The sequence below is a fragment of the Plectropomus leopardus genome, chromosome 14, assembly GCF_026936395.1.
Source record: "Plectropomus leopardus strain MGB_pleo_1.0 chromosome 14, ASM2693639v1, whole genome shotgun sequence".
Classification (NCBI taxonomy): domain Eukaryota; kingdom Metazoa; phylum Chordata; class Actinopteri; order Perciformes; family Serranidae; genus Plectropomus; species Plectropomus leopardus.
Genome location: NC_142189.1, coordinates 13,446,098 through 14,022,813, shown reverse-complemented (window position 1 = coordinate 14,022,813; position 576,716 = coordinate 13,446,098). Strand labels below are relative to the sequence as shown.

The 576,716-nt window shown below is 40.2% G+C and overlaps 14 protein-coding genes, 2 long non-coding RNA genes and 1 pseudogene across 24 annotated transcripts; 13 read left to right on the top strand and 4 right to left on the bottom strand.

The window, feature by feature from the left end:
• Nucleotides 1-8,299: 8,299 nt before the first annotated feature.
• tunar (TCL1 upstream neural differentiation-associated RNA) lies at nt 8,300-25,071 on the top strand. The gene is made up of 2 exons (XM_088087613.1): nt 8,300-9,075; nt 20,624-25,071. The coding sequence occupies exons 1-2, from the start codon at nt 9,004-9,006 to the stop codon at nt 20,807-20,809; spliced, it is 258 nt and encodes an 85-aa protein (XP_087943739.1). The 5' UTR covers nt 8,300-9,003; the 3' UTR covers nt 20,810-25,071.
• A 35,651-nt stretch (nt 25,072-60,722) lies between these two features.
• c17h14orf132 (chromosome 17 C14orf132 homolog) lies at nt 60,723-92,414 on the top strand. Its single transcript, XM_088087612.1, has 2 exons — nt 60,723-61,052; nt 89,916-92,414. The coding sequence occupies exons 1-2, from the start codon at nt 61,026-61,028 to the stop codon at nt 90,150-90,152; spliced, it is 264 nt and encodes an 87-aa protein (XP_087943738.1). The 5' UTR covers nt 60,723-61,025; the 3' UTR covers nt 90,153-92,414.
• A 20,521-nt stretch (nt 92,415-112,935) lies between these two features.
• Nucleotides 112,936-118,118, top strand: LOC121953748 (B2 bradykinin receptor-like). The gene is made up of 2 exons (XM_042500961.2): nt 112,936-113,113; nt 115,616-118,118. The coding sequence occupies exons 1-2, from the start codon at nt 113,094-113,096 to the stop codon at nt 116,655-116,657; spliced, it is 1,062 nt and encodes a 353-aa protein (XP_042356895.2). The 5' UTR covers nt 112,936-113,093; the 3' UTR covers nt 116,658-118,118.
• A 155-nt stretch (nt 118,119-118,273) lies between these two features.
• On the top strand, nt 118,274-122,341 carry LOC121953854 (B2 bradykinin receptor pseudogene; annotated as a pseudogene).
• A 2,020-nt stretch (nt 122,342-124,361) lies between these two features.
• bdkrb1 (bradykinin receptor B1) lies at nt 124,362-125,983 on the top strand. The gene has a single exon (XM_042513857.2). It carries the CDS (start codon nt 124,365-124,367, stop codon nt 125,466-125,468), a length of 1,104 nt encoding a protein of 367 aa, XP_042369791.2. The 5' UTR covers nt 124,362-124,364; the 3' UTR covers nt 125,469-125,983.
• A 2,535-nt stretch (nt 125,984-128,518) lies between these two features.
• Nucleotides 128,519-135,652, top strand: LOC121953853 (B2 bradykinin receptor-like). Of its 3 annotated transcripts, none has more exons than XM_088087634.1 (3): nt 128,519-128,861; nt 130,379-130,492; nt 131,911-135,652. In XM_088087634.1, the coding sequence occupies exons 2-3, from the start codon at nt 130,473-130,475 to the stop codon at nt 132,950-132,952; spliced, it is 1,062 nt and encodes a 353-aa protein (XP_087943760.1). In that variant the 5' UTR covers nt 128,519-128,861; nt 130,379-130,472; the 3' UTR covers nt 132,953-135,652. The 3 variants fall into 3 exon arrangements, with proteins under 3 accessions (XP_087943760.1, XP_042357038.2, XP_087943761.1); XM_042501104.2 differs by lacking the exon at nt 128,519-128,861 and adding an exon at nt 129,685-130,100; XM_088087635.1 differs by lacking the exon at nt 128,519-128,861 and having other exon boundaries at nt 130,144-130,492.
• A 2,964-nt stretch (nt 135,653-138,616) lies between these two features.
• Nucleotides 138,617-141,706, top strand: LOC121953593 (G protein-coupled receptor 4-like). The gene has a single exon (XM_088087735.1). The coding sequence runs from the start codon at nt 138,895-138,897 to the stop codon at nt 139,861-139,863; it is 969 nt and encodes a 322-aa protein (XP_087943861.1). The 5' UTR covers nt 138,617-138,894; the 3' UTR covers nt 139,864-141,706.
• An 8-nt stretch (nt 141,707-141,714) lies between these two features.
• gpr65 (G protein-coupled receptor 65) lies at nt 141,715-145,981 on the top strand. Of its 2 annotated transcripts, none has more exons than XM_042500902.2 (2): nt 141,715-141,866; nt 143,240-145,981. In XM_042500902.2, the coding sequence occupies exon 2, from the start codon at nt 143,250-143,252 to the stop codon at nt 144,216-144,218; it is 969 nt and encodes a 322-aa protein (XP_042356836.1). In that variant the 5' UTR covers nt 141,715-141,866; nt 143,240-143,249; the 3' UTR covers nt 144,219-145,981. The 2 variants fall into 2 exon arrangements, with proteins under 2 accessions (XP_042356836.1, XP_042356835.1); XM_042500901.2 differs by having other exon boundaries at nt 143,236-145,981.
• A 10,246-nt stretch (nt 145,982-156,227) lies between these two features.
• On the bottom strand, nt 156,228-179,001 carry kcnk10b (potassium channel, subfamily K, member 10b). 2 transcript variants are annotated; one of them, XM_088087745.1, is made up of 7 exons: nt 178,864-179,001; nt 173,420-173,835; nt 162,271-162,388; nt 159,791-159,951; nt 159,410-159,602; nt 159,179-159,321; nt 156,228-158,910 (listed from the first exon to the last, which is right to left on the bottom strand). In XM_088087745.1, coding segments are annotated over exons 1-7 (1,671 nt in total). In that variant the 5' UTR covers nt 178,865-179,001; the 3' UTR covers nt 156,228-158,271. The 2 variants fall into 2 exon arrangements, with proteins under 2 accessions (XP_087943871.1, XP_042357304.1); XM_042501370.2 differs by lacking the exon at nt 178,864-179,001 and adding an exon at nt 178,260-178,736.
• A 4,344-nt stretch (nt 179,002-183,345) lies between these two features.
• Nucleotides 183,346-189,323, top strand: spata7 (spermatogenesis associated 7). The gene is made up of 12 exons (XM_042501088.2): nt 183,346-183,573; nt 184,438-184,500; nt 184,602-184,691; nt 184,845-184,892; nt 185,290-185,393; nt 185,507-185,973; nt 186,055-186,100; nt 186,834-186,955; nt 187,055-187,105; nt 187,267-187,344; nt 187,503-187,560; nt 188,155-189,323. Exons 1-12 carry the CDS (start codon nt 183,531-183,533, stop codon nt 188,788-188,790), a joined length of 1,806 nt encoding a protein of 601 aa, XP_042357022.2. The 5' UTR covers nt 183,346-183,530; the 3' UTR covers nt 188,791-189,323.
• A 1,137-nt stretch (nt 189,324-190,460) lies between these two features.
• ptpn21 (protein tyrosine phosphatase non-receptor type 21) lies at nt 190,461-208,742 on the top strand. Of its 2 annotated transcripts, XM_042500207.2 has the most exons (20): nt 190,461-190,663; nt 191,407-191,705; nt 193,518-193,687; nt 194,113-194,210; nt 195,546-195,613; nt 195,707-195,777; nt 196,213-196,300; nt 196,468-196,556; nt 197,392-197,479; nt 197,826-197,905; nt 198,030-198,137; nt 198,806-198,866; nt 198,981-199,062; nt 199,958-201,486; nt 202,351-202,491; nt 203,583-203,801; nt 205,264-205,392; nt 205,486-205,720; nt 206,459-206,619; nt 206,768-208,742. In XM_042500207.2, exons 2-20 carry the CDS (start codon nt 191,526-191,528, stop codon nt 206,894-206,896), a joined length of 3,726 nt encoding a protein of 1,241 aa, XP_042356141.1. In that variant the 5' UTR covers nt 190,461-190,663; nt 191,407-191,525; the 3' UTR covers nt 206,897-208,742. The 2 variants fall into 2 exon arrangements, with proteins under 2 accessions (XP_042356141.1, XP_042356142.1); XM_042500208.2 differs by lacking the exon at nt 198,030-198,137.
• A 2,557-nt stretch (nt 208,743-211,299) lies between these two features.
• Nucleotides 211,300-215,193, bottom strand: tslig3b (tRNA splicing ligase complex subunit 3B). Its single transcript, XM_042500206.2, has 8 exons — nt 214,967-215,193; nt 214,668-214,816; nt 213,703-213,831; nt 213,437-213,612; nt 213,213-213,293; nt 212,988-213,104; nt 212,602-212,769; nt 211,300-212,260 (listed from the first exon to the last, which is right to left on the bottom strand). Exons 1-8 carry the CDS (start codon nt 215,002-215,004, stop codon nt 211,949-211,951), a joined length of 1,170 nt encoding a protein of 389 aa, XP_042356140.2. The 5' UTR covers nt 215,005-215,193; the 3' UTR covers nt 211,300-211,948.
• A 15,290-nt stretch (nt 215,194-230,483) lies between these two features.
• spred1 (sprouty related EVH1 domain containing 1) lies at nt 230,484-278,390 on the top strand. Its single transcript, XM_042500667.2, has 6 exons — nt 230,484-231,410; nt 248,102-248,372; nt 255,078-255,246; nt 262,166-262,212; nt 270,829-270,984; nt 271,920-278,390. The coding sequence occupies exons 1-6, from the start codon at nt 231,379-231,381 to the stop codon at nt 272,616-272,618; spliced, it is 1,374 nt and encodes a 457-aa protein (XP_042356601.2). The 5' UTR covers nt 230,484-231,378; the 3' UTR covers nt 272,619-278,390.
• An 817-nt stretch (nt 278,391-279,207) lies between these two features.
• LOC148187441 (uncharacterized) lies at nt 279,208-397,905 on the top strand. Its single transcript, XR_015778757.1, has 3 exons — nt 279,208-280,237; nt 365,016-365,109; nt 397,825-397,905. It is a non-coding gene; the product is annotated as an uncharacterized LOC148187441 (long non-coding RNA).
• A 4,660-nt stretch (nt 397,906-402,565) lies between these two features.
• Nucleotides 402,566-407,740, bottom strand: LOC148187440 (uncharacterized). The gene is made up of 2 exons (XR_015778590.1): nt 407,013-407,740; nt 402,566-402,961 (listed from the first exon to the last, which is right to left on the bottom strand). It is a non-coding gene; the product is annotated as an uncharacterized LOC148187440 (long non-coding RNA).
• A 127-nt stretch (nt 407,741-407,867) lies between these two features.
• meis2a (Meis homeobox 2a) lies at nt 407,868-497,465 on the top strand. 4 transcript variants are annotated; one of them, XM_088087067.1, is made up of 14 exons: nt 407,868-408,004; nt 408,254-409,100; nt 409,569-409,795; nt 411,289-411,430; nt 411,695-411,745; nt 412,162-412,212; nt 412,679-412,828; nt 421,470-421,584; nt 443,921-444,063; nt 469,204-469,280; nt 488,906-488,964; nt 491,561-491,671; nt 492,119-492,217; nt 495,687-495,826. In XM_088087067.1, exons 2-13 carry the CDS (start codon nt 409,089-409,091, stop codon nt 492,175-492,177), a joined length of 1,197 nt encoding a protein of 398 aa, XP_087943193.1. In that variant the 5' UTR covers nt 407,868-408,004; nt 408,254-409,088; the 3' UTR covers nt 492,178-492,217; nt 495,687-495,826. The 4 variants fall into 4 exon arrangements, with proteins under 4 accessions (XP_087943193.1, XP_042356214.1, XP_042356213.1 ...); XM_042500280.2 differs by having other exon boundaries at nt 443,918-444,063; nt 491,582-491,671; XM_042500279.2 differs by having other exon boundaries at nt 443,918-444,063.
• Nucleotides 497,466-511,044: 13,579 nt separating this feature from the next.
• On the bottom strand, nt 511,045-575,211 carry cdin1 (CDAN1 interacting nuclease 1). Its single transcript, XM_042500943.2, has 12 exons — nt 575,070-575,211; nt 574,668-574,797; nt 561,331-561,376; nt 559,523-559,587; nt 558,617-558,677; nt 554,403-554,475; nt 547,578-547,657; nt 547,155-547,204; nt 544,312-544,379; nt 541,986-542,051; nt 541,684-541,789; nt 511,045-512,922 (listed from the first exon to the last, which is right to left on the bottom strand). Exons 2-12 carry the CDS (start codon nt 574,766-574,768, stop codon nt 512,766-512,768), a joined length of 873 nt encoding a protein of 290 aa, XP_042356877.1. The 5' UTR covers nt 574,769-574,797; nt 575,070-575,211; the 3' UTR covers nt 511,045-512,765.
• Between the last annotated feature and the right edge of the window lie 1,505 nt (nt 575,212-576,716).

The following is a 576,716-nucleotide window of genomic DNA, read 5'->3' as shown; positions in this document are numbered from 1 at the left end:
CTTATTATTTAACAGCTTAAGGCCAATTTTCTAAAGAATGCAATTTTTATTGCATGTATATGTGAGTGGAGACAACGTTGTGCATTTGTTGACTTGATATGATCATGGTGAAGACAGAGCCTAGGGAGAAAAAAAAATCACCTGAACATCAAATTGATGTTTTGTAAAACTTCAGCAGACTGAAGGCTGTTCTCCACATTCTGTTTTAAGGCCTCGGCATCTCAATATTGAACAACATATGAGCTATTATTATGCTTTTGTATGCAACACATGATTTATTACTGCACCTTCTGTTATACCAGCAGAGCCTCAGAAGACAGCACGCTGTTAGGGAAACTCTCCTCAGCAAACTGTTTCTCTTTTTTCCTATTAATCAACTGTTTAAAATGATAAGACCGATTAATTTGCAGGCTATTTTCTCCTTACAGCTGCTGGCAATGTGCATTTTCTTCACCTTGATGCACTCACCAATTCATTCATGTCATTTATGCTCAAAAACAAACACCACAAGATTCAGGAAGCTATTTATGCACGCACCAGCCAACATCAATTTGTATTGTGTCGGTAGATGTGTCCAATATTTCATATAAGCATAAATGTCGGGAAAATATTCCCACAAAGCCAGATGTTGTTTACTGTATCTATTGAAGGCGGACACGTCACATGCCTGCTGGCAAACAAAGATGGCCCCCATAACTGACTTTGAGAGTTGACGGTAATATTGAACGAGCTAAACATCAAAGCTGATTGCCTCGTGCCTTTTTATCCCAAGTAGCAGCCTGATTGATGATGAGGTTTTGTTTGTGGTGCACAAGTTCAGACTTTATAGTTTACGCTGAGGGAGGGATGTAAATGGGAATACATTTGAATGCATTTCCATCGGAAGAAAACACTTCTAAAGTGTATTTGTGCTGACCCACAGACGGCTCAGGATGGGCTACCACATCCGCTCCTCTGCCGAATGTTTGGAGGATCAAAATTAAAGCTGCGTCAACTGTTCCAGTCGGACGACTAGCAGCTCTCAGAAAACAGGCTTTCATGTGCTCAGGCTGACAGGCTTTTGATGTAAGTACCAGAGTCTGAGATTAGGCTCGGAGGATATCAGGCTGGCCTTTAGAGAAAGAGGAGGAGAGACAGAGGAAGACAGAGAGGAAAAGAAAGGTGCAAATGTGGGGGTGTACATGATGTTTATCTTCAGTATGCAAGTTTTAAAAATCATTTTAAAGATATCATCTCACTTAAGATCTATAGCCAATATCAAGATATGCGCTTCAGATATCGAAAGGAACGCACTGACAATCAAACATTTTGTGTTAAAAGTCTAAAAGCTCTCATTAGTATTCTCCCCAGCTGCTTTTTTTGGCTCTTCCCTTGATATAGACAATATCTCAAGAGAGGAAGACAGAGAGAGTCTGAGCATCTCAAAAGCTTCATGCTCAGAGAGGAAAGAATCCTATGCTCGAGCCATGTCGTCCTCTCTATTCTCAACACGTGCTGAGATACATATCATTTTGTTACTCTTTTCATTGTTCATGTTTTGTAGCCTTGTGGAGCTTCATATCAAATGCACATGGTTTTCATGGACAGATGGCGTGTGCCCAGCAGCAGGTAATGGATTTCATCTTTCTGAGGAAAATCATGTGAACCGATCAAAAGCTCCAGAAACAGACTTTGTGGTGAAATTGTGTTGCCAACTTTGTTTCCAAGGCCAGGAATAAGCTTCAACTTTTAAGCCAACATGGATGAAAAGTGCTCAGAAAAAGGAAAATTTCATCATCTGCAACTGACTGTCCCACAAACCCATACTTCCATGCAGGAGTCTGGTGTTCACTTCCTTTCTGAATGTGATGTTTTTTCTACCCTTTCCCATGTGCTGCCTTGCTCTAAACCTAACCATCCATGACTGTGTTGCCTAAATACTGTATATCCATTCGTGCCAGCTTGTGCGTTAGGTGATGTTCTAGCGTTGGTTGCCATGTACGGTTGTGCATCGGCAACCACGTGCATTTGTTGGCATCATGGTAGCGGCATACCGGAACGTAAACAACAGACAAAGAAGGATACCTAGCTCGTATTATGTAGATGCAAATGTCCACTGACAAAGCTGCAACTTGTGATGAGTTGGGATGAGAATGTGTTGGCTATGATCTACTGTGCATGCATGTTGGAGCGGATAAACACACTGGTTAGATGCATTCCTAACATCTTTGATGTTGGGATTTTGGGTTTGAAAGATGCACTCCAAACACTCTGACTACTGCCTTATACACACTGCATTAAAATTTGTAGAATCTAAAGCTTGACAGGCCTGCTGTGCCAGAATGTTTGCTAAGTTATGATTGGATGATCGCTGTTTGGGGGTTCGGGGTTTAGTCTATTACAGTTAATTCAATGAAAGGTCCAGAGCAGCTAATGAAGATATGGAGATTATTCTGCTGCTCTAATGGTGAACAAAATGGTGCTTTACTATTAAAATGTTGCTGAAAGACACATTTCCATTGTCATGTCTGGTTAGATGGGTTTATAAGCCTTATGTGCCTGTAATCCTAAATTACATGTTAAACAATAACCTTAAATACCCCCTCTGATACCACACCTGTCACAAAAACCTGAAACTTTGAATATGTAATGAAATTAACTGGAAAACTAAATGGTAGCCCTCCAGCAACATTAATTTTTCAATCATTTTGAAATATTACATTCCAAATCACAATATGAGCAATAATTTATCCTCCATCCATCATTTTAATGCATAATTCTCTATCCAGTTGAAAGCCACATATGGAAGACTGCTAAAATCTTGAAGTCAGGGTCAAATCAGACTTCTAATGAACATATAGTTTCTTATTCAATTATGAAGCCCCACAATGAAATAATTGAATGAAAATGCCAATAGGAAGCCAAGTCTTATGTTGGCCTGCAGCAGGCTTTGACCAATCAAGCCTAAAAGCATTACTACAATTATTTCTAACTGATTTAGCTTTTTCTGTAGGTCAAGCATTTTTCATTTTTTCCATTCTATCAGACTTTTGAGCACTGAAGCAGAAAAAAAAACACGTCACAAAACTTTCAAATCAATCTTTGATGGCTTTTCTTGTCATTTTACATTCTTTAGCCCACACACAGTACCAATTTGAGGCTACTAGGATCCCATTACTACAGGATCAACAGGAATGCTTTTACAATGTCCAGCTTCTGCTTGTCGCCCATCCATCTTCCCCAGAGACAATGACGGAATAAAACATCTTTCAAAGTTTGAATTTTTTTATTTCCCTTGTCTTGGCATCTCTATTAGTGTCAGGAGCGGGATTGGGAGAGCAGCCGTCTGGCTCTCTGACTGGAGGACACCCATATGCTGCTGTCATGTACTCTGCTAATTAGGATTAATGGCAGGCATGACACCGCCTTCCTTAGCCTCGTACAAGCACTCTTAGGCTCCCACTTAACTTTCAGCCATGTCTCTTTACCCCCATGAAAAAGAAAAAACACTTGTGAGAATTGAAGTGGAGATTTCTCGACAGCTTTCTTTCAAGACCAACACTCAGACCTTCAGTCAGTGTTTGATGTTTCTTCAAGGTTCCCTGACGCCAATAAAAAAGGTTCAGCTGGCTAAACTTTATATATTTCTTCTGAAATCAACAGAAGTTCAGCGCCTTGATGCTGATATTGAGTGTGCTGAGCGCAGTGTTTGTTGCAAACTTTGTTCATATAGGGCGCAGCGGTTTCTCAATAATTAATGATGTGGCATTACTGGGCTGCGCTCTCTGAAGGACAAATTAGAAAGCACAGGTTGAACGAGAGAACACAAACACATGTGATGAGGAAAACCAGAGACGTTAATTGTCGATTACTTCTCTGCTAATCTGACTCATGAAGACCCTCAGACTCCATTAGCTTTACCCTTGAATCTGAAACAAAACACTAATACCTGGAGTTTGTGTGGATGAGATATTCTCTCACACCAATTTTCGACAAGGTCTTTGTGTCCTCAGATCTACCTCATGAAAGGTGCACTGGAGTAGCTTACCCTGTGAAATTAATTAAAGTGAACTCAAGGCTTTCAGAGTTTGAAATCTGACACCCTCTCAGTGCTCTTTTTTAGCTTACTTTATATGAAAGACATCTCTGTTATACCCTCTGCTGATTTCACCTCTAGATGTTATTTTTCTTGCTATAACACTGAAACCAATTCATGTTTTTAAGATTAAAACTGAATTGATTGTTTGAATCTTGGGAGCAACAGGGCAAACTGTAAACCTGTTGTAACGTAAACATCATCTTTTAAATTGTTTAGGCTAACAAGAGGCAAGAAGCTATTTACACACCCAGAAAATGAAGAGCAACATTTGCATTCATCAGTGTTTCAGGCCACATGAAAAACTCAAGACTAAGGCCCTTATACACCCAGGGGCGTGACGAATAACCGGCACAAAACTGTGAAATAATCACCAAAGAATATTTAAAATCTTAATATTCATAATGGCAGTGATGCAAGTTGGTGACAGTAATATCACTTCTCAGTAAAAGACTTTAATAATCTGTTAAAAAGATATGCAGTTTAGGGATTTTAATGTGAAAGGTTAGCTGCTAAATGCTTCACCAGTCAGTAGCTACCTTTTTCTGTTTGTCATGATAAACAAGAAACTAAAATAAAACAGTAGTTGTGGGTTGTTTAACCAAAGCCATTAGCTAAAATAAGATGCTAATGCTTTGTAGAGCCATCGCAACTTGCCACAAATGTTAATTAGACATTGATATTTGGTTGAATTTTGGTTGTGATGTTGGGTGCCCAAAATGTAATGCCAGGACAATGTGTAATACCAACATCAATTTGATCTAGAATAACGACAGATGGTGTTGATATTTTTGTGGTTGCAAGTTGTGTTGTTAAGTAATCGAACTCGAAACACCTCACGCTAATGTCAGGTAACATCGAATAAGGACATTTAGTTGTAAGGAATGAAGAACAAGCATAACGTCTGCAAAACGTCATAATGTCACCGTCCACACAATGTGATACTCTAACATCGTTACACATTTCAAATATCGGCAACTAAAATTTCTGACACAAGAGTCCAACATCTTTCTAATGTCATATTGATGTCTGGTTCCAGCAAAGATGGCCAACAACTCCACAGTGATAATTCTCCTCAGGTTCATCACCGAAATATCCCTTTCATATTACACATGGTCAGCTGATCCATTGTTAACGTAAGAATGTTGACTAGTGTAGCTTTAATAATGGCACGTTCAAGTGAGTGTAGGTTAAAGAACAGTTTACTCTGTGGTCAGCGAAGAGTAAAGACATATGTTGCTTGACAATAATTAAGTATTGGAGTACCTGAGCCTGCGCTGAGACTGATGTTGGTTTGTTTAAATGGACCGGTGAGCGCTAAAGGATGACCACCATGCAGTAGAAAAAAAACTCCGAATTTGTTCTTGTCATCTGGTAACGAAATCACAATGGACACGCTGATTAATTGTTATAAATGCTCGCGCAGGCAGCGACAGTCCAAGTTAGTTAATCTTGAGGCAGAGAAGGATGGGAAGTCGGCAATAAAATTATGCACACCGGTGGTTTCAGTTTGGAGGGAATGTTTCCTTTACATTTCCATTTTTATTGCTGTCCATTCCAGGTCATTTCATGCGCAAAGCAGCATCAAGCCTAAACTAATTTGTTGGCAGCTGTTTCACATTCTAAACATTTCCATTAGCAACCAAACCCATCCGCATAATGAAATATTGTTCAAAGGAAAATCCATTTCCGAACGGTTTTATTGAAATTCACAACCTCAGAATCAAGATTTTCACCAGCACCGCTGAAGTATAAACCTCATATATCACTCTGCATCTAAATATGACATTTGCCTTTTTTGGTTAATATTTCATCAACAATTAGTAAAGTAGGAAAATGCTGAAAGAAACCTGGAGAGCCAAAACAACTTCACTGTCCGTAGTAATGAAAACACAACCAAGCTCAAGCCCCAAAAGTCATAAGAAAACATATTAAGATGCAACAATTATTCTGTCCTCTTTACTGGAAAGATAGATCCCTTGCAGAAAGCCAAAGGCTCAAATGTGAATTGATGAATAACTATAAATATTCAAGTAGTGAAACTGCTTTTTTCTTTAAATGAGAAATGGGTGGCATTGCCTGGGTGAGTCATTTCTGCTAAAAGACAGAGAGATAAGTCTCTCTGCTCGCAGTTCAAACACTGAAAGCTTATGTCCTTCCCTCTGGCAGAGGTGAAGTGAGAACACAGAATCGGAGCGAGAGGACTGGGACGGGACGGTTGACTCTTGGAGGGTTCGGCCTGGTGTCGAATTGCACAGTAAAATGTCCCGAGGTTATTCACGTTTGATCAGTGTATCCATTACTCGCTGCGGCCGCTGACACTGATGTGTCACATTTCCGAGGGTGAGATAAGGAAGTTTTGTACTGTGAATGTGCATGATGAAGAAATGCAGTGTGTGCGTGAAAAGAATGTAAAGAGGTGAAACACACAAATGCAAACACACACATGTTTTCACCTTATACATGAAAACACATGACTTGTGAACAAACCAAGTACCTTTCTTATTTCACACATACAACAGGTTTGTCAAATTATGGTTATTCTTTGACACGCATGCATGTGCGCACTCAAAAAAAAACTGCACCTTAAGCTAGGCTGCCACTGTACATTTACATTATTATGTACATTTTTATTAATCTTGTAAATGACTAAATAAAATTAAACTAAACTAAATAAAACAACTAAATGTCAAATGATAGCCAACTGCAGAAATTTAGCCTGATTCTAAAATTACTTGGGCTAATGACACAAAAAAAAGTGGTACAGCCAAATTAGTCTGCACCTTTGCTTAATATTTGTTTCCAGAAGCTTGGTGATGTACTGACAACACTCACAGTTGGTGCTGTAGCTGGCTAACTGAAAACTCAGTAGCCAGTCAGGCTAGCACCTATCAGTCATGATAGTGCTCTCAGCTTTTTTCTATAATAAGCTTAGAGTAGTACTCTGTTTTGTTTGTCTTCCTTGACATTTTTTTTTCTTTTTACATTTGTTTGTTCAATAAAAAGTGATTGAAGAGGGATAAGCTTTCTGCTTTTCTAGTTGAGTGGTCACAAACTGGATAATAAGTTCACCAAGGTTATTCAAAAGGCAGATTTGTACCATCACCTCCTATCGCAAAACTGTATGCAAACCATTGCTTTGTTGCGGAACAGTGTTTACTATGAAAGAGATGACTTACAAAATTAGTTTACGATTCAACACAGCTTCAATCTACAACTCTTTGTCCACACAAAGGTAAACATGACAATGTTTTTCCATAGGTCAACAGCAGGAATGTGTATGTCAAAATTGACCAAAGTTGCACCCAGTGAATTATTTCCTTCTACTACAGCTGAAACTGTCTGTAGTGATAACCATGACAGTGCTTACAACTGCTTACATGGATCAAAAAGCTTGGGAAATAATCATTCCTATACTAATGCTGATTAAATAATTAGCTTAATTATCAAGTGGTCACTTACAGTGTTCATTTTTGGTCTTTCCATACATGACAACATATGGAAATAGAACTTAAACTGTGGTAAATCTATTTAAAAACAACAACAACAAAAACGTTTCTTTGCCTTGTGGTAACTCGTCTGCCTCTGACTGGCTATCTGAGGCAGTGAAATCACGATGGAAAAAAGGAGTCATTTCTCTCTCTCTCTCTCTCACACACACACACAAACTTATGCATGTGCATGAATACACATCTTTCAAGCGCACACCTATTCACTCTTTCTTGCACACACTCCCATCAACTGACGGTTGCCCAACTTTGAAAGGAGCATGCATTTTTGAATAAACACACACACACACACACACACACACACACACACACACACACACACACACACACTGACTGACGGTTGGTCAGCTTGTTATATATTACATGAACACACACACCCACACACACACACACACTATGTACACATATACACAAAATCTTCACAGAAACACACTAGAGGAGACCCTCACCCCTCTTCCCGGCCTCTGTCACAAATGCCTCTCATCGTCAGGCTCTGTGTGACTCCCCTGAGTCGGTTGCCAGGCAACCGTGGCTGCATTAACATGCGCGGGAGAAAGGGAGCAGGGGATACCTCTTGCCTGTGGAGCGAAAGCAACCACGACAGCGTCAGTGAGGCGACGGGTTCCTTCACAGCACCCCCTCTCCTCTCCCCTCTCCCCTCTCCTCTCTCTCTCTCTCTCTCTGTCTCCCTGTCTTATAGCCGTCCAGCGTTCACGCTCTGTTCAGTTAGTTAGGGATACACGCTCAGCCACTGGAGCACAAGAAAAGGTATGTTAGGTTACACATCATGTAGAGTAAGCAGGGGCTTCCACCACTTCAGCAGGGGTGCCTTTTTTATTTCAGCATGAAACATTTAAAAGCCAAGACATCAGCTAAACATGCTTTATGTTACTGAGCAGTATAAAAGTTTGATAGAGGAGATGAGCATTTAATAAGGCTTGATAGGGGTGTCTTGGCAGCAGAGACAAGACTAAAATCTCTATTTTTGAAAGCTTTGCGGATTAAGACAAAGGAGGATGGAAATGTTCACATGAAACAGCTTTGTTACCCTCCCACCCTCATCTGCCCATCAACTGGCTCCATTCTTCAACTTGACATCATCCTTCCTCACAGACAAGAAGAAGAAGAAGAAGAGGAAGAGAGAAGCAGAGGTGGAGAGGATAACAAAACAGACTGGAGCCGAGAGGAGGCGGGCAGCGCAGCTCTCACCAGGCTGAGGAGGAGAAAAGTGACGGCAGCTAGAACTTGGCTACTAGTGAGATGAAATTCGGGGAGGAGACGCTGGAGCGCTGCAGGGTACGATATCCAACGAGAGCCCTAACATTGGACCGCCTGGAAGACGAGCCTGCCCTCTCTGGATCCTGTGCCCCTCCACAGCCGAAGGATGAGAGGGGTCGACTTTCACCTTAGTTGCCAGGGATGTCTGTGCACTACGGAAAGGCGTCCCCCTCCAGCATGTCCAATGCTATGTTATTCCTGATGCTTTGCAAGGTAGGTCTTTAAAGTGTCCTCCCACATCCAGAGCTTTTTATTGAACTCATCGTCATGTGCCGAGCTGTAAACAAACACTTAATGAATCTTTCACCATTTTTAAATGTCATGACAGCATGTGGCCATGAATTTATTATGCATCATGATATATTCTTTATAAATGTGGGATATTTCCAGGCTCAGTTGTCTTTGTATGAATCATTGATTAAGGTGGCAGAGAAACCCTTGATGTTGCCTTACAATCAAACCATACTTTGTGTTTTCTGGTTAACTCTAGGAGACACTATAAGCTGTGTTTGTCCACAAGACAGGCACATGGCTCACTGAGAGGTGATCCTCATGCATGCTGCTAACAAGTTTAAATTACGTAACATCAGGAAAATCTGAAATGAAAGTGACTTAAGCTTTCTGAATATGGAACAATTCATTTGTGGCCCTACCAGTCATTTTCTCAAGCTTAATTCAAATTAAAGCTCCCTCGTACCTGTTTTGGGAAAAACTGGGAAAAAAGTACATATCCCCATATGGAAATAATACATAAAAATGTTTTTTTTTCTGTAAAAATAAGTCTCCCATCTTTTTGTCAAATTCAAACTCCATCTCCGTCAATTAAAGCTGTATATTTCTGAATGTCTAAACTTTTCTGTGGCATTGTTGGCAGAATCTTGTGATCAATAAAAAACATGTTCTCTACAGATGCTGTTTTTGTCCCATCCAAAATAGATCTGTCACTTTCCTCTCACTCACAGAACAATGAGTACAGGTTATGGAAAATGGGTCACACTCACTATTGGCAGCTTCTCATCAGATTTCACTACAGACTGTGAAATCTCCTTCTCTTCTTTTTTTCTTTCATTTCTCTACATATAGGCATGGTTACAAGACACTGTGTTTCTGTATGTGATTGTGATTGTGAATGTGTGTGATGGGCGTCAACCTGTGCATGTGTATGTACACACGCACTTGGGAGGGAGCTGTTTGCTTTAATTCCTTTCTATAACAATGCCAAAAGCGACTCCTGCCTGTCAGACTCTGTTAGCATCTGCAGTCGTTTGACATGCTCAGGATTATTCAAGTGGCAAAAGGTTTTACTCTCCACTGATCTGATCCGAGGATGTGAGCTTCTTATAGGTGTAGTGTCCGGATTTGTTGTCTCAGGTATGGCACTGCTCCCTTTTCTCCCCCCTCTCTCCCTTGTCTGTCTGCTCTTTTTATACAAATACGCTCCTAGCTGTTGCTGTACAAGTGAAGAGCCAGGTGTGAGCTCGCCATCTGTGAGAGAAAAAAAACTCCCAAGGAGATGCTTTTCATTTTGAATTGTTAATCCCAGAGATACTACATGTGTAATACTTGAATCATGAGTGGCCCTGACAGTCCAAGACCTGCTCAGATTAATCATAGGAGGAAAAGTTAAGACGTGGAAGTGTTGGGTTCATTGGAAATTAGCTCTTGAGTGACAACAGGAATCAATACTGAGATGACTAAATCCTACCTTAGAATAGCACACAGTCAAATGACTAATCAATAATAGGTGGAGAAGTGGTGTCGGTGTACTGTAGCATGACTGGATTAATAATCCTTTGATTTGATCCCTTTAAGACACTCTGTGTGTGAGTATATTTCAGTATTTTCTAGCTTATGACAGCTCTGATCCCTATCACACAGGGTCTGGCCTGAGCGTTAAACAGACATGGGGAGTCATTATGGGTGGTTAATGATTATGGCACATCATAGGGTGCCAGCTCTGGCTGCCACTTGAAACCGAACACTCTCTGTTGAACTCTGGAGACGTCAGCTGAGGAGGCACTGGAAGTCGTCCAGAAGGTTTGCTGTGTGACGCACAGCTGTACTCAGTGATAAAGCTGTTTTCACAGCGTCCCGATTTTGGTAGGGTCTGGACCCTCCTTCACCACCACAATTCCTGCTCCTCCTCTGTGGTGGAAGAAGTACGCAGGTCCTTTGCTTAAATAAAAGTACTAATACATTAATGTAAACTTACTTTTATTTATAAGTAAAAGTCTTGCATTCAAAATCATACTGCGAAACAGAAATCAGAAAAATAAAAGTTAAAGTTTCAAAGTAAAAGCACTTGTTCTGCAGTAACATGTCATCTACAACAGATATTATTATATATGACATTATCTGATCACTATACTGATGCATGAAAAACCAACCTCTACTGTTACTAATGAACGCAATTTTAAACACCAGTTCTGCTTCAAAAGTCCCTTAGGTTTAGGCAACAAAACTATGTGTTTGGTTAAGGAAAAACATTGTGGTTTGGCATAAAATGAGCACCTTTCTCACAAATGCAAGGTCAAGTATGTCACATGACATACGTCAAATATAACATGACACTTGAATAGCTACAGTTACTAGCATACTAGGTTAGATTTTTGATGAACAGAGGTCAACCTTGACTTTGGGAATCAAATGCTGGTCTCTTTGTTTGACCCATCCACCTCCCCTCCCACCCAGCCTATAGAGACTTCTTCGATATCTGTACAACATTACGCGGACTTTGTCATTTTCTATGCTTCGTCAATCCTCTGCTATCTCAATAATTACTACAACCACTAGAGGGTGCCACATAAAAAAAAGGTCATAATAAGCTTCTTGCACAGTTGATCTATTTGGTAATTTATTCACTGAGAGTGGGCTGTTACATACATTAAGGTAGATTAGTCCACTGGTTGCCAACCTACACCATCATTTACATAAATCTGATGGGCCATGAGATGATTAATGAGAGAGGAGAGGGGGAAAACAATTTTTCAATGTATCCTCATCCAACGGTTCATATGATATCTAACAAATTAGTGTCCCTCGATGTGAAGTTACATTAGGTTAGGTTTTAGAGAAGAAACATGGTGACAGTTCACCTTAAAATAACTCAAAGTTCACTTGTTCTGAGCAGGAGTCTCCTGGGGAAAGTTCTGTGTTTGTTTGACCCATCCAGCACCCCAACCTGTCCCCTTGTGTGGACTTTCCCCTTTTATACTGCCTCAATATTAACTCCATTTAGCACATTGTTAACATTTTGATTTAGCACTGGGGCATTAACTGTTTTATCTTGTGTCTGAAAACTATGTCAAATGGATGGCTTTCACCCTATACTGCAAGCCAAGTACCTACGGGTACAAAAAAAGGAACCTGAACCTGAACCTGATCACAGCCTTCCAGATTACATGGATTATACACAAACTACTGGCTAATGACTGTTGGTGTTATATACTAATTGTGGTGCATTGCTTTTCTTAGGTATACATGTGAAGTTATAATTTGAGCAGTTATTTAAATAAAACCATTTGAAAAATTCTGAGGGGAAATATCTCTTTGGCAGAACTAACAAACCATAGATGAAGCAAGACAAGTGACCCAAACTAGACACTATTTTTTGTAAGAGGTCCCCAGCCAAAGATGATCCGAACCCCTGGCTTAACCCGTGACTAAAGCTGGTAGGTAACTGTAGTGGGGTAGAAGTATCATAGCATAAAATGCAAATACTGAAGTACAAATAGTGAAGTACAAGTACCTCTAAATTGTTCAGTAATTCAGGAAATGTACTTAGTTACTTTCCATTACTGCTCCTCCTTTCCCTCCTCAATCTCCCTCCATATACTTGGGCACATTTTTACCGCACCTTGTCTTTTTTTGTTTTTTTTTGCTGAGCGCTTGTTTATATCAGCAGCGAGCAGCCGTCTTCATGCATGAGGGCACATCCAGCACGCCACACAAAGATCTCCATTCATTTTGAGGGAAGCCCCGTTTATAGTGCTCCCCAGGAGAGGCAATCAAAGCCCATTGTTACAGATCAGAGGAGGAGGGCACACTTTAACACAGAAACACAACCTGATGGGCTTTTTATGTGCGTCGAGAGCACAATGGATGTCGATGATTGGACACTGCTATCATTCAGAGTCACCGTGTGTGGGATGTTAGCCTCTCAGTGAGGACAGGCAGTTTCATGCTCTTAACCTCACATAGACAGACCTAGACACAAAGTCTTTGACTTCTCTTATAGGGAATCCATAAACAGCAAAGTCAATGCTTAATGGTGGTCCTTCTATAATTGACTTGAATTTCCTATGATGCCCATGTCTGACCTGTAAAATCTTACATTTTAAATGTAGCTCTGATCTGTGTTGAACTTAGTCCGTCTTTATCTTATTTTGATAACCTCGGTCAGTCTTACACCCCTCAGATTCTCTTCTCTCTCTTTGTTAATCTACAGTGCCTTGCGAAAGTATTCGGCCCCCTTGAACCTTGCAACCTTTCGCCACATTTCAGGCTTCAAACATAAAGATATCAAATTTAATTTTTTTGTCAAGAAACAACAACAAGTGGGACACAATCGTGAAGTGGAATGAAATTTATTGAGTAATTTAAACTTTTTTAACAAATAAAAAACTGAAAAGTGGGGCGTGCAATATTATTTGGCCCCCTTGCGTTAATACTTTGTAGCGCCACCTTTTGCTCCAATTACAGCTGCAAGTCGCTTGGGGTATGTTTCTATCAGTTTTGCACATCGAGAGACTGAAATTCTTGCCCATTCTTCCTTGCAAAACAGCTCGAGCTCAGTGAGGTTGGATGGAGAGCGTTTGTGAACAGCAGTCTTCAGCTCTTTCCACAGATTCTCGATTGGATTCAGGTCTGGACTTTGACTTGGCCATTCTAACACCTGGATACGTTTATTTGTGAACCATTCCATTGTAGATTTGGCTTTATGTTTTGGATCATTGTCCTGTTGGAAGATAAATCTCCGTCCCAGTCTCAGGTCTTGTGCAGACTCCAACAGGTTTTCTTCCAGAATGGTCCTGTATTTGGCTCCATCCATCTTCCCGTCAATTTTAACCATCTTCCCTGTCCCTGCTGAAGAAAAGCAGGCCCAAACCATGATGCTGCCACCACCATGTTTGACAGTGGGGATGGTGTGTTCAGGGTGATGAGCTGTATTGCTTTTACGCCAAACATATCGTTTTGCATTGTGGCCAAAAAGTTCGATTTTGGTTTCATCTGACCAGAGCACCTTCTTCCACATGTTTGGTGTGTCTCCCAGGTGGCTTGTGGCAAACTTTAAACGAGACTTTTATGGATATCTTTGAGAAATGGCTTTCTTCTTGCCACTCTTCCATAAAGGCCAGATTTGTGCAGTGTACGACTGATTGTTGTCCTATGGACAGACTCTCCTACCTCAGCTGTAGATCTCTGCAGTTCATCCAGAGTGATCATGGGCCTCTTGGCTGCATCTCTGATCAGTTTTCTCCTTGTTTGAGATGAAAGTTTGGAGGGACGGCCGGGTCTTGGTAGATTTGCAGTGGTCTGATACTCCTTCCATTTCAATATGATTGCTTGCACAGTGCTCCTTGAGATGTTTAAAGCTTGGGAAATCTTTTTGTATCCAAATCCGGCTTTAAACTCCTCCACAACAGTATCTCGGACCTGCCTGGTGTGTTCCTTGGTCTTCATGATGCTCTCTGCGCTTTAAACAGAACCCTGAGACTATCACAGAGCAGGTGCATTTATACGGAGACTTGATTACACACAGGTGGATTCTATTTATCATCATCAGTCATTTAGGACAACATTGGATCATTCAGAGATCCTCACTGAACTTCTGGAGTGAGTTTGCTGCATTGAAAGTAAAGGGGCCGAATAATATTGCACGCCCCACTTTTCAGTTTTTTATTTGTTAAAAAAGTTTAAATTATCCAATAAATTTCGTTCCACTTCACGATTGTGTCCCACTTGTTGTTGATTCTTGACAAAAAATTAAAATTTTATTTCTTTATGTTTGAAGCCTGAAATGTGGTGAAAGGTTGAAAGGTTCAAGGGGGCCGAATACTTTCGCAAGGCACTGTATCTACACAACATCTAAACACTGATGGACTGTAACAGATTTCTGGGGGGTAATAATTTCTGCCAAGATCTTTCTCCCTCTGCCAAACTGTCCAAGAACACAATCAGTAAGTCAAAGAAAAGCTGCACTCGTGAAATAAAAATCTCCTCTTTGGCAGAGCTCCTTCAAAAGGTTACATAAATTTCAATTATTACAAAGGACACCTGCAAATGGGCCTTAATAATGTGGGCTTTGTAAAAGTTAATCAAAAACTGTGTGAAATAAGATCCATCATCAGGAAAAAGAAATGATTAGTGAGTTAATTTCTTGCTAGAAGTTGTGATCTTGTTAGTGGACAGCATGTCCTCTGGTAGTTGTTTCATCTTAAGGTGTGTCAACAGAATACCAAGCCAAATAAATGGTGAACAGGGCCTGCACACAAGGCCATAGGTTTTGTTTCAACATTGGTTTTGTTTCAACCATGGTACATATGAAGGTTTTAAGATTCTCTTCCAGCAAATTTTAAGCATTTAGCTGTTAATTTCCTGCATTCTTCTGAACTTCTCCATATTAATTTATGGTGTAAATGTTTTAAATATTGTAATAATGTCTTTCTTTGGGAGGAAATATACAAATGTTCAAAAATTTGAGGAGAATGTGGCAAAGGAAGACTCGCACACCAGATAAAAAAAGATTCAGACTGAAGTCTGGATTTAAAATATCTCTATTTTATATGCGGCAGGGCAGTACAGACACTATGCAAATGTGCAAAGAGTGCACATGGTTTAGTCCATGTTGGACTTTCCTAAATGCAGAATAAGGCATGCATACTGGTTCACCATATATATATGTCAATCTTACAGGTGCACTTGGTCAGTTATCAGCAGCTGGATTGAGCACACTTATTTACCAACAGGCCACATCATCGCAAGTCCAATAGTAAGCACCACAAAGCATAGACTCAAACAAATGCTGGCATTCATACGTACAGTGATGGAATAAACACTGAAAAGTGGGGTGAGCTGGTACAGAGAGACAATAAAATCAGTCACAGAAAACCTCCAATTCTTCATTTAAGCCACTGGGAAATAAATGGCCTATAAATTGCTATCTATTGATAGCATTGCTTGTAGACACAAAATTCATGAATTAATTGAGGAGTAACTGAGGAAATAAGTTTTATACTTCCTCCTACTCCTTTTCAAACATTTAAGATCTAATTTTGGTTGGTTATTTAAGTCTTTTCATTGAATTGTGTATAGATCTTACAAATCTTGTTATTTGTTTTATTTTTAGCTTTTTTTACACGTTCAAAATGTGTTCCAATCAAATCAAATCAAACATACAACCATTGGTAGCCTTCATCAAATAACCATGTAAATTTGTTGAACTTTTACTTTAAAGAATGCTGTAAGGTAGAGTGGGAGAACAATATGTGCAAATTTGCCATCTGCAAAAGTTAAGTTTGGTTGGGATTGAAAAACAAACAAAAAAAACCTCATTAGACTTTAGCGGGTGTTTGAGGTCAAGCTGAGATTCTGTTAAGTTTCACTAGACAAAAGCATTAAACGTAGGACATGATTGTCTTTATCATTGCTCTTCCTCTCTCATAAAGTACATCAGCCAAAAAGGCACGATGTGTACCCAGGTAGTGCTTCAGGTGGCGTCTTTTTGTCAACTCTTGCAGGGAGTCAAAAAAATGTGTAGTTTATCTTGTGCCTACGCTTTTTACTAAGAGGAACAGTTCCCTGTTAAAAGGTTTATTTTTAGTCTGCATTAGGTTACATGCCTTACTGTTGCTTGTTGGCGTATGAAACCCATTGACCTGCAAAAGGAAGCCTGTTCTCCTGAGAGGTATTTGGATGCCAACTTGCACAAGCTGCTGCGCCTGCAGGCTGAAAACATACAGCCAGTTTCTAATACTCCACCCCGGGCTACACCAATCAATACATACACACACACACACACTCACTCCAGAAAACCCACACATACGAGCTGGCACACTAAGAATTTGTATCGGATCACAGCAGTCCCACAGCTGAAGAAGTAACACAGCTGAATCGAGTCTACTGCAGGAATTTCTGTCTTTTTTGACTCACAGGGCCCCAGAGAGCTGCCAAGGCTATTCCTCTGATGTCCAGCATGTCAATCAAGTCTGTTTTTAGAAGTATACTGTTATCATGGTTGCAATCATTCATTCTGTTAAGGTTCACCTCAAGTGTTACCTCAATAAGAACAAGCAGAAATGAACAAAACAGCCATGTTTTCATGACTATATTTTATGCAAAGTAAAACTCTAGTATATACATCATGCTTTATAACATATTCATAATACCTGAAAAATAGATGAAGTGTCGTATGCAAGTGTTTGTTTAAGTGGTAAACCTGTGTTATTTGTGTCATTGGAGTTGAAAAGCACATAAATTATATTTATATTTTATGCAATGTCAACAAATAAAGCAAGCAACTACTGACTGCACTTGATTGTTTAACCCAGCACCCCTGCCACCATTCACCAACCAACATTAAGGGAGTAAAGGCTCATTTATATCCCCTTTACATACAAAAAGAGATACATCTGTTTCAAATGTATATATCAATGCCCTAACACTGCCATGTGTCCTTCATGATGATGGCACAGATGCAGCCACCAGATGGCACTAGAGAGTAGAGTCAAAGGTTTCCCCTAACAACAAACAAGGCGATGGTTTAGGAGGTCATAATAATGTAGCTTTTAACAAAGGTAGTGTTGTGCGTGGCTGTGGTCTTTGAAGCCGTCAAATACATTGCGACATGGACAGAAAATTATTTTTTATGTGTTATCAATTTGTTCGTTGCGCCATATATATAACGTCGTTACCCGCAGTGTTTCAACCTGACGCTGTTCTGCCGCGTATCATGCGACAGGCACTATCTGGCAGCGTTCTCAAATGACGCTACCCATCCACGTATCACTGCCAGCGTAAACCAAATTACATCCCCGTTTGCTTTTTTGTGGGGGTTCCCCCCCCCAATTTAGACATATCCCTATCCCACACTATCTTTTCTGATGTAGGCATATATTTCTGGGAATTTAATTTATCCTAGATACACGACTTTATCTATCTGTCTTCAAGCATTCTGTATCCAAAATAAGACAGTCTTTTAAATCAAACCCCCAGGGAACCCCACAGGCTTTACACTCATTAATTAAAAAAAATCTAACGTTGCAATAACCATATCTAAGAAAAAGATATATATTCCTGATTGTTAAGGGAATAGTAATTGGAGAAATTCAATCAGTAAGTGCTTTTCATTGTTTAGTCCCCCATTTGAAGTATAACAAAACCATAAAAATATACATACAAATATTAAAGACTTACAGTTTGCAGAAAGTCTTCAGAATCCAGACAGTTGTAGTAAAAATAGATCAACCACTGCAAGTAATTATGAGCCAAGGGTTTGGTTTTGATTGTGAAAGGGCTAAAATTCAATTAACTCACTGTCTTCTCAACAAGACTGCACTCTATGAAAACTAGATTAAAGCTGACATAAAGCATGTACTAGTTATTATTATGAGGAAATATTGAAAAACTATGAATGCATTTCAAACCAGTCATATATAAAGTGTTGCATCTATTTAACCCCAGGAAATCGATTTAAATCATCCAGAGGTTTGATTCTTCATCTCACATTAATGAAACAGTTTAAGCTGTTCAACTCTAGAGTTGAAATCCCGTGTTTTCACTGACCTCCTTTTTTCCACATTTAAACTCAGGAGATGGATATATTTTATTGAAGGAACTGAGTGAAGTCATTTACTTCTGATGGAAAATCTTTCACATATCCTTGAATTAAACATAGCTTTACTGAGGCTTATAGGCAACTCAGTGCAACATGCAGCAGCCCAGGAGAGCCTGCACATTTACTGTTTGAGGTCCTCTAATGTGTGTTGGGGTGGTTATGGGACACCTCTGCCGATGTGATGCACAAAAGTTTTAGAAGTACCACAGTTTTGCAAAATCAAGATAATTAATGAAGTATGACATGGAATAAAAGACTTTAACTCATTATTTTTCTGTCTTTGACACACAAATGTCAGCTTCCCTTGAATGTGACAATGAGGAAGAAAACCCAATCGCCTGAAAGAATGTTGGCATTGTACTGGGGTTGTTTATTATAGGCACTTTCCTTAATCGATTAACTGGTAAAATTAACAATCAATTAATCTATTGATCATTATTTAAAAAAACATAAAAACTTTGTTGATTTCAAACAATACCAAATACAATTTATCCTCAGTCAAAGCTCACAGCAATATATTTCATATATTTTGACAGCATTTCATCGCCTATTTATTAATTGATTAAATTTCACATATTTGAATAAATTCTTAACAACCGATTAATTGATCATTGATTAGTTGTTACCTATTAATTAATTAATTATATTAATAAATTAATTGTTATTATACCTGAATATATAGAGGATAAGTTAAAACCATAGACTGTAAATATGGATGTAGCTATCATGATGTCACCAATTGGTTTGCTGCCATTTTAAAGCTTTGAATTTGATTTTTCGGCCTTTGACATTTTGGATTTTTGGACCCTGCCACTCAAGATGCCCAATCCTTAAAATATGCAAAACATTGGGCTTTCATAAAAAGTAAAATATAAAAACTCACCCCAGTTACAGGTATTATGAATATGAAATTAGTTCTATAGTCCAAAACTGCCTTTTTTACCTGGCTGTAAACATGTTTATTTTTGTTTTGAAGTTGGGCATTTAAACATGGGTGTTGATGAGGAGTGATTTGCCTAAGAAGCCAGGCTCTAGTGGCCATCAGAGGAACTGAAGTTTGCTATTTTGGTTAAAACGTTGTATTTTAACAAAGCTGTGGTCAACATGCTGTGTGGTTATGTTAAGGCACAAAAATACACTCGGCTATGGTAAGAAAAAGATCATGTTATGGCCTAAAATACCCAGTTTTTGTGGCACAATCATGGCTAGAAATGCTGTTGATGTCTTGCCAAAACACAACAGGTTTTGTTATTTGTTGGTCTCAAATAGTGGTCTGCAGTGGTTTTGCTAAGGTATCACGCCATCCACAACCCCCTCAACCTCATGTTGACAAAATCAGTACATATACATTTAATCAGAACTGTGTCACTTCAGAGATGTCGATATAATATGTATGAAACACAGAAATGTAAGGTATATGGTAAATCGGAAATGCACAGTGCTAACATTGCATTGTGACAACAGGGCCGAGCAGCAAGCACCACACATTCCTGCTATTGTTTTTAATCCTAAGCACTGACTCTTAGATCTGTCAGTCTGAAAGGAACAGTTTCTGTATATTTTCTTACATTTATGGATAAAACAGTCCATATAACCCTTGTGGTCCTCTCAGATAATAATGCATTTGTGTCACTATTTTTAGCCAGCTTTCCATCCATTTAATGTAATCTATTTAACATTCACATTATTTCCTTAAAACACATATTAGCCTGGCAATTAAAGAAGAAAAAATATCACTTCGTAAATTACTTTTTTCATCGCCTCACCAACCATCTCACCAATACACAACTTCTCTCTTTGTCTTATTGCCATTATCACTGTCCACCATACACTGCGCAAAGACCATCTTCAAAGGACAAATGAACCAGTTGCAGTAACTAACGCACGGACTGTGCTTCTCTTTTTTCTCTTATCTGCTCGCTCCAGATTGGTCTGAGACGAAAACTGCAGACTTTTCCTGGGAAAATGGTAAACACTCTTCACTGTGATGAGGAAAAGGGAATCCAAGACAAGGAAAGTAAGGAGGAGAGCATCTTGGCCATGTTGGGCATCATTGGGACCATCCTCAACTTGGTAGTCATCATCTTTGTCTACATCTACACCACCTTGTAGGTCTTGAACTCTTGTTGAACTCTATCAGATCAGAGCTAATCATTGCGGCTACTTTATGTTGACTGACTTGCAGAGGAAGATGGGAGGATCAGGCAAGAGGAAGAACTTCCCCAGCGGTGCACTGGATCTAAGACTATGTGATCGCCATATGGCATCCATCCTGCATCACTTCAAACAACTCAGACTATGGGAAAGCTCGTTCCTCTCCCTTTTACATGTAGAATTATCCAGAATACCTGGTGATGTTTGACTTGTACATAAATGCATGATGAGAGATGTTCAAAAGATGCAGCTTTTACCAACACGTGGACATAAAAGACTGCAGAAAGAGTGTTGGGGAATATTTTTCAGATGTTCTTATCTACTGATTTTTGGCAATTATCAGATTTGCCTCCACGGGATAAAAGATGAAAATGTACAGAGGAGGTAAACACAGGTATCTGCATCACTATTTATTATGTTTTCCTCAAAATTTTCTCAGTAAAACACAACATACATCCGTTTATATGACATTTAAACAGACATGTTACGCAGCTTGATTTATTGTTTTTATATTGTATTTCTCACTGTTTTCTGTAAAATTTGACTTTGGATGGTGTGTTGTCTCACTGGAGACTATATCAGCTGGTTACATTCAGACAATTCTACGTTTTTAAATGTGCATTTACTGAAACAAATGGTGTCTTTCAATGGCATTAAGTCAGTTTAAAGTGCTCGAATGCCACCCATAAATGGATACACTTGACATTGTGCTGGTGGGAGATCAGACAGATTAGTGCAAAGTGGCTTGATTATCATTTATTATTCAAGTTTTTAATGCATCACTTCAGGGTCATCAACACTGAGATAAGATGCATACATTTGTGAGAAAATGATTTTAACATTTGTTAAAGTCTGAGCTCTTGAAGCTGAAGAGCATCTTCACAAAATAACTGAAAAAATGTTTTACTTCTTGGCTTCAGCCAGATGCAGCTATGAAGGTTGACACTGAGTTATAAAAATGCATTTCAGTCTATAGTGACATAACAAAATGCACATTTACAAGCAGATACATGGGATATAATCGCACTGTAACCTGCTCACCCATAAGTGTACATAGAATTTAGGATTTAGGATGCATTTTTTTAGCCATCGACCTCAGTTTGTGCATCACTGATTCAAAACATGCATAATGACTGTATGCCTTAAAACATGAGGAAATGGCTATTTCCATGATGTATAAAATTATCAGGTTATTACTACTTTGTGAAAGGTTCCACTTGTTGTATATATACATATAAATCAATGTCATACTGTTTTTATTGATGAAGGGTCATTTATTGGGTAATTTTATAGAAGTACCCCACTTTTTGTCTTAAACAACATGCAAAAGCTTTTCTTTAGTTCTTAAATTGTGACTCTGTGAAATGTGGAGTTTGAGTAATTTCCAGACCTGGGCCAACTTTACTTAATTTTTATCTTTTTGTGTCGTGTGAGTCAGATGTGGTTTTTTGCCACACAGGACACTACTGTGACTGTTGTGAAATTTACATGATGACAGAAATTTTTAGAGTATCTTTTGGTATTTTCCTCTTTGATTGATTAAACTGTCACTGTGTCACTGGTCTTCAATATCTTACACTTTGTCTCTCTGGGAGGTGAAAAATTGGTTCAAACATAATCTAAATTTGATTTGACCCAGGACTGGAAATAAGACAACATTTTGTACTTGTGGGTAAGACATGAGCTGAAAGTCTGTCAAAGATCATTAATGCATTTATAGGTTGATCAGAATCTGGGCCAGCATGTTTCAGCTTGTACAAATTTAATCAGGTCAGGTCGTGTGACACTTTGAACTATAATTAACTTCCTGTTTTTAAATAATTCTTGTACAAGAGGCCTGCAAAATGATTTACTTGTAACAATCTCCCCAGTTACCTCTTATTTTTAAGGACAATTCAGTTATATTGCATTAATGGAATAGTTCAACATTTTGGGAGACTCTGCTAGTCATCTTGCAACAAACATATTTATAATGTTATCACTCAATTAAATGACTGTTATTAGTGGTTATTGGCTCCATAGTAATAAATTAGAAGGGTCCTGCTGCACCAACTAGTGGGTTGAAAACACTGTTATCAACCTATTAAATGCCCGCTAGCATCAGGAGCAGTTTTGTTGGGTTTTATTTCAGGTTCAGGCACCAATACTACTATTTTTTGTTTTGTTGCTTAAAATAAGTATGTTTGTAACTATGTAATAATGTATGTCTTGTGACATTTGTCCAATGTGTCACCTTTCATACGTTACTTAATTAAATAACACTGACCTCTGTTTTCATACAGGACAAAAACCCTTTTCTCCTGGGTGAAAGTCATGTATTTGTTTTCATTACCTACCAAAGCAATCACCTCCATACATGAACTTTCTCGCTCTTTAGAATAATGTTTTGTTACCTGTCTTTCCCTGTCACCATATAACAACACAGCCATTTATTGGGCTGATAACATCTGGAAGCTTCTAGTTGGTGTAAGAGCCTTCCAACCAATATCTATGAGATTACTAACCACTAATTATGGCCATTTTATGACTGATAGCATTCAGTCCAGGTGGGTACCCTCATAGTGACATGACTCCACAACGTCATTGCTCTCAGCCAAGAAATTGTCCGGCTCATGAGCCCACTTTAAAATCATATGTTGGCAATTTGAAAGCTTTTTTAATTTTCTTTTTTTAACATATTAATCTTTATTCGTTACCCATGAAGAACTATAATATTTTAAGTAAATAAGCAAATATTACAAACGAGCTTTAGAAGTGCATTTAGTAGCTTCTGTACATTTTAGTTATTTTCTGCTAAGCTGACCTTCAACAGAGAGACATGAGAGTGATATCAATCTTCTTTTCAAGGCCTTTACACCCCCATTTTTGTGTGTGTGTGCCTGATTGTGATTAATTTGCACATCAATTGTTTTTTTGAACGGTTGTTTTGGTCATGAGTACTGTACCAACTCTGCCAAAAAGCAACATTTTGTTTTCCAGAACAAGGTCAATTTTTCAGAGCTTTTGCACCATAAATAAAGGCATCACCCAATTACATTGTGCAGAACAGACATTACGTCTCTTCACAACAGTGGTGGACCTGTTGCAACTGTTGCAAATTCTGTTTTTCGCATTTTCTTGTAATTTATTCGTCTCACTGTCAAGTGTGTAAAGGCGTCATAGGTCCAGTGTGTGGGATTTAGTGCCACCTAGTGGTGAGATTTCAGATTGCAACTAACTGAAATTTCCCAAATGTGCCAAGCATGTAGGAGAACTATGGTGTCCAAAGCGAAGCTGCACAGCTGCAAAACTGCAAAAACACAAATGGCCCTAGAGAGAGCCAGTGTTTGAGTTGTCCATTCGGCGCTACTTTAAAAACAACATCATGGACTCTTTAGAAGAGGGTCCACTCTGTATGTGGATATAAACAGCTCACTCTAAGGTAATAAAAACACAGTGATTCTTATTTTTAGGTGATTAAACACCAATGAAAACATAACCGTGACTATAATATTCCATTTCTGCCAATATATCCCCCTAGGTCACTAGTCTTGCAACTCTCAGCAAGAAAGCAAATTTTCCAAAATATCAAACTATTCCTTTTAAAAAGCAAGGCTATGAAAGATCACGAAAGGGCAAAAAATATGTATAGTGAGTAGAGAATGTAAGGCATTAGACAACAACAGGCTACATTGTGTGTAAAATATTAAGTTTGTGTTTATTAGTTGACAACCTCATGATTTCAGAAAGTGCCTGAGATCAAAGTGTCTCAACCTTACCAGTCGAGAGGTGAAGGAGTGGAAAACACAAACCAGTGAGAGTATCTCTATGAGGCCACCTGTCACGCAGACAGAAGTTTGCAGGAAAACACGTATCCTTATCCACTCCAGTGCGTTCATAATGGGTCAGGCTTTCTACTGCATGGCTCAGCTAATAAAGTCAGTTGTCTTGGGTGAGTTGCTCGTACTGTTTAACAGAAAAAGGAAAATGAAAGCTTAGTAAGCACATGGACAAGTCTTACGAATGTATTCATATTTGATGTAAAAGTTGATTATTCCTGTTATCCTTATTGTTTACTTATCTTTCCTAAAGCTATGTAATATGAACTTCTTCTTATGTTTTATTTATGTGTATGCTGAATCTATTTAAATTCATTGAATAGTCTCTTGTGGGTGACAAATGCAAGGTTTTTTCAGCCTGGTTTGGTTAAAAAACATTAAATGAATACATCTTAAAATTGACTTCAATTGGATGTGTTGTCTTGGTTTGTGAGGATGGAGATCAGTGGTTCTAAATGCAGCTTTATGCAACATAACTCCAGCATCGGTGCACATCTGCTACATTCATTAGATACAATATACATCAATTTTGAAAGACTCTTGATAAAAAAAAAATCTTTGAAAATCTATATTCTCCTGCATCTGACAGCTGTGTGAGATTACAACAGAGGAAGGATGGAAGAAGAAACCAAACCTTAAAGAGTCTACAGCGTTACATCCTGCAAGACATATTTCTCTGTCTAGCCACAAATCAATCTGAAAGATGGAGAAAAACGGACCGAGCACAAAGCTAGCAGGACAAAGACACAGAAACCAAATCGCCTAAAACAAATTTATTTTCTTTCCATCTCCTTTTGCTTTTAGGTCATATATGTGTCAGGATAATTTCCCACTCCATTAGGAGAGCTGTGTGACTGGTAACATACTGGAATAATCCTGTTGGATAAGAAAAAAAAAGAGACTAAAAACAGCTTGTCTCTTCTTTTTCTTTAAATATAATGGATTAGGCAATGAACCAAGAGAAAAACAGCGCTGTTTGACGAACCCCAGCTGCTTAAATCCACACATGCCCAGAAGCCTGCTTTAAGCTATTGTTTCACCTGGATCCAGGAGCCAGCCAGCTACAGTCTTTCGAAATCATTCCCTCTTTTGAAGCTGAAAGATGCTTGGTGAACAATGTGCAGGAGATTGTGGTGCATCGCAGATGGATGATTCAAGCGAGCAGATTGTCCGCGCAGACGTTCCATCTCTATCTAGCTGAGCTGACATCGTTTTGATGGTTTCACAGAAAAGCTGTGCGGGCGATTAATCCATCTACCGTACAAGCCACACCAAATCAACAAGACATACTCATGGCTGGCAACGTCAGACTGCTTCTGTTGTGATTCAAAGGCAATTCAACCTGTGGCAGCAGCAACACATTAAAATTTAAAGCCCAATTGCAAAGCTTGGTTTCCACAAACTGACTGGCTTTTTTCCCCCCAATAATCATATCAACAGAATACAGATTATTTCATTACAAAACACCACCCTTCAAGCATGATCACACCCAATGTGAAAATAATTCAACTCGACTGGGAAAAGGGTCAAATGTGTAATCTGTTTTTGGCAATAACAACTTTTGCTGTAATTAAATCAGAAGTGTGTTCACAGTACGAATCTAAACAATGTTTTTTATAGCATTTGTATTCTTTTTAAACACTACCAACGGATAGTTTATCGCTTTCAAACACAGATCCAGTGACAGATGAAAAAACTATGCTTGTGTGCTTTCATGTCTGCAGATTTACACTATATATGAGCTGAAAAGAGAGCTGATCCCCCATCATTTTATTTGATGTTTACCTTTTGCAGTACCACTGAGGCCTCTCAGCTGTGTCAAGTGATCAGTCTCTCTTTCCCTGCTTTCTTATAATACAAGACAGCAATATCATTTCCAGAAATGGGCTAACCAGCAGTACCAAAAAGTATGAAACAAAATCTGCCTGTTTGGGTTGCTAAAAGCTATTCATGCCCGTAAACCATAAAAAAGACATGGGCGTAGTCTCCCGGTCTGAAAAGTGAAGCCAATGTGGAAGTGCCTTAAGCTTACATTCTTTGTAATCGCCTGCAAAGGGCGACTCCATTGGCTGCAAAAGAGGTACGATTGTGTAGAAGTCTGAGAAAATGACCCTACTTCTCTGTTGATTCATGACCTCAGCAAACATTTTGTGTTGCATTTATGATCTCTGTTAATACTTTCAGGTATTCTTCTATACAGCATTTTGCTCATTAGTATATTATGGTCCCATTTAGGGTAAAATAGACTATAAAGCAGGGTATGTTTTAGGACGTAGCTACCTGTTGATTGACAAGTTGCTACAACACTGACCTCTTGATCACCATAGAGGCGCAGCAATGGGTACCATCCCCATCTCCACCTTTTAGTCCAAATATGGTCACTTCTGTGTCTAAGTGACAGCCAAAAGCCAAAACTCGAGGCGTTTTTCAAAAACGTTTTCAAAACGGTGGTCCATAAACTTGCTAGTGATGTGGTTATATCGACTTTTTTGATATATTCTAAGTTTATGCCAACATAAAGCATACATTTCTTCTTTTGCTTGATGTGTTGAAAGTTTTTATTTTTTTATTTTTTTTATTTATTTTTAAATTTTTGCAAAATTTCTAAAACAATTGTTTAAAATTTTGGAAAATATACATCTTTACTTCTTCTTTTCCAGACAGGGCTGTTTCCCTTTGTTTCTCATCTTTATGCTAAGCTAAGCTAACTGGCTTCTAGCTGAAAACTTCATATTCATGGGCCAGACATGAGAGTGATATCAATCTGCAATCTTGCAAAGAAACAAAGTAAGAGCATTTCCTAAAATGTGACACTCTGAGGATTGTAAGATGGACATCACCTTATTGTCTTTTCACTCACGGCATCACTTAGTCATTACTAACAGTAAAAACCATAAAAAACAGATTTTTATGCCACCATGTTGGGGATTGTTGCAGCCAGAGACATTATGTTTCCAGGTTGTCCTTTCATCCTTTCTATTCTCATGAACATAATGTCTCAAGAACACCTCGAGGAAATATCTTCACATTCAGCACAAACGTCCACATGGAATCAACGATGAACTTATTCGATTTTAGTGGTCAAGGTCACTTTAACCTCACAAAACACGTTTCTGGCCACTCAACTTAAGGAGTTGTACACTTATTATGACAAAATTTCAATGTAAAAAGCTATGACATTTTTCATCCAAAAGGCAAAAGTTCATCTTCACTGTAACATAATAATTGTTCTGAGAAAAAATACACAGAAGGGGAGACATTTGCTCAGACACTATTTGGTGACACTAATTTTGAAACTGTGCTGATTGTATAGATAGTTCAAGATGTGTGTAAAGCATCCATGTTTTAGAATTTGTAGCTTCTTTGCAGCGACGTTCAGACTTGAAGCATTGATAACTGTCACAGCAACACATCTGAGCAGACATGAATGTAAACTGCAATTTAAGTTAATCTAAAAACAAATCTCATCCAACAATACTACGAGCAGTGTACATTGAAGTCCTGGGCCAGTATTGTCAGGTTTGAAATATTTCCAGTCGTGAAAAAAGTTTATGGTCCGATGCACTAAATCTTTTACCTCAATAGACCAGAGTGTTCACTTCTCGACTGTGAAAACTCCCCACCTTGCTGTTAATATCACTGTGTCACTGTTGTTTTCTGTCCATTTACACATGTAGGTCCAACAGCTGGATGCACACAATTGCACATTAGGAAACTACTAGCTGAACCTGAAGAAGACTGAGGGAGAGTGGAAACAGCATGAAACAGCACCTTCCTTGAATACAGACAGATATAATATGTGTTTGTGTAAGGCATACATAGGGGTAAAATCTTAGGTGGGATCTTGACAGGGCACATCTTGGTTTGACAATCCCTCTGACACACGCAAATGCAAACCGAAAAAAGAGACAAGTAGATTAAATCAGGGTCATGCCGATTTCAAATAACCTTCTGCACTCTCAGTCAAAGGTGAAGTTCCAAAGCTTGAAGAAAATCGGGAAACAAAGCCGTACTTTTTCTACCTAACTATGTCCCAGTTCACTCCGGAGTATCAATGTCGTGACTTCCCTGAATCCAAAGTCCTCCCTCAATTAGAGATCCGAGAGGATTTCCCCAACAGATGTGTCCTATATAGATTTCCTGTCACAAAGGGTGCACATATCCAGCTGCCTTTCTTCACATTTATTCATGCAGAGAAATAAATCCTGTGATCAAAATCGGGGAACGGGCTTGAAAGCCATGACAAATCCTGATATAAATGTAAAACTCAAGAGAGGAAAGTGTCAAAGTGTCAGGTTCAGCTTGACTGTTGGAGATTACAAATCTTTTTCTTTCTTTGCATGGGAAATGTTTTCAGTCGTGTTATGCTGCAGATCAACCTGTCGGCCAAGATAGCTGCATAAGATCACAAATGTTTGGGGTCCTCACTGCAGATTTTATTGTACTGGTGAGGTGAAGAGGATTAGCGAGGTACAGGAGGATCAGTGAAAGATACTTTTCAAAGGATGTGAGCAGGGTGGTAGTGGAGTGTTTCCTCTTTTCTTAAAGTCAGACTGAAAAAAAATCCATTACTGCTCAGAAATCAGTATTTAATCTGGATCGTTTGGTCAAAATTGTAGTGATAAAAAAAGAATATCTTTTTGTTTAACTGCAGCAATACCGCCCCCCACAATAGTCTTGGGAGGTGAATTTTGGGTATTGACTTATTATCTTGGTCCTTTAATCTGATGAGTGTAATATCTATGCAGACAAGCACTACACATAGTTTATAATACATCTTCATTTCCAATTGCAATGCAAGCATTTAAAGGGAACCTATATTTTGCTTTTCCTTATTTTCTGTCATAAATGTAATGTTACAATGCTGGATATTCATATTGAACTTGTCCTAAGTTTTAAATAAAAATGACATGATAATGATAATAATAAAATAAAGATGAAATAAGCGATTAAAATGTATTTTGAACATCACAGCTCATGTGAAATGATTCTTTTTACAATCAGAATGTGATCCACTTAATCTGATAACATTTGAAAAGTCTAGAGAAGCTGTGAGATGAAATCATTTCATCTCCATTCAAGGAAAGCGCTAAACCGCAAATAACCGGCTTGGCCGGCGGAAGTCTCTGGTGCGCCTGCTCTGTTGGCCCAGTGATGCGGAAACAATGCAGATCATCCAGGTAATTTTATACGGGGCAGCTGAACGTTTTTGGCTTCATGCACCACCAAACAACTTTTGGGAATGAGCAGGGCCCCACCTCCAACGCTGTATCCAGTTGTCTTTTTACATCCATGGGCCATATGCAGTTACCACAGCTGCAATGATGGTGACGTCGCCCAGAGTGCAGATAAGGAAGACACAGAAGCGCTGACCAATCAGAGCAAACTGGGTGTTTTTGGGAGAGACAGGCGCTGAAATGGAGCATTTCAGACAGAGGGGGAATACACTAGTTCTAATGCAGACAGTATGAGGAAAATATTTTTTTTTTTACCATTTAAGCATGTAAACATGTTTTAGAAGTAATCCAAAATACAAGTTTGAACCTGAAAATAGATCCTCTTTAACCATCTAAGCATGTCAACATTTATAGTTTAGTGTCTATGATTTTAGCACTTGCTATTCACTATCCTAATTCACTTCAGTAAGCAAACGCGTGATTGTTCATAATGCCTCGACGTTTGGCATCGTTTCAGATTGTCTATGTTTAATTTGGTGCTGGTTTAAGTTGCTACATTCAGTTCAAGGCCTACAAGCACTGTTAAAGTTAAAAATTCAACCATCTCTTCACAATGCCGTCTCTCAGACTTCAATAAACCCCTGGTACAGGAAACACCCACCCAGACATCTGAAGCTTAGACACTATTTCTGCAGTTATGTCCAAAAAACAGTTTTATGTTCTTAGATGAATAGATGAATCATTATAGTTTATATTTCCTAACACAAAAAGTGAGGAGAATATAAATTTCAGTACAACTTTGATGTGAATAATTTACCTGTCTGCCATCGTTGCACGATTTGAAAAACTAGGAGCTTAAAACCTGACCAGCGGAAAGTAATGAGAAAAAAGTCATTAGTTTCCCCCTCACTATGCGAGAGCCAAACTGTTCTTGTATCATTATGCTTGTATTAAGATCATAAAACACATGCAAACAACACACCCACATATCCATCTCTCCTTTCTCTAAAACACACACTCTTTCTCTCCCTCACACACACACACACACTCACACTCACACTGCTTTATTAGCAGTAGACAAGATGAGGAAGAGAAAGTCATTAGAAGGAGAAGATGCTTCAAAGCAGTTTGTCTTGCATTTAGGACGCAAGCCAAGGATGCTCACTTGACAGAGCAAACATGCTTTGTAGTCATCTTTACCTTAGAAAGTGGGTCATCACTATCAACACAGTGAAAATAAAACTTTATGAGCCTCCGTCTGACACTAAACTGTATTTTTCAGTCATTTACAAGTATTTAGAAAATGCAGATATGTTGATTTTTAGAAACAATTAAATGCTCATTCCAGCAACAAATTATGAAAATACAAGACAGTGACACTGTAACGCCATTATATCAATCACCAAATGAAACAAAGAGGTTAAACATCCGTGTTCAAAGTAAACTGACCTTGGCTTTAATGTATTTTGCTCCGTTAAGGTGAAAGAAAACTGCTAATATTCATTTCAGCGCAGGTCTTTGACCACAAGTGATGAGCTGACGATGATTAATTATGTTAATATTTATTTAGGGTCTGGTGTTACAAAGCAGCATGATTAAGTAGCTCTCTTGTCAACTGTCAGCTAACTTTTTGATTTTTCTAATCCAGGCTGATCTCCCCGAGTATTGTGTTAGCCGAGCGGAAAGTCTTACAGTAAGTTGGAAGATTTTGTCGTTTGGAGATCACGCAGCGTCTCAGCTTACTGTGCTGCAAGTGTTAGGGTTTAGACTCACAGGATATACAATATATGTCATTGTTTATAGATTAATAACCACAACTTATGATATATAATAAATCTGGCTCATGTTGTTGAATGATTTTACCGTGGAAAATGCCTGGGCTTAAACTTTGAAGCAAAAATAGAGAAATGGATGTCTCCATGGGAAAGGACAGATCGCAGCAAGCGTTTTTTTTAATGGGCAGAGGAGAAGGAAAAGTGGAGGGTGGGACAGCTTGGGTGTCTCAAGCTGAGATTGGACGACTCAGCTCCCAGTATCTGTCACTGTTGTCCAAACAAAGACTGCTGAGCTGATCGATAGAGTGCAGACCATGGGGCTTCTGCAAAACTGACTATTATGTGAAAATGTCTGTTTTGGAGCGCAGCATGTATGAAAAAAATACTGATTCAAATAAAACCTCCTTTTGCTTTTTTTTGCATTGGAACTCTGGCATTAAACTGCAAAGACTGTTGGTCAGAAATCACAAGACAGATTTGATCTGGTGTGAAATCAATGCTCGCTAACTACTTAGACTGTAGTGGATAAGCTCAGCAGAATGGGTTTTGCTCTTACTGTACTTCTCACTTTGAGTCTGATTTGTACCCAGAGGAGAGGAATGGATGACTCCCTGGCCAAATGATTAAGGCCGGGTAGAGGCGAGGTTTAAGCAGAAAAAAGCCAGCGGCCAGACAGTCGTATTCAAGGGCTGAAACACCCCAGTGCACTTCAATCAGTCCAGTTGTTGAGGTGGCACACACGCCGCGCAGCTGCTGAATGTACATTCACTCGTTCCTGCTGTTTGAAGCACATCTCTGGTAGGAACATGTTATGTTTGCATGATTTTTGCACTGGTGCACATGGAAATAGAGGGCAACATATGTGCACACTTGCGATAAGAGTGCTGTAGTTAGTCTATTCTGGGGTAACAGTCTAGTTTCTCAAAACAACACATAATAGCAGCATTTATTACAATATAAACAGATTAATAGGGGGAGACACTACAGGTAAATAGGGTAAAATATTTAATATAACAAATAGATATGAAAATTCCCCAATTGATTTCTTACAAAAATACTATTATTTTTTCCTTCCCATTTCCTGAAAATGTAATGTTTTAACATGTAAGTTATCTTATTAAGTATGCTCAAAATTGATGTTTCATTTTGTTGCCATATGAGAATGGTTGTTTTTGTTTTGGTTGTTTTTTTCAGAAATCAGAAAATATTATCCACAGTCCACAAATCCATTTTCACTATGGTCCTTGAAATAAAAAAACATGAATGATATATGAACAAACATCTCTGGTAAAACCTTCAGAATAGATAGGAATAAAACTGGAAAGTTTTGTGTATGTAGCCTCAAAGTGGAAATTTTTGGCTCGTTGAATTAGAGAAAAACTTATTTTGAGAATATGGCCTTTAAAGATATGTAAGGTAAAATCACAAACATTTTTAGACCAAAAACATCAGCTAAGGTACAAAACTTCTCCAGTTGATTTCTTGAATTAGGACAATTATCTTTTGTATTAAAAGATTCACGAAATTTTATGTTAAAATGTAAATAAGGCATTACCTAATTAAATATATGAGCTATTTCCATCACCAGGACAGAAATTTGAGCTGAAAGTAACACCAGAATATGTAGTTTGGATATTTTTTGCCACTACTCTCTAGAAAAATAACATCTTATAATTGACAAATGCATGAAAAACTATGTTGTTCATTTAAATATAATTTCTAGGCCATGGGACCTCAAGCTAATAGTTACTGTAGGCTGTGTCACATGATGGTATAGGGCACCCTAAAGTTGTTCTATGTTATAGTTTGTCACTGAATCATGTGCATTACATTGCATTACATTGTCTTTTTTTTAGGCAGGAAACCCTTTATAAAGGGTTTATTATTGAAAAATGTTACCACTAACTGATCTTGAAGCTCTCAGCTCTTCGTCCAGTGGGTTTTGAGGTTTTATAAACAAAATCTAAAAGAAATCAAGCAATTCTTCTCAACTCACATTGGTTTATGCAGCATACTGCTTTAATAGAAGTGATAATGAGGCAAGAGGGATTTTTCAAGGCATAAATTGCCTTGAAAAATGTCATAAATCCACACTATAGCGCAGATCAAAATGACACAGGCTGATGTAAGCCTTACTTGAGGAACCAGTAACACTCCTCCTACAAAGGGATAAATGACATAAGAAAGTGAATCATATTTTGACTTGTAGATGCAGCAAAGTCAGCACAGTGAGCATCAGCATTGAATGTGTCAAAACTAAAATCATGAGATTTGTCTTGACGTTTTTGTGTGTGGTTTTGCAACAAGAAGGATGATGTCCTTTCCAAAGAAAGCCACAGTATTCAAGCTCTCCAGCCAAAGTTAAGGTAAAAAAAAACAAACAGTAAACTTTGTCATTTAATCAGCTCAAGTTCTGTATATTTCAGGTCAGCTAATTATCACATAACTTAAAACCCAGACAATAGATGTAACTGTAAAAACAGACAAAATAGTCCTCCATGATTCAAAACTCAAAGTGCGAAATACATAAAAACCATCCACAAGCAACATGACCAATTATGAAGTCCTTATCGGTGCTTGCAATAAAGGAGTCCCCTCATCAGCTGTTTGAACAGCGGTCCAGTGCAGCTTTGGCACACAGTCACATTTTAATGGGGTCACAATCATCACAGCCGCTGTCTGCTTGTTGGACTCGAGCACCTTCCTCTGTTTGGCTGAAAACACACATCCACTGCTGCTTTGTTTGACATTAAACTGTGCTGTAAGGACAGGCGTAGGATACAGAGGCAGACAAAACAAGTATGCAGATGAGTGCCAAGGAGCAGAGGGGATGTCTTCATTTGAGCCGCCAGAGTAATTTCACAGCTCAGAAGACAAGTCTGTTTTAAAGAGGAGAGGAGAGGAGAAAGAAGGAGGGAAGACACACACTGCCCTCTGCTGATGGATGCTGAGAGGGTGAAGCCCATCAGTATGTCAGGATATTCTTCACATGCAAAGCTTTTTATAATCACTAATTTCTCTGGAATGATTTAGTTGTAAGGCTAACTGTTTTTGTTATTTAGATTAAAAAAATAAAAATCCAGGGGTTTTTTTGGCTATTTTTCTGAATGATAAATACAGTGTCAATCTATTCTTTTTAATTAATGATGCAAAAACAACACACAAGATTAAAATTTAATTTTAATCAAAATTCCATTAACAGCGCAAGTATTTAGCTTGCTGGTGTTTTCATTACTTTCAAGGACCTCTGAGCATTGAGCTCTTCTCTCAAATCTATTTTCATAAAAAGCATATTCAGAGCCAGTACAAGACATACATTTAAAGCTGCTTTAATTGAAAATAATCATTTTATTCAGCGTATTCCATAAGCATGGGAGGCATGCTCCTACCCCAATAAAACATTAAAGTAACGCAGGATGCTAATTCTGAGTTAAGTAAGAGTTAAAGACATTTAAACTAAAATTACTGCAGAAATGGCACACATTGGTGCATAAAAAATCACCAGAATGAGGAAATTACATGTTTGACATTTGCTACTTCATGTGTCCTCCCTAAGCACTTGGTATATGTCATATATAATTTAAGGGTCAATCAGTATACAGGTTAATCAATGCAATGGTTATTATCAAAAAATACAGTACAGTGAACACTCTATAACCAATATGATTACACATTTTTGCAAACAAAAGATTCTAAAATTAAACATATTCTAAACTGATGACATAAAACCATCAATTTGCTGTGTTACTGTTATATTAGTTTGATTGTAAGTGCTGGTGTTTCTGATATTTTGTCCACCCCTGGCATACTTTCTAACATGCATGATAAGGTATGAGGTCATTTCAACATTTCTACTCAAAGGTGGACCCCACCAAAATCTGTCAGCTGCTGACATCTAGCTGACAAAGAGGGTAACAACACAGAGAAACCAAGAGTTATGTACAATTTGACAATAATGTAAATAAAAAATATTTTTTTCTTTGCTTAAGGTTTTCATGACTGATTTCAAATTTATATTCAGATTTATTTCAATCCTTCTTAGATAACTGATAATAAACTTATAATATACATTGAAAATATTTATAATCAAAACAAAAATGTGCTAAAAATACATTTTATGTAGATTTTATTAGAATTTCAAGTGTAGTTTAATATTCAAAAGTTGGATAAAAGTATCTTTTTACAAAGTACTGAATTACTTCTTTTTTTTTAAACAAAAAAAAGACAACAACATAAACATGTACTTAAGTATATTTATGTGCATCTTAGTGGTGTCTTAAAATAGTAAAGTCAAGAGCACTTAAATTTATTTTAGTTTAGTTTTTAGTGGCACTGATGACATATGATTAGTATATTAAGTATATTGTAAGTACATTAGAAATGGCAACACTTTTAGTGTATTAATCATGTGGTCATGGAAGTATACTAAGTATGATAATTAAGTCTATATATTTTTATGACTTGGGTTCACCACTGCTCTGTATTCAGTATGTTGCAAATGGTGTCCTCTCCACTTGGCCATTGATATTCAACAGGGCGAGTGTTTGATTTAAACAGGCAGAGCTCTACTCAGAGCAAAATCTCATTTTCTGATTCAGTATTCTAACATTAAAGTTCAGGCCGAGATTCGAAAAATCACACAAACACACTACAGTGACACCCGAGTGTTTCTATCAACTGGGATGGGCCATCATGCTGAGGAAAAAAACACTATACTGTGATTTATATTACAAAGGTTAAATCTTTACACAGCATTGTTTAACACTAGTGGAGAGTAGTTGTCCATCTTTGCAGGCGATCATGTCAAGACACCGGCTTACTCAGCCACCCCCCTGCTGAACTCATCCTGCAGGTAATCAGGATTTTTTTCTTACCCACAGTCATGGACCCAAAGACTAAAACAACTCACACAGAAACAAGTAAATGTAAGTGAAAAGAGCTTGACCAGAGTCTGCACTGCGAGAGCTGGTTATTTGTTCAATTGATTCGCCAGCTACCACCAGCCGCAGCTTAGCATTGTTAACTAAACATACTTTATTTAAAAGCTGTCACAAAATGAAGGGATAAGAAGACATGTAGCATTTATGTAAAGCTAAGTTAAGCTGTTAAACACACGGGATACTAACACACATGTCAAAACATCACTTTCAAAACAGGCAGTTCCCAACTTAACACCGCTTAATGCTTCGCAGGGAAGAAATGAAAATAAAGGTGCACTCATGAATGTTTTATCAGCTTCATGAGATTTACAAATTAATTCTGGCAATAAATATGTCATCAAAACAGACTGTGAAACACATGACCAATTTCTTAATGAGTCCACAAACAGAACTGACCTTGAAATCGTCCCGCTTCCTCTTTAAATGTCTGCTAAAATATGAGTCCGTCATGAAATACGACCTTTGGAGCTGGTAATTTTCAAGTGTCTGTTCACTTGACTCTAGTGACAAAATAAGAGGAGACAATTATTCCATTAGCCTGGGCCGAGAATGTGTCACCTTCTGGGGATGAACGGCTAATGTATTTCATCTTCTTGTACACATGAATAATTCATAATCATTAATTGCACCCATTGCACGACCTCATCCAGCCCTCAAAAAGAAACCACATTATTACACATTTAATCTCGGACTCCTGACAACACAACACAACACAACACAACACAACACAACACAACACAACACAACACAACACAACACAACACAACACAACACAACACAACACAACTTTTTTCCTTTGTAAAAGCAGCTGTAAAACATAACAGGAATAAGACAGTGTGACATACTGTATGTACAATATGGGTTCCTTCCTTTTTGTGAGAAAAATATACTGTATAATATATCAATTTAATCAGGAAGTCACACTGCGAGTAAGAAAAAGAAAGTGCAAGAAAACACCACTGAAAACCATTTACAGCAAAAGGGTCCTCTTGTGATGAGAACAGCTCAGAACATACTTTCACTAAAATATAATTGAGAGAAAAGCTCAAAGCTCAGGAGTCCTCCAAAGTTATTAAAAAGCTAATAAACTAAATTCTTGCACTGCAAATGGGATTTTGTACATTTCAATTTTAATTATTTGTTGTTGTTGGTGGTGGTGACATGATTGATTTATTTTTGAGAAATAAGATCCATAGCTTTTAATTTTCAGAAAAAGAATCCCACAAACCCTTTTTTTCATTAATGAGCCCACACATAAATCATACAAAATAAATCAGTAATACTACAAATCACATCTTTCAATTAGATAACTCACAGATTTTGCAAGTGCAAGATGGTTGAGTGGTAATGTTACACTTACTGACATTATATCTAAAAAACAAATGAGCAATATTTTTATAGCTTAATGTCCTGTTTCGGAAAGACTGACCTGTTGCAATTGGAACGTGTGGGGATTTTACAACTTAAGTTAAATGCAAACTAACATCTGCTATCTGTTCTAATCTATCATTGTGTCTATCAAACCATCTAAATAAGCTAACATGTTTAAAATGAAAGCGTGATTTCTGAGCTCAGTTACTTGACACAGTGACATTGGGCTTCATATTCATCCCTCAGTGTTGTGTCTCACACTGCACATCTTCTTTGCTTTAGGGGATGGCAGGGGAGGGTTGCTGTGTGTGTGTGTGTGTGTGTGTGTGTGTGTGTGTGTGTGTGTGTGTGTGTGTGTGTGTGTGTGTGTGTGTGTGTGTCTGAGAAGACATGGTTGGTGACCTTTTCAGAAAGCTATCGTTTAATAAACACTGACAGCCTTTTAGAGACCACTTACCATTCATCTGGTCTACAAGATTAGGCCCTCCAGTGAAACTGCACAGTGATCGAATCATCGTCCTCAGACGGCATTGTGACAGCAAGAAAACACTAAATCAATATTTCAGTGGTTAGGATTCATATTTTAGGATATTCTGGCAGCAACAGTCCCCCATCAATCCATTTTCTATACCTGGTTAACTATGCAGGGTCCTACAGGACTGGACTCTATCATGTATTTGGCAAGAGGTTCAGTCTGGACACCAGTCTATAACAGGGCGAACACACATCAGCTGTGTCTCATCGCAGAGCTTGTCTCCAAATGAGACGTCTACCCTCACACAGAACGAAACTAATGGTGCATTCAGACAGCCCTGCGAGTCATCTTAAAGTTCAAGATACTGAGTTGCATTATAGGAGGGTGAAACAGTCTGCTGGGAGTTTGTCGCACGAAGGACTACTGAAGTAAAGATATTACAAAATCTGATTAATCAATTTTTTTTAACTTTAATTGTAAACATATAACAATAACTCCATAATTTTACTTAATGAAATAGTTCAACATTTTGTATACCAACGTTCAGCTGTCTTTCCAAGAGTAAGGCTGGAGATAAAGAACTGAAACCACAAAGAACTTTTGGACAACAATAAACAATAAACATAACTACAACCATAAAGTTACTATTAGGGCTGTAAATCACAACTTTAATCATGATACAATATTATATTGATTATCTAGAGAACAATTCAATATTTGCTGATATTACAAGTGAGGCACCATTTAAAATTTGCTTTAATTCAGGGGCCTGAGATCAAAATTAGACGATATCAGTCTGAACAATTATAGGGGGCAATATTTGCCATTATGCCGAAAATCTGTACTGGCATTTTATTGTAATGATTTTAAATTAGTATTAATTAAAAAGCGCAAAGAAAGTATCAGCATGGGAGGAACTTTTAGTTTGTAAAACCTCAGAGAGCTCTTTTTTTGTTTGTTTATCATAATTATTATTTAAATTTTCACTTGACTTTATACAAAAAAGTTGCTGGGAACCTGCTGTATATGATGTTGAAAGTCTTGGCCAAAGGCATTTAAACAAAGTTTTGTTTTGGAGTTTGCACACACAAAGATTTTCATTTTTACTGTAAATGCATATTGGTTCCAAATATCCATCTCATTAACTACTAATAATTGGTATTGGTACCTGAAAAACCAATATTGGTAGAACCCTACTGTAAATGTCCTCATTGTCTATTTCTTGGCTGCTCATAATTATCTGGCTGGTGCTAGTTCATCGAACAGTTTGAATATTTAGGAAGTGTGCTTGGAGGTTAGTGGTGACACAGGTGTGCCATGAGAGTTTTGAAATAAAGGTGTGTCTTAAAGATGACAATATGTATCTATGTTTTCACTTTGAATATTGGATTGCTGATTAGTGATTCTACATATTGTTCCAGGTCAATGCATCACTACAACTGTGGTTAGTTTACCCTTTATTCTGAGATCAAGGCAGAAAAAGCCACTGTGGCACCAGTGCAGATGGCATGTAAGGCCCCTAAATCAAGCACATGACAGTGGTGAGTATGGTATACTGCCTGTACTGTTCATGTGCATATTGCATCCTGCATACACGTATTGTTAATTTCTGAATATGTGCACAACCAACACTCCAAACAGACATGAGTCAGCCATTGTGTGCACATGTAGTTAAAACCACGTACATCTCCAGCCTTAGGTGAGAAGATCAATACCACACTTCATGTCTGCCCATTAACTATGGAGCTGGAAATAGGAGGCATGACGTTTAGTTTAGCATAAAGACAGCAAACAGCAAGACAAAATGCATGGTTCCATCCATAAAATCTGCTGCACCTCAATATACAATGTTACTTTTTTAATCTGTACACAAACAAAAAGACAGATTGTGAGTTTAGGAAAAAGTACATGCTGTAGCTATTTCTTAGCAAACAATGGCCGGGTGAAAAAACTTCCCAAGGTCTTGTTTTCCTAGAGGTTTCCGAGCAGCAGAATTACCGCGTGGATGTAGACACCATCCATGGTCAAAAAATAACTACACGACGTTCCTATCTCTCTCAACCTTCTTAGGTCATTTCCTGCAAGCAAAAAGTGAAGTTAACATGCAAACTCCAGACAGAAAGTTTCCAAGCGGCTGGGTAAGCTCTAAACAGTACTGCTAACAAATGAACAACAACCATCCTCCAAAAGACTTTCAGCATTTGCAAAATAAAAAACAAGAAAATGAGATTCTGGAAAAAAAAAGTTCAAGGTTATGTTTCTTCCAAAAATAGTCAAAGTACATTTTACTAGTGCAACAAGACGAGACAGATTTTACATGACTAACCCACTTCAACTAAACACACGTCTGCGCATACACGCCAGTGAGACAGGTTAACCGTGAGTGCCTGGCCACACTCATCTGGTGACACGTTTCATGCACCGCTGCAGCAAACACGAGAAGTGCATACCGGAAACAGGCTGACAAGGATAAAAGCAAGAGCACGCAACCGCTCTTTTCGTCTGAGGCAGCCTCTCACCCGCCCAGCTGCATGTTTGTCATATTAAATATGAAGCAATTACACAGCCTTACACAAGCCGCACTGCTTCTCAATCTCGCATTTGAAGTGAAAATGAAATTCCTCTCCCCTCCCAAGTGTTCCCCTGCTGGGAGGAAAAAAAAAAACTTGAACATCTCATGGTGGAGTTAGCCGTTCTCTCTCCCCATTTCTCCTCAGACCGAATTCTGCGGTGTGTTGATAGCGAGATGAGATAAATTGATGAAGTTACATTTGGATGAATAAATTAGTGAGCCAACTTGTACCAGAATACATTTACATGTAGATGAGATTACAGTCCTGACATACAAGCTCATTACTGCTGCTTCCTCCAGACGTCATCGCTCAATTGCATCCTAACTCATTCAGCCGGGTTGCTGCTGTGAGTGTGAGAACAATACGTACAGTAACTTGCTGATTGATGTGATAAATTAGAGGGAGGGAACACAGAGGAACTACCAGCCATATGTTATGAAAGCTGAGTTTTAGTTACTGCTCCAAAGAGACCCCAAGGTGCAGATAAATGTCTCAACAATTGGGGTTGAAGGATTTTTAATTAAAGGCTAAATAGCACATCTTCTGCTCACAAACACCATCAGAAGAAAATCCTCCTACAGTTCACACGCTGACCCCTAAACTCTTTCCTTGCCTGCTGGAATGAAGCACTGGTCCTTGGAGGACCTTTTATGTCCACAAATAAAACACAGTATGCAATCATAAAGAGATATAAAACAGGGATTCTAGTTTTATGTGGCTCTGTTAGGAGGCACAAGGAGATTGTGCTGCAAGAAACCGCTACCCAAAGGGCTTAAACACCTAGCACACTAATCATATCTACAAACACTAAAAAACACACACACACACACACACACACACACAAATATCTGTATGAAAGATAGATTTTTCCTGGAATTATTAAGTTTGATCCATATTATAAAATACTGAAGACTTGTGTTAAAGGTTTACAGCAAAATTACATTTATTCATGTATAGTTTTGTGGTACTGGCAAATTATTTGATAATTAACTTTTCGGCTACTTCATTCTTCTACTTTACTACATCTCAGTGAGAATTATCAAATGTTTTCTGATTAAAACTACAAAACATGTAATGAATTGTTACAGATTAAAGTACCCAAAAAATGTATGAAGTTGTTAAAACTAGATAGAGTATTATAATTCTAGCATCAGCAATAAAAGTGCATAACATAACATAAACTTTTACTTAACTATTATTGAACAATTACAATTTATCATTTGACGAGATAAAAACAATGTGAGAGGGGTCATTCACCGTAATGAACTGTCATCTGCAGCACCCTTTGGCTTTACTGAGCTTAATAAAGTTTCAGCTCATTGTTTAGCTTTTTGATGTACAACTTTTCTGTTTTGGTTCTCTTTCACCACTCTCATGGTGCTGTTTTCAGAAACAGCTGGCAGCTGTTATCAGCCAAAATGCTCTAAAAGCCCACCATACACAACCTGCTCAGCACCAAACAGCAGACAGCCCAGTCGCCAGAATAAAATGTTGACACTGTATGTTTCTGCAAGTCACAGATGTTTTGTGATTTGTGTGTTCATACCTATCATTTCAAAAGCTACAGTTCAGGTTACATGTGTATCAGCTGCAAGCAGCAGACATCATTAGACCAATGTTCGAGAGCATCATAATGTTTTTTTGTTTGCTTTTTGCTGTGTTTCAAATAGGGATTGTGGCACCTTACAATTATCAGGTGGCCAGAAGCATGACCAAATAAATGTTTTAATATTTTTTTTTTCCATCTGCCACAGTCCTCCTAGACAAACACAGCAGGTTTGCACTGCAGGTGCACAGGATCAAAGTGACAGCGCTGAAATGGCCTGCAGCTGAAAGTGAAAGTGAAAAGCTTGGACACAAATGGAAGAGGAAAAAAACAGAGTGAAAAGGTAAAGGTGGCTCTACAGGGAAATCTGCTGAAGGGGAGGCTCAAGGGGAGGATAAGACCCCTGTCATCAGTGACCCGAGCAATCACACTGTCATGCACATGAGCACACACACATCCCGGCTGCAGCATGAAAGAAAGCCTGATATCATCTGAAAACACAAACGTTCCAGGTACCAAATTAAAACTATGGCATGTCCATGACGCATTGTGCTCAAAAAATAGACAAATTTGACCCCGGTACACCACTTGAAAGGCACAACCTCGAGAGAGGGCACATCAGCACCTGTCACTTCTCGCCTCCAGATGTTAAATAGATGCCTTGTGACACTCTCCACAGCCCATCTATCACTCCCACAAAGCCATAACCTTCTCCTTCCCTATGCGCCATTACATATTCAGGCAGCAATCTGAATATGAGATGCACGGAGGATGACGAAGAGCGGCTGTAAAGAATGAAAAGCGAAAGGTTAAGTTGTGGGCATGCCGGTGACAGCGCAGCAGGGGATTGCCGATGCGTGCTGGCAGGTACATGTTTTAGCTCTGAGAAATGTCTGCTGTTTGTGGTTTTCAGCAGGCAATAAGCAGAAAACAGCACAGCCGAGGACCTCATGGGTGCCAGCTGATGGACAGGCCATGCTATCTGCACTAAATCACAGAGGATAAGTGCGACTCTGTGGGATAAACTGCCTGTCTTGTTGGTGAGCACTCAAGACAAAAAGTGTCTCAGTTTTGATCAGCACTGTCCTGTGTCGCACATTTAAAGAGACATCAAGAAACAGCAGGTGGAAAAATGACTTTCCTTGTTTTCCTCGTTGTAGACTCCGGCCGTGGACAGGTCTCACTTCTCTTAAATTTAATGGTACGAGATGACATTCAGATTGTGGTGCTCAAAATCCAACAACACACATCTGGAAAGCTCAACGGCAATGTCTCTTTCCAAAAACCATCAGCCAGTTACTCAAGATAATCCACAGACCTTGTTGTTAGCAGTTTCGTGTAGGAACTATTGTCTTTTCCGAACTTTACTCACCAATAATGTGACTGCCCAGAAGGAAGTGTGCATGCACTGTTCAAAATACTGCACCATTAATGACCAATTTATAGTTACCCCATACACATATCCATAAGGGTCAGCTTTGGTCCTAACTACACTTAAATCCAGTAAAAAACACTCTGATTGTGACAGCCATAGCTAACAAACTGTCGTGAATTTAGTATTCATTTGGATAGCAGACTGAGCAGCATCTTAGTTTTAGTTTTATCTAAGGTTGGCAGAAGTACGACAAGTTATGTTTACAGTTTGAGGCTGGTGCTAGCTTTTAATTCACTGTTGATGGAACCATGTGCGGGTTCGCATGACCACCGCTATCCATAGATGTTCAACGAATGAAGTATGTCCGAGCCTTAAGGTTTACATTTCACACGGTCACCAGCATAAGCTTCTCATCTAGGGGTAGATGTGCGGTGATACAGTTGTTGGTGCAGTTCGGTAGAAGAAAAAAGGTCCTACGGGTGCCAAAGAAGGCAAACTTCTCTGCCAATATATGCAACACTCTGCAACTCACACCAAAATGTATTTTCTTTTTATATTTAGGGTGGCCTGTCCCTTTAAATAAAAAGTCCTGAGAGAATAAGATTTAAAATTCAACTAAAATCTGTGTGATCAGTGAGGATTGACACAACTTGTTTTATCAAGTGTGGTATTCAGAGAATTTCTTTTCAGAGGTTTTTCGGTTTCTATAAGATATTCAACCCAGCTGGTGAGACAGCTTAAATTCATATCATCCCATTATTTAGAAAATGTGAAAAAAATGGCAAGTCAGGTGAAGATTTTGAGCTTATTTCATCTTACTTACTTTATGGTTTGTAGCATCTTTAATGCTACTGTCATTATGATTTAGAGAGTGAAGCTAAATCCCTAGAATAAAAGTACAAAACTATGGCAATCAAATTCTAACTTCTCCAGAGGCAAAAGTGTCAGTGAAGTTGAGATAATGTGAGGTGTTTAATTAATGACAGTCTAAAGGGAAACATGACATGCAATTACTTGTTATTGTTGAAAGTGGGGTTTTGCTGTTGCCTCAGCTCCTCTATATCACTCATTACATTGTAGATTTTTTAGATCACTAAAATAATTTCACTCCATTTAAGTATCTTAGCTTCATTGCTGTGACAAAGGTTTCATGACCAAACACATGATTAAATAACTTTTTAAAAACATGATCTTTTTACAGTTTACATTAAATGAAAACATTAAATACTAAACACTGTGTTTTGACATTTATCTGCAGCCTCTAAATAAAACCTGCCTCTTATAAAAATGACCTTGAGCAGGTTACACTGTAATAAAAGAAATTGATGCCAAAATGGACTTCTAATCAAAAAATAGCAGATGACATTTACTGTAGTAGATTTGACCAGAGATATGAATCACCCATTGTCCTTGAATGCAATCCGTGGATCAGTGCGACCTTTGACATGGGTGTGTTGTGAGAGTGCATTCTTATAGGTCACAAGGGAAGCCTGTAACCATGTTGTTAGTAATGACATACGGAAGCAAGACACAAATTCAGCCGAGTGTAAAATCAGAATAATACATCGGCAGCAGGCGGTGGAGGAGCTGCTGCCTGTCACTCAGTTATATTCAGAGCATTCAGAGTGTCTGTTTTGATTCACAGGCAGCGACACAACATGTTCTCAACCTCCCAAAGACGCCATTGTAACATTTTGGTTGCGAGACACATTTCTGGGAAATCTGACACTTTAGGAGTCGTTTACTCTAAACAGCTCAATCAACCATTTGTATCTCCCAAAGGCTTGAGCCTAGAGGGGATCATGCGTTTGTGTGTGTGTGTGTGTGTGTGTGTGTGTGTGTGTGTGTGTGTGTGTGTGTGTGTGTGTATCTGTAAATGGTAAATGGACATGCACTTGTATAGCGTCTTATAGTCTACTGTCTGAGCAACAACAACAGTGTACAGCATTTTTTCTAGGGACAATGCACATTGTAGTCACATTAGTGTTGGCAGATTCTTTTGTTGGCATTTTCAACTTTGAAACTGACATTTCACGTTGCTGATGATTTGGAATTGTCTTGTCCAGATGTGCATGCCAAGATAACAGAATTATGACTTCAAATAAACACATACTGTATACTATGCAGGATTATCAATTGCTGTTCGTAAACATACTGCCCTGCAAAAGTGAAAGTAAAAGCCATCTCTAGAGGCCAATTTCACCTTACTATGTTTGCTCTTTTTCGGAATTGTGTCTCTTGATTGCCTGTTCTGGCACCTGGTTGCTACCTTTTTATTGAGCCCCATCCTCTAATATGGAGGGTACATGAAAATAACAAAAACAGGCTTATCTTTAAAAACATTTAATAATGCTGCTTTAAGGCCTGTGTCAGTTAACATATCACTGGGCAATGTGCACTGGGCAATATGAATTAATGCACACTGAATACCCCTCTGACACACCTCGCAGAAATCTGCACTCGACTGCGTGCACTTTTTCAGTTGTACAATGCAATCCAATAGTCCTGCAGAATTGTCAAGCTTTGTGAAAGTCAAAGTGGCCTGTGTCAGATCATGCCAAAGAGGTGCTCATTTAACCTTTATGTGTTATTTGAGCCCAAATTATCAGTTTTCATTTTTTTTAAAAAATGTATAGAAAAGCTATAATGTACACATGCTGTACACACTCAGGAATTTATGGCCTTCTTCTGGTGCTAAGTTTGATGTGAGAGGGTTTTAATTTTTTATTGCCAGGTGGCTAGAGGATTTTTTTTTTTTTTTTTTGGATCACGACCCTTCCTACAGTATAAGAAATCATATACTGGTCTATACCGGCACAGAGTGGTCTAGAGAGATTGCTACCCTACCAGCTTGTTTTGACACCTCCTCTTACAAAAACAGAAACACACAAATGTGTTTCTGAAAACCTATGGTGTGAGAAATAAGCCATGCAGTTGCTCAATCTGTCTTTGAATCACGCTGGATTTAGACAAAGTAGCCTAGATTCAACTTTATGTAAATGAGGAGCATTTCTGAAAACACAACAATGCACTACCAGAACGCAATGCACAGATGCTTACATTAACTATGAATGGGAAGCATTTAAATGATGGATCCTGTGGACACCTACCACAAGGAAAGCTACAAATATCACCTCAAATACCGCTGAGACAATGTGTGTCCTAATTAATGTCATCTATTGGGTTCGCTACTACAGTAATAAAGGAAAAAATGATGGATTTACATGCAACATATAACTGTATTGATTTAAAATGCCAATTATGTCCTGGGTCAATTTGACCTGGTCAATGGCGTAAATAGATCCAAATACTCAATATCACCAAGGGTAGTAATTTTCAAGGGTGCAGTTTGTTGTATTTTTTTACATTATAGTATATGGGGCTGTTTTATGGTGCCCAGCCCTTTTTTAGTGCATTTATTGGAGATTTCATTGTAGAGATAAAACTGAGAGAAAGAGAAAGAGAGAGAGAGTGAGGGAGGATGACATGCAACAATGATCCGAGGCCAGATTCACACGCACAACATTGCACCTGAGCCGACTGAGCCTCCAAGGTGTATCTGTCGTCCAATGTTCAGTACTGCTCTCATTTCACAGTAAAACACGTTGTACACACGCGCACTGACATCCACAGAGGGAGGAAACACCACAAAGGTCAGGACGGTTTGCCCTGCATTTGTTGCTATGGCGAAAGTCAAACACATCTCTGCACACTAGCAGAGTGGCCCAGCAGAGTGCCGATGTGCCGTTGCATTCAGGCATGAGAGACCGTCTGAGTAGAGTGTTTGTGCGTCTGTGCACGCAACCCAACCTGTTGAGAAAGCTTGTTTTCCTAATTTGTTTTGGTCCACTTCAGTTTGAATGTATTACCACAAAGGACAAAAACGATGAGTGCCAGGAAGAGCACAAAAACTGACGAGGACATTTGAAAGTCAATTTCATTTATAGGGTGGGGGGGGGGAGTTATGCCTCGGGCTAAGATGAATGTCCCAGACAGACATATCCAAAATTAATCAGGTGATCATGGAAGTAGATTTTGGAGAGGCAGTTCATTTCCATTTATTTAGGATGGGTGAGAGCACATGGAGGACGAGGGAAGACAGCCAGGCCAAAAAAAATAAATAAAATATATGAGCTTTGCTGTGTCACATGGTTTCCCCAGGGTGAGGATGTCATGAGTCTCCCATTAAATGGGAACAGATACTATTACGGCTGTTTTAAATATTGCTCCTGGAGGAAAAGAAGCACATATTACCCGATTGGCACTAAAAAGACACATGGCTCAACAGGAAGACATGGCCTCAAGGTTGTGTTGTTAGTTGGGTTATGATCAATATTTATCGTCAAAGGGTGTTCACACAACATCCACAGCACAACATTTATTCAGTTATACTTTATTGATCGCCTAGAGGGATGTATTTTTGCTGCATTTGACGCAATTAAACATTTTTTAGAACAATTTAAGATTAGTAGGCAGCCACAGCACAATATTTTGGCGGTGCAACTCCAGTGCTTTTTTTCACTTCTTTTCACTAAGACTGCAGCATTTAAGTAGGGCTGGGTACTGTTTACAAAGCTGTGATACCACTACCAATACCAGTACCCTTATACTGATACTGATACCAACATTAAACATTTCGTTTTTTAAAATCTACCTTACCTTCATTTGATAGCCATAATGTGAACATTGCAGTTAGAGCATCAGCTAAGGTCCCTGTTAACTAACTTTTTTTTTTCCTACATTAGTCTGTCCATCCTCTCCTCTGTCCCTCAGTTCCTTTCCTATTTTGTAGTACCCGAAATGCTCAGGGGAAATGTAGGAGTAGTGTATGAAAGTGAAGTGAAAGTTTAAAAACTCAAGTAAAGTATGGACACTCAAAAAAAAAAACCCTTAGTAATATAACAAAGTATCATTACTTTCTTAAATTACACCACTGCAGTTTAATGGCTCAGTGTTGGACGTTAGCTGCTGCCGTGTTAGCTCGTGCTTACCGGGCAAACATTCACTGTCCACTGGGAGGACAGCAGCTCCGAAGATGCCCCCAACAGCAAATTTGTTGATTTAGTGGGGAGTTAAGTCAGTCCAAAAACAGACCCCCAGCACAAAAAGGACTTAATACATTTGGATACTCCTTCATACTGGGTTATTTTAGTCGATGCATTAAAGCTATCAAGTACTAATACCCAGCCCTACATTTAAGTGGGCAAATTAGTGTACTATTATGTGGGAAAGGGGATGAATGAAGGTCAAGGGATGTGATGAAATGGGGTCATGCATGAAGTGCTGGACTGCAGGTCAAATCTATAATGTGCTGGGAGGAAACCAGGAAACCAGGGAGTGAGTCTTCCATCGTGCCCCCTGTGGTTCCTGTAATGATGGAGAGGGAAGCAGAAAAGGGGTTTGGACACGGCTAGGCATGGGAAATTGGATTAGAGTAAGGCACTGCCTTTGTTCCTGAATCTAAATTATAATGATTTTCATTTGATGTGGCCTAAACGAGAGCACCCAAAGGAGAGCCACCCAGATGTAGAGCGAACTCAGAGAGAAAGCTTTCGCTCTCTATCCCCTGAGCCACAGCGTCCCAAGGCAGTTATACCTGAGCTATGAACATAACAACATGAGTGGAAGCTGAAACTGAGGAATGATATGTTTGCCAGGGGCTGCTTTTTCATATACTGTATTTGTTTATGATATATACCCATAGGCTCGTGAGTCAAAACAACAAGGAGCAGATTCATTCTACTGCTACGAAATCGTCAGCGAACCGTGCTTGACATCTTCAGGTCCTTCATGATAAAGTAACGGTGACAGTTCAAGCACGTGGTAGCACTTTTATGTGCACCGATTGGTTCGCTACCTGTCACCCCAGGGCTTTACAACTCATCAGACCAACAAGGACTGTCAAACCATTCTGTGCCTACTTTTATCCCTCACCTACTGTAGGGCAAATAAAGGCTGAATTTGGGATAACAGATACAATCACCTGTAAAATTCCTGCTAAAATGTGACAGAATACAAACAGACGGATTAAAAGTCAAGCTGTAATAAGAAAAGCTGGCCGTTTGCTCCCAAACGGCTGAACTTAACACTTTCACCCCACTCAGCTGAACCTTTTCTGGAGGTTAGTGAGAGAAAATGATTTAATTTTCATGGATATACCAAACCCTTTTATACCAGCTACTGTTTTAGCTGCACTCCACTGGCTCCCAAAACCTTTGAGGTTTAAGGTTCTTTTACTTATTTTTCAAGTGCTTAATGGTTAAAGACAGGCCTACATTGCAGACTCTCTGGCGTTCTATAATCCTTCTCGAGCTCTCAGATCTTCTGTTGTTGGATTTTTTTCAATTACACACAATTACAAGCACAAGAAAATAGGCAGCGCAGTTTTTGTTTGCTATGCTCCAAATTCATGGAATACCCCTTCAAAAGCTATAAGAGAAGCAGGCTCTGTGAACATTTTCAAACAACAGCTGAAAACTTATTTATCTAGTCTGGCTATTATATAATGTCATTTTTGTAATTGCTATTTTATATGTATTCTCTCATTTTTACTATTCGCACTGGTCTCTGTATTTATAACCTTCACTTTTATATTTTGTTTATCACCGACTGTCTTTTGATCGTCTAATCTTGTTGTCTTTTTGCTTTTGTTTTGCATTTTTATTGAGAAGCGCTCTGAGCTGCATCCCTTGTATGAAAAGTGCTCTATAAATAAAGTTTATTATCATAATTTATTATTACTGTTGGGATGAATTCAAGTCTATTTCTGTATCCTTCTCCTTCCTCTTTATGCAGTTGACAAGTTTGATTTCAGCTGATGGGATGTGATATACACAAGCTATATTTCCTGCAGATTAAAAGCTAAAAGGGATTTTAAACCACAATTTTACCCAGGTCAGGTATGTTTATGGGCGTTCTTGACCGTGCATGCGTGTGTGTGTGTGGCCCTACTCTAGCTGTCAAAGGCCACGGTTATACATATGGGACCTTGATTTTGTTGCAGCAGCAAAAAGAGTCTTTCTGGCAGGACTGATGCAATGAGAGCTGAAGGGTGAACGGACAGGGGTCAAACCACTGTGCTCATTTCTCCTCCATCTCAAGTAAACACACACACACAGACTTGCCCTTTCCAACAAGGCGAACCTAAATGGTATATATAGACAGCAGGAAGTGTAATGGCCCTTGGCATAAACATTCGTTTGCTTTGAAAAGCATCATGACTGTTAAGAAGTTCCACATAATGCAATTATTAATGGGGGAAGTGACAACTGGATTGCTTTCTATTTCCCTCAGAGCCTTGACATCACTGGATATGACATGACTTTTCCAGAATACCTATGATTTTTACTGATTCCATGACTTTTCCAGGTCTTCCATGACTGTGGGAACCCCTCTAATGTCGTGATACTTCCCAGAATTGCAGTGATACTCTTTCGTAACTGCAGTAACTACCAGGGGAAGAAAAAAAGCACCATCCTGATCTGTTTTGGTCTCGCAATGGTTGATGCACTTCTTTTGTGCTGTAAAATCCAGCTTTCATTTTCTAGGGAGATCATACATGGTGGGAGACAGAATTGCATTATGAAAACAAGGTTTACAGGGAACCAATCTATACACCGGTGGTGTCTTTATTCTACAGCAATCAGCATTTATTTCATAAGGATAAATAAGAGCAAAAGAACATGTTCATTTTCATTTTGAAATATACTTTTAAAAATGTATTCTGTTATGTTACATAAAGAAGCAAAGGTATTCTGTTCACATGTACATGTGGAAAGTTAAGGGATTACCTCTGGGAATCCTTTAAGTAAAGGGGGAAAAACTCTCCCGCTCTCATCAGGTTGAGATTGACAGTTGGGTCTTTTGATGTGATTGGTAATCTTCCCCATGCCTGAGAAGTTGCCTGGTAGCATTAAAGCGAAACAAAGCAGCAGTGGCACACGGGGCGCTCGGCTCATGGTGTTACGCAGATTCATTTTCTTTTAAAGTGGAAAAGGGCACCACGTGTCTGCTCTCTTAGGACTCTGCGTACAACCTGAAACTACTACATTTAGTCAGGATGGGTGTTGTGAGGATATTCAGGAAACACTTGTAGGACAGCTGTTGAACTATCTTTTTGTATGGTATAAACATACATGGTTTTTTTATTGTTAACAAAATATCACAAAAACACCAAACCAACAAGGATTTTTTGCAAGAAAATACAGTGCCAAGCTGTTCTAGGAAATTAGTTTGCTTTTTGTATCTATGACCTGTTTTAAAGATTCACATCTCACTGAGGAACCGACGCCTTTGGGATTGAGTGCCACAGATGGGCTGTAGAAGTTAAAAATATTGCTAAAAGAATTAAAGCATACTTGCTTCTGGTCTTAAAATGCAATTTCTTAAAATAATAACACGAAAATAAACTTCTCCTTGGGAACTGTCACTCTTTATTTCTCAATGGACAGAATCCTAATCCAAACTGACATCAAAGAACCGGTGGTGACAAAGGCCGACTGCTGTGTCGCCTGTGTCTTGGCCAAAAAGTTGCAATTAATCATACTGCAAAGACTACAGCGAATAACAAACTAGCATGTCATGCCATGATGATACATATAAACACACACACATAGAGACCCACAAGGTGAAAACATTACCAGCGTTGCTGTCACAGTTGGTAAAGACACAGAGAGCAAAATAAAATGCCCAAAGCATGTTAATGTCTACAGGTGTTTCAAAATATACAGTAATCTGGATATTTCAAAAGTAGATATAATCATGCATTCTCAATACACACAGTAGCTTTAGATAACATGCATAAGGATGATACATGTAAATACTGTGAAAATATACCCTAGCTTCTGGTTACATATAGAATATATGCATGAGTACATGATGCAAGCACACACCTCTCTGTCACCTGTGGGCGTTGAGAAATGTGCCTTATCACATCTGACTGGTCTGTAACAGCCACAGCCAGAGAAACAAAGCCAGAGAGGCTATTGCAATTTTGGACTGTGATATGGTTGAGATGCATTAATTTAGCCAGAGCAGATGTGGTGCGCAGATGCACTGAGAAGCTTCTCCATTTGTACTGTAGGTTGATGAAAATCAAACCGACTTGGCCAAGTGGAAACACACAAAAAAGCACCTTGATGATAGATAACTCTGGTCACATGAGGTGCAAGTAGAAAAACAACAACTCATGAGCTATCAGTTTCAAACGGCAGAGCGAAACTTGACTGAATGTCTGGAATATGAACTTGCAGGCGGCTCATGTGAGAAATGCGGATATACATGGTGTGTAAAGCAATGTTAAGACTGCATCCCTGTGGATTACCCATGGTCAAACACACACATGATGAATTAATATATTCAGCTATGCATTAATTATAAATCACCTGCCTTGTTGGCTATGCATCAGTTGAGGAGAGGCAAACTAAGACGTACTGTACAGTGAGTGCATGAAGCTGAGAAAAGAGCTTATACAGCACATAAAACGTGTGTGTTGCATGTTGTGTGAAGAAGTGTGGGAGGAGGAGCATGCATTTACTCACATCTACTTTGAGAAATAATAAACCGGTGTGTGTGTGTGTGTGTGTGTGTGTGTGTGAGGAATGTTTTCATTATATATTGTTTCGCATGTGATTCTGGCACAAAATCCTCCCATTTGATTCTTGATACATGGCTTTTTGATTGATTACCCATACTGCAGTAATACTATTCATAGGTTCTGACACGCAGCTGTCAAAGCCAAAATTACAACAAAAGACCTACAAGATTCAGGATATTTAGGATTAATCAAAGAGCATGACCGATCCCCCATGAATCCACAAATACACGCACACACTGGGTATACATAAATACATAAAATCACGCACATTCTGGGCAATGTAGGCCTGGGTGACAGAGCACATCAGTCACACCACAGGCATTCATAAATGTTGAGCAGGCCAGCCTAGTAGGTGGCATGGCATTATTCCAACTCATTACCATCAACCTGGAATATTGTAATATGACAAGACCCAGTTTGATGCTTGTTAATAATCTATTTTTACCGGGATTATACGGCTGTGAATCGGGGCCAGTGGATGCCCAGTGGCGTGTCCATCATAAAATGAAAGAGGTTGCAGAGCAGATGAGGTTAGTTACAGAAACACGGAGATGCACATCAGGCTAAGCTGAATGTTACTGGAGCTGCAATGTTCTTGCATTCAAAGCACATCAAAGGTGATGGAGCATCAAGTGATGCTGTATTTGAAGCCTTGTTTTTGTTGGTAGTTACACCCTACAGCAATATGTCGACTTATCCAGGCAAAATGAACACGGATGTAATACGTATTTGTGTGATAAAGTTAGACAACACTGGCAATGTCAAAAGGTGAGACAAACTTGATCAATATTTTTTCTTCCCAAATTAAAAAGGAAAATCAATTTTTCTAATCAGTTTAATAGACTTGTCAGACAGTGGTTCAGCATATAGAACTGAAAAGATGTGTGCTTTTTTTCTTTTTTAAATCAATCTTTAAAGAATACCATGGAATATAAACAGGATGGGTGCATGCACTTTTGCCCATCTAGCCAAAAAGCAATTATGCAGGCCCTCTTTTTTGCAATTTACCATACCGGCAATAGCACACAAAGGCCAACAGCCTATGCCATTAACGTAAGGCAAACAACAGTAACAACTCCCAATATGCTATAAACACGAAACAAACAACAGTAACAACAAACTCCAATATGCCATAAACATGAAGCAAACAACAATAACAACAAACTCAATATGCCATAAACATGAAGCAAACAACAGTAACAACAAACTCAATATGCCATAAACATGAAGCAAACAACAGTAACAACAAACTCCAATATGCCAACAATATCATAGTATGTATGAGTCACGCAGGCATTTTGCGAGTCCATATACAAATACAACACCAAATAAATCTTCATAACAGCAGTGATGACAGCACAACGTCTTTAAAATAGGCCATACACAATTACAGCTCTTCAAACTAAATAATACCAGAGCAAATCTCTCGAAACATCACTTCGTGTGCAACTGTGCATCAAACACGTGACTAATGCACTGCAATTTAACGACTAGAGAGCAAATAAAAGCTTACCTTTCAGAAGTGTAGCGTGTAGCGAGGCCAAGTTTACGTCCAGCTCTTCCCATTCATGAAAAGTCTCTGCTGGGCTGATTTTTCATGGGGATGTTTGACATATTTTCCAGTCTTCAACACTGTCTCTTGCATTACTTTCTTCCACTTCCAAAACGCGTTTACAACTGAAGCAAAACGTAGCATCCTTGCTGGCTGAATAAACGAGCCAAGTCCTTTTCAAACTTTCAGTCAGAAACGTCACCTGCTTCCTCATACTTCAAATCATGCGCCAAGTTGTGTTTTTATTTTTTTCCGAAGACAATCAAACTTTGTGTCAGTAGGCCAGGCTGCCATTGGCTCGTGAGAGCTGGGTGGGGAGGAGGGAGGCAGCGGCAGGTACACCGTGATTGACACGTGTCTCAACAATTCATCGTGCTGACAGAAAGCGTTCCGCCCGCGCGACTGCCTCGAGAGGTTATAGGCCATTGTAACAAACAAACAAACAAACAAAAGTCATAACTGACGAGTTTATTTATTTATTTATTTATAATTTGTATCTATGAGTATGTAGATGTACCGACATATCAATGGACTGTATCCATGTATGTATAGGTAGGCATGCATAGGGGCATATGCATACGTGTACGTCATTTTGCGTGCCCTTTTTTCCCTCCTGTGGTCATTGTTATTATCATTTGGTTACTATGTGACCCATAGACTGTATATGATGTGATCCAGGATGGGAGGAATCGGGGTGGATTTGGAGTTAATTTGGGAATGTTAATACCTTATATGTTGAAAATTCAATTAAACATAATCAGTAATAGAAATAATTATAATAATAGTAAGTGGCTTATGAGAAACAACACCTCATTACATTTAAGCTAAATATGAAATGTTATGAGAAATTATAGGAAAATAAAGATGCTGCCTGTAACCCATTGGGTGATTTGTACACACTGGTTTCACTTTATTTTAAATATCCTAAGATTTTTGATAATTAGTTGCTTATCAGAGAAACCTACAACATCAAATCATTTACATCCCTCATGTAACACATTCAAGCAGACAGAATGTTATTACTATAAACAAGTATTATAATCTTGTAACAATATGACTAAATTCTTGAATTTTTCTGTCTCAAAAGTATTTCAACATCTCAGGGGTTTCATTTCTCACTCTGGTGCTTTTACTCTGGTTCTGGTACTATTTCTGCCTTTTTTACTGTGTGGTGTCTGTGATTAAAGTTTTGACCTCACCTGCGCACTGTGCCCAGGAATGTCCTGAATATAACAAAATAAAGGGGAAAAAAATACAGGGAGACTCTCTGCAGACAAATACATCACCAAACACTTCTATTGGGTTAGAAATTATGCCAAGAGGGGTCTAAACATTATTTTAAGGAAAATCCTACACAGTATAACTTTTAAGTACTACAAGTGTGGTTCAATGATCAGGTGATGATTTTAAAAAATATTGCTGTAACTCCACCATGCATCAACCCAATGTTGGATCATTAATCAGTCTAATTTTTTGGCTCATCTTGCCAGTAAACTCAATCACAGGAAAGTTTTGCCACTAATAAATCACAGCATCATTGGGGAATATATGTTTTGCTAAATGGATGATTGAGTCACTCGAGGCAAAGTGTTCTGCCGTCTGGTTTTAAGGAATCTGACAGGTACTCAAAATGACACCATATTACTGAAGAATTCAACATTAGAATTTCTTGTCATTTCTTGTGTTTAATTGTTTTTACATCATCTTCTCTGAGTATAGTATAAAGATAACTTTGGAAAATCCCTCAAGATTCCTGCAGCTTCTGAACACAGCCCAATGTGGAAATCATTTAGACCTTTAACAGCTGTACTAAATCGTGTTTTCAAACATGGGAAGAGCACATGTCCCTTTGTTCTTCCAATAACAAGGATCACAAACTTTGGATTCCATGAGATTCAATTTACAAAACTTGCTGTTTTCAGCACAAATATAGATGAAGTCAATAAAACCTTATAAAACCCTTCTTTTACTGGTAGAACATATAAACATGTCTGTTGATCCTGTGAGCTTCCTGTTGGTGAATATTTTTGATTTATCCTTGTTTTTTGAGCACCACTGATTTCCCTTTTCAACTGTTTTTAATCTCTGTGAGAAGCTGCAACTCAGCAGTAATTGTATTGAGGTCGTGCTATGCATGATTTTAAATGGTGGGAAACATCATTTTAATAAGATCTTGGTTGAAAAACATTGAACCTAAGGGCTAATTTATGCTAAATGAGTGCTTAAAACTAAGCATGTTAACTGTGAATGTGTCACTCCTGGGAATTACCGTAATAACCCAGTAAGTCATTTACATATTGTATTTTAAAGGGAAAAAAACATGACAATAAAAAACTAAATGTCACTCTTAATGCAAGATCAACATAAATGTACTGATCCATGAAAAACTAGATCAGTGGTTCCAAACTGGTCCATCAACTGGGTCCAGATTTTCTTCTTGGTCATTAGTTCCAGGTCTGCACATAAAAAAAATGAACACATTTTTTTTTTTTCAAAAAAAAATGAACACATTTTTTTTGACAAAATGTAAATAACTTAAAACAGAGCTTAACAGGGCTTAAAACAGAATGGAGTAAAACTTTGCAAGATTAAAGTGCAATTGCTTAAAATCAAGGGGTGGGGGGTTCTAGGATTTGAAGACATTAGGAGCTTAGACCCGACATCTGAGGGAAAAAAATGTCCTGATTTTTTTCCCTTTCAAGTTTTTGGTGATTTTTGAAAGCTTTTGTTGATTTGACTTTTTGGCAGATTTTTTTTTTCCTTTAAACAAATGGAAATTTTACACATTTGACAATAATCTTTTTCTCTAAAATGTTTTGTTTTTTTCTCTTAGAATTTTTCGTGATTTTTAAAAGACAGAAACTGTGAAAATAGAAATTATTGTGTTTTTTGACAAACCTTGAACACATCATGTGGGATAAACACTTCATCCATTTTCCCAGAGACACTCATGAAGGCTCAAAGAAAAATATTTGTAGCTTTGGGGAGGGTAAAAACAAACAGCCACCCCCCTCCTCTTATTAATAAGGAAAAATCCCTTAGGCCTATTCTTATTTTTGTACAAACCAAACAAACAAACAAAACCCCAGGCCAAATAATACCAAGAACAGGGCAATCAAATAGTTACTGTTCTCTTTTAAAAAAAAATCTAACTCTACAGCAGCAAACCACACTTCAGAATAAGAGCTCTTGGCTGCAAATCACTGTACTTCAAAATGAAGTATGTTTTTCACAAACTAGACATGGTCGCAAGTCACTTACGGTTCATTCAGGATGGACCTGTGACTTACAAATTGGGAACCACTGGACAAGACAACGTGATGCAACTTATTTATGTTCTTCAATACAGACGCCAACAAAGAAAGTGGAATATTTCTTAAGGAGTTGGAAGTGAAGCTGTGAAATCAAGCAAAGTGAAATCCCCCACACGGGAGAGTCGGACTGGATGCTGCATTTGCCTGCTCAGCGAAAAAATCATACAGGAGGATGGAGTCGTAACTGCTGATGTAGGAGATCTGCTCCATCCCCTTCATGGCAGAAGTTATTTCATCACAAATACAACAAGGTATGGATGTTAACACAAGTACACATAAGGACACATCAGTATTTCCCCCCTAACTTCAAGGACAACCAACAAACTTGTTGCCAAATATATAATGCCAAATATAATCCTACAAAAAGTCAATTTCTTTTTGAAAAGACAAAGAGCTTTGTTTATATATGAGGAAACAAGATTAATTTTAAGATCAGAAGGGAATAATTAGTCTGAAATATGTCTGTGATATTTGACCCAAAGAAAATAAAAAAGTTCAGGCTGCCTGACCAGCTCTTTGAAACTGCTTCATATGTGTGTTACTCAACCAAGGAATCCATTTTGGTATTCACAGTGAAGGCTGGGTCACCATTAAATGAATCACTTCTCACACTGTAAGTGGAGCTTGTTAACTGGCTTTTTGAAGATACTCTCCAATGAATAATAGCAGCATCCTTTACTCTGCAGGCGCAGTTAATTCAAGAGTGTGTCATTAGTTTTAGGTCACAGGTTTTTAAGCCCTGAGAAGGGCTCTGGAGATGTAAACTCAAGTGTATACCCTCACAGCTTTGATATCTGTTCATCTACAGATTCAACTTACCCATGGATTTCACAATCACACACCTGTTGTGCTCCTTGTTGACGTTAGAGACACAAGTTGGTTTATTTCTGCATGTTAGTTGAGATCAGGAAGAGCTGAAGAGCCCTGCTTGAAGTCAGCATCTGTTTCCATAGAAATGAAGCAAACCTGATATAAAAAGGCCAGTGATGCACAATAGCAATGGATTTTACAAAGGCAAAAGAAGTCAATTGTCCATACATAAGTTTTAACATTTTCTGTGATTTATTAATGATTGGCAAGCTAGCAAAAATAAACAATGGCTTCTTTTCCCCTTGCATGCTGGCTCTAGAACAGATAACCTATATAAACTAGAGGTTCCTATAGTGCCGCTCAGTTCTTACAAAAGAAAACAAAGCCCTCGCAAAAGCGGATAAATAAATAAAACACTCAAAATGAATAATAAATGGCTATTACAGCGAATAAGGGACCTTGCAAAAACTTTTCTAACCATCTCGTTGAAAAATAATATGTGAAAAAAAGGAGAAGAAGGTTTTTTTTTTTTTTTTTGTTTTTACATATTTCTCAAGTAGCAACTCTGTTTCAGTCAGGAGAGGCCAAGTGAAAGAAATTAGGATTATTGTTCAATACTGATTTCAGGTGTACAGATTAACAGATTATGAATAAGGTGATGAATACGATTTGACAGAAAGTCTTTCATGCTTGGACTCCTAAGGGAGATCTGTAATTGGGCAGAATCTGAGCAGCAAGATAAAGATGGTAGAGGGAAATTATATTATGTCCATGCTCAATTTGTATGACTTGAACCCACATGAAAACATGATAAATACTGTTATTTTCATATATTTTCATATGAAAAATTACATATTTTAAAATGGCTTTAATTGAACCACTGTTTGAAAAAAGACAACATAGATTTCTCTGTTATCTCTAATTACAAAAGAATATCCAACCATCCTTTAAAAATTGTTTTTAACAGCATATTTTGAAGAATTGCAGTCTGGTTTCAGGACCCAGCACAGAACAGAAACAGCCCTGGTCAAAGTTACAAATGACCTCAGAATGAACACTGATGAAAAACAGCGTCAGTGCTGGTTCTGTTAGATCTCAGCACTGCATTTGATACAATGGGTCATAATGTTTTGCTGGATAAACTTGAACTCTGGATAAACTTGAATTCTTACTATCGCCTGAGTCAGACCATTTATGATTTTGAACATATTTGAATATTGGTAGGATTGGTATAATATTGGTAGGATGTAGCCCTCCAAATACATAGGCTCTATTATAATTCCTGTCTGGGTAGGGGTTTACATACACATGAATGTGCAGCACATACTATTATTCTCAACATACATAAAGTGTACATCTCAATGAGCCAATAAGAAGATAGTACAAGACTGAATGATAAAGCAAACTGATAAGAGAATAAATCCCAGAGGAAAAGAAGAAAGGAAATTCAGAGAGAGAGAGAGAGAGAGAGAGAGAGAGAGAGAGACTTGCACCTCCTTCGTCACATGTGACAGTCCAGCAGCTCCGCCGCCTCCTCCTCTGCCTCCCTCCCTTACTCTCATGCTGTCTCTCGCATCCACATCTCTTCATTTCTCCGTCTGCTCAGCTTCTGTTCCTGCTTTTTTCTCCTTCACATCTCTTCATTTTCTCCTCCTTCTTCTTTCTTCCTCTTTTTCTTAATTTTGTTTTTCATCTTCGACATGCTCCTCACGTGAAGTCTGCCAACTTGCAGAGCACTGTGGATGCTGAGTAAGAGAACATAGAAAAGAAGGCAAATGCTCTGTCGGGGAATAAGAGAGACAACGCACGTTTGCATCTTTCATTGAGTGCCTTGGCTTGAGCGGAGCAACAGCATGGATCTGTCATTCATGGCTGCGCAGGTGAGACGTCTTTTCTTCCAATTTGCACAGAGATGTCTTGTCCGAACTTTTTATCCCATTTGTCCATTGATTTCATGGGCGTGGCCGGTCAAGAAGTTCACGTGGCGCTCCTGACAATTTTACATTTTCTTTACGTCCGAACAACATTAAACAAGATAAAGCGCATAATAAATTTAGCTACCTTAACTGGAAAATCAATACGCATTTCCATAATATTGCAAATGGGACTTTATGGTACTTATGTCACTCCTACTGTTTGACAATATGATTATAATCTTTCAGTAAAGAGTTGATCTAATCATCTTTTATAAGTTTATTTGTTTTAAGATTTGTTTTAGTAAATAAGGTTATGCCTCAATTGGACATGCTGTACTTTTGTACCATTGGGTGGCAGAATCAAGAGAAAGGATGGTGTGTATCCAAAAACATAATTGAAACATACTTAACATTATTTTAATTCAATTTTACTATATTTGGTGGGTAAATTATAATATCGTTTGTCATATCAAGAATCAGTTGGATTGAACCAAGACACTGTGGAATATTGCTTTACTTGTGCTTTGCATAGTAATACATTGGGATACATCAATTTATGTTGGCTCCATGGAAAACGTGTTATTGAGCATCTGTGCATGTATGTGGTTTGTTTTCATTAGTGGCTGATATGGCTGGCTATCAACCCTCTGCTCCTCTCAGTGTCTGGCTTCTTTTGGTTTGTCTGGTGCCATCTACTTTGCCATTTTATGTGCAACTGCTATTAAAAGGGTTCAGAGCAATATCTTTGCTGCCAATGGCTATTTTGCAGGCCAGACTATGAGCCAAATGCTCCCAAACCTTTTTAAATCAAGAACTCCTCAATTGAAATGCATCAGAGCATGGAGCCATCCGAGAATACATTTTTGTTCAGCATGATTGAAAGAGAGGGGGAGTAATAACATCAGAGAACATGATACCTATCAAATAGTCAGTTATTCACTTTATTATCATGCAAACTTTTACTGTATAAACCTATCAAAATCAGTGTAATATTCGCATTACACTGATGACTTGTATTTCTAGAAACTCTGGTTGCACAGGGACCAGGAGCTGACAGCAGCACAGTGAAAGAGGCAGACCACTGTCAGCCTATGTGGACAGTCAGTTACTCATGTTCACAACTGGGAATGGTTGAATACCACAGTGTTTGAAACCACTCAGCTGGAGCGGAGGACTTTCGTGCCAAGTATGTTTCCTCTGCCCTGACTATGAAGACACACTGACACACTGTCAGTAAAGATGAAAAACAAGGAGCTGTCTTTGACATCTTTATTGCAAGCAATTGTTAAACTGTGAAGACTGAATTGGACAATGCATTTAATAAAGGGCATTGGAAATCAGAAAAAAACAACAGTGATACCAAATGTATTGTACAAAGTTAGTTGCAGCCTTAGTTATGTGTATGTTTTTAAATTCATTACAAGTTGTGTTGCACCGATTCTGATTGTGGTATCTTTTAACTGTGACAGCACAGTTATTTTTATTATTGAGTCATCTACAGATTATATTCTTATTTTTTCTCAATAACTGTTAATTCTATAAAATTGTGTTTTCAGTCTGAATCCCTGCCAAGAAAATCAGAAAACGTTAACTAGTAACAAGATAGAGGCAGATAATTATTTTTTTTTATTATTATTTTTGCTGGAAAAAAGAAAGAAATTTCAAGTATGTCGGATTTTGTGGGATCTATTGGCAGAAATGAAAATATATTGTAAATAATATATTCCATTAGTCTATAATATTATTTCATTCATTTATAACAAGGCCTTTATATCTACAAATAGGGTCAGTCCAATTTCCCAGAGCCCGCCATGTTTTTAAAGTAGCCTAGAAAAGTAAAACCAAACACTGGTTCTAGACAGGACTGTTCACATTCGTATGTTGAAGTTGCAGCCTGAATACAGTTCCCCAATGTGCTTGAAAAGGGAGGGGTATTCAGTGGGTTGCTATAGATTGCTAACCTGATGCACCAGATGGTTTTGTTACACAGAACCATCTGAAAAGCTATCGTTTGAAGCTGTTTTGAAAGGGGCAAGTTGGGTGAAAAGAGAAAATGCCGTTACCATAAAAAAAATTATTTTTTCTTCTTTTCATGAAGAAATACTCTCTGGTAGGGATACAACTGATGCAATTGCAGCATCCATCAACCTCTTTTTGAGCCTTTAACTGCCAGTAGCTCCTCACAGGACATGATGGCTTTTTGTGCAAACTTGTAATTCCACAATTCTTGCACGATCTCATGATATAAGAATTCAGCTGCCGTGCAAGTTAAATAGATGGCAACCTCAATGCTAGATGCCACTAAATTCTACACACTGTTCCTTTAAGCTATATTTCCAACACGTTCTCATCCCAAGTCATCACAGGCTGCCGCTTTGCAGTGGACTTCTGCGTCTACATATTACAAGTTAGGTATCCTTCTGAGTCTGCTCTTCATGTTTCAAGATACCGCTACTGTGATGTCAACGGCGGCACATGATGTGATGACAAGGCATGGTTATGTTTAGACAACACAAGCACATGGAAACCAATGCAAGGATGCCACAAACATGTGCTGGCACGGATGGTTAGGTTTTGGCAACAAAGTCATGGATGGTTAGGATTAAGGGTAAGAGGCACAGGGTAAGGTGTAGGAAAAAAACATCATGTTTAGATGGGAATTGTATGCCAGACTCCAAAATCAAAGTCCAGGGTTCGGTGGAGTCATCCACCTCCCCTCCTGGCAACCCAGTAGGCGCCCACGTGCTCCTTATATTACATTGTTACCGGCAGCGTTACAACCTGACGCCATTAGGTGGTTTATCATATGCGTGCAACAGGTTCCCTCCAGCCATGATTAGGTGACAACCTCTGTCTGCATATCAGGCTGATGTGGCAGGTGCTGTCTGGCTGCCCAGCAGTGCCTAATAACACCACGACCAGTTCTGTCTGACCGTGTTTTCAACTGATGCCCTCCAGGGGCGTATCATGCACATGCGAAAGGTGCCTTTTGGCAATGAGATCGTTCGCTGAAGGCACCATCAAGGCAACGGTATTTAATGACTTCTGAATATGAACGGGCTGATGATTCAATCGAAAATGTGTTGGTTGACTAGTTAAATAATCGTCTTACCATTGCAGCTCTACAGGCATCATTAAAGTCCACCAGAGTAAAGGTGGGAAGAGTGAAATATGTAACAGCCAGCCCAAAAGGAAAGTAATAGTTACGAAGAAACTCATCCTCAAACATAATGGCTTAGCAGTCAACTACTTGCAGAAATACTAATACTTTACAATTACAAAACAGCTAAATTAAGAGTACCTTCCAACATTTGGAGGGTAGATTACTGCAGATTTTTCTTTGGTCACAGATCTATGATAAAGGGTGTATGCAACAACAAAATGTTAAAACTGAAACTAATCACTGTCGGCTGAAAAATGTAAGATTTATGGAGAAAGGTGACAAGTGCTTAGTGCAGGGAGTCATAAGCGGGCTTAAATAAGGATTTACCTCCAGTTCTCCATGACCCCATTACATCACACTAATATCCTACTGCTCTTCCAGTTCACCTTTTTGTCCAAGGATCCCAGACCTCCTCTTCAAGAGTGAAGCTCTATGAGAAAGCTAATGGCTAATTTGACTGAGGTGAAATTCATTCCAGTGCCCTGAGTCACTCTGTAATGGTGACTCTGAACGAAGTCAGGCAAATGTCCCTGGGGTCTTGAAGATTGACTTCACAATGGATGATTTTTTGCACATCCATCTCAGCATAGCTCTGCCGCCTGCAAATCATTGGACCTTCGCCATCACTTTGTCTCTAAAAGATGACGGATGCTGCCATAACTGTTCTCTCCTAAAGACAGGGAAAGTTTTTAAAGAAGTCTAACTCAGAAGAGCTGGTTACTGATTTTCTATCTGTAGCAGAGGATGAAGAATCAGTATGGATGATGCTCTGTTCTCTATTGAAGTGAACACATTAGACTCATTAGAGGTATATATCTTTCAGAATTTCATTTCCTGAAGAAACTGAGCGGGCAATCTGCAAAATGCTCTAAGAAAAGAACATCTTGTGTGTACAATTACACAATATTCACTCCAGACTGGCAACATAATTGGCCAATGTGTCTAAATATAAAATGGTTTTGTAGGATATCACAGGGACATGCTAAATAGCTCTCTCCAGAACAATGTGTGTGCATTTGTGTTTGGTGAATGATTTGCATTTGGCAGCGATGCCTCACTGGTTTGGAATGAAAAAGGGCATACTTCATTAGGCTGAAAGTAGTGGCATCCTCAAGCATTGCAAAACATGGATTAATAGGTGACAATCACAGTGAAGCTTCTGAATACCAAGCTGAGGGCAATGAGATGCTTTTTTCTTTATCTTTTCACTTAGTCTGAATTGAGAAATGTTTCACATTACCTTTCCTTAGCTCCTTACACATGGACATTAAGATTTATTTTTAATTCGCACTCACTCATACATTTCTTTTTCCAGACAAACTACTGTCATTGTTAGTCACACCGTGTACATCTTTGCACCTTGTGCAGTCTGTCACTGTTGTAATTATTGAAATGGCAGATGTTAAGGCATAAAAAATGAGCCTGTGTGCTCCCCAGTTACTGACTGATGTTGAGGTCAAGTTTGATGTGTTGTAGATGGGCTCCAGAGCCATTCCAGGCATTGTGCCAGTCTCAGACTTGCTTCAGCTGTCGGATCTGCCACACAGGGCAGCAAAACCCTTAAGGCGCTGTCTATACAGCACACAGTGACCCACTGGCCTTGGCCTTTTACTCATTTTTGCTTGTACACATGTGCATGCAAGCAAAGACCTTTTTAAAAATGTACTATTGTGGCTAAATTTGGTCCCCGTGTGTAACAAAAGGCCAACCCAATAGCCAGACAAAATGTTGGCATTGTAAGTTTCTGCAAACCACAATGCTTTTGCACTTTATTATGAAGCAGACTTGTTGAAACTTTACATTTTTACAAAGCTGCGGTTAACATGTGGTTAGGTTTAGGCATAAAAAAATCACAAAGGTTATGTTTCAGAGAAAAACCATGTTTTGACTTAAAATTTAGCTCATATATTATGTCCCTCAAGAATGCTGATATCATATGTATTAAACAAGAAAATGTAACTTAAACCAACATTTTCTTCTGAGAATGGTACAAATGCAATGTCTATATCTATTTCCTTTCCATTACTTCTGTGTCTAGACAATTAACTCTTAAATGAGAGGCAATAGGTCTGCTCCCGTCATCTCATCTCTGATATTTTGTCTTTTCATGACAGGCCATCGGCAGCTCTCATTACTCGATTATTTATTCAGTGAGCCTGTGGCTCTGAGTCATTCTACCTGACAGGGTTGTCAATCTCTGCTCCTGTTAGAGAGGACAGATGAGAGTAAAAGGATGAGGATAGAGGGAGCGGTTTACAGCCACAACACAAACAGAGCCATCTGTATTTACCCACAGCACCAGGACCAGGAACAGACAATACTGTCAAATAGACTTTTGGTTTACTTTAGGGCCAAATGATGGGACAGTACAACAAGTGCCAGAAAGTCAATACAATCAGAGAGGATGATTTTAAAGTTGGTTAATGGGTTTAACCGCATTGTCCTGATGCAGCTAGAAAATAAAATGATTGGACGAAAGTCATATGAGTGACATATGATAGTAGAAAGACTGGCTGGAGGCGTAGTGAGATGGCCCTCTGTGCACCACTATCCCTGATATGCGAGATGTGGGAAATGCAAGTTGAATAGTTCACAGATGTGATTATTTTCCTATTAAACATACTTTGCGAAATAGCAGCCGCCACAAGGCCTATATCAAGACCATCTTTGATCTCAATTGCATAAAAAATTCAATTACATAATCATGTTATCTCACTGTGCATTCTTCACACCCGGACCGTCCCTTTTAAAGAATAAATCTCCTGGTCTCTATAGTGGAGGCTTATTTGAAGTGTGTAATAATGGCACACCAGCCTTTTCATCTCTAGGAGTTCATTTCCCCTCTGGTGTTTTGGTGCCTTTTCAGCAATTGGTTTTATATGAAAGCTGGAGTCTTGAGATAGTGAAAACTTGCAGCAGCCCCAAATTTCACACGTTTTCTACTTTTATGACCCTGCAGTGTTGTAAACAGGTTGAGAAAACAACAATCACCTAATTAAAAAAGAGCAGAATGCACAAGAGTAATCTTTAAGTGCATGAAGAGCGGGCAAATCTGTCTTTGTTCGGACTGTTTTCTATTTTTAGCAGCTTTCCCGGGAAGAGCTATTTGAGGATTTGAAGCCTTTTTCATTTCAGTGTCGTTCAAACTTTGTTTTTCTCCTGCACTTTTCTCCCTTCGTGTCTGCATTCAATCAGATAAATCACACTTAAATTGGCAGAATAATGTTAAGAAGCAAACCACAGTGAGCTGAAATTACTTTTTTGTGCGTCTCTGCGTGTACAATATGAATGTGTGACTTCATACAGCCAGCAGGAGCATTCAAAGACATTTAAAGGCAGCAAGGGGCCAGTGTGCAATGTTAAAATGTAGACCCTTTTAATGAGGAGAATGCACCAAAAGCCATACAGTGATGAAGATGTAGCCTTGCTTTTCACAGCAGGGCCCCTCCATGGCTTGCTCTCACTTGATGGATCTAGTGCGTGTAGAGAGAGAACACTGAATACACTGGAGGCAGGAACATTCAGAACAAACACAATGTGTTACTTTTTGGTCTGAGTTTTGCTTTGGCTGACTGATTTTTGCAACATCCTCCCTGTAATCAAACCAAAGATTCATTAAAAAAGAAAAAAAGATTCATGTTTTCTAGCTGTTGCTGATAGTGGAGAGAGTTGCTGCAGCTGCAGGTGGTCGTGTTAAATGAGCAGCCCGCAGGTTCACTCTTTTCCTATTAAAGTGAGAAATCTTAATGCTCTCATTGGGAACAATTGACTAACCACCAGGAAGCTGCAGGTCTCTATTTTTGGCTCTGATAAGTAGAAGCAGGCGCCAAACAGCCTTGTAAACATATTGAACATTTGCTTAACCCTCCTCTGAGCAGCAATTGTCCAATCATAACTTAGCAACTGTAACTAGGCACAGCAGGCCTGTCAAGCTTTGGATTTCACTGGAAGTTGAAGCAGTGTACATGGGATTGTATAAGCGAAAATCAGTATAGAACAGTGGTTTCCAACTGGTCTAGCTATTGGGTACAGATTTCTCCTTAGTCATTAGTTCAATGTCCACACATTAGATAAAAAAAAATACATTTTCAATGTTATTTCTCAAAATGTAGCGTTAGAACACCAAGGAATAAAACAAGAATAAACTGAAACAGCACTTCAGAATAAAAGCTCTGTGCCAGGAATTCACTGGCACATGTTCTTTAAAATAAAGTGTGTTTCATAGAAATTTGACATGTTCACCAGTCGCTTGAGCATCATTCAGAATGGACCTGAGGCCCACTTTTGCACCATGACCCACCAGTTTGGAACCACTGTTATAGAAAAAGTTTGGAGAGGATTTATTTTATCATTTATTTCCCTCTCCAAAAACAAAAATATGAAAGACAAAATGTAAAGAATGGATTAAAGAGTGTTTCTCATATCAGTTCAGGCAAGAAAAGATATTTAAAAAATTGTCAAAAAAAAAATCCTGATACATGAGCTAAATTGAAGTTTGTTATTACTCCCTGGGCTTACTGATATGTCATGTTACTGATTAGACCGCAGGACAGATGGCAGAATATAGTCTTTGAGGGAAAAAACCCGACTCAGCTGCCACATTACTGTATGTAATTTCACGGCGTCTCTGTGTGCCATCTTGGCTTACAACATGTTTGCACGGTAGACACAAACATCTCCCAGCTGTTTTTCACCTGAAATGAGTGATTGCATATTGAAAAAAGTCCTGGGGAGAGTGAAAGGGAGACTTAATGGACTGTGACAGCCAAGTATGAAGTAATAACATCTTTTCCTGATAGACCTAACCCCCCTAACTGCATGATGCTTCCTATATAACTGTGCCTCTGATATTCAGCAGGTATGAATTATGTATTCCAGTATAAATAATCTATTCTTCACTCATCCTGAGATAATTTCGAAACAGCTTTATCTCCTTTATTGATATGTTTTTGAATAAAGCTTAGCTATGATTTGGGGTGAAACTTTGATGAATATTGACTCAGTATGTTTTAAAAAAAAAAAAAAGAAAAAAAGAGAAAAGCTCAACAGGGACGTTTTTGCCATTGAAGCACGCATGAAATTAAAATCTGAATTCAGCTCATGAGCAGCTCTTGTAATGAAAAGGAAACGTGGTTGAAAATTATGGGAGTTAAACAGTGTGTGGCTGCTTAGCTTTGGTGAAGGCTGGCAAAATGCTGAATGGCAGCTGATTTTGCACCATCAAGGAGGAAGCAGAGATGAATTATGATTGTGTTTAATCATTACCACAGCTGCTTTTTTTTAAAATCATTACCATGCTAAACATAAAGCAATAAAACTAGATGTTCATGTTATAGTGAGTCTCAAGCACAGCTTTACCAGTTTGCCAGGAGATATCAGTTAAAATATTTTCATCTTTGGGTTCAATTTCACTTAATTGACCCTGTGAGTACAGTGTTGTTAGGTTGAACACAAGTATCTCATCATCATTTTAAGTGTTTTTAGGTTGTTTTCTTTTTTGGATGCCAGAAGTTCTGGTGCAGCTTTTTTTAGTGTCAGTTTTCACCCCAAGCTTTAAAACTCTTCTCTTCTTCAAAACAGTGCCTCTATAATAATACCAACAGCAACACCTGCTTTTGATTTGATCTGTTTCACTGGGCCTTACTCTTTGAGTCTGACCTTGAGGTTGTTTGTTCAAAGAAAACAAAGGCCTTTTTCTCTTTCTTTCCCTCTCACTCACCTCTTGTTTAATCTGCAAAGGAGCTCAGGTGATATTGCACATAATGTACCATTGCTTCTCAAGAAACACTGTTGAGCCTAAGAGAAATTCTTAAAGAAGAATTTCACTTCTGGAAAGATGGACTTTTTATAAAACTATCCCAACTATGCAGTAAGACAGATACTTTTAAAATTGGTGCTACATGACCAGAGACAACGGAGAACAAGGACTGCAGCATTTGCTTTTGTTCAAGAGATAGTAAACTTGCAACTAGCAGAATGCATTCAATGCACCGGGTCAATATATGCTTCTGCTGGTGACTGACGTAATAGAGAGCTGCAGAAATGAATCTTAAAATGTGGAAATTAGTTATTGGTTTTTGGTAAGATGCTTGAATTAAGGTTCACATTTTGTTCTATGACATAAAATACACCAGTCAGTGAATACATTTTGTTGAGGGGACCAGGGAGATGCTAGCTTCTGTGTGGGGCTACAATATTAACGTCATTCCTGCAGCTCTCTATGCAAACTTGGCCATTTCTCCCATACTCTAAGAATCCGACTCTAAGAATAATGGATGTAGCTACCATGGCATCACTTGCTGTTTGTTTTCTGTACTATGCTGTGTTTATTTCTACTGTAAAATTGGACATTCAAGCCATTCACAGAACTGCAGGTTGTGGCACTTTCATGTGAACTTCATTCTTCAGCTCTGGAGGTTACCATTTGGTTTTTCTACAGGAAACAATGTGGTGGTCGGCTGGAAAAAAAACAATCTCAAATTCTAGTTTAACACTGAGCTAAAATATGTTTTTGAAAAAATCCTGGGCGAGAAATAGGCAATGCAGTAAAATAATTTTTGTTCATTTTTTATCAGCACTGCCTGGTTTTACCATCTGATCTCAGTATTTTCAGCGTCATTTACAAGAAACAGTATGGCACCCATGTCATGTTCCCAAATTGTCATTACAGCAAAACTGTACACTTAAATATGTTTCTGAAGACATTTAAGGTGAGAATTAAGCAGTGCAGTAACAGAATCGTGGTTTATATTTGACCAGCACTTTCTAGTTTTATAGTTTTATCAGAGTTTGAAAGAGAGAGAGAGAGAATGGTGGGTCTCTCTCTCTCTTTATTTATACTTTTTATTTCTATGCTCTTTGTGTCCATGGTGACGGGCATACAAAAACCGAGAACAGCCAGCAAACAATTTTGAGCTGAGAGATAAGTAGGAGATCTGGGCGCTGGCAAGATGGAGGGAAGTTTACCACATTTTAGTAACACATACTATTGTACATTGTTCTGATACAAAACTTTTGAAAATGAATGAAGTATTCCTTTAAGTATGGACTTTAAAGGAAGCTTTTAAGGTTTCATTGACTGTCTTGGTATGTAACGGCAGCTCAGAAACAATCTGACTGTATCTATACAGATTCTCATTATCCTGGATTATGCGACACCCGTCCTAATAGAACTCTATTACTGTATTTCAGTCTCATAGCTCATTTGTGTCATATGCGCCTGATTATTAGGCCACAAATGGACTAGTTTCAATTTCCCTGCTGATTGACTCCCCTCCTCTGTGCTCAACTACAATGTGTTGCTGCTGATATTCTACATCAGATTTATAGCGGCTATTTTTGTCTTACAATACAAGCCTCACTTAATGCTTCATGGCTCTTATTATGTTTTATATGAAGCACATCTGACTGCGACCCTCTCATTTTTGGTTCATGCAACTTTAATGCCCAGATGATGAATCAGGCACTTACGGTACAGTCAGTTGTATTACGTATGGAAATCATTTGGAATGCCTGCTGGTATGCATGAGTGGTGGAGAAGAACACTAACTTAGATTTTTCTTAAAATGTTGAATTTTTTATGGAGCTTGCAAGGAGTTGTGAATCAATTTCGCAGCCAGAGCTTCGAGCTATTCTTTGCAGACGCTGTGAGTGTTTGAGCTAAATACCGTATCATTGTATTCAGTAGAGTTTTAGCCTTAATACACCGACCTCAGCAGTGCATATGGATCCATGGTGTCACTGTTGTGTTTCACTGTTCACACATTACTTTGAGATTTTTGCTATGATTTTGTGCATTTTGCTGCAGTCAAAATGACTGTGTATTGAGCTTCTCCATGTTGCAACCTGTGGTGCAACCCTAAATGTATGTCGCATTCATTTGGGCTTACAGCTACTCTGTAAGCATTACACAGCCCCTACAGGGTCGATGCTATGTGGGATCACTTTACCCACCAGTGTTAGTGTGGGAAAAAAAAAAAAACAACGTTTGTATCATTTGGAAGCAATGATATTGTTTATTGCTGCAATTAGTAATCAAGGACTGTGAACATGTTGTAACTGATTAATTTCACACCTGAGAGTCTTGTTGGCTTTTATGTGACGCAGCTTACACACACACAAACACACAAGAGGCAGGGCTGTGTGTGTGTATGTGTGAATGTGTGTTGTGATGCCCACCTCATGGCCCCTCTGATATATAGCTATCTCAGAGTCTGAGAGACAGAGAAATCTATTCATATGTAGCTGTGATTTATGGGCAAAACGCCCCAAACAATGAATGTGGCGCCTTAAAGAGCAAGTGTGTACATGTACAGTAAATGCTCATAATCAGATTTATTTCTTTGAAAATGACTGTTTTTTCACATTATTTATAACATAACAAATGTGTCTTTCCTCCATGCCTCAAACTGTACATGCTCACACTTACATAAATACATGGACACACGCACATACTGTACACATCATATTAATTCAAGACCGCAGGCATGCAGAGTGAGGAAACACTCCTGAACTGTTACAGTATCTGAAAACACTGTAACTAGGCCAACATGGCAGTCGCGTGACAAATTCATAACACACCCAACCACCCCCTCCTCCCACGGGGAAAATATATACAGCATCCATTCATAAATGCTGATGCCAACCTGAAGCAGTACATACAGTGCTGTAGCTGCTACATCTCTTTCCATTTTACAGCAGTTGTGTTGTTATGCTGAAGGCAGATTACAGACTGTTGAAACATTTCAGTCGATGGTGGCTTCAACAAAAAAGACAGCAGACCCCTAATGCAAGTCAATTTTCCTCTTCTAATCCTGAAACCTCTCACTTTTTCTTGCTTGAGATGTTCTTGGTTGAATTCAGGAGGAAACTTTATTAACTGGACAAACTTGTCCCGGCCTGAAGAATGCCACCTGTTCATGAGGAGCTGCGCATTGGTTAGATTTTGCCTTAAAATTCACAATGCAAAGTCCTGCATTTGAAAATCAGCAGAAAAATGCTAAATAAGTAGCCTATGTTTAAAGCAAAGCAGTCCATGACTACAGGATGCAAGTGGTCATGTGACATATATTAGAAGAGAGTGAATTTTATAGCCTACAGTAGTTGATGTTAACACTGCTGGTGCAGCAGGATGATACTGGACAGCCACCTGCATAAAGAAGACCCTGAGGCAGCTGTCAGAGTGAGAGGATTTCCCCAACAACTGCAGAAATGTGCAACTTTTTGTCGAAGTGAGCATAAATATGCCAATAGAAATGATCAAATCCAAATTGGCAAGCTGTGATGTGAAAAACAGAATTCTAATTTTGCATGAAGTTGTTCTCAGTTATTTTATTTTTGTTATTTCTGTACCATATTGTAAATTCCATAAACCATATGCAGATTCATTCAGCCATTACAATTTCAGGCCAAAATACTTTTTTCCTGCTCATGACTTGTTACTGGGGACAGCTACTGGCATAAACAAACAAATACTATCCTCATACGGTTTTGGTTACACAGTATTTTACACACTTTATGCTTTCAATTGAGCCTTAAGTTTCCCAGGATATCGGACCCCGTGGCAGACAGAATATCATAGTTAAGCTTGGGGAACCAGTCTAAATGCTGATGGTGTCATTGCTCTAAAGCATTGTATTGTGCATCAACATTTACTTCATAGCAAAAATTTAAGCAAAAACAAACTTTAAATCACTGGTGTGTGTCACATACAGTAAAGAATAGAGCACAGTGAAATAGTACTTAGGCAGAAGCATCCTTAATATACCAAAATGACAAGTAAAAAAAAAAAAAATCACACACTGCTGCCTTTTAGGTCTGATCTACTTCATGTTTACACTGGCTTAATGAACCAAGGAGTAAAAATGGCATATGGACTGACAGGTAGCTTACTCATTGGACGGATTTGTCATCCTGCATCAAATTAATACGCATAGTAACTTTTAAATGTGTCTCCTTTCCACTGTGAACAAATACATCTTCAAAACCTGCTTAAAATTAGTATGGAAGTGGGATAAAACTTTAAGAGGGGGAAAATTAATCATGTTTCTCCATTAGATTGACAGTTTGTGGGAACAGCTTGCAGGCTATTACCCAAGAGAGGAAAAAAAACAAGGGAAAATAATTGTGAGGGTCCTTTTATATGTAAAAATAGAGTAAAAACAAACAAACAACACAGGGATAAAGTCTCTGAGGAGCTGGAATGTGTTATGCTTAATTTATATTTGACAGGAAGAGCGGTAGTTCAGAGGGGTCTGCAGCACAAGCTGAGGGTTGCAAAACAAGAAAGACTGTAGTGTTTGATTGGCTGATCAGAAAAGTGGCTGAAATTTCATTAATAAGAAACTTGAAGAACAGCCATACTGTTTATTTATTTATTCCACACACACACACAGACACACACACACACACACACACACACACACACACAAAGTTAAAACAGCGTAATAAGAAGTGATGGAGGAAGGTTTGTCCATAGATGCATGTGTGCTAAAAGGTCTGCTCTGTGTTCAAATCAAAGCTGATGCTTTTGGAATTTCATTAAACGTAACAGGAGGCACATAATTGTGTTTTTATACAGTGTGTGCATTTTTACTGCAGTGCATACTGTATGTGCAAGTAAAAGTCAGAGAAATTCTCTCCATCTGGCTATCATTTCTGATGACTCCTGCTACCTTTTAGCCGCATTTCCCAGTGGAGTTATCTTATAGTACAGAAAGATGCAGCACCACACTGTTAGTCACCATGGATAAGAGCATCTGTCAAATACTGTAACTGTAAATGTAAATATTTCATGGTATGCAGGGTCATGCAGATCACTTTCTGGAATAGAGAACTTAATCAGACAGGAAAATAGAGAGACCTGCAGAAATCTGTAAATGCAACTGCCCAGTACAAAAATAAAAGAAAGATCAATACACTGAGTAAGGTGCATATACTGAACACAGCGATTTACCATAAATGTAGCACTGTAATCATACATATTACATGTATGCCATAAGATGATGCACGAGTCAGCAGTAAGGTTTTCTTTGAATAAATTAATATAAGATCTAAAAAGGGACCTGAGAACAAATGGAGTTAGCAGATATGATACTATACGTAACTCAGAGAGGAGAGGGTGAACATGAAGTGTTACACTTTCGGAGGAGATTACTTTTGGCCTACATGAGATGAGGAGTGACTTTATTAAAGTCATTTCAGCCTTGGGGTTCCAGGAGGGAGGCAAGCCATGACAAGGTCAAAAATAAAAAAATAAAGACAGCAGACGATGGAGTGAGGTCTGGCGTCCAGGGCTATGCTGTAACCCGGAGGCTTGTTTGGGGTTAGATGGGAGGGCAGATGTCTTCTTGGCCTTGTAGGGTTGTAGGGAGTAAGAAAACTGATATGAGGCTGATTTTGAGAAATTCATGGCTTTAACGCTTTTGCTGCAACTCTGTTCAGCTTCTGCTCGCTCTGTATATTAAGTGAGGGTGCAAAGCAGGGCCACCCCTGCTGCACTGCACCCCGAGCCAAGTCTTACATGAGTGGAGATTCAATTAAGGGCTTCCATCTCTACGCCTGAAATTTCTCTGTACTGCACAGTGAATGAGCAGACAGGGATGAAGCTGTAGGGGCGGCTGACGCCAGCAACAGATACAGAGAAAGCGTGATGATCTTTCCCCCTGCTCCTCTCAGGCAGTTTTCTTACACAACCTGTGAAAAACTCCCAAGATACACAAACTCCCTCAGGATGGATCATGACAATGATTTGCCTGGGATTTTACTGCAGAGCAAATCTACTATACAATTATATATGAATAAATATACTTAAAACAAGTCATTTTCTTCTTTAATTTATATTTTTATAGCAAGATTTATTTCCATCAGCTATGTTCTCATTATTTCTAATGGAAAGCAATACAACAAGTGTTACTGCACTGCTTTTATTTGCAGCAGAAAATCTGATATTATCTCCAGTTTTCTGTTCTAGTTTCCTCTTTGAGATATATGATTTTCTGACTTGGAAAAACAACATAGTATATTCTTTTGGACAGATTTGTTTACTGTCATGACCTTTGATTTTTTTCCTTTGCAGTCTTAAAAAGGATCCAATGATTTTTCTTTTTTTCTTTTTTGTATGATTAAAATAATCTGTTGAATTTGATATTGGGGAATGCAGGAAGCATTAAACAAATAAATCTTTTAAGTTTGTATGTATCGTGATTTGTTCTTTTTTGGTACCCATGGGTTTCTGGGATTCATCAATGTTTTCTGATTTTTGCTCCAGCCTGATTTTTAAACACACTGTTTCAAAACTCAGTTGGAGGTAAAACAAAGATTCATGACTTGTGGGTGAATTCATCTCCAACAGGAGAAAATAAACAAAAGAAAACTCAAACGCAAGCAAACAAAAAGACTGTGAGCCAGAAGACAAACAGAGACAGCCTGAAGGCCACAAGCTTATACAGTGCTGTGTGTGATCAGCAGCACAGGTGAGCAGAATCTTCCTGATGAGCATCAACTCCACCCTCAGGCTCCTGCAGGGAGAGAGGCTCTGCACAGAGTTGGGGTGCATGCCAATTACCTTAACTGCCTCCACACTCGCACCCATGATGAATGCACCTGAGCCATTTCTGCAGGCAGAATGCTTTTATAAAAATAATTATTGGCACTCTGTTTGTAAATTCATGATTATAATACAGGTCATGATCAGAATGGTTTTATTATTTGATAAAATTATTTATTAGCCCAAATGTCTAATAAATAATGTTGTGGTTGTTTTGTTAATCAGATCTCAACCTTTTAGAGGAACTATTTTTTCTTTCTTTCTTTCTTTCAAAACAAAACAAAATCAAGTGCTCAAAGGAAACAAACAAACAAACAAACAAAGGAGAAAAAAAAGGAAAAAAAGGGGAAACATCAAGGTTTAAGTCAGTTTCCATTGGATTCCTAATCAGACTGTCATCTCAAGTAGTTGAATGATATTTTAGATTGCTTTTCTTTACTGTCTCAAAGTCTCAGTTTGACCAATTAGGTCCCAAATAAAGAGAAAATTAATAAATTAATGATAAACACAGAGTCTTGTCTTTGGAGGTAAATAAAGTCAATCCACTTTGAGCATACAGTATATTGGTGACTTTATTCTCTTTACTCTAAGGTAATATGTCAATATGATATCAGAACCTAATAGTAATATATTTGAGTTGGTTCTTGTTATCAGTCTGTGCACTTTGGTTTAAAACAACAGGGATGTTGTGATGTATAATCAGATCAGCAAACAGACTTCATCCATGAATAAAGTCTATTTACTTACCAGACATGAAAATGCACGGGGTAACGTGTAACTCCAGCGGGGGTGTTTTAATTGAAATCACAATGTAAAATACATGAGCCCCGCATGGAGATTTTGAAGTGGTGTGTGACATTGCATAGCAAGAAATCTCTGTTGCTATAGCATGATGTGATCTTTGGTGTAAACTGTACCATAAAACACATGCTGCACATAATCTTGTTTATGCATTTTTAAAATATCTGCTTGAGTAAATAATAAATGCCCCCTTAGGCTTTGGTGAAAAAGCATTTTTCTGTAGATTTTGAAAGGTATCTCAAAATGAAGGTGTGAATAGTTCATGAATCAAGTTTAAATATGCCCCCCCAAAAAAACCTGATGTATTTTAGTGTTGGGATTTGGCAGCAAAGAGAAGCATTTATGTGATTAATCGACCTGTATGAGTTTTACACCATCGTTTCTTTTAAAAATGAGGATGCAAAAGAAAATGTGTTATGTATCATATTTCTGACACTTTTGGGATTTATGTACATGCATTAAGTTGGTAACCTTATGTTAAAAAGCCTGAATGATTGCAGTTTTTTAAAGCACTCTGAGAAAGTGCTACATTTTACCCCTGATGAACTCTTCTTCTGTCTTAACAAACACAGCCGTGCAGACAAAGAGAGAAGACGATAATTCCCATCTGATTTAGTCTGATCGCCGAAATTTACAATTCAAAGGATTCCAGAGGAGAAAGAAAGATGTAAGAAGTTTTTTTTAAGACTTGTTGGATACTTGATTTTTAAAACAAAGCTTATGATCCAGGGCAAATGTGCAAGAACAAGGATGAGCTAGATAAGTTCCTCTCTGACGGAAATAGAAATAAATGAATTCAAATGTGTGTTCCGTCAATAATAAATAAAGCATGAGAAGAATTTCAGCAGTGTAAAGCCTAGAGAGGTATTCACCACAATAATCATCTAAATAATAGAACACAATACTTGTGGAAAAGACTTTTAAAGCTGAAAGTTTATTACTGGCGTTGTCTGTGATCTTAGCTTCCTTGTTTTGGGGAGTAGTTTGTGCATCTTTTGCAAGATTAAAGATAAAATCTGAACTTGATGTCAAAATTTAAAAGTCTTTTGCTTTTCCAGATCCTCTTGTTCCTCCTCCTGTGTTGTCTGTATTGTCAGCCATACACCACTGACTTTCAAGCGATTTCACTGTTGCAAATAAGCAACAATGTCAGAATAAAATCATGGGATTCTGACCTCAGTCAGTATGCACTCCTGTGATGTAGATCGTTTGATGTGAGTTGGTCACAAAACACAGCCTGAGCTGTCATCTTCTCATCTTAACATTCTTACAAAAACCAATATGTTTAATACATTCACTAAGTTTTTAGACTTGACTGGTGCATATAGTAAAGAATAGCTGCATTCTCTCTATAGCACCGAACAGGAAGCAGCAAACAGGCTAGACCAAAAACATGTGGCGCTTCTCAAAGTCAAGGAAGGATGCTTAAACAGCTGAATTTCAAGGAGTCTTATGTCATCAAATCCCGCCGAAGGATTATTCCAATGTCAAGGAGCCTTTGAGCATTTGTGTATCCTAAGCAAGCATGAAGTACCCACAATTCTTTCTGCAGAAATTGAAGTTGAGGCCTCTTCGAATGGTGCACACCTGGGCACTGGCTAGCCTGTTCCAAGGTGTGTTCACTGAATGCTATGAGAAAGTCTTGCCTGCGTATGCCTGACTTGGAAGGATCCATCCTACCAAGAAACCATACTTAACTTTAAGAAGCAGCAGGAGGGGAATTTAGGGAGGCAAGAACATGAACAAGCCTCTGTTCTCTTGGACTGTAAAAGATGAGAAGACACTGGTGGAGTTGTGGAAAGAACAGGATGGCGTGTACGTGATGCACTAACCAACACTTTTCTGTGTGAGAATCGTCATTTTCGAATCGGTTCAACTCCCATTCCCATTGTCTGCTCCCACTAAACTAGGCCAGCTAACAAACTGAAGCAGGTGGAGGGTCAAAGCAACAGATTTCAAAATTGAGTATACTGACCCAGAATTGACAAGAATACTGTAAATATATAACGACGTAAATTTGTGTGTCAAGGGGTACGTGTTTTTTTAAGCAAGTAAGGAATTGTTACTATGTCAGATATCCCACTTTGGCCCACTAAAGTCCACCAGGAACAGGATGGGATATAATCTCAGAAGGAATCTAGACCCTGCAAGATCCCCAGTCTTTGCAAAATTTTGTAGTTTGACTATCAAAGTCACTTTGTCTTTAGATGTATGAGGGTGTCACACTTTAATCTTTAAAAAGCATTGTCAAAGTCTCCTAGTGTATGGTAGGCCTTAGACACTGCTGACAGTTGTCATGTTTGGTTTTAGGATTTCTGTCTTTATTCCTGGGTGAACTGAGTCTGTGCAGCGTGGGGAGTCACAGACCAAAGCACGACAGACGCAGACATACACTTACGTATGTCAAGATTCAGACAACTTCAACTGTGCAGATGTGTAAAATGCACATTTAGACACACATAGCCTCTGCCTCTTTCAGTCTTTCTCGACAGTTCAGGTTCTCGCCTTGTCTGGCATGGCTTCTCAGTTCTCATCTGGCAGGAATAGGAAATCACTCTTTGTTTGTGGTGGATTTTAATGTTTCATAGCTGAGAAGTTTAGTTTCATCTCAAATCTCAAGGCATTATGCAACTGCTAATTAGCAGCATATATAAGTGAGCAACAACCAGATGTGAATATCCATTATTTCCTCCACTTGTCATGCTTTAAAGAAGTGTTTTTTCAAGGCTTTATTAATTATTTAATTTTTTTTTCTATTGGTATGAGTGCAGGTTACGTACAAAAATGCATCACACTGAGGTCAGGTTCACCACTGAGGAAGGAACCATGACAGTGAGACATTTATCATTCATAATATCAAACAAGTATAATAAACTTCCCCCTGTGCTACACAATTTCCACAGAGCTGACAGATTGACCAGGGTGTCAAGCACGGATCACTTGGGCTACACTTGTTCTCCTGAATTATAAGATTTATTGAAAAATGCTGTTGGGCTGCTGAGACAGGGAAAATCAATGAGAGCGCAGTTGTAAATCTGACCAGCAGGAACCAGGCCTGAAACTAGAGGTCTCACCACTTTCGTGCGGGTGAACAAGCCTCCTTAAAACCTCTGTAAATCTCCCTCCAGATTCATGGCAACATTAAATGTATAGTATGGTACAGACCAAAATCTATTGTTTTCACTTAGTGGCTGCTGTTGTATAGAAGTGGCTACTTTTCCAGTCTTACAAGTAAGAAATTAATCCTCTGATGTTTTTCAGTAGTGTAATCCCATTTTATTTATTTCCCTGATCTGTGGTGTTCTGACTTGTATGTGCAGTAGGTTATAGATAACACCACCTGCCAAAAACTGCTCTTTTTTATTTTTTCAATCCTTCCTATGGGAAATTTGCGGTCTCACTGCCTGGGTGTTAAAATACGCACCAAGATTTCAACCAACTCCACTGTAAACTAATTTGTATAATTTGTGACATTATTAGAAGTCAGAGCAAGAAACATAGAATAAAGAGTGCAAAAGTCCAATTTGGGTGGCCAGAGAGTTCAAACAAGCACAGGACTTTGACCCAGGGGAGTAGCGTTTATGTCCCGTCAAAGTCAACATTGAGTTACATGGTCACTTGAGTCATTGCATTGAATGCATTCAAGCGAATGCTTCTGTATAATTCTGTATCTTCCTCTGTAACCCTTTTTTTTGCAATGTGCAGTACGAAGGAGAATCACTGTGTGCACAAAAGCTGTGATTTTCCAACTCCACACATAAATTAAACACAAGAATTATTTCAGTGATTCTGTTGCAACACCACACGAAACCACAGCACTCTGGAGAAAATGTTTTAGAGTTTTAAAAAATAAATATAGTTTCTCCCTGCAATTGCATGTACCCACCTGACCCATATGCCTGATAAATACTTGATTTTTTTAGCTTCAAATTATTCACGTAAGTGTCATGATCTCTCTACCACAGAAGCTTGTTGTGATTGTCATGCAATAAACATTTATCGGTGAGCATAAACACAGCAGGTATCTACCTGGTGATACACACCTGTGGCAGCAGGGTGGTGGTTGAGGCAGAGAGAGGCTCATCAGAGCAACAAGTCGCATATGTGTGCAATTCAATGAGTGTGTGCGTGTGTGTGTGTGTGTGTGTGTGTGTGTGTGTGTGTGTGTGTGTGTGTGTGTGTGTGTGTGTGTGTGTGTGTGTGTGTTTCAGGAGCTGCTGGTGGTGAGCCACAGAGCTCTGCTTTCAGCTGGCTGACAAAAGCCTTGTTTGGACAGGATGGGTTTGTTTTAAATTGGGCTTTTTGACATGTCACAGTAGGAAAAGCACAGGCGTAAATAAAACTAATGATGGCTGAATTCCATTTAGCTGCTTCAGGGTTTCAGGGTCTTGGTATTTTTCATGCTGGCTCACAGTCACAATGTCATGGCTCACTGAGACACACACTCGTTACTGTTACACCTTTGCTTTTCCTGCTTTGACAACTCAAAATGTATACCCTGAATCAGGCCTAAAATGTGTAAAATAAAATTTTCATGGCTCCTTAGTGGATGCAGTCTTTGTTTTTAAATTCTTAGATGAGCATGATTGTCATACACACGTTGTTTTTGCAACATACGTTTATTTTTAGGAAAATAGCTGGGACTGTGGAGGTATGACATCAAAAATGTTAAGAATGTTGTGAATTTAATTAATTTAATTAATCCCTGCTGTGGGACTAATTAAATTTTATCTTAAGGGTTATCTTATTTTAAGAATACAAGGCATTATGCAAGGAAAACCATGCGATTGCGGTTTTTGAAAAACAGGACAGACTTAATGTGTCCTTATGCGACACTTTGTATGATGCCTAACAAATAAGCACTCATACGGGTTAGATTAGATTTAGGAAAAGAATCATGTTTTGGCATCATAATGATACATATATAACATAAAGTTAAAGTTACATAGATTAGTTTTCCAAAAAGAATTGAAGTTACATAGGTTAGGTTTTGGAAAGTAAAGTTACATTGGTAGGGTTTTAAAAAATTAAGTGACATAGATTAGGTTCAGCAAAGAAAAGTTCCGTAGGTTAGGTTTTATGATGTAAAGTTACGTAGGTCAGGTTTAGAAAAGTTTCTTGATGTAGATTTTAAGTTAAGTGACGTAGATTAGGTTGAGGAAAGTAAAGTTACGTAGATTAAGTATCCAAAAAGAATCAAAGTTACATAGGCTGGGTTTAGGAAAGTTATGCTACGTTACATTACGTTAGGCTTGTTAAGTTGTTTTTTAGAGTGAAGCAACTTAAGTTAGGTTTCAGAAAGTAATGTACGTAGGTTAGATTTCAGAGAGAAAAGTTATGTATGTTGAGTTTAGTTAACTGCACTACTTTCTTGACTCTAGTCAGTGCATTTGTCACATGATAGCAGCCTTCACAACTAAGTGTGTTCTGTATAAATGACTGGCCACAAATAGTGGTGCACACATTTTCATAGATATGTTTATGAGAACAGATTTGTCCTAAACACGCACGCAAATAAAGAAGCTTCAACAACTGCAACACATTTTAAAATCGTGCTGTGGTTCAGAAAGTTGGGCAAAAACTCAAGGGGCATGCATTTTTCAAAGCACTGCAGCTGTGCTTAAAAAATAGTTTCTAACATGCATCAGCAGCTAATCTCAAGTGAAAACACAGATCTCTACAAAGAAGAGCCTGGACAACATTGATGGTGAAACAGATACTGCCAAACTGTATGGCATTAATTCTGTGTAGTTTACTGTTTCCAGGACTCAAATTTTGTGACTTGCCTCAGAGAGAAGTCCTTTCTGAATAGAGCAAATACTGTCCTCAAGAAGCTTTTCTTCCATATATATACCAAAAATATGGGGCTTTTTTTTTTATAATAGCTGTGGATTTTGTTCATATCAAAACTAATTAATCTGGGAGCAAAGTCCTTTATCAGCTCACTTTTGCATTTGCAACACTCTTTCTTAAAGTGCAATCAGGTGTGCCTTTATATCCTGTCGAAATCTGTTCTGACGTCATGGCTGAAACAAAAGTCAGATAAAAATCCAGAAAAACCAAAGATGACATTATATTGAGATAAATGTGAAAGCCACAATAACACTGGATGAGAATAAACGGGCAATGGCAGTACTGTAGTCAGTAGCGCAGAGATGGTTGTGTGTTTTAGTAGTTGTGCATGCAGTGTCAAACACAAAGACCATTCTTTGCACAGCAGGGGTTCGACTCTGTACCTGTTTTCCCGGATACAGTTTGTTCTCTCGAGTACACCTTGAAGTCTGTTCTCCGCAAGGACACAAGTATTGACTCTTTGATTTGACCTTGTATTTTCTCCGAGTGCAGAAAACCAGCTTGTTCTCCCTGATTCTGTCTTAACAGCCACACTTGAGTGCTTTTGTGGTTAGGTATATGTTTTGGTTTCCCCACTACCCAAAGACATTTATTTGGGTTTTGCTTGTTTGTTTCAAAGCCATTTCACTGAGCACTTACTGGTGGCGACATCCCACAGGAGGCAATTACAGTCTATTCTATTTCACAATTACTGTGATCAGCCGTGTAGGATGGCACAGCTCTACGAACAGCTGGGACAAATAAATCAAAGCTGTGAGAGCAGAGCAGGTGGAGGCGTGCAGTGAGAGTAGCTTTGCTGTCTTGTCTACCATGGATTGGGGTTTTCCTGTGCGGAGTATTGCACAGGTGGAGGCATCACCCAGAGCCAAGGAGGTGTGAAATATGCAAGTCAGGAGATTTCTCTGGTGTTGCTTAATGGAGGGGCGTTATTTTCCAGATGGTATCACACAGTTCAATGAAACAGTTGTTTACCTTTCATCCCATTCATTTTACTAATCATTTAAAATATCAAATCCAAGATGTAAATGTCAAATTATAAAAAATAAAAAATCTGTATTAAAAAAGTTCCTTTACAAAGCTTTCAAAAATCAGTGTCCTTGCTAATATTACCCCCCACCTTTACAAATGTGGGATGCAAGTGTACACAACATTACACATATTTCACATGCAGTTTTGGTGGTGATTCTTGTGTGTGTTTTTAACTTGCTGCATCCATGTACAGGAATGCCATGGACGTGTTCTCACCTGATGCCGTCCTGGGTGGCTTTTACACCAAAAGTACTGTCAAAGTTGTGGTTTTTTACTAGTTTGGAATGAGAACAGGCTGAACCATTGAGATGCATTGTGATCCAATCACTGAAATCTCTTGCAGAGGTGATAAAGGATGCATTTAACCACATTTCTTTTGTAATGTAAATGCAAATAGTCCAGATACCTCCCCGATAAAGACTATGTCATCAGTTCACAACGTGGTGAATGTTTTGGTTACAGCTAACACTTTATAAAGTTACAAATTTTGTGCTGAGTTGGACATAGTATTGAACGACCATCCCTTGTTTTGCCCTGTGGAAGGAGATGTGTTGAATTCTGCAAACGACGATATCTCTAGATGTACTGATCTAACCGCTAATGTGACATGAGAGCATGAGAGACATGACATGACAGAGCAACTAGCAACAATGTGGACGTAATAACTGTGTGCAGGGCAATAACAGAATCTGAACAGTGGTCAACTGGAGACACATGGTAAGCACAGTGAACAATGATGTATCTTGGTTGTCCAATTGTGTTCAGATCACTGATTTGCATGTTAATATCATTTTTAAACAGGCTGTATGTAAATAATGAATAGAGATGAGTTTTTAGGGGTTGAATCAATCCCTGGAGAGGAACTTAAGTTTTGTAAAAATAATAATCCCTTTAGGTTTACTGCATCACATCAACATTCTTTCGTAATGCAGAAAAATAAAACAAGCACAAACAGACTGACAAACAAATGCCTTCCAGAGCTGGCACACTGAAAAAGAAATGCATTAGAATAATAAAGATACAGTAATTTGTAATTTCAAGAGAATATCTTAGTGTGAAAGTAACCCATTTCACCTTCAGTTTTAATATAAAGGTTAAGAAATAAAGAATGACTACATAAAACAACCTGGACAATGAAACCACTTTCACCTTTGCCAGGGGAAAACATCTTGAGTGTTTATGCTGTGTGTTAAAGAAGCTTAATTCTAACTTTAATTTAGTACCAAGCTCTCTGTGCGGATGTGCTTGTTGAAGCCGTTTAAGAGAGTGCGGTAGTGTTTTCCAGGAAACTTTGGTCAGTAGTAGGATTTGATGTCATTTATGTATGTCAACATACATGGGTTTCCTGGCAGTAATGCATATGGGATGACCTTCATGGCCCACATAAGTGCTCAGATGCTTTGGGATGCTTCTTCTCAAGGACTCTGTTTCCCTTTTTTCCATTAGTGCTTAACTGCCTGCTACGCTAACCCCCTGAGCATTATCCACTTGGGAATTGTGGGCTTGTATGAATGGATAGAGGAGCAGGTCCCTTGAAAAACGATGATATACTTTTGACATGTAATCGAAACGCCTATCCGCATATACTGTGTACACCAACTCTGCCAAAAATAGTGAGCAATCAAATATTTAGATTCAGGCTTACTACTGGAATGTCTTTGCCACACGCTCCCAGAATCCGCTTCATTTTATTCGGTACACTTCCCCATTTATGCAAACAGCTCACTCCTGTGGACAATGAGTTTCTCATAAATAAAACATAAATATAAAGAATGCAGACAGGGTTGAGAGCTTCATTTATCGTCCGACTGAACGTTGGGTTAAGCTAGATGCAGCTTTGAATGCAGGGTAGGGTTTTAGACATTGTGGTGTCTAGAGATTAGTGTGGTGGGGGTTTAAAATAAAATTAAGAAATCAAATCTGCAGCATGTTGATTAGAGAGGTCTCATTCAAAATGACAGGTTCCACAATTTTAAGATTTAAATAATAAAACTAATATTACCAGAGTTCCTCATGCAGATCAGTGTTAGAAAAATGAAATGTTACTGTCTACATTTCCTTGAGTTGGCCAGCTCTTTTGTGAGTTGTGCATGTCTTGAAATTCCTTAATTAGTTGTTGTTGTTTAAAAGTTTGTCACCCTGGGAACATTGGATGGTTAACCACACCTGTCATCATAATGCTTAAAAGTTTGGGTGTAAAATATCCTTTTCAATAGATGTGTGGTTTGGAATCAGTGTGCAGAAGCTGCTTTTCTCACTGATGCTCATTCTCAAAGGCCAATCTCCTTTATGTGATGTTTGACTTTTCTATATTTGTAGCTGCTCATAATTAAAAAAAAATGTTAAAATGAATGAGAGGTACATATGAAATGTTGTAAAATAAACGAAGATTAAGTTAGAATAAAATAACACAACATAACATATACTTTATTGTCCTTTGAGTGAAAATCTATTTGGACAACAGTGTTACAACCAGCTGCAATCAACTTTAAGCAACGCATAGTCAACATAACAGTAAAGTGGCACACCACAGAAATTATAAATTCATATAATGAATATAAATGAGAAGGAAGTCATAAAAACCACATAACCAAAGTACATTATCCATAAAACAAAGTGCAAAGTGCCTTCCTGCTAACTAAATGCATAAGCACGGATTAGTCAGCTGTGTAATCAACGTCGGTAAGGAGGAAAGCTCAAAGCGGTTGCTTCTGCATTTACTGTTTCTATCAACATTTACATAAAAGCACTGGCGTATTATAAGACAGTAGGCCCCTGAGCACAGATGTGCACGGGGCCCCACCACCACCTCTTCATAGGAGCATCTCTTTGAGATCATTTAGTTTCTTTGTGGTCATTTTGTGTCTCCTTGTAAGTATTTTGTGTTTCTTTGCATCTCTTGGTGGCCCGTTGTATCTCTGCCGTTGCTTTGTGTCTCTTCGAGGTAATTTTATGTTTATTTTTTTGTCTTTTTGTATTCGTCTGGGTCTCATTGTGTTAATTTTGTATCTCTTTTTGGTAATTTTGTGTCTCTGAGGTTGTTTTGCCCATTTTGGTAGTTATTTTGTGTCTCTTTACATTTCCTTTGTATCTTTTTATGGTCATTCTTTTAAGTAATTTGATGTCTTTTTTGATCTTTGGTCTTGTGACTCTTTGTATTTGTTTTGTGTTTCTCTATTTTGCCCGTTTTTTAGTTATTCTTTGCAGTTCCTTTGCATCTTTTGTGGTCATTTTGTGATTCTTCCTGGTGAGTGCATGTTAATTTTAGTGGCATTTTAGTGAAGGTCAGAGGTATCCCACTGACACTTTGGGCCCCTGGGTCTGTGCCCAGCAGGCTCGTTCAGTAATCTATCCATGCCTGAGGGTAATAGTTTGGATTCAGAGAATTAAATGTGAGACGGGTTCTTCAGAATTCTGTGTGCATGTCATCTCATAAAGGGTGTGGAGTTCTTTCATTCCTATCACTTTTATTGCAGGGTTTTTGTTGTTGTTGTTTTTCACCTTGTTGCTGTCATGGTAGGAGGAATCAGCAGTTAAAGGGTGGGGGGCAGGGAGACCCTGGTTGCTGGACTTCATGCATGCCTGCCTTCCTCCATCATGCTCATGTGAACAGCAGGCGCTCCACAGGATGTGTCATGTCATTATTCACCACCAGGGGCCAATCTACAGAGAGCAGCAGAATGCTTTCTAAACAGTGTTTTCCCCTGTGCGAGGGAAGACCTGAAATGTGTGTGTGTCCTCCTCTATCTCACACACCAATAAGTGTGTGTGTGATAATGTCTTTGTGCATTAGCCTATGTGTACATGAGAGAGAGTGGGAGTGAGTGGGAGTGTGAAGGTGAGCAAATGAGCGAGCAAAAGAGATTTCTGTGTATGCGAGTGCTCAACATTCCTCCAATGTATTTTTAGCATTGTTTTTCAACATCTTCAGCAGAGTCTGTTTTCCGGTCTGAGCGTGGTACGGGTCTCTCATGCATTTCTCAATCATATGCCCCGCTTTGGAGAAACACACATGTGAGGTACTCTCACACAAACACACACACGAAAGTATTCCATTGCTTTAATGGCTAACCTTCACAGGGCTCCGATGGTCCAAAGCAATAAATCATTTTCACTTGCCACACCTGAAATATTCATTCCATGTTAATTAAGCCCTACTTCCTAAATACACGCCTGTACAAAGACACACGCGCACACACACACACACACACACTATATTTGGTGTGTGAGATAAAGGAGGACCCTGCATGCCTGTGTGGGAAACCTCGCAACCAGTTACTTATTATGTCGTGTGGCTACCTCTTGTTTCTTTTAACATATCACTCAGACCTGTTAATGCATGACCAACAGGAGAAATTCTGCCTTGCTGCGATTTTGTTTCTCTGTGCCAGGACTGTAAATTGGTTTGTTTTTATGGAGTTCAAAATTATTATTTCTTTTATTTCTTTATTTTTTAATTTCAAAGGACACTGAAAAATGCAAAGTCACTGAAAACATTGCCATCGGCTTTGAGAGGCTGTACTAAGGCACTGCAGTGCTTTGTGCTGAATGTTAACTTTAGCATGCTGTGCTTATAATGCCAACATTCTCATAATTAGCATGTAATGTTTACCTCGTCCCCACATTATCATTGTTTTTTTTAAGGAATTTGGTTATAATGAAGCAAAGTATTAGAGATATTAAAAACTACTGGATGATTTTTCAAAACTCTCTCTGTACTGTCAGGAATAAAATCCTGACGAGGAAACACTTAATCCTTTATTTTGTTGCATTAAAGAGGTCAAATTTTAATACAGTCTAAGGATCAAAAATACTCACAATAAGTTTTTATTGTGCGGCACTTCTTCTACCACTAGACGGCAATACCTGTGACCAATCACACCTGAAGCACTTTTTGCACTTCCTAAGGGTTTTTTTTCCATAAGTCTAAATTCTTGCTTGTGTTGTACATCGCTTTGGATAAAAGCGTCTGCTAAATGAAATTGTAGAATTGTAGAATTGTAGACTCAGAAAATGTGAGAGGTGAATGAAAACGAATCTTACTGTTTTTTCTGTGGGTACTTTACATGGGAATGTGGATATTTTAGATGAGTTTGGGGGGTGCCTATGGTTTGCACATTCCACAGTTATTGTAAGTGTGTCATGCAATGTAGAACTCATATAAAACAGTCTTGTCTCAGTCCTGATTTGGTCTTGACTGCAACACTGCCTCCTAAGTTGCTAAAAACCCTGAATCCCCAGAAAAATACATAGGACATGACCTCAGTAATATTGTAGCTCCAGCCAGTGATTAGAAGAGCAAAATGTAAATAAAAACCTGGATTTAAAATGTCTGAATTTCCTCCACATACTCTTCTCTTCTAATGCAGGTTTACTAAAAGTGCCTAAAATGAATTAAATTAACCTCTCTGTATTTTTCCTCCTCACCTCCTAGATCCCAGTAATGACTGGAGCCTTCATGGACTCCTCGCCCAATGATGACTACAGCGGCGAGCACTCGCTCTTCAACTCCTCTGCCAGCGTCCACGCTGCTGCCTCTGCCGCCTCGGTACATGGCCAACAGGATGAGTCGCAGTCCATGTCGAGCGACGCCATCTGGCTCTGGATTGCCATCATCGCCACCATTGGAAACATTGTGGTGGTTGGCGTTGTGTACGCCTGCACTTTCTGATGAACAAATGCTCACAAAGGCAAACACGCACACACACATCCTGCTTTTTCCAGATATCTGGACCCCTGAGCGAGGCACCACTTTGTAGATGGACTCTGTCTTTCTCTCTCTCTCTGTGTCTCTCTCTCTTTCTCTGTCTCCCTCACACTTGGCTTTTGGATCAGATTAAGCTCCCGAGGGTGTGGAGGTTGTGATACCAGACAATGATATATAGACTACTATATTTCTTCATTAGAGGGGAAGACTGGGACCTGGCTGCAAGCATCGGCACTGAGCGTTTTTTGGATGCTACAACTGGAAGTTCGAAAAGAAGCTTTTGTGTTCCACAGCTCTTTAGTTAAAAACAGAAACATCAGACCTGCACTGTCGACCAAGAATCAAAGGAACGCTTTTCCTTTTTTTTTTTTTTTCGACTTTGGTTTGTTTTCGTGTTTCTCTTCAGACAACACCCTCACTTAAAATGCAGAGACGAGAATGGAGATTAAATGGGGCTTAAGATTCAGGTTGTTCCAGACCGTCTTAAACATCCATCAGATAGTTTCTCAGCAATTTAGAGCAGCAGAACAGAAATGGTGAATGTTAAAACATTTAGAAAGAGTTGGGTTTCATGCCAGGCAGTGCCAAGGCAAAAGATGTTTGAGCCCATTTAAGCAGTAATTTGTGGATAGTGTGGACACTGTTCGGCAGTGTATATAGTATCTAAACAATCTTACTGATAGGAAACAAAGAACAGGCACATTTAAAATCTCTTTTCTGCAATGCTAACTCAATTATTCACTATGAATGATGACTTCATGATTAGATGAGTTGTGTTAAATTAGGTCAACCCCTTTGAAATGAATGTGACCAGGGATTATTAGAAATCTAATTGTATTGTCATGATCTGTTCAGTTATGTTTAGACATTATCTACAGATGTTAACAAATGCAATTAAAAGCACAAATCGAATTTCAAAATGACATAGCCAACTTTGCTTACTGCACCTTTTTTTGGTAGTTGTTTTTCTTAAAGGAACAGTGTGTAAGATTTAACAGGAGCAGAATTATTTGCAGGTTTTTTCCACTCTGAAAGAAATGGATCTGGTGATTTAAATCGATAAAAAAAACTACAAACTGTTTCATGATTTGTTTTGGTTTTTTTTAAATTGGGGGGCTGCCACATATAAATGAATGTCTGGGGAGCCCTGTAGATATAAACGGCTCATTCTAAGGTAACAAAAACACAATGAGTTATAATTTCAGGTGATTATACAATGAAGAAAACATACTTATTATAAAATATTCCATTTCTGCCAACATATCCTCCTAAATCATACACACTGGACCTTTGAAATACAGCTTGTATTTCTATCACTCTGAATTATTACAAAAACTGACCAGATCTGTTGTGAACTTTGTGATAAATGTATACTAATGCGAGTGGGGAAAGGATGCTTCATTTTTGAAACAAAATGTTGCCAGGCTGTCCCTCTAAATTTGTCACTGTTCAGTAAATTAGCTTTTGTGTTTCTGTGGAATCTGGAGGCAGCAGTCTCCATGGCAACTAATCCTCGTCCTAATTGGGGAACAACAGCTGTACTCCGAGACGCGAGCATTAACCTGCAGCTACTGATGCCGTTTCTGCTTCTAATTCTGAGACACAACGAAAATCAAGGGAAACATTGCACTGCGTTTGCACAAATTTAACATCTGGGAACCATTGAATCTATGAACATTGCTATTTATTTGAGCTTTGCTCACAGCTTTTCCACTTTCAAGAGACGAACAAGCTACCATAGACAAACTGATAAATTATGTTAATTATTTTGTTTTTCCGAATGTGAATTCAAAGCCAGTGAATAGCAGTATTCTTTACTGATACACTGACTGATTTAGACAGAAAGAGAAATAGAAAGAGAGTATTTTTTTCAGTAAACTTATATTTTTTCTGGAATTTAGGAGATTATATCAACATGCTTTAGGTTAAAAAAGATAGGACCTGTCTTGTTAACACCAAACTGTACATGTTTAAATGTTCATACACTGCAAATGACAATACTAGCCTACTGTGTGAACTGTACCAATGTAAGATGAAATTCAGACACTCTGTTATTATACTTCTACAAAAGAAGGACTTTTAAAGCCAGTTATTTTTAATAAATGGTTGATGTAGAAATACTGTATTTAGACATGTTGTAAACCACATACACAATGCTCCTTTTGTAAAGATACTGTATATGCTACTATTAAAATTTCTGTATTAATGCATTTGGTTTTTTCTCTGTTAACAAAACAAAACAGTTCATTTGGACCTAAAGTGTCAAGTGAAGAATTATTCACTCAAAGCATTTTTCGCTAAACGCAAACTTTTGGCTGCTTGATCATGCGAGAAGGTGTTTTCACTCCATATTTTCCCTGTCTGAATCACCTGGCGTTGTTCCTGGTGAAGCCAACGCACACTGACAGACATCACCAGTCGCTGCTGAGCCATCAGGTGAGATTGATGCTAAGCTTAGATGGCGCCATCTGTCATTTTGACACATGCACAGGTTATTTAGAAACCACCTGGATTTGCTCCTCTGTGGACCCCTGCATCGCTCTCTGTCTTCATACTCTTTTTGCTGAACCAACAGACTGTGCAGGAAGTTAACACACTTACAAAAAGGATACAATATTAAAATGATGCAATATCTGGCCTACTTAAGGAAAGGCAGATTTTTTTTTTTAAGAAATGCTTTGGGGCTTTTCTGCCTACACTTGATATCATATTTAAAATCCTAAAAGCTCAAAATAAATTAAGTTAATAATTAGAGCTAACCTTTTTTCTCCAACAAGACAAAGAGTCTATAATTGTGCTAGCAGCTCTTTGAGGCTCCATCTGTTCCCAGAATCCAATGTTCTCCAGCTCAGTATCCTCCTAATATGACCCATTAGGGTTTTATGTTCTCAGGAATGTTTTTGCCCGAGGTCAGATGTTCAATATTTGTTTCCCAGGAGCATTATGTTGTTATCACCCACCTAGAGCTTAGAGCCTACTGATGTCTTCGTAACCTTCTACCCTCACATTTGTGAGCAAGGCAGTTTTTTTAATCTTGACATTGATATCGCCACAGTGGCTGAACTTATTTTTATCATTCAAACTCCTCTAGCAATGACCACTTCCCTTTGTTCTTTTGCAATTTGAACTACAAAGATAGCCCTTACTGATCTCTTACAATGTTAGTGTATATCAAGAGACATATAGGACTATGGAAATGTTAACTTAACATTAATTCAACATTAACTTAACTTCAACATTAACTTAGCTCAACATGCCTCCAAGACGAACAAAGAATCAAAAAAATGAGAAAATTAATTGAAATCACTGGGATCAGCATCACACAACTGTTGTAGCATAATCCAAATCTTATTTATCCAGTCATATGCATTGTACTTCCCAAATGCATTTTCACTAACACATTCAAATCATGTAAAACCTGTCGCTAAAAACAGTTTCATGCATAGCCGAGTTATGTACCTGAGCACATGCTCAAGTGGAACGCTCAGGGTGCTTATAGGTAGAGTGTTTTATATTGTGACGTCTTTGCTAGAATGGGAAGTTTTTTTGGGAAGTCCTGATCATACAACTGGTAGTATTATTGCTATTTGCATTATACTGCAAATAGTTTTTTGACAGTTAGTAAAATTATATTTTCTTTCTGTTAAATGTGGACCCTCTTTACTTCAATACATAAAGAGTTTTTAACTGTGGTCAGATTCTTTGCTCACTGGAGGCTTGCAAGAAAACCAAAATTTTCTCCACAAAATGAAGGTTACATACAGTGAGCAGGCTAATCAACATTCAAATGGTCATTTTAACATCAGCATACTATCATGCTCAAAATGACAATAATGCTAACATGCTGATATTTACCTTGCAATAATTTGTAGTTTGTTCGCCTTAGTTTAACGTGTTAGCATGCTAATATTGGTTAGGTACCACCAAACACAAAGCAGTACAGCTTAGGATGATGGGTATGTCATAGTGACAGATTTGTGGTAATATTTTGAGATGATGGTGGCACTAGATAGAAAGTTGAGGGATCACCAAATTTAAGACAATTTATCATGAGGGAAATGTGAATAACTGTTCCAAAATTTTCTGGGTATCCATGTGATGTTTAAATATTTCAGAGAATAAAATTTGACTGGCTGGTTCAAAATCCAGAGGATCAACCATGCAGACATATTAGATTTCAACTGGGCACAACAGATAGACCAAGCTATCTGTGACGAATTTTATGGCTGTCCAATAAATAGTCTTAAAGATTATTCACTAAAAATGAAAAGATTCAACCTTCTCAGGAGAACAGGCTGAGGATCATGAGGCTTAATTCTCTGGGGACCATGAATGTTTGCACAAAATTTTATGGCAGTCACTCATTTCTTGAGATATTTCAGTTTGGATCACAATGGTTGAACGACAGACGTTGTCATTCCTAAAGTCATAGCTCAACTAAAAACCTCCAGTATCTTAAAACAATGAAATATGATTTTGTCTACTTACAAAAAAAGAGTGCTTCATTAATTTTTATGGGGACACATTTGTCCTTTCAGTTTCAGATCCACTATTAACGAAAATGTTTCTGGATGAACGATGAAGTGATCCAATGTTTTTATCATGAGATCCACAGCGGGTGCTTTTATAACTGAAACAGTCATATCCAATATGTCTTACTCCCAGAAGTTAGTAGTTGCAAATCCCTTTCACCCTGGGGAGAAGTGATGTCAAAAACATTTAGAGATCAGATTCATAATTCCACGAAAGTGTACCAACTGCTCAACCTTTACACCACCTTACAGACTGCATCAGCCCCCTGAAAAGGCAGCTTGGTTTCATAATATGTGGATCAGCTCCCTTCAAATTCGCCACGGGCCTTTCTGATCCCCCCTCAGCAGAGGAGATAGAGCTGGAAGTGAAGTCGACTGCACACGATCTCTGAACAACCTTCACATTGCTTCTGCTGCTTGTTGTGCCTTTCCTCTTTATCCGTTCAAGCGACTCAATTGTAGGAAGAAAAAAAAGTCCCAGGAGCCTCACAGCGCCACAGCCACCGACTCCTGGAGGCAAGGGAGTCTCAAAAACTCCCTCAGAAAGAGCAAGATGAAATGGATAACCATTGACCTTGTCTGAGTTAATCTATGCTAATGCATGGTAATTATTAGACTTTTAGGTGAGAAATCTATAGTGGCTACGTCTTCATTTATATGATCTATGTGAGATGAAGCTGCCTGTGAATAACAGATAATGTTGTTAATTTAAGGCCAAGATTAGATTAATCGGTCTTGAAAATGAGGAAAGGAAAGGAAAGGAAAGGAAAGAAAAGGAAAGGAAAGGGTGTGTGAGACAGGAGAATATAGGCAGAGGTTGTCTTTCTTGTCCTCCGTTGCACTCGAGCCTCACAGGATGTAACACTTCAGCCCGACTCCTGTCCAGTCGAGAGTGACAGCTCAGTGATGAGGTGCCGGGTATGCTAATATATGCCAAGCCGCTTAGACACATCTTGTCAAACTGTCACTTCAGAGACATATGAGAACATACAGTATGGGTCTATACTTATGCCAACAAAAGCTATACATTATCATCTCTATAATGTGCCACATAAACATGCCTTTAACAGCATATTATTTGTGATGAAGCATTGCAACAGCAAGAGGAGAGAACATCTGCTACAGCCTGCAAGTGTCTGTTCTCACAGTATGTCGGTGTTTGAGGGAGTGAGCACGCTGGAGCTCCTCAGCATCATCAGGAGCCTGCATGTGCACTTATCCATCAAGGAAGCCAGAATCATGCAGCGATGAAATGTGTTTAATCTTATTAGTCCTTAATTAACAGTAGTAGTAGTTCTCTTAGTGATGGTTGGTTAAAATTAAAGAAAAGTTCTTGTAACTCCTAATTGTAGTTCTATGTCAAACATAGGTCATGTCAGTGTTTAAAATGGTTTTCTCATGGAAAAATGCCCAACATATTTCTTAAATTAGCACTGATTAACCATAATTGATTGCTAAAGGAGGTAGAGAAATCTCCTTAAAATTTGTCTCCCTAATACGAGACACTGTTTTTGAAAAAAATTGTACATTAATGGGAAACTGTAAACACTGCACCGACGCAGAGCAGACTAAAAAGTAGTTAAATTTTACTTCAATAAGCCTTTAACACTTTAAATGTTAAAACTCAGTATGGTGTGTTATAAAGTCATTTTCATCCCTACGACCACATAGCGGGTTTTACAAACAAATGACTTCTATTGGCCATAGTACTTGTTACAGGAGAGAAAATCCACTTGTAGTGGGAGGGAGGCAGAAAGGCAGGAAGGGAGGTCAGGTGCAGGGGTCACAAGCACTTTTTATGCAGACTGGTATTTCTGTTAAACTAAAAGTTACTGTAGAGTTATTTTAGCAGCGAAATGTAATATGTCGATATATATCCGGTGAGACCAAGAGGTTACCTTGATGCTTATTTTAAGGCAAACCGTGATGTTTTTTCTAACCAAGGACATTTGTTGTCTGCCAGCTATGCTTTGCCTTTGGCTCCTCAGTCCAACTGTCCAGTCAAGGGATCAGGTGGGAGGAGTCATTGAGATGACTCACAATTCCCCAGCCATTTGGTGAAACTGCGACTGTTTCATAATGTTATCCATGTGTTTACAACTGCAACAGTTAACAGTCATATGACTTAGTCTGTCAGCGCTAACTTAGGAAACACTCCTGTGGGTGATATTCATACCAGACCCACAGGTAGAGTGTTGGGCTTTGAAGACAATTTTTGTAGCAGCTAAACAGTGGAATGACAGCATCCAAGTCCTTCATGTGATGCACTTGGGCCCTGAAATACTTTCTCTTGTAGACTTACACTGGAAAATAGACATCTGTGAATCAGTGGATACATTTTTTGGACTATCATAACCCTTGCAAAATTACTAATTTCTCTATCAGGATTTTACTCATTTGGTCTGATAACATTTCTAAAGTCTGGAAGAGGCGCAAAATTGGATAATTTCATTCCCATTCTAGTTAGCAGAGCACTAAACCAGAAGTAGCTGGTTCAGCTGGTGGAAGTCTCTAGTGAACTTGCTCTATGGGCCCAATGATGCTGAAACAGTGCCAATCATCCAAGTAATTTTATATGTGGCAGTTGAAGGTTTTTGGCTTCATGCATTACTTAGCAACTTTCATATGAATAACCACAGTCCTACCTCCATCGCAGCATCCAGTTCTCTTTATGCATCCATGATTCAGAGGTATGAACACACAACTGAGGTGGTTGTAAGGGTTGAAGGACTGGTTTTACACTGTTTTAAAATATGTATAGTGTTTGTAAATGCCAAATAGGAGAGTTAAAGTAAAATGTTTCTGATTTTGTTTTAAGAAGCTGCCTGCCGATAATCAGATGAATGCTATTACAAAAAGAGACGTTGCTAGAGTTTTGACCCGTTTAGATTATTTCCCTTCCTTCTCCTTGAAAGAAGGGGACGCTGTGTGCATGACTATAGCTGAAGTGTGAGCATGTGCACCTGACAGAGCTTTCTACAGTAGACCTGCTGTCTGAGAAGTTAATAAACTGGACCAAACTTTTAAAAAAGTTTGCTTTGTTTTAGAGCTTTCTAACTTTTGCACTTCACCAGATGCACCAGGCATAGAACTTTTTAATGATATCATCAGTACTGAGGGCTGAAGACATGGGCTGTGCAGCAGGGACCTGAGGTCATGAGTTTAATGGTCGTCTCCCGGTGAATGAGCTCAAAGCAGCAGACCACAATTGAGGAGAATAATGGAGATAATTAGCTTGCTTCAGCTTAATTAATTTGATTTTCTGACTCATAGGTTATTATTGGAATCAATAATGGGCTTTTGATCATGCTGTTTCCCGCTTTTCCGAGATTAAGAGTTCTTGTTCCCATCAGATCACCGGCCTGCCTCAATTCCACTACATGTTTGTCAAACTCTGATCAAAAGAGGCAATGATATGGCACAAAGTAACAGAGCATAACATGAATTGTGCTGTGTTTGCATGGTCTGTAATCGACTCTGACGTTGGAATGATAGACGCTTTCGATGGTAACTGCTTGAGCGCACAAGCAGGATGAAGTTTTATTTTTTGGTCTGATGACGCCATGAGTAAGTGACAGCTGTCATCACGCTAACAGAGATTTTACAGAGATTTCACCAGCTGGCATTATGTGCCTCTCAATAACATACAAGTGAAAAGAAAGGTTGGTGAGAAAATGATTTTAGGTGGGCTGCTACCATGGCAACAGCAGGCTGTAATGGATCTGGACAGCACCTTTGGCTTGTGGCAGCCATTTCTGGACCTTAATTTTGCTTTTTTCTGTCTTGGGTTTCAGTCTTTTTCACCTTTCTCTCTCACACACAAACACACCCTCCAATAGAGATGCTGCTCATTACAGATGCTTGTCAGTTCGTCTAATAACCTCTGATGAGGAGCTCACCGAGCAGCGTGTACAGCTCTGATAAGCAGAACGATTAAACAAGATGATAAGCCCTGTGAGCATCCTGCAAAAAATGACAGAGTGGTTAATTGATGATCTGTATCCTCAATAAGATTCAATTTGCTAATTTCTCCGCCAAACAAAGTTGTAATTGAAAGGTTTGAGAACGATTAATTTAGTCATCATTTTTGTTAGGGCACACGATGCAGGCGAAATGTTACAGAAATCACACGTAATCTACTTCTGCATTAAGCTTTTCTTTCTACCTCCAATCGCATGGGATGGTAAACAGTGTGCCAAGTGTGACAAGGAACAGAGAGTCTTTAATGCAATCCCATGGGCTCCACCACCCCCTGATGCTGTAGCAGCCTCACTGAAAAGGCTTCATTACTGTTACTCAATGATGGGAGCTCAGCATCACCCGTCATCCAAAAGGCAGGAGCCCTTTTTTTTTGATTTAGTATCACTGGGTCTCTCTCTCTCTCTCTCTCTCTCTCTCTCACACACACACACACACACACACACACACACACACACACTGGGTATAAGACAGGAAGAGAGACAAAGTATCTCTCTCAGCCTGTCATCTCGTATAGAAAACATCCTTAGAAAGAGAAGGCAATTTATTAGGAAGCTGCCCTTTGAACAAGATGAATACAGCCCTGTCCACCTGTGCCCTGAGCCAAATCTCTTACATATTAGCTTATTACTGTTATTTTCTTTTATGTAACCCTCATTTTATCAAGAAAGTTGACACAGTGCAAAACCATCATGGCGGGTGTCCTGCCACCGATTCAAAATACAGAACACTGATGTTGCAAGGTGGACAACTGCTCAGTGTGTGAAAGAGTGTTAATGCTTGCCATGTTCACTTTGGTTTATTGTGTTAGCATGTGCACATTTGTTAACCAGCACTTAACACAAAGTACAATCAGTGGTGCCCCAGAAATGTTTCATAGGGATGGCTAGCTGGGGCCACTGAAAATCAGGATGACATAACAAAACCAAAAGCCAAACAAAATTTCGGGAATTCTGTTATTCTGTTTAAGAATATGGGCTAGTTGAACAGTTTCAATATTGAGAGTTAAAGAATAACATACTGTTATACAGTTAATGTCACTAATTATCTAATTTGTGTAGACAAATGCAGCAACAGCTAACATTTTGAGTTCCACAACAATCATGTTTGTGTGTATAATGTTTCTGTAAGCGTTGCATTGCTCTTCAAATACACTGATAGTCCTTTTTCTTGAAAGACAAATATACAGCTTTAATTTATTACACTGATTGTAAGTAACAAAACATATACTGTTAGCAAGCCCTCTTGAGTTAAGAGGAGACTTGTGGTTAACCTTAAAACTTATTTTAATTCAGATATCTTGAGGTGAGTGTTCCAGAGACCCCATTGGAAATGGACATGCCATTTGTTTCCTATCCAAACTTTTCTCCAACTTTGGGGCATCATTTAGACACCTTTTAGATAAGCTAAATGGCATGGTTGGTAACACTGTATTCTGTATACTAGGCTGTTTAATCTCACTATTTTGTTATCCGAGCAAAATGGGCATGCCACAGACTTTAAAAGACAGTAATATCAGTCTCTAATCTGTTCAATTAGATGTATCAGTTGTACCTTTGCCCTCCCTTCGGGGTACAGATGAAGCTGGTGGGAATATCATCAGTTTTGTAGGTATTTGGTCACAAACGAAAGACGTGGACAATTTTTACATTTGACCTGGTGGTTGGGCCAGATGACAAGATCAACATGTTGTGTTTTGTTTGTTTGTTTTGTTTTTTGTTTTTTGTTTTTTGTTTTTGTTTTTGTGGTCTGGTGGGCTGCCAGACCACATGATCAGTTTGAGATTGGAGAACCACAGGTTGAATGTCAGACACTTTAGTGGTCTGCAAAACACTCATTCTGAGCAATGTCAACTACTGCAGGTTTTGAGCTGTAATCCAGCAGTAAAAAAGCAACCACGTGTGTCTGACTGTGCATGGAGGAGCTGGTGAATGGATTTATGAGAAATACAAGTTTGTAAATGCAGCAAAATCATTTGTAGTTGTAGAAAAATGTATCTTAATGAAATGTCAGCACATCAAGTCTTGATTTCAATTTCTGACATTAACCTAATTAAATTAGTCAAAGGAGAAAAAACATTTTGACAAAAACTAAAATGTAATGACATTATGTTAACTAAAACTGCATTGAAACATTATGAGTTTGTCTCAAAAATTAGACTTTAACTGAACTATGACAAAGGAAAATGACTGATATGTGATTCAAAGTAACATTTTTTTTTATCTAAAGACCAAGACTAAATCTAAAATAGCTGCCAAAATTAATTCTGGCTGGCGGACAGAGAGAGGATCACCAAAATCATTAGGTTCATTCTCTGGGCATTGTGTATATCCGTGCCAAATTTCATGGCAATAACCAGTAACAGTTGCTGTGGGGATCATTTATGGATCGTGAATTTCTATACAAAATTCCATGTTAATCCTTTAAGTAGCATCTGGACTGGAACCAGTACAGCTGTTCTTTCACTGCTGACAACAACAAAAAAAGTCACAGTCAAACTTCTTCTGTCATTAATCACTGAGCAGAAATGATGTTCGATCTGTAAACAGATGTAACAATAAATGTAAGTCTCAGAAAGAGCCCAAGGGGTCCTGGGAATAAGACGCCTGTCCCTCAGCAGACCGCCACGGTTCTGTCACTACACTAAATTTGATTGGATATCAGCATGCAGAACATGCAGCCTGTCACCATGGAGACTGACATGTATCACTCCGGTTGCCTGATGCACCCATTGGCAGACACAGTTGAGTCTCATTTACTCGGTTGCTGGCCAAAATTAAAGTGGAAACCACTCCAGGGGCTGATGGCGGATGCATTGAACAGAGAGCAAGTCAAGTAAATAGACAGATGGACGGATGTACTCGCTGACAGGAAATGACAGGATGATTGAGAAGAGCCAAAATGCAAGAGAATGGGGAGGAAGAGGATCGGGATTAACAGTGGAAACCTCCGTCCATTTCTCTGTGTTGTGATGAATGTGTGACAGGTGTCCTCTCGGAGCAGAGCAGAGATTGATCGATGCTGATCTTTCTCATCTCTAGCTCACACTGAAACACAGGCAAGTGTGCTAGGATGACTGTCTCCTGTTTTTGACCATTCCTGCATCTACCATTTTATTAATGATTTATGACACCTGTAACATCAGCTCTGTGTGACTTCAAGGAAGTGGTGTACTCAAGGCCTTTTTTTTTTTGTTTAAAGTAGCAATACCACAAAGTAGAAGTACTCTATTAAAAGTAAATGTCTTGTAATCAAATTAAGAAAAGTGTAATTATCAAAAAAAGGTATCAAAATAAATGTATGTCTCATTTAGAATGGTGTCAATATACATTAACAGTAGAGAAAAGTAAAAGTACTCAAATACTGTTCTTAAGTGCCATTTTGAGATAACAGAGGTTCTCACTTTCTATTATACTTTTACTCAAATTCTGGACCCTATAAACAAGCAGTCATCCTCCTGCCTTTCCTCTCGTGATCCATGTCTCTCTCTCACACACTTTTTTTAAAAATATTTTTTAACATAGTTTGCTTTCTTTCCTTTTTCTTTCTTTTCTGTTCTTTTTTGGGAGCCCCTATTTTCCTTTCTCAGGAACAATACTTTAGACATTGGTAATCCAGCAACATAAGCAGTCACTCACTTTGCTTTTGTTGTGTTCAGAGCAAATTCAGGGGAGGGGACAGACTCAACCCTTTATGCACCTTCAAGTGGTAAGAGGGCCTCACACAGCTTACACTTTTTTATACAAAGTTCAGTCTTTCATCCAATTGATTTAGCCAGTTTCTATTTAGTTATGGCACCACAGTCACAATAAAACTGCAAACAAAACCAAACCTTTCACTCCAGGCTTTCACAGCCTCTCTCCCATTGCGGTCCAGGGTAATCAGTCCTACTTTTCTCCTCATTACAACTCCCCTGTTTCTACTACACTACAATCCAGGGGCAAATATTGTACTTTAAGTATAAAGTAGCATAAAACTACTTAAGTACAGTACTTGATTAAATGTAGTTGCAAGTCAGATGAGATAGGTCAAAAGTTACCAAATTCATATTCTCATCTAACCAAATATTGTAGTAACCTCAGATGAGTATCAAGTCTGATGACAGTAAAATGGGCATATTGTGTGTTTGGTATTAATTAATAATTTCTGTACATGATCTAATGTGTGTTTTCAAAGATGGGGGCCAGCAATCCTCTCTTTCAACAGTTTCTATTAAATTTCAAAGAACAATTTATATTTTATCCAGTAGAGGTCTCCATATCAATATTTTTCAGATGGTATTCCAAGATGAAAAGTGTATACAGTACATGCAAGATATACTGTTTACTGAATAAGCAGAATCAACTCTACGGCAGACTATTTAAATTAATAATAATAATATTAATAACAATTCAATAAAATATAATAAATTTAGTGATCATTAGTTGGAAATATACTCACACTTGTGCCAAAATAGTACATTGGTGCAAGAAGCTGAACTTCAATATTGCATAGATGTGTAGTGATAATGAACAGTATGCTCAGGCTGTTGTTTTGTACAAACAGACTATGTTATATACAAATTACTCAACTCGTTTTGCTCGGGGGGGCACTTGCAAAATTATAGGAGCCAGTTGCAACAGCCCTGCATAGGTCAGGTGTATGCAGGGGCATTTGTAGGATTTAAAGACATTTGGGGCTTCAAATGTACATTTGTCAGTGGCTTTCCTCTCCTGGCACTTTTTTTGATGCTGTGATGATATTTTGATGCTTTTTATTCACTCTAGCACCGTAATTACATGAAAAGCATAAAATAATAAGTAAATCAATTTATTTTCACTGTAAATAAGTGGGGGCGCCCTTTTGTGAGCCAGGTGAATATCACTCATATAGAGTTTGAGTGTGCATCGTGGTTTGTATTGCAGGATTATTGCAACATTGCTCTGTGGCACAGTATGGCTGATTTAACAGTTCACAAATGTTCAGTGAGCTGTGAAGTGCCCACTAAAAGGAACAAGTTGAAAGCAATTGATTATGTGCATGGTGTGAGGGGTCTGTGTTGATTTTTTTCCCCCTGCCTATTGGTCAGTATAGAGTAGCCTTCAGAATTATTTTGCAAAAGGATCTCATTTAGATTATTTATTTTAAATACTGTGGTCAATTGACATGGTTAAAGATTTACTGAATCTCCAGTTTACTTAATTTAAAGGAGCACTGTGTAGTGTGTGTGTGAGTGATTGAAACCAGCTCAGGTTTTCACCATGTGCAAGTGTAAATTCCTGTTAGGATTTGTGTTCACTGTTCAGGAGTTTTTTTATTAACAAAATATACATTTACATTATTTTTATTGCATCAAGTTCTCCTTTTTAGATAGGATGAGAGGAGACAAGTTAGTGATATGCTGCAACAATCCTTTCTGAAAGTGTCACCATACTGTCAAAAGTCATTTAGTAAAATCTCTTCTCATCTCTTTTGTCCCTCTGAGGGTAACTTTTGTACTCTGTCAGTTGGCATCAAAGTAAAAAGACACAATATTTGACTTTTGAAGACAAGACATGCCTCTCTGTCTGTCTTTGTGTCTGTCTGACATTGCACATAGTTTTCATTTATCAGACATTCTTTTACGGGTAGAAAATCACAAAAAAAAAGTGAGAAGAGGTCTCTCATAAGAAACTACTGTTATTGTCTTCTTTCTTTAATAACTTGAGTACAGCTGTTTCTCAAGAAAATGCTCAACAGATAAAGTGTGATGTTAATTGATTCCATAAAGGTTTTAAAGCATTTAAAAATGTGCAGTAATGGGTTTGATGCAGAGCACAGTTGACAAAGATGTTGACAAAACACTCAATTAGAAGTTACAATTTCAAAAAATCACTTGACGAAGGTTACTCACTGTTGACAATAAAATAAATATAAGTGTCCTTCTCCCACATGGTTTACCTCTCACTCAGTCTTTCCCTGAACTAATAACGCCCACATACGACACGCAGCTTGGTCGTAAACAATTTTTATTTCACCATAAATGGCAAATTTCCTGCAAACTGTGTTCTCAAGAGGGGATGGGGACTAAATAACACTCCAGATGGCTCACGCTATATTTGGTGAAGGTCATTTATAAAGATATCTGAATGGGTTCTGATGGTACCCGCAAGTCTCATTTAAACTTGAGAAGGCATGTTCCCACACTTTCATGAGGGAGTTAATTTCCTGTCTGAATGTTGTGTGTTTTTTTTTACCAAACCAAATCGTCTTCCTCTTTTGCCTATATCTAACTATCCGTGTCTAGCATGTGCATTTGTTGACATCCCAGCATTGGTTTCCATGTGCTTTTGCTGACTAAACACTACCATGTGCAACGTCAGCGTAATGTGCTTGTGTTAACATCATGGTAGCCGCAGCCCGAAACATCAACAGTAGATGCAAGGATACCTGGAGAACAATATACAGACACAGACGTCCACTGCAAAGCAACAATATGACACATATGTGTGACAGCTTGGGATGAGAATGTGTTGATAATGCATTAAAACAAAATTGTTGTGGAACTAAAAATGTTAATTTCACCGGTATTAATCTTTAGACAGCAGATAATTAGTACATTCTCAAAAATGAGAAATCAAAGTATTTCAGTATATAATTCCTTAACTTTCCATATTGACATCTATTGACATCAAGGAGCCACTTCAACAGCATATAGAATCCCTAAATTTCAGTTATGGTTTTTGGTTTTGGGTGCCACAATAAACTTTCCAGTGGCCTCATCTGTCCATGAAAAGGGAGCACCGCTGTTCCTTATGTTTTTATTTCTTCTGACATTCAATACACATGAATAAAGACAAAACAAAAAGCCAGCAAATGTTTGGATTGTGGCCACCCACCAGTAGCTTGCTAAATGCATTGCATAATGTCTTGTGATGGCTTTATTTGTTAATATGAAAAAGGGATGTGAAATTAATGCCTATTTTCTCTCAATGTCTGTTTTGCTCATTTTACACTACCTTTAGTTGAAAGCAATATAACAAAAGTTTGAAAGAGAGAAAATTATGGGGGAGTACACAGATCACTTTCCAGAACTTGTCTTTGAATCTGTGTCTCCAGAGAAGTAAATCAATATTTGGTGGTCTGTGTATTTTCTGCCAGGAAAATTTGAGCAGTCAGACACAGCATTATTATAGCTGGGAATTTTATTTTAATTTTCTTTAAAGAGATGGCTTATTGTTTCATGGCTGCATTAGTGGTATCATACAGCGCTTGTAAAAGCTGCATTAGTGGTTTCAGATGAGAGGCGGGCCTGGGGCCACTCCCTGCATTAGACCCTGGGGTCGGTATGATTCCATCTGTTACCAGTTTTTATTCACTCTCCTTTCAAAGGCCCTGATTGTAGCGGACGGCTGTAAAAACAACATACAGAGTACACGAGAGGAGCCGTGCCCTGCTGCCTTAAATCTGTGAGGAGTTATGAAAGAGGGAACGGGGGCGGGATTGAGTATTGGAGCTCACAGCCTGGAAAAAGAAACACGTTAAGCAGACAGGCAGAAGGAGACAGGAAATGAGCTGAGTATTTTCGAAGAGGAGCATGAGCCTTGCCGCCCCCTCGTCCAGACATTTGTTATATACACCTCATTACACACCACTGAGACATAGGTAACGGCAGTGGACAGAGTTGTGGCCTGATGTCGTGATTACTCAAGGATGTTTCAGGCTGATATGATAAATTACTTTAGAGTCTATCCCAAGACAGTTATCGTATTGTAATGTGAAAGATTTATAGAGTGTATCTCTATAAACTAATAAAGGATTGGACCGAATGTTTAAATGATGCATTAGGCCAAAGTAACACAGATGTTACATCTAATGAATGTTATGTTTGGACAAAGGCATCAGGCTATTGAAAAAAACAACAGCAAAAAAAAACATTTCTTCTCACTTTTCACTCCTAATAAGGGTATGATTTACTGACATTTAAGATAATATTACATTTGAAAAACCAAACACAACAGCTTGTCTTTCCAGGAACAATGCATTGGTTAGTGAGGATAAACCACAGACATTCTTGTCAGCACTTATTCGACATGTGCAGTTACTTTTTCATGTTCAGTAGAAAATAGTTTCTCAAGAAAACACAATATGATGCAAGCTACACTGTTTTAATTTAGTTCTCCAACAGGCTATAATATACTTGAAACAAGAGCATCTATGACAAACCACATGAATGGTTTCATTTGTAGTGTTGCAGTAATGTTATTGTATTGTTGGTAAGACAAGCCAGAGTCATTTCTGGGAAGTGTAAATGAAACTGTATGATAAAGAACATTTCTTTGGAAGAGAGGTTAAATACCTGTAACCTGACAGTCTGGGTGACTAAATAAGTAGACTGGAACAATTACCAGAAATGACATCATTGTCCTTTCAAGTGACAAAAGGATAATTCGGATAGTTGTTTCTCGGAATTGCTTCAACCTTTTTCTTTCTGTCTTACCTTATTTAATTGGTTTCATTAGAATATGACAAAATGTAGTTTTGACTGCACTACTGATAATTGTTCAATCATCCATAGACATCACTTGGCATTTCTCAAAAAGCCACCTCTCATTTTAGATGCAGCATCAGAGATATGAAGCGAAATTTTAAATGAAATGAAAAAAAGAGTGTATTACATGAAAAGCCATAAATAAAGATAGGGAAAACAGCAACAGTTTGTGGGTACGGGCAATGCTCTGTAGTACTGAAGCTCCACAGACGAATGAGATGTCTACCTTCCATTTCATCTCACACTACACAGACTTTCAGTACAACTTTGGGTCATGCCCCTTGCAGAAATTTTTTGACAACTCTGCAGTGGTTGGGTGTTTAAGCAATGGATGGGAGGGGGACTACAGAGCACTGGTAGACAATGTGGAGTGGGCAGGAAGAAATCATCTGCCTCTAGACGTGGCCATGACCAGGGAGATGGTGATTGATTTCCAAAGGAAGAGGATGTCTTTAAAACCACTGTTTGTTCTGGCAGAGGATATTTCAGTAGTGGAGGGCTACAAATACCTGGGCGTCCACATCAACAACAGACTGAACTGGAAGGCCAAAACTGAGGCTTTATAGAGGAAGGGGATGAGGAGACTCTACTTCCTGAGGAAGCTGAGGTCCTTCGAAGTGTGCAGCAAGATGTTGAAAACCTTTTATCACTTTATTGTAGCTAGCGCACTGTACATTCCTGTGGTCTGCTGGGCAACAGACTTCATAAACTACTAAGAAAGGCTGGCTCCGTAACTGGCTGCAAACCAGACACATTTGAAGCTGTGGTGGAGAGAAGGACACTGAACAAACTGTTATCCATTAGGGATAATCCTGAAGCCCCTCGCCACCACCTACTGGACAGACAGCAAAGCTCTTCCTCTAACAGACTGGTGCAGCTTTGCTGTCACAAGGCCAGATCCAGGAAATCTTTCCTGTCAAAAGTAATAACCCTGTAAAACACCTACCCTCTATATAACAACTGATAGCTGTATAGTTTTCCTACAATGTAACTTTGCACATGGTAAATTTGCACATAATTTCATTCTACCTTGCTGCATACTTTTATTTATTCTTGTATTTATGTAATTGCACAATAAAAAAACAATAGCATATTGTATCAATATCAAGAAAGTCAATTTATGCAGTACATCGTGATTTGGACTTAAACTCAATAACTACAGATAGAAATGTGCAGGAGGGGCAAAAAAAAAAAAAAGAAAACCCATAGGGGCTTGTTGAGTGGCCCTCCTAATGTGAATCATGTAACACAGAGAAAAACAATATAAGTACTTCAACTAATTTCTACCCATTTGCAGACTTGTTTCATGTACGTATATAGTATTTTAGTAATGTTAGCATTCACTATTTTATTTTGTTTATTTAAAGTCTTTTTATAGTGTATTCTTGATATTATAAATATATATATATATATATATATATATATATATATATATATATACTCTATACACATATACTCTTGGTGGTATAGAACATGCTCAGGTTATTTTTTCTTTTTATATAAGTTTTTCTCTTCTAGTGTGATATTTGTTTGACCGTGTTCTTTCCATCTACCAATAATATTTTGCCGCTTACAAAAATAACGCCAGGGGCAGCTTTTTGTGTTGTATCTTGATGTAGAAGGGGTCAGCGGATAGGTTAATGCAACAATACTACTTGATTTTAAATATCATGGTTGATGTCACATGACCCTGCCTTTGAGTGGCACAAATGATGTCTGATGTTGTTGCTTGCTGGTCTTGAACACTGCTCTCCTAAATCAGAGTCCAGTCCAGTCTTGTTGGACCCATTCACCTTTTCTCCAGCCTACGAATAAATGGACTGTCTGCTCTTTAAACTACATCTAGTGCTCTGAGCATCTAATCATGAAGTAAATGGATTTACATAAGAGTGGGTGGATAGCCTGCAACATCTCACACAGATGCTACAGATACTCCCAGGGCGTATATTGGCGCCCTGGGAGTGAGATTAGGCTGGATTTAAGTTGATGATGCCACTGAGTTTGGGTTAAAACAGTTAAAACAACCAACCACACAAAAACAGGGACAGAATAAAGTTGAAAAGCAAATATTCTTTCAACAGTTTGAATCAGCCAGTGAGAGCAAGTGAAGTGCAGTCTTAAGTGAGTTGTCAGAGCAACTAAAATAATTTGATATCAATGTTGATATTATAATATCGCTAAATCAACCTCAAGTGCTTCTTTTGTTTGTGATAAGGTGTTACTTAACCTCTTTTGTACTGTTGTTTGGATATTCAGTTCCCCTTGCCATATATTTGGTTCCAGGGGAAAGTGTCATGAATAGAAAGTCAGTACTTCATGACATCTGATTTTGATTTTTATCATTTCGAGAAACAAGGCGAGGGTGTGAGGGAATGAGAAAAGGAGGAAACAACATTTTTGTTGCAACACCAGGAAGTCTCATGACTTAGCTGTTATTAGATTGCATGTCAGACAACCTGACATGACAGGGAAAACTAATGGTGGGTGGGAGAATGGCGCCAGCACCAACTGGAAATATACAACTGGTTGCCAACTGCCTTTGTGTGGCTATGGGGCTCGCTCTGGCTGAAGGTTACTTTGAGGTTACAAGTCAGAGTATGAGCCTTTTCCAAACACATGGCTATTGGTCATGCCAAATAACAGTTACATTCATAGAATATACATTACAGAAGATTATGAGGCAATTTTTCAACGTCTGCACATGTAGGACAAACAGGAAGTGGCAACACTGTCTAAAAAATCTATCATTGCCACATTATTTTCAGATAGTTCACAGTCATGATCATGCATCTACTGTACGCTAATCACATGACTATGAAATCACCAGATCAGTTTCCTCATATTATCGACTGCTTTCAAGCACTTTGTTCATTAAAATCAATGCTAAGTTGAAAACGACCTTTGGTGTAAAGTGTATTGTCCCTATTTAGCTGCACAGTTAGATCTCAAATTGCCATGTTGTTTATCCAAATGAGATAATGAAAATTGCAGGCCAGAGATAAAAGCTGATGATCACAGGCTTGATGATTGAGCCACTGATCCGTCTTCTTGCAGCGTTAGTATTACACACATGGACAGATATCTTAATGTGGGAAGTATAGAAATCTGACTGTCTAATTGGTTTATTATAAGTCTTCATTCGGTAGATAAGAAAGAGATTTGATGTTGACATTACACACAGAGGGAAAAGGTTTGAGTGTTTATGCTCAAAACTGGACAGCAGAGAGCAACAATGGATAATTGTGACACATGCAACAGGACAACACAGAATGGGTGAATGGTTTGGTTTCTCTTTAGGATTATGCAACAACTTCACCTACAGCAAGAGACGGGCAGGTCCACACCTGCCACGATAGCATTGGATTTGGCTTGTGGTTTCAGGTGAGTCAAAGCACACTCCTCCGTGTGACAAACTTGTAACATGCACTGCCAGGATCCTGGGTTGTGGACACATTAGGTGGAAGGTAGACTGTGTTCTCAAATTTCCTGCAAAAGCCATTAACTTCACCTTAGTGAGGAGCTTCAGACGGTTAAAATAACTGAGACAGCAACAGTGTCAAAGCTTCATTGTACATAGGGTTTTCTCTTTAGTGTCTCTTTCATTGTCGCATGATAAGATATGATCCAGGAAGCAGTGCTTGCAAATCATTTTTGGGAAATGGCAACAACTGTTTTACTCTGCATCAGAATCATCACAAGGCACGCAATGGAAACATGCAAATCACATAAAGATCTGTCAATAACATAATTTGGTCCAATATTTACTTCACTGATTATGGGACCAAGGGTAATAGTCATAATCTGCACGGGCGGGGCAGTGGTGAAACCCATGTGACAGGTACAGGAAATTATTACAAAAATTGCAGTCTCTGATTGTCAAAAATATCTGGTCCCACTCCTTGAACGCGGACTGACTAATTGTAGCATTGTCCAGCTACAAAAAGGGTCAGACAACTATATGGCTGTGCCCCATAGACTCTTGGAAATTGTTTCCAGTTTTCATTTTCAGGCTGGTTTTGTGGAATTTGAGTTGTATGTTGTGCCAGGGCAAGTGTAATAATGATACCTGTTACCCAGAGAGATTGAAAGGAGGTATGCGTCTCTTGCCCCATTCAAAACCAAAATCAAACCCTGAGAAATGTAGAGTTTGCTAGCTATCTACTGAGTGTTTAGTCTACTAAATGTATTCACATGTTGCTTCTCTTTTTAAATGATTATAACACTGAATAAAAACCCACCCTGCTTTACAGGAACAAGCTAAAGGAAACATAAAAACTTAACTGATATTGATCCAGCTGTGAGTCATAGCAGTGTGTACAGATGAACAGTTTTTGGCTTCCTATTGAGCTCCCGGCCCGTATGCCTGTAGAGGTCTGGACACTGGTGGCAAAGGGGGGAAGCTGAACACTGTTCATCTGAACACAATGCGATGAAACATAACCAGTTGAAAATGGCAAAGTTGTCCAGTATTTTCATTATCTTCTGTTTTGTCATTTTGCTTTAAAACTGTAACTGTGGATATAAATATTTCACTAAGGAAGTGTGGGCAATTATGTTAAACGAACACAGATGTGAAAACAAGACAATTTATTGGGTGCAACCCTTTTGATCCACCTCCAATTTTGACTCCATGGCAACAGCCTATGACGTCAGGTTTACTTCTGTCTGCCTGAGGTTAGGTGAACAGTAAGCCATGTTTTCAGGTTCCCCACAGTAACCAAACCATTCACTACATATCAGTGTCTCTCTTGAAATGCACATCTAAAGCAATTTGAATGGTGTACTTTTGACCTGACACTGGCAGAGGTATTTACTGTAATAATAATCTTACAATAAACATAATGCGGTGTAGTAAATGGATTCATTGGTCTCTAATGCACAGCAAGCAGTGCATGAACTAAACATTAAAAGACTTTCATATAGTCCAACCGCACATCTGTTTCACTGTAATGCTGAGGGAATCACATTACAATGTTCACACATCAGCGTTTATGTAATGCAAGAGTGTCCAAACTTTTTGAATGGGGGCCATATTAGATCATGTGAAAACACTTGCAGGCCATCTGCTTTTTACATTATATGGGCAATAACAAAGAAAACATACAAATGGCAAGTGCTTTATTTTTTCATGTAAAAGTAATCAACTTTCCAATGTTCCTGAAGGAGGCAACTTATGTGTCTTGGCTGTGGCCATGTCTGCTACCTAGCATAAAGTATCTGGTGTTAGGTAACTATTCATTTGCTTGTTTACCATCTGTTTATGAAAACACTTTATTTGCGCCTGTGTAGTTCCAACTTAGTGAATGTCTACAAAATGTCTAATGTCTACTAGCTATGATAGCCCTGTCATTGGGAGGCGAATGGAAAAAAATCAAAGTGATCTTGCTTAATAAACCAAAATTGTGTTAATCATATATTTTCAAACACATGCCAAGGCATGGCTGATGTAATGGGACATTTATTTTAAATTACTGTGATTATCATTTCCCACAAGATGTCCAATAATTCCTCAAATGTGTAGCTTTTTGTGTTATTTCTCTGAGATTCTTAATAGAGACCTTACGCAAAGACAGACGTCACTGCCCACTATGAAACTTTGAGCTCAAGTGGCAGCAAAAAGTCTTTATTTGCTTGATCTTCCACCAAAGGATAAACATAAACTAAACCTGTTCACAAACACATAGACTTGCTGTATGATTGTATTCAGAGGAGGGGACAGACAGGAAAGAGAGAGAAAAACAGAGCACGCCGACTGAAGTTGGCAGACATCCTTCTAACTTCCTATAAGAGAGGGAGTCAAAGACAGACTCAGCAGAGTAAAGGAGGGTTACTGGAGCAGTGTAGCTGGGCATCTGGACGTTCCACATCTGGACTTACTCAGGAGAAATGACTCTTCAACCAACAAGGTATGTGAAGGATCCATGTGGTAAAACTATTGTGAAATATTCCATATCGAACTAACAACTCAGAGTAGTGTTGTGCTTTATAATAACTTTATGTCAATATGTACAAAAACTTGTTAAAAATGAATTGACTTGTGTTCAGATTTATCATACATTAAGGTGTGTTGGATGAAAGAATAACTTCCTTCATTAAGTTAATTTTATAGTGTAACGCAGCCAAAACAAACTAGGAGATGGAAAACCCAGACTTGTTCTTATCAGCATCTCATCTATTTGTGTCAACCTATATGACTATATGACATGTTTAGTCTTACATAACAGTGATCAGTAGTCACCTTTCATTTTATATACCTGTTACTTACATTTTTTTATTTGTTCTTTTCTGATACACAAAAAGTAGCAGTAATAGATATGTTGATGGAATAAAATATTGAATGAAAATCATATTGATTGCAGGGCATCATATCTGAGCTCAGATCTGGCCACACATATGAGAAGATGTATTAGAGAAAAACAGATATTTTATAACAAACATTTGGTTATTGTAAATCACATGTTGCACTTTGCAGCAATTGCTTATGCATGCAATTTGCCCACTGCCAAAAAGCTGGTATCTTACAGCAACAAAAACAAATTTCAGTGACACATTTGATGTAGAACTGCAGCTTTGTTTAAATTATCTGTTCTTCATTCATTCAATAATTTTCCAATGCATTTCATTTAAAAATGTCATTGACTTTGAAATAACGGTTCAGTGCAAGAACACGTTCATGGACGACTAAGACGACATCACATATTGTGCAGAGCAAAGTCAAATAAATACCTCCAGGGAAATTAGCGTGAACAGAGCCAAGCCTGTTGCCCATTACTGGAACATGATGACCACTGTACTACGTGAATTAAGGCCAAGATGAAATGAAAAATGCCTTTTGAAACCATTTAGATAACGTTTTGTGTACCTATTTTCAATATATTCTCATAACAAATTGTGTTTTCTTTCTGTAAAACAAAAATTGACGGGTGCTTGCCAACCACTTTCACACAGTAATGTCATGACATCTACTTATCAATAAATATGCAAGGCCCAGAGGATTAAGTTAGCCAGCAACAAAATGCAACATCAGTGCACCTTCATTTACCCTATGTTTGCCATGGCTGCTGGCTGTGGGCTAGAGTGTAGAAAAAAAATGAAGGAATTGGTATGTGTGGCAGCTCCAGCCCTGCAGTAAATTACATTACATGAAGCATACCACAGATTTTGTTTTTCCAGGATGGAAACTATTCCATTGGCATAACATTGTCCACTTTCATCAATCAAAGTCATTTCAAAAACAATCTTTTCACGGTCATCACGCTCCTAATCTAACAGTGAGGGTGTTTGTGTGAAGCTAGCAGTCCACTGTAGCTCTGCTGAACTCTAAACCTGTCCACCTTTAGCGTTTCCAGTCAAATATGAAGGATTTGATCTAAATTCCTCTTCTAACGGCACACTGATCAAATAATCTGTTTCAGTGGGAAATATGTCACAATACAGATGCTGAAGTGCTCTGACTTCCATTTCACTGGGACTGTAAAATGGTCATAGCTGCTGTTGGTTCATGTAAAGGTTGCAATGCAGTAATTATTAGCTCAAACAGCAGTTAGTGGAAATTAACTGCTCTAATTTAAGATTGGCTATAAAGTTGGCGCCCAAAGAGTTCACACTTTTATAATCAGCCACTGTAGAGGCTCAGTTAGGCTCACCTAAACAAAGGACCATGATAAATGTCTTGCTGAAATAACCAAAAGGCATTGCAAAAGTACGTTTCATGTACATTAATTTTTTGAATTTTGTTTTACTATGAGCAACAAACATGAACAAGCTGAAGTCCTCCTAACAGGTTGTCACATATCACCACTTTGTCAGTGGACTTTCATATGTACATATTATGCTATATGGATGGCATATTATATGACTACGACAGGTTTCTTACAGCCACATTATAAACTGACACTGCCCGCTTGTATATTGCGGCAGATGCTGTCCAGCTGACCGGGTTCTGTCTGGCAGCTTTTCAAAGCGACGCTGCCCTGCAGCGTATCATACTGTGGCATAAGGTGGCCTTTGGCATCGGTATCTTACGCCACAAACACTGAAAAAATGGCGTTATTGGACGACTTCAGAATGAGAATGGGCTGGGTATCCCTGGAGCTGTGGGCTTGATATTCAGTCCTAAATCTTCTTTGCATGAGACCAAGAAAAGACTGAGTACAAATGTGTTTAAGTCCAAAAACAAATTGAGAACTTCAAAAAGTGGTCTTAAAACCAAATCAATCTTAAATACTTTAACACTGACTCTAGGTGTTCCCAACCATTTTCAGTTTTTATGCAAAGCTAACCAACATGGCATGAAACAGCATTGAGAGTTGTACTGATCTTCCCATCCAAATCATTAAAAACTTCCCAAATATTAAACTGTTGTTTTAATATCAATTTTTAATTGAACTGTTTAATGTTATTCACAGCATCCCAGACTTCAGCACCACAGCTTTATATGGAGATCAGAATAACACCAATGGCACGGACTGTGTTGATCCGTACAACTGGGAGTGGCTCCACACCGGCCAGCCGGTTTATATCCTGGTTATCACTGTGCTGGGAATTGTGTTTAATGGTTTTGTCCTGATGGTTTTCTGCTTTCACAAGAAGGCCTGCACCGTAGCTGAGATCTACTTGGGCAACCTGGCTGCTGCTGATCTCGTCCTGGTGTCCTGTTTGCCTTTCTGGGCTGTCTACATATCCAGTGGTTTCAACTGGTCTTTTGGTCTGTTCCTGTGCAAAGTCGTCAACCTGGGCATTAAGATGAACGCCTACAGCAGCATCTACTTCCTTGTTCTAGTTAGCATAGATCGTTATGTGGCACTGGTGCGTACAATGTCCCATGGCAGAATGCGAAGACCAAAATATGCCAAACTGGGCTGTGTGCTGGTGTGGGTCTTCGGTTTGCTCCTGAGTGCCCCCACACTCGCCTTCAGGACAGTGGACTATTTGCCTGACTATCGTGTAACTGCATGCTATCTGCTCTACCCAAACCACACTGTGGAGCTGCTCTTTGATGGGATGTTGGTTGTTTTTAGCTTCATCATCCCCATTTTGATTATCTCCTTTTGCACTGTCAAGATTATTCAGGCTTTGAAGATCCAGCAAATAGAGAGGTTCAATGCCGAGAAATCAGAGCAGAAGGCCACCACTCTGGTGCTGGCAGTCCTCCTGGCGTTCCTCATCTGCTGGGTGCCGTTCCACGTGGTCACCACACTGGACGTACTCTTACGAGCTGACGTCCTTGGAGGGTGTCACTTTGCGTCTGTCTTAGACATCTGCAATCAGATCTTCACCTACTTAGCCTTCTTCAACAGCGTTCTCAACCCCATCCTCTACGTTATTGTAGGAAAGAACTTCCGAAAAAAAGTTTGGGAACTCTTCAAGCAGTGGCACATTAAGAGAACACCCACTTCTGACTCCTCACGTTCATCAAACCTGTCCTCGACACTCAAGACTATGATATGAAATACTGCTTTAAAAAGAACTGTTCCACTGGAAAAAAGACTTTTCGGAAAGATGACTGTGATTGAGAGTGATTTCATTTGCACAAATGCAAATGATTCTGATGTTAAGCTTAAGTTATTTTTAGATCTGTAATAGATGTAATTGGACCAAATCACCCTTCCTCAAATTGTTATTTGAAGAGGTCTTCCAACACGCTCCCATTTTAAGTAGCCACATGTTGCCACAGTCAGTATACATATCATGCCCAGGTTCTGTTCGTCTCAGTTCTCAACTGAGTTCACCCATTCGTGTGTTATGCTGCCACTGCAGGTGCTGTTTGGTCATCTGATCATCCAGTGGCATTTCATAACACCATGTATTATTCTGTTCTTCTGCATTCTCAGCGGATGCCACCCAGCAGCATATCATACAGCCAGGAAAAGTGACTTTTGCATCGGGATTTTATGCTGAAATCAAATTTGGCTAGTTGGCAAGTTTCGAGTTGCACTGGGTTGGGTCTTAAAATAAACTATCTTTAGGTGGCTTGAATGACTTGTTGCTCTTACTTTTATAACAGTTTCACCACATGCAGTAAACTACAGCCTCTTGTTACAAACATTGGCAAACATCCTTATCATGAATGTACAGGTGTAATCAGCCTGGTTGCTGTAAAATAATTTATGTAAATATTGTTTTCATATTCTGTCATGCATTGCTGATTTCTCAGATTGTAAATAGTACCAGTATTTGTTTATCTCTGAATATAAGGTCAGTTAAAACATGCATATGGTTTTCTGAATTGCTTGTTGAATCTTGCAAATGTTGAGTTGAGCAGAAAAAACAAGAACATAAGGGAGCCCAACAACTGCTTGCTAAGTGTTTTCTGGTGTTTCTGACTCATTGTCTGCAGAGTTAAAACCAGGACCCTGTCAAAGAGTTTCCAGTGGTGACACACAAACATGCTTATTTTTGTTGGCCGCATGGACATCAGTTGTCTCATTTTATATTTTTCCACACCAACATTTAATGGCCCAATGTTGACTCACTGTGGTCTGTGGCCGCGGGTACACCCCTAGTTGTCCCCAAAATGTTAGGTATGTCGCGCCAAACAGGAAATCTTTGTTTGGGAGTCAGCCTTCACCACCATTGCCAGAGCTGAAAATTGTTATGGAACAAAAAAAAAAATGCAAGCCAGCAATGTTACCTCAAAGGCAGAAATGCATGCTGAAAATAAACCAATGGACCTTGTATTTTTGTCCCCCTTTCAGAAGTATGCAAGTGATCCTATCTTGATCCTTGAGAGGAATAAAAACTTAAGTATGTAATGGTCAAAAGTGGAGGAAAGATTTTCAGAGGCAATGGGACTTGCCCCTGTCAGTGGCACCATGAAAGTTGACAGCGTGTCTCCTACTAAAGCCGTCCCTCAAATGTCAGTCTGCCACGAGAAAGGTCTTGCCAGAGGCCTTAAGCGTAGAGGCTTAGATTTTTGTCATGAAATGTTGAGCAGGTGTAACCAATTGCAGGAGATGATAGGCAACAGAAATCATTAAGTATATTTTCCCCCAAGTAAACAACAATGGAACATCACACAACCAAATCAAGGGTCCAAAAGAGCCTGAACTGAAAACCAGGACTTAAATACACACTAGACCGACGAGGGGATGAAGTGCAGGTGGAGAAAAGGAGCTGAGAAGCTCAGGTGGACACAATAAGGTGCTAAGGCAGAAGAACAGGCTGGGAGCTGAAACTCAGGAGAAAGGAGGGACTAATGAGGGTAATGCAAGACATGTGTGTAGATGGGTGAATGAGGGAGAGGCAGCTCAGAAACACAGGAGGGGAAAAACACAGTAAACTGAAACCCAAAAACCAAGAGAACAGAACCCTCCCAACAATAATCCTGCCAAGAGACAACAAAGACAGACCAACCAATGAAAGCAACTTAAATGAGTCTTAAACAGACACATAGTCCAGTCTTTTGTTTCTTTTTTTATTTGGATCCCCATTAGCACCAGCATAAGCACTGGATATTCTTCCTTGGGTCCACATACATACATAAATACACACTTACAATAACACCATGTTAAACACAACAAACAAAGTAGCTCATCTTGTCAGTTTGATATTGAATATGGAAAAAAAACAAAACAAAATTGTCATCTTTTTAACAAAAAAAAACACAGAATCATAGTTGAATCACATATCCAAAGAATTCATAGCAGACTTGAATTTGATCCTCATACAAATAATTCTTAATAAACATAAATCATTGTCTGACTGACCCTGAATCCTATAAGATCCATCCTGTGCTTTCACACATTTAATTCCAAGCAAATAACTGTTATATATAGCTAAAAACATGCTGATTTCACGTCAAGAAAGGCCCATATTAGCTTATTTATTTAGTCACATTTTACCCAAATGCATTAATTACAAACTCAAAACCCTTTCTCAGAAATACTAATGTCTATTGTAGAATTATTTTTGTAAAAACTCAAACAAATACTGCCCAGCCATTCGGTCATATTGGCAGGAAGTAACAAAAGCAATATGAAACATATTTGGTGATGGAATTGGCTGGTCCTTTATTGCAGTCTATTTGTGAGATAAATACTTACTAAAGATATTATCAACTGCCAGCAAGAAAGCTGTAACACGAAAATGGTTACAGGCTGAACCTCCTACAAAGACGGATTGGATACTTGTTGTAACTGCTATTCAAGGTATGGAAAGATTAACTTTTATATCAAATTAACAGACTGATAGATTTATGCGATGCTGGGAAAGATGGATTGTGTATGTGACCTCACAAGATGATCACTGAACATTTAACATATGACTTGTACTCAACACTGCAATTTCTTATATAAGCACAAGGTGGCCAACTGTCTGTATGTTAAACTGTATTTCAATGTGCTTTTGGAAAAAAAAATTAGCTGCAGTCTTCTTATCAACAAGATAAGATCATCAACATGCCACATGGCTCTCCTTGGAAGCTCTAGGACCAGTGGATATTTTTAATGTTTGGTGTGCCCATACTAGCAATGTCAGATTACCAAAAATAATTGTTTTATGTAAAGCTCATTTGTGATAAAGTTGGCGACTGGCTGCTCGTATTTAAAGAGTCCAAGATGTTAAACCTTATTTGTCCAATTTTACCTGATGTCCTAAATTACCTGACTCACCCTACAGAATCAGTTGCTAAGTTTGCCCTCTTTGACAAAGGCATGTGCTTGCTGTGTGCTCTGACTGATAAACCACCATTAAATCACTAACACTCCACTAAATCGATTAAGTCTTCTCACTTTGGAACTCAAATTATGACATGAAGGTAACAACACAGACATCTAACCTGTGTTTGCACAGTTAAAAGGTTTTTACTGGAATTCATTTCAAGCGCACCCTTTTTCTAACTCTAAAAATCGTTGTTACTGTGCAACAGCTTTCACAGGGATCCACATCTTAATATGGCGAATGACACAAGAGAGCTTGTCTGTAACCACACAGAGGCTTGGGACTGGGTTTACACCATGCAGCCTGCCTACATGTCCATCATCTTCCTCCTTGGAGTGACCGGCAACTCCTTTGTGCTTTTCGTGTTCTGTCTGCAGAAGCGCCGCAGCTCTGTTGCCGACATCTACCTGAGCAACCTGGCAATAGCTGATCTCCTCATGGTTTCCTGCCTGCCGTTCTGGGTAGCAACCATTATCAACAAGTTCGACTGGCGGTTTGGGAAGCCCATGTGCCGGCTTATCAGCGTTGTGATTGGGATGAATTATTACTGCAGTGTGCTGTTCCTTACACTTGTGAGTGTCGACAGGTACCTGGCACTCACCAGACCACTAAACCAGGGGAAGGAGAGACGGGCCCTCTTGGCACGTGTGATTTGCCTCGGTATCTGGATTGTTGGAATCTTGCTTAGCCTCCCTGCTATCCTCTTCCGCTCTGTCAAGTTCTTCCCTGATCTGGGTATTGACGCATGCTTCATTGACTATCCCAATGAAGGCTGGCGGCTGCGCTTCAACATGACCGTCAAGATAGTAGGTTTCATTATCCCTGTTCCCATTGTGTCTTTCTGTAGTTACCACATCACTAAGGTCCTTCGGAGCAGCCAGGAGATAAGAAAATACAGCAAAGGCAGCACGGAGAGGAAGGCAGCGTATCTTGTTCTCGTCGTTCTAGCTGTGTTCATCCTCTGCTGGCTGCCCTACCAGGTTCTGATCTTCTTGGACACCTTGGATTATTACGAAGTGCTCTCCGGATGTACTTGGGGGTACGTGTTGGACATTGGAAATCAGCTGGCTACGTATCTCGGCTATAGTAACAGCTCTTTTAATCCTTTCCTGTATGTGATTGTGGGAAAGCACTTCAGGCAGAGGGCGAGGGAAGTGTTCAGACTTATGCTGTACAGAAGGAAAAGGCAATGGAGGAAGTCCGGTCATTCCAATGCCAATCTCAACTCAAATAAGCAAACTGAGAGCACTGAAATCCAAATCAACCCACACATATAGAGAAAAGTTTTATCAGAAACAGCCATTAGCTAAATCAATTTATTTAACATGTAAATTGTGTCTTTTATATAGATTTAACATCTCTTGTTAACTTATTGTTCATCAAAGAAAAAAGATATTTCAGGAAATACACTTATTTGCTTCTAAATAATAGGTAGGAAATTCAATACCACTCCCATGTCTAATATGATTAAGTGGCAACAAAAAGTACTGAAAAACTGAGCAAATATGGAAGAGCCAAGAGCTGTAGTTCCATGAACAGCCACTTGAGGCTGGCTCCAGAAGTCATAGACACTTATGTTAAAATGCCCAACTTTACAGCAGAAAGTGTTTTGAGCATGGTGGAAAAAAACAGGTTTGGGCTCTACAAGTAATTTCAGCATATGTGACAACTGTTGGGGGAATTCATTTTTATATAACTTATCTGTTTAGATTCAAGATTATGTCTAATTAAGAGTTAGCAACTTTGGGTAAAAGGCTTTCTGCAAGGGGTCACTAAAACCTATGAGTCAGATACACCCCTCACTGCTCCACAGCTCCACCCCTTTGTTCAGTTATCTTTGTTATCAATCTTCTCTAAGTAATCTGTTGTGATGCTCAATAATTCAAACGTTATTGATTTTGGATTTTTGGAATTAAATTTCTAGGGAAAATTTTGTGAAGTGTAAATTAACACTATGAAACTTTTTGCTAAATAACCTCAAGAACTAACTTTAATGTTTGCTATTATGTTGTGTTTATCAGTCTTTTATGTAATGTCATATGGTTCTGATTATTGTCAACTGTAGTTTTCTTTCTTTCACTTCTGTTGTTTTTTGTGTGGAAAAAAAGCTAGGTTGGTCTGTTTTAACAAAGATTAATTTGGCAGGTTTAATCCAAGGCTGTGTTTTCTGTTTCCATAGCAACTATCAGGGATAAAATACAGTATGTTTTGAGATGCTGGAGTTTGCTTTCTTGATAAACCTATGTGTTAAAACAGGCTCTTACTTTAACTGATGCAACACAAAATATTTTAAGTGAGGAATCATCATGCTTGTGTGTTATCTTGCCACTGCCTTTATATAGAGAGTGAAATATAACTTTTGCTTCTGCACGATGAGTACAATAAAAAAAAATAGAGAGGACCATAAATCAACCACACTGCATTTGAATTCTACAATGTATGAGTGTTTCTTATCTCCAATAAAACATCATCTATAACTATTAAAAGCATGGAGTGTCTTTGTTTTGATAAGAAATAATTGTTGCTACAATTACAATGAGCCAGTTTTCCTCTAAGATTATTTTAATGGACAGTGTGATTCATTGTGCTGTTATCATTTTGACCATAAAAGGATTGCCACAGCCTCATTCTCATATTTAGATAATACTTACCATTGCATACTGACAAAAAAATTATGTTTATATTTTGCATTCAGTCTAATGCAATTGCTATTTGGTTTTGAGCCATATCAAATTTGTAGTTGTCATTTCATCAGCTTGACTTGAAATTAAATTTAGAATAGATTAGGATAGGATTACACATGCGTACACAGATAAATAGGGATGAAGATGAATCTGTATTCATTAGTTACACAAACATGTTTTTTGATAAACAGTTAAATGTTCATAAACTGAAAAGCAAATTATGAATTACCGACATCTCAACATCAGAGTCACTACAGACTGAATAAATAGGCAATAATCCTGTTAACTGGTTAAATCAGATGGATGTGTACCACATTAAGATCTGTCCATAATCTTCCCTCTGACCGTGAGGAATGTTGTTTTTTGAGAACACTGTCACGCACGGGACAATTCTATTTTTCAAGAAATAAAATTCATCATCCTCTGGCCTGCTAACCCTGCTTTTCCAGTCCTAGTGGTACATCTACATTGAGTAGGTCATTTTGTATTTGTGATTACGCATGCACTCATTAATATCTGCCTTTTTTTTTTCCTTTTGTTTGTCTGTTTATTTGTCTTTATGTTTGTTTTTGTTTTGTTATTTCCTGTTGCTGTTGTTGTCCTTGTAGTTATTATTTATGATTACCTTTTACGACTATACTGCTTGTCCCCATGCATTTTTTCTATGACGGTCTCTACAAACAACCTTGCTTTGCTGTATTATTTGTCTAGTTTTCTGCCAATTTTATCTCTTATGGACATGTATGGCCTTACACATTGTGTTTTTTAAGTTTTAATAAATAAAACCATAAATAAATCATATATATATATATATATATATATATATATATATATATATATATATATATATATATATATATATATATATATATATATATATATATAAAAAGAAATAAAATACATCATTAGTAATGGAATAGCAATAATTTCTGTATAAATCTTTTCTTAATAGTCTGCACTGTTGCTGGTGAAATCAAACACTGCTTTCAGTTTCAACACGTTTCTCTAATAAGTGCATGGATCATGGACCAAATTTTGACTCCATCATAAACAAGTTGATATATTGAACTACTTGGCAAAGGGTGTGGAAGAATGCAACTCTATATACAAAAGGCCTGTAGCAGATCTCCTCTTTGACTCTCTGTGTACTCTTACTGGGAGCTCAGTATACACAGATGAGCTCTGTTCGAGACGTGTCTGTTATCATCAGCATTTTAACCGCAGGAGGAACATTTTCATGAAACATACGGTAAGAAAGTTTTCATTTTCCATTTTATATTTGGTTTGCTCTTTAAAAATACCAACAGATACAACTGAGTTTGACAAGAAATGATGTAGTCAGCTGTTTAGTCTTTTCAACTGTAGAGAAATGATTTAGGGTAGCATATGAAAACAAAGTTCAACAAGTTATTTTGGCAAATATTTTGTTAAAATACTTGTTAAACTGAATAAGTTTTTTTAGATGTCGTGTGTGTATTTCTTTTTGGTTTTTGCAGTTATTCTGAGTCTATTTGTGTTTCTTTGTTGCTTTTTAGTATTTCGTTGTAGTTGTTTTGTATTTATAATTGGTCTCTTTTGTCATTTTTTAGTACCTTCATGGTTGGCTGCATGTTATCCTCAGCACTAAAGCTACTTCACTGTGAATAAACATGTCATCATGGTGGCAACATTTTTATCATTTATGTATTTTACTTCATTTTATTTATTTTATTGTGTCCAAACTGGACTCTGAACTTAGCGTATTTATTTTTCGTCCATAACGATAAAAGCATTTTACTGATGAGTTATGTATAATTATTTTGTTTCCCAGCCCATGGAGCCAATGATATTTGTAACCGTGACAACACTGTGGCCTGAAAACAACAGTGCGTCCCTGCCAACCGGTCCATCATCAACTTCTGCAGAATGGGAGCTTATCCACACCATCATTCCCCCGTACATCTTCACCTTATCCCTGTTGGGCCTTCTCTTTAACAGCTTTGTCCTCGGGGTGTTCTTCGTCCACAAGGACCGACTGACCGTAGCAGAGATCTACCTGAGCAACCTGGCGCTGGCAGACTTTATTCTCCTGTGCGGCCTCCCCTTCTGGGCAATGAACATCATCAACGAATTCAACTGGCCGTACGGAGATGCCTTATGCAAACTGGTCAACTCCGTCATCATCATTAATTTCTACACCAGCATCTACACCCTGGTTATGATTAGCATTGACCGGTATCTGGCACTCGTGAAAACTATGATGGCCAGGTGGCTGAGACGGAGGCTCTATGCCAAGGTCATCTGCTTCATCCTGTGGATATTAGCGGTCATACTGAGCACGCCAGCACTGGTACACAGAAAGGTGAAGTTCATTGAGGAGTTCGAGACAACATCCTGCATCCTGGATTACAGTCATAACAGCTCTTGGAAACTGGCCCATCAGATCCTCTTAAATATAGTTGGCTTTGTTCTCCCTGTTTTGGTTATTGTTTTCAGCAGTGGAAACATAATCAAAGCTTTAGTTCAGAGGAGCGACAGTGTTGCTTTTCATGACACTCATGACACAAAAGCCACAGTGTTGGTTTATGCTGTCACAATACTATTCTTACTATGTTGGGGTCCCTTCCAGATCTTCACCTTCCTCGACACACTCTGTGATATCCAAGCACTGGATGAAAAGCTGTGGATCCAAACTCTCGATATAGGAGGTCAGGTTTCAGTGTATTTGGCCTTTCTTAACAGCACACTGAACCCTCTGCTGTATGTCTACTCAGGGCAGTACTTCAGGAGGAAAGTAAGCGCCATCTACAGGAGAATTAGACATCGTCGCAGAGAGTCAGACATGATCACATATCAACGCTCTGTTGTGTCCACTTATATTAACAGAACAGAGCAAATTAAGACTGTGGTCATTTTTAATGCAAAGAACCAAATGTGACCTGACAGCCTCCACTTTCATTGCTGCTTATGAGGAAAATGATGCTCTACACAGGATGTGAAGATATATTTCATGAGACTTAACACAATAATAATGCTGTTGTATGGTTTACCAACACAATCAGAGGACGTTTTATACTGTTCTTTCCAGAAATAATGGACACAGCCAGAGATAATGGCTGTAATCTGTGGAAGAAATGGTTGCAAGTTTTATGTTTACAGTCTCCATAAAGACACTTAAGTCTGTCTCTGCAGATACATAGTTTGTAATTTGTTTCATTGATCAAACTCCCCAGAGCATATTACATTCTGCAGGCTACCATGAGACAATGACAACCCATGTACTTTGTGTACATTCACATTCATAATTCCTCTTGTACAGTGCATCTTGGCACATAAGCAAAACATTTACTCAGGAGTGGCATACGCATTTCTTTTTAGTATCAACACTCATTACTTAAGCTGTTTTTGTGTATTACTGGAATAATTTGTGTAATCAACTCAATGGAACATCTGAAGTATTTTAATAAACAATGGAAATGTGAATGCAAAGGCATGACATTAGGTATAACCTGTTGGAAACGCATTTTTCCTCCCTAAACATCCAACTACTACCAACTAATAAGTCAAAGCAGGTGTAAATGGGTCCAACTTGAAACATTTAACTGTGATTATTGCAGTTAATAGCATTTTATGTGCTTTTGAGAATTTCTACACTTTCAGTTCTAAACATTATACTGTATGAATCTAGCAGGCTCTCTTTACATGCATCTACTTACCGTGGCGAACTGCCTTCTTTTCTCTTTATATGTTAAATGTTTGCGTTCAATTTAATTAGCCCTCATTGACTGAGTTCTAAAGAGCAACTCTACAACAGAAAGTCTATTCTTTCAAGACCCCCAGTGGTCTCCTTTCTCACCTTACTATACAGATGTACTTCAAGGTGTGTCAATAAGCACAACAAGGTCTGTGGATTATTTTAAGTAACCAGGTCATGATTTCTGGAAAGAGAAATTGCTGTTGAGTTTTTCATCGGTAATTGTTTGGCTGTTTGAGTACTACAGTGCCATCTAGTTCCATTATATTCAAGACTATATTTGGCAACTCACACCAAAACAATCTAAGGTAATAGAAAAGAAATGTGAATTTTTTTTTAATGGGGGTGAACTGTCCCTTTAAAGCCAAGTCAAGCTTTTTGACTATAGCTTCCAATGTAAGCATGCCTTGCTGAATAGTTCAATAAAAAACCTAGCTTGACTTAAACTGGCACATCAAGTAAAACTGGCACATCAAGTACAAAGTGAGCCAGTGCGCAATTCGGCCATTAATCAGTGCAGCTTTGTCCTGCTTTGTATTAGGTTTAGGGAAGTTTAACAGAAACTGCTCTTTGGGTGCTCTTCTTCAAAACCTTTTCATTTATAAAAGTGTCAAAGTAAAAGTACATATAAACCATAACCTTTGTGCTTGTCCAAGCATGTCTTTCTAAGGTAAGTATTCACTGATAATTTACAAGGTGAGGGCGCAAACTTCAACCTGCAAGTTTTAGTGTGAACTCTCCACCAAACCACTGAAATTTAAGTTAAATCTCTGACTGGCTGCTGCTGATGTATAACAGATCTGCTCACAAAAAGGTATGTTGTAAGAAAACAGAAACCCTGCTTTTGTCTTTACTTTCCCTTTTTAGCCACCAGAGAATGAAACTTGGTAATGAGACCAGGTTATATAAAGTCATAATATGTTACTTACTAAAGTAATAAACCAGTTTTCAGAAGCTTTATCTTTACTTTGAGGAATTAACATATCAAGCTAACTTAGTATGCTAATGTATGTTAATATTCCAACTGTATTATTACATTTTTTAATGGGCAAAGTTTCTCACAAACACACAAACATCCAACCAAAACAGTTTAGGTGTGACTTTTAGCAGAACAAAAAATAAAATTCTATGTTATTAATTTGTAACTCATGGTCTTTCAGCCATTTGGTTTATTGTAGTCTATGTTTCTGTGGCGCCTTGTAGTTTTGTGGTGTGCTTGTGGGTTTATTTTTGTGTGTGCTTGGTGGTGTCTCTTTGTATCCTCCTGTGTTGCAGGGTCTGGGCATGGCTTCCATGTGCTGGAGCTCTGTGCCCACTTCCTCACACTTCTCCTCACCTCACCACCGGCCTCCATCCCTGCAGCCTCACCAACTTCCTCTGCCTTCACGCTCCCTGACTCCCCTCCCCCATACTCCATTCCCTTCCTCGTTCATTCCCAACATTATGAAAACTCAGTTCATTGTTCATCCTCTGTCTGCGTGTTTGCTCTTCAGTCCTCCCCCCACCCTTTTACGGTACTGAGCAGCATAACAGTTTCAACTTGATAACTATTCTCACAGGCCTATTATCAAAATCTAACACCACAAACAATACCAGTTAATTACTGTGAGGCTGTGTTTTTGGCCTTATTTAATCTTGTTTATGTCAGTGCACTGTTGTGATCCTCCCATTTACCAAGTGCAACGCCTTTCATTCCACAGTCTTGGAGAAGACTCAAGTGTATTTTGCAGAGGGAAGATTTTGTGCTGCACTCATACTTTTCAGGCATTTTTAAAAAAATAAATCACTGTTTTTTCTCTCAGGATTATGCAAAGAGGTTTCTGTGAATCATGGCTGCTGGTAATATGCTTATATTTGTTTAAATCAATGTTACGTCAGCGGATTTTAACAGATGTCTCACCTCAACATTCTCGTTCAGCATGACGCTGATTCTTTTTGGATTTTGTTGACTTGTACCACGGTCAGTTTGTGTCAACCAGGTCCGTATTAAAGAGCCCAGTGTGTAATCTGACTTTTGTTGGAAATCACAAACACACAGGCCTATTTAGGTACCATTATGATGACAGAAAAAGTTCAAATGGTCAGGAGAACAAGACTGGTAATAGCTCACAATATGGGCTGTTTTAATGTCAGCCAGTATTGTCATTTAAACTGTTTTTTTTAATATTTGTTTACAGTATGTAAATTTGCATAATAAAATGTTGCCTTTAGGTATTATGTATATATTAGTAATATATATATATATATACACAGAAAATTATCACTATGGTAGTTTGAGACTATAAAAACAACTTTAAAAAATAATAGCTGTAAAAAGTAATGCATAGGTGGGACCTTGAGACCAAGGAGAGCTACATGGATTATGGCTTCACAGATATGAAAGCAGGATCAGATATCAGTGGGAGGTGCTTAGATAAGGTATGGTAGCCGTTTTTTCCTTTCCCTTTTTGTTTTAGACACACACTTAGAATGCAGGTAAGAGACTTGCAGGAATTTGAAGTCAGATAGGAAATGTAACACATGTTGTAGCGCCTGCCACACTAACATATACAGTTGTGGTAATTCAAAGTACCTTAGGTAAGTCATGGTTTTATACTCATATCTGTTTGCCAAAAATGTCATGATAACTATTGGGAGTTAGAGGGATAATTTGCCCTGTTTAACTGAAACTGTCCATCTCAAAAGAATAGCTGAGAATCAGGGGCTGCAAATGTATTTTCTCCTGATGTGTGTCATTAAATGTTAGACTGTAATAAATTGAATATTGGTTTATTGCTCTCCTGTTTGTTTAAAGTCTGGTCTGCCTGAGTTCTTCCCAAACAGCACCCTGCAGCCATAAGGTAGTGTTCACATAGTGTATGATGGAACAGTTTGCTGTGTTCACAGGACAAACAACACAACAGCAGCTAACAAGCTACTTTTAGGAGCATAAAACTACAAACTAATTATCATTGCTGACAGACATGACAAACCACAGCCCAAAGTTGGACTTTACTTTTTTCAGCTCTACAATAACTCAGTGAAGTATCAACCAATGAGGTGGGCTGAATTTTTGTTTCTAGCTGTGGTGTTGTTATATTTAATCAGATTTCTGTGTGTTTCAGTGAACAGGGATGTAACGGGGGTGATGCAAATCATGGATATTTTTGTGACCAAATACAAACTTTAGATGATGTCCAGTCGAGGTGCTTTGTTGCATGTAGCAGGCACACATAAGTCTGTGACAACATCAACTATATTAACAAGCACATGAGCACAAGCACATTTTAATTTAATTAGTTTAATTTCTTAATTTGTCAGTAAACACAAGGCAGTTGAAGTGTGACTTTATTATTACATTTAATGAACACATACAATTACAGCAGGATAGCGCAGGGTCAGCCATAATACGGTGCCCCTGGAGCAGTTTGGGGGTACAGTGGTTCAAGGTTACCTCAACAGAGTAACTGTGGAGTGTGGAGTGTAACCTCACAAGCTGCCAGCCCTCACTCCATCCTTGTTCTGTATGGGAACTTGAACTGGCGACTGTGCAGTTTCCAAACCAAGTCCCTACAGAATGAGCTCCGGTCAGTCCCATTTGAACGAAGACTTAAGTGGAAACTTGCCTAGGGCACCACATGTGTTAGGTCTGGCACTGCTGATGGCAGCAACATTAAATGCAATAGTGGAATAATGGACAGTTCTCACACGAGGACTGTTTCCTGTAACAGGAAAGGAATGCTGATCTGCTGGCTGCAGGTTCAGTTCATATTTGCAGTTGATCCACTTGTAATGGCTTTTTTCACAAGAACCGATCCCTGTTCCCACAGCTTGCTTGTAAGTATGTGCACTCTTTCATGTTACTACTGTATATTTTTATAGAGAAACATGTAGCAACCCACAACTTTGTTTAGAAACTTCCACATTCAGGCCATGTATATCAAAAAACAATCTCTGTGATGTGGACACAAACTGTACTGCACTGACAGGCGGTGCATACAATGCTACTGGAAGACAAGGACAAAAAGAGGTGGGAAAAACAGCAGAGGGAGGGAGCACTGCAAGTGAGATTTTGTCATGACGTCATTTAATATTGGTTTCCTTTCTCCTTTAAGAGAGTGAGGTACAGACAAACAGAGGACAGTAGAAGAAGACGCCGGAGCAGAGGACTATATCTGGAGATTACACATCTGGACTTCCTCTGCAAGAATGACTTCTCTGCCTACAGGGTATGCAAAAACTATTTAGCTTGTGTTTTACTTTTCGTTCTTTACCATTGAATCATGTAACCAGAACCATGTAATCAGAATACTTCTAAAACTGTACTTAGCTTTACAAAAAATGATGTCAAACTAATAAAGGGTTAAATACAGGCACACCTTGTTACCTTGGGACACCCAGTATTGTTTTTGTTCCGACATGTTATCATCTAGATCGCAGGTCTCTCACATTTGACTTAACATGTTAAGTGTGGGATGTTGAAATTTTGCCAAGTGCTCAGTTTGTTAGTAGGATTGGTATGACCAGTATTTTAAACAGCTGTGCTGTTTGCACTATGCCAATACGGAAATATAAAAAGAGTTTGCTTTAAATTTAAAGCATTTAATAACTGAAAAATAGTGATTGCTGGTGGAAAGAACTGTATTTAAGATTGCTCTTTAGGTACTTTACTTGATTATATCAATTCTCTGCTAATATATAATTTGACTAGAATTCAAAGACAAATATTTTACTTTTTACTCCAATACATTTATTTGATTTCAGATTACGACAAAATAATGACGATGTCTTCTTTCAGAGTAGTAGAAAGAAAACATCCAAAATACACATTTTAGTTTTTATTTTAGTTCACGTTTCCTTTGTGATAATGCATACAAAAAGTGCACATTTTATTAAATAATGCCTCATTTGCATATTTAAACACAACATTTCAGAAAACTTGTATTGATATTTTTTTATTGATGTTAATAAGTCACCTGTCAAGGTGAATAAATACTGTGCACTTTTTGTCTGAATTTTTTTGGGGGGGATTTGATATTGTTTTTTTAATTGCTTTGATGTTGCTTATAGTATATTTATATTGTTTTTAGTATATTTATTACTGACTTCTTAATTTGCACAGAACTCAAATGCATTGCACTGAGCTGATGAGGAACGGCATTTCGTTTCATTCTGTGTATGCAAATATGCAGTGAAATGACAATAAATTGAACCTTGAAGTAGTCAACTGAGGGGGGTGGGGTGGGTTAGGGTTAGGGGCCAAGTGCACATGTAGGGAATGTTTCCGAAAACATTTGAGGTGAGAAATGGCAATACAGTAACAGAATCTTTATTAACATTTGGTCAGCGCTGCCGAATGGGACAGTTGGAGCACAGTTCATGAGCGTAGTCGATCTGAGCAAATTATATTAGAGGCAGTAGGAAGAGGAGGAAGGACATGATTGGTTAAATGAATTATCTGTCTCATGCACTTTTTTCAGAATATACTGAGTTATTTTCAGTTAAAAGTTACTAACTGTAGCGCAGTGGGCAACATTAACTCGGTTTTTCCCAGTTTTCCACATTATGAAAATGACCTCTCAAAGTTACCTTCAAATTGTCTTTGTTTTAACTTTTTTCTTCTTTTCCTTTCTCTAACTCTCAACAGTTTCCCCATTAAATTCACCACTGACGCTTTATACGGAGGTGAAAACAACACAAATGCCACTCGGTGTAAAGCAGAACTCAGTGAGTGGCATTCTACTGTGCTGCCGGTGTACATCCTGGTCATCAGTGTGCTGGGAATCGTGTTAAATGCTTTTGTTCTGATGGTTTTCTGCTTGCACAAGAAGGCCTGCAACGTGCCTGAGATCTACTTGAGCAACCTAGCTGCTGCTGATCTCATCCTAATGATTTGTTTGCCCTTCTGGGCTAAGTATGCAGCCAATAAATTCAGCTGGCCTTTTGATCTACCCCTGTGCCGACTGGTCACCCTTTCCATCAACATGAACGCCTACTGCAGCATCTACTTCCTGGTTCTGATTAGCGTGGATCGTTGTTTGGCACTGGTGCACCCACTGTCCCATGATCGACTACGTAGGCCAAAATATGCCAAAATGGGCTGTGTGCTGGTGTGGGGTTTCGGCTTCCTCCTGGGTGTCCCCACCCTTGTCTACAGGGATGTGAAAGAACAGTCTAAATCAAAAGTATGCTTTCTTAATTACCCAAATTCCACTGCACGGATTGTGTCTAATGGCATGTTGATGACATTCGGCTTCATTATCCCCATCTCAATTATCTCCTACTGCACTTTCAAGATTATTCAAGCACTGAATGATAGGCCAATGGAGGCAGTGAGCACTGAGAAGACAGAGAGGAAGGCTACAACTCTGGTGCTGGCGGTCCTCATTGCATTTCTGATCTGCTGGTTGCCGTTCCACCTGTTGCAGATCCCAAAGGCACTACAAGTTGCTAAAGTTCTGAGAGGGTGTGGCGCCATAGCCATCATAAACACCTGTGGACATGTCTTCATGTACTTAGCCTTCTTCAACAGTGTTCTTAACCCCATCCTCTACGTCATCGTTGGAGAGAACTTCCGGAAAAAAATTCGGGAACTCTGCAAGCAGTGGCAAAATAACAGGTCACTGACTCGCAACACCTACTACACACGCTCACATCTGTCGAGAAGTAATACCTCTAGGCATAGCTAACCAGGGTTTTTTTTTCTTCAGACAGTTTCACATAAAAGAATATATTTTTACCATTTAAAATATGGTGAGGTTTAAAGGCCTATTTGTTTGTTTGCTCCAGGCAAAATATAACCCCGCTATATAAATTACTCAGTGATTTATCAGCCTGGTCTCATTCCCAACTTTGGCACTTGGTCATTAGACACCAGTGCACAGAGGCACACATTAACAGCAGTATGAGTTGACTAACACTCCAGGTAACTACTGTAGTATGAAAAGCAAGGAAGTCTAGATTAGGCGGGTAGGAGGGGAGGTGCATGGGTCATGCAAACTCTGGACTTTTACTCAGGCACCCACTGTTAATTTCTAGTGTAAAGTGTTTTTTTTTTAACAATGACGTAATGTGCTAGTATGTGTATCGTATTATGCTACTGACAGATGTCATTTAACATTACATGATGTTATAAAAAAGTGACATAGTTCAGATTACACAGAAAGTTTCCCCTCAAGCCTTGGGAGGAGGAGTGACACATGGGTGAGACAACTTCCAAGAACCACACCACAGCAGCCTACTGTTTAAAGACTTACTGCAACATTTACAATATTTTACGACAAAATATTATGTTTTCCTAATCCCAACCACAACTGAAACTTATAGTTGTTACATTTCCGCAACATGTGAAACGTACAAATTCATCATATAAAATAAAATACAATAAATTCTGGGGATTGGGTTACTCCAGGTAATTACCGTAGTATGAAAAGCAAGGAAGTCTAGATTAGGCGGGTAGGAGGGGAGGTGCATGGGTCATGCAAACTCTGGACTTTTACTCAGGCACCCACTGTTAATTTCTAGTGTAAAACCAAATGTCAATCCAGTTGTTAGGGTTTTTTTTTAACAATGACGTAATGTGCTAGTATGTGTATCATACTATGCTACTGACAGATGTCATTTAACATTACATGATGTTATAAGAAAGCCAAACCATTGTGTTTTGTATTATTATTAACTTAACCACAGACTTTTGTGGACTAAACTTGAGAAAGGAAACCTAAAAATGTAGTTTTTACCAACATTGTAAGCAGACTATAAAAATATTGGACGTATTTACCGTTATGTCTCCAACTGGTTTTGAAACCTCAAGTTCGGCATTACAGCTGTTTCAATCTTGTTTTTCTGGAGCCAGAAGTAACCATATTTGGGTGGGAGGTTGATGCTATGGAAGAGTAAGGGGTGGATCTGGATCTACCTTTAAATATGCGTAACTTTAAGGCTTGACAAAATATGAATGGGTGAGTTATATTTTTAAAAAATAGATAAATAAATCACCAGCTGTACAGTTGTCATGAATGTAGAAATTATGCTATAGGGACCAAAACTGTTTTTTTGTATGAGCTTGTAAACATGTTTATTTCTGCTGTGAGGTTGGGTATTTTAACATGGATGTCTTTGGCGATTGGCTGTTTTCAGCAGCCAGCCTCAAGTGGCCAATCAAAGAACTGCAGTTTTTGGCACTTCCATGTCATCTTCATATTAAAGCCCTGGAGTTTGCTACTTGGATGTAGGTTTAGTTTTAAAACGACTGCATGCATTTAATGAGCAGAAACAGTACATTCCTTGTGAAAACTAAAGTTTACTTTTAAAAGAGATGATTCACGTAATGACCCTAAATTGCCACACCATCCCTGAACATCCAAAACTGACACAGGAGGGGTACCTAGAGCATCATACCACATAGTGACATGCCACGAACCAAGCGTCGGTATAGACAAGTTGGTAGTGAGAATGTAATGGATGTTAAAGTGTTCATTGAGCAGATGTGGACTCACACTAAAACCTAACCTTTTATTTTGGACTGTATTTGACCTGTCTAATCAGTGTCCTGAGCCCATGTCTTCTGCTTGCGACATTTCAGAAAGAAAGTAAGAAAGCGTATGAGGCATCCTCACATCAATGCTGTGTTGTGTAATATCAAGGGGAAATCAAGGCTGTGGTCATTTTAGGATATGAGACTCAATTTACTGTACATGCCATTTTAACGCTTATGCACCAACCGCTGTTTCATTAGAAATGCTTTCATAGTTAATTCAATAATACCACTGCTACATGATTAAACAGTATTACCAGATTGTTTTTATATTGCAGAAGTAATGGGAACAAGATAATGGAAGTAATGTATAAAAGAGATGGAAATGGACTTCCATCTGTGGAAAAGGAAGACTTTAAAGCTTTAGTATGGCACTTTAATGATGAGCTGTGCCGCACCTGTTTGTGTGCATGTCTGTAAGTTTAAATCTGTTTCTCTGTACTTTTCCGGTCTTGTGATATTATAATGTTAGAAATACAGAAACAAACATATTCTATAACCATGTATTCTCCCCTCTCATTCTGACACTGTAGCTCCTGTGTCCTTTCTTTGACTCCATAAAGCTAACATAAGAGATCGGCTTCATACACACTGTGCATGTATTTGCATGCTTGTACAGTCTGTTGCTTTGAACAATATATTTACTATTCAAAGTCAAAGTTTCCAGTATTCATGTTGTTGTTGTTGTTGTTGTACAGAGTGAGTAAATGTCATCGTACCTGGAATAAACTCTGTGTATCAGTTGTGTGTTAGTATTTGCATACATTTGAAAGGACACCTTGAGTGGCATTATTAAAAAGACTTAATCCTTCAATAACCTACGAATAAACTTGTACCTACATGACCGTGTAAAGACATGCACTTACAGTGATGGTTTTTTACAGTCCAGTCACCAAAGAAAAATGTTGGAGTTGTACATTACTTCACACCACAGATATGTTACGTTTGTACTTCTTATATGGATCATAATTATTTCTGAAGTGACATAGTTCAGATTACACAGAGAGTTTCTCCTCAAGCCTTGGGAGGAGGAGTGACACATGGGTGAGACAACTTCCAAGAGCCACACCACAGCAGCCTACTGTTTAAAGACTTACTGCAACATTTACAGTATTTTACGACAAAATATTATGTTTTCCTAATCCCAACCACAACTGAAACTTATAGTTGTTACATTTCCGCTACATGTGAAACGTACAAATTCATCATATAAAATAAAATACAATAAATTCTGGGGATTGGGTCATTTTGTGAGCACTCTAACGTTTTGATGAAGCTGTCCATGATAGATAGTTATCTTGTAGTTCACAATAAATGTTCTATTTACATGTCCGTCCAGCAAAAAGCTTTCATTTGCTTTTCTCCTTTTTCTCCAACATGACATAAATATTAAAATAGAATATTGGTGTATTACATATTATTTATTATTTTCATAGTTTTACTTTCTCGACTATGATTACAGCAGTAGCCTTATTATCAAACCACTATATTTGCAAATTAATATAGAGGCAAGTTCATCAGAAATGTTGCCAATGTTACCTCATTGCTCAGGAAGACTGTATGCACACACAACAGTGGTAGATAGATCTGTCTGTAAACTATAGTGGATGATAGCAAAGAAGAGCTTGGGTGATAATTTTCCAATGGGTTTTCTTTTACAGAAATGATACTGATATGGACGCCAGAGGCGGCCTTTATGGGACACACCAGGACCAGGCTTAACTAACAAGTAAATCCAATGTTAACCTATACACTGTGACACTTGATACTGAGAGCAGCTAAAACAAGTCTTTGTAGGGCAGGAGGAAGTGGAAGTGTATGTATCAGACAAACCAGACTTTCATCTAAGAGGCTGCTGTTCATGGCCTGTGTGACGTTATGCCATTCACGTTTTGTGCACAGACATCACTCACATAAAATATTTACATCACAATATGTAACAAAGGTACTTATTCAAACCTTAAACACACTATTGTTTCAAAGCTTTAAAGCTAAGTCATAATGTGTTTCAGTGTGTATTATGATATAAGGCTTCCTTCACCTCCCTACGGGACACTGAGGGGCATGAGAAAATGTTGGTATTTGATGATGGAATAAGCACTGCTGCATTGCGTGATGGATTTTGCTCAGTCCTCCCACTTATGTTACCGTATGTTGATATTACAGATCTTGGGGACGACTATTGACTTTTTACTCATATAATGTGTGAAAGGACTTAATTGGAAGAGCACTGGCACTGCCTTTTGTATGAATCATCCAATTATATTTGGAAAGCTTAGGAAAAGTGCACTGAAAGTTAAGAACCAACATGCCTTTATTTGGTGAGATGTGAATGCCAGATATTAGACTGAAAAAATGGACTCACACTACGCCTCCCTCCCCGCTCAGTGGATAGGCTTCTTGGAGTCAGCAGTCTCAGGTTGCAGTTTATACAACAGCCGGATCCTGGCTCGTGTAGTCCTACTGCCTGAAGTCAGCCATCCCCTTGATACACAACTGAATTCACAGAGTCTTCCAATGCAGCTTTAGGGAAAAGCGCATTATATTAAGTGCTACTATCACAGAGTAAAAAATATTCCATTATAAGTAACAGTCTTGTATTTTTATTTGAATCAATTAAAACTATATAAGTTTTTCAGTAAAAACACTCAGAGAAATAAAAGTAAAAGTACTCATTATGCAGTGTGTTTGACATTATTATACATTATATTATTAGATTGATTATTCTGATAGATCAATGTATAAGTTGAATTTGACAACCTATGGACCCTCCCTCTCCAAAAGTTTAGAGGATAGATTTGACATGAAAGATAAAATAACTGAATTCTGCCCCCAAACTTTATTATTATACATTTTTTAAGTGTTCTCTAAAGTTGTCTCTTTATGAAACATTGGAACATTTTTTCCTCTTTATTATATGAATAAAAAACCCAAGAGGTTCAGTTGGAAAATGTGTGTTTGGACTTGCTGCAATGACAAAGTAATAATAATCTGTTATAATTGTTATAATGAAAGTGTATGTATGCTACTTAACTTTAGTTTTTACATTTCTATCAACCTTCACTTTTACTCCACTACATTTCCTAAATTAATTTTAGCTCAAAAACATTTTTTTATGTATTGGAGTAAAAGTATTTTACTCCATTCATTACTACAAAACAAAATTAGGAGGTTAGAGGTCCTAGCTTGCAAGTTTGATCAAAGGTTAAGCACATGGGCAAGTGCACACAGGAGCTCTAAACCCTCATTAAGTTTAATTTTGCTGTCAGGTCCAGGCTGCATGTCAGATCAGATGCTGCATGTTAATAATTACATTCCACCTGATGATGAGATTGACGTCATGATGGGAGCAGAAAATACCGTCCAACAGCACAGAGAGCAAGTAGTAATTCAAGGAGATAAAGATTTATGACAAGATAAAAGTACTTCACAAAGCCCTTAAGAGAGCTTCTAAGGTGAAAAATTGTTAGAGGAAGGGAGGAGGACTATTTAGAGACCTTAGAGTTTGGCAAAAAGACAAAATAGAGTAATATTCTCCAAACATTTAATGACAGTAAGTTAATTTAATGCTATAGATTAGATGATCAAGGGATGGGGGAAAAAAAGCAATGAGCAACTTGGCAAGAACTGCTCCGCAAACTGCAAGAAATTAGTAGCTTTGGAAAATCATCTTTTAAAAATATATATTTATAATAATCAAAATTATATATTTAAAATCATTATTATTATTCACTTTTCAGGTCACCCCCAATGCCCAATGTCTTCTCTTTTACTGAACGTATATCAAAGTCATTTTCTGGTAAGATATCTCCACTTTTACTCAAGTGTGGCTTTCAGGTACTTCATCCACCACTGCTCTTCAGTGGAACAGCTGACAACACAGACTTATTTTCATTTAATCATGCAAACTTTAGGTAGTTTAATCTTTGTGCTCATCTGGTGCGGAAATAAAGTGACAGCCACAATGAAAGCATTGGGTGCTGTTTAACTTTCTAGCATGTTTCACCAGGAACTATTTGCATTGCGGAGCTTATCTCTGTCGAGCAGAGCACAGGCTTTCCATTTCCATTCAGGTTTGGTCATTGTCAGAACAGGATGGACACAGCTCTCTGCAACAAGACAAACATAAGTGCATCTGCCTCCTGCTCCATGGAGTCCTCAGCGGAGAAGCTTGTGTATCCAACTGTTTATTCCCTTTTTTTCATCGTGGGCTTTCCGGCTAACTGCCTGTCTCTATATGTCGCCTGGATGCTGATGAGGAATGGGAACAATATGGCGGTCTACCTCGTCAACCTGTCCATCTCTGACCTGCTCTACACCATCACCCTGCCTGTGTGGATTAAGCTGGCCCTGCGGAGGCCTGTGGGTGGTCTCTGCAGTGTAGTGGCTGTGATCATGTACAACAGCTTTTATGTCGGCTCAGGCCTCCTCTGCTGCATCTCCGCTGATCGCTACCTGGCAGTCGTCTACCCTCTCCACTTTCACCGTGTCCGAGAGGTGCGGACAGCAGCTCTTGTGAGTATTGCTGTTTGGACTTTGGAGATTGTCATCCACATTGTCTTGCTTAACCACACGGGGGCGCTGCAAGCTTTCTCCTCAAGAAAATTGTGTCAGGAGTTGGGACCCATGACACAAGAAGATGCCAGCCTCGCTGTCACACGAGTCACCCTGGGTTTCTTGGTCCCTGTTTTCATCATGACGTTTTGTTTTCAGCAGATCATGCGTTCTCTCCGACAGAGCACCACCATACTGACAGAGGAGCGCAGGAAAGTGGGACTGCTGTTGTTTTTCCTTCTTCTAACCTACATTGTGGCGTTTTTGCCCTACCAGACTGTCATGCTGCTCAGGGCCGTGCTGGAGCCCAGGGCCCACCCTCTGGCTGCAAAACTCACAGATCCGTACCTGGTTACAGTTGCCATGACCACCATAAACAGTGTGCTGGATCCTATAATATACTGTTTGATCAGTGAGAGTGCTAGGAGAGAGATTAGGAAAGCTCTGGAGAAATGCTGGGGAGTTTTTGTGAGGAGAAATTTGTCAAAAGGAATTCAGTCAGTTTCCTAACATGATTATCAGTTTCTTTTATTTTCAACCAAATCAATGAATGAATGAATCAATTGAAAACAAAATATTTGTTTGTAAATTTTATGAGGTGATACAAAAACTAAGTGTGTGATGCCTTATTATTTATAATGTTATATTACCAAAGCTTCATTTCCCCAAGGGATATTTATATTTTTTCATGTGTTCCCACACACACACTTGAAACTAAACCTATGCCCTTGTGTGGATGTTTTATTAGACAAATCACTTTTTTAAATGTAATGTACAATGCCTGATGTTTCTTAACTGATTTGATAATTGATTACTTTAGTTGAACAACTGGAATTCAATAATAATAGCCTCCTCTATATTGTCATTTTTGGTGCATTACTGCAAAAAAGGATAGGTTCACATTTTTTCAAACTTTTTTTTATTGCAGCACTTACAAAGCCATTTGTATACTAAGGAGTTATTGCGAAATTACCTCTTTGTGCTTTCACGGATAGTCTTTGTTTGCTGAGCAGCAGCGAAATATAATTGGCTTTACTGGCCAAGTATGTGTTTGCACACAAGAATTTCACCCTGACCTTTGGTTTCCCTAATCCAGACTCTAGCCCCATGTATTTACACAAATTAGACATACAGCTAAAAACATTTATAACCATGCTGAACAAGGTAAACACATACACTTGACTACTGTAAACATGTGTATTCTATGTACAAATATAAATCTATGCAAAAAAATGTATATAAAACACAGTGAGGCTTCTAAACAGTCAGACAACAATGCAGAGTATTAAAGTTGCTGGAATAAATATAGAACGATAAATGTAACAGGCTGTCTACATACATGAGGTAGGTGAATATAAAGGTATATATAGTATATACAGTGTATACAAAATTCTCTGATTAGGGCATAGCAACACAAAGAGGTGATTTTGATCTAACTTGCTGAAGACTCATTAACTTAACTGAACTTTTGAATTCATTTTTACCCAGGACATAGACTGTGGATTTTGTACCCTGTCATTTTTAATAAAATTGCTTTAAACGGAATCTCTTTGTGGCCAGCATGTACAGGAGGGAAATACAGCAATCAAAAATGTTTTTATTGGCTAGAAATAGTCCCATTAGGAAACAAAGTCTCTTTTTAAAGGGAGTCCAAGAGAGCAGCATGGATATTTCACATAAAAGTCAAACAGACCAAGAACACAACAGCAAAAATTTATCACAAACACCATAAAAATCCACACACAAGAAATAAGCAACAGACTTAAAACAGCAGCCAATCTACAGCAAACGATTGAAATAGCACCATTCAGTAACCAGACATGTGCATTTAGGGGTCAAAAGGTCCTTAATCCTATTTTTAAAATCTCCTATGCTCATGATAGAGTCTAGTTTAGGGTGACTGTAGTTGACACCAAGATGAAGGAGCGAAAACATAGCACTTTCAGCAAAAGTGCAGTTGCAGTTTAGTTCTCCATATAATTGAAGGTTGCAGCAACTGACAATTTTAGGAGTCAGTGCATGACATAAATAAGGAATACATATGGAAAGTGAGTATAGTTCTTAATACAGATTTTAAAAATATATCTACCTGTCCTTTAGGAGCATGTATAGGCTCAGCCATTACACCAAAACTACGCTATGGAAACAATTAGTCAAACAGACATGTATTCTTTTATCAGACAATAATCAGCATCACCTATACATGAGTCGGTGTCGATATTGACACACCAAACACAAAGAGCCGCCTCATAGACTTCTCAAATTAAATCTGACGTGTGGTCCTCTTACACCGGTAGTTTGTTCTGTGGTGGCCTGTCACCCAGTTAATGACATAAGGTAGTCAGGGACAACAAGGATGCAGCTGTTGTCTCTTCCTGTTTCTTTAAACAGTCTGAATAAACAGTGGATGAAGAGACGACGGAATAATTCCTCTCTGTATCTGTTTTAATGTTTTCACTTTTATAATGAATTTTTTGGACAGGATTTGGAGCGTAAACAAAAGTGGATGAAGAGTAAGTAGACCTTTGGATGAATTTAAATGAGTTTATAATTTTTTAAATAAAACATTTGTTGAATTTAGGTATGTTTCTGGTTGACATTTGAGGGCTAATGGGCCATACTGCATATTTTTCCTTTTTTTAGCCCATTAAGTGACCTATTACCATTATAAAAACCCATTTTAAATTGTTGTTAAATGAGTGTAAATTAAACTTTAACTTCTCTGAAGAAAATTGGTTTTGAATCATTTCAGTAAATGTAAAAAAAAAACTAAAAAAAAACAAAACATTTAGTTGTGAAACTTGCTCTGGACAGATAAAACATCACAGATAACACTTGATCAACAGTTTGTTTTTTTACACCATGCTCTTGTCATGTGCAGGATGTGTTGTGAAATTTTAAAAAAGTGCAACATCAGAGATTTTAGAACTAGCTACAGAAGTTGTGAATGTGACGTTTTTAGGCAGACCACTTTGAGTACAATAGCAAATAATGCAACTTTAGCAAACAAACAAAAAACACCCAAAAAATTAATAAAATAATAATAATAATAATAATAATAATAATAATAATAATAATAATAATAATAATAATAATAATAATAAAGCAAATTAAAGTTACTACACCCTGTAAGATGGTATTCCAAACCAAAAGTTTCTTTGAATTCAAATACTGACACCTCCTCCAAAATTTCCAGCAGTAAGCAATTTGTGATTAATTTGCTATAACAAGCAAAACTCCCTGATTGGTACCTTAAGTCATTGGGTAAATGTATTATACCCTTTCCTCTGTGACATAATACCTCTGTCAAAACAAGAATTCCAAAAGCAGAAAGAAATATATCTTAATCGAATTTCATCCATAGGTGAACACGTTTAACAACCGCAAAATTGTAAAACAACAGCCATTTACAAACGCTCACACAACTTTTGCAGTATTGAAGAGATATTTGAAGAGAGCTGATGAGTTCCCCTTTTAGCTCATTTTCCAGTTGGAAAGGGCTGTATGTTTGGGAAGTACTGAGCATACTGGATAAATGGGACTTGTATTCCACTGCATGAGTTGTATGAAAGAGTTGTTTTGCATTTTTTTTTCTCTTTTTTCTTTTTTTCTCTCTCTTTGCAACATTTGTGTAACCCCTATGACTTAAATTCATGAAAAATGTTATCAATCTGGAACAAACTCAACGTAACACAGGGTGAGTCACTGATATATAAATGGTCATTTGCGTCAAATTATTATCATCCCAAAGACGCCACAGAAAACATTTTTTTAACTGTTTTCACGGTAAACTGACCTTAAAGTTTGCTCCTTTAAATCAAAGGTTTAGGTATTTTTATTATCTTTTTGTATCTTGTCCTCATTTCTTTCCTTGTCTCTCAGCAAGGTATGAACACATGAATGCCTCATCTGCAATGGAAAACTTAACTCTGGCCACCAATCATTCAGAATGTTACTTGGTTGACACCGCATACAGGAGGCGGCCATTTCTCTTTTTCTACCTGGCTATCATCATCACCGCCATCCCGTCAAATGTCTTCTCCCTCTACGTGTCCTGGCAGCACATTCGACAGAAGAACGAGCTCGGAGTATATCTATTTAACTTGGCCCTTAGCGACCTGACCTTCACTATCGGCCTTTCGCTGTGGCTGGACTTCCTGTGGAAAGGAGTTTGGGCCCACGGAGGTCATGTTTGTGTGCTGTCTGTCTACTTTCTCTTCACTAACTTTTACATTAGCGATGCTCTCCTTTGCTGCATCGCTGTTGACCGTTACTTGGCAGTGGTCCACCCATTAAAGTACACTTTCTGGAGGAAAGTTGGCACTGCAGCGGCAGTCAGTGGTGCTGTTTGGGTGTTGGTGGTCTGTTTCAATGCCACTACCATCACCTGGGAGGACTCATACTATGAAAACAACAAGTTTTCAATGTGCTTTGATATCTTCCTTCCACTTTCAGAGAACCTAGTTCGCGCTAATGTAGCCCGTTTTATCCTGGGTTTCATTGTCCCCATTCTCCTGGTGGTGTTTTCCACCTGGGGGATCTGTGAGGCGGTGAAATCCAACCAGGCCACAGAGGAACAGGAACGTAAGCAGATTTCTAAGCTGCTGACAGTAGCTCTGTTCTGCCTTTTCTTCTGCTTCGGGCCTATCCATGTCATGATGCTCCTCCGTATACTAGTGAATGACTGCAGGAAAGTCGCATGGTTCCTTTATCCATACAAGATCAGCATAGCTATCTCAAGCCTCAACTGCCTCGCAGACCCTCTTCTGTACTGCTTCATTACAAGAACCGGGAAAACAAATGTCAATCAGGTTGTTCTCTTCTTCCAAGTAAAAAAAAGGACTAAAGATGAAGATTTGGTGTAGGCTAAATAAAGTACAGGTCTAAATAATGTAACAATCTTGTGGTAAATGTAACAGTTAGACATATTGGAATTTGATTTGTCAAATGCCAGCCGTTAAAGACAAAGCTGGTGGTGTTTATTGTTCTTGTCAGAAATCAAATTTAAAATCCAAAATAAACTACTGGTTAGTCTGTCTCTCAAAACTTTCAAATAATTTGTCTCAGGCACTCTGTCCCAATCCCATCAGTGTTGGAAGAAATATTCAGATACTTTACTAAAGTAAAAGTACTAAAACCAGACTATGAAAATACTCAACAACAAGTAAAAGTCCTGCATTCAAAATCTTTCTCAAGTAAAAGGATGTTAAGAGTTAACGGTTAAATTTCCTCCAAGCATCAACAAGCATGAACTCCCTGTGCAATAAAATGGTCGCTGTTAGTGTTTAACTGTTCTCTTATATTATTGTTTTAACGTGACTGCAAATTTAGACTCCTTTATATTCTAATAGGTAGTAATTTCATTATATTCTGATAAAACATTTTCTGTTTGTAGCGTGGTTTTCCTGTTAAGAAACAATGTATCTCTAAAAAGTCAGCACTGGTAAATATTTGCATCTGAGATATAGCAATAGAGTATATGTATAAAGCTGCAGAAAATTGAAATACTTAAGTAAAGTAACAGAACGTTTAACTTAAGGTGCAGTACTAGAGTAAATGTACAACATTCCACCACTGAGCCCCATACATTTTTTTTTAAAGATCCTTTCCAAAATGCATTTTAAGATATGCAATTGTGTTTCTACTGAACACAAGAGCTCTCCTATGTTTAACGTAGCTTAAAGGACATTCTCAGTATGTGTGCCACATAACACTTGTGTGAGTTTAAATATTGGACATTAATTGGCTTCCAAAACAGTTGGAAGGTCACAAACTCATATTTGCATGCACACCATATAGACTGTATTCACACATCTTAAACTTAAGTTAAGCACAGAAAGACTTCAGCAGATGAATCTAAAAACAACCCATCAGCGTGAAACTCTGTACATACCATTATTCTGTACACTGAAATTATTTTGTTCACCCCCGGCATGTTTAACTGACAGTTTGCTTTGCGTCATTGTCAGGATATACTGCAAATGGGCTTCGGTATCGCTATCAGTGGCAATGGCTGTCCCACAAGGGAGCAGTTGTCAAAAAACACTGTTGTTCTGTTGTGTGAAACCACCTCTAGACAGGTTGAATCAAAATAAAATGGATATAAATTCAAATTTGGTGCCATTCACCATTTGAATAAAGTGCGAGTAGGAAAAGGCTGCTTTTTAAAAAATCTGTGACCTTTGTCTCCAGTGTGCATGATCACTTATTTGACTGTGGTTTCACTTCAGCTTTTGTCAACACTATGTATTTTTGGTCAGAGAAGTGTGGATCATGGGAAGGGTGTCTTTAGAGACAAAATGATTTCATTCTTTGCATAAGTGCTATCATCCCAAACATCACACGCTGGAAGGACATATCTGAAGACTGATATAAACTTTATCACTCACTGCCAACACATGATGATGCTGTGAATCTGCAAATACAGGGCTCAAGAACATTTTCAGCAATGACCATTGTCCAATAAAAGGATGTCTACCCTTTAAATGAAACTGTCAATGTATGAGTCTAATGTCTTCTGTGAAAAGAAAAGTTATTTTAAATTCCTCACATGGTTGCAAACACCTCATACAAATAAAATTGTGTGTTTTCTGCATAATTCAGGAAAAATAAAAGTCATAGGAGGGTGTGTTTTGATTCTGATTCTGATTATTCTACAAAGTGTTCTCATTATTGTGAAATGTCTGTCATAAAAGTCATGTAAATGTAAAAGTCAGATGACAAGTGTAAAGTACGTACCTAAAACTGTGTCTTTAACTGCAGGTCTAAGGTGTGGCAGACTGAATGTTAGTATCTGAAGCTCTCTAGTGGACAATTATGGAAGTGCAGCAAAGTGTCCACACTGTTTACACCTGAAGTAGCAGACCATTTCACACATAAATCTCTTCTCTTTTGCCTTTGCACACATTGATGTGTTACATAACCTCTCGTGTTTTATTACAGCAATAAAACCTAACATGTAAAGGCATGCTATGAATACGGTCCTCTTTCATCTTTGCTTCAACAACATGAAACAGGCAGGATCTGAGAGGTCGTCTGTGGTGTTTGCTCCGGCATGTGCACACAAATCATACACAATCCTGAATACAAACACAGACTTTGACAATAAGTCGTTAAAAAAGCAGGGGTCAGTATGTCCCCAGATGGGATGCAAGTCCCCATAATGTCCTCTAAACATGCGCTCTCTGTTTAGTTATTTTTTAAATTATATGATAACCTCAGAGGTGGATAAACATGCAAGAGCTTCTCATTTTGTGTCTCAGGTGTGTAAGGGAATGTGTGACATTTTGCTGTCCCTCCTTCGTAACAACAAGGGCGGCTGGCGAGGACATGTGCTCTTCCATGTGAGTCCTTCTCCTGCCTGCCTCTCTATTTCTTTCCCTCTTTCTTTCTCCCATCCATTCATCCATGTCAGATAATATCCTTCACCTCACACTGAATAACCTGCATCAGCAGAAGCTGCAGACTATAAAACCCATCTAAACACTCATCTTCTCGCCTCTGACTTTCCACTGTCCTTGAATCTGCAACAGACAGCCTTCTTTATATGTAAAGTACAGGTAGAGATGGAGATAACTGAGGATCAATGGGCTCGTCAGTGAGTCCCAGCCTCACCTGGATGTTGGCAGAGTTTTAGCGACAGCACGTGTGTGAGAATCTACTACCTCTCAGGCATGATGAATGAACCCACACTGGTGATCTGATTGCACGCACGTAATAAAAACATGGTATAAAAAGGTGGAGGGCAAAGTGAGCTGCAGCTGATTGCATGTTCAAAGTGTCAGCTGAGGACAAGAAATCAATGCTGAATTTGAATATATTGACCAGATTATACCTGGTATGTTGTCATTACAGAAAAAGTCCATGTCATGCAACAAGCTTTAGGAAATTTATTTGGGAGGGAAAAAAACAGCTCTTGAATCAGGATGCATGGACACATTTTGGCCAATCCCGGCCCTGGCAGCTGTGACCGGTGCTGGGGGTTGGCCGGCAGGCTGTGGGAACAGTTGGGGTAATGTACACATACACGTGCCGCAGAGAAAATCTGAACTGAATACACACACATGTGCTAAAGATGGAAACAGATGGACAAATATAGCAGTGTAGAGTTGTGTGGTAACAATATTACATAATCCATTTGTCACGTAAACTAAAAATATAATTAAGCTTTACTGTGCTTTAAACAACTATAAACCTCGATTTTGCTGCAGTAAAAATACCATAACTGCAATATTTCCTTCCACATTGACTCATTAGCCTGAAATCTTTTTTTCTGTCTTTACGCTGCCACTTTCTTTCATGCCATTTTGTCCATTTAAATTATTCATTATTCTAATCTAAAACCATTATTAAATATGCTTTTCTCAGACACATCTCTCCCCAGTCATCTCCCAATCTATAATCCAAACTTTCTCACTGTCCCCTCACTTGTTTCTTTCCCACTTGCCAGACGTGCGCAGTCTGACTCAGCCATAATAAGAGTTATCTTCAGTTACTGGGGATCAGAGAAGCAGGGAGCTCTTTGTTTTACTGTGACTCTTTTTCCAAGTGTCTGAATTTGTAATGGATTATAATAGTTATGTGTCACGTAATGCTGGAAATGTGAGGATTTTTTTTTCTATAAGGGCATCAAAAAGGCATTGATTTTTAATGAAATTATATAAATTACACCTGTATCACCGCATTATATATTTGTTTATTTGTTTTCTCTATGACTTCCATTGGTCTGTACATCACTTTATGACTTGGGTATTTGGCCCATAAGTAGTGACCTATGTGTTTGCTGCTCTTGCTCGGGTTGTCCATCTGTCAATCTGTTGTCACTAACATGGTGATGTTTAAATGCTGCTGCTGATTGTGTTTGTCCTGTTTTTTTGTGACTGGTGGACTGTGAAACTGAATTGCCCTTCTGTGATAAATTAAGTTGTATGAATCTGAAACTGGATCACTTAAAAATATTTCTTTCTATTCCAACCAAGAAAAGTCCACATGATGAATACACTCGATGCAGAGGTCGGGGACTCAGAGAGAGCAAGACAACAGTGGTATGCAACTTCTGCAACTGAAAAATCATTGACACACCCACCTCAACATTTGTCACTCCAGAACCCACAAGGAATGTTACAGAAATGTGATTTTTAAGCTAACGTATTAGCTGGTCAAATGTTTGTGCAGATCATCAGAATTTCATGTCTTGGCTTGTGATTAGCTTGACATGAGCATTGACCTGATTTGACTTGTTTGATTCTCAGCACAGTAACTTGAGATGTGCCTGAGACTTGAGGGTTAAGATTTGAGAGTTGTGACATGCAGATTTGTGCCATACTCCCACCTCTGATTGGATGTATGTATATCCAGAAAAGATATTGTGTTAGACCCCTTAGACACCAGCAATTAATCTTTATCATTAACTAAAAAGCTTTTGCTCTAATTGTCAACCCAAGTTAATCCAAAAATCTGTCATAAATTCAAACAAAACTCAAGCCCTTTCCATGTCATGTACTCCATTTGTCAGTTTCTCCTGACTGGTTTTGATGACTTCATATTGCACCTTCTCCTCAGTATCTCAGCTGCCTGACACATCAGGCAGATTTCACATCTCTCCCCCAGAGCACGCTGGGCTCCTCCAGGTGACTGTCTGACACTCCCTCCAGCCTTTCCTCTTCATCATCCTCCCTGTCACCCTCAGAACTTTCACACTTTTCCCCACAACAGCTCCTTGATCTGGAAACAACCTCTCAAAATCTTTATTCTATGGAAATCATAATCATTTAAAGAAAGGTAGCAAATCTTGGCATTATTGTAAATTTTGTGTTCAAAATAAATTGTATTTGGTGAAATTCTGTCCCTGTTCCTAATTTAATTTTCTGCGGGTAACTTGGTCATCATGACTCCATGCTTTTTTGTTTTCTTTCTTTGGAGTCTCATTTTGCTGAAATCAAACTGCAGCACAGCTGAAGCATTCAAAAAGACAAACCTGAAGTGCTGGAAGAGGTAGGCTTTTGTAGACTCCAGTGGTGCAAAGCAGCTGTAATCAATCTCACTGATTATGTGTCCAGTTATCCTGATGCCTGACTGACAGCTGGTGTTGAAATGAGGAAAAGGGCATTTTATTGTCTCCTTTTATGTCTTTTTATTTGTGTAAAAAAATACATCTACCCCTTTGGTACTTTTCTTTTCCTGATTTTTTTATATTTAAGAGAAAGAGTATCACAAAAAAGAAACACTTTAAAAAAAAATTGTGTATGTTTAATTGATTTAAAAGTTTAACGGTCAATTTAAAAACCTGATTCACCAACAGGGAGCTAAATGAAACAACCTTGTTGCAGTATAATGTTGTTGTTTTACTTTTAACTTACAGAGTACTTCATATGCTTTTTAGACTGTCATCAACGTCATGTGCTTCCACATTACAAATAAACTGGACAGTTTTTGATTTTTATAGTTGCACCAAAACATGTGTAACTGAACAAGCATGTTTGATGCACACGTATAATTAATGTTTGGCTTTCATTTGAAATTTACATAAAAGATATTTTTAATTCCCTAATTCTGCTTTTTACATTAATCTTACATGGCAGGATCAGGGATTTATCCTCTTATTTCTCATTCAGACCTGAATGAACAGGTAAAATCATAGTGGGGCTGATAGTGCTGCTGAAATTATAGGGTATAAGTGTACTTGGTCTAAGTCTAGCTAGTTGAAGGAGGAACATTTCAGAGCATTAATATAGCATTAAACAGTCTCTGTGTGTGTTTCCACTGATAACAGGACATTATTGCGGAAGCCAAGCACCCATATATTTAATATTTGTGGGAGCATAATCTAGTGTCCGGACTTTGTTTTTTCTTCTCATGTTTTATCTTTTGTCCAACACCTAGCTTTTTGTTGTCTGGGTGTGTGTGCTTTTATAAACTTACAAGAAAAAGTAATGCAACAGAATTCATATTATGCGTAAATAATTTGTCAAAGTAATTGTGAAGGCCTTCTTTCCCCCAGAAGGCCTGCGTTTATGTCTCGTGAAAAACCAAGTGATCTTTGTGTTATATTAAGCTATGTCTTCACGCTACATTAAGTATGTAATGTGTACCTTTTTCTGAACTTACATTCTGTTACCTTAAATACACTGTAGATCAAGTATGTAACGTGAGAAAACCTATCATGATTCACCCCAGTTGGGGTGCTTGTTTATTAGATGTCATACATACTGTTGTATGAGGATACACTGCCCAGTTAACACCATAACCTCTATCAGCACTGTTATTAGCACTGCATGTGCCATTAGCTGCTATCTGGCTCAGCCACCTCCATGTAGAAAATCATGTCAATTTTATTTATAGAGCCCATTATCACAAAACATAGTTTGCCTCAGAGGGCTTTATAGTGTACGACATCCCTCTGTCCTTAGACCCTCACATCATCCAAGGAAAAACTCCTGGAAAAGAACCCCTGTAACGGGGGAAAACAAGGAAGACACCTCAGGAAGAGCGGCAGAGGATGATGAGGGATCCCTCTTCCAGGACGGACAGACGTGCAATAGATATTCGTGAATAACAAATGAGATACAATTGTGGCAAAAAGGAAAGAGAAAGAGAGAGGGGGGAGGGGAAGAAATTATCAAATGCACTCTATGATGATATTGTGGGTGTTGATAAGAGTCTCATGCATATATTAATAGGGAGGTGTCCAAAGGCATGATCACGGCATCGGCGCAACCAGAACCAAGACCACGATCAGGGCAAGCAGGGGACACAGTATGAATGCAGCCACAGCACGAGCACAACCAAGGGCAGAGTGACAGTGCCAGCACAGATATCACCACGATCAGGCACAGCGAAGGTTGCAGCCAAGATCGGCCAAGGAAACAAGGGAGCAGGAATGCTCCAGAGAGGCAACGGGATTAGCATAGTGCAGTTCAACAGACCTAAGGTGGAGAGCAGTAAAAAGGATAAGCACTTAGTGAGGATCCTAGAGTCACTGATCAGCAATTACGACTTAAATATGAATGTCAGAGAGCAGTAATAGAAAAAAAAAGAAACAGAGAGAAAGCAGAGCCAACCTGACGCCATCCTGATGCGTTTCCAGTGCATGCAACAGGTTCCGTCTGGCCGCGTTCTCAAGTGACGCAGCCAGCGTGCTCACCGGGGTGACGCACCAGGTGCCATCTGCCTGCATATATCAAAAATGCACCCTGCTGTGTCTGTATTCGACGAGTTTGGAATGAGAACGGGCTGGAATATTGTATCAAGCTCCTTTAACATTAGCCCCAGTTAACTGTGCAACTATGAGTCTACTGTCACTCTTTTGTTGTTCCAGCCTTATTTAGGCATTTGGGATTTTAAGCCTTTCAGAAATTGCCTTAAATAGCAACAATGCGTCTTCCATTTTGAATGGTACAGAAAACACAAGGTTAATCCCACCAACAGCCTGAATGAGTCATGTTATTTTGAAGGTCAAAGTGAAACTTTATAAACCAAAAATGCTTTCAGATCCAAGTTATACAAACGAGAGAGCCAGGTCCAATTTTTGACTGAGAAAACGTGGGTGCCTAATTGCCTGTTACTTGAAAGCTTTATGCATGACTAAAGATGCACAAACACAGGAAATGAGTTTGCCCCCACAGAGTCCTTCCTGGTGGGTGATTCATGGCCATTTTTAACATTTTTAAAAGGGTTGTGAAAGTGGGAAGGATTCACTGTTACAGTTCCTCTGCTTGATCCTTTTGTAACAGGGTGTGATTTTGTTTTGTGTCCTTAACCACTCAAATAAAACTGAATGTTTTTTTCTCATGTTGCTGTTGTGGCTGCCCTCACTGAGATTGCCTTCATTTAAGAGCACTTGTGAACTTGATGAGATTGGGATGTGTGCTCATGCATGCAGGGCCATGCTCTCTGGGTCAGACACAGAGGCCTTTTTTTTGCACTCATACACACTCTCAAACAACTCTTGATCGGTAATTCTGTAGCAGCCTTCAAGGTAAATTGCTTAGCTCTATAGTCGCATAAAGAGCTGGAAAGCTGCAACACTGAGATGGATGCTGTCTTTCAAGCTTTTGATCACACAAGTTAATGAGGAGATAATGAATAAAACACAAGCCATCAAGCTCAAACTCCTTCTTTCTGTTAATTTGAGTCAATCATAAAGTAGGCCTTTGGCTGCAATCAGATGTGAGTACCCACCCAACACAGTTCCTTTCTTGCCCTACCAACCACTCTACCAGTTGTTCAACACTAAGGTCACAAAACAAGAATAATTAAATCAAGGAAGAGGAGAGATATGTGGGAAGGTAAACATATGAACATAGAATTTTGAAATAGTTTTGATTTTATTTAAGGGAAGCAAGGGAGTTAAGGACATAAGAAGACATGAATAGGAAGTACGGGATACAGATTTACCTACATTTTGTCACACAGAGGTTTGTATGATGATGTGTCTTGAAACCATCTTTTACAGATCCGTGCTCATTCTTGTGATTTTTCTAGCAAGTTAGTTTTGATTTAAAGGCTTTGAATTATCAAAAATTACTTTACCTTTTCTGGCACTGCACCACATGAGTTTCTGAAAGTGTTCCCCCTAAATGAAACATCACGCCCACCTCAGCTCCTTATTAAATTAATCAAAAATGTGCCATCATATGATTATATATATATATATATATATATATATATATATATATATATATATATATATATATATATATATATGTATGTATATATTTACACATATATATATATTTGTATATATGTGTGTGTGTGTGTGTGTGTGTGTGTGTGTGTGTGTGTGTGTGTATGTATATAGAAAAGCCAAAAAGCCTCTCTGTTGCCTGCTCACAGCACTGATATGCAGTAGATTGCAGTTAATGAGGCACACCTGTGCGAGCAAAGGCAGCAGCCTTTTTTCAGTTGTCACTGAAGAAACTGTGTTAGGGAGGTGTTGATTATTCCTGAGTCTGTATTTAGAAACACAGTTGAGAATTACATTAAGCTGAAAAAAGTCATTTTATTTTGTACATTCCCATTTACTGTAATCACTGTATATAAACCTTTAAATTCTGACTGTTTTAAAAGACAAATCCGTAGTTTCCATCTAGGTTTAATTCCTCTTGTCTATATGTGAATATTATTGTACTCTATGCAGAAAAAAATAGTTTTATGGGAATTTGTTCCACCACTCAATGCTTAATAGACATTTTTGTCAAGAGACTGATGTTTTCGTGTGTCCTGCTGTGTAGTAACACCCACTCTGCCTGTCTCTTCCGTATCGATGACTTTGATTTACTGTCTTAGGACCTAAGTAAATAGAATAATTAACAACAAACACATAAAAAGAAATAATTAAATAAACAACTGTGGCTGATTCATCATGTGATGAATGTGTGGGGGAGGAACAGAGATAAAGACGGAGGGACAGAAAGATAATGAGAGACGAGTGGGACAGAGCTGGTTGAGGTCACTTCCACCTTGAAGGGAAAACCTCCACAAACACACACACACACACACACACACACACAGACACACACACACACACATACATCCACGCACACGCCCTTTCTATTACATGCAATTTATAGCTCTGCCTTTACTGACCTGTCTCCCTGATTAATTTCTTTTGTGGTCTGTCAGCTGGGTCTTTTTTCCTGGGTGCCATACACACTTTGACACACGTGACTGTGACTCCAAGCTACAGACATGCAGCACGAATGGAGACCTTGGGCTCCAGCATCCTGTAACACGCTAGGAGTCAGTTACATAATAATGAATTCTGTCATTTAATTACCCAAAAGCTGCATCAAGGCAAACTCACAGTGAGTTTGAGTGGAGTGAAAAGAAGAAAAAAAGGGATAAAAATTAATTTAAGTGTGCAGAAAAGCCATGCTTTGTTTACATATTGTTTGAATAAACTAAATTGAGAGCATTTGCAGTGTGTCCTTAGGTGATTTGTCATCTATAATCCCTCAATTTCTTTTTTTGGTAATGATAAAATTTTGAATAATGCACTAATGTAATATAGTTCAATAGATAGTGCTAGTAGAGAATCATTTAGTATATTTTTAAAAACTGCAGATATTTTAATACTTAAATTAAAATACATTAAATGCTAAAGAATATTTGTTTTTCATTATTCATGTTTTTTATACAGTGTTTTACAAGAGAGCATGTCTCCAAAGATTAATGTTATTATGCTAGAGGTCAAATTTAATATAGTGGCGTTAAATGGACCATAACTCCTCACAGCCATCTACCAGAAGAAACACCATCTTTCAGAAATTTCCAGTTAAAGGCCACACATATTTAACAAGGAAAGACACATTTCCACATTTATCCCAACTGCTAATCTTATGTAACAAAAATCTTTTGAGAGGACAGCAGCCAAACCTTCTAAAAATGTAACCCTTTCTGTAAACTGAGCCCTCAACTCTGAAAAAATGTACATTGTTTGTTTCTGCAAACATTTGTGCAAAAATACATTTGTACATTATTTAGTAGTGGATACGTTGAAACTTAACATTTCACAACAACACTGTGGTAAAGTGCAGTAAGGTTGAGGCACAAAAGCCACCTGGGTTACAATGAGGAAAATATCATATTTTGTAAACACACACATTTGGTGGCACAAAAGCTGTTTGAAAGGGAGACAAGTTGGTGAAAACACCCTGGTTCTGTGACTCAAACATCACTGGCAAACACAGCTTAACGCTGCAAATGTGTTTGTAAAAAAGAAGAAAAAAAAGCACCCAGGTTCAGTGGCCCAAACGCTACTAGGAAACAGTGCAATGTGTCTGGGAAAAACATACAGTCTGTGGTTCTATTACCGTCTGTGCCACTAAAAACACCTAGGTTTGGTGGCTAAAAAGTGTCTGGGAAATGCAACAATTGTTGCACACATTGATGTGTCAATGACATACACCCACGTTCAGTGGCTCAATTGCCGAAACACCGAGATGTGTCAGTGAAAAAAATAGTGTCAGTGGCTCTAATGCTGCAATGTGCCACTATGTGTTTTATTATTATTTTTTTTTAAACACGAAGGTTCAGTGCCACAAACGCCTCTGGAAAATGCTGCAAAGGGTCGACAAAAAACAGCCAGTGTTGTTGTTTGTGCGTCTCAGTGGTCTGCAGCTTGGCAGCTGTCTCGCCCCTCCAGATGTGAAAATCAGCTCATATACTACCGCACTTGATATACATTTATATGCTACAAAACGTGCTTGTGTAACAAAGCCCTGGTTTGCAAACATTTTCTTCTGGCAGCGAGGCTGATAAGAGCACGTTGTATTCTGGCCATATAAATACCACTGTCTTCCATTCTGTTATTTATTCCACCTAGCCAGCGAAATAGAGCTGTCGATCTAAGTTTGCAGTTCAGCTTAGTTACCATTGCATGCTCCTTTCTTTGTATTGTGTAACCTAGAGACTCTCAGAGACTCTCGAACAGAATGTGTGACATGTTCTTCATCTGTCAGCAAATCCTTACTATTCATGAGTTAATGATAAGCTATAAAATAACCTGTAAGTTTTCATCTGAATTTTGAAATGTGACATTGACAAAAACACATAAGTGAATAATAATGTTAATGCTGGCTAAATCCTATCTGACTGCTTCATTTCCAGGGTATTGGTATTGTGCATGCTGGCTCGCTGTCACACTGTCAGGGCCCACTGGTGACTTAAATAGAACAAAGCTATCATTAATGTGATTAGTAACACCTGTGCTTTTTCTAGTCTGACAAGTCATCTGCTGTGAAAAAAGCCCTATCATATAATACAACATTTTGTAGCAATGCCCTTGGGAAAGCAATACCCTACCAATATATATTGCAATATCAGTATACCAACAGTGAATATTATAATAGCAATTACCACCTTTTAAATTACTTGTGTAATGTTTATTATCTGGAAAAGGCACTCACTACATTTAATGTGATCTGTTCATAAAATCAACTGTACACAACAAACTTATCACAGGTCATGGTCATGAAAAGGTTAAAGATATCCGATAAACAGGTTACACGTACAACCAGTGTGTGATTCGCCTTTAGAAATGCATGCAGTGCACGCGAGTGATACATTTAATAATTCTGTAAAGTGTAAAGAAGGCGTCAGGTAGTAGAGTCAGTGCCTGCTTGTAAAATGTAAAATAAAATTAAAATGGTCATGTGTTAAACATTTCAGTGAGTCTAGGAACTACAGGAGACCACATCTCAGTGTGCCAAAATGTTGCTTCAGAATGAAACACGAAAAAAGAAACATGTTTAGTTCATATATTACAGTTAAATGGAAAATTCAACTCAAGTGCTTGGCTGATATAAAAAGAAGTAAACACAATCAAACATGCTCGATGAGTACAAAATCAACAGCATCACATTCATCCATTAAAAAGTCACTGAAGCAGTCTGAAGACATTTGTGATAAAAGTGAATGTCATCTACAAAAAAAAGTGTTTTTAACATGGCTGACAATCTCATGGCCAACGGTGATTAAAGGGCGGTGTCCACCAAAGCCGTTTTTTTTCCAAGCTGAAAACAGCATCACTTTGGAGGTGCGGTGTTTTTTCAGCTGACAAACTTTAGTTGCATGTATGAAACGTAATATCTACGGAAGTAAACATGTCGGCACAGGGTAGAGTGCCTGCTCTGATGGAGAGGAAGGCTGAAGCATGCAGGGAGAGAGGATGGACCTGCCAGTCTGTGTAGGATATGAGAGGATAGGTTATAAATATTACAGCATTTAACAGATTTGTCATCCATTGTTGCTGCTCAGCACTTGCTCATGTCAAATGTGACAGTTTGTCTCTGCGGTAGGCTGTTTGTCCCTCCTCCACTGTGACTGGGTGGCTGTACTGACAGTGACAAGCACTGCGTTTTAACCCAAAGTTGAATATTTTTCAACTCTCAGAACTGACAGTGCTCAGTCCAGAATTTACGCCCAGTGTCTCACTGCGCTGCTGTAAATATGCAGCGTTTCCATTGTAAATCTTTTTTCTTTTTTTTTCTTTTTAAATTCTGGCCTCAGAAAAAAAGCTTTAGTGGACACGGCCCCTTAATGTGTGTCTGTCAGGTTAGTTTCTGCTCGGTGTTGATCCACAGTAGTGGTAATCATTGCTGAAATACATGATTTTTGTTTTTTCATAGAGCATGAAAAAAAGCCGTACATTTCATTTAATTAAAACAAAAAGAAACATTATTACAGCTGTCATTTCAGGCTTTCAAGGTAGTCAATTAACTGCTATGGTTGTGTTTTAATAACCATGCACAATCAAGGTGAATAGTTTGTTTTAATGAGTTCTTAGTATGTAGTAGTTTAAACCCCAAGGCTGCAATTTCAAAGTCACAAACCATGTAGGAGTAATTGTACATGTCAGTTAGGTAAATGCTCGTATTGTCTATTGATCCAGCAGAAATACAACCGCCTTTCCTCTGTTCATTTAGCGCTGTAGTCCTTCAGTGGCTGGGCTAAAAATAGCCACCACAGCATGAGATGACAAAGCGGAGATCGATAATGTCTCTGAAGATGGATGACATGTGGATGGCTCTCTGGATGTCCTGTCCATGTTGTTGAAAAATAAGATTCAACATTAACAGACAGCCATTGCCCAAGTGTCTCGTACAAGAGTCGTCAAGGCTGAAAGACAACGAAGCTGGAGAGACAGCTCCTGTAGAGATGACAGTTTTTTAGTAGCCCGTTCTACAGTAACATCCGATATGAGGTATTTTAACTACAGCCTCGTCTGTCTCTTCGATTTTTTGGCAACACATTGTCTTCCCATGGCTATGGCACGATGACTGAATTTCCTGGGAGCAGTTCCAATCAAAGCATAGGAAACAGAAAGGCACATTTCTTGACATCTCAAGGGACCATGCACTCTGTGTATCTGTCTCTTTCACTCTGTTTCTGTCTCTGAAGCACTCGTCCATTCAATGTCTAGTCGTTCTCACTGTCTTTGGCCTGCACTGTGAACCCATTCAGCTTGCTGCGCTCCATTGCGTACTGTGACAGGTTTGTCAGACTGGTGTTTCCCTCCTTTCTTTCTCCAAGTTCTTCATCTGGCTCCCCGTCTTCTTCCTCTTCCGTCCTCTCCTCACCCAGCATGGCATTGTTTATGCCTAGACTCGCCCGCCGTACCTCTTCATTAATGTTCCTCCGTAGCTCACGGTTTTTGTTGCGCCTGGCCAGTTTGGTGAGAGATCCAAAGCGCATGTTGAAGAGATTCTCCTCCGAGGAGGACGCTGTCTGTGGGGCTTGCTCACTCCCCTGATGGTCGTACGGCTCACAGGCCCCCTTCAGCCTCAGGTTGTTGAGTTTGGTGTCGATGCTCTCCTGGGAGGAAGTCTTGAAGCGGCCGGCATCTAGGCTGGCAAACAAGGCCCGCTTCTCTGGAGACAGCATGTCCAGGGAGTGAGCTCGCTGCTCAAGGCCAAGCTGACGGCGCTCCATGCTGCGGATGGTGGCGGCCCGCTGGAGCTTGTCATGGATTTCAACGCTCAGGCGCCGCCGCGTTTCACGGAACTCTGCTCGAACATTTGCCTTCCATTCAGCTGCATGAGCTTTAAACTCCCCAACCTGCAACGAGAGTGCAATAAAAAAAGGATCAGGAAATGAGCAGCAGCAAGACATAATTTTCCATTCTAGCCCTTGTCTCCTCTGTCTGGACTTTAAAGGTAAAAAGAAGTGTTACATCTTAAACACCTTAAACAATAGCTACCTGTTCGGAACATTTTGACAAGGTCTAGGCAGAAATTAATAGAGATGGGACAAAGGAGGCAGCAGTGACCTTTTATTTTCTACCTCTCTAATGTAATACTGAGCGGTGTAATTGAATGAACCTCACCTCTTCTTTGGTCTTTTTAGACAATACCCGAAGCCAGTCTCCAATCATGCTGAGGACAGCTGCAAAGTACGCCAAACCCACCAAGATCCAGAACCACACCAGGGGCTTGTACCACTTCATATAGTCGATCCTACGGTCACCACCTGGAGGAGATGGAGAATACCCACAATAAGTCAAGTTAGTTTAACAAAACATTAGTCTACATCATGACAGAAACAACTGTAGATCTACCTGCCACATAATCTCCTATTCCCACTGTGGTGAGTGTGATCACGACAAAGTAGATGGCCTCCAGTGTTGTCCAGCCCTCGATGTGTTTAAAGATAACAGCAGGGATGGTGACAAAAACGATGCAGCCGGCCAGGATGAATAGGATGGTGGACGTCACTCTGATCTTAGTCTGGCTGATCTGTTTATGTTTTTGCTGAAAAACCAAACAGGAGAACAAATACGAGCATTTAAAAAAAAGATCATCAGTGAGTGGTAGTTTGATCAAAAAGAACCCAAAGGAACCGAAACATGACTCACATCGAAACAAATCTGAAATGGTTATTAATCCATTGAAAAAAAGTGGCAAACATGAATGAAAAAGAACTAAAACTTGCGACTCACCCTGAATATCTTCTCAACTCTCAAGATGCTTTTCACAAAGATGGTCCCCAGCTGGTCTCCAATCCCCGCCAACAAGAAGCCAAAGAGAGGGATGCCAAATATGGCATAAAGGATGCAAAAGATTTTCCCACCCTGTGTACTTGGAGCTATGTTTCCATAACCTGTCACAAATGAGGAGGAAGAAGAAGAAAGAAGGGATAAGAGAGTGAAGAAACATGACATTAAGGACAGAAAAACAAGAAAGGAAGGGTGAGGAGCGGTGGCAAGGAGGAGGCGGAGGAGTGTAGTGTTAGATGACAAGCAGAAGAAAACAATCAAGACTGTCTTATGCAACATAATGAATTGAGGCTCATATGTAACACGTTGTTGCTGTTACAGGGGTCTGTGGTAAATAAGCTCCTAAAAAGACAATAATTAGGTTCCCCTTTGAGAAAATTGCTTTAATTATGGCCCTACAGTTACAAAGATACAACGAAGAAGCCAAGGAGACACATCAAGGGCAGTTAATTGTGATTGTTTTTAAATTCAATGTTATTTAAAATAATTTGAGCAGAACACATATGTTTTATATTTGTAATGGCTTTGTTATGATCAGAGAAGTAAATGAAGCCACTGAAAGTCACCGTTCAGCAGCATATTAGTAAATGCCATAATTAATTAAATCTCTGGACTACAACATAACAAGCGGTCAGGGTCATTGTATTTTTTCTCCAGTCACTTAACTGAGGGGACATGCAGCAGTGAGCAGAAACTTTAATGCATCTGCTTTGATGCTGAAAATATGGCTCCTAAATGGAACTATATCTACTGAAGATGCTCAAAGCTCACTGGCAAGTTATGAGACAATGAGCTCTGGGCCCAAACATGCAAAAGGCCTTACCACCACACTGAATTTATTGTTGCTGTTAGTGACTGTTAGTCATTGTGTTTGTTTTTGTAGTTGTTTTGTGTCTCTTTGTAGTTATTTTTGTCTGTGGTTGTTATGCTCGTTTGTAATTATTCTTTGTGTCTCTGTCTTTTAGTTTGCGTCTCTGAGGTCATTTTGATGTCTTGCTTTCTGTGCCTTTGTAGTCAGTTTTCATCTCTTTGCAATTGTTTTGTGTCTTTTAGTGGACATTTTGTGTGCCTTCGTATATGTTTTCTGTCTCTTTCTAGTCATTTTTTGTGTCTTTGTATCTGTTTTATGTCCCTTTGTAGTCAGTTTGCATCTCTTTGTAGTTCCTTGTCTTTTAGTCTCTTAATGGTCATTTTGAGTCTCTTTTAAGTTGTTGCATCCCCTTTGTGGTGACGTTGAGTCTCTCTGTGGTTTCTTCGCCCTTTTATTAATCATATGAATGGGTAGGATTAAATTTATAACTCTTCCTAATTCTTTATGCACACATAAATTGAGAAAATTTGTGGATGGAATTTTGTATTTCCTTTTTGTTATTGATTCATTTTAACTAATTTTTTTGTTGTATTTCACATGTTTGGAACAAACGCATCAAATCAATCAATTAATCAATCAAAAACTCTTTGTGTCACTTTGAAAATGTTTTATTTTTCTTTGTGGATATTTCTTAATCACTTCTTGGTTGATATGTGTGTCTTTGAGTGATACTTTGCAGGTGAAGGCCAGAGGGGCCCTGATTCTTTTTGACCCCTGGGCCTGTGCCCGATTGGCCCGTTAATGTCAAAGCTTCAAGGCCTTAAAGGCCTTTTACTTTCATTTCACAAAGTAAAAGAATTTTGACCAGCCATAAATTGTTAACAACAGGTTTGTCTTGTAAAAACAAGAAAGCCTTTAAGGGAGACAAGCTCAACAAGCTCATATGAGACACTGACATAAAAAACATAGCATTGCCTGTGTCAGCAGTAATCGTTTTATCAGCAGCCTTGATAATGCTGATCTTCACAGGTTGTTAATCCCACAGTGCTCTGGCTTTGCATCATTTAGCAACACCTCATGAGGGCAAAGGGATTTGTAAAACTCACCTGAGGGCAACAATACAAGGGAGGATTTAAACAGCTTTGCAGAGATTTGTAACGAGAAAACACCTCTGACAAACTGAAAGAACAAATCCTATCTAAAGCACTTCCACGCCTTTTAAACAAATAATTATTGACTATTAGTCTTGCATTTGTAAGCTCACGTTGTTTTGGGGCAATTTTTGTACCATTTGAGTGATTTTTACCAAACATCATTACACAACAGTCTAATGACTCGTCATACCTCTTTGATAATACCTTCAAAATGCTGTTTCATCTGTTCATATAAGAGACCACTTTTTATGATTAATGTAATGTCATGCAAAACATGCATTTGACATAATTGTTTATTACATGGTTGGCATTGGCTTTAACCTACACTGATTAAAACCAGCACTGAAGGCATGTCTTAGGGCCAGACACTTAATTTTTGTTCAAATTGTCAACATTTATTCAACAGTAGCAGAATTAGCTCGTCAAAGTATTAAACAGTTGATGGTTTAAAACGTTACCTATGGTTGTGATGACAGTCCCAGCGAAGAAGAAGGCACTGCCCAGGTCCCAGTAACTGGAGTTGTAGGATGTGTCTCCAATAGGACTCACTCCTGCACTCACTGCATCAATGGCATGCTGGAAAGAAACATGAATTATAATGTTAATGGGGGAGGGGAATATAAATTAGATGGAGAGAACTGAATTAATCCCAGAACCATGTCACAATGCTAGTGATAATACATGTAGCCAAGTGGATGCAGTTATAAATAATTTATCACTTAAATATTACTGTATCTTACATTGAAATCATTTAATGATAATATAATCATTCATATACAAACAATATTTGTGAGGTTTAAAAAATACAAAAAATCCGATTGTTTGCAGATGATACACATTTTTTTGTTGTGGTAAGAATTTGAAATAATCATTTAAGATAGAGTTGAAAAATAATTCTTATAATGCTAAAGAGTTGGTTTGATTTTAATACACTAACACTGAATGTAAATAAAACAACATTTTTAACCTTAGGTTTATCATTTAACCAACATGAACCTCATGATAACTGAGGGTAGAAATTGAAAGAGTGTTTGAAACTAAATGTCTTGAAGTAATAATAGAAAACTTAACTAAACTTAACTATAGATAACTTTAAAAAGATGCAGTAAGAACTGTAAACAAAACTACATATAAACAACCAATAAAACCAACTCTTTATCAAATTAAAACCGTAAACGTCATACACAACATAAACTTCATAATGTATGGGGCAAAAACCCAAATATTACTTAATAATGTCCAAAAATTGTTTCAAATGAGAGAAAATCAACACGTTTTGAGAGGAAAATAAGCATTGGATTGAACACAACTTTGATAATTTCATCACTTTGACATTTTGCATACATATAAATTATGCTGTACACATTGTTTCAGCCATATAATATTGTTCTAACCTTTCGGGCTTGGAACACCTGAAAATGAAGCAATGTCTTAAATGCATATGTCAGTTGTAAACAGTTAAACCACAAAGATTTATATTGCTTTTATTTGAATGCAAACGTTGTAAAATTATCCATCAATTCACAAGAAAAAAAAGCAAAAATTTGAAAATTTAGCATAACTTTTTTTCATAAATGTGTTTTCTTGTAACCCCTCAGATTTACTTGCAACCTCTTGTGCAGGTCCCAACCCCTGTCTTCGAGCATGGACTTTTATATTTATCTAAGAGGATATTCCCTATGAATGTATTTGAGTAATTTTAGTATTCTGCAATACACTGACAGAATTTTTAATGCGCATAAAAAAATTAACAATGTCAACATGTGCAATCACTGCTCTTGTGGACATTCAGCAGGTACATGCACAGCACCAGCACGAGATCTTCACAGTGAGCTGTTTCTCCACTCAGCGCTCTTACCCACATTGCATGTTTTCACACTTCACGCTGACTAAATCTACACAGACTTTCACTCGCAGCAGAGGGACCTTTATCTCTCTTTTTCTTTGTGTCAGCCTTTTCCTTTAGTCCTTGAGCTTCTCTTTATCCACAGCTTGTCTAAGAAAAAACATTAAGAAGCCACAATGCTTTGCGTTTACTGCATCATTATTCTCACTGATCTCCCTCTGAGCTCCTTTATGTAGCCATGAAAAGTTAATCTACTATGTTTCATTCCTTCTGAATCCCCTGTTTATTGGTATTTTATGAGTAAAGCATTTATTTTATTTTCTGCGAGGAAATTAATAGTTTTAAATTGAATAGTCTGCTGACATGAAAGTCATTTTGAGGGTTGACTTTGGTTAGAAATAGCTCCATTTACCAATATAGAAATACAGCCTCTTCATTCGGGGCAACCCCCCGATCTATCCATGCAAGCTGTTAGTGCGATGCACGTCCATGTAATAAAATATGTATCAACTCTCGTGACATACATTTCAAAGCAGACAGAGTGGAGGACCATTTCCACACACATCACTGCACATGCCGACTCATAATCTTGCATGTGATTTCCTCGGCTCCATCAGTGCAGCCCCCTAATGAGACAGATTTTGGTATCTAAAATTAGCCAATTACAGTAATGCTATTTCATATATCAGACACAGCTGCTTTATAGGGGAAATATCAAAGCGGTAATTATATAATAAACCCCAAATAGCCCAATTCTGGAGTCAAGGGAGAGCCAAAAATAGCCTCACAATGTTTCTGAATATTTTATGAGATGGTCTATTTTTGTCTCTCGCCTTTTTCACAGCCAAGTTCACGCTGCATTAGAGATGTGGAAAATCCTCCTTCTCCACGTGCACTTTTGAGGCACGAGGATGCTGACTTTGATTATGTGTTGCAGAGTGTTAATTGGGACGACAAATGGTGTTTTCGTTTTCACTCCATTTTGATTGCACAGGAGAGCGAGCAAACATTCTTGCACAATCAACACCAAATGCCACGCTAATGTGTTTTTTTTTTCATATTCTCTACTGCAGTATCATTAGAGAGCAAGCTAACTCACTGCAGATCTTTATCCTCTCTGTGTGTCTTTGTAGCCCACAGCAGGTGACGGCGGTGATCCAGCCAGCATGGTGCCTCACTCTCTGTGAGCCGCTGCCAAGCACTCTCCTCTGCAGCACTCTCAACATCACTTATATCTATAGCTTTGCCCTGACCACCTTGAAGCATTAGAGCCACACAAATGACTGCCAAACAGGAAGACTCTGGTCCATCACAGATAAGACTGACTTTGATTTATCAGAACTGTGTGTGAAGTGAGCCGAAAAAAAACACCAAAGTCAGACTTTGATATACAGAGTGGCACACGCTGGATTCTTTCGCACAAAATCGGCCTGTTTTTGGCACTGATAATGTCCCCAGATCCTTTACTTAATGTTTGTAATGGTGTAACAGTGGTCATCTAGTGTAAACATGAAAAGTTTCATTTTAAGGGTCAAAGGAAAGCTAATTTTGGATACTTAATACAGTATATTTTTAAGTAGTTCAAATTTTTGTATTTAAAATCTATAATCAGATAAAAGTGCTGTATTTCCCTGTGAAATATCAACACATTTCATCCCAGCTCTTCAAATACCTTTTGTGTATATTTTTCAGTAGACCTTTATGTCTATATAATATGTGGTAGGTAACCTTGGCTTAACATTCACATGGGAAGCAAACAGTGGACTTCTGGGTGAAAGTCCTGGGTTTGTTAGATCAGAGTTCGGGTTCGGACGCTAATAATACTGCTGTAAAAGTTGCCTTTTTGTGTTGGTGTCTGACGCCAACGTTATTTACAAAGCATTGGTTTTTGATGAGTTAGGAGTTAGAATGGGCTGGAAATGTACTGTAAATTAGCATAAAGTGGAAATCAAGTACTTTCAAGTTGTACTCAGCTACAGTAAATGAGTGATTGCACTCAGTACATCCCACCACTGTACACACAGCATCTTGTGTTGTGACTTTTGAAGACAAACAGATCTATAATATCTGTATATTTTTGTCAAGTAGTATTTTCATTATTTGGTACACATTGTGTAGCCACCCATGGAGCTGATTCCTCATTAGAAGATACATAAAGTCTTATTATCTCATTGAACAAATACTGGTACATGCTTGCCCTAATGAAGGCCTTGATGGCTGAAACAAGTAGGCATGTCTTTAACTACTGAAAGCCATGTTATTAAAGGCTTTTGAGATCTTTTGAGTGCCTCAGATTTCTTCAAACTCCCCAAACTGAGGAGTACCAGAGGGTCATATTTGTCACACTCAAGCAGCATTCCACGCATACTGTTTTTTCATGAAAAATCATGTAATTCATTCTAAAATAAAAATATGACGGTGTTGGTTGCGTATCCTGACGTAGATTTACAGCAGGTAGCTAAGTGTTTATAAAAGTTCATTTGGAGATAAGTGACTCATCAATAAACGAGGCTTGACTGGTGTCAATAACAGCGCGGCTTCACATTGTGCCAAAGTGTGAGTCATCCTGATGGCGCTGGAAAAGCCAATTAGATGTGCTGCCTATGTGGGCACACAGTGGGTGAACAGCAGCACACATACTGAGGCAGACATGAGGTCAACAGACGTTCATGGACACACACACACACACACACACACACACACACACTATTGAGCACAGCTTTACAAGTGCCTCCTCTAGCTGTACATCGCTCTCTTCCAGCTCAGATGCTGTACATATACACATGCTTCGAAAGGTTGCCATTTTTCTGTCAGCTCCTCCACTGAACAGTTTGACAATAGTGAGTCACTACTGTTGTGTCGCCACAGAGGATCTTTGTCTGAGTGACAGGCATGACACCACATGAACGGACAGATAACAGAACCTGTTAGAAGACCAGACAGACTCTTTGATGGAGAACTTGTGAGGGAGCATGTCCTGGGGGGGATTCTTGAGATGGCATTGAAAAAAATGTTGTATTTGTCATTTTTAGTTTCACACATGGTCTGATATCCATTATTCTTGCAGAGCTAAGAGTTAAAGTAGAATCATAGCTCAGTAGAGTGAGAAATCGATATTTTCTCTTGTGATTCAAAGAAATAAAAAATGCACTTTTTTGCAGAGAAAGTATTGGCAGAGACGACTGCTACAACTCTTATGGTACAGTAAATATGAAGCTACAGTCAGCAGCCAGTGAGTTATTTTTCATTGTTTTTTTTTTGTTTTTTTTCAAAAACATATTTTAAAGCCCTGTTAAGGCGTAATAGGAAGTTGGTGCCTCTACTTCCTGCACAGTGAAAACAGACAAAACTGATCCATTGACAAAACTAAGCAGGACTGATCAAACGTAAATCAAGATTCTTGTCATGTAGCACCAATGAAACAAGATATATGTTAATTTTGATATTTCAGTTTGGTGTATTTTCTTGTGTTCTGACACAGCCAGGCTAGCTGTTTCCCCATGTTTCCAGTCTTTATGCTAAGCTAAGCTAAATGGCTGCTGATGGTGTGCCACGCCATTGTTTCAACAGCCCAAAATTCCAAAGCCTGGGTAGTCAGGAAAATGTACCATTGGACCGATAGCCCATTTCTCCGACAGCCCATTATCCTAAAATCAAACGACTATTGCTCTGAAATCCCATTTGTCTGAAAATACATACTCCCAGCAGTTACCTTCAGTTTCCCAGCGGTGTTTGAGCCACCGATTCCAAGTGTTTTTACCGACCCATCTCAGCGTTTCAAGCAGCATTTGAGCCATCGATCCTGGGTGTTTTTAGCAACCCTTTGTGGCTTTCTAAGCAGCATTTGCAGCAACTGTAACTAGATGTGTTCTGTGCCCAAACCTAACCAAATATTCACCACAGTGTTGTTGACAAATGTAACATATCAGTGATTTACAGAAACGTACAATGCAAACATTTTTTTCAAATGACTGGGTTTTCTTACTGCAGGGAGAAATGTAACTTTGGAGAAATGGGCATTTGTTTATATAAGCAGGTTGTTGAAGAAATGGGCTTTTGGTCCAGTGGAACATATTTTGGACTAATGGGCTTTGAAAGTTTTTTGCCATCGGAACAATGGACAGTCTTCACTGCATAATTTTACATTCCATAGAGACATGAAAAGTTGTACTGGTCTTCTCATCTCACTCTCTGTAGAAAAGCAAATATCTCAACACCACAAATTATTCTTTTAATCAGTTTGTCAGAAGTAATATTGTAAATGAGTTCTGGGAAATTTCATGGAGGCCAATAACTGGTGAGACACGTCGTGATATGTTATGTCATGTGTCTGAATCTGATCGTTTGTCCAGGAGACAGTCTTGTCTGTGAATCAGCTGCTGCTGTAGCACTGCTGCTTCGAGCAGCAGGAGGTCTGTGACTGCTGGCCTGTGCAATAAATAATTGATTCCCTCCGGACCACAGGCACACCATGCTAAAGGTTTGTATTTCCACATTTCTCCTTAGGAAATAGTGTCATTGATTTCTTTTACAAACTCATTATAGCACTTTTGTGGCTCAAAGGTTGGGTGCCGCAAGGGATGAAGAAAGGAGGCTTCTCTGAGAAGGAATAACAGAACAGACGTGGGTGTGGAAAGTGAGACAGAGATAGATAGGCAGGCCAGTATTCACTGGAGCAGCGTTAAAGAATCTACTGTCGAATGGAGCCATTCTAGTGAAAAGCGGAGCACACCAAATGCCATGTGGTTGGCTCTCTCTTTAGGGTTATTTCAACCTTTTAGAGAATCAGCGGCGTCCACTGTGGCAATGATGTGAATCGTGTATTTACTCTTCTCAGAGTACATGAGAAAAACATGGAAAACACATTATTCAAAAAGGGCTTCTCTCTTCTACCAGATTTCCTGTATTTCCATATGTTTTCTACAGAATACTGCTAATTACATACTCCTGTTCGGAAAATGGATTTGCCATGTAGTCCTTGAGTTAAAAACCCTCAATATCAAAAGAAAACAACCCCATATAGAGTGCCCCAGGGATTACGTTTCTTTGTAGGTCAACCTAGAAGCTAACGTTGTCCTGGTTCACTTGTCAAAAAGCCTATGGGATTTTTCCATTGAATTTTGGATTTTGCAGAAAATACATATGGTAAATACATGTTTATGATACTTACACATTTAATTCAGCAAAATAATTGCCACAAATGAACACCAGGATAAGCTTAAATGTAATCACCAGTGGTAAAAGGCTACTGCTAGGCTAAAACAAACTACACTATAGTCATGTCGCCACCACTATGAGGCTGTAAAGCTTTGTTTAGAGCGGTTGATGATGTTTTGTAGTCTCATTTAGCTACTTAGCTACTACATTGAAGCTTAAAAGTTTACAAGTGGGTATTTACTGACATATTTACGTTGTACATCAAAATTTGAAGGTCTCTTAAGCTACTGTTAACCACAGGCTTCTAACAAAAACCCATTCAAAAAACCCATTGACTTTGAGACGAGGGAACTGGAAGTGTTGAAAGGCTTACAGATTTCCTGGTTTTAGGGATCAATACTGGGGTTCTCTTTATGTGCAGGATATCCCTCTCTTTTCCTTGAGGAGGAGTGTTTGACTGAGCTCAGTCCTCCTTTCCTCTATCATCGCACACCATCACAAATCAGACTTTCCACTCAGCAAACTGCACGCCGACACATCTCAAATTATTTTCCAATCCCGCTGCACATGTCAGGTTGATGTATTGACCTTATACCTCGACCTGTAATTCTTAGCTGTGATATGAGAGATCGGCGTGAAGAATCATCGCCATATCTTGAGTTATAAAGCGGCTGACTCCGTAAAAAGACATGCACAGTTAAGTTATGATGTGATGGGATTTTTCTTTTGACTATCTGCTTGTTATCTGGTCCAGTTCACACAGGTATTGGCTGAGAATAAAAGCTTGACACGCTTATAACATGCAGAACGCTGCAAACACCATGATTCAGCGCCTTTAATCAACCTCGGTGTCACAGGTTAAGGGTTGTCAGTCATGTTTGTAACAACAGGCTGTTTTATCCAGAGTCACGTGTGAGATATCTGCCCCACAAAATGAATCATTCTTATAGATGCTCTATTTCATTTTATGATCAGATACAGCCAAGGGCGTTACTTTGGTTACGCTTTGGTTAAGCTCTTATCCCAACTATTCAAATACTGCTGCTTTGTCAGTGGAACTTTGTCTAAATACGGTACATTAGGTCCTGCATCTGGACGTTCCAGGACAGCGTGTCAATTAATGCTTCTTATACACATTGTGTCTTTTAACAACACAACACACTTCCATTTTCATTCTGGAGATCAGGAAATGAATAGTTTTTGCTCATGACATGCATAAAGTTTTAAAACAGTAGGTAAAACACTTTGTTTTTATGCTTATTTCGTTTGGTTTGGAAACAAAAGCACATGGTTAGATTTAGAAAAACACCATGGTTTAGCTTTACAGAGAACAGCAGGCTCATGGGTAAAAGGATTTGTTGGACCCATCAAACTATCGTCCCACCCTCCCAGTAGGGTTTTTTCCTACTCCCCTACCCCTATCATGGTAGCTGCTGATAGCATTACAACCTGCCACCGCCTGGTGCGTATCATACCTTTGCTTAAGAACTCTCGGTGCATTTGCATCTGCCACTGACATCATTACGGCCACAGCCAACCCCTTCTCCTCGTCATAACCCTCTCTTGTGTAGCTTTGTGTGTGTTCATTAGGATGCGTTGTCCCCTGCCCTGGCTTGGGAGAGTCTAATTGGAGTGATGTGTTCAATCTTGGCTTTGTCTGTCAGCTGGGTGCAGTGGAGGCTCACCAACACTATAAATGCCTGACCGGCAAGATCATCTCCTGACAAGTGTTAAGACCACCTGTTTTAAACCAGCTGTTTTAAATTTACTAGGTTTTAGAGGTGCTGTTTTTCATTAGATAAGTTTAATAGCTCTGTTTTTTAAGGGCCCTCTATTTGTTATAGTTATTTCTTTGATTTTTCACAGCACCCACAAGACCTTTCTGTTATAGTTTTGCCTTACTGTTTGTTGTTTACAGTAATGCTTATTTTCTTGGTTAAAAAATAACTTTGATTTGACCAAAAACACCTGGTTTTTATGTTGCTTCCCTCTCCTTTCACGAGTTGGGTTATAACAGACATCCACTGACATCACAATTTGGGGTGTTGCCTGTTGCCTCTAACACTGACGCGCCCTGTGCATATCATACCACTGCGAAAGGTGTCTCTTTGCCCTGGTGTCTGTGATGCCAGTATTCCTGACAAAGCAGCAGTTTGACAGTTCTGAAGGAAAACGGGTAGTATATAACAGAACAGGGGGTGTTGGGGTCCACCATCAGGAAAAAAATATGTGTAAATCTAATTTCCAGCATTTCTACATATGGACAAAATTATGAACAAAAAAATCAAGGCAACAATTAAGTTGGTCATTATGTTCAGTTTTGCCAGAATAGTTCTATGTGTGCTAAATATGTTGCTCCTTTGTTGAATTTTTGGAGGATATGAGAGCAAAATCAGTAGCTGAACAAACATTCTCAGCCAGAATCTGATGGCTGGCCAAAGACAGGTGTGTTTAGCACAATATTTGTGGTAAAAAAAAATTTAAAAAACGACATTTTTCAAATTGGGAGGCACAAACAGGATTTTGCAGAGGATATTACCCCTTGGGACAGACATTGATTGAGTATTGTGTTGAATTATAAATAACACAGGGTCCGCTCCTGAAATTGTTCTTGATCTTTCATACCTGCAGGTTTTGCTGCAGTTGTTGTAGAACAGAGGACATATCACACTCCGTTTTGGTGGAAGACAGAGAAACTTGGCTTCAGACGTTTCTTACAGTAAAGCCAACAGTGCTCTTGTGGCCGTGCGCTAGTTTCCTTATTTAAAATGTGTGGGTGTTGTTAAAGCCTCACTCTGGTATTTCACACTGTACTAATACATGTATTATTGAAGGTATAAGGCAGATACCCCTTAGCTATTACATTTATTTCTCAAAACAACCCACTTTGCTAAAATGCAAGTTAAGTATTGACTGTTTTGTTTGCACAACAGAATCAATACAGACTTGCAGTTAAATTTCACAATTGTCCACTCTGAGCCGCTGTGAGATAGCATAAAGGTCATGCTGACTGACCTTATTTTGTAGGATCAAGATGTTTATTATTTGCCCTTTTCTCCAAGATCGTTATGTAACATAAACCTGCATGTGCTGTGTGTTTGCCAACAGATGTGAAGTGTCACCGAGAATCATGGGTATCTCTGTGGTGACCCTGAAGGTATTAATGTGCTTCCTGATGAGGAATTGACCTGCCTCTAAGTCTGCTCCTGACATTTACTCATCAACTGGCATCAACCAGGGGGGCCGAGAGCAAGGGGTTTATCTTCTGACGATGCTACAGTCGATATATAATCGATTTATGGGCTCATCAACGCAGCAGGAAGAAATTTAATGAAAACACATTTCAAATGTCTATAAATCAGCATTCACTCTTTTCGTGAAATAGTTCTGATTAAGTACAATGTAACCCTTAAAGAAATACTGAATGCAGGATTTTCCAAAAACAATATATCCACTAATACAAAAGTAAGCCTTCTTAATCATCACTTACAATCCACAGATCCACTAAAAATGTTTGCCGTGTATTTATGTGCAAAGACTGTCTATATTTTCTTATTTTCTTCTTATTTTGGTGGCTGTGGTCTAGACATTCCTGGGCATATAGTCCTGAGCCAAAAACAGCAGGTGCAGGTGAGGTGGGACTTTTAGAAAATTTAGTAATCAGGTAGCAACACATATCCAAGATGAAGCTACAAAGATCATGGACAAAGTGTTGAAAAAACATAAATATGGTGATGGTCCCATCTGTGGTCCCAACTCAAACGCCCACTTGCTTTATCTGAGCGTTGAACTGCATTTTATGATCTTCATTAACTGATGTAACCGGCAGAGGTGTCACCATCACTCGTAAGTACAGATTGCTGATTAAGACGATGAGCTGATTTAAAGAAAAAGAAAAAAAATGTGACCACAAGTTCTGGACACAACATTGACATCAAGCAACTTTATCATTCATTTCAACAAATGCTTCCACATTGACATTTCATACATTTTCATCATAAAAAATATTGATTAAAAGTGCTTAAATTTGAGGCTAATTTGTCACAAATACAAATAATCTTTGCAATCATAACTGTTCTAAATGAATCCACAAAAAAGTCAACTTGTTTTACTCAATATTAAAATACCTTGTTTTGTATTTAAACAAAAATGAAATGTTGTTGCATAACAAGTTTTCTGTTGACATGAGTTATAGTTCCTCTGCAGACGATGGACATTAAAACTAAAGGCTTAATTTGCTAAAGGACACCCCCTCCATGAAAGGCAGAACATCCGAGCTTTTCAAGATCATGTGACAAGTTAATGAAACCACAATTAATTAACCCGAGGACCTCTAATTACCCCTGATAGCAATCATCATCTAGAAAACTGCTGCTATAAAGGTCAGTCCGCTGACTTTCCTCCTCTTATCTACCAATCAAATTGAGTGACACTCAGAATAGGTTTACAGTTCATTTTCATTAATTTTTCTTATCTTCTTGTCCTCTCATAAACTAATCTGTTCAGTCCTGAAAAGATTTGACAAGCTGGAGGGAGTCTGTTCAATGTGAATACCATCCCTCACTTTATCTAAAGCTCCAAAAACTCATCTCCACTTCACTCACCTTGATGAGCGCCTCCAGTTCGTCAGGAGTAACGCAGGGGTGTCTCTCCAAGAACGAAGCCTTCTCCAGAGTGATACTCGTCTTCTGGTTGCTCTCAAACGGCTGCTCCAGCGCCCTGAAAGCCAGACCTCCACAAACCAGGTAGAGAACGACCACGATGAACACCGCCAGCACTGTCTTCCACTTCATCACCGAGTGGAGCGCCGCGGCCGTGCCATCACAGCTGGCGTCCATGCTGGCCACCACGCTGGCAGAGCGGGAAGAGATGGACAGGCGTGGCAGTGGACAGTGACCGTTGGCCTTTGGGTCGCAGCCCATGGGGTTCTGCATGGTGGCCACACTGGCTTGGACTAGGCTGGATTTAGCCATGCCAGGCTGGACCTTTTTGGGAGGGACCAAGTTGGTCTGGACCGCCACTAGGAAAGAGTGAGAAAGAAAAGTATTATTTTTGGTTTAGTTTAATTCTGAAGACAGTTCTGAAAGTGTTTATGATGATTTCAGACTAATGAACATTGACAGACTGTTCTTGGCGGAGGGCCCTGAATCTGTTACAGGCTGGATATGAAAAAAATGTGAAGACAGATTGAGCGTTGAGAAAAATACTTCTGAGATGTTGTTTTGTAGGCTGTCTTTGAGGCTTTTTAAGTGAGTTTGAAATGATTACACACTGATGATGTGTTCACAGATCCCACTGTTTGTCCTTTGTCCTGTCATAACCAGTGTGTTACACAACAACAAAATCCAAATGAACAGATTTAATTGGAGTTTAATTAAAGTTTTCTCTCCCTCCTTTAAGCATCCGTTTGACTTACATGTATAATACATTAAAGAGATATGAGCTCAAGTCATATGACTTTGACTTGAGTCAGACTTGAGGCACAAATTTGATGACTTTAGTCTTGGCTTAACAAAATCCAAAAAAAGACTTGCAGCTTAACTTGGTGACATGACTTCTCTTGAGAGTTTTGACTTGAAAATACTGGATATCTTCACCCAAGCCCAAAGATTAAAAAGTATGTGATTTACAGTAAAAAGTGTGCAACAAGTCAAATCATCTCACTTTATTTCCTTTATCAACTAACATTAACGCTATTCATTCCCAGCAAGTCAACACTCAGTTTGACAGATGCTCCACTTTGCATCCAATCAAGTTGAACCATGAAGAACTAAAGTTACATTACTGAGCACTAATTGGAAAAATGATACTGAAGATCCGACTCTGTTCATGTGCAAAAATATGGTGGTCAACAAAATATGAATTGCAGTATGAGAAAACGTAAGGGTCGACATCAGTGTAGGTTTTGTTTCAACATTGTGGAGGACTCAAATGAAAAGGGGGTTTTCGGGATCCTCAGCCAGACAAATTTGAGCATCAAACATTTAATTTTTATGCCCCACCTGCTGTGAATGTTTTAAATTTTGACACAACAACGTCCTACTCTGTACACTATTTGAAGTTGCACAATGAATAGTATGTCAGAGAAAATATTAACATAGTGAGCAAATGTCTAGCTCATGTTAGCTTAACAACTTCTAACCTTTTCAACTTGTTATGAAATCTGTTTCAAAAAATAAAAATAAATTTTAAAAAGCATCCATGATTTTGTAAATTCAATACATTTGTGCCCTCTTGTTAAAATGGAATTACATTTGGTCAAAAGTGCATTATGATGTTTTTAGGATATGAAACTTAACAGTTTAGGACTTGAGACTTGTCAGTCTTGACATGGGTCTTGAGTGCAGAGACTTGAGATTTATTTGTCACTTAAACAATCCCAACTCCGATGCCATGACAGCAAAGAGGGCCAGTTGATTTTTGATTTCTGTTTCTCAATTATTTGAAATAAAAAGTACAACGATAAAACACATTCACTCTTCATCGGGTGCAAGGGGATCAAAATTGATTGCTTAACTCTGTACCTGATGAGGGCTTAAAATATCATACTTTTTTTGTAAATTAAATAATTGTAAAGGGAGTCCTTTGGAAGCAGAAATAACTGCACAGGTTTGCGCACTGACTTCACTTGGACACAAGCTCATGATAATAATAATAATAACTTACATGCATGAGGTATTAAAGAGTGATTTCCCTCTATTACTCTGAGCTAATAAAGAGCTCTTCACAGAGCCCACACTCAAAGCTATTTGCAAAAAGGCTGGTTATCTGGTGTACGACGGCGTCAAAGCCGTCATCTCATCTTAATGCGGTGAGAATTTGTTTTGCGTTCTGCACATAAAAGCCATTATTCCTGTTCAATGGAGCCTACGCTGTCCACAGCTACCCCCTCAGCCACTAACGCAGAAAACCTTGTAATTAAATTATTGTGAATTATTGTTATGAAAGGAAAAAACGGAACCTGACAATAATCAAAGGATTCTGCGAATATTACATACACAATAAGGCTATACGTGTACTTAAAAATATATGAAAGACACCATTTGCAATAAGATCCTTACAGTATTTCTAGGTTGAGGTGAAAATTGAGTTATCCTCTGTGCTGAGGAGCTGGATTCAATTTTTCTAATAGACTGTAAGAGAGGGAGGCATAAGTGCCACTCTAAGTCATTGGCTTCTGGATGGGTTTTATAATAAATGCAGGGGTGCTGGAGCAGGTCAACCAAGTGGTGAGCAGCACCGCCTGGATGCATCCAAATTTAGATTCCTTTAATGTGAATAAACCATTGTATAAGCTATTCTGAGCTTCAGCCTTCACCCTTAACACCCCCGCCTCTCAGATCGGCGCGTAACCCTCGGAGCCATGGGTGGAGCCTGCTGTCTACGCTGATGTAACTCTTGTAGGTAGGAATACGAAAACAGATTTGTCTGAGCGAGGCACTCTTTTGTTTACTAATGGGATAGCATCACTGATGGGATATGCCCAGTAACGCACGCATCCCGCCCTGCTGAGTCAAGGGCGTCCAGGAAGTGTTTCATTCTCTGATCCAAGAGCAATGAATCTTGTTAGTTAATGCCCGTATCATGAGTGAATCAATATCAGTAAAGTGATGTCAGAAGGTGCAAAACTGCCACCTTCAATTTATAGTACATGCCTTTGAGGGTGGCGGCGGGCTATTTTTGGAACATGAGATGAATTAGAAAATTAAGAGTGAGAGGTGAAGCAGCAGAAAGAATATGACCCTGCAACAGTGTTGTCTGCTGCATTAGTCATGATGATGGATGCAGTTGAGCATCTACTGGTAAATTAATTGCAAATGGGCCGAGTCCATAACTAGTCTTACTGGAAACATTAATTGCTTTTCATCTCATCTTGTGGGTGAACAAAACTGAATAAATCAGCTCCATGCAGCAGGAAACGGAAGGCCTGCTCAGAAAGCTGAATCTCATTGACTTTAGTACAGAAAAATAATTTTAAAAAACTACAATTAAAATCACAAGTGAAAAAATATAAGTCTATATCTTAGTTTTAGAAGCAAAAGCAAAACTGTGATGAACATAATTTGGTTTGCGTTTCATTTTTCCAAGGCTGTGTGGCATTCATCTAAAATCCTTTTCAACCCACTGAATTTGCTTCTTATTGATTTTGGCAAATTAAATAAGGCCTGAATGGAAAGCAGTGCTTTTTTATCTCTTAGTATCTGATACTCTCTCTCTCTCTCTCTCTCTCTTTCTCTCTCTCTCAGTACTCACTCTGCTGTCTGTTTCCAGCATGTCTGGGCAAAGCACAGGAAGTGTTCACAGGAGACTCAGGTCCATATTAGAGATGGAAAAATAAGTGGATGTTGATAAGGATTTTCATGCACTAAAGATGTTGCATCAAACATTTAGCACACTGTTCAGTGGGGCACAGTTGTGGTGGGACACTGTAAACATTCACTTTGTCAACATTTGAGCTGCATATTGCGTGTACAAATGCATTATCCGCACACTGATGAACACAATGCAAAACTACTAGTAATAGTAAACACGAGGGCAGATTTTGGGCTGTGCTCAGGTCGGCTGCTGGCCCAGCTACTCCCTGTGGTACGAGACAGGTTGTGGGCGTTCAACTCACCAGCTGAGCCCCAAAATCATGCGTCAAGCCAGCCTGTATCACGTATGAAGGCCAAGAACTTCCGGTGACAACTAATTTCAAAATAAAATGTTTAAAAAATGGTTACTGTATATGAAACTTTATAAAATGTAGCCAACAAACAACATGGCTTTAAGATCTTGCATCAAATCAATGGGATCATGTGCATATAAAACGGACAGAAAAAAAACAGATAAATCAAAACAGATGATAGACTGATGTATAATTATGTATCAAGAAATATTCAAGAAATGAAAAAAAGGGCTTTGGCTGCATTTTTATATATATTCATATATATTTAGAGTTCTGTAGAGAAAAATGTCACTACATGGGAAACATGCTCATATTAAGGGGAATAGATGAGGAGTCATAGCCTACTTCCTGTGAGATTCAAACGATAAATCCTTTAAGCGAAATTATTTTGAGCAACAACTTTACATGCTTTTACTTTGGTACTGTTTCCGGTTTCACGCTGGTTTTTGCTGTCAAGTGAAGCAGTTGAAGCTCCGCTCCCAGCAGCGTTTTCTTATACAACTGAGCACACGGAGGATGGAGAATTAAGACATACACCCAACCGCTTTGTCTCGTGTTAACGCTCCTTTTGCAAACAAGAATAATAAAATAAAAATAAAAACAAAGTTAAATGAAGAAAATAATGAATAAGAAATTGAGCAAAATTGTTTAAGCCCGTGAATATGGCAGCCTAGTAAAAAATATTGTGTTTCAGGTAGAGATGTTGCTAAGATTTAGAGAAATATTATATGACATATAGCCTATCCAAAGTTATGAGACAATAAGAAAGCACCAACCTTGTTCGGGGTCCCAGTTAACTTGTTTCCTCGGGTTCTCTATTGGAAATTTCATCTCTATTTTTGTTCTCAGTCAAAACGTCGAAAAAGGAATTTTGTTCAATCCGATTACAGAAAATAAATTAAAATAACCAAATCACGATGAATTCTCCCACATCTTCTGGACATCACGTTTTCGTGGATGCGGGTGTAAATAATACGGAGAAATAAACGCATCGCAAGACCGCATTGTCTGCCTCTGCTGTCCCCCCTCCTTTTTTTCCTCCACCTCGCCTGGACGCGCGCTGCTCGTTTGACAAGAGAGAGACTTGTGAGACCTTTTCACTGAGCACCGCTCCAAGGACTAAACCACATCACGTCTCACACTCACACACACGCACACCAGTGGTCCGGTCCACAAACACAGTCCAAAAAAAAGCAACTTTACCCACGCGTTACCCGGCAGCGGGAACAACGGGGAAGGATGCTCTCCTCCCTTTCATTCCCAAAGCGCACCACTCCACCTGCTTTTCACTGTAACTAGCTGGAGGAAATTAGCCCATAGCTTTGCATTGGAATACATTTTCATTCAACTGTGTAATCAGTTTTTAAATTGGTTACTCACTCGTTTCTTTATCTCCCAAAACAGGATTATCCTCTCATCGTTTGGCAACCGGCGGCGGAGCACATGGCGCAGGGGAGCAAGTCAAATCAGCATCAGACTTAAACCATTACATCATTCACGTGAATGGGAAACCGTGCATTATTTATGAACGACGATAGCTAAAGACAAGACACCTCCTCAATCTCGTCAGACCCCCGAAACTGTGCAGTCAGGTGGGGGAGGCTCATCACTATAGAAACCAATTTAAAAACAGTTAAACATGTTTATTTTATTTTACTTCAGGAAATAGCACAGACCCTTGGTTTAAAATACGTGTGTAGATTAGGAGGTGCCTGTGTCTAACTACAGAAATGTCCCCTCTCTGTTTTATGATTAGTCCTATGTAGCTAAAACGTCCTACAGGTGTTGCAAATTTTCAAGATTTTGTTCATGTAATTTTAAAGGACCGTATTGTGTTTTTGCATGTTTTTGTCTATGCATTCAAGCGTTATTTACATTAGTTTAATATGCTTTTTCAAGGTTCATTTGTTGTCATTCATACATGTTGACACATGAAGGAAAGAAATTAGTAACTGGGGTCCAGCAGCATATAACAATGTGACCGAATACTAACTTATTAAATGAGAACATAAAACAAGAAATTACATAATACCTCCTTTTTTTACCCTACCTTGTAGACAGCTATTATTTCCATTAATTTCAATAGATTTGTTTTATAGTCTTCACTTGCCAGTGCATCATACCAACCATATCTTAATCCTTATTTACATTTTTTGGGAAGCCACTTTGAAAGCTTTCAAGTAATGACTTCACACAGAAAGAAGTTAAATCACAGCAGAGCAACTCTAAGGAGAAATCTAATTTCCTTAACTAAAGATTCATAGAAAAAGTAGTTCAAAAATGATCAAACTGGCAATGTACATGTGATACAAGTTACAGCAAAATATAATTGTCACAAAGTCACATGCCAGCATCAAATCCCACTTAACTGAGTTAACAAAAAATGTGCCCACTTGTTCACAGGTCATACATAAACCAAAAAATAAAATACCCCACTAGTTATGTGCAAGTGCAGGAAATATAAGCTTTGGTTTTGTACATAATGTCCATCAGTCAGACTTTAGAAAATTGAGTCCAGGCACAAGGTTTGCACCAAGCAGGAAGTTAGCCTGCTAGCTTTTAAAATTGCATGCAACATCCTCTCTCAATATTTGTTAATAAATAGCATCAATCTACATTTCTGACTCACTGACACCTAATATATTCAGGTTTCTGCCCGAGGAGTGCATTGCCTGGGCAGCCTGGGACACTGTCTGTTCATGACTTCACTGCAGTCAGTTTGGGACTGGTTCGGTTACAGGGTAGCATTGGTAAAATAAAGATAAAAAAGACATTCCCTTACTTGGTAACACTTTATTTGGAGATAGTTAAGAGAATAATACCATACTAGTATATAGATTTACAAATAATCTATACAGTGCATGTAATGATTCATGACACCTCAGAATAATTTGGTTGAACTTGAACTATTCACCCAATCTATACAGCATAGGACAGATGAATAGTTTAAGTTCAACTACATTATTCTGAGAATATGTTATGAATTGCTGCATATTCTTGACAGATAAGCATATGCAGACAAACTTGAATTATTGAATCTTTGATGAAAAAATTGATGAAATGGATCAAATCTATGGTAAGAACAAACAAAGAAAAAGAAAATATAAAACAAAGTAAGGGAGTATTGAGAAGGGATTTAATGGATGGTAAAGATTGGTCAAGCCTTTAGAAAAAAAAATGAAAAGAAAGAAACCAATACACTCTTTTTCACTGCAGACATTTTGACAAGTCATGGTAGGGAAAGCACTGCTGTGCTTTTCTTGCTGGCTCACTGGAAATGCCTTCTCAGACGCTTAATGGAACTGAGTCATCGTTACACATTTCACCTGTGCTTTTTTTCAACTGTGACAAGCCAAAATTTGTGCTCTGAAAAAGATCCATGGCTGCCTAAAAAGTTAAAAAAATCTTTAGAAATTAGAAATAATTTTTAAAAAGGGGTTTGCATGTAATGTGTAGATGATTTAGAGAAGACACTCAGTATACAGAGCTTTTGCATTGAAAAATGTGGAGTAAAACTAAACAAGAATTGGTCTTTTTCACAACAGATACTGTACAGTATAGGAACCTTTTGTCCCTTCTTGTGGTGGCTGATTAGGAGTAGCTTAATCTGTGGATTAATATTGACTGGGTTTGAGCACCCAAAAAAAGGAAATGAGACCTAAAAAATTAAGTCAAAGTGGAACTCATGGCTTTATTACAGATGCTGGGTACCTTAAATAAAAGAAATACAAGCGCAAAGTCAAGCAGAACAGAAGGCTACAGCAAAGACCAGACATTAAAAAGCTGTGAGCCTCAAATCAGCAACACCTGCTCTCAGTTGGCCGGGCCGTCATCCCCCATCAGCATTCTGCAAAACCTGTAAAGGGTGGAAAAAAAACACACACCAGCAAGAAAATGAGAATTGGCATTCAGACTCCTTCCAACACAGGTGTAACTAATAACACATCTACTGCATTGCAATAATTGCTGCAGTGGAGCCATCGTTAATGTCATTAGTTCCACATGTTCTGCTGCTATGACCAGCTATGAAAAAAACTCCTTGCATCTGATTCACAATAAAGAAACAAGACATTTCTTTAGACAGCAATATTACATGAAAATGTTTCAGAGCAGAAAACATTTAGGAGGCTGAAAGGGTTAAAACTGCAATTTTGTGTCCATTAGTAATGGTTGTCATTCAGTTGTAGAATGCAGTATGTGGTTTAAATAAACCATTTTACATTTATTACTTTTTAAACTGGCAATAAAAACTAACTGTTAAAGACTGGGTAAAAAAAAAGTAGCATGAATTGATTTGTGGTTAAGGCTTACTCTGCTGTTATGCTGCTGTTTCACACTGCTATAAGTGATTCACAATCCTTTGTTGGTAAATGACGTGAGGGGTTAAAAGTTCTATCAAACAATACAAGGAACATGGCAGAGTTCACAATATGTTGACAAAATCTTCCCATGACCAACATGCACTCTGTTGAATCAGAGTTTATATTTGTAGCACTCTGTGTTTTCCCACATTGGTCATATTTTCACACTCCCACATTACTGTAAACAAGCAAATTTTGTTAGGTTTGGTTTTGAGTTGGCCAGATGTTTGCAAACTGTCTTGAAAACAGCACAGCGGCAATATACAAGACAAGAAGGCATACAAATTTAGGACCCTGCTGCGAGCCTTGATGGCACAGAAGAACTTAACAGATACATTTTACTGTTGCAGGACCCTTGAGGTGTGTTTTAAGATGATTTTGAATTTTTAGCTCCTGTCCTGTCTCCTCCCCAGGTATAAATTTAAATAACTGCACTCACAGGAAGACAAGTATATAAAATTTAGTGTACACCAATGTCTGTGTCACCCCACTCTTAATGTGCAGACACAGTGGCTCCAGATCAGCAGCACACATCACTGTTTTTTATGATTAGAGAGGACAATATAGACTGGCCTTTCCTGCACTTTATTGGCTTCACACTGGCTCCATTTGCTTCACCCTGTTTGTCTGATTCTCAGATGGTGCCAACAGAAATATCACAAGCACAACCAGAAATATTACAATGCTGAAACACAAATTGAACTGAGGATATTAATAATTTTTGTTTCTGTTTTCTTAAAATTATGTGCTGTAACTAAATTTGGACTAAAAAGTTTACCCAAACATTACTTACATTATAAATAATATAGATAATTATGTATGTGTTGGATATTGTTGAATTCCGAGTTAAATGCTTTCGCCATGAGAGAAATATTAAATGACATACAGCCTATCCATTTCAGTCAAGTTTTCACAAATAAATAACAGGTGGGGTGGTTCAGCTTTATTTAACAAATATATATATATATATAGTCAGACTAAGAACACAGATATACATGAGAGCACTAAGAGAAAGAAAAAAAATTGACAAGATAATAAATAATAAACATTGTGTCAATACATGAGTCAATAAAGATATTTAAAATGTTATTAAAATTAAAAAATAAAATAAAATAAAATAAATGTGTTTTTTTTTCAGCTTTATTTAACAAAATAAATGTGCAAAGTAGTCAGACTAACAACAACACATATATACATTAGAGCACTAAAAGAAAAAAAGGGAAAAAATTGACATACTACACATAAGATAATAAATAATAAAGATTGTTTCAATACACGAGCCAATAAAGATATTTAAAATGTTATCAAAATTTAAATAAATAAATAAATAAAGTTAAGTTTTTATAATAATCTAAAAAATGTCTTTTTTGTTGTCAACAATACTGAGAGAGGAATAAATGCGTTTATAGATAGATTTATAATAGATCCATGGTTTATGTGTGTGGGTCAGGTGTGGGTGGTTTGAGGCGTGACGTTTCCTTACGCATGAGCGTGATGACGAAAGCAATCATAGCAACCAGCATGGCGACGGGGAAGCTTTGCTCCGCTGCTCATCTGCTTAAAAGCTAGTATTAGGCTGTTACCTTGACGTAACTTGATTATCTTTCAGCGTTAAAATGTTTAAAGTTAAGTACACTGTAGTTTCTGGAGCTCTACCGCTGTTGCACCGGAATATATTTGAGGAAAATGGGATACGCTGAGTGTAACATTAACATGGAATCGAGAACAGGTATGATAACAGCGTTAGCATTAGCTAGCTGTCTGGCTAGTTAATCAGCAAATTCAAATTGTGCTTAGGCAGCTGTCTGAAGATAAATTCATGCTTGCTGAGTGTGCTCACGAATGTGGCTTCAGGTTTATCTCGACAGTGGTGAGACTTTTACTCATATTGCTTATTCTCAACACTTAAAATCCATAACCAAAACAGCACTGTTAGCATTTAACACGGTGCTTAATCTAAGGCTGGTTTACTTTATGTAGGTACATTAAGATAATAACGACATTAGAGAGACTTTTACTGTAGATTTAAGCTGGATAACAACCGATTTCTTTCAAAAGAAAAAAAAATAATATCAAGGTTAGGTTTTTGCTGATTCAAAACTTAAGCTTTTTAAAAAATATATATTTATGTTTTGTGTGCATCACATACTTCTTATTAAAATATCTGCTCTGAATAACTACATAGGCTACTACTACTACTGCCATTACTACTACTACTACTACTACTACTAATGATGATAATAATAATATAACAATCATGGAGAAAAAGAATAGAATCAGTAGGCAAAGAGTTGTTACTCTTACTATAGGACTGAGAGGTTGTGTTTCATAATTAATCATCATCATTAATCAAGATGATGCAAAGTCTAAAGTAAGTCTTAAAATTGCATACACTCTTGACCAACATTCTGAACCCCAGAAGGTATTCACTTCATAAAGATATACAAAGTGAAAATAGTAAATCACTTTTGAGAGGCTATATATATCAAATGCTTGCTTAATAAGTAAACTGTGATTGATAATTTGTCCATCTATCAACCTATTTATTGACCAAGGGAGTCAACATGTCCATATCCATCCATTTTCATTTCAGGAAGTGTATCATCTGGACTGGGGAGCAGCTCTGGTGTGAGAGGACAGACTTTGAAAAGTAGCCGTAAGTATTGATAATGAGAAATATGTCAGCTGAGTTTTGTCCATTTCTAAGATAAAAGTTAATTTTACAGTCTACTGAATGTTCTCTTCTTTGTGTTTTAGCTTTCTGCCCTCGCTCCTCTAGTAAGCTGACACAGTCCATCATTAAAGACCACATGGTGTCACATTACAAAAAGGTTTACTCAGCTAAAGGTGAGCTAACATGGAAGAGATATATGATCCTTGCTATGATATTAGATAGACCAAACTAATTAAGCTCCTTAATATTTGATATATGTCAACTGGTTAAAACATGTATCTCTGGTCTAACTAGATGCTCTCACTTTTTTTGCCCTTTTTTCACAGCTGCCATTGATGCCTCAGTACCCAAAAGCTTGATACTTAGTGTAAAGTGTAAGTATCCAAGTGTCAAAACTTGCATGATTCCCACAGTAACTTGAGACTTGCTTGAGACTTGAAAGTTAAGATTTGAGGCTTGCTCGTGAATTGCACATGTGCGACCAATTCCCACCTCTGCTCAGTTTTCCCTTTGAGCTCACCACTTTGCACCAGCAGTCAGTAGTTGAGGAAGTGCACTAAAAGTAGCCCCAAAAAGCTATCATGCAATGCAACCACTTATCACATTAGTTTTCAGGATGCAGCTCTTCCTCATTTTTTTATGGTGAAAGTAATTCTCTCTTCTTGTGACTGTCCTATCACAGTTCTCTCTTGGCCCCTTCCATATCGTGCAAATAAGTGCAGTAAGTCTATTATGGTGTTGCTACATTTTTTTAAAATTGCCTGTTTACAGATAATGATCAGATCAGACAGGAGCGGTTGAGGAAAAGGGGACGTCCTCAGTCAGCCCACTCTCTCTCACAGAGAAACAGCAGAGCCTCTAGCTCCTCAGCCCAGGTAAGAAATCAAACAAACTTTGGCATGGCTTTAACGCAAAGCCTACATTATTCGTCATTCAAACTTTTACAGATGCACAATATCTGATTCAATACAATATGTTTGCTTTTCAGAGTAGATTATCCATGCAGTACGATGATAGCCCCTACCCGTGCTCACGGAGTTCTACAGCCTCCAGCCCAGGGTTCAATTCCTCCTTTCATGCAAAGGAGATTGTTTATCCATCATATAAAGTCAGCTCTCAGAACCATTCTCATCACGTTCGCCCAGTATCAGAAATTAAGTACCGGAGCCCTGAGGCAACTTCACACAGAAAGCAGTCAGCGTGGTCACTGGGAGCTTCGGGAGACCATAGTTGCTACAAGACTTTCCAGGACCCGGTTCAGAAGACGTACAGTGGGGACTTGCTCCAGAAACACTCACAGCGCTTTACCCAAGACAAACCTTTCACCCCAAAGACCCTGAAATCAGAGAAGAGTTCATATCTGTCACAATATCGCTACTACAGAGCACCTCGGAGGAAACCTACTCAGGAGAGCACCAACTCGATACTGACACGACAAGAGACGTATCATGGAAGGTACTTATCAGACATCTTCGTTAATCTCTAAGGATGTTCTAATGTTTAAAAATAACTTGAATTGTATCTGTTTTTATGCAGCACAAAGAACAAGGAAGACACGAGGGAATTTTATGAGCCATCTCAGGTAAATTTGATGATTTCATTTGATTATTCAGATATTTTTTTCTAATATGTCCAACAATAACAATTAAGTCTCAACACTTTTCTTTTTAATCAGTTAATCCATTTATTTATTGACTCATTGACTGTGGTAATTTTGTATCTCTGATTTATACTTGTGTGTTTTTGTAACTCTTTGAGGTATATTTGTCTCTCCTTGGTCATTTTGTTATTTTTTGTAGTCATTTTGTGTCTTTTTGTAGTTCCTTTGCATCTTATTGTAGTCATTTTGTAGTTTCTTTGCATATCTTTGTAGTCATTTTACGGTTCCTTGAGGTCATTTTGTGTTTCTTTAAGGCAATTCTGCTATTCTATGGTAGGCTATATTTGGTTTGTTTTTGGCTATTTTTTTTCTTTTAGTAGACATTTGATGTCTTTTGTTGTTCCTCCTATGATTTCTTTCCAAGTCTAAAAACTGATCCATGACGTAATTCAGTGATAAAGAATTAAGCAAATTTAGTATCCGCTCACTGACTAAACTGAATGACATCATGTGGTGCAGTGTATAAATAAAGACCATAAAAAATAAGTGGAGTATAATTATTTGTTGCTCAATGTCAATAATCCTTGTGTGGTTTATTGACCTTTTAAACCACAAAGAACTGAAGTGTTTACAGCCACACTGAACATTAAATAATGTAACAGCCTTGACTTTATTGAATAGGCCTTCTCATTTTACTGTCCTATTTGTTTTACAGGGATTTAACACAGAGCATGAGTGGTCTGAAGATGAACTCAATGGCACATATTTCTCAGCATCTAGACAACAGAGTCGAGCAAACAGGAGCAAAAACCATGATTTCTTTGAATCCTCATCCAGGTAAAATCATGAAGGAGAAATACTGTGTTGTATTTCAAGCATCATGTAATATCTTGTGTATTTTCTGTATATAGTTCTTAAATAAGTCCTATGTTTTAGGGACTCACCAGAAGGTGGGAAATCTCCCATTATGAAGAGTGTATCTGCAGAGTAAGTTCTCTGATAATGTCAAGCAGCTTTTAATTGACTGAGTCGAAAATTATTGCCATATTTCTAAGGAGTTAATGGTGTGATGCTTCACTAAATTTAAAGAACCATCTGAAATGAATATGCCTCTGTCAAGGTAATAATTATCATCTGTCATTCAACAGGGAAGAAGAATTAATGTACCTCGAATTCATTTCTGCTGTAACAGAGGATATCTTGTCCAGGGGGCACATCTCTGACAGGTTCATTATTTCTTCTATAACATACAAGACACCTGTGCAGCCTGGATGACACTCTCTTAAGCTATAGCTTGTGTCTCATTATTGATTGCATTGTTATACAGTGGAAAGAGTCTGTTACTACCTTCTGTGTCATTTTCTGTGTTTGTTTCCTCTGCAAGGTTCCTCGATCGGGTGATGAAGCGCCATATTGACATGAATCGACATCGGCTTGATGTTGTGAGTATGTTGTGAGTTGTGTGATGTGTTACTGCATGTAACTTAACCCTTTGACACCAGAAGTGCCATCACTTTTCTTGTATTTGTATTTAAATCTTTGAATCTTGAGTGAATTGGTGCATTTTTTTTCACAAACATGATAAAAAGACAATGAACAACTTGGTAAGAAATGTTCCACAAATTGCAAGAAATTAGTAGATTTAGAGAACATTTTAAAACATCTAAGGAAAAATGTCTATGGAAAAAAGAAAAAAGCTAGGGATGATATAAATCATCTCTAGTAATCATCACAATTACCTCTCTTATCTTTAGGTAATTTTTTGTAGTTTTTGCTAATTCCTTGCTAATTTTATGTAATTTTTTCTTTATTTGGACATTGCTTTCCTTGTGTTTTTATGAAAGAAATCATGTCAATTTCCTGAGGTTTCAAAGAGAGGGGTGCCTTTTTTTCTTTGCTTGAGCACCAACCCCTACGAATATCTATCAACTGCACTGAACTTGAGAGAAGAATTAATATCTGAAAATATTACAAAGGTTGTCACAAAGGACTCAAAAAATTCTTCTCATGTATCTGATTGTATTGTTTGTTTTTAGGGTAAAATGCGCCACCTTCTGGATGTGCTACGTAAAGATTTTGAAGAGCCACCCAACACACCCACCTCCAGTAAAGAGCCTGAAAAAAGGGAGAATGATCTGCTTGATCCATTCCTACCCCATCTAGATTCAGATGGGCATCAAGTGAAGACCAAAGAAGAAAATGACGTGTTCTCTTATGCCTCACTAATTAAATACTGCGATTCCCCAAATTATGCTGATCCTCTGACTGTGTCCACACCCTTACACTCTCCTGAAACGACTGCTGCCTCACCAACTCACGCAAATGAAAAGGAAGGAGAGGACATGAATCAGGAAAAGGGCATTAGCTCTCCTCGACTCAGTGAGCATGTTTCAGATAATACAGGAATCAGTGAAGAGGATCATCAAAATCAAATTGGCACAACTGAGACAAACGAGGTCAGCACTGAAAGTCATGAATACACCACTATAACCAGTGACAAAGGAGACCAAGATGAAGTCATTAATGATGGATTGTCTAAAGAGCTTGAGGATCTGGGGAAAAGTTTGTCAGAGACACTTCATGTGTCCAGCAGCACACAGCACAACAATGTGGAAACTGCTGTTGAGCAACATACAAAAACAGTTGCTTCTGTCAGTGATGATGACTTCTGAATTTTGCAGGGATTGACTGTGCTTCAATGTATTTTGTTACCATGTTAGTGTTTTTATCAGAGAGAAATGTTATATTTGAAATCCTGAAGAGTATAGTTTTGTAAATGTGATTTTACACTGGTTTGTACTGCGTGTTTTTTTTACAGACATTATCAATGTTTTGTTGTAGTTCGATTCTGCTTTCTTTTAGTCTTTTTACAAAAGCATATGACATTTTATTATAAGCAAACAGGGTTTTGCGAGTAGACTTGAGATTCCTTTGATTAGGAAATTTGCAAAGGACAGTCCATAGCACTTCACCGAAGTCAGGAGTGTGGAATTAGTTAGAGTGGATTGCAAAGAGTGTCCCCTGTCAGTCTTAACTATGGTGTTGTTCCAATTTACATTTTCAGATTTCAAGAAAACACTTTTGCAAATATTTATTCAAAACTTCTACATTTTTTGAGTGTGTTTGACTTTATATGCCTCTGAGATGTAGCAACTAGGAGTTGACTGTCACCAGCAAGTGTCTTGCAATAAATTTTCTATTTTGATTCCTGTGTGCTGGCATCTTTATAATAGCTTGAGTAGAGTGAGGTAATGCAGGACATCAGGTAAAATGGGATAAATAATGTTTCACACCTTGGGCTCTTAAAATATTAGCAGCCAGGCACTGAACACTCAACCAACACCAGGGAAGGCGGTCTGCAATACATGCAAACAAAGTGCCAGCATGGGAGGAACTATAACTTTTTAAAACCTCAGGGAGCTATCGTTTGTTTAAATTTTCACTGAACTTTATTTTATTTTATATAAGTTGCAGGGAATTTTCTATATATGATTTTGAAAGTTTTAGTATTGATTAAACATTCGCTAAAGGGACTTAAACATAAAAGGTTGGAATTTGTTATGTTCCAAATTCTAAATTTTGACAGATATATTTTCATTATTTGTAAATGCATATCGGTTCCAAATATCAGTAAACAGTCTCTATTAAGTGCTATCACCCTTGAAAAAACAATATCTTCTAAATTCAGAGTGGGAGACTTCACCTGTTGTTAAAGACGAAATATAGCAGAGAACCAGAACAGGTTCTAAAAGTAACACTCGTGGTAGTGTTCAGACTTTTAGGTGGTGACCAAGACATGATCACCTCTAAAATTGTCACAAAATACCTGACTTCACCCTATTTTATGGACTCATTTCTTTCAGCCCGCCTGCAATCTGCAGGAAAAACAAGCGCGGCTATTCATACCACATTTAAGGATTATGAGTTGAGCCATTTTGCAAACTATAACAGAGGGGAACTTTTTAGTCATTGCACAATATTCAGTGCTTGCGATTACAGCTGTCAGTCGATGTAAAAGGTAAACAGACAGGTCAGCGGCCAGCAGCTCCGGCCAGCTGTCCCATTTCTGGCATTTTCACCGCTCTGCATTCCAGCTGTCTGATGTCATAGCTCCGAAAACCTCCATGTATTCCTCCGCCACAGAGGCACTACAGTACATTTTAAAAGCGATTAATCTAAAAAGTAAGGCAAACTTTGTATTTTGTATACATTTATTGAAATCCCAGATCACACTTAAATATACAGTTGTAGTTTATTAATAGTTGGAGCACAGTTATATGAGCTATAGAGCCGCGGATGTAGACGGCATGCGCTTGTTGCTCTACCAATCCCAGGAAGCGAAACACGCTTGGAACTTGAGTGAACTGTTGGACCAAGAGGCATGGGGTGCTGCTATAGTTTGGATCCACAAACAAACTACAGACAAACTGTCTGTTTTTAATCACGAAAAACACCTATAAAGTAGCCTAATCCATTGACATCGATGGCAAAACCCCCACGGACCGATTCCTAGCTGGACTACCATATTGCAACTGATGGCTAACGGTAACGTTAACATTTTTTTGGCCCAAAATATTTACCGGCGACGTCAGCTTCCCAAGGGTGCCGTCTATTTGCTGGAACATAAGTTAGCACGCTAAGCTAATATTACGCTAGTTGTAGTTAAGGGGTAAAGTTGTTTAAATGAAGTAACTACAGGTGAAAAGTAGAAAGTAACTCCTTAACATTTCGAATAATGAGAACAAACTTCTTTGGTCGTTTTGTTTATGTTAGCAACCTTGCTATATATTTGTAATAAACTGCATGTCTGTTTGAGAAGAAAGGCAACAGGGATTTTGCATAGTTGTTTTCGACAGCTTGCTGCGTATTGAATCAGTTTGGATCAGACTATTCACTGAAAAGGGATTCATTAAACCACAATTTAGGAAAAGGACTGCAAACATGGTATGGACTATGTTAGTTACATGTCAGGTAGCCTATGATAACCCCCCCCCATAGTAAATCCGAGATAGCCAAGTTAGGTAACGTAATTTTAAACAAAATGCCGCATTTAAGAGGATTACTTTACGATAAGTCTTGTGTTTGTCTGGTCTGGCGGCTGTTTTAGGGTGACAGACCGTGGCAAGATTATACAAAAGTGTCCTTTAGTCATGAGTGTGACCACTAAGGCTGTGATTGATCCTGTTTTGCATCCCCCCTTTTTCAAGTTTGCAATGTTGCACATCCTTTCTTGTGAACTGTGGTGTTTTCGTTATGTATTAAGATGTTTCTTCTCTCATTTTTTCCAGATCTGTCTGCTGATGATGAACCTCATGACTTGTAACATTAACCCAGTTTTCGAGATGACAGTAAGGAGAATAATTTCTCTGGACTAAGTGAAGGTCTTCCAATTGAAGAAGTGTGAAACATGCCCTTGCCATTTGGCTTAAAACTCAAAAGGACTCGAAGGTATACTGTTTCAAGTAAGAGCTGTCTTGTCACTCGGATTCAGCTGCTCAATGGAGAGTTTGTTGAGTTTACACTTTCAGTGGAGAGCACCGGACAGGAATGTTTGGAGGCAGTTGCTCAGAGACTTGAGTTAAGAGAGGTATGTATGTGTTTTATGCAATGTAAGTGCTGATTGATTGCTCTTGAAGAGTTTTTTTGAGAAACACCACAAGTCCAAGGTTGTCCTCTGGTCACATTTTTACTGAGAACTGGTAAGCAGGTCAACAGAAACTGAGATAACCAGTTTGTCATTGATTACTCATATGACATAATCTCTGTCCTTATGACACATTCAAGGAATATGTATTTACAAACATGCAACAAGCTCATCACTCAGATTCACAAACTTATACTGCATGTTTTCCAAGTTCTCATTCATACAGAAGTGCTTGCTCTCACGAAGCATTGACAAAACGCCAGAAAAAAACAGCTGTGAGTCAGAACTGAATAATGTCTGGAGCTTCATGTCTGCATTTGGTCACTATGGTCACACAATGAAAACCACCTGTTAGTCATGAGCTGAAAGAGATGCTGTCATTTCCAGTTGCACCCCAAATGAACAGTTGAGACTGCTCAATATACTGACCAGGCTGAGGAGATTGCACTATATGACGGTGTCTGTTATTTTGCCGCATTGGTCATTGGTCTGGACAGCAGTGTTGGTGACAGGACTCCACCCTCATTTAGAGCTTTTCTTGTGTGCAGGGTGCAGTAGCTGTGCTGTTTGTTTTTCATGTCACATGGCTTTTTTCTGCAATCGTATGGTTATTAGTCAGTCTGTGGTAGAAAGGTTATACAGCTGTTATAACTGTAAATGATTTAGAAGAGAGATTTTTATTATTAAGACTAGTACTAATATTTTTTTCAGTGATCAGACAGCCAAAGTTCATAATCACACTGCATACTATTTGAAAGTCTATGTTATGCTTCAGCCTGATGTTGGTAAAATTTAATGAGGACCATAATTTGTTTATATTAACCAAGGCTGGTGCAATATCTGATTTTTAACACACAGTTATCGTGGCCAAAATAAATCACAATAACAGTATTATTGCAATATCTATGGAATATAGTGGGGTAGAAATGGCAATGCTTTCAGTGAGATTCATCTTTAACTTTGTTTACTCTGTTTTTTTGGTAAATGAATTACACTCAAAATGTGAGTGTAGGGAAGTGGAGAAAGAGCCAAAGTAAGAACGAAAAGAAAGAGATGATTTAAGAGGCGCCTAATTATTTACGCAATATTACTATTATTCATATTATACTATATGTGTGTGTGTGTGTGTGTGTGTGTGTGTGTGTGTCAACACCCCTACTTTGGTCGTGGACAATTTACAGCTAAAGAAATTAGATGCATGTCCTTGTTATTTTCTGTGCTTCAGGTGATTATTACTTCACAATATTATAAAAAAAACATTTGAGTAATGTTAACACAATGGTTACTCATAGTTGCTAACAAGTACTAACTGGTGAAAAACAGTTATGTAGGCAAGATATTCTCAAAGTAGTGGTTTGAGAGTGGCTGCACATCACAGTAGGTCTCTTTTAGCTAAATTTTCTTTGGTAAACAGCAAGCCTACAGGGGTTACATTTCTTACCGGTGTTCATTATGAGATGTTCAATCAGTCACAAGACTGAACAGGGAGTGCCAGCAAAGTTTTTTAGATGGTTAGGAGAAGACCTGCAGATATGTGCTTTTGAGAAGTGACTAAAAGGGAGACGTGATATTGATCTTAAGCAGTCACATAATTATTCTGAAGTTTAATACATAATATAAGTATTGATACGTGTGCACTCCTGCTAGTTTATTACAAGATAGTTCTACCAAAATTGTTGTGGAAGACAGTCAAGTTGTCCTTGATCGCGATGTCGTTCAGGTGTAATAATTGTGTTTGCTTTCTTTGCTTGTTAGATAACATACTTCAGCCTGTGGTACTTCAACAAGCAGAACCAGCAAAGATGGATTGACTTGGAGAAGCCGCTGAAAAAGCAGCTGGACAAGTATGGGCTGGAGCCCACCGTTTACTTTGGAGTCGTGTTTTACATACCCAGTGTCACCCAGCTGCAACAGGAGATCACAAGGTGATGTTCCATCAGTGATACGAGGTGTCTTCTCTAAGCACAGTGAAAATTTATCTTTACAAACAGAAGTCAAAAAGTTATACAATTTAGTTATAAAATGAGTGAAATTAGTATAATTTAGTGCAGCCAAGTGTTTTTTGTTTCGTCTGTGTAAGTAAGCCTGGCCAGGTTAATGTGACCTACAGGGCAAGAAGTTGGTGAAGCAGCTTATGTTCATAGGTGTCTTCTTCCCTCTCCCTGTCCTTCTCTTTTAATACTTAATTCCTAATAGGTGGGTATCAGGTATTAATCATTTACATAAGTTATTTTAATACTGCTATATTTAAGAAGTTTTCCTTTGTTATAACTTTTCAGCTGTTTCCGTAGACCTGAACAAAGTTGTCATAATTGGCTGCATTTCTAAGTAACCCTTTCTTCCCCCACAGATACCAGTATTACCTACAGCTGAAGAAGGATGTTCTGGAGGGCAGGATCTCATGCACCTTGGAACAAGCTATTCGTTTAGCTAGCCTGGCAGTGCAAGGTAATATGGATGCACAAAACTGTGTGTGAAACTTAAGGTTGACAAGCCCGGTGTTTCCTGGCATGAATCTTTCTGCGGGGATTGCAGCAGCTTTATGTGTTTGGCAAATTAATCAGTGGCGCAATTACACAGCAATTGTCCATAAATCTTGAAACTTCTGAAATATGAAACTCCCCCTTGCATTGATTGATATTGCACTAGAAACACTGGAACTATTTTTAATGGGCTTGTCATAGTTCATTTAGGTTTTTGTCAAACTGTGCAAGCTTGCTAGGGTTAGGGTGTTAGTAAATTACAATAATCCTCTTGATTCTCAAACTGTTACCTGTTAATCCTCATCGGAGAAGGAGGAAATTTGTTTTTGCATCCAAAACTTAGTTTCTTCTCAAAGCACAGTTATAAACGGGATTTTAGGCTTGATGGGATTGAGATTGTTTTTTATAAATTGTTGTTGTGAACAACATATATGTCCAAAATGCCTGCTGGCATAGTTTGTCTGAAACCTCTGTTCAGTCACTTATCCAAGGATTTATATGAATGTTTTCAAGATTCTTGCAATACACAGCACTTAACAAGCACCATTAAACCTAAACAAGTCTGTTAAAATGGTCGTGTGTGTGTGTGTGTGTGTGTGAGAGAGAGAGAGAGAGAGAGAGAGAACTCCCCTTGCGTGAGCTTTAGCTCTGACACGTCCTCCAACAGTTGCCCAGCCAGAAGAATCTCAGACGCTGCTGGCAAAGTTAAATCAGGCGCTGCAACTTACCGACCTGGGTGTTAGCATAGCAGAGCTGCTGAGATCACTTACTCCTACAGCCATGGTCAAATGACTGAGCAGTGTGTGCATATGAAGAAAAGCCTTAAGAAACTATATTGCAGGTTCTCTTAAGTTTGGGCTTAAGTTGTCATGCACACATTACTTTTATGCTGTTAATGTGCTGCTGGGTAGTTCCTGTTTCCTGTCCCTGCCTGGGGTATTTTGGAGTGAAGGGCAGTTGTAGCTGAGGAGCAGTGCTGATGCCTGGGATACCCAACATAGCTGTGAATGTTGCCAGCAGGCAGCCTGAAACTGGCAGTAGTTTTGGATCTCTACGTTGTCAGACGTTGAAGCAGTTCCCTTTCTTAACAAACGGGCCCCTCCTCTCCTAAAATTAGTTCATCTTGTCATCACGCACTGCAGCTTTCCCAAAGGCATTGCACCATTCTGCAATTCTTGAATGTTTATTTTGCCTTGTACTAAATGCAGAAATGGGCATGCAATAGAGTTTATTCAGAGAGCAGCAAGATGCAAAGTATGCCTCGGTGCATTTACTCATTTAGTGTGTCTTTTTTTTGCAGCTGATTTTGGAGACTTCAACCGATATGATTCCCAGGAGTTCCTCCAGAAGTTTGCGCTGTTCCCCATTGTAAGCAATATGTTTTTATATTTTTTTTTCAGTCATATGCTCACTTGTGTTTTGATACCAACATTTTATCAATCCTGACTGTTGTCTTTGCAGGACTGGATCCAGGATGAGCGAGTGCTGGAAGAGGCCACTCAGAAAGTGGCTCTTCATTATCAGTCCTTCAGGTGAGCAGATGTTCTCAGCATCGGCCTGTCTGTTCTGTTTTTGGATCAACAGACAAACAGCTTTACATACTGCACAGACACAGTCCTTTTGCATCTATTTAGGCAATTTGCCTTTATTATGCCTATTATTATATTGCCTTCTACTATATTTCATCATCTGGTTTTACTTAGAATCTCACGAGGCCACGTATAAACCATCTCCTGTGATTTAAACCTACACAGAGTGAATAGTTGTAATAAATCTGGCCTGGTACCAGGCAATTTTTTTATCACTGTGTTCTAAATGTTAACTCCAAATGTCCTTTTTAAAAATACCATATGTTTATGCATTGCTTGGCTTGTTAGTGTTCCTGTATAGGTGTTTCACATAAGTTTAATGAGTTTTGAAGATTGCTTTTTCTTCATGTTTTTGTCGCCATGTTTGTCTTTTTTTAGGGGTTTATCAGCTCCAGAGGCAGAGATGTTGTACATGCAGGAGGTGGAGAAAATGGAAGGCTATGGCCAGGAAAGCTATCAAGCCAAGGTAGGTTTTTACGAGGTCCAGCCTGCGATCCTCAACAGCCCACATGTTGAAGAGGCATGACGTTGGTTTACTGGAATCTGAACTCTTAAGCTGCGAATTGTCTGTCTGGATTCTTTCACTTAACAGACTGTTCTGAATAACTTTATCATGTCCTTTCATGTAAACAGGACAGTACAGGCACAGATGTTTCCATGGGATCCTGCCTTGATGGCATCTTTGTCAAGCACAAAAATGGCAGGCCGCTTCTTTTATTCAGGTAAGTCCAGTAGAGCCGCAAACTGTACATGAACCTATGCATGAATCACCAGGTATCGTGTATTTAACTGGCGCAGCATTTTTCCTACTGGTCTAGCGACCAGGAAAGTCACAGAGCAATTGCATGTGTTAAATCACATTACTTAATGCTACTCAGCCAATCAAATCTGAGAATTCTGATAACCATTGTGACTGGAGGGATTGAGATACACATATGGTAGACAAGACAAGTCCCAAAATAATGGGTAGATTAGTTGATAATAAAAATAATTGTTGGTTTCAGCCCGAAAGTCTCAAAGAAATTGGAGGATGTTTGTTTGACCATTAAAGCAATGCTTTACCATCCTAAAATATGATCTACTTCTAACTATGAAGAATGAAAGTGTAGTGTGGTCAATTTTGAGCAGTAATTATATTGAATTAGATGATTTTGTTAGTATGGAATGAGTTTTGGGGCACAGCTCACAGCTATTCTTAGACAAGGTTGTCTCCTGTAATGTTCATTAATGCTCTCTAGACCTGAATGTGGCCCAAGAGGAAATGAGTCAGGTAGACTGTGTGAGCTGATAAGGATTTTGTGAGTATTATCTGTCAGTTTAGTGATTAAGTGTACTTTCTTGAACTTGGCTGAGCTGTATCTGTCTACAGTACATACCATTATGGGTAGTACATTCCTTTTTGATGGACTGCCACATGTGTATGGTTTTCATTATGCATTGTTAAAGCAGTGCCACAGTCTCTTTTAAAAATGCTGCAAGGTTTTGTGGCTGCCATGACATCATGTGTTTTTCCCCCCTCTCTTTCTCTCTGCCACCGTGCTTTAATTGGCTGTGTAGGTGGAATGAAATTAACAACATGAGTCACAACAGGTCCTTCTTTGTCCTGGAGCTAGCCAACAGAGAGGAGAGTGTTCAGTTCCAGACCGTAAGTCTCCACCGCCATCACACCTTCTCTCCTCTCCCCGTCCCCTGGGACATTCCAGTCTCTTATTTGATTTAGCAGAATTGGAAATTGCTGATGTCGTAGAGCTTAGCATCAGCTAAACCAAACAATACACCTGTGTTTGTGCGTGGGTGTGGCTGAAAGTGGGTTTGTTTGGGTATGTTACGCATGTGTGGGTCATAAAGTCGCATACCAACTGCTGAAACTCAATGTAGAAGTATGTGAGGGCAGACACAGGAATGGCTTTGCTTTCAGATAACTAAGCAAACACCACTTCTGTACTAATTGCCACACAGTCTCATGATTCTTCTTCTCCTTCTTTGTTTAGGAAGACATGGAAACCTCCAAATATGTCTGCCGGATGTGTCTGGCCAGACTGAAGTTTTATAAGATTAACAAGAGTAGCCTGTAAGTGTTTTTTTTGTTAACATGTCTATCCCAGTTCCTGTCTCTTTGTTCCTTGTCGTCTCCTGCATGTGTCTCCTCTTTGGTGTAGCCTTACTTCTATCCTCCTCTCCTCCTCTCTCTTCAGAGAGGAGTGTGACCCCCTGCCTTCTGAGGGCTCCCAGAAGTCCCTTCTCACTCTATCCTTTCCTCGCTTTCCAATGCTCTCTCGTCCCTCTCTGCCTTCTAATAAGGGGTGAGCAACAGTATGGCAAGCAGGTGCCGACACCCATCCTGATTGCTTAGCCAACAATGCCAAAGCAAACAGGTTCTCCACTACATATCTCAAATGGGCCTTGGGTTGTAAAGCATGTGGTGTTTTTTCATCCAAGTAAAGCAAATGCACATATTTGGTTTATTATTAACACCAAAGTCGCCATGGGGCAAAATGCCTTCTCAGTCTAAGGATTTTGAAACATCCTTGACAGTAAGACTAAATGAAAAGAAACATAGTAATGTATGAACCGAACAGTGACTTTAGTGTACTGTTACACTGCTGATATATATACAGTCTGTATTTTATTTAGTTTTTATTTGTCTTCATGTGTTCAGTTAAGTTTTAACAAAACAACAAGTACAAGTAGATCATACTTAAAACACATTGCACACCTGTTCTCCATTACACTATGCTTGCTGGTGTATTTTAGCAAAAATGTTGCATTGTTTACTGGAGAAGAGCTGAGCGATATGTTTTTTGAGTTTGATGGACTTGACCTGGTTTGCACTGTGTGTGTGTGTGTGTGTGTTTGCACTCTCAAAGTTAAATGGCAAAAGGGCAAAGTAAAGTTTTGGAAGACGTATTATTAGTGCTAGTATTATTTTTGTTAGGTCATCTTTTTTGACCCACATTTTTTCCCTCAACAGCCAAACCCAGCCTACAGTTGTGAACCCGGTCAGACGGAGATCCTCTACCAGAATTTCTCTGGTAATGTCCATCCTCACACTCTTCACATTTTCAAATGCATGTTTACTTCTATGCTCTAGGACAGTATTGAGATCATATGAGCCGTAACTGAATCCCTCTGATGTTGGTTTGCAGCCAAAGCCTCAGGCGTACATGATGCCCCCTCCACAGATGCACTACAATGGTCATTTCACAGAGCCTTACACATCATCACAAGGTAACTACTGTATAGAAAGTGTCTTGCAGCTAGGAACCTGAAAATGAGTGCATGGAACAACATTTGAAGTTAATACATGATGCTAATGTAGAAATATTTTATTTGCCTTGTCTTCAGCTATAATTTAATTTTGTATTTAAAGCTGGGTGAGAAAAAAATATCCTGATATTTTTTTGCCAAATACCTCAGTATCGATATTGCAACAATATTGTAGGTTTGCTGTGCTTTCACATAATATTTTAACAAGATTTTACATTTTGGTATTTAATCATCAGTAAGGTGGATAAAATGACTTAGCAGGTTAAGTGTATGGCTGCAACTAACAATTTATTGTCCATTAATCTCCCGATTATTTTCTCGATTGGTTCTTTAGCTAAAAATGTCAGAAAATGGTAAAAAAAAAATTCTGATCAGTGTTCTTCCAAGTGCACTATGATGTCTGCAAATGTCTTGTTTTGTGTACAACCCAAAGATATTCAGTTGACTGTCAAAGAAAAGGAAAGAAAACAGTACACAACAAGTATTCACATTTAAAAAACTGTTGTCAGAGAATGCTTACTGTTATTTATCTTAAAAATTACTCAAACTGACTGATCGATTGTCAGATTAGTTGACGATTAATTTAATAATTGATAACTAATCAACTAATTGAATTAGCCATAGTAAAGGCAATACTAAAGCAGTCTTCTAAGTATAGAGAATTAGATCACTTTACTGTAATGTAGTACAAGCAAAAGACAATACTTGAGAAATTACAATATCCAGAAGACAACATCTAGTCTCATATCACAACATCAATATAATATTGATTTATTGCTCAGCCCTAATAGTAGTGTTTTGTAATTTGCTTTCCATTGCCCGTCTTAGGATTTCTTGTTAATTTGCTCTCTCACAGACAATCTGTACATGAACAGTCAGAACGGTTACTACTACCACTCCCAGACCAGTCTGGACTGCTCTCCTCTGGAATACAGCAGCGGAGGGCGTTTACGTAATGGCAGTGTGTACAGCGCCCACAGCACCAGCTCTCTAACCAACCCCCAGCACTACCATCAGCCCTCACCCATGTCCTCCAACCCCTCCATCACAAGTGACATCACCAGGCCAGACTACATCCCCACGCATCGCCACAGCGCTCTCATCCCACCTTCATACCGCGCCACTCCTGATTATGAGTCGGTGATGCGTCAGAAGAACCGGGGAGCAGGAGGAGGGATGGTTTTGTCCCAAGAGCACCGGCAGAGCCACTCCATGAGGAACCTGAACATTGGAAACTCATACGCCTACAGCAGACCAGACCCGTTAGTTTACAGCCAACCAGAGATCAGAGGGGAGCATGGTGGAGCAGCACAACACCACCATTACCCCTTCCATCTGGGCTCCAGTTTCCACAGCCCCTCTCCATACCCCTACCCCACAGAGAGGAGGCCCGTAGTGGGGGCGGTTAGCGTCCCGGAGCTCACTAATGTCCAGTTACAACAGGCACAGGAATATCCAGCCCCGAACATAATGAGAACACACGTTTACCGACCACCTCCACCCTATCCGTACGCCCACCCTCGGCCTGCCAACAGCACACCTGACCTGTCGCGCCACCTGTATGTCAGCAGTAGCAACCCAGACCTGATCATCACGAGGCGCGTGCATCACTCAGTCCAGACGTTCCAAGAGGACAGCCTGCCTGTTGCCCACTCTTTACAGGAAGTTTCAGAGCCTCTTTTTAGCGGACCCCCACAGAGACACCCATACCACGCTCAGAAGCGTAACTCTATCGAGATCGCTGGACTAGCTCACAGCCTCGAGGGGATGAGGGTCAAAGAGCGGACTGTGTCTTCTTCAGCAGCTGAAACAGCCACACCTCCTCCGGTCCCACGCGGCGGCCGCTCTCAGGGCTCCCAGCTCAACGTGTTTTTGGAACGTACAAAGACAGGGGACAGGGGTGACATTAAGGAGGACGTGCAGTATGGACATAAAAAGTCCCTTTCAGATGCCACAATGCTGGTTCACAGCAGCGGTGAAGAAGAAGAGTTCGAGGATGACAGTGGACGTCACACTCCGCTCTCTCAGGATGCAGTAGCAGCGGCGGTTCCCGACCAGCTGTCACAGCAGCATCACAGTTTGACATCTCTGTCGTCCCTGACGACTCAGCAACAGACTCCCATAGAGCCACCCCCCGCATATCCCATAGGCTCCTCTCTTGACCCTTCTATAACCAGCTCCTTGGCTTACAAAGTTCACCCCCTCATCCAGGAGGGCGAGCCTCTGTACCTGCTGTCGGATTTACGACAGCCCAGGATTATGCCCTCGGTCTCCGAGGGAGACCTGAGTGGACAGGCCAAACAGAAGACCAAGAAAGACTTCAAGAAGAGGCCTGTGTCTGACGTGCCTCCTGGGAAGAAAACAGTCGAAGGTTTGCCTCCTCCGGTGAGTCCTCTTCCCCATTATATTAAATTATGATTATTATTCATGTAAAGTTCTATTTCTTACTTAACATACTTTTTATAAATTGTATTGTAGCATAAGGCACATAGTTTTACATTTTTACACGCTTTACACTATCAGCACATTATACATATTCATAATTTTAAATATTCACATACTAGTGCTAATTGCTGTTATTATTAAGGTATTTGTATTTTATATTTTTAAATACTTTGTGCTTGTACTTACTGCTTTCTGTAATTCTCTATGATTGGCATCAGAGTGACCCCAACGAACCACAATTCCTACCCTGGATCAGTAAAGAATTTCTGATTCTGATAAACTTAACATAATTAATCAACATTTTAAAATGAAGAAATTGAGATATTTGCCTATTCGTCCTCGAAAAGATATCATAATTGTCTTTTCTAAGAATTTCTAGACCTTTTTAATGTGCATTTAAGCATGATTGATGATTTAGCAGCGAGTTAAAGTTTTAGTTAGCAGTTTTACTCAAATTTTTGGTTAACATAACATTCAGTCACACTCCAGCTTTAAATTGCTCTCTAGCTGCACTGTTATACCTTAAAGAAGTCACTGTCTCCAAAGTCTTCATATCATGGTCACGAGTATGCATTTACAAAGTATTAGAGGTATGTTCAGTGGCCAGCTTCGAATGACGCAGTCAAGCTCACCTTGACTAGTACTGAAAGAATGTACCTTGGAAAACCGGACCGGTGACATTCACTGAGAAAACACGCAGCGAGGCTCTGCTGTCCTTCCCCTCTTGTATACTTACTCCCTCGCAGCACGACTCACACACGGTCATTCTCATTTTTATCTGTCTCTACACTGTTGTCATATCAGGGCATGAAGAAAGGAGCTAGGTCAGAGGTGAAGAAGATGGGCCCTCTGAAGCTGGCCCACCTTAATGGCCTGTCAATGTCCAGGCAGCCAATGCATGAAGAGACCAAGGATGAGCCTGAACGAGCCTCTAATGACGAGAGGGTAGGGCTCTTTTTGATTTTGTCAGTTATTTGCTCCATGAATGTTTTGTAAAGCAAATGCAGATGTAAATGTAGTTTAGGCAATAGAAACTCTTGTCACATGTTGCTTGTGTGCTGTTAATGAAAAGCTCATTACCAGCATGAGCTTGTTGTGTTGGTATTATTAACACCCTGAGAGGTGAGGCCTTGTTGTGTGGGATACATGAAGGAGCAAGTCTTAGTCAATACTCTTGTTCCAGACGTTAACGCACAGCTGAACTGGTCAGCCTTTTTAATCTTGATGCTTGATGGTTAGACAGTAGAGATAAATTCTAGACATGAAAAAATGATTAGCTCTTCAGCCGATCAGGTTGTCACCGTTGACGAGATGTCATCCATGAGCCTACGGGAGATTCCCAAATGTCTCACAAACACACACACAGAGGAATTTTCAACAAATAGTTGTTTGCATACCATTTTATACATTTACATACACAAAATTCAACTGCTGCAAATTTTGTCAAAATGATAATACTGCATCTCACTTTGGTGTTTCAACAGCTTCAAAACTAACTTGTCAATTGTGCTACACATTGTCAGTTTTTTAGAGATTTGGACAAAAATATGATAATTTTTTAAAGATTTTCTCACAGATTTTGCATCCGAAATTTTCTGCGGCAACATCATTCACCATTAAAAACTATCCTCCTATAGCAAGCACAACTCAGAATATTTCTAGAGTAACAGAAAGTAAAACTAAAGTAACAGAATGTAATTCACAATTGCAGACTGTGCACATATGCCTCTTATGTTTATCATTTGTTTTAAAGTGCTACAAAGCTGCAAATGTATTTTATGATCCACTTTTCACTGGGATGTTAACATAATTTTCACGTTTGTTAATAATCAAAATGTGTCATGCACAGTCTCACTATGATTCAGTTTGACAAGAGACCAGGGAATGATAATGCACATCTCACCACATTGTGTGTTATTATAAATTGTTTCGGCCTGAGGAAGTCAAAATGATGTAAAATTGTTTAGGAGTCAGTATGGCATTTTCCATGACAGTGATGTATTTACTTTTCCCTTGTTTGTGTGTGTGTGTGTTAGTGTAAAGTGCTGGAGCAACATATGGAGAGGGGAGAGCTGCTGAAGGAGTATGAGAGCATCCCAAGGCGACGTCCAGCGGGGGAATGCACCATCGCCCAGCTGCCGGAGAGTGCAGACAAAAATCGCTTCCAGGACGTCCTGCCTTATGACGACACCCGAGTGGAGCTGGTTCCCACTAAAGAGAATAACACAGGGTACATCAATGCATCACATATTAAAGTAAGTTGTGCAGAGATGTGTCATAATGCTGCGTTCACATCAGTTTTATTTAATGGTGAAAATATGCTTCCACATATTCATCAGTTGTGTTTAAACACACACACACACACACACACACACACACACACACACACACACACACACACAAGCAGACAGAGAGAGAGCTCTATTTGTAATTAAAAGCAGAGGAAAAGAATTGCTTGCTGACGGAGACAAAGAAATGCGCTTCTGGTGTGAGTGGTCGGGCGACTGCTGACATATCGGGGTGCTTCTGTGTTAAGTGTGAACATGACACACCACTTTTGTTTTGGCACATAACTTGAACATGATTTTAACTTGACATTATTCAGACAACAAAGCCCCTACACAGTTAGGATAAATATTTTGCTGACAATGACAGGGCTCATGATGACTTTATCATCACTAAAGTCAGGGCTCAGTTTTTAAAATGTAGTTAATTCTATAATTTATTATTTCTGTGAATGTAGGGTTGGGCAATAATGGCAAAATCCAATTAAAACCATATTACAGTGTGATGAATACAATAATGGACAAGTCAATGACACTACTCTTATATTGCCATGTCCTCTATAGTGTTCTTGTAGTGATGTCATGTGGACTTAATGAGTTAACAGTGACTTTTTTTTAATCAATGGTATCTCCTCGCATAAATGAAAAAAAACGTACATACAGAAATGTGTTGCCACTTTTTGATATTAGATCAGTTGGTTTAGTTTGGAACAGCTGTTCACATCTGCTTCTTGAATACTTAAGAGAATATTTTTGAGTTGACACAGAGTTTGCATTTCAAACAATGGAAGCATTTCAGAATTTGGGAGAATTTGGAATTAAATAAATAAGTTTCAAAATGGAAAGCCATGTTCCAGAAATGAAACTGTAATTATTTCAATGCCACTGAAGTTTTGCATTATGGGAAGCCTTTTGTTAACACTTGTCTCCCTCTCGAGTAAATTACCATCCCTGTGTTACAACTCTTCAGTTTAAAAGGCAGGGAGCTGTTAGAAATTTGTCATCTCCAAGAGCAAACCAGAGATAACTGCAATGACTTCACTCAGATGTTTTCTTGACAGAGCTTGACAGACCTCTTCAAAAGACATTATGTAAATGTTTACACAGGCTGAGTAGTGCTCCTCATGACAAGTAAACTGAAGTCTGAATGAACATTCAACAAAACACCAGCAAATAATTCCACCCGTTGACTTCACTGTGTCTGTCGTCCAGCCCTGACAACCAGACATTTATACTCTTCTGTGGATTACAGCTGCTTAGATACATGCAACTCATACAGGAGTGACTGCTGCTTCGTCTCATGCATTCCTTCATTATCTGACACAGTAGAAAGATTGCTCCTCCTCCTGCTGCTCCAGCTCTTTTTTTGGGAAAAATTACTGATGAGATATTGTGACTTTAAAAATATTCTCCTCATCTCCTGTCTCATTAGATAACAGTAGGTGGACAGGACTGGAGCTACATCGCCACGCAAGGTCCCCTGTCGAACACGTGTCCAGACTTTTGGCAGATGGTGTGGGAACAGGGTGTCTCCATCATCGCCATGGTCACTGCCGAAGAGGTGCATTGTTTACATATTCACACCTCCGTGTTTTTTTTCTGTTCCTCATCATTACCTGGACTTACCTCTTTGTACGTCATATGCTTCCTCCAGGAGAGCGGCCGGGAAAAGAGCTTCCGGTATTGGCCCCGACTTGGCTCACGACACAACACAGTGACGTACGGTCGCTTCAAGATCACCACGCGGTTCCGCACAGAGTCTGGCTGCTACGCCACCACAGGGCTGAGGATCAAACACCTCCTGACAGGCCAAGAGAGGACTGTCTGGCACCTGCAGTACACAGACTGGCCTGACCACGGGTGTCCAGAGGACTTCAAAGGCTTCCTCAGTAAGTGGGATCTGTGTCCGCGTATCCTTCTTATGGCCGTCATGCTTTTAAGATCAGACGTCTAGCTGAAGACTGAAATACATTTGCATTGATGGCAACATTCAAGAAGAAGTTCATCCCCCAAGTTTTTATTTAAATTTTTTAAATAAATTAGTGTTATTATTATTTTAACCTTTTTTTTCTTTGTTTTTTGTTAATTTTCAGTTTTTTTTTATTTCTTGCTAATTTTTGGTAATTTCCTATTAAATTGCACATTGCCTTCTGACAATGTTTTTGCAATAAATCAGGCCAATCTGCTCAGATTATAAAAGGTTTAATAGAGCATAGAAAATTTCACTTTCAGTTCAGTTCCATGTTGTAAAGGGCTGTCTGTTTGGGAAGTACTGAGCATAGGACAGGATGAATAAGACTTACACTGCATGAGTTCAATTCATCAAGAATTTCTCTTTTTTATTTTTTATTTTTTTATTATTTATTCCCTGGAAGCATGTGAGAAAAATGTTTACAAATTCAGCATAACAGTGGGTGAGTAATTGATATACAAAGGGTCATTAGGTGGGTGAAGTATTCCTTTAATTCCACATCGTGCTATGATACGAGATTAGTTTTGAAGGAATTTAAGTAAAGATAACTAGTAAAAATGAGAAAGAACATTTAAGTATCTGAAGCTCTGTGTCACAACTGCTGTATTTATTGTGTACTTGATTAAATCTCAAGTGACTTCTCGTCTTTTTCCAGCCTACCTGGAGGAGATCCAGTCTGTGAGGAGACACACAAACAGCATCAGTGACCCAAAGAACACCAACCTACCTGTACTCGTCCACTGCAGTGCTGGAGTGGGACGGACCGGTGTGGTCATCTTGTCTGAAATCATGATCGCCTGTCTGGAGCACAATGAGGTAACGTCTTCATTTAAAACCTCTGCATTACAGCTTTTTCCAAATTATGACCTCATATGGTAGATATATTCTCAGTTGCTTTGCCATCACTGTGTTTTTAGATGAAACATGGCCGTCCCTCTAAAACTAAAAGTCTGTCTTGTTTCAGGCGCTGGATATCCCAAAATTCCTGTTTAAGCTGCGCGCTCAGAGAATGATGATGGTTCAGACCTTGTCTCAGTACACATTCATCTACAAGGTCATCATCCAGTACCTCCGCAACTCCAGGCTCATATGAGCACCAGTGTCTGTTGGGCCCCAACATACACTGTCATAACGGATGATTGAAGTATGACGTTTGCTCCGAGTTTATGCCAAACTGCACTGTGATGACACAGCTGTATCAATCTGTTCACTGTTGCTGTCAGAATTTGGTGGACCCAGTTTGGTGAAGTATTAAATCAGGCAAGGCTGAAGGAATGATTGGAGAAGGAAGCGATACCGCATAAAGACTTATGACCTGCCTCTAAACAGTATTATATTATTTTTTTACATGCATTGTTGCTTAATAAAGCCCAGCACTTTCACAGTACTTTGCTGTACATAATGAACCAATATTAAGCTGCATAAAAAATCTTTATATAGATATGTATCAAAAAAACAGTTGTTTTTCATTTGACAAAGGTAACCTTTTTAAATAAATGTGTTTTGGATTGCTGTTTGGTAACTACTGGTTCTGATGATAAAGGATGTTTCTGTAGTGATGAAGATAGAGTGGATAAAGCTCTAAAAATATCAGATTGTTACATACGAAGGTTTGATTACAGTTGGATTTTCTACAGAGAGACGGGGGTTTGTCCCTGCATTTAACTGTAAGTCTGCAATTTTGGAGAGAGGTTGTAGACATTTGAACAGGGGTTGTTACGGTTAACTGTTAATTGGTTAATGGTCAGGCAGTTAGGCATACTCTCAGTTTACTGTTTTGAGCACCACCAAGGTCAGGTGGGTGCTAACTGTAGCTAGCGGCATCACTTGTTTGGTTTATACCGCTCATGATGTTGTTTCAACCCAAAGACTGCATATAAAGATGGACATGACAGTTGACATTTACATCCATAGTTTCAATCTGGATCGCCCCCCTGAGGTCTGTCTGCAGTATAGGTTATAAAGCGCGCCCCTCTTTGTTAGTGAATGGGACATAGGCCAAAATAAAAAGTCAAAGTACACGCTAAATAAATTTTTCCCAAAGATAGTTTCTGTCACTGAAGGTAGTTGTGTTAGTTAAGTGTTAATCGGTTTTCGGTTTTAATTAGTTATTAGTTCAGTTCGGTTTTAATTAGTTATTAAATTATACAAAAACAGGATTTTTCGCCATAATTGACAGTTGTGACAGCCAATCCACGCGCTCCATGGATGTATTATAGGGAAGTATAGGGGATGCGCTCGCTTTCAGTAGAGCTGCTCGCGATTGGTCGGACGTCTGTTTCGGCGGGAACTCCCCCACCGCTGATATCGCTACTGCGCAGACTCCGGCTCTAAAAAAAAATCACCGTCACAAAATGACAGCCTCAACTTAGCGTAGCGGGGTTCAAGCTCAGAGGGGCGTGTTGTCTATCTTTATATACAGTCTATTTTCCGACCAAACAGCGTTGCTATGGAAACACTGTGCCCATCCTCTGGGCTCACCTCGGGTTGCCTGGTGAGTAATTAATTTAAATTATTTTAACTTATTTTGAACCCCCCCCCTTAAGTTTTGTTGACTACTGTTAGCTCTGTTAGTAGTGTCATCGCGTCTAGTACTGCTGACACAGTCAACAATTATAAAGGGTTTTGTGGCTAAAATGAAGCCGTTTACTTAGTGGGGCAACCTGGGGGGAGAACGGGTGGGGACCATAGACTGTATATAAACACTTTTTACATCTTTACAGTCCCGCCAACTGAACAGCATTACTAGCGATAATCCTCAAATTAGCTGCGTCACCAGCTACAGCAACAAAATACTACACAACAGCTAACATTTGATAACCAGTGGAGACCAGAGGGTGGGCAGAGGGCACTGTGTTAACACATGTTAAAGCGGCTAGCCGGTTGTCTGTCAGCAGAGAAAACAAAACAAATGACAAGATGTCAAAAAAACATTAAAACTTGCCAACTCTAAATAGATAGAGATTTGAAATGCAATTTAGTCAATGGAGACAACTACAAAAACAACTTATTTTGCAGTGTTTTTTCTTAAAAAAATAACTGGTTCGCTGCTAATAATTACTGCCTTGTAGGGTTGCAAATTGTAAGCACTGTCCTTATTGATTATTGGTAAAATTCACTTTTGATTATCTGAAAACAAAAACTGCTTATTTTAAACAATATAAACACACATTGTCAGCAGTGCACAGCCTATTGATTGATAAGTTAAATTTAACACGTTTGACTAAATTCTAAACAACCGGTTAATCAAATTATCATCCCTAGTGCCGGCAATATTAACTGAAACTGACATCCATAATTTGAATTGAACACCCAAAAACACCCTGCCAGATTTACTGTCCCTCTGCTCCCACTGCCTCTTTTACACCCATGGCCTTTCCCCTGTACTGAGCACAATCCTGAAGCCCACTGTTGGCTGGAAGTGTTGTGTGGCTTTATCCGAGCCACTTAATATCCAATAGGCATTTTTCATGGAAGACATGTGACTTGTCCCAGTGGGAACACACAGGTGTCAGCGATGGCATTATTGATGGCTGAACTCCATGTATTTGCTTCGATTGCAGGGTCTAGGGCAGGCATGTCAAACTGGTCCACAGGGGGGCCGGTGTGGCTGCAGGTTTTGTTTCCAACCAAGTAGCAGCACACCAGACTTGACTCATTTAATCAACTGATCTCCGTCTTCAGACAGTTGATTGGTCAAACTGTGTGCTCTTGGTTGGTTGGCACAAAAACCTGCAGCCACACCGGCCCCCCTGTGGACCAGTTTGACATGCCTGGTCTAGGGTATTGTGTATGCTGTCTCACTATCAGTCTCACAGGGATCCCTGAATAGAGCAAAGCCATCGTTAGTGTCATTAGTAACACCTGTGCTTTTCCTACAATGACAAGTCAAACTGTCTGCTGAGAAAAAGGCCTATTTACAGAGCCAGAGCTGTGTATGAACACTTTTTTCCCCCAGCGCACAGTGTAGACAGCTGTAAGGAGATACTTACTGCATTTTACAAAGTGTATTGGTCTAGAATCGCAGACTGCACCTTTAATGATAATATACATCTACATTGAAAAGAATGGCGCAATTGTTTACTGTGTACCCCGTGATTCAGCTGTCTTACTTAACGATGCACGTGCTAAAAACAAATTCATAGTCTGTATCCACAGAGGGATGGGAGATAATGGACTGGTCTTTTTGAAACACTGGACTGATGGGAAGTAGAAAAGCAAAAGAAATGTATTTAACAAGTGAAGAAAAAGAGACAGAGCAGGTTTTTGAGTCGAGAGTAAAACTGGAAAATTAATTTTTTACTGATATTTTTCAACCTTTTTTTATCTTGAGAACTGAGTGCTTTATTTGAGAAAAAATTGATATACTTTAAAATATTTTGTTAGACGAAGTGCCTAATTAAGACTACACTTTTGCATATTGTGAAGGAAATTTCAGTGTCATTTAATTTTTTTTTTGATTGCAGTGTTGTTTTTATTAATGCCAATCAATACATGTGAGAAACGTCCCTGCATGAAGCACAAGATTTGGAAACAATTATCTTAATTCTTGAATTTGGCTTAGATCCCTTTAGCCTTTGTGTTTTTGTAAAGTACATAAAAATTGGTAGGTGAGGCCATTTGACAGTATTCAGATGGCGGCGGTGCTGGGTGAAAGTCTGAGAGATGTCTAGTTGCAGTATTGTGTCAGCCACGCTCGTTTTCACTCCAGTGAGGAAAGTCGCCCTGCAGATGCTTCCTGCTGTTACAAATGGCCTTGTGACTGTTAATGAACACCTTAATTTCCTGCTGCAGCTGTGGGGAGTATTTAGAGCCCAATTATGACGTTCACCTGTACAGAAGGAATGCTGACAGGCACGGCAAAGTTTACATGAAGTCTCATATCTTTTTTTACAATTTGAAATATATTGCCTGTATTATTATTTCAAGGCACCAACTTAATTTGTAATGTGGCCAAAGTGAAGTCATTGTCTTTCCCTGATGTTTTTGTTTTTAGACGCTTGGGCTCTGATCTAACTTAAATGGAGAAAAACACATCTAATGTTAAGAGGATCTTATGGCCCATATGAATTTGCCTCCTGTTTAGTGTTTTTGGTTTTAAGATGCTGATTGAGTCTTAGCTTTGAGACTGAAAAGAGTATTTTTTTTTGTGTGTGTGGCCAAGATGTAACTGTTTTGCCCATGTACAGGTATGTTCATATGATGTACACAATGTAAAATTCAGCTTTTATGAATATTGGTTATTGTACAAACTCTGTATAAACTGTATGTATTGAACAAAAAAATGGTATGCCATTGGAAAAAAGTGTAGAAAATCTTTTTAGCCAAGAATATTTGGAAATAAATTGTTTCTTCTTTATTAAGTTCTACGTCGCCTACTGTGTTTCTCAGTTTGCCTCAATCATGCCACCGTGTGGTTGGAATCAGCCACTGGCTCTCCATCTTTTTTGTTGGACCATTTCAGCATCTGTCAACTACAACATAACAGCGTTAGCATTACTGGAAAAGGTCTTTATTAAATAAATGCAGAGGTGAAAAAGAATCAGCTGGTGCAGAATCACAGAGAAAATGAAGTTAGCGCTAACACTGTTTAGTCTGAAATGCAAAGTAAAATTTGGATTTAAGCAATGAATCGCTCTTATCCTTAGTCCATTGTGTCCTCAACTCCTCTAACACGTAGCAGAGGTGACTCTTTTGCCAGGGAAAGATTGCTTTTCTACATTCGCCTTTCTGTTTTGCTGACGTCATCAACATGCTTTACTCCATCTTTAAATCCCTCGACCAGTACAAAGGCTAATGTTTACAGTAACAAACATTTATTTTATGATGGAAAAAAATACTGTAACTGTGCCCCCGCCTAGTGCACAAGTTGGATCATTTGTTTGTGTACAGAAGAATACTTGTAATGATGTCATGGTATTTTCACTTAAAAACACTGATGAGTATATTACAAAAAAGCAGAATAAAACACTAAAAAAAGGAGCATTTTAAATAATCTAAATGAGGAAGATTTTTCGCTGGCATCAGATATAGTCTTCCTCCCTCGATTAAAAACAAACACTGAAAACAGAATTGAGTTCATGTCAAACACGTCACATGGATCACTTTAAAAAATAATAATAATGCAAGAGTTTATCAGTAGAGTTTAATACTGGTACCGTCCTCTCTTCCCTCCGTGTCCACCATGTCCTCCTTGGTTCCACCCACCTCCTCCACCTCCTCCCCAACCTCCTCTTCCCCCGCCGCGTCCTCCCCAATTTCCTCCACCTCCTCTTCCTCCTCCTCCTCCCCAACCACCACCTCCTCCTCCTCCCCAACCACCACCTCCTCTTCCTCCACCACGGCCTCCCCAGCCTCCACCTCCATCTTGTCTTTTTTGCCAGGGTGGCATCTCAGGTGGTGGGGCTTCTATCTCGGAGGGACGTCCTCCTCTGTCTGGGACTCTTCCCATCAGGATCTGTGGATAACAGAGAAGGCAACAGATCTCGAATCAAAAGAAAACATAAGACTGAAGACATTTACCACCAAAGGGGTGAAGAGACCAAACACACACACCAAAGTGGACTTAAAACCTGTGCAATTTTCATTGTAAAAATGTGCAATTTGATTATTATTTCCATGTACAATTGTAAATTGGTGTTTTGTTTTTAACTGTTGAGTTTTATGTCTTCTTTATACTATTAATATTGTTCTTTTGCTTCATTTATTTATTTTAAAGAATGGCTTGATATCCCTTTGCAGCTATAAAAATGCAAATTTTCCCCTTGTGGGACTAAAAATGATTATCTTCTTCTTCACCTTGTTGACAGCGCACGCCGTCTTCTCCCTGCTGGAGCCGCTGCTGGTCTTCACCACGTTGCAGATGTCTTCTCTGGCAGCCAGCAGCTCGGCCATGTCTACTGTAGACTGTGGGCTCAGAGAGTGTCTCCTCGGCTGGTAGGCCCTCGCCATGCTGTCCACCTTTACCTGACAAACCCCACACACACACACACACACACACACACACACACACACACACACACACACGCACACACACACACACACACACACAGAAGATAAAAATAAAACCCAAATTGCTTTACAGTAGCCAGCTATTGTGGAGCCAATATTATTGTTTAGATCCCCCTGTGATGGAAACAGAGGGCAAAATATACACTGATGTGAGTGTGTTATACAAAACGTACCTTGGCTCTGTCTGACCACCCAAAGGACTGAACCGTGACATCGAGTCGTTTGATGAGCATCCTGCGCCGACACTCGTACTCTGAGGACAGAGCTGTGTTTATGTTGTGCAACTTCTCCTGCACAGATTCATTTTAAAAGCACAGGTGGATTACATACAGATCACACAACTGATATATTGACACAACAGTTTATATGATATGGTTCATTTTAGTTTATTTACTGACCCACTGTTCACTGCCGAGAGACTTCTTCAGCACCGGCTTTCCAACAGAGCCATTTGGAAGATCTCTGACTATATTTTCAACCTAGAGAGACACACGGGGTTTGATGCATTAGCACAATAAAAAGTGCCTTGTCTATACATTTTTTTGAAGAAAATCCTGCATGGTATTTTTCTGACTGGTTCATTTTCTGGGCTTGATATATAAACAGCACTGAAAGGTCCCACCTTGTCTTGAACTTGAGAGAAAACTCCTGCTGCGTCCTGTCCTCTGGGCTCCGGCAGGTTCAGAGTTTTGCAGATTGCCAGGAGCTCCTGACACACTGGACTCTCATCTTGTTGTTTATGAGAGGTTCGTCTGCTCCTCACAATCTGAGCTGCCTGGAGCTCCGAGCTTAGAAACACTTAACAACAGACACAAAACGTTACTTACTGACCTCACAGAGAGCTTGTAGCACCAAGGCTAAAATAAGGAGCACAATTTGATGACATACAAACAAACTTGAGATGGTCTTTTGTACTTCGCACACTGCCCTTGAGAATCCCTGAGACGACTTCTTCATAAGGACAGTGCAACTCTTTCAGCAGACCACTCATCTCCACCTGCAGGCTGTCCATGTCCTCTGGAGGGCGAAAACAGGTCGGATGTGAGAGATAATTAGACCACTATTTTTTTCCCCATAAATTGTTTTTATTGGATTAGAACACAGTTCCCACACATATGCATTTCTACAAAAAACAGCCTAAGTGAGACCAGAAAAAGAGGACAAAAAATGAGACAATTTGATAACTACAACTTGAGGGAAGAGGTGCATATATAGTAACAAAACATCTCATTTATTTTTTGATCCCTACCGCACCTCCCACCACCCCTCGTGCACTGCCCATCAAACCTGTCCCCTCAACCCCAACCAACCAATACCACAAATAGGAAAATAAATATTATTATCATCGTTATTATTGTGTTATTTATACACACATATATGCATATACATACATATACAAATATATAATACATACATACATACACACACGTATAGATACTAGAAATAAAATAACTAAATACATAATCAAATAGTAATCTAATTATGTATATATAAATGTATAAATATATTTATTGATTTTTAATTTTTTTTTGGTGGGTTGTTCAAAAACAAATTGGTACTTTTTTCTAATTAAAAAAAACCCTTTTGTCTTGTTTTATTTCTCCGCATTGGGTCCTTTAACTTTTAACACTTTAAGCACCTTTCCTGATTACATTATATTACTTTTCCTTAAGTAAAATTTTCGATGTAGGACTTTCACATGTAACGGAGTATTTTCAAAGTGTGGTATTGGTACTTCTACTTAAGTAAATGAAAAAAATAAATACTAGTACTGTAGCTATCCACTGCTGCACTGGATAAATAATTAGACTACTTTTGAGCATCAGGACCAGTTGTGAATGGATCTGGCTCACCTGGACCGGATGTGATGCTCTCTTCCAGACCACACAGCGGTTTCAACCTGGACGTCAGCCACCTGCACAGGTCCACATACTGAGCAGAGGACAGGCCTCCCTCCACGGCTCCCAGCAGCGCCTTCTCCTCCAGCAGAGGACCGTCATAGCTGCGGACACACAGAGAGAGATAGAGGTATTGTCTCAACTAGCTGTTACAGCCACCTTTTGATTTATTAGACTAAGAAGAAACTGTAAAGCTGTAACAAGCTGCGAAAGCTAAACATGTAGCGCATCATGCTAACAGTAAGTTAGCTTACCCGAGCTGCTCTAACGAGTCCAGAATATCGCACTCCATCGCTGAACTTTATCACACGTGCGTTAGTCTACTGAAACCATGACGACTTTACGGGTACAACTCATAGACTGTATGCTACAACTATGTCAACATGCACATTATTTTTATGTCCCCATTCATTTATGCGCCGCTCTCATGTCTCATGCCTCTGTTGTTCCGGTTAAGTACGTCAGCCGGAGTGAAATGTGCGACTTTTGGTTCCGCAGCAATGGTTCCGCCCCAGTACAAAGTAAATACCCTAGACTGTATATAACAATATTATATACAGTCTATATAAAGATATTATATACAGTCTATATAAAGATATTATATACAATCTTTATAAAGATAGTATATACAGTCTATGGTAAATATAGTGGTCAGAGAAGTATGCAGTTCTTTACAAAAATAGAAGTACTCATACCACACTGTGAAAATGCAGTGTTACAAGTCAAAGTACATTGAAAATGTTACTCAAGTAGAAGTAAGTATGTATAATCAGGAAACACTTCCTAAAAGATTGCAAGTAAAAGTACACAATGCGGGGGAATGTAAAAACAGAATTGTTTTGTTAAAAAAAGAAAACAAAAAAAAAAAAAACCCAAATCTCAAAATGATTTAAAAAAATAGAAAATGCTACTTTATACTTTTACTCCACAACATCTCAGAGGGGAATGTTATACTTTTCACTGCACCACATTTATCTGACAGCTTTAGCTACTTCACAAATTAAGATGATTTTTCAATGAAAAACATTAGAGGGGTTTGTAAAATATGATGTTTTTGTTATCAGTTAAAAATTAAATGAAATATATAATTTTAAGTTTTTCTTTTCTTGAGGATTTTTCTGCACTGGGTACTTTCAGTTTAAATACTCATACTACAAGTACATTTCCCCTAGCATACTTACTTACATTTGCTTAAGTACCATTTTAAATGCAGGACTTTTACTTGTAACAGTATTTTTCATGGGGTGGTATTAGTACTGCTACTTGAGTAAGGGATCTGAATACTTTGTCCACCACTGGATGGCAGTATCGACCAAAAGAAAGAACTGACAATGAAGCGGTTCAAATTTCACCTAGCAACAGGGTTGCTGCTTGTTCATTCACACACCTACATATATACACGTGATGCCCTTCTACTTTCACATGTACAAACAATCCATCACAAGTACATGCAAGCACACAAGCTCAGGTTCAACGAACTGCATACGGGCTGATAAATTAAACCTTATTCATCTGTAAACCCTAACACATACATGCAACAGCGGGCCTCTGTGTACATAACCAATAAACAATGGAATTGAAACAAGTGAAAATCATTATGGATGAATAGAGCAGGCAGCAGTGCGAGGAAGAAGCTGTGGCCATGTGACATCAGCGCTCTGTCATACAGCTCAGTGCTACTGTCAGCCCACATAAAGCCACTTTCAGTGTGAATGGAAACACTTTGATTTGGCTTTCAGGCCACGGTCAGAGTCAATGCAACAGGCTCTAATAGTAGAATTACTCCCACCGCTTTTACCCCTCCGTCTCCCACTTTCCTCCATTCACACTCAACCATGTCCTTTTTGTTCTCCTCCCTTACCCTCTCCATCCTCTGATTCTCTCTCCCTCTCCCCATTCTAAATAAACATACAGACCCTGTTTATTTGTCCCATTTGAGAAAATAGTCCAGAGATCCTGGCGCTGTGTAAGAGATCAAAAAAATGATGAAAAAATCAATTGGCTCTGCAAGTCTCAAGACTGCCATGCAGTAAATTGGCTCTGAATGACGGCACTATGTGGACCTCTTTTTTTTTTCTTTTTTTTAATAGCTCTTCTTTAGCAAAATAAAAGCAAACTTTGGTGAATTTAGAGTGACCAACTGTTGTCTTCCATTCTCTAAAATCATGTCAAGGGACTTTTGATTGAGAGCATGTGATTGGGTTTGTGGTATTGTCATTCCCCGGTGGCCGAACTTACAGAAACCGGGCTTTGGTGGTTTTTGACAATGCTTACGGGAATGAATAATAGTTGAATAAAACCAACTCCACTCTCTGAACAAATCCATCCAAACATCTTTTCATGCGCTTGGCTCCGTAGAGAGCTGAACTTCATCATGATAGTCAAATTTGTCAGGACGCTGAAAAGCCATACTCGCTGTAGGAAACAGGCTAATTACTCCCGATCAATTAAGAAAGCTAGTTTTCTGGGCTGCATGTGTGCTGGCGAGTGACAGACGTATAAACCATAGAGGCCAACTTCCCCCATACTTCCTTTAATTAACTCTTTGATCTTAGTGCTATGTAGTGAGCTCAGGCCAGAGGCAGCACCGAAGGCCAAGGAGGGAATGGACAGAATCTCATATACAGCACACCACAGCAGGAAGAGAGGAAAATGCTGACACACTCCTGTTGAAATCGAAATGAAAGCTTATGTTCTTGTTTGCTTTGGTTGAAGTGTGGTATTGTGTAACTCCAGGAGGATTTTTGGGGATTTACATTTATCACTTTAATGTATACATGGGCAGATTATGAGACAATCTACGCTTGGGCACAGATATGCAAAGGGACTCCCCATCTTAGGAGCAAGACACACAGACTTCATGGTGGTTTTGTCTCTTTTATTATTGCCATTTGAATCTCTTTGTAATTGTTGTGCATCTTTTTGTTGTTTTGTGTCTCTTTGAGGCGATTTTTTGTCTTTTTTTGGTCATTTTGTGTGCCTTTGTGCCTGTTTTGCCCTTTTTTGTTTTTACTTTGTATTGCTTTGCAGGCTGCTCTCATCCACCGCAGGTATTTCTTCCTACACAAAGTAATGCAACAAAATTCCTGCATGCAATGTGTGCATAACCCATGTTTTTTAAGGCTGCAGTCATGTGACCAATGCATTGACGATAGTAGAGAATGAAGCGATCCTAAGCAGCCTAGTTTAGGAGGCAGATTGGGGTGGTCATTTTAAGGTACTACCTCAACATGTTTCTTTTCCTAAATCTAATCACAGTGCTTTACTTGCCTAATCCTACCCCAGACACTTAAGGGAGTAACGTCATTTGTGGGGTGCTAATATGTAAGATATCACAAACTGTTACATGTGCATTTTCGTAGAATATCATAACAACCATTTTATGAGGAAACATTACTTTTTGCAGTTTCTTTGCATCACTTTGTGGTCTTTTTGTTCCTCTTTGTGGCCATTTTGAGTGTTTTCCCTGGTTGGTACTTGTTAATTTAAGTGACATTTTGCAAGTATGGGGACCTGTGCCTGCTAGGCCTTCTCATTAATACATCCATGATTATAGCACTCCATGACATCAGTTATGTTGTGCTGCAGTCGGATGTCTTTCACTATCATTTAAAAGTCTGAAACCTCAGAAAATTGGTTTGATTTCCCATGAAAACATGGGGGAAAATGCAATGAGCAGCATGGCAAGAAATGTCTCACAAATTGCAAAAGAAAATGACCTGAAATTAGTTGGGTGGCCATTATTCAATCTTAATAAAAAAATAGGGAAATCCAGAAAACTAAAATTCCTATAATGATATATTTAAAGTTCTGTTACAGCAAACATATTGTTTTTGTTTTTTATTTTCAGAAAAATACATTTTTACCTCTGACTTAAGGTATTTTTGTTTTTGTTTTTTGTATTATTATTTTTTAGGTAATTTTTTTGTAACTTTTTTTAAATCAATTTCTTGATAATTTTTTGGTCATGTCTTGATAAGTTGTTCATATCCTCCTTACCATGTTTTTGAAAGAAATCTAACCAATTTTCTCATGAAAAGAATATATAATGCAATTATGTTACTACAGCAAAATGCATGCAACAAAATTACAACACGTTGACTTGATTACTCTGATGCTATGTGTTAAGGTCTTGAATGTATCTGGGTTTTAGGGGGTTGAAGTAGAGGGACAGCAGATCTGGCGAGTTTTAAAAGGAGCCGTAAGCTCACTTTGTTGGTTGGAATTTGCAGTGCCACGGAACGACTTAATAACAATGCGTGAAGCAATGAAAATTACACAGCTCCCACTCGAAAGGAAAAATTAATTGCTCTCAGGTTGCACTCTAGAGAAGTTTGCTCATTTAAGCACATGCTTATGCACACACACACACACACACACACACACACACACACACACACACACACACACACACACACACAGAGGGGCAGGCAGGAAAGCACTTTTATACCCCCCACCAACATGCACACACATATACACACAGACACACAGGTGCACGTGGAACATTGGCTGCGAGCAGAACCAGGCCTCAGGACTGGATGTGCAACCGTGTGTGTGTGTGTGTGTGTGTGTGTGTGTGTGTGTGTGTGTGTGTGTGTGTGTGTGTGTGTGTGTGTGTGTGTGTGTGTGTGTGTGTGAACCTGCAGCTCTCCTGTGCTGTGCAGTGGAGAGAAGAATAGGGCCTGGGCCACATTCCAGCCCTGCCTCCCTGGGCGAGAGACAGTATTCAGCATTCCTCTGCCTGCCTATCAGGCCAGGTGCATTCCAGAACACACGCACACACACACACGCACACACACACTTAGACCAACAACACACAGTTCGGAAACACACATTTAAGCTTGATCACAAATACAACATGCGTAGGCACGTACATTTGCACCCATGTGTGCATACAGGTACTTATAGGTGGTCATACAGGACAGCTATGTGTATTATGTATGTTTACATTTTAAGAAATGTTTCAAATATGAATTGACCTACCTCATTGTTATTCTGCTAAACATCCACCCATATCAATATGTGTAAGACAAAGATGTAGTACGTACTGTATATATCCTCTACATAGATGTGCTGCCTCGCTCAAATGAGTAGACGTAGGCTTAAACACAAGACAAGCTAGCATTGTCCGTGCAGTGCTGCTGCCGCGCTGCTACATTATGTGAAAAGATGTTCTCTGCCTCTTTAATTCTTGTATGATTCAGTCATTTTTAATGCATGGAGGCTGAGCTATTTTAAGAGCAGGGGTTGAATACACTGTGAATGTACAGCCAGCCTCTTTTTGAAGTTCATACGGTGCTGCGATGCACTGTGAGTCACACATGACAGTGCAGACGGGGGTGGAGTGTGTGTGTGTGTGTGTGTGTGTGTGTGTGTGTGTGTGTGTGTGTGTGTGTGTGTGTGTGTGTGTGTGTGTGTGTGTGTGTGTTCACATCCGGGTCTTTTTCTTTCATTTATCAGGAGATTTGCCTCTTTTTTCTCTAAAGTTAACAAGAATGACACAGAAAATGCCAGGTTGTCTTTATGTGAACAAACACAGCACGGATAGGATAGGATGAATGTAATCACTTCTTCTTAGGGTGAGGCAAGTGAAGAGGATAACAGAGGTTACTGGGATGGAAAGACGGATGGCTTGATGGCTTTTGTGTGATCAATTTTTTATTATTTGTATACCAGGATGGTGAGCCCAACCTGGTCATATAGTTAAAGGCAGAGTGTGATATTATATGATACGTACTAATAATTGGTATCACCCCTGAAAAACCTATATGGTTGGTCTCTGATTTCCCCTTTCATTCATGAATAGCCACAGAAATATTCAAAAATATACATAACGTATATGAAATAGACAAAAAAGTACATATATATTATGTACACATATATACAGATAGCATTAAAGACTTTCTAAATAAATGAACATCCAGGCAAAGTATGTAATGACAAAGCAGAAAGAACCACCAAACCACAGATACTGTATGTATAGTAAAACACCTTTTTTCTCTAGTAGCTTTGACCAGCAGGTAATATTTTGCTTTTTGACATCATGTAATCGTGCAGCTTGATGTGAGCGATGCGGTTTAATCCGTAGTCAAATGTAAAGACACAGCAAACCCAGAACAAAAGCTCCATTCAGTGTTAACGCGCTGCTTCCCTTCCACACTGCTCCACCATCAGACAGAGAAAAAGGTTGTTGGTTACATGCTATTTGACAGGCACGGGACTCCATGCTTGACAAGCCCTGAATCAGACCATTACTCTTTGGCATTCCTCCCTCACCGTTACGCTTACTTCCCTTATTCTTGCATTCCCCATCTCTAGCCTTATCCTTTCTCTCCTTCCTTGTCTCTCATCCCTCCCTCTCTTCCCCTTATACATCCCAGTTCATGTCTGCTGGTAGAGCGAGCCAATTCCCGCCCTTCTCCCACTCATCCCTCCACCCCCCCTCAGCCCACTTCTCATCCATTTCCATGTGGCGACTTTTCATCAGTGAAGTGCCTTCCTGGCCCGACTACCCCCACCCCACCTACTCCCTCCGCCACTCACTGAATGGATGCAGCATTAAAGAGAGAGGCAGAGCGAGAGGGCTGAAACCGTCCTTCCTTCCTCCCTACAAGCGCCACCCCTTTGGCTGTCGCAGAAGTGGTACGTTCCACTGCGAGGACTGCAGAAGTTGAGAGAGCACATTGTTTGTAATCTGGCATTGCAGGGGTCACTTCCTGACTCGTGTGTCCGCTCCCTGAGCCCCGCGCCGATCCCTTCTCCCCCCATCGACCCCCTCCTCTCTGTGTGTCCATCCATTGGCCAAGCAGCCTAGGGCTTTTGGACAAACCCTGTTCTTCCCCTTTTGTGTAGGAAAGCTTCAACATCTGAAAACAATCAAATAATCTGGGCACAATGCGTCTCTTCATGGAGGGGTGCTGGTGGTTCCCAGATGAGCGGGAGGATTAAGTGGAGGAGGCCATAGGGGAGAGAAAAGAGAGGGATGGAGGCTGCACAGCTGAGCCGGGGAGGGGGGCAACTTATTGTTACTGGATTTTCATAGCAAAATGTGTTTTATGTGTGCGTAGGCCGTTTTGCAAGAAGGGATGTTTTGGGAACAAGAAAGACATCTGAACACTCTTCCAAAGAGAAATATGAGGAGTCACGTCTGACTCAGTCGTTGATTCCCTCTCGTTTGATGCAGGATGGAGACATAGTAGTGAAAACAACGCAGTGAAAATGAATTGGTTTTTTTTCATCTTTCTCTCTTTTTTATTGAGGTTTTTAACCTGGATGCCAGAACAAAACAGAAGTTTAACACATAATCAAAAGGCATGTTCACTGTCCCCCCTTTTTTAAACAAAAAGCGCATAAAACTTCCTTTCAAACAAGATAAAACATGGGGTAATATAACAGATCTAGGTTTACATATACAGCCATTCTATACAACTTCAACATGAGACATAACCTGGACAACACTCCAGTAAAGACAAAGGAAAAGATAAAAGTGCCAATTACATCAGAATCTACCAATTCATCCTAACAGGTGCAAGAACCAAATTTGACATTCAATATGTTCCCTATATTAGGGCCAGAAAGGGGCCCCAGACTTGATCAAAAATATCTTCTCGCCCCATTATTCTGTATGTAACACGTTCAAATGTAGCCATTTTTCCATCCGTTTTTTCATCGTTCTTTCACTTAAAAAATATCACAGCTTCTGTGTTGAATTTGTATTTGCAATGCTGGAAATCAAGGCATCTAAATGTTAAGAAAAAAAACTGCATCGATGGTGCAAAGAATCAAGGTATCTTGATCTCTGTTATGTAACCTTTGAAACCTGGAGCAACATCACTTTTCCCATGCTACTTTCAGATGCCTCCCACAAGTGTTTGAAACCTGGTGGATTTTGGATTATTGCAGAAAATAAAGTCTGTAGTCAACAAATGTTTATGATACTTGCAATTTTTTTTCTCAGCAAGATAGTCTTCACAAGTGGACACCACTTTTATGGTTTTTAAACCTAAATGCAATCACCAGAATTGAAATGTTAATAATAGGCTGAAACAGAAACACACTACAGTCACGTGACTTATCGTCTCCACTACAAAGAGGCTGTAAAGCTTTGTTCAGTGCGGCGCGGTGTGATGACGTTCTGTAGTCTCATTTAGCCATTTTCCAGTCTTTGTGTTAAATTACGCTAACAGTTTAAAAATAACTTACTTTTTATATCTTGTCTACACTAGCCATTTCCAGTCTTTGTGCTAAGCTAAGCTAAGCTAGCAGAATGCTAACAAATGATATCATCAAATGTAGGCGAACTCTCGACATGAAAGCGAGTAAGCATATTTCTCTAAATGTCTACAGTTCCTTTAAATACCAATACAAAATTATTGCAGAAACATCCTGTCTGGCTTTTCTTTCTTATATACATAAATGTGCACACACAACCACACAAGCATGCACGTGCCCACACACAAACACACAAAACTTCTCCCGCGTCTCTCATGCTGTTCCTACTCATCCCCATGAGAATGGTAAATAGTCATCTGTAACTTCCCCTCCAACATATTCATTAATCCCTTCTATCCTGTGGGGCTGGATGATGATTACAGGGAAGCCAACTGAAGCCGCCCAAATAAACACCCCTCAGGCAGCAACAAAGGCCTGTCCACCTCACCCTAAACACAGCTTCCCCAGCTAGATCAGGTTTCAATCAAGCCCACGCACAACATGCAAACAATAGGAAGTAACAGAATCTCGAATGCTGAGAAAGCTAACTGAGGCTGAAACCAATTTAGTTTCCCATTTTTGCAGCTGAGACGTTAGCAACTGCTACAAAATTACAGGCAAGCTGATCTGGAGCGTTAACTGTAAATGTAACAGCAAATCAAAAATGGAGTTCTTACCCTAATGACTGATGTAATGTATAATATATAGAGAGCTGTATAATACAGTATGAAACTAAATGTACGTTAAAGTACAGTGCTACACTTTTGGTTTCTGTTCGTTCTTAACATACACAACTTAGTATGTGGAAGTGTGGGGAAATACATATAAAACAAACACACATCCAGTATTCATTCTTCAAAAAAGAGCCATAAGACTTGTAAACAAAACCCCTTACAGAGAACCTGTGGTGGATGAAGTATTCATTTTTTACTGGATTAGAAGTACTGATACTACACTGTGAAAGTACTCTGTTATTAGTAAAAGTCCTGCATTGAAATCCTACTTAAGAAAAAGTAGTATAATTAGGAAAAAAGTGCTTTAAGTGTTAGAAGTAAAAGTACCCAATGCAGAGAAATTTAAAAAATGTTTTTTTTTATTAGAAAAAAAAACCAACACAAACAAAGAAAACACTAAAGAAATAGAAGAAAAACACTGCAAAATCTAATTTTAGGGTGTTCTCTGTATATTATTTTGAATGATTTTGAAGTTTTGGGGGTGTTTTTTTATATTATGAAATAATTCATTACAGCTTTCTTTTTTTAATTTTTAATTTTTCTGACCTAGGTGCTTTTAGTTTTAATACTTAGGTACTTTTTGGCTGTTAAACTTACTTACTTCTACTTAAGTAACATTTTCAATGCAGGACCCTTACTTGTAACAGAGTATCTTCACTGTGTGTGTGGTATTAGTACTTCTACTTACGTAAAGAAACTAAATGCTTCTTCCACTTCTGATGCTCAGACAAATTCTAACCATTTACAGAACTTAAACAATCCCAGAGATGTGTTTCTCTCAAGGGCTTTGCAGCCATAATGACCTTCCATCTGAACCAACATCCTTGTGCATGGTCACAAGACCGGCTCTTTAAGCTTGACACACTTACTCATCTAGTTATCCACATCCATCTGTCTTCTGAGACATTCTTGAAACAAAATCTTGGAAAGGAAAATCCCCTCATGCTACTTAAATAACATCAAAGATTCCTCAGCCAGTATTCCGAGGACATTAAGCAATATAGTCAATGTTTGCATCTTGAGTTCCTCACCGACCATATGCAAATACGCAGTCAGAAAGAGACACATTAAGAGCTAGTACACAGGACACAGTCAGACATGCCTGAAGGCCCTTACACTTCCTTCCCCTTCTGGCCGCTACACCTTTTCTACTCGCCACCCTACAATTAGCGTGCCTAAAAGTTGCAGGCTTCCGAGGCCGGGTCCACACTAATCATAGGTATGCATTGTTGTGTTCAGCTGCCAGGCCTTTAAAAATCAGCACCTCTTGTTTAAGCCACACCTCTTGGCCCGTGACTCCACTGTCCGAGGGCTCTCTACAGGTGTGCGCTTTTAAGAATGGAAACAAGTCAGAAAAGTCAGAAAAGTGGAGGTCCACAGACAGACAAAAGTTACACTAACCTGAATGTGTTGACAAAAAGGAGGGAGGTAATACAAATATAAGGCAGAGGATCCTGAGATAAGGTTATTTACAAAGAGCTGTCATCAGCCATCTCCGCTCTTTCTCTCTAGATGCCCTGAGGTCTCTGCAGATTGTATGGCGACAACTAAACAGACTGAATTTCCTTTCCATAGCTGCTGTACAAAGAGAGGCCTTCACTTCTCCTCTCTTGTGACCAGGCGCTGTCTGTGCTGTGAGCAGCTGGTGATCACATCACCTGTGTTTTAAGGTCGTCATCTGATTCAAGTCATCATGGTGCAGCCATGGAGAGATGTTTATGGGGATGTTTTTTTTATGCCACAAGCTTGCTTTTGTCCTTCAGCACAATCCTCATGCCACTGCCAAAGCCATGGAGGCAACATCTTGGGGGACCAGATTTGCCCCTAAAATTCTATTATTATCATTTATCTAAACAAAGTTACGAAATGCTTCACAAACTGCATAAAAATAAAACAAACAGATATACCTTTACAAAAAATAAAACAATGTTAATAGCATGCAAAGAGGCAAAACAGAGCCAAAGGACATAAAACACCAAAGTTACATATTACAAATGTACAAATTAAAAATGAAGAATGTACAGAATTAATGAAACCTACATCTGTCTTCATATAGCCCAAATTACATGTACAGCGCAACATAAATGAATTTTTCTCAGACTTCACGTAGGCCACCTGACAGACATAATGATGTTATCTGAAACCCATGGGTTTGTCGTCTCCAGTTTTGAAGCCTCAAGTTTAGCATTTGAGCTGTTACAATTCACCCTCCCGTATTGCTGTCATGAATTGTGAAATTATGGAAAGAGACCAAAACTGTTTTTTTTTATCAGGCTATAACATGTTTTTTTTCTGCTGGGGATCTATGGAGATTTACTCTGTTTTGGAGCAGGTCGCAGGTGGCCGTTCAAGGAACTGCAGTTTTGGCACATTTGAATTGCCTTCATTTTTCAGCACCACAGACTGTTGCTTGCTCTACTCAAACTTGGGAATCATGTCAATATTACAAACTCATTCAAAGTAGGCTTTGGTGTTAACTCACATTTAAAGTCAGAAAAGCCCTAGAGTTCATGTGTACTAACAAGTCATTTTCAATAAAAGGCTGAATAAGTTTGTAAAATGAGTGCCAAGTAATTACTGAAAATTAAGAAACATGACCAAACAGAAATCACATTAAACCATAATGCAGATCTTCTCAGCCGTCTTCCTGACAGTCAAGCCAGGTTTTATTTGTGTTGGACACTGCTGCTGAATGAGGTTTGTGTTGAGCTAAACACATCCTTTATGCTGCGGTCGCTTGTTGGCAATACAGGAATGTTAGCTTGTTTACTGTCTTAAGGAGAATTATGATGACCCTGATTGCACTTAGCGAGGAAAGTCAAGGGATGCCTCTGTTAGCTAAACATCCTGTTGACTTGTTTAATAAGTACAGCACAGTGCGTTGTGTTCAGTGTGTGAAAAACACAGGAAACGCACACCAGGGCCATCCACATTTGTGAGATGAGAAAGAAGGCTGACTTCCTGAACTCTGAATACTCTGAAGGATACAGGCATGCAAGTGGGAAAAATTCATGGTCATTGCTTTTTCTGCTCTATTTGAAACAAGGGAGACTTTATTTGAAGTTCTGAGCTTGGTCGTGACAATGGTAACCCGATTCACAAAAAGAAGAAGTGAAGACAAGAGGCCAGGTTTAATAAAATGCGCACAGAGATGGGCTTCTTTGATTTGACTACCCAATTTGAGACTTTTTAGAAATGCATGTAACACATAAAATTCATATCAAGCTGACATCTGGTGAGAAAATAATCCCAAGAGCAGTAGTGGAAGAAGTATTCTGTTTCTATACTTATATAGAAATACCACTTATACTACACTGTGAAAATACTCTGTTACAAGTAAGAGTCCTGCATCGAAAATGTTACTTAAGTAAAAGTTAGCAAGTATAATCAGGAAAAAATACGTAAAGTATTAAAAGTAAAAGTACCCAATTCAAAGAAATCAAAAACAAACAAAAGAGAAAATTATTCATAGAAAACGCCTAAAAAGGAAACACTCAAAAAACTCAAAATTATAAAAAAGTAGATTTTTTTAATCAAAATTATTTCTTTAATATTTAAAAAATATATATTTTAAAACACCCCCAAAACTCAAAATTCTAAAAAAAAATTTTTAAAAACACACCAAAACCCAAATTATAAATACATTTTTAAAAAAAACAAAACACTAAAAAATGTTTTTGAAAAAAATATTGAAAAAAACCCAAAACCTCAAAATGATTGATAAAAAAAGAAAATGACTTTTATGTTTATCAAAATAGTTGCCTATTAATTTTCTGACAGCTAATTGATTAATCAACTACTCATTTCACCTGTACTTGTACAAAACTGTTTGGTAAATTAATTGATAACAAAACATATATTATAAACCTTTATGTTTTTATGTGAAAATCTTAATTTCTAAAGCAACTACAGCTGTCAGATGAATGTAGTAAAGTAAAAAGTACAATATTTCCCCCCTGAAATGTTATGGAGTAAATGTATAAAGTGGCATGAAAAGAAAATATTCCAATAAAGTACAACTTGCTCATATTTGTACTTAAGTACAATACTTGAGTAAATGTACTTAATTGCATTCCAACAGTGCCCAAGAGACAATAACCTTTGCTCTCAGGCAGTCACCAGGATAGCAGTACACAGCGATCTCAGACAGGAAATCTAATCAAATACCAAAGGAAGTGCACAATATGTGTCATTGCTGCACGTGTGGGGGTCAAAGCATGCATAGGCTATCTATATACAGTGACACAGAGGGATGTTTTATACGGCTGCAACATAAGGCTTTGGCACAAGCTGTATGAAAGCCAGAGAAATACAAAGAAACTTCTCACACAACATGCTGTCACTATGACAACCAGGCAGAATCATTTAGCCTGATCTCTTGCCATTCCACACAGCACAGAAATCCAATAGCATTTAAGTCTTACGCAACCAGGCCACTGATTCGCTCTGCAAGGCTTTTAACACATTTGCAAATAAGATTCATAGGTGCATACATGGATTTTTTTTTTTCCTGGTTGAGGGTGTTTTATTTTGGTGAGTGCACCAGCTGCTTGGAGAGAGTTTGGGTTGCAAGTTGGGGTAGTTTTAACTTTTCTGAATCAAAAACCTCTGCTGTGGTTTAATAGTGATAAAAGTTTATATCCAGGGGTGTCATAGTGCGGGGAAAGTGGGACTGATAACCCAGGACCCTAACAGGCCAACCCGAAAGCTAACTGATCATTGCAGAAAATAAGCTCAAACATTTATGATACATATATTTTTTTGTTCAGCAAGATAATCTTCACAAATGAACACCACTTTTAGAATTTTTGAAGCCTTCATGCAATCGCCAGAAGATGAAAGCTGTTGCGAGGCTATAACATATGGACACATTACCACTGCTACGAGGCTGTAAAGCCGTGTTCGGTGTGGTTCAGAATGATGACTTTCTGTCGTCTCATTTAGCCTCTTGTTAACAACCGTCTTTTTTAAGACACATAAAAGCTTAAAAGTTTGCGAGAGGGGTATTTACTGATGTATTTTATGACGTAAAACAAAATGTGGAAATTTCTTAAGCTAGTGTTAGCCACAGAAGGTTTTTGACCAAAAACTCATTCAAAAAGTACCTCTCATGGTGGCGTATGCATGTTGTTTTTTTAGACACAGGTACACCCATTAAAAATAGGTTATAGACTGCTTTTCCTTTGCCAGTAGAGCAGAGCTGTGTACACAACTTTAGTGACGATGAGTGTGCCATTATGTGTGGGTGGGTTGTTTTGGTGTGTCCCTGTAGCGGCACGGGCGGACCTGAGGACAGGTAAACAGTAGAAAACAGAAATGTTTCTTATTTATTCAGTCTCTCTTTCAAACTCAATGCAGACCAATTTGGATCGATGTTTTAATGCTGCTTAAGAGGAGACGGTCAGTATTTAGTAGCAGCGCGTCATTGCATCTCACCAGTTAAGGAGCTGAAATTAGCATGTTCACTCAGGTATGTTTCCATCAATACCAATTGGAGCTTAAAGCGATGAATACCCGTGTCTATTGCAGAGTAATTTAACCTGGGTGTGAATGCTGATTGTCCACATTCCCATTGAATTAAAAAGCCAGATGGTGGGTTTTTTGTGCAGTAGAAATGACCCTGCCCACAGAGACTACTTGAGCATAGGACCCAGAATATGGTGATACACCCCTGTTGATATCATGCCTCATTTTTTATTTACCATTATAGGCTATTGCATTACAGAAACTAAACCATACTGTAATTTCAAACTACCTCTCAATAAGATAATGTACTAATATACTAAGAAAATATACTAATTTGTGACATGCATTTCTCTCACTTCACCTTTTGTCTTGATGCTCTGTGTGTATGGATTATATCTAAATAATAATTTCAAAAATGCCATTGTTTATTGTCTACTGTGGACATGTGTGTAACAGTTATGGCTAATTCATGAGTATTGTGGCTGATATGGACTCACAGCATCATATTTCATATTTTTCAAAAATACTAAAAATTTCTGAAATGTGACAGGGTTGGCACACAATAGCATTAATCACAATTTTATTGCACCTGGTAGCCTAAAAACACTGGTTTTACTGTAGAAAAATGTCCTATTTTACCTGAATGCATTAAGTAAGCACTCAAAACCCTTTCTCATAAAAAGTTAACTGTATTGTGAGAATATTTTAATTAAAACTCAAACAATTACTATAATGCAACATCCTAAAACAATTTTTGTTGTTATACCCTTATTATTTTAGCAGCATAACTCTTAACATGAGAAAATCAACATGCCACATGGCTCTCCTTGGAGGTTCTGGGACCAGCGGATTTTTAAATATTTGATCTGCCCATACCTCTTATCTCAGAACAATGAAAATCAGGTAAAGTACATTTGTAATAACAACGCAATAACATGTTTGAGGACTGGCTGCTAATATTTGAACAATAAAAAATCTTATTTGTCCCATTTTACCTGATGTCTCAGATAACCCGACTTCACCCTATCTGAATAATAATTTCAAAAAACGACATGTGATTAAAATAAATACTGACTTTGCTTTAATGGTGAAGGGGTATAATGTAAATCCACGTGCTACTGCAGTCGCTGCTGTGTGCATTTAAAGCAATTTCACAGTATGATTTTTTAAAAATGGTTCGGGGGCGGTCTAAACAGCTTTTAATGAAAGAAAACGGGAGAAATTGTTAATGGCTGAGTGTGTGTGTGTGTGTGTGTGTGTGTGTGTCAGCCCAAGTCCTTCCTCCAGATTATTTTCTACTTTGCGTGCTATCACACAGACGCTTCCCCCTTGTATCAATGCGTGATTGAAGGGAAACTTCTTTTGGGAAGTGCGGGGACTACTTTAGGTGAACTTTAGAAATAAACACTCCCACTTTGCTACACATGGATATAAGAGGACGCGTTTGAGCACTATATGCGATGCTGTTTCGCTAGATATAATAAATCGTGTGCTGGGTGAGCGTATTTTATCGCAAGAGTGTTATGTTTTTACTACGTCGCGGAAGGATCTAATTTTCTCAAGCGAGGGTCGACACATCCGCCCAGTTTTCCGATGTTTCATTCCCCCCGAGTTGAAAATGGAGTTCGATTAAAGCAGATGTCCACCAACTTCTCAAGGAAATCTCAAGTCTCGAGGCTTTTACTTCACGCGTCAGTGTTAATATTGAACCCAACTGAGACCCTTTTTTGGCGTTGGATGCCTTTACTGCAAATTACTCGGACACGTTGACGGAGCAACGCTCCACAGCGCTTTTTCAAGTGTTGTCCTGGACCTGAAGTTGGCGAATGGATGCTCGACAGCCAGCCATAAATAACCTGCCTACAGCCTGCAACAATTTCTTCATTTTTTGAGGATCTATTTTTCTTTGCGAAACTGGGGATCTGTGTTTGTTGAGCAGGATGATGCCAATGACCCATTTGTTGTGGTCGGATTTTACTTCCAGGGAGGATAAAATGAATCAACGGTTGTCATTCCTCCTCGCGATTTAACGTTAGGGGCTCCAGGCGGCGAAGCTAACGTTAAGCTAGCTCCACTTGGGTTTTCACAGGGACGCTTAGTTATAGGCATGCCCCTTTGTACATCGTTTACTTACTATCCGAAATAGGGGGTGATTTCTACATGTGAAGGAAAATGGTGATATTTGTGGTATTTTATCCCGCCGTCACTGCGTCGTCGATGCTATTGCTAGGATTTGGATCCCCGTGAGGAAAAAAATGAGTGAAGATTCAACAAATCCAAACAACGAGTGAGTACTGTCTATATCTCCGTTTACATACACAACACACAGCTGCGAATATTACATATCTTTATGTATTATCACACGCTTGACTCGACCCAATGACATTTGTAGCCGAGCGACGCTGGTATTTCATCACCCCACTTTACTAATAATCATAATACGAAGCTTTTTGTTTTGGTAGTTTTGTAGGCTAAATGGTACACTATGGATATGATTTTAAAAAGAATCGTGTTTAACAAAGGCCATAGTCAGAAATGCATCTCATTCTTAATAATTGTATAATTCAATATATATGCTGTGGGGATTCATATTAGGCCACATTATAGAAAGCTATATTAATGGCTGCCTGCACATAATTTATTTAACAGGGAAAGTATATGTCCAGGATGTTTATTATTGCGTTATAGATTGGCACTTGTAAGACCGGCAGTTGGATATATGTGTCCACAGCAATAATCCCGTCTAAAGATGATTTTATATCCATGTCTTACCAGTACATCATGATCAGAGAGCGTTATTTTAACAGTCTAGATCTGTATTGTCCGCCATGATTTCGAAACATAATCATCGATTAAAATCGTGCACATCACGTTATGTATTGTAGTCCAGCCTTTCTTTAATGAAAACCCATTCGAGTCGATTGCGGCAATGTCAAAAAGCTGAAGATGCCATTTTTTTTTCTCAATCACACTCATTTACATATCACAATCTCCATTCATAAAAACGCTTTAAAAAGGCGTTACATTCACACCCAGATCGCCACAACGCATGGGGATCAGTTGCGATCCGTGTGCGAGGTGTTTTTGTACACGTCGCGCCCATTTCAAGTCGCATTTCGGTATTGTTTTAATGGGCTGATCCCTTGTGTGCGCTTGTTGACAGTCAGTGAGAAATATCTGCTCCGGGAGGTGCTGCGGTCACATGATCCCCTCCATTCATAAAGTACCTGCCTGCCCATTCACAGCACTGTACACTGTTTCGCATTGCACCGACGATCACACAATGATCACATTTCCTGCCTTTACCGTACAATGCAGAACATATAAACACCACTGCTCCTCTATTGACCGTGTGTTTTACATGCGTGCTTTATTTAAAAGACGTTTCTGCAGAATCTCCGAGGATTTTCTTTCATAATGTATTTGTCACACAGGAAGTCATATGCCCCTTTTCAGCCATTTACAGTCACGGTTTATGTTCGAAACACACCCGTGTTTTTCCGCCAGTCCATCTATCTGGCCTAAATGAGGTTGATTGATTTAATGCGTGGAGGCTTTGTCCTTGAACTACACTTCTGTGCTTTATGTAACATATGTCATGGAGGGGTTTTTTTTTTCTCACATCAAGCCAGATAGATCACAATGACACCACTCACCATTATCTTGCTATGTATTGTTTTAGGGACATTTATCTAAGATGATTATTGCAATTAGTCATGATTAAGCTCGAATTATGTAATAACCTAGCATGTTTGATGCTAGTGGGAGGGCTGAAAACTCTGATGCCAGCAGTCATCTGAATACGTTTTCTCATCCTGTTAACATACAGCTGGAGATATCCATTTAAATAAGTCCTTCCTGATTTTGCTGGGACTCCTTGCTATAATCATGGAGGCCTCAAAGCCCCAGTTTGGGAGCTAAAAGCCATATAAAATACAAATCAACAGTGGCTCAAGCTCCAATATATGCTGGGTTTGTTCTACACTGCGTGATGACAGCAGCTAAGATGGCGAAGTGATCCAAACATTGTTGCTATGATTCTACCACCTTTCTTGTATGATTCATAGTATTGGAGTGAACAGAATACAAAGCGTTGCCTGAGCTATTTATTTTTTGCCGAAGAGACTGCCATTAATATGGTCTTCACAAAACTCACAAAAAAATCTGATATTTTGTGTGTCTTGTTAATTTTCTTTTGCATTATTGATAATAATCAAAATCATAGAGTTGTGCATTTCTTTTTACATTGTGACATTGTGCTCTCTACCATTGATAAGATAAATTTAGACCTTTGATGAGTCACTGGCTAAATCCTAAAAAAAATTTTACTTAAACAGATGCAAATTGTTTTTATAAACCCATGAACTTTATACTTCAGTGTATAAACGAAAATGTGTTAGTTCTCCTGTTGCTTACATTGCGAACATTTCATTTGAAAATATCCACAAAATGTGTGAACATATAGTCCTGAGGTGGTTTTATCTGTATGATGGGGTGGTAAGCCGAGCTGGTGTTCTCACACACACACACGCATGCACGCACGCACGCACACACTCACAACACACCCTTTACTGAGAACATGTTACTTGGCCTTGGTGCAGCTATGTTCGCAAGGCCGAAATGACAAGAAAGCACACAAAGCATCGTCAGATTTTGGTTCGCGTCTGCTCTGGAGGGTGGGTGTCGGTGTGATGTAAGGCTAATGTGAATTTTTGCAGACAAGGACTATGGTCTTGCTGGGAGAAGTGGGGGATTTATGAAAGTATGTGTAAGCAGCCTCTCTGCTGAATGTCACGCTTATCTAAAATATTTATCTCAAGCAAGGCAGTCTGTTGAGGTGCACTGTGCTCACCTTCTATCTCTGCTATGCTAAAACTTCATATTTTGGATTTCTTAGCTGGTTTCAAAACATGAAGTAGTTAGAAAACAAGATGCTCATCTGTCCTCATCAGTCCCTACTAGAGAATTTAAAAAAATAAAATGTGTGAAAATTTTAGTTTAAACACTGAAATCCGAGCACAAAGAAGATTTTGCCTGCGATGAAGTTAGGAGGTCTGCGAGTTCTGTTTTGTTAACATGTTTAAAAAAGTACTATTGACTAGTTTGCAGTCAGCAGAATACAGATATATAGCACTGTAAACTAGCTTTACTGAAGTTGCTAGCACTTAGAAAGATTAATGTTATTAAACTTGTCATTTTTAAGTTGCAGCAACTTCACAAAATTAACATATTACTAAATTCTGAGTAAGGTTAACAATTACATTGAAAGCAAACATACATTTCGACTTATTGATACATTGATTAACATTTTATAGACAATGGGTTTCCTAGATTTTTAAAAAGTAAAATCAACTTTTCAGATTTTACAGTGTATGGGCCGACAGACTTGCTAAAACGAATCAAATGATTCCCTCATCCGCTTTTATCAGTGAAGGTCAGCCGCCTCTATATTCCTCTGAGGGTGTATAGGGTACGGCCTCATTGTTTTAGATTCCTGCAGCTCTGTGGTATTGTCTGTTGCCAGTCAGGTGATTCCTCTCTCTGTGTCCTCTTCCTATCTGAGTGATTGATTTGACAGCTCAGCGTTTTATCTGCCAATGTGGGTGTCTTGATCTTATCACCTGAGGGCGGCTTTGCACTCCCATTCCTGTTGCCGAGCTTTCCAAACGCATTCCTCCCTAAACAACCCCCATCATGTCCTGAAACGACAAAGGGAGACAGCTACTTCAGCTGTTAGGGCCAGTGCTTTATGGCCTGGGTAATTGCCTATATCCTGTGGCCCTTATGTTAAGCTAAATAATTTCCTGGACCTTTTTTTATAGGTGGTATTATTTGGGGTTATTGCCAGTTGTTGGATATGACCTCAGTGAACACTTAGCTTTGCTAGCTGGCTTAGTCCTAACTGTAGACACATTTTACCTTTGACAAAGTCTGCTGAGCTGAACATATCTTTGGTTTTGCTTCTGTATTCTTTTGGGGAAGTGTTGCTTGTGACTACGGTGGTTTACAGAGACGAATGAAATGTGTTATTTGACTAATATACATAAGGCCACTTTTACTTTGCTAGGCATGTTCTCCCATTTTTATTAGATTTAGCTGTACACATGAAAGCGTCTTTACATTAAATCTCTCTGTTTAACCCTATTTACTGAAGGTGAAAAGTTGCACAACCCTAAAAGTTATTTTGCGTATGATTATTTGTGTCCCAGTGTCCTGTGTGTTCTATTAGAAGCTGTCAAATTGTTTGTGTGATTAATGACAATGATCCTCTGTATAACCAGAGGGCTTGGACTGTCTGTAACTGAGACAAGCCAACACACTGAACAGGCCTTGTATAGTGGTGGACTGTTCCATTCCCATGGCCAGATTTAGGCCCGGATTCTGTGTATTTTAAACCCGAGCCACTTCCCTCTTATAATTTTCATTTCCTCCTCAAGTATTTTAGGAGCAAGCATAAACTTGCATAAATGTCAGCAGTGTATTTAGAGCATATTTCAAACTAAATTTCTTGTTTTAAAGACAAAGACCTGGTGTGGACATATGCTGTATGCGAAGGGTAAAAAACTCATTGATGGAATTTAACAAAGTACATATACTCAAGTATTGTACTTGACAAGTGAAGATTTTCTCATAAAAACTTAACAATAGTTTAAAAAATCTGATGTTTTGTCATCATTTAAACCAAACAGTTTAAGTACAGGTTAACTAAGTAGTAGTAGTTTAATCAATTTGTTAATTGTCAAAAATAAAAGAACTGGAAACTATTTTGATAAATATTCAAGGATTTTGGGGGTGTTTTTCTACACTTCTAAAATAATATTGAGTTTGTTTGTTTCTTTGTTTTTTTTAATTTATAGTTTTTAATTCCTTGGTTGTTTTCTCATTTTTAAAAAATAATTTTCTTTTTTGTGTGTTTTTTGATAACTTTGAGGTGTTTGTATGTTTTTGTCTTGTATTATTTATTTTAATAATTATGAGTTATTTTTTATTTTTATCATATTGAGGTTTGGAGGTGACTTTTTTTTTTTCAAAATTCTCTAAAAATAATTTTCAGGGTTTTTCTTTTCAGTTTCTCTGCATTTGGGTACTTTTAATGCTTTAAGCACTTAAAATGTTACTACTTAAGTAACATTTTCAATGCAGAACTCTTACTTCTAACATATTATTTTCACAGTATGGTGTCAGTACTCTGCTTAAGTAAAGAAACTGAATACTTCTGCTACTTAAAAAAAACTCCATCACAACATCCTGATAGCAGAGCTTGCCTTTATTTCTTTGTCAAGGAGGGCCTCTGATGTTCACAGACCATATCTCGATGCCTCTAAGAAGTGCTTTTAGCACTAAGTGTCTGAATTGTGGATATTGTTTTCAGTTGTGCTGCATGCGGGAGCATGAAGGCTGGGCCTTGTTGTGAGCTCTTTGCTGCAGCTGGGCTGAGATGGTTCTTTCCTGCGAGGCCACAGACATAAAAGGGCACAGATGTAAATCCTAAACCTTGTGTCTTTGATTGAGTTTCCAAGCACTTTGAAAACAGGAAGGGGTTTCTGTGTGTGCGCGCCTGTGCACACACACACACACACTTGTGTGTTTATTTCTGTGGGAACATTTGGCATGTGCATGTGTTTCTGGGAGAGATAGGCCTGGATCCTAGATGAGTGAATTTAAGCACTTCTAGCTTTATGTTATCAAATAAATCAATTATTGAGTCAAGTCTTCAAATGGGTTAAAATTGGAAGCCTGTTAGAACATATATTTTTATCTGCTCAGTAACTTTTGATCAGATTTTGTCCTGTCTGTTGGCTATATTTAGAATTGGAACAGACTTTTATTGCTTGGTTTAAGTGTTTCTTGATTCCTCCAAATCTCAGAGGCGGACATTACATAGAAAAGCTGATTGAAAACTAATCTAATTAGGGCTGGGTGATATGGAGAAAATCAAATCGAGTGATATTTTTGATCAAATCTCTAGTGATACTGGGACGATATTTTAGGGTTGGCCATTGGTAGTGCTTTCACAAGAAATTTACACTATGAAACTTTTGACAAATGATCATCAGTAGTGTGGATATAATGACTAAGTGAAGACAAATAATAGAACAGCCAGAAGCCAGCCAGACATCACTTTATTGTAATGCACCTTTAAACCCAGGAAATGAGAAACACTAAAATCCAAGAAGACATCTAGTCTTGTTTCAGTAGTGGAAATCACCAGAGGCCCCATGATACTATATTATCACTTAAGTCACTATACAGTATTATTGTTTACACTTGTTGCAATATGCTGAGTACACATATATTACAATTCGTTATCCCTTTTAACAGCAAATTATGCCCCTAAAGTAAGACTTTTTATTTTTATTTAATAAGATAAAGTTATTGGTCTCTTTATCTCACTGTAGTCATTTTGATGCATTAATTATATCTATCGGACTGAAAAGAAAGTTGTAATAATTTGTATTTTAATATTTTGAAGTTATTTAATCAAAAAATGATACATGGTGTTTGAGTATCGCTAAAATATTGCCACGCAAAAATATTACAATATTGTATTGATATTTTTCCCTCTAATCATTATATTATTGATATATTTTTCCCAGTCCTTTATGTAATTGATTTCCAGAGTGAACTAATAGGTTGGTTTCTGATGTGATGATAATGTTATGTTATCCGCAACAACAGGGCACACTGCGATGGTTTACAACTTGTCATAGCAGTTTCTCTGTACATCCATGGGCCATGATCATGGTTCGGTGGTTTATCCTTCCTAAGTTGCGCCTGATGGCTTTTCCCACAGCTAGACGGCTGCCACGTTCCCTCAGCTTCCCCCTCGGTTTCAGAGTAACTATGACGAGTAGGGTCCCTGGGGACTACTCTCACATCAAAGAAGACCAGAGACGCAGCAGTCGAAATTTGTGGTTCCTCTTTTTTTTCTTTTTGGTAATGGCAAGCGCAAGGTTTTAATTTTCCAAATGCTTGCGGTTCAAATTAAGATCATCTCAATATGTGGCTTTGATTGATGTTTGAGAATAGTTTTTTGGCATTTGATACACATATGGGATCCTTGTGATTTATAGTGCCACGGTGCAGCGGCACCTAGAACATTGTTGTTGGGGTTGCAGGCCCAATCCAGTAATAGAGGGGTTGGTTAGAAAATCAATGTTCGAAACGCTGTGCGAGTGAGCAGTTTTGACATTCATTTGCTGTTTTCGGTCTCTCTTTGGTTTGGGCTGCAGGCTAATTTGACCCACTAACTGCTGTCTGTGACGGATGCCACCAGAAGCGACTGTGATCAGTTCATTTGCCGTCATCTTATTTCTGTGAAAGGATGGTGGTAAATTTGAAGTGGAGCTTCACTGTGTGGTGCAGCCGCAGAGTAGGCTTGTTCTGTTTTTTGTTTTTTTTTTCCTGAGTCAGTTGGTAGCTAAGCTGAATGTTCTTGTGAGGGAGATGACTCACCAGCAGCCTGAGGTGTTGAGAGAGGAGATAGGGCAAATTTCTCTTTCACTTCTCTTTCTATAGCCAATGTATTAGTTTTCACTGCAGCTAATGTAGCTGGCTTGTGATGCTGGTCGCCTGTTAGTGGCATTGTCCCAATATTAGCTCTGTTTTCACTAAAGAAGTATTTACCGGTATAAAGAAGGCCCTCACATAAAACTAGGCCATCTCTGCAATGGAAAGACACAATTACTTTTGACATTGATGCTACATGACCGTAGAAAACAGAGGAAAAAGTGTGTTTTTGCTACCAGAAAGCAGCGCACCTGATGGTACGTTTGAATCAACGGTGGCTAGCCCGATCTTGTATTACTGATAAACGGTAAGCTAAAACATGTTTTTGAAAACATTTGAGGTGAGAGATTTAACTCCGTAACAGAATCTTGGTTTATATTTGATTAGCACTGCTTGGTTTTACTGTTTGATCTCGTTTTTTTTTTCAGAGAAGCAGAGGCGCCCACTTCCTGTTCACAAACTTTTGCCGTTATGGTGAAACAGGGCATTAGAATATATTTCTGTGTTTGTAATGTTTTAGATGAGAGACGGGCAGTGTAGTAACATAATCTTGATTTGTCTTCTATCAGCACTGCTTTGTTTTACTGTATATAGGATTTCGGTCCGAGTTTAAGACACAGAGGGGGCGGGTGTGTCTCTTGATCTGCTGTATGCTCACGGAGTCTGTGTTGGGTGGCAGCAGGGTTGGCGGGCTGTTCGAAAATGCAGAAGTACAGCCTGTAGTTTGAGCAACAGTTCGAGAACCAGTGAAACTCCTCCAAAAATGTAATTTACGTCATTTGGGGTTACGCCAGGGTTTGAGGAGGAATATCTAGGCACTGGTTAGATGGAGGAAAGCAGGTTCACCTAGACATACTAACCACATTGTTTTGATGCAAAGCTGGTTGAATACTGCAGAAATATCTCTTTAATGGCTAACAGACAGTCCCTTCAAACAGCGTCTTGTTCTGGCCTTATGTCATAATTTGCATTGCATCCATGTTGGGTCATGTTGGTGTTTGTTTTGAGTATGTTCGTGCCCTTGAGTTTGCCACTGGTTATTTAGGGGATTTGAACCGTGGCTAATTGGCCGGCTAGTTTGCACCGTTCAGATTAGATGCACTGCTGGAATCGACGGTCGAGTCCCAGATTGCATGTTATTTATTTCTTCAATGAGGCGTGATCGCAGTGAAGGAAACTGCACCACTTCATTCTCTCACAACTTTAGCTCCAAGCTGCGACTCTAGATTTTTGTTTGTGGTGGATTACACTTTATAAATTCTTGGCTGCATTCAATTATATATTTTTTCCTGGGGCGGAAGAAGTATTCAGCTAATTTACTGATGCAGAAGTGCTAATACCACACTGTAAAAATACTTTGTACTTAGTTTAAGTCCTACACTGTATAATCAGTATAATCAGGAAAAAGTACTTGAAGCATCAAAAGTACCCAATGCAAAATTTTTTTTTTTTAATTCTAAAAAGAAAAAGATTAAAAAAACAAAAATACATCCAAAACCTCTAAATTATAAAAAAAAGAAATTTAAAAAACAATGTCAAAACTATTTAAAAGAAAACAACATCATATTTTAGAAACTCTTCTTAGGTTTATAATTTTAAAAATCTTAATAATTTTTTTTAAGTAACTAAAGCTGTCAGATAAATGTAGTGAAGTAAAAGGTACAGGAGTGAAAGTGGAGTAAAAGTATGGTTGATGACATGGTATGATGGTACAGTTACATCAAATTTTTACTATAGTAAAATACTTGAGTAAATGTACTTAGTTACATCTTCAAGCTTTAGACTCCTTCAGATTTTTCAGCAGTTTAATACAGCGAGACTTCTTGCATTTCAGGTAAGGCTAACGCTGTTAAGGAAATATAAAAGTTGCATATTTTCTCAAAGATATCAGCTGTTGAAGATAGCTACACATCTGAGAAAGAATAGATAACATGTCAAAACGTAGAGTAGCTTTTCACGCCATCCTGCATTCCCCCCTCTACTTTCCTAGTGATTGCTTTCCTTTCTGAGGATAATCTATAGGATCGGATTGGGATAAGTAGCTTGTGTTTATTTTCCCAATGATATTTTAATGATTTTCCCCCCCTACAAAGTCTTATAAGCCAAAGTGGTCTAGTGGAGCTTGACCAAGCTTGACAGCCTTCCTCCGGTTTTGATACAGGGGAGAGATGGGGAGGAAAAGGGGCGATGGAAAAAAAAAAAGAGGTGGTGGTGTTGGTGGGGGCTTTTCTCCCCTTTTCTGATGCTAATGAAAGAAGGAATGGTTTTCCAGCTTTTAGCTTGCAGAGTGTGTCTCCCCTGCAGCATGCTCCGCTGCCTGGACATTGTGGGAGGACAAAACTCCAGGCCCGGGATCCAATAACGTGAAATTTCAGCAGAGAAGCAGCCATTGTGTTGAGAGGCAGCCGGGGAGGGGTTGGGTAGAAGGGGGGAGACGGAGCGGAGGAAAGGGAGGGTGACTTGGCGAGCACCCAGGACTCAGGCCACATCCTTTCTCTCTTTCTCTTTCTCTCTGTCTCTCTCTCTCTCTCTCTCTCCCCTCCTGCTCTCCTCTTCCTTCTCCTCCTTCCCTTCTTCTCCCCCTCCTGTCTTTCTTTCAATACCCCCTCCCCACATACCCCTCCCCTCCGGGGTGGGAAGCCCAAGGCTGAGACAGGAGCAAAGCATGATGGCATGCTGGAGCCCAGTGAGCTATGGGCCGGAGCAGCAGACAAACGGCCACTTTGTCAACTTAGGAAATGGTTGTCCCAGGATCCCCCTTCTCCACCACACACTGGAGCAGCCGGCCTCGAGGCCCAGGCCTGCCTGGTCTGCACGTGCTCCCTCATCACGCCTTCTCTTCTCTTCTTACAATTCATTTTAAGTGGAAGCTGAAGTCTAATTTAAGTCATGGTGGGATTTTTTGCCCTTTGCTCCTACTTACATGTGATTGTATAAAGTAAAACATACTGCATATATCCAGGGTTCCCACCCTCATGAAAATCTGCTTAAGTCATGGAGTGTCACAATCACATTTTCCAGGCCTGGAAAAGTCATGGGAATAGGAATCATTGGAAGTTATTATTATTGGAAAAATTATGGAAATGTGTTTAAATTAAATTATATTCATGCAACATAACACTGAATTTGTTTTCTGTAGCCTATGATGCAACATAACTTTAATATGTGTCGACGTGTGACAACATATTAGTTGTTTTTGTTTATTTGTTTATCATGTACATTTCTTCATTTCCTCTCCGCATTGCATCACTCCCTTCATGTTTGCCCACTATGCATGTCAAATCATTTTTTAAGCACTTTTGGCTTTGGGGGAGGGACATACAACTTTAAATGGCTGTATAGTATTTATTTTGGCTGATTTTTTTTAAGAAAACATGCCTTCCAAACTTGCGCATCTGCGGATTTGTGTTGTTGTGATGTTTTCTTCCCTTCCTCTTCTTCTTCTTTTTTTTATAGAGATTTTTTTCTTAATTTATTAAAAGAAAAGAGGTTTGGAACGCATGTTTTCTTTAAGAAGTTTGGGTGATTTTTAAAAACTTTTATTTTTATTTTTTCCTTTGACAATTTTGGCGATTTTTATAGAAAACATTGTTTGTTTTCTGTCATTTTTGAAAAGCATGATTTTTCTAAAATGACAATGATAATTTATTTAAAAACATGAATTATTGTAGGATTTTGAAATTTCTGGCAGTTTGAACACAATCATGTGGGATGCTAAAATTATGTGTGTATAGAGCTTGAATCTTATATGTTTGAAAAACATTGGCCAAGTGGGGCAAGAAAAAAAATATTGGGTCCTTGAAAAGTCATGGAAGAGTTTGAAGTTCTATCCATGACAGTGTGAGGGAACCTTGGATATCATATTGTAAAGATGTGGTAAAAGCAGATGCACATCCTTTTTGTGAATAGAAAGGCCACATTTATATGTGGGTGCATGCTGTTGACTGTCACCTTGGTCTCCACCCTGTTCCCATCCACAGCCACCACCTCCTCCTCCTCCTCCTCCACCTCCTCCTCCTCCTCCTCTCTCCACAGTCCTCTGTTACACTCTCACCCCTCCCTCTGTTTTTCTCTCCTGCTTTTGGTCGGAAATGAAGTCAGTCATCCAGCAGAATAACTTGGAATAATTTGGAATGGGGGGCTCCTTTCTCTCTGTTGCTCCCCCCCCACCTCCTCTCTCCCCTGCTCGCAGGCCCAGGCCAGCTGATCTGCTTCCGCTTTCAATTGTGTGTCCAGTCGACTGTGTGCTCCCAGCGAGGGGCGTGGAGGCCAGCCTTTGTCTCCACCATCCCACTCTGAACTGTGTGTGTGTGTGTGTGTGTGTTGCACTCAAATATCTTTTTGAACCACTTACTGTTTTTACCATAAGAAAGGAAATATTTTTTTTGTCATGAGGGGTAAAAAGAGGAAGGAATACATGCCCTGTTTTTTTAAAGAGATGGGTGGTGTACACTTGTTTGTTGTTGGTTGAGTTGTTGCTCTGCAGATCTGCAGATCTATTTTTAATTACTGACCATTTGCCAAACTTGAGCAAATTGGTTTGATTTCTTCCAAAAAGATGGGGTAATGAGCCACTTCACAAGGCATGGCCCCAAAATTAGCCAGAAATGAGTAAAAAATTACCTGAAAAAAGCAAAAAAAACAACCAAAAAAAAACAACCATACAAATAAAATAAGATATATATGTATACATTTATTCTGTGACATACTTTTAAATATATAATAATAGTAATTATTATTTTTTATGAAAATTTTTATCATAATTCTCCCTCCCCCCTTTCTTAAATTGAATTTTCAGGTCATTTTCTTGTCACTTTTAACTAATTTCTCGCAATTTGTTGCCAGGTTCGTAAGGGATAGAAATCAAACCAGTTTTCTCTGGTTGCTCAAAGGGTTAAGTAGCTTACAAAAGTTGTCTGAACACAGCACAAGAAAACCAATGTTGATCCAGGTTTCAAAGGGTTAAGCTAGATGCAAAAATGCACATGTACACAGTCCACTTAACTTCCTCTCTGGGCCCGGCCCCCCTCCCTGTGAGTGTCATGGTTGCTGGCATGTGTGTGATGGTAGGTCTGAAGGGTCAGGCCCTGGTCATTGTGCCCTGGTCATGGCTGAGCGACACCACCGCCTGCCTTCTGTTCACCCCAGGGACCCCTGCCTGACTGACAGCCCCTCCTGCACCCATCACCCGCATCCTTTATTGGGGGCCATAGAGGGGTGTAACAGCGGCAGTATTTCCCCGTTTTACTGCCTGTTATACTGCTCAAAAATGCATATTTGCTGCTGTAACAGGGTTTCTCGTGTAAGCTTAAGCACTTCTTCTGTGGCGCAGTCATGAGGTGTAACCAAAAAGGGTGTTGCTGGAAGGTTGCAAGGGGGAAGTAAGTCGTAGTGGTTGTGTTTTTCTGTCAGTCTCCCACGACTAGTTAGTGTTTAAGCTCAAGGGTGGTACGTGAGAGAACAAACAGACAATTGTACATTTAGGTTAAGAGATTCATAATTTTGTTTAATTGGTAAATTATGTTTTGTATCTGTTTCCAGCCCCACTATCCGTTACTATTTGCTCATACTTATTTGATTGGCAGAATAGTTGCTCATTTTTGGATCAATTCATTCATAAAGTGGCAGAAAAATCATAATACAATATTTGAAAATGTCCGTTGATTATTCGGATTATAATAACAAGTGAAAGAATTATATTGTTGTCCACCTCTGTTTACACCGTGACTGATGAGGCCTCCTGACAGAGACAGACTGGCGAGGCCTTGGACAGGCAGTAGTGTGAACAGTTCTACAAAATTTAATATTATTGAAGGATTTGATAGCCATTCAGTCTGTCCAAAGGGTTGCTTGGATGTATTTATTTGTGAGGATGTAATGAAATGAATTTAAGTCAAATACTCACTCTCTTTTACATCTGTTTTTGGTCTCTACCAACCACAGAGGAAAATATCTGGCTCTTCAGTTGATAATGCTCCACTGTTTTCACCAGGTAACCACTAACTGTATCTGTCTGTAGTTTGGTGCTGAGCTGGTAGTGTGCCGTGGGTTTATTAGAGCTTTTTTTGCTTAAAAGGACGTTATGAGAGCAGTAGGAGTGAACAGAAACAGCAAAGTTACAGGCAGAACAAGTATACCCACTATAAAGGTCAGTACAGCCTAGGGTAGCTGCAGATTTGGGTGATAAGTCTTTGTGGGCCATAACTAACAGTGAGCTTTTTCACATTGTCATGACATACATTGATTTTTTTATTATTGATTATAAATGCTTAAAGGACAGTTACATTGCTTTAACTTAGCTGCTTGGGAGAGGGGGTAGCAGGGTATGTTGCAGTGATGTTCAATATATTGTTAGAAATATATGCATTCATATATATTGCTGAAATTGTCTTTAGTTAAGAAAAGCTGATTCTTTTTGTGTCTGAACACACCAGAATGGGCCAGAATGAAGTGTGGGGATTTTCTGTTTTGTCGACTAGTTTTTTTTTCTTTCTTTTTTTGAAGATACCAGTATTTATCACGCTCATCAACCCTTTGAGGAAGCTTTGGTCAGCTATTACCAGGAGCCAGGATATCAAAGCTTCTACATAAAGGAAAAAGTAGCTTCAGATTTAATGCTCACTGGCTCTTGGATTAATTACTAACCAGTTACCTGGGCACTGAGGTTTGCCAAGGGTGTGGAAGGCAGGAGGGCAAAGGTTGGCCAAGATTTAGAGAAGAGAGGCAGTATGAGGGAGGATGCAGCTGTACTTCCTCTAGAGCTACAGTGTTGTCAGTTAGTAACATTTCTCTCTCTTAATCATTGTTTCATACTCATCATCTGAGAGAAAATTCTTGAGAAAACATTTCAGATGCTGTGATGTCATCGTCATTGGTTAACCCAGACGTTGGCCAGAGAGCAATGTGTCTCAGGAAGACATCCGGCAGTCACATTCTTTACTCTCTTTGCCCGTTTCTTTCTGTCAGCTCTCAGATCTTCCCCCGGTCTTTAATATGTTACCAGGAGTTTCTGCAAAATGCTGCCCTCAGCACACCCTGACCTTTGTCATTTCCGGTGGCCCAATGCAGTCTGCGTTATCTAATCAGGAAAACATCTGACTCCAAGTGGAGAGACAGAGGGGCAAAGGAGGTGGGGAGGAGTAAGAAAAATGGATTGAAGGACAAATAGATGAAGAAATATGATGTATGATTAATAGTCCATATCAAAGTATGGCTGTATACTGATATGCAGGGACCAATATAGTGAAACATTACCTTCTGATATTGTGGTACAAGTCCTGTCTTTATGACACATTTTTGTAATTATATTATTATACAGTATGGCAGTTCTGCCTTTTCTCCAGTTTGTGGCTTTTTGACATTTAAATGGTGATGCATGCACTGATGTTGCTGTATGTCTTTAAAAAACTCAAATTCATGTTAGTTGTCTGTAAACCTCTGAAACTTAAAGCATAATCTTAATAACCTGCCAAATGTTTAATTCCTGCTTTGTAAAAAACACATTTTTAAGACACATAAAAGCTTTCAAGTTTGCAAGTCGGATATTTACTTACGTTGACTCTGACTACTGACTCTGCAGCAAAATCTGGAGACCAAAACGTCCTCCGAAACACACCGCACAGCCCATTGACTAGCAACCTCCCACCCCCCACCCCCCAAAAAAACCCACTGCTTCACATCGGTCAGCTGAGGGTTCTCTGAAAAAAACCCATGGACTTTGAGACGAGACAGATTTCCGAGTTTAAGGACATATTACTGGGGTTCTCTTTTATGCTAAAACCCTTGTTCGTGACATGAGAAAAATGAGTGAGACAAGTAACTGCAGTATTATGGGAGAGAAAGGAAAGTGGTTGATGTGAGCTGCAGTCTGTCATATGCTGTCTAGTTTGAAACCACCTGCTTTAGGGGAAAGGTTGGGAATCAGCAGCAGCAGACCCTGAACTTGGCCACATGGTCAGTCACCCTCTGGCCAGGGTTAAACATACACCGACAGCTTCAGACTTTAGAAATCTTAGCCAGTGGTCTGTTATATTATGCACTAGAACCAAAATTAGCATTTGATCCAAAGTTGAATCTTTGACTTTGCTCCTTCATATTCTGTTTTCAGTTTAGTTGCAGATTGTGACACCACCCAGATTTCCACGTAGTTTCATTTTATTAATTTATTTTATTTATTTAATCTCAGTATGAGAGTAGTTTTAGTGTGCTGTGGCATGTGGTCAACTCTTCAAACATCCACACTGTTGGACAAATGGGATGCAGACATCTTAGACCCATCTTATCTGTCTGTATTGTGTGCTCCTCACTGCACGTTCAGAAACCATTTTGCGGATGCTGCATGTACTGCAGTATAGACTTGGGCGGTATCTATTTTTTCATACCTTCCTGGATATTCATGGCATACGGTATGATGGTATGATGTTCTGCAGGCTATCATGCCATTTTCAGTCCACTCAATTCCCATGATATGTCAACAAAAGGTAATATTCTTACACGCATTTTCCTTATAAAACAGAGTAAGACAACCATAGACCTGAATTCATGTTTCTCTCTTACTTAAGCGTAGATGAACCTATTTTTTTTAGGTTCCCATGTTACCAGGTTAGAGCAGCCACACTGCCAGCTTGAGCAGCGCTGCTCAGCTGTGGCACATCCAGAGAAATGGAGTCTCACCAATTTTTTTGGCATGACGCGCACAGTTTTCAGCAAAAACAGAGTGAAAGGGATCTTCCGATAATTACATTGACTCTTTACCACCTTTTACGACAGTTTCAATGTCTTCACCTGTAACAGACATGAGGAAATACAAATGTATGTTTTACTCAACCTTTCCATTTTCTGATCCAAAATAAAAGCTCTTTGACAATGTTTCTGTCAACAGAATCCCTTTCAGTTGTTGACACACGGCATTTTACTGTAAAACATTTGCAGAACCATGTTGTTGACAAAGCAGTAGCTTTCACGGATTCATGAATGAATGGAGTATGTGCTTTTAATTGTGTAAATACAGTAACAGTAGGCAGCTCTCCAGCAGCGCAACAACAAATGCTGCCAATGTGAACACACACTGCTCATGCATCCAGTGTCGACCGGGCGTAACCTCTAGGGCACGTGATGTGCACAGCATGCAAAACATCCTCAATACAGCCTCTCCAGTATGAAGTTGATAGAAAGATTAGGGTCTTTATTTTTGATGGTATTTAAAATCACACCTTCAGGAACCATATACCATAATAACCCACCGTGATACCATCCATGCCTACTGTAGTACTACTTGTTTATGCTGTGGTTCAACTGAATTATGTGGGATGGCGTTTTAAGTAGGCTGTCTGATTTTGATGATGTGTTTGTAATCTAAGTGACATAAAAGTTGATTTTTTTTAAAATGCTGATCAATAAAAGCGTGTTTTTCCTTCTGCTCTCGCTCTGTCCTCTTCCTCCTTCCACCCTCCTTGTCCTCCTCCACAGTGACAGTTATGCGCGTGTGAGAGCAGTGGTCATGACTCGGGATGACTCCAGCGGTGGGTGGCTTCCCCTGGGGGGCGGAGGCCTTAGCTGTGTCACCGTCTATAAGGTCAGCCGGGCGGAGGACAGCGGCAGCACCCACAGTGGAGGCAGCGGAGGAAGCAGCAGCAACCTCAGCCCCTGTAGCTCCAGTCCTAGTCCCAGCCCCAGCCCCAGTCCCAGTCCCACCGCTGTGGAGTTTCACATCAAGGGCGAACGGCTCAAAGACAAATTGGTAAGAGACCCTCTAGGCTTATAATGCCAAAATGTTTTAGGTATGCTATGCTGCATAAATTCATATTAATACCATACATGCAACTAATAGATGTGTTTACATTCACGGTTAGTTAGTCATTTCCTCTCCTCATGCACATTCAGGTGCACCAACTAGAGATGGTGCATTCTCTTGGATGAGATCACCCTGAACCCCCCCCCCCCCTTCCCAGACTCCCCTCTCGCTGTCTCACTCACACACTCACACACAGGAAGTGGTTGTTTGGCTTTCCTCCATGGCGCAGGTATCTGAAAATAGGAGCGAACTGCGTGATGCTGTGATGCATGATGATATCATCAGGGAGAAGGGCAGATTACTCAGGAGTAGGGAATGTGGGATGAGGGATGTGGGAAATGCACAAAGAGCTCGGAAGGGACCTAAATGGTGGAAGAGGGTCTGGAAATTCACGCTCACTCCGGTCTTCCATGACTAAACAAGTGTTTGCCTACGTTTTCATGAGCATTTTCTTTTTCTTGATGCGTGATGTAAAGACTGTATTATTAAGTAAATTAAGTCAAGAAAATATGTTTTTTGTTATTGTGGCTATTAAAAAAAAAATCCTAAAATGTCTACGTGTGTAAAACACTCTATAGCTAATATAGTTACACTGTGAGGAAAAAGGTATTCAGACATGCCATGTGGTTTGACACACTAAATAGAGAAAGACTATGATTTAATTTACTTTAATACATTTTTATTTTCTAGTTGGAAAATGCTGAAAAAAGCCCAACCCAAATTTTCCAGAGCCCAAGGTGATACATGCACCATTTGTCTGACAGCAGCTGAAAAGCAACTGCTATTTACTAGAAAAGCAACAAGTCTTCACATATAAGAAGTTGAGTTTTACAAAAAGGTTGTTTTCTGTGACCTACATTACAGTTTGCATGTGGACGAAAGGCCAAAACGCATGGAAAGGGCTAAGTTTTATAATACACCAGTGTATGTGTGCAGTAGGATCGAAACCTGTTTTTATTGAGAACCCAGTTCTGCTTTTCCGAAACCCGAAAAACAATAACATTTGAGCTTATTGATACTACTGTCGAGTCCCGTGGGTCCTATAATGTAACATTACATCTCGAGTCGAGTCACGTCATTTAAATCCAGTCACTATTCTGCATACATTGATTGCCCAATAAAGTTTTTGAATACAATTGAATTGGCAGCCAACAGCTATTAAACCAATCAAAGGAGAAATCCAATGGTTGCGAGAAAGGGTGAACGTGCGAAAAGGTCTAAAGTTTGGCTACATTTTATCAAACCAAAAGATGAAGAGCAAGCAAAATGCAATTTAAGTTGCAAATTAATTTCTTGCAAGGGGGAACACAACCTCAATTACCAAGCAATTCAATACTGGGCATCAAATTAAACCTAAATGCAGTAACTTTGGCTGTGCTCGGGCTGAAAAAACTCCTTCATCTCCATCAGCTGCTGCCGCTGCTCCTGCTGCTATGGCACAGTTGGCACAATCTTCATCATAATCCACTTAAAGCAGCAATAGTAAGAACACCCAAACATGTAGCATTTCCAATCAGATAAAAATAGTAATCCAATGCTGAAATTCGAGTGTAAATCGGCAGGATAAGAGCTAGTTAGCTAAATAAATGAGGTTTGCATAAGGTTTCATTGTGATTTGTTCAAGGTCTGCTCAGTAAAATGACAATGAGACGAAGGTATATAAAAAATGATGCCAACATTTTTCCAGGTAAATAATAAATTAAAATACAAGAATGTATTTCCTAATCACTAAACACATGACTGAAAGTGACAGTAAAAATTAACCAACACTAAAGCGTGAAAATGAAATGATTCCAGTTCTGTAAAAAATGTATTGTCACCTCGTCTTTACACCAAATAATAGAAAATTATCAATAGTGGTACTGATAAAAACTGATTGTTAAGGAGTCTTGATAATGGTGTCGATAACGGCCCAATCCCTAGTTTGCAGTTAAGCATAAACTGCGGTTTTTCAGATTTGACATGTAGGAGAGTATGTGGAGGTCATGCATTACTAGTGTCCAATTACTAACATGTTTAATAGGGTGTCAAGTTACAACAATATTTAATTGTTGATTTTGGGCACCGTGTACACGTCCAAACATATAACCTGCAAAGTTTTATGGTCATTCTGTTTCCTAACAATGAGGCTTTTGCTGTAGTTTGATGCAAAGCTCATGATCTTCTTGTCACAGACTCTGTGTTACAGATCTAAAACAGATCCAGTAGATTCTCTGGGATAATCCTGGTCTGTGAAAATGAGAGTGTAAATCTATGTGTGTGTGAGAGAGAGAGAGAGCACTGTCTGTCAGATGTCAAAAGACCCATGAGGCCACCATGATGCTCAGAGTCTGGTGGCTCCTGACGGCCCGACATCAGCGTGTTACAGCAGGCCGTTTAAATCACCTTTTTATCTTCTTTGACTTAACACATTTTATGTGTGTTTGTTATTTACGCTCTGTTTGTGTTTAGTGCGTTGCTATCCAAGTGTGTGTGTGGCACAGGAAAGGGTGTGACGGGAATGCTGTTGTTCAGACAGGGTAAAGACATGGCTCAGAGACCCTGGCAACTGTTCTGGGATGTGGTTAAAACACCCCTATCACCACCAGAGTCTGCCTCCAACCACCACAACAAAAACCCAGCCATATGTAGGTCTGTCGTGATGCCACCCAGTGCCGTGGTGTTGGCGTCAACCACAGTGCTCCCGACAGTCTGAGGGCACCAGAAGAGGAGAGGCTGAGTGATGAGTGCATGAAAACAACAGCAAAAGAGAAAACCACTTAAGAATATGTTTGTCATTGTTGTAAAAAAAACGCAGGGCACTATCAGCGCTTGTTATCACAGTATTGTCCAAAACAGTAACACTGGTGTTTTGATTTTAGAGGTAAATGAAAGACCATAATTATGTTGTATGAGTGATGTTGAAAACAGTAAAAAAAAGAGAGGGAAAAGCCTCTGAATGTTATGTCTAAAACACAAGAAAGAAATATGCTTTTCCATGTTTTTAGGTGCTTTTTTTGTTGCATTAAGCGATATAATTCAGCCACAAATGAACAGAATATGAAAGCACAATGACATTTCCCATCCCTGGTAGGAACTTGAGCTAGATGGCATACACAACAGCTCAGAGATACTGTTATTTTGAAAACACAAAGGCACGATTCTGGCTGGTAGAAATGAGGTGATCGGGGTGCTGAAGATATGAGAGAAATCAGGGGAGAGAGATGTGTAGTCAAAGAGCAGGAAACAGAGGTGGAGCCAGAGAGACGGAAGAGGTGGAGGGGATCTGTCTATAAGCGCAGTGATGCGGCACAGAGTGTACTGGTGATGACTCAGCTGGCTCTCCATATAGCTACCAATCACTCTCCTCCTGCCCCCCCCCCTTCACTCTAATTCTCTGACTCTTAAAATCTACAGATCTAATTGGTTGATTACTTATCAAACTGGCTCTCAGACTGTGACACATCTCTGGCTTCCTGACTGACTGATACATTTGTGAATATGGCGTATTTCAGGCTTACTCTGAAAGGCTCTGTTTTAGGGCAGAGGGCCCTCTTGACACAGTTGTTTGTTTCTACTGTTAACCTTGTCATCTGTTTGTTTATCTTTGCTTAAGATGCTTTATTAGCTAGGAGTCTTGGGTTAAGGGAAAATTGTGTATCAATTTCAACCAATGCCTCTTCAAAACTCAGTGCTTAGATATTATCCCATGCAATTTTTTATGCTTTTATATGTACAGCTGCCCTTTGAAAATCGGAGATTTGAATCACCAGTCGGAGCCCCTCAGTTGACCATGATTGCTTCAAGTCACGCAGTTGTGGTGCGCTCAGTAGCTCAGTTGGTAGAGCTGCCGCCCCATGTACGATTCCTGCCTCGGCCCTTTGCTGCATGTCTTCCCCTCTCTCTCCCATTTTCACACTTGAGCTATACTCTCCCAATAAAAGGCAAAAGCCTAAAAAATAATCTTAAATCAAGCATTCGTTTTTTCTGTGCAGTGTACTTATAGGGACATTTTGGTCCCCAGATTTTGCTGCACAGTAAGAACTCCTGACTTTCACGCTACTCCCTGATACAAAGCTAGAGGCTTGCAGGCAGCGGCACAGAGGAGGAGAGAGAGACCTTCTGCTTTGAGGTGCTAAATTTACAACAGTAACTTCAAAGGATAGTCTCTGGCTTTAGTTTGATATCCAGTTTCGGCAAAAAAAATTACATTTACAACCCATTGTTAGCTCTGTTTGTTTACTATATTACATGAATGTTTCATAAACGTCCTGCGGAGCCTCGCTCAAACTTTAAAACTTTGTATGGAAAATAAAACAAACAGTAAAATATTTGTATTGAACAGCTAAATCTAATTTGACTGGCATAATTCTGAGTCAAGTACAGCCCTATTTATATATATGTATACACACATACACATATACATATATACCTTAAATCATGCTTGTATACCTTTTTTTAAAATACACCAATACACAACAGTTTATTTGAATAAAAACAAACACGATTTTTACTCCAAGGTAGCTAAGACTATAACATGTCCTTTTATTTCAGATATTGTTTTTTAGATGTCTGATTTCCGATGGAAAAAACAGTGTTCATAGATTCTAAACTGATTTCTCCCATTTGGTTTCTTGTATGCAAGTAAATGTACTCTCTCCCTATCTCCTCCTATTTTCGCTCTCACGCTATCTCTTCACTACTCTCTGCACGTCTCACCTCCGTCTGTCTCTGTCTCCGTCCCTCTCCTCTCCTCTAACATCTCCAGCAGCCTCTGTCGTCGGGGTGGCTCCTCCTCCTCCTCCTCTCTTTTCCCCGAGCACAGTGTGGAATGTGGTGTTAAGTATCGTCCCTTCGATGCAACTGTGATACTTCCTCCTCTGTCGGCCTCACTGTGCGCTCACCTTACCTGCTCCGGCTCCATTCAGTCTCGCCTCCACAATCAGCCCCAGAGCCCCCCCCCCCCATCACCCAACCAATCCTCCTCACATCCATCCCTCTCTTCTTCCCTCCCCTCTGGGTAAACACACAGGCTTAACCTTTGCCTCTGCTCTTCTTGGGGAGCCTTGCTTGCCACATGAGGGTGGATATTGTGAGCTGCATCTTTTTCACATGCAGAAAAATGATGTCGCGGTACACTTGCAGCGAGTGTTCAAAAGCAACCTTCGCTCAGACACTCAGAGTGAAACATAGACCTGTTTGCACTCTTTCTGACACACATATCACATATCACCAACCTCTCGTACAGCTGCCACGTATCAGCCTCTTAAAGCGTGCGTGTTGACTGTTGTCCAGATCGACGGGGAATGCTGCCATCTGTTTTCACCAGACCAGTATTGGTTTGTGACCATTATCCTCTGACAAGGCGTTTGCACTGGGAAGATGCACAGCGTAGCACTCGGGTCATTGAGCTTTTCATCATCGCCAGCACCCGCGCTCACGCATTCTCTCACGCAGATCACCATGCGCACGCTTACACATTCACACCCCATTAAGCCACCTCTCGTGCACGTCGGTGAAAAAACCTCAAAGACTGTAATGGCCGTCTCTCATTTCATTTAATCTGCCTAGAGGAAGGCCGGGAGGCGGCCCAGTAGCCCTGATTAATAATAGGCTTTGGAAACACAGTCTCTCTCTGCCACACACTTGGGCTGCCTGGCTCCAAAACATACTCAGCGCCCCCCTCTTTCTTCTGCCACCACCACGGCTTTCCAACTTTATCATCATCTGTAATGAAAACCCCACCATTTAGAATGTGTTTTACAAATTATACAAAGAAGTATGTGAAATTATTGGGTATTTAGGATGAGTTTTTTTTTCTATTTTTGAAACTCTGGAGTTGTGTGTGGTTACAGTTAAGGCCTCTCTCTCTCTATTCCCTTACTCATGTTGCTGTGGACTGATTAAATGTGGCACATTCAGATAACTTCGGCCGAGGAGTAAGATAAAGGAATTACATGTGTGTTCCCCGGAGGAGTCTCATCATTAAACATTTTAAATCAGGAATACTCAACTTGCTTGGGGCCACTTTTGCAAAATGACCGGAGGCCAGGGGCCAGTTGCAGCAGCCCCATATATATGTGTCAAGGATTTTAGGTTTAGGATTTTAGGATGTTTCTAGAATTTTAGGACGTTTCTAGGATATTTCTCGGATTTAGGACATTTCGAGGATTTTTGGATGTTTCTCAAATTTTAGGATGTTTTAAGGATTTTAGGACTTCTCTAAAATGTTTGGAAATTTCCAGGATTAGTTGTGATTGCCAGGATTAGTTGTGATTTGATGTTTTCTGTGTTTCTGGGATTTTTGGTTGTTTAAAGCATTTTCGGACATTAGGGCCTAAGGTAGCATCTCTGTTGGCGGTGCGGGGGATCCTCCACTGGCACTTTTTTTGATAAACAAGCTCTACAGCTTTTGGTGCTGTTTTATGCACCCTGGCACCTTATGTATGCTAAAACGACAAAAGCAATTCCCAGTCTGAATCACTTTCTTTTATTGTGAAATAAAAAATATTTGGGGGGCCACCTAGCATCCTGTGAGGAGCCAGATTTGGTCTTTGGGTCGTAAGTTGAGTATCAATGTTTTAAATGATGTAGCTGCCGGTCTGAGGCTTCACCAAATGTGAATACAATGCCGCTGAGTGCTAATATGTTTGACTGTGTGTGTGTTGTCAGGTGGTGCTGGAGTGTGTCCTGCAGAGAGACCTAGTATACAACAAGGTCAACCCCATCTTCCACCATTGGAGAATCAACGACAAGAAGTTCGGACTGACATTTCAGAGCCCTGCTGACGCCCGCGCCTTCGACCGGGGCATACGCCGGGCCATTGAGGACATCAACCAAGGTGTGTGTTAGCAGGTTGTGCACAGCGCATACGTGTGTGTGTTTGGAGTTCCAAAAAAAAACACCATATTTGTTTAGAATTGTCTCTGAGGTTGCACGATACTGTGTGCGTTGGGAGACATCCAGTGCGTGTACAAGGATACGGGTGTATGTGTATGAACATGCATTCTGTTAGCGGGCGTCTACTGCTTGTAATGGCTGACCTAGCGTCTGTTCTAGGAAAGATGCATAGCGTTGATTAGCATTGATGACCCCCCCCCACCCCCCACCCCCCGCTACCTGCTCACTCACCCAAGCATGACCCCTCCTGTGTTATCTTATCAGTGCCAGCTGCCCAGATAAACTCCCCACTTCCTGTAGAGACTGGCAAGGCAGCACAGTGGGTGATATAGGACAGGGGTGGGAGCTTTGGTAAGAAAGAAGGAGGGGGGCAGGAGTTGGGAAATTCAGACTGGGTGGCAACCTGAGATAGGCGCAGAGCTTATTCAGAAGAAACTTGAGCAGGTTGGGCTTTTGTGCTGCTCAAGACTAAGGACTCGCTAGTCTAGTCTAAATAAGGTAGGGTTTGGTCCGTCTGTGCTCAGTTTGGCATCTTATAGTCAGGGCTCCCGCGGTCATGGAAAACCTCACAATCTTTCACAATCACATTTTCCAAGCCTGAAAAGTAATGTATAGTAAAAATAATTGAATTTAAAAAAAAACAAAACATTTTTTACAAGAACACATTTGGAGTACATGTTTTCTTTTCTTACACCACTTATAGCCACTGTAAAAACAGAAATTATTGTTGGATTTTAAAATGTAGTCCTTGATTACATACTGGGGGGCGCTTAAATTATGTTTGAATAGAGTTTCAATCTTACATGTTTAAAACAGGCAGGTGGGCCAAGGAAAATTCTGGGTCACTGAAAAGTCATAGAAAAGTTTGGAAAATTTGTCCATTAAAATGTGTAGGAAACCTATACGCTACTTTTCTTTTTCTTTTTTTTTTTAACAAGATAATACATATGGGTGGAGCTGGGTCTCTGAGTGTAGTTAGCAGCTTTGGGTCCTGATAAGCAATATTTTTCAGTACAGTGCCAGAGGTTGCAAAGTCATCCAATTAGCAGGAGAATTGCCAGCTCAGCAATCTTCCACCCAGCCCCGTGTTACACAAGAGGCTGGCTGGCTGGCTGGGGAGCTATAATCTCCTTTACTCTCTAGACCTGGAAACCCTGGGGAGCATAGAGGAGGTACAGCAGAACATATCGTAAAGGCTTATCACAACCAGGCATCAGTTGCCTCTCGCCCGCAAGCCTTTATCTGAGATTTGTATTTCCTGGGCATAAGTCCACATATAGAGTAGGTAAAAGGTAAGTATGGGCAACAACAGTAGGGCAGGCTTTGCAAACAGCAGTGCCTGTGGATTTCAACTGAAGACGGAGAACAAAGAATCATGACGCACTATAAATATAATGCCATATTAATGAGAGTTAGTTGACTTGGGCTCATTACCTGGGGATGCTATGTGATTTAGAAATGACCCTCCATGTCTGTTTTTTTGTGCGGCGTGTTTTACTCAAATTTACTAACATTATTCACCAGATATGATGCGCACAGTCATTTGTAACTCTACTTTTCACAACACTAACACAATACACAGCACTACTAGCAGTGATATACAGTGTTAACCTCCTTTTTCGTTAAAATGTGGGTTAAATAAACAGACCCGACTCTGCCACACGTTGGGCCTCATGCAGCAACATTCTCTAACATTTCTCTTAATTTTCTGGCAAAAGAAAAGAAGTCACCTCCAGATGCACCAAATGTTCTTATCCACCCAAATGTGCTTATACCTAGGTGTGCTCAATGATAAATCCCACTAGATCATAAGTCACCTATTAACATAGTTAACAGCCCCTAAACACTATGTAAGGGCAGGTTTTGTGCCATGTGCAAAGACTTTGATACATGGTCAAGACTGGAGAGATGGCACCAAAAACGTTGTAAGAAGAACTTCTGCAGCAGTAAAACTGATGTAGGCCTACTGTTAAATAAACTTCAGGTAAATGTGATTTCAGTAAGATACATTTAAGTATTAAAAGTACAAGCAGACATGCAAAAAGGCTAACAGAAATTTAATAAATAAAAATAATTAAAAGAAAAAGCAGCAAATCCTCATACATATAATTAATATGAGATCTGGAACTATGGAAATGTTTTTTTGCATTAAAAATGACTTACACGAAAGAAATAGTTGCCAGTAAATATTCTAATTAATCAACTAACTGTTTCAGCTGCACTTGCATGTTTTCATATTTTTGGTTTGTGTGAAAAAAAAATCTTAATTTGTAAAGTAGTTATCTAATAACAGTAGTGGCTTTAAAAGTACGATATTTCCCTCTAAAATGTATTGGAGTAGAGGTGGAAAGTGGCATGAGATTAAAATACTCAAGTATTTACTCAATACCCCCTTGCTGAATGTCAACCCCCCCCCACCCCCCCTTCCATTTTTCAGTAATCAGTAAAAGCAAAAAAAAAAACAATTTTAAAAAGCTATCAAAAGTTTGATTTGTAATTGCCAGTGTAGCTTCTGTAACACAATTCAGGACTGGGAATAAGGCTGAATGAGGCACAAAGAGAGCAGAAAACCCAAATATGATCCCAAATCACAGAGATGCCGAGCCCCACACTTTGTTTGGAGAAATATAGTAGGTAGTTTGCGTTGGAATTTTTGCTTAACAAAGTATGGACAAGGCTGATTTGTATGAGATTAAGATCACAGATGACATTCACAATTATTAGATGACATTTATTTGTTATTACAAATTACCATACGTGTTAAAAGGGTTTAAAGTAATAGTTTGGGTTTTTTGAAATGGGGTTGTATGAGGTACTTGAGGAGGAAGCTTGAATGTAATAATAGCTGGTCAGTGTGGTTAAAACACATTCCCCTCACGTCACCCAGAGGCTGCACACTGTCTGTCTGCTTGTAAATGCTTCAACTTCCTTCCTGTGAATGTTAGCTACAGCAGGTGATGGTGAGTTTCGTCTCCCTGGTGCCTGCTCTCTCTCTTTCTCTCTCTCTCTCTCTCTCTCTCTCTCTCGCTCGCTCGCTCTCTCTCTCCTGCTGTCTTCTCCTCCCTCTCCTCTCCTCTCTCTCCTGGCATCTTCTGTATTCTGCCAGTGTTGTGTAATGCCTCTCACTTCAGCTCAGCTCAGGCAGGTTCTTCTGTATTCCTGTTGCATCGTTCTGCTGCTGGACTGCTGCGTGTGTGTGTGTTGTTTTGTGTGTGTGTGTGTGTGTGTGGGGGGGGTTTGCCTGTGTGTATGTGTGCGCACGCGTGTGTATCAGTCTTGCAGTCCTCTGTTGCCATGGCAACGCCAGGCACATGGCTCAGGCAGCTTCGCGGCCCAGCACTGCCAGAGTCGTGCTGCAGGAAGCCTCATTCTCTCTGTAGTGGAGAAATGCATACAGACACACACACACAAACACCTTTCTCCATGTGATTCAGAGACAGACGGACAGAGCGGGTCTAAACGCAAGCCCAGTGAATTCTTCTGTCCTCTGTGTTGTTATTTCCTCCCTGAATGCGGACACACTGACTGATGCCTCAGTGCTTCAAATGAGGCCTCAGTGATCCTAATTAAGTGAACCCAAGTTTTAAAAAGAGCCTCTCGATGCCCCAGGTGCAAACAGTTTCCCCTTCATCCCAGTGAAAATGGTTTAATCCCTGTTTTCTGCAACATTGCCAAGACCGTAGCCTCATCCATTTTCTATTACGTTTTTTTAAGAGTTTTCTTTTCTCATGAAAATCACGTGCTAGGATGCTTTATGCACTAGTGTTGCGTGTTTACTGAGGCTGGGTTCAATCACAATACTAGTCAGAATAACCTGTAAATAGATCATTATAGTAAATAGTATGTTTTTCTACTTAAAGTGGACCTATTTTGCTCTTTCTTTTCCGTTATATATGGTCGTTGTTGTGCACATTCTCCACATTTCACTAATTCTGTTTTTTTCCATAAATTATTTCAATTGGTCCCCTCTACATCTATCAGTGGATTTTACCATTTCTCAACCAATGAAATGTATTTAAAAAAGCTTGTCACTAAATTTCCTATCTCCGTTGGATCGTCTTAAAAAAAGTGTAGTTTTTTTTCTAATTCCTAAAAAATAGCAATTTTGGAGATAGGAGGTTTGAGCCCGACAGCAGCGATATATTTGCTTCAGGCTTTAAACTGTTCTGTGTACTCTGTTTCCAACGCTTTTTCTTCTTTGGCTACAAGCTGACATCAGGTAGTGACAACATTTTTTTATATGGTCATTTGCTCCAGGCACTCTATTGCAAGTGTTAACATTACATAGCCTAAAGTGTTACATGCTATCTTCCGGGAAATGTGTAATTGATGTTGTTCATTTCACTCTAATTTTGGATCAGATTTCTGCCTAAACATGTCCTGTTGTGTTTTTAGTGGTGATTTCGTGATCAGGGAAACATGTAATCTTGGTTGCCGAAACATGTATTCTTGGTTGCAGACTGAGGTGTGTCTAGGGAGTGGCTTGGGGTGGCATGGAAAGTTTGTTTGTTCACACAGGCTCGTTCATTTAAATATTTTGTCGGCACTTTATTGAACTATTTACTTTTGGAGAGACGTTTTTTTAGATTAAGTATGGAAGCTATATTTTACGTTTGTGTGGTGTCACGTTGTTGTGTTGCAATTGGTAAACAGGATAAACAGGAATGTAAGACACTGCAATGGTAGTAATTAAAGTAGGTATGAGTAGTGGAGACAAAATGGTAAAATCAAGCTATGCCGATGTGTGTGCCCGCAGTAGCGCTGGTACCTCATGCCACCCCTGCCTAAGTCAGTGCCCCGCTTGGGCCACCCCAGTAAAAAAAAGTCTGGACACACCATATTCCTGCTGGAACATGTTTGGTTGCATTTTTGAGCTTTTATTGGTCATTTTTACAGTTAAAAGTGCAGCCTGAACTCAATTAAAGTCATTTCCCCTTGTTGCAATGACAACGCAGTTACACTGAGATATGGAAAACCTGGAAACACTGACTCATCAGAGCAGACTGGACCTTTGCGGGAGGGGGACTGAAAAGGACTAAAACGTCCAAAAACTGAGCATCTTAAGGGTTTTTTGACCTTTTAAAGCACAAATACATGTTCTAGTAGAAACTTTAAATACAAGTATGAACCTGAAAATGAGCATAATAGGCCCTCTTTAATGATGCAACTGGAAGTGCACAGGCATAACATGCATCATACTGACCTAAACCAATATTCTTTAAGACAAATCCTGCTGAAATGCTGTTTATGTCTCAGATTATTCACTTCAAAATGTCATTAAACAGCACATTTCAAATTGTTAACAAGAATGAACACAATTGAAATCAAGAACAGTCAATTGGAAAAATCACTATATATATATATATATTTTAAATCTGAGTATTTAGAGAGTACTGGGTAGGACAAAAATACTACAATACTGGACAAAACTAATACAGATTAAACAATGGTGCTTTCATTGTGAAAAGCGTTCAACAAAAAATAGCTTTTTGTGTAGAAATATCAGTAACATAAATGTCTTTCCTTGGGTTACACCATCCACAGTTTCATTCTCTTGTAATGAAAAGCTGTAACATGGCCGGCCTGATACCTGAAACATAAGCTCTGACTCCAGCATTAGTAGAGGAGGTGTTTTGGATGAGGAAATGGCACATAGCGTTTTAGCCAAGGTTGGGGTTCCATTATTCTAGACATGCATATTTCATTAACTTGGTGTGTGCCCCACTGACACAAAGCAGCTTTCATTTCCCCATTTGGCTACAGTCAGAGGAAAGCACAAGTCTAGGCTATTCTGGCCTGACAGGAATCACCTATGTAAATTTGTTGTCTTAAAAATACTTTGTAGAAGAGAAGTCATCCATAGAGGGTGAAATGATGGTGATGTATTCAATGTAAGTGACACATATTCATAGAAATTTAGCTAAGAGGAAGTGGGCGAGTCATGATTTCACTGCTGTTCCGTGAGGTTTCCCCCTCTAGTGGTTAAGTTTGGAAATAAATCTTTTCGATTTGTCAGTGACTGCGTGACAAGGTTTTAACCAAGGTGTATGCTGTAGAACAGTGATTTCACACCTTTCCCTAAAGGGACACACTTTCTATTATTGAGTATACTGATGCCTCCTGACTAAGTGACACATTTTATGGATATTTCGTATTATATTCAATGCACAACAATAACAGTGGAGAAAAATTGCCAACAACCCCAAATAGCGAATGCAATAACTGCAGGAAGTTTGTGTAAAACAAGCAATTTGGAGGCATTTTGGGCAGATTATTTTCTGTGAACATTACGTCAGAGATGAGTTTACCTGTTATGTTTATTAACTTCAAATACAAATCTGTCTGTATCATGTTTTTTTTTTCATGTTTTAATAATCATACATACCTCATAGGTTTCTTGATTGGCAAATTTAGTGTTTTCTTCTCTCTGACTCTACCATTGTTCTTTTAGCTCTTTGGTTGTTTTTACTGCGTACCTTTCTAATGCAGAAGGAGGCTGTAAAACTATTTCATTTAGTTGTCTTCATATAAATTAATTCAATGCAAAGATAAAGGCCTACTGTGTTAATATATATTTTTTAAAAGTTTTCTAAGACCCCTTCAATCCAAGGCCCTCTTGGATCCAAGAGGGCCTTGGATTGTTTAAGGGCCAGCCTTAGCAGAGGTCAGGGCCCCCAGGTTGGGAACTAGTGCCTTAGATAATGCTGATACATAGATTGTGTGTGTTTTGTACTTTACTATTGTAAGCCTTTAGTTGCTTATTCAACTGTAAAAAGGTCTGTATTCATTTGAGTGTAAAAAAGTGAATAAATCAGACCTCTAATGTTTTCCCCTCTGGGTTTTTCCGTCTTCTCTTCCAGGTTGTCGACCGTTTGGGGAAGGGGATGGTCCAGAGGATGGACTACCGGTGAGTGACATTAAAGCTGAGATTTTTAGTATGAAGAATATATGTGTTGTGTGTGTGTAAACTTGCGCACATGCTTATCTTGTTTGACTTAAAGTATTCCAGCTATTTGTTAGAAAATGCGCAACAAAAGGAGACCTTGATGATTAATTATACCTAGGCCGGAAGTGCTATGTTTTTGGGTTGTCCCTTCGTACATACATCTGGACAAGTCTCGTGAATGTGATATCTTGAGGGAATTTGCTCAAATTTGACACAAACATTCACTTGGACTCGCTGATGGTTTTTTGTGGTCATAGGTCAAAGGTGAAGGTCACTGTGACCTCACCTGTCATTTTATTGAAGGCAATATCTCAAGAACATCTTGAGAGAATTTCTTCAAATTAGGCACAACCATCCTTGAGTGGACTTAAGGATGAACTGATTAGATTCTTGTGGTTAGAGGTCAAAGTCACTCTAACCTTGCATCCATTTCATTTTTCTGAACGCAATATCTGAAGAAGGCCTAAAGGGAGTTTCCTCAAATTTGGCACAAACATCCATTTTGACTCAAGAATGAACTGATAAGAATCTGGTGGTTGAAGGTCAAAAGCCAAGGTCCCGGTGACCTCATAAAACATGTTTTTGTCCATAACTCAAGAACCTTGGGTGCCCACCTCGAAACAGTGCTGACTGTATATGTCTTCTGTACTGCTGGGGATGAAGCGTCCATAATTTTCACCCAACATTGATGTAAACTGTAAATGCAACTTGACTGGTACGTGGAGACATATAACTGCGTGGTGGTATATCTGGTTTTTGATTAAGTATCTTTGTGTCATGGGGTGGGAAATGGATGTTTAGAGTGTTAAAGTGCACCCACTGTAGATTTTTATTAAGTCAGATTTATTACTCAACCCTCTCTCACTATTAAATACGAGGCAGGTCATAGCTCGAACCTGAGCCATATGTTTGAGTCCTGATGGGTCGCACCCAGGCGCTGGCACCTGCCTTTGTTTTCTAACAGTTGTTCTTGGAGATTTACAGGTGTTTAACCAGTGCCAGCCAGACCCTGAGGTGGAGCTGGGTGTTGGCCAGCGAATGTGCTAGAGCAGGCTTAGCTGTCTCCATCAATCTAACTTGGTAGCTGTCACTCTTGTACAATTGATGCCGATATAATAACTATTGCCCCAGGAGCTTCAAAGGCAGCATGGCGAAAATGCTCACTATGATTTCACTGCTTTCCAAACCGAGTGTGTTTCTCCATGAGCCGGGCCTCTTTTTGTTGACAGCTTGAGGACTGTTGAGGTACATTATGTTAAGAGTTGTATATATATTGCCCCGTTTCTGGCATGTGGCACTCTATTGACTGTCGACATGTGCGGTTAAAAGTGCTGTGTTCCCTTTAGCAGAGAAAGGCAGCAGGTATATAGTTCAAGTCTACACACCCATGTTCATTTGTTTTAGATATCTGGCCTGTTACAGGAACGTCAGTCACCTGTTCTACTTCAGATTGCAAAGTAGGTGAAAAGACACATTTGTGAGCAGAAGGGCAGCTCTTGTAATGCAAACCTCCTCTGAATGACTAGAACCCATCCAATGCATACAACAGTCCTGCAAGAGGTGCTACCTTTGTGAAACTTATAATTAATTACTGTTGACACTGTTTTAGAGAGGTGTTAGTTCAGTGCTGGTCATTTTTTTTACTCAGTTTGTGGTGTATAGCTTCAAAACATACTGAAGAATTTACACAAATAACTAGGTGTTTCCAGATTTATTATTTTTTTTTACGTTTAAAGCATCTATTGAGGTTTTGGAATAAAGCTTTGAATGACGTCATAACCCTAAAAAAAATATCCTCAAACAAAATCCTTACTTTTGAATTAAGTGATTCATTGCATTAAATGAGTTAGTCTTTTTTTTTTTTTTAGTAAATCAACTTTCTTTAATGAATAAATGTAATTTGTTAGATTACTGCTTACCCGTTGAGTGTGGGAAGCGAGAGAGCAAGTAATTTTGAAAAGTCTGTAAAAAGGTTGTTTTTGACAGGCTAAAAGCCTGAAAATTCTGAAAATTATTACATCCATCTTTTTTCAATAAATCTTTACTTTTGGACTTTACGCTGTGGAGTTACTGGAAATGTTTGGTGCACATAAGTCAGAAACAATCCCACACAGCCACTCCTGGAATCTAATTCTACAAATAGTATGATGCTAATAATATTAGTGTGGGAGCCAGAATGTGCACTAAGCTTGCGTTTATTGTTTGTTTAGGATGCACATGTTCTTGGTGATATTCTGTTTTCAGAGCTGGACTGTTATATATATATATATGCCATTTGGCTATGCATTGCACCACACTTTTGGAGCTCACAGTGTACTCTGGGCACAGAAGGAGCAGCAGTGAAACAGGTCCAAAAGTTTGCTTTCACTTGCCTTTCATCTCATCGAGCAAGCTGTTCTGATTAGCTCAACCGATGCTCAGATTGACAGATCAATCATCCACCCTACGACGCAAACTGCTGCTGAGAAAAAAAACAAACCTCTGCAGGTTTGTGCTTCATTCACAGACCTGCAACAGAGACACACATACACAAAAACAAGAAGTTTCCTGAACCCCGTCAGATACTGAGATTTTAATTCTCTTAGACACTACATTTAGTGTAGCTTTCTTTATTTGCAACTGTGCAAAAATACACAGTTTAAACAGAATAAATAGACATGCTGCACATCATTCAAATGTTGATTTAGACTTGGAAGATCAGTATTCTGAATGAAGCTTTGAACTTTTCTGTATAGCCATACAAATAGCTAAAGTTAAATAGTAGCCTCAATAAGCGTGTGGTTGTTGTATTGTATTGTTTGGTGTTTTTTAGCTTTTGCTGACTTTGTTTATTAAAAAATTAACTAGCCAGTTCAACAAGCTGTCCTTACGATCACCCCTTTGACATCACACTGTGCCTCCCATGACATAGCTTTTAGCTCTGAGCTCCCTGCACTCATCACTGCGGCTCACCATCACCTTTGACCTGCTGGTATCTTACATCCTGCATGATGTGGACAAGAGGAGGGAGAGCTGCGTTCCTGTTCCTGTGGCGAAGTTCCTCTTTAAGGAATCAGCCACAGGAAATCCAATGGCACCACTGTTGCTAGGCAGCGGGGAGGGGGTGCAGCAGGAGGGTGTGGGGGTGGGGGGGTGGAAGGGGGTGTTCACAAGGTTCAGTGAGTGAGCCACCGAGGGTGTCACCATGGTGATTTGGCATCCGAATGTTGCGGTCGGAGACCTGGGCTACAGAGAAAAAAGAAGTGAACCAGTCGCAAGTGCTGCAGCCAGAGAACTAGCAAATACCAGCACACAGCAAGGTGTGTTGCTTTATAGTCCATCATAAAGTCACACCATAACCACTGTTCTTACAGATAACCCAGTAAAATGTCTGTGAAAGCATTCACAGTCTCTAAGAGAATTATGGTGTATAGTATAGATAAGGGATACTTAACTTGCTTTGCTTGGTGGCCACTTTTGCGAAATGACAGAAGGCCAGGGGCCAGTCGCAGCAGCCCCAAACACGCTTCTATTATTTTAGGATATTTCTAGAACTTTAGAACGTTTATAGGACTTTAGGGCATTTCGAGGATTTTAGAACATTTTTCTCAGATTTTAGGACATTTCTGGGATTATAAGATGTTTCTAGGATTTCAGGACATATCTAGTATCTTGGGATGTTTCTAGGATTTTAGTACATTTTGGCGAGGGGGTTAGGACACTTTTTCTTTAGGATTTTCTGACATTTCTTGGATTTTAGAACATTAGGAGCTTAGCTAGGACGTCTGTGGGGGGCTGCGGGGGCATCCTCCACTGGCACTTTTTTTCGATAAACAAGCTCTATCTTGTTTTTGTTTTATGCACTCTAACATCTTATGTATACTAGAAGTACAAAAACAATTCCCAGGTTGAATCACTTTATTTTATTGTGAATTAGAAAATGGTCAGGGGGCCACCAGACACCCTATCAGGGGCCCGATTTGGCCTATGGGCAGTATTGGAGTATCACTGGTAAACATGCTGTGACATTTAGTTTGCAGTATATCGACAGGCCCCCTTAAGAAGCAGGAGATCCGTCCTGTCTTGACCTTGTAGAGAAAAAAGACACCAGTGTGTCATGAGCATTGGAGGTCAACATCAAGCCTCAGTAAGTCCCTTGATTAGAATCAGATGACTTTAAAAACATCTCTAGGTAGAATTTACTGGAATTTGTGATAGCCTTGCATTGTTACAAGGGTTTGACTTGTGTATGTGTGAGCAGGCTTGAGTGTGTGTGTGTGTGTGTGTGTGTGTGTGCGCGTGCGTGCGTGCGTGCGTGCGTGTGCGCGCATCAATGTACATGCGTTCAAGACGGTCTCCTCCACCCACATCCTGCCCACTGAGGCTCAGCACCCTCTTGTATGCCCTTCACAAGCTTACCACATTCTTCCTCTCACTCAGAAACACACACAACACACACACTGTATGCATATGCAACATATTTTACCCATGAAAAAAAAAGAACGTGGTTGCACAACACCCTACTCAGCTGTGATGACCCACTGCCAGGAATTATGCCGTACCACCACAGTCCTTCCGCTAGTACAAAGAAAAGTGTGTTTTTTTCGGAATGCCACAGGAAAACATCCGCATCTAATTTAGCACTGGCAGGAAGTTTTCTCTTATCAGTTTAGTACACAGAGGTTTTGTTGGCCGGTTGACTTTTATAGCCTCACTCACAGACAAGAAACCTTCAGACTGGTTTAGCGTGTTTCAATCATGTCCCATAAATCACCTTGGAGTCAGGTATAGGAGTGTTTTAAAGGAATAGTTTGGCAGTTTTGAATGTGCGTACTAGTTATGTTGCTAAGAGCTAGAAGAAAGGATTGAAACCACTCTGTTAAATATAAAGCTCTACAGCCAGTGGCCGGTTAGCTTAGCTTAACATAAAAACTGGAAACAGGGGGAAGCAGCTAGCTTGGCTCTGTCCTAAGAAGAGATGTCAACAATTAACCATTTATTGGTTACTCACTGAGAATATTTATAACTGGTTCTTCTTGTCAGTCTATAGTTAAATTTTTCTACTCTTGTGTTAACTGCGCCGCACATCAACTGGGTGTGGTGGGAGCTAGCTAACAGAGCCGCTCATTCACCAGGGCAGTCATGTTTCTGCAGCAGCGTCCCGCCACTGTTTTTATGTCTTCCTAAAAGTTAACGTCTTTGTTACAGGTTAAAAGGTGTCAGGCTATTGAAAACTCAAATTTTACATCTTGCACCTCCAAAGCTCACGTATGTGTTTTTTCACTTTGTTTTAATCAGCACAAAACCTAAAATGTAAAATTATCATATTGCGATTATATTGGGGGTCAGGGACAAACAGTCAGTTTGGTTCTTTTATAAATTAAAAACAAAAAAAATCCAAATCAAAGAATAAATAAATTTCCCTTATAATTTATTGGGATTCCTTCCTTTCCCTTTCTTCATACTTTCTGTGAATAGGCTGCAACCCTCTTAATCTTATTTCCGTAGCCTATTTTGTTTATACTTGTGTTAACACCTTATTTTGTGACGTAGTCATATGTGTGTCCTGGGCTGGTCAGCTCCTGTACTTCTCAGGTGCTCCAGCATCTGATGTTTCCTCATCGCCTTGGTCGCCAGGTTGATGGTGTTTACCTCTTTCAGAGAACATACATAGATTGCTTCCTCCAACAACATTTAACGCTACAACTGAAGTGGATTATGCATGGTCTTTGAAAGACAACTAAGATAAACATGCTTTTTATGTGAAAATAACACCACAACATTCAGAAATACAACACTTTAAATGATTAACGTACATCATTTCACCTTAAATGTCATGTTTATTTCTCAATATCTATAATTGTTCCTAAAAAAAAAAAAAAAATTGAAATCAATAATTCTCCATCAGTCAAGTAGGGCGGGGGTACTTAGGCATCAATATAATGGTTGGGGAGATACTGCTCAGAACAGAGCCAAGCTAGTTGTTTTCCCCATTTCCAGTCTTTTTGCTAAGCTAAGCTAGCTAAGCATCTGCTGGATGTAGCTTCATATTTAGCCTGAAGACATGAGCGTAGCATCAATCTTCTTATCTAACTCTCCGCAGCAAAGCTAACAAGCCAGTTTCCCAAAATGTCAAACCATGTATTAAACGGATACAAAGGGAGCAACCTGGAACTTGGCTGTACTTTTTGTTTTCAAGTTAACAAGACACAGAGATGAGCACCACTTATGTTTTAGCCTCCTTTAAGCCCTATTTTAGAGTGTGAGAAACACCTACATTCACACTAAAACCATGTAGTGTTTGTGATCAAACGTCCGAGTGTGCACATGATGTTTTCTTCTTCATTCCTGTCTCAGTCTGTTGCAGAGATCGAGCTCGTTCCGTCGGTTTTCAGTATGTTGGCCGACCCTAGCCTCCCCTGTCCTGAGCCCCTGCGCCTTTGAGGGCGGAAGTGCATGGATCCCTGTTGTTGGTGTGGAGCCAGGTCGCCCCTGGCTCCCACCACCTCCATCCCTTCGTCTCTCCTCCTCTCCTCCTCTCCTCCCTCACCCAGCCACATCTCTAGGGTCAGCTCAGCTCCAGATTGGCCCCCACGCATGCCTTTGAATGGTGGGGCTTAGGCAAGCGCTTTAAAAGGAAGCCCAAGTCTGTTTCCCATTTCACCCCCCCTCACCCCAACCCTCACTCCTTTCTTTCTTTCTCTCACATACACACACAGCTGTCATCTGGCTTTTTAAGTTCTGCGCTGCATTTCTCCAGCTGGAGCTGGTTTATGACATTCCCTCGGCAGACTCTTTGGCCTCTCGCTCTCTTTCTCCCTTTCTCTCTCTCTCTCTCTCTCACACACACACACACGCACACAAACACAGCACAAAGTCATTTTTTCCTGTTCTGTTCTTTCTCTTCCCTCCACTGTCTCCTATTCCTCACATTCCCCTGCAGACGCTGTGGATGTGCGTTACATCGCTTGGTATGTTTGGAGGCAAAGAGGGAGCAAAGTCACTCAAACACACACACACATACACCATGTGTTAGCAGTCTTTGGGGGGGGGGAGCAAGCGGAGGAGAGAGAGAGAGAGAAAGAGGGAAAAAAAGAAGAGAAAGAGAGGGAAAAAAAGAAGTCAAAGGAAGCATCTCTTAGCAACCACAGGACAGTAATTACTGTAGCAGCAGCTGGGAGCAAACCAGATTTCCGCTGTGCGTTATAGCACTGGCGTGGGCTACTTTACACACGGCACTGACTAACCAGAGCCAGCAGCCTCCTCCACACGCAGAGAGAGAGAGAGAGAGAGGGTGGGAGAAGGAGAAGAGAGGAGGACTAACCCTGCCTTGATGAGGTCGGGGTGTGTGTGGGAAAAGAGGGACAGCTAGCCAGTGTGTACAAGGCTCGAATATGGTTGAACTCATACGTGTGAAGATATCTCAGCGTGTGTCTACGTTTGTATATCTGAGTTTGGCTTAAAAAGATAACCTTGAAGACCCTTTTATTGTCTGTTGATTTGGATCATTTTCAGACAGTTAATATATAAAACTGCATTGAAAAGAAGGCACAACGTAACATTTTGTATTTGATCAGCCTAAATTCCGCTTATTTTTATGCAGTTTTGTACATGTGATGTTACGTGCGTGATCAAGCTGGAAGTAATGCAGATGGTTGTGCTTAAACAGTGCTGGATGTGAAATATCATCACACGGCTCTTGATGTAATAACTGACAATCCTCCCCCATCTCTCATCACCTCTGCACGCATGAATCATGAATAGCCATCACTTTTGATGTTGTTGCCATGAGTACTGAAGTGGACCATTTCTGTTGGATCTATAACTATTTATTTTATATCTAGAAATTGCTGTTTATATTTTAAAATGTGTTAGATTCAGACACATTCACAAGATGCTATTTATAGACATATCCTTCTGATTGATGTCAACAGTGAGTGTCCCTCTTGTAATTACGAGATTGTTTGGCGTGAGGTGGAAGGAACGTTCGCTCTGCCTCACACGGTTTCCAACATTTCTCTCGCCTTTTTTTTTTTCTTCGCATCTTTCAAGTGCCTCTTTTTTTAGGCGCCTGTGTTTGTAGATTTTGCATCAGTTAAAATGTTTGTGGGAACACATACAGGCTGATGGGAACTCTGAGTTCTTAACAGAAGGGGCCTTGAGTCATCACCACACAGCACACTCATTTGGCCGGGCGTGGGCGCAGGATGCCCCCTGGTGGTTACAAGTGGAACACACGCAGCCTACACATCCCCGAGTCAAAACAGTTGTGGTTAAGAAAGCTGAATTGATCGACCATTTGACAGTTTGATGACTTATTTTCATTGTTAAATTATGTAACTAGCGTGTATGTGGGTGCAGTTTGCTGATATCTGTCTTTCTGATATGAAGTTGCATATTTATTTACTGTTTTTTTTATTGTTTTTTTGTATATATTCCCTGTTATTATTTAGTGCACCATGAGCCTTTTTGTTGTACCTTTAATAAAATCTTTATTATTATCAACCAATTAATTGATGGGCCATGTCATATGTTGTGTTTCTTCGACTCTCAAACCATCCATTAAACTTACCTGATATTTCTTCTGTATTTGTCCAGGTGTGTGATGAGCCTCCCTCCATCTGTACCCCGATGAAAGAGCCCTTCTCCCCCCTGAACAACGTTGTCTCCACCGAGCCATTCAGGGGCTGCTACGTCCCCGCACAGCCCTTCGACGAGTTCAACTCCAGCAACCGCCGCTACCTGCCCCCACAGGTCTGCCTCTCCTCCACAGCCAGTCATATATCCGAAATTTGAGTTAAAGACCATTTCAAACTTGACAACATTGACAATCTAAATGGCTCCAATGCTGCATCCGATACTACACACTATGCACTACACACCTATAATGTGTACTATCGTTCAACTACTTATGTGTACTTAAACAACAGTATTCAGATCCTTTACTTAAGTAAAAATACCACATCGTAAAAAATACTGTTTTACAAGTTAAAGTCCTGCTTTGAAATTTTTACTTAAGTAAAAGTAAATAAGACATTTAGGAAAAAGTACTCAAAGTACTACAAGTAAAAGTACCAAATGCAGAAATACATCAAACAAACAAAACAAAACAAACAAACTTCCCTTCAAAACCAAAAATTGTAAACAAAACAAAAAAAAAACTAAAACTAACTATTAACTATTAAAAAAAGAATAAAAAAACACACCCCAAATTATTTAAAAACAACAGAATTTTTTTTAAATTAAAAAGACTTAAATGTTAAAATCTGTCAAATTACAGATTTATTAATCAACTAATTCTTGCAGCTGTCCTTGCACAAACTGTGAGGTCATTAAATTTGTAACAAAACATCATATTTTGTAAACTTTTCGTATGTTATTCATGCAAAATCTTAATCTGTAAGGTAACTAAAGCATTCAGATAAATGTAGTGAAGTAAAAAGTACAATATTTCCCTCTGAAATGTAGGGGTTAAAAGTATAAAATGGAAAGAAAAGAAATGCACAAGTAAACTACACGTATCTCAGATTTGTTCTTAAGTACGGTCATCTGGCTTTTAGTATTTTATTTTCTAATTTTTTAATTTAATTGTATATACTTTATTATTCCCAGAGGGGAAATTCAATTTAGTTACTGCAAAAAAATAATTTAATTAAAGCAACTAATTCTTATCTTCTCCTCCATTCAAGGTCTCCTTCAAGTCGACCCGGCATGTCAGTTTTCACATGGACGAAGAGGAGATTGTTCGCATCAACCCACGCAAAGACATGCTTATACGCGGCTACGAGGACTACCGCCACCCTGTCATGTGGAAACAGGAGGCCGATCCCGAGGACCTGGACTTCCCCACCGCCTTCCACAAACTGGACAGTAAGAAGTGCAAGTACCTCTTTCCCGACGGCCCCGGTGGGGACTCCCACTCTGGCCCCGGTATGGGCATTGGAACAGGTATGGGGTTGGGTCTTGGCAAGGACACGGCCATCAAGACTCAGCCCTCGCCCTTGCTTAAGTCCAAGAAGGGCCGGCGGCGGCGAGAGGACGGCGAACGCTCGCGCTGCATCTACTGTCGGGAGATGTTCAACCATGAAGACAACTGGCGGGGGCAGTGCCAGGACGCCCCCGACCCGATCAAGCAGTGCATCTACAAAGTCAGCTGCATGCTGTGCGCCGAGAGCATGCTGTACCACTGCATGTCCGACTCCGAGGGCGACTTCTCAGACCCCTGCTCATGTGACACATCTGACGAGCAGTTCTGCCTGCGCTGGTTGGCCCTGGTGGCACTCTCCTTCATCGCGCCCTGCATGTGCTGCTACCTGCCCCTGCGCGCCTGCCACCATTGTGGCGAGGCCTGCCGCTGCTGTGGGGGCAAGCACAAGGCCGCGGGGTGACCCGACGACGGACTCTGGGACACCCTCAAAGCTAGCTAACACAGGAAGTGGATAAAAGCGGAAAATTAAAAAGCCGGCATCCTTTTTTCATTCCCCTCTCAGACGGGGTGATATGTTGTTGATCCCCAGCTCTGAGGGCTTTTGGAGATTTCAGTTTGTGTTTGTCGCCGACAAGCAGCAGTGGAGGACAAACCATATGCTTTGTGGGAGCTCTGAGCATCAAGCTAAGTTCAGGAGCTTAATCTGAGGAGAGGAGGAGGAGGCAGCGTCAAGATTAATAGACTCGGAGATGTTACTAAACACACCTGTACACACACTCACACACTCACACATACACATACAGACACACCTCTCTCTCTCACATTCACACTCATGCGTTGACGAAGCCAGGCCACAAATGTCAGAACTCTACTACAAGAAATGTGTAACTTTATGAAGGAAATTTGTCTTTTGTACAGAGAGCGACAACTTAATGACAAAAAAAGAAAACTATTCTGCGTTCAGAAAAAATACTTGCTGTTTGAGTATGCTAAAAGGGATATGTTATTGCTTTTTTGTGAATTTACAGTTGGGTAACAGTGGCCTTTCCTTCATGGCTTAAACATTTGCTGACAATGTAATTACTAGACAAAGAAAAGTGCACTAGAAATGGTATTTCCCCCTCTGAGTAAAGGTAATCCTCTCAAATTCTTGTGGTACATTAACTACCATATGTAGTGTAATTTTAACATTTGAGAGATGTTGCTGTGGTGGATGCTAATTCCTTGTTTTCCTTTCCATCGAATGTTAAAAAAAATCAAAAGGCTTATTTTTGAAGGTATACAACTCGGTATAGCTTTTGACATTCATTTAGAAGATGTTAAAAGTGATGACTTTGCTTTCCCGAGGTTATTTACACCATTTGATTGCATTCCAAAATAAAGGGATTGATTCCATGATTAGAAGGGAAAAATGGTAACGACTTCACCATGGCAAATTCCCCCCAAATAGTTTTTTTTCCACATCATGAAAAAAGCATAAGAACCTCTTGAACCATTTAAATTGAAACCAATACATTGAAATTTCATTTACTTCAGTGAATTTCAGTTTTAGTCCAGTTATTTACTGCTGTAGTGAAATTGGTGTTTTTGTTTTATCTGTTATTTTCCTGCTCATTTTATAATTATTTTTTGAAGCAAAGGCTGAAAATGTTGCTCAACCAGCAAGTTTTGTTTCGGTGAGTGAAGGGGTTACAGTGCTCCTTGGTTAAATAATGAGGCACTTAAAATAAGGTCTTTCTTTTATTGAGAATCCCTCATATTTCACTATTAGTCTGTACATAAATTTGACTAATTTAACATTCAATTTGGTGATGGGGGGGGGGACCCTCCTGAAAGCACTGCTCTCCAAGCTTTGGTTGCAGCACCCTCTCCAAATTTCCATGTTTGTCCCTTAAATCGGTTATTTTTATTTTATTTTTTCCCCTCATGTAGTATTTCTTTGTTCCTCCAAAGTCCACTCCTTCCGTACGTCTTCATTTAACAGGCCCTGAATGAGTGAATGCATCGTTTCAGGAATATCTTAGCTATTAATACATACAGGTGTTATGTATGTGTACGTGTGTGTGTGTGCATAGGTCTTCATTTGCACTGTTGATCTGGTGTCATGTAACGTCACCACTGACTATGTGATCACTTGTTTCCCAAAGCATGTTTGTCTGTTAAACAAAGAGACGATCAGACTGTTAAAGGAATAGTTCTGCATCTTGGGAAAATTCCCTTTTTTGCTTTCTTTCCTGAGGTTAGATGAAAAGATTAATTCCACTGTCTTATTTGTCTGTGGTTAAGCTGGAGCTAGCTGCTGTTTATTTTAGTATAAAAAACTTGGAAACTGGGAAACAGCTCGCCTGGCTCTTTCCAAATGTAACAAAATCCGCCTACTAGCACCTGTAAAGTTTACTTACTAAGATGCTGTAGCTCATTTGTTGAATTTGTTCAAAAACCAAAGTGTAAAGATGAAAATTTGTGGTTTTACAGGAGGTTATGTGTGGGACTATTTCTTAGATTGGCATAGTAACTTTGTAGAGTTTCTGCTTGGCAGCCTCATGGTGACAACAGGACTCCAGGAAGTTACTGTGCCCCTCCAAGAAATAGTCCCACACGTGACTTCCAAGAAATTGACGTTTTTACACTTTGGGGGTTTTTTTTGTACAGAAGAAACAAACAAGAGAGTGTTAAAAAAAGCCCCTTTCTCACTGGACAAAAAACAAACAAAACACTAACACTCCCAACATCTGGCTTTTGTATTTAACCCTTTGAAACCGTAGCTAATTGGTTTAATTTCTTAAAAAAAAAACATGGGAGAAGGCAATGAGAAATTTAACAAAACATGGTCCAAAATTATCAAGTATTAAATACAAAAATGACAACAAAACTACCAAAAATAAACAAAAAGAAAAGTAAAAAACAAAAACTATCAAGGAAATGACCCAGAAAAAGGTGCATAAAATTAAAAAAAATATACATATACGTATAAACATTTTTGCTCTGCAACGTAATGTGAAATATATAATTCTAATGATTTTAAATATAGTTTTTTAGACATTTTTGCAGAGTTTTTGACAATTCACCACCGTAGAATTATTCGGTTCTATCTGCGTTCAGAGTGGTTTTGAGAAATTGAGCTTCAAAGTTTTTGCATTTCAGATAGCAAAAATGTTATGAACCCTTTTGTTTCCTAAATTAAAAAAAAATCTTATAACTTTAAAAACACTTCACATAATGTTCATAAGTTGTGACAGAAGAATATATAAAAATATATAAACTCAGTTTTGACAAAAATGTCAGAACCTTATAATGGTGACAAATATTCAAACAACCTGTTTTTAAAGGGTTTTCCTTTAAAAAACATTTTAAACTTCCTTTAAAAAAAGTGAGCTTTAGCAGTGGTGTAGCAGGATTTTGTTACTTTTTGACAGAGCCAAGCTAACTATTTCCTACTGTTTCCAGCCCTAATGCTAAGCTAACTTCATATTTAACCCTTTGAAATCTGGGGCGACAGCGCTTCTCTTGTGTTGCTTTCAGGTCCCTTTTTGAAGTATTGAAAGCTTTAAGGCCTGGCCAAATTGGTGGGATTTCTTTCAAAAACATTGGAAAAAGGCAATGAGCAACTTTATAAGAAATGTTTCACAAATTGTTAAAAAAAATTAAAAAAAATATTTTTAAAAAGCTAGGGAAAAACTATATTTCTAAATATCATAATTACAGACTTAAAATCATGTGATAGAATTACAATAGTTTTTAAGCACTTTTCCCAAGCTATTTATTTTTTATTATTATTATTTACTTTTTTCTCTTTTTTTTTGTACTTTTTATTAATTTCTCGTTAATTTTAGGGTCATTTCTTTCTGTGCTCATTGCCCTATTCTTGTTCTTTTTCTGGTTTTGATAGAAGTCAAACCAAATTGCTCAGATTTGGTAGGATTGACAGTTGAATGTGATATCAATCTTCTCATCTAACTGAGCAAAATAGCAACTAAGTATTAAACCCCCAAATGTCAAACTGCTCCTTTAAGATCCTTTGGGAAACAGGGAGTCTCGTTGTGTTTGAATCCCATTTCCCACCCAAAAGAGAAAAACTTAAATTCAACATGTATCGCTCAAGATAAACTATCATTGACTCAAACAAGTCTGAACAACAACAAACTTCCAACATTAATAACAGCTCAGTTTGGACGCCTGGCTGCAATAACTGATGAAATTAAGGCATTAGCATGTTTGATATTAGTGCCAATTGTGATTCGCCTCAGCAGATTTAATACAACATCCACGTGCTGTTGCTAACAGATATGCATCTCCCGTCACTCCTGATTAAAAATAACGTAGTGGCGCCTCGGTCTCAACACATTTATTTTCCTAATTCCACCCTGACAAACGCTCCCTTTACTTTCTATGCAAACTTTCTAACGTGGGAAACACATTGACCTCTCTGCAGACTGAGTCAGTGGCGGGACAGGACACTTTAACGCTATATAGAGGTAGACGACCAACCCCTGGTACCAAACTCCAAACCAACCTGTAAATACTTAACACTATATTTAAGTTCTGATAATAATCCCAGCTTTGTTTTGTCTTTGAAATTTTAAAGATAGAGCTGTATTTATCGTTGCTGTCAGCATATACTGTAGCTTCAATTGACAGCATTATGTACATAGGTCACCTTTTAGTATTATTTCACATTGAAAAGTAGAGGGCGTCTGCGATGGAAAAATGACTATTGAGCTTCTAATAGAGTTTCTCTCTAGTTTTGTACGGTAGAAGGAAGGATAGTGCTAACACGGTACAGTAGTGGCAGTCCACTTGTTTCAAAAAGTTTGATATATAAATATATATACATACATATAAAGCTGCTAGATACAATCACTAATTTTATTGTGTTGACAGAGAAAAATCAGCTATGAACGACTGTTAAAAACCCGAATTCTCCAACAGCATATAACCATGACAGTGAGTTTTTAAATGTTTGATTGCTCTGTGTGTTGACACTTGTGCATGTGTGTGGGTGCGTGAGTGTTACTATATATGTGCGTTTCTTTTGTGTCCACCAGAGTGTGTGTGTGTGTGTGTGTGTGTGTGTGTGTGTGTGTGTGTGTGTGTGTGTGTGTGTGTGTGCGTGTGTGCGTGCGTGCGTGCGTGTGCTTGTGGGGTTGGTGTGTAACCAAATGTTTGGTTGGTTGTCATATTCTCCCATTGTAATTGGATTGCCCTGCATTAATGCAAGCTGAACCAAGGTTTGATGAACCTGATTAAAACTTGCTGGCTGAGAAGCAAAAAATGTAGGACGTGCATTTATACAAAGTGTAGAGAATGCTGAAATAACACTTCTCATTCTGCATTAACCAGCACAGTGCAACTTCCTGTCATGTACTGTATTATATATGCAACATGTGTCTGTCTGCTTTAATATATATATTTTTTTGACCTGCATTATATAAAACTTCAGTTTTAACCACTTTGCTGCTAGTCTTTTATCCTCTTTCAATCTTGGAAAATTTGTGCATATCTTTGGGAATGCATACAAGTGTACATTCTTGACATTGTGTAGATTTAAAAAATGATCAAAAAAAAGCTATATAAACCTGTTTCTCCTCAGTGTATTGTTTTAAAACAGTTACTTTTCACAGCAGTTGAGTGGTTATGTTTCAATTCTCCGATGCTTTGGTGCACTGATGATACTATATGTAAGCTTTTTTTCATCTTACAGCGCTTGATGTAACATTTATGTGATTAGTTCTAAATAGTGGAAGACATTTGTGTTTTGAAACTTGCAGTATAAATGGTACTACTCTTAACTATTCTGTAAACACTGCCTGTTTTCTTTTTTCTTTCACTCTCTCTTTGTGCATATTTCTTTCCTGTGCATCTATTTTTTTTTCTCTCTTGAAGTTTTCTTAGTGCCATCGGCTTTCACATCCTGACAACCTCAAAAAAGTGCCTCACGTCCATCCTAGTTTCCATTTTATAATTTAACATCTCTCGTTCTGGTTCTATTGGTTTCTACACGTCTAGGTATTTCTTCTCATGGTTCGAGAATACCAAGTATATGATGTAAAATTTATAGTCCCAATAACTCATGTCATAGTTGTATTTTCTTTATACAGATGTAGCTCGTTACTTTTCATAAATATATAATGTAAATATGCATACATATGTTTGTAACTGTTTTTATGTTACATCATACACTTGTAATTTGACATATCAAATAACATTATCATAATAAAATGGTGAGTTTTAATCTTTTGCTGTGTAGGCTTCATTGCGTCTCTTTTAATTGATCCTTTGAACTTTTGAACATCCAACACTAAATTTCCTGCATTCTGGTGATTTTTTTATCCACCAATTTGTGCCTGATTCACGGTGTAAATACCTTTATTTTTGTCAAAAATGAAAGTCCTCAGCTACTTTCATGTTTTTATTGGGGGAGACAAATTCACGTGTTCAAAATATTATTGACGTGTGTCCTGCACCCCTTAACCTTCTTCTGGGGGGGGGGGGGTTGTGTGTTTTTTTTATTTTATTTTTTTTAATAATATTTAGTTTTGGTTTGTTTTTGTTTTAAATGTATATAGATGTGTGTGTGTGTTTGTGTGTGTGTTTGTGTGTGTGTGTGTGTGAACCTTTTAGAAACTGGCTTGTTTTAACAAAAGGTAATCTTTCTCCAAAAAACAGCACACAGCAGACAGTTTAGTGAAATAAGTGTAATTAGCTCCCCCTTGTGGCTGATGATGTATTGTTCAAGTAACTGGTCAAAGCAAAGGTTCCTAGACTCAAAACTTCACCAATATTACTGTAATTATTGATAGTAGTATAACAGATAATCTCTGGGCCTGTCCAGGTGGCCCCTGCACCACTTGCATGATAAGGGTTTCTTTAATGTAAAAAAAGAGTCTAAAGATGTAAATAAACACCCTATATTATTTCCATATTCCCTTTTCCCCTTCAAACAGGGTACAGATTATTTTGTTAATATTTTGTTGACTTAGTTTATATTTTTATATATATATATTTTTTTGCACAACATATCGTCCTCATATGTGTTTATGTATAAGCTTTGTTTTTTCTGCTATTCTTGGGACAGATATTTTTTTCTTATAAATAACAAAAACAAAACAGGTGTGACCATTTATGTTAATGATACCAACATAAAAAATAGCAGGACCCTGGCACTGGTTCACTTAGATAGACTTAGTTACTGTTACACCTGTGTGCCCCATTGCAAAAATCATAAATGAATGAATAAATAGGCCTACTACAATACTACCACTACTACTTACTACTATTACTACTAATAATAATAATTTAAAAAAAGGCTATTCCCAGTCTGCTCACCAGTAGGCAGTGTGTTCTCCCTTGGGAGATTACATAGATGTAATTCTTGTCTTCATAATTAGAACATGTCTGATTAATGTTTTTTGTTTCTCAACATTTCAGTATCATTGCAGCAAATAGTGTCACTCATAAACTTCTTACAACTGATTATTGAGAAAAACAGCTTAATCCGTGGCTTATATAAGTGGACCAAACGTTGCATTAACTAAAACAGACTGCTTTAAAAAAAAAAGAAAATAAAAAGAAAAGAAGAAACAACAGCAGAAAAAAATAAAAAAAACGTCCCACTTCCGCGTCACGTGCACACCCCTCTGTATGGCTGACAGGCAGGGAGTCTACCTGTTCCCTGCAGGTGTGCACAAGTCGGACTGCGGATATTTTCTGAACCGCGCACTCTAGATAAAGATGTACAAATTGTGGATAATGGTTAAGAGATATTATTCTTCGGCAAACACAGCATCTACGTTACCTAATTAATCAGTGATTCACTGCAGCACCCGGCGGGCACGCGGAGGGTTGCCAAGCAAACGCGCTCAAGAAGCCGCGCGACCAACAGGTACAGGCAGTAAAACTGCGTTTTTCGAGAGTATATTTCAAAATACGGAGACGCTATTTCCTTTAAAGTGGCGTTTAAAGCGGGAAAGTAAGGACATTCTGGAGAAAGAAGTTTCCAAACTGAAGAAGTTGTGTTTGTTTACCGGGTCGGCGTCCGCGAGCCAAGAAGAAGGTGCTAGCTAACAAGCCGGCTAACAGGTAGGCTAATGTTCAGTTTAATTTGCTGCACCTACATTTGGTTTTATTGTGTTTTGGGGTTATGTGTTACCTTTGCTGTTGAGTGTGTAAGATGTGTCACTGTGTATGGATGCAGCACCCGCCTTGGTGTCCACTTCTTTGGCTTTTATGAAAGGTTTAATCCCGGTTCAGTTTGATAAGCTAACTGAAGTCAGGCTTTTCAAACTGAGCCCTGCTTTTCTGGATATCCTGTATCACAGTGATACTTAACTTGCAGCCAGAGGCCAAATCTGGCCCCCAAAAGAGTATTGGGTGGCCCCCAACCCTTTTTCTAATCCACAATAAAACATAAAGTGATTCACACTGGTGATTGTGTTTATTATGTTCGTACTCTTTAGCATCAAAATAAAGCTTGTTTATCAAAAAAAGTGCCAGTGGAGTACCCTGCTCCTCCCGACAGTTTCTAGCCAAGACCCTTGTCCTAATATCCTAGAAATGCTCTTAAATCCCAGGATGTCCCAAAACCCTAGAAACATCCTAAAATCTTAGAAATGTCCTAAAATCCCAGAAACGCAAAAATTACCCCCAAGGAAAGCAAGTTGAGTATTCCTGCGGTATGTGTTGGGTTTGTTACAGGTATTACATTGTTACATTGGTGCCAGCTGCTATGTAGATGTTAAGCGTGGATTGTGTATTTGGCATCGCAGTGTTGTTATGTGCCCAAATTTTTCATTGTGGTCAAAAATTTGTAGTTTCTGGCTGGCATAATGACACCGGGATATCAGTTTAGGTTGCAGTGACTTCTGGTGTGTGATTATTTTATCAACCATGATAAAAAAAACACTTCAAATGTGTGCTCTTTAAGGATGACTTTGTTTTATACAGTTTTCATTGAGTCTGTCTTGTCTTTTTGTATTGTGGTATGGTTTGGGAACCTGAATTTAAGAACAGGTTTGGCTGGCTTGTCAAAGTGTCCAGCAAAGTTATTGGTGTGTGTCCACTGAAGCTCTCTGACCACCACAGGCAGGTCTTTAGAAAGGCCCAGAGCCCAGTTATGCAAAAGAATTCAGTATGGATCAGAATGACCCAGATTTGGAAATTCCAGGTTTTGCTGTCCAGAAAGTGAACATGTACAAAACATCAACCCTAAGTTGAAGTATTTTTTTTCTGCACAATGAATGTATATTACATATACTGAAAAGCATTGTATGTTTTGTCCTTATCAGCTCGTGGGCCATCATGATAAGAGTATGCATGATATAAAGAATCTATCTATCTAGCTATCTATCTACCTGATCACTTAAATTAGGTATGTCCAAGTTCAAGGTACCACTGGTATATCCAGGCTATTGTATATCTTTCAGCTTCGGTTTATGTGAACCTGGCCTGCACTTTACATGCACATGCTGTGTTTCAAGTTTCACAAACAACATTGACTTTTTGCATCTTTGCCTTTCTGGCTGTTTTTGTCTGATGGTTGTACCTTTGTATGCATAATTGTTTCATTATTTTGATTTCTGTAGCAGAACCTAAAAACGCTTGCTTATCTTTTTGCTGTTCATTATACTTAATCGCAGTATGTTATTGAATAGCTATTAAAATATACTTGATACATTATAACAATTTTATACTATATTTCTTTGACTTCTTTTGATCGGGACTGGCTCAGTGTTTCAGTATGCGTTTGGAAGATTTCTTTTACACTGATTACTCCGTTCCGTTGAGCTTTGCAGCATTATATGAATTGAGCTCTCAAAATAAAACACACAGATACAAATAAGAGAGTAGAGCATTTGACAGAGAGATGACCTTATCAGAGACAAACACATGTTAATTGGTAGTGAGTAAAAAAACTTTATTTGAATTGTTTTATGGATACCAAATCCCCACCCTAACACGTAAAGCACACGTCTGTCTCCCCAAGGCGTGTCACCAGTGCTTTGATCATCGTGATGCGTTCATCCTGTCACCACGAAGGGATGAGTGTCATTGTCATTTAACACACCACCTCGGAAAGCAACGCAGCAGCGTGTATCCCATGTGTAACCACACATACATATGCACATGCAGGAACTATGATTCCAGCATCGGCTCTGTCAGTTTGTGACATCTTGGCAAAACATTTGTCCATCGCATCAACATCTGGCATCAAAATTATGGCAAACAAGTACTTGGTAAGAACATCCGAACTTCCTCTGTAGTGATATTATGTTCCAAGTATACTTTGTTGACTTGATGAACGAGTCTTGGTGAAATTCTTTTGAACTTGATAACCTCAGCGTGAAGCATAAAACACGCCGGATGCAGAGAAAGCTATCATTGCAATTCAGTAAAGTTGTAGAGAAAAATGTAACCAGGTGAGCTATTTATAGAGGAGGCGCAGACAAGACTTTTAAATGCTGCCTATTATCTGTGGGTTCACTTTGATGTTTGAGTCATCTCACATCAACATCATTCTGTTTTTATCCTCAGGATTTCTTTTGGTCTTTGTTTGAGCTGGAGGTTACCGAGCAAAACTCTGCAAAACGAATCAAATATAAAATAGAAATTCAGAAAAACAAGTAGGACATCTATTCTGAAATTGCATGTTTTAAAAAAGAGTTGAAAAAGAAAAACCATAACCCCCTTTTTTTTTGGGGGGGGGGGGGTGTAGTTTCCATTTTGGTTCTTGGCTGAATCTATTGATGTAAATAATAAGGCACATTTTCAAGATGTGCCTTATTATTTATTTACTATTCCTATGGTACATCTGTGCTACCAAGCACACCTCTTTCCTAAACATTCATAATGTGCTGGGTAAACAAGGGTAAGTGGCCGTGAGAAGATAATGAGGATATTTACTGATATCCTCTCATATTGATCACAGACCCCTGAAGCGCACTGAAATGAAATCATATCATGCCAGATGTTGTGATATTAGCAAATATTGTATCATTGCACAAAGGATGGATATAAAGTCATTTCATGATGAAACTTTTACACCTCTAATCGCTCCTATACAACCATAGCACGCCGACAGACATTAGTGACAAATGGGGCTGCAGCTAATGATTATTTTTGTTATTGATTCATTGGCAGATTATTTTCTTGAACAACGAACTGTAAAAGGTCCTCAATGACAGAATCAAATTTGTTTTGAATGACCAACAGTCCAAATCCATAAGATGTTCAGTTCACTATGATAAAACAGCGAAATGCAGCAAATCCTAACCATGGATGAATTACAACCAACGTCTGTTTGGTGTTTTGTTCTCAGAAAATGCCTTCATCAAAATGAAAACGATATTTTTTAAGATGATCAAAATAGATGGCAAATAATTTTCTGTCGATGAACTAATCACTGCACCTGACTTTGCCTTGAGCAGCTGTTTGATCAGAGAAGGAAAAGCACAGGTATCACTTATTTCCAAAAATCAGCTGCATAGAGCAGTGCCACGTAACACCATTCATGACTGACACAAAGCAAACATGATGTCATTTTTTTCACAGCAACAACAATAATAATGTAATCACAAGTAGGATGGATTAAAGTCATCCAACTTCTGCAGTAGGAGTTGTTGTGATTTTCCTGAAATGATGGTGGAGAATTTGGTTGCCAAAAAAAAATGCAAATATGCAACCGGGTGGCAGAAGTTTGGCTTGAATGTTAAAATACATTCTTTATATGGGCAAGTTATCTGTTCACTGAAAGAAGGATTTGGATTTTTCTGAGGCCTAATTTTTGTTGTTTTTTTTATTCCTCTGGGGCATCAAGGCTTAAAAGCTGACATAGTTTAATACTTCTGTGATTTAGTACTTTAGTACTTAGTACTAGCAACTTTTGAGCTTTTAAACTAAGGGTTGGCAAAGTTTTTTTTTAGTGGTTCCTTCTTTGTTTAAACTTTAGTGTTCAGTCACTTGATTCTGCATAAAGTATTGTCATCTGTGTTTTCAGTTGTACAGTTTGCCTTTATGTTCTAAAATATTTTATTAACCTCTTTGGAGGAATTTGTCTTCGGCATCAGACCGACTCTAACTGCTGGACAGGCACGGTGTAGCACACAGGGAGCGTCAAAGCTGGTAATGTGGTTTTGAACCACGGATGTCCCGATCAAGTTTTTTGCCCCAAAACCCATTCCAAGACATTTGATATTGATACAGATACCGATACCGAGTACCGATCTGACATTTGTATTAACCTGGATAATACAGCTGCGCAATGCCACAATAAGTAATTAAAAGTTATTCAAATCAATACAGTGTATATGCTTTACAGCTGACAAGAAGAAATATCTGCATCCAAACAGTTCCTCAGGATTTCTTATTGTATTTTTACAAAATAACATAGTAACTACATACAAATATTTTATGGCTCTTATCACAACTCCACTTAGTGCAGCATTTGTTTTGTTTTTTTAAATAAAATAACCAAGTAAATAAACTAAAATTTCTTAAGAATTTGCTTTTTTTTTTACTTCAAAAAACAAAATAAACAAACTAAAATTTCTCTTCAGAAATTGCTATCAAGTCTCAGTTATAGCTGACCTTAACATTCGCAGTCACAACAAATAAAAATCTGTCACAATTCTGCTTATTACAGCATTACAGTATAACTAGTTTACTAAAAATGAACAACAAAACATTCAATTCACCTTGAAGAAGTGTAGCAGCATAAGATGAACATGAAAAAATCAGTTTCTACTCACTGGAGAAGCAGCATTATAATAAAACCCAAATATCTGCCACAAAATGTTACACCTGTGTGACGGAGGGCTCAAAATAACCGATACTGAGCCTTTCGATCCCATCGGGACATCCTTCATTTTGAACATGCCTGTTTTCTTTTGTTGGAATTTACTTATAACAAGCTTGAAGACTGGAATATCTATGCTGGCTAAGCTAACGCCAAAAAGATGTAGCAGGATTTAGGATAAACTTCAATTTCATTTCTTCTTAAACCTCGTTTCAGAACAATAAATCTGCCTTGTACCTTGTACCTTGTGTACTGCTCACAGACGTATTTCACGGTGCATTTTATGGGTGAACACTAAAGGTATCATCGGGGTAAAATAATCTGAATTTGCTTTTGTGTCTTGAAGACATATCACCAATAATCCAGATTATTTTATGCATTAAGATCATAGTGGGTTCTTGAAATGTTGTTGGATAATAAAAAACATACACACTCAAGGAATATCTGTAGTTTCTGACCTCTGTAGTACAAGAACGTGTTGGTTTCTGCAACTTTTGGATTTATTGGTGAAAATAGTACCATTGTAGCAGTGATGCCTTTTGTCCACTAGAGAGCGCCATTGATACTAGATTTAATTGCTCTGTTGTCTTAATTTCTCAACATTACATTTGTAGTAGCTCCGGAGTTTTTTACAGTATTTTATGATCTAATATAGTTCTGACATTTGTTGATATAGAGCTGATTTGTTGATATAGAGCTGATATGGCACTCGTTTGTTTTACTTATTGGATGATCAAATAAAAAAAGTAGAGAACCAATAACCTACATGGCATTCAATTATAATAACCTGTTTGGTAATTTAAACTGTTTGATAATTGTACATAACATTTTATAAACTCTTAATTTTAGGTTTTTATGGGAAAATCTTAATTTGTAAGTAACTAAAACTGTCAGATAACTGTAGTGAAGTAAGAAGTACAATATTTCCCTCTGAAATGTAGTGGAGTAAAAGTATAAAGTGGCATGAAAAGAGAATACTCAAGTTAAGTACAGTTACCTCATGTTTGTACTTAGCTACAGTACTTGAGTAAATGTACTTAGTTACCATCCACCACTGATTGTAGCAGACTGATGTCAGCTGTTCCATCTTTATTTTCTTGTTAGTGGCTCTTACCAATTTTATCATTAATTATTTCATTTCCCAGGTGAAAATAATGAAGGTGATCTCCAAGTTGCAAATATGATATTCTGTAGTTGCGTTCCCAAACAGAGATACTATGTAGGCCAGGCTCATATAAACCCTATGTTAGAGCATCATACATTCACAGGACTGTAAGTGTGCCACAGCGTCTGCACAGGGACGAACCCCGAGCTCCTAAAGAGCAGAGCGCTGTGTGATTGAGGCGACGGCTGATCCTCTTGCTCTCTGAACTCGGGTGCTTCACCTTCAACTACAGTCTGAGAGGAGAGGGAGGGAGGGAGGGAGAGGAAGGAAAGAGGAACGGAGGGAGGAGAGAACGGGGGAAAACGTGCCACATTAAAAGAGGAAGTTCATCCTCTGATAAACACATAGCTACACATCCCACTGGACCCACTGTCTGAGATGGCAGCCAGTGCTAAATGTGAGCTTGTCTGAGCTGCACCACTACAAGGGGAGAAACCGCATGGAATTCATGTTTTGTCCCTAGGTTGTTCGTTTGAGAGCTTTAGAGGATTTTAATGTGCCTCTCTGTACCTCGCAGTTTCCATTCAAGGGGCTCTCCAGACGCAGTGCTGCTCTTCACAGAAGACATGCATAATCATGGCAGAGGGGAGGGGATGAAACAAAAGAAGAGATGTGTAAAGCATCATATACATATGGCACTTTATATTGTACCCCTTTCAGGTATTCTTATGGGTGTTTTGGTTTTAGGTTTGATTTTTTGCGTTGTTACACACAAAGGAAACAGCCGCAGCTCAGTACTTCAAAGGGGCCCCGGCAATCCCACATAGACAGACCACATTTCAGTGGAGCATGCTGTGCCGTGCTGCACTGTGCTACAGACAGACAAGAGCTGTTATGAAGAAGAGGAGACCATGGCTTCTCATTAAAAAGCACTACTGTTTCCTCCACAGATTACACTGCTACGGGAAAACTACACAGGGAAGACACCCTTGCCACATCTGCAGCTGAAAGATGCAGTGTTACATGATTGGAACTGTCAAATAAAGCATACAGTTGGAGAAGTCTCAAAACAAGTGTTCACAAAAAAAAAAAAGACAAAACATTTTTAATGGAAATGATTGACAGGTTGTTTACAGAGAAATCTCAGTTTTGTTGATGTTTAGAAATGTCTAGCCTTGTTGTGAGGGCTGCTTACTTTCAGCTCGTTGTTGCGCCTTTCACCAGGTCATGGCCTCATGGTAGATCCTTATGGTTAAAGCTTGGGGTGGTATTTTTTTTTTGAAAACTTTTTCGTACATTCCTGGAATTTCACCAGCATATACGGTGTATGATGTTATCAGTGTGCCGCGTTATACACAAGGGTGCACGGCATGGCATGTTTGGGAACCTATTACTCCTGATGTACATCTAAATTTGACGGATGCTTGTATTTGGCTTCTACTGTTGTATTTGCTGAAGGTCAGAGCACTTATGGATGACCTCTAACCTTACAATCAGCAGGCTGTGTGCTCAGTTGGGTGTGTAAGGCCCATTCCTCTACACGTCTAAACAATAAGGAATGCCAGCTTAAATGCCACATCAGGCTAGTATATCATAACAACTTACTTGTCTGATTAAACAAGTGGTAAAGAAGAATTAAACACATTGTTTTTTCACACTGATGATGGACGTAGCTATGAATTGAGACATTTCGCTTCCATCTCATTTCTGTTAAGAGCTGCACGTGTTTAATGCCAGTTAGACACATGCGAATAAATGGAAGCGGGCGAAGACAAAGTCTATGAGCTGAAGCACAAGGAGCATTGCAATTATCCTGTAAACAGCCTAGCTGGCACTGGATGTGACATCAGAAATTTTGGACTCTTACATCGAATAGATTTTGAAATATCGGTCGACTGTACACAGAATTGCCCTTTTGGGATAAATAAAGTTGTCTTGATTTTGATCTTGATTAAAATCGGGTGGACGACGTTTTAAATGTCTAACAACATAGAGTCTAATGCTGTGTGGACATTAACATTATGAGGTTTCACAGACTTTGGGTTCTACTCTCCGTAACTTACAATTAAATGTTTTTATTCTACGCTAACATGACGTTGACATGAGACGTTTGCAAGATGCTGGATTTTGGTTACCTAACAACACAACTTAAAGCCAACTAAATATCGACGTCGTCTGTTGTGAGTATTCTGCGGCAAATTGACGTTGGCATTAGACGCCGTCCTGATCTTAAATTTTAGTCACCCAGCGTCAGAACCTAAACCAAATATCAATGTCTGTCTATGTTGGTGAACCGAGGAGAGCAAGGCGGGGTAGTTTTTCATGATATTGAACTTTGTTCTTCATTGTTATTTGACAATTGATAATAAAGGCAGTTTATATTGTGGAAATACTTACTTTTTAGACCAATAATTTTGAAGCTGCAGTTTTGTTATTGCAAGTTTCTTCACATGAATTTGACCCAGGTTATAATTTATTGATGTAGATATTCAAGCAGCAAAAAAGAGAGAGCATATGAAGGGTCCTGCATGTAGATGAGTTCTTTCAGGGGTCGACCATAAAAGTATTAGTATTTCCACTGGTGACCATTTTCAGTATTTGTTGCATAAGTGATATTTGAATATTGCCGTTACGGTCAGAACCAAAACCAGACAACACATTACATGCATTCTTGCTTGCATGCACACAGGCATCTGTTTTAGAGACAGTGTTGAAGAAAATTAAGTTGCACTTTACATACAAATTCTGTAAAGTATTGGGTGAAACACAAAATACGAAGACTTTTACTGTAATAAAGCTTTTAAACATTCTTTTATGTCACATTTTAGTTATTAAACAGACTTAAAACTGCATAATATCTCAATTACTTAAAATATAAGGTGACTAAAAATAGCAATCATATTTTAAGTTTCGGCAACCGAAAGCTGATGCCAGGTAGCCAGCCTGGCAACCACTTTTTAAAGTCAGTGTTGAGTCCAGCTTTGCTCAAAACTACTGGAGTGTCATTTAAGGGAGAACATCCGATTTAGGATTGCCTGGGTGTATATTGTACCTCCAGCAAGGCGTTCTTTGGAAAGTGCTGAGACATTTATTAGTGAAGCCAGGGGTGGTGTTCTTTCATTTCCTGGTTTTAATGGAGACGGTCTCTGGGTCCTCACATGGGTCAAAATGGGACTTTGTCCGATGTTTTTTTCTGCAACTTTTTAGGACAGTGCAATTTGAAAATGGGGCTAAAATCCTTATTTTTGACATATTCCTTCTTTGGAGTGTTTTTTTTGGCTGTGGTTATAGTTGGTAGTTTCAGAAACAATTTTGTAGTCATTGTTCACTGTCTGTGAGCATCAGACGTTGTCATCTGACTGGACTTACGACTGTATCTTACATTCATTCTTTGAAAGGCACAGATATCAGAGTATCCTAATCCCTTTGGTCATGATGCAGGTTCTCTGTATGTGAGCAGGCTACCAATCACCATTTTCCCCTTGTGCTCAGATAAATGAGCGAGTAAAGGTTGTCTCCTGCGACTCAGGGCTGAGTCGTGTGCATAAATAAAAAACTGTACCATACCATGACATTATCTAGGGCAGCTCTAATCTGCAGCGAATGTCCTCTTACAGTTACTGTGGCGCCTGCGACTCCTGTCACACAGAGTCGGAAAACTGTGCCTGACAGTGGCACACGCAGGCATAATCTCACTGTTAAACACATACACACCTGAGCGCCCACATGCACAATACCATAACTAGTGTGTCACTGGCCTTTTGTATAGAATACATCAGAAGTTAATGATTTGTTTGTTAAGTTTTTTATTTTATTTCCAAGCTTAGTGTAAGTGCAGTTTCTCTGATAATCTGTCAGAAGTCTAATGTAGTAAACCATCAAAGAATCACAGAAGTGGAAAAAGTGTAAACATGGTAATTGACCAACATACTGAAGCTGCATTACCCAGAGTAGCCTCTGGATGGCAGTGTCAGGCTGTGCTACCTGCTGTCAGCCTCAGCGCTCTCATTAGTGAGGTCTAGCAGGCCCCCTCCGACATGTCTCATAAATGTCAACACCAATACAGCAGGGGACAGTGGTCCTGGATGTAACAAACACAGACGCCATGAAAGTCCACTCTGTCTGTCAAATCAATCACCGAGGCAAGCCACAAGCTGCATGTTCACACCTCACATGGAAAACTACCTGCAAGTTGGCATTTGGTTAGTTTAAAAAGCACAAAGAATGAATCCCTGTGGGGTTGTTTGGGATTATTTTGATCTTGAATTAAAGATTAAATTCGTAGTGTACAGGACTTTGGCGTTGGTTTTTGTGAATTCCGATATGTACCTAATGTGCATATAGTGTGTTTCTTTAAGTTATTGTCACCTTGCTGTGGTCAGTATGTCCCCTTGACTATACCCTCCAGCCCACCCTCGCCCCCTCTTCATTCTCCTTTCCATTCTCCTCTCTTTCCCATTATCAAGCCATGTGCTGCCTGCACTCTTTTCCATTCTCTTCCAATCGGGCCACAGGAGCAGGTGGATTGGAGATAACTTGCGCTGTGCTTTGTTTTCACCCTGACACTGTCATTAATCATTGCCCAAGCCACACTTCAACATATAATAATAAGGACTGGCTGCTGTGTGGGGGCTGCCGCCCAATTGCCTTTCATTGCGCGGATGCCAAATTGGAGGTGAACGGCCATAGCCAGACACTACTCCCCTGTCCCCAGACTGTCTCATCATTTAGGTATTTATCCATCTCAGCCTTGTCTGTGGAGCTTCTCCCTGCCCTCCCAAGAGGCCCAAGATTGTTAGGGGGAGGATCAGATTTGTTGCTCTGGCTTTTTGGCTTTGATTCTGTGCCTATAAGTTAGGGATTAGAAGCAAATTTCCCACAGGGCAGTGCTGGATTTGCTGGTGTTTAACTGTTTAACCTGTCTTAGTCTTGTGTGGCAAAGGGGTGAGGGGGCGGAGGTGGGAGCGAGAGGAAGCAGGGTTTGCAGGGAGACTGGTCAGCAGGCCCAGAGAGACCCAGGTGGACTAAGCCAGAGAGGCCAGCATTGATAAGCGAGGCTTCCTTATCCGTCACATCTCCAGTGGAGTTGTTACAGTGTGTGTTAGGCAGAGACTGAAAATGTGGATGAGGTTGTGTGTGTTTGTGTGTGTGTGTGAGTGGCCTCCCTTGGGCATCTCAGACTAATAAATCAGAATCATGTTGGTCCTCCTTTGGTTACAGCCCTCATGCCTTTAATACCCAACATGTGAGAAAAGGTATCTACAGTATTTTGCAAAAGGGCCTGTGAGTTATTAATTATACAAGGACCCCAGACATACAGAAACATGATCTCTGGATCAAGTTTAAACTCAATATTTATACATAAACTAAACATAAAATGATCTTCAAAAATACAATTCTTGCACAGGCATATATCACTTATTTTGTGCTGCAGATTGAGTTATCGTAGCCAGACGGGTGATGTGGCATATATATATATATATATATATATATATATATATATATATATATATATATATATATATATATATATATATATAAAAATCAAGTGCAGTTATAATAAAGGTAAATAAATTACTGTTGCAATAAAATTAAATAAAATACAGTTAGAATAAAGTTAAGTAAAGTACTGTTATCACAAAGTAAAATAAAGTATTGTGGTAATACATTTAAATAAATCACAGTTATGGAGTTAACTGAAGTATTGTTATAATAAAGTTAAAGTTCTGTTATAATAAAGTTAAATAAAGCACTGTTACAGTAAAGTAAAAGAAATAATTGTCATACTAACATTAAATAAAGCATTGTTATCATAAAGTTGAATTGAGTGCTTTTATAATAAAGTTAAATAAAGCACTGTTACAGTGAAGTAAAAGAAACTACAGTCATAATAAAGTTGAATACCGCACTGTTTTAATACAGTTAAATAAAGTATTATGAAAAAAAACGTAAGCAAAGCATGGTCATAATGGCATAGATTAAAGAGGAACCACCGGTGCTTTTATTTTGACGAACATGGCTCGTCTTGGGTCTGAGGTGATATTTTTGCTGTGAACTTGAGGCTCCCGCTCAACAGTTAGATGTTAGCAGTTAGCAAAAAGTGAAATTGTTACAATGGTGCAATTAAATGTGAGAATTTATTCACTGTGAGCTGGAAAAAAAACTAACAACTCTCCAGGTCATATTAATAAAATTTTCAAGTTGAACTGATGCTCCATTGTTGCAAAATGCAAATATGTGGTTGCAGTCTAGAGCCCTGCAGATACAAAAACACACGCCTCACTTCACCCACTATCACTCAGGAGGCGGTGGTCTGGATGGGCAGGGGGCTAACAAAAAGGACTTGACAATTTTTACTTGATGTTTGCAATATAATTATTTTATTAAAAAAAAGACATGTAAATATGCACACATGTATATACACATATTCTATATATAAATCAACAATAGTAACATTTAAACAAAAGAGGAAAGGGGGGAAAGGGGGTGGGTTGTCTCTGAAATGTTGATTATCAAAAAGATTATTAAAAGTTGCGGGGCTGGTGGCAGAGTAGGAGTGATCCCAGCAGCATTGAGAGAAGAAAAGTGGAAAATAAATGGTTCCCAGATCGCAGAAATTTCTTTTGCTTGCTCAAATATCTTTTTTTAAAAGATGAATAAAGCTCATCAAGTCATGTCCCCTGTTGATATAAGCTTAAGGTTGGTTTCCAATTTTGAAGCTGTATAACATTTAATGACACATGTTACGATCAGGCAATAATATATAAAACACAAAAGCAAGTGGTCAAAATCAGATTTTTTATTTATTTTTTAAAATTGGCAGTAGATGAATACATTAGTTAAAAAGTTCATGTTCTCGAGCATCTTGTGGACAGAGGCAGGTTAGTTTGTGGTTCGGGTCTGGGGTTAGGCTGTAGCCACCCTTTGTGGACTGTACTCCGGAATGGACAGGGGTGCAGACCAGCAGGAGGATCCCCGTCCTGTCAAACATAATCCAGGCGGATTACGGTGATCTGAGGGGAACTTTGGAGCCTTGAGCGTGAAGGTGTGCTCTTTGGGCCCTGCCATCTTTACTTCTACAAACAAGGACTAAATCCTACGGTGTACACATGTGGATGGCAGTCGAGAGAGTGGTCTGCGCTTTGATCTCAACATCACCATCACCGCTCACCTCCTTCGCACAGCGCACAGGTGTATCAGCAAGTAATGTTAGACAGGCCAGTGTCAACAAAGACCGGGAGATTGGCTGGACATTGTTGCTGCACCCATTAGCGCTGATCTTAATGGGTTTGTGTGTTTGGTATCGAGCTGCAGAAAGGTGAACTCATATTATGGCTATACACATAACTCAATCCAAAAAAAGACGGTGTTAATACGTCTTTCACACCATCACCTCAGCAGTTTGACATGTATCAGCTCTCTCTTCTTTTCTTGCAAATGTTCTCATTTTGCACTTTGAATCTCGGTCTATACATATCTTGTGAACTTCTTTATCATTCTGACATGTAGACAGTAAAGAGCTCCATGTCTCCTTTGGTGCTGGAGAAATATACTGCAAAACCGTATTGATCTTTAATTAAAGAAGCTCTTAACCTTGGCTGGGCAGAGGACCCCCAGGCCAGTGAGTTAATTAATGTACTAATAGTCATAATATTTGTGCTGTGCACGGGAGGTACATAAAAGATTATCTATTGTGTGAGCAGTTTATCAGCCCAATGATGCTAGAGCCCCGTGCTGTGCGTATATCAATATTATGGGCAAAAATCTGCAATACAGACAGAAGACGAGGAGAGTCGGTCTTTTAATATCTCCCTCGGTTCATCAGCAGTTTAGCAAGGCCCCGTTTTACCTCCTGGGATTCTCCTCTGATCGTAACCAGGCGGCATCGATGGGCCTTTACAGGCACTAATGCTTCGCTACCTTGACAACACACAGCAGCTATAAGCCCTCTAAAAGATCCACTTCTCCTCCAGATGAGTCAGGGGTCCCACTCCACCGTTTACCCCATGCTCCCGTGGAGGGCGTCTCATCCCTGGATCAAAACCTCATAGCACTGACCTTTCAGTCGCTCCCACCAAGCACCAGACCCCCTCATAAACAGGTCCCACTGAGGGAGGAGGGGGGAGGGGGGGTGTGCATGGGGGCCCAGACGCACTCTGATATCACCCTTTATAGCTTTATTGATTTCCTCTCAGGATGCAACTATTAACATTGAGCTGCTACGGTGGCTGCCGCTGTGTTGTTCTCCGCAGGTAAGAACGCTGGCTCACAGCCCCGGCCTTGTGGGTTGTATATGGGGGACGGAGGGGGGAGAAAGTGGGTGGGGGAAGCACTGGGGAGGCACATGCTTTTATAATTAAGGTCAGCTGGGATGCATTACAGCATTTGGAGGTGTTAAAACGGGCCCTCCTCAGAGAGTATGTTGGCATTGCCCACGCTCGTAAATTAGCCACGCTCCCCGCTGATGTTCAGAGCAGGAGATGGGGAGTGGAAGGAGGGAAAAGGGGGAATTAGGTAGATGACTGGATGTAGACATGAGGCCAGATTGTATTGTATTTTTATTTGATGTCTTTTTTTCCCCAATTTTATGTATGTTTAAAATGGAACATGTTGTAGTTAAAACAAAAAGAAGTCTAATGAGGTCTTTTTTGCTGTCTGCGACCTCTAAATTTTAATTAATTATGCATATGTTGCGGTATTGTGCTCAATGGTTTACTCAGAAATTATATTGAATAATACTGTTTTGGTCCAAAATAGGGTTACAAACTGTAAGCACTTAATTTGATTTTTGATAAAATTAACAATCAATTAATTGATTAATTCTGATTTCATAAAACCATAAAAACCTAGCTTATACTAAACAAAATTAAATACATTTTTTGTCAAAACTCCCAGATTTGCATATCCTATTGATCCATTGATTACATTTCATGTGTTTGCTCAAATTCTTAACTTATTAATTTATTGTTGATGAATTGTTATCATCCCTAGTCCATTAGTTATCATATTAAAAGCTAAATTATCCAGCATGAACAGATCATGACAAAAAAAGATCATCAAATATCTCTCGAATCTAGACAGCGGTGCAGTCAATAGAACAGATGCAACCAGACAAACAACATTAACATATATTAGGTATTTTTCCTTATTCCTTGGTACAATCACTCCATTTCTAAAATATTGTACGTTACATATGAATAGTTGTGAATAGTATTACCTATAATAAATCAGATGTTAATATAAGCGAAACAAATTAAACAAAATGACATGCTCTGCACATTAAAACCCACAAAAACCTCCTGGAAAAGTTAATTAATCGGCATTAAAAGTTAAATAATGGGCAGGTAAGTCAACAGATGCTCTCACAGGATGAGCAAAGGTGTGTGTGCGAGCTCTCTTCGGACCAACACTGGCTCCAATGAGGCGGGCAAAACAAAGCAGGGCCCTTCAGTCTCACAATGGGGACACTGTCAGCAAGGACAGGGGAGGGGAGAGGGAACAAACACAACACAAGAGTTTCACAAACAACCTGTCATAAGGCATTCAGCAGGACAGGTCTGACTGGGACACCCGGCTCACACCCTGCACCAGGGGTGAGGCAGGGGTCACCTCTCTGATGCTCAGTGGAAGAGATGGAGACGGGGAGGACGTTTCAGGGCTTGGTTACATGGCATCTTCATATTGCTGACTTCTGACATTTGAGGTCTTTTGTCTGAGGTTGGGTTTATGTAAGATGTTATTATGTCATTGGAAACATGTTTTGTAACAGCTGGGTTCACCTGAAAGAGGCAGGGTGTTCAAGTACAGAGGTTTTTTTTAACTGTAAGATTTTGAGGTGGGAGTAATGGCTTTAATTATGGTCAATAAATAAATTAGTAATGCTTTTTAAATGAGTAGTAGGACATTTTTAAGTTTGCCTGGATATGAAAAATCCTTTGGATTAATGTATAACATGTGTAGTGTTGCAACAGTATGAGAGTTTTACAGTATGATAACCATCTCAGAAAATGTTAGGGTATCACAGCGTTAGAGAATTACAGAATTATTATTGTTATTATTATTATTATTATTATTATTATTATTATTATTATTATTATTATTATTCATCTAAGGAATGAAAACTGATTTTTTTTTGTTTTTTTTGTTTAACCAAACGTTTTATTAGTATTAACTGAAACAGACGCATGTGTAAAAAGTTTAAAGAAAAAAGAAAAAATAAATTAAAGGATAGATTCTCTTTGCAGTTACATTTTGATATGTCACATTTGAGAAGCTGGAACTACATAATATATGGCATTTTTCAAATTAAAAATTACCAGCCACCTGCTAGAAAATGCTGCGATACATCTGGACTAAAATGCATTTTTTGTGTCTCGAGTTGCATATACAAAAAACACCATGAAGAATGTTGATTTTGGATACCACAGAGAAAAATGATCTTGAGGTCACACAATTTAATTTTATTTTTATAAAAGATAAAAATGACAGGGCTGTAACATGACAGTGCTGACTTTTTTTCCTGGTTAGTAGCAAAGAACAGCAGAATGACTGTAGTAAACATAAGAGAAAGCAAGAAAGCACAGCTGGTCCCGATGTATTGATACAATGGAAAATAAGTATTGAAACTGTTTTAGATATTCAGAATCAATGTATCATGAATCAATATTTTTTGTCAATGCTACTTATTACTGATCTATAAAGCCTTATCATATATCAAAGTTCGTGAAGCGTGACTCTTTAAAGAAGTATACCTCATTTGAAGTCATAATACTGCACAATGCTGCTACACAATTCAATTATTTTTAAAAAGCATATTGCAATCTCCTTTTAATGTAGCCTGTAGCAATGCTTATAAATAATTTGACTCAATAGCTAAGAAAAAAAATGTACCAATGCAAAATCGCCCTTTTAATGACACCGCCATTACTGTCATTTTGATTTTGTGGTATTGATTTCAGTTTTTAGTTGATAATTCTGGCCCACTTTGACAGCTTGTAGATACCGAGTCATCACTCTGACCCTCCTGAGACTGAGCTGAGTGCCAGAAGCCTGACAGAAACAGAGTAATGAGAGCCGGTGCCACTGACCATTGTTTATGTGTGCTAACCAGAGCTGACCTAGTCTCTGAGTGTTGCTTTTTTTAAAAACAAAAACAAAAAAAAAAGCAACAACTGACATCTCTTTGTGGATGTCAAAAGGAAAACATCTTTTAATAAACACAAAATATCACCTTTGACAGAAATATCACAACAAGAATTATTTGTTTAAAGAATATTTAAATTTTCCTCTGAAATGGTTGATGTGAGTTGATCAACACAATCCCTCTGAGGAGGAAGTATTTAAAGGGTAAATCCGCAGTGAATCACACAGGGCACAGTGCCAAGTTCATGTCCTCTGACAGTTACCATAATTACCATCTTCCCAACTAGTACATACCATTCACCTTGTAATTCAGGCTAAGACTTTGGTATTTTTGTGATAGCCGTGATGTCGCCGAACAGGGTTTGGCTTGAACTTTTGAACTGACAGAGTAAAGCAGCAGCGTGATTATGTAAGGTTTATTTCTTCATATTCTCTTGTTGTCAAATCCATGTTTTATAAAGAACACAATTAGCTTGGTGTTCTCCCTCAGTTTATTCTAAAATTGAAACTTTGCAAAGAAATCATCAAGTGTTAATAGATATTCCTCCAGAGAGTAATGAGTATGCGAATGATTAGAGAGTATAATGAGGAGCTAAGAGTAGACTTTCTCATTATTTCTCCAGACCATTGCATTTCTCGTTGCATCCTTACCTTGATAGGTTCACTGAGCTGTACTTGGACTGCTCTCCCGATCCAGCATATAAAACCAGAATGCGACCCTCTGCTTTAGCAAAATGGAATGAAATCTGTTGTACACCGCTGAACTGTCACACAAAAAATATAGCAATGGGCCTCAACCTGCCAACACTGTTCACAGGTGTTTTTTTATAACAGTATTTATTTGACCATTATGTTAAATTGTCCCCATAAAGCTGCACTTGGCAGCACCATCCTCTGAATCTCTTTGTGAGCCACTTAAGTGTACCACTGGGGGTTAGTGTGTTGCATGGACCCAATATGGTCGCTTTAAACTGAATAAATAAAGCCAGTTTAGTTGGGCTGTGCCCCCTTTTTTGGGGTAGCAGTGTTAAGGAAAGAGCTCTAAAATTTTGTGGCTTTTCATGCACATTGTAAGTGTTGCTATAAAGTTGTGAGGTGTGCCTCTTGGCCATGTTTTTTTAATGTAGTATTTAACTCTCTCTTTTCATTGTAATAAGTGGATAAAAGTGATTGAGGTCAGGTTTTGACTTTTTGAGAATTTACGTTTACATTTCTAATGTGTAGGATTTAGTGGCATCTAACAGTGAGTTTGCAGAGTGCAACCAATGGAAACTTCTCCCATGTGCCAAGCATGTAGGAGAACTACGGTGGCCAAAGCAAAAGCGTAGATGGCCCTGTCCAGAGCCAGTGATTGGTTTGACCGTTCTTGGGTACTGTAGAACAACATGGTGGCTCTGTGGAGGAGGATTTGCTCTTTATGTAGATATAAATGGCCCATTCTAAAGAAACGAAAAAACAACAATTCTTAGTTTCAGGTAGAGATGATAGATAAATAAAATATGCTTGATGGATTGCAGCTTGTTCCACGTGCAATGTATAAAATTACTTTATCATGGACATCGAATATAAATTGTCTGGTAGTTTATTTAGCCATTGGCATTGAACTCACTGTGGAGTTTCATTTCATACCTCTCACAGACACACACAAAAAGATGGGCTTTTGCAGAGCTACAGACAGTGACAATTTTGTCACATTTTGCGACCATAGAGCACCACTATAACTTGAAAATACTATTTATATATGAACTGGAATGTTGTTAGTTTGTTTCTAGCTTACAAAGATTTAATCAACACGCTAACGGCGCAGTGGTAACAGTCTAACTTAATGAGTGGTAGTGGCAATAGTGTGAGCAGGTGACGTGTGTATTTGTCCATCTGCAGATCTGTGTGACTATTTAGTCATGTTTTGCGACCACGAAGCACCAGAGCGACTTGGAAATGTTTGCATTATATGAACTGGAGAGCTGTTAGTTTGTGTCTTGCTCGCAGTGGATGAATCCTCATACAATGGTTACAGTTTAACTTTCTGCTACAAAAACATTCAAATGTTGACTGGACGCTTCAAGTCTACAGGAAAAACATTAATACTTCCTCCCAGAGACAAGATGGATCCTTCAAAATAAAAGCACCATGGGTTCAGATTTGATTTATTTAATTATAACAATACTTGATTTAACTTTACCATAAGAGTTCTTTATTTAATTTTATACTTTACTTTATTTAACATTATAACAGCATTTTATTAAACTTTATTATAAGAATAGTTTATGTAACTTTATTTTATGGCAGTAGCTATTTTAGTATAGTACATTTTAATTTTGTATTTTAGTAGTTTACAGTAGTTTAGAAGAGATGTCAAAATATTGAGATATTTATTGTGATCGTGATATGACCTGAAAAATATCATGATATTATTTTATAGCCATATCGCCCAGCCCTAGTTTCAGGTGATTATAAACTAATCAAAACATTTAATATTAGGAATCAGTATATTTTACAATATATGAGTATATATATCTCCATAAGCGTATGTGATAAGTTGCAGGTCTGGAGTTCAAATTTTCTCTCCTGTTGTGATCTGAGGCTGTTGACCACAAGCAGGCAGCCATAAAATGAGGGGGCCTGACTCTGTTGAGACCACCTCTATTCATGGCCCCGGAGCCACTGGATGCTAAGTGGCAGCCGGAAAATCACAGCTGTGGGATCAAGCACGCCACATTAGGAGAGAGAGTCCGGCCCCAAACGATGGGTACAGTACAGCACAAATAGAATACCAAAGGCAAGTTGATCTTCTCAATGATGCCGAGTCTGTACGCTCCTGTTGAGGCACCAGCACAACTAGTTAAAACTAGGGCAGTCAAACAACTTTATAAAAAATTTATTTATTTTTAACCCCGATTAAATGCAGAATTTCAGTAGTTAATCACATGTTTTGATCACATGTTTTAAATTCCATTATTTTGCATTACAAAACAGTTATAAAGTCCATATTAACAATGTAAAGTAATTCTTCCCAGATTGTCTTGATCAGAAATCAATGACAACAAAAAACTGCATGGGACTGGCATAAAGTGGGCATGTCTGTAAAGGGGAGACTCGTGGTACTCCCAGAAGCCATTTTCATTCAGATATCTGAAGGTCGGAGGTCAAGGGACTCCTGTGAATTGTCCATGCTGTTTTCCATCGCCAAAATGTAGCTTAACTTTGTGTTATTCTACAGTCTTACTGAGCAGCCAGGAATCCAGTATTACCAACCATGATATAGTTTGTCTGTTATTTCCCAGGTCTTCTGCTTTCATATGATACCAGTATCATCACTGTAGCTTTAAAACTCAACTCAGTACAGCCTCATAAAGACAAAAATGTTAGCCACGATTCATGGAATTAAAAAAAAACAAACATGTTATGTACGGACCTTATTGCATCGCAAATAACGCGTTAATTCTGACAGTAGTAGTTAAACCCAGAGGACTCTTAGAAACAGAGCAGTAGGTTGTAATTTTGTTGTAGTAAAGATCTTTGATTTCTTGTAGTTTTTGCACATAAATGTTGCAATATTAGTTTCTAATTGTAACATGTTTGTAGGTGTGTTATTGTTGGACAGGTAGGCCATTTTAGTGTAGAGAGGAAAAAGAGGGAATGACATATTGTATTGCATTTACTTTCTTTTATTCTGTTTAGTTTATAGCTAAACCATGCCAAATAAGTTTGCCTGGTCTTACTTTTCTGCTTACACAGAGAGACACTTGGTCCTTCATTATACCCTCTGAACAAAGTCTCACCATGCGTTTTCGCAGAATTTCAGAGACAGGGCATTTTTCTACAGCAATTTACACTCCCACAATTATAGCTTTCTGTTGCAGATATGGTGTCGGCCCCTCCTCCTTGACCTCTGCCCTTTGCGAAGCAGGCGAAAGTGTGTTTCCTGATTAACGGCTGGCTGAGGTACATGGCTCCAGCTCCAGCGCCTTGTCCTCCCAAACTGAGGTGACAGTCTCCTAGGCTCTTTATGGAAATTAACTGCAAAACATAGCCAATTAGACCTGCGTTATTTAGAACGACTCAGCTTTTCACCCTGAATAAAAGCGGGCCCAGATAAGACCTGTACACTCAGACGCTGCAGCAAATTAATGTGAAGTTGGTGGCCTGCCAGTGAGCCAGTCCATCTAAAATGGGGACATTAAAAGCATGAAGGCAAGTTTTTGTATAAGCTGTAAATTATTACTGGGTAGAACACAGGATGATTAAAGAGCAGGGTTTGTGAATAATTTTAGGAATAAATTGAACACATCACAAGTTGGAGATGGTGATGTAGGATGTTTCATTTGGGCAAATTAGCAAAAGGTTGTGATAAAACTCTGTACGATCATTTCTAGCGTTTGTTTACAGCATAGCTCCCAGACAAAATTTTCCCAGGTTCTGCACCTTTTATTCCAAATGTGTAACTGGGAATTAAGCATCTGTATAATGTCTTTTCACTCCACCAGCTAAAGATAGGGCTCTTAGCCTGATACGCTGTCTTAATTTTCCCTTTCTCAGGTCACTGCAGAGAGCGACGGCATTAGAGTGAGGAGGAGGGTCCTTACTCTATGTGCAAGAATACACTGTGGAAGTTGCAAAGGGCAGAGTCTCTAGGAAATCTACTCTTTCTTTGAAAAAATGTCACGGGAGAGATAGGAGATTGGCACCACAAAGAGCCTAAAATAGCAAGGGCTGCTACGCATTGTCAGACAAGATTTGGGCTGAGACATTGACTTTTGTTCTGCGAAGTACTGGCCCCTGAAAGGGAGATGGGAGGTGTAAAAATTGTGATTTCTCCTCTTCCCCTTGGTTATGTGCAATACATTACCGCTGTGATAATGCATGCTGCTGGGACTGAGGTTTGTAACGTCACAATTATTCCTTGTCGGCAACAAAAGAGGTGCACTTTGCATTTGGATGGAGTTTGGAAATGGGTAAATATGGACACTCGTTCCCTTTTCGGTGAGTGGAATCCGTGGTTGCAGTTATTTATCAAAGGCCAGAAGATTAGGACAGATCCCAAACCCTTCTGCTTTCCCATAACTCCAGTGCATTCAACTTTTCTTCCTTCCCTATTATAACAAAGGCCTCATATATTTTGGCAGGTTTGCCCCTTGGCCACATAATAGGATTATGAATAATTTCTACAAATTTACAAAAACAAATCACATGGCCCAGCTTAGAGTTTGCTAATAATTTCTCCATAGCTGATAGATCAAAGCGAGGTGCAGGGACTGCAGAGCCAGGCAGTAGATTGACCCGGTCAAGCATTTTTAATGAAAGGGTTAATCTCCTCAGAGGTGACTATTCAGGAGCAAGCAGTGTGACCAAATGAAGAATTCAGGTCTGGGATAAGAAGGAGAATAGTGGTCTTGAGGGTTGTTGGGTGACAGTGAGGAAGCCCTGAGGTAAAACTGTGTGATGCTGTATTTGAGCCCATCTGACCAGACCTACGCCCCAATCTAAGAGAAAGAGAAAGGCGGTAAAAAAACACTCAGGCTGTTTGAAGAACCTGTGGCATGTAGGGCCGAGACTGTTTCATGAATGACCACAAACAAACCTGCTCTGTTGCCTCTGCAAGCCCATGAAAAAGAATCCTTCTAAAATGCACACACACACACACACACACACACACACACACACACACACACACACACACACACACACACATTGTAAAATTTGACAAGTTGAGCCTACATAAAATAATCTTGGAAATGGATTGCCTTGAAAAAGGAAAGTAAATATAAGTATAAATCTCAATTCATATTGACTTTATTTCGAAGTGGTAAGTTTACTTGAAATTAAGTTGTATTTACGCAATTTTGTGAAGTTGTTGCAACTTCAAAGTGAAAAGTGTTAGCAACTTCAGTAAACTAAGTTAACGACGAAGTTAGGAGATCTGCAAGTTCTGTTTTCTTGATATGTTTAAAAATATACAAATGTGACTGACTAGTTTGCATTCAGCAGAATACAGATATATAGCACAGTAAACTTTGTTTACTGAAGTTACTAAAACTTAGAAAGATTGATTTTAATGAAACTTGTCATTTTTAAGTTGCAACAAATTCACAAAATTAGTAAGTAAGTATAACTAAATGTAAAAACTACTACTATGTATATCTACTAAACTTAATTATATATAAATTAAACATAAACTAAGATTAATGGTTATATTTACCTACATTTTTCAAGGAAGTAAGTATCCTAGATATTTTTAAAAAGTAAAATCAGCTTGTCAGATTTTACAGTGCACACGGAGGCTGTTTCCATACATAGAGACCAGTGGGAACACGTACACTCTCAGTCCCGCACATTTCCCATTAGGATAACTGCTGTTCCTCTCCAAAATTACACGAATGTACTTAGAGTCCTGGCTGTTTGGGATAAACTTTGTTGTCAAGCACCTCTTGTGCTACTGTAAGCACACATGCCCTCTTGTGAGTAATTAGACTTGAATACCTTCCAAAAGGAGAGCGGGAGAGAGAGGGTAAAAAAAAAAAGAAGAAAAAAAGATGCTTTTATAAATGTAGAAGCCTTGGCTGGTTAAAGAGGTTTAGAAATCTCATCATGACAGTGGCAAAATGGGCCTCTTAGTAATTAGGAACAAATGAAATTGCTTATCACTTATCGAGTTACTGTGCCAGCCATTTGGCTGTGTTCAGGGGGATTAATCAGAAGGCTATTGACATTACATTGTTCCACAATTATCATTCATACGTTTTATGGTAATTGGGCATTTTTTCACAGAGGAATTAAGGTGCCTACGTAATTCCAGACGAAATGAACATACGCAAATACAAACATTAATCAAATCCCCGGAATAAGGCAACAACATTTCAGCCGCTGATAATCACGCAACAAAAAATGAAACATTAAAAATGAGGATATCAGTCTTCTCTTTGAGGGAAATGCCATTTTAATAATTCATTTATATGAATGATAGGTATTCATATGGAGTTATATTTGTGCCTAAATTAATCAGTGATTAAACGAATATCAAGGTTTATCTAAATGTTTGTGATCTGGAAGATGTGATTTATTAAATATTTCACTCTAGGTGTTCCTATAAACGTATCAGTTAATTTAAGATTTCTTCATAAGCCCTTGTTGCCGTGCCATATTAAGCTTTCTCATTAGAACAAAAAACCGCAACATGACATCAACCTAATAAAACCAATAAAAAGCACTTTGTTCTGAATGCAATCAAAACTTAGGCACGCAACTCTTCCCCTTTGCTCTTTTTCCAATACCTTCCCAACAGCACCTACATGTGAAAATTACATGTCATTGTCCTAATGGCCCAAGGGGGAAGACTTTGCCTAATGCTTCCATAAACGTGTTAGGCAAAGTCCAGCCGGATGTAATTGCATCTAATATATTTACAGAGGATTGATTTTCCCTCCCATGACCCACCCACCAGGCAGCAACAAGCTGCGGTCAGTTCACCCGGGTCACTGTGGATGAGATCTGCGTCCACTCTGTCCTCTTTACACCGAGCAACAAGGCTGAGCCACAGAGACCGTGGAAAGTATTGGAGTGCAGCTTAATGAGGTAATTAGTCAAAGGCCATGACGATCCTGGGAGGCTAATACCTGTGACCTCTTGATCCTGGATTCCTGACACACGTCTCTGGAGACTGTACAGGAAAGACCGCAGCAAAATCCAAACACTGTCGCCTCGGCCAGACGCTCCAGCCCATTTTTACCAAGAATGTGTGATATTACACTTCAAGAAAGGAGACATGGGATTCAAGCTGAGCAACCCCTCGTTACTCTTCCTTTTTTGTTTAATTACTCCCACAATGCAGTAATGGGCCTGCCCCCTTTCCTTCCCTGAAGAAAAATAAACCTCAGCAAACTTAAACTACTTCACCTGTTTACTTAGAGAAGGAAGTTCTGGAGAATTGACAAAGGCAGTGAAAAAGCACAAGAAAGGAAAAAGGATGAAGAACACAAAGCAGGTTGATATTTTTTTCTCCTCTCCCATCCCTTTCTTTCCTTTTTATCAGGTTACGTGACTGGATGCTTCATTAATCACCACCTCGACAGCCTCTGCCAGGGGGAACTAACTGCATTTGGCCCAATTAGGCGCTGTAGAGACAATAGGAACAGCACAAGTTCTGCCTCTATGCCAGGAGCCAAGCGTTGCCTCCCTGTCATTACCTACAGAAAGGGAAAAATTAACCCCTACCAGCTTCCCTGCTTTCCTCCATTGATCCGAGGCTTTTGTGGTGTCCCTGGAGCGTGGCAGACAATTACAGATATTATTACATCTGCATTGATTTTTTTTAAAGAGAGCAGAGTGTCTCCAAGCAATTAAAAAAAATTACAGTTCGGAAGTGGGCCAATTAAAATGCCCCCGGCCCTGGAGGGTGGCTGTGGTGTTGGTGGGAATGAAGGGACGGACTTGACTGTCAGAATGTTGAAGGTTTTTTTCAGAGAAAATAATGTGCAAATTGCATCGCAGCTGCATTGCATTCAAAAACATAGTCATAGTTAGGCCAAAGAAAACATGTAAAAGTTTTTTTTTAATGACAAGGAAAAAAACAATCTCATGAGCCTGCGCTGTCTATTAAGATTATCATTAGCAGGAAAGCATTTTTTAAAAATTGGAAATTCCATCTGTATATTTTAGTCCAGCCAAAGGCACAGGCCCAGGGGCCCAAAGTGATGGAAGAAATTAAGAATTAATTGATTACAAAAATATTTTTAATGACGATAAGAACAATACAAACAATTACACCAATGTCAATAATATTTTTAAGTCACGTCAACTGGTGAAGAAAAAAGTTACTTAAAGATACTTACTATAAGATATCAGTTATATTTTTATAGCTGTCAGAGGTAGTGCACAAAAGAAAAAATACAATGACATGCATATGTACTCTGCTACATATTCTGCTCTGTTTATTTTCTGTGCTTCTGGTGACTCGGCGCCATATTTTCATTCCAGATCAAATAGTTGTCAGGGTTGGCTGCAAGTGTTTCTGTTGTCTAGTTGCAAGTCGACTTTTCTCAGCTTCAGTCTGGGACTTTAAGAGAAACATAACAATTTTCTGACACAAATAATTGTTTTAACTTGTTAAATTAACACTGCAGGACTGATAACGTTGGCTGCCTGGCTCGCACGTTTACGTCAATCATTTTATTATTAGCTATAAGCCACTAGCTACTGCTAGCTAGAACAGACGGCTAATGTGGCTGTCGGCTAATGCCTAATAATAAAATGGCTAACATTGATGTGTGCCACCGCTCAGGTTAACATTTATGATAGATGTTTAATATTTCAATGATGTTGAGATGTGAGCTTTACTAAACTCAAAATTCTTCATAAAGACCTGGTGTTAGCTGGCGATGCAGTCCAACTGATGGTGTTGTGCACAACAGCTAACGTATTCATCTGCTAGTTATGGTGAGGGTGTGTAATTGTGTGTCAATAAGGAGGTGAAGAAGGCACTGTTAGTAATGATATTATTACAAGTGAGAGTCATATCCAGTATAAATTTTTTAGTATCACTTTTTTTGACAATCCTAGAAGGCACAAAACCATCACAAAGTCTGTGTGTCTGGCTTCTATGTAGAGGTTGTGGGGCCCTTTGCAGTTCAGTGTTCAGGGACCTATTATTTTGTAACATGCCCATGTTTGGTCCTAGTTTAGCCTCAGATGGATTTCAAATAGATATGGATTTTTATCCATATAACCTTTGAAGAGTTTAACAATTACAGGTTCACTTTGTAAAGAAACAGATGATTCATTGAATACTTTTGAGAATCCCTTTTTAAAAATATATCCCCCTGCTTTATCTTTCAGTCAAACCTACACTACCCAATTTAAGTTGTCATTTCATCATGTTATCCGTGGTATTTTTCTCCGAATATCGGGCACACATTTGGTAACTAATGAAACTTTTCAGCAGTAATTTAGAATAGTGCCTGTATTTCTGTCCTGACATAACTGACTCTTTCCTTTTAGTTGTATGAGTGTGTCTCCACACAGCTGCCTCATAAATATTCATCTGAAGTGTCTTGTGATTCATGCTGTTAAAGTATCAAACCTCTGGCAATCAGCTCCTCTGTCATCCTTTATCTGCCTGACCAAACCTCGAAAATCATGCAAACTTTTTCACACTTCCACACTTGCTCTCCCTCTTTCTGTCACACACATGCACACGCATTTCCTATTTTCCATCTTTCACTCTGGCCTTGGCCTTGATTTCCCCCATGGAGCAGAGTTGGCCTTTACCGTGGCCATCTGACCAGACTTCCTGAAACCACAAATAAAGGGAGAGTGCTAATTGGAATTACGGGTAGATGGAAGACTGGCAGTGTAGAGATAAGGGATCAGTGTGATGCAAATAAATCCTGCATCCACTGGCTGCACAGCCTCCTAAGGGCCCATTGTTTTCTTGCTCTGCAATTAGAGCTGGAGAGGGAATTACAGTGTATTATTGCTATGTTTGGTAGTTCACAAAAGCACACATACTTGCACACACAAACACCTACCTGGTTCCTTTTTTGGAGTGGTTTGAGTCGAGCAGGTGGGCTTCGGGATTATTCAAACCAGCTTCTGAGTAAGGAGGTAAACAATTCCTCCAAATAAAAAAAGACATCTTTACAGAGACACCCAGACACTGTGAAACCAAAAAAAGAAAGGCTAGAGTTTAAATAAACAGCATTTGGCGCAGGAGGAAAAAGGACAATGAAACTCTGGTTCTGAGCTGCAGTCGTTTTATCACCCGACACGCTGCATGTGTTTGAAGTGGAAAATCGCAGTTTCTTTAATCCATGGAGCATTCAAATAAATTTATTTTTCCAGGATTAAAAACAGTAACAATAGCAGGCAGTTAAAAACAAACAGCCTCAAACAAATGGCGGCGAGGCTGAGGCGCTCGGCACGGGTAAGCTCTCCATACATCGTGGTCTGTTTCATTAGCTGAAATGTATTATTATTGTTTATCTGTTGAGCTTCCTGATAAAAACGAGCCATGCTTCCCCCTTTTGGATTACAGAGTTAGAAAGGTTCAGGGGTGGCTTGCCGGTGTAATCCACAGAATTCTTTTCCAACAACAACAACCTCCAGAAGATGGGAGAAAAAAGGCGAGTTTTCAACACCTGAACACGGTGGCGCATTTGATTAAAGAGGGCTAATTTCAGAATATCATCAAAGGGGAAGGAAGCTTGGTCTGTGTGTGTGTGTGTGTGTGTGTGTGTGTGTGTGTGTGTGTGTGTATTTGTAAGGGTCCTGTTCATTGTGAAGTTCTAGCAGCAAGAAATACAGAAGTAGTCTCACGCAAACATAAATTAGGAAAGTAACGCAACCATAAATTAGGAAAGTAAAAAGACTGGACAGTCTGTTCTTATTAATTTGCAGTTTTGTCTTATTTCTTTAAGATGCTCAGGGAATTTGGAAAGTACAAACTTAGGTGGCCTATATCCCTTTTTAGCACATTATATGCAGGTTGTTTAAATGTGGAAAAACAGCTACAAAGGAGGCAATGGACTCCTTTTCCATTGCAAGCAGACTATAGCAGTTTCCACAGCTCTGCAGTTATCATGGTATTAAGGTATACAGGGTATGTAGAAAACTTGATGGTATCATTTTCAATACTGTCAAAAATACAAATGCTTACCTTGCTGATAACCTCATATTAGAGAGCCTGTGATGAGATTGTGTTGTGTGTAATGCACATCACATGCCACTAGAGGTCAGTTTGGTGGAATAGGCAGCTGCCATTGGCAGGGATAATGCAACGTCTGTAAACAGCCGGCCCACAACAGCAGCACACAAGCACCATCATGTAGAGTATACCCAGGTGAAATTTCTTGAGGGTATGAAGGTATGCAAAAATAGGAATAACCCAAGCCAAATTGATGAGTATGCCTTTCTGTTTTTTATTCATTTATTTTACTGGTCGGTCATGTTCGGCATCACAAAAGTGCCGCACAACAGGTAAAGTAAACAGCAGAAAGCAGCATGGAGGCCACTGAAAATGTTACTGAAGATACCTCTTTTTTTATATTTGATGGTTAAGCTGCACTCCAATGCGGTCGTGTATACTGTGTTTATGAGAAGTGACCATATGAACGCCCCTCAATGCAGTAATCGAGACCTTGTAAGTGGACGTTTTCTGAGAGCTCTAAGTTCACCACTTCTTGTTTTTCATGTCATAAACATGAAATCACAAGTTCTGTTTAAACACAGCATTATTCAGTCTCTCTTTCAAACTCGGCACTGGCTAATTTGAAATGAAGTGCTGCTTGGACAGAGATGGACGGTATTTTTTGGTGGGGCGTCACTGAATGATGCCAACAAAGGCAACAAAAAATTGTAATTTGTCCTGGGAATAAAATTAAAACAAAGTTCAGATACTAGTGGGTGTTAGTGGGTTTCTTGTCCAGTGCCAAAGGGGCTATAATGTCTTAAGAGTTGACTGTCCATTGCGACTTTTCATCAACCAGCAGAAATTTGGGCTTTTTTATATTATCAACAATTTTGATTGCTAATTTAGATGCTTCATCAGTTGAATACACTAACTTTGTGCTCAGTTGTAGCTGTTTTTACTAAAATCACCACTTGTGTTACGAGAATTCTATATAATTGCTATAAAATATATTTTAATCTCACAATGCTCAAAGTTTCCACTCACTTCATTTTTTCTGGATGCACTTTTGCAGAGAAAAGCACAGTTTCCAGTTCTCCTAGTCTGTTCTTTGCTATCAGAAACCCACACAAATGTTTAATAATGTTGTCCAACTTGTCAGAGTTGCAATTCATCAGCAGAGAGTAAATGTGAAATACACATCACAAAGACAGAAAAATATCAGATGATAACCAGATGAGCCAGAGCTGGGCAGATCAGACAAGCCTCACGTTCCACCGGGGGCAGCGGAGGGACGGGGAGGGCCGCAATCACTTTTTGGCAGAATGAATACTCGGAGATATAAATGAGACAGTTGGCTTGTTTCATAATGAAATATCAAAAATTCACCTGGAATTGTCGCGCTGGGTCCCTTTTAGGTGGCCGACTATGAAAGCTATTGGTTACAACTCGGCAGTTATAAATTTATGATGAAGAAAGTGATTTTAAGAGGGGCCTTAACTAAAAGTGCGCAGAATATCCCTTTGGGTTTTATTCAAGCTGTTATCAGACAGCTATGATTCACATTTACACTTTGAGCCCACAATCATTCAGCACAGTCACCTCTGAGAAAGCCCCCCACTGAACTGAAACGCCCAGAAAAACATGAAAATTTAAATGAAATTATGGGACCTGGCTCTCCCAACAGTCAGTGTGATGACACGCTTTCAGATCCTATTTGGAAGGGTTTGAATGTGCTGAAATGTAATGACTGGACGCATGGAGGCCCAAATGGGAAGCTAGATTCTACATGGGTCAAAGACAGGAAGACTATAGAACTAAGATAAACGGAGGGAAGGAGGAGGGAGAGATTCTCATGCGAATCGTTTAACAGCGGACACACTGTGCCACTTGCATTATAGTGACTGTTGCATCAAGGGGCAATGCAAAGGGGCCCCTTTTTGCAATGCACCCCAGGGTTTTTGGTCTTCTCTGGAAAAAGGAACCAACCAGATTTAAGATTTAGCTGCTAACTCATGTTATACAATCAAATCAGCTTTTACAAAAAAAAAAACCTTATGCACCTTAAGTTTTTGCACAGAAGTGAGTTACTCACATTTTAAGATTCTAAAAACTATATTTAAGAAATGCTGGATAACCAAAAGAAACATGTGAAAATATACTAATGTGTAAAGCATTGGTATTAAAGTTTGGTGTCATATAACGTATCCGATTAATGCCTGAAGCTCATGTTTATGTCATGCACCTCACCATTTTACTGCCTGTCAATGTCATTATATCTCCCTGTGCAGTTCATTCATGGTGTCTGACATGCCGTACTCTATCAGCCTGGTGAAATACATACTTCATGCTCCCTGGAAGCTCAAAGCAGCCTTTTATTAGCGGCGTTGCCTTCTTGTTAGCCAGAAAAAAAGGTCACGCAATTGGATTTCCGAGTTCTGGAAATCCCCAGATATTTACCTCAAACATGGTGCGCAGTTTGCCCTCTCAGCTCACCTATCATTTCCCTCTAACTGCTCTCACACTGATTTGTCAACCATAGATAGGATCAATGAATCTATTGAGTCTGAACAGCATGGAAGATTTAAATTGTCCATACACACACACCCATGTGACCAGCATGCCCATTTTGTCTATTTATAGTCCTCTTCAGTTAGTGCTGCTCAGTGCTACAGACAAAAGCCTGTCAATTAAAAATACCCCCCCCCCACCCCCACCCCCCGATTTTGTCTTTTTTGGAGTCTCTAAGAGAAATGTGCATCATTTACCTTGAAGCTCACAGTGGCTGTTTCTTACAAGGCAATGCAATGAATATGTTTTTGTTGTTCTCTCACAAAAACAGAGCTGCGCCTTAATCTTACAAAGAAACTCATTAAACTAGGCATACGTTCAAAAAGATTCAGCCCTTTTTTTCCACATCAGTAATAAACAACTCGTATATTGTGAAGAAAAGATGAAAAAGAAATCTTGACTTATTCCTTTTTTTTTCTCTGTAGAAACGGGCAGGTAGTGCAGCAGCGAGAGATTCATGTCGAAGTTTCCCCCTGCAGCCAGTAAGTGCCAAGCCGTGTCAAAAATGACATGCATCTCCTGTTTCCATGTCATGCCATGCATGTGATGTGATGGGCGAACGAAGGCAGTTCCTGCATAGAATAGTAGGGGGTCATTATTAAGCCTCTTAAATTAGCGCCCCCTCCCACGCAGCCCTTGCAATTTTCCTAGACCCACAACCACACACACCGAACTCGACACATTAGAACCGACAAAGAAAATCATTTCCAAAGTTTACTTGCAGCAAACTCATTTCATATGTGATTGAACTGTACCTGTGTGGTATGACCCATTTAAACTCAAAGTCACACATGGACGCTTTGAGAACCTATTTGAGCAGAACCATGCTGTTAGTTAACTATAGACTGTGCCAATTGCATGTCCTATGCAATGCAATTTACATGTCTCTCCATCACACTCACTTATATGGTTCAACTCACAAGAGCTACCATTTAGATCGCTCGTGGGGGAGGGGAGAGGGAGCGAACATGCACGGGGCTGGTATAATACCATATGTATGTACTGCAGTGGTATAGAGTGGGTGGCAACAGCAGCAGAAAGCTTAACCTCTGCTGCCCCTAAGCTCCATCCTCGCTGTTTCGCAAATGACACCATGACAAACCCGACTCGTGCCCCAGCCGTGGAAATGGACTGCTTCTGGTGCTTCTCCTCCCATTTTGAAAGGCAGGTCCCACCACTCCAGCATCTGCCTGGTCCATCTAAAGGCTCTTAATATCCCCAGATTAAAGAGACCCCAGCCCCAAGGTCAGCCTCCGAGGAAATGACTGCCTCTCCTCCAGAGCACAACACCTTTTTTTTTTTTTTTACCCCACCCTTTGTCTCACTTTTATTCCACTCTCTTTCACTCATTCTCTCGCTCTTCTGTTTCTGTCTTTCGATCAGTGCATGCCAGACTTTTCCCTTCTTGTCTCCCGCTATATGTATATTTACAAGAGTGCACATAACTGGTGTCTGGGGAAGGGTAAGGAGCAGTGGGGAAGGGAAGCCATTAGGGGAATAAAGAGAGGTGCTGCCTCACAGCCGAGCTTCACAGGCCAGTGGAGCAAATCAAATTGGGTCTTGTTCTGCGGCAGGACACACGTGCACACAGGCACACACACAAACACACACACAGTGCACCCAGTGACAGTGGTGAAGGCACACAGCTGACAGGAGGGCCTTTGGGACGTAGCAGGACTGGGCATGTCTAGGGCTGGCCCACTAAGGGATGCATTCATGACCGCCCCAACTCTCCTGAGTGAACAAATTTTGAGATCAGTATATGATTAGTTAATGTTGCAATTATATACAATAGAACAGTTTTTTGCGTTGAATTTCACAGAGCTATAGCCAGTTTCAAATGTATGTGATTGTATATTTTTTTTTAAAAAAGGTCATGTATAAACAGTCAAGCCCCTGTACTATTAACTGTTTTTTCAAAAACATACTTTAAAAACATATCAGTAGGGTTGGGTTGTAATTATGTATATATATATATATATGTATATATATATATATATATATATATATATATATATATATATATATATATATATATATATATATATATATATATATATATATATATATATATATATATTGACAGACAAGTGCGTTGTTAGAATTGTTTGTGTCATGGGATTTGTTAACATTAACAAAAATATATAATATCTCTGGGAGCTAGAAATATGAAAAGAAAGGTAAACAAATAGGCTCTAATAAAAAAAAAAAAAACACTTAATATTGCTGATGACATCCCCTGTGACAGTTTTTATGGCAAGTAGTAATATCCATCCACCCTCTCTGCACTAATACCTCATTTATAACTGCTCAAATCCTCTGTTCCCATAATGTTCTCAATGAGATTTAAGTTATTAGCAGGCTCATAGCGAAGCTGAGGAATTGGCAGAGGACTCCAGGTAAAGGGCACTAAAGCTAATGAAAAATGAGACAGAGAGTCATTCTTAAGGCTTTAGTTTTATTAGAAATACATGGTAATAGCCACCAAAACCTTAGTCAACATAATGTTCGCTGCCATCTATACGATACCAATGCCTATAGGGCGCTATTCATCCACAGTGAAATAAAGGGAGATGGGTAAAAAATACATGCAATGCTTACACTTCATTCAGTTCCTCGAAAGGATTACCACCACAAATCACTTTTGCTCAATTCATTACATGCCCGCAGAGAGGGGGCAGATGTGTGATGGATGGTTGTCTGCAAATGGACTTGTCGGTAACAGAAAAATGCACACGCTTTAATTAAAGAGGGCTGGACAAGTGTTTCCAGAGTGGATTTGGGTGTCTCCCTACATCTGTACAGGCAGGGTCATATATCAGCGGGTTCTCCAGGCATTGGGCAGTGAGCACGAGATGTAGATGCTCCTTCTGAAAAAGAAAATATACATCATAGTATAGTTCAGTAATCACTAATTTTAGGTTACCTCAAACCTAGTTTGGCAGTTTTGTTCTGGAGTCTCTTGATTTTTATCGGTCAACATATACACCGATATGATGAATATCAGCAATAAGTTAATATCAGTGAAGATATTGGCCTCGCTCTGGTTTCATGACATTTCAATGATACGCTCCAACTATACAAATGTAGCAAAGGCAGAGAAGACTGCCAGCAGATGAATGTAAATAATGGAGGTTCAGAATATTTTTAAAAATCAGCTTCGCAAATGTTTTAAAAGAAAAGAATATTTGTATCTATTGAGCTCAAAGATACAAAGATAGGTTTTGTTTTAATATTGAGGGACACACATCTGAAACGGGGGTTTTTTAGGTCCTCCACCAGTAAATTTTAAGCATCAAACACTCAATTGTTTCACATTCTGGCAAACTTTTATACTCCAATTTTTGTCTTTACTGCATCAATTCAGGGTTCCCTAAAAAGTCTTAAAGGCACTGAATCCATTAGTCTAAAAAAGAAGGCCTTAAATGGTGTTTAATGTCTTTAATTGATCTTTTAAAAGTCTTAAAAATGATAAGATATGATTTATGGTGTAAATATCTTTAATTTTTTTTCAAAATTAAGGCTTACTTTCATGCTTTTATTGGAGGGGACAAACACAGTGTTCTAAATATTGAAGGGGAAGTGTCCCTTGTGGTTCCCCAGAAACTTACACAGTAAAATGCACATATGCTTAAGTATAGTTTTAGAAGTGTTTTAATGCTCTAACTGAAGTCTTTTGCAAACTTAACATTATTCATTTTTGCGTTATTTGTAGCTTGGAATGTGCTACTAAATTAATTACAGACTTTTCCGTTGTAAACATGATTGTGAAAATGGCTTAGAGGTAAAACTAAAAACAAAATATTCCCTTTAATGTTCTCACCATGCCTGTTTTTCTCCTTCTCTCATTCACTATAGTCCTTTGTATTTCATTCCAATGACACAAATCCTGTGCAGCTACTTTTGTTTAAAGCAGGCCATTAATGAAGAGCTCTTCAGCTAAATACATCTTTATACTGCGATTAACGATGGTGCTTGAAGTAAGCACTGGTGTGAAAGGAGGCTGAGGCCCTTCAGCGTCCAAGCCTTTACAGCCACTCTGCCATCAATCAGGCCTTGTGTCCAGTAAGTGCTGCTAACAGTTATGAAATATTCATCAGCCATTCACTTTTGCTTTCCACTCACCCTAATCATTGCGTTTAGGCAGCATTGTGTCACCTCTCCTCTTAAAAAAAAGAAAAAAGAAAAAAGGCTACAATCATCTTGCAGAGGGGAGGTGAAATAGGGAATGCGTTCTTGCTTTTATGCAGGGCTTTCCATGGGTGGACATTTTCGTTCTGGAATAAATGTGTCAGTCAAAGGTTTCCCCTCCCTCTCATCATGTTGCCTTATGGTTTTGGGGGACACTTTAAAATCATTGCTTTAATTCAGCCCAGTCGCCAGAAGAAAACGTTGACATCGCATGTGTCTACAAACCACAAACCACGTACAGGTTTCATTTGTTTGGCTCATATGTGTCATATCATTTCTAAAGAGACATAGTGTATGAGCTGTATTTTGGAATCAGGAGGTGGATGGGATGGTGGATAATGTAACACAGATACCCTTTCTCATCAAAATTAGTGTGTGTGCGCTGGTTTTTTGAACATGTGTAAACCCGCTAAAAATTGGCTATAGACTGGATTTCCACCGCCGGTAGCAAAACTGTGAACGGGGTGCTGCAGTCATGCAACAGAAGAGTCTGTCTTTGTGTGTGTGTGTGTGTGTGTGAGTAGGGGTCGTTGGTGTGTTCGTGTGACGTCACAGACAGACCAGAGTACGGGTAAACAGTAGACAGCAGCAGGAAAAGAAGTCTATAAAAACCTAACGGTGTTTACTTCTCAGTATATCTCTTGCTTAATCCGTCTCTCTGTGGATGGATGTTTTAGTGCTGCTCAGGAGGAGACGGACGGTAATTAGTGACGGCGCATCATTGCATCTCCCCGATAAGGAGCTGGAATTACCGCATTCACCCTGGTGTTGTGTTTCCTGTCAATGCCAGCTGGAGCCAGACGCGATAAATACCCGAGTCTATACATTTGACCCGGGTGTGAATGCCAATCATAGGCATTGTCGTTGCATTAAAAAGCCAGATGTTTGCGGGGGTTTTCGGGTGTTTTTGTGCAGTGGAAATAAGGCTTTAAACAAACGGGCTACCAAGCTGTATCACATCACACACATCACATCACATCACATCTTGTTTCCAGTGGTGTTTTCAGCAGTGCTTTAGCCACTGAGACGAGTTTTTTTTTTCGATTTTTAGTGACACATTACTGTGTTTCCAGCGGTGTTTTCATTTCTAGCATTTCTAGCGGCAATTCTAGCGGGTGTTCCAGAGGGGTTTGAGCAACTGAGCCCGGGGTTTTCAGCAGCGTTTCCAATGGTGTTCAATCCACCAACCCTGGCTCTTTTATAAAGACACAAAGACACAAAGCTTTTTCAGCTGCAATTGTGCAGGTATTCTTTCACTTTTGTGAAAATATAACTTGTCAAGGTAAAGATAAATACATCAGAATTAAAGCATGTTGTAGTGAATACAATGGTTCTGTAAGCTATGTCTGAAATACAGCGTGTATGTGTGTGTGTGTGTGTGTGTGTGTGTGTGTGTGTGTGTGTGTGTGTGTGTGTGTGTATGAGCATGAGCATGTACTTGGTCCCAGTAAATGCACGCTACAAGTGTTACATTAAAAGCTGCCCTCAAAGGAAACTAACTGAAATATCTACTTTGACTCTTCTGTATCTTTAATCAGTTTCTAATATGACCCACTAACACAAACCAATTTCAGATTTTGCTGTTAACCTCTGTCTCTTTTTCTTTCTCTCTCTGTGGCTCACTTACCTCTGACTGTGATTAATGTCATTATAATACAAAGAGTATGATATTCCCATCACTCATATTCAGCCAATCCAAGACCCAGTCGAGGCAAGGTTGTGATATTCATCACCATCCCTATGACTGCAGTCAAACACACGTCTCTGCTCACAATAGCAAAGAGAAATTCCACCTTATTCTTTACCCATTTGCAATTCTTATTGCAGTGAGAAAGTTAATCTATCCCCAGCAATAACTCATTGGATGTAACAGCTTAAGCGAAGATGTCCTCAGTTGCCCATCTTGCATTTTAAACAGGGGGCAAAGAGCCTTGGTACAATTTTCCAAACACAACTGAGCTAACACTGATTTATTGCTCCAGTTTATATAACTCATATTAGGAATTCATGGACCTGGCAAAAGGGATTAGAGCGTTTATTTCAGGCAGGGAGATGATCCTGTCATTAATGGTCGATACTTTCATCATCGTTTAAACCAGAGGAATTTGCCCGGTGACGAATCGTGGCGGACATAGCTATCAGAGTTGTGCAGCTGTACTCGTTATCTGCCGACGACCCGCTCTGCTCGCTGAACGTGGACCCGCGCCCATCAAACTTGGATTAGGCTGTCAATCAAGCGTCGGCCTTGTATATTGTGTTACAGTTTCTCCCAAATGTCACCAAGATCAGAGTAATTTCTTGGCTAATTGCATTTCGTCTCCCTTTAATGCTGCACGTTTAATGGTTTTGTTACATTGCGTGACAAGATGGTGTTTCTCTCATATTGGCACGGTGATGAGCATAAAGAGAGCCGTGCTTTTGTTTAGAGAAGGAAATGAAAGAATAAATGACTGTTAAAGTTCAGAGGGCGTATTTCTGAAATGGCAGCAAACAAAGAGAGGAAACTGAGAAATGATCCCAATCTTGCCATGGCATGACATCAATTACACCAAATTCTCATTAGAAAGGGGTTGCTCTGTTAGTAAGTCTGCTTGCATTGCCGGGGCTGTTTTATTCTGGAAGTGGCAGCATGTTATGTTGAAGATCTGTGTCAAAGCCAGCTCAGAGCAATACTGAGGATTTTCTCTCCTCTGACACCTACTTTTTTAACACGCCACTGACTGGGTTTGAACATGACAAATACAATTTCAGGCATTTTACTGTGTCCATGTGCTTCACCACAGCTAACAATAGTGGCCACAATACACCCATTAATTTCCTCCTCTCAGAAATCTCTGTGAGGGGAAATACTATTAACCATGTTAAATAAAATGCTGAAATACTAATTCCACTGCACATCATTGGTGGGATTACATTTACAATACGTGTCAAGTTGTACTGGATGGAGCGGCACAAATAATTACTAAAACTCTGTTTCTCAAATTCCTCAAAGGCCAAACATGCATGGGAGGGGGTTGATTCATTACTGTACCATTATGATGGTGTTGCAGTGTATAAAGGTACAAAATAAAGGCCACTGACAAGCGTTTCACAAGTCTGTCTTACTTCTTGCCTTGCGCAGGAAACATTTCAGTGTTTTATTTAAATAACACATTGCCTAGTACATAGAGCAAGTAAAAAACAAACTGCACTTTTTTCTTTCTTTCTTTTTTTTAACAAAGGCTTACCAAACTTTTCTTAATCCAATCCCATCCCACAGACCTCTTTCAAGAGCAGTGAGTAGCCAGTAGACAGTAATGACATAATGCACAGTAAAAATTTGTAAATTATATAAGAAGAGAAACACATAAAACATATTACTAACAATTCAGTCAATACCCAATAACAATGTTGAATTTATGAAACAACCTTAAATAAAACCTTTCACATGAAAAACATCTCTTTAAAAAACTGCCTTACAACCTTTTTTACCATATATATCATAATTTACCGCACAAAGCATGCTGGGATACGTGCGATGGGGACCAAGCAGGTGGTGTGACAAAAGGGCATGACAATTTGAAAAATTCAAACGGTGCTCACATCAAGACAAACAAGCTGTAGTCACAAGCAACGAGCGAGACGGGGCAGAGTTTAAGCAAATTGATCTTATATAGAGTGAGCATCGGCCGTCATACATCAGAGTTCATTTTTGGTCGCCAGCTGCCAACAGTAAATGTTAACTTGCTCTGATGTGTCAGTAGTAACTTTACTGTTTCCTATTATCCCAAAAATGTCTTGGATAAGATATTTTTTCATCATTAAGACATTTTCTCTGTCCTGACAGGATGCTGCCAGTCTCAAGTGTTTTTTTTGTGCAAAATTAATGTGACATAACAAAGTAAACATCAGCCACTGCCATTTTGTCAGCTATTGCTGATGGGCCGATGGTGGTCAACAAGGTAAATATCGGCCGATACCGATGTTCAAATGATAAATCAGCGCATCCCTAATTATGATCTTAGATATTTAACTCGCATAAAGACTTTAGGATGACATTGTGCGTAACCCCGTGTACATTTAACAGTTTTACTTATAGCTGTCATGTCGGATGTGATGTACTGTGTATCTGTGCCATCTCAATACTACTCTAATTTATTGTCCTCGGTATAACTGCACTAAACCAAAGCACTGCAAGGACAAGGCAGCTGACGAGACAATGAAAAGCACTTAACAGTACACTCCAGCCCCATTTATTATTGGATGGATGAATTAAAGAATTGCCATTAAAACATTCCAAAAATTTACATCTGCAAAAACAAACCATAAATATAAAAAAGAAAAGAAATAACGGAGCAACAATAACAAACACTTAACTGCTTTCCATTAGTGCACTTAACCTCCTCTTCATGGTGAGCAATCCCACTTTACATTTCCTGTGGCTAAATGCGTGTCTCTAATTCACAAATGAGGGGACATTTTGAGTGGCCCTCTGTCTTCCCAATGAGCAAATGCTGCAATTAACTTTTCCTCCTCTTTTCTATGGGGAGAAGGTGTTTTTAAAGACATTAGCTTACAGTCAACAGCGTCTTCTGGCTACTGCTAAATTTAAATAGACGTTTCTTCCTATTTTTCTGTCGTACTTAATATTACAGTGGAAGATAATAGCCCATTTGTGCTCTATTATTCAAGGATGATTTAATGGAAAAATATAAAGGAAGATAGTCCTTAGACATTATTACTGTCAACAGTTGAAATGCATATGCATCGTTCAACAAGTTTCTATCCAAAAGCATTTGATGCTTTAACAATCAGCATTATTTATTTGCTTATTAACAGACAGCTTTTTTAATACAATTTACTAAAAGTTAGTATTGTGGTGTATAGAGAGGACCTCGATCAGGATTCATGATCAATAGTCTATACAGCTTAACAGTTAGTTGCTTTAAAACCGGCATTGAAATAGAATGCAGTTTTCAAATCACAAAAACTCAGATTAAAAATAAAATAAAATAAACAGGTTGGAAACTCCAGGCCCCTTGCGCTTCACGTGCACATGCTCCACTAAGCTTCACGTAATGTGCGTATGTGTGTCAATTTAGAAAGCAACTTGTAAAATTCCACATGCAAACTTTGATGCTTGTGATATAACTGTGTAAAAATGGCCAAGGCTTGTTTTTCAGTACACGTTTACATATTACATAGTTTGCTGTACCGAGTGAGAGAGTTAAGATGGATGTAACGATAGCAGACAAATGTTGGAGATCGGAGCGGAGAGTCCGTGAGCTTCCTGACCATGGACTTTAACCTGAAACAGGAACCATCACCAACATGTTTACAATGAGGCCAGTGGTAGAGCTATGGTCAGTGTGCACTTAGGTTTATGCGCTTTTTGGGGCTGCCCCCTAAAAGTCGATGAGTCGAATTCTACATCCTTTACCACTCATCTACGTGAAATTCCCCTAGTTTTTAACAGGTACAGCGACAGAGTCAACTGGTTTACGCATTGTTATGAGTTTGGACTGGCTCAGTGTTGATGTTAGCCGCTGTTGCTGTGTCAGGTCATGCTAACTGAACATGCATTGAGGGTGAGTTCAGCTTGGGTCTAACCTGTGTAATGGCAGCAACAGAAAGTTTGCCGATTTGCAGAGGAGTTGGGGAGGTGCGGGATCAGACCCTGACACAAAAACAAGAAACAAATAGTCAAATCTTCATATCAAACAGCCAAATTCAAATAAAAAAAATCTCATTTTGGTACAATTCAAGTGATTTGTCACTGTTAGTGACTGGAAATTACTAAGAGTCATATTTATTTTTTTTAAAATTAATATTCAAATTGGGCCTGCTGTCCTGCAGTGCTTATGCAGTTTTTTTTTTTTTTTTTTTTAGATTTTATTTAAGTCATGATGGTAGTATTATATTTTTCCAAGGCTTGATGTTACAAGTTGTAATAGTCTACTTTGATTAAAGGTTGTTTTTTTTTTACAAGTCAGTGGCTATTTATAGATTTTTTATTTATATCAGTTCATAAATCAGTTAATCATCATTTCACCATAACACATAGGCCTGGTCTACATGAAAGAGTAGTAGATATGTTGAAGAATTATTTTAACGATACAGAAGATAGGGTAAAATCGCATACTGAATCGCAGTATCAGTTTAAAAGAAAAAATCGGAATTCGATTATTTTTCCCACATCGTTCAGCCCTCGTAATAAGCAGCATCATGTCTTCCTGGTGATACTGCTGACATGACACTATGGTAAATAATAAGCATATGTCAGGATTAAACCTGATTTAGTCCTGTAATGATCTCATTGTATCCACATGTGCATCATGTGTATGCGAGTGTGTGTGTGTGCACTTGGCCACGCATGCCCATGGATGTGTATGTGTGTGTCATTACAACAAGAGCTGGTTGCATCCATGAGCAAAATGGCTGCATAATTGGAGATGTCCATGACACTGTGCTCTCTGTAGGTGTTTTTTCTGCATGTTGCCCAGACTCTAATTACTGGGGTTTCAGCGGGGAGGTAAGGCAGGCGATGAGGAGAAGGCGCCTGTACCGCCTGATTCTGTCAACTGACGGGTTGTTCTGTCTGCGGCACAGCCAGGCAGCCCAGAATCCCTGGAGTGAGTTTGGGAGAGACCCAGGGACTGGTCATATCAACAAATCTTAATCAAAAGCCTGAAATTGTCAGCTGTCATACACTTTTTGTGATCTTTGATACCTTGCCCCTCCTCTGACCCAGACCGCCAAATAATACCTAGCTACACACACACACGCGCACACACACACACACACACACACAGACACAGACACACACACACACACACACACACACACACACACACACACACACACACACAGAAAAGAGCATAAACAGTGCACATATTCACACTTGGCTTACACGTGCACTCGTTTCCCCCCCTCTCTCATAGACACAAAGACACACGGTGCACATGTGCTTTCACACTGATGGCACATATGCTTCTGCACACAGAGAGACAGAAAAGCAACAACCTGCTCCTTCGGAAAATGCAGACAGGCAGTCAGGTTCAGCATATTAATATATTATTTATGATAGCACTTATGGCTCAATTTATAATCTGTATGTCTAGGTATAATCCAGTTTTTTTTTAAAAAACTTTCACAGTTTAAGGAAATAAAAAATATTATTTTTTAAATTGTACTACCATTAACCTGAAGCAACATAACTTTCCTGCGTTCATGATGTTGCTCCAGGTTTCAAAGGGTTAATGGTAGTGCAATTTAAAAGAATATATATTTAATCCTTTGAACCCTGAGCAAATTGGTGGAATTTAGTTCAAAAATGTGGGGAAAAGGCAATGAGCAACTTGGTTATAAATGTTTAATAAATTAGTACATTTAGAAAATTATTTAAGTCATTTCCATGTTTTTACTTTCTTTTACATTTTTTAAATTTTCAGGTAATTTTTTTCTACTTTTCACTAATTTCTTTCTAATTTTTAGGTCATTTCTGTTTTGTTGCACATTGCCTTCCCTTTTTTTTTAAAATAAATCAAGCCAATTTGTTCAGGTTTCAAAGCGTTAAAGTGGCACAGTAACACCAGTTCTCTTCAGTTTAGTCTCTAACCTACCAATGTACCACAGTGACACTGTAGAATTTTGGATGAAGTCCAACACTTTCAAAACCAAACCCTTCTGGATAATGAATGAAACCAGCACTTTTAAGTTCCACTGTGATGTGCTCGAGCTTAAGAATGGCACATTTTGGTTTACTGAGTCAGGTCAGTGGCAAACAATGCCATTTTATTTTGCCCCAAGTCCCCTTTCAGACAATCTTAAACTTGTGCTTCAGTTCAGGAGAGGATGGAAAGGCTGTGGTGGCTTTGATCGACCAACTGTTACTAAGAAGCTTTGAGGGGGTTTAAAGGACCTAAAATGTATAAAATGGACGGATCAAGAGCAAGTAGAAATTTGACGGTTCAGAGGCAGGTTAAAAAAGTGGGACCATTCCCATACAATATATATCCAGTTAGTGCATATTAGGGGACGGCAGATGACAAAAGTGGAATCTAAGAGCCGATTAGCACGGTAGTTAAACCTTCACATGAGCAGAGGGTAAATACAGCTCCATACTCCGTACCTCTCTGTCTTTAAAGGGCAAGATGGAGGCCTTTTTATGAGTGCAGTCAAAATAAAAGTTGAGAAATAAAACTATCTGGCAGATTGCCACTTTTAATTAGGAGAGGAAAGAAGAAAAGTTTTGTGTCCTAGATCCCTAACTAAACAGCCGAATAGTGTGAGCGTGTGAAAGGGAATCCAGTGTGAAAAGTCCAACTTGCAAAGTGAATAATAACAAGATTTACAGGCTAATGCTGTCCTGAACACTGTTAACGTGGACAGGTTGACTTTACCAAAAGAATGTAGGGCAACTGATTTCCTTTAAACATGTAAGTCATTGATAATGCAGAAAATTATTTGTTAAACTGAAATTAATATGATGCTAATAGATGAGAATTAACAATTTAAGTTAAATACACTAAAAGGTAAATTATTATCTCTGCAATAGAGGTCCTGTATTTGGCTCATTCTGTGCATTTGTCCATTCGTTTGTCAGCAGGATTACGACAAAAATGCTGACGTTGGAGTTCCCTTTTTCTCTTGGTGGAAAGGGTGAAGCATGGGCCAAAGAAGAACCTATTAAAATTAGCAACATATTCCAAACCACAAGGCTGATACTTGAATAGTTTTTTTTTTTACTTTTTCAATGTACAACATTCATATTCTCTGCCTGGACTGCACATTTGGCTCTTGACTCAGACGTCTCATGCAAACATGGAGGTGGCAGAGCCAAATAGCTATCAGTGCAGTGCCAAGAAGGACAACAGCTCTGACAGCGCTAACAGTGTTAATGGGGTCAGTTCACTCTCACCGGGCAATTTTTGGGGCAAACCAGAAGAAAAGAGTTTCTGTGATAAGATCATCCCATCACAATGGGTAAGGATGGTATTGTCAGCGGTGCTAACAGTGCTAACAATGGCAACAGTGCTTACAGAGCTAACAGTGTGATCATACAGCGATGTTTCGTCCCATATGACTACCGTATGAGCACTAGTATTGTTACAATACTGAAGTTTCTAATTTTTATAATATACCTTGAAGAATATACATCTTTAATACCATTTTTGTTACCAAGGGAAACATTTGACATTGAGGGCATACAAGTTAAAACATTTTTTAAAGATAAATTTTAACAAGGTTATAATATGATGAAAGCTTTTCTTTCCTTGGTTAGTATTAGAGAACAGCAGAATGACTGTAGATGACTGTAGATAACATTTACAATGAGAGAGAGCAAGAAAACGCAGCTGTTACTGGTGTCGAGACTGCCAAAAATTAGTATTGGAACCCTTTCTAATATTCAGAATTGATATGTATTGATAAATTTATATTTCTGACAAAAACGTAAGAGCGCTGTTGTACCATGTATGCCAGTGGGACATGACTCATAGAGGTTTATTGCTGATTCTCATGGGAGTCAACATAGGGAGTAGTACTTCTTTTGACTGTAGGAGAAACAAAATTAAGGCTACCAGTGAATACATACTGTACAGCCTGACTAACATTTTAATTAACATTTTTTTCACATTACTTAAGATCAGTTGCCATGATTGAAAAAAGAAATGATTTCTCGTTTAGAATGCATGCATGATTAAGTAATTGTTCAATTAAAAAAAACAAATACAAAAGACAGAATGTTATTAGTATTGTCAAAAATATTATCATCACTTAATTGGCAATTCATTGATAAGGAATTACAGAAAAACATTTCTCTTTTGTTAATAAGGACACAGCAACAGAGGCCCTGCCCTCAGTAATGAAACAGGCTTGGACAGCTAATGATAACTGTTATTTATTTCACTGCTACCCAGGTTTATTTGGGCCAATGTGGCACCATGAACCTCTTTCACTTTGGTAATTAAGCGTGTTGATACCGCATGATGCTTACCTGCAATTATGCCATTTTAATGAGCAGCAGCGGATGGAATGAGGGCAAGGCGGGGTCAGCCAGAGGCAGCAAAGCATTGGTGTTTTAATAGATACTTAAATGCTGTTAATTTAGCTCCCGGTAATGGAGAAGCCTGCTTGTAGAGAATATCTACAGTTCCAGGCGTGGTAAGTCACGGACGAGAGGCTGAGGGGCCTTTTGAGAGAAAGATGAAAATTCTTAAACTATTCAGAGACTTCTGTTACTGCCCAGAGGAGGATCTCCACATCTTCCGCTTGTTATCTGAGGCAGCCTTGGCATGTCTTCAGCTCTCAAGACTGTTGATGGGTTTAGGCAAAGGTTTGGCAGGCTCTCACCTGTTCTCGTCTGCGAAAAGTGTCAGTGTCAGGCTGAGTGCTGGATTTTTATAGAGCAGATCCAAGGTCCAAGGAAAATTAGACAAAAAGAGACCAAAAAATGAAGTTAAGTATGTAGAGTGTAAATATAAGAAAAATAATAAGCGCAAAAAAACACTAAAATGTCTTTGTTTTTATGTGTGGATATTGAAAGACGATGCAACAAAAGTCTAGTTCATCTGAATTGGACGGGCGTTACATTTTTCATGGCTCCTCCCTCAGTTCAACACATGCATCTGCTGGTTTTCCATCACCCTTTGCATGAATCATGTATCACCTGTGTGACTGTATAAGCACACACACACACATACACACACAGCGGTGCTATAGTACGCAGGTTATTATAACTCCTGAGCTGGTCTCTGCGAAGGTGGTGTGATAACAGTCATTAGGGTAGCCGTGGGAGGAAACTGAGTCTTATTAGAGGAGCATGGAGATTCATTGGAAAAACAAGCACTTTCATTAACAGGTGTGAAGCTATGCAAATATATAAACACACCCCAGTTGCCCACAGTCCTCACACCTGCATGTGAGAAATGGCTGCTTATTAACACAACAACCCTGCAATTAGTTTAGAAAAACCTGATTCAATTAAACTGGACCAGAATATGTGCAAATGTCCAGATGCACGTGCATAGATGTGATATGGAAAAGAAAGATGCCAAATTGGTCACTTTCTAAAAAGTGCTGTTGGTTATAAATACACAATAGCCTTGAAGTAATTCGGTCTGTTTGGAACTTGACAAAAAGTGAATTTAATTTTTATCTTTTCCTGTTTCTTATATTATTTAAGGATGAAAGACACTTGAACTACAATGGTAGCAACAACAGAATTTAGTTATATGTTGAGTGGAGCACTAAATGGACATTTGTATTAGTTTCTGTTGTGGTGATGACTGAGTTAATACGGCACGCTTTGCTTTAACGTTGGGATAGATTTGGGTTGATTTACAGTTTTGCTATTACGGTCCGGTGTACGAGAGAAATCAATTTGATTTTCTGTAAACCGGCATTTGTCATTAACACCTGTTCTGGAAAAGTAAAACCGTCACAGTGCTAAACCCAGCTTGTATTGCATCTGTAATCAGTAATATGGCAATGTAATGAAGACAATATTACGTTTGTAAACTGACTGACAGAGACACTAGTGTCCAACAAGCCATGTGCCCCATAAACATGAATGAGAAAACACTTCAGGAGAGGTGGGACGGGATGTTATGTTTGTACTGAAACATTATTGTTTTTTGGGGTGACTAGATGAGACACTGCAAAGTTATTCTTTCCAACTAAAAACTAAATCTGCACCAATATGGCACTATTTTCAATTTCTAGCCAACAAAAAAAGGTGTCCTAAGTGGCTGCAGGTGACACAGCACTGTTGTTTTGAGCTTAACTTTTGTTGTACACAGTGTTTGTATTTATTCAAATCCCTTGCCTTAAAAACGGTGCGATAAACAAGAAACTGCTGATTTCATTATTCATTTCCTTCATTTTGGTGAATTTTTATGCACGAATTTATGCATTTTCTGCTTCAATTTTTGATGTAAATGTCTTTTAATTATGTCAAAATAAAAGTCTCTCTGTTTTTCTGGGGGGTCAAATGTTTTAAATATTGAGGGGGATGTTTCCCCTAGTCCCCTCCCTGAAATCTACACCTTTGTTGTAATTACAAAGTGATCTTTAATGGCACAAATATAATGCCTTTTAAAACGTGTAACAATCCTCATAACAATTAACATAATAAGCAGTTAATAGTTAATGGTATGCATGTTCTGTGCAAGCTCTTTGTTATGACTCAAGTCTTTGTTTATGCTACTGTTTGTTCTTTTGCCTGTCTTTTTTCTTTTTTTTGTTTTGTTTTAATGAAACCAGCACAAGTATGTGGCAGCAGCACTGATGTCTGGAATCAGACGGATCAGACGACACTTTCCTGTGTGACACATTTAATGCATAACATGCTTCCAGTGAGAGCTCTTGAATGGGTAGATTTTTGAAATGTGCCAGAGTGGCTCCCCACTGAGCGGTAAGCTAGGTCTTTGATGTATCGCGCTGTAATGTGGTTGTTATCCATAATCGGCTTGAATTCAGGAGGGCCATGGCTGAAAGAGGTACAACGGTAACATGTTCCTGTGGTACATTAAAATGTGACTGTCTCCCCATTAAAACATCCTCCACCCTTGCCCACCGTGACCAGAACTAAACACCCTGAAAATCCTAATGCCTAATATGCATTCACAAAAAACACTAAGATTTAGTAAAAGCCCAAACACGGGTGTTTTTACACTTTCCGACAGGATAAAGTATAATATTAGCAACAGAACATTGTATATCATTTAAATCCTGTGAACCCGTAAGATGATGCATAAATGGAGTTTCTTGATGCTTATGCAAATTTCCCGTTTCTGCACGTTTGTGATACCATAAGTTTAAACAAGAAATAATCCTGACGCTATCACATTAAGCTGCGATGTGAAAGGTGGGAGGCAGACAAGAGTTTTTGATACGCATCAATGTGGGGCTTGCAAGGAATATGAAGATGATATTTTGCATTGCATGAATAACAATCAACAGTTGAGGGAACAAAGAAGTGTTTTGAAATATGAACACTATTATGCACTAAAATGAGACCCCCCCTTGTAATGGAGTTTTAATGTTGCACCACGGAGCAGTGAATTGTGTGGAAAAACAACCACGGAAGTTACTTGGACCACAGAAATCTTAACATGTAATAATCAGGAGTTGTTTTGCTGTCATGCATTTGCCACATAATATAGGTGCTCTCCAAAATCAAAAGCCATAAACACTCCTGCACATTGGCGCTCATGCATGCGGCTCAACAGATACTAATCTACATTAGCTGTAATATGTATTCGGTAATAAAGATATTTTGATGATGCAGTTAGAGCTCCTAAAAACAGTCTGATGGCCTGCCTAGTAAAAATAAATAAAGTTAAGCACCCAGGTTGTGATTGTTGCTCTAGAGATCTACAATATTATTACCATCCAGCCCGTGCTTAGGGTTTTAATTTAGCGGTGATAATTTGCTTATGCAGGCCTCCACTGATTAGAGTTCTTTGTTGCACCAACTGTTTTTAATATAGTGTGAATTACCCACTGTGCTTGTTTATGCCACCCGAACAGGTCTGAAAATCAGGGGCGAGTCTGGTTGAAATTAAAGATGGTAGAAGAACCAGAGAGACGGACTGAGACAGACGGAGAGAAATGTATGAGATAGTGGGTGTGGTTGGGTGGGGGGTTGAGTGTTTGTAAAGGACAGTAATCAAACTGCAAAACAGACCAAAATATAATATTGGATGCAGCTGACTCTCTGACATTAGCTAGACTATAATAGTCAGGTTTGAGAGGCCGTCCTCATTGAGGCTCGCCAGAGTGAATGGATGTGTACTAGTTATGCATCATTACAGGGGGAAGAGCTGTCCACTTCCTGCTGGGACGAGATGCCCTCTGCTTTCACACTAAGCGGAGTAGTTCAGAAAATAACAGCATACCAAGTGTCTGTCCCCCCCTCTCGCTTTGACAGAGGGCTCATACGAGGAGCCCGCGGAAAAGGATACGCCTCCATTTAAACTTAAAAGCAGGCATCTAATTCACAGCTTACAAGAGAGAAGTCATAATAGCGTGCGGTTAAGAGATGGCAGAGGAGGAAAGGGTGTCAACAGTACATAAAAATGCACAATCACAATAGTAAAACATGCAATTTGATGTTTTTCAACTGAGAAACGGCACAGATTTTAAATTCAATTATGAGACAGATTGTGAAAAAAAAAAAATTCTCGTGACTGTGTGCGAGCAGGCACAAGGTTGCCCTACGCATCATCAATCTGTATTGTGAAGAGCTCCTGAGGTTTTTTTTCATCAAGGTCTTATCCACTTCAGAGGTTCAACAGATTAGCGATCCACTGGGGTGCAATGGCTTTTCAGCGCTGTGCTTTACGTCCAATTTGAAGTGTCTAAGAGCATTCTTGTCATTAGTGTTTACTCGAGACTGTTTTTTAGAGAGCCCAGACTGAGTGTGACATTAAAGACAAATAAAACCACATCAGCCGTGTTGATCTTTTTCGAAGGCTCTGGAGAAACAGGGTCCAACATTTTATCTTTGCAGACAGCAGTTTCAGAGGTTATGGATAGGCCAGCAAGCCGACGCTATTATTTACCAATGGAGCAGAATGTCAACGCTCCTATATACCTCTTTGCTTTTCTCTCCGTATTGTTTGCTCCCTGCCTTTGTGAAAGGGGGCACTTTATGGAGGTGAGCGGTGAGAGAAAATATTTCTATCTTGCCATCAATGGATCAATGGAGATGTGTTTACCTGTCGAGGGGCACAATGTTCACTCCATAATAATGGATATTAAACAGCTTGTTGACTGAGTGCTTTTGTCCTGGTCACTTGTCAATCCCTTAAACACTGCTGGCCAGTGGAGGGACACACACGGCTGCTGTGGGGTTACCACAGACACCTCCAGCCATAAGCCTCTGTCAGACTGTCCATGGACGCCCCTCCTCCCCATAGCTGGACAAAAAGGGACATGTCGGGTCAATGAGATTCTCAGTAATTAAACTGAAAGGGGTCATTTTCAGTGCAAACTCTGGAGCCCTTTAGGTTAAAGTGGTAGGTTGGAAGGTGCTGGCCTCTGCACACACTCAGTCTGAGTGAGCAGGGGCACCCCCACAAATTTTTCATACTGGTGGTCAGATGGAACCAAATTTTGGGGTGGCATCAAACCAAAAGCCATAACTGAATTTTGAGGATTTCGATTATGCTGTTTGAAGTAGTTAAACTGTCAAGTTTTAAGGGTCAAGGTTTCTTTATTAGTACCCAAGGGTAAATTTGTTGTGCAGAAAGGGAATTCAACAATCCCAAATAAGACATTACAGCAATACAGATTCAAAGGGCAGAAGAAAAAATACATAAAACAAGTATAATCTAGAATTAAAGTACTATCAAAGTATAAGAACTTCCATGAATGTCATGACAACATCAGTCTCTATATGGAAAATTAAGGAATATGATTTTCTGGTTACTTAATTTGCAGTAAACATTACTAATGATCTGATGTGCTGAGACTAATACTGGCACAGTTGATATGTTAAGTTTCACAACAATTCTGTTTTAATGCATTTTAATATGTACATGTTAAGTGATTCATTGCTCTTCAGACAGGTTGATTGCCCTTTTCCTTAAAAAGATAAATACACATTTTTAATTCGAAAGAGTGTACTGATTGTAAGGAACAAAACATTTACACAAGTCCTCTCAAGTTTAGAGGAGACTCGTGTGTACCCATAGATCCCTAGGATCTTTTTAAAAATGGCCATGCCAGTTGTTTTCTCACCAAAATGTAGCCTTACTGCTTACTGTCATTTAGCCTCCGATGCCTGTTATTTTGCACAAGCTTTAAAAATGAGCACACCACGGCCTCGGCCAGTGTCCTGATGAATTTTCTGAAAGCTAATGGATTTGGGCAAAACAGAGCAGTACCACAGGGAGATCGTGGGGACAGTGTAACGTAGTTCAAGTGAAATACTTATAAATTTGTGTAATGGAATAAATTGGTAGTGAAAAGAATTCTCCGTCCACATGTTACAATGTATTTTTGTCCTCAGACCACCGCTGTATACAGCGCTGCCTCCATTAAACGGCACATTATTACTTATTGTTTGTTGTTTTGACTTTGCTCTCCCACATCATCTGTTGGCGGTACATGCCAACATAAGAGACACACGGAAGTATGAGGGCAGTGATGTTTACATTTGAAATGAAAGTATCTATTTTCGTACATGAAAGAGTAGAAATGAGGCTTTAGCAGACTAGCTGAAGTTTCTGAAAGTAGAGAAAAATCGGCACAGAATGTATATTTAAAACAATATATAATCCTCACCACAGAAGACGGCTCATCTGTTTAGATTACAACTTTTGATTAATGGTGTTAAAACGGCGATCAAACCATTAAGATTTCAGTAGCCACCAATTATACCTCACATAAACTCAACTTTACAAATGTTAAGCTGTAGGGGAAGTATTAATATGTTGCCAGAGTCATGATCAATGACAGATACCTGCTGAATATTAGCGCAGTCAGCTAAATCCTCCACCCCCCTCCAGTTAGACAGGACTCAGAATGAACCACCCCTTTGTTTTTAATCATGACTCCTTGCCTTCTCCATAATCCAAACTGTTCTTCACTGCGTAATAACTGTCTCTCATGTGGAGCCGATTTTTAGCTCATACCTCAATAAAACAGAAACCCATGGTCATTTTGTGGCTGTTGGGCTACTTTGGGGAATGCCGAGTCTGGCTTTCCAGCCGCTGCAAAGTGGTGCGATGGGAGCAGCAGAATGAAAAGGCTGGGTTTGTTTTACATAAAGGCTGCAGCCATCAGGACTCAGCAGGACAGGCGGAGAGCGGCTCTCTGGGCCCGATAAATCATGACCTGCATTCATTCATTCAGCACATTCAGACCCAGACACACATTTCTCTCCCAGCCATCTCTGCTGACTCCTCATTTCTGCTCCTGTTTAATATGTGACCTTATACCAGGATTTTAGTTTCACTGTTCAGGAGGAGAAAAAGTGAGACGGCCGACAATAGAGCTGTGAGATTTAGGATTTGCAATACTTGGAGAAAGAAAACATCTGAGAGAACACTTTTTATTTTAAAAACACATTTAAAGTTGTGTGTGTCACAAATGCTGCCTGACTATCGGTGTATATTTTTCTATTCTTTCAGGTGAGTGCACAGCACCCTTTAGGTTAAATGGAATTCATAGCAGTGATTGACAGGGTTTGAATAGGCTGGAGAAAATGGGGAGGTAAAAGGGGCATTAGGAGTAGCTAAAGAGGTGGGGGTTGGCTAAGGACTGACACCATCTTCTGCGTGTGACACGAGCATGCAAACACTCACACAGATATTCAATAAAGGGTCAAGGTACAATAATTTGAATACGTTTGTGGTGCGCGTGCACGTATATGCATGTAAAGTGCAAAAAAAAAACCCTTTCACTCTTTGTTTCAATGCCTGAAAAGATCTGCAGGACTAAAGAGCTATTTTAGTTACTAGTTAGTCACACAAGACATCAAGACAATTTGGTGTGACTACCGGAAAAAGAAAAAAAAGAAAAAGAAGAAGAAATGCAGAAAATAAAAAACACTGCACAGAAACATCGTCTAAAGTAAAAGCATCAGAGCTCACTGCTTTTCTCTCTCTGTATTGATGGAACTTGGATAAAGGGGTCAGGGCAGAGGTTGGTGATGGTAATTGTTTGTTGGTTTAATGCTCGGTGAGCTGTGTTTACTTCCCATACAACATTGGCTAATTATGTCCTCCGACTGAAGGCAGAGCTGATTACCACATGACAACCAGACTTCCTCACTTGTCATTAGCGCTGCGTGATGGCAGAGAACATGCGAATGCACTCGCCTTTGTCTGACTTTGGCCAGGGATAATTGTGTCTTGTGCCACAGAAATCACCTCTGCAGCAAATTAATGATGCCAATGAGACAAACAGAGGGAAATAAGAAGAATACCGTACTCCTGGCAGACTTTTAAAAATGCTTCGGAGAAACAAACATTACCTTGGATGGAGCTTGTAACACTGTAACATGCAAGTGTTTAGGACTGGCAGGCGTCTGGATTCCTCACACACTAAACAGACAGCAGTCTGCGATAAGCAAAGGCTTCCATTGTTATTAATTTGTTATTTCTCCTCTGTTTGGTTCCTGGCTGGATTATCGTGTTGAACACACAGTCCAAATTCCACTGTAAACATTAACAATTAATCTTCTCACCGGCGCTCCCCCCCCTCAAATGACTGTTTTACATAAAGCTGATCAAATTAAGTTGTTTGCAGTGGACAAATTCTGTTGTCACTTTGTCTGGAAATGATACAACATTCATTTGTTCCTAGACGCTCATGTGGTTCTTTGTTACAGTAACTAACCATCATCCGTGTTTTTTTCCTCTTCTTGCACGTGTCGTGTGTAGTCGACATTCTCAGTTGGAGCTCTGAACCAGAATGGGTGTGCACAACAGAAAACAGCCAGTGCGATTTATATTAGAGTAATCCTTTAATTGCTTCATGGCAAAATGTCTATACCATATTAAGTAATTCAATACAGCCAGTTAATGGAAAGGCAGGGAGAGATATCATGCTTTGCATAAAACCTTTAAAGCCACTGCCGCACAACGTGGTCTGCCTTTCTCATTTTGATCACATTGACATATTCACATCCGAGGTAATCCCCAATCTATTTTGGGGCTTGGACTGAAGATGATCAGACTCTTTGAGAAGGCGAGTGCATGTTACTACACAAAACCACTATTACAATCACATCATGTTTATAAAAATACCTTTTTTGTTGGGCTGGGTAGATCAATGTAAAGAATACAATAATTCCTTGGTAAAAACTGGATATATACACACAGCCAGTATTTTTTATGTTTTCTCAGAAGTAGAATATGACAGATTTTTGAAACCGATTAGTCAACTGCACAATTGTTAATTTCACACTTAATCCCAGTTCATAATCTTTGATACACAGCCGGGCAAAATGGCCAGAAATGTTGTCATGATGAAAAATGTCATATCGGTTAATATCAATAAAAATAATGATACACGTGAAATCATTATTTCTGTCAAATTTCAAGGCAGTTTTTGCCTCTAAGTAAAAATTGAAGAATCAATACACTTGATTATTTAACCTGTTCTGTATTGTCAGAACATGGCAAACACTCCAAAACAACGAAAGACAACGTCACATTCTCGCAATCAGTGTGAACATTTCAAAAGGTTGTACTTATGTATTTATTTAACAATGTAAACAACATAAACAAACAAAAGACGAATCTCAACTGTGTTGAGTATTTTCTGAACAAGTTTTAAAAGCACAGTATGTAATTTCTGCCGCTTTTCCTTGAAAAATACAAACAAAAGATTAACTTTGATAATGTCATGAAATAGCATGACGAAAGTCTATTTGACTCTAGCAGAAATCATGTTCGCAGCAGAGTTAATGTATTAAAGTTTCTTTCACGTTGCGTTATTTTATTCCAATGAAATAGCCAGTCAGTCACGTTCCCTAATATAACGTTAACTTGCTGACTTACCATAATCATTAGATGAGTTGACTGCCCATACAGCTACTGTAGCTATTGTATGTGATGAATGTAATTGTGGGGTAGCCCAGCGCTGTTATCAGTGTTCAAAACAACCATACTAACAATAACGTATTAGCTATGAGCAGGGTGAATATTGATATGACGTTACTGTACGCTTTAGCTTTGTGTCGATTAGCCTTGTCACTGGTCTCATCCTCTTTTTTTTTGTGAAATGGCAGGTGGGAACTAGTGTTTTCTGGTGTTTACGTGGTTTAATTACATTAAACATATATCACACATTTGTTATAATTCTATCAAGAATTTTTTTTTTTTATCACCCAGCCCACTTTGACATGGGTTAGGTCAGAACGCATAACTAATACGTAAATACATAATCACAATTTCACATATGATTTCTCAAGATTTTTGTGACACCATTAGGATTGTTGTGACAGCGCAGTATATGTGGCCACAGTGAAAATCCTATATCTTCAATGTTCTTATATGTTTTGAAAAATCTGTCAGTTTGTCATGTGCGGGCCCCATGTGATGGCCTGAGGGACGTTTAGAATACATGAAGACATCAGGAGCCCGATTGACTAATTCCTGGAGTAGTATCTTTACCTAGCAGCCATTTTTTTTTACCAAGGATGACTGACAAAAACAAAGAATCTTTGGGCGGAGCATCTTAAAAAGCATCTGACCTGCATCTGCATAGCAAACCCTGTCATGTCGTAATGAAAGTTTTGACAATATTCAAAGAGGACATGATGGAAAGCAGTAAACCACGAATGCTGTTTGAAGATGTGCAATGCTCTCCTGGGAGTTGGCTGTCTTAGTGGTGGACCTTTCTTTACTAACACCCTTCAGAGGGACTGGTGGGCCTGAATGTTTTGGAATCATCTGCTTTTCATATGTATATGCTTGTGTGGTGCATAATGAGCTCCAATTAAATTCACTTAACATAGAGAGCTCAGTTTTTATTGTTGTGGGAGGATGAATTAAGTGTTTTGGAACAGGTTTTTTTATACATATATACATAAAGGCATCCATGTATTTATATGCTAAAATATATAGAATTCGAATTCCACCAGTAAGATAAAATATGCCCATATTTGCTGAATTTAGCAGTGATGATTCAAACACGAGACAATGGCATGTTTGATCAAGGCTTTTAACAAAACTAAAACAGAAAAAGGCCGACAATGGACACTGTGAGAGCAATGGCTTGTTGACACCGTTTGACTGCTGGCACATAAACCGTCCATTGTCAAGGCCAACAGGCGGCCATTGGCTGCCCTGATCACCATGTGAAACAAGCTTAGAGCCAAGGTCCAGCCGAGCCCCCTCATCAATGGAGCTCCTCCGGTCCCTGCAGGACTCGGGGTCTCAGGGGTCACAGCTACGGGCGCACCGGTCCAAAGCGAAGGTCAGCAGGGCCGACTCAGGTTCATACTCGAACAAAAGAGTGTGGACGCAGAGAGTGAGGCTTGTGGGTCAGATGGATTACTAAAGAGTTCAGTTCGTTTGTTGTTTGGCGTCTAATCCTTTGGGAAGAGAAAATGGTCAGTGTTGCCCTCTAAACAGAAAAGAAACAAGTAAGTTTGCCATGCAGCTGAGTTAGAACTGATTTATATGGGAATCAAACCTGTCAACCTGTCTGTACGAGTTAAAGTACTTGAGCAGGGTTTTAGCTGCAGCTGAATCATAGCTGAGAGTGGGGCAGCTTTTAAAAATATCTAACTGCGGTCATATTGGCTGGCATTGCAGTTGCAATATGGTTTGCGATATTAGAGGGAATGAACATGTTTACATCATTATTTTCATTTTCATCAAAAAGAATATGATGTGTAGGCAGGGCGTCTGTGCAGCATGAGAATATTTAATTAATATGCCATTTTGACACATATTTCACACATTGCACCTCCTGCAACTTTATAATTTCACTGGCCCATATTGCGATGTTTATGACATTTGTATCAATTGTTCAACCCCTGTTCAGAGTTTCAACTGTTAAAAAAATCACTGCAACACTAGACAGATCTTTTGATTGGTCTATGTCTTGTGCTCTTCTGCTTTAATTATATTCCACAGGCTGTGTGATGTAGGGTGACGGTGGGTTACACACAACCAGCCCAAGCTAATCACTCGCATTTTTTTCACATGGTTTCTCCTTAGCTGCTGTAGGCTTCATGTGAGGTTAAAATTTTAAGTTATGATGTTGCTCTGGCAACTACGTGTGGATGCTCACGTGCTAACCTCATAACACAGAAGCATAAATCTCTCTTTACACCCTCTGATGTAGTCTGTGTGTCTGGATGCAGAGGAAACATATCATATTTTCCTCCATAGAAACAACTAAGGATGTCAGTTTTGGTTAATTTTCTTCCAATAGCTCCCATTCAGTTGTAAAAAAAAAAAAAAAAAAGGTCATTATCTAAAAAGAAAACTGCTTAATCCAGCGCTCCATTGACCACTGGGATGGTGTCAATCCAATCTACACCGAATACTAAAAAGGGCTATTGGCCAAAATTCAAGCTGCCTATGCACCGGGGTGACCTGGGGGAAGACTGGAGGGTCGACCCAGTGTTTCCACAGCAATGTTGTTGGGTTGGGATGGCGTTACTAGTGTTACTTGCCTAATGAGGGGTGCTTCTAATTAGCTCCAACCACTGGTATGCAGTGCGGCATAGCAAAATTAACTTTTAGACTGACATGCATAACTGGTCAGAAATATTCTTTTATTAATGGTTAACCCTCAACATCCCTAGTGAATGCTTACCTGAGACTTTTTGCATGCACCAATTTTTCTGGCTTGCAAATTTTTTTGGTAGCTTAAAGGTAAAGATCTCAATCCACAGTGGATGAATAAGGACAGGGAAGGCCAAGAAGACAATGGATACAGGCCAGGGGACAGGGATCTCATATTTAGCTCGTGATTGCACTCAGGGTAGACAATAAGTAAGATTCATTAGGTCATTTTTTACTTGCGTCTGCCAAGATCTGGAATGAAATGTTAAATGTTTCATGGGCTAAGAAAAGGGCAGAATTTGTCTTTGTGTTTGCCATCAGAGAGAGGGAGAGCGAGAGAGAGAAGGGAGAAGCGCAGAGAGGGAATATGATAGACAGAGAGATATAAAACAATGAAAATAATAAAAGATGGGATGAAACAGAAAGTGAGGGGAATACTGCAAAGGAAGGAAGGGAGGACAAAAAAGAAGGAAAGGAGTGAAAAGGGAGAGTAAGTGGGCGAGGGAGTCGAGGGGGAGCCAGGAAAGGAGGGAGCATGGCTGGGTGTTTTGGGCTGTCTGATGGATGAGGGTGTAGTGGGGTTGGTGGGGGCGGTGTCTCCTGAATGATGATGGCCTAATATCATCATCCCCCTGTCAGGCCTAATAGGCTTTCCTTGGTAGAAATCACTCACACAGAGCCGCCATAATGCCCAGGCCCCTGACAGCATCATCCATCCACTCAAGCCAAGCGAATGTCTCCAAACTAATAAGGAAATATATGGTTCAAGGAGATCTGAAAAATTAAACAGGTAGCTTATGAACAATTTGTTTCACAGGGATGTTTATTATATTTATCGAATGTTGTAGTGGTTGAGGTGTCTCTCTCTTCGCTGCGGCTTCATGTTTGAGACATTGGCTCAGAGCATGATATGCTGACAAGGCAGGTCTGTAAAGTAGGAAATAAACACCCTCTCCTACACCTCCTCTACCTCAGGGCTGGCCTTGTCCTCCAGTGTTGCCTGGCCTTACTTTTGTCATTCCTAAGCGAGACAGAACAGCTCCTTCATCTTGGTAAAGCTATATTTTCCACCATTGTTGAATTAACAACATGCGCAAGCAGGGAGGGTCATTATCAGTTGGAATAAAAATACTTTTTTGAATCCTTAATCCCCTGATCTAACAGTCCATTGTTCACATCTTCTAAAATATTCTAATTTTAGCAGCAGAGCTTTGGAGGAGTCACCCATTCCTGTTTTCCTCGCAGCAAGCCTATCTACAGTACACCTGTCATTGCTTTCCCTCATGCAATGGCTGATCACAGCACACTTTAAACATGGTTACTCTCCTCTTATCTCTTCCCATACCCTACCGATCCTGCTATCTCCAATCGCCGCTTTAATCATGTGGCACCTTCTCAGCGACACCCTCCCTCCCCCTCACGGATCCACAAGAGAAAACTGCCGCCATCAATAACGACGAGAACTTTTTCAAAGTCTGCTCTTAAGAGCCCCCATCCCATCAAAATGGTCAGATTTCATTATCGACCACACGCTATGAAAAAGAGACTCTCTCGTACATTAGGCAATCATTGTCTTGCCTTCACTTTGAGAAGCTATACATACATCCCTAACATGGCGATAATACATATACATTGCGAGTCCTTCACTGTCTTCCTTATGCATATAAAGTAATTACTTGAATACTCTTCACTCTTTCTGACAGTCAATATTTGAAGTCGGAGGGGGATGGAGTGGCCCTTTTACACATTCACAAACATATACATATTCTTTGAGTTGTACTTTGCATATAAGGATACTCTGCAGTGCGATGACTGAAAGATTTTGTGGACTAGGGTATCTTTGTTGCTGCTTCATGCATTTCTCATTTTTCTCCCTTTTTTGGGAATCTGGCTCTGTATGTTGTCTTTGAAGTCAAACATGGCGACTGATGCTCCTAAAAAGATGCGGCCACAGTCATTAATAGTCTGCTTTTTTGGTGAAAGGACAGTTCTCTCCATAATAAAAAAGACACATTTTTCCTCTTACCTGTAGTGCTATTTATCAGTCTAGATTGTTTTGGTTTAAGATGCAGACTGTTTGAGATACTGGCTGAAGAGATGTCTGCCTTCTCCAGAATAAAATTGAACTCGGCTTGTGGTGCTCAAAGCAGCAATGTTCCTTTCCAGAAATCATGACCTGGTTACTCAAGATTATCCACAGACTCTGTGAGCAATTTCATGTAGGAACTATTTTCTTTCTACCGAACTACAGCTGCCAAGGATATCTCAATGCTGAAAAAAACTGCATCTACTCACCTAGCATCAATTGTGTATTAACAGAGGAGGATACAGGGTTAAAGGTGGGGTCCTGTTGACTTCCATGAGAGTTGCTCAGTGGCGCATAAAGCCAAAGTGGTTCAACTTCCACCTGTAATATTATTTGGATGATCTGCAATACTTTTGCACAGTGTGGCCCATAGACCAAACACACTAGAGACTTACGACGGCTACATGCGGCCAAGTGGCTAAATTTCACTGGATGAACAGCTGACCTCTGGTTTAGCGCTCTGCTAACTTGAATGGGGATAGAAGAATTTAACCCTGCATCTCTTCAAGACTTTCAAAATCTTATTGGACTGACTGGCTCACATTTTTAGAATGAAATATAAATAAGTCATTTTTCGGGGGTTGTGATGCATGGTGTAGTCTGTTTTTTAAAAAAAAAAGTTCCAACCTGAAACTACTCACAACAAGGTCTGTGGATTATCTTCGGTCACAGTAGCTATTTTTGGAAAGAGACATTGTTGTTGAGTTTTCTAAGGATTATCTTGAGTAACTGGATCATGATTTTTGGAAAGATTTCTGCCATTGAGTTCTTTTAGCTCCACAAGCTGGGTGCTGTTTAGTTACAGTATATTTGACAGGGGGCAGACATCCTTACAGCTTTATCAATCTAGATTGTTTTGGTGTGAGTTGCCGAGTGTTAAACAGCACTATTGTTAAGAGAAAATTTTTGTATTTCTGATTTTTCAGTGAACTGTCCCTATTACATCTTACTTACTTTACTAAATGAACCTCTATGTATTCAGCTGCATCTTAATTGCGGTCAGCTTTAATGCTGACATACACACATCTGCAGCCATGCTATCATTGTGCACATGGCATACAGTCCATCCTCCGTACGCCCCTCTCCAGTTGTAGGTTGAACCTGCAGTACGAAGGGTGTGTGTTAATAAGAGAGGGCTTGGTGAGGTGCGCTGCAAGGCCATTGTGGTCTCCACGCTCGCTGGTTTTCTTTGTGCCATGAAAGCCTGGCGATACAGTAACAGCCAGAGGCAGAAAGGAGCTGTCTGTCGTCGAGACGGCTGGTAACACTTGTTTCACCCACCCTTCCAGGGGGCCATGGAGAATAGAGGAGAGGCAGCTGGTAGGCTTAACAGGAAATGCGATGGTAACAGTGTCAACAGCTGCCCCCATGGCCACGCAAGCCAAATGGCCGGTAACAACAGGCCATATGAAAAGCTACGTGTTTGGATAGCTGGGGGGATTTGGTTCATACTGTATCTCTGCGTAATGCTGCGATGCCAAATGAGCACCTTTTGTGTGTTTTCTCATTAGAGCTTTATACTCGGAGCTTAGTCATTTCACAGGTGATGATAACATGGATAACATGGACCGGTGAATGTTGAGTAAACAAGACAAAAACAACAGCTGAAGGGGAGCAGAGGGACTGCTCCTTTGTAACCTTTAAAAACACAAGATTACCAGTCCATTGTTTACTCACGCAAGCCTGTTTTAATTTCTCATTCAATAGTTTTGACATAATAAGATGTGTTGTAAAAGTGTAAAATTCTGAAGTTTTGCTTATGAGCTGCCCTGATACCTGATACCTATTTGCATAACACATGCTGCACAGTTTGTGTGAAGTGAAAATAAGGGCACAAAAATTCCCATTACCCGTAGCTGTTACAGCGACCCCAAACTCAGGTCAAGATGACCCCCTGAGGAGTCAATAAATCACGATGTCACCTCTGCTGCCCGATCCCCTCTTGCTATCACTAACTTTGAGTGTCCTTAGCATTCTTTCACTTCCCCTGCTCCTTGCTTGACCCCCCCGTCCAAACAAACCGCCTGTCAGCGCCGCAGCGACAGGTACGACAGCTCCAGCTCAATGTGAGGAGTGATCTCCCCCAAAAAGTAACACTCTTCCCCCCGTCCTCGACTCTCTGTCTCCAGTCTCTCCTTTCCTATCTCTCAGAACCAACTCAGATCTTTCCTTGTCCTCTAAATCATAGCTGAGCTGTGAAAATATGTAATTATCACATGCACACTAAGCTGTTTGAAGATGGAATTTGTTTTTAGTCTGTATCCAAATTCCATGTGAGAGTTTTCAAATAAGGAACATGGGTAATCGCAGTATAAATTTCAGTCTACAATATCTTTATTTAAGTCTTAGTTACATCCAATTTGCCAGGAGCTTTAATTCACCCTTACAGGATCATTGTTGGACATACATCTCTGAATCTTGTGGTATTATCTACCATTTGCTAACTTTAATACCTTGCTGGGATTGGTCTGCATTAGAGCTTATTCTATGTCTGACTTGAAGATTTGGAGCTCCTTTTATGTACAATTCATTACTTTAATATGAAAGACTCATTGGGGTCATCTTGGAATGAATGTAGCCATCAGTTTACATTCTTAGTTGTCATTAGACGAATAAATATCAATGAGATTACCTCATAAGCCTTGGGAAGTTCCCCTCACGACCCCGCCGCTAACCAAGTCTCCTCAGACATGGGGGAAGTATTAAAGGGCTATTTCAGTTAGCGTGTAAAATCTTAGCTGTGAAATAGCCTCCGTTTTTTGAGCCCTGGGTGAATTATCCGAGATCTTTTTCATGTTGCAAGAGAGACCAAGGCGCTTTCTTGAAACATGTTTCTGATAATAGTAAAGAGGAAGGCCAACAGACAGTGGAAGCTGCTTTCAATGACCTCAAATACCTTATCTGCACCTTTGAAGCCAGGGCGAGGTGATTGGCAGGTCAATTTGTGATAGTATCGGTCGATGTACTTGGCGCTCTTTAATGCTCTTTGCTGCAGATAAGTCTGCTTAATATGAAAACTGTCATAATTCATCTGCCTTTTTCTGTAATATACATTTTCTTGTGGAATCATCAATCCGGTCACCTGTCAAAAAAGACGCATCGGGATTCCTATTCCACCATCCGCCCTTGTGTGATTTCACTTTATGGAGATTATCCGGCACTATGAAGCAGTTAGGATTATTCCTCTGGTATGTTGAATCAAAGTTAGTTTTTCCCTCCATGAACACTGCGTGGAGCATAGATAGGGGGAGCGAGCGCGCCCTGCAGCGTGGATGTTTTCACTGTGTCCGCTCTTTGTCCAGTCCCCTGTCAAACCCATCACAGTCCCATCCCCTCTCAGCCGGTAGTTTCCTGTGCAAATTAACAGACTCAGTGGTGAAGTAGATTCCAATTTTGAAGCAAAGTAGAGTGTGCAAATTAGCCATGTTTTTTAATTAAGCCCAGTGCACAGTGCGAAGGCGGAGGGCCATTGTTCCGGATGGGCCAGGTGCAAATTTATTCTTGGGGGAAGCGCCGCGATGTCCGTCCTCCAGCCGAGTCCCATCCTCGGCCTAATCAGTCCCCAGCTTGAAAAATGTCCATGTTTTAGCACGCTCTTGCTGAGAGACGCCGCTGAGAGTGGTCAGAAATTATTCATTATTTGAGGGCCTCATTTGTAACATTTCCATTAAAAGTTGCCACCATGCAGACAGGCTCAACATTTGATTTTTCATAATTATAGTTGCCGGACAAACGTATCATTCCGTCTTTTCAAGTCAATTGCTTTTCTGTGTGTTTCTCTGTGGAAGCCATGGCATCTTTTTAGGAGTCCTCTGTCCTGCCAGTTTCTGTCAAGTTCCTCAGGTACAATGTCCTAGGACGCTGTCAGGGTCTCGCAGTGGGTATGATGGAAATGTCAAACACATTGTCAGTTTTTCTGTCTTCGTTTTTTTTTTTAGGTGTTATATTCTGTGTGGGGTTTTTTTTAAGGTGTTATAAAGAAATTAGCAAAAGCGCTTAAAACGATTAGTTGATTGACAGAAAAGTTATCTACAACTATTTCCAGGGATATCAAAATTCATGGATAATACCTATGTTCTTATAGATTTTTGGGGTTTTATTTATTTCCCCTCCTGTACCCAGGAAACAAACAAAATCTCATTCTAAAAACACAATTGATGCATTTTAAAGTCATTTAGCCCTTCATTACACTACTTTTGGTCAGTCATGCACATTTATAAAATAAACTTAAAAGCCCTTAACCCTCCTTCACGTGATTTCCACAAAAAAAAAACCTGCTTCAAAAGTCTTCTTTCTCTCTATAATATATCATAGTTTCCTCTCTAATATCTATTTTATACTGCTGTCAAAACATCATATTGGCATTGTATTCCTTTTTTCTCGCCAAAGACTTGATTTTGCGAGATTATATTTGAACACATCATCAGAACGTTGTAATTTACCTTTGCTCATTTTTAACACTAATCTGAGTAAAGCATGAATGCAACCTCAATACAACGCAACCATCGTTAGCTGTTAGTTTTGGCCACTGGCTGCCAACAGCTAATGTTGACTTGCTCTCCTCCTGCTGATGTCAGCACAGCTTTGTTGTTCACAATGAAGAATTATCAGGAAAACAATAAGGTGCATCCCCTGATGTTTTGATAGTAAGTTTACTGCATCCTATTATCCCAGCGGTGTCCCTAGAAAGTTCTCTGCTTGTCCCAAACAAGTTGATATTTGTCTTGAGTCCTGCTTTTTAGCCTGAGCAAAACTGATGTGACCCAACAGAAAAACACTGGCTACTGCCATTGGAGAATTTATACTTATTTGTCAATAGTCTGATGACAGTCAGCAAGGCGAATATTGGACTGTGTGTTTATCAGCAACACAATAGCGATGTGTTGCTGATAAATCGGTGCATCCCTAACTATTTCAGCAATATATTGATTGTTTCAGATGTTTTCTAAACAAAAATAGGGATAAAATTCCTGAATATTCTCTGCTTCTGACTTCTGTAGTAAGAGGATTTTGCTGCTTGTCTTTCTTTTCACTGCAAATTTAATCTCTTTAAGTTTCAGATTTATTAGAGCAGAAAAAGACATTTGAAGACATCATCTTGGGCATGGTGAAGTTGTAATTTTTGCTTTTTCTTTAACAACACTTCATAGCAATTACTCTGAAAAATAATCTGTTTAATAGATAGATGAATATAACCCTTAGTTGCAGGCCTAATTAACAGCAAATGAGTTATTTGAAAAATGTATTTCTTGTGGTCTTCCATTAGAAACAAAACCCCTCCCTGTGAAATAATGAAGATGTTTGTAATTTAAGTTCAGAAAAAATGATATTTTAACTAAAATGAGCAATAAAATTCAACATCCAACTCTGGAGTGGGTGGGACCAGAAATATGAAAAAAAGCAGATCCTCATTTGGGTGACAAGGACAATTGCGCATCTCTTTGGGTTGCACACATTGCTCTGTGGGGGCTTGAATCAGACAGAGACTAGCCACAGATAATGAGCTGTCTTTAATCATGGGAGACAGTACTTTGAGATGCTTCGCATCGCATTTGCAGGGAAGAGAAAGGGGGAGTCTAATTACTGTACTACAGAAAAATCACACGGCTTCCTGTCCGCTGCAACTGATGCTGAGTCCTAACCAACCTTGACAGGAAGTGACAACAAAGACTGTCTCTGTTCTGAACACCACAAAACAAAGAAAAATAAAAGACAACAAAACTGAAGACATTTATGATTGGAGGATGTAGATTAATGAATCCTATTCTCTTTCAGAGTGGAGGCACAGTGATTCTCATTTGCGCTATTCTTTGGAATTACACATAACTATGTATGCTGATAAGATACAACATAGTGCTTACAGTTGACAGCATATACCGTACACTTTATTGATGTTTTAAAAAACGCAATTCTTGACAGCTTTGTGCGAACGTTTCCAATGCATATCAGTGATACACCCTTTTCTGCTGACAGAATAAAGATGAAACAGTGTACATCAAAATAGAGATGCATCAGAATGTGAGCTGAAGTTGACTGACTCAAACCAGGTTCTCACTGAAATTGGCAGGAGAGGATTCTTGTCAAAAAAAAAAAAGCTCCAACACAGTTAAGAAGCAGCAAATACATAGTTGGATTGGTGACATAAAAAAACAAAGCACACGTCCTCACTGTCTCAAACACTAATTGTAAACGACACCTTAAGATGTTTTAAGAAAATGAAACATGACTCATATCATTCCTCTGAGGTTTTTAAACTCGGCCAGCTCATGAAATCCAAATTTTCATCAGGCCACACTGATACACACATTTGTATAATAAAACAATCTTGATGGCAGAATCCACCTCTCTCCCTCACCACCATGTACATTCCATTAAACTAAAATAGCTGCCTGAGATAAGTCCTCCAATCCCACCACTATTTCATCCATGTCCATATCCATAAGCAGCAAAAAAGATTTGTCCCATAACCCCGTGTGATCATTTGCATCTAAAACGATATTCGACATTTGTTATTCCATCAATCAATACCATCTCTCCCATTCTCTGTGTGCATAATCTCAGAACCTGCATGCAAAACGCTTAACAATAACATGTATGTTGTACAAGAAGCCATATATCATCCCTGGACGCATTTACATCCTGTTAACAATTTCTCAGGGCAGATTAGAGGGCGCTGAGACAGCAGCCCAGATCCCATGAGAGGTGGGCTTTGGGAGCTGATAAGGCCAGCCATAGGAAGGCAGGATTAATACGTATGACCAGGACACATGGAGGCCCTCTGATTATTCCAGCAGAAAAACAGCCCTATCCCATCGGCCCCCGCGTGATTAAATACAGCCCGAGTGCGGACAGGGAGGCAAAAGGGATGGGGAGATAACCGATTTTATTTATGCAAGCCGGTTAGCCTGGCAGATCACGTCTGAGGATTGTTCACGCTACAGGGGTGAGGGATCGCACCAGGGGAGCTCACCCCTGATCACACACAGGGCTGCTTTAGCTGTCACTTTTCCACCTTGCCTTCTTCCCTCTGTAGAATACAGATCAGGCGTTCCCAAAATATTTCATGTCAAGGATTGCCAAATAGAAATGTGTAATGCTAGACCTGCATTTGATTTTTTTTTTTTGTTTTGTTTTTTTAACTGCAGCGGAAGAAAATTGGAGGTTTTTCCCATGAAGTATTATTTAGGTGTAGAATTAACATTAGAACTTTAATAGTTTAACTTAAATATTTTTTGTCATATTATCTAGTAAAAAATGTTTAACTTACCTCCTTTTGTCAAGTAACTTATTACAATTTAAGAAACAATCCACTGGTTCAACATAAAAAAAATTAAGATAACAATTTCCTGGATCCTAAGTTGTTTCAAGTCTGGAAGTATATACTATTTTTTTTTACTATTTGAAATTGATAAAATCTTACTTTGATTTAGAGTTGTGTGCAGTGTATTGCTTCAGTCAGCCCCTCCTTGCCCCGCTGTCCCTCTCTCTCTTCCTGTGTTTATCATGACACTATTGCTGAGTGCGTGGGAGTTTTGCATCACACGGCTAATAATACCTACCAATAATTAACAGGTTTAACGACAGTCTAGCCGTCAGCACGAGTTTGTTGGGACCATTAAGCGGTTCGTTGTCGGATGTTATCTACTGCTGCTGTCTTATATGGTTTCCATGGTCATGGAAAACCTGGGAAAGTCCTGGAATTCAACAGTCTAATTTTCCAGGCCTGAAAAAGTCATGGAATTCATAAAAAATATTAAAAGTTTTGGAACTTTGTTGTGTGTAATTAAAGTAATTGTGACAGTAATCTTCCAGGGATAACCCTCCATGTAACGTAACAACAGAAAATTATTGTTTATTGTTATTATTGAATTTACATAACGTAGCTGTAATATGCTTCTCCTTGGGGCTGCATGATGTATTCTTTCAGCATCAATATTGTGATGCACAGTAGTCCATGGAAAGACATACAGTGTCAAGTAAGGCAAATTAATGCAAAACACTTATTTGCTGCTATATACAAACATAAAAACACAGAAACGGAAAGCTGGCATGTTTCTCATTTTCCCTGACTCATACTAGCCAGCTTTCCTCTTTCAGACAGGTTACATGTATATTTTATTTAGTGTGGCAGCATTTGTTATGGGAAGGGCGACACTCATGCATGTTTTAATGTGTGTAGAAAAGTACCATGAATCAGAATGGCATGTTCTGCAGACATAGTTAGGCATATGGTTTTCCGAAATAGAAATTTTATTATGAGTACTTCAAAAGTTGTGGAAAAGTCTGTAAATTTTCTCCATCAAAATGTGTGGGAACCCTTTGTGTTAGCTCACGGTAACCGGGCAGACATTTAACTGAGCCGGAGGAGGGCAGCTCTGATGCGGTCCACTGGTTCTGCGTCTAGCTTTTGTAATGTAACCTTAACAAAAGCGACACAATGATGGCTGATTTTTCACGTGAACTTTGAATTTATGGTTTAAAATAGGATAAGTGAAAAAATTCATTTCAACTTGCGCTTGTCTTTCATTGTTGGCCAATTTACATAACTTTTTTTTAGAGTACTCAAGTACTCTATAATCATTAATATGAATCCTTGAATATTGAAGTTAAAATGTCCATCCCTAATTTAAACATGTACATACTCACCTTCTGTTCACACATTAAGAAGTCCTACATTCATGACAAGAACTTCAGCAAGTTTTAGCAGTAATTGTAGTTCACATTAGGTTCTGTACACAAAGACTTTGTGGGAGCGGGGGATTACCTAATTAACTTCTTCAAAAACATGTACTCATTATAGATTGAATTCCTTTTGGTAGTTAGAGGGTGCTTAATTAATTAATTGTGTTAATGACCCATTAATGGTGGTGCACAAGAAATTCTAATGAGCCACCTTAATTAAATATTATCTCACTGTTTAATCAATGAGTTTAATTATTCACATGATATTTTCCGTGGAATCAATTTGGTCTTGGGTCGCAGGAGCAAAATGCTGATTGTGTGCACCCACACTGATTCATCACTGAATTGGTCATTCAGTTCAAAATCCTCTTTTAATCACGGGCGGGATATGAGCCATTTGGCTCTGATCCATACATTTTTGTGTAAGAGAGTAATTCTGATCATTTTGATATCAATTTTAATTGACCCCGGGTCACATTTTACATCTGTTTGAGAGACATGTTTTAATTAGAGATATGAGATGCAATAATATGTCATGGTTGCACTATGTTCCTAGCCATTAGGGAAGATAAATGGTAGGATTCCATATATTTTCATATATTAATGGACAATCTACCTGTAATTTTCCCTTTGTACAGTGTGCAATGTTATGTTAATGACAGTAATGCACGACTTTTTTGTATTTCTCAGACCTTAACACAGTGTGGCTACATCATGTAAAATCTTAATGCTCCTCAACAGACAAGCCAAGGACAGATTCCTTGTGGTGTCCCTCACATCTGAATTAGGACTAAATGATTAATCAAATTCAGATCAATATCACATTATAATAGGTTGCAGTCTTTTATTGCGAAAGACTGGCCCTGTGTTTCACGAGTGCACACACACTGCCCTACGCTCCACGTAACATACTGTATGCAAACCAGATGAGATGAAGAAAACAAATTGAATGCTAAAATGCCACGTGCAAGCTTTGATGCTAGCAGTGTGCAATAATGGCCAAAACTGGGTGTAATATGTGCTTAGCAAGTGTGTGGTCGAGCGAAAAAGAGTGATGTTAGATGCACTCAGAGCAGACGAGTGTTAACAATCGGTGCAAAGAACAAATTTGTGGTAAAGTTGTCAGCGCACACTGTAGGAGTAAGTTTGTCCAAGAATAAATGCTGCGGCTCCTCAAGACCAAATACCTGTGTTTTGCCTCCCTGCTGCTGGGTAAAGTGTAGGGAGTTTGCTCTGAAGCAAGCCTCAAAGTCCTCACCCTAGTCTTGAAGTGAAGACAGGAAGGGTTAACATTTTGACAATGTGGCTTTGCATTATCTAATTATTTTAGTACGGTAAGCCATAGTTACAATACTGACATGAAATCAGTAAATTCCAACCCGGTCTCATTACTTCAATAATAAAGTAGTGTGCTAGTATGTGTAGCATGCTTTGCTAGTTACTTATGTTGTTATATATGTCAGTTGATGTTATATTACATTAGTAACAAGCGTATTTAGAGGGCTAGAGGGTCATAGTTTGACGCAGAGGGCCACTGGCCAAGCATCGGTATTTTGGGAGGTGGAATGAGAATGTGTTGTGAGATTCACATTTATTTTTCAATAGCAATAATAATAATAATAATAATAATAATGATAATACAGATAAAGATCAACATAAAGAAGGATAAGGAACTTCTAAAAAAAAGGATACTAAATGGTCATGCATTTTGCATTTAAAAAAAAAAAAGAAAGAAAAATCGAAGCTTATTTCCGCATATTGTTCAGCCCTAATGTGAAAGCACATTCACAACAACATGTAATTTTAGGTGAAGACACATCTGTGAAAGAGAATGCGTGTGATCAAAAAAAAGGGATTCATAGTCATGTCATCGCCGAGTTTCTCTCCGTCTTGTGTCCGTGAACCTCTGCTGTTCCTCCCTATGCCCCCCCGCGCTTCTCCAGAGCAAACTGGAAGACCTCAGTCATCATCCTCGTTTTAGCTCAAATTTGGTGGGATCAAAGGTGGCCAGCTGGGCGTGGGCGGGGAGCAGATGGTTGCATGCTCAGGGGGACCAGGCAAAGGCCCTTCAGGTTTTAACACCTCCTCTCCCCTGGGTGCCCGGGTGGGGGGGATCCGGCTCGGGGAACCTACCTGAGCTCAGTGGCATGACCAGCAGGCTTCCACTGCACCACCCCCTACTTGGCTCACATATGGCGCCAGCCACGGGGGCCTTGAGCTGGGGTTCTGACCTGAGGAAAATAAACTGAGGAAGGGCAGGGGAAGGTAAGCCTCACTCATTACGATGAGTACACTAGAATGAGTCCTTTAACAAAGCAAGAATGAGGTTTGAGTTGAGAGTTGTGGATTAGCACTTCAAAAGTTATGATGACAAATTAATATTTTAGGCCAATATTTACATAAAAGTGAAATATAAACATGAAATGTTATGAAACAATTTGGAATGGATTTTCGTCTTTAATATCAGTAGTTTTACCTCTGGTAACCCGCTGTTTTTGGGTCTCTTTGGGCCAGGCAGTGGCTGGTTACAGCGACTGCAGGTGCTGGGGCAGATTAATCCCTTGCCAAATCAGCTCCGCCTCAGCAATCTCAAAGTTCCAGGAAAGGAGCCTGCTGGGAACGTGAAGTGGTACTTGTGGTCTGGGATTATGACTTTCAGACTTGTTGGCCTTGAGAACACAAATGTAGCCTCTTGAATTGAATTTGCAGAGGGAATAAGTTCTGTGGAGGGGGGGTGGGAGGGTCGGATTCATCCTCTGACCAATGTTTTTTTGGGGATAACTATTTTTCCATAAATCCATCTTAAGTAGTCACATTCTCCCTGTGGCTAATAGGATCATGATGGGAATAATCTTTACAAATCTGACAGAAAAAAAGAATGTCCTGGCCTTCAACTTCTTCCTCTCGGTAAATGAACAATTTCAAGAGTCTTTCCTGTGGGACAAGAGGGGGGGACGTACGTTGGCAATGAGACAAAAAAGTAAGAGAAAAACAACATAATTTTCTCAGGAGAAGGGTTGGCTGCTATTACTGAGGCTGTATAGGTTATAGTGTGCGTCTTTATTTCAGCTGCAAATGTGAGCTATCAGTGTGAAACTGTAATGCAATAAAAACGTAAAAATTAATTTAAAAATATAGATTTTGATGTATGCCTCCTCTAGCATTTTCCTGTTCTCTGACTGAAAACTATGAATACAGATGAGTTTTGTTGAATTTTATAGATTCATAGAAAATTAGCCATAAGAAAAATACAAGTGACCTATAGCTGTCCAATAAAGACTCCTTTTAAAATAGAACTGCATCCTTTTTGTAGTGGTTTCAAATTGAAATGGTGCCCCATCAGACATTTGCTCCCCATTCTCACCTTGTCACTCACATCCGGTTGTGCATCGCCCCACAATAGCCCTGGACGCGCACAATATGACCAAGCAAACCTCTTATTGTCATATCAAACTCTGACAGCACTTGGATACGGGATCTGCCCTGTATTTACCCACCTGCTCTGACGTACAAACACATATCAGTTTTAGGCTTCACAATTTTAAACGATAAAAATGACACCAAATATGTAGGATTTTTTTCCCCTGACATTCTTGACTTTAGATTAAAAGTGGCGATGCTATCAAATTTCACAATAAAAATCTATTTTTCTTTAATCATAACTTTAAACAACTGCAAATATGATGTTCAAGAAACTTAGTCTAAGTAGAGCTCAATCAGTGAGTTTCTACAGAAAAGTAGTACTTCAACAGAAAGTTATTTCTTTAATTGATTGAGCTGATGTTTTGTTGTTGCTGTTGATAATTCTCTAAGTTTATTAAATCTCAACAAAATGTTATATGTAGAAATATATGTACCACTATTTCTCATTGCCCAATGTTAAATCTTGTATTGTCCTATCAATAAGCCAAATCCCAAAATGATATAGTTTAGAAAGACCTAAAACTTAGATAAACAGCAAACCCTCAGATTTGAGAGGCTGGAAATAATTAATAGATAATCGAAATAGTTGCAGAGGAATCTTCTGCTGATTGAGTAATGTATTGTATTTAGATGTAGTCTTTTGAGGGAAATGCTCTGTCTGTGTTGTTCCTGCCCACCTAACATTAACGTCTATCTTCTACATTATTTTTTAGTTTTTATTTCTTGATGAAAAAAAATTATTCATTTTCTCATAATTCTCATCAAAGGCTTATTTTAATTTAGATGAAACAATGAATTGTCAATGAATATTTTTCATTTTTGTTGACGACATTAACACAATGTAGACGTTACAATCGACAATCATATTATTGTTGATAACGTGTTGTGGTGATTAATACTTACTATATTTCATACTATGGGGGAAAAATTGATAGAGCTTAGTATCATGATATTTTGCATGGCAATATTTTATCAACACATCTCTCTACTCTAATTTTTTTTTTTAATAATATAAATTATTAATATTGCCAATACAATTAAAGTTTTGGCAGCCTGCTACAAGAATGAAATGGATTCAGTCCACTGGATGCATTTCGCTGCAACAAAAATGATTGAGATGAACACACTGAAAACTTTATCTTATTAGATGAAACAGATGTTGACAAAGTTCTCCTTTGCTGACATAATTTGCAGTTGGAAAAGAGTAATTAATATGTATTAATTATATGTATATATAATAACAGTATATGTTATTACAGTGCACTGCAGATCACAAAATATTATATATATTGTATTGTGGTGCCTATGGTGGCTCCTAGCTCTAATATATACAACATGTCTACGCTGATAAAACGAAAAACGAAAAAAAATCCCAGCATTGATCCAGCTGGTTTTCACAATGTTTTATCACTTGTGTCCGTGTCAAAGACAGTGAAGGTATCGGCTGTGTTGTAACTGAGATCCACAACTTAACAAAGAGCCTCATGCTGCTGGGCCTATTGCATTCTGGGACAAAGGTGCCATCCAGGACTCATCTATCTTACAGTGTCTCAATGAAAGCTAGGAGTTGATTTAGCTGGCATGTGTGTTTTCTCTCTGTGCCTTTTGTTTGCGTGTGTGTGTATCTGTGAGTGACCCATTGTGGCCAGACACCTGCCCACAGGCTCCTTGTCTGACTGATGAATCAGTGTCTTCAAGGTGTCTTTGAAGAAGTCTATTGTATGCCTTTGTTCTACAGTCTTAAGCATCCTGTCCTGCGTCTCCCTTTGCACACTAAAGAGAAAATAAATCCACTGCTGACACCGCCACAATGAATGGCCTGGGCCACCGTCCCATCAGCCATCTCTTCCAGCTCAGAACAGAAGGAGAAAAGGATAATAGATGTTGCAGGAAAAAAAGAAATAAAAAAACAAGGGAGTGTACAGAATCTGACAATAGACCTCCATCTCTTTCCCACCTACCCGTCATTTCTACGAAAGAATGAATTTAAAAAAAAAACTCCCCAAAAACTTTTTCTCATTTTTATTCTGTTTTCTCTCTTTATTCACTTGATTTGATTTCTCTCTTATTTGTGATGTCACACCTGCTATCATTCATGTGCTGCATGGTCTGTCAGGGCAGATTAGAAGCAGAGGCTTGTGCCTCGACAGCTATCGTACAGTATCAATATTGTGACGGCTGAGGAGCCGCCTGTCCTCACATCTCCTCGGAGTGCAAAGACAATTGAAAAGAGGAAGCGTCACAAACCTGACACCCAAGTCACTTCAAGGAATCCCTTTCAAGAAGAAATAAAACCTCACCTGACAAAGCAAAGCTAGCCCAGGACAAGAGTAAATAGCATCAAACAGCAAGGGTTTTTCCACTTTTAACAAAAGGAAATGCACCCGCTGGAATCAATTAAGATGCAGGAAGTGAAATTGATTACGTCCTTACAAGTTTTACTTTGCTGAAGGAATTTTGATGAAGTTGCATGTGTTTTATTGTGCGTTCATTTTTTTTAAAATAAATACAAATAGACAAAGGAATTCTGCTTGGTTCTGCATAGAGCAGGCACTCATATTCAAAAGAGGTGATTTCAATGGCAAACAGTCTCATTAAGCATCATAAAGCATTTTCTATAAGGGCTAATGCATGTTGTAACATTAGGTAGAGTTGGCTTGGATTTTTCTTTGTGTAATGTCTGCCACTGAAATGTTTCATAGTTGTAGTCCAAATGTAATAATTTCCTCTAATACAGTACCACTCATTAACCCCAATTACTCTTCCAGGAGGCTATCAAAATTACTCTTTTTCCAGCATTCTCATAACTCCAGCTGCTCCCCTCATCAACCAGTTTAATCTGGGCGAGTTAGACTGGGATGTAAGCCAAATGAAAAAATGTAACATGAGGTTAATCACCCTGAATACATCCTCCAAGTTGTGTAATTTATCCATTTTCTGGCTTTTCTCTTAGTTTGTGCAGACTCTCACCCAGCTGAATGTGTCATTAAAAGTTGGCCATTGCTTTCTTTATGAAAGATTAGTGGAGTTTGTGACCCAGTGACGTCTGGGAGTTAGATTTGCTGTGCCAGTAAGAGAGAGCAAAAGTAAAACTGTCTCTGTGATTTTTATGCTTCTACACCGACAGCTGTGGCCGGAGGTATCGTGTTTTCAGGTTGTCTGTCCATCCTTCTCATTCCTGTGAACACAAAATTTCAACGCCTCTTGGGAATTTCTTCTAATTTGGCACTAACATTCCCTTAAACTTAACAATGAACTGATTAGAGTTTGGTGGTCATAGGTCAAAGGCCAACTTCACTGTCACCTTGCATGTTCCCTTTCTTGCAAAAATCTCAAGAACACCTCGAGGGACTTTTTTTCTCTGCAAATTTGGCACAAACGTTCATCTGGCGTCAGGGATAACCTTATTACATTTTAGTGGATAAAAGTCAAGGTCAATGTGACCCTGCATCTGTCTTATTTTCTTGAATGCCGTATCTCAAACGCTTTGAGGGACTTTCCTCAAATTTGGCACAAACATCAACTTGGACTCAAGAATGAACTGAATAGAATTTGGTGCTTTAAAGTCAAAGGTCAAGGTTACCGGGACCCTGCAAAACATGTTTTTGGCAATAACTTAAAATTAAGAAGCTAATTATGACAAAAAATCACGCAAATGTTCAATAGGATAAAATAATGAAGCGTTGACATTTTATATCTCAAAGCTCAAAGGTGAACTTCTCCATGACATCATAATGTTTTCCAGAAGCATTTTCATGGCCATTATTTAACATCATATCTCAGGAACAGAAGGGGCGACATTCAGATAAAACATTGGTGATAATAATCATGGGTGTCCACTTGCTGTGCTGATTGTACAAATCTTCTGTGCTGCTGGTGTGTGAAGCATCCATGTTTTCACAGACATGGATGTAGAGTGTTCGTGCAACTTGACTGGTGCACTGGGTCATACGACCACAAGGCAGTAATTCTTGTCTAGTTGTTTTTTGTTTTGTTTTTTTAATTGTTGTATGTAACCAAAGTCCTTGCTTTTTTTCACCAGAGGATGCTTAATTGTTTGGCTGTCTTCCCCTAGTAGTCCTGACCCACAGTCTGCAAAGCCTGGTGAGGTATGCCAGCAAAGCAGCACTCTTTGTGCACACCACTTAAGATCTCTGCAGAAACTAACAAAGGTCCAGAAAAAAATACAACGCACTGAAACAAATAGAGAGAGAACACGACAGAGAAAATAGACAAAATACCAAGCCAAAAAAAAAAAAATCCTGGGTGATTACAAGATCAGCATGCCACGGTACAATTACCATCACTTTGAATTTGAAATGGCCATTTAAAGGGCAGTAGAGCATCCTGGAAAATTAAACTGGAGCCTAATTAGCACACTCCAACCTGACAACGGAGCAGCTTTCAGCCTGGCTGAGCAAAGCAGTCAAGCACGAGGAAGTGACTGACTGAAGGACTGAAGGACCAAGGAGGCCCTGCCGCCCCTGCTCTGAACCCATCACACACCCAACTGTGAGACACACTTATACACAGATACGCATGTTCAAACACACACTGCACTAGCATATGCACATGTTCCCTCCTTTTCAGACACACCCATCTTCATCAAAATGATCAACTTTACCCATCTCCTGTTTTCTTCTGTGGGGAATTCATGATATCAGATTTATTCATATATTACAGTTTCTTTAGTGTACTTTATTTTTCCAACAGAATGGTGGCGCTCAAGCCTGTCTTTAAGCCCTCTCAGCCTGCCAGCAATGGTTGGGTCAAGCCCGCGACCCCTGACCCCTCACTGTTAAATTAACTCTGCCCCCAGTTGGGTGTTGTGCCAAATGTCAGGAGCGGCCTCTAATCCTGTCTCGCTGTCTCGTTGGCCACTCAGCACCAGACTACCTTTCCTGTCCAGACCAATCTACCTACATACCAACCTCAGCTCAACTCTGCTGCAGGCTCTCCTGCGTGAAGGAAGGACCACCTACAGTACTTACTGAATACAGGGTTGTCCAACTGGGATTTTTTATTTATATATATCGCACCAGCAAAATGATGCAGCAGAAGAGTTTTAGTTTTGAGCTGAAACTTTTGACCGTCAAAGTGGGTTAAAAATGGAATTGCAAAATTCTGCCGCAGGGATGGAAAAGTGCTGAGGGGAGGTGAAACTAGACACTGTCAAGACAGCTCTGTATGTGTGTGTGTGTGTGTGTGTGTGTGTGTGTGTGTGTGTGTGTGTGTGTGTGTTTCACCTCTGTCTTTCCTGAGCCCTGGGGTCTTTACTGAGGTCTGGTCAAAGAGAAGGAGAGCCCCATGGCTATATCTGTCACAGAGCACAACAGGTCGACTTTAACTTCCCCCTGAAAACTTTGCGCAGTAGAACTCAGTTTGATAGTTAGGTGTAACCGAGAAAAACTTAGAAAAGCATTGTCAAATAATTTAAAATTACAAAGAATAGACCAAATTATCGTGACATCATGCTAACAACTACAGTAGTTTCCAGGAAGAAAACTAGCAATTTATTTGACTTATGGAGATATCTGACATCTGCAAACTTGTTTTTGTTGTCATTTTTAGTTAGAACTGTAACATTAAAAAAAAATACATATATAGTATACCTGTGAAACCTGGGCAAATTGGCTTGATTTCATATTAAAATTATGGAAAGAGAATAATGGGCAACGAAAGAAGAAGATACCCAAATATTAGTAATAGATAAATAAAATGTACAAGAAAGTTACCTGAAAATTAGTTAAAAAAAGAAAGAAATAGCTAAAAAAAAAACAAAACAGAAAAACAAGGCAAACAAGACTTGATAAAGTGCTCATAGTAATTCCATAACATAATTTTAGATATGTAATTATATGATTATAAATATACTTTTTTTCTGTTTCTCTTCCCTAGCTTTTCAAAAAAAAATTTATTTATTTTTTTTTCCAAATTGTTGAACATTTCTTACCAGGTTAATCATTGACTTTTTCCCTCTATGTTTTTGAAAGAAATCACACAAATGTGCGGTTCACTACTTGAGAAAGATGCCTGAAAACAGTACAAGAAAAATAATGACCTCCAGATTTTAAAAGGTTAAAACTGGTGGTCTGACCTATCTGATGATTCTGCTGTTAGTTTATGAACTATGTGTCTTTGCTAGCATCTTTGATTAATCAAATATACCCTTACAAAGCTAAATGATGTCCTGCTTTGGACAGGGGCCTGAGCAAAATGTATTTCAGTTACTCAAAAATGTCCCATTTAAAACAACACAATATCAGTACAAGTGTAGGCAATATTTTGAATATTTTTACCACTTTACCTCACACGCTAACTGATTGAGACAGCAGTAGACCAGCAATTCTTGTGTTCTAAAAATCTATTTGTCTGTAGAGTCTGCGACTTTGAATGAATGACTTTCGAGAGAAAAGACTGTCTGACGGCAAAGTAAAGCAGAAAAAATCTTATAAATATAGTGTTCACTTAAACTGATATTGACTTTTTTTTTAAAGTGGCAGAAAACTAACAAATTGAGACAGCGTTTGCTGAGCACCGTTTGATTTCACAGACATGACGAAGGGGTTTTCTAACTGAAAGTTATTGTAAACAAACATTGTGATTCCTTTCATATGAATCCCGAGGAATACCACTGTTACAATCTCACGTGTGTCGCTGTTGTGATATACCTTTTGCCATATTGATTGTGGCTTGAGCAGGAGATAATTTCCTCCCAACAGATCAATCCAAACCAGTTCCACAGACCTATGCGACCTCTCCATGCCACAGTCCTGGAGCAGTGGCTTTGTCTGACAGCACAGCTAATTTGATTTGAGTCAAATGTGGGGCTCAATCACTGCCTATTAGCTTAGATTTAATTAACCCAAATCATGTTATTGTATTTGATGACAAAGAGGTTTGTAAGCGGGAACCTCATTGTCAGATCATTGTTCTGTTGTCTCATTCAGCTCAGTCAAAAGGTTGACAAAGACGACCAGCTGCTAATGTGGACTACAGAGGGAAACAAAGGTCTTACATTATTGTTAATGGAGGACGGCTACTGGATACCTGGACAGAGAGCGTGTGTATGGACCACAGGCACAAAATAAAGAGCTTGGTTTTATTTTAGAGTTCCCCTTTACTGCAAATTATTCAGAGAAATAAGGAACCGTGAATTTAAGATGAATGGAAATTGATGTCAACATAGAATAAGAAAAGAAAAACTCTTTGTTGGCGCACATCATTCCTTTTTTTAGTATCTTGACTTCACTCACACTAATGATGCTGCACTAAGGAGTAGGACAATATATATATTTAGCATTTAAGCAGTTTAAGTGGTCTTGCTGGCTTGTCACAGAAATGTCATATATATTTGAGATCAAGTTTCTGTTGCAAGTCAAATTAGCAAGAAAAAAAAAAGAAGCCTGACACGCAAAGAATGAAAAGTGCAAATCAATCACCTTCAAAGAAAATGACATAAATACCATTAAATTCCATAAGATCTTATTTTACCTCACTCTGCTCTTAATGCCTTTCTCTCATCTGGAGTGACATGATATTTTTTCCCTGTGACACCCGCTGTAATTGACAAAGCCCGGCTGCACTTTGCCAAAGCGTATTGAGCCGCTATCTGGTTTGAAGAATACAAATTCATCCTGAATCTGAAGGTGCTCAACAAAACTGCTGCCAATTATCTGAAGCGCTGTAAATGATAACTCTGTGGCCACTCGAGCATGAAACAAGGAGATGAAGATGAATCTTACTCTTCCCCATCATTTCATCCCATTTAATTGACAAGCTCTCACTTTGCTGTTAAATTTAGAAGATTACAAATATGAGCTGAATCTCGAGCACCCAATCCACCCGCTCTAATCACATGCAGAACCGGTCCCAAATTAATCTACATATTTTAATAAGGTGCCAGTAGCAGGGAAGGTGTGTGCAGACATTTAACGGATTATCATCCGCCGTCCCCCGAGTTCAGAAATTGAATAAATATCTTTCATATAAATACATGGGAACCTCGGCTGATATTGAGGAGCTTTTCTCTTTCCAACTCGCTCATATTCTCTCTCCCTCTTTTTCCCCTCTCACAGACGAACATGTGGACTCGGCTTTCAGAAGCTTTCACTTCACTTGTGGTCCATAGTCTTATACTTGGGCCGATTAACAGTCCAAGCACTTATTGAACAAAGACGATGTAATTTCCCCAGCACTGCTAATACCAACAGCTCCTGGGTTTCTTACTTGCAATGTAATCTTTATGAGCACAGGAGCGAAATATGATGGCTTTATTGAGAATTAAACCTGCTTTGGAGATGAGGAAGCCTTTGAGTATAAAAATGGCCATGTGTAAAACACTATTATAACTTGCAGTTTTAAAAGTTAATAGGCAAACTAAAAGATTATTGGGTTGACTCATGCCAGTGTGGAGCACTGTACAGGAAATACCACAAGCAGAAGCAACAGCCTGATTAAGCTGAATCCAATGAGTCAAGACCACAGCGTGTGACTGCTCTGAGCATTTTTCACAGATTAGCTGCAAATGTATTTTGTACTTCTTTAGTATAGTGCAAGCATATACAGAATATTACCAGCCTTTGCCACCCTACTTTTGTGGACATGTGCTACTGTCAACAAATTCAAAAGTCAGTCTTTAAACTTTTTTCAAGTTTCCTACAAATGCCTGCAAATAAAGACGACTGGCACGACTGCCAAAACATCTTGATTGTCCACCGGTGGCTGGCTGCATTTAAGGTCATAAACCCAGCCCCCTGCGTGTTAATGAATGGGAGAAGGGCCAAACTAAAAAAAAACTGCATGTCAATACATTTTAATTTTAGGTAGTTCTTATTACCATGATGTGTTTTTAAATTTTCATTTATTCTCTTAAGTTTGTAATTAGCTATTTGGTGCTATAAAAAGAGGGAGTTGTCTATAGGTGTGCTAGCAATCAATGGCGCTGCTTATGATCGGGTCGAATTAGTTTATTGATACTACAGCTACACTTATTTATCACAACTTTGCAAAATCTGGCTCCATATGTGCAAGATGGCAGCCCCCGTATGTGGGATATTTTGGCTTTTTTTTGTATAGTTTGAACTAGCGTAAAGGCTCTGTCCATCACTATATACAATCATGGTTTCCTACCCTGTATGCAGCTCTCAGCCCCAAGTTGAATGAATCCTAATGAAGACTTACATCTTCAAAAATGGGTCAAAAATATATGCTTTTACTTTGAAAAAAACACGAAATAGTTTCTTGGAACAGCAGGGCACTGTAGCAGTGGCAAACGTGACTCAAACAGGAGTAAATAGTGCATTTATTGGGAACTTTTTCACTTGCGGATCAAAACACATTTCAAAAAGTTGTGGGTGTTTGTGGTCGCAAGATAGATTGACTCAAAATAAACTAGTGTCAACCAGGTCTCACTCCCAACTCTTCAACTGACGATGCTTAGTCAGTGGTGAGATACTGACACAACAACGCACCCCCTCGCAGTGGTATGAAATGCACTGGGTGGCGGCCTTCTTTGACAACTGGAGCAACTGTCATGTTATAAAGAGCTAGAGAGTCTGGACCAAACAAACTCTGGACTTACACCCAGAGACAACGGTTTGCAAAAGTGAACTGAGTTGTTTTAATAACAATGCAGCGTGCTGTTGATTGTAGCATATTACTTTAGTGACGTGTCACGTGATATTATATTAGGTGGGTAACAAACGTTCATAGTTTAAACCAAACCATGATGGTTTTTTTCTAAATATAACAACTTTTGTTGCCGAAACATAAGAAGTAAATCTAAAAACTGGTAGTTTGTTTTTACCTACAACATAACTTTACCATACCATATGTATTTAACAAGCAGAAACAGTACATTTCCTATGCAAATGCGAATTTATTTTGAAAAGACATAATGCATATAAAGAACTTAAATTGACATGCCACCTCTGAGCGTCAAAAATTTAAACTGGAGGGGTACCTTGTGCATTATAGTTAGGAATGAAAACTGTTGACTGTGTGGCTACTTATGTGCTTTTAAATGTTGTTTTTTTGTTGTTGTTTTTTTTACAACACTGAAGGTGTGTAGCAAGGGAATAAGCTTTTTTGGTTTTTGTATTGTCGTCAGAATTGTTGACAATAAGAAAAATCTAGAATATCACCAGACATATCTCTCAATTAGCAATTGACTATACAGATATGTTGACCTTTGTAGGTCACGTGTCCATATTGTCATTACATGTTTTTATTGCACTCTGCTTTAATCTCCACGTTTAACCAACACAAAAACATGTACTCCAAACACCAACCCTGAACCTGCAGCTTAACCTGCTATCCACCCTCTTAAACATACCTATTTTCCTTGAGAAACACTGAAAATTACAAGCTTCCTCATTCACTGCAAATAAACCGCTGATGGGAGTCCTTAAGTGGCAGTACAAAGAGTTATAAATTGTTTTTTTTTTCACCTTTTCACAATGCCAGGAGGAATATAGCTCCATTACACTCTTGAGGGTCACTTTTAGTGTCTGAAGGTAGTGCTTACACAGACTTTACAACGTGTATCATTATAGCTCGCCATATAAGGAAGCAGCTGGGATGAGAAAGGGAAAGAAAGAGGAGGTCACAGAGGCTGTCAGTTTCAGAGGGAAAGGGACGACCAAAGATCAGCACTCAATTATCACCACTTAACTGAAGTGAATCTTCCTTCTTATTCGTGCCACCTGTTTGTGAAATCAGCTATTTGAACCTTTAGCACATCATACAGTAGCCTAATGCGTTCTCTGTGTTTTCTGTCAGCTAGCTCTTCCTTTAAAGTTCTCTTTTGTGGAGACATTTTAAACCCAAACTATCACACAAAACTCACAAATATCACACCCAACCAAACACATATTTGTCCTCAATCAGTGATAGACGTATCTCAGTACCAAGACAAAACGGTGATAAACCACCACCGCGACAGTGATTTGTCATTTAGAAGTGATTCGTCTGGTGCTGTCCCATCTCCTGGCTGAGTAAGACATCACATGTCAGCGGTGATTGACAGTTCCCAGTTCTGTCAGTTAGCTGCGGGGGAGCTGCAGGGAAAGATAAGGACATCTATCTGTGTAGTCCCCAATGGCAGGTTGGGGTCACGTGAAGGTCCCCTCCAACCATGATGATATCTGTATCTGGTAGGCCTGGGTTTACTCCGCTATAACACCTGTCCTCAGCCAACCTTTCAACCCTACCCAACCCCTGCCTTTTATCTGGGTCAATGCGTATGATCAGTTATAGATAGAGTAAACATCCTAAAGTGAAGCACATTTGAAACTGCAGAACATTGGTAGATTAGTGTTTAATTCAGAATACATTTTAAGGTATTATTATGTTGTGCAAAAGCTCAAGTTCTAAAAATCTAGAATAAATCTGAATCTGTAAAATCTGTAAAATCAAACCATTTAGCTCCTGCACAATTATTGAGAGGCAAACATAAAAATTAGAGACAAACCATTTTAAAAATGAAGATTTCTCATTAAATAAGTGCTGGCTGATGGATCAGATACACGCTGACTTAAACATGGACTCTTGTTCACTACATTTAGTCATGTCATTTGGTGTAAGACCAGCTTAACATGTTTTTTTGTGCATGTTACTGTGTGAAGTCTGAAGTGTTGCATTCATTTCTATTCTTTGTCGGTTGTTGTGATGCAGGGTATTAGACACTAAAACCACACTATAAATGTTAAAGAAACTTCCTTGAAGTTTCTTTAAGGTATTAAAGGTGCACTGCAATCATTTCACATATGAATTTCACTATATTTGTCATGAGGAGGAGTACTACACAGCCTGTGGAATCAGTTATATGTCTTCTGTGGCTATGGAAAGAGCTTTCAAAATGAAATGTACCGGGCTGCAATTGATGTACTGGTCTGCACCAGACTGCACAATACCATAAGTGTGTTAGCAGACTTAAGTACCCCTTACTTTTATCTCTTCAAATCTCCTTATTTGGCTTTATACAAAAGCAAATGCAGAATCAGACATTGCAGGGGGTACCAGAGGAGGAGGGGCATGCCCGGCGCCACTTAACCTTAAAGTACCTTGTATTTAAATCCCTCGACATATGTAGTCTGGCCATAAGATCTGTGTCAGAGTTTGTTTAAATGTGTTTAACCAAATAGCTCTTTCGTAATGTGATTAGCTCAGCATTACCATGTTGACTGTTACAGTAAAGAGGTTTTGCATGCCCCGCGCAGTACTGTATGCTACGTAGTTCCACGTGGAGCCATCTGAGGTCAAATGACTGTACCGAAGCATTGATGGGCTTAGAGAAAAAACAGGGTAAATGCTTAAACAGGAAGACATTTTAATTACAGTACAGGTTTCACTGCCCATCTGTCACAATATCAAGAAAATCCTGTTTAATGGGCTGATGGAGGTTGTGTGCGGCATGTTTGACTTGTTTGTCTCTTAACAGGAAGGCTCTTTGAGGTCAACCAGGGTACTTTAGTGAACTGAAATGAACTGTTCTTATGTAGCACAGGTAGTAAGAGTCACTGGACCGCGGCTTCAACATGGGGTTGTAGGATATGATGTCTTTTAAAGATTAATTTGTGAAAAAGAATTTAAAGACATAACTTTTCATCATCAACATTCAGCATCAACATGTCTAATAATGACTAGAACCATGTTTTATATTTTGTTGGGCTGTGTACTTCAATTAGTCCAAAAGTTACCAACAATGTTCAAACACAGAGAAATCCTTAATTTTAATCAAGGACATGGTTGTGTCATTTGTGGTTTTCTGCCAGAAGCTGTCATAAATTTACTTTTTTATCACGTTGTAAGACCTATTTCTCCTAGATTGTGGTCATTTTTGACTTTATATTTTAACAGTATAAAGATTTTTAATCATCAGACACCTGGAAGCTCAGAAAAGGTTTGCAGCAGCTCGGCTTTAGCCCCTGTCATGCTGAACAGCATTGGAGAAACACTGATTTCTAAGGTTAAATTGCTTTAACCTTTTTTTTCTTTCTTTTTTCAGTATTCATTTTGGAGAGGAAGGGACCTCTGTGGATAATTCAGCTCCCAGGAAAAACCTCCAAGACGTCTGGATCTGAAGTTATCAGAGAAAAAAGGTGAGCACACATTAGCAGGAGCTGGACTAGCAACCCCCGCTGCAATGAGCCAAACACCATCAGATGAACACTGACTGATAATCTGGCACTGCTTTATTCAGTGTTGTTAGTGGTTTAAATCACCAGGTCAATTTGTTTTGGAGAGGAAGAGATCTCTGCAGATAATTCAGCTCCTTGTAAAAACCTATCGAGCATCTGGATTTGAAGTTATCAGAGAAGAAAGGCCTGCACACATTAGCAGGGGAACAGCTAGCATCCCCTCTGTAACAAGCTGAACAGCGAACAGCAAAACTCTCTGTCTGCCAAAAAGCTTCTTCCCCATAGGCCACTGTTGTAAAAGAGACGTATGTAAAACTGTTGAGAGGACACCTCAAGCTGCAAACAAGGTTAATTAGCAATCTTTCTGTTATGGATTTTTGATTCATGGAGGTTTATTATTTGTGAAACCTTCCTGGAGTTAAGAAGAGTAAGTAAAAAAGTAGAAAAGTAAGCTGTGTGGAAAGTCACGGGCAGGGTCAGTGGGAAAATACTACTTGGCATATGTAATAGGCCGCATAACACAGAAGTAAACCCAGAAGCTAAAAACTTTTTTTGGTGTATGCACTGGTTGAGCACCTCCATTGAAGTGAATAGGCACCAGCTTAGCATCTGGTATCTAGGTATTAATATAAATCTATGATTTAAGATTAAAACTTGTAGATGTGATTCTCATATTTCTGCGGGAAAAAGGATAAAAACGGACTGATCAGGATTGATGCAAGAAACTAAAAGCAGCAAATCCATAAATGACCTTGTCTGTGAAAGAGAAAAATGCAAATAGCAACGGGAAATGACAGAGTGGAACAACAGGACATTTAAAGAAGAAACGAGACAGAAAGAGTCAGGGGGGGAGTAAAGGGTAAGAGAGAAAGCCTTGCTTATTATCTCAATCATCGAGCGGAATAATAGGACAACAAAAAGCCTGAGTGTGCCCAAACCTACCAGCCAGCCTGTCTGCCAGTCGGGCCTGATGTGGTTAAAAAGAGTTTGGCTAATCGACTAAGCTCTCGCCGTCCCCACCCCAGTGACCCAGAACAGCCATCTTCCTCTTCCCGCGAGACCCCTACAGAGCAAACACTGCAGGGACATTAAACACTCATACACATTTTTAACCATTATCCTAAATGGCAAGGACTGTTCTTTTCTCCTTCCATAAGGTTTGAGCCATTGAATAAACTCAAATGATAATCCATCAATTTATTTCTACTTAGGTTGGTGAATGATGGCGCAATATCAGTCCTGGAAGGAGCATTAGGGAGTACAGATAAGTTCATGAAAAATTGACATCATTTGTTTCAGTAGAGACCTGGATTTTCTTTTTAAACCTTTTGCAAAAAGAAAAAAAATCCTAAATATAGTCTGCCAGCTACATCTTCACCCTGCTTGTCCATTATTTTCTTGCTGCCCCATTTCACCCGCCCACTAAACACTCACACATGGTCATGTGGCAGTAACATGGGCAGCATGCCAGACCCATTGTTACTGTAAATACTCAGGGGCTAGTGTTTCCCCAGAGGAATATCATTTGAATTGTAGCTATATCTTAACCACCTGTAACATGTGAACTAAGTTTGATCCCTTGAACATTTCCTGTCCCAGTAGAAAACATAAGGCTTGGTGGTGAAAGGAGGGTAAAATCCCCGTGTGTGAATTTCCTTTAATTACAATAACATTTGCAGTTAATTATGTACAAAGTATTTTAACAGTGCAGGTTGCCTGACCCGCTGTGTCCTGAACTATTTGAGGATAAGCAACAAAATAGAATAGCAAATGACAACAGAAAGAACTGAATCAGTTATAGTGTTACAAAATAAAAGTAAAACAAATGTAAATACCAAGTAAGAAAGCAGTCACAGTATTACTATACCAAATTTTTTAGACAAAATAGAATAAACTCCAATTTTGGACACTCTGATTTTTATTTTCTCATGCACATTTTGAAGTAATTATATTTTACTTGAGTATTTTCATTTTACAATACTTATATTCTTATAATCCTCTGCAATTGTGTTGGAAGTACTGTTCTTTTTACTTCACTACATTTGTTTGTCAGCTACATTACATATTAAGATTTTACACACACAGATTAACCTAACCAAAAAATAGCTTCACTTTCATCAGCAAACATTAAAATGTTGCTCAGACATTAAAGCAATGGTAATAATAATAAAATAATCTGATATATAATACAGGCTGTTTTCATCCACTGTTCATACGCAATGCAAACATTTTTTTAATGTATATTCCACATAATTATGAGCCAGTAATTGGGGTATAATCCATGAATTTGGGAAGACTACAATCATGTGAACAATTCAGGACCTTGTGAAATCAAACCAACTTTGAGTACTTTAAAGGTACGTTGTCACTGTCCCCCCCCTGGCTGAGCCAGTGGCTAGCAGCCAACAGCGCTAACAGTTTGTGTTGCCAACAGCGCTAACAACGGCAACAATGCTGACAAAGCTAACAGTATTACCCTAGAGAGGAACAGGATGGTGGCCACTAAGCAGTTGCATTTACCCCATGGGTCAGACCAGTATTATCAGCTGTAACTGCTGTATGAGCGTATTGCACAGAGGCAGCTTTTACCTAGCGAGCTGAATGCAGACACAGGCACTCACCTGCACCCACAAGTCATTAGGCGGGTTTTCATCACAGATTTGTGCAAAAATTAAGCAATATTTTCAAATTGCAAGATGACTGCGTTTACACTGAGTGACGTTATGTGACTTCTCCTCTCGCGATAACAATTCCAAGAAGCATGGCGATGGATGTTCAAAACAACGGCTAGTTTATTTCCGTTGCAGCACACCGCACTAGCCATCATTTCCAGTCAAAGGCAACATAGGCGTGTTATGCGAGTGATAATGAAAAGGCAAGCCCCTTATACGTGGGAGCGGCCATGTATGAGGGATTTCTAGGAGGTGATAGTCCATGATTTCACAGAGTAATTGTGGATTAAAAACTTCCAGATAATCTGCTCAACTTTTGAGTTATGCAATGCAATACCATCTCTTGTAGCGCCTGCTGCATCATGCCTGAGGGAGCCAGCTCCTACCGATAAGTGCATAGCCATTAAGTTTTGCGAGTTTTTTAAAAAATGACGTGTTTCATTAGGTGTAATATACAGTATATTCGCAGTTTGCACAATTTGAGGGTTAATGGAAACCTGCGTACTCTCTGGTCAGGACACCATTACTCTACTGTATCTATATATAACAGATACATGTTTGCTGCTATATTACTGCTCTTAATGTTGTTTTTTTAAGCTATTAAAAATTGACTTTGCGCATTTTGGTGAGAAAAACCTGCAAAACTTTTAGGTGCCTTTAAGTAAAACTTCTTCCACCACTGGCTGCACATCAGGTGAAACGGTTTTCTCTTTCCAAGTGTTGCCAACTTAAAACGTCAACCAGGCAGCTAAGAAAACAATGGGCCAATTTCGTCAGATGCTACTCAAGTTCCCCTATTGGCTCAACGGAGGGAGCAAGTTGGCGGGCTGACTTCCTTTGTGTGGGTGTGTAAGAGTGTGTGTGCACATGCAAGTTTGTAATCGCGAGGTGATTGTTAATTTACATCCGTTCATTGCCATCTCCTGGTTTTAATTCTGCCATTAGAGCATTAAAGGCGCCGCTGGCAGAGGCCCCATTACTCTGTTACTGGGGGATGTTGGAATGAAACAGTGTTATTATATAAATACCATTGCACTTTTGACTCCAGGAAGCTACTTCCTGAGGTGTAACCCTTAGTCATTCAGAGACCTGATTTACAGTAACTAGCCAGGGGTGGACGTGCTTCTCTAACACTTTATTTCACCCCTCTGCGCTCCTTCCCTCCTCGCTCTCCTTCTCCTTCCCACCCTTCACAGACACCCAGGTTTCTCATCTAATTTTAGGACTGGAAATCTCACTCTTTGACATGTCCTGGGGTTGATTTTCACCTCGACCACCGGCACAGCTGTCCGTCCATGTGACGTCCAGAGGCGAGATGTTCTGCTTTATTAAAAAGTGTGAATACAAAAAAAAGGAGAGTGGGAAGGGGAGTGAAACACGCACACATAAAACGAGGTACAATGGCAGAGACTGTTAACATACATCTGTCCAATTTGTACATGCAGAGACACAGACTCGCACTAGCTGGGGCCTAGGTGTGTTTGTTTGAATTATAACTGGCCATCATGCATGTTGTGTAGTGTACAAATCCATAGAAGAAAGGGCTGCTGTTGTGGATCTATTCATCTGACAAACTTCTCAGGCAATTTGAGGTAAAAGACAATAACAATTTACATGACACAGAGAGAGAGGGGAGGAAAAAAAGATGCAAACTCCCTGCCAATCAAACTTGCTTTTGTGTACACCACAGCAGATAAAAAAGAACCTGACTTTGGAATCAAAAGATTAAAACAAAAGCTCCCTTGTCGAGTGTCTGTAATAGCACCAACTCTCTGGCTACTGATTATATAGAAAACAACCGCAATTACATTTCTGAGCTCACAAGAGAGAGGCGAAGAGGCAAAACCAGGCCCAGGAGAGATGATTAATAATTAAATTTTTTATTCAAACACAGCCAATGCGCTGACAGCCACACCGTCTCACTGGTTCCCTCATCAGCCAAATGCAAAGCATGGCCACCAGGAGAAGGGGGAAAAAAAATAAAGTGTCTGTTTTTCTGGCACAAAAAAACACATAGGCGTCCCACTCCTTTTTCTTCTTGTCTCACATTTGATGAGAGAGCAACAGTGGCGTTTTAATTTAAATGTGAAAATCCCAGTTCTCTGAAAGAGAATGATGCTATTTCCCCCCTAGTGAGTCTGTGGAGAAATCCTCGGCTCCCCTGTGCCTCCGTAACTCCTAATTTATTTCAAGAGTGTGTGTGATTAGAAAAACCCTCCTAAATTACTGTATCGCACAAAATGGTATAATTAAATTAATATTGGATGTAATAATTACTTTGTGGATTCTCATTTTTCATACACACAGCTGCTTTGTTGCCTGAACCATTAGCATTTGTCTGCAGCAATTAACAAAGGCTCTAATGAGATTTCTGCATATGTGTGTATGTGAGCATGACTTTACGGGGGCCTTGTTTGAGTGTGTGCGCGTGTGTGAATGCTTATGCATGCAGATTTGACTGCGTAGTGTGGGTTAGCAGGCGTGTAGCCCGCAAATATATAACAGCTCTGCATTTCCTGACACGTTAAAAGGGTTTTGTCATCGCAGGGTTTTTTACGAGTATCTTTGGACAGAGTAATTTAGCTTCAATGAGAACATGAACTTTAAGGAAAAGGTGGAAAAGTTCCCACTTGTTAATGACTAAAGGTTGTAGAATCTCAGTGGTGCCAAGAAAGGTACATTACTCTCAATCTCAACTGTAATGTATTCCACTACTTGTGAAAAATAGCTACATTTGTCTAATGCATGTCACGGAACTGACTTAATTCTGAGTGATGATCCTGTCCGCCAATTTCATTCACATTCTCACGCTTTCCAAGGACATGAGTCATCTTCTTTCAACTTTTATAGTTTTCGATTCACGGTTACTTGTACAAAGAGTTGGATGTTTAGGCTCGGTTAGGGAAATCCAATTCAGATCTGCTCTCCGAGTTTGATGTCGGCAACAAATAAATTCCATTACATTAATAATGTGGCTAAATATGTCAGGTTGTCAATAACTGTCACATGCTGTTGGCAGGTTTGGGACCTGCACAACCTCCTCCAGTGGTCTTTGAGATAACCCTGTCCATTTGTAATGACTACAGTGTGTGTCACAGTCGTCTCTGCGTATTCTGACTGGCAGGTGAACCTCTCTTTTCTTCAAACAGGACAACAGTCTCCTTCCCTCTCTCTGTCTGTCTCTCTCTCCTCTTCTGTCTCCGACACTTCTGTGCCAGTACTGTCACTGCGGATGAAAATGTCCCCTAGTTATCTGCCTGCGTAATTGCTGTCTTGTTTGGTTAGGAGATTAGAGGGCTGAAACTCTTTGTGTGGTCTTGCAGATTGAACAAACAGGCACCAGTAAGGAACCTCTGTCCAAAAACCACAAGACAGACTCTTGTCTGTGTGACGATAGCGAGCCAGATGGACTGGCGCAGGTGATAATTGTAGAGGTTGGCGTGCTGATGGGCCATGTTGGGATTTGACGATGTAGCCTCATTTGAAAGCCATTCCGCTTCGTGCTATTACTTCTCCAGGCAAGAGAGCTGAAGTTTCTCTATGCTCATGGATACATCACACCTAATGACTTTGATTTTTTTTTTTGTTTTTGGCATGATTTTGTTGAAATTTTGAGTTCTCACTAGGGGTGGGCGATACATCAATTCTACTCGATGTACTGCAGCTTGTTCCATGTCGGATGGGTAAAAACTATATCCTGGATATAGTTATCCAGGCCAGTCTCTCCTTGGCGATCGTGTGAGCAGGCCAAGTGTCTGTTTTTGTATCTGCAGGGCTCCACACCACAGTGAAGACGCATCTTGCGACTATGAGAGCACTCATGCATTATGCACGTGTTATTAATATATGAACTGGAGAGCTGTTTGTTTCCCACCCACAGTGAATAAATCCTCAAGTTTAACAGTGTTGCTATAACAGTTTAACTTTTTGGTAACTGCTAACATCTAACTGTTGACGGGAAACTTAAAGTTCACAGCAAAAGCACCAACACATTAGGCCTGAGACAAGCCGGGGGCTTCAGAATAAAAGCCCCAGTGATTCTGCTTTGATAAATTTCACTATAACAGTACTTTATTTACCTTTATTTTATTAATACTTTATTTAACATTATTCAAACAGTGCTCTGTTTAATTGTATTGTAACATTACGTTAACAACACATTATTTAGTTTTATTATGATAACAATACTTTATTTAACTTTATAACAGTACTTTATTTAACTGTATTATACCAGTGTTGTATTTAACTTTATTGTAACAGTGCTTTATTAAACTTGATTTTAACAGTACTTTACTTAATACTTTATTTAGATGTAGTATAAAAGTACTTTATTTACTTTTAATATAACAACAATTTATTTAAGTTTATTTTAACGGTACTATATTTAACTTTATTTTATAATAGCTACTTTATTAAACTTTATTGTAACAGGACTTTTTTTTACCTTTATCATAGCAGTACTTTACCATAACAGTATTTTATTTAACCTTGTTATAACAATACTTTACCTTTATTATAGCAGTACTTTGTTTAACTTTATTATTTAATAGTAGCTATTTCATTTAACTTTATTGTAACTATACTTTATTTAACTTTATCGTTTCTGTAGTTTATTTAGTAGTTTAGTATTGTAGTAGTCTACAGTAGCTTAGACATGATTTCAAAATATCAACATATATATTTGATGTCATGATATAGCCTTAAAATATTGCAATATTTTTTACCAACCACATCGCCCAGCCCTAGTTTTCACAGGGTGATATTCTGTCACGATTAGCCGGCCTGCTCTCTCTTCAGTGTACTGTATACAACTGCTGCACCTCTCCAAGTGGTGAAGTCTGGTCTGGTCCTGTGTGTGCTGTTGCTAGTCAGAAGTGACAGCCTTTATTTCAGCAGCCTGCACTTTTCCTCCCTGTCTCAGAGGGTGGTATCCCGTCAACAGCACAGCCTCAGCCTCAGCCGCGTACAATACTACGCTGCTCACTATTAAGGCAAAATTTCCATCCCAAGCCCTCCAGTCTCCTTTGGCCCTGCATGCTTTTATTTCCCCTCTTCTTGCTCCTTTTTTCACTTTTTCTTTCTGCTGTCCTCCCTTCTGTTGAAAGCGGAGAGAGGACGTCAGGCTCCTCTTGTCACGGTGGTTCCAATCAGTGGGGCAAAGCTCAGGGATCATGTTTGATACTGTCAGATGGCCTGGAAAATTAAAAACCCAATTAAAGTGGCAGTCCAGAGGTCAGCTCTTCTGCATATCAAAAGCTCTCCTCTGGCTATTCTACACAAATTATATCCGTTAACAGCTCACTTTGCTTAGGCTGCACCAGCACAGCACTTAGGGAGTAATAAGTGCTTTCCCGTCTTGCTGTTCCATTTCAAATGTAAACCTCTGCGCCTGCTCAGCCAGAGGAAATAGAGACGAACAAATCATTACCAAATAATTTTTCGTTGTTTCTTTCTTTGAGCAAGACACAAAGGTCTGTCATGGGTGCGTTATTAATGTAGTGGGAGAAAAAGAAATACAACCAGGAGCTTATTTTTAGATATGTTGCCACCTAACTCTTTTTCTCCTCTTTCTCCTTTGTCCACACATGACATGCTACATTTCTGCTCGTATTTATCTTTCCGCTTTTTGAGAAATAGCCACCGACCAAGCCCCCCCATTTCTCTCTCACTTTCTCTATCTCCCTCGTTCTTTTGTGTTCCCTGTTTTACCCACGATTCATTAATTCCTGTACAGTGGTAGGGGGAAAGGACAGAGAGAAATGGCTAACCAAGCTTAATGGCATGCGTCTCGGGCCAGGCCATTAATATTCAGCTTAATGTTTCTGATAACAGGGCTGGGGGCCATGAGGAGCCGCTGGCCCAGACAGCCTTATTAAGCAGCTGAAGTGGAATGATGCTCGCTCACGTCAGGGATCAAATGCAAGAGTAAACACATATGCACGCACACACACACACCCACTCACAGTCAAGACAATTGTCTTCGGGACTTCAGACAGCATCAGGATCTTCCCACTAAATCGCTCCTACCATCCGCCCTCTCTTTATCTGTGTGCCAGCAGCAGCCTCAAAGGTTTTGTAAGTTGCAGTAGCTGTTTGTAAATGCATCGTGCCGTCATGTGACAATGCTCTCGTTCATTGACACAGGTTGGTCAGAGTATTAAATGTTTATGTTCCCACAAATGAACATAGCCTTGACATTTCTCCTTTTTTTAATCTCACATTTTCTTTTCTCCCCCTCCTTTTTTCTTTTTTTCTACAGCAAGCCACAAGTCCTCTGCGTTGGGTCTTTTAGCTCCATCTCATTTACATTTAATGACATGATAATACACATTAGCAGACAATTTCAAATAATTACAGCCTTTCAATCGCTTTTTACCCTCACCTCTCTTCTCCAAATGTTCCTCTACATCCTACATGCTCTGTTCTTTTTTTCTCGCTAAACTTTCATATTTTTAATGGCAATAATAGAAAATGCTTTTCCTCAGAAACAATGTATAATAATATGGCACAGGGACAGGGGGAAAAGAAAAGATTGAGCAATTTCCGAAACGGTGCAGGGCGGAGGGGTGAATAGGACATTAAGTTCTTTTTTCTGGTAGTGGTGATGTATTTTTTTATTATTATTTTTTTTCCTTGTCATGCTGAGGGGGTCTTGCATTAAAGCTAACAGCGGCCGGGCAGACGAGAAGGTGACAGCTCTCCTGTCAGGTCAGGCGTGGCTGATGGTGAATAAGAGCTGCTGTAATTCTCCCTTAAGTTCAAAGAATCCATTCAGAAAACAGGCAGAGAACCCATTGTATTATGTTCTCCGTTACTTCTTCATGTCATATGACGAGTCAGACGTGTGGACGATTTTTGATAGTGAGAGAGGGAGACATATCTAAAATTTTGAGTGCTAGGTGTTAAATATGCGTTGTTCAGCAGATATAACAAATAAATTATAAATAAAGGAATTTGTATTGGCAAAATGAACACAAAATCAAGGAAAGACTGTGTTGGATTTTTACAATGTTGGTCTTATTTTTTGGGGTTTGATCATCATACTACGAGATAAAACCTGGAGAGTGTTTTTTGAGTTTTTTAAGTACCCAAACAACAAAAAATAAGACCAGAAGTATTTAACTGGAGTTTTAATTTTTCGCATTTTTAACTTCATCTCCTTCTCCTCTCCCTGAAAATATCCTGTATTTTTCAGGTTAAAATATCAACATTCTTGGCTCTAGAAACTACTCTAGAATCTATTTAGCCAGGTGTATGAGGACCTTATCAAGTTTGGAAACATAATGAGAGAACGCTGTTGGCACCCAGTGGTCCCTCCTGTCCTGTAAAATGGCTTCATATTCCTTTTGCAGTTATGGTACCCTGCAGAGTGATCACTGGACCTAATAACTCTAAAAAGTTGGCTGACCAAACGGTTCCAGTCCTAGACCTTGTTAAATAGATGCCAACAGGCAACCTAAACCAATTTGAATTTAGGCAAAGGTGTGAAAGATGACTCGTCATCAAGCCATATCACTTTTTCCATGCCTCCAGGTGTTTATGTGCCAATGCAGGTAATATAGCGGCTAATGGCTGTAGCTGCAGGTGGTTTCAAGTCTTGCCATTTGTTTCTGTTTAGTATGTAGAGGTTGCTGTTTCTTGTCACAGTCAAGTCACTTTGTAGGTTTAGTGACTGACACATCAGCAATTTAGGCATCGACTGTTTTCAGTCTTGTGTGACTTTCAAAAGTTGTATATCAAAGTGGTGATTGCCACACATCCTCGAGAGTTGATACACCAACAGTTGATAACTGCTGCTTGTGATATGGATGGATCGTATTTTGCAACAGTTCTGTAAATGTTCTTACTCTAGCTCCGTGTCCCACCTTGCACTGTGACTTCAAGTCTTTTTAAGCATCATGTCCGAAGCATATGAGCATCTGATTTTTCATATATTTTTCATATAATCAATCTGATGCCAAAATCACTGACCAAGAGGTGGTATTTGACAAGTTGGAAATGAAAGCTGGCTGGTGAGTCAGATCCACCCCTTGCTCTTGTACAGCTCCACCCTCTTGTCCAAATATGGCCAAATATCTGGCTTCAAAAAACCAAGATGGCGACAGCCAAAATGCCAAAGTTGTGGCTTTAAAATGAAAATCCGCAAACCAGTGGCTGATGTCAAAGCTACGTCCATTATATGTACAGTGTATGAACAGAATGCATGTCTGAACTGAACCCTGGACACTGATTACTTTAATGTGTTGCCAACATGCCTCCTGCATGACAAACGCATGTAGAATTTATATCTGCAGCCTTTATTTGTATTAGATCCTGTTATTTTGTCCACTTCATTGTATCAGAAGCTCTGAAGCTCACTGAAGGATTTATAAAGTATGAAATCCAAACAAAGGAAAACGAGAACCTGAGACATTATAATTCTCTATTATGTGCTGAAGTATCTTAATGTGTACATTGTCTTATTAGCATATGACAAACACACCATGTTATCTTTGTATTAACGCATGCTTACGTACGCATACATTTGCATGTATGTGCACGTGCATGTGTGCGTGTGCATTCTCGTCTTGGTCGGGGAAACGGGACCTTTAAATGAAATTAAGGTTTCTATAGCGTCTCTATTTTTTCTCCCATAATATTGTATGAAAGAATTAGCCATGTGGAAGAGTAAGCAGAGCTCCCTTGTGGTGCATGTATGAATCTATTCCTTGCAGTTACACTGTACCGGTCAAACAAATTAAATTACCACACCAGTATGTAAGTAATTTTATGTAAATTATGGTGTTAATGTTCTGCGTCGTGCTGTTGATGATTGGCTGGTGTGTTCCTCCTCTGGTGGCTCTCTTCTGCGGGCCCCAGCAGTCACCGGCTGGAAATGAACATGTACATTTGCCAAGAACAGTCGACAGTCTGCCCTAATTTTTTTTCTTCCTCTCTCTACTGTCTGTACATTCAAAAGGATTTAACATATCTTAGTTGGCTTGAGGCTAGAAAAGCAGTGGGACTTTGGAAGAATAGTGGAGAGGGTGGTTAAGATGCACAGGCCTATTGCTGTCAGTACAGATATATCTACATTTGGGGATTTTTTTGGCCCTAAGAAACACTTGTGTTGAAGCTTACAGAGGCATCCATTATATTGTGGGTATTATTGGGCAATATATATTACTGATGCATTACAATGTAAAGCAATATGTCTTAATTTCATATGTTTCCAAGGCATTCTTTAGTGCAACTTTTAAGCCAGCAATGTCACAATTACAAACCCCATTTATGGACTCAGTTACACCTCAGCTCATATCAACCTCCATCTCCTTTCTCCCTCACCCAAAAGTCTCCGCTGGCATCCTCCCTCCCTCACGTTCTCCTCCTCTGCCTGCTACAATTTATAGCGCCACAGAGGAGTGCAGGATTTACGCTGGGATTTTTGTTTCAGCCATCTATGGAATTAAGAAGTCTATCCTTGCATTTCATTAAATCCTGCCTAATGAGATGACTGTCTCTCCCCAAAGAGCAGATGATAAAGTACCCTATGCCATGGTGCATAAATTAGTATGGTGAGGTTAAATGCTGGAACTGACTCGTGTTTCACAAGAGGACCCTATCCAGCAGTTAAATCAACTTGCATAAATACTGCCAACTGCGGGCTGAATTCAGCTGCCTACTTAGAGCCCGCATCCAAAACTAATGGATCATTTGTTGGATCATAATGAAATCAGAAGGCAAAAGAGTGGAGTTAAGGAGAAGCTGACAACTTTGCACACTGCACCTGCACACAATTTTATAGATGTATTGTCATGATTTGAAGTTGTTTTGGACTGTGCAGAGAAGTAAACAGTATCAGTAAAAGTGCTATATTGTAAAAATTAGGGCTGGGCAGTTAATCGAATTTTATTTTCAATGACGATTTTGGCCTCCAACAACTATAAGAACAAGATAATTGAGATAAAACAATTAATTTGCAGCCTGCCATTTTGCAATTGCACTCTTTTTTGGTCTAGTGTTATAAATCCAACACACCCTTTTCCTTAACAACGGAATGTTAAGTGGGGCTGCAACTAATGGCTATTTTGATTATTGATTGATCTGATCATTATTTTGGTAAAAATGCTCGTAACAATTTCCCAAAGCCCAAAGTGACGTCTTCAAATACCTTCTTTTGTCCAAACAACAGTCAAAAACCTGAAGACTCATTATTTACTGTAATAAAGTACTTTATACTTTTACTAAGTATTACAGAATTACAATTATTACCAGTTACAGTGACATTTAAAGGATTGAAAACAGAACTTTTTTCATTTTTTTTAACTCTTATTACAATAATTGAAACTTGAAATCATTTCTTTTGATGAAAATGTGTAAAAAGTCTCCCATTTAAACATAACTAAAGTAAAGATGAGATTCTCCGTCCAGTTGCATTTTTTTCAATACCGTAGATAAGCAAACCACCGCACACCTTGAAACTAGTCTTCAAAATATATGAAATATATAGCAAAAGAAGCAGCAGTTGTGGTAGTACATATTGGAGCACATGTAGCATAAAATACTCAAGGAAAGTAGTACCTAAAGTTGTACTTAAGTACAATACTAACAGTAAGTAAATGTACTTATTTACTTTCAACCACTGCAAGCTGAGCAAGCCTCTTATTATAGTGACCCCCTTTATGTTATTTGAACAATAGGTTAAAATATTCATTCAGAATCTATTTATTGCATTTTTCATCCTTCAGCTTCCTTCGTGGCTGTGTGTTTGAGAATAAACAATGAGCGGTGATAATCAGTTTGATATATATTTCAGCCAAAACTATATTACTATAATGATGTGCCCCACATGGCTCTTGCACTTTGAAGGAGGCATTTCCGATGTATTAGTGTAATTACCAGTGATGAGAAAGCGAACCAAATTTCCTTTCATGAGTTCATCTGAGCTGTGGATACACCACACACGCACACACACACACACACACACACACACACACACACACACACACACACACACACACGCGCGCACGCACACACACAGAGTGAGAGACAAAGAGAGAGGAAAAGAGAGAAATTGAGTGAGAGAGAGACAGACAGACAGAGGAATCATCAAGAACTCAAGAGTGGGGCTCATGCCTGATTTGATCATCACCTCTAATTGGAAGATAATTTTCATAAAGCCTTTCAAATAGCTGACAGCTTCTGTCCTTCGTTTCGGTCTATCTCTATAACTCTTTCGCCATATTTTTCCATGTTTTAAAAAGATGCCCTCGGCAGAAATGGAGCGATTGGAGGGGATGCTGTGAGTTTGCTGATATTTCAGGTATTTTAGGCTTTTGGGTCCACATGGGTGTAATGGACTTATTCTCAAGCAGTTCTTGTCTCTCTAATTAGTGGTCCCCCCTCGAGCCGTAACAAGGGCACTGACGAGAGAGGCTTTTTCCCAATGATAATGTGAATGGATACCTGCAGGGGGAGATTTCTGCACTGTTCCTCATCCTGTCAGCCACTCTGGGTAACACAGGGGCTTAATGAACCTGAAAACAAGACACTGTGTGTGGTGAGGGGAGTGTGTGTGTGTGTGTGTGTGTGTGTGTGTGTGTGTGTGTGTGTGTGTGTGTGTGTGTGTGTGTGTGTAAATCCAGATGGGAACTGTACAGTACCGTAGAGCTGGCTAGTGTATTTTCAAAAATACTGTGCATCTCCAGTGAGAAGTAGGCACTCTGTGTTATGATGATGAAGTCAATTATTTGTTTACGATTTCAGGGAATACGTCAGCTGTAAAGGTGAAAAAGGCGTCGGCACCACGCCACATTCACAAAGGCACAGTTTACTTTGTGTGAAAGTGCAAGAATTCGAGTCCAACCGCACGTGGAGCACAAGGGCTGCTGAACATGTAATGTGATATGTATGTCCTGCCTGCGAGACGGCTTGACTGATAAGTTGACACCGCCGAGATGCATATCTTGGATGCATGCAATGTCACAAATGTCACGTATGATCGATCGAACGCCGCACTGTCTGAGTGAGAGGTCATTGCTCTCCATATACAGCCCGGAGGGTGTGGGGACGGGACAGAACGCCCGGTCAGCACATGGTCACATTTTGGACGCACCATTTTCCCCCCTCCCTTTCCTCCTGAGTGGGTAATGAGCTGAGTTGTTGTTGGTGGAGCACACGTCACTCCATGTGACATTAGACTCACTCAGTGCTGCCAGAGCTTACCCTGTGCTTTATCTTGTACACTGGGCATTCCAATGAGGGGCTGCAACTACAGTACCTTCTCAAGCTGGCTGACATTGAATGATGTGTTTGTTTATTATGGCTGATAGGTGTCATGTTAGACATGCATTAAGTCCTTGCAAAGTGAGCCATGCAGTTTTTTTTCTGCAGTAATAGTGCTATGGACCAAAGCGGGACAGCACTTACTTGAGGACGAAGCGATTGGGAAAGTCTATGACAGCTTAGCAGAGTTTAAAAACTGGAAAGAATAAAGTATAAACAAAAGAAATATGGACAGGTTGTGTCCGAGGGTTTGCAGAAAGACAAAGAGACAGAAAAACAGAGACAGAACGAGGAAAAAGGCTGAGACAGAGATGGAGGAAGGGAGCCACAGATGTGGCGGGGCCTCGGGCGATACAAGTCATTATGGTGTAAACTGCTCCAGTGGTGATGTTGTGGGGAGAGCAGAGAGGTCACCAGCTCAAGCAATACATGCAGGCATACACATAAGTAGATGCGCGCACACGGGAGGAAATTGAGAGAACATCTGGATATGTGCCACCTGCCTAGAGGAAGTCATCTAGTTTACACGCAGTACAGGAGGGGGGTTTGTCCCTTCCTGGATGTGCAACCTTCATGCTAGCCTGCACCACTGGGGAGAGGATGGAAGGACGAAGTGGAGAGTGAAGAGCGTGCAAAAGCAAATGACACACTTTACAGAGATTAAGTGTTAAAGTAAACACGGATATCGTGAGTTGGGACAGGAAACGGGGAGAAATACACACCGCCGTCTCCTCTGTGGACCCCTATCATGTCACCACAGTTGCTTGTTTTACTCAGCTGCAAGGCCCTAGTCCGAGGTGTCGGGCAGATGCTTACCGACAGGCGATTTATCCATTGCAAACCAAGTCATAGGCATTAAATTAAGAAAACTGAGAGATTTTACAGTTTTAAAAAACTAATTTAAGTGAAAAAAAAATACAGTTGCTTTTTTTGTATGCATTTTACTTTCTGAGTGTAAAAGAAAAGAAAGCAAGAAAGCACGAAGGAAAAGAAAAAAAAGACAGGAGACACAAAATTCAGCGCTAAGTATTGACCATCTGGCTCCAGCCCAAGCTAGCGTGCCACAAAACAATTGCATTCATTAGGTTAATTTATCATGGTGGTAAGCTCAATTTACTTTTGCTTGTGCGAGCGTGGCTCATTAAGATTCAGTCTGCCGTTTCCTCAGGCCGTCTTGTGATCATTCACACAGGGTTAACGCATTTTGGACCAGATAGGAAACACTCTGGGGTTATCTGCCAGACCTAAACTGTTTAAATAAAGGCAGCAAAAGAAGAGGTGGAGAGAGGGATTACGGTGGCAAATGAGAGAATGAGAAAAGGGATGGGGAGGAGGTGTGTGTGTGTAGGGGGGGTGTCAGCAGAGGAGTGATGTGAAGAAGAATGCGTTGAAGAGAAGTGGGGAGAAAGAAAGGCTCTCGGTTGACAGAATAGATGTTGCGGGGCCGTGGTGGAAGAGCAATGGAGAAAGAGCGAGGGAAGGGAGGCACGTGACTAAATGTATTCTGATAACTGAACAGCAGATGTCTCGCATGGAGCTCCTTTGTTGCCTGAACAGCAGGACCCTGCACTTCAGTGGGCTCACTTCACACCGCATTCATTTGCCTGCCAGCTGCCAATTTGGGGTAGAGAGAGTGAAAAAGAAGGAGAAAGAGAGGGAGAGAGAGAGATGGAGAAGGGGAGGGAGGCTCACACCAGTCCGTCCCTCCCCTCCCTCGGCATGTCTTGCAGAGAGGCTGCCATTTCGCTCTCTCTTTCCCCCGGTGGCCTGTACAATTAGTGATCTGCATAACCACCCACACCTCCACGCACCGCTCTCGCAGAGCAGAGGGGGAGCTGCCTTTGTCTTTTGGCTGCTGTACAATGCGTCGCTTTGGACTTGGCTGGAAGCCAGGAGCCGTGACACAAAACCGCGTGTTCTTGATGGATGACGAATACTCCCGGAGTCTTGTTTCCTCATGCTGATTTGGCAGGTCAGAGATGAACTGCGGTGGCGGCGGCCATCAGCAGCCCCTTTCGTTAAAACACCTCCTAAACTGTGGAAAGGGAGAAGTTTCTTGAATTGTAAACTCTTGTTATCCTCCCAGTTACCTTTTGCGTAATAGAAGCACGCTCTCATTAAGCCTACAAAGCCCACAGTTCATTAACGCCTGGCCGAAAACAAATTCACACCCTTCCGCTAAGTGATGCGGGCCGAGGCGTGATGGCATCGAGGCTTTGACTGTGTGTGAGGCGAAACCACAACCACAACAGCTCACCCGATGCTCGTGACCTCGGTGAGAACCAAATCACATCTCACTTCGTGCTGCACGTCCTCCACCTTATGAGCGAAAAAGAAGAAAGGAGTGTGAAGTTCCTTTTAAGTTTATACAGTTGGTTGTGAGAAGAGACATTTTTAAATTAATCAGGATCAGTTATTGTGAACACACACTGCTGATCCTTTGGTTATGTCTGTCATCACACAAGTGTCATAAACAGAAATCACAATTTGCAGCAGATATTAAGGTTTTATTGTAAGGCTGCTACTCCAATGAGTAGAAACTGTTTTTTTTTTCAATGTTCAGCTTAAGCTGCTACACCCCTTTAAGTGAAATTGATTTTCTTTGTTCATTTTTATTAAACTGGTTTAATATAATACTGGGAATTTTCAGCTATAACACTTCTTTTAAGTGTAATCATTTTACTCATTTTCATTTTACAATCCTACACAAAATAGTTTTGAGACCAATTTCTAAAGACGCATTTTAGTTAGTTTACTTGAAAAAGCTGCTCCAAACGGAATTTTGAAAAGCGCCACATGAAAATATTTTTGGTTCATTTTGTATTTTTGTAAAAAATAAAACCCTTAAGGAACTGTTTGCATGCAGACATTTTTTTCTTGTTTTGCATTGCAGAGCTATTAAACTGTCAATCATACACACTGGGTTGATTTTAATAACTTTAAAGTACTTGAAGTGTGCATGGTGCAGCTGTATTATCCAGGTAAATACAAGCATCAGATCCGGACTCAGTGTTGGTAGATACTCAATATCAAATGACTCAGAACACGGGCAGAAAAACTTGATTGGGGCATCCCTAGTTATGAACACACTTCTTACATTATGTAAACTTGAGGCAAAAGGCTTTATTTTTGTCTAAACTCATTGTGTTCACCCTCATTGCACAGCAGTACCATGAACTTCTGCTCTCTTTGACTTTCACCATGTTATTATCTTAATTGTGAAGGCCATTCAGTGACGTGGGCGCCATGGCGTTTTGTAGGGCTTGCCAACCCCATTATTAAGGCTTGCGTGGTATACGTATGGGAGATAATGCGCGTATTGATCGACGACCACCAGCTCATCTAAATTGTGCTCACTTGTTATAGTACAAAAGGCAGCAAGAGCAGATCCCTCTCATCACCCTCCCCAATGTCAATTCACAGGACGAGCGACAGAACGAGCATTATCCCCACTTCCTGAGTTGGAGAGGGGGGAGATGATAAAAACTTTTTGATTAAGGGAAGGGAATGTTCTATTTCATTCTGATTCGGGAAGCAGGAGAAAGAGCGGAGGATTAATCTTAAGGCCGTCGTTTTACTGCCTATCCCCACTCCTGTCTCAGAGCTGAAGAAGCGCGAGTGAATAATGGGGTGTCCATCAGCCGTGGGCTCAAGCCCAGATTGGGATTTTCTCTGGGGATAATACAAAGCAGGGCGACAATTGATGATTCATAATGTACAGTTTTAGCCTGGCGATAGCGCCAGCTATTGTGGCTGGGCTGGCATTAGTATTACAGTATCTCCCAATGAGGTGTTCCCGGCTGACAGCAATCTTTCCAAGTGTTCTTTTGCTGAGGATGGGGGAATCACGAGTTTATAAATATGGATACAGAGAATCATACACTCTGTAATTCAGATATGTGACAAATTGCACTTTTAAGTCGTCTGAGGAAACATCCTCATTCAGTCATACATGCACAATATTTAAGGATCCTTTTGAAAGGAAGGGAGGATCCGGCTGTGGCAGGAACCAGCGAGGAATAATGGTGCCTTGTTGCGTTCACTTACTCGACTCCCTCATTTTGTACACCGTGGCTTTACGCAGAACTGAGAACAATTCTGCTAACAAAGTTGTCTGGCTCTCCAGTCATGTGAGCAGCACCTGTCGTGTCAGGGAGTGGAGGCAGAGGCGGCGCTGGGGATCCATGGAGGGGACGCTATCCATCAGTGGTTCCATTTGATATTTAATTTAGACTTTTATGAGCCTTAGAGGATGGGCCATGTCATTTTTCTCTCCCGGGCTCTCTCTATAGGGATTGAGGATAAATTCCTTCCATCCGTGTAGCAGCCTAACCAAGGCTCCCCCAGATTTATAACTGTATGTGATAGCGGTGATGCTGGTGGTGGACGACGACTGCAGGACAAAGCACACGGGTCTCTGTCCGGGGTCACACCTGCTCTATACTTTCTCAAACTTGAATAAAAGTAAAAGACGCTCTGATTCATTGCAGATTTTAGTAGTTGCCATAAAATGTGACTATGGACATTATTACATTGGCATTATATTAGTAAGAAAGGACTGGTGTAATGATGTCATATCTGGCGTCTTTAGAAGATTCTTATTTAAAAGCAGCAGAACAAAATCAATTAATTTAGCATTAATCAAAAGAGTGTGATATTATGCATACATGTTTTTTATTTCTGTGAGTTATGGACAGAGTAAAATACGCGATATTCTGAGAGGGTAATTTTAAGGAGCAGGAACGAGTTTTATAAACTAATCCTCTCCTAATGGTCTGTTTTAATGTAATTTATAGCTTCATTCATTACCCCTTTTGTATCGGTAATTATTTCTAAAATACCAAAGAGCCATCTTTTCTTTCCTGGTTCTTCTCAGGCTCTGATTTATCACCCCGGCTCTGGCCTGATGCTGTCTTCCCAAGGTGTGACATTTCAAAATATTTATAGCTCTGGCACATTAAAGGCCTTCCTTTGAAGGTGACCGACCGCTCTTCCACACCAGTGTAATTAATGGAATCTCAGCTTGTTCTCCGTGTGTTATTTATCCACCGCATTCTGCTGAAACACTATGGAAAACAGCAAGGTGTTGGCTTAGCTACCTCAGCTCATAAACAGGCATTTTATACCCGCCTGGTACCGGGATGCATCGCGCCGGGGGCGACAGGGAGACCATTCCATGTCAAAGCCCCAAAAGTTTAATATTTTATTGATTAGATCTAAACCTTCTGTCCAAAGTGGCAATTAAAATTCAATTAAACTGACTGAAAGCATCATATTAAACTTCATCTCTTTATGAGCTCCGAGATAATGCTGGAGGACAGGACTTGAATATAATCACACCCTTTTTAGATTATATTATCCTGTTCACTCACTATAAAAGTGACACTTTTAGGTATACTTTCAATATTTCTTATCTATAACATTCTAATGAACGCTTTTTATAGCCATTAAATCAACTGTTATTGGGCATTGTAATAAAGAGAGATGGTTGCTTTTTGTTCTGCAGTCCACGTTAGAAAAGAATTAGTTGCGCCAAATTTTTTTCACACAAGTAAATGAAATGTCAACGAACCAGTAAAATATAAACAATTGATTTTATTCTCATTAAAATCAACATAATGCTCACTAATAGTTCACACAATGGTGATAAAATATTCTGGTATCGCAGTGCTTTATAAGGTGGCCCAAAACTTTTGATTGAAATGCACACATGAATATTAAAAACAGCATGCTTTGTTTTACGTCTGTCTTCAACGAAAAACAAGACTAACAGTCTACAGCCATGCTCTGTGAGGTAGGAGGCCTGTTAGGCACAGCAGTGCTTTGAACATCAGCATGCTAACATATACACAAAATGGCAATGTTAACATGCTGATGTTTAGCAGGTATAATTCTCAAAGTGGGGCTGATGGGATTGTTAGTTGTGCTGAACCAAAATAGAATTTTGTCCTCATGGTTTCTCTAGATAAAAGGCAGAGGAACATTTAAGTGATGACAGCTTATCCTGAGACAATGATGTGTACCCCAAATTTCATAGCAATCCATCTGATAGTTGTTAAGCAATTTCACTCAGAGCCAAAAATGTCAACCTCATTGTGGCTCTAGACGAAAACTCACGGGGTCAGCATGTTGTTAGGGCTCATCCTCTGGGAACCACGAATGTCTGTACAAAATGTGCCAATCCATCTGGTTAATGTTGAGATATTTCACAGAAAATAGCCTACTTATGCTTAACATTAGATGTGTATATAGACATGTACAAGTCTGTACTCTACGTTCATTGCATTTGCATGTTGCATTGCATGTTCATTGCCACCTACAGGTGGCGCTTCTCTGGGCATCATGTTAACCCATTGCAATTGATGTGATACTTGTTGAATTATTTTGCTTAAAAACAAAAATGTCAACCTCACCTTGGAATCATACAGGAGAAAAAAGTATCACCAAAGTAAGATAATTTTACCCGCTGAGGAACATTGAGTGTTTGTATGAAATTTTATAGAAATCCATCCAAGAGTTATTATTGCATTTCAGTTTGGACCAAAGTGGTGGATAGAGAGACTGACATCACCATCTCTTGAGTCATGGAGCTAGCGTGGCTAATAATATGGCCAACATGTCTTAATTCTAGGAAAAAAACAGTTACACTCATGTCCCATTTGTTGATCAAAAATTGTGTTGGGGCTCATGTCGTAACTCCACAATATCCTTTTATTTCTCTCCGATGGGCTCATCATAGGTCAAAGGTCAGCACTAAGCCACAGCAAGGCCATTGATCCCTCAGCATCCACTGCAGTAAGCAGGCTATTTAGATGTACACAGAGAGCACTGTGGGAGACTGAGAGAGGTTGTTATTACTGAGTGCCTCTCTGTTTCCCCAAGACTGTTTGCTCTGTGTGATTATTCTCTCCAGCTCCCTGAGCATCCAGACTCCTGCCTCTGTGATAAAGATATTCATTTACCTGATATGAAAATCTTGTTCATGCCGATCCCCAAATGACTCTAGATAGAAGAGGGAGAAAGTGAGGAGGTGTGCGACAGCAAAGGGAGGATAGAGGAGGTGATAGGATGGAGAGTGGCTGGAAAGAATGACATGAAATATTAATAACATTGGAGCCAATGTGACACCTGAAGTTTGCACGATAACAAAATAATGCTTCGTATCAAATGTAGGTCCAGAGTCTTTTTATTGATTCGTGGAGAAACCATTACCAATACATACAAGTCAGTACAAGTGGAGAGTATGAACTTCCCAAAGGTTTCATTGTGTTTGTCTGATAGTGGTTCTGGAAGATGAATAAATGACTCGAGGTTGTGCATGACTGGCTGTGTGCACACACAAGCTTATACTGTTGGTGTGAATAAGGGGTGTCAGTTTTGGTTCATTTTGCTCTCAATAGCCCGGCACCCATGAAACGGTAAATAATTAGTAATTTTTTAAGACAGGAAAAAAAAAACACAAAAAGACGTGAAATACAAAACTGCCTTTTCTTTTAATCCCATCCTCCATGGACTCAGTGAGCTTTAGCTTTTCAAATCCATCTATTTCTATCCATTTAGAGATGGCAAAGTTTTGTTTACGATGTAAATGTTTTACCTTTTATTTTATTTTCTGTTGGCTTTGCTGACAGTCAGCCGGCTAGACGACATAACATGGAAACATAGTGCGTGTGGGATGGAAGTTAGCCTGTGGCATGACTCATTCAACGTGTCAGGATTAGACACATTAAGTCACCCAATAGCCAGGTTTCAACCATTAGTGGGCAGTTACCATGCATATTTATACACAAAATGTAGAATTGTAATAGAATGCACTCAAACATCAAGAGTTGGACCACAATACCCATATATATTCAGCTGAAAAAAAAGTAGTGTTGGGATTAGTTACTCTTAAACCATGTTAGCACCATAGACAGTATATAAAGATGGACATCGCGCCACCACTTACTACGCAAAAGTGAAGCTAAAACATCCTGGATATGGCTGCTGCCATCTTGCACTGGTGACATCATTCAGTGCAAAAGTCTGCACAGTAGCAATCTCTGCAGAGGGGGATTTCCCGCCAAAACATGCATCCGATCAATCATGAGCAGCGGCACTGAATGGCGTTCACAGCTGTCAATCATGGCGGAAAATCCCCTTTATGTAGAATTGAATAACTCATTGAAACCAAACTTATCATAAAAACAATCACTTGAACAAACATCAGGGTGATGAGGACTACCTTCAGAGACAGAAACCATCTTTGGGAAAAAAAATGTTGGCGTGTACTTTGAGTTTTTAGTTTGGCCTATGTCCCATTTACCTACATGGAGGGGTGGGCTTTATGACCTGTACTGCAGCCATACATCAGGAGACGATATAGATTGAAAAACTTCACTTTTGGGGAGCTGTCATCTTGTTCTTCTTTATAAACAGCCCATGGTTAGCACAAATAGCCGCGCTGCCAGTGCTAACAGTGCTAACAACGCGTAAGATGGTTTGCTACTCAAAATTCACCAGGGCAACCTGGGGAGAGACCAGAGGGTGGCCTAAATGTTTCCAGAGCAATGCTGTTGGGTGCGAACAACGTTATTAGCTGTAATCTCCAAATGAGCTGCGGAACTCGCTAAGGTAAACCACCAGCCCTGGTTAGTGCAGAGCTCAATAAACTGAAGAGCAGCAAAATAACCCATACACCAACTTCCATAACTGGTCAAAAACATTTTTGCGGTTAACCGATTAAGGATAACTGTCGACATCTCTAGTGTGAATGTGTGGGCTATGTTTTTTTTGTGTGTGTGTTCTTGACTTTGTTTAGGAGTATTCCACAGGGCACATCCTCCCCTTTCTGCTAATGATGAGATTCATTTCATTTTAACTGCCTTCTGAATGAGGAGGCTTTGCGTGCAGTGCTGGCATCCATCCACTAACTCTTCCACCAATATGAAGTACAGAGAGACGGATATTATGAGCTGGGAAAAAACTAAATGTGTCCTCTCAAATGCATCCTCATGGTTAAAAGGGTAAATTGAGATGCAGAGGTACAATAGTCACTCCCCCTCATCACGTACCCAGCCCATCTCCTCTTCCTTTATTTTGTTTGAGTATATGGCTCACTCATCTCAGGTTTTATTGTCTCTATCTCAGGGAGCGCTGCATTTCCCTATAACACGGTCACCATGCGCGGCACATCAGGCAAGTTCTTGATTCTGTACTCAGTAATTTAAAGCCTTTATGGAATTGCAATTTCAGGGCTCAGTGCTTGTTTTTCTAAAATGTACTCAAGGAATTAGCTACTCCAGCCACAAATCAGTTGAATTTATGCACAGTTGTAATACACTTTATGGGCTCATGGTACATTGCTTCAAAAACAGCAGATGTGAAATTATGATAAATATAATGAGGGTTTTTTTTTCTCCTCCTTGCTCGCCTCTTTCTGTCCCTCACCCTCCTTCCCTCACTCTCTCTCTCTCGACTGTGAGAGAGAAGGATGTGAAGCGTGTTTACTTACCCCATACAATACATTTAATGTCTTAGTAAGGGCCGCCAACAAAACCTGATTAATGTCCTCATCTCTTTTATTAAAGATAAGAGTGGCACTGCAGTCAGGAGATAGAGAGAGTGCCATAAATCTCAGGCAAAATGAGCAGTCAAATAATCACTCATCAGAAATGAAATCTACATACATTAACACTCGCCGACATTCTGCTGTGAATATAAACACAGGGCTACGGGCGATGAAGCCGGCTCCATTTATCCACATATTCACGGTTAGGGGGAGGTAAAGGTGTCTGCAGAGGGTAAGCTCTCAGCTGGTGATGATGTTTAAGGGGGTCCTGTCCTGCTAAGCTACAGTCCACCAGACTAACCATGTGTCCAGAGAAGCAGACGCACAATCATTAGGGCAATGGATGACTTGGATGGCGGAGGCAATTAAGCATCACCCTGAATAGGACATAATGTTGATCCATCCCTACGATTAATCAAGGCATGCATTAGACAGTGATGGGCGACCCTGTGCCTTTGTGACAAAATGATTCTTCATCCCGTGTTTGGGGATTGGGATCCTGAGGTCCCTAATGCGCCTTAGAGGCGCCCCAATGAAACCCTGTCATTTATTCTGTTTCTGTCCCTGACAGCTATCAACCTGTCTTCTGCCAGCCAAGGAACATTATCTGAACTCCCACGGCAGTTAGCGACAGGGACGAATGAGAGGCGCTAGCAGACAGGCAGATATGTAAAGCAATAATAATGCTACTTTTCTTTTGTACTATCGCGAACAGAGACCGAGGTACATGCCGGTTTATCAGGTGCACCTAGCTAAAAGTAATGCAGTCTAACAACAGTCCTGCAATAAATCCTACCTTTGCAGTTTTTGTTGAAATTGTTAGACAGGTGCGGATTTAACTGTAGGGTCGTTTTGGAGAACGTAGTTCATAGTGTTATTAAATAATACGACTTTATACAAAGAGGTGTTTCTGTCATTTTGCCTACACTCAGAGATGTGGTGGACAAAATAATATAAACATTATAGACTCTAGAATAATACTGGATGGAGCCACTGAGTGCCTCAGGGAAGACGTTTTTCTGTAGGCCAGCCTGGAAGCTAACGTCACCGTGGCGCCATCGTCAAAAAGCCTATGTGATTTTTCCATTGGATTTTGGATCATTGCAGCTCTGTGGTAAAACAGTATTTATGATACTTGCACGCTTTGTTCAGTAAGATAATCTTCACAAATGAACACCAATTTCAGGATTTTTGAAGCCTAAATGTGATCGCCAGAAGTAAAAAGCAATTATTGGGCTAAAACAAACCACACTACGGTCGTGTCACCACTGCCACGAGGCTGTAAAGCTGTGTTCGGCGCAGTTCAGCGTGATAACGTCTTTTAGGACACATAAAAGCTCCAAAGTTTGTGAGTGGGGGATTTATTGACATATTTTATGTCGTAAACAAAGCATGAAAGTCCACAGACTGACAGGGGCTGCTAACAAAAAAACCCAATCAAAAACCCATTAACTTTAAGCCAGAGTACCAGAGGTGCTGAGATGCTAATGGATTTCCATATTTTAGGACTCTAAAATTACTGGGGTTCTCTATTAGAACTTTTTTTTAACATTATGTGTATTAGCTTCTTGTCAATTCTAAATAACAAAACATAGACAGACATAAGACAATTATAGACAGTTATAAATGTGCAAATTGTTAAAAACAAAATTGGTATAAAAAAACATTAACACACCTACATACACATATATGCATACATATAAAGAAATCATAGAACCATAATTCATGACTATATTAGAAAACAAAAGTGTGCAAACCAATCATCATATTCTCTCCTTATTACTAACAATTTTACCATAGCAGGAGTAAAAGTTACAAGCTACCTTTGGGTGATGCAGTAGCACCCGTCTTTCATGTAAGTTTTTCTAATTTAGAGTGTAAGAAATCTAAACAGAAGAAGTCTAAAACATTTAAACAGGTGAGTTATATAAAAATTCATGCCCTACACAGTTGTCACGAATGGGAAAAAATAACCATAGAGACCACGCTGTAAACATATTCATTATAGCTGTAAATTCTGATATTTTAATATGGGTGTCTATGGGGACTGAGATCAATTTTGGAGCCAGCCTCAAGTGGCCATTTGAGGAACTGGAGCTTTTGGCACTTTTGCGTTGGCTTCATTTTCCAGCCTGAGACGCTGCTTCTTTAACTCCTTTCAATATAACTCAAAACAAAACCTCAAACTGCAGCCTCCAAAACATCCATACAGTTAAATCAGCACCTCTTTGAAATAGTTTCAGCAAACACTAAACAATAAAACCTTCATTGAGGAAGGATTAGAGGACTGTTGTATTAGACTGTATTACTTTTACTTTTACTATTACTTAGTTTACCTAATAAACTGGCAATTAGTTCCTATATGTACCATAGACACCACAAAAATATCTTTAGATGCATTCAATCATCTATGAACACATACAGTTTACATGTGCATGCAGTTATGTCTGCACCCACGCATGAAGCCATACATAAACATACTATTATGCATCCACCACAAATAGAGCCACATGTACTTTTTCCATCTCACTTACATCAGAGGCCTCGCAGTGACAGATGTCAAATGCTGTGATTAAAAACTTGTGGGAAATTAAAAACAAATGCACAATGCACTATGGCTGCTCTTTCTTTTGTTGTCAATCATATCTTAATGATCAATTTTTTTTTTCTTTCGCTTATTTGCCACCGCTGTGGCATCAGGGACAGGCTGATGAGGTGTCTTTACAGCGGAAATTACAAGAAATGGATTTTCCATGCTTGATAAGAGTGTCAAATGACTTCATATAGAGTTGTGCAAAGTACTGCAGCTCCACTCAAAATATTGACAGGGATGCGTGGCAACATCAGTGGTCTCGCTGTGATAATGACTTGCTTGCAAGCTGATACTGTACATGTGCTTCATAGACATGATGCCAAGGCGCATTTATAGTTGTTAATCTTTCAGAACTTACTCATGATAAAATCATGTACTATTTGTTTTTGGTCAGCTTTTCTTTGCATTCACCCTGTGACCTTTTAGAAAGATTAGACAGGTAGAGAAGATGATAGAAAAATCTTTTGTAATTTACTTTAATGTAGGATTATATAGCCTTCATTATATTTAATCACAGTGTCATTTTACACATTATTTAAATGTATAGATGTCCAGATGTTCTGCTCCACAGTTTTCTTCCTCTCTGTAGTCTCCCTCTGTCCATATGGTTACCGCTTCACCTGTATTGCAGGATCATGAGAATGTCATTACCTCCGTCATTGAGCCCGGGCATCTAAGAGCCTGTTAACCTGGAACAGGCCTGGCTCTGCAGCCCTGTGCTGATGGTACAATATGCTCCTTGTTATTCTAGGATCATTGACGCTAAAGCCCTGGCAATCAAGTCAGTTTTGTCGAAGCTCATTGGCTCAGTGGGGTCTCATCTCATCTGTGAGCACGGAATGAGGAAAGGAGTGTTCGGGTTAGTTGGGTCGTTAGGTAGAAATTCTTTGATAATGGTGCATGTTACATTAGAGCCTTACAAACCAAGGCTAAGGCTTTCAGAGACTGTGTAATGTAATTTACAGAATGGTTATGGTTGATAAGAAATTCTCTTGAGGTGTGAAGTATGGAGATGAATAGTTCCTTTTTAATCTAGATCCATCACATGCTGTAAAGCCAAGACACACTAGTTACAACTTGGATAGATTCATACATATCCAGGACACTTTTATTGCAGATGATATACAGCTAAATGTATCTTTTTTTAAACTGCAGGCCTAATAAAGTTAGCAGAGGGGTGTGACTGTTTCTGTTTTCATCTTACTTGTCTGAAACAATTGTCCAAACAACAGCTAATTTCATGTAACATTAAAAAGACATGCACAAATACCCGGTAGTTGTGAGAAATCTCTCAGCATTAACAGGAGCCTGATGAAATGTACACCCATGATGAAATGGAAGCAGCTGAACAGCTGAGGCCAGTGGTGTGACCTGCAGCCGCCAAATTGTGGTGGGATGCTTTTTCAAAATCACATATAAAACATTTCATGCAGCTTTGTGCAACAGCCTCGCTGTGGTGGTGACGTTGAGGTCATATGACCATGGTGTTTACAGCTTAACATTAGCTTTTTACTTCTGGTAATTGCATCTATAATATAAAAAATATAAAAGTGATTTTCATTTGTGAAGATTATCTTGCTGAACAAAATGTAAAGGTTTCATAAACTGTTGCTTGCAACTCTGTTTATTTTCTGCAGTAATCCAGAATGCAATGGAATTTTTTTTTTGGCTTTTGTTGAGGGAAGCAGGGCAATGCTAACTTCTTGGTCGGCCTACAGAGAAAATGTCATCCCTAGAGCGGTCTGCAAAACAGTACTGATCATTGCTTTCCAGCCTTGCTCACAATGGCCCAATGCATTCAGAGATGTTAAAGGGAAAGTTTACACAATATGGCAGAATCTCTCAATTTCGACAAATTGACGTCATCTCATTGAATATATCCTTTTATCTTCTGTCCTTGCTCTTAGAGTACAGTGGATGTTACATGAATTCAAACCTTTTGAACTTCTTGCGACTGAATTATTGCAGCAGCCAATCACAATGCCACCTTATATCGCATGCTCCCTTCCAGTTGGGTACTTGTGTAGCATACAAATTTTGTCTTTGAATGTTACCCTCAATATAGCTCAACATAGAAGCACGTAATTCTCCTGATTTATGTTATGACTATTTTTTAATGTCTCAATTTTGTGTCTGAAAAAACATGTTTTGTCCTTAGCTTGTCATGGTGAACAGCTGTAAATACTGCAGTGCCCATAAGAAGAAGTTAGTCAGAGGTGCAAATCGGTGTGGCAGCTGATTCAAAATGCTCTGTTAACGTTGTGAACAGAACTTGGCACCATAGCAGCTGAATTTATCCAAAATTGATGGATTAATTTAGTGAATTAGTGTAAGATGAAGATTGTAAAAACTGATAGTGACAAACAAAATGGCATTTTAAGCTCATTTGGATATTTTTTGGCCAAAATGTACCTTAGGTCATAGTTTCCTTCTCACCTTATGCTTTTATGTACACAGGCTCATAATGTAGCTAATGACTACTTTAAAAAAAAAAGAACAGATATTTTCAAGTGCACTTTTAAATGTATGTGTTGACATTTAAACCAGGACACTATCATGGCCATCTAAAATGTGAAATTAGTGTTATTTTTATTGTCTATGGAGATAATGATTTTAAAATGAAGTTTATTGAATAAATTGAATTGTGTTTAACTTAAGGTTGAATTATTCCCAGATTTAAACTTCAACCATCAAATCTGATTTCTATTTTCTTTAAATATTTCATTTAATTTCTTTTTACCATAGCCTTCTTAAAACTGTTGCTTTGCATGTAGTTATGATTGCACAGGAAAAACTCAAAAACTTTATGAAACCTCCAAAATCATGCTGCAAATGCATGCCATTTTATCTTGTAATAACAGCTCAACCCACACAGCAACTTCTACATGGTTTATGCCGGCATATCACAACTTTAAGGAATGTAAAATCAGGATGAAATGTTACCGCTATGATCTCATTCAGTGTTGAGTTGTGGTGAAATCCTCAGCAGCATCTCCAGTTTATCCCTGTCCCTGTGGGATGTCAGCCTCTCAGAGGAAGAGGGGGCCATCTTTGAGGAGGTGGCGTCACACAGCTGCCATAGCCCAGCAAAGCTCCTCGAGGAAAGACATGTTGTCAGTGCGCATTAATCATCGGGCCCACCATCGGAAACAGATTCCCCTCATAAGCAATTTCACTCATTAGAGTTACGGTGCTGATTTGCTGATTGGAGTTGCGCTGAGGCTACTGCACTGTGAGGGAAAGAGAGGAGAGCGGGAGGGGAGGAGGGAGGAGAGGGGGAGAGAGGGTCTGACACTTTTACAGTGATGTGAAAGCTGAGATGTTGATTAATGTGCATTGTTCCTGTCACATAAACTGAATAAATAAATATCAAACAAAAGCAGAGGGAGAGACTCATTTACAAACCAGGAAATGAAAGTTCCATTTAGTTAGGGAGTAAGACGGACTGGGATGACAGTCTGTAGACACGACTGTAAACAAGAAATCACCACAGTGTGAGTCAAGGCCGTGTGCCCACATGCACGAAGCACCTGGCGTGGCTGTTTCAAGCATTCCTTAAACGGACTCGGTTCAATTCTTGTGGCATAGACAAAACATTACGAGGAGAGCACCACTGCCCCGCCAGCTCCTCTGAAGTCCACCACCGTGATAAGTGGCCTTCCTGGTAAGCATAACATCTCGCAATCAGCTCTTGAAAGCCCCTCGAGCTGTGATTGGTTTCAAAACAATCTCGCAGCGTACAATTCAAGCAGGGCATAAAAATAAATACCTTTTTGCAGATTTTAAAACCCATCTTACATGCTGCAAGTGATGCATAGTGATAACAGAATATTCCACAACATCCCCGTCGAGGTCATATTTAGGATAGACTATTTATATTAATCTTCTCATCCCATTCACAAACACCCTTGTTTACATAAATAAACAATATTCTGTTTGCTGCCATGGAAACGGAGTTTACACAGGCCGCAAAAATCGCCATTTAATGGAGTAAGATGTTTACATGCCTGAGAATGCTGGCTAATAATGGCATATCTCAGCTGTCATACTCGGGTTTCTCATAACTGGGATGTGTGTTTATCCAGGCTGTTGGAAGTGGAAGATGGTGTTTACAAGTTGCAACTCTTAAACCCAACACTTGTGTACGCCGAGTAATTTCAGAATATTAATGTGAACGGTGCTCCTATGATAATCCACTGGCAGTAATAGATACAGATTTTTTTTAAAAACAAAGTTGTTGATCATTATTTCGTATTATATTTCAATTTCTACACTTCCTGACATGGAATCTGAGCAGCTATGTGTGCAGTATCAGAACTTTGTGAACAGACTGAATCCATTGTTAAACAGTGCTAACTTGTGTGCCATGTTTTGGTTTGATCCTATCCATTACATCCTCTCACTGTGACCCCCCTCCCCCTTGAACAGTCATTAGATCATTACTCCATTTTAGGGAGCTGCAAACATCCGAGGCCGTCTGAACTTTCCCTGTGGAGTGGGGCCAACAACCACATGACTTAATAAATGGTGACAAACATACGCCAGCACTTGCATCACCAAGATTACATGCTAACACAGACATGGCACAAGTTCAACCAAACAAATGGTCACTCCTGGTTTTGTGCGTTTTATACATATGTGCTGTCATGCTTGCATCATTTTTGCACTTTGATCACTTTCAAATGATCCTTGCCATGTGATTTTTCTCTGTGTACACCATACCCAGCATGCGCTAATTAGGCGAGGGCTTTTTTTGTCAGGTGAACGATGGCTACCGATACACCCCTCTGTCATTTTCTTCAAGAGAAAATGCACTCGTGCAGTAATTCCTCTGTCTGCTTCCCTCAGCTCCTTTTTTCTCCCTGCTTTTGCAGATTCCATCGTCCGCCCGGGCGGCCCGGGAGAAGTCGTTTTACAGTTCAATCAGGAATTCTAATAAACTGACCTGTGCTTTAATGACTAATTCATTGTCTCCTTTACTACCTTCATGGGTATAAAGCGGATTAATGACTTGAGCAAGGTTAAAAACAGTACCACTGTGCTTTTCCTTCATCCATTATCAATCATCCTTTAGATTCTTAGGAGAGGAACGGAAATTGAAGGAAAATTAGTAATCCTTTTGATGGATGATAGCATAGGTAGGAGTGTATGCGTAAGATATAAGTGTGGCTATAGCATTAAATGGAAATCGCCTTGATAAGTAGCATCGCATGAGGAGCTTGCATTTTAAGACATGCCACATATATGGTACAAACTGTAATGCTGTATGACAGGAGCATTATCATTTGGCGACAACAAAGCCGCCACAGATTTAGACAACCTGAAAGAGTCCGATTTTTGATGATCCTCTCAGCAGTGGACTCATAAATACCTGTAATCAAAATGGGCCCAGAGACATAATCTCATATATTGCAGCACATGTTTTTTACAGTGTGTTTACAACAAAGAGCTTTTAGGAAAAAAAAAACTCAGAGGAAAAATTGGAAAAACTCCACAACAGTTTAGAGAATAGAGGTTACGAATTTCTCGTGAGTTGTTAAACTTCTTTGACAGTTTCTTTACTTTTCCTCACACTGTACTTCTTTCTTGTTGTTCAGAAATCCCATGGAAGAGGAGAGGAACGGAAAAAAACCAAAGGGGAGGCAAAGGGGAACGTCGAAGGAAGAGGGAAAAGCAGGTATGAGGCTGCCTCTCTTTGTTTACCATCCTATATTCCCATCATACGTGCGCACGCCTCGGCTGCATCTCTGGGCTCTTCCCATTCTTGGCCCAGTCATTTCTGACAATGTTAATGATTTAGTGGAGAGCCCTCCACAACGGATGATTTGTGACATGTAGGAAGGCTGGAAACGGGGGAGGACTAGGCAGGTTTCTGTGGGGAGTGTTTGGGATCCAGGGATGCCTTGAAGATAGTGATTCATTATATTTAAGACAAGTGTGACATCCTACTTCAAGGAAGCAGCACACATATGTATGGAGGGGGGAGATTTTTTTTTTTTTTTCGGGTGGCCAAAGTGGGGAGGGGTAGGTAAGTACAAAGGAATGCCGCAGTGTTTTTTGAGATGACATAGGAATAGGAGGCAGGCATATGGAGACGGCAGACTGGAAAATAATGGGTAATGGAGGAATTTAGCCTCGGGCTATATGCCTGCTTTGCCTACTTCTGTATAACTAGTATATTTATAATTCAAATACATACCTTTAATAATTAACAACCAGTGAATATTAAAGGAGAATGCTGGATATCTTTCCTACAGATGGAGTCAGGTGAAAAATAGGATTAAATTTCAAATTTGACAACAACACAGAACAAAGGACTGAGGCGCAAAAACAAAAAGTTGGCTGCCCAATTTTTTATCCCTGGCTCATGCAGTAAACAAAAAGCAGGCTCGTATGAATGTGACATTTATTTTTTAGATGTTTATGTCCTTGCAATAAAGAAATAATGTCACTGACTTTTAAAAGCTGGTTAAATATTTGTTTTTCATACATTAAGTTCAAATTAAAAGACACTCTGCTTTTACAGTAGGTTTATTGTTTTTTCTTGTTAGTGATTCATTCTCTAAGTCAGCTGAGGGCAACTCCCTGGAAACTTGAGAGTGCAGTTACATGAGCAAATGTCTCACTGATTTTCTTGGCACGTCTTATTCAGGTTTTGATTGTTGGAGTCAGAACTTTTGCTCTTTTGCCCAGCATTAGTGTTGACACCCTTTTTGTCTAGCCAAACTGTTAAACTGCTGTGACACTGACTATGACATTCATGTGACTGAGTGATAATGATCAACTCTACTAAACACACCCTTCTCTACACAAAATTATGTAATTTCAGACACATTTAGGCCGCGGCCATTCGGAAACAAGAACCAGACACATTGAAATTCAGTGTATTTATGCAGAGTGTGCCTTTTAAACTAAAATATCCCAAAGGACAGTGTGTTTTGTAGTCTGTACACAAGTGGCACAGAAAAGCTCTCATAGACTGTGTCAAGCAATGTTATGCAAACACCAGAGTTCAACAAAAACCAACACATTTGCATATTCTGTATCTGAAACATGCTCCGCTTTTTGTGCAGGCCTCATTTCTATCTCTACGCTTTGATGTAGCTCATACATATTGACGACCCGCCGAAGAAACCTAACTAAAGCATGAGCTCAATTTGTGCATCCCCCTTTAAAAAAATGGTGCATTAGTTTGTCCCATTTAGTATATTTCCAGGGTTAATTAGCAAGTGAGAGATTGGACAATTAGTTCATCCATGCTAATTGATTATAATATTACAACTCGGTGATGATAGGATGAACATAGACTCCTCGTTCCATATTCCTCCGAGGGATTCCATAATATATACAATGCTTCTGTGTAATGAGGGTTTTAAAAGACCAAATCAGCTAGGGAAATTGTTAATTCAATTCCACTCAGATGATACCGAGTTTTTCAGGGCACAAATGAATTGAATTGCGGGGATCTTACGGGATGGCAGTGTCCTTTTTGATTTCCACTCGTGTCAACACAGATCATGTAGATCACTGGTTCGTTTCTGTCAGTGACACAATAGGATGTGAACTCTCAAAGACCTGATTGTATCTAGGTCATTTTTTTGCACTTATAATTGAAAAGCCCGTTCTGCTTCATGTCTCCATATTTCAGAAATGCATGCCGCATTGGAGAGACATATATAAGAAAAAATAACATGTGTGCGTTTTTCCGTAGATGCAAAAGTGGCGTCGTTAATACGATACCACATCAGCACAACACTGTTAGTATCTATATAAAAACCACAAGTGTAGAATTACACTTTATTTAACTATTTGCTGCACCTCCCCTTATCTAACTTTAAACTCATAGGAGCACTTCTCTCCTAGGTTGTCAGATCATTTAACCATTACCATACCTTAACTTTTCTAACTTTACAGTTATGTAGGAGCACTTCTCTCCTAGGTTGTCAGATGTTTTAAGTATTCACTGTACTTCCCACTTATCAACTTTATACTTATGTAGGAGCACTTATCTCCTAGGTTGTCAGATAATTCAATTATTCACTGTACCTGAACCTTTCTAGCTTTATGGTCATGTAGGAGCAATTCTCTCCTAAGTTGTCAGATGTGTGGAGTATGAAGCTCAGGTATGGACCTCCAACCACCTCTCACTGGTGGCCCAACTCGAGTTCCATCATGCTGTGTCAGTCTGTCACGAGGCACAGCTGCAGGAATGAGTGCCGATGTAGTTCACCTGGAAAGTTATGCAGGAAGTGCTCAAACTCCCACTTCAAATGCGACAAATCAAAGGAGATTTTAGTTACAGCAGTCATGCCATTACTTTTGATATAGCAGAAAAAAATAGACTTATTGCTTTACTGTTATCAGTTTAATGTTGCCTTTTAGCTCAGGTGTTAATTATGTATATTCTCACACATTGCACATATTTGAGAATTATTACTCTTTATTCCTCAAAAGTCATCATTCTTAAGCACTTCCTTATATTTTCAACCTCACAGTGAGAACTGTTTTGTGAAAAATATCTCCAAATGTTCATCCTCAGGTGCAGCAAATAAAAAAAATAAGATTCATGTGTTAAATGCTGAAGTATTACACTTCTTTACTGTGCTTAATAATTAATAGCCCGTCCCATCGCCCTATGAATATTTACACGCAAAGTGTCCCTGGGAGCCTTCCATATGCCAGAGGGAGGGAAGTCTGTGTGTTTATAGCATTAAACACTCAAACATCGTCACCAGCCTTATTTCGCCTCCAACCATGAAAAACAGTCACTAAAGCATTGCGAGCATTTTATTTGTTGTTGCACAATGTAACCTATTCAACTTCCATTTAGACGTGGCAAGTCAAATTACAGGTACTCTCTCTGTGCTCAACTGAAATCCCAGGACGCCGCTTGTCTTGTTGGAACGTGAGGGGAGCAGAAATGAGGTTTCGTATACAAGGGGTTGTTTCCACAGCGATGACATTGCTCATTGAGATCACCTTCCACTTACTGTGTCAAAGTGTCAAAGGTCTTGTTGTCAGCCGTGCTCGAATCAAGGCACCAGCAGGAGAAATTACACAGTATATTAAATTATGTTATGAGAGAGAAGGGGTGCACGCTGATTTAAAAAGTTAATTTGAGCCAACTCTCGGCAAGAAAATAAAATAGAAACTCTGCAAATTCTGAATGATTGCTGCGGTTATCTGAGCCAATCACGCTGAGGACTTTGGACTTTTGAGCTGCCAGACATTAACACAGCGTTCAGCTCTAATCTTGGCGTCTATAGCTTCTTTTTATTCCTCCCTTTGTATCTGATCCACAAATATAGAATAAATGCTGTAACAGAAGTTTGGTAACAATGCATGACCTGTCTGCTTATGACAGCTTCAGCGCACAATCAGAACCTCCGAGCACGTCTGCATATCAGGAAGGTCCAGGAAAACAGCAAAATCCCTCTTGTTAAAGTTGCACTGCAGCCACTATAAAGGATACCACGAGCTAATAACGGACAAGTAGGATATGTAATACAAATAAATCTGCTGTTACTGGTGAACCTGGGCATGTTTGGCTCTGTTGCTTCCATTGGTGATATTTATCCAGGAAGGGAAGGCTGAGTGTTGTTGTTGCCTCCCTGCAGGTCCCCGAGCTCTCAGATCTCCTCTCTGTCTCCTGTGTGGATAAGTAGTGGCTGCAAAGGCAATGCCGGTCTTTGATATTTCACTCCTCATTTGAATCAGTGGTCGCTTTATTTGACAATGCCAGGTAATTACCTGGGTACCTTGCTTGATCATGTGAACTCCTGCAGAAGCAGAGGGGAGGGAGGGAGGGGAGGAAAGGAGGGGAGGGAGGGAGAGAGCTGGGCTGTGGGTATGGGAGAGAAGATGGAAATGGGAACAGTAAAAAAAACCAAAAAAAAAACCAAGCGGGACAAAACAAAACAAACAAACTATCTGCATTTGTTTACTTGCATTGTTTTCTGCAAGTATGAGTGGAGTCATGAGGAAGAGTGTGTTGTGTTAAGCAAGTTGTGTGTGTGTTTTTGAGGCTTCAGTAGTGGTGTTTTCTGCTGGGACTGCCCCATGCTGTGAAGGGAGACCAAACATAGTTGGGTTACTACTTAAATGCATTAACAAGAGAGAAGTGCAAGTTTATTATAACTCAAATAACCACTTTATGTCTCTTGGGTTCAGTCATTTGATTAGATTATAGTGTGTGTGTGTGTGTGTGTGTGTGTGTGTGTGTGTGTGTGTGTGTGTGTGTGTGTGTGTGTGTGTGATATTCAGTGAAACCTTTTTCTTATGAGCTTGGTTGTGTTTCACATGAGTACACATTTTGAAAAAGAGAAGAGAAAAGCGAAAGACAGTTTAAAATGTCTTTAATGCTGTTACATTAAATCATCACAAAATTACAAAAATTACATTATTTTTTGTCACAACATGCACATCATTTTTTCAACTTTTTTGTTTGAAACAACTAGAAGAAAAAAATAAGAGTGATTTTCTTCATTTATAAATAAAAAAATGCGTATTTTTAATGGGATTTGGCTCAGTATTTCAAATAGCTGGATATGGAACCTTGTCAATGATGTTTATTGAATAGGAGAGCAGTGTTTACTCTGTTGTGTGACTAGAATATCAAAATCCGTCACTCCATGTGAATGCAGCTGCGTTCAGGCTGACTGACTGAGCTCTCCTTGGAGGAAACCAGGAGACAACGTGGCCCTGAAGTTTAACTGAAACACTGTGGCAGCATTTCTTAAAGGAAAAAAAACACACAATAAATCTCTCGTGTACTCAAATATTAAATAAAATTGATTTTAGCTTTTTCTCTAAAAAGCCATTTTTAAATCACAAAAATAACTAAGCAGCTGTTTTAATTGTCCCCTTGTAAAGGACGTGTAATTAACTAAGGCTATAAATAAGGGAGAATGACGCAAATCACAGAAGACAGGCTAAAAATATCCAACTTTTCACAAAGACGTCTCTTTTTCCTCACCTTTTAATTAATTATATGAATAAAGCAGCGTCCATTTGTGCAGATAGGTTTCGCCTGCTATCTTCGGCCTGAGTTGGGAAAGGATATGCAAATTCTTTACAGCCTTGTTGAATGTCCCTGACACTCCCCGCGTTTGGACGCTGCATGCATTATTTCGGACGTGCACAAGTTTTAACAGTTTTTTTTTTTTTTTTTGCTTGCACTCGGAGGCTTTAACAATTTTATAATCATATTGGAACCATGAAAACATTTCCCCCGCTTCCGCTCCGGACAAACAACACAAGAGTGGAATTTGTATTCATTTCAAAGTGGAGAGGGGGAATTAAGACAATTTAATAAAGGCTTAAAGCGCTGGGGTTGTCTGTGCAGCGCCTAAAGCCATATTTCCTCTGATCAGCGGAGGAGGGCGACTTTATTGGACATGTTTCTATTTCCAAATCCGCATAACAGCCAACGATGCATGCATTTCCTATAATGTAGATAAGGGAGAGAGGGTTTGATATGTAATAAAAGGTGGGTCTGTGCTGCCTGTTTAAGCCCCTTAAGCCTGATAAATGATGAGCGACAGAGGCACAGCAAGAGGGTCACCGCTATTAACTCCTCGGTTTCCCGGCCTCCACTTAAACTTCTCTCAATTACATCTGGTAATGTGGCTGGATACGGGCCTTATAGGCTTCGACCTGTTCAATCTAACTGAAATAAAAAGGGGAAAAAAATCATACTCAAATCTGCTCACGCGCCTTTGTGGATGTGGGTATAGGCTGTCCCTAAAGCCACGTGTTAAGGGGGAAACACAGGGATTATAGTGTGTGGCGTTACTAACATGCACACCAGGTATTCTGGGACAAACACCCAATGCAAGCTCATTAAATCAGCATTTGGTGTATCCGCACAGGCGTTAACGACGGGCTCTAATCTCGGCGGTGACCTGTTCAAACTGTGTCACAGCCGAGCAGAGCTGAGGCTGCACAGAGGCTGCACACATGCCACAGAGCTGCGAGTTCCACACAAATATATTTATTTTTGCATTTTAGACAAATCCTCTTTGCTTTAAAAATTCGTTTAAAAAAAACGCGCTGTGTTTTTACATCTTTAAGAATTTAACGCCATAGAAAAGATTTTTTTTCTCTTACTTTGATATTTTCCTAATGTGTTTATTACTTTTACGCGCTGTTTTCCCAATAAAAACAATACTTATTTTAATGTTGTTTTTTTCTTTCAATATTTTTAGGCTTCACTTTGGGATGGTTTAACTCTTGCAGGTCTCATTCTTTATTCTAACGAGAAATAACGCGTATATTAGCAGAAAATGAAGATTGTATTAATATTAAAATATAGAAGCGTCATTGTTTGTTGGTTTAGATAAAAGGTTGCGTATTAAATACTGATTTATCTATTTCGGATTAATATATAAATATGGAAGTACAACTTTCATTCAAAATTAATTTGAAAATCACATCAGTTCAAAAGTTGAAAAATAATTTTTGCAGACTTAATTAGAGACAAACTAGGACTACTAAAGGCCACATTTTTCCATTTTGTGACACACAGTCAGAGTCTTGTAACAGCTTCAGCTGTGACGGTATAAACTGTTAAAACTGAATTTATGGTCAAAATATCGCCAGCAAATAAATTAAGAATTAGAAAAAAAATGCACGATTTGGACACTAAAACAAAATCTGCATTTTATAATATTCATATTTTAGATTTACGTTGATGTGTTGTCAGAAAATAATAATTTGATTGCAGTCGCTTTGGTTTTAATTTTAAAATATAATTTTGTTGATATTTGTGTGTAGTTTTTGTGTAAATTTATTCCTTTTTTTCTTTTAATTTTGTGGGCCTTCTCGTTTGTTGCAACGCTCTCGACACCTCGGCAACGGCTGCGGCCGCCAGGTGTCGCTAGAGGGCCGCATAATTGCTAGTGAGTCTATAAAGGGAAAGCCACAGTTACATTTCGTGTGTGTGTGTGTCTCTCCCCCTCCTCCCTTTACTAACCCTCTGACACCAGACTCTGAGAATCGGTGGAGGGGAAAATGAGGCTTTGGAGCTGAAGAATTTACAGTTAGTCGCGAAACTTTTACAAGTATTTGAGTTGCTCACTCCACTTTCTGAAACCCTATAGTCACATTTCACTCCGGGGGTCAAAAAGAGTTCAGATTCAGATGACTGAGGTAATGCTTTCTGAGATAGAGGGAACACGGAGGAGCCAAATTGTTATAAACAAATCATAAATAAAATTATATTTACAAAACAAAAACAAAAACGTTCGAAAATGAAGAAAATTTAGTTTGTGGAGATGATTAAAGGAGTCTTGTTTACAGCAGGAATAATGCAAAGCGAAATTTAATAAACTTTATGCAAAAGTAAACTTTAAAGTTAAATTACGCACCAGCAGCTGCATTTGTTTAATTTTAAAACTATTGCCAAAAAAAAGCAAAAATGGGCATGCAGCAAGGTTTTTACTTCCCGAGCCTCTCCAGTAGTCAGTCTATGATCCAGTCTTATCTCATCGCCTCTATACATTAGCTCCTCTCATTTACATAATCTCAAATACTGAAGAGGGCCAAAGAAGAACAAAGTTACAAACAAGATTAGGGCGATTTTATTTGTTCCTGCCGTTGAGCGCCAATTGTTTCTCCAGGAGTGTTTAAGGTCACTAAGAGGATTTGAAGCTCGTTTCATATCAGTGATCTTTTTGAGGGAATTAAATCAACAATGCGTTTTTTCTCTCCATATTTAGCAACAGGCTTGTGTGTGAGAGCCCTGCAGGGATAGAGGAGGGAGAGAGGAGAGGATTGGAAGTCCTGCAAAGAATAAACAGAAGAGTTGGTGCGGTGGCATGCAGGCGGGTCCTGGTTGCACCTTTAGGATGTGACATGCAGTGGATCTTTAGCCTGCTGATTGTCCCAGTAGTGTTTTCCTTGAAATGGATCCTCTCTCCCCCCTCTAATGAATCCAAACGCAGCTGGCCATGTCCCACACGGACACCGAGAGCTTTAACCCTAAACTGACCTCAATTTGACACCACCAGATGAAATTTTACCGCCTGTTAATGCCATCCACTGATTTTTTTTTTTTTCGTAAGATGTGTGCGCACCTGAAAAAGAGTCACTGAGAAATCTAAAACTGCTTAAAATTGTCTGTAATAGGTGTCCTAGTGGAATTATCTGGCTTGTAAACGCGCTCAGGTTGTAAGCAGGGGAGTTTAAGTTGGCACAGGTCTTGTTTATGAGGGGAAAATTAATTTTAATTACCTATTGAGTGAATGATGATTAAAATAAAATTAGAAAATTAAACACCGACTTGTGTAATGTCGCGTCAGAAGACTGTTATTAAGCGAAATTAACCCATTTCGCAAGCCCTAAATGTCGTTAATGATGATGCGTCGTGTTTATGGCTCCCATTAATTACTCAAATAAATAGTTCACAAAAGGAAGGAGTTTAAAAAAAATCCGCGTCGTTAGATTAGAGGTAGTCGTTGCTGGGAAGTTTTATAGGGAAGGATGTGTTTCTGTGGAGCGGTGCATTGGACACGCGTAATTAGCCTCTGCTATTTTCACACGCTCTTCGGGTGTTTACATCACTCTCCTCGGGGGCAAATCACATATTTTCATAATAAATACGGAGAAAATGCGGCAAAAATGAAAGATTTGAAAGTATTTTTTAAAAATCGCTTTTAGTTTTTAGGATATTTTGCGCGGATTAAACAAACATATAAGAGTATTGTTATACTCAAAAACTTTCACTGCGCCGCGTAAGGAGGCGCGCTCACAAGAAAAGATACAGTATAAGCTTTATTCTACTCACCATGCTTGTCCAAAGGAGGAGGTTGAAAAAAAAGTCAAGCGTTAGAGCACAAATCAATGTGAACCATAGTATTTAGCTTATAAAAATATCAGTCTTCAATAGCAGCCGGACTGGTTGTGTTTACAGAGTGTAAAGAGAGACTTGGAGACGGTGAGTGCCTTGGCTCTCTCTGCGCACCGCTCTGCAGCTCCTTCCCGGGGTATTGCACGTTGAAATGTCCACACAGCCGTTTGTCAAACCCTGCAGTCCTACACTTCCCACCCCCCTTTATGCCAACAAACATAACTGTTGTCACGGTTTCATTTATTAAATCGTTTTTTTTTCTTCTTAAAAAAACTGCTGTTTCTATAATCGACCCTCAACTCTGTTTTTGTTTGTTGGGAGAGTTTATTGACCCTCCACCGGTAGCCGCAGCCCATCTTTCCCCTGAGCGTGTGTCTACCTTAATCCTAACCTGTGAATAATTAATTTCCACCATCAAAAAAAAAAAAAAAATGTCACGGAGCCATAAATGGAGCCTTTATGTGAGAGTCTATCAATACAGCCATGATGCCATATTAGCATTGATGGAATATTAAAAGTGGGGATAGATAGAAAGATAGATAGATGGCCTGCTTTCTGTTTTGTGCGTAAAAGTGCTCAGGCTCCAAAAAGGGCTCCACTGCAATCGATGGCCGGAGCTCCTCCTCTAAACTTCAATCTCCTCACATGATTGATGATCTCGGGGAGCTTTGATAATTGACTACTCTGAGGTAAAGGCACGGATTTCTATCAAGAGACGCGATTGGACGAAAGAAACATACAAAATTACTTTCTCCACAAAAGCTTTTTTTCCCTCTTGGAAAAGTTCATTCTGGGCTTAGAGGGGTGCTGCGTGTCGTTTAATTTGCTAAAAAAAAAAAAAAAAAAGCAGAGAGATAATTAGCTGTAAGATTAGGAGGTATTACTGAGATATTAGGCACAGCAGCTTATAAGCACAAAACAGATAACAAGTAAGCGTCATGCTTTTGTATTAATCTCAGCTGTGAAGATGTTTTATAATATTTTGTGGATAAAAGTTCAAATATGTATCTCTTATAACCGTGCGTAAAAGTTTGCATGCGTAATTGTGCGTTAAAATAAACTTTTTACTCTAAATCATTATTCATGTGTTGAATATTATGTTTGATTTGAGCTGCAGTCGATGTGTCCGCGCTGCTAAACCTTCCTCATTCAGTCTTCTCTTGCCTTTTTTCCTTCAGGACTCTTCACGGCGCAAAAGAATTGGGTGGGAGTTTGGAGCTGTGTTTGGCTTTTTTACCCCCAGTGTGGAGTTGAAGCCGTCCCTGCGCCTCGCATATACTCTGCATATCACAAGATTTGGTCTCTCCTCTCTCTTTTCTGGAGCTGCTGTAGGACTGGCTATGGCCACCGCTACTTCCGGGATCCGTCATTTCATTCGCCCACCGCTCAGCGCTGCGAACTGACTCTGTTTCTATAAGCAAGCTAGCAGCCAACCTGCCAACACTCGCTGACACTCACTCATCTCAGTCTCGCCAGATAGACGAAATACCTACGGGGGAAAAGAAAGAGAAGATCTGAATCGCAATCTCTTAATTTCTTCAGCTTTTTTTCTTCTTCTTTTTTTACAGTGATAATAAAACAAGATAGCGATCTGGAGGCATTAAAGGAGACGCGGACTTGCGGGATGAAAACGGACTAAAAAGATTCGCCCTTCTCTTGAACATCATCACCAACCGTCATTCATTCATTACCTTGACAACCTCTGGCTTTGATTGACAGCTGGAGTGGCAAAAAGCCATGAGACACGACAGTTTAGTTACATGCAGGTTGTTGATGGGCCGATTGTAACCTTCACTTTGGCGCATTTTTTTCTTTTTCTTTTTTCCGAGGAAAGAGGGAAAACAAGAAAAATTGCAAAACTCCCCGATGCTTCGCTTTCTACTGAACCACACTGGCGAATAGGAGAAGTCGCAAAGTTGGTTGAAAAAGGAATCTTGCCTCTAAATCACTTTCTAAACGGGACTGGGATATTAAATATACGACAGATTCAGGAGTTTATTGGAGCGCAGCCTGATGGCGCAAAGGGTAGGTTTTAAATCTCCTACACTTACCTGTTTCAAATCCACTGTAGGGAGCCACTCGTATCGATAACCTCTTGTCGGGTGGTGGCAAATTCACAAAGTATTCATATCAAAGCGGCTATATTTGACATTTTTGCAGCGCCCTTACTCTTCAAGCAAAGTGACAGCCTCTGCTCTCACCGACAAGCCTCCACGACAGTCGTGGAGCAGTTTCACAGGAGACTCCAAACTAATTCGCTCTTTTCACCCACCAAACTCTCTGTCGGGGAAGTTTTAATGTTTTTGGTAATGACAAAGCGTTTATCAGATACCATATATATCACTTTTTCTGTTCTCGCTGCAGCGCATTTTCACACTTTGCGTATATTCAAAACAACACGTCATGCTTTTTTTCTTCCACTTTTCACATTTGTTTAAAAAAGTAACCGAGCAGCCCGGCTGACTTTTGCTCTGATTTTTATTTTATTCTCAGTACGATGAGCTGGCCCACTACGGTGGGATGGACGGAGTCTCGGCGTCGATGTACGGGGACCCGCATGCTCCCCGGCCGCTTCCCCAGGTCCACCACCTGAACCACGGACCGCCGCTGCACGCCAGCCAGCACTACGGAGCCCACGCTCCTCATCCAAACGTTATGCCCACCAGCATGGGCTCTGCTGTCAACGACGTTTTAAAGAGGGATAAAGATCAAATTTATGGGTAAGGTTTGCACGAGCCAAATCCGTGTGCAGTTATTTATTTTCAGAAGTTTTCAGCTTTTTTTTATAACTTGGTTTTGTTGGAGTTTCTCTTCCAACACGAAATTCAAATTTTCTTCAGCATTAACCGCAGTTTTTGAGCGCTATTGTTGCTCGGGGAAGTTTTGTTGATGTGTAATTTTAGACGCATTGTAAGTTAGAGTAAGCCTCGAGCTTGAAGCTATAAAATAATATAGAAGCTCTCTGTGTACGAGCTCTAAAGTCACAGGAAATAAAATATTCTAAAAAAAACTATTTTCAACATCACAACAATTCTTCCACGTTTTAAAGTTAGCTTCAATATACCAACCCGTTATTATTTCTCTATCCTTAAAATAGTCTGGACACATTTAAACGTCCTCTTTGCAGCCTGCAAAAACTTCCCAAATGTTTTCATATATCGTGAGACAGACACACACAGCGCGTCACAACGCACTGTGTGTTTTCAGAAATGTACTTTAATGACATTATTCTCAAACAATGATAGAAAACGTATTTAGACGTTCTGATAGTGATGATTGCAAACTTAAAAAAAAAAATATTTCCAGACGTTGCTTACTCACACACGTACACAGAAAGTGCTATAATCCACAGTGTATCATTATAATCTGGGATGTAGTGCAGAGTAAATCCTCTTCATCTTTTTTACTTACGTTTTCACACGCGGAATTCATGTTTAATACTGACACAAAATTAAATGACATAAACTAAGAAATTGAAAACAATTTATAAAGTTAACGTTTGTTCTCGAAATAGCATTTATATTTTGAAATTGTAATTTAGTTTTTAAAAATTATTTAGTGACTGTTTGTCTCATTACGTGGATTAAACGATAGTTAGACTTGTTTTTTTATTCACCCCTGGTTTACTTTTAAGGCTATAATTTTATTAGTAAAGACCTCGGTCCCCCAGCACGTTATTTAGTGTTACTGCAAAATTATTATTTCACTTATTTTTTTCAGACTTTAAATTTCTCTAAACTCCCACTGACTGCTGTAGAGTGTGTCAATCTTATTTTTTGTAAAGTTTTGTTCTTCTCAGCCGTTTCTTGTTTGCACTGCAAAAAATGTCAGTCTCAGCAGGACGATTAATATCACATTTAGTCTAAAATCCTCCGATTTGTCAAAAAGCGAGGAATAACAATGTTCCAGATACATGTTTACACATTGCAACCAGCTTCTAAAAAGAACCTTAAATACAGATTTTATTGTTTTAGTTGTTGTCTGCATTATATTAAAACGCGGTCCTTTTTTAAAAGCAAGTGTGTAAAAACTTCCGCGGAGTAAAAGTAAAATTATCTCATCCAAACTGTTATGTTTGTCAGTTGTTTTATGTAAAGTAAGAATTATTAGGGTTAGGGAGCCGTCTCATGTGCAGGTTGCTTGGGTATTTTTTGCAGTGGGCATTGTGGAGCCGGTGTGCTGCTTGTACTCAGGCTGTGTTTCCTTCTTGCAGTCACCCTTTATTCCCACTGCTCGCACTGGTTTTTGAGAAGTGCGAGTTGGCGACGTGTACTCCGAGGGAGCCCGGCGTAGCAGGCGGCGATGTCTGCTCCTCAGACTCCTTCAATGAGGACATTGCAGTCTTTGCCAAACAGGTCAATCTAGAAATATATATATATTTATATGTAAAAGAATACATATATTGTAGATGTTGGCTGCGTCATGGCGCATAGTTTTCTCCCTGCTTCATATTTATTTTTTGCAATAAAACTTTCCATTGTTATGATTAATGAATATTGCATAATCTCTGCAGAATTTCCACTGAGAATTATACTTGCAGGCTACATTTCAGGACGGAAATAGACACTTTACGCACGTTTCATGCCAAACTAACTTTAACATTTGGTGTTTCATTTTAGGTCCGAGCAGAAAAACCTTTATTTTCATCAAATCCAGAGTTGGACAATTTGGTAAGCCTTTCTTGTCTCTCAATAATAACGACAATTGCCGCTTCAGTGCGATTTACGCTTTTGCCTTGTTTTGGGGATTGTCTGGAGTGTCCGCAGCATTACGCAGTAAATATGTGAACATGTGATTAAAAGTTCCGCAGAGATGTCAGATCAGTTATAAAGTGAAGCTGTGTGACCACATTTTGCCGCTGTCAGAGCTCAGTCTTCCCATCAAACTGACCAGACTGACCAGTGTGTGTGGACCAGTTAGTTTGTGAAATGCAGATTCATTGTTAAGTTAAAAAAAAAAGCTCTTGCTGGCTGTATTTGCACTCTTATAGCGGGTGGATTATCATATTATATTGTTGTGTAAAAAAAATAAGAAGAACGCTGTAAATTTTATGATATGAATTGTGTGTATTTTGCATTTTTTCCAGATGATACAAGCCATACAAGTATTACGGTTTCACCTCTTGGAATTAGAAAAGGTAAATATTATAATTTTTCTTCTGACGCATGCGTGCGCAATCACACTGTATTTCAATGCAAATAATATTATAAATAATATTCAGTGATAATATTTAAAAGTAAACTGGCATGCATTGGGAGAAAGTTTTTTATTTTGCATAAAATATACATTTTTATTTACCCAACTATATGTGACTATTGATAAAATATGTGAGCCACTTTGCTCACGTTGCACATTGTTATCGACCCGCAGATTTAGTTTCATCTGCTTATTATTCCACCAGCTCGCGACATGTCGTTTATTATTATTATTTTTTTTTGTCGTTCAACTTGTTGCTGGAGTCTCAGGAGAATAATAAGCACTGCAACAGTTTCACTATTGTTTCCTCGACGCCGATAATGCCCCTTAATTGGAGTTATTCTTGGACTGGCTGTTTCCCCATCCTGAAAAAAAGGTGTTTTCTTCCTTTATTTTTTCCTCCTTAGGTGCACGAGCTCTGCGACAATTTTTGCCACCGGTACATCAGTTGTTTGAAAGGAAAAATGCCAATAGATCTAGTTATTGACGAACGGGATGGCAGCTCAAAATCAGATCACGAAGAGCTCTCGGGATCGTCGACTAACCTCGCAGATCACGTAAGTAATAGCGTTTTATTTTCACAATGAGACGTGCTGTTTTTGTCTCTGCGTGCGCCTCTGCTGCTGATAGACAACACCGGGGCATGCATTATTTTAAAAACACAATGCATATGAATAATCGGCTTGTTTATAGATAATCAGATTTGTGTGATGTGTCTCATAATGCCAACTTTTTTGGGGGGGAGGCTACTTAGCCCTATGCTTGGTGTGTGTGTGTGTGTGTGTGTGTGTGTGTGTGTGTGTGTGTGTGTGTGTGTGTGTGACCCTGCTGTGCCATCAGTAAATAGAGCATGCTCTGTTCTGCAAGGAAAATGTGCCGATCGATGTTCTAAGGTCAAAAGCTAGATGTGATACAATAGACTGAGTTATTGTTTTAGTCTTTTGATTAGGGGCAGTCATGCGTGCATAATGCGTCCGTGCGTGCGTGCGTGCGTGTGTGTGTGCAGTGAAGTGGAGTGTGCGCGTGCAAATCGCTGCCGTGCATTATGGAGAGTTGCAAAAAAAACGTGAGGCAATTATCTGTTACGCAGGTTTAACGTTAAAGCAGGGTATCAGCGCTAAGCTTTAGCTTTAGGCCAATATTTAAAAAGAAAAGGGCTTTATATTTGGGGGCTGTGGGAGCTGGATATGGTCTGCGCGTAAAGCTGTGGATTTTTTTTTCTTGCTGCAGAGGTGGAGAAAGTGGTAGCCTATTGAAATAGATCTCAGAGCTAAAGGCTTACCATCAATGTCAAGTTCACAAGGCATCTGATGGTTCGTCTGGAGGCCTTCCATTGCTGTTGATGTTAATGTGTTTAATTGTTTCGTATTGATTGCCGTGTGGTTTGCTCTGCAGTGGCTCTCTCCTCTGCTCCCCGTTTTATGGCTGCAGGCTCCATAATGCTGAATTCAATTATATGCACCTGAAGTACAGTAGCTTTAAATTTGAAGATCGATTCCCTGGTTTAAATCGTGCATTTTCGGTGTAATAAACACAACCCCCCCGCAATATGGATCGAGCTGACAGTGTATTATTGAGTTGATATTTGTGAATTATTGCGTCTTGCATGCCTGTGATAAAGCTAATGTTTTGGTGGAGGGCGGGCTGTTTCAAGCAAGTGAATATCTGTGCAGCACAAGGCCAAGCCTATTAGGAATTAAAGCAGATTTAAGTGTTATGCAAAGTCACTGCGCTGCATCTGTTGGGTCTGGCTATAGGCCTAATAGCAGCGGATTCCCCCCGTTTGAGAGCCCGGCGCGTTTACACGGCCACGCAGCACCACCGCACAAGGTGAATTAAACCATAATTAGAGCGAAGATGACGATGGTCGGTTTGAGTCAAAAACGGCAATATTGTGGTCCTCCAACACAAGTGTAGAAATGAGGCATGCTGTTGTTTATATTGTGGAGATTAGATAAACTAGCCTGTTTAGTTTCATGGCAGATGGCTGATACTCAAGCCAATTTCCAATGGTGCCTCCCAGTGCTCAGACACCATCTTTGTCATCAGTCCACTTTGGGAGAAATATTTTGATCATTAGAAAATTAGATATGCCAATAAAGCAAATCAGGAGCAGCAATAAACAAAGAAGGTTCCACAGCAAGTCATTTATCTTGGAGTCATTTTGAACTGACCACCTCATTAGGTATTTAAGTTTTGAGGGATTTATTTCACTTCTGTGGCACTGGTGAACTTTTTATTGCTGGGGATGAATTTGACAAAAACAGCAGAGTTTTTTTTATTTCCTTTTTTTTTCTTTCTGTCTGAGCAAAGGGTGATTTTGGAAACATACACACTCAAGCTTATTTCTTTCATGTATAAAATACAATGCCTTATTTTTGCACAGTGTGTGAGAGCATGTGTGCACCTCATGAGGCTTCAGTGTAGATAATAATTGCAAAAAGTGAAACGATCATTGCACAGTGCCGTCATAAGCCTTGTAGTAAATAGTTAACTTCTCCAGCAGTAATATCCGTGTCTAATTGAAAGGGTTCCAGCTTTTCATGCCCCAAAAATGTGTTTTGAATATCGGAAACAATGCACAAAAATGCATTTGGCTGCAAAAACTGTGCCGCTGGATGGAAAGCAATTCCTGTCCTACTTGTCTTGATTTATTTATTTTATTTATTCATTTGTATTTGGCTCTATTTTATTATTCATTTCTGTCCTCGCTTTCTCATTGAGGGAGAGGAAAGGGGGTTTGATAGTTAGATATGCTAATTTATTTAGTTAGAATCTCTCACGTCCATTTTTCTTTGCTTTGATATGCATTTTTAATATATAGCCCTGGGCTACATCTCATTTGGTGAAAGTTGGTTTTTCTGGAGATGATGAGGCTCTTCACTGTGAAGGAGGCGGCACGTTGAGCTTGTTTGTGTGTATGTGTTTCCCTCCTTTTTTTTTTTACCTCTTTCTGTTTCCCTCCTCTCGTCTCTTGCTACCTGACAGCGGAGCATAATAAGCACAGTTTTATTTACACTTGAATGCAGCATTGTCTTAGAGATGATTGGATTATGGTATAGTGAGAGCAGGATGAGGCCTTTGCTGACACTGTTGATTTCTCTTATTCGCTTGCGGTGACTATCTCAACCATGTAGCCCACCCAAGGCTTCCTAACTCATCACCCCTCCTCAGATCAACCCCATCCCCAATTAAAAGAAAAGAAAAAAAAAAAGATGTTGTATTACACATGAAGGGTGATGGAGAGAAGGAAAGAAAAAAACACAGCAGTGTAGATTTGTAAACGGTTGATACAGTGTGTGTGTGTGTGCTTGTCAATGCTTTGCTCTCTTGTCTTTTAATTAATGAATAAAATTTCTGTCTCTTCGGTGCTACATCCAATTAGGGAGGCAAATAGAATTAACAGTGTCTGAATATTATCTGTTCTAATGAATTAGCCTTTGTGTCTTCTCGTGCTATTGTGCCGCTTCTCCGGTAAAGCTTACATATTAGCAGAAGGCTTTTCATTTCCTCCATGCATATGCATTACGCTTTTGAATTTCTGCACAGTTTCAGGTTTGTTCTACTGAAAAGTGTGTAGGATTTGCAGGTCCCGGCGCTTTGTTTTGGAGAGCTTTCCTCAGGGAGTGATAGTAGTTCCCATAGAGGTTATGGCGGAGCTTATCTTGACCCTGCATGGCTGGAAAGGGAAGAAGGAGGAAAAAAAAGCTTTCTGTTTACATTTGATTCTCTGCTACAGGCTGTAAGCACATTGGTCAGGCATGGTGATGTCACAGGTTGGGCCAAGTAATAGTTCATCTTGTGCCCATGCAGTAGTTTAGTGTGCGTGTCAGCCGAGATGGGTGCTCAGTAATGTCCTGTTTCTGTACGTCACTATGCACGGTGCAGCAGACTCTCCGCCTGTGGACAGAGAGCCCTCGGGCCGAGCCGGCCTGCTGAACCGTGGAATTTCTCCGTTTTGGAGGTGTTCTAATTCAACTAGCTTTGTTCTCCTCAGGGACCGAGTATGTTTGGATCCCCCCTCACACACACACACCACCACTTTCTCATGAAAACAGTGCAGCGTTGACTTGGACCGCTCTGTCTGTTCCACACAATTGTTTTGTGATGGTGGGATGTCTGGCCTTACATTTCCTATTTGATTAGTGCTCAGAGGCAGGGCCCTGTTGGCAGGCATATCTAATCATCGCTGCCGCGGCTGGAGAGAGAGGCTCGGCTCACTTGTTGCATCTCCCACACTCCCCTTCCTTTCCCTGCATGTACTATGCTGTTAAAGATTGCAATGAAAACAGTTGCTGGACAGTCTTTCTGGAATCATGAGATGCGTGTATGTTGATTATGTTGATTATGTATTGAAATGCAACATACAGTTAATGTTAGTACAGACATACTCTCAGTAAAACAAAAATCACCTTTACAAAAATAACAATGTTCCGTTTTATTGATATTATCAGAAATGTGTAAATTAAATTATTTTATTACTGAGGTCATATTTAAAAGTGGTATGGTAATGGACTTTTTTTAACCCTTGCCATTCACATAATATGAGGACATAGGTGTATATTTCTTTTGTCATTTGTGCCCCCCCCTCCCCCATTAGTACAAAACTTACTTAATTTAACTGTGTTTTTATTATTGAGTTCATAGTTAAAGGTGGTACTGGACTGGATAATTTTTTTATCCTTTCCATCCACATACATGAGAAAATGGGGAGAGGGGGGGTTAACTGTGTGCAGGATATTAAGTGTTCGATTAGTAAAATTTTCTAGCAGAGGGCTCTTCAAACCGGTGTCATATGTGTATGTCCTTTCCCAATCATAAAACAAAACCTACACCCTTGCTTGAGGTAGCAGAATATTACAAAACACCTCTCCGTATACTGCACTACAGTTTGATGTCACCACTAACTATGACCTCAATGCTAACACATAAAATGTAATTAACACCTCCATGACAGTGTCAACAAAAAACAATAATTATAGGCATCTTATAAATACACGTGATGGCAGTACAGTTGTATTATTATGAATTGTACAGGTGTACATAGTAAAGTTGCCTTTAAGCATATTTTACACACTCATATTTTAGGATAATTTGTTACAAGGATAACTGACAGTAGCATGATCTATAACGGCTTATGTGTTTTATTTTTACTTTTGGAATAATCATTTTGATGTGTGTTCTGTAGTCATGTAATGTGCCGTTCACTACAGCAAAAAAGGTTGTTTTTGCCCTAGAGAAAGTTTTGCAGCATAAATATAATCACTCAGTCCCTGGTGTCTGTTAAAACACGCTCCGGTGAATTATTAGCTGCTAAATTAAGGACTCTTTATATTCTAGATAATTGAGGGTGTTGTAAACACTCAGTTGTTCAACAGGGGTGTACCCACACTTTTCTTAAGAGGCTGTGTATAATTACGAGCTCAGCCCAACAAAAAATGTGAGGACTTTTTTCTCTGTTTACTTTTTTTTTTTTTTTAATGTAGCAAGATGTGTCTTGAAATGTCAGCTGGCGCTATGATTTACGGTCCTGTGTGTGTTTTCTGGTGCGTCAGCGATTCTGTACATGTTCAGCACACAGGACTCCTGTAGCTGCAGTGCAACACACACACACACACACACACACACACACGTGAGGCTAGTCGTTCTCAGCCTACCTCACAGATTTCTTCCCTTTCCTCCGGGTTCCAGGGGAATTTGAGGGAAATTCAATGATGCCGCTAAATCAATTTTATTTGAAATTCCTAGGGATGTAGGCAGAGTGCAGGGAGGGAAGTGAGATTGTGCCAGGCAGGTGTTTGTAAATGAGAAACAGGGGACAGGAGCAGAGGAGACAGCAGCATTCTCCTGCTCTCCTGTGGCCTGGCTCCACTACAAGCCTTCCTCCCCATATTGTCTCCTGCTTTTATATTAATTACATCTTGTATTATCAGCTGCCAGTTGCTAACCCCAGCAAATAGAAAAGGCTGCCCCAAGAGACCACGCTTCTTTTGTATCTTATTCTCTATCTAGTCCTATTGTGCTTGTGTGTGTGTGTGTGTGTGTGTGTGTGTGTGTGTGTGTGTGTGTGTGTGTGTGTGTGTGTGTTCCCGCCTGCACATGTATGTGCGTTAGCTTGCTGGCGTTCTCCTCCTCCTCCTCCTGGTAACACTGCTCTTTAACACAATTAGTGAAGAGCATGGAATGAACCATGTTTGACTCCTAATTATGCCCAGCTTTAGGGAATAGTCACATGAGCTACAAGCCTTTTTTTCCCTCTTTTGCTTCTTCCTCACTTTCCTTTTTGTCTTCTTGTTTAGGTTGAAGAAGACTGTTTGGGTGACATGGTTTTTTTTTCTTCAACTTGTTTGAACTTTATCAGACCCACGAGGGTTGTGACAAAATGGTTGTGTGTGTTTGCATTGCGCGGTGTCTGCTGATGCACCCTCCGTAGCTCAGAGAGGCCCACTAAATTATTCATGTGGAGGAAAGGCTGTTGCTTTTGTCGCCTTGTTGAGCGTGGAAAGTTAACGCTTTTGTTGTGATATTTGTTGTCGTGTTTTGCAGACGCAGGGGTTATGAATGAGAGGTGACTCGCAGGTATTAAAAGAGGAGCGTGTGCTTCATTAAAGATACTGCACTGCTGTATTAGTAGGTCATATAAACTGCTGCGGTCTGCTTTTTTTTAACCCAATAAGAAACAAAATAACAAAGCTTTATATATATCTCTGCATACAGGCCCATTAAAGCCACAGGGTAGCAAATCACAGCAAAATATCATTCCCTTTAACACCATTAGCTGAGGTGTCTTTGAATTTAATTTAGTGCCAGCGCCATTAAAAATGACACATTACTCTGCAATGATAGCTAAATTAAGTCCTATCGATTCAGCTGTTGCATTAAAACCGTGCTGTGGCCGTAGCTGGCAAGTGTTGGAGAGAGAGAGAGAGTGTGTGAGAGCAGCAAGCATAGTTTTTCAGGTCTGTCTCGCATCTTGCCGGCAGTGTGAGGAAGTAGAACCCAGTCATTTTCTTCTCTTGGAACAACAACAGCCCGTTCGGAGAGCCGCTCTGCCTAAATACATTATGCTCTCTGGGAGTCTGGGATTTTTACCTCCTTGTTCCATAGGACAGAATTAGACTGTTTTCAGAGGGTTGATTGCCTTTTCCCACATTAGTAATTTTACTCAGCATATGCTGCGTTGAGAATAACAGTTCCCATGAAGTACGCCATGTGTCGATCAGAGGGCCAGAGAGTGAACACATCACAATCATCCAACCCTCTCCAGAGCGGGGACACTTCTCCCTCTGCTCACTCTGGAGGGCTCAAACCCACGCACGGGGCTATTGTTCACCCTGTCTTCGCACCCCTCTTCTGAGCAATTCTCCAGGCTCTTTATCTGATTGCCATCCGGTGAACAGCTGACGCTGAGAGGGCCTTGAGTGGAGCGGAGGGTCTGAAGGGCCTTGTGTGTTTCTGTCTGCTGTTTTCAGCTCCAAGCTGTTTGAGAAAACAGCCCTCCTTCCCCAAAAAACTTAGCAGATAAAAGGGCCTTGCTCACAGGCAATAGCAGCAGCCTCGCCTCCGCAGCAGAACAAGCAGCAGCACATCAGGACTGCGCACCCAGGGGAGCTCGGCAGCCGCTTGTCTTATATCCTCTGTTTCCCTGCAAACCTCCAGTAGTCTCCAGGCGCAATCCTGTCTGTCCTCCACCAGTACAGCTCACTCTGACTGGGGCACCAAAAGCAGGCAGAGCAGGCTCCTCTCTGGCGGGGGCTTAGGGAAAAGAAGTTCATCAGGAACTGAAGTTAGACAAAATGGTAAAAAATGGTCTCTTTCTTGGAATATTCTGTGTACATTTTCCCCTGCTTTCGTATGTATGTATATGTGTTTGTGTGTGTTTGAGGGAGAAGAAAAAAAACCCATAGCGGGAACTGAGAAGTGGGTTGAGGTTTGTGGGAAGCCTTGGTGCAGGCCTGTGTTTGTTTGGCTTGGGCTCTGCTCAAGGGGCCGCTTCTCTCGAAGGGCCCCAGACAACGCTGAGCTTACGTTCGCCAACATTTTGTCATCGTGCTCAGGTGACAGGTTAAATTGGGAAAGACTAGCTGGGGCTGTGTGAGCTATGAAACTGTATCAACTTTGTGTGTTGGATTGTGAGTGTAGTAAATGACGTGATCAGTCTGTCCCTCTATTGCTTGAATGGCAGAGGAAATTCCACCTCCAGCCTGCCTTCATGTGGCACTGATAAAGCCTTTCCTGTACAGTAGAAAATCCTGTTTCCCTGTGTGTACCGACAGGGCAGTGGGAATGACCAGGAAAGAGAAGAGGAGGAGAAGGAGAGAAAATGAGCAGGGGAAGGAAAAAAAGAAAGACGCCTTAAAAAGCTATGAATTTGTTTATGGACATTTCTTTGAAGTTATCCAGCAGAGATTTAACACTTTTTTCCAGCATGTGTTTGTATATAGAAAAGTGAGTGTGTGTGCATGTGTGTTTATACTTCTTGCTCTATTATGTCATTAGCATGTGTGCGTAAGTGTATTTCTGCAGGCCCTCTGTGGGCGTGTGTGTACGTCGGTGTGGGCGTGTGCACATTTTTGGCAGATTAGCGGGAGAATCACTGTCATATCTTATTTTCATTTCTGACAGTGGTAATGATTAATGGCGGCTGTGGTGTGTTTGGACTTTTTACCTCTATATTTCTCACTTGACACGGAAGTCTCAATTGGTTATGGTATAAACGAACTCCACTGGGTTCTGCCATGTGTGTTTAGACAATTACTCACAAGTGCTCCACTTGCAACGTTCAAAATCAGACGCCACATTAACAGTGCTGCGTTTTGCTCTCATGCATTAATGAAACACTTTGATTACAGTGTTTTGACTTATTGCCAGCTGCTTTAGTGCATTAGTTACTTTCTGTTCGTCTATGATTTTAGTGGCATCCCTGATTGTCTGCTAGCTGGGAATAAGGCGATGGGGCTCTTCGCCCTGCCAGGAGAATGTAAGCAGGCCAAGGACCTTCACAGTGCCTGTAGACTCTTACAGATGTCACTCACTTTTCCAGCACACTCATATGGTCTCGCTCTTTCTCTGTCCCCCCCCACCCCCCCCCTTCCTGCTCTCTCTGCTCCTGGTTTGCGGTTTGGACGGGGGAATGTGGATGGATGCACGGATGGATGGATGGATCCCACGCTCGCTTTCTCTCTTTTCAAACCTCAGAACCCAGCTTCCTGGAGAGACCATGATGACGCCACCTCCACACACTCAGCCGGCACACCGGGGCCCTCCAGCGGGGGACACGCTTCACAGAGCGGTGACAACAGCAGCGAACAAGGTGAGCCAGCACAGAAATGGGCATGCATATGCACACACACATACATATACACATGCAAGCACTTCTGCACTCAAGCACACATAAACATACACAGGCACAGGTCCATGCGGGACATATTAATCATCATGCATGGGTAGAGTTGCCAACACTTCACTTTAACCCTGTCTAATGTGAGATCTACACTGAATAGATGGCACATCTCTCTATACACACATGTCCCAGTCCCTCCTTATGCACACTGGATTATCCCGCTTTTTGACTGGCGTCCATGTAAACACATAGTCACACCTAAAAATGAACACGCTTATCCACTGTTACACTTGCACGCAAATGCAAGCCACTGTAATACACCAACCTAGAAAAGGGCTTTCCAAAAATGTTGCTATTTACAGAGCTGAACAAAAGGCGGTGATTAATACTATATTTCTGCCAGTTCTTGCTTGCATTTAAACCATATTAACTTTGTGCACACAACAGCCCCTAATTATGTCTCAGTGAGCCTTCTGTTATCTAGTACACGACCTGCCAAACAGCAATAATGCATTTCAAAACAAATGTATTTGAAATTATTACAGATAGCTTGTGCAAGTCAGCTATCTGCCTTGTAGTTTTGTCACGGTCGCTATCAAATTTTGACATGTAAATTATCAAAAGCAGACGCTGTTAGCTGAATTTAGAGGTGAGGACGAGCATCAATACGTCGCAAGGTTAAAATTGTTTATTAAATGCAGCTGGAGAGAACAGATGATGAGCTCTTGGCCTTTCCTTTCTTGTCTTCCTCTTGTTTTGAATGCACCAAGATCTCCTTTCACTGGCGGCAGCAGAGTGTGTGTGTGTGTGTGTGTGTGTGTGTGTGTATGTGTCTCTTTCTGTATCCGTGTGTGTGTGTGTGTGTGTGTGTGTGTGTGTGTGCCCTCTGGCAGTGTCCACGGTTTTGCATGAAATTTCATCACACCGTCTACACACACAAACACGCTCAGATACACACTCATAACAGCTCGCTCACAGAGCAAAGCCGCTTGTCGCGTCCCGTTTGAAGCTATCGTTTAGCCGATAAGCAATCAAATGTATTGATGGGATGTGCGTCTGTGGTGGGGCTGTTTAAATCAACTTCTCTTCAGACAGAAGCTGCAGTTGAACCATTACTGACCACAGACTGAGGGCTGCAGGAGACCTCTGCGGTTGGCTGTGTCAGGACTAGTTGGATCACAAGGCTGTTGTCAGGCTAGTTGATGATAGCTAGGCTTTGGCTAAGCTGTAGGATATGTTTGTTTGACAGTAGAAGCATAATCAAGGAATGATGTACAATTACGTGACACTTGTTTGATCCTAATTTGGAATAGTCTTCTTTTACCTGCTCCCTGCATGGTGAGCAAAGCAAAGGAACAATTGCAGAAAAAATGAGAGAAATTGCTGCAAATTAGATGTTGAATTGTCTGATATTGAAGTACTTAAGACACTTATAATTGCAGGTTGGAAGACAAAGCAGAGGTGGAGTTTTTGCACTCATCTTTGCAATTGCATGGGAGATGAAGACTGCAGGAACAACAGAGAGAGGAGGGGGCAGGATGAGAGAAAGAAATGCACTGCCTATTGATTATCTTACACACATAAGTACAAGTGACCTGTAATCCACAGAGCACTTATCGACTCCTCTCCCCACCGTATCCAGTAACAGTGGATCAATACGGGCCAAAGACAGTTACGGTACAGCACCGTGCACCGGGCCAAGATAGGCTTGGACTAGATCAGGGGCCAGAGCCTGACCTACGCTTAAGAGCGCTAACTGCTAGATCTTTCATGGTAGAAACAAAGTATAGAATAGAGGCAGATATTTAAAAAGAGAGTCGAGAGGTGAAAGAGTAGAGAAGGTGAAAAAGTATGCAGAGCAAGAAAAAGAGAGAGAGAGAGGGCAGCTGATTTAATGGTCTAATGAGGCCGTCCTCCAGCCAGTTGTTTTGTGTGAGGCATGCTCTGACCTTTCGCTCCGCTCGGGAGCCCCGCCGCCTCATTTTTCACATTCTTGCAATTACGTTAACGCTTGAAGCGCTCGCTGACTCCCGACTCTGGCCCTTCCATTCTGACAGAGCACCCTTCCCTCCCCAACCTCTCCACCTTATCCCCTCCTCTCCCTCCCTCTCCCTCCACTCCACGCATGAACTCGCCTCCTATCTCAATACATTTCCACATAAAATTTGTAGTCCACACTCACGAGTCCACAGAGAAAATGTGAAATGTGTGCTTCACTTCAGTAATGGGGTCTTTAACAGCTTGGCCCCTGTTAAAAGGGGTGACGATGTGGATCAGTTGAGGAAGACAGAATGGATGGGAGAGAGAGAGAGAAAGGGGAGGAGAGGGAGAAAGAGTGAGGTGCTTTTTGGTTTCAGCTGCCAAGAAAAACATCAACTTTCTTCCACCATCTTCCATCTTGAAAGATGTGTTGTATGTCGGCCTGTGACTTGAAAAACATTTACTTCAAAATTGATCCAGAGGCATCCTTGTGTTGAATGTGACTCAATTTCTCCCCAAAATGGTTGTAAGAAGTAAAAAGTTTTAACTTGCTTCCCTTTTCCTTACCTTTCCTTCCTTTACCTTTTTAGTGCTGTATATACAGTGCATACAACTCAAGATGGGCTCAGTGAACAGAATTCACTTCCACATTCTTCAGCTTAGTATCTCAGCATCAAGCATTGCTCTGAACGGGTGCCAAAAAACAATTTAACAAGTGTGCAAATATGTATTGCCCCTCTTGTGGAATAATTTATTGTCAATCCGTAAACCAAGGTGAAGCATGCTCACAGCTGTGAGTAAAGACTGCCAGTTAAGGTTCTGACACATATGAAAAAGGTTTCAGTAAAATACTCAGATCAGTAACCTCCCCACCTCGCTCTTAACTGACTTTTTTTCCCTTTTCCTCAGAATTTCCCTCCAAAAAAAGAAAATATGAATTATCACCCTCCGGGCAAATTCTGCACTCTCACTTACTGACTCTTAGAGAGTGACTCCCTATGTTCTTGCTAGATAAACAAACAGCCGCGGTTTACGGGAGACGGTTCAAAAATGTAGCACACAATAACTTCATTGGCCCTGCTTGCACATCATTTTGATTAACAGTCCTTCTGGAGCTCCTCCAAGCTTATCTTGAAACATCAGAGACATCAGTTGCAGGGAGTTAAACTTGATGAATGTGCGTGCCTTAAGATAGCACTCGTTTCCAAGCAGGTGTCCGTAATATGTTCAAACACCCAAAAGTGTGATGAAGCAGCAGGATGAAGTACTCATGCCCACACCAAACACAGTATGCACTCAGTCATGAACTGTAAATCCTCAACACTGATTCAGCACGGTAGGTATGTATATGTGTGTGTCTGAGTGTGCCTCAGCTCCAGTCCACACTTGTAATTATTAGCTATGCATGAAGACCAAAATCCACGTTGACATCTTGAGTGGTGAGCAAAAGGGGCTTTCTGTACAATTCTGCTGGAGATGGAAAAGGCTCAACAGAAGAGAGGAGAAAGAATTTTGTACATTTTCTCAGCAATTGAACAATCCCCACGCTCTGCGGATAGACAGACTCCCCAGAGAGACCCAGAGAGGCAGAGATGGAGAGGAAGGGAGGAAGAGAGGGAAAGCTTGAGTGTTCGGCTCCAAGGGAGCATGCTGCGCTTGATGGTATTGTGGTACATTTGTGTGTGAGTGTGTGTGTGTGTATGCGTGGGGAGTGTGGTGAGCTCCCTTGGCCCTGGCCAGGGGCCCCACTCAGCAAGGTCTTTGTGGTTGAGCTCACCAGAGGGGGGTCATTCCTGGTGGGGACACGACTTCGTGTGTCCGCCCAGAGAGCATGAAGGCCTGTTGAATCTGGCATTTTCCAGACCTTTGGCTTTGCTTTCTCTTGTGTGTATTTTTTTTTTATAGCTACACTTAAGGCTCAAGAAGATCCAAAAATGAGTGAGCTGAAAAAAATGTAACCACAACAGAAAGATCAGCAGAGTCTGCGCTAAACGCAAGATGGAAGCCTTGTTGCGTTTTATACCTCGGCTCTGGAGTGATCAGCGAGGTGTGTCTGTGTATAGAAAATATACAGTGTGTGTGTGTATGTGTGTGTGTGTGTTAGCTGGTTCCCTCTAAGTGCCTGTTAGAGTTTAATTTAGTGTAGTAATTAAAGCTGAACACTGGCCCATAAACAACAGATAAACAATAAAGCAGACCCAAGCCCTGCTGTTTCATGGCTCTCACTCCCAGCTGTTGGAGCACTGATAATTTTTACACAGTGCCCCCACCTCACCACAACACAATGCTGAAGCAACAAGGGTGTGTGTGCGTTGTAAATGTGTGCTCGGGTATATTTTAGTGAAAATAAAAGGGCCAAAGAAACACATAAACACACAGGATGTGTCCACTTCCCCTCACACAGAGAACCACAGTGGAGCAGAAAGTGTAAGAGGAACCACTTTAAACAAGCAGCTCAATGGCAACAGCAATCAAATAAACATTACACCAAGTGTAGCCATTCAACCTATAACGTGCAATGTCTCGCAATCAGCAAGTGCGCTTAAACAGAAAAAAAGCTAATGAGGATAACAGTGTTTCTCAAGAAGCTATGTGCAATTCTAGCCTTGTCACTACATGTCAGCCCCATGTTAGTCAGGTGTCTGCTGTGAAAACAGTGTGTCTGTCTGATGGTTTGTTGGGAAGGGGCAGGGCCATTGTTGAAAGCTGAGAAGAGTTTGCTGTGGAGGGGGAGAAAACACGGTACGGAGGGGATACTTTCATGATCCCATTAGCATAAGAGAGGCTAAATTATTCATGCCGAGTGCTTAATCTATGGGGAAAAGTATAGTTAATGCACATAGTTTTAAAATGGATCTCTCCCTGCCTCTGCTCTAACACCAGATTCTTGCTGGATTCAGCATTCGCGGGCATTTACGGGAACGGCTGTCACTCTCTCCCCTCCTGCACACACATATAGTACATGTGGGCATATGTGCACTCTTGCTTAAGCGCTGCTGCACTTGAAGCTGTTTCAAGGGGCTCTGCTCTCAGGCTCATCCCCTCTCTCCCTCTCTCCATAAGTCCTTTTCTCATCCTCTCTCTCCCTTTCCATTTATTCCTCCATCTCTCTCTCTCTTTCTCCCACCCTCCCTCACACTCCTCTCCTCTCTCACCCCTCTCTGTCTCGCTCTCAGTACCGCAGACTACCTGGCCCTCATCCAAAATGTGATTAAAGAGAATGATCAGCTCCCTCAGCTCCCTCCTTCCTTCCTCCCTTCCGCTCTCTCGCTCTCTCTTCCTTTTTTTTTAAAGTCTGTGTTTCTCCTGACCCTGTGTTGCGTTCTTAGAGTGTATAGATCATAAGAGGAAAAACACATGAAAAACAGCAAAAGCAAAAGGAATTGTAAAAGGATGCGGGCTGCCAGTAGAGTCAGCTCCACTTCCAGTAACATAGTCCCTCTACCCACAACATCACCACCACTCCATCCACACTGCAGCTTGAGCTTTCTCCTGTTTCTCGCTCTTCCTCTTATCGTCTCCTTCTTTCCACTCCTCTCTCGGCTCCAACTGGGGCCTGGTCCCTCTGGTCCATAATCATGAACAGGCCCCCGGTGCGACCCGGCCCAGCCCAGCCTGGCCTAGCTTGGCCAGAAACTGGGTCCCACACAGCAGGAAAGGCGCATTATCTGGGTCAGCCTAATGTGCAAACTAATGTTTGGAGGACATAGGGAAAAAATTACCCAGATTATTCTGACAGCAGCTGAGGAGAATGTCTGTTTTGCGCCATTAAGGGGAAAGCTTGGGGGAGACTTTTTTTTCTCTCTTTCTTTTTCTCTCTTCCTCTGAGATGAAGAGTGGCATATTTGGAAGTGAGGTGAGCGTAATTGAAAAGCAGAAAGAAAAAAGGTGTTGCAAGGAAGTAATCATGATTGAGATACAGTGACTATGTTTACATGCACAAAATAATTGTTTTTCCCTCATTTTGAAAAAGACAGTATTCCTACTTAGCCGTTTACATGGCTAATGAAAGTGATGATTTCACATGATGATATTCATGTTTACATACAGCTGTACGTACTCCGATAAATGTGCCCAAACATGCCACTCATTATTAGTTTATAGTTTCCTGCTGTTGGTGGACTTGTGAGCATGTGAGCACAGTCTCCCTCTTTCATTCCATCAACCGCCTTCTTGAAACAGGTGATATTGTTATATTTATCTGAAAACCTGTTGATATCCAAGTCTTTACAATGTTTAAAGTAGGTGTTCTTCTTTCAATCAGAACTTTGGGCTTCTCTTTTGGGCATGCATCTCTTACCCAGCTTTACAAACTGTTGGCAAGTTGGTTTGTTGACAATGTATCCATGACATAACACAGCGCTGAGCATTAACGGGCAAGAGGACGTGTGTCACAAACTGTAGTAAAAACCCCAAATGAGACCATAGACTGTAAAAATAATAGAAGTAGCTACTGTGACATCACCCACTGGTTTGTAGCCTCGCGTTTTGAAACCTTTTCAGCCATCTCCATCTTGGTTTTTTTGGCGCTAGAAAAAAAAACAAAGATAGAGTGCAGTGCTGTTGTGTCAGTTCATTATACAGTAGGTTTACACACCCATGTGCCTTTGCTGATTACTCCAGTGCATGTGGTGCTGATGAGGAGTGCACAGGGGTCTGATGTAATATGGCTAAAAGGGATTTGAGCGCGTGCCCCAAAGGGCATTTTCACGTCCATTAAAGCCGCCGCCGCTGTATTTTCACAAGGATGACACTGCTTCAGTTCTTTAAAGGGAGAGTGTTTTCCCAGGAAATTTTCCGTCTTGTTTCAGAAGGCTAGCCTGAAGGGGGTCAGCCAAGAAGTCACCCTTAAGAGGTGATAATCCAATTGCTCTAGTCCTCACCAGATTTGTTTTCCCCTTGTCTGGCAGTGTGTTTGCGTTTGTGTGTGTTTACAGAGAGTGTAAGCATGCGTGCGTGAATGTAATAGACATAGAATGGGAGGCAGAGGCAGCGAGATGCCACCGGTTTCTTCTGTGTCCAACCCCGGGCCCCATTCTAGATCAGAGAGAGGTTATGGAGGCCAAGTCTGTCAAAGGCACACCTGCAGGGAAACTCCAAAAAACCCCTGACTGCCAGCTTACACAGGACCCGTTTAAGGTGTGCTTATTTGGAGTTTAACCCTGACTTCAAATGTCCTTTCCCCTCTCTCCCCCTTTGTGTTTGACCAATGGGCCTTGTGCTCTTTTACTTTCTTTCCTTTCTTCTGCCTCCCTTGGCTCTTTAATCTCCTCCACCACCCCCACCCTCCCAATTCTCCTCCCCCTAATATCCGAACCCCACATCACAGCAAAGGTCCCTCCCAAAAGACAGCGAGCGGTTGAGTCGAGTGGCTTAGCGAGGCCAGCTCGAGCTTGTTCACTTGCTGTGTGGTTTTCTCTTGTGTAAACCGGGGTTTACACACTGAAGCATATTTGGAACCGAGCGACGCAGCTATACCCTACAGGTAGTGCTTTAACCATGCTGCCACCATCCAAGAGAGTGGGAGGATGATAAAGGAAGTGTGTTACAATCCGAGTTCTTCCCTCTCTGCCGCTGATTTTCACGCGCACATCTTTCACGTTTATGCAAAGCTTTTGAGGGCATTATGCAAGATAAGCTCATTTTCTAGTCTGATTCCCACTCTAGTACATGCTTTAATGACTCTTAAAGCCAAGGGCTGCTTTTTTAAGCATAATAGCAGTCCCGCGGTCTTGCAGTTTCCATGTAGCCAGAGTGCTTTTTCCACACCTGATCACTTTTGTTCACCCATTTTATGGCTATTGGGGAGCAGGCGGAGGTGAGCGATTTGACAGTGGTTAGTGCCATGAGCCCTAATGTTTATTGGAAGCGAACGTCTAATAATTTTTGATTACCCCAGAGGAGGTATTAGCCATGTTAGTCAGCAAGGATAATTTCTTATTTACATGCCCCAAGCAGTGAACACTCTGAAGGAACACTGGGGCTAAATGCGCAACAAAACGAATCAAACATGCCAAACGAGATGCTCCATCCTGGCTGGCTGCAGGGCTGAAGCTGAGAAAACCTTCATTATGCATTTACCATAATTCATTTAGAGGGTTATCAATTTGCAGAATACAGAGAAGATGTTTGGAGGGGGAAGTGAGAGCACCATATCAAACGAAAAGGAAGAGAAAAAGGAACAAGGGAGATGAAAAGGAGTAAGATATTCAGGGATAGCTCTGTGCCTGGATTTTTTAAAATGTTGTTCCAATTACACACTTTCCCATGTTCTGAGGCACAACTTGCATGTTAAATGCTGCAATCTCCTCTCTTTTACCAGTGTCACGCTCCGCCCCCCTTAAAAAAAGCAGAAGCTGATTTCCCTTTAATGAAAGCCATTTGGCACAGGAATTCTCTTCTATACAATTTTTGTTGAGATTGAGGCTACGCAGAGATGTTCTAGTTCAAATATTGTCTTTCTGTTCATTTAGGGGTTGCTCTTTGTTTGGCTTCTGCCCTGCTTACTCAAGGGCTTCTTGTATCTGTCTCTCAGTGTGGATTTCAGGACAGTTACTACATGTTTTCATTTTTCCTCTCCTGGCAACACGCACTGAGAGAAAAAAAAAGAAAAAAGAAAAGACCTTTAAAAGCATCTTTCCCTTCGCCATCAGGCAAGGATGACTAAGGCCCCATTAGAACAATCGCAGGAAACTTAGGGAGACGGGGAGTGTTTAAAAGAATGAAAGCAGCCTGAAAACAACACTATCTTGTGATAACCAGTGCTTTCTTTTATTATCTAAACACAAAAAACCTCCACCTTGGAAAAAATTGCACTCGCTCCGTTGCTTCATTCAAAAATAAAACAATGAAAAAGGGAAGACAAAAAAAGAAAAAACATTTAACATTTTCCAAAGTGAGGAGAGGGGGGGGGGCTGCATTGTTTAGTGCGAATGCTTACTCCCAGGGATGCAGTCCTTAGACAACTGAGTGTCTGCAGGAGACATCTGTGAAGCCTGACCTTGTGACCCCGGAAAGAATGCTCTTAAGGTGGGGGGAAAACTGCCTTTACCACTGCATCATGGCCTACAGGACAGCCCGACAGCGGCACAACAAACACAAGAAAATAACAACAGAGCAACAGTCGATGGAAAAAAAATGAGAATTAGGTGGTGGAAAAAAAAAGTCAGAGTGAGACAAGCAAAAGAGGGAGATACTGTAAATATAAAGAGAGAGAGAAAGCAATAGAGGGAGATAACATGCAGAGAAAACACAGACAGACGTGATCTGAATTGTGCCTCACAGGCCTGGCTGTCTCTCACTCCTTTACCCCCCCACACCCTCCCCCATGAGATCGTTTTCATCCTTTATGAGTCAAAAGGAAGCCCAGTTGAAAATGAAAGGTTACACAAGCCAGAGCCCGAGCCCTCGGAGTGAGAGAGGAGAAGATCCCTGCTGCAAGGGCCCTGCTGCTATTCAAAGCACCTGCCATTGTGTGGGCGCCCATCCAGGCCCATTGTTGTGCAGAAATTAGTCGTGCTCCCTTTGGCTCCCTTCGGCTCCAGAGGCATGCGGCAGACCCCCTTGTTGTTTTGGGTTCAGATACGTGGTCGGATAGATGCGTGGCCCCGGCTACCATCACCACTGGCTGTGGCCCTTTGCCCTCTCTCCCAAAGCACAGTATCATTCTGTTTTTTTCTCTCTCTCATCAGTCTCGAGAACACTTTCAGGCCGACATTCCTATAGTTTTCTCTCTTTTTCTTTTGTACTCCTACTCTCCTTTCTCCTTTGGTGTATATGCTTATTGTTCTTTGGAGCACCCTCATTATACCCATGGTTATATTTTAAGGGCCTCTCTCTTTGATTTTGGTCTCGTGGGGAGTGAGTGGTGGGCTGGTGGGAGCTGTAGGGCTGGCCCAGCTCTCCGGGCTCCCCAGCCAGCGTCTCGTAGAGTGGGCTTGGGGGTATTGTTGGGGCTGGGCACCGCTGCAGAAGCACTGGTGCTACAGCTAGTGCAAGGGGGTGGATGTGAGGGGAAAATTGAAAAGTCAATAACGAAGGCCGCGCAAAAAACAGGGGAAAGAAAAGAAGAGGGTGAAACAAAAGGAGATGGAGAGCTTCAAAAAGCTGAGAGCTATAGAGCACTGCTAATTAATAGCATCAGAGGAAGAGTTTTTTTTTCTTCCTTCTGGAACTTTAATGTTGCATATTAACTTGCAAGGCGAGGTGATTAGAAGCTCACATTGTGAGTCAGGTCCATTGCACTGCCAGACCAACTTACAGTGGTCATGTTATATAAGGAAGGACGGGTAATGGCTTATTTAGTGTACTGTAACACGTACAGTTAAAAACTGTTAATGTAGATCAGAAGTCTTCAACTTTTTTTTCAGGCCAAGGACTTGGAGAGATAGAGCAGGGACCCCCCTGAGTGCATATATGGTATAAAAAGGAGTTGCACTTTAAGAACATTAACTGAATATCTTCAGGTTTTCTGTCGTTTGGGCTGTGTGTAGCTGCTAAATCTGCATCAATTGTAGCATTGCTAGGTGCATTAGCCTCACCCTTTGTACATTCACCAGTGATGTCTGACAGTACAGAGTCTCTTGCTTGCAAACTTACAAAATGATCCATAGTGGCTCACAATTATGCTTGTACACTTATACAGGTAACTGGCCATTATGTTAAAAGAAAAGGTGCCTCACATTGATGTAGCTTTAGCTAGCTCACATGACTGCACAAAAATTCATGGGTAAGAGTCAGCCTATCAGTGAGTGCCGTCACATGAACTTGAATACAGCACTACCACAGCATATTACAGTATTACACTGTAATACCCCACATTCTACTGTAAAATACTGTGATAAATTTAACGGTCATATACCGTTAACCAGCAATGTAAATTACAGTAGACACAGTAACAGTCACAGTAAAATAACAGTAGGATGATGGCAACTACAGCTGCCAGTGGTTTACTGTCATTTTATGGGAAAAATTGCTGCAGAATAGAACATGAAAAACAAACAAAAAAACTACATATCCATTGCAAAATTCAGTTCTTTGGTCATTTCTGAAATTTTTGGTATTGAGTTGTGTTATATTGTATCTGTTTCTAATGTTTGCATATATAAATGAGATGGATACAATAGTTAAAACATGTATGAATGTAATGCAGCACAAAGCAAAAATAATACAAAGTAAAGTTTTAATGCACCATAGAACTAAATTAACCCACAAACAAGTGAGGAAGAATTTGTTAAACGGCCATTGCATTGCACTTCTTTACAGTGCAGAGGTGGATTTGTTGGTCACTTATTAGTGCGCATCATTGTGAGGCATGTGTATATTGACATGCATTTGTTTCTCCACATTTATCAACTTGTACCCTTATTCCAAAATAGATTGCAGCCTGTTCCTACTCCCCCTTTTTCATGAATCTAATCGAAAGGTGAGGTCCAAGAACGTGACCGCGTACAAATTTTGGATGGCAGAGTGGCAGTAATTTGAACCAAGGCTTTGCAATTTGTATTTTTTTTCACTGCGGTAATAGGCTTCTCTCTCACTTTTCCTGCCATAGCAATTTCCACTGCCAACAGCTGTCAAGCCCCTAAAATCAAAATTAGTGCCATGGAATTGGGCCTTAATGAAATGACCTGCTGGATTTACCTTAAGGAGCAGGGGCGGACAGTCAATACTAGCCTCGTCAAAACCCTCTCTCTGCATGCTGCGGCCCCATTAACGAAAGGAAATAGTCTCGCGTAAATGTATTAAGCACTACTTCCACCTTCTAATTATATTTTTTCCCTTCTCCCTTCATAATTCATTCACTCTTTCATTAGTTCCTAATATTGAAAAAAAGGCTTTTAACTGGCTCTTCTGTCCTCATGGGGTCACCAATTATTTGTCAGCATGTATTACAGGAATGTCAGAGGAGTTCATCTTGGATATTGGGGATAAATAGGGTCCTACCACAGCTAAGATGTGGAAGTATATCTAGTTATGTGTTAAAAGCATGTTTACAGCAGCAGGGGTGCAGGTTTTGTTTTAACATTTACATTTTCTGGGTCCAACCCCAGTAAATCTAACTTTAATTTACAATTTGGAGATTCTGGTGAATTTTTCTGCAAAAATTTGTGGTCGAAATGTGTTTAATTTCTTCAAAATAAAAGTTCTCTTCTACTTCACTGTTTTTATTTTTTGGGACAAATACACACGTTCTAAATATCAGGGTTCCCACAATAATTGAAAACTCATAGAATTAAACAATCACATTCTGCATTCCTGGAAAAATCATGGAATCAGTAAAAATCGTGAAAAGTTTTGTAAAAGTCATGGGATTTTGCTGTCTGAGTTAATTTGTTACAGTAATCGTTAGTGAATAACCTTCAGCGTAATGTAACATAATGGAAAATTTATTTTCTTTAAGCTGTCGAGATAACATAGTTCTAATATGCGTTAGTGTGTACTGTTAACCATTAACATAAGCTCTACCTGACTCAAAATTATGCCAGTCAAATTGGATTTGGCTGTTTGACATGAATATTCAACAATTCATTTTGTTTTCGATATATAGTTTTAAAGTCAGTAAGGTCAGTGTAACAGCAGCAACCATTTTGTATAGTAAACAAGTTAACAGTGCTAATGACTTTTTTTTTCTGACACTAGATATCAAACAAAAGCCAGAGACTGTGTCATGTTAACTTGCTGTGATGAGCTGTAAACTCACCACCTCTTCACCTGAGGGTCCAGTCTCTCCCTCCGTGAAAGTCAAGAGCAGTCACACTGCAGCAAAATTTGGGGACCAAAACGTCCCCAGAAGTACACTGTACACAAAAAAAGACTTGACTTGAAGCAATCTCAGTTGACTGCCCCCCTGAAATCTATGTCTATGCAAAGCAGAAATACAACATTATTTCCATAATGTAGCATTAAGGGTTACAGCATGGAATCCAGAGCTGTGCACTCCAACCCCCCCGCCCCCCTGCCGCTGCCTCTGCTTCCTATAGAAAATGGTGAATGTGTGCCAGGGCCCAGTGGAGGACACTGGGCCCTGGTTATTGACTTGTAAAGGAGCCGGTAGGTGAGGGGTCTTGACAAGACATGAGCGTCTGACTCTCTTGTAAAGCTGTATCTGATTTCTCTGCTAGTTGGCTCCCCGGAGAGAGCCGCTCTACCCTCTGTTGATCAGACTCGCTCACTCACAGCTGTATGGAAAAACACGGCGATAAAAAGAATGAAAGAGTAGTTTTGTGAAAGCAGACACTTTCGCTTGTGTATGCCATGATTCCCTGTTAGGGTGAGAGTGTGAGCGAGGGAGGAGGGTGAAGGAAGCGAAGGAATCAGCAGCTGGGTGAAAGAGCTGTATCCAAGAGCACATGTAGTATTTTAGTCAGTATGCCAGAAATAAAAGCCTCTTCAGATGAATGTTTTGGTGAGTTGGACTATAATAAGTCAATAAGGGCATTTGCATTTGTGTAGGTGTGATAAAATAAAAATAACAGAATTGTATCCGCAAAAGGGCAGACAAAGCAAGTATCAGCTAAGCCAGCTCCTCACTCCTCGCAGATCTGACTAATTTATGAGGGTAAACTGCGCTGACAGAGAGAGAGAGATGCAGGTGGAGGGGAGGAAGTTTTCATTGACTCTCCAGAGCAGGCCAAGCCAAAGCCCCACAGGGATCTCGCTCAGTTTGAACTTTATCAGGGGCTACGCTTAATCAATACGCTATCGGAAAAAGAATTAATTACTAAAGCAGAATAAAACAGCTGCATTTTAAACCAAGGATTCATCAATTCTGTAATCTCTTGGTTACAGCTCAGGTGTCAGGAGGATCATTTCAGCTCCATGTAATGAGGAACTGTGGGAGTTTACCCCAGCCCTCCGCTGTCCTCCTCCTCCTTTCTGACCCCCCCTACCTTCCAACCAACACCCTCTACCTCCTCCTAAAGACATTTTCTATCCCTTCTTTTCCTCATTTCATTTCCTACCTTCTCAGCTGTTTGTCATCTACTGACAGTCTTCTCTTTTTTTCACACTTTCCCCTCTTCCTTTGCCCCTTTCCTTAATAAACCAACTGTATTCTGCTCTCAACCCCCACCCCCCACCCCCATCCTGCTACATTCCCTTCCCACCAAATTCCTGTCTTTGCGGGGATGGGACGAAGGGGTATTAAACTTGAAATCTCTGGTGCGAACGCTGACTGGAACGGGACATTCCCGCTGCTGCAGCCATCAAGCCGGACATTCCTCCGCTCAGGCTGGGACACCGCTGGCTTTGCATAAAGAGAAGTGCATAAGGGATGGGGGAAGTTGGTACAGGGTGTAAAAAACAAGCCATAATTCTAAAATAGTTTTTAAAAAAAAGAAAATTTTGGAATACTTTATTTTTCATTTTCCAGGTAGTAGATTACATGTAAACAAGATACAAAACCACCTCTACTCCCCATAGAGGCTCCAAAAAGACAAAAACAAAATAAGGAAAAAGAAAAACAGACAGGGACATCCCATTCCAGTTTGCAAGTAATAACTATGTGTATATGTTTTTGAATACAGTATAACCATATTCACATACATCTGTCTAAATACTGTGGATACCAGTAGGTAAATAGCACATTCAACAAAAGTGAATGTTTCCCATAAATTCTATAGAAGAACTCCAGATTAAGAAGTTCTTGCAGCCTTTACATACTTTATATCAGTTTTTCTAAAGACAGAAAAGAGAAAACTTTGTTTAACCACAGTAAGGATGATGGAGCTTTTTTTGACTTCCAGTTAAAAGAGTAAGTCTGTGAGCCTCCAATGAGGCAATCACTATAGCATTTGCCTGCAGAGTTGTGACCTTGTAATTTGGGGGTGGGATATAAATATATATTTTTTGTCTATAAACTTAATGGAGTGTGACAATCAAAGGAGAGGATTGGTTGAAAGGAAATGAATGGCGTATGGTAAACTGGGACAGCAGTGGAAGTATCCCTCGTGTCACAATAACCTTGGTCGCGCTGTTGCCACGACCACTGCCATCCAGCCCTTGACCCCAGCCCAAAGCCTGTAAACGGACTGTCCTTGACTCCCCCATAATGGGGGATTTCAAGGCAGGTTGAGAAGGGGTTATGGGTGATGAATTGGGTTTTTAGTGAGCTCATTAGGAAGCCAAACAGAGTTTAGACTGGCGGAGCGGGGCAGCAGCGCAGTAATCAGTTCTGCTCGCTTTGTTCCCTGCCTCCAGGACATTTGTGTGAAAAAAAGAGAGTGAGGAGAAAAAAAAACTTCATGGCATTTGGCTGATGAGAGGGCTGCTGAGCAGAGGCTACAATCTGATGGTTGACTTGTTGATTTATAAACCTTTTAATCCATTTGCTCTACCAACCCTCCCCCCCCCAGCTCTGTGTAGAAACCCCCATCTCTGCAAAACTTTGATGCCACTGTCCATCAGGTGTGGCAAAGATGTCTGCAATAAATCCAAGTCGTCCTCTTCTCTCCATATCAAAACCGGGAGTTTGTTTGTTTGGTTTGAAATTGTAATTGAGGGTAGAGAATCACCGCTGATGCTGTTGTCATACATTGCCTCAAACAGCTTAAGCTACTCTGAATCACGAAACCGCACTCTGTTCAAACTGGCAACCAGCACAGAGCTGCTCTTTCTGGTGGTTTAGGTGGAACACTTTGATATGCAATATTTCCTAGCAGGGACTGTAAAGCCATTTCTTCACTAGCAGATGGATGCATACGATGCATTTGCGTGCTCTCCATCTCTGTTTTCTTTCGCTTTTGTCTCGTCTCTTTATTCTCTGCTTTCACTGCATTATCATTCCAAAGTGGAGCAACTTAGTCATTTTTACAAAGCAGAAAGTGTGGAAGCAGCTTGTTTTACTAATGATCATGCTTGTTTCAATTCAACATAGCCTTGCTTCCTTTTGGGAAATACCTATTCTTTAATATTTAATGCAGCATCAAACTGTAGGTATGCTTCTCTGTGGGCACCCGGCCCTGCTTTTCTGTTGTAACAATGGTAATTTATAGGGGGAGTAGAGTCAGTATGTGCAGTTTTAACCACTAAGATTAGCTCCGTAAAGGGAAGAAAGGAGGAGAAAGTCTGGGCAGAGAGAAATAAGGTTTGGACAGGTGCATTGGCAGGTTTGTACATTTGTTTATCAGGAAACAAGGGATGAACCGCCATTACCTGTGAGACCAATTAGCCCCATTCGATTTGGAATTTCAGGGGAAGAGCAGCGGCAGTGTTGGAGTGTGGAGGGAAGCGGGGTGGAGTTGTCAGGGAGGCAGAGAGTGTGAAATGTCTGGTGGAGACCCAAAGCCCTTCATTAGCCACTGATCCCTGTCTGCTGAGTGAGGAGCAGTCATGGGCATCACAGCTCCCTTTTAGTTCCCCCCAAAAAGGAGCGGGGTGCGGGGGTGGAGGGTAGCTCCCCCATCCCCTGCAATTTAGCCCTTTGCCATTCATGCAAATTGGGTCCTGACATCTGCAACAGCCTGCCTCCTTTCTTTTATACATCTTTATTCCATCTCTTTTCTTTGGCTCCCTTTTTCCTCCTCAAATAAAGCCCCCTTTAGACGGCAGAGTCTTGTCTCAGCTGCATCCATTTACTCCACATCTGTGTGAAGAGAAGCACTTTTCTGCGTCTTCATATACACATATGTACAGAACAATAAAATCAAGATCTCAGGAGGCATAAACAGCCATAGCACAACCCTAAAAGTCCTAATTTATGATGTAATAAGAAAATAGTTGTTGCAGGTAAAAGGTTAATCACACCAATAATAAGTTCAGTTTAAAGCCTTGGACCCAGTGCTAAATTTTCGGGTTTTGGCAGATGATAATCTTGTGAAAAGATCAAGAGAGTTCTAGGCAGTGACTCTGGAGAAAAGGCAGTAACCAGGCAGCGTACCCCCCCTCCTCCCTCTCTCTTCTGGACGAACTACTCTTCTTTGGCTCCAGGGGAGAAGCTGAAAGGGGAGGGTGGCTTTGCTCCAGCCCTTATTTTGGGTTAAAAGGTAAAATAGCCTAACTGGCTGTTAAAAACAAGTTTTACCTCCAACCCCTCCACCCTCACCCCTCCCCTCTCGTTCTCTCCGCTGCCTCCTCTTCAACCTCGCCCTCTATGGTAGGGATGTGCACAGTGGGGTCAACGCCGTGCCTGTGAGAGGAGAGAGGCCTTGTATCGGTGGAGAGGCGATAGTTATCTGCAGCATTCCAGGGATGACAGAGAGATATCTGCCTGATGGCAGGGTTAGGGGGCTTAGAGAAGGGGCGGAGAAGGGAGGGGAGGTACAGGAGTTGTTGAGCAACTACCCCCTCACCACCACCTCCCTCCTTCCTTCCCTCCCTGCCTTTCTTACTGCCTGACTGCCTCGCTTCCCCACACATAGAAAAAAAACCCATCTAATTAGAAGCTCTTATTCCACTTCATTTAAGGGAACACTTAATGATGTGTTTTTGGGGGGAGACAACTACACATTACTTCTCATGCAAAAGGAACCACTCAGTCGTTGCACTCAGGATGCAGATACAGCTGTGTTTGAGATGGAGGTTTGTCCTAATTTCTCTCGGGTGTCATGTCCATTGGAGGAGAGAGGAAAAACGTGGCAGTCCTCTCTCCTTCACCTTTAGCCGGTGTCCTGGTGGTAACAGGCGGGGCGGTAAAGGAGGAGGCGAGTAGTGACATCTGAGTTTGGCAGGGGAGACTTGCTGAAGGAGAGAGTTTGTTGTAATTGCTCTGACAGGTTTTAGGGCTGTTAATGACTCCGGCCTGAGCGCTACCAATTTGTCAGCATGCTTGCTGTTTACTAAGCTGTTGTTTTATGGTCCAGTGCAAGGGGCTGTTGCTTGTTTAAGCACAGATCAGGAAATAATCAGCGTAAAACACTGGCTGCAGTGGTGCAGCCACACTAAAACAGTTCCGTTTAGAGCCCTCATCTACTGTATGGATCTGAATGAGCGCAGTAAACCATATGGCGTGTGGTCACACAAGGACAGACTGATGGGTACTGCTAGAAATTGGACACTCAAGTGTGTGTTTTATCATTAAAGGGATTATGTTCTACTCGTTAGCGCTCGTCTATGTCGTATGTAAGCATATTGCTAGCATGCGGTTATAGCCTGCAGACCTGTAATCCCCAGTCGGCGCAGAGCAACAAGAGGGCCGGCCATTCCGCTAGTGTGAATAGAGCCTCTACGTGTTTGTGTGACTGTGTGTGCGTCAAGAGCATGTGGTCCCAGAGCCGGCAAAGACCCCTTCGTAAATCCAGAGTAAATAAAAGGGGTAACCAGACGGACAAAAGAGGAGCCCCCACTGCTTCTCTCATTCGCTGCCATTTGGGGGGGACTGAATGTGCTAAACGCCGCTTATGTTGGCTGAAAAGTTGAGGAGAAAAAGAGGGAAAAGGGAGGCTCTAAATCCCCCTCTTCTTTTCTCTTCATTCTCCGCGGCCAAGCCTGCAGGGCTAGAGGTGGTGTAATAGGAGGGTGTTGGAGAGAGGGGGGTCACTATGGCGTGCTAAGGTAGAGGAGGCCAAAGGAGCCTCCTGCTACAACAAACCCTCTTAGCTTCTGTTCCCCGTCTTCTCCTCTTTTCTTCTGCTCGTGAGTTTCCCCTCTTCTCCTCATTTGGGTGGGTGAACATGCCTGACTAGTTTGGGCTGACAGGGGGTGTGGGGGGTCTGTTGTAATTAGTCACTTTAACCACAGCTTCCATAAGCCACTGCCTCTACACTCTTGCTTCATTACCCTGAAACAAACGCAGGGGCCTCCCAGCGCAAAATCACCGCACAGCCTTTAGAATAATACACACACAACATCTAAAGCTTGTCTGGAGGCTTTTCAGAAGGTGTATTAATAGTACAGGGACCAATAAGTGTGGAGTGTTATTTGATAACTAACCATGGCTGGGTTTGAATGTTTTCCAACTATTGACAAGCCATTATTCATTCATGCACGGATATATCGGAATGGTAGAGGAGCGAGGGCGCACTGATAGAGCCGCAATACTCGCAGCTATATCCATAATGCTAGACCTCAGTGGCTCCCTGAGGGCCAGGGTGCCTCCTAGACATGATGCATGATCTCTAGCGTCATTAGGACTCCCCTGAATTTCCCCCTTAACTCTCAGCGCACACTGTAGGACACTTTGTGCCGGAGCAGTTCTTTGTGCGCCGAATCCTGAAGCGACCCTGAATGTGCCGACATTAGATAAGCAGAGTTGCAGTGTGTTTACAGTCCTTTCCCAACCCGTTAATGAGCTCAGCCCTGAGACCAATTTACTCACAGGGAGATATATCTGAATGCATTTTTAATAACCACCCACTGGTGATGAGAGAGGGGGAATGTATGTGAGCGTAATGTGCTCTTGGACTTGGCGCTTGTTTGTTTGCTGGTGTTTTCATTCACTCTCTCGCCCTCATTGCGTCTGGTCATTGTCTTCCATCTCGCCTGATTACACCTTCTCGCTTTCTGTGCGCATGGAAATAGGCACAAACTTTCTTTGCGAGCACTTCAGGTCAAGATATTGATAGAGAGTGGGTGAGGGAGAGAGGAGGGAAGACAGACAGAGAGTGGGAGAGAGGAGGGAGGGGGGGGGCTGTCTTTTTTGCCGTCTCCAAGGGCGCTGCTTTTCCAAAAGTGCCTGGGGCTACACTCCAGCACCTCGGCTCCCCTAGGCCTTTCGGCTGCCTCCTAATAGCCAACCCCCATCTGTGTCACATGGCCAGATGATGGGACGCTTCCCCCTGCTCTGCCCTGCACTTTTTTTTCTTTCCCTTTCCTCATTTTTTTCAGAGTGCACATCCACACAGGTTAGAATGGCAGAGTTGCCAAGGAACAGTCAGAAGCCATTAGCGTTTGGGACAATTTGCCCTGCAGCGTTCCTTCTCTCGCTCATAAGAAAGGAGTGGGGGTGGATGCAAAGCACCAGCTCTCCTTTAGATGTAATGAGATTGTGCAAGTTGGGTCTTCTTTATTCTTTTTCTACTCCTTCTTTTCTTCCTCCTGCTTTGTCGTGTTCCTCCTCTTTGTTTCTTTTCACCTTCTGTCCACACTTGATTTTGCTATATTCTCAAATTAGGAATGCACATATTTCTGCACTGTTAATACTGAGCACAAAATGTGAACACCTCATGACAGTATCCGTGCACATGTGAGAGAAAGACAGAGAGAGGAGCTGAAAGCCTTGGAGTCTGGTTTCACCCTCGCGGGCTAGGGCAGGAGGCAGCGAGCATGCTGGGTAATGAAGTGACAGGTCAGTCTGTAAATACGCACGGGTCGCCCTGGCCCTGGCCAGGGGGGAGGCTATCGCATTGCAGTGAAAATGGAAACGTCAATAAAATTAATCTGCCAGCCTTTTGGCCACTGTGTGGTTCCATTGGATGAGCCTGACTGCTCACAGCAGGAGAGGGGATTTGGAGGACTAGCTCGAAAATCAACACAAAACCTAGCGGCACACAAACAAACAGCCAAACTGTGTATCAACATTATTCAGTGGAGCTCAAAAGCGGAGAAACAAGGAGAGGGTGGTTAAAATTCACAGCTCACTAGTTGTTGTTATTGAAGTTTGGAAAGCAAACTGGGGGAGTTCGACTTGACTTCCGTCTGGGTTGCATTTCTCAGGAAGCCCCCTCACAGTCAGGGTAGGGCTATGGCCAGACTAAAGTTTATTGTTTTAGGCTTTCCTGAACAAGGATTCGTACTTAGCCTGGGATTTACGGCATTTGCCACTAATGAATGCCCATTCTACAATTACAACACCCCTATGTCCCCATTCCCATATGTCCTTCAGAGGGGTTGTTGCTTCTTTAACTTCACACAGGGAGCGCAAAGTCGGCACTTCTCTGTTTTCCTCTTTCGTGTGGCTCTGTGCTAATGATGTGGAAGGAAAACACTGTGCACAGAAAAGAGAGACAGAGAGAGAGAGAGAGGGAGAAGAAGAAAGAGAGGGGAAAAACAAGGGGGGAGGAAAAAGAAAGTGGGGAAAGTAGTCAGAAGTGAGGGCCCCTGCTGTCCTTGTATTCTTCATTTATTTTGCATTTGATTACGCCACCAGTCGGATCCTTTTTCTTTCCCCCTTTTTAATGTTATTAGTTCAAATATTTATGCGAGATTAAGGCGTGTATAGGTGGCTGTGATTGATGCCTCCCCAAAAACAGGAGGACATGCGAGTCTGAATTTTGAGAACGTCAGGGTCCTTCTCTGCCTTAGTGGAGGAGTTTTTCAGATACATAATTTAGATGCCCTCAAGGAAGGCTTTCAAGGCATTTGTGCCCGGGGGCAAGAAAAAATAACTATGACTGTTAAAAGTAAATCATTTTTGCTAATGCACAATTAATGCTGGGGGAAGAGGAACAAGAAAAGGCACGGGACAAAGATGGAAACTTCGATTTAAAGGAGAAATCGTGCCTGGGTTATGTGCATGTTTTTTCCTCTTGAAATCAAACGCTGACGGACATTAATGCAGGCGAAGCCGCCGCTGGCCTGTCATGCTAATCTGGTGGCGGAATGGGGAGGGGAGGGGGTGGGTTGCTGCGAGGGAAGCAAGTGGGAGAGGAGAGAGTAGGGGCTTGGGGAGGAGGTGGAGGTGGGGGGGGCAGACGAGTCCATTATGTGCATCGAAGTGCAACAATGAACCACCCCAAATCACATCCCCACTTTCATGCGTCTCAACTGGATGCCGTGAATGATCAACTCCTCTGAGTTTTGTTTGTGTGTCTGTGCACGCAACATGAATGCATGAATCTACTGTACATGTCTGCATAACTCCATCCTGTCCCCTTTGGCTCTCTTCAAAAGATGAAAAAAAATGCTCTACATTATGTCAAGCATGCAAATTTAATTGAATTAATGACATGAGTCCGAGCCTCTACTGTATTTGAAGGCTCCTTGTCCTTTTTTTTTTGTCATCTCGCTCCATTTTTTTTCTTTCCTCCTCCTCCTACTGTAGAACTGGAATGAGAAACCTAGTGTTTCAGCGTCCAACCATAACATTAGAGTCATTAACCCCTATTCCCCTCTCCCGTGCTCTGGGGTATAGAACAACTCAGCTAGGCCTCTGTGTAAACCCCTCACTCGCTGTACGGGCCTTGGTCTAAGGCCATGTAAATCCCCCCACCTCCATATCTTCACTACACAAGACTAGCTTTGCTGCGGCGATTCTCTAGGCCTCAGCGCAGTGCTTTTGGATTCTTTCATATCTGTGGTATTTGTCCATTTATCCATTTTTCATGAGCCTTAAACTTAGCTTTGACAGCCTGTGCTTTCTGTTTCAGCTCTGAGAATTTTTTTGGATTTTTGTATTGTGTTCTGAGTCAGTGGGATGTTATTTAACCCGGGTTTGGTTTCCGTCTAGGAGATGGCTTAGACAACAGCGTTGCATCGCCTGGCACAGGAGATGACGATGATCCAGACAAGGATAAGAAGAGGCAGAAAAAGCGGGGCATTTTCCCCAAGGTGGCCACTAATATCATGAGGGCGTGGCTGTTCCAGCATCTCACGGTAAGCAGGCCTTTTTTTTTTAGATACACATGTATGAGAACATGGAAGAAACACACACACACATACACGCAGCTGTCACATAGTCGTTACTGAGGAAGCCAGGCAGTGAGTGACAGCAGCGCTGTGATGCTCACCTGTCAGCCACCTGTCAGACGGACACAGTGACCAGGTCAATCTAATCAGTTTGGACTGTTTACTCTGCTCAGCACACTCTGAGCAAGAGGGGAGACGGCCCAGCAATCCATGACATTCACTCCAATATGAGATGCGCTGTTTGTTTGGCCTGAGGAGTGTTTTTTTTTTCTGAGGTAGATTAAGAGAAGGAGTGGTAGTTAGCGGAGAGTGATTGTGAGTGTAAAAGTGTTATATCGGCTGATTTTTTAAAAACTCTGATCACTTGAACTTAAACATAATTTTGTTATTTTCACTGTAAGTCCTGTGTAGGTGTAGAGATGGTTATGGGTACAAATTTGACAGCTGTATCACATCTTTAAAATTGCATTTTTAATCTATTCACCTTTTGATCCATTTCACATTTTATAATCCAGTTGACTTGGTGACATTCTCGCTTATGTTTGAGGTTGAGATGCTAATATATTTTTCCTCCATAGCTGAGAGGAAATTGTTTGTTTGCCAAACAGTTCAATCAGACAGCTCTGACATTGACTCATCCACTTCGCTAAACACAGTGATGCTGCACGGCTGGGATTAAATATTCAAATGCCACAGTGATTCAAACATACTTGGTAAAATGATGAAACACTCTTTAGCGTAGCTGTTTTCTGTACATGTCAGTCTTCTTTTTTGGTCTGTCTGTGTGTGTTTGTGTCATGTATAAAGGGAGTGGACCACATGTCCCACCACCCTCGCTAATGTCAGGACATTATCAGAACATCAGGCTGTATTGATTTTGCAACACAGGTCAGATTTCAGGAGGAGGTGGCAGGACACATAAGCTGCTCTCAGAGCACGTGGCTCCCTGTCCCAGAGATGGAGGGACAATGGGGGGGTAAAAGAGAGAAAGTAGAAGAGACTTATGGATCATCCACACATTTAAGAGGGTCAGGTGGCCCCTGTGCACCCTGTACCCCTTCCCTCTCCTCACCAGTGCCAACCCCCTGCCCTGTACCCTGATTACCTAACCAAAAGCCCAAGTAATGTGTGGCCAGCAAATACGGCCTAATTGAAAGGGCTGTAAATCCATTACATATTGGTCAGGGATAATCAGGAGTGCTTTAATCACTTTTATCTATTCAGGAGCAGTGAAGCTGCAACAGCAAAGCCCTGAGCCTCGCAGGCCTTAGCGGCTCCACCACGCCAGTCTGCATGCTTATTATTCTCATCATTATCAAAATGACTTCACAGCTGTTCACAGCTCCATCGCTCTCTGACTGGAGACCTCTCACCAAATCATGCAGACCAGGTTTCATTCAGAGGCTGATTCAAAGGAGGTGGATGAACTTTTTTAAAATTATTATTATTATTATTTAAGAGAATTTTTTTCCTCTCCTGAGCCTGGACTAGGATGTCATGTTTGTGTTTGAAGGGGAGGGACAGCAAAGGTTTTATTGAAGTAGAACTGACTCTTTTCGTATATTTAGAGAATAATATGCATGTATGTGTGCGTTCATATATGCATGCAAAAAAAACCCATGACCTGTATGTTTTGTAGCTTCGATCTTTGCCATGGTAATAGACGTCCAAATCAGGATTTGAATGCACAACCCAAAAATCCCACATAGCCTATAAATTCGGACCTAGTAATACAACATTAATTATTATGCATCAACATTGGTTATTATTAGTTATTCAAGATAAGAACATTTACACTCAGAGATAGTTTTGTGACTCGAACTTGCTTATATCTAACGTCAGTCACCAGCAGCCCAGCACAGAAACTGGGACAGTTTGACCACACTTAATATGCTTAAAGATACGCCAGCAAGATGTGAAAAACCTCAAGCATCTGGAATAGTTTCAGAATTAACAAAGATGATCTCTAAAAACTCTCAAAGGAAACTTGCATATGCCAAATTCACAACAAGCTTGCAGGATTTCACACATTCATTTATTTGTGGCGGCCTGCCATGTGATTAAAACACCTGCTGCCACAAATAGATTTTCTATTTTTGGAGCTGGACTGTTTATTAGGAGCACTATCTGAGCATAAATACAGTTTTGATAATTATTGCATCACACTCTGCAGGGTGTACTCTGGGCACAGGTAAAACAGCTGAACGTCAGACACATTAAAAGTGAAACCTAACCATTTATTCTGCTGTGTCTAAAAGATTGCATCCACTCGCAGCTGCTGCTCCTCTCATCCATTGATCTGATCAGATCATCTCTAAATGGATTATTCACTCTGCGAGTCACAGACTGCTGCTTGTTAAGCATTTTTATTCTAACTATTATAGTTAATGTTAACCTACATGCTAACAAAGTGGCTGATTGTCACTTTGTTTTAGTTGCATCAACTGAAAACTGATGTTTCCAAAACGTCTGTAATTAATTTTGGCTATTTCTCACTGAAGCTTCCATGCCCAAAAACTGGTATTCAAAACAACGTGAACAACCCTTATGTGACTGCAGACTAAAAATTTCCTCATGATTTGGCATCTTTCCTGGTGAAAGCCTCACACAACCTCTGTGCTCCCCTCCGCAAAAGATGCAGAGAGAAAGAGACAGAATGACGCATACAGAGCTTTTGGAAGAGTCGCCAACAATTTTCTTTAGAATTGTTTTAAAATTGAATTGAAAGAGTGGAAAGGAAAGGAGGGTGGAGAGGGGGGACCCAATGTTGGGCTTGGGCGCATTTTTCAGAGAGCTGGTTAATTCAGACAGAGCAGAGCTTTCAAGGCCCTCTTTCTCTCTGTCCCTCTCTCCTTTATCACATCTCCTGCTTGTAGATGTTCTCTCCAATCTTCATTTGTTTCTTTTGTGTAAAGCCCTGGCCAGTCTTGTACAAATAATAATCCCTCCCTTTTAACCTTCCTTCATTTTTCTACTGAGGAAGAGGACTAATTGAATTATCCCCCTTCTCACCATCCAATTCTCCCACCCATAAACTCTCACTCACTCTCTCTCTCTCTCTCACACACACACACACACACACACACACACACCCATTAGCCATTCTCCTTTCTTTTAATTTGTTAAGCAAATGTATTTGCCATTGCTGGATGCGTTTGTGCAAGGGTGAATTCTTGGGGACTTTGGCCCCTGAATGGCCTATAGCGGCATTCTGCCATTCATGCATTCATTAACTGAGGGGGTGAGGAGTGAAAGGAGCGGCCTTGTATTTTCCTCAAACTGCGGGGCCAGCATGGAGCTCCTCTTCTATGAGCCACAGGGGTCTCTCTACATATGTTCTCAACATCCAGCTATTGTCACATCCTCTGAAAAGCTCAAAAGGACAGAACCCCCCTCACACACGGAAAAACAACACAGGCCAATAGTAACAACTGTTGGCTTTTGGATTCAGTATAACAAAATTGCCCTCTCCTGCTCCCCTCCCACCCTCCCTTGCTTCACTCTGACCTCACACTCTCTTGGGAGAAATCGCAAGATGGTTTTCTTCAGGACAGTCACATGTAGAAAGTAACCACATTCCAGCTGCAGGGGAAAATGACATTTTTGGTGCCGTAGAGACCTTAAAAAATACGCAAAGATTCCACAGTTGCTCTGTGGAGGAGCTGTGATAACCCTGGTCTCTTTAATGTCAAGCCCATATGCACATGCACCACAGAGCACGTGAGCTGGCAACCTTAAATGCCCCATATGTAATTGGCAAACGGCTGGACAGATCAGCTGGTGTTAGCTGGCAGAAGAGGGTCAGACCGTCTCTGCGCTCCCTCCCACTCTTTCTCTCTCTCTCTCTATAATACCCCCCTCCCTCCCCAGGAGTTTCTGGATGTCTTCCAGCCACATTAGGGGAAGGAAAATCCCAGACTGTTGGTATAAGCTTTTCAATACTACAGGGAGATTATGTTATCAGAAAGGTAAACTTCTCTGTTAGGGGTAAAATGTTCTACTGCACTTCAAAAGCATGGACTACAAATTTCAGGAGAGGAAGAGGGAATGATGCGGAGGGTAGGTGCAGTGGTGGAAGAAGTGTTCAGTTTCATACTTAAGTAGAAAGTAGTAATACTAATACTACTCTGTTAAATTATTCTGTTAAAATTAAAAGTCCTGCATTGAAAATGTTGCTTAAGTAAAAGTAAATATAATAACTTCAAGTATTAAAAGTAAAAGTACTGAATGCAGAGAAATAAAAAAACTTAATTTTCTTTTAAATTAGAAAAAGCACCTCCAAACCTCACAACTATTAAAAACAACACAGAAAAAGATAGGGGGAAAAACACCCAAAGACATCAAAATTAAAAGAAAAAAACAAACAAGAACCTGCAAATGATTTAAAAAAGAAATACCCAAAGCAAAACAAAATGACACGAAAAGTACCCTACCTCAAATGTGGTAGTTTTTAATACAGTATGTGAGTGAATGTACTTAGTTACATTCCACCACTGGATAAGTGGATGGAGGGAATGTAAGACAGAAGTGAAAAGAGAGGGTGGCAGCGATGGGAGTTTTGCCTTGTTGTTGAACAAGGTGATGCGCTTTTTTTGGGGGGGCCAAAGCAAACTTTAAAATCTACAATTAGCCCCTTGGCGCCCCTGGCCTTCCTTCCCTCTCACCCCCTGCTAGCCCCCTGCTAGCCCTTACTCACCCCTGTAAAGACAAGGGTCGGCCTCGCAATGAAAACAGGAAGCACTCAGATACAAAGATACCACTCTGGGCTCTGGCCTTGTCTTTTGACTAGTGTAAACCCTCAAACACCTATGAAAATAAATAGGGGACCTCAGAAGCAAAGCGGGGCAAGTTGAGAGTTGGCACACATGTGTGTTGGCCAGAGAAGAGGGAGGGAGAGATTGAGCGAGGGGGAGAGAGGGGGAGAGTGGTCAGTCAGATGAGTAAAGGAGGTAGCCCTCTCAAGCATCAAGCGTCTCAGGTTTTGTGCCGGGCCACCCTTTGGCCTGGGTGTTTGGGGAAATTCTGTTAAGCTGCTAAGCCAGGTGTATTGGTCCCCTGGGCTCCTTGAAAAGGAAGTGATATATCCCTTGGTCATTTTGAAAGTCTTTGGACTGTAAGTAGTAGAAGTGTGTGTTCAGATGAGAAATATTTATATTAGATGGTATTCATATACAGTTGTTAGTACAGTACAATATGTCATTATGTTTTATTCTCCTGAAGCCCCTTCTGCACTCAATTAAAAACCTGCTAACATCTGCCTTTTTTATTTAATGGAAAATATTACAATTGGCATTCGCTCCCAGGTCATATGACACTACTGTAGTTATGGATGGGCATGTCTGTAAAGGGGAGACTCATGGGTACCCATAGAACCCATTTTCAATCAGATGTCTCAAGGTCAGAGGTCAAAGGATCCCTGTGAAATGGCCATGCCATTCTTCCATCGCCAAAATTTAGCCTAACTTTGGAGCATTATTCCGCCCCCTCACTGATAATCTAGCATGGCATGGTTGGTATCATCTGATTCTTCAGGTCATCTAGTTTCATATGATACAAATATCATTGCTCTAGTTTTATACCAGCTGAAGATTTTGGATTGGTTAGGTTTAGGCATGAGGAGTGAAATTGGATAGGGTAAGAATGTAGGTTAAGCCAGTCAGGAGCAGAGTAAGTCAGAGTAGGCTGGGTCATGCCTTCACTGTCCTAGAAGATGCAAATTCGCCCAATGTAACATTTTCACTTGCCTCCATGCTGCTGTCTGCTGTTTGCTAACCTGTTTCCCATCGTCGAGCCTGCCTTTGATGTCTAACTTGACACACAAGAAAAAAACAAAACAAAAAAAACACACTCTATTGCCTATTTTTACTGGGTTTTCTCACATTTAAAAAACCTGCATATATGTGTAAATTTTGGTAGAAAAGGGTGAACCAGTTTCTGACTGAATTACTTAAATGAAAATATACCTGGTGAACACACAGCAGTGCTCAAAAGATGCCCTGTTAATACAGAGTGAGGACACATCACACTTTGTGAGATGAGAGAATTGTGCTGCAAACATAATTAGACATTACTGACAGCCCCCCCCCCTCCTCTTCCAATCCCAGCCCAACATAGCATTAGTCTCCATGACAACAGGGTGTCATCGTCAGGTCGAGCCCTCCGAGCCGCTCTCTCGACCGCCCTTTAAAGACGCACATAAAAGAGCCAGCTAGGGTCATTCACAAGACATGGGCGCAGGCAGGGCCGAACCTGGCAACGGATGTTTGTCCCATACGATAAACAAGTGTACAAGTCCATCCCTCGAAAAGAGAGGGCATGTTGTTTGAGTAGACTAAACAGTCAGCTCTGTAGGATCCCCAGTTTTTGTTTAAGCTCCTCTAGTCCTTCTAATCCGTGTGTGTTGTTCCAGTACAAGCAGCATTTAACTGGTGGAGACGCACATCTGCAAACAGTTTGAAATACCCGAGCCTTTTCTCCTTTTACACTCAACTGCTGAAAGCTGTTTATTCCATATTTGATGGTGCATACTTTGTCTTTCCAGTGCAAGTCACAAGATTTTCTAAATTTATGCTTAGTAAGTTCACCTACATCTTGATTTGCTTGAAGAATAACTTTTTAACCCTTTGAAACCTGATTCTTTTAAAAACATGGGAAGAGGGCTACAAGCAACTTAAGAAATGGCCAAGAAATTAGCAAACAAAAATAATTAAAAATAATCTGGAAATAGAGGAAAAAAGAAAATTAAAAAACACCAATAAAAGAGAAAAAATAAGAAACTTTTTAGATTATTTTCTTGTCACCTTTTGCATTTTTTTGTGCGTGTGGGACATTTCTTGCCAAGTTGCTCATTATGTTTTGTCCTAATTTTTTTTTAAGGGGTCAAACCAGTTTTGTTTATTTTTTTTATTTGTTTTTTTCAGGGATTTAAATGCTAGTGAAAAGGGTCTAGATACAGCACAAGAGAACTGATGTCAATCCAGATGTCAAAGGGTTAATGGTCCCATATTGTAAAAAGTCAGATTGCCATGTTTTATTTAATATAGAGAAGGTAAACTGTCAAGATAAATGCAAGTTTCAAACTTTAGTCCTTTTTGTATTTTCTGTTGAAATGTTTTGCAGTGTATGTGAAAAATGCAGCGTTTCAGAAAGAGGGTAAATAGAGGTACATCCAGGCTGAAAGTGTGAGAAAAAGAATGTGTTTTTTAAACATTAAAGCACGTAAACGTTCCAGTAGAAACCCAAAATACAAGTATGAACCTGACAATGTGCAGACTATGGTACCTTTAAAGCTGTAAATATAAAAAAAAAGGAACTATGTGTCAGTGACGTACATTTAAAATCTGTTTGCTTTTCACCTCCTTTGCTTGTTGTGTGAGTTTGGATGAAGGGTGGAGACAAAGCAGAAGGAGGAGAGGGAGGGGGAGTGTTTTAGGGGTAAGAGCAAGGGTGAGGAGGGGGTAAAGAGGGGGCTCCTAAAGGTCACAGAGGTGGAAGCCTGGAGGAGGCCCACACACTAATCTGTCATGTGCTCGTTTGCCTCGGAGCCCAAAAGTCAGCTCTCCAGTCACCCGTAGCAACCCAGGCGACAGTTTGGTTCACTGCCGCTGCCCAAATGTGTGACTATCAGTGGGAGACGCAGGAAAGAGAGTCATCACGTTACTTTTGTGACAACAGCCATTGCTTTGTGTGTTTGCAAACCAGGCGCTGGTGACAACATGACAGGGTAGTTTGGTGATGTTTAGTCATTGAAAGTCATTGATAATGACTCCTAAAGGAGATGCTTGAGTTGAGGTTTGGTGCCGAGCTATTGTCTAGTCACTGTGTTCTTATGTCGGCTGCTCAGCGACCCTGGAAAACAGAGACACAAGCCACCTCAGCCTGCCATCTGTTCTCTCCCGGTCGGGCCACCACTGAGGGGCCACCAAAGCAAGGACAGACCTCACAGCACTCAAACGCAGACATTACTACAGTGAAAAAACACTCAAGTCTTTATTTCACACAAGAGTCTCACCCTTCTCGTCAACAAATTACCCCTACTAGTCAAGATGTTTTTTCATAGAAGGAGGGAGCAGAAAACAGAAAGTTAAGAAGGGGGATCCAGTGACTCCCAATTTTCACAGGCTGTATAATTATACGACAGGCCGCATCAACTTTGCCATATCATTGCTGAGCCGCTTTGCGGGGTAATTTCCCAGTGTGAGTGTGTCGGGAGCCTTGTTTACAGTGTGCTTTGGCATAGTAGGTAGCCGTTCCAGAGGTTTAGTGCTGCATTAGAATGTAATAAGCCCTAATTCGTTTCATGCTCCGACATCAGACCTTTACACTTTGCCCCCTAATCCAGATCTGTCATAGTTCCACTTCAAAGCCAACTAACCCCACGTGGAATCCACTGACATATAAAGCATGGCACGTTAACCTTGCATACACTCTGTTGGTGTGTGTGTGTTTGTGAAAAGAGCAGACAAGTTTGCTGTTTCGTTCCCATACTCTCGCTTATTTCTCAAGATTGGCATTGTGTTATTGTGCAAGTGGAAATGACGGGATACCTGCTTAACCCTATCGCTTCTCCACCCTCTACCTCATGTTTCTTCTCTTTTCCTTCCCTCCCTGCTAATTCTCAGTCCTGCTGTTTGCATCTTAATGCAGGTTGTTTAATGAAGTAGCAGAAATGAGTGCTTTCGCTAAGGGACTGTTTACGACATGTTCTCACTGCATGGAGGTGATTAAGCTGTGTGAAACTCTGCAGCAGTGTTTTCTAACTGTGGTGGAAGCTGCTGATATGAGAGGGGGGCAAACTTGCCTTTTTTAACTCTTGTGTGTCCCTTTTTTGTCATAATGTGTCCCCTCTAAGTTCTAACATTTTGTGGGTCTGACCACAGCACAGACAGAACTTGTTATGAGTTATTTTTTTTTCATCAGCAGCAGTTTGAGTCGCGGGATGTATAATTGATCGTTCTGATCAGATTGATGAATAAGAGGAGCAGCTGCTGCAGAGGGAGTGAAATTAAACTCTTAGGCCTAAAGTAGTTAACCCTTTAACACCTAAGTATATTGGTTTGAGTTAGTAGGAAATTAGTAAAAAAATTTTAAAAAAGTAACCTGCAACATTTCCTCAGGTAAGACAACAGCAAGGGGTGTAAATATGGTAAAGTGTATGTGCATTTCTTTAAAAGACATTTTACAACAGTGGTGTCCTGATGGAAGAGCAGGAGCGCAGCATGAGTCTGACCGACCCCTGCAGAGGTGACTGCACATGCCCTGGCCTGTGGAGGGCAGTCAGATTTATAAACTCACAGCTCTGAACTGTGAGAGACTCCTCCAAGAACACACATGCACAAAGCTAAGAAGACCTTTTTAAGGCCCCGTGCTCCGCTGAGGATAAAACCCCAGCGCCAGTTTCCCCGCCTTCAGCACAGCAGCACAATCCACCGCTGTTGTAGTCATAACACTGCTCCGTCGGCTAGTTCCTGGCTGAGCTGACTCTTTGGGAAATAGCGCTGAATGACGTCATGTGTAATAAGGGACCCCGCGAGGAAGTCTGTGATAGCGTACATGCCCCTGGTGGAAAACCAAGGTTATTAAGATGGTGGTGGCTGATTCTGTGCCGTTTTCCCTTTTCTACACTTTTGGGGTTATCTTACTCATAACAAAATGTATAAGAGGATTTTGGTTTCACATCTTAGAGCTAGTTTCCTTAAATTACCCCTTACCCTTCCAGGGGTACCGCCCTGCAGGCTAGCCTCACATCCCCCCTCCCACGGTTGATTGCGGGGTTGTGGCAAGAGCTGCTAGAACGGTGGCTGCTGCATGCTGGGGACCATTGAGGCCAATGAGATTCTGCTGCAGGCCTCCAAGCTGCCCCAGCAGTTGCTTTGATATTCATCTCACACCAAGAGAAGAATAATGCAAAAGGGGAAAAAGGAGCAGCACAAGCGGTGGAAATGGTAAAAAGAAGGGAGGGAGGCGAGGAAAGAGAAAAGGTTGAGGGATGGAGGCATTGAGTAGAAATCAAAAACAGACCTTGCATTGCACTGTTTGGTTTGTCATGGGACCCTGGCTGCACCAAATCCCACTCCTGCCATTTTGTGTGATTTTTCTCCCCTCCCTTCCTCTCAAATGCATGCTTTTGTTTTGCCCGCCGCTCAGTCCAGGGGCAGGCAGTGGGATTCCAGCACAGTGGGGTCCTTATAACTGGGAGCCATGTCTCTTGTTCTCACCTCTTCCCCCCACTTCCTCACCTTTTCATTTTTCCCCCATTGATATCCTCTCTCTTTCCCCCTCTGAACATATGGACTGGTTTTTAAGAGTGAGCCCAGTCCACATCAAAGACTGAGGCATAGCGGGTCAATTTGTTGCTCCTTTCCCCAACTCTTCCCCCTCCACTAGCCTCAGTGGACCCTCCCTGCACCGCAGCCATTTACCCAGAATGCTCCATTGCTCAAGCAGCTCTGCCAAGCATATATATATATTGAGCCGTGTGTGTCTGTTCTCCACACATTTCTCTGCAGCCACATCCCACTAAGATCATGAAAGGCTATACAAATGTGTGATAGATAGCAATCCCTGTATCAAAAAATACCACATGCTGATAAGATTAAGCAGATGGATTGAGAGGGAAGAGAACCACAGAAAGGAAATCAAATAAAAAAGAAAGAATAAATATATATAAATCCAAATCTAAGCAGAGCAGGCCTTGGCTCCAGATGTGAATCTCTCTGAATATTGATCATGAGGAAAGCTAGTCCCTATATCCCCAGGGCTGCAGGGACTGACGCACAAAGCACCTCTCTAAAGCCCATAAACCAGCTTGTACAATTATTTAGATAAAGAGGGCGACAACAGTGTATGCCTCCCAACCCAGAACCTCCTCCTTGGCTCTCATACTCCTACCACTACCACTCCTGCTCCTCCTTTTTCCCCTTTCTCATCCAGCATGAAGATGAATAAATGAAAAAGAGGGGGCAAATGTGTAATTAGCCACACGTTTCTGAATCCTCCTTAATGTTCATTACTGAAACCAGGGGCAATTACAAGTTCAAAGGGGGTTTAGGGCACCAGCAGCCCGCATAATCAGTCGCAAATTAAGCACAGCTCATTTGTCACAGCGCAGCACGCACACTTTGTATGTGCACACGAAAACACACATGCATGCATGCTGTCAGAGTTGAGTCATAGACAGGCTGACAGGCATCAATTTCCATGCAGACACAAATCTCAGCTACCCCCCAAGGCACAGGGTTAGGTCGCCCAATCCTCTTATGCTCTGATTCGTTGTTTTCACTAGACAGCAGCAAACACCACTGACACCTTCAACTTAGCTTGCTCGTCGTTACACTGTATCCTGCTTGCATTCATCCTCTTATAGGTGTCCTGTTTGCTCTTACAATCCCTGTCGCCACCTGTCCCGTCCTGTCTCAGTTTTACAGCTTTTTTTTTTTTTAACCTCTATCTTCCTATGTGTCTTGTCTCCTCCCACCTGGCTGTGTCGCTGCAAAAACACGTGACAGTGTGTGTTTCATGTCTGTCCCTGGAGGTGTATCTCAGTTACCTCTGGGGCCGGGTCACAATGGCTAATCCTGTCTTCAGGTGGCTGTTTAGCACACTGAGAGAAGAGCTTGCAGAACCGGAGGTGAGCTCCGGTTACAGGACTCCCTGACCGGGGGTCACCTCCGACACTGTCAGAATAAACACACAGAAACATACGCACATGTCCTGGCAGATAGGCAAGAATGCTTGCACATGCATGGACATATATAGGTGTCGATTTTGAGCAGGAAGCAGGGGACATGTTGCTCCCAATATTTCAAATTTGCATTTGTTCCCTTTAATAAACATGAAAGAGGCAGACTTTTATTTTGAAAAACACTATGAATTGATGCAAAAAAGGCCCAAATTGATGCAGAAAAATTCACCAAATGCAGGAAATTAAGTGTTTGATGCTCAAAATTTTCTGCCGAAAGACCCCAAACCTCTAGAAACTGTCACCCTTGCATACACACAGTCTGGTACACACACACACACCAAAGTTTTCACACACAAACACTGTCACTCAGACACATTGAGCCTGCTTATCTATCCCAGGTGGCTCAGCCTTCATCTCTATCCTCCCTTGTTCTTCTTTATCTGCCTACTGTACTACTTCTCTTCTAGTCTTTCTCTGTCTTCTCTCATTCCCAGATCAGTCAACCTCTTGTTCACATTAGGATTCCCTGATATGATCTCCATGAAGACTTGCTCTAGTGGCCATGCGTTGCCTGTCCTGCCTGGCACCCTCATTGTTTAAGCTGCTCTCACGCGGGGGACACAGTCAGGTCTCCGGTGAATTGAATGGAGCCCTATCATGTGTGGCTCGGCGTAGTGGGAGAGAGAGAACTCATTTTTCAGCGGGGGAACGACATCCATCTCAGCAGCCAAACGCTGGCTGTTTCATTAAGTAGCCCATCCAGGCAGACAGATGTGTTCGCCACACAGCCATGTTTGCCTATGCAAGAGCGTGTATTAACCCACAATCCTTTGGGGGAGATTAATAGGCTACCAGCCCCTTTCCATTGATTATCTCCATGCCATTTTCCCCTCCGTTCCTTGGCTAGATATTAAAAACTAATGAAGCCTATTGAAAACGGGAACCGCGAGGCTCTTCACGGATCATTTTAGGTTATTTGGACTCAAACAGAGAGGGATCTCTTTAAGGCACAGTTTGATTCGAATTAAGAAAATAAATGTGGAGAGCGGCGTTGAAGAAGCGTGAGGAAAAGAGAAGGAGAGAGAGTGGAGAGTGTGACTGTAAAAAGATGTGTGTTTAAGAAAAGACAACTCTACTCTGACACATGGAGCGGAGACACGGCAGATGTTAGCAATTCCACAGCATAGCAAAGCATTCCTAGTGTTGGAACCACGTCCTAATTGCCATAATGGAGGTGGTAAGCGCTGACAGTAATGGAGTCGTGGGGATCCATCCCCAGCAACCTGAATTAGGGGCCACTTGGCAGATCCACTTCAAGATGGCCTGTGTTTTTCTTGCCAAGATACCCTTGTTTTCACTTCTCTGCAAACTTTTAAATCTTATGTCACCAACTTTTTCACTCGTGATGTCAGACATACAGGGTTGGTGGTTGCATAGGGTGTAGTGTGGAGGATGGAGATCAGAGAGATGGGTCAGGGAGACCTCGGTGGAAAGCGAGCAAAGAGTTAAAAGCATCCATGTGATGGGCTCACCTCTGCACCAGGCCTGGTGAAAGGCGGCGGGGTGCTGTCGGGGAAAATGACTTCCTGAGACATTACCATCAATCACCAGACAGGTCAGGCCCCCCAATCCCGCCATCAGGATGGTGGAGAGGAGCGGGGGGATGGGGACGGAGGATTAGACTAGAGGGGACGAAAACAGAGAGGAAGACTGGGTTTAAGGCTTGTTGGGGGAAACGACTATTAACACTCTCTTTTTCCTCACTGTCTGACTGTTTTATGTCTCCCTCTTCCTCTGCCTATCTATCTCCCTGTGTCTCTCGCTTTCTATTTTCCGGTCTTCCATAAAACGGCTACCCAGGCATTCAGGGACGGCCCCTGCTGGTCAGAGTCCTCTCCTCAGCTCAATTGCATCATTAATTATTCCACAGGCAGTTGGCTAGAAGCAAATCTAAAGAGGGAAGCGAAATAGAGAGGGAGCAAGAGTTAGATGGGGAGATGGGGGACAGCTGTCCAACACCCCCAGTTGGTCTTGCTTTCACTCTCTTTCTCTCACTCTGTCTCTTTTTCTTTCTGTAAATGAAGGATGGGAAGAGGGGAGGGGCTTGGGTTACCTCAGTGAGCGGTTGTGTTACATTCCTGAGAAGGGAAGGAGTGGGGGGGGGGTTCAACGAGTTGTTGAAAAGAACACAGATGCTTGTCAACAGCCTCCGAGCTGGGGAGCCATCATGCCTTGCTTTAGGCCCAGAGGTCAATGACCCTGTGTTGCACCCAGATAGAGACCCAGGTAAAGAGAGAGAGAACCAATCGCTAACATCACCGTACGGTACGTGTCACTGCTTGTCTGTGGCAAGAGGTCAGTAAAAAGCCTCAAAAATCTCTAAATCCTTCTTTTTCTCTCTTCACCCATAAAGCACTGTACGTGAGCAGTGACTGTGGATTCTCCGAGAGAGGAGAAGAGAGAAGAAGCAGATAGAGAGAGACAGAGAAAACGGCGAGCGCTGGCAGCCACGGCAAAATGGCCCATTAGATTTAAGGAGTAAAAGTTCATCAGCTTTATTAATGGGAAGGTATATAAATGAAGTATGAATTACCTGACTTTTATGGAGTGGCGAGAGTGAAACTGGAGTGTCTTATGATATAATGTTTTAGTGAGCTGTTCTGAGCGCTCTGATGAGCAGGCTGCAGAGAGGAGGAGGAGAGAAAGAGTGGAGAGAGAGAGAGAAAGAGAGTGAGAGAAGTGTGCTGGGGTCCCCTGAGTCCAGCGGCTGGAAGGTTGCCTGATTGTTGCTAACATGCGTAGCTGATCGGGTTAGCTCAGAGACAGGGACGTCCGTAGCTTCCAGGCTTATTCTTTGCGTGTCATTAGCTAGCATAGTAAAAAATTGCCAGCACAAAAAAAAAGAAAAAAGTCGGCCACTTCTGATTCATGTGCACACAAGCACACACGTGTGTGGTGAAACATACATGTAGTTACACATGCACACACTGCTTGTTTGTAAATGTACTTGTGCAAGTACACATGCGAGCACAAGGGCACACACACGCTTGTGCACAGACAGACATACACACACACACATGCTCCCCACCATCCTGTAATAAGCGGTAAGCTGAGCTAGCTGATGGTCATCCTCCCATGGGGCTGCTGGGTGGCTGCCAACTTCCTGCCTGCTTTGTCAGTGGATAAAGCCCCTAACAAACGAGAGGGCTGTAGCAAGGCAGGCCAGCCAGGTCAAAGGTCACCTCGGCCCCCGGGCAGGATTGAGCCCTAAGAGCACTACAAGGAGAGAGAGAAGGAGAGGATGGAAGAATGCACTTAAAGATCGACTGCTATTAACCAGGCCTAAAAGCTACATCCCTGCCTTACCACTCCTTCTCTTCTCCTCTCTTTTTTTTTTTTTTTTGGCGGCACTTCACAAAGGCATTTTAACTCCACATCACATGTCGACTCTGCTTTGAGGAACATTAAGAAAGTGAAAGATCCTGAGGGCATTTGTCAGTCCACACAGCCCCATGCAGCCAGCCGCCCCTGGGTGTTGAGCAAATGACAGGAGATATCTCCTTGACTCATGCACCCCGAGATGAAAGGAGAGCTCAGAAAGACGTGCATTTCTGAGAGGCAAAAACGGTATTGAGTAAAAAGAGAACAGACACAACAGGTATGGACGGGGTGGTGACTGATCAGGGCTTGGCTGGCTTTGTTCCATGGAAGTACTTGTGATCTCAGATGAATGCACCTATGGTTACCATCGGCTGTGCTCCTCTGTCTCACTGACAGGGACATGATCTGAAGTGTCTGTCTGTCACGGCCCTGAGAGCTCCTCTCACTGGCAGAGGAAAAGGGAGACAGGAGAAAACCTCTCCTTCCACCCCAGCTGTCCATTCAGAGGGAGAGAAAATTTGACATGGTTGACTTGAACACATTTAGCATCATTAGCAAACAGGAAGTGTCCCCTGCAGCTGTTTTTCAGCGGGGGAGGGGGGTGTTCCTGCCCGCACTGTAACGCACAAATGTTACCCACAATGTTTGTCTTTGATTTTTGACCTGAAAACAAAAATTGACATTACAAATGTCCTGTGATATCTTTCAAATTGGCTTGACATTCCATAGCTGGCCCCGGGGGTTTCTTGTTTGTCCTCTGTAAGTGGTTGTGCTCTTGTTGTTGTGTCCTGAGGCTCACTATTAGAATGTACTGGCCTTTCTCTCGAGAATGTGGAGCCTTAAAGAGACAGAGGAGAGAAAGAGAGAGAGAGCTAAAAGAGGTCCGGGTTGTGTATTTGAATACTTATGCTCATTAAGTTAATGCACAATGAAAGGGAGAACCGTCAAGTGGAAACTCTCAGAAGCTTCTATTTGAAGAGCGAGCACACCCCCTTTTCTCTCCCTCGGTCTGTCCATCTCTCCACAAATTACGCTGTTTCTGTTTCAATTGAAGATCAGCCCCACTTTACTTTGACTTAGGAAGTTAAACAAAGTCTGCAGACCACAATAGAGAAAGAGGATAAACTTAAAGAGACCCTGTATGTTAATATTAAGTCCCTTTCCCAACAGACTTTATCAGCGGGCTCTATGTGGACTACTGTCTTGCCCCCTATGCTTTCCCAGCATAGATATCTCTAGATATCTGAATGAAAATGGGTTCTATGGGTACTCACGAGTCTGCCCTTAAAAGACATGCTGTCTTTATTGTAGTCCCATGCATTTTTTTTTTTTTGCTTTAATTTGATTCCTATTTAAGACAATTTGGTAATCTGGCAAGAATTGCTTTACCTTGTCAATATGGACTTCATAACTGTTTTGAAATGCAAAATAATGGAATTGAAAACGTGGTTTAAAAAAATGCCATTAATCACAATTAACCATATAAAATCTACGATTCATCAGGATTTTAAAAATTAATCATTTGACAGCCCTAATCTCCATACACACTAAAAAACAAAAAATGAAAACAATTAAAAAAACAACACAAAAAACCTGAAAAGCTGTCTTTCATAGTCTTCCCTTGTTGCAAGTAAAGGCAGATTTTTCACAAAGCTAGGAAAGCGTACAGGTAAACGTTAGCTTTTTCAAACCACCATACTGGAAGTCTCATCTCTGGTAATTCTTGTTTAATTTAAGGATAAAGGAGCTCACTTGAACATACAATTGATCCTCTGGAAATATGAAAGTTTTCCTTCATTTCCCATCGACAACAATCCCACTCTGAAAAGTATCCCACCATCAGTTGGTTTGAACAGTCCTGGTGTAAAACAATAGTTTCTGGGGGACGAGAGGCCAAAACGAAGAGGAAAATATTAATTTCTAAAAATATCTGTATACGTGTAGACGGGGCCTCAGTATGCCTAAATAGTGTCTAATAATATAGACCTGTTTGATGCAGAACATTGTGGATCTATGAAGTTGAATGAGAGAAACCTATTTGTCAGGAAGTTAAAGTAGTAGCTGACAGTAGCAGAAACAGAAATTAGTTCTCTCTCCATATGAAATTATAAGAACTAGACAAAACATTTTTTGTGTGTGTAAGCTTTGGTTGTGTCCTTTTTTGTTTCACCAGTGTCAAAGGTTTTCTCAGGCCAACTCTGTCAGTATAGAAAATCATTGCTTTTTTACAATGTGTGCATACGTCATTAAACCAGTGCCGATGTTTATTCAGAGGCTTAGTTTGTTCACTTTGCTTTAGCTATAGCATGTGCTCCCAGTGACTTTATGACTGGCAACAGTGACAAGTGGTGTGGATATAAGGTTGTCCAAAGTGGGTGGGTCTTCTGCTTTGACAGGCCCACCAGGCCTCTAATGATCTGCTTATAGGCCCTAAAAGTCCCTCGCAAAGGCAAGAGACCAATTACTTAACACTTCCAACGAGCTACATCATACAGTATAAAAGAACAGGAGGCTCATTTTTGGAGCATTATTAAAAAACAGACTTGAAAATGTAAAGTTATTGAAATTTAATAGGAACAAAACCCTTTGTAGGAGGATGACTCTTTGGCTCAGCTGTAGTCATTGCAACAAGATGTTTTAAAGATTTCTTGAGAGCGAGTAGTGAGCGTGGCTTGTGTGTTGACATCAGGCGAGCTGGAGAGCAGAGCAGAACAGAGCTGGGTGCCCCTGAGCAGCCAGTTACCACAACAAAGCCAACAGACTGGTCTGAAAAACCAGGCCAAATTCCTGCCCTCTAGGACCTGGCTTAAAGCTCGAGCGGAAACTTTGAAAGAGGGGAGGAGGGGGGGTGGCGAGATGAGAGGAGTGGAGAGGAGAAGAGAAGAGGTGGAGTGAGGAGGATACGAGACGAGGCCAGACGGGTTAGCGCGTAGCGAGAAAGGGATAGCTGCTGGGGCCTATGGAGTACAGCAGAAGGAGAGATCGACGGAAATGAGAGAGAGAGGGAGAGACTGAGAGGAGACCAGGCCCCCGTTGTAAGGATGGCGGGATCGTATTCCTCCTCTTGAAAGTGGAGGGGCAGCCGTGTGGTGGAAAAAGAAGCCATGAACTCGATCTGACGATTAAATAGGCGCATCTCTATGGCTGCGGGCCGCGAATAAGACCAGGTCCACAACAGAGCACACACACAGTTTGTGTATATAACTGTTGGCAAACTCCAATAGATTTATGAGGTTGAGCTCCCCGTTTTGGGAGTCTTTTGCAGATTCCTGCATAGATAATAAACCCTTTTCTTTATTGGATAAAAGTGATACCTTATTATCATTATGCGTGATAGCATTTGGGAACGTTCCCCTAAAACATCTCTCCTTTCATTGGTCGATCCGCAAAGTCTGGAGGTGCATTGGGATTGTGTGGGAGTGATTGCTATTTAGCCTCATGGAGCTTGGTACAATCAGATGCCTATATCTCGCATATCCTCCAGGGCTCCTTCCTCACCCCTCCATTCATTCCTCTCTCCTCCTGACTCCCCTCACCCCACTTTACTGTTACTGTAGCTTGGCAGGCGAGCAGGGGCAGTTATGCTGTAGAGCTTCTCTACAACCTTGCACCATCTCCAGTGAACATAAATTAATGGTGTAGAGCAAACAGGCTGCTGGCTGTGGTCCAGGAGCTGGCTTCAGGAGCTCAGCCAGCGATTGTTGTGGCGGGCCATGGCAGCAGCAACAGCAGTAGTAGTACTGATGCACTGCCAACCAGCCAGCCAACCAGCCGGCCAGACAGCCAGTCAGAGAGGCAGACAGACAGACTGGGGGCCCTTTTGCTCTATTATAGATGCCGCGGGCCTCGCCAGTCCGCCTCGTATTTGCAATCATCACTGTTTTACTGTCAGAGGGCAGTCCGCTGAGAGCCCTTACACTTATTGTGGAAGCGCCGGAGTCTAGAGTGAGAGAGACACAAGTGTTGTGGTATGTTCTGAATGCAGATCGTGTGAGGTGTAGATATGGATGTACTTTCATTTGCTGTTATCAGAGGCTGGCATGCAGTGTGTGCGGTTTTGTAGGTTGGCATCATGTGAGTTCTGTTTATAAGTTGGCTGTGTCTGCGTGTGTGTGTGTGTGTGTGCAAGAGAGAGAGAGAAAGCGAGAGCAGCAGGGTTGAGTCATTGAGTCATGTGGCATTCTTGCCTGTTTTCAGCCTGTTGTCAGGAAGCAGTGTAGTTCCCAGTAAAATAAAACAAACACCCAAAAAACCCTCCGGCCTCCACCCGCCCAAAAACACACAAAGAGAGGGAGTGAGAGAGCGATGAGAGAGCAATGGGGTTAAAGATAAAGTTGAGCACAGAGATTAAAATGCAGTTGGATATGAAGATGGTGATGGAAATACTTCAATAGAATCATTTTAATCAATCTGTAGTTTGGGCTCAGCTAGCATGAGAGTAGATCAGACATTAGATCATAATTGATGAAATCAACCAATTTGATTTTTGAAATCACAAAGCTGCATTACTTGTAATTGTAACTTTACACAATTGTAATTGGACACAAATAATTTTTTGCAGTTTATATCAGAAATTTGAAAAATCATTGTCGGAGAAAGATGAAGCTCTTCTTTTTTGCCCTAATTGTCACTCGTCAATCTAGTTGATGTTTACAGACGGAAGTAATTAACTGTATCCTTCAATTTAAACCACCAAATCTGTCAGAAACTGCAGCTAAAAAGCCAGGTATTGCTCTGTGCATAGTAAACACGCGTGATGGATTCAAAAACTCCAACTGGATTTATTTGTCATATCTGTTTGATCTCCCGGTAATGCCGATATGCATTCAATCTCATTGTCATTTGTCAAAGAAGCCAATTGTGGCATTATTAACAACGGCAACTTGATATTTAAAATGTGCCAATCTTATCCCGGCTCCATGCAGAATCCATATTAAAATGTCATTCCTATATTTGATTGCATTTATTTCTGACAGTGAATATTATTATCGTCCTCCAGTCGCTTTGATTAAAAACAAATAAGATTCCAATCAATGTGGGGAAGGCATATATGAAAGAGAATACTGCGATACAATATCGCTGTAAAACTAGACACAAATACACAGTGAAGCCCATCAAATACTTCCAACACATAACGCAGCACTATGCAAAAAGTTATTCTATAGAATTATGTCTGTTTAGCATTTGACACTTTATTAAGTCAAATACTTTTAAAAGAGCACTTTCATAAAAATGAAAAATATAGATGCAGATTTCCTAATAATCCCATCCAACTGACAAATTCACACTGCAAGCCCTAGTGCTCAATTTGGATTTATTGCTCCAATGATTTTTGGGGGGGCTTACATTATTTATTTCAAAGGTCTCGTGTGTAGGATTTAATGGTAAAAACGTTTTAAATGTGGCCAGTGTCATAGTCCATTATGAACTGTGGCCGTGAATGACCCTCATGCACAAAACAATAACAAAGATGTGACACACAGCATACTGAAGTCAGCATTTATGTTTTCATTTGAGTTTCATAAGCTGATATGCAGCGAAGCCTAGCCAATTGATGAGCAGGTGACAATGAGGATGAGGAAAGAGAATACTATTTTCCTTTTTTCTTCCATGTTTGTATTCACCGATGACTCCCACTAACATAGAAGTGTAACAATCAGTCGACGATCTCAGGTAGAGTTACTCAATTCACAGCCCCCCAGTTAGCCCCCCAACCATTTTCTAATTCAAAATGAAAAATGTATTCACACTGGGATTTTTTTCTTATCACTTTTAATATCAATAAAGGTGCCAGATTTCATAAAATCCTGCAAAATAGAGCCTGTTTATCAAAATAAGTGACAGAGGTCCAACGTAAACCCCGAACATCCTCAAATTGTAGAAACGCCCCTGCATAAAGCTGACCTGTGCAGGGCTGATGCATCTAGCCCTTGGCATCCTGTCATTTTGCAAAAGTTAGCCCTGGGCAAAGCAAATTTTGTATCCTTGATATAGAGTGACCTGTGTCTGATTTAGAACCACATGAAAGTGGCCCAAATCAGGAATGACAAAATCAGATTCTATGTATGTTCTGCGTACACACAAAAACATACCTGAGTCACACTTGAATAATAAAAAAAAAAATCAGATTTGGGACAGTTTTGCCTGTATTCTGGACATAGCCAAAAAACTGGGACTAAAATCACACAAATCATCATCAGCAAACCCTTTGTGTTGCCACGGCAACAGGGTAAACAGCCAATGGCCTGTGATTTCCTGTGAGTCATTAGCATGGAATAGGTTTGCAAGCCCACTGCGACCTTATGACCCGGCTCCATAACTCATGTCACACACTGATGATGTCATTCATCAATGGGGTCCACCAGGCGAGGGGGCTGCAGGTTTCGGTGAGCGTAGGGGAGGGGGGCGGAGCGGATGAAGCGGCGAGGGTTGAATGGAGCGGCAGGGATAATGATCGTGCTGTGGGGTTTGACAACGGCAGCGAATAGGTGTCGGGAGAGTATGAATCTGATACATAGCGAGCTGGATGTTGCATGAGTAGAAGGGAGTGAGTGTGGACGAAAGGTGTGGAGTGAGCGGTCCGGCTGTAGATGTGGTTATTGTGTATGGTGAAACACCATGCTGGGGCTCAGGGGGGGTTTAAGGAGCGAACACAGCAGATGATGGAGCCACCTTGGCTTGTAATGTTCAGCAACCACAGGGGCCATTTCATCCAGCACTATCAGAGAGCACAGAGCACATCACACCCTGTAATTTAGCCATCACACACACACATACACACACACACACACACACACACAAACTGCTTGATTCTCAATGACTGGCAGAATGTGATCCACCTGCGCCTGTGTTTGTGTTTATGTTGATGCTTGGCTGTGCTTTTCGGGTCAGCTTGTAGGAGTTCAACATGTGCGCATCAGGATAGTGCGCACTCGTGCCATTAACAGGCTTTAGCATAATTAACAGAGCTGTTTTCGATCTGCCGCTGCCCCGGACGACAAATTGAAGCTGCTCATTTCTGGCTCTAATTATTTATAGACTGGCTGTTTTACGTTTTGCGGTCAATCCTCTTTTAAGGATATTGGCCTTGGTGTTTGTAACTGAACATATTGAGCGGATCCAAAGCTAGTGGGGGAGATTATCAATACCATCTTTGATCTTGTTCTGTGTTTGTGTTTCATCCATTAAATAACCATGTCATACTGTCTCCTGAGGGGAGAGAAGGACATCTCGAGGAAGAAACACATTTAGCTCTCTGTTTAATATTTATTCACCAATTCAGCTCACGTTTACTCTTTTCGTATCAGATTTTTTGCACTCATTGGTTGAGTTACTAAAATTTTTTTTTTACTGAGGCAATTAACATTAAGAGGTTACTCAGAGGTCTAAATAGCCGTTCTCCAATTTCACGGCTGCTGCAGTCTTGTAACCGCCAGGCCCACCATGCAGGCTTATTTCTCACGTCTGTGTGTGTGTGTGTGTGTGTGTGTGTGTGTGTGTGTGTGTGTGTGTGTGTGTGTGTGTGTGTGTAGCCATTGCCACCAACACACACCATTTTCTGAGATTTTAAGGAAAGCTGCTACAACGTAAAGTGTGGGTGGGCTGCAGTCACAGCCATAAAAACTATGTGTGTGTTGGGGAGGGGGGGTCAGCAAGAAAGGCTAGAGAGAGAGAGTTGAGGACAGATAGATAAATTGTCTGTGTTTGCTTCTCTGTGTGCATATGTGCAAGTGCATGCAAGTCTTGGGGTTGCAGGGGGGCGATGTCTGACACAGGGAGGCAAGGAGAGGGGAATGAGCAAGAGCTGGGAGGGGTATGAGATGAACGAAATAGGATTTTTTTTAGTGTCGTGTCTATGTGGTCGGAGTAAATCTCCTTACTCAGGGGTTTTGTACGCGAGGGGGGCTTTAACGTCCCCACTCTCCTTGATGAGACATCTTTCTTGTTTGTTCAAACCATTCATTACGCGGTGGCTGCTGGACGAGCTATGCCGCTGGCCGGCGTATTTATCACCAGGCTAAAGCGCGCTTCGGCTGACAGTAGGCGATTGATGACCGGGGTCTAGGCTTGAGAGGCTGAGGAAGCCTTAATACAATGTAAATGACCCACTCACATTTCCAATCTAGGCTGCTCCTCTCCCCGCACCTCCATAGCACATCATCTTTAGCTATGTCTCAATTGGTGTATATGTTTGTGTAGTGTGCATGCACAAAAAAAGAGTGGGAGGGAGTGTGTCCTGTTATATTTGCAAGCGTGTTTTGATCGTGACCGAGGTCACAGCTAATGTGAAAACGCAGAGGAAGCCCAGGAGTGTAAGGGGGAGGGAAAGAGCGGCTGTACTCTTATTACATGTTGTTGTCCAGAGCTGACACACAAACACACACGGAGATGTAGATCTGTATATCTGTTGCACATTCTACACACTCAAACACACACACACACACACACACAGTACCCAATAGACTTTGCTTTGTCTGCCCGAGCCAAGGAAATGTCAGCGCCTGGCAATCAAAAAATGTATTCCTATGCAAGCATTATCATCTTTCCTTTGTTAATAATTTTTAGCATATTAAAAGGGACTGCGTACACAAGTACAAATCAGAGTAATCCCTCTCTGCAGCCGGGACTCATTATTTGTCCAATCTCGGCCTTGTTTGTTATTAATTGAGCACATTCCTCAAACCATTTTTCCCCCCATCTCTCCTTTAATTAAAACAGACTACATTTAGACAGGCAGTGCCACCTGAAAGCAGAAATTGTCCTCTCCGCTGATATGAAACCTCACTTACATCAATTATTTCAGCAGTAAATGAGAAAATTGTTCTTGAGCAACTGTTATCGTTTCAAGTTAAAATTGAATTCAATTAACACGAGGCAGGCAGACGTTCATGAAATTTGCTTTCTCAATGAGTGTGGAGCTGAAAAAAAAGTCTTGAGGCTAAAGGTGTTTTCGTTAAAGGGGAAGAATGTGTGTTAATGGAGCTTGAAACCCCCCGAAAATAGAGGAGGATTTAAGTGTCAGTTTTTCAAAAAAGGAATTTTTGTGTGTGTTGATTTGCAGGTGTCATGTCTACGAATATTTGTGTGTGAATGTGTAACTCTGTGTGCATGCACGCCGTCTGTCTACAGTGTGTGAATGAAACACATAGTGTCTCATTTGTTTCGTTTGCGTGCGCCCCGACTCCTAATCTGGCCCTTAAAGACATCTGTCACCAGCGATCACTGTTGTTTTGTCATGCTTCATAGCAGGCCCAGGGGGAGCGAGGCAGCCCAAGGTCTGCCATTTATATCAGCCCATGTTCTCTAGATTGGACCTGACACAAATAGTATCATTGCAGCCGTGGTCGCAGAATTACATTTTCAGGTAAAAATCTTGGCGAGGCTGCGAAGGAGATTTCACAGCATTCTGTTCTTCTGTATTCAGCTGCTCTCTATGAAAGAGCCACCACCAGGATACATGTCAGACATTCAAGGAAAGATAAATGTATTCACTGCAAATCTGCGCCCACTCGTTCTGTTGCTTGGTATTATAAAAGGATTCTCAGGCGCCATAGTATCTGTTGGTAGGCTTGCTTGAAAGTCTTGTTTGACATGTACTCATAAGTGTTTGTTTTTTTTGTTTTTGTGGTGCATATGTTCTGTGTGTACACTATATGTTGTTTGTGTGTGGGCGGGGTGGGGATAGGAAAGGGGGTTATCATAGCTGACAGTTTTGACAAACTTGTTCGGCCAGCTCTGACAGGTTTAACACTGAATTGTTTGTGTGTGTGTGTGTGTGTGTGTGTGGGTGGACACGTGGAAGCTGTGAATGTCTATACAGTGCAGAGGGAGGGGCGGGGTTGGGTGGAGGTCAGGAGTAGGTGCAGTCTTGGGTTACACAATACAACAAACACTAGAACATATTGAATATATACAGTAATAGGCAACAGTCAGGGAACTTGACTCGCAGCATGTGTTCCCTTGCAGCGTTTCCCTTTATGAGTGAATATTTATGTTAATCTGTACGTCAAAGAGGCTAATTTGTGTTTGTTTCTCTCCTGCAGCACCCATACCCTTCTGAAGAGCAGAAGAAGCAGCTAGCCCAAGACACAGGCCTCACCATCTTACAAGTAAACAACTGGTGAGTCAAGATTTCCGCTCGCCCTATCTCTGCCACCAGCATCGCTCTGCCTTTCATTTTCAAAAGCCTTTTTTCGCCTCCCTCTCCCCGCCAAGTGTGAAAACCGTTTATGTGCAGCCCTCCCTGTCGTGTATTGACACACACGCCGGTGCACGTCGCCGACATACACACAGACAACCTTTGTAACATTATTACATGTAAGCTACCAGGATGTTCCGGTGTTATCGGCGAAGTGCTCGGTGGCTAAGTCCGTAGTCTTTGTGGTTTGATGTATTCAGTGGGATATATTTAAGGGAGAAAGGCAGAGATCATAAGCTGCCCCCACCCCACCCCTTCATCCAAAAAACCATACCTAGCTCCGCCACTGGTGCCCCCACAAAAGGCAAAACTGCCTTCCACCCCCTCCCAGTTTTACACAAGCTATATGGTGGATTAAGGTTTTGGTGGCCTGGCCAGCAGGGCCTTTGTAGATGGCTTAGCACATAACTGGGGGTGGTGGATTAAATAAAATGATCACAGAAGCAAAGAAATGATACAGGAATTACTTATCAAAATACTAGCCCAGGTTTTATCTGCAGCTTAATTTTGTTCAGTACATTCTCAGGGTGATGTTCAGATTAATTGAACTGACAGCTTCCTTTCAAATTTCCGGGAAGGTATTTGCACGGATTTCAGGTCTTACACAAACTTAATTATATGGAACCCCATTTTATCATTCTAATTCCATGTAGCGGGGGGTTCTATTTACAAATGACAAGTCTGTGCCTTTTATTCACAGCTTTCCTTAATATATTTATCAAAGCGGGTTCATTTACAAAGTGCTCTATCTGTTGGGTACAGGCAGGCCGACATTAACGAAGCTTTTAGGTTTATCAGGCTCGCAGCCTGACAAGCCACCCGAGGGTCAATTGATTTTTTGGTTCTGTGATACATTTTTTTTCTCATTTTTCCTGGATCACAATGAGAAACATGCCTGGAGAATTAGCCTGGTTTGTCGGCCTTATCTATCAGCCCCCCGCCCTCCCTCCCCCCTTCCATCCTGACTCTCTTTCTGTCTCTCTCTCTCACCCTTTTCTTTATTCCCTTCTAGCCAAGGGAAGTCAAGCTACTTAAATTGGCCACAGGAACCGCTGTTATCAGACTTTAATGCACCCTACAGTGTGGATAGCATTTCAATTACACCAGTAACCAAAGATTAGCCCCCGCTTGCCTGTTTCATGCCTCGTGCCACCGTTTCGGGACGCCACGCACCTTACCTACAGGAGCAGAAAATTGAGTTGCCTTGCCTGTGTCATGGTGATTAATGCAGAAATAGTCTTGCAAACCTGCGAGCAGAGAGAGAGAGAGCGAGGGAGAAATAGACAGAGACAGAGATAGATATAGGAAGAAGTCCCTGCCTTCTCAGAGGCCATGAAATCCAAGCCTGGCACTGAAATGCCTCAGATCCATTTATAAAGAGGTCTGAAAGAATCTCGCGGTGGGTAACATCCTCGTGAACCCTGTCTCCACACGCACATGCACACACACATTCATGGAGCTATGTATTAATGTTACAGCAGCCGTGTTAACAAAAACACACCAGGAATCAATTTTCACAAATAAAGTCATTAGAGAGGCTCAGACTGTGCTGGTCTATCTATGGGACATTCTGGGTGTTGTCAACTTGCCTGGTGGATGCGGACACATTATTGGCTATTTGGCAGTGAGGGAAAGATGAGAGGATGCTTAAGTTTACTTTCTTTACATAGGGCTTCACTGGTTATGGTGAGTTACAGTTATTTATCGCTTTGTTTGGGTTGTGCTTTCTCCTCTTTTGTTTCACTGTTGAGATGGTTCACCCAGGATATGACAGAACTCTGCCATTTGAAATTCCTGGGTTTTTTTTTCTTTTTTTAAAAAGAAAAACCTCTTCAAATTCCTGGCTGGCCCCTTGCATTGTTCTGTAGCTCCCTTTGATGCATGGCCGCTGCCACATTACTGGCCAAAGAGAGGGGGAGATAGAGACAGAGGGAGAGAGAGACAGAAGCAGAGGATGAGTGGGGGGGGTAAAGGGAGGGGATGGTCCGCCGTCTTCGGTTTCCAGAGCTCTCCCTCGGGGAAAGGATGTGCTGAATCAGGGCTTTGTCCGCCGGCACAATCGTGGCCCAGCGAGGGCACAAGGGTGCTCTGTGTGATAGTCAATAGACAGTGCATCTCGCTCTCTCCCCACTTGCCCCATCAAACCTCCCCGAATCGTACCCTTCCAACTGACACCTCGCTGTACCTGCAGCTCACCTGAACGCACAAATATTCATAGGTGATTTAAAACCTTTTAGCCCCTCTATGATGTTGTGATCGCAATAATTGACGCAAATTCAGCCAATCCCCGTAAAATTCCCTAACCCCCCAGAATTTATTGCAAACAATGCATGTAAACATTGCAACATGTGTTACAGTTTTTGAGAAAAACTGCTGTAAAATCAGGCATTTTAGGCCGCATCATTCCCAGAATCCTAGAGGGACTGCCTTTTGTCACTAAAGGAGACACTTTACCTGGTTCTCTATCTAGTCTATATCATTAGCTGGCAGCCTCACCTGTTTGTAGCTCACAGCCCATTAGCTGTCTGATGTTAATAAGGAACAAAGGAAAAGGTTAAAGTCCACAATCTCACAAGAGGACCTGATTTTCCAGTTAATAGTATAGTCTGTGTGCACATTCTTAGTAATGGGACACTGTGCTCTCTCAGTATGTTCAGAGATGTCGTGTGTGTACAGTGTCAGGACACCATTAGTTGACCATTAGGTAGTGTGTTTGCTCTGGCCACAATTGAGACAACTGGCGTCATGTTAACAGAATCAGGGAGTGGTCTGACATGTAATTGCATTCGTTTAAGATTGCGGGAAAAAGGTGAGGGCCGTGTCACACATGGCATTCTGGGATAGCGGAGTAGGTGAAACGGCAGGTGTCTGTATTTGTCGGAGAAGCGTTTACAGTATCTAGCGGGTGTATTTGCCTGCCTCAGCAGCTCCTGGTGTCCTGCTATCAGTCTGGGCTAAATGGGGCCTGACCGAATCCTTTCATGTCTCAGCGTCAGACCCAGCACGATGTGCCCTCGCTCACCGCCATAAACATACAGCTATCCTGCCGTTATTTACCACTGCAGCAATGCGCACACACACATGCATGCATACAGGGTTATTACATGGGCCTGAGAGATGACGCCGATGACAGATGACTGAGAGAAACAGCATCTAAAAAAAGGAAGGAAATCGTCCCCTCATTATTCCCTCATCTCACAGGCAGCCAGTTGGTCATTTCCACAGCGGAGAGAGAGAGAGAGGCAGAGCAAGTCAGAGAGTGAATATGTCAGTTCTTGGCATCTATGATGACTGACTGCTGTGCCACTGGAGCACTAATAACAATAAAGAGGGCACTAAGCCACACTCTATTTTTACTTCTCTGCCTCCTCTCTACAGCCCAGGGGGGAATACATGGAGACACACACATATACACACACAGGGGAGAGGCTCTAATTAGCGGCAGAAAGGAATACAATGAGTGAGTTATTAAGACACAGGGGCGGATCGCAGCCAACCTTTGCCCCCTGTCAGAGCACAGGTCACATGATAAGGGAAGGATATCCGCCAGACGACGGCGCCAAGCAGCCTGTGCCCGCTGAGGAGATGAAATAGGCTCAATCTCTGCGGCCATTCAGGGCAGGGCATGGTGCACTGATTGTTTTTTTTTTTTTTTTTGAGAATCCCAAACTCTGCATTTAGCAACCAATATATCACGCAATGTACATTTAGTGTACGTTTGCATTAAGATTTAGATGTTTAACTCCATAGTGTTAAGCCTGATCAACAGTAGAATAAGCCATAAATAGCCGGGGAAGACAGGTGTACAGGTGGAATGAAAATAAAAGCTCAAAACAAAAGGTCTTAAGCATACTACAGCTAAGGAAGATACCTTTTTAAAAGTCATGACACCCATATGCCTTTACAACGTCTGCCTCATCTATGTTGAATCCAAATTCTCCTCCCACATTGCGTGCTGCTGCAGTACCGCATGCAGATAAACTGAGTTTAGCACGCTCTAAAGTGTCTGCTCTATTGCTCTTTTCACAGCATGTCCCCCATTCCTATTCAGATCCGCGTTTTCCCCTCTCTCTCCCTCCAGACTTCTGAATGTTTAAATCACCCAGTAGAGGTACATAGAAGCTGTTCCGCAGGTTCACATGCAAACTGTTATTAACGGTCAAGCACTTTTGTTTGTAGGATCTGAGAACAAGAAAGAGAATGACCGACGCCAAATTTGTTCCTCCACTTACCAAAGCATTTTCCATGCCCTATTCCTCCGTCCAACAAGACACTTAGAAACACTGGCTTTTTTGATTTTTTATGATTTTTTATGATCCTCTGGTTTGGCGGGCGAGCACATTATGAAATGCAAAATAATAACTAATATTTTCCAAATGTAACATAAAGCTATGAAACTGGCCCAGCCGCCTCTTTTTTTTCCACATTCTTTATAAGTATTTAAGTCTTGTGAATCTCACACAGAGGTCCTTTTTCCCCTCTCGTTACGCTTCTCGACATTACTGCCTATTCCTTACTTTTTGTTTCTGCCACATTGGTGGGCTAGTTGACTGAAGTTGCTGGTTATCAGTCTAACTTTGACCCAGATGGAAATGTCAGGCCTTTTTTTGGCTGCAACCAGGGACTCCCAGCAGTGGCCATCTTATGCCCCTGGCTTTCTAAATATACAGCTGGAGTGTGGAGAGGTTGCGGCTGTGTGTGTGTCTGTGTGTGCAAGTGTATATGTGAGTCTGACTGAGAGAGAGAGAGAGGGAGACTATCGGGGTGCTGCCAACACAGGCATCATGATCCCTCTCATTTAGGGACCGCTAATTGGCAGTTAATTAGCAGAATTGACTCTGTTGTCAGATCCCAAGTGCCAGCCCCCCTACCAACACCCCCTACCCGCTAAGTTCATTTGATCTGGCTGCTTTCTTGATGCTGTAATAATAATCCCATTTTATCTGTTTTGGAGTGAGAAACACATTTGGAAAAAAAAACATATTTTCATTATTGGCAGAGTGAAATAGAACAGACTCCCTGTTGGAGTAGGTTTCATTTTGTTTTCCATTTTGTTCCACAGTTGTTACGGATCCAAATGTCTGTTCGCGGTGCAATCTAGACACATGCCATACTTACAGGATAAGCCACGGTAGTCTCGAACAGCTGATGCTAATGTGCACCACTGTTTATGTGTGCGCTCACAGTACATGCCGCTGTTGAAACGCTCAGTGTGATTAACAGGGCCCGCTCCCACTTTATCAGGCACTGGGGGCACATTGGGTCATAGCATGGCATGGACACCCACCGCGGCCATGGAGCAGCCCTGTGCCCACCTCTGTGTGAGTTATGAAAAACAGGTGGTGCTTTTAAAAAAAAAAGTTGGCAGTGTTGGGCGATCATGCACAAAAATGCCTTTTTTTATACTTGTTTTCCCATTACAAGCTCAAGACTCTCCAAGGCTGTGGAATTCTCCCAGCAAAGACGGCATGCGAGGAGAACGAAGCCAGACGAGGCGAGATAGAGCGGCGAAGAGCTGAAAGAGGCATTACAGAGAGAGCATTAGAGAGAGAGAGAGGGAGATGGAGAGAGAGATGGGGAGGAGGGAGGTCTTTGTACTTCTCTGCTCCTTTTGGCTCTTTTATTCCTCAACGGCTTGGTTTTATTGGTGGGTCGTTTAATAACAAGGGCTCCGCGTTTGAAATGAAGTCGAGCTGCGTTTGCGTGGGCGAGCCTCCTTTTTTTATTTTAAGATGGTAATTTCTGTACTAGGGGTGAGAACTGGAGAGAGAGAGAGAGAGAAAGAGAATACACCAGAGAGAGAGAGAGGGAGAGCATGAGGGTGAGAGTGTGGGAGAGGGAGAATTCAAGGAGAATTCAAGGGAGGAAAGTAGGTTAATTTATTTCATTTGCAGGAAGAGAAAGAACTTAAAAAGAAAGAAAAAAATGTTGGTGATAGTGAGAAAGAAAGTGTAGGATGCTGTTTTCATGAACAAGCAGCTTAATGCACACGGGCAGCCACAGTAAGCCTGCCAGAATCTCCCTGTGCCTGAGGCCATCTGTGAGCAGAATAGCAATTTTATTACTTTGTCATTAAACCAATTTCACAGCAGTATTGTTTGTTAATGAGCAGCCGCAAACGAGCGAAGATGTCACGTACTAGAATAGCAGCAAGATTTGTGACCCCGCTTCTCCTCTCTGTCTCGTTCTGCCAACCTGTACCTCATTCTTATTCTCCTGCTCTTTCCGCCATCGTCTTCTTTCTTAACATCCTTACTGTCATCCTCACTCTCTCTCTCTCTCTCTCTCTCTCTCCGCCGTCCTCCCATCTTGCTCATCTCCTCCCTTCCTCCCCCTGTTATAGGGGTCCCTGGCCCATAAAAGGGGAAACTGCTGAAAGATAAAATGCAAAGTCTATACAGTCAAGTCTCTGTTTATGAGCTTCCATTTGCCTTTAGAGCTCATTGGGACGAATGGTTTCTCCATGGGCTTTCATCGCGTGCAGCTGGAAAGCCTGGGATATTGGCCTGTTATTTAGCTCTAAAGCCTAACATGGGTGCCAACGGCAAGTGCCAACAGAGGGACTAGGCGTCTGAATAGGTGCATAAGTCCTTTGGATTGTATGCAAGATGATGTCATGCTTTTTCTTTTGCGATTTACAGAGTTGTTTGGGCTGCTTTTTAAAAATGGATTCGATTAGTGTGAGCTTAAAGAGAAATCTGACTTCAGGTCAGTGTGGTGGTTGTTTGGAATGCTCTGTTTTCACAAAGTGCTTCAGCTGCTAGCTATATGTGTCTTTATGGCTTGTCACTCTGTTTATGTTTTTACTCTGGACTCGGGAGGTCACAGATTCTTGGTCTTTTTGTGGCTGAGACAGAGGCGGCGAGACAGACAGACAGACAGAGAGAGATTTAAACTGAAACCTCAGAGGATCAGACAACCTGACAGAGTAGATTTGGAATAATTAGTTTTATCTGCTGAGGGAGATAGCCAGAGGAGCTGTGTGTTAGCCACAGGGTGCTGCTGTGTGTATCTTGGTGGTGATTTGTTCCGGGTTGCTGAATGCTGTGTATGTGTTTGGGTGCATGGTGAATGTGTTTAGAGGGAGGGGTGAGGGGGACTAAAAAGGATAAAGGTGACCAGGTGTAACAGAATGGCCTTGAGGGTGTGTGTGTGTGTGTGTGTGTGTGTGTGTGTGTGTGTGTGTGTGTGCGTGTGCATGTGTTGGAGCCGGAGAGGACAGGAGCTCCTTCTTTGGCTGAGCTCTTTAAACTCTGTGAACCTCCACAAGGTATTCTCTCTCTGTCCAGACATGCTCGTTCTCTCACCCTTTCTCTTTACCTCCCTCTTTCACATTTTGCATTCCCTCTATCCCTGTGTTTGGATATACAGTAACAGCATGCAAGTTAGCATCTATCTTTGCTTTGTGTGTGTGGTGTCGCACTCAAAACAACCTCTAATGACCTCCATCAGCCCCCCTCCTTTAAGACACAATGAGAGTCAGTGTTTTTGGATATGAAAGGCTGTAATGACATCCCTAACAGTGCTCTAATATATTATTCTTACTTGTTGTGTGCGTTTTCTGAAGCTATGATTCATGGCCCCGTGCCCTATGTGGTTTTGAGGTGCAGGGCCAATAAGCCCATCATGGACGACCCTATAAATCAATACAGCCCTTTGTTTGTTTAAGCCATGCTCTGCCCCAGTTCAGGCCTGTTATGGATGAGATATCAGCAGAGTCGGTGCCAAGCAAAAAGGGGAGGGAAAGGCAAGAAGGGAGGGAGTCACAGGGCCTCTCCACAAAAACAATCCAATCTTAATTGGATGGTGGCCCAAAATCTTGGAGATATCAAGTCCCATAATTAGCAATTTGGGGAGAGGTGAGAAATACACAGCACATCCTGCCGCCACATTCTCTCCACGCACGTGCTTTGATGAAGTTATCAGAGGTAGCTGGAGGAATTAGCCACTATTAGCCAACGCTATTACATGCATAACAAGATGCAGAGATACAGAGCTGGATAAAGGAAGGGGGAGAACAATGAGGAGTACATTACCCTAATCTAGGGTTTCTCTCTTCCCCAGCCTTATGAATATTTATTCCTCCCATTATCGATGATGATGTTTCAATTGGGAGATTCTGAGCATGTGCGGGGACGATAGAGGGCCACGGAAATATCTTTTCCCCAGCGGGGGTGGAGGGCGTCTGCCTGTAGCTCCCCCAAGACATTTCTGCTTTATCATCTTGTTTTACTGAGACTTTCTGCAGCTTTTTCACAGGTACAAGGCAAAGAATGAACAGAATCATCGATCTGCTGTTTGGTAGAAAGTTGCACCTTTTCTGAAATAATAGAAAATATCAGTGTAGGGATATTTTTGTCTTCATCTACAAAATAAAGCAATTTTGAGAATGGGGTCACACAGTTCACATTCATTTTCTGCTGTGAGGGCTGTATTGAATGTAGCTTTTGTGAGACACAGGGATGGTTGTATTTGTTTCAGGTTGGCAGAGTATAGTGTACACACATTCCCAAAACTTTGTGCTTGATCAAAAAATCAAACACAAGAAACTGACTAAAGATATGCACACTGCATTAAAAGCTACCAGCAGTTTTTGTTTTCCTAATGTTTCAGTCTAACAGAGCTCTTGTCCTGCACTGTCAAAACAGAGCAGACAATACATAGGCACGTGCACCCTCATCACTCAGGTGAGTGTGGTGTGGTCCGTTTGATTGAGAGTCAGTCTGCTCTGATGTGAACAATCAAACAGGCATATTTTAATTAAAACACACCAAAAGTTGAGTCAAATATTTATCATAAAAAGAGTCTTAAAAATGTCTTAAATCAATTTCATAAATATTAGGCCTAAGTCATTAAATAATCTAAAATTTGAATTTGTGATATCTAAATTGTCACAAATATTTTACAATTTAATTTATCAATCTTTAATTTTTGTTAAAGTGTGCCAAGCTCTTTTGCCCGAAAGTCCACATTTTTGACTAAACCTCATAAAAAGTGATACATCTAATTTGCCTTAATCTGTAGGAACCCTGTATTTCTACTTTTTTGATGAATGATAAACGGAACATTTATTTCAGAAAACAAAATGAAATAAACAAAAAGTTAAATAAGTTTCAACAAATAGGCAGAATAAAGTGAAAAGCATGTTTTTCATGTAACAGTTTTTGAATTTTTTCTCTGGATGACTTATGGGATTTGTGATACAAATGTGACTCAACTTCTGATATGTTTTATCAAATATATGCCCATCTGATACTGATCTTGATTTTAGTTGTGTTTTCTTTCATAGAGGCATGCTCTGTGCACCATGTGGGAGTATCAGCCTAAATTATCACACCTGAGAGCAGACTGACTCTCAATCAAGCAGATCTCAATCACCTGAGTGCTGAGAGTGCTTGGGTCTATATATACTGCTTGCTTTAGTTTGTGAAGGTGGTTTGACAGAGGTGGTCAGGAGCTCTGTCAGATCTCAGCTTTGCACAATGAAAACTGCTGTGAGCTCATAACACAGTGTGCAGATCTGGTGTTAGATTGTTGCCTTTGTTTTGGGCTGTCACATATGAAGGAGGCCAGTCAAAGCTGCACACAGTCAGTGGTAGAGCTGATCTGAGAGGCAGAGGGCTCGCTTCAGGCCACCAGGCACATCAGAGTCCCTGTGGTCCGCTCCACAGTGTCAGTGCAGCTCCTGCCAGCAGTCCCCTCCACAAACAGCTATTTATATCACTTGCCTGCTGCTGGGCTTTTTTAGCCCTAAACTCAGCTTCTGACCGTGCCTGCACATGTGTGTTTGTGTGCTTGTGCTCACACTTATGTGTGTCAAAGCGATTATGTGCAATTGAAACTGAAGATTAATTATTCAAAAGGGGAGTCAGAGGCAAGCTGACAACATTCGACCAATGACTCTCGTGGTCACTAATATGTGCAAACACACTTACTCGGGCACATCATGGAAACGTGCTTGGTGGAAACAGTCACTCACACGTCAGAGACACAATGATGAGAAGATGATGACATCCCAGTGGGAGGGAGAATCCTTTTCCAAGCACACACACACACACACACACACTCAGCTCTATACTCCCTGAGTAGTGTGTAGGTGCTGAGTCTTTAAAAGACTCAGCACCTAAACCCAGGCATTAGAGAATCCCGACAGTCTATCCACAAGGTTTAGGTGTCACTTTTTAATTGCTCAAACTGCTGTGCGTTTTCACTGCCCTCAATTCATGGTTAATAGTACAGCAGTATGAAGAGGAAAAAAAGAGTGAGCATGTGTATATATGTTTGGGGGCGGGGTGGTTAAAATGGGGGCACCCTCCCTGCGCAACATCCCATTGGCCCTGCTTTCTGACTTCTGCTAATGCATTTGAGAGTCAGGAGCGTAACTTAATGTCTGCAAGTGTGTGCATATCCATGCTCTCATATAAGTGTACCCAAGCATGTATGTGTGTTGCATAAGGACATAACTATTGAAACCCCTCTTGGCAGGGCCCCTCTTCTTCTCCTCTCTGAGCTGAACCCATTATAGTCTTATAAAGGAGGGAGAAGAAGAGACGTTTGATATGAAGCAAAAGGAAATAGATTGGCCTTATTTCCTTCCTGGCTGCCACAGCGCAGACACTTGTGTTGCCTAGACGATGCAGGCAATTGACACTCAATTTTGTTTGAAATATCACGCCTCTATCATGCCATTATCAGCTTCCCCTGGTAATCCACAAAGCCGCCCTGTTTGATATCTGACAATAAGTGGGGAGTCACAGAGTCGCGGAATCTCTCACTCGATTACCAGGCAGAGGGGGAAAAAAGGGTCGAGAATGAAAGGGAGCAAGAAGACGATAGAGACAAAGAGGGTGAAAGAAATGGAGATGGAAAGATAGAGCAGAGGGGGGAGACAGAGAGGCTAAAAAAGTCACACATTTGTATGATAGCAGTGAGAAGTGGATGGAAATGGAGATTATACCTGCCCGCCCTGCTGAGACACACAAAGGAGCTCAACAGGTCAGGCATTGTGGGGGGAAAGGAGAAATCTGGGCAATAGTTGTGGCACTCACAACTGAGAAAATGAAGCGATCTTGTGAGCACACCTTCTCATCTCAGGGGGCCTGATGGGTAGGCCGGGGTAATGATAGTGCTGGATTCACTTGTTCTTTCGTTTCACACACACACACACACACTCTCCTCTGTGTGTGCCAGCCTGCCAGCACGTCTCCGTTCTATTTCTCGCTGGCCCTGCATGAAAGCAGGAAGCCCTCACCCACCCAAAAAGGTGAGATGCTGGATTATGAGGAATGAGCGTTACCTTCCAGCGCTGACGACCTCTGTCACGCGCTATGTGCTGGAACCTTTGACGAAGGGAGGGGGCTAATATTGACATATGTTGGATGTTTTTCTTCAAACGCAAAACACAGCTGTTGGTCCCGGAGCTCCTGGGCAGGCGGAGAATACTTTTTGTGCACCTATGCACGTTAATAAGGTGTTGTCTTAAGGGAGGGAGCCCAAGAGTAAGAAGAGGGGCCTTGCTAACAAGGGAGATCAACTCTTTCCTTAATCCGCCCCCTCACCCCCCACCCCCATCTGGTGGTAGTATTCAAAAATAACAGCGTTAGTAAAAACATTCCAGGGCAGAGGTGCCAGCCTCCGAGGAAAGGAAGGTTAATGACGGGAAATATTAGGGGACTGTGTGCGAGAAACAGAAAGAAAAAGATGATTCGGCTTCTAACATCAGAGAACTGGTAGAGCTAGGGCAGGTTAGCCATGTTGGGTTGCTACAATAAGGTCTCTTTCATACAGGTGTGTTGACGCCTGGGGCAGGCTTGGCCTCGGTCCATTCCATTCACCCTGGCTGATTTGAACAATAACTATCATATCTCTTAAAAGAGAAGGGAGGGTGAAGCGTCAAGAAGGAGATGCCTGTGAGCAGTGTCGGGGCCAAGAAAAACCCCCGCTGCCGTTGTCAGAGCTTGTTGATGTTGTAGGGAGGAAAAAACGGGCATTTTTTTTTTTTTACCCACCCTCCTTTCTCTCCCTCCATAACCCCCACATTTTTTTCTCCTTTCTCTCCCTCCACTCTTGCACTGGATTCGGTGTTTTTGTGCCGTAGGACAGAGTGTGGTGAGGAGACAGAGGAACAAAGTGCTGCTGTGTGGAGCAGCAGCTGCTGCTTTCCGGATCAAAGGGGCAACAAGCGTGGTCTTCCTGGCCCAACGCTGCTCTGGAGGTGTTTGACGGACAGTCAGCAGCTGGGGCCGCACAGCCCGCCATGCAGGGGTCAGGCTGCTGGACAGCAAGACCCAGGGGTGACATGCCCTCACTGGACAGGGGGAAGAGGAGAGAAGGTGTTAGATGGGAGGGTAAATAGAGGGAGAGATGTCTATGTTTGTTTCCTTTTGTTGTTTGTTTTGCCGTTGTGGTTTAGAGTTATTACTTTATATTTCTATCTAAGAAATGTACGATACTGGATTTTTGCAGCTATCCAGTGTCGGTATGTAACGACTTATGTGGTCGATAACAGATACCGATATAGTCACTTTTTTCCCCACCAAATTTCAGTGATTAAGTCTCCTCTGTAGTGGAATAAACATGATATCATGCATACTTTTATTGTGATGGAGACATGAAAGACAGTGCTTTACATTGTGTGTAATATGAATTCATTGCGCAAAATAAGAAAAATACTTAAGCATGTTAGCAGATTTCGAAATTTCACTTTAAAGCCAATATCTGCCAATACCAATGTATACTGATATTAACGTGCATAAAATTTAACTCATTTATAATTGCATAGGCGGAATCTGAAGCTTGGTTTTAAGGGTAAAACCATCACTAGAATAGCACTCCACACTGCAGTATTCCACCTCTTTTGGTGCTGACAGAAAATCAGAGCGAGGGAAGAGAGACAGACAGGGAGCGAGAATGCCGCAGTGCTATTGATTTATTTTAATTAGCTGCTCGTTAAATCGTGTCAGTTTGCAACACAAATATATAATTCTTTGTCTGATTTTCCACTCGAGTCTTAATGACTCGTACTCCCTGGGTTTTCGGAGAGGAATGACTTCTGCAGCTAGACTGACAGAGCAATGCAAATGTTACTCATATTGGACTTGAGGAAGGAGGAGGAGGGGGGGGCGATGCCACAAAAGGGCAATGAGTGGAGTAATAAAACGGGAAAGAAAAACAGGTCAGTGAAAGTCCATGGAGGAGAGGTGAAACAGTCCCCCTTTGAGAGGCAGACAAAAGAGTGTGGAGGGGGGTATGGAGGCACAGTGGATGAGAGAGAGAGCAGGAGAGAGAGACAGAGGTAAAACTATGTAAACACAGTGGCTGCCCTAAACGTGGGCCCTCTCTCTGACGTTCCTAAAAAACGATCCCGCCTCGCTCCGCTTCACATCTGCACTAAATCAAACACGGGGCTGAGGTAATGTTCGCCCGGCTTATGTCTCTTGACTCCTGTTTTAACTTAAAGAAGGGAAGAAGGGATAGAAAAAGGGGAAACGCCGCCTCTGATAGAATGAGGAAGCTTCCCCCGTTCCTACGCTATCTCTTCGTCCTTTATCTCCACCATGGAGCCTGTGAAAAGCTCCATTGTGGTAGTTTATGATAAATCCACAGATACTGTAGGTTCAGTCTGGTGGCAAGCTATGTATAAACTGTTACAGGGGGCCTGTTAGGACCATGTGAGCTGATTCAATCAGTGTTGTTGACACTACAGTAGATCAGTGTTGGAGGTTCAGTAGCCCCAGACTGCCCCACTGTCTGACTGGACCATAATTAGTGTTTGCTTATACTAAACACACCCTCCTCATGGGGTTAATTTGCATGCACTTCCTGGTCAAAGGACACTGAGTGTTTCACTCCTCTCTGCCCGTCTTTCTTTTTTGGGGAGGGGGATCAAACTAAAACCTTCCTCCTTTGATTCCGCTGAGTTGTGACTCAATCGCTGGGGGTTTGGAATCTTTATTTCTGTCTGAAGCACAAGTATGGAAGCAATGAGCTCTAATAGGAACCAGAGGACAGTCATGTTTGCAAGCAGTGATCAGGGATTGAGTTCAGCACGTTCTTGTTCAGATTGTGTTGCATCTAATCTTCCCTGCAAAGACAGACCGGGGGTCGAGGAATTTGACTGACATACGGAAACTTGCCCCCATGTCCCTGGCATATGAGCTCTCAAAATGGGCATGTGCAGGTCAGCCGTGAAGGCAATAAACTGTCAACGATTTCTTGTGTCACAATTTCAAAGCGTCTTCCTGGTTCTTCGCACGCTCTACATGGGTACATTTGAGGCAGTCCAGCCGCTTTCTTTGCAGAAGACGTGTTTAATATTTCTCTGTTTCTACTGTCTCGCTCCGGCTCTGGCTTGGTTTCTTTCTTTCATCACAAACTCGTCAAACGAGTGACCCTCCTCCTGATTGGCCAGCTTCCCTCCGATCTCCACAGCAATTGGCCAGCCAAGCAGCCAGGCTGTCTCTCTCTCTCTCTTGCCCTCACTCATCTCCCTCCCTCTTTCACTCTCTTGGCTGTGCTCCAGGGTAGGGTGGTTTGGCATGACGATTTCTCAGGGAAGGAATGCTGACAACAGGAGCGAGTTACCAGGTGTGGCTGCAAGTCATTTAACCAGAAACAAGGCCTTTCTGACAGACTGAGATGAGGAAGCAAGACGGAAAAAAAAGAATAAACACAAGTATTGAGTGAGACAGACTGGTTTGCTGTGATTTCATCTTCTCAACCTTCCAGTAACCTTCTATAGTATTTATCAACGTTCTCTTGTGCTGATGATGCAGTTTGTTTCTCGAATTAAAGTCTCATAAATATAAAGCTCTACTTAATGAAATAAAAGCACATGGTATGTTTTAGGATTATGTAAATCCACTATAAAGTCTCTTCCTCGGTCTTCATCACCCTTTACCCCCAGTCCCCCCACACACACTCACACACACACTGGGTATAGCATAACATTGTATGCTAGCCAGGGTATTTAACACCTAAGCGGACACTCTCTGAAGCCCCCCCGTGTGTGAGCAGATATTAGTAACCAGGTATGCTGTGTTGATCCAGCCTAGCGGAGACCCCGTGTCAAGTGGACTCCTGCTGCCCTGGCTCCATCATTCATATATGCCTGTTATTTTCCTCCGCAACCTGCACAGCCACAACACTCCAAATACCAGTAAAGTTAGCGCTCTATATTATCACTGAGCAGGGTACTTTGTTTTACATTGGCATAGGCATAGATTTTGGGGGAAATGCCACATTCAATATTTAGAACACATACATTTAAATAAAAACATGAAAGTAGCAAGTAGTAGAAGACTTTTATTTTGACAAAAGACATTGCCACCTTGAATTGGCACAGAAAAATTTACAAGAAAGCAGGAAATTGACGCTTTAAATTTCTGTGGGGTGGATAGGCCCCAGTGCATATGCGTACATTTCAGGGGGGACGCAATACAAACAGGAAATAAAGTGTTCGACATTCAAAATTTCCCAGATGCGGACCCCCAACCTCCCTTTTATACATGTCCATCTTAAAATGAAACCTATGCCCTTTGTGCACAGGTATCTTTCGGGGGAGGAACCCAGGGAACACATCATCCTCAATATTTAGAACGTGCAATTGCCCCCCCAACCCCCAGTTGAATATGTGTCCGTCCCAACAATGAAACAAAACCTACGCCCTTGCTACTGGACATATTGCATCTGCGTGTACACATGTTTGTACACACGTGTTGCTCACGCCATTTCAGGGTATGTCAGTGAGAAGTGCTACTGAAGGCCAATTGGCACCAGTGTGTGAAGAATGCCCTGACATGCACATACACACATATTGATCGACCGTGCGTACATATTCACATGCATGCTCCAACGCATTCTTAGCACTGCAAGAGCAGTTTTTGATATGCAACTTGAAAATGTGTTTAAGGCTCATTGGCTAGGAGGGCCCAGTCGCCCACGTTAAACAGCAGCAGACTGTTGCCCCCACCAGCCCGCTTTCTCCCGGGGTAATGTACACATTCTGAGCTGTATCCCGAGGAATGACCTCTACACGACCCCCTAACCTTGCCTTTAATTATTTGTTTGAAGACAGCATGGAGTTCCCATGCTGAGAGGTACTCTGTGTACTGTGTGTGCATGTGTGTGTGTTTCTGTGCTCTAACATTGAGCAGAGGCAGGCCATAATAAGCTAGACCACCAGATGTAGATAATAAAACATGGGGGTTTGGGTTGGAGGTTTTTTAGCTAGTGTCCCCTGTGAGCCTCCTGTGTTCTGGTTAGCCTACAGACACACTGGCGGTGCTTGTGGTCATGTCCACGGTGTCGATGTGTAGATTTACAGCACGCGCGTATGTTTTAGCGAGTGGTTGGGAATTGTGAGTCCCTGTGGTCAACCTCTGTGTCTCTCTCAGGGCCTTTGGGTGCGTCCATCTATCCGTCCATCCCAGTTTGACTGGCCTTCATCTCTAGAGGATTCCTGGTTGTGTTGTTCTAAGCACACACCATTAGCAGCTCACGGGTCGAGGGAAAACAGTGTTATCAGGCCTGGCTCTGATAATCTCAATTGGCTTTACTCAGACTGATAAAAGGTGCTCTAAGGCCACGAGAGGGGCGCTCCGTCACCCCCCCACTCCCTCCAGTGCACCGCATCGCCTCCTGGTTACTGTGGCAACTTGTTTAGCGTACAAAAACAGAGCCTTTGTATGTGTGTGTGTGGGTGGGTTGGTGTGTGATATGGTGGTGGTTAGCCAATAGGGACTGTTGACAAGAAGCAGGTCCATCTCAGAAGCAGCTTGGAGGGAAAATATTTGAATACCCATATGTTTGTGTACACAGCAATGAGCTGTTTTCAAAAATTACCATTTCAATGAGAGCCAGTACCCTGAAATATGTTCCTGTATACTTTATGTCATACATTTCCAGTAAGAAGTGGAAAAACACAAGAGGAAGAACATTGTTTTTAAAGGAACACCTTGATTTTTAAAGAAGTCTGAAAACGGCACTTTGATCTTCCTCTCCAGTACATTTCCTGGAAACCGTATGGGCAAATTTAGCACCTGGGAAGAACATTCCTAATATTATGTGTTTATGGTTATGTCCCAGAATAGGTAAGAATGCACATGGTTGTGATTTTGAGCCCCTCGGTGCGTCTAAGTAGAGAGAAAGCAGGACATATATTTTAGCAGGCCTTGCACTCTAAGCTAAAGAAAGGGAGTGTGATACCAGGAATGTCTTACTGTTTACTTGCTCAGCTGGTCTTCTTCTCATAAGCACTGCAGGCATTTTCTGACAGCATAGCTCTCTAAGAATGCTTTGTCCCCTTTGTTCTATTGAAAAATACTTTCACAGTTAATAAACCTTAATCCTCATTCCTCCCTCAAATCACAAATCATGCATCGCAATCATATAATTTCCAATCCGGCTCTCATCGGCACGCCCCGCCTCCTCCACCTTCCTCCTCTCTCTCATATGGATGCGTTTCATCTTTTTCTCTCAGGGGCCTACAGCACCCCTTGCGTACCTGCACTCTGGATGCCCCCTGGCAAATGAGCACCGCGTCTCTCTTTTCCCAACCGTGCATTTTGTACGTTTAACCATGTCACTTTGAGCCGGGCAGATTACAGGCGTTTAAGTTCATTGGAGAAGGTAAGGGCAGGTATCAGGGCTTCATGGGGGATTAGGAGCCCAAATTGGTTCCAGCTCTCCCTTCCTTCTAATGACCAGTTCTTTAGCCGCACTGATGGTGCCGTGGCCCGTACGTTGGAAGAGGGCGGCCGTTTTTTTCTCCCTCTCTTCTCTGCCTTTTTGGAAACCAGCAAAGGACTCCATGCTGGACAGCTCCTACGTGATTTGAAACCCCTCTTTAATATCAACCACATGGTGGTACCTGTAGTGCTAAGCCCGCGCTACATTTTTAGTACGTGAAAGTGAGCGGAAGAAAGAGAGAAAGGTGGAGAGCTCGCTCAGCCTGAGTGGCCAGCTTGACACAGCCCAAGGCTTCTCCATTCCAAGTTAAAAAGGTTGCCTCTGGCTGGCAGTCACCTCCAGATGACCTCTGGCTCTACACTGGAAAAGCCACAGGAGCGAGGCCGGCTGGGGAGGCTTTGTGGAGCTGCACTTATTCGCTGCTGTGGCGGTGATAAAACTTCAGACAGCCTAATTGATGGGCTCGCTGACATAACAATACCTTGTGAAAGCACGGAGTGGCCCATGCCTGGTCCTCATTTCTAGACAGCTGGAAGGGGAGCAGAACCCCCTACAATGCAGAGAAGTGGGGGTCCCACTGAGGGGAAGGGTGGAGGTGGGGGAGGAATGGTGGGGAGTAATGAAAGGAGCCATTTGTATCCTGCACTTTGCTAACTTAAGCTGAATTTCACCAACATGGATTAACTTTTAAACCTGATTAAATTATGGTTTAAATTATGTTGCACCAAACTTCAAAACTATAGCTCAAAATTAAAAGAAATTAAATGAATCTCAGTTTAGTTTTTACTCTAAACTTCAAGTAAATTTAATGGTGTTGCACCAAAACTTAAAGCTTAAATTTAAACTGTGATCCAGGCTTAAAACTTTAACGTTTACAATCGCTGCCTTTTGGTGATGGATTGAGCAAAATAATCAAGTTTCTCAAAGAAAGTTGAGACTCAACTCAATTGACTTTGGTGATAATAAAAAAATGTTATGGTTATTGTTACAGAAAAGCAGCCATTTAAACATTTAATGCTATAAGCTATAATGTGAAATGAGGAGAGAGAGAGGGAATGACATGCAGCAGAGGGTCAATGGTGGAATTGAACCCAAAGCCACTGCGGCAGGGCCATAGCCTTTGTACATGGGGTGCCCACTCTACCAGGTGAACCAGTGGGTGCCCCATGTATTTAAGTTTATTTTAATTTTGATATGAAGCGTGTCCCTATTGACTACACTCTGTTTAGATTAATAAACTTGACTTCACTAGAATCATTTTTAATGGTGAAACAGAGCTCTGCGTAAATCTGGATTTACTCATTTTAAACCAAGTTTTACTAAACACTGATTAGAGCTAATCTTAGATTAAAGTAAGCCTTGTCGGTGCAACCCAGCCTTAGAGCTGCCTTTGAAATTCCAATGGGTGATAACACTCCAGACTCTTTGGAGTACAGGATACTGTACACTAAAGTTGTGCAACAGGAGTGAAAGACAGAAGGAGAGAGCGATGTGCCATTATGAGGGTTCTTCTGTGCCCAAGCTGCACTTAATACTTGAGGAATGTCTCCCTGGTGCCCATAGCAACCAAACGTAATCAAAAGCTTTATTAAAAGAGGGGGGAATAGATCATAAGGAACATTAAAAGTATCCCTCGCTGGGTTCCCAAGTCAGCACACAATTGCCCCTTTGTTTGTTGCTGTTTTGTTGCGAGCGCCTCTCTCAAGGACTCGGTGGCTAATGTTGCCATTAAGTCATGCAAAACTGTTTTGTCTTTGTGGTGGCTTGTGATGAATCTCTCTGTGTGTGAATGCAGGGGTGATTTAACGTTTGTTTTTCTCCTCTCTCTGTTTTTTTTTTTCTCTCTTCCTCTCTGCCAGGTTCATTAACGCCAGGAGAAGAATAGTACAGCCCATGATTGACCAGTCAAATCGAGCAGGTAAAAAAAACACTCAAAAAAAAAACCAGCCAACATACAGCAGCAGACCTTCTATCTCTTTCATTCCCCAGCATGAAGACACCCTTCCCAAATCCTTTCCTGGCATGCACATCATGCCTAGAGCCCAGATTTTTTTGAGGGGGCACCCTACATCTCCTCTCTCTCCACACACACACAAATCCCATCTACTCCCTCCTCTTCCTCTCCCTCCCTCCATCCCCTTTCCCATTTTCTGTATGAGATGCGTTCAGCAGTGGTGCAGGCCGTTTGCTGATTGACTCTAATTGGAGATTTCCCAGTCTAAGTGGAGAGAGAGGTATATTAGCACTCTCTCTGTGAATTACTAATTGGACACAAGAGGAGTGCCAGGAATGCTAGCAGCAATTTATGAGTTATATTTCCTTTTTTTCTGTTTTGTTTTTAATTTTTTTTTTCCAGTCCAGGGTTAGGGAGGCTTCCCCTCACTTTTTCTGCTGCATTTTATTGTACTCCCTCCAGACTCACTGATCTGAATTTGGATATTGAGTAGTTATTCAGCACATTTTAAATATCAAGACCAATACATGACTGCTTAGTCATTTTTTAGTTTATTGATATCAGTTAATGCATTTCAGTCATCCAAACTGCCCTTAGGAGGGAGACTGACTTTAATAGAGTGCTTCAGGGATGTTTTTTGTGGGCCAACCCAGAAGTTGGCTTCACCCTGGTTCCCTTGTCAAAAAGCCTATAGGAATTTCCCCTTGGATTCTTCCAAAAAATAATCTATGGCAAGCAAGTCTATGATAAGTACATAATCTTCACAAGTTAGCACCATCTCTATGATTTATGAAGCATCAATGTAATCTTTAGAAGTTAAAAGCTAACATTAGGCTACTGATGAACTACACCACCATTTCATTACTTTACATCCCCATAATAGACTGTTTATAAAGAGAGACATTGCATCTCCACTTCCCCATACTGTATAAAAAAATAAGACAAATTATCCTGGATACAGCCACTGCCATCCTTTGCTGGTGACACCATTTGGAGCCAGAGTCTGCACAGTAGCAAATCTTAGCAGTATCAAGTTTCTCAGGGGATTTACAACCTATACTGTAGCCCGCCAGTATCGAGATGTTTTGGCTTCACTTTTGGTGACCTATTAAGTCATCTATCTCTATGTACAGTTATGCTTCCCATTAAAACAAGGCTATAAAGCTGTGTTAGGCATGATGACTTTCTGAAGTCTCATTGAGCCACTTGTTAGCAACCACCTTTTTGAAGACACATAAAAATTTCAAAATTCACAAATGGGGAATTTACTTATATATTTTATGTCGTAAAACAAACTGTGAAAGTCTCTTAAGCTTGTGTTAACCACAAACCTTCTTTCAGGCATCTAATCAAAAGCCCCATTCAAAAAAACACCATAGACTTTGAGACAAGGAAACCAGGAGTGCTAAAATGCTAACTACTCTCCAGGTTTTAGCACTCATGCCCGCACCACTCTATGGGATGCCTGAATTAAATCAGATCTTATGTTTTGAGTTAACACCAACGCAGGCAGAGATTTTTATTTCTTTAAAAACAGATTAAGGAAAGCTTCATGTCGTTAATTTATAACACGTTTCCCTATCTATTGTGGTCAGATTACAAAAACACACTCACACATTTTGAGTAGTAAACATGCCGCTCTGTGATCCCGTGGAATGATTCAGCCACCCTAAGCTTCATTGACTTTGGCATTACCAAAAAAAGAGGCCAAGTAATTTGTCTCAGGGAGAGGAAAAGCTGTTTTTGTTGATTAGCTCCTCCCGCCTTAAAAAGGTCCCCACACACCGGGGTGGAGATTGTTCAAAACCAACATGAGCCGCGATTAAAATGAGATGCACTCACAAATGTGGGTGACTTCTTTTCTACAATTACTGCGCTCTTGTGTGGAATATTTGTCAGCGTGCAGCCGATGTGTGCCAATCAACAACCTCTACATAAAACAGCATGACTAACAGCTCCCACTAATCTTTTCCGAATTACAGATTATCCAAGATAATACTGTTATAGTCCTGCAATACACGGTTTTCTACAGTCTCCAGAGAGCATTAGTTCATTAGGGCTAATAGTAGGCAAAACACAATACAACCGAGCAAACGGATTGCTGTTGTATCATTACAGATAATCAAATAAATCATTCAGAATATTTAATAATAATTCATTAGAGCTGTATGTGACGTTTAGGAGTAGATGACTGCTGACTCAAGTGTTGACGGGGTGAAGGCAGAAATTCTTCTCATCCTGTCAAACTGCATGCTTTCTTCTTCGAGAACAATGTATCTCCTGTGAGTGTGGTTTTGAATGACACTGGTGTGTGTGCATGCGCCAGTGTGCGTGTGTGTGTGTGTGTGTGTGTGCTTGCATGCACGAGGACCTACTGTATGCGTGTTTGCATGCCACGCGTCAGTCAACGCGGTCCACAAACATGAGCACAATGTCTTACAGTATGTTTGGGCTGGAGCTGGGACAATTGCTGATTGTCTGGTGTGTTTTCTCTTCTTCTTCTTCCTCCCCTCCCGTCCCCCCTCCCCCTTTTTCATGTCCACGTTTTGACTACAATCAGGTTTTCTTCTTGATCCTTCAGTGAGCCAAGGAGCAGCGTACAGTCCAGAGGGCCAGCCGATGGGCAGCTTTGTGCTGGACGGTCAGCAACACATGGGGATCCGGCCAGCCGGTAAGCCGGTCCCACATCCCTCGTCATCTCCATCAATGCCTGCTTCACCAGACACCAGTTTCTCCCTCAGTTATCGCACAGCTGATCAACACTGATCCTCTTTTCTGTAGCATGAGATTTAGTCACCTCAGCACGGAGCAGGTCCCCGAGTCAGCCACGTAAAACTAACCACCAACCAACTAACAACACCACTTTCTCTAAAAGTCCCCACACTGTCTGCTGCTTGTTTTTTCTCTAACACATCTGTGAAAAATCCTTCACAAGTTATCATAACTAAAGGGATTTATGGGATGCAATGCAAAAATAAAAACACTTGAAAAACACCTTTCACTTCCTTCCCCCTAATCATTTTCCATCTAACCCACCTCCTCCTTTCTATCAGTGGTTCTCCTCTCTGTGATCCAAACTCCTGCTGACCCTTTTCTGGCGTTTATTCTCTCTTTCTAGGGCCTATGAGTGGAATGGGGATGAATATGGGCATGGATGGGCAATGGCACTACATGTAACCTCCATCTTGTAAAGCAAAACGCAAAGAAAAAGGGGGAAGTAAGTACTGGGCTCTTTTCCTTGTTGTTTTTACATCTTGGGGCTGTGGGTTTTATTTTTTTTTCACCCACGATTCCCTTTCACTCTCTACCCTGGCTATAATTTTGCAGCCCATACTCCCTAGCATCAACAACTATGAACCAGCATGCATGGCTGTTCTAGCAAGATGCTTTAGAGGCGGGTGCAGTAGCCAAGGATGAATTAAAGACTTGGGAAAATTCGGGGGGAACCGTCCTGGGACAGAGAGGACCCATGGACTTGTGGCGCCAGACAACAGGAACAACAACAAGAAGAAGAGGGAAGAAACAACCTGGCATGGCATGTGCAGATTTATTTATCACAACAGCACCATCGCTCTCCCCATCCCCGGACAGCCAATGCAAATGTTGGACATTTAGGGAAAAAATAACATCTCCTGGGGAAGGGGCTGACGGGGAGAAATTAAGCAGGCTCCAGTGAAGCGATAAAGAAGGAGAAGTGAAACTGTCCTCCGAGTGACATAAATCTGTCTGGGGGAAGGATTGATGCCCAAATTATCTTATATGCAAAGACGGGAACACCGCAGTACATTACGGCCCCTGAGCGAGATATACGGGCCGTGGGTGACATGGCCGATCCTTCACTGGGGGTTTGGTTTGAGCTGTGTAAAGGGAGGAATGAGCGTGGAGGGGGGGGGGGCTGTGTGTTTTGATTATTTTTTACTGGAGGGAGACAATTTAAGGGGGGGCGGGGGCCAGAGACGAGACTGACCTGAGACTCACAGACAAGAGCGGGGAGACACTGAGATGAATTTATAAGGTTGTAGACACAAGCATGACTGCATCTAAAAGGAGGGGATCTCTTTCACACATACAGTCTCTGTGCCGCTCTCTCTCACTCACACACACACACACACACACACACACACACACACACACACACACAGCTGAATGTCGGCAGCCTGATTAAGCTGGCCATTCCGCCTCCCGCTAGTGCCACACTGCTGACATTTGAAAAATCAAGACATATCACATCCTGAAGGCGGCAGGGCAGAAGAGATTTTATTTTAACACCTAAACTCCCTTTGCCCAATGAGGCACAATATAATAACACTTACCTTGATTAAAAGAACCCTTTATATGTAAATGGCGACTGGATTTTCCAAAGGGTCACAGCGGCAATTCTGCCGACAGAGATCATTTCACCCCTCTAGTCCTTGCTTCCTCTCTCTCTCTCTCTTTCTCTCTCTCTCTCTCTCTCTCTCTCTCTCTCCGTCTCTCTTCCCCTCCTGTCTTTGCTAATGGCAGCAGGGAGAAAAAAAATCAGGAAGCAATGTTCCCTAAAACAGCCACACAGAGACAACATTTGCTCAGGTTGGCTAATTCTTAATATAGGGCTATATAATTTTGAGACTATTTAATTACGTAACATACTTTATGCTTCATGACCAATTACATTAATAGCTTAATACAGAGGAATATTATCCTCTCTTGATTTGATTACACAGCCACACAATATGGTATATTTGGTACTTAATTATGGCCAGCCATTGAGCAGGACCGCTGTGCCATAACAGAAGTGCAGAGGGAGGCAGGCATGGAGAGAGAGAGAGGCCCAGTCTGTCCCCAGTTATTGTCTTCAGATGGTTTTACCACTCTTGTTAATAAAGGAGGGGGGTCTCAGATCTACTTAACGGAATGACTGCAGCTTACAAGACTGGAGATTACCAGCTTACAGTGTCAAAAACATCTGCTGGGCCTTTTAACAGGAGCTGCTCTAGGTTATATGGAGGTGAGGGCACCCATCATAGCCCCGACACCCTGGATGATTTATTTATTTTATGACCCCAGTAGTGAGGTTTTAAGAGACCTGCTCTGACAAACATGTGCATTTCAAATGAACTGACATGGAAAGGGAGTATTCGAAAATGGCACAGCTTTCAACCAATGAGGCTGGTCATTAATCTTGGCCTTTGCTGTCCCTTTTTTTTTTCTCCTCTCTGTCCTCTTCCCCTCACCGGGGCCCTCCAGTGTAATTTCTTAATTGCAGTGTACTAAGGTGGAGGAATGCAGAGAGTGAGCATGCCTAGTGACCTTGCAGCGACCTCTCCCCTCCTATTACAGCTTCTAATCCCCCAGGGGTTCACATTACAAAGCAGGTCGGCCCAGACCCAATCCCAGACCCAGGCCCCCTGGCTCCAGCGGGGGACCCCCTGCTCTCAATCGCCTTTCCCCAAGGTCCAGGCCTCTGGACCAGCCATGTTCCCATACTCCAGTCCCAGGCTCCAGGAGCAAACCCCCCTCCACATCTTTTTTTCTTTCCGATTACAACAAACAAGCCATGTGAAAAGCCAAACAGTGGCACTGCTGAGTCGTCTCTGTGTGTGCCGGGTCCTGTCACAGTGTGAGGGATGCCAGCATGCTGAGGCCTCCACACATATGAAGAGGAGTCCATCTTAAGGGACATCACCTGCTTTCTTTCTCTCTTCCTTTTATCTTTTGCTGCTCTTTTTCCAAAAACCCACACTCCATGCATTTAAGAGCAGCTTAACCCTTTGAAACCGGAGTCGATATCAGTTTTCTTGTGCTGCATTAAGACGCTTTCACAAGTATTTAAACCTTTGAATTAAGTGGTTGCTTTTTTGTGATAATACGGGAAAAAGGGAATGCTCAAAGTCATCCAAAAATTGCTAGAAAAGGATAGATATGGAAAATACATTTTTAAAATGCTTGTTAAAAATGTCCAAAGATATTATATTTATAATTATAGATTTAAAAATATTTTAAAGAATAACTATTTAATTTTCAATTCATTTCATTGTGTATTTTATAGATTATTTTCTCGTACTTTTTTTGCATATTTTTGGGTCATTTTTTTTTCTCAACTTGCTCATAGCCTTTTCTCGTGTTTGAAATAAACCAAGGGTTTAAAGGGTTAAAATGCTTTCATTCATGGGTGAAAACGAGCCTTTAATGCTCTCTCTCTGTCTTTGTGATACAGCAAACTGAGTCCTAAATTATTTAATGACTTCTTTAAGGGATTGTAAATCAAATATGTTCACAGAGGCTCGTCCCCCGTGAGAGAATGCCTGTTCGGTTTGTCACTTGAGTCAGCTGGGGAATTGACTGTTCCACTTGTAAAAGTATTAGCACTTCTCCACATCAATACGGCTGGTTGGTTTTCCTCCCATCCTCCAGGACTGCAGTGTCTGTGGATGACTGAGGATCATTTTCCAACCTGAGACCTGACCACAACGCTATTGGGCATTGTAAACCACTCACCATAGCCCAAAATAGCCCGGCGCAATAATGTCTCTCTTTACTTGTTGAAGCTAAAAGCGCTCTTGTCACGGACACAGTGTCATAAAAACCCGCTAAGCCCTTTGTTGTGTTTAAATTGAATTAAGGCCCGTTAATGGAGAAGGAGCATGTCAAAAAAGTTTTATTATCAAGAGTGTAACTTAATTTCTCCCTCTGTGTGTTTCTGTCAGGTCTGCCAGGCCTGCCGGGGGAGTACGTACCTCAGAGCGGTCCTATGGGCATGAGCATGGCCCCACCCACTTACACCAACCCTCATCAGATGACCTCCCACCCCTCCCAGCTCCGACACGGACCCCCTCTCCACGCGTACCTGCCCGACCACCCTCACCACGCCCACCACCCTCATCACCACCCCCATCACGCCATGCTGATGCATGGAGGACCCTCGTCACACCCAGGAATGACCATGTCTGCACAGAGACCCCCTTTGCTCACTCCCATTGACCCCAGTACTGGAGGACAAGGCCTGGACATCCATGCCCAATAGTATAAGGGAACTTTGCTACCAAGACAACAGCAGCTACTACAAGAAAACAGTTAAAAAAAGAAAGCAGCCCACGATAAATCCTATTTTGAGACTATTTTTAAGAATAAAAAGCGAACCCTTTTGACCAGAATTTGACACTAAAGAAACAGAATTCCAGATGAGCTGTGATAATTTTTTTTTTTTTTTTTGAGACTTGTCAATTTTGTTACTTTCATCCAAACGGAGGACCAAGCTGACAAGAACACTTTGTAAAGTCTTGGGCTTTTGGTAAAGATCAACAGAGGATGTTTTGACATACACGTGTGCAAAGAACGGACAAGACGCACTCAAAAAACACACACTTTTTCGCACACTCACTCACACGCCATCGTAAACATGTTCAGTACACTTTCATGTGACAAACGCTTCTAAAATAAAAATCACTCTGGAAGATTTAAAAAAGAAACAACAGAAAGACTCCAAGAGTTATAACTACTGTAGTATAAAAAGTATAGATAAATAAGTTAAAACTTGTGCATTTTTCGTTGATCACATGGTTTATGTTTCCTGAGCTAGTTTTAGAATTAAAGGTTAACCTTTTTTCTCTCTCACACTGTGTGTGCTCCTTCCTGGAGGAGAAACTGTCTCGCAGCACAGCACTATAAAAGAAAAAAACAAGAGGATGGAACATCTCAAACCATAGAGGGCAATCAGGTCCTGTCCCCCATAAGAACAGGGCATGATGGGAAAAGGCTGCTAAATGACACCGGATCTCTCCAGAAGATTCAGTTTGAACATTTGTCATGCCCCTCTTATTTTTTGGTTCATGAATGAATGTTGCCCTGTAGGTTTTAAAGGAAAAAAGTTCTTTGTTTGAATTGCCCAAGCACTGGATTGTGTTGGTTTTATACATTTTTATTTTAATATTATTTTATTTTTTTGTACCCTGGACTCTCGTTGGTAAGAGCCTATTGAAGGAAGCTTAAAAGTGAAAAGCAACATCCTACGGCGCTTCTTTATCTGCGGATCAACACTCTTGCCATAAGGACAATACTGACACAAACGTTGATTCTGCGGCACTGAAGAAGCATTTGATGGTTGATGCACCAAAAAACCTAAAACTAAAAAAAAGGAAAAAAAAAAAACTTAAATTATGAACTCAATGCTTTTGGGGGAAAAAAAGCTGAGAGAATATTGTAACAAACTTCGTACAGAGTTCAGTCTATTAATTGTTTCATGTTAGATATTCTATGTGTTTACCTCAATTGAAAAAGAATGTTTTTGCTAGTTTCAGATCTGCTGTGGCATTGATATTGTATGTCCATGAATTCCTTCCTTTTTCAGCACGTGTTCCTCACTAGATGATAAGATGCCGTCTCCCTTAAGCTTTGTCAAAAATACATTAAATACTTGTATGAGGACTGTGACGTAATGTTTAAAAGGTGTTCAGTCACAAATGCTGTAATAAATATTTCATTTTTGATTTTTGTTAGATTTTTGTGTTATTAACTGTGTTATAAACAAAATCTTTATGCACATTTTCATTTTAAAAGCATAAGATTAATTAGTTTGCTATTGTTAATCAGAAAACATGTTTCGGGTGCATTGTTGCCTTTCAGCAAGGTCTTAAGTTTTAATTTAATTTTTGCAAATGGAGAAAAAAATACAGTGAAATCCACACTTTTCCAGCAATTTATTTGCAGTATCTTTTAACCAGAATGCCAATTTGGTTATTGAATACCCTCTTATAATGACAATAACAAATTATGGTTGACATATATCATGCCATAGCAATTTATTTGGGCACACAAATATGTCCGCTTAATGATAAATAACTGTCAAATGCAAATGAAGGGTGCAAATTACAGAGCAAATACACCACTAACACATCTTAGTTTTATACCGAAAAATAAACTGTCAGCAGTGACAGTGGTAAATAAGAAAGTCAAAAGTGGCATCCGGGTTTTAAAAATAACAGGGGAAAAAACATTTTTTTTTAATGACTTATTAAATTTTGTGGTGATAATTTATTTTGCACATCATTTTCTTCTTTACAGAAATAAATACAAATTAATTAAATGAGGATAAAATATTTTAAACATTTCTGGTTGAGTAAAAAAGGTAGGCTAACCTTAATTTGGGATTTTAAAAGTTAATTTAGTTGAGAGGGATTCAGCCTTCACTCTTTCCCTGATGTTCAAACAATAGAGCGAGCATTTGTTCCCAGTGTAATTGCTCGTACAGTGAGAGTCTCGGCTGGCCCTCTGTGTGTCTCTGTGTGTCTCTGTGTCTCTCGGTGTGCTCGGCTCGGTTCTGCCGTTTTGCAGCGCCGCCTGTCGGCTGCACGTGGCAGCGCCGCGCAGGAGCACACAGATGGGCTTTGATAGGCTATCTCCTCTCTCTTCTCTATTTCTTTGGCTGTGTTTGCCCGCGGCCATCCAAGTCATAGCCTTAAACCAGAAATGACAACATCACTTCGGCTGAAATATTTTCTGCCCTTCACAGAGAAGTTTAAACTTCTGCTCTGTCGGACTTAAGGCCTTAAATGTTTTTTTCAGGGTTTGTTTTTTTTTTCCTCTTTACATTTTTATTACGAACACTGCTGACGCCTATTACTGGTTTAGTCTTATGTGTGAATCAACAAATATAATACGTTGTAAAACTACAATATCATAGTAAGATTATTATAATGTTTTTTAATTTTATTATTTGTATTTACAGCTAAAAACTGCCCTAGTCAGGGTTTTTTAGTTTATAAATCCAGTTGTTTATTGCAATTATTCTTTGTGGCCCTTAGAAAGTTTTGTGTTTTTTTTCCCCATAAGAATTTGTTTTTTAAAAAATCTGACATTGGAATAAAACAAAACTGATCTTAAATTTAGGAAATTATTCATTTGAAATCAATCTTAACTTATTATTAATTCCTGTGTATCCGGCAGCTATTGACCTATTCTTGTATTTATTCAACTGTTGGATTTTATGTTTTTGTTAAAAACAAACAAACAAAAACTAAACAAACAAAAACAGAAAAGGGGAAAAAAAGTTAAATAAATCAAAATGGCTTATTTTTAATTTGAATCACTTTTACACATTAAATATTTCCAGAGCAATATCCTGCGTTCAAAGCCATTTTTAATTCTTAAAACTAATATAATTTGGGGGGTTTTAAAAAATTATTTATTTATTTATTTTTGTTTGTTTATTAAAAATGACATTTGTTTAGCCCGCTGATGGTCAGCATACAATATTATTTTTTTATGAGTTATTTTAGCATTTGGTTTGAATTTCACGCAGGTTGTTTTAATGAAATTCCGGACATAATACCTGCACACTTCATGTTTGTTTAACAGTTTCTCTGCACACGCGCAGGGGTGTTAAGGCCTTAACCAGGCTGGAGAAAAACGAATGTAGATATTTACTGGTTTTACACCAGAGTCTGGTTAATGATGCATCTTCTCCTCTCAACTATTCAAACCCCTAAAAGTCCTTTTTTGTTTTTCTAGCGCTCTATTATTCTGTGGATAAAACGGAAGGAAGAAGCCCTCCGTTTTGTGCGGAGATTATCAGATGAAAAAGAGAGAAAACGTGAGGATTACTGTGGATGGAGAGGATTTTAATATTAATAGTTTTTTTTCTTTTCTTTCCCCTCTCCCCTCCTCCTCCTCCTCCTCCTCCTCCTCCCCCTCTCTTTCCCCGATGAGACAGAAGGTAGATTGCCTCTGCTGCTTTCCTTTTGCCGATTCGGTGTGACAGGGATGATGGATGATCCAGCCGAGCTAAACAACTCCTCCCCTTCATCTCCTCCCTGTCAAAGCCAGTCCGGGCTGCTGCTGCACGAATAAAATAAGGAATATATTCCCTCTGCACTGCTGCACAATGCAGCCCGCTCCTCTGGAAGACGCCCGTGCAACAATATTAAAAGTCCACACACAGTTTACCCCGCTGGAAACACTGTGTATGTGCACGCGCGCGCGCGTGCTCCAGACGCAACATGTTAATAATGTTATTGGCTCTCTTGTGGTGTATGATCTGAGAGAGGGGACCGCAAATATGTATTTTTAGATAGTGCATCTGCTGGCAGCGAGGGAGAAAAAAAAGTTTTGTTTTTTTTTTTAAATTGCTGATTTGGATAGTGGTCATAAAAATGGACGCGCACGCAGGAGCTGAGTGTCCTTCGCTTTGCAGCTGGCTCTCCCCGAAATGGCTTGCTCTGGGGGACAGTTTTTAGGTTTTGTGTATGTAGGCTGTGTGTGTGTGTGTGTGTGTGTGTGTGTGTGTGTGTGTGTGTGTGTGTGTGTGTGTGCTGCCCTCCTTTTTTTTAAACATTTCAGCAGTTTTCTCTCCTCTTGCCATAAGGTGTTTCTATGACTACGTTATGTAGGCCTGTGTGAGCAGGTCAGAGGCGGGGGTCCCTGGGAGAAAAGGGCCGCATTTGGCTGATCATTTATCAATGTCAACCGCATAATGATTCTCCCTGCAGTCCCCCTATTGATGAGGATAATTACATTAGCTCAGAGTGACTGATCAATAAAGCCCAGGGAAAATGGTTTATTATAGCACCACCGAAAAGGCTTTCTTTAAAAGGGGACTGGCTGCTTTTTTTCTGTAGAAAATAAAAGGCAGGGTTGATGTGCGCAATCCAAACTCCGGAAAGATAATGGAGTTTAGAGGCCAAACTTCATGTGCACGCAGATTTCATGACTCTGAATGTTTTTCTTTTTCAGAATTGTGTTTTACTTCCTGGTTTTTCTTTTTCTTTTGTTGTTTATTGCTTGAAATTACAGTTTATTTTTACTTCCTGGGGTGGAATCCATATTGACATCCGTCTTTATCACACGAAGAAATAGCTTTACGCCCAGCAAGTAAACTCAAATAGACTTAATGCACACAAAGCCACACAAAATCAGATAATGTGTGATTTTCTTTACAATAAAAATAAAAGTCAACGTGGCTGTTACGCAAGATTTAAAAGCTAAATTACCTTATAGACATTTAAGGTATTATTACAGATACAGACATTATTTCTCTTGATTGCAAAAACGTCACTTGATACAGTGTCCAAAAATCCAAACCGGCCTTAAAGAGAAAGTCTAAACAAAATAATAATCTTATTTTGTTGGCCAAGTTGCAAAGACTACTCCGCCGGAATAAACAAAATAGTCCCAAAAGACGGCCAGTAAATGCATGTCTGACCTCTCTCTCTTCCTCTCCTCTCTCCGTGTGTGTGTTCTTTAATTGTCAACAACTTCTCCCCTGCAGGAATGTTGCAAACTCTTTCGCCTTAATTCTCCGTGGTGCTCCGCGCCAGCTCCCATTTACCGCTGATGAACGTGTCTGCAGGAGACAGCTCCATTATCTATTTATCATTTATGATAGTATTTTCTCAGACAATGGAGGAAGAAAACGCGCCTGCAGACAGTGACGGCTCTCCACTGCCCTTTCCACAAGCGCGCGCTTCCGTATGGCATTTTGATAAATAGAAATTTAGGATTTTATCTTTAAAAATAAATCCTTGTAATAATGTAATATTATCTAAATATGCATAATTAGTCTTAAATAAAAACACGTATTTATTATTATTTGTTTGTTTGTTTGTTTGTACATTTACATGTTTTAATTATAGAGGTTAAAAAATGGAAATAACGAAAACAAATAGCAAAAGAAAAAAGCGAATTAATAATCTATATTTCCTAGGGACTGGATAAAATGAAAGTGTTATTTTAAGGAATAATACTGAAAATAAATCTCTCAGGTGCATCGTATCAGGACTTTTTTGCGCCTACTCGCGACTACTTGAATTACAGGCGATTTTGTTCACACTTCAGCGGTGCTTGTCTTCTTAAAAATGAGTGACAGTCACCCCGGCACCCTCCTCTCCCTCCCTCCCCAACACACTCATCCCACGAAAATAAATCTTAATGATGCGAAAATTATAATTAGTCAAATAATGTAGCTATAGGGGTTTGGAAAGGAGCAGAAATTGAAAATTGCAGTTGGCCTGTTGTGCAGAAGGAAAAAAGGGCATGTGAGTGCAGAATAAATAAAGCGCAATAAAAAGGGAAATAGCCGGAGTTTAGTCAAGCCTTGAGGTACTCAAACCTTTATTTCAATCAGTTAAGATTTAATTAGGCAAGCCTCAGGCTCGGCCGTCTCCTTTTTTTTTCTCATTATGTTGCCTTCTTCTCCAGCGCTGCTACAATGCCCCTAAGGTTGTCAACATTTGACCGGTTTTTCCAGTGAAATAATCGCGCTTTATGGCTCGAGAGCCCATAAGATCCGCAAATAAATCTGGCATGATTCCATTATGAGGCGGAAGTCCTAATAGTGAGCGGCGAAAATATTGATTCCCTAAATTTATGGGGTGTTGTCCTAAGTTGATTTTTTTAAATTCTTAATTTCCTTGGGTTATTTTGAGAGTTTTAAAAAAAGGTTAGAAATATCTTGCGGGTAGCCGAGGGCAGCAAAGTGAGACATTTCACAAGAACTGTAAATAACAGAGAGAGAGAGAGAGAGAGAGCGAGAGAGAGCTGCAAGAAAGAATGAGATTTTCTACAATATGAAAATCCTCCGGGTTATTGATGAATGTGCATATTTCTATGAGCACAGTGCATGTTTCAAATCAATTAATAACCCCAATATAATTGATGTTCTTTGGTTTTTGGAAAGAGAGAAAGAGAGAGAAAGAGAGAGAGAGACCCCCTCCTCACCACACCCTTGGGCGCACTGTTATTACATGATGGCGACCCCTTCTGGAGGCCAAAGTAAATGTGTTTATAGAAAGAGGGGGAAAAAAAGAAGAAGCGGACTGTTTTGACACCAGCTCCTGCAAACCTTTCATTCACATTTCTGCTTCAAATATCGAAAAGACCGATCAGCTCTGCGCTCCACAAAAAAATCATGCCAAAACGCCTCGCGCCATTCTCCGTCCTCTCACATGATAAGACCCTGACCTGCTGCAGTAAACGTGACCTCCAAAGACTCTCATCTCATATTTACTCACAGGTATAAAGCTCCTTATGCATGTATTAGGCGGCCACGTTGATGGTAAAATCAATAAAGATGGATTGTAGGGTCAATATTATGCTTCGCACCTGGGGACTTGTTGCCCGGCTCCCCTTCCTGAGAGTGCGCGTGACACAGAGAGAGAGAGAAATGGGCAATTCATAGCATGCAACATCTCTGCAAGAGCTGTGCACAAATGTGTGTTTAAAGGAAAGAGAGAGAGAAAGGAGAGAGGGGCAGCAGGACTGAAGTCATCCAGCCAGGGGCCTGAAGGACCCGGCGAACACTGACATCATTAATCACGGCCCACTTGAAGATTATGACTGAAAGTATAGAATCGGTAACCATTATCGTCTCGGATGGCAGTTAAAACCTCTCCTTATTTTTCAAAACAATGTAATGGCACTGAGGTCTATACGGAGAGGAAAAAAGGGCCAAAAGACAGGGGGAGGGAGGACGAGGAGAGGGAGACTGGTGTCACTGGGATGGAGTTACAGACTTGCGTTTCCTCTGGAGGAAATATCAAGGAGACACAGAGGTGGTCCACTTCATTATTGAGCCTAGAATGCTTTAATAAAGATTAGAGCAACATTAATAGCCATACAAATTCCGTAAAACAAAGAAGAATCGCCTACAATTGCTCTAAATAAAAATAATTCAAACATAGTAATGATAATGCTGCAAGGGTTTTTGTTATTTTCATTTGCTAGAATTTGTTATCAATTGTCTACAAGATAAAACAATTCTATTAAAATAATTTTTAAAAACGAATTTCAATTATTTCGTTTAAAAATCGAGTAAACGCGTTGTGTAAACAACAAAGTACAAAGACAAAGACCGTCGAAATCTTGAAATCGTTTTTGTTAAGGAAAGAAAGACACTAAAAAAACCCGTCCTTTATTTTTTCTAAGGTGAAAACGACTTTTTCAATATTTCGACAAAATTGTATTTTATTTCCTGGTGAAAAGTTATTTAAAAAAAAAGTCGCAATTTCTGGGGATTATCACTTTAAATTAATTGATCCGAAAGCAGAAAGTCGTCCTTTGAAATTAGTCTTAGAAAAAAAAAATGACAACCGTATTTTTCTTTTTTAATCATTCTTTTTTGGCAGAAACTAATATCATGTCATTTTGTAGACACAACTTACAGAAATCAAAAGTGCAAAAATACACGAATGAAACGTTCAAGATGCGTAAAAATCGTGGAACTGAATTTCTCTTCGGGTTACAAAACAAACTGTGAAAGAATGTAAACGCATCCAGGTCGCAGTTGGAAGAAACGGAGATGCGGCATCGCATTTTCTTTCTCTCTCTTTTTTTTCTTCTTTAATTTTTTGTGTCAGTCTGTCCCTTTATTTTGGCATTTTCGGTGTTTTTAATAACAATACCTTATGTGAGGATTCATAAAAAATACATTTTCTACATCTAACAATTTCTCTGTTATAACCTGATGTGTTTCTATGTTAAATGTGAGGATTTCCTCCAGCCTGTGAGAGAAGCAGGAAAAGCTAGCATGCTCCCTGTTAGCAGTCGGAAGCTGCAGTGATGAAAAGCAATAGCTGGTGTCAAGAACTTTTTTAGCACATCACTACAGCTGGTGGGAATAAATAGTAGCCAACTGAAGAGGAGCAGGAGGAGGAGGAGGAGGGAGGAGGAGGAGGAGGAGGAGGAGGGGGTTCAGGCTGTGACATAAGGCTATTTGGGTGTGTGACCACAGGGAACCTGGGTTTTCATATCTCCCCTACACAATAAAAGCCCTGTGTGCCACCGTCTCACAAGTCCAACTTTGTTTCTCAACAAGGAGTGTAAACTGTTGTCAATATTCAGATAGCCTTCATCTGCCAATAATGACAGGCAGCCGGTTTCCTATCTTATCTGCAGGCCAGGTAGTGCCGTACCTGGGGGGAATAACTGCTGCGATAAAGAGCGTCTGGGCCAATAGAAAGGCTCTTGTCTGTCTGTGAGGAGTTAATGGAGAACGCCACTGGAGACAGGAAGTCCTCAGAAAGTGAAAAGCACTTTATTGCACACCTGAATGGCCTGGCATAGGGTTTCTCTCAAACCCAATGGGAAAACCACATTACAGGCCCTTACACAGGGTCATTACAACAGGGCAATGGAGTTCAAGTGATCCATTGCATTTGAATGACAACATCACATCGCTCCATTCATTTCTCCCTCTTGTGTGACCTGCCGATGATCCCTGTGGGACTGGGATGTTGTCAGTGGAGTGACGTGCTGGAGTTACAGTGTGCAACATTCATTCAAGTTCCTCCTTAAAAGTGAAAACTCACCGCCGCACACGTGTTGCCTCATCCACTCCTCTGAAGACAAGTTGTGCTTTCTCGCAGCAACAGGTTCATGCACCCATAACCCACAGCGCACCGCAACATGACATCATCAAGCCTCTAAAAATGAACTGCAACATCGATCCCTCGCAGACTGACCTCCCATAAGTCATATATAGACGATGTGGGACATGTGTTTGGATGGAAGTGTATATTTACCTGTCACCAGGAACTCAAGGACATGGCAGCAGCCAGGTTGTATCCAGCCCATGAGAGGAGTGTTTTGGGGGTGAAAATGAGTTGTAAAAGTGATAAATGGGCCACATTTCTTGAGCAGAGGAGCTCTGGAGCTGGCACCGTGCTTTCAGCCTAACAGTTAATTGCTCAGCACAGTGAAGGCCCAACAAAATACTCATAAAGCACCCTGTGGTGTTCTGTTACACAGTAACAATACTTCAATGCAGTACTTCAGTATTTTTGGGAGCATCTAGAGTTTTTATATTTCTGCTGACTTTCACTTTTACTCCACCACATTTTCTAAATAAAATGTATACTTTAACTTCATTACATTTCTCCTAAGCATCTTAGTTACTTACGACAACATATGAAGGAACTAAGGAAGGGAGGAGGTTTTTGATACTTAACTAGACATGTAAAGATCAAATATTTTAAGACTTTGACTTAGTATTATTCTAAGAGTTTAGCCTCTACCAGAGTCATTTTCTGGTAAAATGTCTGTACTTTTATTCAAGCATTGCTTTCGGGTACTTCATCCACCACTGAAAGTAATACAAAAAAGAAAAAAATGTTTAGTCTTCCTCTCTCTGCTTCCTTCTTTTTCTTGACTCTTTTGACGAAATGTCTGCTTCCACCCCTGCCCTTCACAATTTCCCTGCACAAAAATATTATGTTGCCAGTGGCAACAATTGAATAAAATAACCAATCACATCTGCTCTTTCAAATACTTCCAAAATTAAGCTATACACAATGAAGTCTCATCTGTGCATCAGGATTTGGAGCAAGGATTTATTGTGGTGGACAGTAACAAAGTAGATTTACTTAAGTACTGTACTTTAGTACAATTTTTGAGTATCTCTTCTTTACTTGAATTATTTTCTTTGGAAACATCTTACTTTGAATCAACTACATTTCTATGAAGGCTCTTGTTACTTGTTACATTTGCCTTGAAGTCAGCAGATGATTTTTATTTATTTTCTTAAATGCAAAAGTCCATAAATCCACGACAAATTGTTTGCATTGGCAGCTTCAGTTTTTGACTAAACCATTGGGTGGATGTTCCTCCAAAGTTATCCACTGGCTGAAAGTTAATTTTGGTTGTAAATCAATACAAACTTTAGTGAAGTTTTTTCCAAACTACAGTTGTGTAACTGAGATGTTAAGGTAGGCTGTTTATTTTATTTTATCTGATCATTTTTTAAGAAGCTGCATTTACAGCAAATTAAACTGTTTGGCAGACGAGAGAGTCATTACGATCTGTTCATGTATTGTGAAAATATTAGGGCGGCAACAACGAATCGATAAAATCGATCATCAAATGTGTTGGCAGCGAATATAATTATCGATTCCTTGTGTTGCGCCATTATTTTGTCAGTCGCTGTGTCACGTGAGTGTTTACGTCACATACAGACGGAAAGGCCGATGTTTTGAAGAGGCATGGCGGAGGCGTGACGTTTCGTACGAAAACTTCAAAGGTTTGGGAGCACTTCACATCATGCAAAACAAGGAAGTGTGTTAGCTGCAAAATATGCAGAAGACACCATGGATGTATTATAGTGAGTTCGGATGCCACGGCATTGCACGCGAGCACGACGGTTGTGATGCAGCATCTAAAAGGAAAGACAAAGTGAGGAGGAGGAGAGCTCAACAGCAGGTCAGTCTCCACAAAAAAAAAAAACAAACAAAAAAACACGCATGTTCAGTTTTAAAGGAAGAAAACGTAATGGTATGTTGTAAAAGCTGTCAACATTTGGTTTTTGAATTGTTTCATATTTGATTTTGTAGTTATTATTTAAAATTTAATATTATTTTGACAGCTCAGGGATGTTCAAGCAAAAGCCTGTTTATGCACTGCACTTTTAGTCCTGCTGTCAATGAGAATATGTTTTTGAACAAAGTGATGGGGGAAAAATCTGCTTATTTTATTATAATTTTCATTTTTTGAAATCCAATTAATTGAAAAAAAAATCGACCGATTAATCAATTATCAAAATAATCGTTACTTGCAGACCTAGAAAATATACAACAATGCATTGAGATTTTTTTCTAAAAGTGCTTTGAATATTTAAGTGTTTTAATAAGGAATTACTCTAGTACTTTAAGTCAAGTAATAATTTAAATCAGCAACATTCACTTGTATTGTAGTAATACCTGACCAGGATTATTTATACTCTGACTCAAGTAATAGAGTTGTGCACTTCTGCACCACCACAGGGTGCATCCCATAATAGCTATGCTCGTCTCCATGGTCACCGCCGCTTGTGTACAGTAGCCCCACCTCCTCCTAAGTGCACTTATTTCATAATAACAAGCTTGCGACAGCTCTCATCAGGCAATCGCGCTCTCAAATAGAGGACGAGGGAAAGGGTGAGCCGGGGTTTGTTTTGACTCAATCACATTTCGTCTGCAGACTCTTGCAACTAACCTTCTCCCCCCCACCGACTACCTCCACAGTCATATTTTCCAAACGCACGGCTCTCATCTTTTAGAATGTCACTCTGCCTTCTCTTCCTCCTCTACCTCTCCTCTACCCTGCTGTTCTCCTCCCCGCCTCCCCTCCCCACGCTGGCCTGTACCTGTACCTGTGGATGTTACTCGTCCTCCTCTGGACCCCTCACTGAGAACAGGAGATGACACAGTTTCTGGGTCACTTCTGTCACAGTCCAAATGCCACTCGCAGAGGGGGCTGACCTTTCCGGTGGCCAATACTGGAGCAGGCAGCCTCGGCGCAGGCTGTCACCCCTGTGGTTCCAACCACAAATGCACGCTCCCTCCATTTCCCTGACAGACCCTTTTTTCCCCCTCTGTGGTATCCACCTCCTCCTTTTTATCCATGACAATACACGTTAAAACAATGGCGACAAATCAAAGCTTACGAAAATAGCTGCTGTAAAATGTGGCTGATGTATGACATCTTGGCTAAACGCAGCAGCGTCACAGGCCGCAGACACGTGGTGTATCAGGTCTCACTGGAAGGAACTCCAAATATGCTTCCTGGATTTATTTGAAGGCCTGGGTTACACTGCGAGCCCCACTGTTTTTACAAATGAGAGCTTGGCTCTAAATGGAATACCTCAATTAGCAGGACGCCTAGTCAACACCTTAGTGTTTAACACTGTATACCATCTGAGATATTTAGGTTTCCACTGCCAAGCTGTTCCTTTTAACAGGAAGTGACTAGAGTTGCTCATTTAAAGCTGTCAGAAATGGGATATTTCACTGGCCAGGCCCTGGGTGCATGTGATCCCATGTCACATCAGTGTCAGGAGTGTTCAGAGCCCTGAATTTTCCGTTTTTCGAAGCTCTCGGCTGTGTCTCCACTTGTCCCGCACTCCCAGTGACTCATACATCACTAAACTAAAGTAGCCCCCCCACCCCTCAGAGTGGATTAATGTGTCATAGTTTTCCTCAAACATACCATCTGCCCTCCATCCTGTCAATCAAACATCCACTGCTTTGCCATTTAAAATCCCCCAGACCATTTTTCTCATGATCCATTGTTGTTTTTAAATAACCGCCTCTGATTAGCAGGCAGAGTGTCCTAAAAATAAAAATGAAATCTCTTCGTATCTGCCTCAGCTCGGGGCAGAGAGGCTGCTTTTTTCCCAGTGCTGTTATTCAAGCCCTCTTTAAAGAAAAAAATCCTTTTTTTAATTTCAAACTGGCTGCTCTGACTCTTCCAGGAGAACTTTTATTTATTTCCACCCTGTGATGTCTTGCTGGCTGAGGGAGGCTGAGAGGATCCTTACTAAAAGCACTACGCTGCCTGGGGCAGAAACAGGCCAGAGCTCTCTCCACATAAATAACGCAGGAGCGTGGAGGAAGTCCGTTTGGTGGTCTGCTGGAGGGATAGAACCTACCCTTCAGTCTGTCTCTGGTTCCGTCCTTCTTTCTCATTCCTTGCGTCTCAGCGGTCGATCTAGCAGCTTGGCTGAAGAGGCATAAAACAGCAGGATCTGGAAGAGATTGGGCCAAGATGTACATCTGAGTGGATAGTGGACTTCCAATAGCCTGCAGGCCGAGGCCAGACAGAGCGAATGCTGTGAACTGCATCAAACTAATCTGACACATGGGACTCACAGATTTAAGAATTGTAACCAATATTACAATACAGGATAAAATGTGTAACTAAATCGTTGTGCATGTAGACTTTTGGCAACAGGAAAAACATGATTAATAATATGACTTCAGTTTTTTCTCCTTCACACTAAATTGATTATCTGAAATTGTTATAAATTACTGCAACTCTTCTTCTTCAACTCTTCTCTTATTTTTTTCTAAAATGAAGAAAATACTGTATGTTGAGTCTTGTTGTTACTGGATGCCTTTTGAGGATCACATTTCTCCACAACACTGGTGTTCTTGGCCCCAGGAAACGACCTCTCCAAACTGGCCTTATTTGGAGAGCACTCGAGTGCCCCATTGTTGTGACAAGAACAATGAATCTAAAAAGAGGCGGGAGACAAGGGCAAGGAAAACACAAAATAAAGATGGCTGGCTCTTAAAAAAATCATTTTTTTCTATATTTGCACTCACATCATGGAAATACTGTCAGCTGATGCTGTTGTCGGCCGTCGCCTTTGAAGTCAATTTTAAAAAAGCTGTATTTAGTTTGCATTGTGTGCAGAACCTAATTTATAGAGGTTGACCCTGGCTCCTCTTTTGTGCGACAGCCATCTTGGAAAACAATGGCAGGAAGGCTTGAAACTTGAGAGGAACTGAATCTGCTGTTTTCCATTTTTTTCTGTTCTTACTCAATAGAGAATTTTCCCTCCCTGAGTAAAATAGCTCTGTTTTTGTGTCCAACAGGAGCCATAAACTGATGTCTAAGCATTCCATGGCCAGGCAATAGGGCCGAGTTTAACTGGACACATGGGGACAGTTGTTTTGTACCACATGGAGGGAGGGGGGGGGCCCGACAGAGGAAGCCATGGCCGCCTGGCGACCCCATGGTGACCCACTGGCCTCCTCATGGAGGGATCAAGGCCTAGATGGGAGCCGGCTGAGGGTTAGAGGTTTAAGGGTAACAAATCAAGCAACACTTTAGTGGTATTTAACCCCCACATACCATATCTCTCTAACTGCGTATGCGGCGCATGACTGTGCAGAACAAACATAGAAACGCTTATTTTTATTCTATACGGGGAGAGTTCTCCTCGGTAACAGAACTGGAGTTGGTCACTGTAGTAACGACAAGAACATTTCACTGCAGGAGGGCTGATATCAAGAAACAAATTAACTTGTTTACTCGGTTTCAATGCGGCAGCACTTTGGGGGAACAATGCTCTTATTATAAGATGCATTGTCTGAGGTGGTGGCAGGTTCTTCAGCCTTTCACTTTCTTTCCTCTTATCGTTTTGTGTGCCATAAAGAAGAGGACAGGACAGGGACCCCCTATAGGCAGTGCATATCTGCCTCTAAAAGCATCACTCAACTTTATGTTCACTTCTGGTTCCCCGAGCCCGGCTGTGTTTCTTCCATCGGTATCTGCTCATAAAAGGTACTGAGGCTGTAAAGAAGAGAAACAGACAACTGCTGGATAGTCACACACCTTTATGCAGAAATCAGGTGTTTTTACTGTATGAACCATAGGCACTAACACAGCTTAAGTTATAATAAACATGTTAAGATTGTGCTGTTAATATTTATGATAAGAACATATCCAAAATCACTTATCAAAACTTATTTATTCATAATAAACATACAAAATCGGCACTGTACTGTAGAAATTTCCTTTTTTATCACAACAAAAAATGTGGAACAGAACGTAAAAAGGGCCAATTTTTTAAAAATCGTACAGTGCACTCTCACTGTAGGTGACATATAGACCAATTAATTTGCATTTTATTAGACTGTGGCCTCAGCTCTCTGGCTCAACAGATGCTGTCATCCCTTGAATGGGAAATACTGAAACTGAGGGCTGTTAGGCTTGTTAGCTGGTGTTAGTAAATCTTAACTAACAAAGCTCATGTGATAGATTTTCAGTACAGACTGTATACTAGTCAATAACCTTGCAAACTATGTTCAAAGCTGTGACTTGATTAATCAGTCGAGAAAAAAACAAGAAATGTATGGAAAGTTAACCACCACCAATTTCTTTTGTTGATCAATCACCAGTGTGTAGGATTAAGTATCATCTTACGTTGAGGTTGCAGAGGTGAAAATTTTCCAGACACCAAAACATGAATGACCCTATTTGAAGCCAGTGTTTGGTTTGTCCGTTTGGGGTTCTGTAGAAACAATATGGTGGACTCTGTGGAAGAAGACCTGCTGCATATAGATATAAACAATTATTTATTCTTAGGTAACAGTGATTATAAACTACTGAAAATGAATATTACTTATAATTTTTGCCAATAGATGCCCCTAAATCCTACAGACTGGACCTTTAACCATACCTATATTCAACACCATGCAAGCTAGGAGAAAAACATAAACGCCCATTATGTATTGTCATCAGAATCAGTGGTTTTTGAGATTATTGGAAGCTGTGTGAGGAAGTGTACCCAAAATGTGGAGATTAATAGAAATTAATTAGAGTTAATTAACATAATTCACAAAAAATGTGGATAATTCTGTGATGAAACTGAGTTGCAGTGTGAACCTGTGCTTCAACCCATTGTGCCAAACAACAAAAAAAAATCCCCAATAGATTTTATAAAGTGAAGTGAAAAAGGTCACAGTGAGGCCATCTTTAATCAGAAACAATCCTGTTTACCCCCTTGGAGAGTGACTGAGAGGGCACCGAGTGACGCAGGTGAGAGACAGGCGTCCACCCAGCCCCCGGACCGCACCTCTCTTATCTGCCTATAGAGTGGAGGAGGAAGGAGTGACAAAGGCCAGGGCTTTGGGTGTGATAAGGAAGGGCCTTATGTCCTGCTCAGGCCCTGGCTCTCACCCTGGCTGTCCGCTGCGAGAGGCCATCCAGGGGCCAGGAGCTGACCACGACCAGGAAAGCCTCCAAGACGGTGTTTTCACACACAGGTATGAATCTGACCCTGTGCTGTCAGATATACAGAACGACGGTGTGTATTTACATGCGGTAGCTTTGGGGCAGTGAAAGAGAGGAAGGGAGAGACAGACAGAGACAAAGGGTCAGGCGGAGTTCAGGGCAGATTTTTTTCACCAGTCGTCTCACACTGCAGGAAAGCCAAATTGCTTCCGGATCTAGGTATCCACCCCAGTTCCTACACTTCCCGCCTCCTTGTCCTCCTCTTTCTTTCCTTCCATCTCAAGTTTTTTTGTCAGTCTTTGTGTTTATTCTGGCTCTTGAGGTGGTCGGTCCTGCTGGGTGGCGTGGCACAGGGTGACAATGTCTGTAGGGAAGCAGTCTTTGAGCAGGATACCTCTGTCTCTCTGGCAGTCCAGCTCTCCTATGAAACCGTACCAGTAGATCACAAGGCCTGGACCAAACCTGCGGTGCAAAACAAAAGAAACAAAGCCTGTCTTTTGTTAGTTCATCATCGCTGTCATGTCTGAGAGTTCTGAGGTAGCTGTGAATTAGTTACTTTTAAATTCATATCTGCAAAATGCTCACGGCTGTTGGCTTTGGATTTGGAAGGGAAAACAAAAAAGTAGCGGAGAGACAGAAAAGATGGGACACAAGCAAGATTGATATATGAGAGATGAGGTCGCTTAGGTATTTTCCTTTGATCACCATCCAGGAAACTTGCACTGAATCAAACGAAAAAGCCGCCAGGGAGATTAAGATCTCTCTGACAGGGTGATACACACTTGATCACATTACAATGGCGGCGAAATAACAATAATCTGAGAAATAACAAAGCTCTACACACACCAAGGCCTCCGGATCCTGTCATCGGAAGCCTTTGGCACATAGCAGAGCACACAGAGTTCAACACAAAGTCTGAGACTTAAACACACTGCATCTGGTGGCTAACGTTAGCCAATCCAACAGTGTCCAGCTGTTTCATTCACTTTGAAAGCCAAAGCAACTTTGCCTCAGTTGGCGAGAGCTGCAGTTCTTAAAAGCTATAAATAATGACTTGCCAGGCAACTGAGAAGTCAAGTTCAGACTATTTAAATATGAGATCTTTTGTTCTCTCCTTCTCATCATTTTACTGCTATTGTGTCTTCTAGACACTGTAGCTACTGTACACCTGAAGGTCTGCTGAAAGGTGCAGAAACAATTAAAATGGAAGAGCTCTTCGCCGGGAATGTGCGACGTTATTTCACTACTCCTCCTCACAAAAGGCAATAAATCATCTTTCAAGCTATTTATTATGCCCCAAAGAGCCACCGCTGGCCCCTCTCTGCCTCATATAGATCATGCCTATTCTTTGAACATTAGCTGCCATGCATAAAGACATGTCACAGTTGAACTCTGAACGGAGAGCACCTTCAGCCCCCACATGCAAGACCTGATTCAGGGGGCTGACAGTGCTCCGGTCCCAGACACTCTATCCTCAGACAGTTAACAATGTTGCAGGGGCCTCTAGAGACCCAGACAGGAAGCTAGCCAAAGGGCCACAGAGAGCAACACAAGTTCAGCTCCAAGGTAAAGTATGTAAAACCTTGAACCTGTGATCAATCATTTCAGATTAAAAAATTCACTTAGACACCTTATGGTGTTATTCTAATCATAATTACGTGAATCTTTAGTCTTTTGTGTGATTAGAATTTATGAGCTCACGATGTTTGACCTGTACAAATTCGACAACCACATAAATTATAAAGTCATAGAATCAGTTGTCGTGACATCGCCAGCTATGTATGTGCACTGTTGACTGAGCCTTGAGGCGGTGCATGTTCTACATACAGAACCTGTACGGAGACACATGCACCGAAAAAAATATGTGACTACACACGCACCCCTCCCCTCCAAGAGGCCCTTGCAGCAGTACATGCTTCTGCACCCCATCCCCGGATTCTACATTTTACAGTGTGTGATTTACGGTGCTGTATCTATGAGCAAACAGGCCAAAGCTAACAGCCCTGGAGAAAGCCCACAGATGCACACCGAAAGTTCACCACAATGTCACACACATAGCTCAGCCTCTCAGTGCAGCGCAGAGCTCAAGCCCCCCAAAAAACTCTCATCGTTTCCACGGTCCCGCCTGCTCCACATGGTTGCCAACTCTTAATATGGAAATGTTATGGAAACAAAACCTAAACATTTACATTAGATGACTTTGGAAAAGGGGTTATGCTCTTCTTTTTATTCTGCCCGCCGTGCTGTATGTATTTCCTGTGCTCTGGATTGGGGAGGCGAGGCTGAAAAGAGGGAGAAAGAGGGAGACCGGTCTACACCGAGCTGAGAGAGGCAACCTTCTGGAAAGGTTAAAACTGTACATCAACAGATAAGGCAGCGGTGTACGATACATCATGTCCCGGGTCTGTCAGGGGAGGCCGAGCACAAATTGAAACAAGCAAAATTATAAACACAGGGGAGCCATGTCACCAAGGCCTTTCCATACCGTAAAGAAAATAAATGGACTTTGAATCCTACTCAGAATGAATACGAGTCAATACCACAGGGAGGTAAAAACCTGAGACTGGGAATACAAACAATAACACTGAGGGGGAAGGGAGCGGTCAGGGGGCCAAGACTGAGCCTGGTGGCTACAGTATGAGAAGAAAAAGTTCCAAGCAGCATCCAGACAATATAAAAAGCAATTATAAATATACTTTAGCGTTCCTTTTGAAGTTTCTGAGGAAGTGACTTCAGTTTGAATTTGTAGGCAAATTATGGTTTATTATGTGGGCTGGCTCATCTTAACCTACCGTGTGCTTATTACACACACCACCTCCAAGTCAGCCATCTTCCAATAAACACCTAACTATGTAACGAGTTGGTGAAATTGTTTGTGAAACGTAGCTAATTTCGGCGAGGGGGCCACTTGACGAGCCTGGGCGTGGATTGCGGCTGCCAGCCACACTTTCGTTAGTGTTAATGAGCGGGTGGTGGTCGCATTTAAAGCAGGTGCCAAGCAGCTTACTACGGAGGCTTAATGAGAGCAAGGCACTCAGGAACAAAAAAAAAAACCCTCGAATGGAGGAGAGGGAGTGTTATTAGTGTCTGCCTGCACACACATGCACACGCACACGCACAGTTATACAGCCAAGCCTCACACAGAGCCAAACTGAATTAAATCTCTATATGCAAAATTCTTACATGCACAGAGCAGCAGTAAAAATATGAACTGCAAATCTAATAAAAAATACAGTAAAATACAAACTGCACCCTTCAAAGAATGTGCAAACTCGCTCTCTTGATTTTATTTATGCCCTTCTCATTTTCAGAGGTTGCTGGAGGTCACACAGCTTGCCCCCACTCTGAAAAAAAAACGTTTCTACCGAACAAACAGATCAAGGCTAATTTGATCTGCCACGTTCGGTGAGAAAAGGCTTTACTAAAAACTGGGGGCCGAGCACGTCTGCCAAAACGCATTACGCGACATGACGAATTATCAATAAAATCAAGATGAATTTACGCCCAACTTTAAAACACCGTCACTTCGCTTTACATACTGCGCAGACCCATTTCAAACAAAACGCCCCAGCAGTGATTTAGACAGCGTAAGCCCCTACCTGAACATGAACTCTCTGTCTCTGAGGTTTCCCCACAAAGACCTCTTTGTTTTCAGCATCCATACATCAGGTCACAAGGTAGGCCTGCTAAAGCACTGCCAAACATTAGTCTTTTCTCTGCTCCCTGAAATGCAGGTATGGAACCTGCTCAACTTCTTTTAAGACAGAAAGCTTTGAGAGTGATTGAGGTGAGAGGTAGAGTGGAATAAATGTCTCTGTGTGGGAGACAGAAGGACTATGTACATAGCAAAAGACAAAGATAAAATGTGTGTATTAGTGACTAATGGCCTGTTCTTTCATGGTCAGTCCGTGTTATAGACAGCTGCCTATAGGAGGTTATTTACAGGGTCAGATAATGGGTGTGTGATGTGTTTGTGGAGTTTTAGAGGGGGGTGCAGTGACCCATAGGCCTGCATGCTAGGTGATACGGCCCTGCAGCTGATCACTGTACATCCAGCGTGTGCATTTTAATGGTTTCACTATAGCTGTTTGTCGCCAGTCAGCCAGCCTTATGATGAAGACGCCCTGATAACACAAGCTTCCATGCACACAAATAGGATATTTAAAGGCTGGCTCTGCCCGGAGGGGCGTCCACGAACAGAGAGGAAAATAATCCCCTGCTACAAACTATACATCCTCCTGCCCATAAATAACAGGAGTTGAATGGAAGAGTTAACCTCCCACAGACAAGTTATTAACATGACCAGAGCTAAGAATAGACTACCTTCTTTTTTTCTCATAGCCGCCCACTTTGTGCATAAGGAAAAAGTTCAATTCTGCTCAGGTGTGTCACACAAAAACACAAGGCAGCGGTAGTGCAGAATCTTATGTTAAATGAGTCGCCCAAGCCTACACAAGCATCGTAATTAAGGTGGAATAGAGGGCAATAAAAAATAAAACATCTTCCGCCAGGTGTAATTCTCCCCGACATTTTTATGTTTTCTGTCGATGGGGTATGGAAATGGAACGTGGCGCGGATGTGGCTTGTCTTTATCGCTGTTGGAGGTAGAGGGAGAGTTTTTCGTGTATGTGTGTTTGTGTAGTGTAGTGTTAGGTTTAACATCGAGGTGTGTAATGTGTGAGTATGAAGGGTGTGGGAGGTCAGGTCGAGTCAGTGTGTTGTGTGGTGCACTAGGAGATAATTTACGCTCACTGATGCGAGACACCAGACCACAGAATAGAGGATCCCTGTGGCTTATCTGGTAACCATAGCAACCACTGTAACCTCGTGGCAGGACGTGCCCCCAGCTCTCTGACCCGCCACAAAATTAGTCAATGGCACCTTTAGCTCAGAAACAGTATAACTGCCTCTAATGTTTGCATGAGGAGGTGGTAGCCATGCAAAATGTAACATCAGGGATAATATCATCCAAACTCACAAATAATATAAAATAATATTAAAATATAAAGACCTCTTTTCCTTTATGCCTTGGTATCTATGATGTAGCATTTGGGAGACAGCTATTGATGATTTCAGAAGACATTGAAACACATAAAAGACTCCTCACCTTGCTGGCCGACGAGCATATCCAGCGAGTGTGAGTCTGTGTGTATCATGGATGTATTACAGGGAAGTGTGTATGCATGGGTCTGATTACGGACAAGCTAATAGGAGCTCGGATCCCCTGAAAGCCTCCCTTGAGACGTTTAGGGGGAGCTCTAAAAACTGTTCACTTTTGTGTTACTGATTATATGTTTTCTTCACATAAAGGTTCCTGGAGTAATAAAAATAGAAGTAATATGTGTCAGTATGTAAATGTGTACATCTGTCTCCATCATTTAACTTCGGTGTCTCTCCCTGCTGAAGCCATCTGTGCGTAAAGCAGTGCTGCAGTCAAATTCCTACATTTACGTAGTTACCTGAACTCATCATCTGACAGAAGGGACAGAGAGAGAGGAAATGTTGCTGGTGGTGTTAACTGCTTACAGTGGTATTAGTAGAATCTGTTTCGTTATTGAACGCACACTGATGCACACTTTATGCATGTGACATGTTGTTGTAGTGGTGTGCAACAGAAAAGACTCCTCTAAAAGCCACTGTATAATTTCAGCCCTGTGCGTGTCTTGTTAATTCATTGCTTTCAGATGTATCAAAAAGTGGAAAACTGAAATGTGAAATGAGTGTTATGTTGGCTATATCACTGTTGATTGTTATAACATTTGTAAAGTGTTATTATTTCATTAAAAAAAATCTCACGGTATAGTGTCATATGTCATAAAAAAAGTCAGAATTTTTTTTGAATGTCAAAAAATGCATACATTTCTCATAGGAAGATCAGCCAGTGATCTAGTATCAAATGATGACATAGTACAGTTTTCTCTATGGATTATTTTCATTACAGACATTTTTCAGATGTGTCAACTTACAACATTACATTTGTTTTAGGTGCTCTAAAGAGGGATACCAAACATTTAGACAACTGTGATGGCTGTTAACTTTGTGGTTATCATATCAAAGTATGCAAATTTGTGGAAAAGATAAACTATATTAAACATTTTAATAATACCAGTTAATCTAAGCTTTGCACTCAAGTTAACTAATTTATCATTTCGTGAGATAACTATAATTAACTTCTAACACTGTTAAGCTACCCCAACATTGGGACTCTGCAGTCTTTATCTCCAAGTAACGAATTATCACTTTCTCTGACCTCAGTCTCCCTCATGACCTCCTATCAACTCAGCCACCTTCTCACATTAACCCAAATCTTATCACCTTACACACACACACACAACCTGACAGAGTCTTTATCAAGCAGCTGATTGCTAACCTGGCTAACACATGACTGTGTAAATGAGCTAATAAGCATCAGCCTTATTTCTTTAGCACAATAGCAGGACACAGAGCGTGCGCCACCTCACAAGGCCATTTGGTCCTGGTTAGGATCCGTTTGTACAATATCATGCTTCCCAAACCATCCTCCAGCCAAAGGGAGGAGCCTTAATCAATGTTTGGAACTCGTTAAGTCCCTTAACTGAGCATGTCGCCGACCACATTAGCGATACATATCTGAGGGACAAGTGTGCGTTGTGTGTGTAATGTGTGCTGGTCCCCTCTAAGATCTACGCCGTCACGGTCCAACGCGCTTTGACACACTCTGGTCTGCTTTGGATGTGGAGCGAAACCAAACAAGGTGTGGTCTGGCTTCGGCTCTGTCTGTTTAGTGTTCAGAAGTCAGTCCAAACAGCATCGAGGACAATGCGCACGACAAAACAACCCTGCCGACGACAGCTCTGTGATGACACCAGCAAACCATATTAATAGAGTTATGGAACAACTTTCTCTGCATCAGTCCTCATTTAGAAACAGTCTGACATTTAAAGTCATCCCTTATAATGTAAATGTAATAATAAGATTGTTCTGTCTCTGTTATTCTCTGGCTGTGTAAGGGTTAACATTCAGTCAGTCAGAGCTCACCTGATCTTTTCTAAGATATCGACTCCCCATCCTCCATAATGGCCCTCTACATCATGAAAATGGCTTGATCTCTCCAGTTATGGCACACTGAGTGGGTATTCATTAACACTTGATGCTGATATTATTAAATCCTATTATTGCAATGGCTTCAAATGGTATCTCCTATGCAAGCAGTGGACTGAAATCATGAGTCGGCAATAATCTGTGAGTCTGCAGTGTGTAAATACAAATGCATGCTGCACAGGACTGAGATGACCATTATATCTGATGTGGAAAGAAAAAATGTCTCAGAGGCTTCTTCTGTGCTCAGATAAGGCTTATTAGTCTCCAAAGCCAAACACTGGCCGCAGCGCTAATTTGAAGATCCGTCCAGAGACTCCCTTTGGCCTTTGATGAGTCCCCATGTCTGCAAGTTCTGCTTGGAGACAGGAAGCTCCCTGTGGTGGCAGGCTGAGAGCCTGTGCAGACAGAGAGGACCACAGCGTCAAGGGGATACATGCTCCTTTAACCTGTTATTGTGAACTCCCAGCAGCCCTGGCCGATAATTGCCACCTGTCTCTAGGGAAACGCAGTCAAAGGCAGGCAGAGGGACGGCCATTTTGTGTCTGCTGCTGCTCCTTGCCCCACACAGCCCGGTCCTAATCCTCGCCCTTAACCCTGATGGCTAATGTGTTTTCAATTTAGGATGATCCCCCCACTACAGCCACGGCCCTAATCAACAACAGTTTGTACTGTAACCCTATCTGCCCTTGCGAGGGCAGCGTCAGCCTGACCGGGCGCCTGCAAACCTGGTGTGTCCAGCGGAGGAAACAGTGTTATGTGTGTATATGTATGGATGATATCATGTTTACATGTGAGGTCATAGGATGTGTGTCTGATGCTTGGCTGTTTGTCTTCCACACGCAATGTTAAGCTATTGAAACAAATATATAAACATCCACACACGCAAAGTTACAACAACTACAGAAAAGAAAGTCAGTGCTCTAGTTTTTAAAGACACATGCTTTGGAGATTTAAAAAAATATAAAAAATATTCTGCTTTCTTCAATTTTGTGATAAAGTTGCCATGGTTACCCATAGAAAAACTTTGCTGCTCACAATAGTCTTTCCTTTGTCTCTGAGACATAAACCAGCTTCTTACTTGGAAATTACTAAAAAAATCAGCAGGAGTTCTTTTGCTGTGCTCATATGCTTCTCAGAGGTTTCTCAGCTCTGAGAACAGCAGATGAAATACAAAGGTGAGACTTGTTCAAGTTTTCTTTAGGATCTAACAGTTATTTCAAGAGCGGATTTTACAATGTTATCACATTGTTATTGTTTAGAAAGCGCTGCTGATGTGTGTGTTTAATGTCACACTAGAGGCCGACGCTGTTGTGTTAAATGTTACTCCAGTCACACTTCTTTTACTTCCGTGATGCCGGCATGCTATCTAAAATAACACACTGGAGCGGCATGATGCTGCCGTTGTTTGGTTGGTAAAAATGCAAAGGTGGCATAAAGATGGGACTTCATAGCGGCCCTATAGTGTGATCTCTGTGTAAAAAGGGGCTTTAAATTCTGCTGCCACTCCAGTGAAGGCTGAATCAAAAGTCAGGCATGGAAAGGCAGGTGTGAATGTTTGTTGTGTAGGGCCTCCTGGCCTCTGCATCCATGAGAAGAACCCTGCCCCAAAATTAGAGCGAGGCCTCTAATGTCTCCCTGGGAGAAAAAGAGGCCTGGCTTTCGTCCAAGTCAGCACCTTTGGAAGTGCAGTCGTGTTACCACCACTAAATCAACATGTCAGCGCCCGGCCCAGTGAACTTCTTCACCCAGACTCCACTGCTTACAGCTACCCCACACACCTAATGAATTGGTGTGAATGCCCATCTGTCTGCTACGATGAAAGGTGAAAGGAGATATGAGGAGAAAAAGTAAAAAAATATATCTTTTTCAGCTGTTGCATAGAAAATTTGGAATATGAATATCATCACCAGATGTAGAAATTAGTCCTGTTGCTTGAACAGAAGGCTGTGACAAAACAGCCAAAGCCAGGTTAATGGTATCCTCGCCATAGACCTTGGCCTCTGTGTCCAAAATGGAACTGTCCCAGTTTGGGGGGCGAGTTTAGAGAGGGACGCGGGCAAAGGGCCACAGAAAGCTGTGTGCTTACTCGGCAGTCTGTTTACATTCCTGAGGGTAATTTTAGCCCCTTGGGGGGGAGGCAGAACAGGGGGGCCGACATGTCGTTGGGGCTTGTCAGTGGTCGACGGACCAGCCGGCGTAGTGGCGGCACCTGGACATGTGGGTGGTACGTAAAAACACACATACAGACCTCCAGTGGACAAATTGCTGGAGCTGTTTTCTTGTGCTATCAATTATTTACTCTAGTTATTAATTTAAAAAGAGTATCTTCTACATATTATCAATGGCTACTTTGTCTGTGGGTGGACAACTCAGCAGAGACACGAGCTAACGCTGAGGCCGAGTGGAAAACCACAACAGAAGTGAGGGTGCAGTGTTGCTTACAGGCCCACCACAGAGCACCATTAGCTATGGACAACACAGGATATCCCCAGTGTTTTCTCTGATGATCTGGGGTGCAAATCTAATTTCATTGTAGTTTTTAAAAATTTGCTATGCAAACAAAAAAATAATCCTGGCTCAAGAATCGCTGAGGGCTTCTGTGCGCGTGCTGGGATTTGTCTTTTTATTACTCCCAGCCCTGAGTGTCCCTTCAAAGGGCACAAGAGCAAAACGTCCATGTGTGTTTGCGCCGTTTGTGAGCTGGTTCACGTGTAAGAAAGAAGGAGAGAGGGAGGGAAAGTCTGAGCTTATCGAAACTAATTAGGCAAGGGATGAGGATGGAAGTTAAATACTGGGCTACATGTAATGAAAGAAGCAGAGTGGGGGACATCTAGGGGTCAGACCCACACCAAACAGTGGTCCTCAGGCAATCTGGTATTGATTTTCACTCGTTTGGGGATGAAGGTGGACGGGGGGAGGGAGCCATGGAGAGAGAGAGAGAGAGAGACGGGGAGAGGCGGTAGTGCTCTAGAGTCTAAAGGTCTTGTGAGTTGTCAACTTGACAGTTTAACCCCTTTTGGAGGAGAGCAAACAAACAGAGGGATCTCCTGGGCTGACAGCGTTGATCTGTCATAGCGACGACGCTGCAAAGCCCCACACAATGCCCACACGGGAGAGGAGAGTGGGAAGGAGGGAGGGTGGGTTGATACAGATATGCAGAGGCACATTCCTTAAGCCCAAGAAGATAGGACTGGGTTCTGCTTAAGGTCTGGCAACCATGATCTATGAATATCTACACCATTGATCAGAGACGGAACAAATGAAAAACTAAACTACATTTTTCTATTGAAAATGATTAATTTAAGAAAAAATATTGAATACATATGAATATAGTGTGCATGGCTCCCCACAGATTATTACCAATGAATTTCTAAAACTTTTCCATATTATTTTACCTCATCTTTATGACATGTTTAAGCAGTTTACTATGGGTAGGCCTACATATCACTACAGTCGCATGTTATTAAATTTCCCAGGCATTTATGGATAGCAACTTGCTAGCGATTGCTAGCTTTGCTCACTCATTAGACATTCCCAACACTAACTACCTACATGCCAGTGCCGATCCTGTTTGGATTATAATTTTGAAGTTTGCATGCATATATTTCTTGCTAAACAAGTCTTCGTGTCTGTGTATTGATACAATATTGCCATGCAAAGAAAGTAATAATTTGCTGTATTAATTTTTTCCGTCAACCTTACTGGTGTCGCTTTAATGGTCGCGCAGTGCAGCACTAGATTTTCTATTAGGAATACTGGTAAAACAATTCAGGTAGTGACATGTTTTGGGATTTTTATGAACATACATGAAACAAAGCCAAACCAAAACTTTTCCAAAACATTCAGTTAATTCCAAACCAGGCCTAGAAACAGATTTTCAAATTTCATAATGTATCCAGAAATTTCCTGACCGTGGGAACCCTGATGGTGTGATATTTCTCTGTAACTGTGGTGAATAATAGAACACAAGCATACGAAAGAGTGGGCATACCAAAACATACCAAAGTGGGGCCATCAGGTACCATTTTGGTCTTTCCCCATGTCTAAAAGTTTTGGTAATACTCTGATAAAGCAGTATGGGTGACTGTCCGCAACCAGACAGACACACAGATGTCAGCGCTCCTCTCTTGTCACTCAAACTGTGAAGGCCGTCACCCCCGAGCACCTTCCCTCTCATGTCCTTAAACACTTGAGGACCCCTTTCACTTTTCCCCTCAGACTGCCTCATCGCTTTGTCACATTGCCAAAGGGGGACTCCATTAGCCTGGCCATGCACAGAGCCCCCAACTCTCACTAATACTTAACACACACAACCACACACACACAGAGGGAGGCTGATCCGCACAGCTAAGGCTGTCCACATCAAATTAGAGTGGCCCCTATTGTCCCTATTATGGCCTGGGAATGCTCCATCATGACGGATGCTACGGGGTCCCTCACTTGTCAGGAGTTGTCAGACAGATAGGGAGTCTGGATACACACAGCTGACAGGTAATCTTAATGTCTTCAATTAGCCCAATTAGGCCTGTCATAAACAATTCGATAAGTGCTCGACCAACACAAACAGATAAACGCACGCACAGGCACACACGGGCGCACACGCTCACGCGCCGAGGTCTGCAGGGTATTAATGAGAAGGGTAATGGGTATATCAGCGGACGGTTGACTTGTCTTTTGTTTCAAGGAGGGGTGTGTCGCCCCCCGTCCCTTGCTCTCAGCTGTGCACTGCTGGCTGCTACCTGGTCAGTTCAAATTGTACTATCTCCTTTCATTAGCGCATCGCCGGCTGAGAATCTGAAAGGCCGTGACAAAATTCATTTGAGACGAGTGGGAGCAGATTGCCTGAAGCAGGTGCTATAAGGGAGATAAAACAAAAGCAGCACCTTTGAGAAGCTCTGTGTGTGCATGTGTGTGTGTGTTTTTTACCTGTGTGTGTGTGAGAGAGGTTTTTCCCTGGTCTTCACATTCGGTTCTTTTCCTTGCTATGGTAAATGGGTAATGACACAAAAGTGCTTTTGGAAAAAAAAGAGAAAAAAGAAAGAGCAGGGACCAGAGAGCTCATGCAGCGCACACTTGGAGCGTTTACAAAGCTGTGGTGAAATCTAAATATTGTTTCTAGTGTGACTAAACAGGCCAACACCTTTCTGTGGAGAGGATGTGTGATAGCTAACAGTGTTTGATTTGGTCTCTCCTTTTATAATATCTTATCGCAAAACAACGGTGACACCCACACAACATCCCCTCCTTTTGTCCTCTAACCGTTTCTTTAAATTCATCTATTTGCATTTACTATCAAGTTCTTTCTCTGCAGGTACGCAGGGCACGTTTCGGGAAGCGTGAAGCACAAGCTAATGTTTGAAACTTAGATTCCACAGTTTGCAAACACAACAGCTGAGCAAAGTTAGCATCAATATTTGAACAAGAATTTCACATCAACGCTGCCTTGATCTCCTCCTTACGCTGGAATCCTCCATGTTAAGCAACAATACTGACACGTTCAATGTAGTGCTTATATACTAGTGTGTACACTGAAAAGTAAGGAAAAATTAAAAAAAAAAAAAACCAAACAGCAGTGAATATTTTAGTTAAAGCCAAGGCATTATTCTGAATGATGGAGTCCCATGGCACATTTTCATTCAAGGAGTCAAACTGGGACGAGAAGACAAACCAACTGCTATCTGTGATGGACATCTAACTCTCCATCTGATCTTTACCTCAAGTGACGGCTGGAATGCCATCTGAGGAAAAAAAACAGAAAAGAGAGAAAGAGAGAAAGAAAGAAAGAAAGAGAAAAGCCGTCACCGGGAAGTTGTAATAGGAAATTGCTCTTGGCAACTATTTGTTCAAGCACCAGATTTTTTTTCATCTTTATGCCAACCCAGCGAGCCCCCATTGGAAAACAGGGCAGGTCCCCCTAATGAGTAATCTATTTCAAAGCAGTCGTGTCTGGGCATGACAGTTTACTGAGAGGCTTGAAGAACTGGTAATTACCAGTGTTACGGGGCAATTAATGCATATTACACTGCGGCACTCATGGCGGTGACTGTCAGCTCCCCAATAAAAATGAGCACTCTTCAGCTAAAGGGTGACATTAATTGGGCCCTTAATGACTATGCAGAGGAACCAAGCCAAATAGGAACAAAACAGGGGACTCGCTCTGACTCCAGCAGAGGGGCTGGAAATTGGACTAAAAATGAGATTAATTGCTGTTTAGAAAAAAAAGAAGGGAAAAAATGTGGTGAGGGGAAGGGGGAGAAAGAGGTTGGAATTATAGGGTGCAGAGAGCAAGGGCTGCTCATACAAATGACAATTCAATTAATTATTTTACTGTATTTTCTATACCTTTAAGAGTGCAGACAAGCCTGAGGCCCATTTGGAGGGCTTTGTCTTGATATGTTGCTCATTGCATAAACGCGTACATTTCCCAAAGCACCCACGCACAGCGTCACGCTGCATATGCTCAATATAATGATCTAAAATCTTTATTGAAGTGAAAAGAGCCTTTCCCACATAACATGAAGAATATATATAGCTGTGATGAATGTAAATGAGATCAGGTAGTTAGGTTTTCCATAATGTGCAGCAGAGGAAAATCATTTTAAAAAGGAAGTGTTGAGAGTTTCTGGGTTACACACTTCCCTATGAAGCCTAAGGCCTTAAGTATGTCTTTTCACTTAAAGCAGTCCATAAAAACATTAAGCAGAGCTTTCATTAAAAGTAAATCTGCCAAATTGCAGGCCTTCCACCCCCAGGAATGTTTGTTTAGAGGGAGATCAAGGATGTGGCGAAGACATGAAGTAATTCTGATTAATGTTGCTAAAGCTAGGCACGTACTGAGCACCACCTGAATATGCAAGCCCCGAATCATAAAAATATCAGCATGCAAAACATGCCGTCATTTGCATACATTTTTGATTTTGGATTTCCTTGCTATTTAAATATGCAGTTAGAAATAGTCCAGCACTGCCTCTTGCGCTGTCACGCTGCACGCTCACACTGTCATTGGTCCTGATAGAACTCTTCCGCTTCAAAGGGAGCTTTGCAATGGAGAAGAGAATGAGCAAATATTTGAATTGCAAAAACACATCATCTAGCGAGGGGGAGAAAATTCAAGACAACTTTTTAGAGTTAAAGACACCCCCAACCCCCAGCAAGCGCACCCTCTGCACATAGCACAAAAAAAGTCAACATATTCATAGCGTAAGCACTCTCTTCACTAATTTACCATATCCAAATTTGCGTAATGGGATATGACACATTTTAGAGGGGATTGTGGAAATAAACTTTAATTTGAGGAGAGAAGCATAAAATGTTTTAAGCTGCCCCTGTATTTAACTGAAATCCACCGCACAAATCCAGGTTCTCCGACAACCTGACATGGATTTGATTACAGACTGAAGTGTAATTAGCTACTTAAGTTATCCTCTGGTAGGTTGGAGTGAGCAGTATCAGCACAGCAGCTAACTATTTCAGCATAACTAAAGAGACCTTTAGATTCTGCAGGAGTACCTTTCCCCCCAGGATTCAGCAGTTTACATGCAATCACTCCAAGAGAATCTCTGACAGCTTCCAACTTTTGCAGAAGTTAGGTGCAATAAATAATCTTCATGACAAATCAATAATATGACTCATAGCATATTTGAAAGTTTGAGCTCCCCAATTTGAAGCCAGGATAAATACAACATTTAAGCCAAAAGTTACAAGTCTAGGCATGAAGGCCACGAACAACATTAACAGCAATAAATACCCATCTTCAGGCATCTGCAAAAACACCCCTGCAAAGAGGGAAAACTGTGTTTATGATTATAAATTTATTTACCACAGGCTGAGAACTACCTTGAATTTTAAATTGGGGGAAAATGTGAGCGTCTCAAACACATACTAAAATGTCTAGGACACATGGAGCATTACTGTGAATGGCAAAATAAACTGTGGAAAGGTCGTTGAAAAACAAATTCAAGGCTACATTTTTTCATAATCATCCAAAGCTTTAAATGTAAGACAAATAGTTTGCGGATTCCACACAATAATTGCAGGAATAAATTAAGTTTACACTGTTAACTGAATCCTAAATGATACACATTATTCTTAACAAGAGTAAATATTCATCCTTTATGTATATATATATATATATAAAACAGATAACATTAAATGTGTCAACAATGAATGATCTAACTACTGGCTTTGTAATGTAATGAGAGAGGATACAATCAGCATCACAACAGCAATCACACCTGCTTCATATGACAGCACCCAGGTTACCACGCTAATTTTAGTCCCTTTACTGGTAAGATGCAATACTGCGCTGCCACAAAATACCGTCCATCTTCGTCCGAGCAGCACTCACGCATTGTCCCAAATTAGTTTGCAATGGGTTTGAATGAGAGACTGATTAAATAAGAGATATATAAAAAGAGTTAACCACCGTAACGTTTTAAGGTTAATTTAAGTTCAACACATTTTTCTTTAAGATGTAATTACAAAAAATGTACTCTGCCAAATGGTTGAGCAGAGAGTTATAGTTTCAGTCTAAAAATGATTATTTGCAGATTCTTGCTGTCTCTTAACACACAGTTACCCAGAGCTCTTGAATACACCGTCCACATCACACCTCCCACCAGTCCAACCCCTCTGTGGCCTCCCCTCCTTGTGACTCGCCTACGTGTAGACAACTTGGAGACAGGTCGGAGCAGAAATCAAACCTGAATGATGGATAGCTTTACTGCACAATGACCTCTGTCACTAGGTTCTTGCCCTAAATCAATGGTGGCGATAAGGGTCCTGCGCCAGCGCTCACCTTGGTATGTTCACCAGCAGACCTTATCTATGGCAGGAGGAAGTATGAGTAATAACTAAAGACAAGCCACGACAAAACCACTAACCCCACCTTGTCAAACATAATTTACAATGTATATTCCTCTACTACCCCCCCTCTGCTGCTGTTAAAACAGTAATTATGAGAACCAAAGAGATTTGGGGCTGCGTGTTTGGAAGATTAACCTGCTGTAGGACGGTGAGAGAACTTTGTACGTAACTTTGGTCCAACAATTTAGCTTTCAGCTGAGGACTGGCATACCCTACTATTGATACACTGGCATTCACATTCATTCACAAAATTACAAGTAAGATTTTTAATCTCCACACTGTCAGGTCTGTGTGGAGCGGCCAAAATTTCAGTGATGCAGGACAGAAGAGGTTGGGGGTTGAAGTTGAGAAAAGGGCCGACAGGAAGTAGAAGCAAAGACTTGAAGATGAAGATTACAGCATTGAGAACTCTTGGACCCTTCAGTAGTTTTTCATCAGACCATGTGTGTGATAAAGTGTGTGTGTGACACAGAGAGAGAGAGCGGAGAGAGAGAATGAGCACGCTTCCAGGCATCAAAACGGAGAGAGAGACCAAACATGACATCAAACGTTGCAATTAGCTGACCCCTTTCTCCTAGAGTCGCCGTTTGAGAAGCCGTGCCTTTAAAACCCTGATTAAAATATGTTTGCTTTCTCATTCAAAATGACATTTGACAAGGTTAGTAATATTTCAACTAACTGCAAAAACATTCTTGCGGCCGTAATCCTTTTTTTCCATCACTTTTCGGGGGCGCAGGTAACCTCGGAGCGAGTTTCCCATGAACTCAGCGCTACAATTTGAAAACAAAACGGCTGCTGGAGGAAAAAAAAGGAAGAGCAGTTCAAAGTTTTGCTCGAGCGTGTTTTGTTTCACCCGGGCAGCTGAAGCTAAATGTTTTGCGATCATTATTCAGAGAATTTATCCCCTTTCTAATTCAAACCACAACGAATATTTAAAACAGAGCCAGTAGTCTTTTCTCTAACCGCGAGCTCCATCCTTAGCAGGGACTCAGGGGGGCTGAGGACTGTCAGCAGCTCTGGGGATAGAGTTCCTCAAACCGTTAAACCCCCTCATCACCAAATTAGGAAATGTGTAGTCTGTAGTGCAATGGCCACTCCAGTGGAAAAGTGATTTAAAATGTAAAGTTAGGTGTAATTTAATGGTGCACGACAGTTTGTCATATTTTTTGCGGTTCAAAAAGTTTGTTTTAAAACTGACATTGAGCCCAAGTTTTTGAAAAAAGGCTTCAAAGAGTCAGCAAACTTAAATAAGCAAAATGTAAATGGTGTCCGGGAAGGTCTTTGTCAGGGTGCAATCCTGACAAAACAAGCTGCAGATAAGCAATGAATAATCGGAAGAGATCAGAACTGGTCAGGCCAAAACTCTGTCTGAAGTTAACAGTTTTCACATCCATTCCAGTTGCAGAAGAAGAGAATGTGAAGTGTCGGGCCGGACAGTGAGCCAGGGCCGGGCTTAACTGCAGCTGCGCTCAAATTGAAGTGGCACTTTCTATCAGAGGCCTTTCGCCAGACAGCTCCATCCTGCCCTTTCAGTTGTAACCCCCGTGACACACAGACGCCCATTACAAAAAACAAGAGTGGTCATTTTAAACACACAGCCCGTCATCGACGAGACAGATTCCGGGTTTAACATGGAGGGGGAAGATTCATGGTGCGAACGTGCCAGCTGATAGAGATATCACTCAAAATGAAAAATAGATTTCTCCGACATCTCCATGGCGGCCGTTCAAAGGTTGGGTGGGGAGGGTGTCTCAAAGCCCAAAACTCTACGCAGAGTTTATATTTCACTTGTTCAGAAATGTATGCCTCTGTTATCTCGCATCAGTCCAAAAGGAAAAGGATTGGGTATCGCCGTTTCAACTTCCCACCGATGATGAAATGTTACATCGACAGCGGACAGAGTTGGAATTTGGATCATATTGTTTCCCTGTTAACTCCTTAAGCCCTTGTCACAAAGGTTTGCTTTATGGTGCTCATTTAAAACTCATAATAGAGGGAAAAAAACATATTAGCATTATTAACACAAGAGAGTGGAAAGAATATATTAGCCGTCGCATTGAGCGCACATTTATTCTAAGAAGTTTTAATAGGGTTCAGTGGCCAAATGCATTTTTTTTCCTCATCATTTATAGACCTGACAGAACTTGCAGAGACAAATCTGTTGACCTGATAGATCTCGTACATTAACCCTCAGAATTGATGAGCAAAATCAGAAGGTCAGCACTTGGACACAGGCTCCTCATGTGTCTTTGATTACACACTCCCCACTAAGGGATAGGCAGGCAGAGATGTTTAAGCTATCAGGCAATCAGACCGCCGCGAGACGTGAAACTCAAACCAGAGACGGCAGAGGGGAGAGGGCTGCCTGGGAACAAAGATGGGGGGGGGAAGAGGGTTCCTGACGAAGCTCTTTAACAAATGCCAGGCCGGTGAGGGAAGACTCAGATGTGCTTGTATCTCTTTCAGTGTTTCTGGCAACGACGCGGTGAAGTGAATTAATACTGAAATATAAAGCAAAAGTTCACAAAAACAAATACCCCTTCATCTGGTATTTAAATTCAGTTACTTACGGCACATCAATCAAAATGACTGCCACGAGGTACAATCAGATCTTACATAGTGAAACAAACAATTCAAACCATATATCAACGTTATTTTGAGAGATGAATGAGGTCAGACGGTGAATGGAAAACACTGAAAATTCTTACTTAACCAAATGTTGAATGATGGCCGCAAATTCAGAACAGCATTGCTGCTTTTGACGTCATTCATTGTGGAATGGATACAGAGGCTGATTGGTGTTTTGGGACCAGTTTTCTATCTTTGAGTAAACTGACTAAGTGACATAGTTTATGGATATTTCATATAATATTCCATGCATCACAATAACAGCACAGTGCAGTTGATAAACTGTTCAATTAACCCAAATAGTGAGCACAGTAACTGCAGGAAGTTTGTGTAAAACAAAAACCCAACAAGCTGCTGGGTGTGATTGCCCTGCTCTGCCAGGTGCTGCTGTCTTTGCAGGTCCTGGTGGCTGGAGTCAGCTAATCAGTGCAATTGGGAGCACCTGGTCAGTTTCTCAGGAGCAGCTTATTTAAGATCTGGCAGTGGCAGTCAGTTCCTTTCTTCACACACACCCACACCCTACACCGTGCTCTTGTTTGGTTGGCTTCTATCCTGTTAATACTTTTAGTTTCTTCTCTGTATTTCTTTGAATTTTTAACAATTGAACACTCTCGGCAGGCTTCCTTTTTGACCAACTCAGTAAAATAAGATTGGGAAAGTCTTTTGTTAGGTTCTCTGAGACTGTGGGAAGCTTGTTCAACTGCAGGACAAGGCTGTTTAGCAGAGAGCGAAGACTCTGTGAACAAAGTGTTCAGGTATTCAGTGTGCCCTTATTTTAAACACAAAGGCACAAATATGAAGCATATGTTTCCTTGGCTGTTTATTTTTTTCAAGTTTATATTCTAAAAATGAATCTAAACCTTAAAAAAAAAAAAAAAATCATTTAGTTTTATTCAGAACAAAAATGCTGAGATAGAGGTCAACTAAAGCTAAAATGAGGAGTACCTTGCCATCTTGGTTCAGGATATCAAAAGCTTTGTTATGGGTGTAAATCATCAAATGCTTTTATCAGGCTCTTTCTGCAGTCAATACACACAGAGGTCAAACAGAGCCAGGATAGCACTCAACACGGGATATACCAGTGCCACAAATAAGTGTGTGTGTGTGTCTGTGTGTGTGTGTGTGTGTGTGTGTGTGTGTGTGTGTGTGTGTGTGTGTGTGTGTGTGTGTGTGTGTGTGTGTGTGTGTGTGTGTGTGTGTGTGTGTGTGTGTGTGTGTGTGTGTGTGTGTGTGTGTGTGTGTGTGTTTTATATGAGATTACATTTCTACTGGTAACATATATGTTCCAAAATTACCATTGTTTACACAGAAATTACATGATTAGATTTAAGTGCACAAAGAGGATAAACAAGAAGGTGAAATCAATGGGAAAAGAAAGAAAATGAGCATGTGTGGTACAAGAAAAAAACAAACAAAAAACAAGGTTATGTGAGGGACAGTGGGCCTATAAAAAGAAGCCCACTGTCTAGATTATCTATAAGGAACCACTTATCACAAGCGACCAGCTCCACACAGTGAGTGATGGGCCTCCACGGACCATGAGTACCAGCACATTATCTGGTACACACAGAGCTGCTCTTTAAACACAAAGGCAGAAATATGAAGCATTGTTTCCTGGGCTGTCATTCGGTCAAAAATATTATATTTATTTTTGGTTGAAAATAGAAAGAGTGTTTACTGTTTTTGTTCTCAGAAATACACAAGACAATGCTGAGCGAGCGATAAATTACAGCAAAGATAAATTGGCTAAACTAAACTGTTTGTTTTTAGTATGTTAAACACCACTGATTTAAACCCCAGAAGCCTTTGAAAGGTTAAATTAAATCTTGAGGCGTGGTTTAAAAATGAGTACTAGTAACCTATACCATACGCAGAGAGACAAGTCGAGCCAACAAAATCAATAAATCAGAAAAAACAAAAATCTTAATCCCCCCAAAAAGCTGTTAAACACTTGCCATGTCATGAAATCGCACATCCAGAACTAAAATATGCTCCTGTATTCATGTGAACCATGGAAAAATAAAAGCCTTTTTCCTTAATACCAAATGCCATTTCTTAAAACAAAATGTCAAGACCATATTGGATGATAAAAGAACAAAATACCAGACCGTTTCCATTCAACTGGGATTATTTTTTTTTTCTTACTACTATTATATTTAATAGTTTTTTTTCTCCAGCACTTTTCTTGGTCGAATTCATTTTCTGTGATTGGCCACATGGTCCAGTGCTCTCCTTAGGCCTTACGAGAACCTTAGAGGCACCATCTGATGACTTCTGACCTCCCTCATCTCAATGTACGGAGAGGTTAAAACACAATTAAGCCCTTTAGTTTCAAGTCTATTTTAAGATGCTTTAAAGCAGCTGTGGAGGTGCATGAAATGAAATACTTCTATCAATGACCTCATGAACCAAAGCATTAAATATTTGCCTGGTAGCTTTATGTTGTCTGTGTGTAGATGTGGAGAGAGTGCAGTTATAAAAAAAAGAAAATCTTAAATTACTTTCAGCCTTTTGATAGAGTCAGCAAAATATTCAGCAAAATACAAGAGCACAACCTTTGTGTGATAACAGACGTCCCTATGAATATCTCCCATTTCCCCCAATCTCTCTAACTTTGTACAGATGTGAAGATATCCAGCAGTAATAAGTGTGCACACACGCCTGTCTGTGGTGCACAGCAAGCACCATGCACTGTATACAAAATCTATTTGTCTAGGGCACCTCCGTGTCAAGAAAATATTACTGCAAGTTTTACGTTGCATTGAATCTAACGGGGGTCGGGCGGCCATCAAAATTCTCCTGTTAGATTGAGTCTTACAGAGAGTCATTCTAATCCTTGCCCACCATTCTTTCGGCTTTTAACAAATGCTGCTGACTTCTTCCTGGAATGAAACCCAGAAGGTCACTGAAAAAGGGGAAAAAAGGCAGAAAGACTGACTTGGAAAAAAAACAAAAACGTGCGTCTCGGCAAGTCTGATGACATACATCGTGAAAGCTGACAAAAATTGTACGTTAATCTTTTAAAAAAGTTCCATGGCGAAACAGGAATTCATGGAGCAGACATGCTTGCACCTCATTTCACTCGAGGCTTTCTTCTCCGTCTCACAGTGTCACAGGCAAGCAGAAAGACAGGGAGGAGGGATACATATCGCTGGGGTGCCGCTTTCTGTCCCGCTCCTCGTTTATACACACAGCGGCCGTGTCAAAGCTCCTCTCACACTCAATGGTAAATGACAAATTTGGATAATGCACACATACAACCCTAGAAAAATAAATAGGAGACATGGAGGCTTAACCAGAACTAAATCCTGAGGCTGCTGGAGACCTGAGAGTGCGGATTACACCCCAGACGCCTTAAACAATGCACCCAAATGTGCATCCTTAAAAGCATGAAATCCTTGAAGCATCAGAGCCGACTTGTCATTTGCCATTAATATTCCAAGTTGCTTGTGCTTTGGGGGGCCAGCATTGCACTTCTGTGTGCCGATGTGCCCTAAAACAAACACTTGCAAAGCCCTAAAGGAACCACCATTGTGGATAGCTATTTTTCTAGCTGTGGAATATTCGACGAGAGGATGTCATAACAAAGGAAACAATAAAAGAGGCCACGTTCCTGCGCAGCATGGGGTATCCATAACTATAAATAGGAGGAAGGCAATGTCAGAGGCGCTTGCGCTTTACCAGGAAAACTGATATTTGTGCATTAAAAAAAAGGATATTAAGCTCTAAAAAGAATTTCCCATGAGTATTACGTAAATTAAAAAAAGAAAGAAAGCTTAACCATGAAAAGCCACCTCATCAAAATCCCAATAGAAAGACTTATATAAGAAACTAAACACACTGCTGATAGGTGCAGATTTGCATCAACTATTCTTTAAAGGCCACTATTGCAATGGAGATTTTTTTTGATTTCCTTCCTTCCTTTGTTTTGCATGTCTGACAGGAAGGTGCGGTAAAGTATGGCAGGGTACAGGTCTTAGAGGTGTCACATTGTCACCCCAGAAGCGCCAGTACCTGTCCTCGGGGATGGCCCTGTAATGTCCAGCCTCATTGGATCAGCAGCCGCCACGGCCTGCGGGCGCCCTCTCTCAGGTGACATTCCCTATCTGTTCTGGCTCTATGATGGCCCTGCTGCTACTGAGGCGTAGATTCACTTATGCTACTATTGCATTAAATGCACTATATGCACATGCAAGCATTTCTAAATATAAGAAAATGCCTTTTTTATACTTGAAAATGCAAACTATCTGCACATCTAAGGATCTAAGCACACAGTAAAAGCCTTCTTGAAGATAAAGGTATAGTCATTTGCCTTCAATAACATTTTTTTTAACAATACGTCGTGATTAATTAAGCATTCCTGTCGCTGCTTCGGAAAGTTCAACAAAAAAAATGATGGACATGTCCATTAAAAAAAGATGGCAAAGTACAATATCTTGAATCAAAAAATTAATTTGATGTCGCAAATGGATTGACGGTTCTGAGAATATAACCATTCAATTTCAGCTGTAGAATCCACAGCATACAGTCCCAGATATAATTGGAAAAAGTTCACAAAGAACTCAAGATGTCTAATTGCAGCTGTGTCAACCAATATAAAACATCACATAAATCAGATTTTTGTCTATTCATTAGCCAACGTGTCAGCGAGCAGATTAGTGATGTTGTAGGAACAGTCTGGTGAGAGCCTTCAGAATTACGACTTCCTCATTAATTGTAGTTTTGCTTCCATTATGTGCGTAAAAAAAAAAAACATTATAACAAAGGACGAGCACTAATCTCATTTGCGCAAAGCACATTCGAATGGAGATCGATATGCGCTTTTGGAGCATGAGAATTTTCTGCTTGTAATTACGGGAGGACATAAATTATCTGCATTACAACGGGGCATGACTTTCAAAATGACTGAAACAAAAGAGCCAGATGAAACATAATGCGTGTGCGTGCGTTCAAGTCTCAACAAATTTCCAAGTGGTCAAGCCAGATGATGTATAATGGCAAACCCAAAAGTCTTAACCCCCATTTCATATGAGGGAGAAATGAGGCATACTGTCCCATTATATTGCTATAAATCATTTTTTTGTGGACGGCTGACAGCTTTTTATCAGATCTAACCTTTTCAAGCCTCCATTAAGAGTGCTAACATTTTCAACTCTGACACATTTGCAGTTTACGAATCTCACAGCTGATTTGCTTTGGGAGGGGGCGTCTGTGCTCGTTTCCACACAGGCTGTCCATTGTGTTGGATCGGGTGGAATGGGGGAGGGAAAATAAAAACAGTGAAGAGAGGAACGGGCTGTGAATCTATTTATTTAACTCTATGTTTACCCTTTTGATCTGCTATACTACAGTGCAAAGTAGTGTTGTTGCTGAAAAGCTATTTTGTGGTAAACAATATATTCTGATTTACTGTATCGATTCTTTCATGGTACACAGCTGCTGCATGGAGGGCGATTAGGGGCCGCAAAGATCCCTCATAATCGGACAAATTAATGAGTGGACATGAGTGGATGCTGTGAGTCTAAGAAATGAGCAAAGACAGGCAAATATAAATACAAACAACAAACATTATATCAATTTAAGAGGAATCCTTGTAGCCATTTTTGTCAGTTGTTTGCTTTGTGATGACGCTTTGATGTAAAAAAAAAAGCTGCAGTGTTAATGTTTTGACTGATTTTTGCTTTAGTATTTTTCGTACAAGCTGTGATAGACTCTCCTGACAATGAGGACCAGTCATTGATCTATAGATCCATCTATTTGTCCATCCATCAAGTATCAAAACTATCTTTATTCCTTCATTCCAAACACAGTGCTTTGACAAAAGACTCCACAGGCAGACTACAACATATCATGTAGCTAAATATCTTGGGACTAATGGAGTAGTATGGGCAAAAAAAATATTCATAAATATTCAATAGTTATTATTTTAATGTATACAGGATTAAAAGGTACTATGTGGAATTTTCAGAAACTCCCTCACAACACTGTTGGTCATTAAGTGAACTGCAGTTATTATTCTTTAGCTTGTGTGCACATTTGCACTCCGTAGGCGTAAGTATGCACCCTGGGCATCGGCCAGAACAATTACCTTAGTAAATGTTTTCCTAATGAGTTAGTGGTCTTAATCACAAGTTTTATGTCTTCTTCAGTACAGCATGATGTTTCATTTAGTAAATTATGGTTCAATTTAGTGCATGCTTTAGGGCATGACTACCTTGTGATTGACAAGTTTCTATCAGGGCAGCGCTCTCGGGTTCTCAGTTAGATCCACCCCTCACTCAATCCTCACCTCCAAATATGGTCACTTCTGGCCCCCAAAGAAACAAGATAAAGACGGCGGAAATCTCAAGGCTTTAAAACAATAGTCCACAAACTCATGGCTGATGTTAAGATGGCCATGTGCACTTCTGTTCTAAAGTCTATGTGTACTCATTTGTACGGAATAAGTCCGAAGGCTGTCATAGGCAACCAAGACAGTCAGGAAAGGTCTCAGTTTTAAAGCTACGTTAGAATCCGTTCATACATTGGCATTACGAAGCAATTATCACGTGCAAGTTGCTTCACATATTACCTTTTAATTATTTGATAAGCTACACTAATCAAACAAATACAAGGGCAGAACTTCAGTTGCTGCTTGTAGAGTTATGGAAGGAGCTTTGCCAACCATAATAGATTTAAGTACACCATAATCAAGGAGGGGCAGTTAAGGTGGCACCACACAAGGGTCCATATTTCATTACATGCTGTGTTTAACCTTACCCACTTCTCCTAAAACACACAAGAGGCTCATTATGTGTTTAATATTCACCAGCAGGTGAATAATTTTTATGCAACTCTGATAGTTGGGCGAGATGGATAACTCAATTATCTGAACATCCGTCAGAGCAGAGGGCTCGCTGGCTCTGGAACGCCACCAGCTAAGATTGATGGCTGGAAGACACCAATAGCTGCTGCTTCGCCATCTCATCCAGGCACTGGGCCTGAACACGCCGTTTGATTCTGCAAGAAGACCGTTTTTCTCTCCATTTTTTCCCTCCTTTTTTTAATCTTTTTTTTCTGGGAGCATTGTAGGTGAAGCGTCATTACCCCTCACTCCACTGAAGAGGGGTTCATTATGGGGTTAGTGTGTTGGCAAGACTATTGTTTGGATGATAAATGCAGTTGGTGAGGGCTTTGGAGGGAAAATTAGTTATGTTTTTTCTTTCCGTCTACAAAAACATGTCCCCATAGCTCACTCTGCAATGCTTCAGGGCAAACCAAGAACAATTAACACAAGCAATGGGTGAAGCAGCTCAGTTAAAGCAAAGAGGGAATTCATGAAAAATAAGCAAATCACTGGAAATGTCAATCAGGGGCAATGAAGTAATTACAAACACTGCTGTGCGATTCCAAGGGCAGTCAAAAAGAAAAACGAAAGGTTTGGAGTCAAGCGTTGAAATCTGAGTTTGAGGAATGAAGGAATGGACAAACACCCTAAACATCAGCCCTTCAGGGCCCGTCTCATCAGCGGAAACCAACTAATGAGAAGTGAAAGGAGGATGATGTCACCCCATCACTCTCTTGTACCCTATTTCTCTATTGGTTTACGTTTTGCGACTACAAAGTGCTGACCCCAAATTCACTGCTAACACACACAAACATGCACATGTACGCACACACTTTTAGCTCAGACGATAATGCACAATGTCTAACAATGAGAGAAAGATGAGGCACATTTTCAAATGTCAGCAGTAAATGTCAATTAAAAATTACAAGGGTGCTGGGAAAGGTAGGGTCTGAAGGGACTGACATTTTTTTTCTTTTTTTGACACAACAATGTTTATCTGACCGGGCTGCTGGCTGACATGATGGGATCTACTTTGTCAGTTCCTTAATACACTTGGACAAGGCCGCCCCAGTGAATATCAATGAAAGACACCCATGGGCAAATATGTAAGGCTCAGACTTACTCTATCTGTCCAATCAGCCTGTTAGTATTCTGATATTCTGCCCTACTGTAAACGAGAACCAAAGAGAAAGAGCAAAGACAGTTTAATGCCACTTTCTTCAATCCAAATAAAAGAACACTGACTTACACAGTGAAATATTTATGGAGACATCTGATCTTCATTTCTTGCTAATCAAATGAGCACTCTCCCTTTATTTATTGCATTATTTTAAGTTTCAGACTATGATCATTTTAAGTACTTTCTCATTAAACACTGTCTGGGAATGTTCTGGAGCTTAAGCAAAGCCTTTTATTGTCACCAACTGTTTTAGCAATATTTAATGAAGCCTTTTAAATATAGTTACCATCAAAGATTGGCTCTTTTTAAATTCACACCTCAGTGACTTTTACTTCCTGACGTCAACAATAGTTAAAAAAAATGTCAGAGCTTTTTCTGCTGGAAGCAGGCTATTTCCAAATAAAACTATGTTACTCTGAGAAGATAAAATACACCATTGATTATGACCTTGACCTCATCTCCTGCATTTTAACTGCTCAATGATATTAGATGAGTCATCTTCCTTTAAAATCGAGTGATTGCTCTGCTGGCAGCTTCTGAGTGAAATCAGTGGGCCAGTCATCTATAGGCAGGGGTAACAGTTTCTAAATGTGGAACCATTATTTCCCTCTCATTAACTTTTCTAGTCTTTACATATTAAAAAAAGTCTTTGAAGTTATTGATTAAAATACAGATAAATTTGACATATTATTATAAATGTGAATCCCAAAAATCATACATATAAAAGGATCAATGAAAAACATGTATTATCAATTTAGTTTGTGTTTTTTATGCTAAAATTGCAAAATGATAATATATATTGGTCACCTACATCAGGAAAACCCCTATATCAATAAGTGTTTTGCAACGCATACAACCCAATACATGAAAAATCCATCACGATAAATGGCTTCTCTTTCTGTGTTGTGGTTTTGACAAACCCAGAAATCTGATCCTGATCTGGTGCTGCACATGTACCAAGAAAACAAAAACAAAGAAAGAAAGCGAGAGTCTGGCTGTGCCTGAGGTCTGGAACCTCCTGGTGCTCCAGCACCGTGTCACAACATGTCAGCTGGCCGTCACGGCTGAGGGGGGCCGGGGTTGCAGCCAGGCGAAAGGAGGCAGTGTGGGCGAGTTTTTAATTTGGTGACTAGAATCCTGCACCAAGGGAGGCAGGGATGTGAAAACCATGTGTGGGTGACCCCTACTCTGATGTATTCTTTTTGAAATTAAGCAGAGATAATACTAAGCATTGTGCTGGATAATATATGGATAAAGGCTAATGACACTTTGTATAAAAGGTGCTCACGGTCAGTTTTTTTTTTGCTGGCATTTAATAAGGAAAGAGTCATCTATATAATTTATTTAATGGGTTGGGAACTATAGGGCATTTTCAGACTTGAATTGTTATACTCATTTTATTGCTCATACTTGTATTTTGGGTTTCTACTAGAACATTTTAACATGCTTTAATGGTCAAAAAAACTTTATCTTCTTCACACTGTCTGTGCTAGAACACCTGTATTCACCCTCTGTCTGAAATGCTCTGTTTTAGTGCCTGTCTCTTTAAGCCACCCTCTGGAAAAAGCCCAGTCTGCTCTGATTGGTCAGCATTTCCTAGTCTTCTCTATTTTTGCGTTTCTGCAACATCGTTGCAGCTGGGAAGTGACAGAAGATAACAGCACTTTCTTTCTTAAAAATCCCCAAAGAAAAGCTTCTAAACACAAATGGATACAACGCAAAAACTCACAGTAGCATCAATGCAGCATGTGACCATATAAAGAAATCAGTGACAAGCTGACGTCAGCTTGTCCCAAAAGTAGAAAAACACTTTAGAAACAACGTTTCGAGAACAGTCTGAAGCCTAAGGTTTTTTGCTCACAGGGATTCATTTTACATATGTTGTTGTGCTGTTAACTGAAACTTTGGCCATGTTTTATATGAACATCTGATATCGCAACATTATATACATGACAGAAAATATGGAAAAGCTTAATAGGTCCCCTTTTTAAACTATAAAATTACCAAATAAAAAGAGTCATAGCCTTATGTTTTAGGGTATGATGAGAAAAAAATATAGAAAGTTGGTGTTTTCCTATGGTGGACATTGTACAAATAATATATATAAAAATGATGTTATATGTATTTTTGGCATCTTCTTTTTTTTTTAAGCATTGAGACTCACATTCGTATGCATACACACATACACACACCTCGATTCCCCCAAGGTCGGACCACAAGGGCCCGTTCCTGTCCAAAGGTTCTCATGACAGCAGATGCAGCGGATTAATCACCCATTTCCCAGCTTCCCTTCCAAAACAATGTGTGTACTCTGGAAAACAATCAAGCTCCCAGGCAGACCCTTCAGGCTGTTTCAGGCTCCAATGACAGGAGTGGATGTGGAAGTAGTGTGATGTACAGATGTCCCATATGGAAGTGTGAGGTTAGTGTGGCCTATGCCAGGGAGGAAGTGGTTAGCGTTGTTAGACAGAGATATGAGCTGCCTTTGTGATACTGAGAAAAGCTGATTGTGGTTTGTGGTCAGAAAGGAGAAGTTATAAACAATATGCAAACTGCAAGAGTAGGTTTTGCAGCATTACAAGGTCAATTTAGATTAGCATATGAAAAAAGAATACAGAGGCGAGAATTAGAAGAGATGACTCACCTGTTCCAGTAGCTCCAGAACTGTTCGTTGAGATATGTGCGATGACTGTGGTCGTCTCCGAATGAGGCTTTGCTCTCAATCCAGTGTACAATGTGTCCCTCCACGGCTTTTCAGAAACAAAAACACAGCAACAATCAGAAAATCCAGAGGGACAAGTGACATTTTCTCATTCTCAAAAATCAAAGAAAATCTGGCTTTAACATGACAATGTTTTGACAACTGCATAATCTTCTTTGAAATAAGGCAGCTATCTGGAGATATCTCAGACAAAATTTTGTTATATAATATATGTAAATACTAACCAATGGGAACCTCCAGGATAATGTCGGGTGTTTTGTCATAGCCCATTGCTCTCAGCTGGTTTTCATCTTCAGGAGATAAAGTGCAAAATTTTAACATCTGACTCATACCTTGCCATAAATTTTACTCTTCACAAAACAAGTTTTGTTACATCAAACACAGGTAGGTTACCCAACAGCCCTCCAAGGTGCTGGTAACAGGGTTCCTACACATTTTATGGACAAAATTTTAAAAGTTTTTGCATGAATTTTTAAGGACCACCATTTTTTTTCTTGCCCCACTTGTTCGGTGTTAATCATGCATATAAGATTCAAAATCTGTTCAAACATAATTTCAACATCCCACATAATGTGTGCAAGGACCACCGGAAATTTGACAATCCAAGTAAAAGTTGTTTTAACTAATTACTTATTCTTTTAAAAAGAAAACATGCATTTCAAACCAGTTTTCTTAAAAACAAACAAACAACCAAATAAACAACTAATCGCCCAATAGGAAAAAATCACCCAAAAAAGAAATTGACAAAAAAAAAAATTAAAAAGAAGAGGAAGAAAAAAATGGCAGTAAAATAAATACAAAACACGGCCTTTAAAAGTGGTATGCCTTTAAAGCCAAAAGTGCGAAAAAATTATTTGCCATGCCTCGTGGGTAGACATGAAGGGAGTAACAGAACACGGGGAGAAAATTAAGAAACTTTTGTAATGACCATATAAAAAAAAACAACAACCAAAACATTGTCACAAATTGACGCATGTTAAAGCTATGTTATATTGTCAGCTTAAGAAAACAAATTCACCGTTACGTTACATTAATGTAATTTAATTGATTACACACAGCATATTTCTGTGATTTTTCCAAAACTTTTAATGACTTTTACTAGGTCCATGACTTTTCCAGGCCCGGAAAATATGATTGTGAGCTTGCATGACTTTTCCGGGCTTTGCCATGACTGTGGGAACCCTGTAGTAACAAAACCTCTTTGTGTTAGCAAAGCAGGAGAATAACAGTCGAGGACAGCGAGCACAGTAAAACCATTAACTACATCTGCCACGTATTCGCTGTCGTTGCACAAAAACCTGTAAAGCCCAGTTACAGAACTGCTCTCCACTTTGCAGTTTGGCAGAGCTTTATAAAATATACAGCAAGGGGGACAAGGTTGGCATTATAGCCTCTGTAAGCCTGACCCCTGCCTGCGCAGGCCGCAGCCATTGTCCTTGACTTCTGGTGCGCTTCGGCCATTATCCCTCCAACACCTGATTTCTCCATTAAATCTCAGGCTGACCAGGTCATTCAGTTCCGAGGGCCTGCCTCTTTGTCTCCAGCCAAGCTCAACTAATGGGGCATGGAAGGGAATTGAGGAGAGATGGAGGGTGGCGGTGTCAGTGGTGGTGAGGAGGTAGCATCAGCCAAGGGGGGAGAAAGAGAGCCGGGTGAGGTCAGAGAGGCTGCCAGAGGCCTGTGGTACTGCAGAGGGGCATCCTGGGTGTGGTAATGTGGCTGTAGATGTGTACGTGAAGGGATGGGGGCCTCTATTCATACCTACTGGGCTGTTGACATTGTCAGGTGGCTCTGATCGCCTTTTTTACATCACCTTTGATTAAAATTAATGGGCCATCCCTGCTGTTGGGTAGCTTATTTCCAATCCATTTATCAGGTGGGGTGAGGCAGCCTCAGTGGCCCTGGTGTCGCCCGAACTCTGACAGTTTTAGAACAGTCCTCTGTACCGCTCTGGAGAAAGGTCAGCACTCCAGGTTCAAATAAATGATATGGTCTTAATGACAATGGGAATGACTTTTGTCCTTCATCACTCATCTGACCTAGGGGATGATGATGGGATGGGGGTGATGGGAGGAACGGGGGTTAAAAATTCTGTTCCACAATTTCACACCTGGACACTCTACCTTGATTTAATATTGTTGGAACAAGACAATGTTGTTAGGAAAGTAGATATTGTGAGAACAAAAATATAATTGTATAAAGTATTTCAACCACTTAGGAGGAGTCTGAAGATAATATTTATCTTCATATAAATAGAGACTGACCTTATTCAATTAATTTTGAAAACAAACAAACTAAAAAACAAAAACTGAACAGCAACCCGAGACAACTAAATATTAAACCCTTGAAGCTTTTATTCAATAAATATTCATTGTAGGCTGGTGCATAAGCATCCAGGCATATTTGGTAACAGCCTCGTGTTTTTGGCAAATCAATAACAGATAACATCCACTGCATCAGTCATGTCCAAGTCTTTTTCATAAAAAAGGCTACACTGCAGTGACCAAATGGACTTTAGAAATGTGATGAAAATGTTAAAGGATGGCTTACCGAGAAAAGAAAGGTTCCTCTCCTTCAGTTTGTCACAGAGCAGCACTTCGTGTTCTTGACCAATGGCGCTGAGAAAAGAGAGTTAAGGAATCCAACATACAGCTGCGGCAAAGTTTAGATAGTGTGGTGTCAGCAGGGGCAATAACATGAACACCAATACTGAGTCAATATCATTGCTTTAAAAAAACAGCTGCATAATATTAATTCTGGAAGTGAAATGCTATTATTGTTGTTGGGCATGCAGGTCAAACCCCGTGTAAAATATGAACAAATACATACAGAGAATGTTATTGTATTTGACTGTCAGTCAGAAAAAATCTTAAAGGAAAAAAAAACACCATATTTTTAAAAAATTTTTTAACGTAACCACAATTTTAGTAGTCATCCCTCGAAACTAAAGCCATGAGCAACAATGTACATGCTAACCTTTTAGAGGTGGGACTTTTCAGTGTGAAATATTGCCAAATTGCTGACATTTTCCTAATGGCTAATGTTGGCACTAGTGGAAATCAATTTTTTTTGCTGCAAAGTAGAACTTGCCATGTGGGCTACTGTTGTAGACTGGCGAAGAAGAATACATTTCTGGGAAAACTGCCATTTCATCCATGTGCAAAACTATTTTAAAGTTATGTGGTATTGGATCAATCGGGAATTAAACTCACATACTCCCTGGTCCAGCTTTTGAGGGAGTATCAGTGGCATTTCTAATACTGGTATCGGAACTCCATGTAAAATTGTCATTTCACTATAACATTACTATGGACAGAAAATACACTGTAGTTTGCTGTGGTAATAAGATAACTGCACATGCATGAGGTGAAGCTAAGGCTCAACTGTGCATGTGTATGCCTGACATCAGTTAAAGTTAGAACCTGCTTTCACCCACTATTGGCTTACTATGCAAAGTAAAAGCCACTTCTCTTTTTGCCGATTCAAAGCAAGAGCACAATCAAAGTCTTCAGGTCAACCTTAATCTGCTTTCACAACAAATCTCCAAAGTGCATTACCTAAATGAGGAAGATGAAACAAATGCCAATTTGGCAAAATGCATAGAGCGCCTGCACTGGCTGCTCCGCTCATTGCTTTAAAATCTTTGAAGAAAAATGCTTTTAGAATAAATGCCATTTTGCATCAGCATGCAAGCTGCTTGATGCCTCAGAAAGGAAACCTGCAACTACAGAGGCCGGATAACATATATGCAAAACTTGCCTTTTCCAAGAGAGAGAGAAAAGTTCTTATGCCATTATGCTGACCTCAACAAACACTAATCTCTCAAAATGGATTCTAATTAATAGACATACATCACAAATGCATTAAGAGCTATCTCTCATGTGCAGATGGAGCTCTTTTAGGGCACATAGTAGCGGGGCGGTTATAATGAACTCTCTGTGGTGGGGTAACTGACTTTAAGTTGACACTGACGAGGGGAAGACCAAAGGAAGGTAAAAAGGAGGGGATGTGGGTGGGACAGGGTTGACTGGCTACGAACAGAACAACCCAGCCCTGCTGCCACACACGAGCTTGGACAGACACAATAACATACAGATGTACCCATGTACACTCATTCAAATAAGTCTCCTCCCCCAAGAAATAGTTGTCTGCTACCCAGCTGCTTGCCCCTAAATAGCTTCAACTCCAATTTTGCCCATACAGTTGGACGAGGAGGGGTATTTGTAGTTGGGCAACTAAACTACAAAAAAATCAAATTAATGTGCGATGGAAATAAATAGTTCAAGTTGGACAGATGTGCCCAGAGCTCTCCATAGTGCTGAACAACATCATTTTCAGGAATTAATATAATCCAATTAAAAAGCATTTTACAGGGTTCCTGCACATTTTACAGACAAAATCTCAAGGTTTTCATGACTCTTCAAAGTTTTCTATAAAAATCACAGAAGATTTTAAAGAGAGAGAAAAAAATGTGCAAACATTTTTTTTAACGTTTTCTTTTAAAATCACCAAATAATGCAAAAGCAAAAAAAATGAAAGGGAAAAAAATCAATAAAAATTAAAAAAAGAAGAAAAAACTGCCTTTTTTAGAAAAAAAACCCCAAACAAACAACATGGCAATGTGGAGGGCATGTTTCCTTTAAAAATCAAGGGTAATATAAATACAACAATTTAGAGTTGTTCACCCCTCCCCCAAAGCTAAAAGTGCTTAAAAAATGATTTGACATGTCTAGTGGGCATATATGAAGAGAGAGATGGAACGAGGGGAGAAAATGATGAATTTTTCGTGATGAACAAATAAGCAAAAACCTAATCAAAACGATGTCACATGTGGACAAATATTAAAGCTATGTCACATCATCAGCTACAGAAAATAATTTTACAGTTATGTTACATTACTGTAATTTAATTTGTTAGACACAACAAATTTCCAAGATTTTGATTAATTCCATGACTTTTGCAGGCCTGAAAAATATGACTGCAAAATTCCAGGAGTTTTCCAGGTTTTCCATGACTGTGGGAATCCTAATTTAAAAAAAAAAAATCAGCATCAATATAAAATAGCAATTCATCTGGGTTAAATAAAATTCCAAACAAAAGAACACATTAACTACCACGGGGCTTATGAATGATCTCTCTTTTCTTGTATCATAGAACATTGGGTCTGATCCACTGTGTGCACATGGAGATGCATTTAGATCAGCCCCATCCTCTCCTCCTCCTATCCCCTCCATCGCCTTCCAGCCGCTGTACCGCTGATAGTGGGATGGCAGGCAGGATGAAACACTTCCTCTGTGAAGCAGAACTTTTATGTCAGGTGAAGCCAGACACATCTCATCCCCTTCAATAGCTCCTCGTCAATTTCAGGCTTAAAATTTTATGGGATAGGATACTGTTTGATGCAGTCTACCAGCGGTCCATAACAGCAGTCATTTATTGTGCACTGAAAAGAGGAGGAAGAAATATTATGGCGTGCGAAAAAAGGGTGGGTGGGTGTAAAGGGGAGGTGAAGGGAAGGAAGGAAGCCCCGTACAGTGCAGGGGGGGAAAGGAGAAAACACAGGAGATGCTGGCAGATTGGCAGGCATGACCGCCGGCTCTCACGTGACCTCATCAGCAAACATGAGCGGCTGATGGCATCTGTCAGCCAGGTGGTACAATAACACTTAAAAACTCACTGTACCTAAGCAGGAGATTTGTTACATGGAATCTTTACAAAATTAGGTTGACACAATTTTTTTTTAAAAAAAAAGCATTATTTTATGACCAATTTAAATGCTTTTCTTTCATATTATAGTTTTAATTTAAAACACCTACCTGATAAATGTGATTGGCCAAGATTTGGTCTGGAATTAAAGACGGCTCCTTCAGCATGCTGTTGAGGACGGTTTTTGGGGCTGAGAACAAGACAGAAAAACAAGAAACAATTACAAAAGATTCTTAAATGTTAGTATGCAAATGACTTCAAACAGCACAGCTTCTCTAACCTACAACATATGAAAAAAAAATCTAATTGCTCTACTAAATTGAGAGCAAACTGTGAAGATATACAGACAAAAGACAGGCTTGACACACTGTAATTCACTGTGCCACTGTTAGTGCAGTATTTCCACACCAGTCCATTAGATGGCTGCTTGGTGTCTATACAGATTTTCTATAGATAAATGTTTCAGTCCAGAGCACAGGAGCCCCATGTAGTTTATCTATGTTATGAACGCTGACTATTCTGCATCTCTCATCCCCATTCTTGCTCTACTAACATTATAAATCAGAAAGGAAAACCCTGCTGGATTGATTCGCTGGTACTGCAAAAGCAAAAAAAAAAAAAAAAATCCTTAAATCATTTCTTAAAAAGATTTGGATTAAATGGATTGTATCATTGTGTGACGAAATGGTTGAGGCACGCCATTTTAGTGATACATGGTCCTGACAGTTTGCAGCATTGCAGACAATACAAGGAATGTTTCTATTCGCTTTTCAGGCATGGATGGCCCCTGTATGGTACCAACACTGCACAGAGAAGCTCATTTAATAAAGTGTGCAGTGTATATAAGTGTTAAAAACAAGACAGCTTATTTGGAGGTTCATAAAAACAGATAAAAAAGGGAGTTAAAAAAATTGGAAAAGGATCAATTGAAAAAGACTTGGGTGCACATTTACAAACTGACTGCATCATTAAGCTTCTCTTAAATGAATTTCATTAACAGAAATGCATTTAGAGGTACATTTAGAAATCTTTTTCAGTCCTGTCTTTGCATTACTCCTTGAGACAGCTATCACAGAGAGGACAACCAGCGCTGTGATCCCTCATCTACCTTATGATAAAATAAAGAGGGCAGAAGAAGAACAAAGCCCATTCAGCGCTCCTTCCTCTCTTTCTGTGTCCTCTCTCTGTTTCAGTCTCTCCCAGTCACGGTACTCCCCCAGCCCACCCCATAACCTCACACTCCCTCTTAGAGCTGCGAGGCACAGGGCTGTGCTTTATTTCTTTGCTCATTTTTCTCAGAGATTGGTACCTTCACACGCAGATCCATACCGTGCTCCTGTGCGGTGCAGGCGGCGGTGAAGAAAGAGGGTTATATTTTCCCCTTGAGTTAGGACACCTCATGACAAATGATAATGGATAATCAATAAAGCGGGAAATATGAGGCAGCAAACTTTATGAAGCCGGGAGACATATTACTCCCCAACAACACTGGTTTCCCTTAACAAAGTCACTACTCGACTGTGCCTAATAATCTGAAGGAAAATCAAAGGACCCGCAACCACATCAGCAATATTGGCAACTTATTCCACTTTAATGGCATTTTGATTGATTTTTTCCCTCTTCCTAATGGTCGTTTTATAGATTTGAAGCTGCTTCTGCAAAACAGTAGTGTGTAATAAACCTCCCCGAAGGCAAACGGCAGCCATTAAAGCTCTTGTCTTACTAGCGCTCATAATTGGGGGTTGACCACCGCCACATTTTGGTCTCTCACATAACACACACGCTTCCAGGACTAGCGTTCTCTCTCTCCTTGCCTCTCCAGCTCCTTTATATTTTGGTACATGGCCATAATAAGTGATAGCATCCCTTTCTCCTGCTCCTTTTTTGAGCGATGGGGTTAAAAATAGCCATAAAGAGGTGACCTTGGCGCTGACATTGTGGAATTTCAGCCAAGCATTGACCTGATGAAAATGGAAGGCCGGGCCGCTAATAAATCAGGATGCTTTTAAAATGAGTTTACCCTAATGCTCATTCATCACCGGCTGTAATGCCATTTGCAGGCCCGGGATTCGCTGCTGTGCACAAACACAGCAGTAAATAACAACAGGGCCCTTGCATCCCTCGCATCGTTGCAGCCTCCAACATCAGCATACATTTATTAAAGACGCCCCCGCCTTGCACGGCAGCACTCCTCTATGACACCCTGAGCTCCTCTCTGCCACACACACACACACACACACACACACACACACACACACACACACACACACACACACACACACACACACGCTGTGCTCTTTAAATACACACAGATGCACACATAAAACATGTGCAGGAAAATAAAAAGCATAATCTGAGGAACACCAGACACAGAGAACAAAGCCCCTACAGCACGACTTTGCACCTTGTAAACATTCACCAAATTTACTGTAATTGTCCCATGTTGGTATAAATTCTGACTAAGGCACCATATCACACCGTCAACATCTGAACAGAAAAAGAACAGAGAGGAGGAGAATAATAGATGTGAAACGCTACGCCTCCATTGGGATTTGCTAAAGAAAACAAGCAGTGTAAACAAATCACGAGCCTGTTTTTCATATGCAACTCCAAAACAAGATAAACTATATAAAGCTAGGTAACAGCAACATAACCTTGGCTTGATTTCTTATTGCGCACTTGAGTCATTTGTAACTACTCTTCCTTCCACCACATGAGGGTGAAAAAGTCATTATCTCAAACACAAAAAAATGTCGAGAAACCTCATTAGATAGCAACATTTGTTGAGGGAGGACCGTAATAAACAGTAACGGATGACGATTGTTATTGCCCCTGACACTGATGAGCTCCTCTGCAAGTTTGTTTATTAATTAAAAAACCCACTTTTTTTTTGCACGGGTGGTGTGGAGGAGGGGTGGGGGGGTTATCCATTTCCTCCATGTGCCCACACAACCACCCCCCCACACACACACACTCCCCACGCACAAGCCATTGAGCTGTGGAGGGGCACTCGTTCATCAAACTTCATGGAGCAAGGGAGAGACAGGTCCTGATAATGTGCGCCGCTAAAGCTGATTTTCCATGATGAATCTCGGAGCATATAAATTGGCTAATATCTGAAAACATTTACAGATACTAGAGGAATTGACTACTTGTGGGACATGATGGATGAGGCTGTGCGACGCTGGCCGACAGCTCTGCAAATCTCTGCGGCTGCCTAAAGCCCTCATTTGATTTTCCAATTTACTCCTTTTAAATTTATCCTCCCGTATTGTAAAAAAAAAAACAGAAGATGGGAAAGAGAGAGAGAGTGTGGGAGATGAGAGGAAGAGGGAAAAAAAAGTGTTTTTTTTTAAGTATCTGTGGCGGTGTGTAGGTGCTAGTTGATGATATGAGGTGGTATCTCCTGTGCAGGAGGAGCCCAGTCCCTGAAGAGGTTACTGGGGCAGAACTGATCTGCTTCCACCTGATTCTCCCTGATAGCGGTGAGATGAGACTCCACGCCTCTGTGTGTGTGAGTGTGTGTGTGTGTGTGTGTGTGTGTGTGTGTGTGTGTGTGTGTGTAGCAGCAGGAATAGTAGATCTGGGGAGGTTCTGCTATGGAGAGAGGGTTCCTGGGTCAGGCCATTAGACTGTGGCAGAGGCTGACTGGAGCTCCTCTGCTGAAAAGGAGTAATTAGTATACTTGTCAAGTGAAGTGCCACGCTGCTGCTTACCTCCCTTGCACCCACCCCTTGCATACACACACACACAGCAACACTCATCCTGCTTTTACCTCCTTCCTCCCTCCCTTCTTGCTAATGAAGTGCCCTTGCTCTCATTATTTAAAAAAAAAGGCTGAATATACACACCAGCTCCACCACAGTGGAGAGGTGAGAGAGAAGAGAAGAAAGGAGCGCTTGAAGACAAGAAAGGAGGAACCGTAACAATCACAGCGGATACGAAAGTTGAGATTTTACCTGATAGGACACAATACAATATTCACTTATCAACACGCCTGATCTGCAAAACGCAGAAGCTATTATGAATTCTGTAAAGGAACCAGAGGATCATAGTAGACACTAACATTCTCACAGTGTTAACATCAAACGCAGGACATTTATAACCTTGCGTACGAGGCTTCTGTAAAGGAATGTGACAATAAATCTTAAAGGCGGTCGAATCACATAGTTACAAAACATGGAGCAGCAATCTAATCTGGAGCTGGGCCTTGGGAAAATGGAAAAGGTCAAATAGCTAGCAAAATTGCCTCCTCAAAAAAAGTATGTCTAAATCTAGAGGCACATCAACTCCTGTCAAAGGAGGAATAGAGAGAAAGATGAAGAGATAGCAGGAGGGGGAAGAGAAAGCGCAGGAGCTCCCCCAATGTGAGGCAATATGAGGTAGTATCTACCGACAAATGACCACAAGGCAGTTTACAAAATAACTATCATATACAGAACATTCTCTGTGCACAAGATGTAGGTTTAACTCACTTAATGACATCTGTCCATGCCAAACAGCTTCAGCATGGAACAGCTTCTCAACGTCAGTTTTAACAAATATTTATAAAATATCAATATATTGCCCTGCCCTATAGCCAACAACCCTGAGAGGAATTCTGGCATATACACCCAAGCTGTCTCAACTGGTTAATATGGTTGCAGTTTCTCCAAAAAAAATTAAATGCAGCTTTCGTTGACCTTAAAATAGTGGATATAAACAGCGTAAAAGTGCACGTGTGACCTTTCCTCCCCTACTGTCCGGTCTGTTTTCATGAGACAAGGAGCATTATGGATGTTGATATCATATTCAATATGTGCTAAAACTGCTTTGAATGTATTGATTTATTTACAAGCGCCACCAGATAGTCTTTCATTCTGCTTGACTGATGCTCTCTCCAATACTTTTGCTGCAAGAAGAGAAAAAGGGGGGGAGGGGGGCTTGTTGGTGGTATCGTCATGTTGAGGTGTGGTGGTGGTGTGTGTAGCTGGTGGGAAGGGGGGGGGGGCAACAACAAGCGAGCAAAACAAAACAAGGAAGGGATAGAAAACAATTTAAAACTGTGTATTGATCCAGCACTAGTGATTGTACATATATTCCACAGTCCCAAAGGCCCCATTCCTGTGTCTCTTAAATGCAAAGGGACAGAGAAGGGGAATAAAAAAAACGATAGTGCTAGGCAAAGGCAAGCCACTCACCCAGTTGGGGGTAATGTCCCTTATATAGAAGTCTATTGATCTTTGCAATGTGCCTGCCCGCCCTCTCTCTGGAGTTCGACAAAAACACACAAATACACACACATGCACACTGGAGCGCAGTCTGGGGCTGGAGGGGGGCATGACGGATATGCCTGACACTCGCACTGAACCAACCTGTTAGCTAATTGCCAGCAAAGACAATTATCCTTGCATTGTTTAATAATGGAAACACATTACTGGAGTCTAATATACACACAGGGAGATTGGACTGTGTGACCGCGCGGCCCCGTGTGGACGGCGATTCGTTTGCAAAGGCCAAGCAGAGTCACGGGGAGATTTCAGAGGAGCTCTGTCAAAACAGGAGTCACCCTCAAAGCAAGTGACTTCACAGCTGGCAACAGTGGGACAGCACAGTATAATGACATCATCATTTGAGAATGTGTCAAGTTCATATAGTAGGTAGAAGTCAAACTAGCTTAACAGATAAAACAATAGATATTAATCTGATATAAATCGTCTGGTTTTGCCACAGCATGTAGGCTGATCCTGTAAAAGCCATCTAGCTTCTGCAAAAACATTCTACACAAAGAAGAACCACAATAATGACATTACTCACTAGCCTGCAAATGCCGAGACACTGTATGGTTACAACACTTTTTTCAAATTAAACAACAATCATCCAGGAAGTTTCATCTGCTTCACATCTATTCTGAGCAATAATAAAGCATGTTTTCACTGTATGGAGATGGAGGGATGCAGCATGCTATTATGTGAGACGGAGTGCTTCTCCTGGATGAATGCCCTGTTCTACAAGCTGCTCAGACTAGTATTTTGACAGGCAGTGGATAACGGTGGGTCCAAAGCAATCACATCTTTGACTTTGACAAATGGCTGTGCTGTGGCGAAGTTGAAAATAACACACATCCACTTTAATCTCTTTCTTGATTAAATTGGAATCACGTCTTTTTGACATCACGCGATTCGCTCTCGAAGCACTGACTACTGCACAGACACACAATCCTCAGAGTAGGCCTATTGAAATGTTATGGAATTGTGTGTGCATGTGATACTGGGAGCTCCCAAGGATGTTTTTTTGTGAACAAATGCTACGCAGTTATAAAGTGCAACTGCAAATTATAAAAGTATTTGTGCCAAGATTATGTAAGAAAGTTCCAGCGAAGACACTTACCAGAAATTTTTCACACAATTTCTGGACAATCTCTGTGACATGTTCAACAAAAATATTTGAATCTGGAATTTTGCTCTCCCGCAATGCGTCCATCAGCACTACCTAGGAATGGTTTGCTTTTTCTGTCACATTTTTCCTTCAACTCAATTTCCTCAGAGGAGCCCAGCAGGGATGGAGAAAGAGAAGGGGATGAGGGAGGAAGAAGAAGAAGAAGGTAGGGGTGAGATGGATGCATTGGGGGGTGGTGGTGGGGACGTGAAGGAGGGTGAGGAAAGAAATCAGGGGTGTTATAAATAACACTGATGAGGTGAGCTAGAATTGATCCACACTGCAGTTGAGAGGTGGGTGGTCCTCACGGTGCTTAATTGCCAGTCATGTGCCCTGGGATGCGGCTAGTACTAAATGTGGTCTGTCTCTCATTAGGCTTGGACAGGCTGGAAATACAGCAGCTAGAACTGGAATTGGGACTCAAACAGAAAAGGGATTCAAAAGACAAAGTGCTACAATTAAGACTGATGGGGGGATGATAGAAAGGACAGAGTGGGAAATGGAAAAGTGTTACTCACGCATTCCACCCTCCAGGCCCTGAAGGAACCTGTCCAGGATGATACGAGCCATCAGTGCAGGAGACAGATCCACCTTTACGTAGATTGAACAACAAAAACAGGAGAATTTGCCTTAATAAAAAACAGGCTATGGCATCAATACGGGAGTTAATGCTTCTTCAAAACATAGGTATAGTGGAAATGTTATTCCTCTCTGGAGAATTACTCAATTTACAAACCTTCAGACTAAATCCCGCATATCCAGTTGGAAGTGTGAACATATTTCAAAGAGCTTAAGAGTTACGGCAGTGAAATTACACGGCCAGCCTACCTTCAGCTGATGTCACACAAATAATAATGATTGTAATGGCTCTAAATGATATTATTGCATTTCCAAACCTTGACCTAACTTTCGACAATTCCTGTGCAAATTGGTCTTTGAAAGCGTCGTTCTGCAATAACCTTTCCCACAGGAACAAGAGTTCGCCAATTACACAGTCAGGCTACCCTGCTGAATTGCCTTCGCCTCTGTCAAACGGACAAGCGCTGTCTCTCATCTCGTATGAAAAAGCAGCACACACAATGCCCGAGCAAGAGACAATGGAGAGCTTTAATCATAGGATGATCACCAAGGCAAAACTTCAGGATCAACAGGACACACCGCAGGGACTGTGGGAATGCAGTCCTTAATAGGAAGGATAGAACCTATGGCTGCGGCACCCTTTGAACACAGAGACACCTTGAGAGGTGTGCAGTGTTTTTGGTTTGAGTGCAACGAGATGCCCTGACAGGTAAAGGAGCACTAATGACTGATACTGAAGGTGTATGTCCGACCGCATTCTTACCACTAGGGATGTCAGATTCGGTTTATTTAGCTATAGAAAGCCTGACACCCATTAACCAGTGACTTAAATGTTAAACTTTTTTTTTTAGAAGAAAAGGAGCAAATTACGTGAAGCTCAAATCCTTTCAGTGTAGGGCTCCATTGACTGAGTGAGCATTAACACGACATTTCAAAGCGCTATTCATTGAAAGGTGGTGAAATTTTGATGTTTTCTGATTTAAATATCTTGACATTTATTTTATTTTCTGTTGGCTTTATTGACAGACAGTTCTATTAGCCGCATCAACATGGACACGTAGTTATTACTGCCTCCTCAGTAAGAACTACTCCTCCAGTCTCCACTGGTTAGCTCATTTTAGCCATGGCTGCTCTGCACTGCGGACCAACCATAGACTGTATATACAGCCTCAGGGTTTGAGACAGCAACCCTCTAGTCTCCACCCAAGCAGTCCAGGTGAAAAAGCAGCGTCATTTTGTGTTGCAAAACCCATTTTGCATTGTTAACTTGTTAGCACCACTAGCCATGCTAACACTGCTAATGGTGCTAACAGTTATAACATAGCTAACAATGCTAAAGGGGGGTTTAACAAATTAACAGTTAACTGTTGGCATCCCACTTCCCACACATTATACAGGGCTACCAGGCAATTTTGTGGAACAAATTCAAAAACTATGCCATGACTTTACAAGGACCCATAATATATATATGTTTTCTTTGCTCCACATTTTTTAGACATATCAGATACAAACTCTAATCAAAAATAATTTCAGCTAGCGGGCATACATAAACAGATAGATGGAACATGGGGAGAAAAGAGTAATGGATGTCAAGGTATTCAAAATATATCAAAGCATTTTTGGGTATGTTACATCAACAGCTACAGAAAATGAAATTGCCATTATGTTACATTACATGGAAAGTTATCCACAGAGGATTACTTTAACAATTTCAATAGAAACATCCATGACTTTTTAAATGAATGTTAATAATCCCATGACTTTTCCAAGCCTGAAAAATGTGATTGTGAAATTTCATGACTTTTACAGGTTTTGTATGACCATGGGAAGCTTGATAATAAACATTATTACAATGAAATTGTTAAAATCATACAATTCAATTAACAGGCGTCATCCATAAAAGTTCCTAAATGTTCAAAAGCATGTAAAAGCTTTAAATGCGTACAAAGGAAATCCATTCTCAAAAACATTGCATTTTCACCCCAAATAATAAGACACATAAAGTCATTCACTTCTAAATTTCACAGCCTTTTCAGTATGGAGGGAATTAAAACGTTGCTTGAAGACAAGCCATTCCTAGCCGGCTCATTATGAAACACAACGTTCTTGCAGCTAAAGATAATTTTTTTTCTCTTGTTAGCATAATTGGGGGACCAAAAGTGAATTTGCCCTCAGCCTGTAGTGAGAATGGTGTGTTTCATCTTTCTTCTGATGCTTCCTGGTAACGCTGGGAGCAGAGAGGCTTCTGTCTAAACAATGTCTTTTTACCCGCAGTAGTATTTGTTAACATCTCCATAATATTGCACTAAGAAGGCAGCTTGTAAAAAGGCCAAACATGTCTATAATAATTAAGGGGTGAGCACAGAGTTTGTATCTTCATTAAGACCCCTGATAGCGTTTTAAACTTTGCATTTGTAGCTTACAGCTATACTGTAGCTCTCTTTCCTCTCCCTAACCCGTCTCATCTTCTCCCCCTTTCTTCTCTCAATCCTTTTCCTCTTTGTGCTTATTGGGCTGCTCTCTATTCACACCTTTGGATAACGAGAGAGCGTCAGATTCCTGGTAACCTGCATCAGGGCTGACACATGAAAAATGGCGACATTACCGACACTGGCCCAGCCTGAATAAGGACCACCTGATTAGTTCAGGTACTTGCATCTCCCTAATTTTCATATTAATCATGAGTCCATCTCCATTCTCAAGTCAGAGCACCGCACTTCATGAGCTGAACATGTGACTAAGATTCACATAACCCTGAATTCCCGTAGAAAACAATTATTGTTCAGACAAACTCTGGTTTTATTAGCTCTCACAGCTAATGGGTGTCACCATACAATACAGCACAACTGCACCTGTTCTAAACCCTGTATGTTTAAGTAACCTTTACATAAAGCTCCATATAAAGCATGTAAAAAAAAAAAAAAACAGCAAATGTCGAGTTGAGAACCCTCATTCATGGGAGACTTCTGGGGGCACAAAAAGAAATCCATGAATAGTTTTCATCATTGTTAATCATTTCCCTCTGTTGGAGATATATTGTCTCATAAAGGGATGAAACTACATCAATTAGCGGTCTGGGAGACCATGAGTGCTTGGTTTAAATGTTAAGTAGCATATTAAAATGACAGTTAAATGGTTCATAGACAGTTATCTCTGAGCTGAATTTAATCCTTTGGAGGAAAAAAAAAACCACATGTGTCAATTAAGTGGAGAATGAATAATGGCAGTTAGCTTTGAGGTGCCACTGATGCATGTGAACTGCTCTGATTTTAGATTAAGAAACCCTCAAATCCTGTTGCCCGGTGTAAGAACCAATAAAAATTTAAATGTGCATTTAAATGTTTTAAAAAGGTTACATAGTCTATTCTAACGAGCAAAATAGGAGGAAATTGCAAGACTTGCAATTCGATGTAATGACAAAAAATAGGTGAAAAAAATTCAGTATATGTCTTAAAAAATAGCCTTATAATCAAAAACATAATTTTATCAACTCTATAGCAATTCAACTATTCTGGCTGCATTTTATTCACAGAGTAGGAACTGTTGCCACGACCCTAATGGAAATAATATTTTACCAAGCAGCCACAGAATCTATGAAACACTTGTGGCCACTGAGTAGATACATTTTCACTAATGTGAAATGCAGAAACTTAGCCATGTGAATAATTTAAGTGCTTAAAGCCTGATGCTATTTTATAAGCACACAAAAACCCACAACACTCTATTTGTACCAAGTGCACATATAATTATATGTATGAATACCATTTGCTGAGTACAAATCCTTCACTGATCTCCTAAAGTAAACAAGTGATGAAGAGATGAAGAGAAGAATTAACCAGTGACCCAGCCCTCACCTGTCCGCAGTTTGCGACAACTCTGCCTGAAGTGCAATTTGGAAAATTACATAATAAAACACAAAAAGTATTTTCACATCTGCTTAATGGGGGTGAGAGCTAATTACATTAAATAATTGATAATGGAGCGGACCAATTTACCAATTTTGATAATGACTAACAGACAAGGGAGAAAATCAAAAACTGCAGCCAATTTCTATCTATCCATTTATAGAAGAAAGAAGGCATCAACTGAGGATTTTTTTTCAAAGACGGAAAAAAAAACAAAAAAAAAAACAAACTAAAGGTTATGCCATTACCTCATTGGCCAACTCCAGCAGGACGGGAGCAGTCGGATGTGCCTTGGCCTCGCTCAGATACCTTCATTATAACAAAGAACAACAACAGCAGTAAAAAAAACAAAAAAAAAACATGGCCCACAAAGGCAGACAGAAGGGTAGAGGGGACTAGACCAGGCTAGCCAAGACATGCTAATGTCCCTGATGACTTTGCCCTAGGTGGCATATGGCAGGCTCGGTGCGGTTAAAACAGCACTGCTTGAAGGGCTTCAAATTTCCTTGAAGCCAGACAAGCATATGATAGTTAGTTAACCCCTGCTGCCCAAAAAGCCTTTTTTCCCTCGCCAGCTAAAACTGCAGCTCCCCTAAGATCTTACCCAGATCATCTCGGAGGTTTGTTGTTGTAAGTGGATTAGAAGTACATTATCCGGCCTTGTTTTCCCCAGAACAATGGCCCTAATATGCAAGATAAAGGCTAATTGCAATATGCAAAGAGGCTTTCTCCCCCTACAGCCTGTTTTTCTTTTTTTTTTCTTCTTTTAATTTATCCGTTTTCATTGAATTACAGATAATCATCCCATCATAAGCCTGTGTAAGGCAAATGTCCAATGGCTGCTTATTTATTTATTTTTTCTGCTTTCCGTTTGACATGAAGCGGAGAGCTTTAGCTTAGCAGGTGCAAGTGGAGGTCTGGAATGAATCCTGAGGGTGGTGATTTGTTTGGGGGAGATTATATCTGTCATGGTGGCCCACCTACTCTCTGACTGAGGAAGGGAGTTTGGCAAGTCACACAACGGGGAAGACAAAGGGAGCACACAAGAGTAGGAGACAGATAAAAAAAGATGTGATAGAGAGGAAGATAAAGAGAGAGTGCTGGACAGAAGAAAGAAGAGCAGTAAAGTAATACAATACAAATTAATACAGTACCTTTGGTAGTGGCTTTCAATAACATCTGGTGCATGGTGTCTTGAGATTGTTCTTTTGGTTCTTTTCTGTCACAAAGAGAAAACTGTTTCAACAATAATGTAATAATAGTAATCAGGGATGTCCCTATCAAGTTTTTTTGCCCCTGATCCCAATTTGAGTCATTTGAAATTGAGTATCTACTGATACCGAGTTCCATCTGATCAATCTAGTGTATATCCTCGACATTTTAATAGCTCTGCAATGCAATACAAAAAAAATCAATGCGTCCAACAGTTTCTAAAGGGTTTTTATTTTATTTTTTTAAAAAATAATAAAGTATACAAACTAACGATATCTTTATGAGGCTCTTACCACAATTCCACTTAGTGCAGCATTTATTTATTTTTTTACAAAATAACCAAGTAAACAATCTGAAATGTCTTTAGAAATTGCTTTCAAATCCACTTAGTGTAGCATTATAAAAAAAAGCACAAACCACTATAAATGAGTAATATAATGCCAGTGCCAATTCAAAGTAGTTTTATATGTCAACTTTTGACATTTGTAGTCACAACAAAAAAAAAAAATCGGTCACTAGTTAAAAAAAATGAACAACAAAAATTTCAGTTCCACTGTGGAGGTGGCAGCTTAAATGGAACATGAAAAAAACTGTTTCTACTTATTGGATTAGCAGCACAACACTAAATCCTGAATATCTACTGCAAATCATGCTCTCCATTTACGACACCTGTGTGACGGTGGATGTAAACAAAGGATCGGGCAGTGTGCCGATCCTGTTTAAATAAAAAATGCATTGTTCAGGCCCAATACCGATGTTTTCAATCCAATCGGGACATACCTAATAGAAATAATAATGATAACAATAAAGGTATCATATTTCCATACATTTTCATTATTTCTATTGTTAGGAGGGAAAAGCTACATTTTTTCCAGTCGACCTGAATAAATGCAGACTTGTTCAGCCTTGGCTGCTCTTTCATGCTCTATTGTATATGAACAAGCGCAAGAGATCCTGGGTCACAGTAATTTAATTTCAATAACTTTGCTGGGGGTCAAAGTGTGCCAAGGCAACCTTGTTCAAACCCCCATCTCCATCTACCCCCCTTCACTCAAACCTTGTATTCATTTCCCCTTTTTCGATCAAACAATGACCCTATCCCACATCCCACACCCTGACATTTCCATGCAATTCAATTGCCATCTTCGCCGAGAAGGAGGAGGACACAGGATAAAAGAGGAAGAGCATTGGTTAAAAAACAACTTATTTAAAAACTACTACACACAAAAAATGTAATTCCGCAGAGACAGGCAGTGTGACTGACACCTGTCAGGGGGATGATAAATGACTCCATTTTCTGCCTGTGCTGCCTTCTGCCACTGGCGGCAGCAGCCATTTATCATCATCCGCTGTCAGCCGTGGAAAGCAGCAGTGACAGTGCGAGTCAGCAAACATTTAGCACACGCAGCCGCACTACACGGGGAAATTATTATTGTCAGAATAATAATGGTTTAGCATAATTTATTACAGGTCCACCAAATAAGCAGGGGCTAGATGTTATTAGACAGATGGATGGGAAGGCTTGGCAGACATCCACTGAGGCTCAGGCAGGCAAGGGCCCTCAACGTGAACGTGAGGGGGAGGAGGGGGGTGGGTGGGTGAAAAAACCGGGGGTATGGTGGTGGGTGGGAGGGTGGGGGCATCCTCCAAACCAATCAGAGAGCTGGCAGTTCAATTACAAAGAAATAAAGGGACATTCATCATTCAATTAGGCACCTGTCAGGGCTCACAAAGGAAGAAAACTTCTAACCTGGTACTCCAGGGAGAAGATGCTCAGAAGAGTGGACTGCGAGTGACTGGAACAAATAAAAGAAGGACAAAGTTAATTACCAGAGTGCATTGCACAGAGACAAAGGGAGAGGGGGAGCTTCAAAGCTGGGGCCAGCTGCCCTGTAATCTAAAAGAACATGAAAACAAGTGTGGCAAAGTTGTTCCAGATGAACACCTCTGACAAAGGATTCCTGCCATGATGGCGTGGGGGTGGGAGAAAGAGGGAGGTTGTGTGTGGTATGAGAGATGAGAAAAATATACCCTGTTTTTTTCTCCCTTTCACATATTCATACATAGCATCTTCCTCCATCTCCATCCCCTTTCTCTCCAGTGAGAGTGCTGAATTTGTTCTTAATTGAAGTGCAGTTTCTGCTGTTGTGAAGTTTATAACCACACAGACAAAATTAGAAATGTATGACATTCATGCATGTAATTGGTAAGATTCAAGCCCAATGGCTGAGAGAAATGCAGCATTCATTGACAATTCCCTGGTTTGGTAGGTGTGGGGCTGACCGCTGTGTGTGTGTGTGTGTGTGTGTATATTTGTTTGTGTGAGTGGTGTAGGAATACACAGATAGGAGAAAGTTTTCCAGCTTCACTGTCAGAGCTGGCATACGGGCCGCTCTGGAGCCCTCCCAGTGCAACTGATGGGCTTTGAAAATGGAAACTTTCACTGCAGGAAGCTCGGACTCCCAGGAGTCGGTCAATTCCATGGGTTGCCATAAGTTACATTCATCTCCAGCTCTAGTCAATGTCAAACACCTGGCAGCGAGACGAACCTGGAAAACAGGCAGCTCCAACAGGGACTTGATACTCCTCCTCCCCAACCCCCACAGCATCCTCTGGGTTGAAGATATTTAAAGCGGTGACAGATATTATTCTAATTGGATGATACATACCTCCACCCTGCATATTAATGAAAAAAATGCATGCACATGGGGACATGCGCATGCAAACTGCTCCGTGATGGTCTCCAGTGGTTCCATTTCTCTGTATACTGCTTTCAGCACACTTGATTGTTAAATTTAATGGACTTTTCTTTACAAGTCACCTGAGAATGGTATGTAAATACTGACGAGAAGCCTCCAATCTGCATTGAAATATTGAGTCCACACAGTCCTTAAACATCAATCACTATAAACCATGAAATAACCATGTGACATGTAAACAAAGCCAAAGGAAACTCAAACATTGATTTCTGTCTAGTGTCTCAGTCTGTGGCCATATCTTCAGAAAAGCATTTCAACCACTGGAATGGTTTGGCAGTTTGTAATGACTTACCTCACCAAAGACGTCATATTGGATTCTCCAGATGCCAGTTCTAAAGAGTTTTACTGCTCTAGCTGGAGAACAGCTAATTCTCAAGTCTTCAAACTCTCTGGGGCTCGACCTATCACACAGATGATTCTCGTCACAGTTATAGTTCCAAAAGTGAGTGAAGAAATGTTTGAAGTGGAGCAGAAGAGGGGGGAAACTCTCAGAAAACGATGCCACCTCAGCATTAATTTACAATGATGCGTGGGGACGAAGGGGCCACTGCAATTAAGTGGGCCATTAAATGGTCAACTGTCAACATGTGGACACTTAAGGGAGGGAAAAAAAATTTCTTCCACACTTCAACCTTGCACCTGAGCATTTCAGCAACATTACAGCCTTATTGTTGGCATGGGACCATCGCGATCCCCCTGTTGGAACAGACATCTGTTAGGTTTTAAATGGATTACTCTCTATAATGAGCATGATTACTGCCTAATTGCTAAATCTATACCCTGTTAACTTTAAAGGGACATAAACAGCTCTAAATATCTGGGAAAACATATCTGTTTCAAAAACACTAAGATGTTGGGGACTTTTAATTTTTTCTTTACCTAAGTCAGTTTTTGATGCCATCAAAACTGAACAAAAGCATCACAAATGCTAAAAAAGTAACGTAAGTAGCAAAACAAATATTGTAAGATTTGAAAAAGATTAAAAAAATAATGAGAGCAATATTAAGAGTCGAGGGCAGATACCTGGATCCACACCAAGAGTTCTCTACATTTTATAGTCTGTCAAGTTTTACACTGCACTCATATTGTATAATGCCTTTTTTTCCCCCATTTAACAGACATTAATAGTAAGTTATTGCGGACTTTACATTAATGTATATCCAATCTGTGCTCTCCTGGGTACAGTATGCTCACTTCATGCTAAAATATGGAGCTAAATACAGTCTTACAAGGGGGATCTGATGTGCCTCCTGCACAGTAGCTGTAATACATCCACCACCTTGCTTCTAATACCAGCATTTGTGTGGTTGTCTCAGTAGTTATAAATATAAATTAACTGATATAACAGCAACAACAAACTATTCCATAACTATTCCAAAACCAGATAATGAATCCTTATGCCACCTTTTTGGCTAGTGCGACACATGATGTACATGTGTTTATGTGCATATGTTTGCTGAAGCATGTGTACGAAGCATGTGTGTATGGTATATATTTATGTATGCACCCCTTTGTGTATATTTATACACACTTATGTATATATGTTTGTTTTTGTAACTTTGTTTTACCTTCATTATTTTACTGTTACCTCATTGTTTTAACTCTGCTTTAACTCTTGTAACACTTTGTAACATCTGTTTTATGAAGGGCTATATAAATGGAAATATTATTATTTATTATGATGAGCACAGCAGAAGAATTTCTGGTACAGAACACTTCATTTTGCTATGATGACATAAAAAAGTAGAAAAAGAGAAACAAGGTAACATGATTTTTATGTTAATGTCATTTATTTAAAATAATTGTTCGATACATATGAAATGGGGGGGTTCCACTCAGAAATGATGAGCCTAAAACACTTACTTGTTGTATCCTTGTGATTTTTTTGCATCAATTTGTGACTTTTCTGCATTATTGTATGGTGTAAATGTATTTAATTTTGCCTCTGCTACGTATGTTTTTATTGGTGGGGACAAATGAACATGTTCTAAATATAGAGGGGACATTCCCTGAAATCTACACCTATGGATTATACACGTTTTTTCCTCAGTGTTAATCCTAAAACAAACCCCTGACTATGACAGGGTTTGGGGGAACCTGAACTTTAACAAATGTGCAAATACAGACAAATCTAAACTTTTTCAATGCAACTATGAGATGTCTATGACAATCAAGTTCATCAGTCTCTGTCCTACTTACTTTGTCAACTTGATTGTATCTTATCAATAAGAGAGATTGTCATGTCTCTCAGTTAAGTTCCTGCTAAATGCCATTTTTGACAATTCTTGCACTTCCTGTTTTATTTTAGTGTCTCAAATCTCCTCTTGTTTCGGATCCTACATCCTGTCGAGTTTCCCTCTTGTGTGATTGTCTGCCTTGCCCTAATGTGTTTCACCTGTGTGTCATTGTCTCACCTGCCCCAGTGTATTTAGCCTCTGTTTTCCCACTCCTCTGTGCCTGATCGTCTTTACCAACGTGAGCTTTCTAGCATTCTTCCCAGTGTTTCTTGTGTATTGATATTGATCCTAGCTTGTTTTTGACCATCCTTTTGCCTGCTGTTTTGAATACCTTTGCCTGTGGACTGATTTACCGTGTACCGACCTTGCCTGTAGTAAAGATCCTGATCTGCTGCTCTCCCTATGCCAGCTTTGTGAGTCCTTCATTTGTTTAGGCCTGATAGAGGTGTTTGGTATTTTGTTTTAAACCAGTCTTAAATTATTGAAATTTATGAAAGGTATACTATGTAGGATTATTATTTTCTGTGTGTCAACATGCTCATCAGTGAAGGTGAAAGTAAAAGCCAATCCCAGATTTACTCTTGTTTGGTGCTTCACTTCTCTATATTTGCGCTCTTTTTGGTGCTGTGTCTTTTGGATGCCTAATGCTACTGTCTTGTGCCTGGTCACTACCTTTTAAGAAAGCCCCAAACTTATCTGAACACTGTGGGGTTACATAAACGTCCCGAACATGGAGAATAAGAAGAAAATGAGAAAATAAAGGCAGAGGGCAGAGTTTTTGCAGAAAAATACACCACACCACACTTGGGTTATAAGTGACAAATGAGAGTGATAACTTCTGTCTATACATTGTTTTTAAGGAAAACAGCAAACAATGAACACTACATTTCAAAATGAGTCTGTGACACTGCAGCATGTCTTCACATTGACCTTTGTGTGAGAAGAAAAAAAACAACCTAAAAATCCCTCCCTCTTGGATGTAATTTAGAACATGGAGAAACAGAAGGTTGGGAGACAGAAGAGTGGTTAGGGAATCATTCACTCTCAACCTAATTACCCTTCCTTACAACATAAGACAGAGCATTAATATGCACTGGCACCCAAAATAGTAAAGCAGCAGATTAAATTAAAAACAATTAGGGACTTTCACTTTGTCACTGAGCTGGTATGCCTGTCTGGTCAGTGCTTTAGGCTCTATTAAGTTAGGCTATCTGCTGGTTATGAATCTGACAAATCCATGTTTGAGTGTTGAATTGCCTTCCTTGTGCATTCAGAGTGTATCAGTGTCTTAAGCATACAGGGGGAAAAACAGCAGCGAAAAAGCCTCAAACTTCCCATCAACCTAATTAATAGGAGATGAGGGAAATTCAAGCTATCAATTATATTCAGAATCTTCCTATTTACAAATAATTAATTATAAACAATAGCTGTAATTTAGGTAATGAAAGCCACCTGGCTAATGGCATTGGTATCATATGCTGCGACAGTACTTAGCATTTGGTGGATCTGCATGCAGAGAGTGTTGCATGGTGCGACTCTTCAGGGCATGGAGCTGGCTAATTAAGGCATAGCACATATTTTTAGTGATGTCGATGAAGCTATTCTGAAAAGAGACTGACATGGATGAAATGATTCAATATTGCTTAGTTTCAATACCTTTTTCTACTATTATTCACACCTTTATCACTATTATTATAAGCTCGCCCTGGCATAGTTAGGATTTATATCTCATTTAATGCAAGCAAGAGTGCTGACAATTACATATTAAGCATTTAGTTTCTTACAGATCAATATTTTATAGAGTGAAAAACAGCTGAATGTGGGTTAAAGACTCTGGATATGCAAATGCTGTTAATTACACATGCTGATAGGCAAAATGCTAACATCTGTTTCTCAGCTAAGCCCACCGTCATCAGCAGCAAAACAAATGTGTACCACTAAAAAAAGGGAAAAAAATCTTTACGCGTTAATGTATAAATGTGATATATTTTGACAAGAGATGGAAACAAACACAAATCTCAGTGTGTCATGCAGCTTCAAACAAATACTTGCACAATGAGCACACATGTTTACAGTTCAATTAGTTTCACTTTTTCCCCCTGTAAAACAACTGTAAAGCCATATTCCTATTACAGTGTTTGCAACAGACATGTATTTTTTTTTTTACTGTTATTATTTAGTAAGGGTGGGGGAAAAATCAATATAGCATAGTATTAAGACACTTTGCATGGCAATATTATATTGATTCACTATCAAAAAAATAAAATAAAAAAAGGAGAAGAAAGAAGCAGTTTTGATTTAAAAAGATCTGTGTCTTGGGTGCTCAGTGGCTCAGTTGGTAGAGCAGGCGCCTCATGTACAAAGGCTGTGTCCTCGCAGCAGCAGTTGCGGGTTCAAGTCTGGTTTTGGCCCTTTGCTGCATTACATTCACTCTCTCTCCCCCTTTCACATGACATCTGTCCTATCCAATAAAGGCAACAAAAGCCCAAAAATTATATTTAAAAAAAAGGACTGTGTCTGGGTGGCCTTCAAATTTTAAGTTGTCTGAATCCGAGAAGACAAGTTGAGGTAATTTTGTTAAGATGTCAGGCTGCCTCAAATTCTTATAACAAACAATTTTTTTTTACAGTGTACATGAACGCCAAGTATTGATTTGTTTTGATCACATAAATTATTAATGCTGCAAATACAAAAAACACGTCTGGAGCTTACCAAAAAATAACATAAATTGTTTTTACAATCCACTAGGTACATTTTGCTGTAATGAAAATGACTGGAGTGAGATGAACTGACAGAAAACGTAATTTTATTAATAATAATGATTTGATGTTTACAAAGTTTTCCTATGTGGACATAATTTACGGTTGGAAAAAAAAGGCAATAAATCACGATATATAGCAATATATGTTATCACAATACTCAGCGTATATCGCATAATTTGTAATGATGTGCTTAAGTATTGTGATAATATTGTATTGTGGGGTTCCTGGCAGTTTCCACCCTATAATTTGATTATTTTTCATTAGTCAGCATGTAAAGAATCCAAAAAATCAACAGTTTAACTATATTTTTAAGCTTTATTTTCCATAACTGAAGAAAGCTTACCAAAAAGCCTGACTCTGAGTACATTCCACTACATTTACTGATAGTGACCTCCCCCCACCGCCTCTCTATGGAAGGCCATGCAAACCCACAAGCCTGTGGGGGACTGTGGACAGAAATGGCTTTAGCAGAAGCACAACAGGGCATCTCACCGCCTACAATTGTCCTAATAGACGAAAAATATGACCCCTATGCAGCCCCCTTCACTTTATTACAATCTTTAAAATCTCTGTCTGCTGAGGTGCCCTGAGATGTCAGCACCGTTATATAATGGTGGCAAGAAAAAGCGAGAAAGATCCCCGCAATCACGGCCCTAATTGTGATTCCTCCTGAAAGCTAGGGATCTTCATGACTCTGTGTGTGACAAAACATGTTAGAACTATTATGGTGCGTTGGCATTGTTATGGTGTAGCTATTGTTATCGCTGCTTCTGTAAATTCTTGTAGAAACTGAAAATGAGGTCCGTGTTATCTGTCAAGTGGCGAGCGTCCACTGGTCTGGCAAAGAAACACATTACGCTGACCAATTGCCTACTCCCCCAAGCGTGGCTGGGGAACTTGTACCATTCTGGGCAATTTGTTTCATTCTTCTTTTGCAATTGATCCCAGTATGCAAAGAGAAGCTGCAGGGCAAGAGACCACCATAGCTGTCCGGCTGAACTGTGGTGCTGTAAGGTTTCCCTCTGTGCGTGTTTGGCTTTGGTGGTTGAGGGACGGATTTAATGCTACCACCAAGTACAGCACAGAAAAAAGTTGTGTCTTACTCACAATAGCTTATATTTCTGTCAATAATTTGCCTCCACTTATACTGACAACACATTCTGTCCACCAATCCACTAACAACAGTTTTTATCCTTCCAGCTAGTGTCCCTTATAATCGCCTACTTAAACAACAGGCTGCTTACCTCAGTGTTTTTAGCCCAGTGAGCCGAAAAGGCTTTACAATCTATAGAGTTTGCTTTGACAACGTCCCTAAGATATGAAGAGGAAGTAGTCATTCCTGTGCTTCCTAATCAAGTAATTGATTGCATCTATTATTCATGAACTCCTTAGCCTGACATGAAGTTGTAAACTCAGCACAGCTTCTCTTCTTCCTACATCTCCCCTCTCTGCTCACACTTCATTCATCCCTTCACTCTTCCAATGCTCATCTAACCACATAAAGCTGTGGAATTAGTTTGCCAGCCTCTCAGCCTTCAAGCGTGGTACCCCTAAGCCCCAACTGCCACTTTGTGTTTTGTTCAATATGGGCAACCAGAAGTGTGAGGCCGTGCACCGGAGGCTGCTGGGGCAGCACCCCACGGGCTCTGCACTACATCAGTCTCTGGGTAATGTCATTGCCTCTTCCAGGCTACAAAAAAAAACCAACTTGCATTCTGCCTTCACAAGAGCTATAACAGAGCAACTCAGCTGATTCCAGAGAGACAATAGTGGAGATCACAGCTAAATGCAGAAACATTGCAACAGAGACATTTAGCACCAACACCTTTTACAAGTTTTATATCTTTAAAAGTGAGTTGTTCCAATACCATTTTTATGTGTGTGTGTTTTTTTTGTTGTTTTTTTAAATGTGTAAATGTAAAATGATTGCTATGATTATAAAAGCTATGTGATAACATGAATAAATACATACAGGGAGTGAATGCTAAAGATTTTTGTTTAATTTAGTTTGACATTTTACTAACGTCACACTTTGTACCAGAAATCAATTCTTCTTTAAAGCTCTTAAGCAATAGCTGCTGGTAGCTGCATGGTGCAACTGGCTGTGTAGGCTACTGTTTTAGAGCAGCTAAGAATTGATTTCCGGGAAAACTGACGTTTTATCCTGAATGTGAAACTTCTTTAAAGTTTAAAAATATGTCACATTTTTGACAAATAATCATCAGTAAGATAAAGTGGCTAAAAGCAAATAAGAGAACTGCTAGAAGAGTCTGGAAAGTTCAGAAAATTACATCACTTATGGAGCAATGCAATGTAATGCAGCCTTAAATCCAGAAAAAGACAACTAACATTATTTTAAAATCTAAGACAATATTTAATGGTATTGATATAATATCAATGTCGCCCAGCCTTAAGCTACTGTAGATAATGAAGCACTTCAGTGAGGGCAAATTTATTAGAATGATTTGCAAAAAATTTATATGAATTATTACAGTTAATTATTTTTGGGGACATCTTGATCCCACAAGGAAAACATTTTTGTTAGCTGTGAGTGTATTCCGAGAACTCTGGCCTACACTGTAAAATAATGGCTGGTATAAAGGAATAAAAAAAAGAGATTTTTTGCTCGAGAGTCAACAAAAGAACAATCAGAATCTGTCAACTCTTTTGTTGAGTTCTTGAGCTCTAAAGTTAAACTGATGTATAATGTGCTTGCCAGTTTAATGCATCACGCCTGTTACCAAATCCTTAGCTTTACCCGGCATGTTAAAAAAGAGATAAACACTCCAGCCACGATAAATAATCAATGAGCAAGTCCCTAAGCTTCGTCCTGAGCTGAGATATTACCATCAAAAACAAAGTGTCTGCAGCCAAGAAATCACCATATCAATGGCACATGCCACAACAACCCTGTCCCACGCTTTCTCTGCAAAGATCATGCTAGATAAACCCCAAATAACAGAGAAATTAACAAATGCTTGACATTTGCTCAACATCCATTATTCTGACACTTCTTCAGAATTTCAAAAGGCTGAACGCATGCTTAATCAACATTCATATTCCCAGAGCGAGCCCCAGCACCATATTGCAGCCCGCCTCAGTGCTGATGAAAACGGCACATTAGGGCCCGATTCGAAAAACGTTCAGGGACTCCTCACTAGGGAGCTGTGTGTATATGTGTGTGTGTGAGTGAAAGAGAGAGAGGCAGGGGCTGTGTTTAGAGGGGAGGGATGCTTCACACTTTAACTTTTTAAGCATTTTTTCAAAATAGAGGCATCTGCCCCTTTCCACACACCCTCCTACTTCCATGACTGTGAAAGCCATATGAGGAGTGAGCTGAATGGCATTTTAAAGAGGGGGTGATCATTACATCCAAATTCATTCATAATACAGCACAGAAGGACACAGAGGACTCACATTCCCTCCCTCTTTTTCTCACCCTTCTTACACAGACTCTCTCTGGGGACAAAGGGTGGAAAGACTGGGGTCCCCTCAAGACCCAAGGGAAGCCAGGCAAGGCCTCAGAGAGCAGCCCATCATTTCCAATTCTAATACGTGGCAAGAGATGGACCTGATGGGACTGATGTCACATTTTTCCCCAGCACCGACCTGCGATGAGCCCTCTCAACCCCCCTCACCGCCTAGCCGCGGTCCAGATACTAGGCAGGACACCACGGCTGGCTAAGAGGAGGGCAAGGAAGAGAGGGCAAGAATGGGGGTTGATATTTGCATGTCCCTCCATTGTGAGTGGGGGTAAAAAGTGACAGCACCGTGTCCAATTCTTTTCCCCCCAGAGCAGCTCGGGCCCGGCAAGAGAGGCCAGGCTGACAGATGACTCCCAACATCTGTGTTATGCAGCCGTTACAGATGAGGGACTCCACATCGCAATCTCTCTCATTCTGTCTGTCTATGGGACACTCCCTCTCTCCTCCCACTACCCACACTCATAGTACAACAGAAAGGCTGGCAGACCTTCCGTGGAAATTACCTTGAAATGGCCTAACAATTATTTGTGTTCAAAGTTTAAATTTTCCTCCCGTTTGATGCCAAATCAAAGGCAATGACTATAAAATATATTTGAACTCAATAGAGCATTCAAAGATTTAAGGGAAATTGGACTCTAATCTAATGTTTTGATTGCAATGTAGTTGAAAATAAGAAAATCAATATGAATATTTTCTCTGATATCAATATATATCACAGCATGGAAAATGATAAAAATAAACTAACAATTATTTGTGTTCAAAGTTAAAATTTTCCTCCCGTTTTATGCCAAATCAAAGGCAATGACTATGAAATAGATTTGAACTCAATAGAGCATTCAAAGATTTAAGGTAAATCAGACTCTGATCTAATGTTTTGATTGCAATATAGTTGAAAATCTGGAAGTCAGTATGAATAAATATGGAATATGAATCATTTCTATGATATCAATACATATCACAGCATGGAAATGATAAAAGTAAAAGGTAAAATAAAATATAAATATACATAAAGTAAAATCATAAAGGATGTTCAACAAAATAGCATCATACCTTTCAGTAATATGTTTCAATTACAGTGATCAAAGAACCATTATTTTAGTCAGAAAATTTTAATAAAAAGATAATACTCTAATGTGACATCATCACAATTAGGGCTGCAACAAGGACTTGATAAAAATCGATTACCATTGATGAATTATAGTGAAATTATTAAATATGTTGGCAACAAATAAAATGATCGATTCGTTGTGTTGCGCGATTTTTACGTCAGTCGCTGTGTCGCGTGACTATTTACGTCACATACAGCCGGGTGAGGCCGGTGTTTTGAAGAGGCATGGCGGAGGCAGACATTACGTTTCGTACGAAAACTTTAAAAGTTTGGGAGCACTTCACGTTATGCAAAATAAGGAAGTGTGTTAGGTGCAAAATATGCAAAAGTGACCCAGCATGGCACGCGAGCACGACGGTTATGATGCAGCATCTAAAACGAAAGACAAAGTGAGGAGGAGGAGGAGGAGGAGGAGGAGAGCTCAACAGCAGGTGAGTCTCGACAAAAAAACACGTATGGTCAGTTTAAAAGTAAGGAAACGTAACGTATGTTGTAAAAGCTGTCAACATTTAGTTTTTGAATTGTTTCATATTTGATTTTGTAGTTATTATTTATAATTTGATATTATTTTGACAGCGTAAGGATGACTGATTTACAGTAGAAAATTGGTAATAATTTCCAATATGTTGCAATAATTATCATGGCCAACAATGATATTGTATAATATAAGAATTGTGATAAAATCGTATCTTTGGGTCTTTTGGTTATTCCTACCCCAAATATATTGACTGGCTGGAAATAAAAAGAAAAAGAATATAAGAAATTATATTTTAGGATAAAATTAGCACTTAAAAATAATAGGTGTCTTGTCTGCAACAGAAATGTGGTACATGCCCTAAAAAAAACTACCACAGCCTCCGCTGTGACACTGGTAGACAACACATGAATCTGCAGTTCACTCAACATTGCTTGCATCATTTGGAAAAATCGACCCAGTGTGATGTGAGATGATTTGATATCCAGATACCTGTCTTTTCTATCTCTCTGAGTATTATAGTCAGAGAGATAGAGTGCAGGCTTGTCCACAACAAACCCCTAACCCCCCTACAACCCCCCCCCCACCCCTCCTGCCAGCTCCAGCCTGGCCAATATTTACGCAGTGGCAGGGCTCCCACACAGTCCGAGGGGACAGGAGGGGTGTGGGGTGGGGGTGGCTGACTGCCGTGCCTGAGCGCATGCTAAGAGATGATGGATGGCCTAGTCGATATGTTATGTCTTAAGAGCCTGATTTCCTGCCAGTCCAATCACTAACCCTCCAGAGCCCAGCTCAGCTGATTGGACAACCAGAATAATTTCGCAGGCTGTGAAAACACTGCTGCCGTGCCTGTCTGTCAGGCCCAGTGACGAGACTCAGGGATTTTAAAGAGCAAGGGCCTCCCCAAGATTGGTTATGGTGAACGAAATAATAACAATAACCAGCAAGACTAAACAAAAGAGCCAGCACCTCCGGGAGAGAGAGATCGTGCTGAATTATTGGAATGAAAACGCTCCAATGTTTTCCTTTAATTATTACACCCACCAGTGCCACTTTTTGAAAAACTGGCATTTCGACTGTTTGTTAAAGACACTTTGGATTAGGAAGCCAAAAGGAGAAAGGAAACTCAAAATAAACATGAGAAGGACCTCCTAGTGTCGGTGCCTAAACATACAGGATATTGGATGAACTTTATACGCATGACATATTCTGTAAAATGCTGACGGTTGAGAACAAAGGCAAGCTCAAGCTCCGCCGCGTCCCCTTTGGGGACCTGATACCTTCTTCTAGATTGGTGATTAGGGCACAATGGAAGTAGGAAGCTCCAAATACATACGACTTTGTAAGTGACCTCGGCGGGATCAGCCATGGTGTCCTGGTGGCCTTGGGGGATTACACATGTTACGTTCAATAAAGTGAGGGCCCTCAGTGTCAAGGAGAAAGGCAAACACAACCATTAACCTCTCTCTTCGATTTCTGGATGTGCAGGCGCTGCATGGCAAAACAGTGGCTAATGCTGTGGTGGGAGCCTATACAGAAAACCTGTGTGGAATTAATTAGTCATAAATAATCAATTAAATGGGGTTATATATACAGTATATATCTAATAACAGGAAATTTTAAGAAGGGATACAGGAGTAAGTGATATTGCTATGTGGAGTTGATAGATGTGGTGCGCCAGAGCTTTCGTTTAATCCATGATGCTTTCAAACAAGCTTCTTGCCGTCTTTTATATGTTTCTGGGTTAGATCGTTTTAGATTGTACAACTTGATTATTTACCACTTATTTATTATCTTACCTTGATTATTTATGACTGTGTATTTTGTCTATTGCCAGGGCACTTTACTTGACTTGGCAATGCATGTACTGTTTTTTTTTTTAACTGTTTCAGTTTCTGGTTCAGTGTGGTAGCAGTATCTTTGTTTTCACTTGAATTTTTGTATTTATCTTTTATGTATTCTTCGTGTCTTTATGCCTGCTGTACATCAAATTTGCTTCAGTAGACTAAAGTTGAGTTGAATCGATAGACAGATGGTAAAATCATAACTGAATTTATCTTAACTTGCTCTCATCTACATAAGTTATGATTTATAAGCACACTGTATTTTCTGCATTTATATCAATCATTGATTCACAATGTACCACGCATGCTTATGCACAGCAATTTGGCGTTTTCACACTCACACACACACATACCAGCAGCACACAATACATTTGCGCATTTAAGGAAGCTCCAAAAATAAATCTAATAGTAACTTACTTTGGAAATCTTTCCTTCAGCATCTTCATACACTGTCGAGTAGGTCTAAGTTGTTCAGTCCATCTCACAATCTCTTTATATTCAGCTCGCGATAGCCTCATCTTCCTGTGATTAGTGTGACTGTATCTATCTGTACAAACATAAAGAGTGAGCTTGATTATCGTTTGCTTTTGTCGCGATCTGATTTCGACAGATAAACAACGCCAGGTGACTGACAGCTGTCAAAAACAGCTGCTCCTGCGTTGCTAACCAAACATAGCTTCACGTTACCGCTAACGCGACACATCGAAGGCAAATGACAACATAAAACACGTCGGCTCACCTTCGAAAGATTACTCAGTATGCAACGCATTGACAAATATGACTCAAAATCAACAAATAACACGCAAAATTGTTGTTTACCATTTATTCCTGTTGTCTGTGAACACTTCCCGATAGCGGCTTCCCGCTAGGAAGTTGAAGCGGTGACTTTTGTCAGAGCAGCGCCCTGATTGGTCGATGCATCCGCGAGGCTGAGTATACCAGCATGTGATTGGTTAAAAAGGAGCGCGAAGGCGGTCTCCAGCAAAATACATGCTGCAGCGCTCATCCCTGAAGCATCAATGGAGTCTCGTGAAATGCAAGCGATATGCAAAGGCAGGTACTTGAAATAACAAGGCAGGGGCTTTGCAAAGCTCCTTGACTTCCCTCAAGTCTGAAAGAACAGAGTGGAAAATGATTAAAAAGGGGAAAGTTGTACTTCAGAGAGGGAGGGAGAAATAGAGGCACAGAGGAGGAGGAGAGGGAGCGTCTCTCTGGATGTGTATGTGAAGTAGCCTACAGTATAAATACAGCTACACCCTGCAATTTCTGTGTCAGTAATTTCACAGTTTCAACGACAGTATTACTTGTGTGCTTGCATATATTTGCACTGAGTGATGACAAAAGGCAAAATAACTGCCTGCTTTGAAAGATGGTGCCTCCCTCAAAAAGACAAGCTCTTTTTACTTTAATCATGGCCACATTTGTATGTGCACTTGGTACTGCAGTCTGCAGTCTAATGCAATTAAAACATAGGGTTTAGGCATCCATTTAAATAAACTACACTTGATTATTATCTAGAGAAGTCTGATATGTGCTGTCCTGGCTTTTATCAAGCTCAAACAAGTTGAAAAGGCTCTAGGTAATCCCGCTTCTTTCTTAAAATTTGAATTAAATTTGCAAATCAAAACAGAAAGGCCCTTGTTGAACCAAAGTGTTTTCATCATAATTTATTGTATTACACCTAGGGCTGGGCAATATATTGATAGTATATCGATATAGTAATAATATGAAACGTCTTAGATTAAGATACTGCAAGTGTTGTCTTCTTCAGGTTTTAAAGGCTCCATCACAGAAAAGTGATGTCATTATCTGACATTACCAGAATAATCTAGCTGCTCTATTATTTTCCAACTTAACCACATTGCTGATGATTATTAACCAAAAATCTCCTTGTGTAAATATTTTGTCAAAGCACCAATAATCAACCCTACAATATCATCGCAATAATGATGTTAAGGTGTTTGGTCAAATATATTGTGATGTGTGATGTGATGTAATGTGTACACCTCAAAATTGCAACATATTGAACTGCTGATGAAAAAACATGATTGGCTTCCATGGTAGTGCAGTGATTATGTTCTCTTTGAAGGAGACATAAAGTTTACACTTAGAGGTAAGGGAAAATTTTTACAGCGTAGTATTGCAATATTTTTGCATGGTTATATTGTTTTGACACACAGATGCCAAGTACTGTTTTTTTACTATGTAAATTTCTTAATATTACAAATACAAATAAACCTTTTAGTAACCCACTAGAATAATAAAATCAATTGCTTCCTTAGTCCACAAGACATATTTTGCTGCAATAAACTGATTGAAGTGAGACTAACGGACTGAATACTTTACCTTATAAGATAAAACAGATGTTAAAGTTTTCCTTTGGAAACATAATTTGCAGTTGAAAAAAGGTAATAAATTGCAGTATATCATCATACTCAGCGTGTTGCAACACATATAAAATCATAT

Excerpts from the sequence above, each read along its gene's own strand:
- c17h14orf132 (XM_088087612.1), top strand. The coding sequence starts at position 61,026 with ATGGATCTGTCATTCATGGCTGCGCAG. Across the intron at positions 61,053-89,915 it reads TGTCATTCATGGCTGCGCAG|ATCCCAGTAATGACTGGAGC; the intron begins GTGAGACGTCTT and ends CTCACCTCCTAG.
- LOC121953853 (XM_088087634.1), top strand. The coding sequence starts at position 130,473 with ATGACTTCTCTGCCTACAGG. Across the intron at positions 130,493-131,910 it reads ATGACTTCTCTGCCTACAGG|TTTCCCCATTAAATTCACCA; the intron begins GTATGCAAAAAC and ends AACTCTCAACAG.
- cdin1 (XM_042500943.2), bottom strand. The coding sequence starts at position 574,768 with ATGAGGCTATCGCGAGCTGAATATAAAGAGATTGTGAGATGGACTGAA. Across the intron at positions 558,678-559,522 it reads ATTGAAAGCCACTACCAAAG|GTATCTGAGCGAGGCCAAGG; the intron begins GTACTGTATTAA and ends GTTATAATGAAG. Across the intron at positions 547,658-554,402 it reads GGGCCTGGAGGGTGGAATGC|CCCCAAAAACCGTCCTCAAC; the intron begins GTGAGTAACACT and ends TCTTGTTCTCAG.
- LOC121953593 (XM_088087735.1), top strand. The coding sequence starts at position 138,895 with ATGGACACAGCTCTCTGCAACAAGACAAACATAAGTGCATCTGCCTCC.
- kcnk10b (XM_042501370.2), bottom strand. The coding sequence starts at position 178,314 with ATGAAATTTCCAATAGAGAACCCGAGGAAACAAGTTAACTGGGACCCC. Across the intron at positions 159,952-162,270 it reads GACTGTCATCACAACCATAG|GTTATGGAAACATAGCTCCA; the intron begins GTAACGTTTTAA and ends CATTTGTGACAG. Across the intron at positions 159,322-159,409 it reads AATAGGAGATTATGTGGCAG|GTGGTGACCGTAGGATCGAC; the intron begins GTAGATCTACAG and ends CATCTCCTCCAG.
- ptpn21 (XM_042500207.2), top strand. The coding sequence starts at position 191,526 with ATGCCCTTGCCATTTGGCTTAAAACTCAAAAGGACTCGAAGGTATACT. Across the intron at positions 191,706-193,517 it reads AGAGACTTGAGTTAAGAGAG|ATAACATACTTCAGCCTGTG; the intron begins GTATGTATGTGT and ends TTTGCTTGTTAG. Across the intron at positions 198,138-198,805 it reads TCTCTGCCTTCTAATAAGGG|CCAAACCCAGCCTACAGTTG; the intron begins GTGAGCAACAGT and ends TTCCCTCAACAG.
- tunar (XM_088087613.1), top strand. The coding sequence starts at position 9,004 with ATGTCTGTGCACTACGGAAAGGCGTCCCCCTCCAGCATGTCCAATGCT. Across the intron at positions 9,076-20,623 it reads TATTCCTGATGCTTTGCAAG|ATTGGTCTGAGACGAAAACT; the intron begins GTAGGTCTTTAA and ends TGCTCGCTCCAG.
- meis2a (XM_042500278.2), top strand. Across the intron at positions 411,431-411,694 it reads TTGCAGTCTTTGCCAAACAG|GTCCGAGCAGAAAAACCTTT; the intron begins GTCAATCTAGAA and ends GTTTCATTTTAG. Across the intron at positions 469,281-488,905 it reads ATCTTACAAGTAAACAACTG|GTTCATTAACGCCAGGAGAA; the intron begins GTGAGTCAAGAT and ends CCTCTCTGCCAG.
- bdkrb1 (XM_042513857.2), top strand. The coding sequence starts at position 124,365 with ATGGAGCCAATGATATTTGTAACCGTGACAACACTGTGGCCTGAAAAC.
- LOC121953748 (XM_042500961.2), top strand. The coding sequence starts at position 113,094 with ATGACTCTTCAACCAACAAG. Across the intron at positions 113,114-115,615 it reads ATGACTCTTCAACCAACAAG|CATCCCAGACTTCAGCACCA; the intron begins GTATGTGAAGGA and ends TGTTATTCACAG.
- tslig3b (XM_042500206.2), bottom strand. The coding sequence starts at position 215,004 with ATGGAGTGCGATATTCTGGACTCGTTAGAGCAGCTCGG. Across the intron at positions 213,832-214,667 it reads GAGCATCACATCCGGTCCAG|AGGACATGGACAGCCTGCAG; the intron begins GTGAGCCAGATC and ends TTCGCCCTCCAG. Across the intron at positions 213,294-213,436 it reads TCTCTCAAGTTCAAGACAAG|GTTGAAAATATAGTCAGAGA; the intron begins GTGGGACCTTTC and ends GTGTCTCTCTAG.
- spata7 (XM_042501088.2), top strand. The coding sequence starts at position 183,531 with ATGGGATACGCTGAGTGTAACATTAACATGGAATCGAGAACAG. Across the intron at positions 186,101-186,833 it reads AATTTTATGAGCCATCTCAG|GGATTTAACACAGAGCATGA; the intron begins GTAAATTTGATG and ends TTTGTTTTACAG. Across the intron at positions 186,956-187,054 it reads TTCTTTGAATCCTCATCCAG|GGACTCACCAGAAGGTGGGA; the intron begins GTAAAATCATGA and ends CCTATGTTTTAG.
- spred1 (XM_042500667.2), top strand. The coding sequence starts at position 231,379 with ATGAGTGAAGATTCAACAAATCCAAACAACGA. Across the intron at positions 231,411-248,101 it reads TCAACAAATCCAAACAACGA|TGACAGTTATGCGCGTGTGA; the intron begins GTGAGTACTGTC and ends CCTCCTCCACAG. Across the intron at positions 248,373-255,077 it reads AACGGCTCAAAGACAAATTG|GTGGTGCTGGAGTGTGTCCT; the intron begins GTAAGAGACCCT and ends GTGTGTTGTCAG.